Genomic DNA, 470,696 nt, shown 5'->3' on the forward strand with positions numbered 1-470,696 from the left:
AAATACCTGAGATGACTCTGTTTGATATGACAAACTGTCAGCTTGACTGCCACAAGGCAATAGGACATAAGTGATTTGGGGGCAAGGTTGTCAATGAGGACCAGTCATCAAAAGGGAGACCCTGGAACCAACTCTCACCTTTGAAATGAACCCAGCCCCGTTCTGTTCCAGATGCACACCTTCAACAGATCAGACAAACATGGTTGCATGGTCCAAGCATGTGGTGATTTTTATTAAGAATAACTTTGGTTCTAAGAATTCCACCCTCAATTCTTTAATACTTTCCGTTAAAAACAATTATACAAGAGCAAATACAAAAAATATTAAATTATGAAAACCAATCCATTAAGGCTCCCTTTATATATATTATATACACTCAAACAAGTCAAGATTTTTCAGAGTAGAAGAATAAAGTCGACTGTTATAGCTTAGAAAGCAACACTACTACTATGAGACTATAAAACATTAAACTATTTTAAGAAAACCACGCTGTGGAAAAATGGAGCCATTTTTGTCAAAAAGTGGCTCAAAGCACAAAACTGCTCAGATGTTCAAGAGTCCTAGGAGTTTGGGCTGCACAGTATTAAGGGGTGAGAGGAGACCGACAGCCTGTTTGAATCAGGCTTGTGAGCCCAGCTCATCTGACAACTTCAAAGAGCTTCTCTGCCTATACATTCCACCGTTTAGCATAAGACACCACTTTACGCTATTTACAAGTCTCCTTTTGGCCAGATTTTGTATTACTAATTACAAATAATTCTGCAGATTTGAGTGAGATTAGGAAAGAAATGCTTTCTTAAGTAACTTTTTTTTTTTTCAGTGAAGAATGAATTCTAGTTAAGCTCTAGGAACAGAAATGGTCCTTCTAAAGGAGCCTACCAGGGCCCCTGTGAATACGATCAAGTGGCAGAATTGCTTCGAGAATACAGATTTCAAGATCTGACATCTAGTTAGATAAAAAGATATGAGCCAGTCCCGAATCTTCATTTTACAAACAGCATCGCTAGTCCACAGACACAAAGAAAGAATTCCAGTCAACGTGCAATCAGAAATGGGCTTTTCAAGATCATCAGTCATCACACTTCCTTCTCTCAAAAGAACGATGGGAAAAAATAGTTACCATTCCATTCTTCGAAACCAAATTACTGTAGAGCAACAATTTTTCTTAAGCATTTCTCATTTTATTCAAATAATACTTGCTGATGAGATAAATAATCCATTTCAGGTATAATCAACTAACATGTTTCTCTAACTAGCAGTATATTATCATTGCATTTACTTTTGTTCCCATTCAGATTGAATATGGGCCTAATTGTCAACTGCTAACACTAAAGCATTCCCATAGAAAGCTAATTTCTACTGTGCTAATTAAGGATTCAAAAGCTCTAGATCCAGCTTTCTATGAGTCTTCAAAGAAAGTATGAGAAGTCTCTCCAATGCAGAAATGACTGGCTGAACTGTCTCTACGGAGCATACTAAATCCTCAACAATTCTTCGGTATCACCCAGGCAAAAGGTACCGATGCCCACACTAGCAGTTTAAAACTAATTTTGCATGAGAATGCGGCTGCTGTCTGTAACTCGGCCCCCTCTCTGAGGAGCGTGCTGCTAGCTAGAACAAGGGAACTCAGCAGCCCCTCCCTTCCCATCAGCTGTTCCTGAGAGATGCAATATAGTAGTCATCGACATCATCCTTATCAACAGCATCATCACTCAGACAGTGGTGAAAGTCTTTCTTCACAAGGAAAAACAAAGATAAAGAAATACATGAGCATTAATCAGAAATTTTCAAAGCTTGGATTCTAATGATATGCATTATCATTAGACATTCAAATGCTATACATCTTCTGATGAAGCCTCCTTGACAGCAGTCTACACTTATTTCACATTAGAATGCCTAGAGAAATCCTGACTGCCCAGCTGGTCATGGGAACCTTCCCCACTCTCCTCTTGGAGAAATGAAAAGATGTGGCGGCTTCTACTTTTGCTACTGAAGCTGGGTTATATGGACTAGTTCCACTCTCTAAGGGACTGGAAGGTTATTCCATCTGAAAGAACTAGATCAGCAAGACATTTAAAAACAAAACTGAACAGAAACCCTCCTAGTAATCAAAGCAATTAATGAATGGACAGGATGTACCTTCTTGGAACTGGAATGTCACTATGTAGCCTGCTATTATTACACAGAGAACCAAAAGGAATGAAAATAAAATCAAGATGGGCTTTTAAACTTCTCACCCTATTTCTAAATTAAGTGCCAACAAGGGTAGTGGCTGTGCTCGACATTCACGTTCCTTCTCTGGTGTTAACTGCAACAGGGGTGAAAGTATAAATTAAACAAGACAATTCTGGGTCCTCAAAATTTACAGTGAGTGAACAGATTAAACGCATTTCTAGGTGATCTCAATTATCTAACAGATAACAAAAAGAGGAATTAAACACTTGTTTTTTAGCTTTTAAAAGAAAAAAGGCTCTGGGTCCCACGAAACTTGGAATGGAAGAAAAACCAAGTAGTGCAACTCTCAAGAATTGATTCCAGTGTCCTCTTCCTTTTTCCTGTTCTCACTTGTTTTGCTTGTTGGTTCTGTTAAGTCTCTGAACACAGGTCCATCATTCCAACTTACGTGCGGGGCACTGCCCTTCATTTGGCGAATAGGAACTGCAACTGTCACAGGCAAGGCATCCACCCAGATCGTAGGAAAATCAAACCAAATCCTACTGCAAGTCAAAATTCTCTGCTGGCTGAAATATTCTCCAGGGGCTTTTGCCCTGAGATTGAGAAGGCACCCACAGACAGCTCTGTGGGGTGACACACGAGGTCTTGGTGCAGCCTCAGCCTAGGACTCCTGGGCTTGGGCGACTTCTTGGCCTGTTCTCCTGAGATTGCCTTTCACCTTCACAAACTCGGGGGCATTTTCTTGCTCTTCTTGCAATTTCTGCTTCTCAAGTTCAAGCTAAATGACATTCAGAAAAGGAAAAATTATTTACAAACCAAGCAGCCTTTCAAAATACTCTTCTCTCTTTTCAAAGTCCCTGACAACTTTACTTCCCCACAGAATAAATTCTCTCCTGGTCCCCCACTTTTAAAGAAATGGATGGATAGAGTCTGGGTAATTGTGCACAGAAACAGAAGCCACTTGGCTGTCACTGCAAATAGGACCACGAGATGACAAGAATTGAAAAGACAGGGCTAAGGAAACAAATCCTGGAGTCAACGCGCAGTTGCTCTGGAGTCTTCATGAAAGTGAATTTCATTAAATTACTCCAGCACCCTGTGTGAATTCAGTGCCATGTCCCTGTTTTGCTTTTGCCTCTGGGATCTCTTTTAGGTCCTCAGTAGGATTCTTGTCCCTGCCTTGAACATATTTGACCCCATTTGCTGACATTTGTCTCCAATATTTCTTTCATGGTATAAATGTATACACTGGCACGTCTGGTAAATCCTGCCCGCTCCAACACTCCAACATTCTTCAAGACAAAAACAAAAAAAGACAGCTTCCAGCCAATCCCCCTTACCTGCTCCAACTTCTGCTGCCGTTTTAATAGCTCTATTTCCAAGTCAGATTTCTTCTTCTGTGCTTCTTCTTCCTTCTGCTTTATTACTTGGTCTCGTTTTCTTTTTTCCATCACCTTCTGCAATTCTGGTTTGTTCTGAGGAGCAAGACCCCTGCGAAAGAGCATTAACAAAAATAGAAAACGTTAATCTAATGGCTACATTTTTTATGAACAGAAATTTAACTTACAATATCAACCACGGAAAAGTGGTCTACAAAATTAGTATGATACCTACTAGGCTACAGCAGGCAACATGGTGATCTAAGAAATTCACCAGCACGAAAGAAAGGCAAGAGGAGATCTCCAAAGAGTACATAAAATCCATTCATTCAATGACAATGTATTGGCCACGTGCCATGTGCAAGACACTAGGCTACGCAAAGGAGGGCAGTGAGGGTGGGGATGTGCGTACGATGACTGTGATGGGTGCCCATGACAGAGACGGAGATGGTCAGGAAATGAGGGGGCTCTGCATGGAGGGGAGGCTTCCCAAAATCTAGCCCCTGATTTTTTTTTTTTTTTCTGAGACAGAGTCTCACTCTGTCACCCAGGCTGGAGTGCAGTGGCAGGCAATCTAGGCTCAATGCAACCTCCGCCTCCCAGGTTCAAGCAATTCTCCTGCCTCAGCCTCTGGAGTAGCTGGGATTACAGGCGTGCACCACCACGCCCGGCTAATTTTTGTATTTTTAGTAGAGATGGGGTTTCACCATGTTGGTCAGGTTGGTCTGAAACTCCTGACCTCGGGATCCACTCGCCTCGGCCTCCCAAAGTGCTGGGATTACAGGCGTGAGCCACCACACCTGGCCTCTAGCCCCTGATCTTATGCACTAAATGCAGCCTCAAGACCAGCTTAGACAGTAAAATGGCCCTGGAAACCTTCCCACCCTTCATTTTTCAGACTGAAAGGGGGTTCCTGTACATCTAAAGGCACATCTGAGGTTATACCGTTACTGAAGGACATGGCCGTGCAGAACCTTAATCCCCTAATTCTCAGTCCCGTGCTCCTCCACCGAAACCCTTTCAGATGTGTAGTTGATTATTTACAATGAAAGCAAGTCGGCCTTCAGGGAAGTCCTACATTTCTGAGAGATAAATTAGGCTACCATCTCTCCAAATGGGGAGAAACAAGCCAAACAGGCCATGAACTAGCCACCCTCCATCTGAAATATTCGAGAGAAGTCAAGGGAAAGACATGTCTTAGCATTTTCTCTAGTGCTATATCTGTCTGTTTAACTGTTAGCTTAAGATTTGCCTTTTCTATTTCCTTAGGATTTCTCCTATGGCTTTCCAGAATGCTGGATTATCCAGCTCACCTTTCTTCTTATTGTCTTCCTTAGTCACTTATCTTAGCCAGTCTCTGCCAACTCATAAGTAATCTCAACTTGATGTTAAAATTTACCAGGACAATTTAAAATAAAAATAGGACAAACCACCGAACAGGAAAAGCGCTTTCAATTTCAGGCAGCACAGGGTGTAGGTAACAGCGCACACACACTCATGCTACGCACGCAGGCATGTGGTGGAACAGTAATTCAGGCTTTTCTGAACTGCAGGCAACAAGCACTGCTGACTCTGTCCCGGACTCCAGGATGGGCCTGAGCACCTCCCACACACCTCCTGGTCCGGCTGCTGATGACTGCTAATCTGTAGACAAGGGACAGGGTTGTTCTCTAAACGACTCCTATCAACTACCGTGACTAACCAACTAGGAGTCATCTGAGCAACTGTTAAATAACAATTTCCAATATATGTGCTCCGGCCAGAGAAATTCAACAGCACACTCACCTTGATCCCTTTAAAGTCCACACAATCACATCTGTAAACCAATCCTCAATTGCATACTTCCTCATTCATCTAGAATTTCTAAAAATTCTGGCATCTCTCCTATCTAGATGTTTTTAAAAATCACAAAAACTTAATTCAAAGTTGTTGTTTAGAGTAAAAATCGGTATATTCCATCTTTTTTTTTTTTTTTTTCTGAGACAGGCTCTCTCTGTTGCCCGGGCTGGAGTGCAGCGGCATGATCTCAGCTCACTGAAACCTCTGCCTCCTGGGCCCCAGCGATCCTCCCACCTCAGCCTCCTGAGTAGCTGGGACCACAGGCACATGCCACCACGCCCAGCTCTATTTTTTTTTTTTTTTTTCGTTTTTGAGATACAGTTTTCCTCTTGTTGCCCAGGATGGAGTGCAATGGCACAATCTCGGCTCACTGCAACTTCCTCCTCCCAGGTTCAAGCGATTCTCCTCCCTCAGCCTCCCGAGGAGCTGGGATTACAGGTGCCCGCAACCACGACCGGATAATTTTTTGTATTTTTAGTAGAGACGGGGTTTCACCATGTTGGCCAGGCTGGTCTCGAACTCCTGAGCTCAAGCCGTCTACCTGCCTTGGCCTCCCAAAGTGGTGGGATTATAGGCATCAGCAACCACACCCAGCTAGTATAGTCCATCTTTAATGACAGAGGACACACAGTCAAAATAATATATGTCTCCAATTTCCCAATTTTCATTAGCAGAACTTTCCGTTAAAAAAAATTTGGCCAAATTTCCAGGGAAACAAAAGAGGCAGGTGACTTTTGTGATTTAATTATGGTTTATTTCACAGTTATCAAAACTAAATAAACAACAGGATAAAAAATATGCACAGATTAAATCTTTAATCAGCACAATATAAGTTGCTTAAGAGTACTCTGTTCAAAATAAAGGTGTTATTAACCACAGGAAAAGCTGTTTTTAAGTAATCTGAATAAAGTTTTACTCAGTTTCATGACTATCAAAAAGTCTTGATATAACACTACAGACAGAATTAAGGGGTTTAAATTTTAGGATTAAGAATTTAGCTATCTGAATAATTTAAATTTCAAACATTTTTCTTTCCCTACATTTCACTGGCAAAATTAACTTCAACTATTATTCAATTCTCCTGGATTATGCAAAAGCTGCTGAAGATTTGATGTATGACACATTTGGCTGACACTCTATTGCAACCTATGAATGGGTTTAACTATTACACAGTATTCATTTTCCTTTCAAAGATTTTACACAATAGTGACAGTAAGATAAAATATGTAGTAACAAAAAATTCAGGAAAATGGTGCTTATATGATAAATATTCTCTACTTACAGCAGTCAAGAAGTCATATAAATTTAGTTAATATTTTACCACAGTGGATTACTTAACTTTCTGTGCTGAATGCAAAAAGTCAAGCATTGCCCATGTAAGTCTCTAAGTCTAAATGGAACAGAGATAGTGTCGACAGACAGAAATTAGTTTCTCCAAATGTCATAATTAACTACAATACCATCCCTTGCACAAGAATAGTTGGTTCTCTTTAATCAATTCTGACATATACAGCTAACAAGTACTTTCAACCCCTTTATGACAGTATCACCCACGAGTAACAGTAATTCCCAAGTCGGCTTCTCGGTCAGGTAGCTACCTGTGACTACTGAAGCGGGCAAAGCCAATTTAAAAAACTATAAAATTAATAAGTGCTCTTTGCAGAAAAAGAAAAGTAATATACCCATGTGTTAAATAAAAAGCAAAAGCACATCCAAACCCTCTCCATTAAACGAATCGAGGAGCACCACTCCATCGCAAATGTTCTATGTGAACAGTGGCCCCAAAATTATGCAAAGTAGAGACCCTGTACCCATCAACCCCTACCTATTCCTGCATCCAGAGATAACTCTTACCAACAGTTGGGTCTATGTTCCTCCATACTTTCTATACCCATATAAACATGCCACAATTCTGCCACATCCCTACTGACAGACATCTATTTGGTTTCCAACTGTTCACTATTAAAAACAATGAGGCTCTGAGCCTCTGTGGACATTTATAGCTGCACACTTCTACAAGTATTTCTGTTGGCTAGATTCATAGAAGCGGAGTTGCTGGCTAAGCATCTGCACATCGCATATTTTGATGAGTACTGCCAAAGTGCCCTACAAAAAGGCTGCAATGATTTATATTCCCACCCCCAGAGTATGAAACATACAGACAACTTTGAAAGGTACATTTCACATAAACCACTAAATACATTCAAGGGCAGACGGGGCGAGTCCCCATTCATTCCACATCTACCTGAACTCTGTGTACCTATATATTAATAAGTGAAGTCATTTCATTACCTGGGACAGCATTCATCCAGAGGAAAGGTCTGGGGCTCAGACCGTCACAGAACAATGCCTACTCACTTAGTCAAACATCTCCCGGCCTAATTATTTTTCTTAGGGTACAGGGAAAATTTGATTTGAATTTAGCCCTTGTTCTTTTTTTCCGGGGGGACAGAGTCTCGCTCTATTGCCCATGCTGGAGTGCAGTGGCATGACCTCGGCTCACTGCAACCTCCGCTTCCTGGGTTCAAGCTATTCTCCTGCCTCAGCCTCCCAAGTAGCTGGGACTACAGGCGCGTGCCACCACGCCCAGCTAATTTTTTTGTATTTTTAGTAGAGATGGGGTTGCGCCATGTTGGCCAGGCTGCTCTCAAACTCCTGACCTCAGGTGATCTGCCTGCCTCGGCCTCCCAGAGTGCTGGAATTACAGGCGTGAGCCGCCGCGCTGGGCCTGAATTTCAGCCCTTGTTCTTTAATCTTGTAATCTTTGGTTTGGCCTGCCTCATTTACATTTCTGGTTTAGTCATTTTTACCTGCATGGATTGGAACACAAATACTTGTATCCTTTATCTCTAGAACTGCCCCTATCTTTTTCCATGTTGTACAGCAGCAAGTATTTATTGAGGAACTATTCAACTAGTAAAGCATGCCAAAAGAATGTCAGCTAAAAACCAGGAACAAGAAGCCACTGACTTCAAAATATACAAGCCAAAGAACCAATTTTAGGGATATGTTTAAGTAACTGACCTATTTATTCTAAAAAGTAATCTTTGTAGAGCACAGAATCTATCTCTCTAAATAATATCAGAAATATTAATTTTTTTTTTTTTTTGAGACGGAGTCTCGCTTTGTCACCCAGGCTGGAGTGTAGTGGCGCCATCTCAGCTCACTGCAAGCTCCGCCTCCCGGGTTCACGCTATTCTCCTGCCTCAGCCTCCTGAGTAGCTGGGACTACAGGTGCCCACCAACACGCCCAGCTAATTTTTTATATTTTTAGTAGAGATGGGGTTTCACCGTGTTAGCTAGGATGGTCTTGATCTCCTCACCTCGTGATCCACCCGCCTCGGCCTCCCAAAGTGCTGGGATTACAGGCGTGAGCCACCACACCCAGCCCTTCTTAATTGTTTTTTTAAAGATCCCTTCAATAGTAATCTTTTAACCAAAAAAAAAAAAAAGCCTTTTGAAATCTGCCTTTTTATACTACTGAAAACACCTGTGGAAAGTGAGAACCTGACACAAGGTTTTAACCGTCAGACCTAGAGGCTTCAAAGACTTTTAACCTGAAACTAAGCTGGGTTCCAAAGACAGTAAATAGAGGAATAGGATTACACACTAGAAAGAGCATAGGTTTCGCAGTTAGAAGACCTGTGGGTACTTGTTCTCTTAAGTTCTTGTTCTCAGCCTGTAACACATAATCTCTGAAATGTAACTGGAAAAACTGAACTGCCATAGAGCTTTGAGCTAAATTTGTAGCTATGCGTAGCAAAGGTATAAGTCTCCACATAAACTTGCTTTTATTTCTAAACACTATTTCAAAAAACTATTATGTAATCTTGAGATGATTCCTTAAACCAGTCACCTTGAGATTACTCACCTGAGTGAGGGTAACCTGAAGATAACACACACTGGGCTATTAGAAAGAGCACCAGATGAGACAAAATGTAGGAAGACTTGTTATAAACTACAGAAAAGCAAATGGATTTTTATTACAATACCATGCAGTAATCAAGACTGGTTATTCATTAACCAAACACACACAGTATTGATGTGATGTATCCTATAGTTTGGCACTAAAATTTAGAAATAAAAACCCCAGTCTCTAAAAAGTATACAAAATAAAAGATGAATAAAAGGAAAGAAACTGAGAAATTCTCACTTTAAAATCACTGTATTTCTAACAAGTTTGGTATTACCTTGAAAACTCTTAAGAGATAAGATGAGATATATTTTCATTTCATTTTGAAATCTGCCTTTTCTTTTTTTTTTTTTTAATGTATTTCCAACCAGACCAAAATCCTTCAAAGAAAAGGGAGAAAAAGCAATAGGAAATTCCAGTTGTTGTCACATAGGAAGTGGAAGATAGATGTGACTAAGTGATCACTTATTATGTTAAGCATTTTCATACACGCTATTATTTACTTTAAGTTTTGGTTTTTTTTTTTTTTTTTTTTTTTTAGAGACAGAGTTTTGCTCTGTCACCCAGGCTGGAATGCACTGGCACAATCTCGGCTCACTGCAACCTCCACCTCCCATGTTCAAGCAATTCTCCTGCCTCAGCCTCCCGAGTGGTTGGGATTACAGGCATGTGCCACCAAGCCCGGCTAATTTTTGTATTTTTAGTAGAGACAGGGTTTCGCCAGGTTGGCCAGGCTGGTCTCAAACTCCTGACCTCAGTGGATCCACCTGCCTTGGCTTCTCAAAGTGGTGGGATTACAGGCGTGATCCACGGTGCCCAGCCTACTTTAATTTTTATAAGAAAAATACTATTATCTCCCACTTTATAGATGAAGAAACAGATCTCAAGAGGGGATACCTTGGCCAAGATCATAAGGTAGGTAAAGTTAAGTTCTGGTAAAACCAAGATTCATATCATTTCTCTCTGACCTCAAAGCCCACATCCTCTCTACACCATAGTACTTTAGGGAAACCCAGCATTGTCTCAGGTTAGTTGAGCTGGGCAAACAAGGAGAAGAACAGGCCAGACAAAGACAGACAGAATGGAAGCCCTTTCTCTAAAAAATGTGGAAACAGACTCAACTGCACAAATCTGTAGGTTTTACAGCAATGACCCAAACTACTAAATATATTTTTGCAGAATAATTCATAGCCTATAATTTAGAGAACACTTATTCTGCAAATGTTGGTTTTACTCTGACCTTTATTCTGACTTGGAGCCCTTTCATAGATTTTCCTAGAAGAAAAAATTTGAGCTAAAATGTTTCTTAGAGAACAGCTAAGTCTCCTACCTTACACTTTATAGATAAGGGAACTGAGGCCAAAGAGGTGAAGATAATCTGAAAATCTTTGAGTGACAACTGCTATTCTATTTCGGAGCCTACTAAACTGACGAGCTTTCCACCAAAATGAAGACATGATTTCCCAGGCAGGATAGGATGGCTTCTAAATTCTGTGGTCTATTTTAGGAACTTGATAGTCTCATTTTGCTTTGGCCATAATAATACCAAATTCATATATTCTTTCTTCTATTGTGTGACAAAGGCAGATGGAAGCTAAAATCTTATTTGCATTCAATTTAATATACATTAATCCAACAGCTTCCTACTAATATGCTGGGGATAAAACAGGAGTAAGCCACATTCTCACACTCTAGAGGGAGAAACGTATTTACAAATAATTCCTGGGATAGATAGGAGTCATTTTTTCTAGCTGGAGTGTACTCAGGAAAGAGAATTGCCATAAAAATGCCCCTTGATCCTCTTTAAAACATTTGTTTAACTAGGCCTCCCTGCAAAAAATTACCCTAATGCTAAACTTGATCTGCGTATCTTTCAGTTCAGTGGGAGACCTTTCACCAGGGCTTAGCAAAGAGTGGGCAAATGAGTCATCTATAGTCCTACGAGATCTGAAAATAATCCTAAATGAAGCTTCCTAGTTCTTAAATTGAAAAAAATAGCCTTTCATCCTCAGTTCTCCTAGTCTCCTGTCCTGCCCAAATTATTTAAAAAGCAGAGTATAGCAACCCAACATCCATAATGATTTATGGCACAGATGGAGTTTGCAAAGTAGATAGAAGGTAAATGCTTTCCTGTCCTCCAAAATAATTAATAATAAAGACTATGATAATAATCTTTTAAAATGCTACCCCCAAACAAACAAAAACATGAGTGTCCTATCTATTAAGTCTAATATGGTTCTAGAGACTTCTCCCCACTACTGACAAATGCCGGAGTAGGCGGCAATTACATGATTCCTACACCTTCCCCAGTGTAAGGAGAAAATTCAGAGATTTTAAATTTAAGAACATATTTCTCTTCTACTTAGGACATTCTCTTCTATCTTTAATCCAGCCTCTTCCATCCGAATTTGGAAATACACATCCATTTCAGAAGGGAACCCGTGACTGCAGGAGTCTGGAAGCACTGCTGGCCACCACAGTGATGGCCACCTGCAGGGGATCTGCCTCACGGAGGGGTAACCCGGTTCTAGGATGTGAGAAGGAATAAGAAAGCCTTAACAAAGTGCAAGAAATCAAAGACTCTTTGAAGCCTCTGTAAATACAATTAAAATTAGATATCATGATCTTAAAAGTCCTCTTAAAAAAAAAATATGCTCAAGAAACCATTTTACCTTTTTTGATTCATAAGAAGTTCTCTGTGAAGATCTTGATGGTTCCGGGAGGTTTTTACAGGATTGATCAGTTTCTGAGGCCTAATGAGTTCAGGATTGTCATCTTCTATGTAGTCTGGCTCGGCCATGATGCTTCTTGTAATGAGATATGAGTCCTTATGGTCAATATCCTCAGGTGGGCTGTCTGAAAGAGAAAGATGAGAAACACTCATTTGCAGTTTTTGCTAAGGCTTTTCCCACACATGCAGAGGCCCACAGAGCTGTGCTCAGTATGCTAACACATGCCATCCTCCTGAGTCCACTCTGGGGCATCGCTGATAAATATTCTAAAGCGCTTGGAATGTAACTGGGCTGGGGCAGGGAAGAGAATGGTGGCCTGGTCTCGTCTTGCCCATGACTAAGGCCAGGGAGCCCTGTGGCCTGACTTCTATCACTGCCACTGCCACAACTTGGGTTCCGGTCACAAAGGATGCTTCCTGCCACCCTGTCTCCATATCGACCTCAGAACAAGCACTTGAGTATGTCAGAAAAAAAGAAAGTTCAAATGAAAATTGGAACACTGGCCCACAATGGCTGCAGTTGGACACATGTGTCAGGAAAGAGGGGCCTATAAACTAAAGCTGGCCTCTTGCCTATCTTACTGGAGTTTGTTAAATATTTCACTGATGGTTATTGGTCATAAATCTGTTTACCAGATACAGAACAAAGACGGGATGGAATCAGTCACCCTCCACCAGACTCTAAGATGCCTAACCTTTCTCCTACCCACTCAGCTGCATATTTACCTTATTTATCTTATGCACAGCCTCTGTGACCACCAATCACAATCACAGGACTGAAACCGCTGCTTCACTGCCTGCTTCGCCCACCGCTGTGCCACATGTATTCCCCTGTTACAAAATACAAGGCCGAGCAAGGTGGCTCATGCCTGTAATCCCAGCACTTTGGGAGGCTGTTGTGGGAGGATCACTGAGGCCAGGAGCTCAAGACCAGCCTGGGCAACATAGCAAGACCCCATATGTTTAAAAAACATTGGAAATGCCCTGGGCATAGTGGTACATGCCTATAGTCTCAGCTACTCAGGAGGCTGAGGTGGGAGAATCACTTGAGCCCAAGAGTTGAGAGGCTGCAGTGGGCTATGATTGCACCACCGCACTCCAGCCTGGGTGACAGAGCAAGAGCAAGACCTCATATCTCTAAAAGAAAAGAAAAAAAAAAAAAAAAAAGAGGCTGGGCACAGTGGCTCATATATGTAACCCCAGCACTTTGGGAGGCTAAGGTGGCTAGATCACTTGAGGCCAGGGGTTTGAGACCAGCCTGGCCAATATGATGAAACCCTGTCTCTACTAAAAATACAAAAAATAGCCAGGCGTGGTGGCGTAGTCCCAGCTACTTAGGAGGCTGAGGCAGGAGAATCGCTTGAAGCCAGGAGGCAAGAGGTTGCAGTGAGCCGAGATCGCACCATTGCACTCAGCCTGGGAAACAGAGAGAGACTCTGTCTCAAACAAAACAAAATAGAAAAGGAAAGGGAATGAAACGTATATATATTGCGCCTCACATAACTTACTTTGGAACCCATTCTCAGTCTACACTGAGTCTGTGTTCTCAGGCTTAAGTAAGTCCTCAAACTTGGCTCCAAATAAATCTAACTGCGATTTCTCTAAGTTTTAGTGCTTGTTGTTTCACTTGTTGGTCAATAGGCACCGGACCCAGGTCCTTTACTGCTAATCCTTCAGCCTCAGCAAATCAATCTATGCTACAAACATATCAATGCTGACCCTGTGCCAGTGGAAAAGGCTTCTAGTTCTCAGCACGGTGCTCGCTGGCCTGTGACACTGCTCACTGTCTCCTTCCTTAAGCACCTTGTGGGCTTCATCCTGCTTGTATCCTTCCAGGCCTTTCCTCAAATGTCACCTTCTCAGAGAGGCCTGACCTCCTAGCTGCCCTGCTGAAAAGTATGACCCTGCCCCCAGCACCTCCCCGTGTTATGTTCTGTCCACCAAACCAAAGCAACATCTTTACAAAGTTAATGTGAAAATAAAGAGAATGAAAATCCAAAGGCTAAGTCAACTGAAAAATAATGTAGCTGCAACATTTGTTTAAATATCTTAAATATCACTCCATGATTAGGCTCAAAATTATCAAACAGTAAGGCATATATAATAAATTACACCAAACATTCCTCAGACACTAGTTGCATTGCTCTTTTAACAACAAGAATGCCTGCAACCTGAACTGAATTGAGAATTACAAACCTCGCAGAGGGTGACTCAGGGAACCCATCACAGCCAGCCTGATATCAACACACTGTCCCATGGAAAAACGTGCTCCTCGGCAAAATCCTAAATGCACTACATACACCTCTGCTCAGCCACAAGTGTCTGAAAAATCAACTGCAGTTTCCTTCTAGTTAATCATAGACCAAGAAGGCTACACACTTCCATAAAAGGCTCCGTATTTCTGCCCTTCACCATAGATAATCTCCACGATGCCAAACCCAAACAGACAACTGCCTCTGACCTTGACCTCGTTATTACATTTGGGGAGGAGCTGGAGGGAATGTGACAGAAGAGCGGGCCGTGATCAGCAGCGAGAAGAGCGCATGCAAAGGCCACAGGGTAGGAGGGTGCCTGGGGGGGATGAGGAATGGCAAAGCGCGAGGCTGGCTGCAGGGGAGGGAGGGATGGTGAGGATATAGAGCGTGGGAACTTGAACACCAGTGCTGGCATTCTGGTCTTCACCCTGAGGGCCATGGGGAGTCATTTCCAGGTTCTGAGCAGAGTAATGACGGTATCTGACTCATGAGTTAAAAGATTACTCCAGCTCCCAGGTTTAGAACGGGCTGCAGGCAGGCAGGGCGGCAGATGCAAAGGTCATCCAGGTGAGAGATGCTTTAGACTCACGCAGCAGCAGCATAGGTAGGCGGAGAGCCTGATTCAAGATGTATTTTAAAGGTAAAGTCTCTGGGACTTCCTGAAGGACTGGACACGAGGCGTGAAAAGCACTGAGGAATCAAGGATGACTTGGAGGTTTCCGGCCTGAGCAACCAGAAGGCTCAAGTTGCCATGACGGGAGGCTGAAAGAGCAAGTGGATCTAGGACGTGTCGAGTCTGAGACGTCTGATCGACATGAAAGAGGTGACATTGAGAGGGCAAGTGCAGCCAGCGCTCAAGCCTGGGTGACTCGCTCTCCTTTACCTGACTGACTCGCTCTCGTTTACCTGACTGACTGGCCCTCTGCAGTCTCAGGCTTTGCCTGCCCTCCGCTTTCCGTCCCCTCATCCTCTGTCCCGCACTCCCACTTCCCCCTCAACTAGAGACAGCATAAGATGCCCACTCAGCCTTTCCTGGACGTCAGTGTTGAGGTGCAAACATGACTTGGGCCTTGTTGCCAGGAGGGAGGTTGAGCTTCCAGTGCACAGAATGAAATGACTTTAGTTCTGAATCTAGGAAACAGGCCCTAGCTTGGGATGTTTTTCTGACTTCTCTTTAGATTTAGTTGCTTGGAAATCTTTCTTCTCACATAGGACCAGTGGGGTGAGGGGCACCCAAGCCTGTCTCCTATTAGAGAGACACGGGCACTGCGAGCCGGTGCAGGAGGGGGGGGCTGCGGTTGACTTTTCAGACACTTGTGGCTGCACAGAAGTGCGTGTAGTGCATTTAGGATTTCAGCCCAGGAGGATGTTTTTCCGTGGGACAGTGTGGTGAAGTATATGTATATGCTGTCAACACAGGGGCAAACATCTTCCTTCTTTTTCACTGGTTTGTCCTTCTTCACAACTGGAGCTGGAAAAGGGGGTGCACAGGAGCCTCTCAGTCTGAGTTAAGCATGGAGACCTTAAGCCTGTCCTCAGAACAGGTGGCATGGTCCCTGCAGCTCCTCATGCAAAGGCCACACTGGGGTCTGGGAAATGGTCATTTAGTAACAAGGGGGTGAACGGGCCGGAGCAACCCCCTCCTTGAGTCTTTGTACTCAGGGCAGTGGTGGTGGCGGGAGAACCATGTGGGATCTGGGTTCCAGCTGCTTCTCAGTGACACCCCGCCCTGGAGCTGTGACTAACACATGGCAATAACCATCACTATGACCTTCTTCACAGCTCTCTTCCCTCTGCCAGCCATCCTGCTCACTGCTACCAACGCTGGAAAATACAACTCTGGTATAAGGCAACTCTTGCGTCTCACAAATCCTATCTTCCGATCAAGCTGAAACAAATGTTCTTGCTCCCCACATCCTCACACCCCGCCTTCCCTCCACCAGCATGCTTACAGCAGCACTGCACCCTCCGAAGGCGTGCTGAGGCTTTTCCCACCGCAGCCCCGGATCTCCACAAAGCCAAACTCACGCATCCAGCAGATCCAAATAAATGCCGCATCTGCCCTGACGCCTTCCCAAATTCTATGGGATGTTCTTTGTTCTTTTTTCCTAGTAATTCGTCAACCACCGCCTTGTATTATAGCAATGTGGATATAAATCTTATCCTCTCTTCACTGCAAAGAACATGTCTGGTTTATGTTCCTATTCTTTTGACCCCTTGGACCTGTTCAGAAAGCATTACTTAAATGAAGTAACAAAGGCATGGGCTAACGACAGAGGGTGTCCCTGAGCCATTTGGATTCCACCGCCATAAGGTGTAGTGCAGAAAGTGGGGTTGAGCGGCCAGGTACATTTCCTCTCTGAGCAACAAGGAATCCAGGAGCCTGAGAGTAAAGATGGGGTAGAAATGTCTAGAGGTACAAGTACTTTGCAAGCAAATATTATTACTGACATGAAACATCATTTCTAGAAATAAACACAAAGATAATCTTGTCACAGTCACTTCACTGGTCAAGTAACTTACTCAAAGTAACTTTTTTTAATGTATTAAGTCAATTAAGGAAAACCAGGACCAGCTCAGTGAAGGAGAAATAAAACTGGTTTGAGATCCTGGACAAATCCTAACTTCCCTGACCCCCAGCTCTCCTATGTGTAAAATGAATGCTGTAAAAACTGAGTAAAATGTATATGCAAAGACTCTCTCTAATCCCTGGCACAAACATGAGAACTCAATAGAAGCTATTATAAGCCCAACTATGCAACCAGCAACATTACATACTTTATTTAGAGGCCTGGAAAACTCTGTATAGGAAACTCTACTTCTCTGGGCTTTGATTTCTTCAAAACTGTAACTTCAGTTGAATGACCCACAGACTTTCTCACTGACAACGTTCAATGGTTCTTGGACCTATTCATGCAACTAACATAAGAAGCTTCTGGAAAGTCTAAAAAGGTCTGTCTATCACACTGCCAAGGTGCTGCATGAAGTTCTGAATGGCTCCAGTCGTTCAGAGTGGGGCAGGAAACAGACAGGCCTGATGACAAGGGCCTCTCGTGCTGTTCTGAATGGAGGGGACTCACTGAAAGATTTTCAAGCTGTTGAGTAATAACAGAATTGTATTTCAGACAGACACACTATGCACTGAAAAATGCTGCCTGATGAGAATTCTACCTTTAATTTCCACTGAGCAACACACGGAAGTCATTATTTGACTCTACTATCCCAGAGCACTGGGAAATCCCATGCTTACAGATGGATTTTGAGTCCTTGCTTTTCATGTTTTTCCCTTTCCAAAGTTCACTCCGGGCCCAGCTCTCTGGCTATCCCAGGTACTTCTGTTGACTGCTTTCCAGAGGTGAATTACCATTCCCTCGGAAAACTTTCACAACTGGGCTGATAAAACAAACCCAGACCGTAGCTGGCTTGCCCCAGCAGACTGCTCTGGTTCCATGTCTGCATATTTCTACATCAAAGAGATGAATTCAAAACCTAATCCTCTAAGATTTAAAAATCAGAATTTACAGATTATGCTAGTTTTCATGTTTACCTAAATATATAAGACCTAATTCTATCTAGAAGCACTAATACTTGAATCCTTTCTAAAACAATCTCTTGGCACGTGGCAACGTGTACAGTTTACAGGTGCGCTACCACCAACCAAAGTGAAACAACCTTTTGAACTGCTAAAACGTCTGGAAAGTTAAAAGTAATTCCAAGATACTTTTGGAGAATCTGTTTCCTAAGCTGTCTCTAAGATTCTGCCAACCCTCTGGCAATACCCTGAGAAACCCAAGTTACGTAAGGTGGAGGCGGCAAACTCCAGGCCGGGTCAGCCTGAAAAGGGAAAGACACCTCTTAGATCCAAAGCCTCTCTCTCAGCACCCACAGTTCCCAGACAGGCAGGAGCCTGAGTTCCGGTAAGAATTTTTCCCAAAGTGCAGTTGGTTTCATCACAAACTCCTGACTTGCCTGGCCCTAAGGCAAACCTAAAAATTTCCATCTTAGACCAGGCAACAGACAAGTGCCCAGGGGATTTCTGTGGCCACCAACCTGGTGCACCAAGGCTTAGAAACGACGTCCCACCAGAGTCATCAGCGTAAGTGCAGAGACGTTATTGTTTCATACTCTGCCAAGCTCCACTATGGCTACGGGACAGTCCTCTGTGGCTTCCCAGGATGGTCATTTAAAACAATGACGAACTCAATAAATTTGCTGCCAATATGTTGTTGTACAAATGCCAAACAGTGATGCTCTTGGGAAAGTATCAAACTCATTTTCTCATCAGTTTTTTCATCCCCCGAAAATGTATTTTTACAAATAAGGCACATATTTTATATTTAGAAAATGGCAGAGGAGGAGGGAGTGACAACTAAGGAGGGCAAGAAACATCCGACAGACATCTGCCTACACTACAGCAACCAGAAGCTGGCCCGAGTGAGGTGGGAACGACCAATAGGTGGCGACACCTCCTCAACTAATGAGGTGTCCAGACCTGGAATGGCAGGTCCGCTTTCCTTAGGACAGCCAGAGTGGAGCAGCCATGCCCACTCCGCCTTCCTGCACTGTAGTCAAAGCACACCCCAAAAGCAGCTGGCCATTCTGAGAGATGCAGGGAAAGGAATCCATCTTGGAGCTGGTGTCCATGTCACCTGGGGGTATATGTAAGCTTCCCCTGTCACTTGGTCCTCATACGGCCCATGAGGCAGGGGTCATGACTTCCCAGTCTCCAAATGAGGCTGACAGCTTCAAGAGCATGGGTTTGGGTGGGGCAACCCGCATCTGCATTCCAGCTTCCTCACTTGCTCTAAGTGTGATCTTGGGTAAGGGCCTTCGCCAGTTTAACAAGGCAACAATGAAAAAGGACTGACAGATCTCACAGGGTTGCTATGAAGAGTAAATAAGAAATGCAACTGCTGGGCTGCGGTGGCTCATACCTGTAATCCCAGCACTTTGGGAGGCCGAGGCGGGCGGATCATGAGGTCCAGAGATCGAGACCATCCTGGCCAACACGGTGAAACCCTGTCTCTACTAAAAATACAAAAAGTTGGGTGTGGTGGCATGCACCTGTAATACCAGCTACTCGGGAGGCTGAGGCAGGAGAATAGCTTGAACCCAGGAGGCGGAGACTGCAGTGGGCTGAGATTGCGCCACTGCACTCCAGCCTGGCGACAGAGTGAGACTCTGTCTCAAAAAAAAAAAAAAAAAAAATGAAATGCACCAAACGCAATGCCTACAACACAGTAAGCCTTCAATAGACATCACCTGCTATTAGCGCTGTCACTGGCAACGAATAAGAATAAATTAGTAACAATAATGCTGTCACTGCTGCCCAAGGTTACCAAGCTGCTTAAGAGCAGGACCAAGATTTGACCTTGAGTCTGTGTAATTCCAAAAGGAAGCTCTTAGGCACTCCATGGGCTGGGATGATGGATGGACGAACCAGATTTGACTTTAACAGAATGATTTCCTGTCTCTCAACAGGACTTTAGAACCTTTCTAACATCACAGCTTTACGATCCCAAACAGAAAACATCTTGCAAAGGATGACATTAAAGTGAGATGGGAGGCAGGAAAGACATATTTCATTAAAATATATCAATATAAATGATTTTTATAAGAATGTTAATGGCAGGCCATTCATAATAGTCCCAAACTGGAGGCAACTCAAATGTCCACTAACAGTAGGATGGGTAAGTAAACAGCGGTGTGCTGACATAGTGGAATACTATGCAGCAATGAGAATGAACTGGCAATTCTGCAAGCAAAGCACAGCTGAATCTCACAAATACAACGTTAAGCAAACAAAGCAAGATGCAGAAGAGTATATACTGCATGCGTCCATGTACATAATGTTCAAAATCAGGCAAAACCAACCTTTGATGTTAGGTGTCAGGATAATGCTTATTTCGGGAGTGAATAGACGGCAGTACCAATGGGGCTTCCAGGGTCTGGAAAAGATTGTTTCTGGATAATACAGATTCTGGTGACACAGGTGTGTTTCCTCTAAACATTCACCCTCAATCAGTACACTTTTTTGGTGCATGCCCTCCTCTGCATGTGTAAGAGTACACGTTCAACAGCTATTAAAATTACTATCCACAAGTCACTTGGTTGCTGCTGCATAATGACAATTCTGTCATTTCATCCATAGTCCATGGGAAGTTATACAGCATAATGGAAAAAAGCATCAGGCTTGAAGACCACCCATCTTGAATTAGAATCCCTGGTTAGGTCACTCATCAATTATTGATTTTATAAAATTATTTAACCTGAGTCTTGATTCCTCAACTGGAAATCAGAGCTAGTACACTTGCATATGCAGAGTTGGTCTCAGCATTCTTGAAAACTCATGGAAAACATCTACCATCCACAGTACTTGCCCACGTGGCAGATGCTCAACAAAGTAGGCAAACAGTCCCAACAAACTAATTCATTACTCTAACTCTCCATTACTTAATGTTCCATCAACATGAAAGTGAATGACCGTATACCGCAAGTACACTAGTTTAAACAAAGAATAATGATGAACCCAATCTTGGCCTCTGCTCATTTTTCCAGTGTGGACAGGGAAGGGAGAAAGTGCTGTGGAAGAAAGAAAATGACTGGAGCAGGATCTCAGAGAGGCTTGTGCCAAAGTTGGGTACCCAAGACCCAGCTGGTATCTGTCAGAAGAAAGTGAGGCTGATGGTCAAGCAATGACAGTTTGGGCTGCTTTCCATGCAAACTAGCAAATTACTCCTGCAACTAAATTTCTTCAGCCTTGTACCTCCCCAAAGTCTGCATCTTGGCTAAAAAGAGGCATTTTCTATATTGTCCAAATATATCATGATCAAAGCCAAAGTTAAAAAAAAACAAAGCAGTTCTCACATAATCTAGTTTTGCCAGGAAGTTGGATATTCAAACAAACTTAGAAAAGACTGAAGACAAAATACAGAGAGAAAATGAAAACAAAAACAAAAATACTCTAGGGTGTGAGAACAAGAAGTCTCTAGATAGAAGAAAACTAATTTAAAATAAACAAAGATTCATTCAATTCCTGGCTCAGGGAAGGAGGTAAAAATGGCTTAAGGGGGGAATAAAATCCTTCAAGGGCCCACAGACAACTATAACAGCCCCTTGTCTTGGCAAGAGGCTGATCCTTGGTGACTTTTTTCACCCAGTTGAAAGTCCTAGGACTGCAGATAAGACACAAACCCTGCACCCTCACTTCCTCTACTCCTGTGCAGATTCTAGAATTCCCTGGTAGACTGCAGAACTACCCTCATCCTGTGAGTAGTACCTGGTGGGAGAGAGGAATGTCCCCTAGGTTCAGCCAACAGCAGCACATCTATGGAGAAACGAGAAGGGCGACCAGACGTCTGCCATGTTCACCATGTGGACGTGACACACAGGCAGAGCCTGCTCCACTCTGCAGCTCTGGGTGTCCCAGCCCTAGTCAGTCCCATCTGAAGCCCCAAAGCACAGAATGTTTATCAACCAAAGAGGTGCATTTGAGCTTATTCCTAGGGCAATGGCTGGGCCTGAGAACTATTCCAGAGAAATTTCACCCTGAGAAGGACCTTGGCTAATGTTCCCCAGACCAACTGCTACCTAGGAGCTGGCAGTGTCACTTGGCCTGTCAGGTGTTTTTTCTGGTAAGAAGTGCCTGTGCTTCTGGCCCTCAATGTCTGTCCCCAAGGGCTGTGATCCGTGGTCACTAACAGACAACAAATGTCATCCTTCAAATATTCACAGCAACAGCATGTTTCTATCCGCATGACAGTCCACACCCGGCAGGGTTTTCTCAGGCCATCCAGGGCTCCCTCCTTTGGTGACACTCTCCTGGGCCTCTCCTGGGTCTGGGGCTGGTATTTCCTTGCTGATGCGAAGGCAGCCCCTGGACCACCCTCCCTCTGTCCTCCCCCTGTTCTCCCCCAGCTTTCTGCCCACACTTCCTCTTCCCTCCCTTTAACGCCACCAGCAGTCCAGGCAGAGGGCCACAGCCCTGTCCTCTTCTCTCGATCATGCCTCTGGAAACCCCATACACCTTTACCCCTTCTGCTACAAGAGCTGTTTCTAAAGTGTGTGTGGAGATAGTTCCTGACTTCCCAAGCTCTGGCTCTGAAATTCCAACTTCGTACTGGAATGTTCACCTCAGAATCAACAGGTGTCAAGTTGAGCTCCCCTTTACTCACGATTTATTGAAGGCCTCTGAGGTGCCAGACACTGCCCAGGTGCTGGAAAGGACACTGAAAGGACAGAGCCAACCCCACCCCACAGGGCCTACACTGTAGCAGAAGTCATCCCAGGCGAATTTGAGTTTGAGCTATTGTTTCTCAAAAGCAACAGAGACGACAGCACACACACCATTCTTCCACTGAGAAACAATCCCTCGCAGTCTTCCCTTAACTTCCTTATTTCTCCCAAAGGTTCTATCTCACAGGTTTCAACCCTAAGTACAGAATCGATCATCAGTTCCCTTCCATAAACGCATCTGAAAATCGCCCCCTATCACCAGTCGCTCATCCCTCATCCTGGGAATTGTGCACTTGGCTTCTCCATGGCCTCCATCCCCTCCGGTTGCCTTTCCCTCTAATCCGGCTGCATCCTCAGTCAAATCCAATGAGCTAACTCATTTAATCAGATCAGGGCTACCAAGCCGAGCATCACTGGTCACCTCAGGAGAGGATGCTAAACTGCTTGGCCTTCTGTGGCCCCCTTCTCGATAGTGGAGTCCTCAATTACCTTTACAAATGTGTGGTTCTTAACTCTCTGGCATCAACTCTAGGCAGCCAGTACACACCAAGCCCGTGCACGTTCCCATCTCCACCTCTGCTTCCGATTTCCTCCTGGGCAGAAATCCCTCCTCCCCAGCCAGTAAAACTCCAGGCACCTTGCAAAGACCAGCTCACAGCCTGCCTCCCCGAGTCTTCCCGGGGCCTCTCCTCCGGAGACATGTCCTACTGTTTGAACTGCTGTGGAAGACTCCACTGGACGCCCCTTGCCTCAGGCACTTCCCCGCCTGTGGGCTAATTTCCCACGTTTCCACACTGTCTCCCCTTGAAGGACACAGAAGTCAATCTCTGCAGAAGGGAAAAGACCTCTGAGTGACTTCCATCCTCTCCCCTATGCTCTGGCACAATGGCTTGTACATAAGCCATACAAAGTAGCAGTGGCCTCACAGTGACTAGCAGACACAGAAGAGCTAGGAGAAAGCTGGAGCTGCCGACTCCTTGTGCCTCTGGCTGACCTCCAGAGGCCAGCAAACCTCTCATCTTACCTCCTATTGCCTTCCCCAGCCCTGGGCTGTATGTCACACTGTGTGCACCGTATTAAAACGTACTGAATGGGCCGGGCACAGTGGCTCACGCCTGTAAATCCCATCACTTTTGAGAGGCTGAGGCAGGCAGATCACTTGAGATCAGGAGTTTGAGACCAGCTTGGCCAAGTAGAAACCCCATCTCTACTTAAAAAAATAATAATAATAATACAAAAATGAGCCAGGCATCGTGGTGCATGTGTGTAGTCCCAGCTACTTAGGAGGCTGAGGCACGAGAATCGCTTGAACGCAGGAGGCAGAGGCTGCAGTGAGCCAAGGTCGCGCCACTTCACTCCAGCCTGGGCAATGCAGTGAGACTCCATCTCAAAAAAAAAAAAAAAAAAAAGTATTGAATGAACAGGATAATACGGGCGGTTTAGAGTACCCAAATGAAGGAACTCACCCCACCAAGTCTTCCCTGGCTCCTCCTCAGTGTTTCCCCTTTACACTCCTGCAGGACTCCATTAATACCTCTTGTAGGATACTGAAGTCTGATTCTATTAAAATTAAATTTGAAGTTGTCTTCTTTCTCATGTTAACCCCACAAAGGGAGGGCCTGACTCGCACTCAATTCTTAACCTCAGAAACATCTCAGTCACATAGTGGTCAGCTGAAACTGACCAGATAATGCTCACCTTACGCTTAGAAGGGCAGACATCAGATTTCCAAAAGGAGCCAAAAACTGAGTAGGGGAGGTCAACCCACGCTTTGAACAATTCTGTCTTCATTTGATCTTGAAAGAGCTCAGAAATAGTAAGACATAATCTTCTTAACACATACCAGTACAGAGAACCAAATACCCATTTCTCTAACCAACAGACGTGCTTTTAAGATGGCTCAAAAAAATCCTCACTAAAACTCCGTAACATTAATTGCTGTGTATCAACAGTGAGTCTTTTGCCAAAGAAAGATAACTTAGACTTTTGTCTGGTGAGAAATAGATATATTAGTACACTGGCTTGCATAAATATTCCCATGAAATAATTAGTTCATTAATATGCAGCACATTAATCTGCAAAAACTTCTAAGCAATGGAAATCCTGCCCAATTAATGGATTTCTTTAATAACTGATTGCCTTAAACTCATTGGCCTTAAAATTGATAAATTACACTTATCAAATAACATTTGATAGATGACTATTAAGTGATTTGGAGTTTCTCTCTCCTATGTAAAGTAGCTTGATGAAATCTGAAATTCAAGGACTCTTGATTTTACCAGCAAAGCACGTTCTGTGGTCTAACAGTGTCACCCAGTGGTAAAAGGCACAGTTTGGTGTTCAGGGGAGCTGTTGCTTTTTAAAAGAAATAACCCGTCATACGTGTTTCTTTACTAAAAGGAAAAGAAAAAAAACACTTTTTTGAATTGCAAGAAGAAAACTAGTACGTAAATTCTAAAAAACATGACTGGCACAGAAGTGAGCAGCTCTTCATCCAAGGCCACTCTGAAGCCTTTGGAGACCACTCAGGAAGGAGCATGCAGTCCTGAGCTCGGCCTCCTGAGCTCGGGAGAGAGGCACGGTGGTGTAGGACCCGTGACTCAGGAGCAGTGCAGGAGGAGTTGAAATCAGCCCGTTCTCCAGGCCAAACGAGAGACCACAGGCCACCCTCGCTCTCAGCTGCACTGTGTCCTTCCTGTTTTGCCTGTCTACCATGCAGCCACAATTCTCTAAAGTTCAGCACTTCCAGAAAAAAGAAACAAAAAGCAGCCAATTCTGTTCCAAGGTTCACTATCTGATCCTAAAAACTTTAAAAAAAAAAAAAAAAAACCAAAAACTCTCATATGGTGAAGCTTAACTGAAATAATAAATTATTTAGCTTCCTTATCTGCAAAAAGAGAAGGCTGTGCCAGATGACCCTTGAGATCCCTTATTAGTGAAATGTTCTGATAATAAAGAAGAGTTTGGCTCACCTGCTGGTCTCCACCACACAGGTTTATAACCAAGAGCCCTACAGCTCTTGTCCCACCCTGAGGGCCTGACTGACCTGTGGAGGGCCCCACCTTTCGCCTCCATTCACTCACCCCTGTTCCCAAGAACCACTGACTTCTTTACATGAAGCCTACATTGAGTAAGTTTTTAGGTACAGATGCTGAATTACCCAAGCTGTATCCACCCTCACTCCAGGCACCCCGAGGAGAGACTCAACTGCTTGGCCCAGGGTTAGAGAGGCCCACACGGGAAGGCAGAGTGGAGCAGATGTTATTTAACCAAAAGTCTGTATCCTGGGGCTCCCAGCTACCACAGTCAAGAAACACATTTTTAAAAAATCAAGACCCTTGAACTAGCAGCAGTAGTCACCCATACCGTATACGATAAATAAAAGTAAGCCAATGTTTATTCTTCTTTGCATAAAATCACCTATACCAACACTTATACATTACAGCATCATTCAGTTAATTCAAGTCTGAATCCCAGAAACTCTCCTGAAATCAAGCCACAGTTCAGCCCTATTCTTCCTAGTTTTTCCTGACATACTTTTGCTTACTCTATAAATCCACGGATATTCTTCTTGCCTACTCCCACCAAAGCCCAAATACACGTGAAAAAAGTTAATCATGAAGTTTTTCTTATTCCCTTACATTTAGAAAATCAGCATCTACTCTCATAGACTACTTGTAAGAAGACAAATTTCTGCTACTCTCTGAAGAATTTGTTGGCAATGTGTAGCAAAAGGCCTTACCGTGAAACACCCTTGAACGCAGTAATTCCACTTTTAGGAATTTACCCTAAAGACATCAACAGAGATGTAGACAAGTGTACACAGAATGATATTTATTCCGGCATGGTCTATGATAGCGGAAAAAATGGAAGCCATTTAAATATCTAATAATGGAATACAGTGCAGCTTAAAATCATCCATTATTAGAATAAATAATGAAAGGGAAAATATTCACAAGGCACTAAATAGGAGAAAAACATTAGGCTCCAAACAGTATGCCCTTTACTTTGGAAAACAAATGCCTACGTGTGTGTCTGTGTGTACAAATGCACAGCATGGTGATCCTCAAAGTGTCATCCCAGGGTCCGAGGCATCGGCACCATCATGGAATTAGTTAAATGCAAATATCGGAGATGCAGTGAGTCAGTCTCTGGGGGGTGGGCCCGGCAACCTGTGTTTTATCATGTTTGCTAAGTGTCACATAACCTTTGCAGTAGACATTAAATTTATTCCATCATACAGATAGGGAAATTAAGGCCCAGCGAGACTAGGTGACTTGCCTAAATCTACAAGGCTAATTAAATGGCAGCTAGCAGCATCATGCAGCTAGCTCCAGAGTCCATGCTCTGAGCCACTTTGCTACAGCACCTCTCTATTTTAACTCTCCTATTTGGACGTGTGCTCTTTCTGCTAAATTAATGGCAGGATGCATCCCCCTGTTGTCTGATCACCTTCATAGTGGTTTAGCGCTTCTGTTACAAAGCTATTGATCTGGGGGCTGGGGGTGTCCTGGGCTCTATCACTAACATCCCCATTAATATATCTCTTGATGAATACCTGGTTGACATCTTTGAAGGCTAAAAAAAGATATTTAGATCTAAGTGAACATTAAATACCAGCACACATAAGCAAAAACTTGAATGCCATCAGCAATGACATGCAGCAGATACTGACTAAACACACAAGGCACCTGTTGCCTGCTAGAGGGGAGAGGCCATGTGGCAATCCCATGCACAGCTTCCAAACCACCTGGCCACCATCTTTGAAATTATACAAGTTTTGATTGACTTCTTTTCCTTTTTTGGTTTTTGCATGATTTCAAAATTTGCATGTAACAGAATCCTTATTTATATTATGTTATAGTCACAAAATTAAAATTGGTAAAATAAAGTTATCACACTTAATTCCTAAATTGCAAGTTCCTGAATAAAGAGACCTCCCTTGGAATTTTTCTCCTATGTTATTTTCTGAGGAGAAAACACCTCGGTCATTCATCTCAGGAAACTACAAAGAGGATGGACTGAGAAGATGGTTGATTTCGGCCTAATCATTCCTGAGAGGAAGGAAAATACACAGACCACGAAAAGCTTCCTGCTGGGCTAGCTTTCAAAGCCCTCAAACATTCCTGTCTTCAAGAGCTGACTAATAATTCCGTAATATTTATGACCTGGCCCAACTGGCCAAACAAACTAATACTTTCAAAAGAAGAGACTATCTTCAAACAGACTTAATGACAGAAACTTTAGAAGGAACACAGAGACCAGGTGTTCAACTTCCTCATTATGACAGATGAGGAAACTGAGGCCCAGAGAGATGAAATGACTAAGTTAAGAGAGTGGCAAAGACATTCTGGACCACACAGTGGCAAAGCTCGGACTAGGACCAAGATTGGAGTCTGGTCCACTCTTCACTACCCAACACTGCCTCTCACTTCTGACTGCTTTGCAAATTTTCTAAATTGACTGTCCACATTTTCTACTGATCTGTGGGTGTTTTGGCACCGTGAGTAACACCACCATTAACATTACCTCTGGATCAGTAACTGGATGGCATCTTTGAAGACTAATATGTTTCAACTGTAAGTACACTTTAATAACAGCTCGACAGTTTTATCTGCTTCTATAGCTGATCACGTTTTAAGATAGTACAGTCGTCATGATGATTTTTAAAGCTTCTCAAGCTAGGCGAAAACTACCCATCTGCCTTTTTTAAAATTTGCATTATTACCATTGAGCAGCTACAATGTTTAAAAACCAGTGACTGCTCAGACACGGTTATTTAGACATCCTCTAAGTCCCTACTTCCCACTGCATCTTGCTCCATTAAAACCTATTCCTCAAGCATCAGCATTCAGAATGAAATTAAGTAAGTTGGTGAACAAATTAAATTCAACCCTACCGACCTTCAAAGTAAAGACCAGTCTAATTGACAACCTGACCCCCATATTCCCATCAGAACATAATGAATGCTCAAAAACGGACACAGATGGGCCCACATTACTACCACAAAAATAACCAGATGCCCCCTTTTCTCACCAACATGTATGATTGCAAATTCTTTACTGCATGGCCACTCTAACTCTACTTTAATCTCCTACCTCCTAGATAAAAGTTGTTGGATACCCAATCACTGAATTGTTTCTGCCTCCTGGCCACATCCAACCCAGATCTGGTCCCATTTCCCTAATTCCACCTTCAAATCACCCAGTCCAACAACAACCCCAAGTCTGCCTTTCCAAAATAGTCCCAGGGTTCTTCTGGGTACACTGGCCCCGGCAGAAGCAAGCTAAACGAAGCCAACTTCTGTATAACTACACGTTGTGTTCCTGGTGGGTTTTGGCTGATGAGATTCGACACTGTTGTCTGAAGTCACTAGTAACGTATGGCAGAGTAGAAAGAACCTTAAATAAAAGGTCCACAAACCTAAATCCTGACTTCACTTCTCTGGGTTTGTTTCCTTACTGGTAAAATGACAGCCAGTCATTCTATCATTTTGTAAGTTTTTCATCTCAAATCTCCGTATATTGGCCAAATTGTGGGTCAAACAGGTTTGTTTCTACAGAAGAATATGTTCTAACTTCCAACCACTCACTCACTACAGGTTGAGCATCCCTTATCCGAAACACCAGAAGTGTTTCAGATTTCAAAGCTTTTCCAATTTTAGCATATTTGGAATATTTCTGAGTATCTACACTCTGAAATGCTCCGGTGAGCATTTCCTTTAAGCAGCATGTCAGTGCTCAAAAAATTTTGAATTTTAGAGCATTTCAGATTTCAGATTTGGGATGTTCAGCCTGTATTTCACTTTTGAAATACTGAATTAGTTAAGGGTTTGTCTGGAAAACTTCATTTTTCACTCTTAAAAAGAAAAAAGAGACCTTAATGCCAGAAACAACGGTAACAATGATGTGTTTTTTCTGTAGGCTTAAAATGTTCCATAATTAAAAGAATTTAAGTTGGCTCTTATTTGATTTCTGCTTCCGCAATGAAAACTGAGCGTGAGGACAGGGACACATCTCTGTCTGGGTCTTTGGAGGATTGTCTGTCTCTAACCAAACCCTAGAGAACAGCTATTTCCATGGCCCCGGCCCTTTTAATTAAAGTCTGTTTTCCCACTTCCCTCTCTTCAGACCACCTGGTGGGCTTTCTGTGAACAACCAATACGCAGGCTTCGCAGGGAGGACACCAAAAACAAGAAAGGAGTAAAGCAACAGCTGTCAGCAAGACCAGGACCCACAGCGCTCGCTGGTTGAGTTAACCTGGTTGGCTGAACCAGTTACTATGTCTCCTACGGGGGAGCACAGGGTGGGCCTGAAGATCGAGAGGGGAGCAAGACGTGGTCCAGGAGCTCCCTGCCTGGAGGAGAAGAGAGCAGACGCGACAGACGCACCCGAGGGTCAACAACTGGGAACACGGACACCCTGGGGGTCCAGGGGGAGGCACAGGGAGGCCTCAGGGACCAGATGCTCTTCCGACTGCACCTCCTGCCAGCTCCAGGGGAGGTACTTGTGCCCTTGTACACAGGTCTGTGAGGGTGCGTGGGGCGTAGGTAACAGCACCTGGCTGCAAGTAGCTGGAAGCGCAGGGCTCCTCTGCAGTTCACACGAGAATGCTGGAGTTGGCCCAGGGCTGCTTCATCGCTTGGAGGTGGCAGGAGGAACCTGGGCTCTTCTCCTAGCCCTGCCTCAGCTGCCCCAGATACACATGGGAAGAAGGGAAGGCAGAGACAGCCCCTGAGGAGGGCTCTCTCCAGCTGCGAAGGCAGGCACTCCCAGAAGCCCCCGGGGGCCTTCCTCCATCGCCTCATTGGCCAGAACAGTGTCACATGACCACTCTAGCCGCAAAACGTGCCAGAAAAATGCAAATTGGCATCCAGCAGGGAAGAGGGGATGGCAACGGCTGTCAGGTGGACAATCAACCCTCCTCTACAAGTACACATGCACACGCACACACACGCACACACACACCGACTGAATGCTGAGTCCCCCCAAAATTCCTATGTTGAAGCCCTAACCCCCAAAGTGACAGTATTTGGAGGTGGGACCTTTGAAAGGTAATTAGGTTTAGATGAGGTCATGAGGCTGCAGCCCACATGATGGGATCAGTGTCCTTATAAGAAGAGGAAAAGAGACCAGAGCTCCTTCTTTCTCAATCTCTCTCCCTGTACTCTCCAGCCTCAATGCCATGTGAGGACACAATGAGAAGACGGCTGTCTGCAAGCCAGGAACCCAATCTGCTGGCACCTTGATCTAGGACTTCTAGCCTCCACAAGTGTGAGGAAACCAACATCTATTGTTTAAGCCACCCAGTCTGTGGCATCTGTTATGGCAGCCTAAAGAGACTAAGACACATACAAGAGTCAACTGCCTTCAAAGGCAGGCCATCCTCCTGACAAGGGGCTTGCGAGGCCCCTCAGTTAACTACTCTGGATCCCAGCTCCAAGCTGAAAGGGAAACAAGAGCAATCGGAGTTTCTTAGAAGTGCTGAGTACTCGCAGCATCTATAATAAAAGCTGCAATAAGCAATAAAGATGAGAGAAGTTTAGGCCTTTTGGCCTCAGCTTTTCCATTTATGTGAAGCCTCCCTTTTAAACTAAGGGGGCTTTGGCAAAAGTTTAAATGTAAACACATTTGTAGTGAGTGTGGGTACTGGAATAAGGGAGTAAACTACACTGCCTCTGAACTTTCCCTGATTCAACTCTGCACATTAATTCAACTCCCTCTGGAGGCTTGTGGTTCCAGGACGCCAAGCCTTGCCATTTTCCCACAGGCTGCCCTGTAGAGTCACGAGTAAACAAAAGCAGGGCAACCCCAGCTCCATGAGACCGTTCATTCACCACCGACAGTGATCTCAGTCACCCCATCACAGCACACCCAAACCCAGAAACTCGAAGTGATCTCCCCACAGGACTCAGCTGAAGCCTTTCACTATCTGTATGGACAGTAACAGACACAGGAAAACTTAAAAGCTGAATGGGAAAATGACCGCATCCTGCAAGTGAGCATCCTACTTGGCAAACAAGGAACACAGAATGATGAAAGCCTAAAAACAAAGAGCTCACTGGTAAATACCCAGACATCGGGTGCCACATGTCTATAGAGCATAACAACCGTTTTTCTTACGGGAATGGAAAGGAGGCTGTTTTAGAAAATATTCAACATTTCAAAAATTCATCTAATTCTGGAGTTAAAAGAGGCCTTCGAGAAATACCACTTCATTTTAGTGATGAGGAACAGAGACATCAGTCATAATCCAGATCCTATAGAAGTGAAGTGATCCGATTTATCTTGACTCCAACAGGATGCTTTTAAGGATCATTTAGGACTACTGCAGTAATCTCATGTCTACTTTGTAAGCGTCCATCCTCAAGTCAATTCTCTGTCTGTCTCTCTCAAAACAAAGCCTTAATAGTCACTCCTTCCCCACTACACAAGTCTGTGAGAACAACCACCACCTACCACTGAGTCTGCAGCTCTAGTCCTCGGCTGTCAGGTATGAGGACTTTTGCCCCAAGAACCAATACATATCCTCCATCAAGTTACTCACTCTGGCAATTCATTGCATTGCAATCAAGTCTGTTACTACCTAATAACTCTATGGTCAAGTGATGTTTGCCCAAAGTCTCAACACACCATCGAGGGATTTAAATCCTACAGCAGCAGTATGACTCAGGGAAAGAACAGAAAAAGGTGGCGTGGCACCCCTTAAGTAAATGCTCCACCTGATACGAAGTCCACATGAAATGGAGAAATCGGCTTCTTTCCCTGAGTTACCCAAGTTGTCATGCTTTCATTTCTTTTGTTGTAACAGGATTCATTACCCAAGAACCCAGCATCCTATCAGCTTTGACTTCACTCACAGCTCTTATCACAAAGGTCAGAACTTTTTTTAACAGTACCTTTTTCAAGTTCACATAAATAGGAGCTACTGGTTACTTTAACTAAATGAAAAGGACAAGGACAAAGGACACGTTAACATACTCATAATGAAAACTTGTCTTTTACTGACAGCTGGTTATAGAGGAAATCACTCATCACTTCGAGAGGAACAATTGTAAAATAATTATGTAACAAGAAAATACAGATCATCATAGCTAACTACTTCCTTTATGCCTTAAAAAAATTAATCTGAACAGCTTAATTACAGTAGGATAGTTTTACCTCCTTAAATGGATTAAGTACTTAAAAATGTAGCACAAAGGCCATGAAAAATGAGACAATTCTTTTAAAAGTTTTCCGAGGCAACTCAGAGTTGAAAGAACAAAATCTAAAAGTCATTCTCTACATTTTGGTTTATAATTTTGTTTTGTTTTGTTTTGTTTTTTGAGATGAAGTTCGGCTCACTGCAATCTCTGCCTCCCAGTTTTAAGCGATTCTCCTGCCTCAGCCTCCTGAGTAGCTGGGACTACAGGCGCCCACCATGCCCGCCTAATTTTTGTATTTTCAGTAGAGACGGGGTTTCACCATGTTGGCCAGGCTGGTCTTAAACTCCTGACCTCAGGTGATCTGCCCGCCTTGGTCTCCCAAAGTGCTGGGATTACAGGTGTGCGCCACCTCACCCGGCCGATAATCTTACAAATGTCAAACTGAGTAAGATTCCAATTATTTGTGAGTATACTTTATTCAAGATTTTAAAATTCAGTTTATAGTAGAAAGTACATAAACACAGTGGTACATGGGACATGTTAATTAGGAAGGACACTATTTTCCTTTTTTTTTTTTTAAGGACACTATTTTCCTAATTTCATCTATGAATCTTTAGAATTGAAGACATAAACCTTATTTTCCACTTACAAAATGTATTAGCTCTGGAAAAAAAAATATCTGTATTACCATTACTATAAATCATTATACCTGATAACAACATATTATCACCAATGTTAAGGAATATCTTTTTCTCCTTCTATAGTTTAATCCACTGAAATGCCAGTCTCAATAGTCCCTATTTGTACCTTTCTGGCTTTATCAAATTCTCCCCAGTTCTCCCCCAAAAAGGCTTCAGAACCTTCTTGGTGGCCTGTGACACTAGCTTTTCATATTTCAACCCTACAGCGGTTGGACTGTGCTTCCTGTCTACTTTTGCCACACATTTAGCCTCTCGGAGACCTGCCTTCTGTGACATATGGTGTAGTTCTATTGTAAAGGATTGTGAACTATTTTATTTAGTGTAGAGAAAAGAAAAATGACAGCCTTAGAGAAACAAAACATTTTTAATTTGAAAAGGACGGTCTGTGTGATCACATCTACTCTGTGTAATTGCCTGTGATAACCGGCATGGCTATGTGTGACCCTCCCACCTAGAAATGATGCTTGGGAAGATCTTGGTGGGAACCACAGAAGGAAGGAGGATGTTGCAAAACATTGCCACTGTGATGACCAAAGTCCTGAACCCTAAAATGGGTCACGGTGAATCCACTCAATGGTGATGGAAATACAGCTAAGAAAGACTCAGTTATAAGCACTTTCCTTCTCTGCACAATTAGACTTGCTCTAAAGAACTCAGATAAACTTTCTAAAATATCTCAGATCGGAGGCTTTCAAACGCACTTTATCTATATACAGTGATCCACTACCCACACACACCCAACAATGAAAAAAAAAAATGAAGTCAACGTTTCCAGGAGAAATACATAGCCTTTACAACATGCTGTATACTGTGATAAGTTCATTATTTTGGCCAGGCGTGGTAGCTCACGCCTGTAATCCCAGCACTTTGGGAGGCCAAGGTGGGTGGATCACTTGAGGCCAGGAGTTCGAGACCAGCATGGGCAACATAGCCAAACTCCATTTCTACTAAAAATACAAAAATTAGCCAGGCACACACTCGTAATCCCAGCTACTTGGGAGGCTGAGGCCCGAGAAAAGCTTGAACCCGGGAGATGGAAGGGTTGCAGTGAGCCAAAATCTCACCACTGTACTGGGTGACAGAGTAAGACTCCATTAAAAAAAAAAGTCATTATTTCACTTCGTTGTAATGCTTGTTGTGACCCACTAAACTAATTTTATGACCCACTAACAGACTGCCTAGCAGCTTGGAAAATCCTGCCCTAATTCACTTACTTAAACTTGCCACAGTAATTTGGCAGCTCTCTTGAGACTAGCGAAAGCACACAAAAACGTCCAACAGCAATGTACATTGGATGAGCTTGCTCTATACCACCTGTCATGATCTCTTCCAAATGGGAAACATTTAAACAGTTTTATTTGGGTTAATATTACTGATAGTAAGACATCATCTTCTCTTCCACCTAATCTTTAAACTACCTTCTCCAATTGTTAAAAAATAATCTCAACTCTTTTTACCTGTGTGTGAATGAGGGAGAGAATACAAATTAAAGATGACTTCAATAATTATATCTGTTCACAGGTAAGTTTTTCCCCTACATCATGATGAAAGCTGAGGAATAAAGATGACCGAGACAGTAAATTTCCCCACACTTACTAAAATACTTTGTAAAGCAGTTCCAACAGTTTCTCTATCCACAAAATTAGTTTCAACTGCATTCTCCTTTAAAAAAAAAACATAGTGAAAGTCAGTTAACAAGTTTCTTAATGCCAAAGCAATCATTCTATCTGCATAATTTTCTAAGAAGCTGAACAAAATTCCACACCCTTAGCTCAAATTAACAATGGGTAAGAAGGAAGTTCTCTGGTCCCTGGTACCAGGAACCAGTCAAGGGCCATTTAACCCCACCACACAGGAAACTGGGCAAAAAGAGTAGGGGAGACACTAAGAACTGAGGCACTTTTCATACTGACCAAAACAGATGAGGCAACAGTAATAGTATGACTCGCAGAAGGAGCCCAAGCTTTAGAGTCTGAGAAACTCAGCCCAGCTCTGCCACATATCAGCTGGCCTTAGTTCAGCAGCAAAAACAACAAAAATAATTACTTAACTAATATTAGCTTTGAGCTGGGCAGTCCTAACTGCCATTATCTCAGTGAATTTTTACAACACTCTGAGGTAGGTTCTGAGGGCCAGAGAGGCTAAGAAACTTGCCCAAATTCATAAAATTCATAACAATTAATAATGGGAGGGCCAGGCTTCAAACAGGCTGACTCGTTTTAAAGCGGTTCAGGGGGCTCAGGTAGCTTTCTGAGCCCGTTTTTCCTTGTCTTCACCTCCCAGGCTTGCTGCAAGGTTTGCCGCCTCTGGCCCATCCTAAGAGGCTCACTGCCACACATATGTCATATATAATTAATGTATAGTAGATATGGACTCACCTGATCACAGGCATCTCAGATAAGCTGGCCTCGCCTGTTCAGAGAGTTAGAAATGGGCTTTTTCTTTATCTCCTTTTCCTCTACCCTCCCACTGCCTTACTCCACAAACACACCTCCCCCACGAATACTTCCCACCTACCTTATGGCACTGCAGTTCACAGCACTGCAGGCATGAGAAACATGACACCCATCATGAGTAGGTTTACTAAAGGAAGGGAGGTGAGTGCTAGCATTGCTCAGACAGGGCAAAGGTGCCAGGTAATTCAAAGCCAAGACAATGACAGTCAGAGAGTCATAAGGGCCGGAACTCAGACTGGGCAGGAGGAATGAGCTGGGAGAACCATTAGATTAAACTTATTTACCCAACAAGGTCTTTGCCACCCAACAGAAGGGAGGCAGGAGAGGGATGAAGGCTGGTACTGCTGGTGTGAAATGGACTGGACCAGTTGAGACTTGGGGATCTGGTACAAATGAGAGGGGCAGGGTCTCAAACATGCCAGGAGTTCTGCTTAAGGCAATAAATAATCTCACAATGGAGTGTAGCGTTGCATAAACATTGGTTTTGGAAACAGGAAGTACCAGCACCAAGCAGCTAATAAGTTTCAACAGAACATTTCAAAACAGGGTTACACTGTCCCTTTCTTTCCTGTGTAAGGTAGATGACAAATGCTATCCCCTCCAATCCTCTACCAAAAAAGTGGGTGAGCAGAAGCAGCGATGGGTGGTCAATGAAGTTCACAGAAGTATATCAACCAAAAGCTCATTTAATCAAGTGGATGAAAAATATGTCAATAATACACCATCATCTGATGACTGATTCAGGCATTTTTTAAAGCAAATATAGAACAATTGTGAGTATGCAAGCTCCTATGGTCTAACAAGTTACCTGTCAATGTCAGACCGAAATTATTAGTTGTCATAGCAGCAGTACACAACACTGCCTGCTCAGATTAGTCATAAGCAGTTGAGCTCTTTGTTTTACATTATAAATATACAACTAATTATTATAAAAACTATCTTCCAAGTATTAAGAAATCACTACTTTCTCAAACCAGAGGGATTTATAACCAAAGTCATAATCTTGACTTGGAGAAAAGCACCCATAAAGCCTAAATGACATAAATTGAATTTATAAATGTTCAGGAAACAGGACATTGTTATTATAAAGTTGTTTAATAATTTGAAGTCATACGATGTTTTTTTACCTCAAGGAAAAACATTGATTATAAAACTGACTACTGGATTAAATAATATTATCTAACAAAAGCAGACTTACAAAGACATCTATTATTTTAATTAAGTAGTGATGACATTATGAACTTGGAATCATACTCCCACTGACATAATTTAATGCCTGATTATAAAACAAACTATTCTAAACATTTTACTTCTGTCTTTAATCTAGTTTTATTTTGCTCACTCTCATTTTTTTAAATAAGTTGTTCCCACGCCATTAGCAAGAAATAAATTTTGTTTTCTCTTAAAATGTTCACTTCTGAGATAAAGATTTGATTCAGTGACTTGGAAAAATTGGGCATTATTTGTTTCCTCACTGCATCTGCTGCAGAACCATTTTCTCCACAATTAAACATCATGGCTTTATCAAAGAACACAGGTCTAAACGTCAGAAACGCCAGGCCCAGTCCTTGCTCTGCCACCCAGGAGGCTCTGTGCCTTCAGAAGGCAAGTTTACCCCTCAGCATCAAAGTATTCTCACCTGAGCCCTGGCCTAGGCAATCAGAGGTCCTCACTAATCAGGACAGGCCAGTGCTAAACTTGCAGACATCTTTAACACACACACACACACACACACACACACACACTGGGCAGTGCAATCAGGCCACACGTGACAGGCCTTTCAAATCCACACACCCCACCCCCAAAAGGGGAAACAGGAGAAATCTGATTTTACCTGGCTGCAAGTGCAATGCAGAATAACAACGTGAGCCCTAGGACACCTCTGATCCATAGGAATCCACATTAAAGCTGCACTGCTGCCTGGGGCCCTCAGGACTGGCAGGTGACGAAGCAGAGAGAGAAGACAGACCAAGCACATTCCCTTCTCAATACTCGATATACAAAAACAGCACTATTTGACTAACAATGACTAGCTTAAAGTGACTTTCCAGAGCCCTCGTCCTTCCTGTCATCAGAACCGACTGACTGGAAGGCCAGTAATTTGATATCGGAAATTTACAATTGATAAAGTCATCAATGGTGACTCCTCCCAAATGCACAGAAGATCTAGAAATGCTGACCTCAGAGTTTCTGGACTGTTCAGGGCTTGACCAGGATTCTCTGGCTGAAAAAGGAAATACACCAGTCAGCACTCAGCATGCCAGAGAGCAGCCCAGGCCACAATATTCATATTTGTCAAGCCCCGACCTAACGAGAGCTCAGCTCTGGACAAAACAAAGCCGTGCGCAACGTTTAGACTTGACTGACACCTACTGTGTGCTCCGTGCTACTGCCCCTCACTTGAGATCTCCCTGGTCCATCTAGGCCACAAGCCACACCTGGCTTCACAAGGCATCCTGCCATGGAACAGCAGGCAAAGATTTAGAAGGCCACCTCAGCAAGTGCCACTTCTCAAAGATACCCAGATAGTTTTGTGGCTAAAACAAATATAGCACCCAGGTTTTCGTTATTGAATAGAAAAAGTTCAAAGCAGGAAACGTGCACTAAGAATGGACTTTCCCCCCATGGGATTGTCAGGGCCTCTCAATAGCTTCTCCAATGCCCTGGCAGCGGCCCTCACTCCCCACCTGATCTGACCTGGGCCTGCTTCTCATGCCTCATGCCAGTCTCTCCGCCACCTTGCTCCCTGCGCCTTAGCCACACAGGCCTGCCTTCATTCCTGGAACACACCAAACTCTTTCTGGGCTGCATGTCTTGGTGCACATGATGTCCCCACCTGGAGCGCATGACCCTCCCAAGCCAGCCCCCTTCCCACACTTCTCCTGACCCCTGGCTCTTCCTCACCTTCTCAGTCTGTATTTCAACATCACCTTCTCGGATCAACAATCCAACACGGGTCCCTCCGTGGTCAGTCTCTGTCCTAAGCTTGTTTCCCAACTCTCACCATCTGTAATTGTTTAATTTATTGCCAGCCCCATGTGTGTTTTTTATCTTCTCCCCTCTAGATATTTAGCTACCTAGGGGCCAGGGCCATTTCTGGTTTGTACCTCGCTGGATCTTCAAGGCTAGGAATTCTAAATGTTCAATTATCATCTGTTAAAGTGATGAAATACCTCAATAAATTGTGCATGGAGAAAAGATGCAGTCTATAAACATTTTTATTTGTACTAAACTGGTCACAGTGCGAAAACAGCTGTTCACTGGTATTGGGCATAATTATTAATTTCTAGCCTCTATTTCTCCCTACTAAGTACCCAACCAGGTTGGGTCTGTGCTCTACTGTAATGTCTTGATTAAAATGGGATTCTTTGTCATTTAACTGTTTAAAACTGGTAATAGAAATTATATCAATGATGATGGTTTGGTTCCCAGGTAATCCACAAAAATATGACTGCTACTACTGGTTAACATTCGAAGTGCTTACTGCATCCCAGGCACTGCTTTAAACACTCTCATATTTCATCTCAACCTTCACAACAGTTCTGCGAGGGAGGTATTATTATCCTTATTGACGGAGGAGTAGCTGAGGCCCAGGGGGATTAGCAGCCTGCCCATGGTGATGCCATTGGAGGGGCCTAGCCGGGGCCTAGCCAGGACCCAGCCAGGTCCCAGCCAGGTCTACCTGATGCCAGAGTGCCAGCTCTTACTCGATAGTTCATCCCTTGCTAATGGAGCCCACAGGCTAGGAGGCAGGAGAGATGAGGTAAAGCTGTCTCTTCCTGATTTGGAGTCAGGCAAACTACTGTTTAAAATGTTTTTAGAAAAAGATCGAATTCGTCTTTTGAGCTCCTCCCCGTGAGTCCAGGTAATTCCTTAATTCCTCAAGCTTGCCCTCCCTGTTCCTCAGTTTCCTCCTGCTTCCCTGGACTACTCCATTAAATGCACCGCCAGACTTGGGCATTCATGACACAACCCATCATCACCTGCCTCCCCACCAGTGTGTGTGTGCACACACTCACGTGCACGTGCTCACATTCACACACATGTGCATGCGCACACTCACATACGTGCACGCGCACAGTCACACATACGTGCACGCACACACACACATACACGCACACACGCACACACACTCTTTCAAAAGCTCCAATTTGCTCCCTCTAGCTTTCAGAAGACTCAGGGTAAACAAGATACCTAATTAAATTATTTCACCCTGAGGTGTAAAATAATTCCTTGACCTTCCTATAGATGCTAAAATGCATAACTTTTAAAAGGTAACTTATTCACAAAGCACCGTTTGAATTATTATACAGCCAAAAGAATGACCAAAATTGGATGGCAATTTCCAGAAGCATCCAGAAAGAGAGTTGTGTGGAGAAGCCATCTGGCTACTGCTCACCTGATCTTGATTTTTTTTTTTAACTGTATTCCTTCTCCATTTCTGAACTCAGCGTCTAAGGTGATCCTGACTGTGCCTCTGGTGAACGCAGGAAGGACTGGAAAACTGGGGTTGGGTGGGGAGTTGAGCAGGGGCCTTGCTAAGTGTGTGGAGCTGGAGACCACCTATAGTTTCTGGCTGGATTTTATAAAACACAACACCTTAATATGTTCTGCCAGGTGTAGTGAAAATGTGCCTGATGAACTTGAATTCTTACTTGCTTCCAAAAGCTCTATATGAAGGGGAGCCCAAATTAGGAGATGAAAACGCAGGAGAAAAAAAAACTAATAATAAATTTCAACTGCTGAGTTGTGTGGGTCCAACAAAGAGTAACAGAATTATACATCCTTCAAAGCCACGCTGGTTTTGTTGATTTCCATGTGAACCAACTGGCCTAAGCTGACCTCCATTTCCCTTCCAACGCAGTCCAGCTGTGGCTTTCAACCACGGCTCACACATCAAAATCACCTGTGGAACTTCAAAAAAAAAAAAAAAAAACAAAAAAAAAACACCTGGTGTCTAGCTCCAGCACAGGGAGCAGAGAAGAGAATCGATCAAGATCAGCCACAAGTACAACACGGCCTGTGCCACAACACAGCCATGTCCAGAGGGCAGGACGGGGAGAACTGCAAGAACCATTTGGTGGACCATCTCTTCTCCCCCACCTCCAGGACCAAGCGCGTGAGCCAGCCACCCACCTGCGCAGCCAGCCTTCATGAGCCCAGCTTTGCCAGCACCGAGGTCTGAGTACCAGGGACAAGGTGATAAATGGTCCTGGCAGACCTGCCAAAGAGCTTCCATTCTAATGGAAACCATACCAGGGAGATTTAAATCCCCCGGTTCTCTTACAAAAAAAAAAAAAAGAGGAGGCAACTGAAAAGGGTCCCCTAAGCAATTTCAGCACCAAACTTCAGTCCTATAAGCCCGCAGCTTCTCACTCAGTTTTCAGAGGACTTTTTTTTTTTTTTGAGATGGAGTCACCCTCTGTCACCCAGGCTGGAGTGCAGTGGCGCAATCTCGGCTCACTGCACGCTCCGCCTCCTGGGTTCACGTGATTCTCCTGCCTCAGCCTTCTCCGAGTAGCTGGGACTACAGGCGCCAGCCACCGCGCCTGGCTAATTTTTTTTTTTTTTTTGTATTTTTAGTAGAGACGGGGTTTCACCATGGTTTCAATCTCCTGACCTCGTGATCCGCCCGTCTTGGCCTCCCAAAGTGCTGGGATTACAAGCGTGAGCCACCGCGCCCGGCCTCTCAGAGGACTTTTTTGTGTAGTATTGGATTAAAGGAACTGTAAGAGCCTTCTCTAAATGTGGAGAGAATAATACTAGTATAAACCTCAACCTCCTCCTAATTCTTTCCATTTTCATACAATCTCTGAATTAACAAACGCACAACCCTTGCTTCCCCAATCTCATTGCAACCTGCGTGCCAGGCACTCTACAACCCGTTGCTCTACTCAATAGCCTGATCCAGACCATCAGAGAGTTTTAGTTCAGTGGTCCTTGTGTACCCCACACTCTAGGCCTGGGTGACCACCATGCTCTAACACCAACAGTTTGTCCCATCTGCATTCTGGGTGGCTTATTTTTTTTTTCATCTTTTTTTTCTTTCCCATTTGGAACAAGTGCCCATCAAAGGCTTAGGAGATATAAAAGATGTACAAGAACAACTCCAAGATCCCTTTTAAGAGTCTTTCATCTTTCTGTAAAAACTAAACCAAGATACATAACATATGAGTGTCACATATCGCATGCTAATTCAGAAGCAAGCTATATGAAGCAATAGGAAACACAGAGCCGTCAGAGCGGGAAAGCCCTGGAGGCACGAGTCAGCGATGACACCACAGGGTATTCAAGGAGCACCAATGGCCTGCAGGTGGCAGAAACAATGGAGGAACCAGCCTGAGTCAAGGAGGACTCACTAGGTAAGCTTGGGAAATAGGGCTGAAGACGTGGACTGAGCAGTCGATGGAAGGCTCGGAAGTCAGACATGGCTCACCTGCGACAGGGGCCTCAGCAAGAGACAGGTATGAGGGACACTGTTTTAGGCCCATGGATTAAAAACACGGCTGCCATCAACATTGATTCAGCCTATGTAAATGTCTGGTGCACCAGTTTATTCTCAACAAGAACTTAATCAGGGTGGCTCCTACCACCTCCATTCCTATCATCAAAATGGTTCAAAATATGCCAAAGCCCCGATGTTTACATATTAGAAATTTAAAATTGCTTCCTGACAACCTTCCAGGGCTTTTCATGTCCCTGTTTCTCCCCCTACAGAGCAGATGACTGTTCTGGGAGACAGCTGGCAGCAATGAGTACAAACAGCCAACTGTGTGGCCATCCCGTCATAATTTTGTTCCCTACACATCTGTCAACTGGGTGTCAGGCACAGGGTGTGCCACTGAGTCAAGCTACAACGAAACCAGCCATCATTCTCTGTCTTTTGAAGGGAGCCGGACACCTGGCGAGTAAATGCCATCTTGTGTAGAGTCACCCACAAGAGGGAATCTGGTGAATTCATCCTCCCATTAATTCATCAAGTATTTAGTCTGTGTCTATTAAGTGCCAGGCACTGTTCACAACAACATGGGCCTAGCAGCAAAGGACACAAAGCCACTGCCCTCTTGGGAGCCTGCATTCAGGGGCAGGCAGCCAACTGACAAACCGAGGGAAATATAGTATCAGGCCGTGCAAAGTGCCATGCAGGGAAATACAGGTAAGGCAATGGAGTGGCAGGGTGCACTATTGTGGATATTCATGAAACACCGCGCTGAGAAGACAGCAGACACCTGAAGGAAGTGAGGGACATAGCCAAGGGCTACCAAGGGAAAGAGCTTTGGGCAGACGGAGCAGCAAACACAGAGGCCTGGGGTAGGTAGGGACAGCGAAGAGGCCTGACCAGGTAAGCGGCAGGGAGGCGGCATGATCAGGAACTGGGTTATGGTAAGGCTTCCTACCCTCAAAACCACAGGGGGGAGGGCAAGGGCGAGAGGCCCCGCAGTTTGTGGTCATGGCAATACAATGATAATAACACTCCTCATTCCTTATTTAGATCTGTAAACCTTTCCTAGTCCAGTCTAATACATAAAAGAAAGAAAGAAATGTAAATAGTGGATTCAACAATAAAAGAGAATAAACCATTAGGTATACTCAGAGTATATTTTCTTCTTATTTTCTTTTTGAGACAGAGTCTCACTCTGTCACCCAGGCTGGAGTGCAGTGGCATGACCTTGGCTTACTGCAACCTCCGCCTCCAGGGTTCAAGGGATTCTCCTCCCTCAGCCTCCCGAGTAGCTGGGACTACAGGCATGTGCCACCACGCCCAGCTAATTTTTGGTATTTTTAGTAGAGACAGGGTTGCACCATGTTGGCCAGGCTGGTCTCAAACTCCTGATCTCAACCGATCCACCCGCCTTGGCCTCCCAAAGTGGTAGGATTACAGGTGTGAGCCACTACGCCCGGCCTTAGAGTGCATTTTCTACTCCAAAAAGTTCAACTCATACTTAGTGATGGAAAGTAAATTTGAACATTTTCAAATGTAATGATGATATTAACCAGTAGGGATGCCCTCAAATATAATATCCTCAATTGTTTTAAGCAGAGGACAGAATGGTCTTTTAATCTAAAACAATATTAGAATATGCAATTAAGTAGTTTTCCATCACAGTCTACACTTCAAAGGGTGATGCACCTTCCTAAACAGTCTTGGGAGAGATTCTAAACCCTGAGAGTCACTGACACATTTAACTAAAGCCACAGAACAATACATTCAGCTGGAGAAGTCAGTGATAATGTCTTCAAGCTTTACTACAAGTGGTAGAGGCAGAGTTGCTAATTTCCTGCTTTGTGGGTGCTTTGTAGCTTCTGTAGGCATCTTAATTATCAACTATATCATAAGAAATGTAAAACAAAGAAATACAAACATGATGAAATCTTCCACTTGCAGGAAAACAGATGATCATCAAATTTGGAGGCCTGTCCACAAAAGACAAAATTCTGGAAGTAGCAATCCTTTACGACAATACCACGTCAGCCACATTATTAGTTGCAAACATCCTTTCTAAATCCAGGGGTAAGCAGGGAACTAATCCCCAGATGTGAGCTGCCCTTTGCATTTCTGAAGCCACTTGAACTTCCAGCCATAAAACTGTGACACTCACACCACTGGCAAACAGCTCAGACACAATAACTCAGAAGTCGATTGCATGCTAATTTCCATGTTATTTCTCAACCATGAGAGTAGCTCTGTTATCCCATAGGACAAGATATTCTTTTGCCATTTCACTTAGATAAGAAATAGAACTTGCCTGAGCTATAACAGAAATGAGAAAAAGCAAATTATGTCTCTGCTACATGTGAAAGTTTAATTTATGCAACTTTTCTTGAACAAGTCAAAACTTGTCTATTCAATCAATGAATTACTACTGAAATAAAGCGGAAAAACTGTGAAGCTTAAAACAGCCACAGAAAGGTTACGATAGTCTGTTAAACAAATAAAAACTTGAGGGAGAAAACAGATCTTTGTTACCACTCAAATTGGAAATACTGGGGTTTTACACGTAGAAGGCAACCTACAGATGAGGGAAACAGTTTAACAGACATTTCTCTCGTAACAAAAAATACTTATTTTTTTTCTTCTGATTTTAAAAGCAATGTGCTGATCACACAAAATTTGGAAAATACAGAAAAGTATAAAGAAAATTTCCCCCATGAATGCATCATTTAAAATATTTATATTTTGATACATTTCCTTTCAACTAATACAATACACACCTCTTTTCATTTTTTAGCAAAATTGGGATATTAAATAGATAATTTATTACATTTGTAAGCATTTTACCTGTAATAACTTTTTCAATATATGGCTGCAAAATCTGCCATTACATGAATGTATTATAGGTGACTTAACTATTCCTCTATCGTCCTATTCAAAATGCAAGATAGACAAATTTTAATGTAACAGAGTAGGAAAGATCATTGCTATGGCTTCAGAATATTGTAACTAACCTTTCAGACACTACCACTCATCAGGTTTTGGTGTGGTATCAAGGAAGAATGTCCGTAATTATCTGAAAAGGTTATTTCAATTCTCTGGCCTTTCCCAATGATGTAACTGTGTGAAACTAGATTTTCTGCATACATGACCCCCAAAACAACCTACCCCGACAGACTGATTACAGAAGCAGACATGAGAACACAGCTATTTTCTATCAAAGCTGGTTATGAAACAGATTCACAAAAATGGAAAACAATGTCGCTCTTCTCACTAAATTTTTTTTTGGTTTTCACTTTAAAAAATCACTAAAGAGATAAATAAAACAATGTGAAACATTCATCTCATACTTTTTTTTGTTTTAGTAAGGTTATTCTTCATTATAAATGGCCTTTTTATTAGTATGTAACAGGTTTATTATTGTTTGTTATTTTTGAGTGAACTTTTAAAATTTCTCAGTTTCAATTTTTAACATAGTAAAATATCAATAGATATAACCAAAAAAAAGTTCTTTAAGATTCTCAAATACTTTTTTAAAACAGTGTAAAGGGGTCCTGAGGTCAAAAAGATTGAGACCCAGCAGGTAACAGAATGAAGAGTTTAACAGATTAATAAATCCATTGACATTGTGTTTGCTTGTTACTGACTTCTGCTTAAAAAAAGACTGCTCCGAGACGTTGAGCAGATCAGCGGCAGCTTTCTTGGGTAGAATTCTTCCTCTTCCGGCCACATTTAGTCTCTGAATAATTAGGCCCCCAAATACTTGATCCATTTCACCATTCTATATCAAAATAGTTTTCAAAGCAGATACTGCAGGTTTGTGAGGAAACAGTGCCCCCAAGAATCAGAGATGCAGATCTCTCACCATGACTACCTCACCACTTATTTGTTTAAAAAAAAAAAAAAAAGATAAAATATTATAAAAACATTTTTGCTGTGGTAAGGGCAAACTGATTCAGATGACAGTATCTGAAATACACTCATCTCCATGGTTAATCATCACCTATTTTGACTTCCTCCCACCCAAATTGCACAAGTTAATTCTGTGAATTCTGCAGGGCAAATGGCACCAGTTTCCTTCCACCTGTTAGTGCCCAGATCGCAACAGAAATAAGGAAACACCCATTTATTTCCTGTTACAGCTTTACTTTCTAATTACTAACAATCCAACTGAAAGGCCCAAACCTATTATAACATTACAGATATTTCTAATATCTCAAGAACAGGAATCCTACTATACCATTGTCCTACTCTTCCATATATAGTATTTTCTACACTTTCGTTCTAAAACAACAAAATGGTCACACTTGAAAAATTGGGCTGGGCTGGGCATGGTGGCTCATGCCTGTAATCCCAGCTACTTGGAAGTCTGAGGCAGGAGGATCACTTGAGCCCAAGAGTTCAAGACCAGCCTGGGCAAAATAGCGAGACCCTGTCTCTAAAAAATCAATTTAATTCTTTAAAAAATTGGGCTGAAAATTAAAACAAACTCTTTCATTAAAACACGTATTTATTGAGTGTACAGCTTGTGCCAGGCATATGTCTTGACACTGAGGATAAAGCAGTAAAACTCCCTGCCTCGTGGACTTATTTATCATAGCTTATTTTCTACTGGGGGAAGCAGGCATTCGACAAAGGAGTAGCAATGAAGTGTGCTGGGTTTTAACAGAGGAAGCCGAGGTCACCATGAGAACAGACCACAGAAGTCCAGGGAGAGCATTTGATGAAATGCAGTCCAAGGGGAGAACCCTCGGCAGACATAGGCGCATGGGCTTGGAGCACAAGATGAGCCAGAAGAAAGATGGGACTCAAGCCTGGGGTTAGCACACAGATACAAACCCAGACTCCCCGGGGAAAGAATGAGGCCAAGTGCTGAAATAGAGGACACTGAGGAAGAACCAGTTCAATGGATCAGAGAAAACAAGGAAATGTGTTACAGACTCACTGCATTTTAGATACCTGCAAAGCATGCAAGACTATAAAGGATGCACTGACATAGGTGCTTGAGCTCACAAGTTAGGTATGGGCTGGATACGTAGATATGACAGCCAAAATCCTACAGCAAACGAAGCGGCTGAAACTGCTGATATTCCTCAGCAGGGTGGCAAAAGTGTCCTCAAAATACCCAAATACAAAGGGGTGGGGAGAGGAAGGGGAGGCTGCAAAGGAGGCTGAAGGGGATAATCGAGCGAGAGAAGGAAACCCAGGGGAGAGTGTCTCAGGCGCTCAGAGGGCAGGGGGATGTTTCACAGAGGAGGATGCGCTCCACAGTGGTAAATCCCAGCTGGCAAATGCTGCTGAGAGGCCAAGCAGGAACACAACCAGAGGGCCCTGTGGAACTCGCAGCAGGGCGGACCTAAGGCCTCTCTGCAGCACTGGCTTCATGGGCATGGGACCTTCACAGCCCCCATGCCTGAGGGGCCCTACGCTTCGTTTAGTGCTTTGCTGTTACCATCTTGAAATTCTTAATTTTTGAACAAAGAACCCTGTATTTTCACTTTGCACTGGGCCCAGAAAATTTTGTAGCCAATCCTGACCCTCTGGTATCAGTTTCACTAAAGTAGCAGAGATAAAAAACAGAATCTAATGGATTGAGGAGTGAAAGGGGAATGAAAGAATAAGTAGGTAACACAGTGACTTTAAGGTGATCCCACATTCCTCTCCACCTACTGTTCACCTGTCACCTGCTTCTAACAACAGAAGATAGCAAAGGTGATGAGATGTCACTCCTGTGAAGCCATCATGCTGCAATCTTCCATCCTTGCCAGCTGAAAGGAAGTAAGGACCTGTGCGGCATGGAACTGCAGGCGACCCACGTCCCACAACTGCAGGGAAATGAATTCTGCCCATGACCTGAGGGAGCCTGGAAACACTCTTCCTCAGTCGAGCCTCTGATGAGACCACAGCCCTGGCGCCCACCTGGACAGCAGCCTGGTGAGAGCCTGAAGCACAGAAACCAGCTAGGCTGTGCCCGGGCTCCTGAGCCACGGAACTGGTGAGGGAACCAACACAGGTTGTTTATGATACTGAGTGTGCAATCATTTGCTGTGTAGCAGTAGGTAATAGTACAAGGCAGAAAGTAGAACATGCTCTCAAAATGTTTCATCAAGAGAAGGAAAGAGAAAGTGGTCACTGAAAGAGGAGAGTTCCAAGAAGAGCTTGGGTTCTGTTTTTGTCGTAAGATAGGAGAGACCTGAGCACTTGTAAATGCTCATGAGAAGGAAATACCAGGAGAGAGGTTTACATCGGAGGTGGGGCCGGGCGCGGTGGCTCACGCCTGTAATCCCAGCACTTTGGGAGGCCGAGGCGGGCAAAACACAAGGTCAGGAGATGGAGACCATCCTGGCTAACACAGTAAAACCCCGTATCCACTAAAAAATACAAAAAAATTAGCCAGGCATGGTGGCGGACGCCTGTAGTCCCAGCTACTTTGGAGGCTGAGGCAGGAGAATGGTGTGAACCCAGGAGGCGGAGCTTGCAGTGAGCCAAGATCGTGCCACTGCACTCCAGCCTGGGTGACAGAGCGAGACTCTGTCTCAAATTAAATAAATAAATAAATAAAAATAAATAAATTGGAGGTGGGAGAGAATGGTGGTGCAGAAATGGATTTCTAGAGAATAAATAAGATTCCTCTTTCACTATAAACAGAAAAATGAGAAAAGTACAGGCCCAAGAGCAGGCGGATTTGCAAAGGGGCAGTGGGAAGGTCAGAGAATGGCCTTCGCACGACTGTCCCGTGAGCTGTGGAAAGATAATCTGCCGAGAGTGAAATGAGAGGAGGAGGGATGGGCTCAGTATGAACCTAGAGATTTAAGAAGTGTGGAGGAGGTTGGAAAAGTCATTATGGAGAGGAAGAGGGTTGATGAGGAAAATTTGATTTCCAGGCAGTGTTGAGGCCCTGGTGAGGCAGAGATCAGGATCATAGAGAGGCAACTGTGTAACTTTCTCTGGCAGAACTCAGAAGTCCAGGGACAGGCATGGGTGGGCCGCCCAATCCCCCAGGAGAGTGAAGTAAGGGATTCCAGTGCGTTGACAAGCGCATCGCTGAAATGTTGGAATTCAAAAGCAGAGGCAAAGTCCAGCAGGAGCAGAGGGGTTGGAAAGGGACCTGGAATGGGAAAAATCTGATGTTCTTATTGTAATCTGTCAGCTGAGCTGAAGGACAGAAGCTTCTGGTGAGTAGGATCTCTGGATTTCAGCTCAGAAGCGGTTCCTGGTATTAACAGTGTCTTTTTAGGGTAACCTCCTCCTCCTAGTTTGAGCACTGAAAGTCCTGCGTCCTGTGAAACTCCTTAGTCCTCAGACTGAACATCCCCATCCCAAAAAGCTCCTGCTGCCACTCCAGTCTCAGGCAAACCAGGCTGCTGGTCACTCAGCTCCGGCTGCCATGGAGTCCCCGGTGAGCTTTGACAAATACTGACCCCTGCAGCAGATGACTGTGAGCCAGGGGCCAAAACTTTCAAGGAACGAATGAGGAGCTACGACCACGAAATGCTAGCACTGAGGGTAGAGGACAGAATACGACTGAGACAAGGCTCAAAGCAGCAGCGAGGGGAAGGGTCATGACCCAAAAGTGGCCATGAGGGCAGGAACCTAAGCCCTGCCTCCAGATCCCAAGGCACATACAGGGTGGGAGAAGGTGCACTCCCATTCCCAAGGGAGCCAAGGCAGCACTGAACTCGGAGAGTGGCTCTCGGTTAGACCAGGAGGTGAAGATACTGGGGGAGGAGGAGGCTGGCTGATGATCCCAGGGTTAGACCAGGAGGTGAAGATACTGGAGGAGAAGGCTGGCTGATGATCCCAGGGTTAGACGAGGAGGTGAAGATACTCAGGTAAGAGGAGGCTGGCTGATGATCCCAGGGTTAGACCAGGAGGTGAAGATACTCAGGTAAGAGGAGGCTGGCTGATGATCTCAGGGTTAGACCAGGAGGTGAAGATACTCAGGTAAGAGGAGGCTGGCTGATGATCTCAGGGTTAGACCAGGAGGTGAAGATACTCAGGTAGGAGGAGGGTGGCTGATCTCTGGGTTAGACCAGGAGGTGAAGATACTCGGGTAGGAGAAGGGTGGCTGATCTCTGGGTTAGACCAGGAGGTGAAGATACTGGGGAAGGAGGCAGCATGGGAGCTGGCTGATCCCAAGGCAGGAGCACAGCACCTGGTGGAAGAGGCTGGAGGGGAAGGGAGAGAGGGTGGGGTGGAAGGGGGAGGCAAAGAGCAGTCCCAGGAACCTGGAAGGAGGGGGAGAGACAGGGCATGAAGGTGGGATCCTAAATCCCAGAATCGTCGGCAACATAATAAATGGCAACACCAGGAGAGCTGGCATCTGACGATGTCTGTGGGACACAGTGCATAGGTAGATTTTAACACACTGAGATTGCTATTTGGTATAATGACATGTTTATCCTGAAGAAATGAAGTTAGGAATTTTCTGAGCTACAGAATGAATTTTTTGGTTCTCATCGAAAGGTCTGTTGCTCTTGGAACTCAATTCTCAAAGGTCTGTTTCACAAATAATCATCCTCGTTCTGATGTTTATTCAAATCTTTGCCCACCCTCGAGTCTCCTTAAATTCCTCATATTCCACAAATGATGTGTGTTATCTGAATCCAGAAAACCCTCATGGGTTTGCAGATATAACTGCCAACAACTGATATAGAAATAGAGAGTGTAGAAAATATTTCTTGACAATAAAAGTCAGAAGGAAGATTCGAGTTATCCTATCCCCATGAAAGGAAGGGGAGGGTACATGTTGTGTTGTGGTGAGCTGCAGTTTGCATTGTGCACATATGTGTGTGTGTGTGCATGCATGCATGCACACATGTGTTACGTTAAGATCATAACATGTGGTGATCTAAGTCCTCCGGAAGCTAGACAGACTCAACATATTGTTCCAGCAAAAACTTTAGCATCATTTAGAAAAAAATATAGCAGAAAAAAATTCCTCAACTCAAGAACAACACAGGTACTTCTGTTCAGTGTAACCTTCCTCTCAAGTTTTGGGAAAGATGGAAATAGGCCAGGACTGGAGGGGTGGAGCCCTCACACAGTCAGCTCACAGGTCAGCAGAAGTGACAGGTACTCCAGACTTAAGACCTTGAGGGAAACCAAGGTTCCTCTGTCTCTTCTCTGAAATAATCAAGTTCTTTCTTCCCTTCTCCCTCCTCAATGCAAGGCCGTGCTTCCCCAAACAAGATCTGGGACTCTCGCGCCTACTGAGATGGACAGAGAGCTTCACAGGTGTCAACAGTTTCAAGAACCTTGGCCAGCCTCAGCCAACAGCCAACCAGGCAGGCTGGGCGAGCCCAGAGGTTCCCGGAAACCAGAAACTAGGGCAGAAACACCCAGCAACTCAGTCGCTTTTCTAAAACAGAGCTACCAATAAATATATAAATCACTGTCATGAGCCATAGAAAGGGAAAGCTTTTATAAATTAAAGCATCCAAATATTAAGCCAATATTACTTAGGATTGCATTTATCATTGCTACAGAAAAAAACTGTATGTAAATAAATGTGAATGCATACAAGGTAATTGAGTGTCCTATGTTAATATAAGGGTAGCCCATATTTTTTCTGAAATGAAACGACATTGAAAACGTACCTACCAAAAAAATGTGGTGGGTGTGTGTGTGTGTGTGTGTGTGTGTGTGTGTGTGTGATGTTTATCTAGGTCAACATTAGATTTTTACCCAATATCTGTGTACACCAAGGCCCAGCAGGGCAGGGTGGTTACACAGTGTATGTAGCAAGACAAGCCATAGCCACTGTGAGAATGACTGCCCAAGAGGAAGGAGAGCATTAAATCTCCTTAGACAAGTACCGACAGGTACTGGAAATGCTGTTTCCACAGTGGCCACCCAAGACATTCTCTCCCTAATCCTAACCAAGGAATAAGAAGCAAATTAAAGGCCAGGCACAGTGGCTGACGCCTATAATCCCAGCACTTTGGGAGGCTGAGGTGGGCGTATCGCTTGTGGTCAGGAGTTCAAGACCAGCCTGGCCAACATGGTGAAACCTCATCTCTACTAAAAATACAAAAATCAGCTGGGCATGGTGGCGAGTTCCTGTAATCCCAGCTACTTGGGAGGCTGAGGCAGAAGAATCGCTTGAACCTGGGAGGCAGAGGTTGCAGTGGGCTAAGACTGCACCACTGCACTCCAGCCTGGATGACAGAGTGAGACTCCATCTCAAAAAAAAAAGAAGTAAATTAAACTCAGCACATATCAGTGTTTTGTTGTGGTCATGTGTTCATTTTTTTTTTTTTTTAATCCACAACTGTGAAGGAGGAGGTGATGGCAATGAGCAGAATGCTTTCAAATCAAGTGCTATTTTGCTAAAATCAAATATGTCTTAGCTCAGGCTGCTATAACAAGCTGCCATAGGCTGGGGGCCTTAAACAACACTTGTCTATTTCTCACAATTCTAGAGGCTGGGAAGTCCAAGATCAAGGTGCCAGCAGATCGGGTGTCTGGTGAGGGCTCCCTTCCTGACTGGCACACAGCCACCTTCTGGCTGTGTCCTCACATGGTGGACAGCAGGGAGAGTGAGAAAAAAGCTCTCCTGTCTCTTCTCCTGGAAGCACTAATCCCATTCTCAGGACTCCCCAAGGCCCCTCCTCCTAAAACCATAACATAAGGGGTTCAAATTTCAACATATGCATTTTTGGGGGTGACACACACATTCAGATCATAACAAGTACTTCAAAATATATTATCAGGCCTACAATCTTCACTAGATAGTCAAATTTTACTGGAAATAGATATCTTCAGAGAAAATGCATAATTATCAGGATCCTAGACACTTAATAGAGCATGGATAAAATAATGCAGATAAAAGTTAGTGAATCCAAAAAGAGTTCTTAAAAAGCTAAGTAAAAGGCGACTCATCCAGAGTTTGACAGACATGGTTGGCATCTGAAGAAATTTTAGGAAAAAAAAATAGTTCACAACTACACAAGACACAGCCTATTACAAAGCTCTCTTCCTGGCAAAGACACACTATTCAATACCACTCACTATAACAACATATAATTTTTATTTAGTCTCATACAAGTCTGCTATTGTGTTAACAAGTCTAAGTTCACACAACATTTTCTAGAGAAGGACTACATTATTCAACAGCCATAGAAAAGTCCCAGTGTTTATTCTTACCTCAGATATCTATTTTCTTGTTTATGTTTTAATCATGGGCATTCAAGGTGGTGAAAAATCATCCTTTAGCAAGAGAAGAGTTAGCCCAGGAAGTCATCCCCATCCATGTCACCCATCAAGGCCTAAGTGACGAACGGTTACAGAGACTGACCTAACCTCACCTCAGTAGATATAGGCAGGCTCCTTAAGCCCAAGGTAGCAAATAAAAAGATCGCAGTAAGAATGCACCTTCTGACTGTGGTAGTTCCTTAGAGCGGTGAAGAAAAGCACCCAAAACAAGAATTAACCATCCCCACAAAGAACTCTCTTTCTGGATATCAAAAGAGCCACAGTTCAAGTTCAAAGAGAAACACTCTAGCAACTTCTGAAAGCAGGAACTGTATGCAACTGAATGACCTCATCCGGCACAGAAGCCAGAGCAAACAATGAAAAACAAACCGTACCAACTCTGGTACCAGTTACTGACCTTCCAGACCAAGAGAACGTGCTGGCAGCACTGGTGAAATGTACTTGTCTGTACAAAAATCAGCTCCTCTACTTGTAAGCAAATATGCACGCAGACTCTCCAGCCCTGGGTGGGTACCAGGTTGCAACACTCACACAACCTGACTGCAGGAAGCATGCGTGAGTCAACCTCCAATTGGAGGAGGACAAGTTCTCGCACTTCTTAGAGCATCACCACAACACCTACAGCATGGAGGCCTGAGACCAATCAGAATGGCCCTCCTGAGGCTGGGATTCATGGCATCACAGCCCACTTTATAAAATGTGCTAAGAATTTTCTATGGGGAAGGGTTATGTTTAACATGGCGGAAGACAGGTGCGGTGGTGTGCACCCGTGGTCCTAGCTACTCCAGAGGATCGCTTGTACCCAGGAGTTTGAGGCTGTAGTGCACTATGATCACATCTGTGAAGAGCCACTGCATTTCAACCTGGGTAACACAGAGACCCCATCTCTTCAAAAAAAAAAAAAAATTTATATATATATATATATATATTAGAGTGTGTGTGTATATATGTTATGTATAGGTGTATGTAGATATACATATATATTAGATTGGAAAAAAACGACAAGCAGAAGGGACTTGAGTTCCAGTCCCAACTCTGCCCAACTATATCTGTATGATCTCTGGGCTGAAGGATCCTCCCCTCTAAAACAAGGAGTTTCCTTCCAGTTCTAGATTGTTATTACTATATTATTAGGAAATAGCAAATATATACCAAAGCAGCAAGAGTGGAATTACCATTGCAGAGGCACATATAGACGCCCACTTGGTGACATCTGGCCCACAAGTACATTTCAACTCCTGCACCAAGCCCAGTGCATGGCAGACACCAGCTACCTCCCAGTGCCGCAGCCCTGCTCAGTCAGTGCACTGTGGAGAGAAACAGGCTTGGTGGAAAGCTCTGAAAACTGTCTGCTATGGTTTCACTCTGTCCCCCAAAGTTCATGTTGAAACTTAATCCTCAATGCAACAGTGATGAGGCCATAAGGGCTCCACCTCATGAATGGATTAATGCTGTTAATGTGGAAGTGGGATATAAAATGGAAGACTTCGGCCCCCTTCCTCTTTTGCCCTTCCACCTTCCACCATGGGATGATGCAGCAAGAAGGCCCTCACCAGATGCAGGCCCTCGACCTTGGACTTCCCAGTCTCCAGAACTATAAGAAACACATTTTTGGCTGGGTGTGGTGGTTCACACCTGTAATCCCAGCACTTTGGGAGGCCAAGGCAGGAGGATCACTTGAGGTCAGGAGCTCAAGATCAGCCTAGACAACCAACATGGTGAAACCCCATCTCTATTAAAAATACAAAAAAAAAAAAAAAAAATTAGCAGGACATGGTGGAATATGCCTGTAGTCCCGGCTACTTGGGAGGCAGAGGCAGGAGAATCACATGGACCCCAGAGGCAGAGGTTGCAGTAAGCTGCATCACCCCACTGCACTCCAGCCTGGGCAACTCCATCTCAAAATAAATAAATAAGTAAATAAGTTTCTTTTCTTTGTAAATTACCCAGTCTGTGGTATTCCACTACGGCAGCATAGAACAGACTACAACAGCATCTATAAACAATGCTGTTTGACTCACACTTGATTCACTTGGATTCCTTCCAAATGATCATTGTGGATACATGATATAAAAACAAACAAACAAAAAAAAAAAACCACCCTAGGGCCCAGGAGTTTATCTGCTCTTTCTCTCATAATCTACCCTTCCCATGACACAGGGAATATTTTGGTGCTCTCAACATGAAATGCCACAAGACCAGGGTAGACACTTAAGGGTTCAGCTTCCAAGCTCTGCTTATAAAAAATGCAAAATCTCAGTTCAGTAAGAACAGGGTTTAGTACAATACACAAACACTACTGAATATGCATGCCACCCTGAGAAAAAATCTTGAATTAGTATGTAATAAATAGATAACAAGGTGATATTCCTCAGGCATCCTGACACAGTTATTCCCAACTGAATCTGTAAGAGTGAACTGTTACTCTTTACATTCTGTACCCTGAGACATCACAATATGTATGCACGGTGGATATAATCTATCCAATATCTCAAAACTGAACCCTAGTTTTGTTGTTGTTTTAACCTACACATTATTAACAAGGATCTTCAGTAGGACATTTTGCAAACCAGTACAAATGTGCCCTGGGCAAACAGCATTTGGGAAACACTGCTCCCACATACACTTGCAGAGTTCCTGCCAATCAGGAGCTTCCACCGTCACCCAAGTGTCAGAACAAAGCCCATGTGGCTGATCACAACTGTCCACCTCTTGGCAGCCCATCAGACTAGCAGGCCAGACATACTGTTTTTATCCAATGGACCACAATTGGCCAAGAGACGAGACTGAGAAAAGGCTTAGCACACAGACCTCTCACAGATTATTAGTACATTTCAGTCAACTCCTAGAAAAAGAATTACGAAATTATACTGTTAGTATGAAGGGTAGGAAATAAAATTACTTGATTTTTTAATAACATTACATTCACACTTTTCCCCAAAGCATCTCCACCCCCAACACAAGTCATATATGGCCCTATAAATTCTGTATGAAGATGGTGAAATCTCTTCGTAATTCGTGTATAATTGGCCACAGCTAGCAAATAACAGGATGATTGAATCCAGGCCTGTTTTATTCCAAAAATCATATTACCCTAGGGTACAGTGTGCCCCATCGGAGAACACACCAGGAAAAGAAATATGACCTCCTTTATTAACAGTCTTTCATACTGACCTTTAATGAAAACACTGACTTTACCGACCATTGGGAAAGTAGCTCATAAAACTAAGTTATCTGTATGAGTCAATAATAAGCACTAAAGGGGTTAAGCTTCTTGCACTGAATAAAGCAGGTGGCATATTTTTTAGAATTTCTAGTTTAAGTAGCTTGTACTTCCCTGTACTGGGGATCACACGCTAAAGAAGCTTTTTGTTTTTTTGTTTTTTTTTTGAGATGGCGTCTCGCTCTATCGCCCAGGCTGGAGTGTAGTGGTGCACTCTTGGCTCACTGCAGCCTCCACCTCCCAGGTTCAAGCGATTCTCCTGCCTCAGCCTCCTGAGTAACTAGGATTACAAGAGCGTGCCACCACACCAGCTAATTTTTGTATTTTTAGTAGAGAAGGCATTTCACCATGTTGGCCAGGCTGGTCTCGAATTCCTGACCTCAAGAGATCTGCCCGCCTCAACCTCTGAGAGTGCTGGGATTACAGGTATGAGACACTGCGCCCGGCCAAGAAGCTTTTCAATGGAGAGCAATACAAACACAGTCAAGAAAAAGCACTGTGTGATGGCCTGGACACCAAGGGAATACCACACACGTCACAAAGGAGCTCAGGCAGGCACAGGGGCCAGGGAAACCTAACATCTAAAAGATCTTTAGGGTACAGCTTCCAAACTTTTCTAACAGCAACTGACAACCAGAAAAACATTTTACATCACAATGCAGACAGACACATGTGTGCACGGGCTCACAAAACAATACAAATACCCCATATGGGCACACATTTCCTAATCTACTTTACGTTTTAAAATGCGGGCTGTGACCCTCAGTATAAAAACACTGAGTCAGATCCAGCAAGGGATGAAAGAATAAGCCATGTGGTCTATCCATACAACACAGATATTAGGCATTTTTCAGCCTTAAAAAGGAAGGAAATTGTCATACATGCTACCACATAGACAGGTCTTGAAGACATCACGCTAAGCGAAATAAGCCAGTCACAAAAAGACAAGTACTGTACGATTCCATTTATATGAGCTCCCTAGAAGAGTCAAACTCACAGAAAGTAGAATGCTGCTTCCCAGGGGCTGGGAGAAGGGAATGGGGAGGAATTGTATTATGGTTACCGAGTTTTGGTTTGGGATGATGAAAAAGTTCTGGAGATGGATGGTGGAGATGGTTGCACGGCAGTGTGGTTAAAATGGTTTACCTCGTTGTGTATATTTCACCACGATTTTTTAAAAAGCCACTGAGTTGGCCACGTGCAGTGGCTCACGCCTGCAATCCCAGCACTTTGGGAGGCCGAGGCGGGTGGATCACGAGGTCAGGAGTTCGAGACCAGCCTGGCAAACATGGTGAAACCCCGTCTCTACTGAAAATTCAAAAATTAGCTGGGCGTGGTGGTGGGCACCTGTCATCCCAGCTATTCAGAAGTCTGAGGTAGGCGAATCATTTGAACCCGGGAGGCGGAGGCTGCAGTGAGGGAAGATCACGCAATTGCACTCCAGCCTAGGCAACAGTGCAAGACTACATCTCAAAAACAACAACAACAACAACAACAAAAAGCCACTGAGTTAGAAAGCAGTGAACAGTGGGAAAACTCTCACAAAATTATGGCTTTCTGTACTATGTGATATTAGTAAAACTGGCACAATTGGAACCAAACATTTACAGTAGTATTCTGTGGCATTAGAATTCTAACAGTGCAAACACATCTTTGTACTTTATTTTTTTCTATCTATAAAACAGGAATAAGGCTACTTACTACAAAATGAAAGAAGATTGCAAGTCCCAAAAACCGTTTTATTAGAAAAGTTGAGAATACCAATGAAAACCTAGTTAAGAACAGAAATGATTAGATCCCTGAATAGAGAAGGGGTATTTTAGATTAAATCTTCCCAGAGTATTTGGGATCAGTAATGTGTTGCCTCTATTAAACACGACGAAAAAACAGCAACACTGATTACAAGCAGAATGGAAAAAATACATAATAATGCATGGCTTTTTTGATCAATAATTGTTTCTTCATATTGTCAATGTATGCTTACAAAGAAGTTTCTCTATTCAAATGCTTCCATTCACTGACAGAACACTGCTTATGATGAAATCTTACAGAAAACATGCATGCCTTTTATGGCTGGATATGCCTCCTTGCCTCACAGGGCCCAACTGAGACAATATTCTAATTGCGTATTCTCGATGTGTACTTACAAAGGTGTTTCTCTGTCAAATCCTTCCATTCTCTGACAGAAAACAGTTTATGATACATCTTAAAGAAAGCATGCTCATATTTGCATTCTATTGCTGGATTTTTCTGCTTGGCCTCATGGGGCCCAATGGAGAAAGAATCATGTTCTAATAACGTATTCTCGATGTGTGCTTACCAAGGTGTTTCTCTGTCAAACTCTTCCGTTCACGGAAAGAAAACAGCTTCACGTGAATCTTTAAAAAAGCGAGCTTACGTTTGCCTTTTACAGCTACGTATATAAACTTGCATAGTACGAAGAAATAAAAAAAAATGTTCTAGTCTTAAAAATTGTTTCTTTTTAAAAACTGTATTTCCGAAGGTATACAGATCAATATCAGAGTGTTAGCCCCTGATTTTCAGGTTGAGATCCTGGGATTTCAGCTCCCAAGATGGCAGGAGAGGCCTTGTTCTCTAACGCTAATCTCAGCTCATTTCCAAGTGCCAAGCCTTGAAACTCAGATCTGTAAACCTCTGCTTATAACGTAACAACACAGGTCCACATTAATAACCATGATGAAGCAGGCCCAATGTTTTTAACCCCCAATGTGAACAAAAGTATTTACTTATAATCTAGTTTTCTGTGCATTCTCTAATACTGAAGTCGTTTCTCTTTAAGATAAACATTTTAGGACAGTTAATATTTCTGTAACTGCAGCCAGCCAGGAAATACATTGAGTTACACGAAGTTTTTTATTAAAGGTGGTATGGCTAATGCCACCTAAAAATGGCTCCCTTCCCCCAGTTCTTCCCAGTGGAACTTAGTCCTAAAGCTGACACCCATTTTCATGTTTAAATAAGAGCTTCACAGGGCTCTCAACCTCCACATCCAGAGCCAGGGCGTGCGGGTACAAAGCTTTCTTTCCATTTGGAAAAGTTCATTAAATGAAATGGTAACGAACTCCGCTTCCAAGCAGAATGAGCAACTACGCTAACATTTCTGTTAACTGCAAGCAGGTGCCAGCCTCCCTAATGACAGGAAGTTCCCTGAGGGCGAATATCCTGCACTTATCTGTGCCCTGGATGCTGGATCCTTCATTTGGAGTTGAACAAACATCAGTTGAATTAATACATTCCATAAACTCAATCCAGTCTCACTCATCTGTCTTCACTCTGCCAAACCTCTTTGAGTAATTTCCTCAACGTTAGAAATATAGTGAAGAAAAGTCTAGAATAAACAAGTTGCTTCCCTATCACGGAGGCACATTTCCTTCGGAGATTCTGAAATAACACTACTGGCTTATAAATATGACAAGCCTTCACTGGGGAAAAAAAAGAGATCCATCAGACTTGCCGAGAGAGGGGACCTTGCCAAATTGCTCACTTTCTGGTCCTGTTTATAGAGTGAGTGATAGCAGTCTTCATTTGCGACATATTTTCCGGAGTCCGGAAGCAGCTACTGGCCATTCAGAAGGCAAGAAGACCTCACCAACTGCACCCTCGGTCACAAGAAAGAATTATTTACTTGGGAATTCCTGTTCAGCAAAAGAAAAACAGAACTATTTAAGAAGAGATTAGAACAAGGAAGAATGGGGCAGAAGAGAAGTATGCATACCATTCCTGGCAAATCATTGTTGGGAACAAACAATGACGATCAAATTTTAATCTAAAGAATGCCGCAAGTTAGCTCACCTGTGGTTTATCACTACCCCAAGTACTGATTACTCAATCAGGGTCTCCAAAAAGTATAGCATGTTTTCGTTCAAACGCAAGCTAAAAATGACAGCCTTGTTCACACATTGTAAGACTTTACCTAAATTATAACGAAGAGAAAAAAAAGCTACACTCCTTTTCTATTAATATATACAAGCCTCTCAGGAAAATTCCCGGTGACAAACACCTAGAAAAAACCCATTCGTTGTATGAAGCACTCGGCTCAAGTCCATAAATTGATTTTCTAAGATGTTATCTTAATTTGCTTCTGAAATAATTACCAATTTGACATACCAATTGTGAAAATTAATTTTTTTAAATGTAAGCTTCTCCAAAGAAGGGTCGGCCAGCTAAGCATCATTTGGAAACACCCATACCAATTAGTAGAATTCCTTGAACAGAGGAAGGCACTAAGTCAATGAATGAAAACAAACTAAACTCTTTTGGAAACAGCAATGCTGAAGAAACCGTATATTCAATCTTCAGAAGCCAGTTACCCGGTTGCTGTAAAGCAGTGCATATCTAAACCCTCTATTGCAAAGTAACCAAAATCTCACAATTAGAATAAACAGAGGAAACCAGTGAGAGGGTCATCTCAAAACCGTTCCTACCTCTCTACCTGGCTGGTAACTGCCCTAAAATTGCAACCCTGGGCTTTATCAAGCAAAGAAATGGAAATTCTACTTAAGCAAATCCAGAAATTTCTGTTAGTTGCATTACCCAAGTAAAAGCACACAAGGGCAACAGAATTTCAAAACCAAGTTTGTTACTCAATACCCCATATTAGGAGATAAGAGGAGGATAAAACTGTTCTGTCATTCACTAGTTCCTTCCAAAAAAGATTTGGAGTGTGTTAAAAGTCATACATGTCTCATGCCTGTAATCCCAGCATTTGGGAGGCTGAGGACAGATCACTTGAGGTCAGGAGTTCGAGACCAGCCTGGCCAATACGGTGAAACCCCATCTCTACTAAAAATACAAAAATTAGCCAAGCATGATGGCAGGCACCTGCAGTCCCAGATACTTGGGAGGCTGAGGCAGAAGAATTGCTTGAACCCAGGAAGCAGAAGTTGCAGTGAGCTGAGATCATGCCATTACACTCCAGCATGTGTTACAGCAAGACTTCATTTCAAAAAAAAAAAAAAAGTCATACATTCAACTAGGTAAATAAAATAACATTAGAAAGCCAGGCTGGGTGCGGTGGCTCAAGCCTGTAATCCCAGCACTTTGGGAGGCCCAGGTGGGTGGATCATGAGGTCAGGAGATCAAGACCATCCTGGCTAATATGGTGAAACCCTGTCTCTACTAAAAATCCAAAAAAATTAGCTGGGCATGGTGGTGGGTGCCTGTAGCCCCAGCTACTTGGGAGGCTGAGACAGGAGAATGGCGTGAACCCAGGAGGTGGAGCTTGCAGTGAGCCGAGATCATGCCACTGCACTCCAGCCTGCACGACAGAGCAAGACTCCGTGCCAAAAAAAAAAGTAAGTAAGTCAAGGCCACCCTACAAAAGAAACAGCAAGTGGTACACACAAGGGCTAATATAATTTCCAGATCTCTGTATTAAGTGTGGTTTTGAGTTTCCTGGGGGCCAGGACCAAAAATAAAAAGGTACATACTATACATTCTTAGAAAAAAAAATAAGTATCCATCTTCTCAAGGAAAAGAAAAAATATCATGGTATGATTGTCTAAAAGAAGTTTTCCACATGGAATGTTACACAAGGAACAGCGCACTACAGCATGGACAAAAGCCTTTATTCATTCATGCCAAATAAAAGCATACTGAACACATAGCTGTGTTTTATTAAAAAAAAAAAACTGTTAAAGGCCAAAGACATAGGATTATGCCTAGCCTTTAATTCACTGCTCTTTAAATCATTTTAATTCACTGAAAGAAAATGCTAGCAGGATCCTCACACTTGGCCTCCCAGGATCCTAACTTCATACCAAGATGGAACGTAATGTATTCTGCAGAACGTTCTTCCCAGAGATCATTTCCTTCTGTTGGCTTATTGAGAGCACAGTGATTAAAACCTCCAGAACTCTTACTCTGTTGCTTTGGTAAGTTCAATAAGCAATCTCACCTGGCTGAATGCACCTGAAGTTACAGCAAATCAGAGCAAGAACTAAAGCAAGTCTCTGCTGCTGGAAACAGCAGATACAAAACCCAAAGTCTATGAAATGTAGGTTCTAGCGGCCGGGCCAGGGGAGGAGGAGGACAGGCAATTTGCAAATGAGCACGCACATATCTGCAATCGGTCTGGTGCAGTGCTCGGAAGAAAAATAACAAGAGCTGAGTAAGAGAGCGTTGCGCGTCAGATGTCGCATTTATAAAGGGTGGCCCGGAGGCCTCTGCAGCACATTTGGCCCAAGTTTTCCTGACAGGGATCTGGAGAAACACAGAGGCCCTGGGCAAGCACCTGAATCGCTGCTTAGGGAAAACAGCAAAGAGGCCAATGTGGCTGCGGTAGGGTGCCACGAGGGAAGCGGCTGGAACCCGGGTCAGGCTCAGCCTCAGATGCATTCCACAACTCAAGAAGCAGTTGATTCAAGTGTCAGAGTTCCAGGCCACCAAATGCAGTGGAAAAATTAACTGGCCTGAAAGACGTTCGTTCAGAGCCATCCCTGCCACAGCCTCATCCAGCCATCAGGATGTTCCCAGCAGACATCTAATTCTGGCTGCCATCACCGGCAGGTGTCCACACCAGGAGCAGTTTTAAAATCAATGCCCAGCCAGGCGCGGTGGCTCATACTTGTACTCCCAGCTCTTTGGAAGGTCAAGGCAGGATGACTGTTTGAGGTCAAGAGTTGGAGAACAGCCTGGGCACCATAGCAAGACCCTGTTTCTACAAAAACATAGTAAAACTCAAGTGAGCGTGGTGGTGCACACCCACGGTCCCAGCTACTCGGGAGGCTGGGGTGGGAGGATCACTTGAGTCCAGGAGTCCAGGGCTGCAGTGAACTGTGGTCACATCACATCACTGTACTCCAGACTGGGTAACAGAGCAAGACCATGTCTCAAAAAAATAAAATAAATATAAATAAAATCAATGCCCATTTATCATAAGGAGACAGCTGTACAGAATTTGGTATTGTTTAAAATTGTATAGGATGCTTGCCCAAGTTGACAGTTTCAACTTTGGCATATTGTTGACACATTCTTTGTGACAAAAGTTGACACTCCCAGTTATGGCACATAAGAATAAAACCCTGTCTTCAACCATAGAGAATAGCAGCAGCAGCCTGTTTGCCATGGGTTACCAAAGGGATCCAAGGTTGCTAGGATACTTCAGTTTCAAATATCCTTCTTTGCTATCCCCGTAAATATACACTAAGTTTTCAAACAATTCACTCTAATCCTGATTAGATAATAAACTGTGACCACACCTCTGGGAGATAAATAATGGTCTTTCTAAAAACAGTACCAGAGCATCGAAGTGTAAGTTATTGCAACCACATACCCATGTTTGTTTTTGTTTTTTCTTTTCTTTTTTTTTTTTTTTTTTTGAGACAGAGTCTCACTCTGTTGCCCAGGCTGGAGTGCAGTGGCACAATCTCTGCTCACGGCAACCTCCGCCTCCTGGATTCAAGCAATTCTCCTGCCTCAGCCTCCCGAGTAGCTGGGACTAACAGGCGCCTGCCACCACACCCGGCTAATTTTTTGTATTTTTAGTAGAGACAGGGTTTCACCATGTTAACCAGGATGGTCTCGATCTCCTGACCTTGTGATCTGCCCCCCTCGGCCTCCCAAAGAGCTGGGATTACAGGCGTGAGCCACCACACCCAGCCTACCCACATGTTTTAACGTTGTACTGAGTACTTATTCCATGGAGGCACACTACTCTTACACCAACTTTATTACTGTATAACTCTATGAAGGAGGCACTATTATTTTATTGATAAGAAAGACGAAACTCGCCGGGCATGGTGGCTTACGCCTATAATCCCAGCACTTTGGGAGGCCAAGGCACGTGAACCACCTGAGGTCAGGAGTTCGAGATCGGCCTGGCCAACATGGCAAAACCCCATCTCTACTAAAAATACAAAAATTAGCCGGGCAGAGTGGCGTGCCCCTATAATCCCAGCTACTTGGGAGGCTAAGGCAGGAGAATTGCTTGAACCCAGCGGGGTGGAGGCTGCAGTAAGCGGAGATCGCGCCACTGCACTCCAGCCTGGGCAAAACAGTGAGACTCTGTCTCAAAAAAAAAAAAAAAAAAGAAAAGAAAGAAAGAAAGCCAAAGCTGGTAAACGGCAGACCTGGAAGGTGGGCCCGGCAGTCTCATTCCAGAGCCTGATAAATCATACTATTACTATTTCTCCAACTAAAGAAACCAGAAGGAGGAAAATTCTTCATCTGGCAGAAGTTACCCAGGGAGAGAGAAGAGGACATATCCCTTCTGCTTGGCTAACAGGACAGCCTGTGTCTTATTTGAGAGTCAGGGCCCTCGCGGGGCAGAGTCGGAGATGAAGATACTGCAGGGAAAGTAGCTGCTGCTGCACCTTAGTGACAGATGACATGAAGCGCAGGACCGCAGCACAGACCACAGAACTCTGAAAACAGGACCCAAGCTCACCTTAGCGGGAAGTCACCACCCACTCACCTCCGCCCTTCTAGAGCTGAGTATTCTTTCACCTGTGGAAGTCACAAGCATGTGGCGTGGCTCTCCATTTTTAATTTTTTTAAAAAGTGGTCGCGGAAGTTGTGGCCAGACACATCACCCCACCCCAGTCCTAAAGGTAAGGTGGGTGGGGACGGAGGAAGAAGAAGAGGCTGGGCCTAACTAATCTGGGCACGTCCTTGCCAACACCTGCTGCTATGAAGGAGGGGGAAAAGTTGACAGTGGAAGGAAACTACAGGGAAAAAGGAAAAGAAACCACTGGACAAGGCCACAAGTTCGTCCATTCACCGGAAGAATCTTCTATAGGCGAACCCTGTTGAGCGCTCTCCTAGACCCAAGGCCACCCCTCAGGATCCAGGGCCTGGGACACAATACAAAGTACAAAACGACACTCTCCCCGAAAGGGACTCGTGGTCACCGTTGTTCATAGGAGTGTTTCATGGCAAGTCTTAGGAAAGAGGGTTTTGAGTTCAGGAAGTGTGGGACTAAAATGACACCAACACAGAAATAAACACTGCCTTTCAGTAGGAGTTCCTAGCTACTCCGGCAGATCCAGATGCTGAGACATACTGGGTCCGAAAGAAAGACTGATGGAGGGACCAAGCAAGACAGGCCCTCCTGATGCCCAGCCCTGAGGCTGCCACCTAAATAAGCAGCAACACTCTGGGTCTGATCTGGGTAGCTCGTTGGTGTCTCAGCTGAGTAGCAGCAATGACTCAGGAAGAAGCACTTAAGCCCTATAGGACCCTAAAGAGACACAAAGATGAGGATGCCAAGGGTCCCTGTCCTCAGAGTTGCCAACCAGATATGGAAAAACGCAGTGTATAACCAAGTGACCAGGGGAAAACCCCAAGGTGGAAAAGGACCTCCGAGGTCCAGCTGCCGATGAGAATTATGCTTTCGCACCCCATGGCCCTCGGCACTCAGAGTCTTTCGCTCCATTTTCACCATAAACAAAAAAGTCTCAAAACATGACAACAGCCTGTAAGATGCTGTGATCCAAATAAAATAGTTGGTGCAGAAATTCAAGGAAGTGCATCAACTCCTCCCAAAAGGGATGGAGAAACCACACCAAAAGAAAACCAGGAACACACGTGCAGTGCTCTCCCTACAATTATAAACAGCTCCAAGATACGGACCCTGTGAGGCAGGAGAATAGGGGCTGGAGGCAGGGAACCTAAGGCCGATTCACACTGACTTCCTAGAACTAAATCAAAAGGATAACCCCAACTTTCCACACCTATGTAACAAAAGGACCGGAGGCCACTCCCCTTGCAACCCCCACCTTTTCTGCATGGCAGGTGAAACTGAAAGGACCTCTGCTTGGTCCCCTCTTCCAACCAATCAGGCTGGTCACAGGCCAAGTCTTCATTTGCACAGGAGTATAACTTTGTAACTTCACTTCAGCCTGTAATTGGTTGCTTCCTGCAACCAATCAGATGTTGGCACAGGGTGTAACTTTGTAACTTCGCTTCAGCCTCTGATTGCTCCCCTCTTGCTGATTCAAATAACCAATCAGACCAATAGTGAGCCATTAGTTCATTTACACAAGGTGTACACCAAGTAACCAAAGGGACACCTCTAGAGGGTATTTAAACCCAAGAAAATTCTGTAACCGGGCTCTTGAGCCCCTATGCCCAGCCCGCTCCCACCCTGTAGAGTGTACTTTTGTTTTCAATAAATTTCTGCTTTTGTTGCTTCATTCTTTCCTTGCTTTGTTTGTGCGTTTTGTCCAATTCTTTGTTCAAAATGCCAAGAACCTGGACACCCTCCACTAGTAACACCTGGACCCCACCTCAGCCCCCTCCACTCTCGCAAGCCCCATCTTCCCGGCAGTCAACTAAGAATCAGACTTTCCCAGCCCCTGTCAACCAGGCTGATGAGTAGAAGACCAAGAATCCTCTCCCTCCTCTCTTCCTCTTCCCTCTCTCACCAGTCCCTGCCACCAAGCCTTTAGGTGAAGCCACGGACCCTGGGGGGCGCCAGGAAAAGCAAGTACAGTCTCTCGAGCACTCCAGCCAATTACAGAGGTGCAATTACAGATGCTGCATGTGCAGCTGCCCTGAGGTTTACAGAATTAGCTTATCAATGACAAAACAGACGGCCATCTAAAACACACACTGGGAGAAAAGAGCTCTGAAAAGTGTGGCGCAGAACGTTCTTTGGAATTCAAATAACAAGTACACAAAGAGAGGCAGCCAAGCTCCGCCCATGAGACAGGTAAACCATGGACTCACCACAGAACCTTGTGTGGTCAAATCTTTGGTCAGGATCTTCACTCATACACATAACAAATACTTCTCTGCAACCAAGTACTCGTGAGTAGGGTGACCATATTAATTGTCGACCACAGCAGTCATTGCTGAGTAAGGAGGAAGCCTCTGTTACTAATTACACCTGGACCAGGCTCGTCCCAAACCAAACAGGAAATGCACTCTCCCTGCATACAAGGCACCCTCAGGGGGTTCTCCTGCCACTAACTGCTGACCCTGGATCCCTCTTGCTTGGGCGTGCAGGGGTGCTCCCAGCCAGCAATCAGCTCCTGCATAAACAGGAACCCAGCAAGCAACAAAATACCTGGGCAAGGGCACTGAGTCCGCATCACTGTCAACTCCTGGTTACTGGTGACCTCCTGACCCGAATTCCTCATGTGCTAGTTCAATTCCTGACCTTCAGCCTCACTCTCACTTCTACAACTCACATCCTCCTTATCCTCCTCCATCCCAGGCCACTGAAAACCCACCTTCTCTTCAGAACACTGCTTTGCTTTTAAGAATCCTACCTGTAGCAAAGAACGTCTCTGTGGTAGATTTAAAAATAAAAGAAAAAAATATATGAGATGAGAATCCTGCCTGCCCATAGACTTGAAGCCTCTGCTCACCTTGGCCATGGCTATGGACTGAATATTTTTTCCTCCTCCACCATAAATTCATATTATTTAAGCCCTAATCCCAACGTGATGATATTTGGAAGTGGGGCTTAGGGGAAGTAATTAAGTCATAGAAGTGGAGCCCTCATGAATGGGATTAGTGCCCTTAGAAAAAGAGACACCAGGCAGATGATCTCCCTCTCCACCATGTGGGGATACAGCAAAAAGGTGGCCTTCTACAAAACACGAAGGGAGCCCTCACCAGACACCAAATCTGCCAGCATCTTTGATCTTGGAGTTCCCAACCTCCAGAACTGTGAGAAATAAATGCTGTTTAAGCCACCCCGTCTGTGGTATTTGTTACAGCAGCCCAAATGGATGAAGACAGCCATACCTTTGAGCCCAGGGTCGCTCCTCCACTCTCCAATTAGATCCCAGAGCTCCAGTATGGACCCTCTACCCCCACCAGGTTCCTAACCTGTCTCTGTATTCTACCACTGCTTATCAAACTAGGCTACATTTCAGGTGGAGAAGGCCCAAGAGGATGATATAGGTGAAACATTCACCCCAATCCTGGGACAAACTCTCTCTCATTGAGTCCTATGAGAATGGAATAGTCTCGCCCATCAGGTGAGAGTGTAAACAATCACGTATGACATCACATCACAACACCACCTTGGGGGAGCAGACACTAACCTCTGTTCACACCTGTGTACAGGCACTGTGCCAGGTGCTTTTCCTGCCTGATAATAGTCACACTGCAGAGATGAGAAAACTTGAACTCACCAAGATAAAAGCACTTACGACATGCCACCTAGGTCTATCTAGCAAAAAGTTCATCGTCCTTCTAATGCGCCAGTGTCGGAACTAATAAATGACAACATACATCTGAAAAAAGCCTGAGGATAATGACAGTGTAAGACACAATGCAGGTACTCATGTATTTATTCTCATGTATTTATGCACAGAAATATATTCTCATATATTTATTTAGAAAGAACTCCCATATTTATCCAATCGCGGGAAGTTGCTTAGCCCTAGAAGTCAAAATGTGGACAACAGACACAGTCGACAAAGATAGTTCTCATACATTTAAATAAATGCCTAGGCTTATTTTCATGGTATGAACAACTATTTTTCATGTTTAATGTTTTTAAGACTTTCCATTAGTATGAATAAGAATTTGTCTTACACAAACATCCAAAAAAAGACAGTTTCTTTAGGATTACATATCTTAAACATTATTTTCTTTTCTGCTATAAAATCGTCACCACAACCCTAGCAACTAGGAAGTTTTGTTTCCTGTCCTTGTTTTTATTCTTTTGTGGTGGCAAGTGCCAGCATGTGGGGTAGGTAGGGTGAGGCAAGGTGGGTGACAGTAAAGGACACTGTGCTCAATTCGAAGCTACGGGAGGAGAGAGCTCTAGTCCTAGATTTGCACCAAGGAGCTTTGAGCTCTCAGTAATTCAGCAACCCTGGGCTGTCATTTCATCTATAAAATCAGAGGGTTAGGTGTTCTCCACAGCCTCCTCCTGCACTCAATCCTATGATAACTGCTGAAAACTCCAGCATGGGACAATTACCAGTGTGACACCCTTGAGAGAAATGGTGGGATGTATATTTAAAAAAGACTATCTAATGACTCACCCATGAGTAAAAAATAATTTACTTCCATTTTAAAATCCATATTAATCGACGTGACGTTAGTAGAGAGAGTGCCTAATGTCTGACAGCGCTTCTGAAGAGGATATAAATAGGCGGTTTTTGAAATTAGTCAGCCATGTGCTCACGTCCACCAAGAAGCACATGCAGGCAACATGCTCCAGGCTGTGCGTGCAAGCTGTTCTGTTTCCAGCACAAATGCAGAAAAGGGGAAAAAAGCAGTCCTGGTAGAGTCAGTCATCACATATTTCAGCTGTAAGTAGGAAACAGGAAGCTCACAAAGAATTGTAATTTAGAAGCATTTAAAACAAAACAAACAAACCTACTCCAGGCACAAATACCAGATAGCTGCAAAGCCAACTGTGGTATTTGATGACAAATTGTTTAAAGTCACCAGTGGGTCAGAGTACAAACCACGCCCACGTGAAAGTCTCCCTGGACGCTACCAGGGTCTACCCATTCTCCCCTCTCTGTAAGCCAGCTTCACACAGGTAAGTGGGTCCCATAAACCCCCGGAGGCACCCACATCTGGCTCTTTGTGGGCAGCGCAAGTAGAGAAAAAGACAGTCAACCAACCGTCCTGAGAAACAGGAGGCTGACACTCAGAAAATCAACATCAAACATCCTCTCCCATGCCACAGGGTGACTTCTCACCTCCACTCCTCCCCACCCATCACCCCACACACGCTGTCTCCCAAAAACACATCTGATCTTTATGAAATCTCAGCTTCAGAGCTCCCCAGGATGTTACTGTTACTGAAGGGGAGTGAAAAGGAGGAAGAAGAGAGAGAAGGAGGGCTCCAAACCCATCCCAAGTTGATTCCTTCATGATGTTTCCAAGAATTTAAAGAATAAGTGGTGAGGCTGGGCGCAGTGACTCACGCCTGTAATCCCAGCACTTTGGGAGGCCAAAGCAGGCAGATCACTTGAGGTCAGGAGTTCGAGACCAGCCTGGTCAACGTGGTGAAACCCCATCCTTACTAAAAATACAAAAATTAGCCGGGTGTGGTGGTGCATGCCGGTGGTCTCAGCTACTTGGGAGGCTGAGGCAGGAGAATCACTTGAGCCCAGGAGGTTGCAGTGAGCCGAGATAACATCACTGCACTACAGCCTAGGTGACACACCGAGACTGTCTCAAAAAAAAAAAAAGAAAAGAAAAAAAAGAGTAAGTGGTGACTTTTTAAAAGAATGGTCAAAGGAATTATTTTTAAAGCTGTAGGTTGGCATAGGACATTTATCAAAAGAAAGAAACTATCAGTTCAAACTTACCTAGACATCTTATAAGAGTCCTGAACCATCTATAATCTGAAAGCTTTTTCAAATACTAGTAAGCCAGGCACAATTACCAATTATTCAAATAACATTTATTATAGCTAGTGATTTCCACTGACTATATCTGCAATAATTAGAGCTGGTAGGTTTTTAAAAATATAGATTTTAAGAGTATATGGAAAGTCCTTGAAAGGCAATGTTTCTGGGCTGTTAGGAATAAGGCATTCCTTTAACACGAAATAATGAATTTTAAACAGTAATAATAATAACAAGGAAGAAATGAATGACTGAATGAATCAGAAGGCAGTACACCATAGGGTGAATAAGAGTACATTCTTGGGGGATGAGGGGCAAGGGGAGGGAAAGCATTAGGACAAATACCAAATGTATGCGGGGCTTAAAACCTAGATGACAGATTGATGGGTGCGCCAAACCACCGTGGCACATGTATACCTATGTAAGAATCCTGCATGTACTGCACATGTAGCCCAGAACATAAAGCAAAATTTAAAAATTTTAAAAATTAAAAAAAAGAAAAGCACATTCTTTGCAGTGAATATATCTCAGTCCTGGGTGATCCTGGGCAAGATATTCAATGTCTCTATGCCTCAACATCCTCCTCAGAAAATAAAACCAATTACAGTCCTAAATCACAGGGTTGTCATGAGGATCCAAAAATGATGCATGTAAGAAGCATTTAACATGTTCAAAAGAAACACTTAACGTACTAATGGTCCTTATTCCAGGATGAGTTTTGGTTCCAACTCTACAAATCATTAGCTGTGTGGTCTTGGGCAAGCAATTTAACACATCTAAGCGTTGGTTTATTCACCAAAAATGAAGAATCTTGATTAGATGACCTCTTCATTTCTATGGCTTCTCCAAGCTCAAGACCTCTCTGACAACAGAAGCAACATTTATGATTTCAAACTCTTCCACGTTTCTAGTTTTCACATCTTTCTTTTAGGACTTATTGGTCACAGCCATGATTTATATGAAATCAAGTGTTTGGTCAACAGCACGACTCCTCAGAATGAGACTGTGACTATGGGAATCCTAGAACCTACTTTATAATGATCCTTTTAACAAATAGGTTTCAAACAACACATTGTGGCAAAAGACAGGCTTGCCCATGATAGTTAGAATCAATATATTTCCATTCTGGTAGCCTTCAAGTATGGAAGTTGTCCCAAAATCAAACTGCGGATGTAGTATGTCACCGTGCAGCCTGGTGCTGATGGAGCATATGTAAATTAAATTCATTCGCTACGATCATGCTTCTTCCAAAGGAACTCTCAATTTCTTCCTAACAGAAACAATTCAAGTATCTACCCTCTCCAAACACTCTTAACAATGAAGTTGAGAGGTGCCATTAAGAGATCCATTTCTCAGCCAGGCGTAGTGGCTCATGCCTGTAATCCCAGCACTTTGGGAGGGTGAGGCAGGCGGATCACCCAAGGTCAGAAATTCGAGACCAGCCTGACCAACATGGAGAAACCCTGTCTCTACTAAAAAAAAAAAAACACAAAATTAGATGGGTGTGGTAGCACGTGCCTGTAATCCCAGCTACTTGAGAGGCTGAGGCAGGAGAATCACATGAATCCAGGAGGCGGAGGTTGCAGTGAGCCGAGATCGTTCCACTGCACTCCAGCCTGGGCAACAAGAGCAAAACTCCATCTCAAAAAAAAAAAAAAAAAAAAAAGATCCATTTCTTCCGTATGTTTGCAGAAGAAAACACAAAACTATTTCAGATGTATCATTCTCCTCTAGTTATCTTAAACTCATCAATGACTGATCTTTTATAAGAAAAGACTGAGCATGAATGTCTCCTTACAAGTCAGAAAATTTAAAATGACAATTGAAAAAGATACTCTCTATCATGGTCTGCACCATCACGGGGAATTCTACCTCCTAAACCTAGGTCATTCTCTCCTAACTTAGGTGAACAGGCACCCAAGTTACATAAAAAAGAGAGTTAGCACATATGCACAGAATTTAATATTGCTGCAACTCAAGACTTAAATAACAAAATTAACCTGACAGGGTAACATCCACAGAAGACCGTGCAAACGGTAATTAACTTTAATAACAGGAGGCGCTCACAGTAACTGCAAGAGCCAAGCCAATCTTTGCTTTTTTCTGTGAATTCTGTAGATGCCCCTAAGCTGTATCAATGTTGTCAGTTTTCCCCGATACCCTGGTCAGTTTAAATCTCATCTCATGCTCACTGCCATCTCATTAAGAGAGAAGAATCAACAATCTCTAATGAAATAATTAATTCAAACAACAGTCATCGATGAATGCTAACGGCATTGGGAGAAAGATCGATGAGGAAATGAAAGGGTCAAGCTGCCACCCACCACAGGACCCCAACGCTCAGTTTTAGAATCACTACACGTGAGACAGTCAGACCTTTTCCTAAGCTGAGGCAACGTTAAGCCAGATGATACCAACAAATTAATCCTGCCAAAAACACTGCACATGAATCTGATCAAGCTTTCATGATAACTTCCAGTTTACAGAAATACAGGGACTAGTGGGATGAGTTTAAAAGAAACCCAGCACCCAAATCCAGAATGTGGAACATTCTACGGAACAAGTGACCTGATTCCTTCAACAAGTCAATAGCATGGGGGGAAGGGGTGGGGGTAAAGGAACTGTTCTATATGTATACAGCTTTAAAAGGCATAACCATCAAATGCATTGGACAGACTTTGTTCAAATCCTGGTCCTTAAGAAAAGCCATTTCTAAGTGAATAAGGGATGAAATCAATGCTGGGGAGGTGGGAAGTTCAGCAGATCCCTGGGCTTCCCCGATCCCGTGCCATCTGATTTCCCAAACTGCATGCCCAGCCATCCCCGAGTTGAAAGGTCAGGGCCCAGCACAGAAACTAGGCTATGAATGGCTGGGCCACACCCAGCTCAGGACCAAGAAACCCTCAGGTAAGATGATTCAGCTTTGGCAAAGGAAGAGGCAGTTCCTGGGGCTACTAGTGCGGAAATGTACAGGTTCCTTTGCTGGAAATTTTTGCCAGCAGGTTCGTAGCAACTCTGAGGCTTCATGGGAAAGCCATTCACATAAAAAAGCATAAAATCACAGGTCTGTCCAGAGTCAATTTATCACGTGAATCAAAACAAGGCACCTCTGAAGTGAAAGGGGAGAAAAAGAGACAACACCTAACAGGTGGCTTAGATTTTGCATCCTTAACAGTGTCTAATCCTGCATTTCTACCCAGGGGTTTTGTAGTTTGGCTTTGTTTTTCGTGTATCTTTTTAAAAATATATAATTGAGGCATAACTTGCATAAAGTGCATGCATTACATGTACAGCCCAATTTTTACTCCCTGCAATTTCAATTTTACTTGGATCAGTTTTGCAAGATAATATCTCCTCTCTTCAAGGCATGTGCCAGTCAGAAGCGATTCTGGAATGGAAAAAGAAACAGACTGGGGCCTGCTTCTAACTCCTGCGCCCTGCACACTGGTAGCCTGGGCAGCTGACATGCACCGTCCAGCCAGGACACAGATTAAAGCTGAACAGAGTCCCTTGGCAACGGAAGATAACAGCTTCTTCACTGCACCATTCCAGTACCTACCTCTGCCCCCAAATCCTACTTTCCCCCAGGCTTCCAGCTCAAGTCGTGAGGATTTCTAACTGGCCACTGCACTGCCTGGAATTGCCCAACAAATATGGAACAATGGTTGACCTCTTTCACTCATTTCAAAGGCCCACCATTCAGCGGGTTAATATTTTAAAAAATGGCAGACTTCCCTGGGGTCCTACCCAGATAAAGAGATCAACAAAGATTTGAACGAAGTCTTTTTAAATTAAAATTTAATATTATTAATTCTTAATTTTTATTCTTAAAACTAGGTATTCTAACATAAAAAGCTTTTTTGTTTGCTACTTTGAACTAGTAAACTAAAATTATAATTAAAAATCCTTAAAAGAGAAAAACATACTAAACGTGAAAAATAAGTTTAACGACACCATAATTCCATTTGAGAAAGTTTAGGAAGATGTGACACCAGTAAAAACTGTTCTACCAGCAACCAGGGGTAGAACCCAGTGTAACACTAATTCTTATTCAAGAAAGTTTACTGCTGGCCGGGCGCAGTGGCACTTTGGGAGGCTGAGGTGGGCGGATCACTTGAGGCCAGGAATTCGAGACCAGCCTGGCCAATATGGTGAAACCCCATGTCTAATAAAAATAAAAATTAACAAATAAACAAAAATTAGCCAGGCACAGTGGCGGGCACCTGTAATCCCAGCTACTCAGGAGGCTGAGGCAGGAGAATCGCTTGAACCTGGGAAGTGGGGGTTGCAGTGAGCTGAGATCACACCACTGTACTCCAGCCAGGGGACGAGACTGAGAATCTGTCTCAAAAAAAAAAAAAAGAAAATTATTGCTTATCATGGCTAAAATTATGTAACCAGCTCTTACCAAGCTACTTGAGTGTGTAAGGTGTTTAAAATCTTTTCCAAAATTTCAGAATTCTTGGGATATACAAAGAACTCCTCTGCAATACAAAACTATGAAATCTTCCAATATAGACTATATGTGGCAGGAAAAAATACCGTTTAGATATAGAACTGTTCGAGAGTAAAATGTATTATACATAATACAATTAGATAAACATGTTGAAAAATGCATGATGCCTAATTAAATTCCATTCATTAATAGGGTAACAGCCTTGGGGCACTCTGTACAAAAATGGCATTTCTGGTAAACACAACATTTAAAACAACTCAAACACACAGGCTCTGCCTGATGACATAATTATGTGTTTTTAATTTGGTGCCATTCTGACACTATGCCTAAGAATACTTCACAAATGGATCACTTTAAGACACTATCATCTCCATACGGTAATGCCAAAATAAAAATTCAGTACAAATATTCCCCTTAAAACTACAATTTTCAGCCAGGCACGGTGGCTCACACCCGTACTTTGGGAGGCCAACGCAAAAGGATTGCTTGAGGCCAGGAGTTCAAGACCAACCGGGCAACAGAACAAGACTTCATCTCTACAAAATATAAAATTTAAAAATTAGAGTGGTGAAGCGCTCTGCAGTCCTAGCTACTCAGGAAGCTGAGGTGGGAAGATCCCTTGAGCCCAGGAGTTCAAGGCTGCAGTGAGCTATGGTGGCACTGCTGCACTCCAGCCTCCATGACAGAGCAAGACCCTGCCAAAAAAAAAAAAAAAACAAAAAAAAACAAAACTGGCAAATGCATTCTCCAACTGGAATCCCAATCTCTTTGTGAGGCTACGAAGACACAAGCCTCAAACACATGGTGAAGGGCGTGTGAAGAAGCAGTAAAGACACAGCTCCATGAGAAGAAGGCCCAAGTCTGATCCCAGCTCTTAAAACCCCGAGCAAGCTTTTAACCTCCCTTGTTGAAAAACACTGATCATGGCACCTCTCATGGAACTGCATTGGTTGGTGCCTCTACAACTGATTTCTAGAAATCACAGAAAATAATGGCCATAACTGTGCCTGGCATATAACAAATGCTCGGGAAATGCTGGCCACTGTTATTTTTATTCTCATCTTAAGGCACATCTCAGTGGACCTTTTTCTCATCAGCACAGGGTATCTCTTATGATAGATGACAAACTCTAAGAAGGTTCCTTAAAAGCAGATGTCTTAGGCAACAATGGATGGACTTCAGAAACACTATGCTACATGAACAAAACCAGACCCAAGAGAGAGGCCACACTGTGATTCTACCTGTACAAAGGCAAAACGCTACAGACAAGAGAAAAGATCACTGATTAACTAAGACTGGGGGTGGGAGGGGGAACTGACTGCAAAGTCTAAAAACTGGACTGGGGGGAGGCTGCCCACCCTTATAAAGTTACTAAAAATTACACAACTGTGTACATATAATGGGTGAATTGTATGGAATATAAATTATACCGCAATAAAGCTATGCTAACAACAAAACAGATACATCTCCCAAGCATTTCTGCAGGTACTTTCGTATCAATCTCGCAATGAGAGTAAATGCAGATATGTACAGAGTCCAGCAAAAATGATTGAAAACGCAAGACTTGGGCATAGATCAGACTTGGATCCTAATTCTGGCTCAGCTTCTTCCTAGGGCAACCTTTTTTTTTTTTTTTTTTTTTGAGAGGGAGTCTTGCTCTGTCACCCAGGCTGGAGTACAGTGGTTCGAGCTCAGCTCACTGCAACCTCCGCCTCCTGAGTTCGAGCGATTCTCCTGCATCAGCCTCCCAAGTAGCTGGGACCACAGGCGTGCACCACCACGCCTGGCTAATTTTTATAATTTTAGTAGAGACAGGTTTCACCTTGTTGGCCAGGTCCTAGGGCAAACTTTTTACTTCTCTCCCCCTTGGTCTCCACATCTGTAAAATGGGAATAAAACAACACTAAGTCCAGAGGCTGATGTGAACATCATAAAGCTCATCCTCCACCAGTCTCCCCATATCAATCAATGGCACCATCTTTCACCCAAAGGCTGAGGCCAAAAGAGCAGGTGTCACCCACAATGCCTTTCTCTCTTGTATCAACTCCAATCCATCTCACCAGCGGCACCCCGGCTGGTCTCCCTGCTTCTATTCCTGGCCCTCTGCAGTCCCCGTGGCCCTCCACAACCACAGGGACACACTGACAAAATACAAGGTCCATCTCCTGCACGCCCTGCTCAGAACTCTCCTGTGGCTTCCTCATGAGCCACGTCCTCACCGTGGCCTGCCAGACCTCCTTGGACCCCACTGCACAGCTCTCTTCCTGCCCTGGCCGCTGGCTCCTCCCACACAGGCCCTCTGGCCATTCCTTCCATAGCAAGCTCCTGCCAGCCACTGGGCTGATATTTGCACTTGTTTCTGCGAGGCTCATCCCCTTGCCTCACTCAGATCTCAAATTCTCCTCCTCGGAGGAGCCTCATCCTAATAAAAACACAACCTGCTCTCCCACCAGACTCCAGCCCCCTGAACTGACTTAGTTGTCTTTACAGCACTGACCATGGGAATCACCTCATCCATGTATCTGTTTACCTTCTGTCATGCACTAGCATATAAACTCCATGCAGGCAGGGAGTCTGTCTGTCCCAGCCACCATGCTAGCCCGTGATCCCACTGATCCCCAGAGCCTGGAACGATGACTGGCATATGGCAGCATTCATTAAATAGTTGCTGAATGAATGAAGAAATGTCATAAAGAACTTGACACCATGCCTGGTCACATATAAGATGATTAAAAACTGTTCATTGATGATAATAATAATATTACCAGTATTATTACTGCATTTCACAGGTAAGAATATGCAAACCCCAAGAGGGCAACTGACTCACTCAGGTCAAACTCTACGTCTGATGTCTATGACTTCTATGACACCTCCCATTCCATGGGCACAGAATAACAGAATTCACCCACCGCAGCAGGAACCTGAAAGATGATGTAGCTGATTCTCTTGCACACCCGACGCCCTGCCTCCTCTCACCTTCTAAGAGTCACCTATCCTAAGGGGTGGCCCACATGCTGTTCCAATTCCAGAGCATTCCCTAGAAGGACAAGCAGGCATAAAGAATGCAGGCTTCTATCTCACCCTAAGACAACTCTAAGAAGTAGGTGAGTGTGACTATTTCCATTTTATAGAAGACGACGCTGGGAAACAGAAATAATGACATGCTCAAAAGTCATATACTCATTCATGGCAAGCTTAGGCTTAAAAGTCTGAAAATCTTTCAAGTCTAGGCCTCTCTCTTTCCGATACACTACTTTACCCTGCACATCCACTAAAAAAAGAAAAAATGAAAAAGAACCCTGACCAGTTTTATGTGTTTCAAATAGAATCAAGTTACAAGGGAAAGAATATTATGAAGCCCCCTCTACATACGCATATGCACAAATGGCATTCTCAACTTCCTCCAGGACATGGGAATTTTGATACATCTACATTAAACACTCACAAACCACCTGTGATTATTTATACTGCAAGATTTCATAAGACTGTACAATTTTTGTAAACTCATTAGCATTCACCAGATACCTTAAAACTTGGATAAAGCGTGAGTTTTAACTTTCACAAAGTATGCTCTGTCCCATATATTAATAATGGCACAGAAAAGCTTATACCACAGTAATGACAGCCCTCTTTCCTATACACTTTACTATGACACTTTAGGAACAATGCCAAAACTCTTGTCCAAGAATGGAATAAAACAGGCTATTTCTAATATGAAAACCCAGTTATCTTTAAAACTCTCCTGAAGGCATGAAGAGATACTGAGGAGCAGGTGGGGACAAGGGACAAAGCTCCCATCCTCCAAGTGTCCCTGTGTCCGCATCTTGACATCACTGCCGGCTGCATTACTAACACTCTGAGTTGAGGCCAGGCACGGTGGCTCACACCTGTAATCCCAGCACTTTGGGAGAGGATTGGCAGGCGGATCATTTGAGGTCAGGAGTTCAAGACCAGCCTGGCCAATATGGTGAAACCCCATTTCTACTAAAAATACAAAAGTGAGCCAGGCGTGGTGGCACATGCCTGTAATCCCAGCTACTCAGGAGGCTGAGGCAGGAGAATCGCTTGAACCCAGGAGGTGGAGGTTGCAGTGAGCCGAGATGGCACCACTGCACTCCAGCCTGGGTGACAGAGTGAGACTCTGTCTCAAAAAGACAAAATAATAAAAAAAAACTCCGAGTTGAAATGTCTAAGTCCTTAGCCCATTTTTTAGTTGGGTTCTTCATTTTTTTACTGTTGATTTGCGGAAATCCCTTAAACTTCTCAGATATTAACCCCTTATTGGATATGTAGTTTGCCAACATTTTTCCCCATTCCACAGGTTGCCTTTTCACTCCGTTGACTGTTTCCTTTGCTGTGCAGAAGCTTTTTAGTTCGATGCAATCTGGTTTAGTTTTGGGTTTGTTGACTGTGCTTTTAGCGTGGCAGCCGCGTAATTACTGCCAAGACCAGTGTCCTGAACCTCTTCCCCTATGTTTTCTTCTAGGAGTTTTGTGGAACCAGCTTAACCATCAAGGACAGATGAATGGGTAAACACATGTGGTAATATACATACAGTGGAATACCAGGCAGCCTTAGAAAAGAAGCAGTTCCGCCACAAGCACGAGCATGCATGAACCTGGAGGACCAAGTGAAAGAAGCCAGGCACAGAAGGACAAATACCATGTGACTCCTCTTAGATGAAGCATCTAAGTAGCTAAACTCATAGACTTGAAGAGTGGAATGGTGGTTGTCAGGGACTGCAGTGGGGGAAAATGGGGAGTTACCAATCAATGGGCCCAAGGTTTCAGTTCAGCAAGAGGAATAAGCTCTAGAGAGCTGCCCTACAACACTGCACCTGCAGTCAACAATAAAACACCGTACGCTTAAAAATCTGTTAAGAAGGTAGATCTCATGTTAAGTGCTCTTATCGCAGTAACATTTTGTAAAGAACATTTTTTGAAAGGCTGTGGGCACTGGCATAACAGCATAAACACCCCTCATTTGCCAAATCTCAGGGACCACATGTCCCCACCATGCATGGGAGGTGCATATAACCCAGGCGACCTCACAGATGAGAATACTAGAGCTCAAGGGGTTACGGGACTTGCTGGAGGTCAAAGAGCTGGGGCCTGGATCCTCACCCTGAGAGGCCAGGCTCACAGCTCCACACCTTTCCCCTACAGCACCTTGCTCCGTTCAGCAACTCCACTCCTCTGGCCCAGGCTGTGGCCAGGCAGGGCTGTCACCTGGAGATGTTCCAGCATAATTCAAGTCAGCACTGACAACAGAAAGGAGAGAGAGAATGAGGAGGCACAACCCTCTAACCTCATGCACCTAAACCTGCCATGGTCGGAAGAGCCAGTCTGCAACCTGCATTTTTTCTACCTTGTTTCTACGGGAGACTTGACAACACATACATAACCTGAGGGTTGCTGGGGCTCAGTGTCCCCCCCCACTTCAAGACTTCTAAGTCTCCCGACTGCTAAGGACTTAAGCAGCCCCACCAGGAAGAGGCCTGCTGAGCAGCCCAGAGGGTCCCCTGCCCTCTCACAGCCTCTAAGGGGGTGCTGTTCTTACACCCCAGTCTCTCTGCCACAGCAGAAACCCCAAGACTTTGCTGTGTGGAGGAAACATTATTGTCTCCAACCCATGTGACTTACACACGCCCCCAACACCACTACAGACCACAGGGCCTGTTTTAGGACTATTCACGTGTGCTTAACTCACATCCTTGGTAGGCTAGGCCTGGGGGCTCACGTCTATAATCCCAGCACTTTGGGAGGCCAAGGCAGGAGGATCACTTGAGCCCAGGAGTTCAAGATCAGCCGGGGCAACATAGTGAGACCCCATCTCTACAGTTTTTTAAAAAAAGATATGCTTAACTCACACCTTTGGTAAAACATCTCTGGTCAGGGAATATAAAAGAATGTAGAATCTGCGGCTGAATAATGATTTCTATTTCCATAGAACATACACACTCAACACAACTCCCTCTTTGTGGGGAAGCCCTTCTTCTTTCTCAGTGCCAGCGTGTACCCTGCTGTGGGATCACTGCTATTCCTTGATCTACAAAAAAAAAAAAAAAAACTCTTTTCCATCACATACATCTCATGAATCTCAGAACTCAATTTTACTCTTTAAATATTTTTAAAGCTGAAAGATTTATTTTCACTTAAAAACAAAAAGTCAGTCCCAAAGTCAAGAGTTCACCTGGTGTCAAAGCAACATTACCTCCTTTTTCTGCATCTCTCTCCCCGTTTTCCTTCCTACAGCTCATCTGAGTCCGAATAATGTTCTTAAATAAGTCTTCTCACTCTTTCCCCACAAATTCCTCTTATCTTTTCATTTGCAACAAAACCTCTGGTGGGCACAGCTGTAGTTGGGTGCCCTTTGCATGATACAAGTCCTCACTTCTGGAATCCAGGCCAGCTCAGGACACCACGTCCTACCACAACCGGCTTCCCAGGGCTACTGGCCATGAGGTTTACCTTCAGCAAGGACACTGGGACAGAACCATACGGTTTCCCGATCCACCTTCAATCCCAAGCGACAAAGTGTCCGAACCCCACAGCCAAATTCCAGACAGAACTGAACAGTCCACCTCATCTGTTCAGCTAAGCCCCTACCAGCAGGCTCTGAACTGATGGGCGCTAGGCAAATCCCTATGCAGCTCCATGGCCCGCCGCACCCACCCACCCTGACATTTCCACCATCAGAAACCCAACCCCCACCTTCAATGGCATTGACATCATTCTTTCTGAGATACCTTAATTCACCAAGCAGTGCTTTCCCTTCCCAGCTCTTAACTGTAATTAAACAATTTTTGTGTAATTTTGTATAATTCTTTTTTATGTATATGTATATGTATTTTTTAGCGACAGGCTCTCACTCTGTCACCCAGACTGGAGTGCACTGGCGTGATCACAGCTCACTGCAGCCTCGAACTCCTGGGCTCAAGTGATCCTCCTGCTTCAGCCTCCAGGGTAGCTGGGACTACAGGCATGCACCACCACTCCCAGCTAATTTTTAAAAATGTGTTGTAGAGATGGGGGTCACTATGTTGCCCAGCCTGGTCTCAAACTCTTGGTCACAAGCATTCCACCTGCCTCAGCCTCCTGAGTAGCTTCAACCACAGGAGCGCGCTGCCACACCCAGCTAATTTTTCGTAGAGATGAGGGTCACTATGTTGCCCAGGCTGGTCTCACACTCCTGGCCTCAAGCAGTCCTCCTGCTTCAGCCTCCCAAAGCACTGGGATTACAGGCACAAGCCACTGTACCCAGCCCAGTTCTTTAAATATCCTCCTCACCTGCCTTATAGTCTTGTTAACAGCAGTAAACCCAGTGCCTGGCACATGACGGGCACTGAATGTCTGGTGAATGGAGAGTAAATGACAAGCAAAGCCTCCCCCATCAACCTTAAAATAGCCCCTTGTCCATGCACCATAACTAAATGGCAATCTAATCCAGCTTGCCAAATAATCTTTCTTTCTTTCACTGATGGGGTACCGGAATTAGGGATATGAGATGGGTAAGACTGTCCATTCCTCTTCAGCACGTTTCCTAAGTACTTAGGGTGAGGGAAACTTCAGATGGGTCAGGCCCAGCCCTTCTTGAACTAGAAAGGAAAAGGGGAGAAAAATGGTTTGTTTCAAGAAGGAAAAGCAAAAATAGGCCATGATTAGACAAGGGAACTATACAAGGAAATGCAGCAAGGTCTCATGAGGTCATCCCAAGGCCACACTCGACCCCATGATGCACACAGAGGACATCCCACTCCACAGCAGCTTTCCCACCCCCGAGTGTGCCCCACAGCACACTAGCACCCATAGTCACCTTCTCTAGGCTGAAAGAAGAGTGACAACTCCCCCAGATAGCCGGGGACTTCTACAAATGCCCAAAATCTAGATCTCACTTACCCAAACTCCCAACTCATTTCCTTAAAACACTTGCACACAGAATTCTGGAGGGAAGGGGCAGAAGGTAAGTTAGGAATAACATTAAGCCATATTCCTCATCTTTCCTCTTTCCATCAGGAGAGAAGTCTTCTACCCCTCCACCATTCCCAAAGAAAATCAGTAAAACTCTTTTCCACCTTTACTTGTGAGATTTTAAACAATTAACAGTCAAAGGAAAGATTCGATGAATGAATGAATGAATGACGGCGTCCATCCTCCCACATCAGGAACAAGATTTCACATGTCAGTTTCTCAGAAGCGCAAATCAAGTCCATTTTTAACCACCCAAGGAAGGGGATCTCCAGTCCCCTGGGGTAGGAGATTGTGACATTTCCTATTGGAGCTTCGTTTGACTTTTGCAGACAGAAACACATCACGACTCCTGAAGGAATGCCGATCATCAGAGCAGACTGCATGCATGACTCATTCACTCACAGGCTACTACTGCACCGCAACACTCCCCTGAGCGTGTGTGCAGATTAAAGCGCCCCGAGTGTCAGGAACTGCAACAAAAATGCACCTGAGTGGACACAGCCACAACTTCCTTCTTGTAGATTCTTCTAACTTCAAAATGTATTGCATCATCCTAATGATCAACCTACTTCTAAACGGTTGTCTCAAAGACCTCTATTTTGCATATTAGAGAATTCAAAAGTCCAAAAATGTTACAAGAGGAAAATAAAAGTATGTAATGACAAAAGCGTCCAGTGGCCAAATCTGTGGCTAAAGAACGATTTTATTTTAAAAGAACATACACACTCAACACAACTCACGATTCTCAGGAAAACCCTTATTTTACTTTCTCAGTGCAAGGTCTTTAAGAAGCCAGCATGCACCCGGTTGTACAATCACTGCTATTCCTTGTTCCACAAACAAGAATTCCTTTCCATCACATATTTCTTATGAATCTCAGAACACAATGTTACCTTTAAAATATTTTTAAAGCTTAAAGATTTCATTTAAAGACAAAAGTCAATCCCAAATGACTCCTGAATTCAAAAATATAGTCCATGAAACTTTTTTGTCAGCCCATTCTTCCAAATAAAGTGGAAATTTACATTGTTTTTCCTGTTTCTTTCTTCTCCCTTCTGTACAGGTGGTTATATGCAAACCTATAAGAAAATATATTTCAAAACAACTTGTCCGTATTAATCTTGGATGTAAGTGGCATACCAATATTGTAGAATTATCATGATTAAATATATTTTAGGCTGATGTGGCTGGTCAGTAATGCTCTCATTTACCACCCCACCCTCTTTCCCACACACACACACACACACACACACACACACAAACACACTATGGCTGCCAAGTCATAAATTAAGCAAAGATGCCTTCATCCTTAGGGTGTGTTTGGGTGGTGAGCATATGAGTGGTTTTTTTCTATATATTTTCAATTTTTTAATTAATATATAAAATTTTCTCATGAAAAGTTTTAAACCGGAAACCAGCAGCGCTAAGAAATCTTCTCTGGACAGGTAGCCCAGACACTATTTCAACTTAAAGCCACTTGGATAGATAGAATTTCCAAAGTGATGTTAGGAAAACGTGGCTGGAGGAGAAAACCGATGTACTTGATAGCAAGAAATCGCAAGTTTAAGAATGTGAAGTCCAACAGCCCTCATTCCGTTTTTCTTTGACCCCTCAAAATCGCACCCATCCTATCAAGTAACTTTGCTCCGCTGTCATTGCCTAAAATCTTTGGGAGGGAGGAAGGAAGCAGGCTTGGTACCTTGCAGCAGAGAATGAAATCTACAGTTTACCCTCTCAACCTAATTCCTCTTGCAGATTTCACAAGTGGTGGACACCATCCCCTACATAACACTAACACTTGGCCATACCCATCAGTGCCACCTCCAAGGGACCTAAAGATGCCTGGGGGAAATTACGGAACCCAAATTGAATTAGGACTCCTTGTGTGTGTTACACCACCCCATATGCTGGGTTCACTGGAACAGGGGAGAAAGAGAAGAGGCAAAAGAGGAAAAGTTACTTGCAGACTGGAGTCAGTGTCACGGCCACCGTCGGCGCGGGGCAAACCTCCCCGGCCCCGGCTTTGTCTGCCTGGCGGGGGCTGGCGTCGGGGCGCGACCCGGTCCACGCCGGGCGCCGCGGGGCGAGGGGCGCCGAGGGCGGGCATACGGCGCACACGGCCAGGCAGTGCACACCGCGCCGGGTAGGGCTCCCCCGCGGCAGCGCCGAGAAGGCAACAATGAGCCGGGCGGCCGCTGGGCCCCTTCCCCGCAGCGGCCCCCGCCTCCGCGGCGCCCCCCGCACGGCCCCGCCGCGTGCCCGCCCTGAGCCCCGGCACCTCCCGGGCGCCGCGCGGGGTGACCCGTGGTCCCCGTACGCCCGCTGCCCTCCCGCGCACGGGGACCCCCCACCCGCCCGGCCGCCCGCCCGCCGAGAGGGTCCCCGGAGCCGGGGTCGGGCAGGGCCGCCGCCCGCCTCCCCGCGCCCCTCGTCTTTGTGTGGAAAGTAAGTGCGGGAGGCGAACCTACCTCGGCGCGCGCACAAAGGCGCGCGGCTCCCTCCCAGCTCGCTCCCGGCGCCCGCGGCGGCGCCCAGCGGCCCGACTGCTCGGCGGCGGCCCGAGGCGGCGCGAGGGCGGCTCCGGGGGCGGCGGCCCGGCCCGCAAGCCAGTCCGGCGCAGGGCGGCTCTCGCTCCCCGCGGCCCCGCGCGTCCGAATTAAGCGGCGGGGCGGGGAGGGGCGGGGCGGCAAGGCCACGCCCCCAACGCGCCCCGCCCTGGCAGCCCCGCCCCCGCCTTCCTTCCACGGCTCGCGCGCGTCGGGCGGAGATCCAGAAAGGCCGGGCATCCGCGCCGGGAGGGGCACCAGCCGGGGCTGCAGCGCTCGGCCTCCGGGACTCGGTGGGAGCGAGGGCTGGAGGGAAAGCGCGGCGGCCCCGGATGACCGGGAAAGTGGGAAGGCGGCCGCGTGGGTCACAGCCACAAAGCTCCGGGGCGCTCACTCTCCTTTTTTCTCACTCCCTCGTTCCCTCGCTCTCTCCCTCTACCTCTCTGTCTCTCTCACACACACATTCTCTCTTCTTTTATCTCTTTCTCTCTCCCTTAATCTCTTTCTCTCTCATTGTCTCTCTTTCTCTCATTCTCTCCCTCATTCTCATTCTCTTTCATTCTTTCTCTCTCCTCTGTCTCATTCTTTCATTCTCTTTCTCTCTCTGTGCTCACCCCCATCTCTCTCTCTTATTCTGTCTCACACACAAAGTACCCAAGAGCGTCTCGCTCCTGGGTGTCCGGGCTCCGTCTCCCCGGCAAGTCTGCGATGCTAAGAGGCCGTCCCCATAGAAATCCTGCCAGTTCCTCTTGGAAGAAAACGCAGACAGAATCAGGGAGGAAAAGGAGACATTTGTTGTAATTGTACAAATTTACGGTCAAGCCAGGACCCAAAACCCGGTGACCTGGAGATTCACCCATTTTCCTCCCCTCCCTTCATCAAAGGGTAATTGGAAATTTAAATATGCAAGAAAGAAAGGGTTTATTCCGCCTCTTTGCTCTCTGATCTCCTTTTCTTCAGCTCTCTTACAAGTGCTTTTCTGGCCAACCCTAAGGCTCTGAGATTACAATCTACTTGAATCACAGCAGGTACAAAATCAGGGACTGAAACAGTTATCGGTTTCAGCGTAGCAAAAAGGACAACAGGTTCGTGGATTTTAGATCAAAAGCTTTTTAACTGTCTTGGCAACAGATGACTAAGGGCTTATTTATGGGGAAATTTTTCTGACTAAGACAGTTTGGGTCATAGTCATACTGAAAAGTCACATCAGTTACGGATTTTGGTAAACAAATTACTTATTCCAAAGATACCTATCACACACCATGCTCTAAGCCACAGCCTGCCAGCCAAGTAAGGGTCTGGCCATCCCTGGGTCCCTGGAACCCACTGAGGGGTGGAATCCCTGCCAGAGAACTTAAAGAAACTCCTTCCCAGCTGAGGAAGCTGAATTCCATGAACTTTATACATGGTGTTTCCTATGATTCTTCCTTCTCTCTCGTCCTTGAGTTGTGTTTCTGTTCTTAACAATGGCTCCACCAGTCACCAAACCAAAACCTAGGATCCAGCCTAAACTCTCTCCCTCCCCACATTGGCATCAACTCCAAGGTTTGTGCAGTGTGCACAATTCCTGGCTATCTCCCTCCCCCTCTGCTGGCACCGCCACTGTTGCCTTTGGGCTCAGTCACAATATGGTGGCAGGGGTTTCCTAACTGGCCCCAGCCTCTGGTCTAACACATGCTTTTCCTCTCAACTTTCTGGGGTGCAAGTGAACTTTCCAGGTGCAAGATGCTCAGTTTCCTCCTCTGCTTGAAACACTTTAGTGGATGCCTGCTTCCTGCTACATGATCAAGTCGAAGCTCCCCAGCAAACATCCAAGGCTCCACTCAGCCAGAGTGCCGTATTTGCTAAGTGGCCCTGCTCTGTGATGAAGACTGGATGAAATAATGAATATATGGCCTTGTCATGCTCTTCCACGGGCTTCCCCTCTGCCTAGCAGACCTTCACCAATCCCCAAGAGCTCCTCTCCTCTCTGAGAATCAGTCTTCTCTGGAAACCCTTTCCTGACCTGCTCACACTAAATGGATCTTTTCTGCCCCTCCCATACCCGACATGGTATTGGCGTTATTGCACTGTATCGTAAATATGTGCCTCTGTGAGCCCAGAGTTGATGCTTGACATATATACATATCTTTATACCCTCTTGCCTAATGTAATATCTGGCATATGGGAAGTGTTATGGACTAAACTGTGTACCACATACCCCTATAATTCATATGTTGAAGCCCTAACCTCCAATGTGACTGTATTTGGAGACAGGACCTATAGGGAGGTAATTAAGGTTAAACAAGGTCATAAGGGTGGGACCCTAAGCTCATAGGTCTGGTGGCCTTATATAAGGAGGCAGAGACACCAGATCCCTCCTTCCTTCTCTCTTCCTCTCTCCCTCCCTCCTTCCCCTCTGTCCCTTTCCCCACTCTCTCTTTCTCTGCCCAAACACAGAGAAGAGGCCACATGAAGACACAATGAAAAGGCCGCCAACTGCAAGCCAGAAAGAGAGGCCTCACCAGAAACCAACCCTACTGCCATCTTGATCTTGGACTTCCAGCCTTCAGAACTGTGGGAAAATGAAATGTCTTGTTTAAGCCACTCAGTCTAGGGTATTCTGTTACAGCAGCCCCATCAGATGAATAGAAAAAGCATGCACTGGATTCGAGATTCTAACCAAAGATGCATTGGATTCAAGATTCTAAATCCCATCCCAGCAGTGAGCCTGACTTCTCCATACAAAGTAGCCTGGACAAACATCTGTGATGCAAGGCCACAGGCAGAGTGTGTGAATGTGATAAGTGACCACGGTCTTTTCCCTGCCCCGTGAGAGAAATAGAAACAAAGGCTCGTTCCATACTCTGGGGTATAAATGCCTACAGGCTCAAAGTCACGATGCTACCTTTTGCACCAGGTACCATAATTTCTTTTAAACCAAAAACAAATAAGAGCAAATATTTACTTTGAATTTATTAATTCAAATAAAAGACAGGAGGCCAGTATCAATATATTAAATCTGCTCTTTTAGGCTGAATATCTCACATCCCTAGGGAATCTTAGTGGGATTTTAATTCAGGTAAGATCAAGTATCCAATTTGGTTTGGGACCCCTGGAGCCACTGTGGGGGGATCCCAGGAAATAAAAACTCAAAGGTTATGAGCTATGGTGATATTTCCATTTGTATCCATACCATCCACCACAGTGTCTGCAACATATCACTCTGTGGGTGATAGATGCTTGTTGAATGAATAAGCCTCGTACTTCCCAGGGTTATAACAGGCAACACCAGACCCTCAGCCCGAGTCTGATATACTGTAGATTTCACATTCTGAATGTAGACAGGACTCTGGAAAAAGTCAAGGGAACTAGTGGCCTAAATAGCCTGCTGGGCTGTATTTAAGATTTTGTTCTGGGGCTGACACAGTTTATCAGGTGGCTTAGAGGGTCTTTACTGATTTGCTTTCAATACAAATACTGATTTCCCTTACATTACAAAGGGAACACTCCGCTGAATGGTTTCTGAGTCATTTAACCCATCACTGGTGATAGATTCTCTGATCTTGCATTACTGGAAAACATACATAATAATTTTCCATTTCAGAGCAGCAACCTACAGGGTCACCCATATACTCCACTATGACCTCATCCTTTAGCTTGGACATCTGGAGATCTTGCAAATTCATCCCTAAGGAAAATCGAACAAAGCAGAAATGACTATTTGGGGACGTAAAATGATACAAAGCAAATCAATCTGGAATAAGACGTGTTGCTTTTTTATTGTCTACTTTGGTCATTTTGTTCATGCGTAATCTTAAAATTGTTACTTTACACCCAAACCACCATGCTGAAGAGCTCCAAAGAGATGAGAAAAACTTAACAATGCCCTCAAGGAGGGAAATTTGTTTTGACATGTATACTCTTTTGTATCTTAAATTTTGCACTGTGTACGTGGACATTTGAATCGTAATCCATTCAAAAAGAAATAAAATCTTAATTTTAAAATCCTATTTTTAAGCCACGCTCTCTCATTCTGTGTCAATTATCTATGACTGTATAACACATCGCCTCAAAACTTTAGTGGCTTAAAATAAAAACACATGCTTTGCTCACAATACTGTGGGTTGGCAATTTGGACAAGGCTCAGCTGCGATATCTTATTTCTGCCCCATGTGGCATTAGCTTGGCTCTGTCATGTGTTTGCAGTCAACTGGGAGGTTGGCCAGGGACTGGCTTGCCCTGGGTGGTCTCAAAGTCCAGAAGTTGATGGCAGCTGTCAGCTCAGGCATCTCAGATCCACTTGTATGGCCTCTCAGCAGGCTAGATAGGACTTCCTCACACAACAGCCCCGTCCAGGAGGGCGAAAGAGGAAGTGGTAAGGCCCCTGGAGCTCTAGCGTTATGGGTCTAGAAGAATGATAGAAGTCTGTACATTCTACCATTAAAAATGTCACAAGGTCAGCCCAAATCCAAGATTTGGAGAAAGAGACCCCCCTTGATGGTAGAAGCAGTAGTCATATTGCAACAGGGCTTGAGTGCTGTACTAGGAGAGGAGGAATTCTTGTGACCATCCTTGCAAATAATCTTCCTCTGAATCAGACATGAGGAACTACAGAATGGAGGGCAAAGTAACAGGTGCTAACAATAGTCTCAAGGGAAATCTTTCTGATGATAAGACAAAAGCACTTTGGTATTCAACATAAAACCCACAAAGACAGATACAATACATTGGTATTGGCCTCATGGCCTCAATTGATAGGTCAAAGAAAATAGTTAATTTCTGCTTATTTGTTTTTGGTTTAAATAAGAAAAAGATGGGGGAAAGAAAAAACAACAAACGCTTTGGGACTATAATGCAACTAAGGTGCATTGGGTTCTAAATCAGTGTTTTAGATACCTATTGCTGCATAACATCTTACCATAGACTTAGTGGCTTATAACACCCACATATTGACTCGTCCTTTTTTTAGTCCAGAAATGGCATGACTGGGGTCTATGCTGAAGGCCTCCCAAAGCCAAAATCAAGATCTTGGCAGGGCTCATAGTTCATCTTGTCTGGAGCTCAAGGTCCTCTTCTAAGGTCATTCAGATTGCTGGCAGAATTCAGTTCTTTGTGGTTATAGGACTGAGGACCCAGTTTCTTTGCTGGCTGTCAGCTGAGAGCTACTCTCAGCTGCTAAAGGCTAAAGGCTGCCCAGAAACCTCATCATGTGGCCCTCCCCATCTTCCAGTCAGCAGTGTCTCAGCAAATCCTTCTATGCTTCCAATCTCTGACTTGGCCATCTAGGGCTCTAGACTCAGACTTAAAGTGCTCATGTGATTAGGTCAGGCACACCCAGATCATCTTCCTATCTTGACAGGTAACTGACTTGAGACCTTCCTTACATCTGCAAAATCCCATCACAGCAATAGCTAGATTAGGGTATGACTGAATAACTGGAGAAGTTGTGTGTATACCAGAGGCCAGGAATTGTGGAGGCTATCTTAGAATTCTATGACAGATGGAAGGACAGGCAAACAGACAGATGCTCTTTAATATAAACATAGAATGTGAGGGCAGGCAGAAGGTGGAAACCTTGGAGAGGTATCACATGCAGAGCTCAGCAGTAAACCAGGAACCAGGCCTAAGAAGGAATTCTTATTGAGTAATAACCGAATTCCCACATGGTCCGTTCAGTGGTTACCAAGTCTTCATTGACCCCTGATGACCTGAATACTGAAAACAATAGGGAAAGGAAAACGAAGTTAAGAATATGGCATCTAGGCCGGGCACGGTGGCTCACGCCTGTAATTCCAGCACTTCCGGAGGCCGAGGCGGGTGGATCACGAGGTCAGGAGATTGAGATCATCCTGGCTAACACGGTGAAACCCCATCTCTACTAAAAATACAAAAAATTAGCCAGGCATGGTGATGGGCGCTTGTAGTCCCAGCTACTCGGGAGGCTGAGGCAGGAGAATGGCATCAACCCGGGAGGCAGAGCTTGCAGTGAGCCAAGATCACACCACTGCACTCCAGCCTGGGTGACAGAGCAAGACTCCACTTCAAAAAAAAAATAAAAAAGAATATGGCATCCTAATTTTATCATTTAAATAGCATAATCATGTAAATATAACAGAAGTCCCTTTATTTTGCTTAACTGTTTTGCACAATTGTTGTATGACGTTAATGTAATATTCCATAACTCAGGAAGATAATGCCTTTCAATAAAGAGACTTAGAGAACTCATTTGTGGAAAATCTTTGTGAAAAGTTGTGTGGTTTGCCAAGCAAATATAGCACATGCATACCTTTTTAAATTAATAGTACTTAGGAAGGATCAAAATGATATGCCCAAATCTGAAAGAACATGCTAGAAACCAGATGATAAGCTGTTTCATTAAAAGAGCCTCTGTGCATGAGCATTTGTGATCACAGGAATGGAATTACTTCATTAAATATGCTAACAGCACCAACAGTAAAGATGAGTATTGTCCCCTGCAGTAGTTATCCACTACAAAAGCATTTTGCAAGCTCCAAAACAGAGCTGTATTTCATAATGTAACTGAGTACTTTGCCAATTCTAGAGAGTTTAAAAATTCAGGAGAGTTTTATTTTCCAAACATTTAATATATGTACTGCCTAAAACACTTAATTTCGTTTTTAAAGAACACTTGCTTTTCATTGTTCACAATTTTAAAATCAAAGGGACTCTATGAAATGGTGGTTCTAACTTGTAACTGCACATCGCGAAGAATCGAGAGAAACAGCTGTTACTCACATAAACGACTACTGAATGATGCAAAGATCTGCATTTTACGTTTTTTTCTTTACATGAATCCAAAACCAGAAAAAAGGATTTCCTGAGAGTCTTCCTGTGTATTAAAACTAAAATCTCTAAATAGCAAAGAGAGGGGAACAAAATCCTTAAGCGCTCATCCTGTCAAAAATATTAAGGTAACTTAATGGTCGACACTAATGAGTAAACAAACCATCTCTGCAATTAAGCAATATGAAGATAATTTCTGTAAATTTCCTAATTCAAATAACTGACATACAATACAAATGGCCAAATTTCTGTGAACATTCTACAGTTTGCTCCAACTTTTTTTTCTTCTTTCTGATATTCGCTCTAGATACAGACATTTCCATTAGCGGGAAGTATCCTTTGGAATGCTTATATTATTAATAACTAGTTGAATGCCAGTTTTATATATATATATATATATATATATATATATATATATATATATATTCACCTAACTTCTATTAATTGCAATAAAATAAGTTCATGGAAGAATGGAAGGAAGGCTAGGCTAGGACTAAAGAGATCTGCCTGGTGACCTCGGATAAGAAACTTATCCAAAGCTTCAGTTTCCTCTGGACTTAACAGTAAATGAATTCATAGTTATTTCTGTAGTCCAGAAGTGGCACGGCTGCATTCTCTGCTGAAGGCCTCCCAAAATCAAAATCAAGATCTTGGCAGGGCTCATAGTTCATCTCGTCTGGAGCTCAAGGTCCTCTTCTAAGCTCATTCATTTATAAATATGTATAAAAATATATATGCATAAATTTTTCCTTGCTAGTTATTAGCTGGGAGTCACTCTCAGCCACAAAATACATATATTTATATATTTATATCCTCATACATATAAAACATTTATATGTCCTTATACATGTGTGTATATGTGTATGTGTGTGTATGTATGAGTATAAATATATATACATGTTATATACATAAGTCCTTATTTATATAAAAAGTTCCAGCTTTAGTTGTTGTGCTCCCCAGGCTTGTCTGGAAGAGAGAGCTGTGTGATCCACTCCAATCTTAGAAGTAAAGTTCAAACTGCAGCTAATGTTAAATCGTGCCAGAGAAGGTTTACTTATTAACTCTGCTTAGAGAAGTGTGTGACCCACACATTTGAACTGCTAATGATTACTGGACTTTTAAAACTGCTGTTCAAGTAATAACATTCTTCTATTTGTTCCACCAAATTTAACATGAACTAAAATCCTAACTAATGTTAGTGTTAGCTGGATAATATTAATAAAAGTTGGAACTTTATAAGGAAAAAGAGAGAATGAATGCATGATGGAAGGACAGAGTCCTTGGGCAGCTGAGGGCAGTTTCTGGAAAGGTTTTGCAATTCTCCTTGTTCGTCTCTCAGTTGCCATCAGCACTCAGAACAACCTGCCCTGTCCTTCCTTACTTACCCTGTCCAAGATTCCAGCTTGTTCTGGTGGCCTCCTTTTTCTAAGTCCACAGCTAACACACATTGCAGGAAACTGTACTTTGACAGGCACCTGCTTTTCTCAGCTCATTTCTCTCTGCAACAATTGCTTCAGCCATTTGCTATCATTTGTATCATTTCATACACAAATAATTACAAGGACAAAATAAAGAAATACAAAGATATGATAGAACTGTCCTTGTCTTTGACAGACCAAAGAAAATAACAGACCTTTGTCCAAAATGATAAGTGACAGGCTGAGAGACAAAGACACACAGAGAAAGAACAAGTAAAAAAGACTGGGAATAAAAATGGAGACATAACTGTAGATACCCCAAAACTAAAAACAGCATACAAAACCATGATGAGCAACTTTGTCTGGAAATGCAGATGAAATAAAAATTCCTAGAAAAATACAAGTCGCTACAAAGTGACTCAGGATGAAATAGGTAAACTTTCTTTTTTTAATTTTATTTATTTATTTGAGACAGAGTCTCACTCTGTCGCTCAGGCTAGAGTGCAGCGGCGCAATCTCAGCTCAGTGCAACCTCCACCTCCCAGGTTCAAGCAATTCTCCTGCCTCAGCCCCGCGAGCAGCTAGGATGACAAGCGTGCACCGCCATGGCCGGTTAATTTTTGTGTTTTTAGGAGAGACAAGGTTTCACCACGTTGGCCAGGCTGGTCTCGAACTCCTGACCTCAAGTGATCTGCCTGCCTTGGCCTCCCAAAGTGCTAGGATTACAGGTGTGAGCCACCTCACCGAGCCCATAAACTTTCAATGAATTGAATTGGCAATTGAAATGTTATCATAGAACAATAGAAACCTAGTGGTACGGAAATTGATTTTAAGAATGATTTGCTCATGACCATTCTTAGCTTGATTTGGAGAGATTCATAATCTTTTAAAAGACAGTTTATCCATGTGACTAATGAAAAGCAGAACTTCTCTTCTTACTCAGAACTTCCTTACTTACCCCATGCCTCCTTACTAACCTGACAGTTTTTTCACTGCACAAACTTCAAGATAATCTTAATTTCCTCACTTACGCCCTACATCTACTTTGGCGACAAAACCAAGACATTGCTTTCTCTGTCATTTCTCTCAAATCTACATTTTTCTCTCCATCTCTATCAAATTCTGCCTGGCCCACAGACACACAATCCTCAGAGTGCATATCCACTAATACTGCTTTCCTTCCGTCTGCCCCACACAAGCATACACTATGACTCAAGTCATCTCACAAACAGGCCACATCAGCTAGGCTAATCTAGTAAAACAAATTATACAACGCTTTTCCCTCAAAGCTGGACGACTGGCTTTTCTTTTATTAAAATTCAAAGTCAGCTGGGGGCAGTGGCTCACACCTGTAATCCAAGCACTTTGGGAGGCCGAGGAGGGCAGATCACTTGAGGTCAGCAGTTCGAGACCAGCCTGGGCAACATGGTGAAACCCTATCTCTACTAAAAATACAAAAATTAGTCAGGAGTGTTGGCGGGCGCCTGTAGTCCCAGCTACTCGGGAGGCTGATACAGAAGAATCGCTTGAACGTGGGAGGCAGAGGTTGCAGTGAGCCAAGATCGCGCCACTGCATTCCAGCCTGGGCGTCAGAGTGAGACTCCATCTCAATAAATAAATAAATACAATTTGAACTTGCTTCTTTCTTTCCCCCTAAACAGTCGTTGTCCTGGGAGGTTCACAGATCACATGAGGTCCTGTGGGCTCTTAGAGGCTCTGAGCACGATCAGAAGCCATCAGTGTGTGTGTGATACTGAAAGCCAGGAGCCTGCATTCACCACCAAGGGAGAAACTGAGGCCTGTGCCCAGGGCGCTCTGGCATTTAGTGGTCGGGGAGCTGCTGGGAACTGGCAAAAGAGACAGAGAAGGAGTCAGGTGCAGTGTCTCACGCCTGTAATCCCAGCACTTTGGGAGGCTGAGGGAGGTGGATCACCTGAGGTTAGGGGTTCAAGATCAGCCTGACCAACATGGTGAAACCCAGTCTCTACTAAAAATACAAAAATTAGCCAGGCATGGTGGCGCATGCCTGTAATCCCAGCTACTCGGGAGACTGAGACAGGAGAATTGCTTGAACCCAGGAGGCAGAGGTTGCAGTGAACCAAGATCGTGCCATTGCACTCCAGCCTGGGTGACACAGCAAGCGAGACTCTGTCTCAAAAAAAAAAAAAAAAAAAGAGACTTAGAGAAGGAATGGCCAGTGAAAGTGAATGGGACCCAAGGGAGCTATGAATGAAACCTGGAAACCAAGTGAGACCAGGGTTTCAAGCAGGAGAGGATGTGATGGGCACCTTTGTGAAACGCTGCTACCAGGTTACACGAGACAGGGACTGTTTACCAACCCAAGAATCACTCGGGGAGCAGCAGGGGTGAAGACCTGGCTGGAGTGGCTTCAAGACATAATGGGAAAAGAGGAATTGGAGGCAGCTAGTATAGGCAGCTTTGTCAAGGGTAGTAGACGGAGGGGAATCCAGGGCCAAGAAAGGTTTTGTTTCACTGTTTTGCTTGTTTTTAAAAATGGCAGAAACTGCTGGGTGTGGTGGTTCACATCTGTAATCCTAGCACTTTGGGAGGCCGAGGTGGGTGGATCACTTGAGGTCAGGAGTTCGAGACCAGCCTGTCCAATATAGTGAAAACTCATCTCTACTAAAAATACAAAAATTAGCTGGGCATGGTGGCATGTGCCTGTAGTCCCAGCTACTTGGGAGGCTGAGGCAGGAGGACCACTTGAACCTGGGAGGTGAAGGTTGCAGTGAGCTGAGATCATGCCACTGCACTCCAGCCTGGGTGACAAAGTGAGACACCATCTCAAAAAAACAAAAAAAAAGGCAGAAACAAATAATTTTCTATAAGCTGATAGGAACGATCTTGTAGGGAGAGAATTAATGGATATCTTTTGGTCTTCTGGACATTAAGCCTAGGCCTTGCTGAAGTGAACTCTACTCTAGCCAAGTTTCCTGTGAGGCATAAATACACCCACTTCCACCTCCCAATCTTCATTCATGATGTTCCCTCTGGCAGAAATGCTCTTCCTCCCCTCTGTTAGCAGATCCAAGTTTTGCCCATGCATTAAGTTTCTGTTCAAATCTTAGGTCTGCCACAAGGCCTTCCTTAACTTTTATAACCTAGACCAAGTGCTTATTTAATTTTTTAATAGCACTGAGCATTTATAAATTACTTATTAAGTATCTCTGTGTGGAAAGGAGTGAGCTAGATTTGGGAACAGAGTAAGTTAAATAAAAAGCACCATTCCATACTCGAGAAGCTAACAAACTTCTTATTTGTCCTAAGCAATAATTTTTTGTATGTGTTCCCTAATTACCTTGTCAACTTTGAAGGCAGGCAGGAATCAATGTTTTAATCTTTTTTAGTGCCTAGCACAATAAGTACTTCATAATCAGAGCTAGATAGATATTTATCAAATTAAATTAAAAATAAATATGACGGAATTACTTAGGCATACTTCCCAATTGTATAAAAGAATCACAAAAACTTCCCTTAATAGTTTATTCCTTCAAACATTTTGTAACAATTATTTTAAAACTTTCTAAAAGAGGTTGGATATGTCCCTGCTATGTTAAATAAAGAGCCTTAAGGACAGTGGCTTTTTAAAAAAATAATAATAATATTGACCTGCTTGTGGATGACTGAACTGAGTATCTTTATTGAAAATTTTGATAAAGCTGAACTAAGGGCATGTTGCATGTTTGTTGGAATGACTCTTCTTAAGACTCAGTTTTATATACAGGAAAAAATCTGATTAGCAGTTCTATGGAGCTACTGGAAACTCGAGCTTCAAAAACACCACAGAAATGAAAAGACAAGGGGCATTGTTTTTACTGAGATTTCCATAATTCTCACTCCTCTTCTGATGACATAAAGTAAGCCCAGGGGACTATTAATGAGGTTGAAAATGAATATGCCTGAGCTGTAATCACACCAAGAAATGGATAAAAGGTATTGTTCCATTGCCTAGGTCAGCCTGGTATAAAAAAATGGAAAGACCCAGTGGGTATATTATTGGCAATTTTGTGGCAGACTTTCTTCTAGGCATATTGGAGAACACAAAACTTTACAGAGTAAGAACAGCAATAATGAAAGGCACACTCGAGAGAGTAAGGAGGCTGGACTCAGTGGCTTATGCCTGTAATCCCAGCCCTGTGGGAGGCCAAGGCAAGCAGATCGCTTGAGCCCAGGAGTTGGAGACCAGCCTGGGCAACATGGGGAAACCCTGCCTCTGCACAAAAAATACAAAAATTAGCTGGGTGTGATGGCACATATCTGTGGACCCAGCTACTTCAGAGGCTGAGGTGGGAGGATGCCCTGGGAGGTCAAGGCTGCAGTGAGCCATGATTGTGCCGCTGTACTCCAGCCTGGGTGACACAGGGAGACCCTGTCTCAAAAAGATAAAAATAAAATAAAAGAGAGAGAGAGAGAGTAAGGAAAGTAAAAATAAAAATAAGGCAGGCAGGTGGGTGAATAAGAGAAGGATAAGGAAGAGAAGAAAAAGGAGAGGAGCAATAGGAGAAAAGAGAGAAGAAAGAGAACCGAGAGGAAGAGCTAATTACAGACAAGAATGCAGCAGGAGTGAAGAAAAGGAAATAAAGAGGCTGGAAAGGAAAAGGAAATTAACTGACTCGGGATATTTTCAGTTTTTTTTGAAGATCATGCCCCGGTTTTCACTGTGAATGAAAGACTCAGGAAACAAGCCTTTCCTGTTGAGACCTGTGTGTAATTCCTGCTCTGCACCTTGCTAGCAATTGTTGCATATCAAGATAAAAGCATCTGCAAAGAGAAGGGGCTTGCACTTGAAGGTGGAGCAGGGGGGCCTTACTGGTTTTAATCCCTGGAGAGGATACATGTCTCTCAAACTTGCAACAGGAAGTGAGGGAGAGCCTGGGTCTTGCTCACAAGGAGTCAAGCCACTCAGGAGACACTGTCTTTTCAAAAATGGTCTAAACTGAATATGATTTAACATAAAATTGTACATTCTGGCATCTGAAGCTTAAGATATCCTAATTTCACAATTGATGGCTGCTTAGAAGTGATGAAACACGTAAGTGGCTATCTGTGTTTGAGCAGAGACAAAAGTAAAACTGTGTGCTCAGAGCTTCAACACATGTAAAGCAAGAGCAAGCTGTCCTGGTAGGGAAGAAAGGACACTGCTGCATCTAGGAAGGTGCTGTCCGGTCAGGAGTAAAGAATAAACAACTAGAGACAGTTTCAGGTAGACGCCAAAAAAAAAAAAAAAAAAAGGCCTGAGACAGGCCCATGACCCAGAGTTTGGTGCCTAATTACCATGGTGGCGCATGCCTGTTTTCCCAGCTACTTGGGAGGCTGAGACAGGCGAATTGCTTGAAGCTGGGAGGTGGGGTTTACAGGCGTGAAGCACCAAACCCAGCTTCTTGAAGTGAAATTTATATACAGTAAGATTTACTCTTTTTAGTCTACAGATCTATTAATTTTGACTCATGTAATACAGTTGTGTAACCACCTCCACAATTATCATAGGGAATATTTCACCACCTAAAAAAGTTGACTCATGTCCCCTTGTGGTGAGTTCCCTCCTCCCCACCCACAGTCTCTGCAATTTTTGCTCCATAGTTCTCCCTTTTCCAGAATGCAACATGAAGGGTATTATACAGTTCAGTCTCCTTCAGGGCTGCTTTCACTTCACAAGACGCTTTTGAGATTTCTCTATGTTCTTGGGTGTATCAGTAATTCGTTCTTTTTATTTCCAAGTGGTATTCCATTGTATTGTTTATCTCAGTTTATCCATTTACAGTTGATGAACTTGGCTTGTTTGCAGTTTGGGGTGACTATGAATAAAGCCGTTATAAACATCTCACACAGGTCTGTGTGAGAACATATGTCATATGTTTTCATTTCTCTTGGGTAAAAACCTAGGAGTGGGACTGTCGGGTTGTATGGTATTATGGGTTGGATTCTGTCCCTTGCCCCCACGCCCCCCAAAAAGATGTTGAGGCCTAATCTCCAGTCTTCGAATGTGACCTTATTTGGAAATAAGTCATTACGGGCCGGGCTTGGTGGCTCATGCCTGTAATCCCAGCACTTTGGGAGGCCAAGGCAGGTGGATCACTTGAGGTCAGCAGTTCAAGACCAGCCTGGCCAACATAGCGAAATCCCGTGTCTACTAAAAATACAAACATTAGCCAGGCATGGTGGTGTGAACCTGTTATCCCAGCTACACAGGAAGTTGAGGCAGGAGAGTCGCTTGAACCCGGGAGACAGAGGTTGCAGTGAGCCGAGATGATGCCATTGGGTACCAGCCTGGGCGACAGAGTGAGACTGCTTAAAAAAAAAATAGTCACTGCAGATGATGTAATTAAGATGAGGTCATATTGGAGTACGGTGGCCCTTAATCTGACTGGTAAGTATCCTCATAAGAGGAGACGAGACACAGAAACAGACACGCAGGAAGAAGATGGTCTTGTGACAACAGGGGCAGAGATTGGAGTGATGTATCAATAAGCTAAAGGGTGCCAAGGATTGCCAGCAAGTACCAGAGGTTAGAAGACATGAGGAAGGAAACTCTCCTATAACCTTCAGAGGGAGCTTCAGAGGGATTTAGAGGGAGCACCGCCTGTAGATCCCTTCATCCAACACTTGTAGCCACCAGAAGTGCGAGAAATAAATTGCTGTTGTTTTAAGCCACTCACTTTGCGATACTTTGTTACAGCAACCCTAGGAAAATAAGGCAGTACGGTCAGTCGGTGTACATTTCACTTAATGGGCACTTTTTCCCAAAGTGCCCATATTGACGTTCCCACCAGCAATGCATGAGAGTCCTGGTTGTTCTATGATCCATCAGCAGTCGACACTAGCAGTGTTTTTCATTTTAGCCATTCTAATAGGTGAAGAGTGGTTTTAATTTTTATTTTTCTAATGGCTTATTATGTTGAGCACCTTTTCATGTGCTATTTGTCATCCATATATCTTCCTTAGCGAAGCTTCTGTTCCAGTCTTTTATCCAGTTTTTATTGGTTGTGTGTATTTTCTTAATAAGTTGTAAGAGTTCTTTTACAGGCATGTGTTTTCTAAATATTTCCTCCCCATCTATGACTTCTCTTTTTATTTCCTTAACAATGTATTTTGAAGAAGAAAAAACTTTAAATTTGAAGGCTTATTTATCCATGCCTTCTTTTACGATTTGTGTTTGTGTCCTAGCTAAAAAAAAAAAAAAAAAAAAAAACCTTTGCCCAAGCTAAGCACACAATTACATTCTCTTATGTTTTCTTTTAGAAGTTTTATAGTTTTTGCTCTTACATTTAGGTCTATGACGTATTTCAAATTAATATTTTCATATGGTGCTAGGCAATGGTGTAAAGGTTGAATTTCTTTTTTTTTCATTAGTATACAGATGTTCCATTGTTTGCTTTTTGAAAGGACTATGTCTTATACATTGATGAACTTGGTAGCTTTGTTGCAAATCAGTTGACCGTGTAAGTGTCTATCTACGTCTGGACTTTCTTTCTTTCTTTTTTTTTTTTTTTTTTTTTGAGATGGAGTCTCGCTCTGTCGCCAGGCTGGAGTGCAGTGGCACAATCTCGGCTCACTGAAACCTCCGCTCCCAGGTTCAAGCCATTCTCCTGCCTCAGCCTCCTGGGTAGCTGGGACTACAGGCGCGTGCCACCATGCCCAGCTAATTTTTGTATTTTTAGTAGAGACGGGGTTTCACCATGTTGGCCAGGATGGTCTCGATGTCTCGACCTCGTGATCCGCCCACCTTGGCCTCCCAAAGTGCTGGGATTACAGGCATGAGCCACCGCGCTTGGCCTATTTCTGGATTTTCTATCCTGTTCCATGTCTCTGTATATCTAACCTTTCATCAACACCACCCTTTCTTATTTGTATTACTTTACAGTAACTCTAAAATTCAGGTTTTGTGAGTCATCTAACTTTGTTGTTCTCCAAAATTATTTTGGTTGTACTAGGCCCTTTGCTTTCATATACATTTTAGAATAACGCTGATTTTTTTCAAAATGCTTACTGTATTTTTTTTATTATTATAATTTAAGTTCTGGGATACATGTGCAGAACATGCAGGTTTCTTACATAGGTATACACGTGCCATATTGGTTTGCTGCACCCATCAACCCGTCAACTACATTAGGTATTTCTCCTAATGCTATCCCTCTCCCAGCCCGCCATCCCCCCACAGGCCCTGGTGTGTGATGTTCCCCTCCCTGTGTCCATGTGTTCTTATTGTTCAACTCCCACTTATGAGTGAGAACATGCCGCATTTAACTGATGTCTTAATATATAGTCTTCTGACACATGAACATAGTATATCTCTCCATTTATTTAGGTCTTGTTCGATTTCCTTATCAATGTTTTGTACTTTCCAGCATACAAACCTTACATACATTTTGTTAAAGTAATCCCTAAGTATTTCTTGGTTTTGATGTTATTGTAAATTATACATTTTTAGAATTTCAATTTCCAATTATTTATTGCTTGTATTTAAAAATACAGTTGATTCCCACAGATTGACCTTGTATCTTATGAACTTGACAAACTCACATATTATATTTCTTAGTCATTTTTTAAATAGTTCTTTGGGATTTTTAATGTAGATAATCATGACTTTTGCAATAAAGACCATTTTATTTCTTAGGTTCTCTGTTTTTTTAAATTTGGCATTCTTTTCAGGGAATTTCAGGGAAGAGGCATGTCCACAGCCAGTGAGGAGAGTGAGATTTGGTTTCACATTTCGATGTTTTGAAAGCAACATTAAACTGCTGTTTATATTATGTAGACTCCTTTCTTACTTTTTCTGTTTAACAGAAAAATTCTGTGGCCCTGTTATTTGTGTTCTGTGACTGACTCCTACTGCAGACTCTTTGATTCTAGATCTTAAGTGTTCAAACTATAATATTCCCTTTGGATGAAATATTTCCTCCTGTGGTCCACTTTTTAAAACGTATATGAAATGGGACATTTTGTGGCTAGACATAAGCCAACGCCACAGGGCAAGGAAAAATTAAAACAAGACATTTGATTAAAGAGTGAAGACAAGGAATTAAAGAATATAAAAAGGAAACTAATTTTTACCTTAGTCAGGCTGCAATTCTATTAAAAGAAACAGGATACATGGCCCTGAGAACTCCCCTAGGTTCCCAGACTAGAAGCATCTGTTGATTTGAAGCTGGGGAAGAGAGGAAGGAGCATAAACAAGATTTGAAACAGGATTTGGCTTTTTTTGAGGCCTTCCCAGCCGATGTGGGGTGGCACCAGCCCCATTCCACAGCTCGCTTGTTAGCTGCTGAAAGCGGAGTATAACGCTTGGAGAGCAAAAAGAAAGGGAAGGAAAAATTCTTCAGAGTAAAAAAAAATGTACAGAAGTACCTTGCAGTTAAGAGAGGGTCTGCCAAGTCAATGAACACTAACAATAAAATATGTTCAAGTTGCTCTGTGATTCCAGGTCTTTTCTCTTCCAACTAATCAGATGCATCTTAAATACCCCAAAACATGACCGCTTATACCAACAAAGCTTTTCCACAGTCTCTCCATGGAGTAACATTCCTGGCTTTTCATCTTGGCTTCTCCATCAACACATTTAATAAAGTCCATCTTTCAATATTCATTCAATAAACATCCATGCATCCAACGGGGGCCAGGCAATATGTCAGGACCTAAGAATATGGAGATGAAAAATGAGGTCACTGCCCTCAGCAGACTTACAGCCTAGCAGAGGAGACAGACATTGGAGCAAACATAATACAATAAATGCTGTGATGGACAAGCACCTGGGAGCTAGTATGAGAGATTTTTTTTTTTTTTTTTGAGATGGAGTCTCGCTGTATTGCCCAGGCTGGGGTGCAGTGGTGTGATCTCGGCTCACTGCAACCTCTGCCTCCCTGGTTCAGAGATTCTCCTGCCTCAACCTCCCGAGTAGCTGGGACTACAGGTGCATGCCACCATGCCTGGCTAATTTTTGTATTTTTAGTAGAGACGGGGTTTCACTATGTTGGCCAGGCTGGTCTGGAACTCCTGACCTCGTGATCCACCCGCCTTGGCCTCCCAAAGTGCTGGGATTACAGGCATGAGATTCTTAAACCAGGCCAGAGAGAGAAAGTCAGAAAGCTTCCTGGAAGAGAAGGCATCTAAGCAGCACATTAAAGCTTCCGTACACTAGACACACTCTTATTGGCTATTTTGGTTCAAGTACATGGTCAGTTAATCAGAACAGGAAATTACAGAAACATAATGTATGCCCTAAACACTTAATTTAACATAAACATATGTTGAGCATTTGTGTCCCAGTTTATTTGACTGCAGGCTCACAGTTTTCCTTTAAACATAAATCTTCTGATTGGAGTTCCCTGTAGAAATCACAGGGATTTCTTTCCTGTAGAAATCACCACACTCCTAATGCATTCATTAACTACACAATTTCTAGTTTGCCTCTTCAAAGGGGAACAGGAATGTGGAGAGAATTGCAAAGCAACCTGAGTAAAGCATCCTTCTTGACTGATACTAGTTTATCCATCTGATACAATTCTCTTACCCACACCTAATTTGACAGCATTTTGTTTTAAGCTGCTCATGTTCATTCTTGTCAAAGCAATTGACTTGATTTTGATTATCACAACCCTCTTTCTTTTGGTGTTCATCTTTTGTTGATTTAATATTTAATTATACAACAGTATTAAAATAACAACTAGCACAACAACGCAATAAAGCAATAAGGCAAACGCACCTTATTCTTCTTAAGCAAACAACTCAATCAGTAGACACAGAAGTAGGTGGAGGACAGCTTATCACCTGCAAAAGTCCAGCAGGCCACAAGACTCACCCTGTGCATCTTTCATCAGGAATTTAGGTGACAGTTAATCCCAACTGTGGCTAAATAAAGATCTGGTAAAACATCTACTGCAGAAAAGGTACAGACATTCAAAGGAGAGTGACCAACACAGAGAGCTGAGATGGGCACAAAGGAAGCACACATATTCAGAGGAGGAGTCGGGAGAGCTCAGGCGTCAAGCTAACTAGCTCAAAACTGGGTCAGCGTGGTGGCTTACGCCCGTAATCCCAGCATTTTGGGAGGCCAAGGTGGGCAGATCACATGAGGCCAGGGGTTTGAGACCAGCCTGGCCAACATGGTGAAACCCCATCTCTACTAAAAATATAAAAATTAGCTGGGCGTGGTAGTGCAGGTCTGTAATCCCAGCTACTCAGGAGGCTGAGGCATGAGAATTGCTTGAACCTGGGAGGAGGAGGCCGCAGTGAGCTGAGATCGCCCACTGCACTCCAGCCTGGGGGACAGACGGGGACTCTGTCTTAAATAGATAAGTAAATCGCTCACACTTGGGCTATGTATCTTAAAGGCATATGAAACAACTCATTTTCCTTAATTTTTCTGTCGCTCAATGAGAATGTCAAACTCATCTTTCTCAACGTCAACACTGAACACTGGTGAAGACACCACTATTTTAATGAACATGCCAACATTTGTTACAAAGCCTTCTCCTGAAGAATGGAGCATCACAATATATCAGTTGTGTCATCAGCAACCACCGTACTGACCCCTAAAGGGCTCCTAGCAAACATAAAACAATGGAGAGGCAGGTGAGGGAAGCTGGTGCCCAATTCACAAAACCCACAGAGGATCATTAAAAAACCACTAGAGGCTTTGAAAGAGATCTATTAACTATACAAACAATGGAGTGGCTATAAGGATGGTGAATAAAACCATGAAAGCCATCAGAAGACGTGAGAAGTGTGGAAGCTGTTCCAAGGCTGGTGGGAAAAGCTGGAGAAGAAATGGCCAAGCCAGTTTCCACTGGGTCACGGCTTTGTCTATCCTGCCCCATCTCAAAATCAAAAGAACTTGAGGGAGTCTCAGCACTTCTGGGAGGCTGAGGAGGGTGGATCATTTGAGGTCAGGAATTGGACACCAGCTGGCCAAAACGGTGAAACCCCATCTCTGCTAAAAATACAAAAATACGCCAGGTGTGGTGGTGTGCGCCTGTAATCCTAGCTACTCGGGAGGCTGAGGCAGGAGAATTGCTTGAACCCAGGAGTTTGAGGTTGCAATATACAGAGATCCTGCCGGTGCACACCAGCCTGGATGACAGAGCAAGACTCCGTTTCAAAAAAAAAAGACTTGAGGGTCAACTCCCAAAGAACTTGAACGTCCCTGAGTCCGTTTTCGTATTTGAGCATAACAAGCTGCACTCATGACAAATGTCATAAAATAACTAAAGCAGCTGGCAAACGCAAGAAAAGAAAAACAGAGTGGGTGGAGCTGTTAAATCAATAATACAGAGGTCTGAGAAGCAGAAGCACATACATAAGGAAGTTCCTTTCTCCAGATCAGTAGATATTCAAGGGTAAGAACTCTGGTAATCCACTGATCTAGGTGGATGACAATAGTTTTGTTGATCAGAATGTCATGTGTGGCCGGGCGTGGTGGCTCACGCCTGTAATCCTGGCATTTTGGGAGGCCTAGGCAGGTGGATCACTTGAGGTCAGGAGTTTGAGACCAGCCTGGCCAACATGGTGAAATCCCGTCTCTACTAAAAATACAAAAATTAACCAGGCATGGTGGCATGCACCTGTAATTCCAGCTACTTGGGAGGCTGAGGCAGGAGAATTGCTTAAACTCGGGGAAACAGAGGTTGCAGTGAGCCAAGTTGGCACCACTGCAGTCCAGCCTGGGTGACAGAGTAAGACTGTCTCAGAAAAAAAAAAAAAAAAGGAATGTCGTGTGCGTGCGTGTGTGTGTGTGTGTGTGTATGTGTGTGTATCCCTCCCAGCCCTGGGAATTTTTCAACCTGCCATGAAATCTCTGCTTTGTCTCAGAGTCATCCTTCGTTTCATCTTCTTTGACTCTCTGATGACGCCTCATCTAGTCCCAAACACCTCTCCAGAACAATGAGCAGAGCCTGCCCCCTGCTCTGAGATGAAGCCTTTGTAACTGCTCCAGCCAGGGCCTGACAGCCATGAGTACAACTGTCCTGGCTGCTCTGCAGGGAGCTCATAAGAACAGGGAAACAGGAGGGCCCAGCTCTGCCTGGCAGCTGTGACATGGTGTGCCAAAATAGGCATTAATGTCGCGTGCAAGAGAAACAGGCAGAAGAGACAGAAGGATTTATCTCTTGTTAGAACTGAGCTGCGTTTTACAATCCAAATCAAATTTCTTGGTCATTTTTATGGTGAAATTCTCGTGGTTTCAGAGTCCAGTGCTATTGCTTAGAAGGAAAAAAAAAGTGGCACAGAAGAATAACTGAATTAAATAAATATTCAAGAGTACTTTGGCCTAGACAGATTCAGTACAACACAACAAGCAAAACCATCCGACCTCCATGCAGCTGCTCATGGATTAAAAAAAAAAAAGCTAATTTCAACAGGGCTGCTGAATAATCAAGGCTTAAAAGGAGAAGTCGTAATGGAATCTGATCTGTTGCCTACATCGTTAGAGAACATACAGCTTTGTACATCAAAGCAAAGCACATCCTCCTTCCTCATTAGAGCCAAGGGGAGGCTTGGGATACTGGGTCCCCCCACCCCGGTACACTTGGGACTCTTTTAAGACCGTGGTTGTTTTGAAGCTGGCAAAGCAGAGGAGAGAAAAGCCATCTTCTCTTATGGTAATGATTTTATTTACTCCGTTGAAGGCTGGTCACTGCTGATCACTGCCAGCCCCTGGGTCGCCTGGGATTTACAGAGGACTCTCTTCATATAGCATGAGTTCACTGAGATTGCTCCCTTCTCCTCTGTCTTCAATATACGATTCATCACATAAACAATAAAAACAATGCTGGTCTATATTTGAAGGAAATTTTACAGTTTTCAGTCAGACTGTGCAATTGTCTAAGAGCCGGAAATGTTGGAATTTAGGTGCAAAAGAGCATACTCTCTCACAATACTTCTGCTGTTTGGTTTCTCATTTGGGTTGTTAGTTATCACAGGACCTGACTTTCACAGAAACAAACTGTGGAATTTGAGGCGGATCTTTTTTTTCTTTTTTTTTTTTTGAGACAGAGTCTCGCTCTGTCGCCCAGGCTGGAGTGCAGTGGCGTGAGCTCGACTCACTGCAAGCTCCGCCTTCCGGGTTCACGCCATTCTCCTGCCTCAGCCTCCCAAGTAGCCGGGACTACAGGCGCCCGCCACCACACCCGGCTAATTTTTTGTATTTTTAGTAGAGATGGGGTTTCACCGTGTTAGCCAGGATGGTCTCGATCTCCTGACCTCGTGATCTGCCCGCCTGAGATGGATCATTTTATAGTATTAGTTGTCTTGTGCTGCTTGGTTCCTTTAAGAGACTCCGTGTATCTCAGCAAAGCTCTTTGGCCTTGCATAAAAAGTACTATGGAGCACATTGTCGATGGCCTCTGATTTAGTGTTTTATCTGCACCCACCTGATCTGTTTGTACCTCTTTCTATCTTTTGGACATCTGGATTTAAATCCTCATTTATTATCTGGATTTGCTTCTGCACCAAATGGCTATGTTCCCTCTTCTCATCAACATCTCTTACCTCTCCGGATGCTCTTAATTAGATATGACCATAACCTGAAGGTGAGCTTCAAACAGGTTATTTACAAGACAGACACTGGTGGACCTAGTTCCTGCTAGGCACCAATTACCCCAGGGCAATTTAGGTAAATTACCATGGTTTGAACAGCAGTCTAAATTGTGGTCATAAGATTAAAAAGGAAAATTTCCTAAATAGATGTTATTAATTCTTAAAGTATTGCAATCTGATTCTACCAAAACATACTTTCGTCACAGTCCTAATTTTCTCCATCCCAAGCTATTTAACGTTATATTCAGAATATTATCATTAGAATGGTTTTAGAAACGGACCATATGGATAAACAGACAGGAGGAGATCAGCGGAATCTAAAGGGTGTCATGCAAATACCTGTTAAAATCATGCAAATATCTGTTAAAATAGCAGCTCTGCTAGACAGGAAGATAGAATGTAAAAAGAATACAGAGGTGAGGCTGGGTGCAATGGCTCACGCCTGTCATCCCAACACTTTGGAAGGCCAAAGTAGGAGGACCACTTGAGGCCAGGAGTTTGAGACCAGCCTGGACAACATTAACGACACCCCATCTCTACAAAGAAATTTTAAAAATTAGCCGTGGTTGAGCACACCTGTAGTTCCAGCTCCTTGGAAGGCTGAGGCAGGTAGATCGCTTGAGCCCAGGAGTTCAAGGCTGCAGTGAGCGAGGATCACACATCTGCATCCTCGCCTGGGGGACAGAGTGAAACCCTGTCTCTATAAAAAGAAAAAAAAATCAGAGTAGAAATAAGCATTTAACAGATTGGTTGAATCCAACGAGAGAGTGGCACAAAGAGGGAGATCAGAATTAGGGTTTGGAAGGAAGGTCACAGGACGTCATTTGCCTTAACCAGAAGATATAATTGAGAGTAACTACGAAGGGTAGGCGTGAATTCAAGGGCTTAGGGCAGAAGACACAGACTTGGAGTCCATGGTTGGTATAAGCCACAATTATTATAAAAAGGTCAATACAGCAGTCTATTCGTGAGAATAGTTATGCTGGAAGTCCATAGCTCTTTCTTTCTGTTTGTTTCCTTGTTTGTTTTTTGTTTTGCTGGTTTTTTTTTTTTTTTTTTTTTGAGATGGAGTTTCGCTCTTGTTGCCCAGGCTGGAGTGCAGTGGCGCGATCTCAGGTCACTGCAACCTCCCCCTCCTGGGTTCAAGCAATTCTTCTGCCTCAGGCTCCCAAGTAGCTGGGATTACAGGCGCCCACCATCACGCCCAGCTAACTTTTTTATATTTTTAGCAGAGATGGGGTTTCACCATATGGCCAGGCTAGTCTCAAACTCCTGACCTCAGGTGATCCACCTGCCTTGATCTCCCAAAGTGTTGGGATTACAGGCGTGAGCCACTGCACCCGGCCCATAGCTCTATCTTTCCTACCCAGATGGGTCTTTCCAGTTTATGTGCTACTCAGTCTCTGAGAAGGTAACCCCAATGCACTAGGAATGGAAACCCCAACTTCCTTGGGAAGTATTTGTAAACTTCTTAGAAAGATAAATGAAATGAACGTGGGATACTGTAATTGGTTCTTTGGTGGGTAAATATATTTTAACCCCAGGCAAGGTTAGATCCGAGTCAAGTCTAAAGATGATTAACTAAATCAAACTCACAGTATTATTTGTGTGTTAATATAGGGAATAGTTTTGTGCATGATTTATATTTTAAATGTTTGTATTGTATAAAATAATTTGAGAACTGTGTATGGTGGCTTACACCTGTAATCCCAGCACTTTGGGAGGTTGAGGTGGGAGGATCGCTTGAGCCTAGTCGTTTGAGACCAGCCTGGGCAATACAGCAAGACCCCATCTCTATAAAATAAAATAAAATGAAACAATTTGGTATGACTAATAGATTTAGACTCATGCTTTTAAGTTGACACAATAAAACCAAATTTGTAAACAGTACTGAAAAGCTTAGGAGAATTAAAATTTACATAAATGCTTATAAATATGTTATATATATATTAGCTTTATATTACAAGTCTCAGGAAAGTTGTGGTATTAAAAACTTGAAGGATTTAGAAAGAAAACTAAATATATAAAATTTATAAATATGAAAGCAATTTAAGATGTTTAAAGGAGTTTAACTTTCTAAGTGGAACCAAATATTAACCACGGACATAAAAAGTATATATATACTATATATATAAAATTTATATTTATATAATACATGTTATAAAAATATAAATTACATAAATATAAATTATATATAATTTATATATATTATAAATATAAATTGTATAAATATATAATATATATAATATATAAATTATATAAATATATGTAATTTATATATATAATATATATTATATATTTAATATATATAATATATATAATATATATTATATATTTAATATATATAATATATATAATATATATTATATATATATTATATATATATTATATATATATTTAATATATATATAACATATATAATATATATATATTTAATATATATATATATATTTTTTTTTGAGATGAAGACTCGCTCTGTCGCCCAGGCTGGAGTGCAGTGACACCATCTCAGCTCACTGCAAGCTCCGCCTCCCGGGTTCCAGCCATTCTCCTGCCCCAGCCTCCCGAGTAGCTGGGACTACAGGCACCCACCACCACGCCCGGCTAATTTTTTTGTATTTTTAGTAGAGGTGGGGTTTCACCATGTTAGCCAGGATGGTCTTGATCTCCTGACCTCATGATCTGCATGCCTCGGCCTCCCAAAGTGCTGGGATTACAGCGTGAGCCACCACGCCTGGCCCATAAAAATAATTTTTAAAATTTATTGTTATTATATATGGCATAATATGATATAAATTTAGAAAAAAAACATGATTTTTACATTTACTTTTTAAAATCAAGTATTAATACTAAAAAACCGTGTAAATCACAAAACTGCAAACACACTTTCAACTTGAGATACATGAAAATGGATATATCTTTTTTGATGTTACACAACAAATGAACAATATTTATCACGTGAAACTTTGATAGAGCTTTATCTCCTTCCACAGGATGCTGTGTAAAGTAGGAGTTTCCTTCACTGAAGAATTTCCTGTTCTCCATACTTAGATCTCGGGGCAAGAATCAAGACTTTTAAGAAAACATGCAAAATGTATTTCTCTTGCTCACTTCAGCAGTTTCACCTAAAGTAAGCACTTTATGTCCCATATACAACATTAAGACATGCTTATGCAGTTCACTATGCCTCACTTCTCTACTGATGCTAAAAAAAAAAAAAAAAAATGGAAATAGAACTGCAGAAAAAATGGCTGAATTGCAAGATTTACCAAAGTGATCATTAGCAAAATATAGAATTGCCTACAAGTGCCCACTGCTCCTGAAGAATCCCAACAAACAAGAAAAAAAAATGCACTGAGGCAGAGTTGAATTTTACATATATAAATTATATATTTCTTAGTTTCCCTTTCAAAACTATGTTTTGAAGTTAATTCTGTTTAAAAGTAGTCAGTTCTATGTTTTTTAAAAAAATCACATTGGGCTGGTCCACGCCTATAGTCTCAGAACTTTAGGAGGCTGAGGTGGGAGGATCGCTTGAGCCCAGGAGTTCGAGACCAGTCTGGGCGACTCTAAAATAAAAATACCCCTCTAAAATAAAAATACCCTCTAAAATAAAAAATACCCCCAAAATTAGCCAAGCATGATGGCATTAGCCTGTAGTCCCAGCTACTTGGGAGGCTAAGGCAGGAGGATTCCTTGAGCCCAGGAGGTTGAGGCTGAGGTGAGCCATGATCATGTCACTGCACTCCAGCTGGGTGACAGAGGGAGACCCCGTCTCAAAAATAATAATAATAATAAACAAAAATTTTAAAATAAAATAAAGTAGAACATCAGTAAAGGACCTTCAAATGCTATTGTCTGAATTCTATGAATATATAGGAATCTAGTCTGCTTGAAATGGTTTACCTAATGGACTTTTATTATTTTACATTTATTGAGAGCCAGTGAAACAATGAATGAAAAGCAAACAGGCATGAATTTGTCATCTAAACCCTGCCTCTCTTTCTATTGTACTGATCATTACAAAAACCTTTCTATTGGGATAAACAGACACTTTTCTCCCCGGGACAGTTTGTAATTATCTCACATCTTTTTTCTCACAGATGAATCTCAGTGCATATCCCCTGGCTGGGCCTGGGCAGCATCCTATCATCCCTTCAACAGAACTACATCACAGTCCCCTTCCTAGTTTACTCCTCCAGGATTTCTTTCATGAGCTGCCACCATAACATCTCCTTCTAGCCAACATCCATATAAAGTACCATGTCAGGACAAGATTTGTCATGGCTTTCCTGGGATAATCTTGTCTATCCTTTTACATTGGGTTATCTGTTTAAACAGAAGAGATGAACCAGTGTATAAATTCTACAGCACAACTTTTAGAATCCATCTATTTTTAGAGACAGATTTCTTTTCTGGAATTTGGCAGAAATTCCTTAAGACCAGATCAGAATTGACTGTGACCATTTGACCATTTTCCTGCCTGATTGATTTCTAAGAAGTCTACCACCATGCCCCGCCCCAAACCTAGCCCTGCAATTCAAGGAGACTTCCAGGGGAAAAGTGAGCACTGCTAAAAATGACCCCTCTTTTTTCCTTCTCTAACCTCCTGGGTCCCCACCCCGGCAACTTCATCATCAGCCCCGATTCTGCCCTTTTGCTCCACAGTGAATTGCACCCCTCCTAACCCCATGCCATGAGCATTCCTCTCCAATGCCAGGCTGGCTACCCAGGTTGTGAGGTCCAGTGCAACATGGAAATCTGTGACCCTCTGTCACCAAATGATTAAGCATTTCTAGAGGGTGACAGCCGAGCATTAAGCCAAGTGACGGCTTTTATAAGGTAGGTTGCCATACGACCGCACAAGCTTGTAGCCCACGAAAAAAAGTGCAGGTTCCTGAGCCATTAGGACCATTGGAATCCTCTGATAAAATTAAGAAATCTGGCCAGGCACAGTGGCTCACACCTGTAATCCCAGCACTTTGGGAGGCCAGGCAGGCGGACCACCTGAGGTCAGGAGTTCAAGACCAGCCTGGCCAACATTGGTGAAACCCCATCTCTACTAAAACTACAAAAATTAGCCAGTCATGGTGGCGTGCACTTATAATCCCAGCTAGTTGGGAGGCTGAGGCAAGAGAATCACTTGAACCCAGAAGGCAGAGGTTTCAGTGAGTGGAGATCGCGTCACTGCACTCCAGACTCCAGCCTGGGGGACAGAGCGAGACTCTGTCTCAAAAAAAAAAAAAAAAAAAAAAAAATGCCGGGCGCAGTGGCTCACGCCTGTAATCCCAGCACTTTGGGAGGCCAAGGTGGGCAGATCATGAGGTCAGGAGATCGAGACCATCCTGATTAACACGGTGAATCCCCGTCTCTACTAAAAATACAAAATATTAGCTGGGCGTGGTGGCGGGCGCCTGTAGTCCCAGATACTCGGGAGGCTGAGGCAGGAGAATGGCGTGAACCCGGGAGGCGGAGCTTGCAGTGAGCCGAGATTGCGCCACTGCACTCCAGCCTGGGCAACAAGGCAAGACTCTGTCTCAAAAAAAAAAAAAAAAAAGAGAATTCAGAAATCTTCGTCTAAGAATTATTACGTAAAGAAACCCAAAAGAAAGTTTTTCTCAGGAAAGAGTGAGTACAAAGAAAAGCTGGGAGAGAAAAGATAGCATCTGAAGTAGGGAAAGGAAGGGAGAGACACGAGATGGCACAAAGTGATTGAGGGTCCTGACTAGCAGACTACAGAGACAGGGGGTACAGGGCAAGAAATGCCAGCTAGGGAAGGGGTTCAGAGATGAGGCTGGAGACCCATTTGCAGGAATGAGCAATGATTTAAAATCATACAGCTGGAGGCCAGGCACAGTGGCTCACACCTGTAATCCCAGCACTTTGGGAAGCCAAGGCGGGCAGATCACTCGAGGTCAGGAGTTCGAGACTAGCCTGGCCAACATGGTAAAACTCTGTCTCTAAGAAAAACACAAAAATTAGCTGGGCGTAGTGGTGCATGCCTGTAATCCCAGCTACTCAGGAGGCTGAGGCAGGAGAATCGCTTGAATCCAGGAGGCAGAGGTTGCAGTGAGCCAAGACTGTGCCACTGCACTCCAGCCTGGGTGATAGAGACTCTGTCTCAAAAAAAAAAAAAAAAATCATACGGCTGGTCAAAAGCACTTCACTGAGTGATGGCCCCTTGGAGGGATCATGTGTAATTTACATAAGTCTTTAATTGTGAAACTAACTAATGAAAAAGAGAATCTACACAATTCCTTAAGGGAAGCAATACATATACACATAGACTCCTGGTTTTCAAATACCACTATACAAGATATAATTGATGTTAAAACTATTCTGGGAAAACTTAATCAACCTAATACTGCAGAAGGTGTTCCAAGATCTTCTAGTACTTTGGATAAGCAGTAGGAATTTAATGATGGATTAAGTTATTTCATTGATTCATTCTTACATTAACTTAATTACATTAATAAAATATATTAATTTATTGATGAATGAAAGCATAATATACCAGCTAATCTGTAATCCACAGAATACTAAATTAGCTTTCATTAGATAGACTAAATTAAATAATATTCAGTAGGGGTCTAACAAATTTTTGTTGAGCCAGTCAATAAAACATAAACAAATCCCTTATTAACCCCCAAATCTCAGAATTATAATTTTCCATTCTGCAACCTGACAACTTTTTTTCATAAGGCAGCTAGAGAAGATATTGATTCAATAGACACCTGGTTTACAGAATTAATCTCATATTTCTTTTGCTTCCCATATAGCAAGAAACTTAAAATGTTTCTTTTTCTGGTCAATCATTACATCACTTTGTGGAGCATAAATAGAGCTTAGGGAAGAGATAAAACCAGTTGTAATGACCAAGCCTCAACTCACATGCCCTAAACTGAAGGGACACAGTAACATTTCATGCAGGCTTTTCCATAGTGCTATAAAGTAGATTGTGATGTTTTGTCCCTAATTGAGTTATGCTTTTAAGACATTGTTATTGATTTTTAAAATGATATGAAACAGCTTTTAAGATTTCAGGCCAGGCGCTGTGGCTCACACCTGTAATCCCAGCACTTTGGGAGGCCAAGGTGGGTGGATCATGAGGTCAGGAGATTGAGACCATCCTGGCTAACACGGTGAAACCCCGTCTCTACTAAAATTACAAAAAAAAAATTAGCCAGGCGTGGTGGCGGGTGCCTATAGTCCCAGCTACTCGGGACGCTGAGGCAGGAGAATCGCTTAAACCCAGGAGGCTGGGGTTGCAGTGAGCCAAGAGCATGCCACTGCACTCCAGCCTGGACCACAGAGCGAGACTCTGTCTCAAAAAAAAAAAAAAAAAAATTCAAAATATATGCTTGGTGTCCACATTTTGGATAACAGGCAGCCAAAGCTGGGTTTATTTGCATGGAAATAGCTTTTCAAGAGAATGGGAATCAATAGAGGGAAAGTTGATGAAATTCTGCTTCCAGTAATGATGGAATTAACTCTCCCACAGAAAACAGCTGCCAGCTTAAAAAAAGAAAAAAGAAAAAAAACCCCAAAACCAACTACTTGAGTGACCAAAAGCAGGCAGAAACTGGAGCAGGAAGGGTCTACATTTGGGAGGAGGATGGCGTTAGCTGAGTTTCCCATTTTTGCAGCTTTTAGCCTGAAGTCAGATGATGCCATCACTGTGGGGGTGGAGATTTAGGCAGGGTATGTGTCTAACACTTGGATAGAAACCTCAGTCTTGGCCGGGTGCGGTGTCTCACGCCTATAATCCAGCACTTTAGGAGGCCGAGGCAGGCAGATCACTTGTGGTCAGGAGTTTGAGACCAGCCTGGCCAACATGGTGAAACCCCATCTCTACTAAAATACAAAAATTAGCCAGGCATGGTGGTGCATACCTGTAATCCCAGCTACTCGGCAGGCTGAGGTGGGAGAATCGCTTGAACCCCGGAGGCGGAGGCTGCAGTGAGCTGAGATTGCACCACTGCGATCCAGAGACTGGGCAAGAGAGAGAGAACCTATCTCCAAAAAAAAGAAAAGAAAAAAAAAAAGGAAAGAAGAAAGGAAGGAAGGGAGGGAGGGAGGGAGGGGAAGAAAAAGAAACAAACCTCAGTTTTTTTGGCCTGAAGAACTAGGGTAGGGGTCAGTCAGGGGCCATGGCAGCTGGAAGCGGAAGAGGAGAAATATGCAGAAGAAGAACAGGAGCAAGAAACCAGGAAGCCCTAAATTCTCCACAGGAACTCTGCCCAAATGCTTGGCTGATGCCTAAACTTTGCTTGCAACCATTAGACTTCGAACAGCCCACCTAAGGCTAAAAGAACTAAATGGAGATTTTAGCTATTGTTCACTACTTATTAAAACAAACAAACAAAGAATCAACACCCTCTGCCAGTGATCCTCCAGCGTGTGGTTGGGATATGGCAGGGATATCCCTTCTTGCACTGTAAGAGACAGCCCCATACCACGAAGTTCTGCTCTACTCAAAATGTCAGTTGCACACACAGTTAGTTCTGCTCTAAGGAGAGGTTTCAAACCTCCCTGGTTGGAACTTGGAATGTGTTTTTCTATTTTTTTTTCTTTTTTTGAGATGCAGTCTCGTTCTGTCACCCAGGCTGGAGTACAGTGGCGTGATCTCAGCTCACTGAAACCTCCACCTCCTGGGTTTAAGCAATTCTCCTGCCTCAGCCTCCCAAGTAGCTTGGATTACAGGCGCCTAACACGACGCCTGGCTAATTTTTGTATTTTTAGTAGAGGCGGGGTTTCACTATGTTGGCCAGGATGGTCTTGAACTCCTGACCTCAAGTGATCTGCCCGCCTCGGCCTCCCACCGCATTGAGATTACAGGCATGAGCCACCATGCCTGGCCAGAATGTGTTTTCCACTGAAATTCTGTGATAAATGATAGCTCCTGTGGAGCCAGGTGCACAATGAATTCAGTAGTCTTTACGCCAATCTACAAATAATACCATGACTTGTCTTATTGCTTCTATGAGAAAATGTGTTCCAAGTTTCAAACAACACACTTTGAAATTCCTGGAGCACAACTACTTCTTCGATGCTCCTTTGGCTTCAGGATTGGCTACCTTCACCAATCAATCTGAGCACCCCTCATCCCCATACACAATGGTGGCATCCTATGCCCAATCAGAATAGGATGGATATGCACTCAGGATTTTGCCATAGTGTGACTCTTATAAAAAGGAGCCAAAAAAAAAAAAAAAAAGCCAACAATTCCAGGATCATGTGAGAGAGAGAGCAAGTGAGAGAGAGAGAGAGAGAAATGTCTACTTCTATGTGCACATAAAACTAAATGTATACGTTCTGCCTGTTGTCTACATACCTCTAACTCTTTTTGGGGGTAGAGTATATGAACTATTTAATAACTCAACGTAATGATGTTACATTTTAGAATAAGAACCAAGGAATCAGATTTCAGTAGAAAAGCAAAGCACTGAACACTACATCTCTTGTGTGTCTAAATATTCTCTTTTTCTAAGGACATCAGTAATATTGGATTATGGCCCACTCTAACAGCCTGATTTTAACTTAATCACTTCTCTAAAGGTCCATCTCCAAACACAGTTACATGGCGAAGGAAGTACTGGGGTTAGGGCTCAACATATGAATTTTAGGGGGGGTGGGGGAGTGGGTATGAAGATAATTCAGCCCATAATGCATATTGCTGTCTACTGAGTCGAGTTCTTGGAGGTTGAATCCTGCTGCTATAGCCTTGAACTCCAAGTCATTATGGCTCAGCTCCTTGCAGAGTTTATAATTTGGAATTGCTTGAGTTGATGGCCCATGCAGCTTTATCTGCGGGTATCCTTCCAAAGGATTGTGGGCATATCTTTCCAAAGAGGTTGTCCATTTGTTTTTGCCAGATGTCCTGGAGGATTTACTGATCTAGGATGTTTTGTATGCTCATTTTTCAACTTAGGAAGTCATTATACTCTATAGGTAAACTTAAATCCCAAACCCATGCACTGTGTAAGCTGTGATCATGAATTCTCAGGGGAGACTTTGTTCCTACTCAGGGCTCATGCAGAGACAAACAAGCTTCATCGGTGTCTCCCTTTTAACAAGAGTGTCATTCCTCAAGGTCTCGGCTTCACGAGGGTCTTATTTCTAACACCATGCCCCTCCTAGCACCCAGGCCTTTCCCTGTGGCAGTCTGATTTTTGGGGTGGCCCCTATGATCCCTACCTCCTGGTGTTCATACCCTAGAATAATATCCTCCTCTTGAGTGTAGGCAGGACCTGTAACTTGACTCTAACCAATAGAATATGAGACCAGCTGCAGTGACTCACGCCACTAATCTCAGCCCTTTGGGAGGTTGAAGCAGGTGGATTACTTGAGCCCAGGAGTTCGAGACCAGCCTGGGCAATATGGCAAAACTTATCCCTACAAAAAATACAAAAATTAGCCAGGTGTGGTGGCTAACTTTTTATGGTGCTTGTAGTCCCAGCTACTTAGGAGGCTGAGGTCAGAGGATGGCTTTAGCCTGTGAGGCTGAGGCTGCAATGAGCTGTGATCATGCTACAGCACCCTAGCCCGGGCAACAGCAAGACCCTGTCTCAAAACAAACAAACACAGATGGCAAGGGTGACAGGATGGACATGATTCCAAGATGATTTTATTCATCTTGCTGGAGTCTCTCATTCCCTTCCTGGCTTTGACAAAGCAAGCTGACATGTTGGGGTGGTGTATATTAGGATGCCCATGTGGCACTAAGGGTGGCCTCCTGGCTGACAACCAGGAAAAAAACAGAAGCTTTCAATCTTACCTACACCTGCAAAGAACTGAATTCTTCCAACAAGAGTGGATTCCTCTCCAGTGGAGACCTCAGCCTAGCAGACACTTTGATTGCAGTCATTTGAGACCCCAAGCAGACAACCTAGCCACGCCATGCTTAGCCTCTTGACCCACAGAAACTGGAACATCATAAATATATGTTGTGCTTTTTGTCACTAAGTTTGTGGTAATATGTGGTAACATAGCCAAGGATAACTAATATACTCTCCCAACTCAGATGGTCACCAAACCCAAGGCCAAAGATTTCTAAGACCTGCCCCAAGAGCAGTGATAACAGTAATTTATAAAATTATTACTCTGGTTTTCAGTTTCTTCTTTGTTTTTGGTCCCTGGGAATTTCTATTATTTTCTTTAACAATTAGCTGTGGATTTACAGAAATCTTACGTTGTGTACAGCCTGCTAAGGTTTTTTTTTTTTCCCCTCTGTAAGCTGGATATGTTTCATGTTGTAAAGTCCTCCATATTGCTAGAAGTGGAAGATGCCTTAAAGGTTTCCAGTCAAAGTAGAAGCATTATGCTCCCTTCTCTTTGAATGAATTTTCTGTTCTCCAGAAAATCCACCTACTCCCAATGTTGGCATGCAGCCTTTAAGTTTGAGATTCAACTTTATCTCAAATGCTAACTTTTTCTCAAAATGCCAATCCACATTTTTAGCTGCCTCTTAGAAATAGTTTTCTTTTGGAGGTCTTATCTTGACATTAAGCACCTTACTTTCCAAAATGCCTGCTACCTATTTTTGCCTGCCTTTCAGGGGATTATTTCCTAATCATTTCCCAGTGCTCACCTTCACTCATCCCTTATCCAGTTAGTGACCAAGAGCTCTTTTTTATTCCTTACTATTCTCACATCGGCTTCTCCTTTTGCCGTGCTGCAGCCAATATCCCCCTAGTTTAGGCTCTCACTGTCTCATGTCTAGATGTTGCACTGTTTTCTCTTTAATGCCCTTTCTATTGCATTCTCATGTCCTCAACTTTCTCAGGTGGTTACTTCCTTCTAGAGTGTTCTCTGTCTATCAACATTTCACCTACTTTGTCCAGGCACGGTGGCTCACACCTGTAATCTCAACACTTTGGGAGGCTGAGGTGGGAGGATTGCTTGAGTCCAGGATTTCGAGACCAGTCTGAGTAACATAGTGAGACCCCATCTCTATAAAAAATTAAAAAATTTGCCAGGCATAGTGTTGTGCCCCACCTGTAGTCCAAGCTATTTGGGGGGTTGAGGGGGGAGGATTGCTTGAGCCTGAGAGGTCAAGGATGCAGTGAGCAGTGATGGCACCACTGCACTGCAGCCTGGGTGACAGACCAACACCCTGTTTCCAAAATAATAATAATAATAATTGTACCTACCTTTAAATATTCAGCTCATAGACAGCTTCCTCCAGGCAGCTTTCTCTGACTAACCAAGCCAAAGACACCTCTTTCTCCTCTGAGCTCAAACAAGACCAGCAACCTTAGGGTTAGGTACCACCATGCTTTACATCTTTATATCTGTTCTGGGTACAGTCCTTTCTGTACAGCAAGTGTTCAATCCATTTTAAAAGATTGTGACTCAGATTTGAAAAGCTGCCTGATTTTTGGTTCAGCAAATGTGGGACTAGTCAGGAAATCCAGTATAAATAAGTGACATGGGGCTGGGAATCATGAAATAAGCAAAAATTAACAAGATTTCTCATTCCTCTCAAGACTACCCCCAAGATCCACCAGACCCTGGATTTAAGTTCAATGCCATTCCTTGACTTCCCTTACATTCCAATTCCAGCCTTGCTCCAAACCTGAGGGCTTCCTGGTTATGGTATTGTCCAGCTTAAAACACCTCTAATGGCTTCCACGGAGCATAGACTGCCCCCATCTTGGAGCCCTCCATGACCTCATTTACTCTTCCAGCCTCATCTCCCATCTTGCTTTCCCTTTCTTCTATACTCCAGCCACACTCAGCACAGTCATCTGAATCTAAGCATGACTTGCACCTTCCTCCTTCAGCTAACACTGCTGCTACTACCCGGAGTGACCTTCTTTCTTTGTCTAACAAAGGCTTATCTTAACTTTAACTTTAAGACTCAGCTGAAATTGCCTTCTCTATGAAATTCACTCTGACTGCCACCCGTTTCCTTCTTTGTATACTGATGCTGATCTTGTCCATAGCAACATCTCTCAGAGATCCCATCTGTATCTGTTAATAATACACAGCTTGGCCATGGTAACCCATACCCATCACTGAATAATTCCTATGAGCTGGGCATTGTTATAGATATTTTGCATTTATTAATTCATTTAACCCTCACAACCAGCCTTTGAGATGAGGACTATAGATGAAGGAACAGAGCAGTTAGGTATCTTGTTCAAGGCCACAAAGCATATGTGATGGAACCAGAATTTGAACCCAGGGCTTCTGAATACAGAGCCTGAACCATTAACCACATGCTCTGCTGCCTCTCAGTGAGTGCCAGTGAAATGAATGGGTGCACAAATGAATGATTTCTCCAGAATGGTAGAAGGTGATCAGCTGTTCTTTCCATATGCCTCCATTGATCACTTTAGCATACCCAAAGTAAACTCTCTTTGGATCCACATCTCTCAAGGAAAGTTCCCATCTGCTTGAGTTCTCTTGGAAACAAAGCAGAGAACTAGTCAACCCTGGACCAACAGAGCTCTGAGATGAGCCCAGTGTGACCTAGCTGAGGGGCAAATACTGGATAATAAAGAGGTGCTTTCTTGCAAGTGAAATAAAACCAGTGAATTTTCTTTCTGTCTACTGGATTCCCTAGGATAGCACCTTGCATAAATCCTAGTTAATATCACAGAATTTGACAACTGGGATGATAGATGGTGCACCTCAACCCCTTAATTTAATGATAAGGAAACTGAGGCTCAGATCAGCAAAATAGTCAAACTGTTCATTGTCACACAGCTAGTTAATGATTCCTGGGCTAGCATCCAGAAGAGACAAAACACTCCCAAAGGATATTGGCACACTGCTTTTCTTCAAGGGGACTGCCCAATTCTCACATTTTCCCCTTTTTTTAAAGAAAAAAACTTGCTTTAAAGAAGTTTTAATCTAGATTTAATTGTTTCCCCTTAACCCAGTGTAATTATCTATGGTTTCCACTCCAAATTGGCTTGGACTCAAAGGATTTATGGTGGCTCTATAATGTCCTGCTAGGTGAATGTTCTTTTGTCTTACAAATGAAGAGATTACTTTAGCAGCTTTAGCAGAAGGGGAAAACGTGCTTTCACCAAATGTGTTTGCTTAAATAGTATAATTGATCATCAACAAAGCCCTACCACCTTCTGTAGTTTTTTTCTTAGGTAGATATGATAACCAAGCTGGAAATTTCCATTTCTAACAGCTACAATTTCCAAGCTATATATTAAGTACCGATTTTGACAGATAAATGGATAAAATGTATTTTGGGGTCCTCTGGCACATGAGACTTCTGATTAATTTGAGCCAACATTGGTTTGCTGCATTGAGCTCTGTACTTGGATTAGACATCTATTAGAATAGATGCAAAACCAAGTTAGGCTAGTTTCAGATGACTGGCTCTCTTAGCTCAGGCCGCCATAACAAAATCCCATAGTCTGGGTGGCTTAAACAACGGAAATTCATTTTCTCAGAGTTCCAGAGGCTGGAAGTACAAGACCTCAGTGCCAGTATGGTTGGGTTATGGTGAGGACTCACTTCTTGGCTTGTAGATGGCCACCTTCTTGCTGTGTTCTCACATGACAAAGAGAAAAAGAGAGAGAGAGGAAGCGCTCTGATGTCTCTTCTTCTGAGGGCACTATTCACATCACCCAACATCATCACCTCATCTGAACCTAATTGGGAATCTTTTAAATCTCCCAAATGCCCTATCTCCAAATACCATCACATTGAGGATTAGGGCTTCCACATATGAATTTGTGGTGGGGCAGGAGGGAGACATAATTCAGTTTATAGCATTATATCCCTGGCTCCCCAAATTCATATCCTTCTTGTATGCAAAATATATTCATTCCATTTCAACAGCTCCAAGAGTCTTAACTTGTTCCAGCATCAACTGTAATGTCTAAAGTCCAAAGCCTCCTTTAAATATCATCTAAATCAGATATGAGTGAAATTTGAGGTACAATTTATCCTGAAGCAAAATTCCTCTCCAGGTGTGAACTTGCGGAACCAGACAAATTACGCACTGCCAAAATACAACATTGGGACAGGCATAAGATAAATGTTCCCATTCCGAAAGGGAGAACTCAGAAGAAAGAAAGGAGTGACAGACCCCAAGCAAGTCCAAAACCTAGCAAGGCAAATCCTATTAGATCTTAAGGCTCAGGAATTATCCTCTTTGGCTCAATGTCCCATCTTCCAGGCTCACTGGGGTGGAAGCATCACTCCAATAGCTCCAGGCAGGGGCCCTGCCCCTGTGGTTCTTGCAGACCCTGGGTCTTGTCAGAAGGCTGTGTCCCCAAGGCTCCTCTGGATGGTCCTCCTGCAAAGCTTCAGGTAGGGGCTTTCCAGTGGTTGAAACCAAGGCTCTGGGCCTGATGAGCTCTGCATCAACTTCAGCATCAATTTTTTCTCTTCTGGGAGAATAGTGCATGTTCCAAGTACCTCTACTTTCTCATCTAGTGAAATCCAAGAATTCCAATAGCCTTCCTTCATTTTGTCATGTCTCTATCCCCTTCGGTTCAAACTGGCAGTGTTTCTGCTCATATAACCCTATAAACACTATCAAGTGATAGTTTGGCCATGACCTTGGTGTTTTTTTTGCAATATGGATAGATGAAGTATTTTCCAAGTCTGCAAGTTCTTGTTTCTTTTGGCTTAATAATTCCTTCTTCAATTAATGTTTCTTTCCCACATTTCCCTATAAGCAATCAGGAAGAACCAAGCCACTCCTTCAACACTTTGCTTAGAAAACTACTCAGCTAAATATCCAATTTTGTCACTCACACATTCTGCCTTTCACAAAACTCTAGAACACAGTTCACAGAAGTTCTTTGTTAGTTTATGAAAAGAATCATCTTTCCTCCAATTTCCAGTAACACAATCCTCATTTCTGAGACCTTGCCAGAATTGCCCTTAATGTTCATATTTTTAGTGTGCACCCCCAAATTCTTCCAGCCTCTACCCATTACCCAATTCCAAAGCCATTTCCACATTTTTAAGTATTTGTTACAGCAGCACTCCACTACTTGGTTCCAAAATTTGTATTAGGTTTCTCCAGAAGAACAGAACTGATTGGAGATAGGTAGGTAGGTAGGTAGATAGACAGATAGATAGCTTTATTATAAGGAATTAGCTGATGTGATTATGGAGGATGAGAATTCCCAAGATCTATAATTAGTGAGCTGGAGACTCAGTGGAGTTGATGGCATAATTTCAGTTCAAAAGCTGGCAGGCTTAAAACCCAAGAAGAACCAATGTTAGTCTAAGTCTGAAGGTTAGAAAAGACAAGCATCCCAGCTCAAGCAGTCCGGCAGGAGGGATCCCCTCTTACTTAGCCTTTTTGCTTTACTCAGGTCTTCAAAGACCCATATTAGGGAGGTCAGTCTAATTTTTTTTTTTTTTTTTGAGACAGAGTCTGATGCTGTCACCCAGGCTGGAGTGCAGTAATGTGATCTCGGTTCACTGCAGTCTCCACCTCCTGGGTTTAAGTGATTCTTGTGCCTCAGCCTCCAGAGCAGATGGGACTACAGACACATGCCACCACACCCAGATGATTTTTGTATTTTCAGTAGAGACAGGGTTTTACCCTGTTGGCCAGGCTGGTCTTGAACTCCTGACCTCAAGTGATCTGCCCACCTCGGCCTCCCAAAGTGCTGGGATTACAGGCGTGAGCCACTGCACCCGGCTGTCAGTCTGTTTTATGCAGCAAACTAACTCAAACATTAATGTCATCCAGAAACATCCTCACTGACACACCCAGAATAATGTCTGACCAAATGTCTTGGCACCTCAAGGCCCACTCAAGTTATCACATAAAACTAATCATCGCACAGACCCTCAGGTATATGATTTTAGTACTCCACAACAACTGCAGGCTTCTGGGAAATAATTCCTCAAGAACGCAATTTCAACAACATCACTTTGGGCAAAGACATAAGAAAACAGCTGTCCAATTGAAGAATTTTTAGAGCTGCTATTGTATTACTTACTTGGAAATTGCCTAATGATACCAGTAATGAGAAGGAGACATAGAGGGTAAGAATGAAGGATATTTCCTCTCTCTCTTTGTATTCTTATTCTCTCTCACTCTGTACATAATCCTGTTATTGCAGTAAGATAGTAGAATCGTGGGGGAAGAGACCAACATTTATTGAAAATTTACAATGATACAATGATAATGATGATGGCTAACATTTATCAAATGCTTACTATATTCCAGGCACTCTTCTCATTTAATTCCCTATTTAACCCTTTACTATATTCCATATATTACATTGTGTTATCTTCACACCTAGCTGATGAGGTAGGTCATTTATCTATTTCTATCTATTGTATAGATAAAGACATTTCCCAAAGTCAAACAACAAACCAGAGGTTGAGCTGGGATTTGCATCCAGCACGGCTCATGTTGTTCTTTCATGCGTATGCTGCCTGCCCTGCTAAGTAAGACCCATTACACCATGTACATTTGTACATTAACAGAAATAAATAATACAGATATGTCTGATGTTCTCCTCTGCACTAGAACTCAGAAAATGTGAAAATATCATCTTGGTTTTGCTTCTCATTTGCCATATGGCATTAACATATCACTTAATTTCTCTATGACTCAATTTCTTTACCCATAAAGTGAAAATTCTATCTGTCCCATCCTATGGCAAGGCATTTTAATGGCAGGTCCAAATAAAATGATTGCAAAAGCATTATGAAGAATGCCACACAAATGCAAGTATTGGTATGAGTGTGCTTACTACAAAACACAAAAACCATCCTCCTTTTTGTGCATCGGACAGGAGAGGTCTTTCTTAGATGCTTCCTCTGTCCCATCATCTTCGTGGCCAGCTGCACAAAGCAGGTAATAAATTGCCTCCTAATTATAAGAAGGGATATACATAGCATATCTGGTCTAGTAGGTGCTCAATAAATATTAACTTCCTTACTTTGCATGAATGGGCATAGGAGTCAAAGCCTGGTCCCAACCTGCTCACCAAGTGTCACGGGGAATCCATTTCCAGGATTCTAAAAATAATAATCAGCCATTATCTTTCTTGAATGTGATTTGATTCAAAATGGAAAATACTGAGTGTGGTAGGGAGAGGAAACTATGCCTGAGGAACCACTTAGTTACAACAGGGCCCCAGCTTTGTGATTCAGGACATGCTGCTGGAGAAATGTAGTTCTTTTCATGGGCAGGACCTGACTGTCCTTTCTGCCCAAGGGTGCAATTCACTTATTTGGCTACAAAAAGCTCCTTTACTGCCTGTCTCGCATTCTCCACTTTATAAATCTTCCAGGGGTGTCAACTGCTCAGAAGGCAGTGGCTATTTTAGTAAGTCTGAAATGATCCCCAAGGGCTTGTCACCTGTATACACCAAGAATGGCTTTTAGGTTTCCGTTTCCCGTTCGTCTAAGCAAGCCTGAGAAAGAACACACTGTGGCTGTCTGATTCAGATGGTCCTTTCTTCCCCCACATCTCCATTCATTTATAACTCATTCTTTCTGGTTCACTGTGACTGTGATTGTAACTGAGCACAGGACCCTGGAGAGACTCCTCAGCTTGTAGGGGGATGTGGCTGTTAAAGAGAGAACCTCTCTCCCAGAGGGCTTGGCTACTGAGACGTATTTTTCTTCCTTTCTCTTTTACAAGTGGAAAATAATGCCTGGGAGGAAAATGAGACAAACAGCGGCAATTCCAATTTCACCTAAGCTAGGATTTATTTTATTTTTTTTACTATTCCCAGCTCCCAGATAAATTCTCTCCCTGATTTCTGTTATATGTCACTTTGGCTGACATATGTCAAGTTCTTAACATTGATGAAAAATAACCCATTGGGTGGAAATGAATATCATGACACAGAGGTGATTTTACAGTTTTGTTGTTTTAATGAATGAAAGGTTAACAATAAGAATTGGACTAATAGTGTTGGAAACAAGCCCTCGATTTATCTGCAGAACAGACCCAAACTTCTCAGCTCTCCTCCCTCCTCTCCAGTTGACCACTCTGCAAGGTTGGTTACTCTAAAACTCCACCAGTGTCCTCTCGGGGAAGAGGTGATAGGTGATTAAACAGATTGTCCGTAATGCATGGCTTATCTTTCTTTAGGCTGTGATCTTGCTTGACAGTCATTAGTTACATGTGTATGCATCTTACCCACTTAAAAAAATGTTTTTTTTATTTCAATAGCTTTAGAGGTACAAGCGGTTTTTGGTGACATAGATGAATTATATAGTGAGGGAGTCTGGGCCTTTAGTGTACCTGTCACCCAAATAGTGTACATTGTACCTAATAGGGAATTTTTCATTCCTCACCCCCGTCCACCCTCCCTCCTCCTGAGTCTCCAGTGTCCACTGTACCACTCTGTATGCCCATCGCTTAGCTCCCATTTAGGAGTGAGAACATGCAGTATTTGGTTTTCCATTCCTGAGTTACTTCACTTAGGATAATGGCCTCCAGCTCCATCAAAGTTGCCCAAAAGACATTTATTCTTTTTTATAGCTGAGGCGTATTCCATAGCATATAAATGCCACATTTTCTTTATCCACTCATTGCTTGATGGGCACTTAGGTTGATTGCATGTCTTTGCAATTGTGAATTGTGCTGCAATACACATATGAGTGCAAGGTGTTGATATAATGACTTCTTTTCCTTTGGGTGGGTACCCAGCAGTGGGACTGCTGGGTCAAATAGTAGATCTACTCTTAGTTCCTTGAGAGCTCGCCATACTGTTTTCCATTGAGGTTGTACTGATTTACCTTCCATTTTCTCCTTTTTTTTTTTTTTTTTTTTTTGAGACGGAGTCTCACTCTGTCACCCAGGCTGGAGTGCAGTGGCACAATCTCTGCTCACTGCAAGCTCCGCCTCCTGGATTCACGCCATTCTCCTGCCTCAGTCTCCCAAGTAGCTGGGACTATAGGCACCCACCACCAGGCCTGGCTAATTTTTTTGTATTTTTAGTAGAGACGGGGTTTCACCGTGTTAGCCAGGATAGTCTTGATCTCCTGACCTCGTGATCCGCCTGCCTCGGCCTCCCAAAGTGCTGGGATTACAAGTGTGAGCCACTGTGCCCGGCTCCATTTTCTCCTCTTTTAAATGGAGAACTTCCTAAGATGGGCCATTCACGTTTTTCCCACAGAAAGTCTTCCACATAGCAGACACTCAATTATAATTACAAATATTTGTTGGTTGAATGAATGAAGGAAAGAAAATATTTTAAAAGGTACAGACAAGAAGAATTCCGGGAGCTGTGAGGCTCAATTTAGTTGTATGCTGTCATTCATCACCACAGTCTTGGCCAGATTTTCAGTGCTACAAATCGATACTAACCAACTGGTAGGCAGAGACGTATAACCATCTCCTATAAAATTGCTAATTCAGTCTGGGTGCAGTGGCTCAGGCCTGTAGTCCCAGCACTTTGGGAGGCCAAGGTGGGTGGATCACTTGAGGTCAGGAGTTTGAAGCCAGCCTGACCAACTTGGTGAAACCCCGTCTCTACTAAAAAAAGTACAAAAAAATTAGCCAGGCATGGTGGTGGGTGACTGTAGTCCCAGCTACTCGGGAGGCTGAGGCAGGAGGAATCACTTGAACCTGGGAGGCGGAGGTTGCAGAGGAGCCAAGATCGTGCCATTGCACTCCAACCTGGGTGACAAAGTTAGACTCCATCTCAAAAAAAAAAAAAAAAAAAGATTGCTAATTCAAACAGTAATATGGATTGCTGTTTGAAAATGAAACAAGGCATTTGCAGTCAACAATTCTGGACTCATCTCAGAGTTATATGCCATGGTCTGTACCAATGACCAATGCTCTCAGTAAGGGCTGTCTCCAGATGCCAAGGCAATGCGGTAAACACCCTCTAATATTGCCCCAACCAACTCATATATTCAAATATGTATTGAGATGCTGACACAGTTAAGGAAGGCAGAATTTGTTAAGTCTTCTGCGGAGAAACTGAAAAAATGGAGTGAGAATCCATTTTTAGCGGAAAAAAAAAAAGGCGATATAAAACATTTTCTTAAGAGGTTTAGCATATTTGAAAAGACGTGCCAAAAAAAAAAAGTATTCTTTTACTAATTCAATTAAAATGATCTCAGTCACTTCGGTATTTTCCATTTCTGGTCAAAATCTAGACAACAAAGAAGGAAGTGTCATCTGAGGTAATTATGGTCTAACCAGGAGCAAAATAGGCCCCAGGCCTCACAAGGAAGCTTGACTGAAAGAGGAACTTTGACTTAGTAAAACCGAACTGCTGGGGTCGAACTGACCAGCCCTAATTTGGAGCAGGTGCAATCACTCTGGCCATTTGCTGACAGGCAGCATGAACGAGGGGAAACAAAAAGCCCGGAGAAGTACTGAGTGCTAAGAGGCTTTCAGAGGCGCCTGTTGCTAGGGAACCACTTCCTCTGTGTTCATACCCAGCGAACTCAAGCTATTCAGATATCACTGGAATAATCTCTCTCAGGCTCCGAGGGGAAAAGAAACAGCTCTCAAAGCTCAGACGTCATGGTAACACTGGGAAAAGCCCAGCTTTTCCAGCAGACACCGAAGAGCCAATGATACCAGGAGAAAACCAGAAGTGAATGGGCATCTTGTGTTTTATTGAGACACAGAGGACAGGCACCTTCTGCCTGACCCCACCCAGGTGCGTCGGTGGCAAACAGTGACACACCCACAACCCACATGTAATTTTACTATCAGTTCTTTGAGAATGAGATACTGTTCTCTTCATCTTCAGAACCCACGTCATCTAGCCCAGTACTTTCCACACCATTCTCCAAGTTGGTTTAATTCAAGTTCTTCATTCCATAAATATTTATCGAGGACTTGGTTCTATGTGCACTGCATGGATGCTATGATAGAGATTAAAAAAGACACAGAGACAATTCCCCTAAAGAAGCTTCCTGGTCTTAGAAACACAAACGAGGATGAGGTTTGTCTACAAATAATGGTAACACAATGGCAGTATAAACAACATGGTAGGTTTCATTCGTAAGCCAAATATAAAATTCTAAGCCCCACAACCAGCTGAATGGACCTCTCCTCTTGGCCAAGGGCATTCTAAAATAAGCACACCAGTTCAGGCCATGATGGGAATGCATGATCAGACATGCCTCAGTTTATATTGCTCCCTTTGGAATTCAGGCACTGCTGACTAACATTAGCATTAAAACAGAGACCATAAGACTGACAAAACAGACTCTGCGTAGCAATAAGATAACCACATGACAGACAGCAGGACCTGAAAGAAATCAAGATATTTTATCCCAAAATACATTTCTTTGACACATTTTGAAATGGCACTGCAAAGCTGTCTCTTGTGGGGAAAACCTATGTTTTATAGAGAATTCCCTTTCCTTTCCAGGTCTTTTTTCTGATCTAGGAGAGAATTAACTAAGAGTCTGGCACCTTTTAAAGTCTGTTAAGAAACATTTACCATCTAGTCTCTCTGAAGCCTGCTATCTGGAGGCTTCATCTACATAATAAGAACCTTAGTCTCCACAACTTCTTATCTTAACCCAGACACTCCCTTCTATTGATTCCACATCTTTAGATAATCACTTAACACTTTCAAGCACTTGCCAATCAGAAAATCTTTGAATCCACCTGTGACCTGGACACCCCCCACTTCGAGTTGTCCCACCTTTTCCAGACTGAACCAATGTACATCTTACCTGTATTAATTTATGTCTTATGTTTCCTTAAAGTGTATAAAACCAAGCTGTAGTCTGACCACCTGGGCACATGTTCTTAGGATCTCCTGGGGCTGTGTCACAGGCCATGGTCACTCATATTTGGCTCGGAATACATCTCTTCAAATTTTTTATAGAGTTTGACTCTTTTCATTGGCACATTGTTTGACCATTACACATAATAAGGGCCAGTGGGCACTCAGTGCAGAGTTAGTATTGCTGCTCTTCAGTCATCAGAGATGCAGGCATGTCCTGTGCGTTTCCTCCAGTATCCTTAACACATGGTTTCATCTCTTGGGTCAACACCTGGTCCGAGGTGGCTGCCATAGTATCCTGTCAATGTCCCAGATAGGAAGAAGGAGGAAGGACGTGCTCCCTGGAGGAAGCTTTCCAGAAGCCCCACTTTTGTCAATGCTACATTTGAGGTCTTCCTAGCAAAAGCATGAAAGCCTCTTCACCTGCATTATTGTTTTGGGTTGTAAAATCAGTCTTATTCGCATACAGTTTTTTTTTTTCATTAGGAAGGTTATATAAGCTCATTACAGAAAATTTGGAAAATAAACGAATTCATTCTTAACTCTGATTTTTTTTTTCTTTTGCCATTGAGATGGAGTCTTGCTCTGTCACCCAGGCTGGAGTGCAGGAGTGCAGTGGCATGATGATCTGCCTCCCAGCTTCAAGCAATTCTCCCACCTCAGCTTCCCTAGTAGCTGGGATTACAGGTACCCACCACCATGCCTGGCTCATTTTTGTATTTTAAGTAGAGATGGGGTTTCACCATGTTGGCCAGGCTGGTCTCGAACTCCCGACCTGAGGTAATCCTCCCACCCTGGCCTCCCAAAGTGCTGGGATTACAGGCATGAGCCACCGCGCCCGGCCTCTCGATACTTATTTAAGAGTAACAAATACTTATTGCTTACGTATTGTGCTACGTATTGAGCATTCTGGTTTAGTTCCTCCATTCCATAAAACTATGCATCAGTTGTTGTGTTCTGTACTTACAGTTATGGTAAACATTTTTATATCCTACTTCTTTCTACACAGCATTAAATCATTAGCTTTCTTTCTATTTTGTTATATCACTAAATTTCAAGAAGTCGTATATGCTCATAGTAAAAGTAAAAATAATATTTTTTAAAAACTCAACCATATTCCCTTGCTCTTATGCTTACAATGCACTCTACTCCAATTTTAGGATAAGTTCAGCGTTAAGTGTTAATGATAGTGAAGGAAACTTCTAGCGTCTGAGCTACATCCCAGAGTTCCCCAGTAGGATGAAACTCCAGTCACCAAAAATGATACTCTTCCTAATAAGCAATGCTTTATTGGCCTCTTTCTACTACTGACGCTTCCTGAGACAACCTCCAAATTAAGCAAGCTGTACTAGAATCCTTGTCTCAGGGTCTACTTCTGGGGGAACCAAATTAAGACACCACTTGACAACTTTAGCTAGTATATCATTGGCCAGCCCTATCTATAAGGAGCCTGGGAAATATTGTTTTAGAGCTTGGGCTATAACTGCACTTGACAATATTAGGATTCTCTGGCTAAAGAATATGAATATTGGATAAACATCTGGCCATCTCTGCCATGTGTGGATAAGATATATCCACACATGGCTGGGCGCAGTGGCTCACGCCTATAATCCCAGCACTTTGGGAGGCTGAGGCGGGCAGATCACCTGAGGTCGGGAGTTCGAGGCCAGCCTGACCAACATGGAGAGACCCCGTCACTACTAAAAATACAAAATGAGCCAGGCGTGGTGGTGCATGCCTGTAATCCCAGCTACTTAGGAGGCTGAGGCAAAATTGCTTGAACCTGGGAAGCAGAGGTTGCAGTGAGCTGGGATCGCGCCATTGCACTCCAGCCTGTGCAACAAGAGTGAAACCCCGTCTCAAAAAACAAAACAAAACAGATATATCCACACATAACCGTAAATTATGAGCCATAAGAAGGGGACTGGGGAGATTACTTTTTTGTAGGTACTTAATGACTTCCTTGAGACTGTAGAATTTGACTTGCACCCTCAAGGCTAGGTGGGATTTTAATAGGCGAATAGATAATCTGACGGTGTGTAGGGTTTATAAGAACAGGTAAAGCCTGGACACAGAAAGACAAGTTAGGAGATGATGAAAATGGTTTGGGTGTAAGAGAATAATAACCCAAACCAGAGTGTGATACCAAGACTGGAAAATTAGGAATATGTGTGAGAAATACAGCAAAGGAACTCAATAAGATTCATACAGAGGTGAAGTGGAAAGAAGGAATCCAACATGACCTTGAAGCTTGAAGCCAGGATGGAGGGTAGCACCATAAACAGAAGTTGTACAGTCGGAGAGAAGGGCCAAGTTCGAGGGATGTTTGTTGTCTTTGATTCTACCAGAGTTAAACATAATGTTTTGATGGAGTGAAGTCAGATCTAAAACATAGATATTCAACTTCAAATGTTAAAAAAAAAAAGCAGTGACTCTTATTTCTATACTTCATCTCAATCAAAGCATGACTTTCTATGCACATGGAAAATTCCATGAGCTCACCCTCCTGCAGAGCTCCTTCCTGACAGAAACCAGGAGGGTTAGGCTTTCTAAAGAGCACCAGATCCCAGATCCCTGCTGATAAACTCACTAAGTCAGAAAGATACAAAATCAACCCTCTCACTATAGAGAGAAATTCTCAACTCTGTCCAGATACGTATTGGTTTTTGCAGAGCTGCGGAAATAACGAAAATATAGGGGTTTGGACTCAACCAGGCCTGGACTGAGTCCTGGCTCCAGCTCTTTCTTGCCATGCAACCTTGGTTAAATTAACTTTTAAAGCTTGAGTTTTCTTACCTGCAAAGGGGAGAAAATATAGTACTACTTTCTAGGGCTGTTAAGAGAATTAAGTAAAAAATCCATGTAAAGCACTTAGCATGGCACGTTATGCATTGTTCTAAGTGTTCTAAGAACACTACTTAGAAAATGTTAGCATTGTTATTGCTATAGTATCAAGGGTAGCGTGGATACCAGACGTTTTGTGTTCAGTTGTGAGAAAAGACTATTTAAGGTAATACGCTCCTGAATGTGCTAAAATCAAATACCGCAGCTGGACCAGATTAACTCAGGACACCACCAGTGGACTAGAATTGGTAGGAAACTGAGAAAGTTATAGTCATCCGAAGGAGTTAATGCAATTATCCATTTTCTTTAAGCCCTTTCAGGTTGTTGGGAGAAACCACATACTGTGAGCCCACTTGCAGCATAGCAGTCATGAAACGAATTCAGGCACAGAAAAAAATGTGATGCATGGACTTCTAGAAACATGGCCATCAGGGTTGAGCGTCATAACTGGCCTTGGCTGAACACAAAACCAAGAAGGCAAAACTCGCAATCCCTGAGTAGAGAGAAGGCTCCATAAATGTTGAATGAACACATGGACAAATTACACTTGTGACCTAATGGTCCACTGCCACGGTATTTACAATTAAGGCCAAATACTAGAATCAGGCCTTTGCAAAATGTGCCCTGACTTTTTGAGTCTTAGAACTGTTCTGTTTCCATGGCTCAGAAAAAGCCAAGGGCAGTTTGTTCTTTTTATCAGTTTCTCCTTGGAGAAGAAAGCTGAAAATTTCCATGATTACCATGCACACTGGAGTTATGCTGATCGAAATCTATCTAAAAGGTGCCAGGCACACAGCCAGGCGGGCAAATGCTCTCAAAGGCAATTTCACATCACCAGCCTTGCTGAGCAAGAACAGAAGCTGTTCTTCACTCCAGCCTCTCAGGAGCACACAGTGGCCTCTCAGTTCCCCTTTCAAGGAAGAGCTCTGGGAGAAAAGCCCATGGTTCGGGAACTTTTCCTGAGACCTCTAAGCACCTGTGCCATCATGGTGCAAGCTAGAACTGTTATTTCTAGCTGTGCAGCCACAGTCATCCATGTGGTTCCATTTCCTTGGTGGCAATGCACAGTTGCAAAATATTTTGTAATTATTCATTACTGAAATCACAAAAATGCCCCTAAAAAGTATAGTATTAGCCTCTTATACACAGTAAAATGTAACCGCGGGAAACTTCAGGGAATTGTGTAAAGATCACTGGGTGAGGTAACGCCCACAAGCTTGAGGCTAGTGTTTTCTCCTGTTTCCATAGCAATGACCCCACACGATCTTACCTGCTCCTCAGACCACAGCCAAGGAAGAGATTTCTGACAAACAAGCAAAAACACAACACTGTCCACACAACTGTAAATATGCAAGGAAGAGTTTCTTCTTGCCTGAAAACTGTAAGGTTTATTATTTGTTTGTGTTTCTTCCTTTCATCTCATATTTCTTCTAACGTCATAAGCCTGGCATTTAAACCCCAAATGCCTGCAGGGGCCAGGCAGGATAGGGAGGTACCAGCTAAAAAGGCAACTCCAGTTGATTTTTTTTTTTTTTCCACTGCTTAGGAATGCAGGCCTGGTTTGGCTAGTTCTTACAATTTCTCAAGAGAAATTGGAACCTAGATTTTTACATGAAATTTTCCAGTTTTTAAACATTGGCAACCAATTTTCAAAAAATTTGCAAGCCACAAAAACACATCTACAGCTGAGTTTGCTCTGGTTGTAACATCAGTCATAAGCAGTTGAAATAACCTTTCGGGTCTTCAGAATTACTTCCTATTTTCTGAATATCTGTGTGGAATATAGACCGCATATTAACCCTAATTATTAATTACAGCTATGCATTAATTCATTAATGAAAGCCATAATTCATTGGAGAAAGGTCTTTAGTAACATATTGCTGTTGCGTTTTATTATCTCTTGCTCTCATCATCTCTCTGTGGTGAAGGATAAGAAATCAGAGGTGATCTTAGCTAGTTTCGTTTAAGACTCTTAGCTGTTGTTTAAGGCTCAAAACAAAATATCTGATTATGTATTCCATTTTGCACAGAAACAAACAGCATTTAATCCAAATATTTTGGCCCACATAGGGTAATTCAAAAATAAATGATTTTATGATTTAAGTCCATTCTTACGCTCAAATAAGCATGTTCAAGTTGAGTTGAAATACACCAGTAACTAAGTAGATATGCTTTGCGATAGTCAACTTCAAGGTGAAAAAATCCCGTTCCCTTTTACTAATCATTAAAATCATTAAATGCCCCTCAGTGGATGCATAGAACACTGTGTTCAGAAAAGGTCAGAGAACTGTGTTCAGAAAAGGAATTTTAAGAAGCTTGAGAATGCTACCATTTTAACCAGTCTGTGGGGTAGTGTCTCAGTTCATTCTGCATTGCTATAAAGAAATACCTGAGGCTGGGTAATTCATAAAGGAAAGAGGTTGATTTGACTCATGGTTCTGCAGGCTGTACAAGCATGGCACCAGCATCTGAGGCAAAAGGGGAGCTGGCATGTGCAGAGATTACATGGCAAGAGAGGATGCAAGAGAGAGAGAACGAGGTGCCAGATTCTTTAACCGTCAGATCTCATGGGAAATAAGGGTGAGAGCTCCGTCAATCCATCAAGATTGACACTAAGCCATTCATGAAGAAGGATCTGCACTTATGACCAAAACACCTCCCTTTAGTCCCCACCTCCAACACTGGGGATCAAATTTCAACATGAGATTTGGAGGGGACAAATATCCAAACCATAGCAGTAGTAAGTAGTCAAAGAAGATAGTTTGCATTTAGTGTTTTAATTATTTTTGATAGGGTTTTCTTTTCTTTTTTTTCTATCTCAGCCTCACAAATATTTTGTTTTGTTTTGTTTTGTGACGGAGTCTTGCTCTGTCGCCTAGGCTGGAGCGCAGTGGCGCAATCTTGGCCCACTGCAACCTCCGCCTCCCAGGTTCAAGCGATTCTCCTGCCTCAGCCTCCCGAGTAGCTGGCACAAACGTTTTAAAATATGTTATGGTTGTGTTCAACACAGTGACTGTGCCAAGGGACCCTCTCTTAGTTCAGGTTCCCTTAGAAGTAGACCCTGAGGCAGGGATTCAGGGAGAAGCAGTTCATATGTGAAGGGAACAGGAGGAGAGGTGGGAAGCCGGGACAGGGGAGGGAAAGCAGCCACCACAGGATTTATGCAGCTGGCTACTCCTGTAGGGACTGAGGCTTAACCCTCCTGGGGATCCCTGGGAGCCAGCTCCACAGCTACCTACCCTAGGGAAAGTGAGCTGCAGTATTTATTCACAAAGTCTGATCAGGGATTGGGTGACAATTACTCCTCAGGGGCTTGAGGCAGGTTCTGGGGTGAGAGGAAGCCTTTACAGAGAGGCATGCAGGTGCCAGAAGTGGGGTCACAGGCACTGAAGTGAAGGGCAAGGGGAGAGGGGCTGGGTGCTGAGTGTCGGCCATGCACTCCAACTTCATCAGCTCCTCCTCCCCATCGCTGATATAAACAATTGATATTTTCTCATCTTCCATAAAGCGCTGTGCAGGAACGACTTTAGGACAAGTCCTTTAATGTCTTTTCAACCTGTTCTGGCCCCTGTGCTCCTCCTAGATACAAATTCTGGAGCAGCAACTGATTTACCAGGAAACACTGAGGAGTAGAGCAAGGTAAGGTGGCTCCTACACCACTCCGAACCAGTGTGGGGCATGGGGGCGATAAAGAGGCTGACTTCACAGGGAACTTCCAGGGCCAAAATTTCACTTCATTTGAAGGTTTTCAGGAAAACATGGGTAAATTGCAAAAGCAACGCCAACAATTACCATCTTTGAGATTTGAAAACTTTGGATTTTCTCTCTTGGGAGGCTTTGTGACCACCAGTTGAAATTTCTAGATGACAATTTCCACCTTCCATGTCATCAGAATGGAAGGAGAGGTGCACTCCAAGGAGACAAGTGACTGGACATTCGGGTTCCTGGCATGCAATACAAGTTCTTCTTTTTATACCAATGTGGGGGAAGGAAGTGAGAAGTAAGAAGTGGGTAGAGAGATTCCTCCAGGATGCAAACAGTTAAAGATCATCACTTTACTTCTGATTTTGGATGTTAATGTCACCTTCAGAATTCCTCCTTCTCTAAGAAATTTTTACAAAGGGCCAACATTAAATTTTAAACAAACAAATAAGAAAATAGTAAAAGAAAGTGAAAGAGTGTAGAAACGCAGCTTGCAGCACACACAAAAAATTAGGCAATTCTGCTTCAATTTGTGCACACTGAAAATTTCATTCCTGGTAACCGGTAACTGGTTCACCTTACAACCTGGGCAAACTTCTGGAAAGTTCCATGCCTCCATTCCCACTGTGTTAAGAGGACATAGGATTGGATGGAGAAGAATAGGTCATACTAACTAGACTACTGAGGTGTCCCATGGGCATGTGAGCACAATGTCAAGGCTAAACAGCTTGCTGCACAGGTGCAGCTCAGCTCCTCTTTAAGGCACATGTGCCCAGTCCATCAACACCACATCAGGCTCACCTTGAATACAGAGGACTAAATCAAACCCTCATTTTAGGTATTTTTGTATTTTCCCATTTATGAACAATAAATGATCTGTTAAATTTCCTAAACAGAAAAATCTGGAAGCAATTTGCTCTCTGCCCATGTAGAGAGGGGAAAGCACAGACTGCTCTCCAATGACTCTGAGGAGGATGAATGACAGGGTTTCCAAACCCTGAGTGGTAACACCACTTAACAGATTCGGCCTAGGAGGGTGCTTTGTACTTGGAAATCCTATCTCATTAGCCTGACACCTTCTCAAGGCAAAATGGCAGAGGACTGGACACAGATTGGCACATCTTGAAATAGGCAGGCCAGGAAGTCTCGTTCACTTCAGACTAGGAGCATACCATTGCTGGCCTTACCCTCCCAAAGACAGACACCTCCAGCCCCAAATCTTCACCCCCACCCCTGGTCACCAGAGAAACATCTCCTTGGATTCCAGGGCAATTTCCACAGACTTAGCATGTGGAAATAAATCTAGAACCTAGATGGAAAACCAACCAACTTTCTCCTACTTACACTTAATAATGCAAGATTTATAAATGAGTTCTAGAAACATTTTCTCTTTGTTAATATATATTACAGCCCGTGGCCTCTTGTTCACTGGTGTTTTAAGTTCTTGGAACAGGGATTGTATGACTTTCATGTCTATGTTCTTCTAATAAACCTCCAGCAACAAGCATGTTGCCACCTTCACTTTTTTTTTTCCTTTTTTTTGAGGCTGGTCTCACTCTGTCGCCCAGTCTGGAGTGCAGTGGCGCGATCCCAGCTCACTGCAGCCTTGGCAGCCCAGACTCAAGAGATCCTCCCACCTCAGCCTCCCAAGTAGCTGGGACTGCAGTCACACACCACCACACCCGGCTAATGTTTTCTCTTTTTTTGTAGGTTGGGGTTTTGTCATGTTGCTCAAGCTGGTCTCCAACTCCTGGGCTCAAGCAATCCACCCACTTCGGCCCCCCAAAGTGCTGGGATTACAGGCGTAATTAGCACCTGGCTAACCTTCATTTCTTGGGAAGAATTTATACGACAGTGAAAATCCAATTACTATTATTTGAAATAGAGACAAAATGTTGAGATTCTTTAGACTAAAATACAAGCTATGATAGTTGAGTCCCATAAAAGAGTTTAGAGGTCAGGTCTTCACTGAAAGTCATCATCTACAACCCCCAGGAGCATTTCCCCTAAGAAAAGACTTCCTGTGACCCCACAGACTGTCCTACGGTTAAGGGAACAGAAAGAAAGTAAACTCAGGACAAAGGAAGTCTATTTAGCATCTTGAAGGCAAGACCCATGTCTGACCCATGTCTGACTCATCTTTGACTCTCCGTGGATTAGCATGGTTTGCTTTATATGTGTTAAGTACCCAAATAAACAACAGTTTTTACATCAAAAGTCACGTTGTAAACCAGACTCAATCATTCATTCATGCATGCATACTTTAGTCAAACAACCATTACTTTTCAGTTCCTACATAGTCCAAGAATTGTGCGAGGAGCTGGGGGCAGAAAACAAAGAGAAAAAGACGCAATTCCAGTTTCTGACTCATCTGCTTCACTTGATTTAGCCAAAAGGCCAAGAAGTGATTGATTCATCTACTTGCTTCAGCAAGTTTAAAAAGAGCAAGGGTTCATTCCCCATTTAATAAATATTCACTGAGTGCCTCCTATATGTCAGGCTCCATCCTAGGCATTCATTATGTTTGCAGCAGGACAAAAAATGGTCAAACATCCCTGCCTTCATGATGCTTACCTTCTAGAAGGGGACGACAGACAAAAAGCAAGTGAATTATATAATGTGTGGATAGTGACAAGTGGTTTCAAAAACCAAAACAAACAAGGAAGTAAGAGTTGAAGGAAAGGTTGCAGTTTTGCAGAAAGTGGTCAAGGAAGCTCTCACTGAAAACAAAGACCCAACAGAAGGAGCTGTGCAGACCAAAAAGTCCCATAAAGAGTCTGGGGACCAGGTCTTCACTAAAAGTCCTCTACTATCCCCAGTAGCATTTTCCGTAATTAAAGGCCTCCCATGAACCCTCAAACTGTCTGCCCTGGCTGGGCACGGTGGCTCACACCTGTAATCCTAGCACTTTGGGAGGCTGAGGTGGGTGGATCACCTAAGGTCAGGAGTTTGAGACCAGCCTCACCAACATGGCAAAACCCCGTCTCTACTGAAAATACAAAAATTAGCTGGGCATGGTGGCGCGCACCTGTAGTCTCAGCTCCTCCGGAGGCTGAGGCAGGAGAATTGCTGGTGGGGAGGGGGCAGAGGTTGCAGTGAGCTGAGATTGCCCCACTTCACTCCAGCCTAGGTGAAAGAGCAAAACTCCGTCTCAAAACAAAACAAAACAAAACAAAACAAGCAAACAAAAAACTGTCTGCCCTAAGGTTAAGGGAATGGAAAGAAAGCAAACTCAGGATAAGTTTCCCTTCTTTTTTTCTCACCTTCCTACCTCAACTGTTTTCTGTTCATCTGTGGCCAAAGACTCAGAAAAATCTGTATGGAAGATAAACAACTCTTGCACAAAATCAGAGGGGTGTGTGACTGAGATATAGTGGGTTCTGGTGGAAACTGCACTGTTGACTGTTCTCCCACGACATGAAAGTAAAAGCAGACACTTTGTCTGAATTGTCAGAAAATGGGTCTCGTTTTGTCACCTCCTAAGATGCCCAGCAAGGAGATCTGAACTCCAAGTGTCATGGACCTTCCCGCAGAGGGGCTGGCCTTATGTGCGCAGCAACAAGGAACTGCTCAGTGGAACCCCAGTCTCACTTCCCCACAGAAGTTACAAAAATACTTATTTTTTTTTCTCATTTCATCCATTTTTAGGTAAAGAATTTTAACTGTTTGGGGTTCGTTACTTCACACTTAAGAAATCTACAAACCACAGGAAATGAAACTTGACTAAATGCAGATGACACAGACAGCCAACTCCGAAAATGTGCTGGGCTCCACTCAGTTCTAGGTGACCTTTAGCAAAAAGAGGGTGTTCTGATGAAACCCTTTGACCATAACCAACAGCCTCCAACTTACAGGATTCTCCCCTCGTATGACCAAGTGGTGTAATCTTTGAGGTCCTGGCAGCACAGGTTGAGTGCAACCTAAAAGAGAATGAGGATTCCACAAGGTCTTCTGGAATGGTACACTTATTGGAAACTTGTTTCAGCATTCAAAAAAACCTGGCCTGTTTCTAAAGCAATGCATGGTTTAAGAGGAATGGCAAATTGAAGCCAACGTTTTTCAAACACATTTCACTTAAAAAAAAATGGCCACTAGAAAGAATGCAACTTATTTTCAAAAAGAATTATCTCAAGAAAGCATGGTTGGCCCATTCATCCATCTCCCTGCCCACAAGGGAATGAATGAATGAAGACAAGATGTGCCACCTCTGAAAGACTGTTAATCTCCCTCTCTCTATAAAAGTGGTACTATGTAATTTCTACTCATTTGGTTACAAATAAAATTAGTAAGTGAAGGATCCGTAGTTTCTGTATGTCACCTACAAACCTGAGTCTTTGTGCTAAAATTGTTCAAATATTCAATTGAATCTTATTCAATACCAATGCTTTTGTATATTGCATGTGGTATATGTGCATGGTGCTTGGCTTATTCTGAGAGCCATTTGGTGGAATAAGAAGAGAGTAAATGAAGCCTCATTCTAGAACTTTCTTTCTAAAGTAAAAAGGCAGAGCAACCCATAGAAGGCTCTAGAAAAGGAACACATACCATGGAAAGGAAAAAGGAAAGAGATGCTACCCAGGTCATGAGGTTTGGATTTGTGTCCTTCCCCAAACCTCATGTCAAATTGTAACCCCCAATGTTGGAGGAGGGGCCTGGCAGGAGGTGACTGGATCATGTGAGTGGATTTTCCCCTGTTCTTGTGATAGTGAGCTCTCACTAGATCTGGTTGTTTAAAAGTATGTAGCACCTTCCACTTCGCCCTCTTCCTCCTTCTCCAGCCATGTAGGACCTGCCTACTTCCCCTTCACCTTCTGCCACAACTGTAAGTTTCCCAAGGCCTCCCCAGCCACGCTTCCTGTACAGCCTGCAGAACTGTGTTCCAATTAAACCTCTTTTCTTTATAAATTATCCCGTCTCAGGTAGTTCTTTACAGCAATGCAAGAACGGACTAATTTACCAGAAAAGTGTGATGGTTGATTCTCTGTGTCAAATTGACTGCGCTAAGGGGTGCCCAGATTAAACATTATTTCTGGATGTGTCCAAGACAGTGTGTCCAGATGAGTTGAACATCTAAATCAGTAAACTCAGTGAAGCTGATCACCCTCCCCAGTGTAGGTGGCCATTACCCAATCTGTGGAGGGTCTGAATAGAACAAAAGGGGAAAGGGGGAGGAATTCTCTCCTTCTTCTTTCTGTGTGACTGATTGAGCTGGGACATCAGTCTTCCCTGCCCTTGTTCCAGAACTGACACCATTGGCTCTCCTGGTTCTCAGGCCTTTGGACTTGGACTAGAATTTCACCACTGGGGCTCTTGGATCTCGAGTCTGTAGAGGGCAGATCGTGGGATTTTTCAGCCTCCAAAATCATGTGAGCCAATTCCTCATAATAAATCTCCTTCTATATCTATGTCCCAGTGGTTCTGTTTCTCTGGAGAACTCTGACTAGTTCAGGAAGAGAATGATTTTGGTTTGGCAGCTGCTGAGAAATGAGGCATAAGCCCAGGTGAGAACAGGTAAACCAGTGACTATCCCTGTCCTCAGCAACTTCGAATAACTGGCTCACCCTCAGAGAGTCACATAGTGAGGCTTCAATTTGTGCCTTCTCGCTGACATGCAGTTCTCTCTGTCTGTGGCATTGTGGCCTTTCCCTTGTCACTATTAGTAAAGGATCTTTGTTTTAGTCTCTATTATCAGAACAGCATCCTGACCACATCATAGGAACTCTTAAGTATGGAAAATTTTCCTCTGCAGAGTCTCCACCCAATGTATCACCATTACCTCATTCTTCCTTCTCCCTATGTGGAGTTATAAACATAGCCCAGGTTCAGTTTTTTACATGTTCTTTATTTTTGCATTGAATATTATATAGAAGGGATTGCAACGCATCTTTAAAATGGCACCTTGCAATAAAGAACCTCACCTCACTTTTAAATAGACATAATCCCTGCTTTTGGGGAGCACACAGTCGAACGGAGTCTTCATTGACTGCTCCCATCATTCAGGGCCTTCTATGCTCAGGTGGAGAAAGTGACCAACCACGCTGTGTAACTGCTGCTGGAGGCAATTCTCCCTTCATCTGACCTCTGACCTGTCTTTTTTTTTTTTTTTGGAGACAGGGTCTCGCTCTCTCACCCAGGCTGGAGTGCAGTGGCACAATCATGGCTCATTGCAGCTTCGACCACCTGGGCTCAAGTGATCCTCCCATATCAGCCTCCCCAGTAGCTGGGACCACAGGCATGCACCACCATGCCCAGCTAATTTTTTAATTTTTTTGTAGAGACTGGGTCTCACCATGATGCCCAGGTTGATCTCTGTCCTTCTTTACCTGTTTGTTGATGTTTAAAATCCCTTTCATAACCAACACATCTTCTCATTTCATAAGTAGATCTGAGGCTTAACATACCAATAGGCTGAGAGAGGTGACACAGTGCACCAATGTGTATGTGCCTGAGTGCATGCCCTTCTGATGATAGAGAAACTGGGAAGCGAAGGTGTAGAGGAGGGAACCCCACTGTGATGGTTAATATTGAGTGTCAACTTGATTGGATTGAAGGATGCAAAGTATTGTTTCTGGGTGTGTTGGTGAGGGGGTTGCCAACGGAGATTAACGTTTGAGTCAGTGGATTAGGAGAGGCAGACCCACCCTCAATCTGGGTGGGTACCATCTAGTCAGCTGCCAGCATGGCTAGAATAAAAGCAGGAAGAAGAAAGAGGAAAGAGTAGACTTGCTGAGTCTTCCGGTCTTCATCTTTCCCCCATGCTGGATGCTTCCTGCCCTTGAACATTAGACTCAAAGTTCTTCAGCTTTTGGACTCTTGGCCTTACACCAGTGGTTTGCCAGGGGCTCCCAGGCCTTCGGCCACAGACTGAAGGCTGCACTGTCGGCTTCCCTACTTTTGAGATTTTGGGTTTGGACTGGCTTCCTTGTTCCTCAGCTTGCAGAAGGTCTATTGTGGGACCTCACCTTGTGATCATGTGAGTCTATACTCCTCAATAAATTCCCCTTCATATATGCATCTATTCTATTAGTTCTGTCCCTCTAGAGAACTCGACTAATACACTCACTGAGGAGGCTTGGAACATAGAAAGTGCAGGTGTGAAAAGAAGGTAAACTTCGTCTCCCCCATCCAAGTACTAACCAGGCCCAACCCTGCTTAGCTTCCGAGATCTGATGAGATTGGGTGCGTTCAGGGTGGTATGGTCGTAGACGGTAAACTTCATCTCCCTGCAGAATCTGCCCAGCACTTCTCTTGCTGAAATGGGGTACCCATTGACAGCAAACCACAATGCATCACATTAAAAGGAAGTTCTTATAAATGGGCTAATGTATCCATGAAGCTAGTATATCCACAAAGTGACAAGGAAATGCTACCTGATTCCGGGAAAGGCACTAAGGTTCCATCTTTCAATCACCTACTAAGAAAGGCCTCCAATGTATACAGACACAATTATCTGAGGGCAGAAGACAGTAACAATGGTGGTAAGGACAGAGCACACTCCTAACTCGTCTGTCATTATCACGTGGGTGGCTCCTACGAATATGAATACAAATTATAGAACTCAGGATGAAGTGTCAGATGCCCAAGAATTAGATCATCAGCCAAAAAAAAAAAAAAAAAAAAAAAAAATGGGCTGAACTCCAAGCAAGTATCACTTGGAATCCAATTTACAGTATTTGGGTTTTGCTTTATAAACACCCTGGCTGACGTGTCTCCCTTCACAAATGAATTTCATCTCTGTCCTTCAAGGCCCAGCTCTTATGGTGCATTCTCTTGAAAAACTTCCTGGATTCCTCCAGCTGGGTTTCTTTCACCTCCTTAGTGCTCCCTGGCCCCCTACTTATGTCTCTGTTTCAGCACATGCTGTATTCTACCTTTTCTCCTAGCTCTCTGTGTTCATGTTTTAAAGGCTCTATTTGACTGAAGCTCTGTGAAGGCAAGACTTCCATAGTATCCTGCTTTCTCTAAAACTTACATTTTACTATTTAAAGGCTACCATTTCTCTATAACTCACATTTTATTTGTCTAATGGCTGTATTTCTCACTTTCCATACATTCCATGAGGGATGGAGTCAAGTCTGTCGTATTTACCACTCTAAATACAGTCATGTGCCATGTAACAATGTTTTGGTTAACAGCAAACCACATATACAACAGTGGACCCATAAGAGTATACTACTGTATTTTTTACTGTACCTCTTTTATGGTGAGATATGTTTAGATACACAAATACTTACCACTGTGTTATAATTGCCTACAATATCCAGTGTAATAACATGCCATACAGGTTTGTAGCCTAGAAGCAATAGGCTACATCATATAGCCTCAGTGTGTAGTAGGTTATACCATCTAGGTTTGTGTAAGTGCCCTCTATGATGTTCACACAATGACAAAATTGCCTAGTGACACATTTCTCAGAATGTATCCTCCTCCTCATTCTCAGATTCTTCACTATATAGCATAATTCCTATTACAATATCTAGCACATAGTAGACATTCAGTAAAAGTTTTTTGAATGAATATAGTATATGTTCATACTTTTCAAATAATTTAGCAGACACAACTTACACCTAACAGGATTTTAAAGAATGGTTAATCAATATGGGAGATCTGGATAGAATGAACTACAACTAGAAACACAAGTACACCCAAAGCAAGATGCAATGCAAAGACACACATTTAGGAATAAATCCTGAATAAAGAAGAGGAGCTCTATAGCAAGCCCCAAAGTCTGCGGACCCAAGCATTTTTAAGAAATAATGAGAAACTGCATTTTCTGCTTGAAATTTCCAGTTAGACAACAGCATTTTTAGGTGTTTTTGAAGAAGGGAAAGTAATAAGCCTTTTATTGTGTCAATAATGTAAAACCATACCTGCTGATCACAGATAAATTGGGATTCTAAATGTCTACCTACACTTCATTTGCTCTTTTCTGCAGATTTATTTTGAGGGAGGTGTCCAACTCCAAATGCATTTATTGAGGGAAATCTTTACCACTTTGCTGAATCTCTAGTAACACATACTGAGGGCCTAAGGAGCTGGGAACCCTAGCAGAATTTTTCAGAATGGGATGTCTAATTTCTCACCCTGAGGTGTCATAAAAGAACTCAGTAAAGTCATCTCATTTCTTAGCAAGTCTTTAGTGAGTAATGATGTCCTCCCAACGTGTGTGAACAAATGTTCTCAGAACATAGTGGGCACTATGCCAAGAGAGCAAATAAAAGCATTTATAACAGCAGCTGGGAAATTCAAAGCCTTTGAGTTGGCTGAATTTGCATTGATGCAGCAATGACCATCCTCCCAGCCTTCTTCTCTGGCTGAGAAATGAAAGATCAAGGGTAAATGTGCAAAAGTGGTACTCAGAGTCATTTTCAAAGGTATGATATGTAAGCTCCACCACTGCCCCTACTATGCCCCTATTATGAAAGTAGGCTTTCAAACTCCAATCTTCATTACAAGTATCATCAACCCCAAGGGGCCTTGTTTGATCCTGCTTCCCAGTGCAAATTGAATTGCTCCTTCCTCAGTGTTCCCAGCAGAACTTTGATTATATAGATATCTTCACATGATTTCTCATATTGCGAACATAATTTGTTGTCTTGAGGGCAAGTGCCATGTCATATTTTTTTTCATATCGCAGAAATCTAAAATAGCATAGTGTTGGCCTATGTCAAACCTACCCCACCTGTACCCCCACTACAGACAGTAAGAGAGTGTCTTGCCCATAATGGACATGAGGGAGTCACTTAACAAAAATTTACTGAATTACTACTATGTATCAGGCACTGTCCAAGGTGCTAGGGATGCCATTAAACAAGACTGGTAATGTCCCTGCTCTCTAAGAGACAATATTGTAATAAACCACAGATTAACAGAAAGATTATTTTGGATTGTGTATTAGGCCATTCTCATGCTGCTATACAGAACTGCAAGAGACTGGGTAATTTAAAAAGGAAAGAGGTTTAATTGACTCACAGTTCTGCAGGGCTAGGGAGGACTCGGGAAACTTACAATCATGGCGGAAGCAGAAGGAAGCATGTCCTTCTTCACATGACAGTAGCAAGGAGAAGTGCAGAGTGAAGTGGGAACAGCCCCTTATAAAACCATCAGATCTCATGAGAACTCACTCACTATCATGAGAACAGCATGAGGGTAACTGCCCCCATGATTAAATTACCTCCTACTGCGTCCCTCCCACAACACATGGGGATTATGGGAACTGCAATCCAAGGTGAGATTTGGGTGGGGACACAGAGCCAAACCATAACAGATTGGAATGAGAATCATGAAAAAAAAATGTGTAATGGGATGAAGAGTGATTTGGAAGAATGCCAAGATGGTTGGGAACGTTTTCTCTGGGACAGGACATTTGAACTGAGCCATCTGTACAAGGATCTGCAAGGGGACAGTGTCTCAGGAAGAGGCACTAAATTAAAGCAATGTTGGTAATTGATGGGGGTACAGGGAACTTGGGAGGAGATGGGAGGAGATAGTATAGAGGGAAAGGGTGGAGCTGATTAATTGCTCATTGTGTCTCCTTCATCTATACCAGAGTAGGGTGCTACTTTTCCTCCCACTTTGCATACTCTTTTCATTACCACTTCCAATTTCTTAATTCTTCTCCCTAATTTCCATTAAAGTACAAGAACATGAGCCTTTGCCAGCAGCAAACACGTCTGGAGCCATCTTCTAACACCGAATCACATAAAACACCAAACTAAAACTAAAAGCCATTGGTAAATAGAGGCTGAGAGTATTAAGATTTAGCTTTCATTATTATTAGGCCCATTCAACTAATGTTTATTTTATGACGATTACATCTCATTATCATTACAGATCACAGTCATAAACTAAGTTATAAATTCACTCGTCATTTATTTCTTTCCTCATTAACTCATAGGGCGTCCTATTGTGGCATAAATCACTTTAGCGAAGCTGCATACTTGACCATACACAAACATAAAAAAAACCCCAGCAAACTTATCTAAATAATGTTTTCCAAGATAATCATAAATATTTCAGTAAATAATGATACTTCTTAGTTTAGCGTTACTGAATTTGAAATTTTTTCATCATTATCATCATCTACTTCTTTGCAAGTGTTTGTTCATCAAGAACTGTAATCAATAAAAGAAAGAAGACAAAGAACAGAACGAGCTATTTTCTGCATCACAACCAGATTGTCCAGATGTCGTGCCTGGAATATATCACACGTGACATTTCTAGTCATGTTTCCAATCATTTGGAACATACAGGTTTTCCTTTGCAATCTGAAAAGCCTTAGGATGCTCCAAGCACTTCTGTCAGCAACAGCAGCCTGGAAAAGGAATCACACAGAATGTACTCTACCTGATGTCATTTTCTGCTCCAGCTCGAGGCATTTAGGTTCTTCTCGAAATTCTTCTTCCTAAGCGCCAGCCCCATAAACCAGAAAAGCAGGGAGAAAGTAAAAATATGCATTAATGTAAGGCAATACTTTTTGCAAGCCTACTAATTAATATGAGATCAAGACTTGAAAAACTTAAACCACACCTTAAAGAACTGAGGTTTTGGACAAGCTACTACAAATCAACAATAAATGCCAAGTAGAGTAGAGTAACTACAGGGGCGTTGGGTGACACAACTCCAGGGTGCTATTCACATGGTAGTGTCTATGCATGTTGTCCCTGGAGTGGTGCAACCCAGGGGCCCCCTGTGACTAATATATTTGAAGGCACCCGTGACTTAGAAATGATGGTGACGGGGTTTTTTTTGTTTTTTGTTTTTTGGGTTTTTTTTGGTGGAGTCTCACTCTGTCACCAAGCTGGAGTGCAGTGGCACAATCTCGGCTTACTGCAACCTCCAACTCCCTGGTTCAAGTGATTCTTCTGCCTCAGCCTCCTAAGTAGCTAGGATTACAGGCATGCACCACCAGGCCTGGCTGATTTTTTTTGTATTTTTAGTAGAGACGGGGTTTCACCATGTTGGCCAGCATGGTCTCGATCTCCTGACCTCATGATCTGCCTGCCTTGGCCTCCCAAAGTGCTGGGGTTCCAGGAGTGAGCCACCACACCAGGCCAGGTTTTTCATAAAATAGAAATGCCACCAGCATGGTTGAACAAGGAGAATTATGTTTTGTTTTTCATCACTCAAGGAACTGATTTCATGTACTTTCGAAAGTTCCATCATTATTCACAGTTATATTTTTATCTCTAAGAAGGTAGGTGTACACATTCTTGTCTGAGTCCTGGTATGATATTCTTTAATGACAATGGTTGTCACTGCCGTGACACTGATAAAAGTAGACCCCATTAGAAATGAGGGAGATAAATTAAGAGGAATATCTAAATGATCCTTTTCTAATTTTGCCTGCAAGATGACTTTACGCCAATTAATTTATTTGTTTTTCCCTTCATTAAACAAATATTTGATGAGTGTCTGCTACGGGCTATTTCTGTGGGATCTTAACCTTTAGGCAGGATACCTTCTAACATCCCTTGAATTATACTGCAGGAAGTTACCTACTCAGCTTCCTTCCTAGCCTGGCAGGAAGGCTACTGTGCTTACTTTGTTCTTTCTAAGAATTTAGCCCAATAGAAGATATGCTAGACCATAATAAAGTATATGGGTGTAGGGTTCCATAAATAAAAACTGGGGCTATTCTATAACCAGAGTGAAAAAATTGAATTCAAAAACTGGTATTATTCATTATAGGAATACTGTCTCAAATTTGCCCTGAGTTTGCCAGTTCTTGGTAATATCTCACCTGGATTAGAACCCACCAGACTCTAGAGCTCAGGTAGTAAGATAAAGAAAGGTCCAGGCCAGTTGTGGTGGCTGACACCTGTAATCCTAGCACTTTGGGAGGCCGAGGCGGGTGGATTGCCTGAGCCCAGGAGTTCAACACCAGCCTGGGCCATATGGTGAAACCCCATCTCTACAAAAAATACAAAAAAATTAGCTGGGTGTGGTTTTGCCTGCCTGTAAATCCAGCTACTCGGGAGGCTGCGGCAGGAGAATCACTTGAGCCTGGGAGGTGGAGGTTGCCGTGAGCTGAGATTGCACCACTGTACTCCAGCCTGGGCCACAGAGCGAGACTCTGTCAAAAAAAAAAAAAAAAAGGAAGAAAGAAATGTCCTTTTCGAAGGAAATCAGTATATCAAAGGGATATCTGCACGCCCATATTTATTTGAGCACTATTCACAAAGATATGGAATCAACTATCAACTTGAACATCCATCGCCAGATAAACGGATAAATAAAGAAAATGTGGTAAATATACACAATGGAATACTATTTGGCCATAAAAAAAAGAATGAAACTCTGTCATTTGCAGCAACATGGATGAAACTGGAAGTTATTAAATGAAATAAGCTAGGCATGGAAAGATAAATATCTGTTTGCCTTTCTCATATGTTCTTATTCTTGTTGCATGTTCTTACTCATATGTGGGAACTAAAAACATTGGTCTCATGGAAACAGAAAGTAGAATGATAGTTACCAGAGTCAGGAAAGGGTGCGGTGTGGGGAATGAAGAGAGGTTGGTTAATGGTTACAAACATACAGCTAGATAGAAGCAATACATTCTAATGTTCATAGCAGAGCAAGGTGACTACAGTTAACAACAATGTATTGCATATTTCAAAGTAGCTAGAAGAGAGAACTTGAAATGTTCCCAATACATAGAAATCATAAATACTTGCATAATGGATATCCTAAATGCCTTGACTTGATCATCACACATTCTATGCATGTAAAAAAAATCACAAGTACCCCATGAATATGTAAATATTATGTATCAATAAACATGTTTTTAAAAAGAAATGTCTTTCTTAATTCATAAAAACTGGTTTCATTAAATTGCCATAATTATCAACTTAGAAGTGAATTGATTTCACCTGTGTTGGGAACAAATGTTTTTCCAGAGATCAAAAATCATCTCCAAATATTCATCATCAGAGACCATTTCTAAAAATGTGTCCTACTTTTAAAACCCATAGAATAGTATTGGCATAAGCAATTTGGGTAAATAAGGCCTCAGTTCAATTATCTCAAATGTATGTGTTGTAAGAAATTTTAATGAAAATTGCCTCCAAAATTACATATTTGAAGTGGGTATGAATTAATAGTATACCAAAGAATGTGTAAATAACAGAAAAGCCCCATCACACAGCAAATAAATGCAGTAAGTCATTTCTTGTTTCACAAGGCCTGACAGAACAGTATATAATGAAAACATGAGGAATTATTTTATAATACAGCCACAGGGGAAGTCTCTTGAGAGGCCAAAATAATCCAAATAAAGTCATTTTCAAGATGAAAAGACTCTCCCCTTTGAGCCAGTAAGACTGTTTACTTTTTTATTGCTCTGAATTCCAGAACTGTGAAATAACATAGCCCTTTAGCTCTTCTCCAAACATATTTATTACTCCATCTTAAATAGCCCCTCCCTAAGGTTTCCCTTTGACTAGTAAGAGTTGCAAAGTCCCGCAACAATCTGCAGAGGGAAGGATGTTGGAAATGCTCTTGGTTGGAGAGCTTTCAGCACAGAATAAACAAGCATCTGTCCTCACTAGTATAAACTATGTTCTATTTAGAGAAAAGAAGCTGAGCTCCTTCAATTCTTGTGTCTCTTCTCTTCAGCGCAAGTCTGCAATTTGCTGAATGCGTTCGTAGTGGCTTTTTCCCAGCAAAGCTAGAATAAAATGACAACAGTCCAACTGTAGTAGACATCTGTTGATTTTGCTGCCTAGTACTCACTGACTCACTATCTAGTAAGTGTGTCCTGATTTCCTCTTTAAAGCCATCTCATCCCATCTCATCCCACTCTTAAAGAACTGTGGTTTTCTGTGCTCCGTGAAACCGACTCCTTCCCCACCATCCCACTCCAGGGGTGCAACATATGACCCAGGCCCACGCCCATCAGTCTGCTGCATTTCCCTCTGATTGGTAGAGCGGCTATGTTGTTCCAGGACTGTTCCTTAGTTCAGCTAAAGACAGAGTTCTTTGTCCCATGGCCACGAAAATTAAGGCTTGCAGACAATTTGAAAAGGCTCGCCAACAATTTGAATGGTGAGTAAAACAGGGTTTTATTGGGTGAAAAGGAAGAAAAGGGGGAAACAGGGACTCTTACTAGGTCAGAGTCCCTGCTACAACCCTTCCTGTTGGAATCCCAGGTTACACACAGGAAGAGGAGGGGCCAGGCTCCTCCCTGATGCAAATGGCACGAGCTTCCCGAGGCTCCACCCCAAGTGGGCAGGCTGGTTGGAGGTTTTCTGGGGACCCCCTCCCATCTCGCTGTCTGAATGTGACACACTCAGGGTTAGTGAGACCTAATGAGATTTTTCTCTGGACTTCTGGGAAAATGACTCCTGTTCTTATTATCCACTGGCCCTGAAACCAGAGACAGGGGTTGCAGCTGCTACTGTAGGCACCACCTTGTTATCACGTGCGGCTGAAACTGAAGCCCACACAAAGGAAGGCAGAGCCAAGAGATGCTCCAATGCTTTCTTCTGTTGATATCAACTAAGCCCCAAATTCAGCCACGCCTGAAGCAAGATTAACCCTGGACTTTTCCGCATAAGGCAGCTAATACACTCCCTTTTATTTAAAAAAAAAAAACAAAAAAACAAAAAAAAAACCCTCTATTTCTTTTTAAATCAAACTGATTCCTATCAGGTTTTCTGTCACTTCTAAAAGAATGAGTCCTAACTGATACACCAGTGTAAGAACTCCAGCTCTGGGAAATCAGGAGTCAGGCATGCATTGGTTCTGTACATTGGTTCTGTACCTCCCCTGCCATCATGAGTTTTTTTCTTTCTTTTTATTTTTTATTTATTTATTTTTTTTTTTGAGGCAAAGTCTTGCTCTGTTGCCCAGCAGTGGCGTGATCTCGGCTCACTGCAGCCTCCACCTTCCAGGTTCAAGCGATTCTCCTGCCTCAGCCTCCCGAGCAGCTGGGATTACAGGCACCTGCCACCATGCCCAGCTAATTTTTGTATTTTAGTGGAGACGGGATTTCACCATGTTGGTCAAGCTGGTCTCAAACTCCTAACCTCAGTTGATCTGCCCGCCTCGGCCTCCCAAACTGCTGGGATTACAGGCGTGAGCCACTGTGCCCGGCCCCATCATGAGTTTTACAATGCTTATTAAATCAAATGTGACCACGATGATGTACCAAGAATGTACTATTAAAATTTGTCAAACAAATGGACTTTTCATTTACAGTCGTGTGTTGTCACTTTACAACATGAATATGTGTTTGTTTGTGTTTCTAAACATAGAAAAGGTACAGTAAAAAGATAGTTTATAACCTGATGGGACCTCCATTCTATATGGGGTCTGTTGCTGACTGAAACATTATTATATGGCTCATGACTGTATTTTCCTTGAGGACTAATCCCAAGATGCCTCATTGAAAGGGCATGTGAAACCACACTAAGTTTATACTTAGGGAGTTCAAGGTAAGATTTTGGTACAAATTAGCTTCTTTTCCTAAGGTTCACCTGATTGAACATTAGTAGAAATAAAGAAAGAAGGAAGGAATAAAAAAACTTAAAAACACGAACCAAATACATTCACCAATGTACATCAAGTCATTTTCCTTTGGCCTCATAGTTGGCAACATTGGGAGTTAACATTTCACTCTAGGGCAGCAAGTTTAGAAGCAAAAAGGTAGTTTGTTGGAGACAGAAATAGAATTCCTGACCAATAATTAAAGAGGCTTGGTTCCATTCTTTTAAATGGACACATAATAATCATAGATATTTATGTGTACATGTGATATTTCAATACATGTATACATGTGAAATGAGCAAAGCAGGGTAATTAGCCTGTCCGTCACCTCAAACATCCATCATTTCTTTGTGTTAGGAACATTCAATATCTGTTCTTCTAGCTATTTGAAAATATACAATAAATTATTGTTAACTAGAGTCACCCTGCAGTGCTATAGAACACTAGAAACTATTCCTTCTATCTGGCTGTAATTTTGTACTCATTAACCAACCTCTCCCTATTTTTCCTTCCCCCTAACCTTCCCAGCCTCTGGTAACCACTGTTCTCCTCTCCACTTCCATGATACCAACTTTTTCAGCTCTCACATATGAGTCAGAACATGTGGTATCTGTCTTTCTGTGTCTGGCTTATTTCACTTAATATAATGTCCTCCAGGCTCATCTATGTTGCTGCGAATGAAGGATTTTATTCTTTTTTTAAATGTCTGAATAGTATTCTATTGTATAAGTGCCACATTTTCTTTATCCCTTCATCTGTTGATAGACACTCAGGTTGATTCCGTATCTTTGCTATTGTGAATAGTGCTGCAATAAACACGAGAGTGTAGATATCTCTTTGACATGCTGATCTCCTTCCCTTTGGATGCATACCCAGCAGTGGGATTGCTGGATCATATGGTCGTTCTATTTTTAGTTTTTGGAGAAAACTTCATACTGTTTTTCATAACGGCTGTACTGTAGGAGTTCCCCTTTCTCCGTATCCTTTTCGGCGTTTGTTATTTTTTTGTCTTCTTGATAATCGCCATTTGAACTGGGGTGAGATGATATCTCATTTTGGTTTTGATTTGCATTTTCCTGATGATTAGTGATGTGGAGCATTTTTTTAATATACTTGGCTATTTGTATGTCTTCTTTTGAGAAATGCCTATTCCAATCTTTTGCCTATTTTTTAATCAGATTATTTGTTTTTTGCTTTTGCTTTTTGTTTTGTTTGTTTGCTGTTGAGTTATTTGCGTTCCAAGTATCTCTAGAAAAGAGGGCATCCACATGCAGAAGAATGAAGGTAGACCCCTATCTCTCACCAGATCCAAAAATCAACTCAAAATGCATCAAAGACTTAAACGTAAGACCCGAAGCTATGAAACTAGGAGAAGAAAACATAGGGAAAACACTTCAGCACATTGGTCTAGGCAAAGGTTTTATGGCTAGTACCTCAAAAACAGTCAACAAAAGCAAAAATAGACAAATGAGATTATATCAGACTCCAAAGCTCCTGCACAGCAAAGGAAACAATCAACAGAATGAAGTGACAACCTGCAATTTGGGAGAAAATATTTGCAAACTATTGATCTGACAAGAGATTAACATCCAGAATATACAGGGGCTGTGTTTTTAAAACCCCTTCTCAGCATTGCTCCCTGGGGATGGAGTCCTTCAAATTGCTTATGCACCCTTTATAATGTAAAACCACCACTTTGTTTTTCTCTGCAGTCTAGAGAGACATGTGTTTGCCAGTCTTATCCTCTCCCTGAACTAGGACATTTAGAATGCAGTTCCTTAGGTGGATGTTATAAGGGCTGGAGCACTTAGCGTGAGTACAAACTCCTCCCAGACTGGTGACAGGTTAATAATTGTCTCGTTAACTCCCCAAGCAAGTTAATTAGAAGCCAGGCCACCAGGTAGCAGCTACAGGTATGTTTTGTAAACTCCTTCCAAGGGGAAACAGAGTTGTTTGTTTTGTTTTGTTGAGACAGGGTCTCGCTCTCGCTCTGTTGCCCAGGCTGGAGTGCAGTGGTACAATCTTTACCCACTGCAGCTTCAACCTCCCGGGTTCAAGTGATCCTCCCACCTCAGCCTCCTGAGAAGCTGGGGCTATAGGCATGCAGCACCACACCTGGCTAATTTTCATAATTTTTTTTTGTAGAGACAGGGTTTTGCCACGTTGTGCTCCGAAAGTGCTGGGATTACAGGCATGAGCCATTGTGCTTGTCCACGTATGTTTTTAAGCCCCTTCTCTGCACTGATTTAAGCCCCTTCTCTGTGCTGATTCCAGTGGTATAAATTCTCTGAAAATACTTGCATGCCCATATTAAACTGCTATATTTTTTTCCTACACATGTGTATCTAATCCCCTCTGTTCTTGTGTTTGGTGCATTAAGTGTTAAATCATGGGGAAACAGGATTAGGGCCCTTCATGTGAGGCTCAGACCATCCTCTCCATGGGAATAAGCTGGGCGTTGGGAACTCCTTTCCCAATTTTATGGCACCGTGGTCAGGGTGCATACTGGGCCCAAGTGTGCCCCAGTTTTCCTATCTATCTGATATCAACATTTTCTCATTTGTCTGGTGGATAGGTGTCTCTCAACTGGTCTCTGACTTTCCGAGGAAATGGATCTGTGGGTAGATGCTTATTTGGTGCATCTATCCATGGAGGGAGGTCAGTAGCTTTCTGCTCCATTATATTCCTGATGTCATCCAAGGCCTGGTTCCATTTGTCTCCACCTGTTGCAACAAGCCTATGACCGATTAATGGCCTCAACTTCCTTCATTTGGAAAATGGGTCCCAAAGGAGACCCAACCCTTTCCAAGACAATTGAATTTTAATTTTAAAGAAATGTTTCCCTATCATGAAACATTTAAAGAGTTTTCAGATTCTTTCTATTAGGAGCCATATAACAAAGAAAACATCTTACAGTGGATAGCTTTTTATTTTTTCTCATTTCAAATAATTCTGGATTAGAGTCTCAAGGGTAGGATTCTGTTTCAAAGGACATAGGTGTCTTTGAGGCTCTTGATGTAGATTCAAAATTACCCCCCAGAATGTTTCAGCAAGTTAATGTGTTAAAGTGCAGCAGTCCCATTACAGCTTCTCCAGCAGCCCGGTGCAGTGAATCACGCCTGGAATCCCAGCATCTTGGGAGGCCAAGGTAAGAGGATCGCTTGAGCCCAGGAGTTCAAGACCAGCCTAGGCAACATAGTGAAAGCCTGTCTCTGCAAGTAATAAAAAAATTAGCCAGATGTGATGGTGCACACCTGTAGTCCCAGCTACTTGGGGGGCTGAAGTGGGAGGATCACTTGAGCCTGGGGAGGTCAAGGCTTCAGTGAGCCAAGATCATGCGACTGCACTCCAGTCTGGGTGACAGAGCAAGACTCTGTCTCAGAATCAAAAACAAAACAAAACAAAAAAACTTATGTAGCAGCAGCATCTAATTACACATTTTGATGGATATGAATAGTCTGTTACTGGACGTAATTTTAGAACCCAATATCCAACACCACCATATTCCAGTACCAAGAGTCTTCCATACTGTGTTGCATTACTACTAATAAAAATGTGTTTAGTTTTCCAGGGAATCTCTTATATAAGCCATCGGTAGCCCACTAAATTACATATTCTTCCAGAGCAAAAACTGTGCTTCCCTTTTCAAGCTTCATTCAGAGTCTACACCCTCTCTTAACAGGTGTTTATTAAACAATTGTTAAATGAATTCACTTGTTTACCCACTTTGTATCTTTGTTTCACGCCCAACATAGTAATACATCCCACAATAAAAATTCAAACATTATTGCTTCTAGTAACACAGATAAGTCAGAAATGCCTCCAAGAAAGCTTTCTGAAGCAGCCCCACCTCCGTCTGAAGCTCTACCCCATTCTATCTTTATTCTATTAACTAAAATGACTTGAGTGCTTGCAGTATGTCAGAGAAACTGCACTGTATGTGTGCACTTAATCCATAACAACCCTCTGTGCAAGTAATCTTATTAATTATTGGAGGAGTTAGTAATTCACCCTGTCGTGGATGCTGTGATGTGGCACCTGAAAAAGTTGTTCTCTGTAATATTTATTCTCAAAGCTGCAAGAAACGCTGTTGACAGATAGCTCTCAGCTGTCAGCCACCCGGGTGATTGCTGTAGGGAGCCAGCATCCACTGACTTGGTTGACATGAAAGCAGAGAGTCCTGGTCCCCTCACTCCAACTCAGGACAACTCTAACAGCTCTCCTTTCTCCAGAGCTCTCTGTGAAGTTGGCTGAAGCCTTCATCAAGACTTTATTGTAGCCCAATGCCTCCCTCTGCCCAATCCTGCCCCTTTCCCTCCTCTTTCTATCCACAAGGGTTGATCCCAGGAGCATTCCCTAATCAACATTATAGCTGCTACTCTCCATTTCCCAGTGGCCTTTCCAGGAACTCATCAACGCAGCCAAAGTCATGCTTCTCAAAAACGACAAAAAGGAGATTCAAACCCAGGCCTACTCGGCTCTCAAACCCGTGATATAAAGCACTACACTAAACTCTCTTCCTAATCCCAATGCCTCTCTCTTTTTAAAGCTACAGATACCTGGCCGGGCGCGGTGGCTCAATCCTGTAATCCCAGCACTTCGGGAGGCCGAGGTGGGCAGATCACGAGGTCAGGAGATTGAGACCATCCTGGCTAACACACTGAAACCCCGTCTCCACTAAAAATACAAAAAATTAGCCGGGCGTGGTGGTGGGCGCCTGTAGTCCCAGCTACTCGGCAGGCTGAGGCAGGAGAATGGCGCGAACCCGGGAGGCGGAGCTTGCAGTGAGCAGAGATGGCGCCACTGCACTCCAGCCTGGGCGACAGAGCGAGACTCCGTCTCAAAAAACAAAAAAGAAAAAAAAAAAGCTACAGATACCAGAACCCCACACCCAGAGATTCTGATATGGTTAGTGTGGGTTGGTCAGTGACTAACCATCTTAACTTGCTCAGGACTGAGGGGTTCCCCAGGACGCAGGACTTTCAGAGCTAAAACCAGGAAAGTCCTGGGAAAACGGGGGCAAGTTGGTCACCCTAATTGGGGCGTGTCTCTGGTGTCTGTAATTTCAACAAGCTCTTTGGATGTTTCTGGTGCACTCTAAAGCATTAAAAAGCGGTGTATTGATAAAAAGAAGTCCTAATGATGGGCGGGTGTTGTTAAACGACCATCATCAAACTCTATTCTGTGTTAGGCACTGTCTTTCCAGGGCAATCTGTTTATTAGATACTATCATCCCCATTTTACAGATGAGGAAACTAAGGTCAGAGAAATCATGGAACTTGCCCAAGGCCACAGAAGCGAGTAAGTGCTGGAACCTGACGACAAGCCTAGGTGGTCCGGAGTCTGTGCTGACAAACCCTACCCCACGCTGAATCCAAAATGACTTATTCTCTCTAAATTTCCTCCTCTGGAGATGGAGAGAATAATATTTCTGCCCATGGGTGGTTGTTGTTAGGGTAAAATAAGGTAACGAAGTACCTCCTTTGCACCTCCCAGAGTGGATACGTATTATGTTCCCTTCCTTTCTTCCTCGGTGGGATGGTGGGTATGTGTTTTCTGTCCATTGAACACTAAGAAGAGGATTAAAGCTGTTTCCTGATTGTATACACAACTTTCAGCAAAACTGACTCAAGGAAAAACTCACTTTAAGTCACTACACATTGACCGAGAAACTTCCATGTTCATGGCATTCTGCTAGGAAACGTGGGGGACACTGCAGTGAACAAACCTAATTCGGGACCTCCAGAAACTCATCAACAAAGAGGACAGATGGATTACATGGATCTCAGTCTTCCTGGGAAAAGAAAAATCCTAACGCTAACAAATAGCTTCCTCTCCTCTCCTCTCCTCTCTCTGTTTGTCTCCCTTTTCTTCTCCTCTCTTCTTCATGTAAGGGTGGAACATGCACGATAAATAGGAAAAAGAACTTCAATATGAGAACCTGAGAGAAAGAGAATTTGACTAGCATGTTGGAAAGAGAGAAGGTGACAGAAATCACATCAGCTCTTCTGTGTCCTCAGCCCTCATGTTCTGGGTGAGTCCCTGGTGAATACAGGCGTCTCCAGGCCTCATCACACGGAACAGTTTAGGTGGCAGACACATCCAGTCAATTCTAAAACATGCTGAGTGATTCTTGTTTTAAGAAATTAACATGGCAGATACAACTATTGTGAAAAGTGCCAAGAACTCCAGAGTAAGTGAGCAGAGAGGGAAGCAGAGCCTGCTGGCATCCCACAGGGGTGCTGGAAAGGATGTGGGCCTTGGAGTTAGAGAGACTGAGGTTCAAATCCCAGTCCTGCCATGCAGGAACTGTGTGAGCCTCAGTTTCATCATAAAAAAGTCAAGGTAATTTGTTTTCCTTTTTTTTTGGAGAGAGGGGCTCACTGTATTGCCCAGGCTGGAGTGCAGTGATGTGATCATAGCTCATTGCAGCCTTGACCTGCTGGGCTCAAGCGATCCTCCTACCCCAGCCTCCCGAATATGTGGGACTACAAGCACACACCACCAAGCCTGGCTAATATTTTTATTTTTTTGTAGAAACAGGGTCTCACTATGTTGTCCAGGCTGGTCTTGAACTCCTGGCCTCAAGCAATCCTTTTGCCTTGGCCTCCCAAAGTGCTGGGATTACAGGCATGAACCACTGGACCTGGCAAAAAAAAGTTGAGGTTATACTTAATGTCCTAGCAGGATTTCTGTGAAGATGAAACAAGGTGATGTATGTAAAACTACTTCCCTAATCACTGTGATTGTGAGATAGCGGGACTATCATCTGCCTGACTAGCAGCCTTTCACCCCCTTCTGGTAAAGTTGCTACCCCTTGGACATAAGGATGAACCCAGGCAAGATGACAAAACCGAATTCAAGCTAAGGTGTTGTGATGGTTAATACTGAGTGTCAACTTGATGGAATTGAAGGATGCAAAGTATTGTCCCGGGGTGTGTCTGTGAGGGTGTTGCCAAAGGAGATTAACATTTGAGACAGTGGACTGGGAAAGGCAGACCCACCCTCAATCTAGTGGGCACCATCTAATCAGCTGCCAGCACAGCTAGAATAAAAGCAGGCAGAGGAACGAGGAAAGACTAGACTGGTTCAGTCTTCCGGCCTCCATCTTTCTCCCGTGCTGGATGCTTCCTGCCCTCAAACATCGGACTCCAAGTTCTTCAGCTTTGGGACTCGGACTGGCTTCCTTGATCCTCAGCTTGCAAATGGCCTATTGTGGGACCTCAACTTGTGATCGTGTGAGTCAATACTCCTTAATAAACTCCCCTTTATATGTTCAGCAATCCTATTAGTTCTGTCCCTCTAGAGAACCCTGACTAACACAGATTTCGGTATCAGGAGTGGCTATAATACAGGTTGCTTGGCTGGGACTCTTCAACTGGGCTGGTGGAAGTCTTACATTCTTGAGTTCCCAGCATAGAACTCTGAGCTAGCAACAGTCACATCCCATGAGAAAGTTATTAAGAGAATGAATCCAGAACCTAATGAGGAGATCAGACAAAAGCCAGAGAGGGGCCGGGTGCGGTGGCTCATGACTGTAATTCTAGCACTTTGGGAGGCTGAGGCAGGCACATCACCTGAGGTCAGGAGTTCGAGACCAGCCAGACCAACATGGCGAAACCTCATCTCTACTAAAAATACAAAAATTAGCCAGGTGTGGTGGCACATGCCTGTAATCCCAGCTACTCGGGAGGCTGAGGCAGGAGAATCGCTTGAACCCCGGAGGCAGAGGTTGCAGTGAACTGAAATCATGCCACTGCACTCCAGCCTGGGCAACAGAGCGAGACTCTGTCTCAAAAAAAAAAAAAAAATGCACAGAGGGAACCTGAGGAAATGGTGGCCCTGCCTCCTGCAAGGATTCCTCATCTGTGATTGTTCATTGTTTATTTCCCCATTCTTCTGGCAAATTCCCACTAACTTCCTCTGGCTCAAGGAATTAGACATGAGGGAGTAAAAAAAGGTGGAAGGTGTCACTCCTGTTTTAGCATGGAGCTCCTCTCTCCAGACCTCTCTGTGAGGTTGGCTGAAGCCTTCATCAAGACTTCATTGGAGCCCAGTGTCTCCCTTTGCCCAATCCCACCCATTTCTCTTCTCTTTCCATCCACAGTGGTTGATCTCAGCAGCATTCCCTAATCAACATTATACCTTAGCACCCCACTCCAGCCATCATTGGGTCTATGAAGTGTATTTCCCAGGAGCAAAAACCATAACTCACTCAGCCATCCAGGATCAGGGAGACTCTGGGGTCCTGACTGGAGGTTTGCCACCTTCACTGTGTAGAATGCTAGGTGACTTTCTCTATCACTTCTTATAGGAACCCTAAGTAGCTACAGCAAAAGACAGAGTGGTTCACGTGCTTGCAAAGCTGTATTTCTCAAAGTCTGGTGTGTGTTCAAACCACCTGGAGAATGTGGAAGAAATGCAGAGGACCTGGCCCTACCCCTCTTCAGCAGGCCTGGGCCTCTGGCTTCTGTGTTAGTTCTCCAGGTGACACTAGTACACACTGAAGTTTGAGAATCACCGTTGCAAAGGAGGCAGGTATGGTCTGATGCTCAGACAATATCATCAGGGCCCTCTCTTTTCCTCAATCTCTCCACCTGTCCATTGCTGTCTGGGTGTCATTCCATAGGGTCCTTCTTCATTGCATGCTCAAGGCCACTTTTGCTCTGAGTCACATCCTTTCAGCTCATGTTTCAAAGGCAGATAAGTAGCCTCTCAGTCCCTACATCCATATACAGGGTTTCAGAGAAATACTGACTGTTCCATCTTGGGTCGCATACTTGCCCCTCGTCACATGCTCATGACCGTCACCGCACCCAGAGGAATGAGGGGGACTGTAATTTTCCAGACTTGTATCACTGCCCATTCCAAGAACCACTGGATGGAGGACGTGGGTGCTATGATTAGAAACCTCCCAGAACCTCATGGAATGGGGAAGTCAGAGCTCCTTAATGTAAAGAAGGCTGTGTCCAAAAGCAGAGGAGCAAGGGATGCTGGCCACAATGCTGTTCCAAATACACACAGCGCAACAGTTCGCTCCCAAGTAGACTGAATTCTAATCACAGCCATAAGACTAGTAGCTTTAACAACGGAGAGGCATTGGTAATAGCGAGAGAGTTTAGTGTCGTGGTTGATATCATGGGTTTGAGAGTCAATTGCGGGCACCTATACACCAGTCAAAACAAATATGTTTCAATATTTTAACAGTGCATATTTTCTCACAGATGCACACCTGTTGAACATTTCCAGCCCTGAGTATCCTCTTAATAACCATACTGCTAGAACATAGGTATGTATGCTGTAGGATGTTGGAGTTATGCAAAGCCTCTTTCTGGAGCACTTGTTTTACTCAAATATTTGGGAAGGAAAACATTATTTGTATATTAAAACAAACCTAACTACATTGCCGAACAGTATGCAGAACAGACACAAATGTTTAGGATGAACATAAAATGTCAAGGAAGCTTGGGCTGGCTGTGGTGGCTCATGCCTGTAATCCCAGAACTTTGGGAGGCCGAGGTGGGTGGATCATCTGAGGTCAGGAGTTCAAGACCAGCCTGGCCAACATAGTGAAACCTCGCCTCTACTAAAAACATAAAAATTAGCTGGGCTTGGTGGCGCACGCCTGTAGTCCCAGCTACTCAGGAGGCTGAGGCAAGAGGATCACTTGAACCCAGGAGGTGCAGGTTGCAGTGAACCGAGATTGTGCCACTGCATTCCAGCTTGGGCAACAGAGTGAGACTCCATCTCAAAAATAAATAAATAAATAAAACTATGCAGCCATAAAAAAGGATGAGCTCATGTCCTTTGCAGGGATATGGATGAAGCTGGAAACCATCATTCTCAGCAAACTAACATAAGAACAGAAAACCAAGCCTCACATGTTCTCACTTATAAGTGGGAGTTGAACAATGAGAACACATGGACACAGGGAGGGGAACATCACACAGCAGGGCATGTCAGGGGGTCGAGAGCTAGGGGAGGGATAGCATTAGGAGAAATACCTAATGTAGATGATGGGCTGATGGGTACAGCAAACCACTATGGCACATGTATACCTATGTAACAAAACTGCACATTCTGCACATGTACCCCATAACTTAAAGTATAATAATAAAAAAAAGAAAAATAAATAAATAAATAAATAAAAATAATGTCAAGGAAGCTCGAACGTGGAATCCCGGACATAAGGGGTCCTCCTGCAGCAAAGACTGCAAAGCATTGTCAGAGAAACTGCCATATAGACAACATTTGTGTCCCCATTACACAATGTGGGACTGGCAGGGTGAAGATGTTGTCTAAAGGTGCAATGTGTACTTTTAAGTGGAGCAGGAATCCACGCCATCCGCCTGGCTCGGAGCACCTGTGCTCTCAGCAATATCATGCTGCCTTCCTGAACCCTAGCCCCTTGCTGGTCTTGCTGGTGTTATTTTGATTTTTGGGAAATCTAATCTACAGTGGAAAGAAAAGTTATTGAATAGCTCTCCTTAGTGAAAGAACTCACTGAGGAGAATTTTGAGGTTAAGGAAGAGGATAGGTGGTTCAGTTCTGCAACGGAATGAGTGATTGTTCCACACCGTTAGGGAAGGCCTTTGCAAAGACAAACCATTGTGTGTTTCAAGGTTTAGAGAGCCACAGGCCAAGAAAGCCGCAGGAACAAAACAACATTCGTTGCACGGTGGAAATTTCAGAACCAGTTGTGTAGGAAAGTTTGACGCAATCTTTTGGCTACAATTCAACCTGCTGGTCTAAAATTCAAAGTTGTACAATAATTGCAAAAAGATTTGCATTAAAGTAAACACTTATCAAACTACTGGAAGATAGAGGGGTAAGCCTGGTTGTCTATACTGATGAGCTGAGAAACATTAGAAATATCATATGGAGATAGGGTTACAGATCATGAGTGAGTACCAATAGAATCATGACTCTCCAGCTACTTAGAGCATCTAATTTTCCTCTACAAGTCCTCTGTAAACACTTGTCGAATGAATGCATAAATAAGTGAATACATCACAATTTTTTAAGAAAAATGTTTCTCCCAAAAATTATTTTTCATGTAACTGAAGCTCCCAGAGGCTACACATGCATGTCCCCCGGCCTTAAGCTGTACAGAGCACTGTTATATATCTCTGGAAAACAATGCACAGTTAAAGAGAGAAGCGTGTCTTAGGCCATTTGGGCTGCTACAATGAAATACTATAGACTACCTGTCTTATAAACAACAGCCATTTATTTCTTATAGCTCTAGAGGCTGCAAAGTCCAAGATCAAGGCAGTGTTAGACTTGGTGTCCGATGAGGGCACACTTCCTTGTTCATAGGCAGTGCCTTCTCAGCTGTGTCCTCATATGCTGGAAGGGGCTCCCTGGGGTCTCTTTTAAACTGGCAACAATGGCTAGGCACAGTGGCTCACGCCTAGTAATCCCAGCACTTTAGGAGGCCGAGGCAGGTGGATCACCTGACGTCAGGAGTTCAAGACCAGCCTGGCCAACATGGTGAAACCCCGTCTCTACTAAAAATAAAAAATTAGCCAGGTGTGGTGGTGCACACCTGTAGTCCCAGCTACTTGGGAGGCTGAGGTAGGAGAATCACTTGAACCTGGGAGGTGGAAGTTGCAGTGAGCCAAGATCATGCCACAGCACTCCAGCCTGGGTGACACAGCAAGACTCCATCTCAAAAAGAATAAATACATAAATAAAATAAAATGGCAACAATTCCATTCATGAAGCGTCCAGCCTCATGACCTAATCACTTCCCAAAGGCCCCACCCTCCTAATAGCCTAATATGTTAGGATTTCAACATAGGAATTTCAGAGGGACACAAACATTCAGACAACAGCATTGTGCCAAAAGGATCCCGTAAATACATTGTGAATGATAGAATGTGATAGAATAAGGGTTTTGTTCAAAACTGAGACACACTTTTTTATTCTATCTCTTTATGGTTTCACAAAATTAGTAATACTTCAGATCTACCTAGTACCTCTCCATTTATAAGGCGATATTGAATAGATGATTTCCTTTCACTTCTTCAGTGACTTTTTGTTTTTCTTTTTTTTTTTGAGACAAAACCTCACTCTGTCACCCAGGCTGGAGTGCAGGGGAGCAATCTTGGCTCACGGCAGCCTCAATCTCCGGGGCTCAAGTGATCCTCCCATCTCAACCTTCCAATCAGCTGGGACCACAGGCGTGCACTACTATGCCTGGCTAATTTTTAAATTATTTTAAATTATTTGTAGACATGGGGTCTCCCTATCAATGCCCAGGGTGCCCAGGGTGGTCTCTAGCTCCTGGGCTCAAGTGAATCTCCCAAAGTGCTGAGATTATAGGTGTTAGTCGTCACGCCCAGCCAATAACATCCTTTTATTTTTTTTTTTTTTTTTTTTTTTTGAGACAGGTTCTTGCTCTGTCACCTGGGCTGGAGTGCAGAGGTGTGATCAGAGCTCACCGCAACCTCCAACTCCTGGGCTCAAGCCATCCTCCCACCTCAGCCTCCTGAGTAGCTAGGACTACAGGTATGTACCACCATGACCCGCTAATTTTTAAATTTTTGGTAGAGACGAGGCCTCACTATGTTGCCCAGACTGACCTCAAACTCCTGGGCCCAAGCAATCCTCCCACCTAGGCCTCCCTCCAAAAGTGCTAGGATTATAGTGTGAGCCACTGCACCTGGTCTTGATAACTTTTTATGGTGGACAGAGTAGGTGTCCCCCAGTTTTCAAGGAAGAATTTAATCCCCACAGACACACAACCATAAAGAAAGGCAAGTTAGGGTGCCCTTCTCGTGAGCCATTAAGGGAGTGCAGCCTGGTAGCTGCCTATTGGCTCCTGTCACTTACATAAAGTTCAGACAAGAGTCTCAGAAAGTAGGGAAGGAGGAGAGGTGTTTCCAGAAGCCTCAGACTGCCTCCTATGAACACATACTTGGAGCGTTTGTAAGAATCCTGGAGGTTACTTCTGAGTTTGGGTTTTATATCCGCTCAGTCTCCCTCTCTATCAGTCTGTTCTCACACCGCTGATAAAGACATACCCAAGACTGAGTGATTTATAAAGGAAAGAGGTTTAATGGACTCACAGTTCTACATGGCTGGGGCGGCCTCACAATCATGGCGGAAGGCAAAAAAGAAGCGAAGACAAGCCTTGTCTTACGTGGCAGCAGGCAAGAGGGAGCTTGTACAGGGGAACTCCCATTTATAAAACCATCAGATCTTGTGGGACCTATTCACTACCACGAGAACCATCTAGGGGACCCCACCCCCCTGATTCAATTATCTCCACCTAGCTCTGCCCTTGACACGTGGGGATTATTACAATTCAAGGTGAGATTTGGGGCCGGGTTCAGTGACTTATGCCTGTAGTCCCAGCACTTTGGGAGGCCGAGGTGGGCAGATCACTTGAGGTCAGGAGTTCGAGACCAGCCTGGCAAACATGGTGAAACCCCGTCTCTACTACAAATACAAAAATTAGCCGGGCATGTTGGTTGGCACCTGTAGTCCCAGCTACTCAGGAGGCTGAGGTAGGAGAATCACTTGAACCCAGGAGGCGGAGATTGCAGTGAGCTGAGATTGCACCACTGGACTCCAGCCTAGGCGACAGAGCAAGACTCTGCATGTCTCAAAAAAAAAAAAAAAAGTGTGGTGGCAAGGTGAGATTTGGGCGGGGACACAGCCAAACCCTATCACCATCTCAGAAGGCATTCTAAGCTTCTAAGCCCTGGTATTTGTGAGGTTGGAATTATGTCTATGAGCAGAAGTCACGGCCCTAGGCAGTAACACTCAACAATGCCTCTGGTTTCCTGTAGAACCTTTCAGAATGAATGGAAACTCAGTAGCGAATATTTTTGGTAAACCTACATTTTTCTAGTCCGTGCTGAAGTGAAGCTGTAAGTTTAGACTCCAGGCCTGGCAACCCAACCTCTTTTCCTGAGGCTTGAGTCAGCACAAAGCACTATGCACAAGGTGCCCAAATGAACTTAAAATATGGTCTGAATTCATCCTGAGAAGAAATGCTAAACTGAAGTTGTTCAGTGCCAATTAACAAATTGAAGAGAGAGGGGCAGGTGGAGCCAATGGCCTGTTCTCCAGCCCTCTCCTGGGCCCCACCAATGCCCAGGGCCCTTGCTATGCATGACTGTTAATGCAACTTTTAAAGCAATATTATTTTTGAATATAATTGTGCAAGCTTATTTAATTACAGTCATGTCATGTAACTCATTGCTTTTCAGGAATTTCAGGAAATTTTACGCTCAAAAAGCATGGCGAAGCCTCAGAGATGCTGAACGATTTCCTTGGTTCAGTAAATAGCTCTCATCTTTCAGGCTGTCCCCAAAACAAAAGTTGTTTTCTAAATAATGTGCTTCCTACTAATCCTTGTTAACCTCATTCTAGAAAGGCAATGCCATCTAATGGAAAACGAGGGTCAGGAGACACATGTTCCCGTACAACATAATTACATGAACCTGACCAAATCCACACTTCCCCGGGCTTCATTTTCTCTTTAACAAAACGGAGAGAACAAGAGCTCTTTGCAACCTCACGGTCAAATAAACCTACAGCTGAAATAAGGGAGGAAGGCTGAAAAGCATTCTGAGCTCTTTAGAATAACAGGAGGTTCAACACTCTTGTTATTTGGAAAGAGATAATCATAAAGGTCAGTATGTATCTTTAGAATTTTCTCAATAGAACCCAGGCACTTGTGTGCAAATAAAAAACCAACACAATGCTTGGAATTCTGTCACCTTGTACACAGTGATCACTGAGCAAATATTTGTTGTTTGTGGAGTGTTCTCACCCTACAGACATTTTCAAGTCTGCATGGAGAACCCAGGAAAACATAGCAAGAGAAGGACCAGTGTTGCGGGGGGTGGGGGAGGGCTGGGGAGGGGCAGATTATAATGAAAAGTGCTTCCATGAGTATTTTCTTCCACTTCCATTCCATTTCTGCCTCTAAAAGTTTCTCTGCCCAATTCTTATTCCTGGCTAGAGCATGATAGAACCACTTCTAGACCATAAAGACTGGGGTAGTCCCTGCACACACATACACAAGCATGCATGCACAACCACACACACATACGTGCACACACACAAAAACAGTCATGTACACACATACACACAAATGCGCTGTGATGGTAATACTGAGTATCAACTTGATTGGATTGAAGGATGCAAAGTATTGATCTTGGGTTTGTCTGTAAGGGTATTGCCAAAGGAGATTAACATTTGAGTCAGTGGGCTGGGAAAGGCAGACCCACCTTCAATTTGGGTGGGCGCCATCTAATCAGCTGCCAGCACAGCTAGAAGAAAGCAGGCAGGAGAAATTGGGAGAAGCTGACTTGCTGAGTCTTCCAGCCTTCGTTTCTCTCCTGTGCTGGATGCTTCCTGCCCTTGAACATCAGATTCCAAGTTCTTCAGCTTTTGGACTCTTGGGCTTACACCAGTGGTTTGCCAGGGGCTCTCGGGCCTTTGGCCACAGACTGAAGGCTGCACTGTCGGCTTCCCTACTTTTGAGGTTTTGGGACTCGGACTGGCTTTCTTGCTCCTCAGCTTGCAGAAGGCCTATTGTGGGACTTCACCTTGTGATCGCGTGAGTCAGCATCTTTAATACACTACCTTTCATGTATACATCTGTCCTATTCTGTCCCTCTAGAGAACTGTGACTAATACACACACACAGGCATGCATACACACACATGCATGTACACACATAAATACACGTACACACAACCAACCAAAAGTCAACCAAACGACAAACAATAAACTCATTAAAAAGATTTTCAATTGTTCAGCCTTCCCAAGCCTCCTGTCAATGCCTCTGATCTTCATAACAAGACATACACCATTTGTTTTAGTGTCTCTTTTGTCAGAGCTTCCAGAAAGCAAAGAGATGTTACCTAGAATTTGAGTGTGAATTTAAGTGGTGCTCAACGTTTCTTTACAAGGCGTCGGTAAACAGAGCTTCCATTTTCCAGACATCATTCCACAGTCTGACCACCCTCTCCGCCCACACCTTCCTGCTGGTTTGCCACTTCCCACAGCTGCTGCTAACACAATCCAGATGTTCAAATCCATCCATGCCCTTTGACCTCTTTCTGTTGGTCTGAACATGCCTACTAGTCTAAGGGAGAAAAGATGTATTCTTTGGGACAAGGGGTCGATTCTGGGCTAGAAAACCAAAGGAGGACTTTATTGTAATCTAAGGGCAAGCATTCTTTCCTTTCATGGGAAACATTTCATTTCATTTATTCAACAAACATTGACTGAGCATCTACTATGTGCATGTCGCTGGGCTGGTGTGGGAAATACGAGAACCAACACATGGACCTTGTCCTCAAGAAGCTCCTGGTGGCCAGGTGCGGTGGCTCACACCTGTAATGGTGGACAGACTGCTTGAGCTCAGGAGTTCGAGACCAGCCTGGGCCACATAGCAAAACCTCATCTCTAAAAAAAATACAAAAATTAGCCAGGCTTGATAGTATGCACCTGAAGTCCCAGCTCCTCAGGAGGCTGAGGTGGGAGGATTGCTTGAACCCAGGAGGTCGAGGCTGCACAGAGCTGAGACCGCACCACTGCACTTTAGCCTGGGCAACAGAATAAGACCCTATCTCAAAAAAAAAAAAAAAGAATAAAAATTTTCTTTTAAAAAAAGAAGCTCCTAGAGAAGGAAAGCAATCATTGCAAACTGGGAAATGCTAGAGTAGACTTTACAGCAATGCACTCAGGAGTCCTGAGGAAAGACACCTTCTGGCCTGACGGTAATGAGAGGTAAGTACGAGGAAGGCTTCTCAGGGAATAGGACACATGCCAGTTAGGTGGAGGTGGTGGCATTCCAGGTGGGGAACTACTTAAGGAACAAAGCCTCTGACAATATTTTTCGCTTTTAATTTTTGTTTAAAAAAGATACCTTGGCTGGGCACAGTGCCTCACACCTGTAATCCCAGCATTTTGGGAGGCTGAGGCAGGAGGATCATGTAAGCCCAGAAGTTTGAGACAAACCTGGGCAATATAGCAAGAGCCCATCTCTACAAAACAAAATTTTTAATTAGCTGGGTGTGGTAGTGCATTCCTATAATCCCAGCTACTCTGGAAGCTGAGGCAGGAGGATTACTTGAGCCTGGAGAGGTCGAGGCTGCAGTGAGCTGAGCTCGCACCACAGCACTCCAGCCTCGGTGACAGACTCTGCCTCAAAAAAAGAAATAGAAAGAAAAAAAGAAGAAAGAAAGACAAAAGGAAGGAAGGAAGGAAGGAAGGAAGGGAGGGAGGGAGGGAGGGAGGGAGGGAGACACCTGTCATCTCAGATCCAGCACATGTATCCAATATCCTCCATGTGACCCATCCTTCTCCTCCTGCCTGTTGATTGATCACACCAATGGGTAATGGGTTCCCTTGCCCTCTGGCTTCTCACCGGATTCAGTCGATGGAGATCACTAGCAGATCTAAGTGACGGAGGAGAGTGAGGTCAAGACACTTACTCCACTGGCTCTCACCTTCAGGTCACTGAAGATCAAGGCTCCTTTCAAGGCAGTCTTTCCTATGAAAGGCTCTGCCTCTGTTTCCTGTTTCTGCTTCCTCCCCTCATCCTTCTGGGTGTAGGAGTTGTCACAGCTCTTTTGCCATTACTAGTATCCCTGGTGGCTGCTCTACATCTCACCCATACTTTCACAACTAGCCCCTTTATTTTTTTATTTTTTTATTTTTTTGAGATGGAGTCTCGCTCTGTCGCCCAGGCTGGAGTGCAGTGGTGTGAACTCAGCTCGCTGCAACCTCTACCTCCCAGGTTCAAGTGATTCTCCTGTTCAGCCTCCCGAGTAGCTGGGACTACAGTTGCGCGCCACCATGCCCAGCTAATATTTTGTATTTTTAGTAGAGACAGGGTTTCACCTTGTTAGCCAGGATGGTCTCGATCTCCTGACCTTGTGATCCCCCCACCTCTGCCTCCCAAAGTGCTGGGATTACAGGCGTGAGCCACCACGCCCGGCCAACTAGCCCCTTTATTAAGCTCTCTTTGAATTATTCTAATTTGAGGGCCATCTGTTTCCTGCTGGAACCTTGACTGATATATAAGAAACAGATCAGGGAGAACAGGATGCAAAAACTATATATATGCTATGATGGTAGTGATGATGTCTGATTGATCCATTCATTATTTCATGGGCATTTGTTGATTGATTGATTGATTGATAGCCAACAAAGTGAAAAGCACAATGGGAGAGCATACTTCCTGGGTTGTATGACACGGTCTTCGTGACAACATTCCTTGTTATGATCAGGCTTATTTTTAGAGACATGGGCTAGCTTCCGTCACCCAGGCTGGAGTGCAGTGGTACTATCATAGTTCACTGCAGCCTCGACCTCCTGGGTTCAAGTGATCCTCTCACCTCAGCCTCCCAAAGTGCTGGGATTACAGGCATGAGCCCCCGTACCCAGCCCTAAACTATGCACTTTAATTTGGGGATCAGAAAATATGATCTCAGTAGCTATGGGTGAGGGAAGAATGAGAAACATGGGATCTGTACTCTCAGAGTACAGAGGTTAGCTCAGTCCTGCAGAGTCCATGTCTCCAAAAGAAAAGAGCAAATGGAGAAAGTCTAAGACATGATCAAGTGCCAGTTCTGCGCTCTGCAGGTTACTCTGCGGGCCAAGCTCCCTCGCCCTGCTGAGTGGTAAGGCTGCTGCTTCGGGGTCGAAACTTCCGTAATCACAAAGGCCCAGTATGAGCCAGGCAGTGAGCTGAAAGCTTTTCACACAATATTGAATTTATCTTTACGACAACCCTATAAAACAGGCCTTATCTTCCTCCTTCAACAGAAGGGAAAACTGAGGCTTAAAACATTAAACTTGGCTGGGTGTGGTGGCTCATGCCTGTAATCCTAGCCCTTTGGGAGGCCAAGGCGGTTGGATCACTTGAGGTCAGAAGTTTGAGACAGCCTGGCCAACATGGTGAAACCCCATCTCTACTGAAAATACAAAAAATTAGCCAGGCATGGTGGCAGGTGGCTATAATCCCAGCTACTCAGGAGGCTGAGGCAGGAGAATTGCTTGAACCTGGGAAGCGGAGGTTGCAGTGAGCTGAGATCGTGCCACTGCAAGCCAGCCTGAGCTACAGAGTGAGACTCTGTCACAAAAAAAAAAAAAAAAAATTAAACTAGGAGTAGGCAGCATCTGGACTTGCACCTGCATCTGGAGCGAAGACCCCATGCTTCTACCTACATCACTGCATCATCTCTCCTAGGAATAGACAATCCTTGACCATGACCAAACGGTGTTTGGTGAAGAAGAGACAGTTACAGGTTTGGAGGCAAGTGCTATCCTGCAATTGCGGTTTAATCTCTGTTATTCCATCCACACAGTAAGAACCAGGCTGGGAAGGCAATCGAGGGGAGCCCCCTTTGGATTCTGCATGATACAATCAGACATCCACCCACAATTTGCTCTGGGTGGAAAGAAAGGAGAAGGGACAAGCAAAACAAGGCGTACCCCTGGGGCACACCAAAGATGAGCTCCCCTGGCGGCTCTGCTCCCTTGGAACCATCTAGTCATTATCACTTTATTGGAGATTGGGGTATTCGTAGGAGGGGTACTAAACCCATTTGGAATTTCAGGCTGTTCTACTTGTGAGTGGGGCTGAGGGTGGGGTGACTTCATCGTACACTTCCTTTAGGGACAAGGGCAGATAACCTAGCCACACAGGAGGGTTTTTATCAGTGGCAAGCAATATAAACGGTTGTAAATTTAAAGTACCTCATAAATTCTGGAGAATTCATATTTAAGACCCATTGATGCCCTCATAAAAATCTACCTTACTTTCCCCTTCTACTGAACATACCCGTTTGTCATGGTTTAGGACTGTCGTCTCAGCATGACTATTAATGGTGTCCCCGTGTACTCTCAAGAGTGTCGATTTGGATGATAAATTGTCACTCTTCCTTTGCTGTATGCAATTGATCAACAAAGAAAGGTGGGTGAGGCAGTGGGCTCTGAGCTTCAAATAGCCCAAGTGTGGTTTCAGAATGAACGTTGTCTTGCTGCACGGGCCGGGGTTATTCAATTATCCTCTCTGATCCTTTATGTGCCACGTGAGAATAAAATATGTGGCCAGTGACTTTTACGAGCCATAATAAATAGAGGTGGTTCATAGAGTTATAGATCTTATAGCTAGAAACAACCTCAAGAGATCATTCCGTGCACAGGGCTATGACGATCCATGCAAAAATCGCAGTGATGCGGTCAGCCTTCACTAGGGTCCTCTGTTACTGCTTTGGAGTAATCAACCAAGTCAACCCAGCCATGGTAAATGACATCGCAGAGAGCTGATGACTTGGTGACTTATGTCTTTTATCAAGTGGAATTCTAACTTTCAATTAGTCTACCTCTGTGTGTGTTTTTTAAATATAACTTTTATTGTATATATTTAAGGTATATGGCCGGGCGCGGTGGCTCACGCCTGTAATCCCAGCACTTTGGGAGGCCAAGGTGGGTGGATCTCCTGAGGTCAGGAGTTCGAGACCAGCCTGGCCAACATGGGGAAACCCCATCTCTACTAAAAATATTAAAAAACTAGCAGGGCGTGGTGGTGGGTGCCTGTAATCCCAGCTACTTGGGACGCTGAGGCAGGAGAATTCCTTGAACCCAGGAGACGGAGGTTGCAGTGAGCTGACATGGTGCCACTGCACTCCAGCCTCGGCGACAGAGTGACACCGTCTCAAAAAAAAAAAAAAGGTATACAACAGGACACTATGGGATACATATGGATAGTAAAATGGTTATTAGAGTGAAGCAAATTAACACATCCATTACCTCACATAGTTACTCTTTTGTTTAATTTTGTGTGGCAAGAGCGGCTAAAATCTACTCATCTAGCAGGAACGGCAAATACAGTACAGTTTTTTTTAGTGACAGTCTTCATGTTGTACATAACATTCCTAGACATGTTATCCTACGTATCTGCTACTTTGTACCCACTGACCTCCATGTCCCCATCTCTTCTCCCCACCTACCCTTCCCACCCCTGGGAACCACTGTTTTATTCTCTACCTCTGTATGAAGTGTTTGACTTTTTTTCCATATGTAAGTGACCATGTAATAGTGTAAACAGTATTTGCTTTTCCACATGTAAGTGAGGTAAGTGAGATGATGTGTCTATGTACAGTATTTGTTGTTGGTTTTTTTAGATTCCACATGAAAATTTGATCATGCAATATTTTTCTTTCTGAGTCTAGCCTATTTCACTTAGCATATTGCTCTCCGGGTTCATCTGTGTTGTGGTAAAGGGCTGGACCTTCTTTTTTAAGGCTGAATGATATTCCGCTGTATGTATATACCACAGTTTCTTTATCCATTCATGCACTGATGGACACTTAGGTTGTTTCCATAGCTTAGCTAGTAGGAATAATGCTGCAGGGAACCTGAGGGTAAAGATATCTTTATGAGGTGGTGATTTCATTTCCCTTGGATATATGTCTAACAGAGGGATTGCTAGGGCATATGGTAGTTCTATTTTTAATTTCTTTAAGACTTCCATATTGTCTTCCATAATGGCTGCACCAACCTACATTCCCTTCCACAGTACATAAGGGTTCCCTTTTCTCTGCACTCTCACCGATATTTGTTATGTTTTGCCTTTTTTTCTGAGATGGAGTTTTGCTCTTGTTGCCCAGGCTGGAGTGCAGTGGTGTGATCTTGGCTCACTGCAACCTCTGCCTCCTGGGTTCAAGCGATTCTCCTGCCTCAGCCTCCCGAGTAGCTGGGATTACAGGCATGCGCCACTATGCCCGGCTAATTTTGTATTTTTAGTAGAGATAGAGTTTCTCCATGTTGGTCAGGGCTGGCCTCGAACTCCTGACCTCAGGTGATCTGCCTGCCTCAGCCTCCCAAAGTGCTGGGATTACAGGCGCGGGACACCGTGTTTTGAATTTTTGATAATTGCCATCTTAATGGATGTGAGGTGAAATTTCATAGTGGTTTTCATTTGCATTTTCCTGATGACTAATGACACTGAGCACCTTTGCATATTAATGTTGGCCATTTCTTTGGAGAAATGTCTGTTCAGGTCTTTTGACCATTTTTTAAATCAGGTTATTTATTTTTCTTTTATTGAGTTTTATGAGATCTTTATAAATTGTAGATATTAGCCCCTTATCAGAGATATATTTTGTATATTTTTCCCAATGTATAGGTTGCTGTTTCACTACGATGATGGTTTTCTTTGCTGTGTAGAAGCTTTTTAGTTTGATATAGTCCCGTTTATTTATTTTCAATCTTATGGCCTAAGTTTTTGGTGTGATATGCAAAACGTCATTACCAAGGCCAATGTCTAGGAGCTTTCCCCCGGTTTCCCTTTTCAGGAATTTTACAGTTCCAGGTCTTATGTTTAGGTCTTTTGTCCCTTTTGAGTTGATTTTTGTGTACATTGTACGATAAGGGTACAATTTCATTTTCTTGCATGTGGAAATCCAGTTTTTCCAGCTCCATTTACTGAAGAGACCCTCCTTTCCCCATGTGTTCTCTTGATGCCTTTTTTGAAAATTAGTTGACCATATGTGTTTGGATTTATATCTGGGCTCTCTATTCTGTTCTACTGCTCTGTGTGTCTATGTTTATGCCATTACCATGCTGTTTAATTACATAGCTTTATAATACAATTTCATATCAGGAAGTGTTATGCCTCCAGTTCTTTCTGAAGACAGCTTTGGCTATTTGGGTTCATTTGTGTTTCCATATGAATTTTAGAATTTTTTTCCTATTTTTGTGAAGAATGCCACTGGGATTTTGATAGGGATTGCACTGAATCTGTATGTTCCTTTGGGTAGTAGGGACATTTTAACACCATTAATTCTTCCAATCCATGAGCAGGAGAGATTTTTCTATGTATTTTTATCTTCAATTTATTTCACTAATGTTTTATAGTTTTCAGTGTACAAATCTTTCACCTTGTTGGTTAAGATTATTCCTAAGTACTTTCTTGATGTTATCATAGAAAAGATTGTTTTCTTAATTTATTTTTTAGCTAGGTTGTTATTTATAGAAATGCTACTGGTTTTTGTGTGTTGATTTTGTATCCTTCAACTTTACTGAATTCACTTACTAGTTTTAACAGTTTGTTTGTGTGTGGAATCTTTGGGGTTTTCTACATATGGGCTCATATCATGTGCAAATAGAGATAATTTCACTTTTCTCTTCTAATTCGGATGCCTTTTCTTTCTTCTTCTTCTGTGATTGCTCTTGCTGGTACTTCCAGTACCGTGTCAAATAGAAGAAGTGAGAGTGGGCATCCTTAACTTGTACCATATCTTAGTGAAAAACCTTTCAGTTGTTCCCCATTTATTATAACATTAGCTGTGGGTTTTTCCTAGATGGCCTTCACTGTTTTGAGGAACTTTCATTCTGTACCTAAACTGTTCAGAGTTTATATCAAGAAAGAATGTTGAGCATTGCTGAATGCTTTTTCTGCATCAACTGAGGTAACCATGTGGCCATGTGGCTTTTAATCTCGCATTCTGTTAATGTGATGTATTACATGGATTGATTTGCATATGTTAAAACCAGGCTTGCATGCTAGGAATAAATCCCACTTGGTCATGATGTAAAATCTTTTTGATGTATTCTTGGATTCTATTTGCTAATATTTTATTGAGGATTTTTGCATCAGTATTCATCAGAGATACTGACCTGTAGTTTTCTTGTAATGTCTTTGCCTGGCTTAGGTACCAAGCATCCTGGCCTCATAAGATGTGTTTGGAAGTATTCTCTCTAGCTCTATTTTTTCGGGGGAGGTGGTGGGGGGTAAAGAACTTAAGAAGTATTGGTATAAATTCTTCCTTAAATGTTTGGCAGGATTCAGTCATGAAATCATCTGGTCCTGGGATTTTCTTTGTTGGGAGGTTTCGATTACTTCTTCAGTGTTTGCAGTGTGTTTACAGTAACAAAATATCCATCGATCTCCGTCCCTTGTTAACAAATCTCAGAAAGGTGTCTATCTCAAACTCAGCAGATGCTTCTGAATGTGGATTGTGCCTGTCTACTCAATCTGACTTTGCAGAGAAGGGTGGGATGAGGGAGCAGACCCCGAGGTCCCGTAGGCTGTGCCCAGGGACACTGTGGTTCAATTTCAGTGATTTGCTCCTTTAGCATCTCTGAAAAGTGTCAAAGGTCTGCTCCTCTCTGTTCTGTTTACTGTGGCCCTGAATCAACTGTGTCCCCAACCCCCACTACTACGCAACCAGGCCTAACAACTTTATTCAGATGATGTCTGATACATTGACAGTCTAGAGAGAGAGAAAAAAAATGGGGAGGCACAGGGAGAAAGGTCATTAGAGTGCACGCTTTTTGGCTCAAAGCTTGGATGGGGAGCCAGTTCTGTGCTTGGGGCTCTGGCTGAGGCTATGGAGTGCAAGGACGTAAAAATCTCAGCCCCTTAAAGAGGAGCTGGAAAGGGCTGCCACATTGCCTCTGCCGCTTCATCAGCTCATAGCCAACTCTTCTTTCGTCCTCTCCTCCTCTCCTGAGACCCCCCAACCCAGCCTTCTCCCAACTTAACCAGGTCCCCGAAATGGAGGCAGAACAGTTCCTTCAGATTTTCCATGGCCTGGAATCCGGAATCATTTTCAGAGCAAGTACCACGTGTTTTTGAAATAATGCAGGGCTCTGCATTTATGTAATTGGAAAGTTTGCCGTGCTAGCCCAGGAATTAATTGTAGGCCAAATTCAAATTTGGCTGCAAACAATGTGTAAACTACTGTGTTCCAGAATCTGTTTTTCTTCCTCTTACGATAGCCTTGAAGGAACAGAGATGAGAGAAATAGAAATAGACATTTTCTAAAGACTTTACCTCTAGGACAAATACAAAGGTGTTCTTGAAAGCTATTTTATTCCTCTGCAAAATGCATTCATTGCCTAGTGCTCAGACCTATACAGCTGCTGTCTCCTCGTGCACATGGAGTTCCTGACATCAGTCTCGAAGGGACTCTACCTAGACTGTTTCTACAATGTTGTACCTTTATTGCTGTGAGGCCACTTGCCACATGGTGACCCAGCCCCAACTCAACTTTTGTTCTTGAAATACAGATACCAAGGGCTGGGCATGGTGGCTCAGGCCTGTAATCTCAGCACTTTTGGAGGCCAAGGCAGGTGGATAACTTGAGATCAGGAGTTTGAGGCCAGCCTGGCCAACATGGCAAAACCCCATCTCTATTAAAAATACAAAAATTAGCTGGGCTAGGTGGCACGTGCCTGTAGTCCCAGCTACTCAGGAGGCTGACGCACAAGGATCGATTGAACCCAGGAGGTGGAGGTTGCAATGAGCCGAGATCATGCCATTTCACTCCAGCCTGGGCAACAGAGCAAGACTCCATCTCAAAAAAAAAAAAGAAGAAATATCAACACCAAGATTTAAAATAATGTATGCTCAGAGTAATTTTTACATGCATGAAAACAAATCATTCATGCAGTAGTACTCCTAAGCCAACTTAAATCATTGTGGTTTTGCTAGAAGAGAGGTCTAAATCTACTGAGGTCCATTCCTGTGTCTTTCTAATTCTGTGATCAAAGGCCCAACTGAAAGAGTGATTTGAGCAAAAGGAGAAAGAAGTGATACTGGCAGGGGTGAACAAAGTTCTGCTAATCCGGGAGGATTCTCTGAATATCTGTGTCCTGGAGACTTTTGGAAACCATTTGCAAACTTTTAAACTTAATCTTCTCCAAATATTTACTGTTTATGCTTAATATGTGCATTGCACATCATCATTTGATGATCACATTTCATGTATATTATCTCATGTGAGCCATATAGCAGCCCCTTGAGAAACATGCTGTCACACTCATTTCATATGTGGACATGCCGGGGCTCAAAAACACGTGAGTTGACCAAGGTCCTACAGCTGTGACTCAGCTCCAGACCTGCCTGACATTCAGCCTGGCATTCATTTTACTGTATCCCTGCTGACTCAGGGTTATCTTATGCAAAACAGATGTCGGCTTTCAGGGAATGACAAATTAGAAGACGTTGCCCGGCCCTCTTTGAGCCTGAGACATAAGCACAAATAACTTGTTTGGAGTTGGTGCAAAAGCAATTGCAGTATTTGCCATTGAAAGTAATGGCAAAACCCACGATTACTTTTCAGCAGCCTAATAATAGGAGGTAGGTAGAATTACCAGAAATGAGGCATAAGCACATGCCACGTGCTGTGGGGGTTCTCCACATCTCTTTCAGAGGTGACAAAAATCTTGAGAACAGCACAGGTCTGAGTTGGAGCATGGAGAGTGGGTACCCTGCGAGCAGGCAGAGGTGGGGGGCAGGGGTACACTGAAAACAAAGAGACAGAGGGAACAAAGGCAAGGAAAGTCTGGTACTTGATAGGAAGTAACAGGTTCTGGTTGTAGAGAAGGAAATTGTGGAACAGGGAGAAACAGTATGGACCATGCTGTATTAAACAGCGTTCCCCCAGAGGAATAGAACAAAGAAGCTATAGAGATATAGATATTTTGATGGGTTGATGTATTTATATAGATGTGGAGAAGGAGATTTCTTATGAAGTATTGTCTCACACAATTATGGAGGCTGAGAAGTCCCACAGTCTGTCATCTGAAAGCTGGAGACCCAGGAAAGCTGGTGGTGTAGTCCCAGAGCAAGTCCCAGGGAACGAGAACCAGGGAGCCGATGGTGTAAGTCCGGGTCCAAGCCCAAAGGCCGGAGAACCAGGAACACTGATGCTCAAGGGCAGGTGAAAGTGGATGGGTCAGATCAAGCAGAGAGAACAAACTCGCCCTTCCTCCACCATTTTGTTCTATCAAGCCCGCAATGAATCGGAGGGTGCCTGCCCACATCAGCAAGGGATAGCTACTTTACTCAGTCCACCAACTCAAATGCCAATCTCTTCCAGGAACACCCTCACAGACACACCCAGAAATCATGCTTTACCAGCTATCTGGGCACCACTTAGCCCAGTCAAGCTGACAGAAAATTCACCATCACACACATTGTACAGTGTTTGCCTGTCATGGTAAGGATTTTCACTTAATTTTCAAGGCAGCAGGAAGCCTGCAATGGAGCAAAAGGATTGTCCATCCTGAAGGTTAGTCTGGCGACAGATTACAGGCTGGGTTGGCCTGTGGAGCGCCAGCGAGTGCAGGGGATAGTGAAGAGTCACTTTTTATTTTTTTATTTATGATTATTATTATTTTTGAGATGGACTCCCGCTCTGTTGCCCAGGCTAGAATGCAGTGGCGCAATCTCAGCTCACTGCAACCTCCACCTCCCGGGTGCAAGCGATTCTTCTGCCTCAGCCTCCCGAGTAGCTGGGATTACAGGCGTGTGCCACCACACCTGGCTAATTTTCGTATTTTTAGTAGAGACTGGGTTTCACCATGTTGACCAGGCTGGTCTCAAACTCCTGACCTCAAGTGACTTACCTGCCTCGGCCTCCCAAAGTGCTAGGATTACAGGTGTGAGCCACCGCGCCAGGCCAGGCGTCCCTTTTTAAAAAGCAGCACTGGCAACTGTGATGCAGGGAGAGTGGCGAACTAAATGGGGACAAGCAAAAGCCAGGAGAGAGTCAGCAAAGCACTGAGAGATAACCCCTGGGCAGGAGAACTATTCTTTGAATATGAGCTATTCCTCTGGGCAATTTGTAGAGCTCCAGGAAATCGTTGTCACCATGAACAGCCGTATATGGAAGCAAACCTTAAAGGTATTTCAGTGCTCGCATCGAATTTAACGCAGGGATAGTCATTAGTGACAATATCAGAAGAGATGCAATAAAAAGATCAATGTCCTGATGCAGAAATGACCATGAGAATGAGGGGTGGGGTGGGAGTCTGAAAGCCCAGCCTGTGCCCCTGCCTTCATCCTGAGCTTGATCCATGATGTGGAATCTGCTGCAACTCCCTCTACATCCATTTTCTGACATAAACAACAATGATGCTTTTTTCCCCCAGATGTTGAAACAGACTAAATAACCATTTTCTGCTGGCAACTCTGACAGCTGAAGCTACTTGAAATCACACCAGCTCTGGATCAACTACAGGCCCAGCTGGTCACTTGGATGCTGATGGCAAGAGGCAAAAAAAAAAAAAAAAAAAAAAAAACGCACTAGGGTGAGTGCAAAAGTAGAGCTATGCTCACTTATAACCTGGGGCACACACACACATCACACCTCACCCCACATGTGGCCCCTGGGGTGCTGTAATCCAGCAAGAGCTTTCTCTTGGTGCCAGGACAAGGACCAGAAGTGAAACCTAGTCATATTTTCCTTGGAAAACACTCTCTCCACCACTGCTTTTTTATGGAAGCATTGAATGCCTCTGATTTTAAGCCACTTCTATTAAGACATTTTTTAATGTCCTAATTTCACCTTATGTTCTCTGACATTGACAGGGACAAGGTTAATCTCATTTAATTCCCTGGAATAAATTTATTTTTTAAAAGCTTAATGCCAGGCAGAAACTCTTCATTTTATTATTTATTTCTTATTTTTAATTTTATTTATTTATTTTTTGAGACAGACTCTCACTCTGTCGTCCAGGCTGGAGTGCAGTGGTGTGATCTCGGCTCACTGCAACCTCCACCTCCCAGGTTCAAGCGATTCTCTAGCCTCAGCCTCCTGAGAAGCTGGGATCCCAGGCATGCCCCACCACCCCTGGCTAATTTTTGTATTTTTAGTAGAGATGGGGTTTTACCATGTTGGCCAAGCTGGTCTTGAACTCCTGACCTCAGGTGATCCTCCCACCTCGGCCTCCCAAAGTGCTGGGATCATAGGCATGAGCCACCATGCCTGGCCAAAAACCTTCATTTTAAATAGTCCTCACAGCTCCAAGAATATAGACCTATCTCTCACAGAATCATCGAAAGGGAACTAAAAGGAATGCCAAAGTCATCTCCCAACATCATCTTGTGTTACGCATCAGGAAACCAGAAAGAATGCAATGACCGGCCCTAGGCAAAGAGTTGTTTTTTTTTTTTCCAACAAAAAGCATGGCGGACAGAGGCATTGTATGATATCAAACCTGTAACCTTTGGAAACAATGGCGTTTTGTAAAACTCATCCCTCTGCTGGCGTGTGAAAAGAGCAGGGGAGTCCCTGGAACCTGGAGCAGGGCTGGAGAGATTCAGGAATAGTTCAGTACACTGAAATTTACTCCTTGGCCAAGAAAATCTAATAAGACAATTTTTGCAACAAAAGCAGTCTTCGAAAACAAACTTTCAGAGGTTCAGGATTCCTGCTGCAGCAATAGCTGCCCACCCAAAAAACATATTGCAGAAATAAAAATTCCTGTATTTCTTCTTTTCAGATGAAGAGCAGGGAATATACTGATAAGTAAATGCAAAAATGACAACAATTAATTTGTTCCACAAACGAGTGCATTTCATGCAATATTCTTAAGGAACAAAGACACGCACATAGCTTGTTTATGCTCATCCACAATATTTTATGTATTTGGAATATATGTACATGGATATCCTAGGACTCCATCTTAGGCTCAGCATTTTTCCTAAGACAAATGAAGTTAAATTAACCTTTTGCTGGAATGTTGTTGCTCCTTTTCATAAAGTTTTTGATTCAATATTCATGTATCATTATTTATTTTATGTTTATTTTATTTTTTTTGAGACACAGTCTCACTTTATTCTCAGGCTGAAATGCAATGGCACGATCTTGGCTCACTCCACCTCCTGAGTTCAAGCGATTCTCCCGCCTCAGCCCCCTGAGTAGCTGAGATTACAGGCACACACCACAACACCCAAATACTTTTTTTGTATTTTTTAGTAGAGATGGGGTTTCACCATGTTGGCCAGGCTGTTCTCAAACTCCTGACCTCAGGTGATCCACCCACTTTGGCCTCCCAAAGTGTTGGGATTACAGGCATGAGCTGCTGCACCTGGCCAAAGTGTATTATTTTAAAAATTTAGTAGACAGCCATGCATTTGGTGCTTTGCAACAGGAAGATAAGCTCTCCCATAGCAGAATAAGTTTTGGGTTGAAGGAGTACAGCGAAGTCCACCCCAAAACATGGCTTCCTTTTAAAATGAGTATTTTGCCCTCAAAGATCAACAGACACTGGAAGAGGCTTCTCCCCTACCTACAGAAAGACCAGACAGACCCACCAAGAATTGTTTTTCCTTCCTCTCCCTGTTGTCTCATTATCTATTGCAGTAAAAAAGACCAAGAATGTCACCGGACCTGATCGACCCTATTACAAAATCATGTTTATCTCTCAGGCTCATTCAGTTTCCAAAAAGAACTATTTACAAGTTAATCTCTATTCCCCCACCCATTCATTCTCCCAGGTAATCAGGTATTGCCCCTCAACCAAAGTACCTATATTCCCCATCTCTCCCTCCCCTCTGAGGTAAGGCCACAAAGGTTGGGCCCCAATGGGATATGGGATCATCACTGTGGCTCTCCCCATGTGCGTGCTAATGAATTTGCCTTTTCTCCTAATCATCAGCCTTTGTCAGTTGATTTTTCAATGAACCCTCCAAGGGCAAAGGGAAAGATTTCACAAGATTTCCCTTTGCTCCTACAAAGTCTTCCTAAGTTTGTTTCCTTTTCCTTCTTCTTCTTTTTTTTTTTTTTTTTCTGAGACAGAGTCTCTCTCTGTCCCCCAGGCTGGAGGGCAGTGGCATGATCTTGTGATCCCGGCTCACTGCAACCTCCGCCTCTGGGTTCAAGCAATTCTGGTGCCTCAGCCTCCCAAGTAGCTGGGACTACAGGCGTGCGTCATCACCCCTGCTAATTTTTGTATCTTTAGTAGAGACAGGGTTTCACCATGTTGGCCAGGCTGGTCTCGAACTCCTGGCCTCAAGTGATACACCTGCCTCGGCCTCCCAAAGTGCTAGGATTACAGGCGTGAGCCACTGCGCCCAGCCCAGGTCTTCTTAAGTTTGAAAAACACACAAAATAAAAACAAATCTTTCAAGAATGACACTGACTCATTTTAAGTCTTCTTTGAATTATAACAAAATGTGGTATCCAATTCTGCTTTAGCAATCAGTCAGGAAAAGCTTCCAGTTTTCACACTTACATCAGGACTTGATAAATGCTGTCTCGATTTTTTTAAGGTTGCCATTTATGAGCAGCTGATCATAATAAACTGCAATTTCTGTTTCTCCCCAGGTTCTGCAGCGACTGAAGGGCTTGAGTAGAGAACCAGGCGTGATGATTTAAGAGCAAACATTTTTAAAGGGGGAGAGGAAAAGAAAGAGAAAAATGCTAAAATGTTTGGACAGAAAACTGGGTTCTCCTCCCAGTGGGTATTAAGTGAACCTTGTGGGTTTTGCACAAACCTTTTGAGAGAAACAGCAATCATGGTTCCCATTCTACAGATGGTAGGAGCCACCTTCTATGCTCTGACAGTACATCCAGGTGGTCTACCTGTACATCACTGAAGAATGTTAAATGCCCTTAGAGATTTTAAGGCTTAGGAGAAATCCGATCACTTTATTTTCTCCTAAATTTGTAAATTATCAAAGAGGCTAATTGTAAAGGTTTAGGTAAATTGCTCTGTGTGTGTGTGTGTGTGTGTGTGTGTGTGTTAGTATGTATCAAATAAATACAATAAATGAGTCATCCAAACACACAGGATCAGGTTTTAACTAATAGCCAACAAAATGCTAAGTGTCACAGAAGAATCCAATAACAAACAGTTTCCAACTGTTTACCCCAAAAATATTGTGTGGTTGTAGCCTATCTTCAAAAAGGTGGGTCTACCCAGAGACAGGTCTCTGACAAAATCTACAAATTATACAGAGGGGACGCCCAGCCAAGACTGGGCAGCCTTCAAAGTTCAAGATGGTTAAAAATTAAACTGCATATTTAACTGAATCTAAGGTGAAATCAAAATAGTATAACACATACAATGAGCAAAAATATTTGTAAATAATGGATCTGATATGGGATTAATATACAGAATATATAAAGAATGCCTACAACTCGATAAGAACAAAACAAACAATCTAATTCAAAATAGGCAAAAGGGCCAGGTGTGGTGGCTCATGCCTGTAATCCCAGCATTTTGGGAGGCCAAGGCGGGTAGATTATTTGAGATCAGAAGTTTGAGACCAGCCTGGCCAACATGATGAAACCCCATCTCTACTAAAAATACAAAAATTAACTAAGCATGGTGGTGGGCAACTGTAATCCCAGTTACTTGGGAAGCTAAGGCAGGAGAATCACTTGAACCCGGGAGGCAGAGCTTGCCGCGAGCCAAGATGGCGCCACTGTACTCCAGACTGAGCAATGGAGTGAGACCCTGTCACAAAAAAAAAAAAAAAAAAAATAGACAAAGGACTTGAATAAACATTTCTCCAAAGAAGATACACAAATGCCAATAAGCTCATGGATTGCTGCACCACATCACTAATCATTAGGGAAATGTAAATCAAAACCACAATGAGATACGACTTTCACACCCATTAGAATGACCACTATTTAAAAAAAAGAAAATAATAAGCAGTGATGAGAATGTAGAGAAACTGGAACCCTTGTACACTGCTGGGGGAACTGTAATGGTGCAGGTGCTATAGAAAACAGTACTCATTCCTAAAAAATAATTACACATACAACTACCCTATGAGCCAGCAATTAGACTTCTGCATATTGACCCAAAAGAATTAAAAGCAGAGTCTAGAATGGATATTTGCACACCCATGCTCCTAGCAGCATTGTCTACAATAGCCAAAGGTGTGAACAACCCAAATTTTCCCTGATAGAAAAATGGATAAACAAAGTGTGGTCTAGCCATACAATGGAATGTGATTCAGCTTGAAAAAGGAAGGGAATTCTGACACACACCACAACATAACTGGATCTTGAAGACATTATAATCAAAGAAATAAGCTAGCCACAGAAAGACAAATACTATATATGGTTCCACTCCTACAAGGTCCCTAGAGTAGTCAAATGCATAGAGAGAACAAGCAGAATGATGGTTGCCAAGGGCTAGGTGGAGAAGAAAAGGGGAAGTTGTTTAGTGGGTACAGAGATTCAGTTTTTTGCAAGACGAAAGAGTTCTGGAGATGGAGGGTGGTGATGACTGCACAACAATGTAAACGTATTTGATGCCACTTGTGATCTGAGAGGCCAAAACAGATGCCCTTTTGTCAACTAAGAGAAACTCTAACGTTAAGGCAACAGAAGTTACCTACAGATCAAGGTTTCAGGACCCAACCGGCAGGGCAAATTTCTAAATTCCTATGGCTTACAAGAAAAACCGCACTCTTGCTAAACTCCTATACAATAGGAGCTATCAGGCAAATTAACATACCCTTCCTAATTCTGATTTACAACCCAGACCACTACAACTCTGTTGAACAGAGGATTGGCCTGATAAACATTCTTTCCTGATAAGCAACTGCAGACCTTAAGCCAGTTTCAGCAGCTCATGGAGGCTGTGCACAAACTGTCTTTGTGTCCTATGCTTAACCTTTTGATATATACCACCTTGTTCTATTTTATTTTAAGAGACAGGGTCTCACTCTGTCACCCAGGTGGGAGTACCGTGGTGCAATCATAACTCATTGCAGCCTCAAACTCCAAATTGTTTTTTTTTTAAGACAGCTAAAGTATCCCTCTTGCCTCAGCCCCCCAAGTAGCTGGCACTACCAGAACACACCACCATGCCTGGCTAATTTTAAATTTTTTTGTAGAGATAAGGTCCCACTATGTTGCCCAGGCTGGTCTTGAACTCCTGGCCTCAAGGGATCCTCCCACCTTAGCCTCCCAAAGTGTTGGGATATCTGCCTCATTTTAATGCTAAAACTTCACCCCAAAGTGAACTGGGATGTATGTTACATGTATGTTTACCTATTGCATATGCACTTGACCTCATCCTTATAAATATATATAGCTTTTCCCCAAATCTGCTGAATATGTATGACTATTGTGTAATATAGACATTGTAAGGCATAAAATCCAACCTGCCCTTCCCCTCTTCAAAGAGTGAGCAGCTTTAGTCCATGCTGGAGACTATCTTTTCCTGGTTTGCCAATTGATATTGCCAATAAAACTGTCCCTTCTACTCTTCAGCCATCGTGGTGGTCTTTTGGATGATGCACCCAACTATACACTTAAAAAATGGTGGCCAGATGCCGTGTCTCACGCCTGGAATCCCAGCACTTTGGGAGGCTGAGGCAGGCAGATCACGAGGTCAGGAGATCGAGACCACCCTGGCTAACACGGTGAAACCCCGTATCTACTAAAAATAGAAAAATTAGCAGAGTGTGGTGGCACGCGCCTGTAGTCCCAGCTACTCAGGAGTTTGAGGAAGGAGAATTGCTTGAACCCGGGAAGGCGGAGGTTGCAGTGAGCCGAGATCGTGCCACTGTACTCCAGCCTGGGCGACAGAGCAAGACTCTGTCTCAGAAAAAAACAAAACAACAACAACAAAAAAACAAAACAACAAAACAAAACAAAAAAATGGTTACAGTGGTAAATTTCACGTTATGTGTATTTTATCACCACCCCAACAAAAGAAAATTGTGGAAAGATGATTTTAAGTGGTCTAGCTCTGATTCAATCAGTGCCACCTCCTAAGTGAGTTCAGGGGCTGTCATAACCTTCTTTCAACTACCCACCAATTGCGTTCCCACAATGACATTCTCAAAGACACACAAAGAGGGACTGCATCATCACTCCAGCAGCTCAGAGAAGTTTGCGTTCCCAGGTATCTCCCTGAGATCTCTAATAGGAGCTGAGGCACAAGGACAAAAAGAATCAGGATCACCCAGCAGGATGCCCCGAGACTGACGAGAGGTGAATCCATGACTGCAGAAGAAAAGGCCCTTCTCCCACTTTGTGATCACTGTGGGCATTTATTGTAACTCACAGGGCATGCTGGTCTCATGGGACAGATTCCCCACTCTCTGCTGAAAGCTGTGACGTCTGGGATAGATTAAGGAGCCACATGGCTGCCTTCAGTGGGAGGGCCCAAGTATGTATTCTTGTTTTCTTTTGCATTCTTCATTCTGTTAAAATCGCTTTGCTTTTCCCATCCATAAACATGGCTCCCAACTCCCACTTCATCATACTAGTGAAATGTGCACATGTCTTGGAATCTTTTTTAAGTAATTTAAAAAGAAGTCATGAATCTTTCAATGAATCCCAGCTTGTGAAGGAGACACCAAGCTTATGAGGGAAAAAAAAGAAAAATACAAATTCAGACCAGGCTGTGGAAGGCACAGCATGTGTTAAAATAGCTAGGACTGGCCCTGCCTTCAGCCCCAAATTGTCCTAACAATTATGTCCAACCCAGAGCTCTGTCTCCACCCTCTCCTTTCCATTTCCAGCCCTGTCCATTCTCTTCACCTTAGGAGGACTGTCTTTTTTTTTTTAAGATAGGGTCTCACTCTGTTGCCCAGGCTATAGTGAAGTGGCACAATCTCGGCTCACTGAAAACTCCGCCTCCCAGGTTCAAGAGATTCTCCTTTCTCAGCCTCCCTGGTAGCTGGGATTACAGGTGCCTGGCACCACACCTGGCTAATTTTTTTTTAATTTTTATTAGAGATGGGGTTTTGCCATGTTAGCCAGGCTGGTCTCAAACTCCTGACCTTAGGTGATCCACCTGCTGGGGCCTCTCTAAGTGCTGAGATTACAGGCATGAGCCACCGCACCTGGCCCACCTTAGGAGGACTGAACCCCAGATCACCCTGGCCAGTTCCCTTTCTCATGACTATGTGTGCTTTCAGACAGTCATCTGCAGTGAAGACATGACAGGGTATTTCCTACTCAGGATCCAGGGAAATGAATTTCCCAGGGAAACGCCTTGAGACCAGTGGTAAAGTGAATGTGCAGCCAGGCCATATTTACTCTTTAATTTGAGCATGGGATCTTAACCCAGTGGTATGTCTAAAGAAAAAAAAAATTGATAAGTTGGACTTCATTAAAGTTAAAAATTTCTGATCCGCAAAAGTCACCATTAAGATAATGAAAAGACAAGACTAGGAGAAAATATTTGCAGAGCACATAGCTGATAAAGGATTGGTACCCCAAATATGCAAAGAAAGAACGTTTCAAACTCAACAATAAGAAAACAAACAACCCAACTTAAAAATGAGCAAAAGATCTGAACATACACTTCACCAAAGAAAATATACAGATGGAAAATTAGCATATGAAAAGATGCTCAATATAGATGTCATTAGGGAATTGCAGATTAAAACAATGGAAAATTAGCATATGAAAAGATGCTCAATATAGATGTCATTAGGGAATTGCAGATTAAAACAATGAGATACCACTGCATACCTATTAGAAATGCTGAATTCCAAGACACTGATAACAACAAATGCTGGCCAGGATGTGGAGCAGTGGGAACTCTCATTCTTTACTGGTGAAATACAAAATGGTGCAGCCACTTTGGAAGACAGTTTGGTAGTTTCTCACAAAGCTAAACATACTCTTACCATATGATTCGCAATTGCACTCATAGGTATTTACCCAAATGACTGGAAACGTATGTCCACACAAAGAAAACTGCACAGGTATGTTTATGGAAGTTTTATTCACAATGGCTTGTATTAGTCCATTTTCAGGCTGCCAATAAAGACATACTCGAGACTGGGCAATTTACAAAAGAAAGACGTTTAATGAACTTACAGTTCCACGTGGCTGGGCAAGCCTCACAATCATGGCAGAAAGGAAGGAGGAGTAAGTCATATCTTACATGGATGGCAGCAGGCAAAGAGAGAGAGCTTATGTAGGGAAACTCCAGTTTTTATAACCATCAGATCTTGTGAGACTTATTCACTATCACAAGAACAGCATGGGAAAGACCTGCCCCCATGATTCAATTACCTCCCACGTGGTTCTTCCCACAACATGTGGCAATTGTGAGAGTTACAATTCAAGATGAGATTTGGGTGGGGACACAGCCAAATCATATCATCACTAAAATTTAGAAGCAACCAAGATATCCTTCAATAGGTGAATGGCAAAACAAACTGTGGTACATCCAGACAATGGGATATTATTCAGTGATAAAAAGAAGTGCACAATCAACCCGTGAAAAGACATGGAGAAACATTAAATGCATATTGCTAAGTGAAATAAGCCAATCTGAAAAGACTATATACTATATGATTCCAAATATACGACATTCTGAAAAGCGCAAAACTATGGAGACAGTAAAAAGATAGCAGTTGCCTGGGATATAGGGGGGAGGAGAGAGAAAAGAATAAAACAGAGCACAGGAGATTTTCAGGACAGTGAAAGTATTCTGTATGATACTATAATGGTAGATACATATAGTTAGACATTTGTCCAAACCCACTGAATGTACAGTACCAAGAGTGACCCCAATGTAAACAATAAACCTTAGTTTCTAATAATGTATCTGTACTGACTCAGTAATTACTTCAAATGTATCACACTAATATCAGACGTTAATAACAGGGGAAACTAGGAGAACAGGTAGGTAGGAACTCTCTACTTTCTGCTAGATTTTCTTGTAAACCTAAAACTACTAAAAAATAATAAAGTCTATTCATTAAAAAATGTAACATAGTCAGACTCCATCTCTACAAAAAATGAAAAGAAAAACAGCCAAGCTGAGGCAGGAGGATTGCTTGAGCCCAGGAGGTTGAGGCTACTGTGAGCTACGATTGCACCACTATACTCCAGCATGGGATAAAAAACATATATACATATTTTTTTGCCTGTCTCTAAAAATACACACACACACACACACACACACACACACACACACACACACACACAAAATGTTTAAAAATACCAATGCTTAGGCCCTACCCCAGAGATTCTGATTTACAGTTATTTATTGCATAATGACATTTTGGTCAATAATGGATGCCATTCACAACAGTGGTCCCATAAGAGTATAATCAAACTGAAAAATTCCTATTGCCTGGTGACATCCTGATGATCCTAACCCTGTGTTGGCCTGGGCTCATAATGTGTGTGCTTGTTTCTTCACTCTTAACAAAAAAAGTTCAAAAAGTAAAAAATAAATTTTTTTAAAAAGAAACAAGATTATAGAGTATGGATATAAAGAAAGAAAAAATATTTTTATAGAGCTGAACAATGTGTTTGTATTTTAAGCTAAGTGTTGTTATAAAACAGTAAAGAAGTTGAAAAAGTAAAAGGTTTATAAGGTAAAAATTTATGGTAAGCTAAGATTAATTTATTATTAAAGAAATAATTTTTTTTTTGAGATGGAGTATTGCTCTGTCACCCAGACTAGAGTGCAGTGGCGAGATCTCAGCTCACTGCAACCTCTGCCTCAAAGGTTCAAGTGATTCTCCTGCCTCAGCCTCCCAAGTAGCTGGGACTACAGGCCTACCACCACGTCTGGTTACCTTTTGTATTTTTTTAGTAGAGATGGGGTTTCACCATATCAGCCAGGCTGGCCTCAAACTCCTGACCTTGTGATCCACCCACCTTGGCCTCCCAAAGTGCTGGGATTACAGGCGTGAGCCACTGTGCCCGGCCATAAAATTTTTTTAATAAACAGTGTAGTCTAAGTGTACAGCATTTATAAAGGCTACAGTAGTATGCAGTAATGTCCTAGGCCTTTAGATTCACTCACCACTCACTGATTGACTCACCCAGGGCAACTTCCAGTCCTGCAAGCTCCATTCATGGTGAGTGCCTGGACAGGTGTATCATTTTTTATTTCATACTGTATTTTTACTGTACCTTTTCTTACGTTTAGATACACAAATACTTACCATCGTGTTACAATTGCCTACAGTATCCAGTACAGTCACATGCTACACAGGTAGCCTAGGAGCAGTAGGCTATACCGCCTAGCCTAGCTGTGTAGTAGCCTAGACCATCTAGGTGTGTGTAAGCACAGTCCTATGATGTTCACGTAATGATGAAATTGCCTAATGAGGCATTTCCAAAAATGTATCCCTGCTTTTTTTAGTTTTTATCTTTTGAGACAGAGTCTCGTTCTGTCGCGCAGGCTGGGGTGCAGTGGTGTGATCTCAGCTCACTGCAACCTCCGCCTCCCAGGTTCAAGTGATTCTCCTGCCTCAGCCTCATGAGTAGCTGGTATCACAGGCACCTGCCACTACACCCAGCTAATGTTTGTATTTTTAGTAGAGACAGGGTTTCACCATGTTGGCCAGGCTGGTCTCAAACTCCTGACCTCAAGTAATCCGCCCACCTTGGCCTCCCAAAGTGCTGGGATTACAGGTGTGCGCCACCGCGCCCGGCCTCAAGATGTATCCCTGTTGTTAAGTGACGCAAGACTTTAATGAGTGTGCAGTGCTACATGTGGGTTTCCCTGTAGTAGTCTAAGGCTTAAACCTACAGGTTCTTGCCAAAGAGCAAGAAATCTCCCAAGGTTACAAAGTGAAGAAGACAGGACTTTCAACCCTAAGCAGTCAGCATCAGTTAAAAATACACAGATTTATTGATAGTTTTCGAAGGTACAGAACTTAGGATATTCAATTTTCCATGATGTGATTATTACCCATTGCGTGCCTGTACTAAAATATCTTATGTATCTCATAAATATATACATCTACTTTATACTCACAAAAATTAAAAAATTAAAAAAAAATGTTTAAAAAGAAGTTGGGGCCGGGTGCGTGGCTCAAGCCTGTAATCCCAACACTTTGGGAGGCTGAGGCGGGTGGATCATTTGAGGTTGGCAGTTCAAGACCAGCCTGGCCAACATGGTGAAACCCTGTCTCTACTAAAAATACAAAAAAAATTAGCCAGCTGTGGTGATGGGCGCTTGTAACCCCCGCTACTAGGGAGGCTGAGGCAGGAGAATCGTTTGAACCCGGGAGGCAGAGGTTGCAGTGAGCCCAGATCGCGTCACTGCACTCCAGCCTGGGGGATAGAATGTGATTCCAGTCCCCTGCCCTGACTCCCACCAAAAAACAAAAAAAAAAGAAGAAGAAGTTGGGATAAATGAATAGAAGCCAAGAGCTTTGATGCAGTAATTCTAAGCCTTAATGAGTTACAAACCATTGCTGGGAAGAGGTTTTAAAAAACAACATAACATGGTCAGAGGTTCAGATGAGAAGTGTTGTTGTTTTTCATTTCTTTGTTTCTTAAATTTCCTTTTCTTGGAACTACCCAGGAAGGGCCTTGTTTTAGAACACGAGTCCAAAATTCATATTTGCCTTGGGCTCTAGTTTCTAGCAATTTCCTTGATGGTGACTGAGACTAAAAGTGTGCCCACTTTTCACTTTAGGGCTTTTTGGTTCCTTCCTGGACCCTCTTCCTACACTGCAAGCTTCTGCTGCAGCCCAGTCCTTGGTTACTGAGCCTTCAGGGTGACCCTGCTCCTCCCCTCCCCTTTCCCAGGACTGAACTCGCTGATACGATTTGCTGTACTGTACAGGTTTAGAATCACACTCAAATCCTCCCTCTCTCTGGCTAATCAGATTAAGTAAACCACATTGCTGTAATGGAGGATAATGGGTTATTATGTTACCTCCCTCAACAATGGACAATATGCATCAAAAGCCTCCATACTGTTCGTCACCCTTGACCCAGCAATTCCATAAATGCCAGTAAAGCTTTATCGAGAACGTTCATATCACAGCATGGATAATGTTACATAGAAAACATTCTGAAAATATTTGACAAGTGACTACACCTCAGACACAAAGTTCCCTGTAACCATTCACCATTATAGCCCAAGATTCAAGGAGAGGGAATGTCATCAAGACATGGAGCAATCTGTGACCCAGGGACAGTCTTTGAGCAGGAAGAACTGGCACGAATCTCTTGCCATTTCTGGAAGAGGGGGAAACAGCGGAAAACTGAGCTGAGGGAGAAATAGACACTGGAGTTCTCTTTTCCCTATTGTGCACCAAAATTCTGGAACAGACAGTGTTAAGTGAATTGAGAGGAAGGAAAACATCAGGGTTCATGGTTTCCTAGCTTGTCAGCTCCTGCAAACATCCAGGAGAAGAAAATCATAATTTGATGTCATTTGAAACAAAGCCACATGTCAACCTTGAAAAAAACAGACATATGTACATGTATGTTCATTGCAGCGCTATTCACAATAGCAAAGACATGAAATAAGCCTAAATGCCCATCAAGAGTAGGCTGGATTAGGAAAATGTGGTACATATACACCATGGATATTATGCAGCCATAATAAAGAATAAGATCATGTTCTTTGCAGCAACATGGATGGAGTTGGAGGTCATTATTCCAGGTGAATTAACACAGAAATAGAAAACCAAATACTGCATGTTCTTACTTACAAGTCAGAGCTAAACACTGAGTACATATGGACACAGAGAAGGGAAAAAGAGATACCAGGGCCTACTTGAGAGTGGAGGGTGGGAGGAAGGTGAGGATAAAAAAAACTGCCTATCGGGTACTAGACTTATTCCCTAGATGACATAATAATCTGTATACCAAAGCCCTGTGACACACAATTCACCTATATAACAAACCTGTGTATTTACCCCTGAGCCTAAAATAAAAGTTAAAAACAACAACAACAAAATCTAGGAGAAGGTTCTTATACAGCCTCATCCAACCTAGGGTTGGAGTAGCATTGCTGGTAGGAGGGGGCTGGGTGGAGGCCCCCAAGGCCATGTCCCTGGACCCCTACAGCCTCTGTTAGCTCAGGGACTTTACAAGTCCCCCTGTGCCTCTGCATGGGCACAGAGGTTTGGTGGACTGGCAGAGGCCTTGGCTCAGGACGCAGGGATGATGGTGCACCGGAACTTGAAAATAAGATGCAAATGGCTGGAACCAGGAGAGCCGGCAGCAGGAGTCACTGACAGGCTCAAAAGGCCCTAAGATGCTGCCACACCTCAGTAGACAGCAGGCCCAGGACAAATCCAGACCTGCACCCTTCATTAGCAGGCAACGAGGGTACAGATGGCAGCACACCTACCCGAAGACTTTAATCAACACCACCGCTCCCTTATACATCCAGACTCAATCTTAGGGAGGAGCTGAGGGAGGGAGAGGAAACCTGAAAAACTGAGCACTCTTCCAAAGAAACTGCCCTAAAAGGGATGACTTCACTTGGAAAAAACTGAAAGAATATTTATTTTCTTCTCAAAATAGCGACAGAGGCCAGAGAAGACAGATTAGATCAATGATGGAAGACAAATTATATTTTTTGGTTCATCTGAGTAGTGTGGCATTAAATTTTTATACCCACTACATTTACATATATATAGCCAGGTTTATCCTCAAGGCAGGAGACTAGAGGACTCTTCTTCACAGACCAGCAAGAGACCACCAAATATTAATATTTGGATGTTGACATAAGAAGCAGGTGGTCCGCCCATGGTCCTGTAGTGAAGTCACTAATGGGCAAAGTCCAGGCCACACAAAGTCTCCAACCCCCTTTCTTCCAAATATAAATGGACAAGTAGTGATCAGCCGATACTCAAAGATAGCTTCCAACACAAGACAGAAAAGGAAACAAGTAACTCAAAAAATCAGAGAATACAAAGAGTGGGGGAAATATCAAAAACTCATTGGCATCTTCTGAGAGGAAGGAGAAGATTCCTCAAACAAGGACAGATGATGTGAAAAAAAGAAATCAGAGCTCAAGAAAGAAACTTTCTTTGGAAATTAAAAATACGATCACTGAAATTAAGAGGCTGAAGATATAGAATCAAAGGAATCTTACAGGATAGAAAACAAAAATACACAGAAAGATTAGTAAGATAGAAAAATATAAGAAAATTAGATCAACTTAAGAGTTTGTATTAGTTATCTATCATTATATAATAGATCACCCCAAAACGCAGTGGCTGTGATGGTTAATTTCTTGTGTCAAGTTGACTAGGCTAAGAGATGCCCAGATAGTTGGTGAAACATGATTTCTGGCCATGTCTGTGAAGAGATTAGCATGTTAATTAGGAGACTAACTAAAGAAGACCTGTCCTCCCCAGCATAGGTGGGCACCATTCAATCTATTGAGGGCGTGAATAGAACAGAAAGGTGGAGGAAGGGGGAATTGACTCGCTCTTCTTGAGCTAGGACATCCATCTTCTCCTGCCCTTGGACATCAGCACTCCTTGTTCCCCAGCCTTTGTACTCCAGGATTGACACAAGTGCCTCCCAACCTCCTGGTGGTTCTCAAGCCCTTGGCCTTGGAATGGGGGTCACACCATTGGCTTCCATGATTCTCAGGCCTTTGTACTCTGACCAAATTACACCATCTTCCCTGGTTCTCCAGCCTGCAGGTACAGATTGTGGTATTTCTTGGCCTCCACAATCACGTGAGCCAATTTCCATAATAAATCCCTCCTTATAAATCTACATTTATATAGACATAGGAGTCTCCAGAGAAATAGATATATAGAATATATACTTCTACAGATATTCCTGATGAGACTGGCATCCAGGGTATATAGAAGCCCTATTGGTTTTCCATCCACCCTTCCATAGAAGAAGAGAATCTCATTTATAATCTACCTGGCTTTTGTGAAATATATCTACTTATCTGGAGAGTCCTAATATATTGGCTTAAAACAACCATAAACCTTCATTAGGTCACTCAGCCCTTAGTTGGGTGGTTCTAGCTTCGGGCCTATCCTGAGGTTGTGGCCAAGATGTTGGCCAGGACCATGGTCATCTGAAGGCTCCACTGGGTTGCGGGATCCATTTCTAAGATGACTCCCTCACAGGGCAGCTGCTCACCGGCTGTTGGCAGGAGGCCCAGTGCCTTGCCATGTGGGCCTCTCCACAGGGCTGCTTGAGTGTCCTCATGACATGGCAGCTGGCTTCCCCCAGAGCAAGTAACCCAAGAGAGGGTGCAAGGAGAAGGTCATCATGCTTTTCAGAAGTAACACACTGATACTTCCATCACAGGCTACTTGTGAGAAGTGAGTTCCTATATCTGCCTCATAGACAGTGAGCTGGACAAAAGTAACAGTAAGGAAATGGCCACCATGGTGCCAAGGAGTGATAGGGTAGGCTGGGGAGAGTACTTGATATGATGTCAAGCGATCACAGGTTTGAATCTTGGCTCCTCCTCAAGCACATCATTTAATCTCTCGGTTTCCACATCTGTAAAATGTGGATGATATTGCCACTGTGCAGAGACTTGTTGAGAGTCAACTATTTTAAATGACTTGCGCCAGGCACAGTGGCTTATGCCTGTAATCCCAGAACTTTGGGAGGACGAGACAGGTTGATCACCTGAGGTCAGGAGTTTGAGACCAACCTGGCCAACATGGTGAAACCCCGTCTCTACTAAAAATACAAAAATAATCTGCATGTGGTGGCGAGCACCTGTAATCCCAGCTACTCGGGAGGCTGAGGCAAGAGAATCCCTGGAATCCGTGAGGCAGAGGTTGCAGGGAGCCGAGATAGCGCCACTGCACTCCAGCCTGGGGGACAGTGAGACTCTGTCTCAAAAATAAAAATTAAAAATTAAAAATTAAAGTGACTTGTACATGGCAACCACCCGACAAAGCAGAGTTATTCTTATTAATATTGAGATGCCTTTGGGTAAGGTAGTGAGCACGTGGTTTGTTCTGAAGTCCTGGCTTAGGCCCAAACAAAAGCTCAGAAAGCCCAGCCAAAGCCCCTCTGTATCAGTCAGGGCTCTCTAGAGGGACAGAACCAATCAGATCGGTGTGTGTGTAAAAGGGAGTGTACTAGGGAGAACTGGCTCACAGGATTGCAAGGTGAGGTCTCCCAGTAGGCATCAGCAAGCTGGGGAAAGAGAGAAGCCAGTAGCATGGCTCAGTCCAGGTCCAAGAACCTCAACACCAGGGAAGCGGACAGTGCAGCCCTAAGTCTGAGAGCCCCTGGGAGGCCACTGGAGCAAGACCCAGAGTCCAAAGGCTGAAGAACCTGGAGTCTGATGTCCAAGGGCAAGAGGAGGGGAAGCAAACATCTGGGCCCAGGAAAAGAGAGAGAGTGCGAGAGACTCAGCAAGCTGCTTCTCCCCAATCTTCCGCCTGCTTTGTTCTAGCCACACTGCCAGCCAGTTGGATGGTGTCCACAGATATCAAGGGTGGGTCTGCTTCTCCCAGTCGACAGACTCAAATGTCAGTCTCCTCTGGCAACCCCCTCCCAGACACCCAAGAGCAATGCTTCGCCAGCCATCTAGGCATTCCTGAATCCAATCAAGTCGACACCTAATATTAACCACCACACCCTCTCAACTATCTCAGAAACAGACAGCTGAACAACTGGAATGCACCACTGTACCATTTTTTAATGATGATGGAGATTCTGCTTACAGCCCAGAGAAAGCTTCTGGAATAGGGGTTTTATGAATTTGGAGGAAAGTTTTTAGCTAACAAAAGATCATGTTTTGGTTCTTGGTTCCTGGGGGTCCAGGAGAAGAAATATATTGAATCTCACCAGGCATGGTGGCTCACGCCTGTAATCCTAACACTTTGGGAGGCCAAGGCGGGCAGATCACTTGAGGTCAGGAGTTCGAGACCAGCCTGGCCAACATGGTGAAACCCTGTCTCTACTAAAAATACAAAAATTAGCTGAATGTGGTGGCACGCACCTGTAGTCCCAGCTACTCAGGAGGCTGAGGCAGCAGAATAGCTGAAACCTGGGAGGCGGAGGTTGCAGTGAGCCAAGATTGCACCACTGCACTCCAACTTTGGCAATCCATCCTGAGCAACAGAGCGAGACTCAAGAAAGGAAGGAAGGAAGGAAGGGAGGGAGGGAAAGAAAAGAAAGAAAGGAAAGAAAGGAAAGGAAGAAAGAAAGAGGAAAGAAAGAAAGAAAGAGAGGGAGGGAGGGAGAGAAGGAAGAAAGGAAGGAAGGAAGAAAAGGAGGGAGGGAGAGAAGGAAGGAAGGAAAGGGAGGGAGGGAGGGAAACGAAGGAAGGACAGAGAGAGAGAGAGGAAGGAAGGAAGGAAGGAATTTGAATCTCTGACCTCACAGCAGAGTCAATAACAGCATGAGTTAGGTGAGCAGTAGGAAGAATGCACCAACCAACTGAAGATGAGACCATCTTCCAGATGAGGCTGACATCCAAATCTAATTGGTTTTCTCTCCACACTTCCAAAGAAGAAATGTATCTCTATTTATAATCTGCCTGGCCTTTGTGAAATAGGTTATGCCAGACATGGAGAAGTAGTACAGCCTTTTGTGGCAATGCTGGTTCTGTTCATTGCAGTTGATGAACAACAATATTAGGAATGCTAACTTGGCTTTGAGTGTGCCTCTTCACGTAGTATAGCCATGATCATTTTTGACTCTCAACGACCTTGAGAGGTGGGAAGAGTAAATTTTTATTCCCAGTTCTATAGATGAGGAAACAAGATACTCAAAGAGATGATAGGACAGTCCTGAGATTTTACTGGCGCAGAACTAAGACTAGAGTTCAGGCCTTCTCCACGTCTAGGGCTGCTCCTATTATCAGCCCATCAAATGCACTTAGCTAGTGGTAGGAGGGGATGTGCCTTCACAGCCAGACAGGGCTTCAGCTGTCAGACCATAGGCTTAGAGCAGGATCCGAGGCTCACTGATTTTCAGTTCACTGGACTAAGCCTGCCCAAATAACACACACTCAGGCCTGGGTTCGGGAGTCAGAGTTCCAGCCAGGGACGCATTCTCTCCTGGCCCTATTTTCTTGCCTCTAAAATAAGAATCCTGACCTACTTCATTGGCCTGTCCTCGGGGAAGAGATAAACATTTTTACATTAAGCTGGAAATGGGTTTGTAAGTGTCCTAATACAACATAACTAATACTTTGCCTTTAATGATTTTTTTCATCTTGAGAATCGAAATGAAATCCATTCATGTTCTTTCAACGAACATAAATATTTTGCGGAGAGTAAAAGATACAAATGGGCTAGCCATTTGTTCCAGGGAACACACGCCGGTCATTTGCCAACTTGCTCTCAGCCTCATCCTGTTCCTCCCATAGCAGACATTTCCCATGCTCCCTTGCGTACGGCCTTCCTGCCAGGTAAGGCCAATGGGAGGCACTAGGGGATTCGAGGGGGAGAGAAAGGAAAAGCCAGGGTATTTATGTTCCTCTCTCTCTGCTTCGGGCAGCACTCCCAACAGTGGCTGTGTCTCCACTGTGGTTCCTCCTCCTGCCAGGTGGCCTTGGCTCCTGGGCTCCCCTCACACCATCTCTGTCTTCCGTCCCTCTCATCCAAAGGGTGGGAGCTGCTTCCCGCTGTTATTGATCTTTGGGTTGCTTTACCATGGCCTTTAGGCTGTTCAGCTCTTCTTATGCTGTTGTCTCCAGTTCTCTGTGTTAGATTCTGCTGTTAAATGCCATGGTGTGGGCTCTTTTCCTCACTGGGCCCTGACGGACTGGGTACCCCACAGAGAAAATGTGTTGGGGGAATGCCTTCCCCTAGAAGGAAAGAGATCTGGGCCTGAGTTGGGCCACTTTCTCCAACCAGTTGGTGACCTCAGGCAAGTCACAACCTCTTTGGGCTTCGATTTCCTTTTCTGCAAAATGAAAGAGCTAGACTAGATGATTCCTGCCACCCATTTCATAGTTATCAAGTAGGTAGGTGATTCCCTGATGGTGCCAGAACCCCTTCCAACTGGTACTCCTGTTTCCAGTAAAAAGACATATGTTTTTTGGTAATTTTTTTTTTCCTTTGAGAAGGAATCTCACTCTGTCACCCAGGCTGGAGTGCAGTGGCACGATCTTGGCTCACTGCAACCTCCGCCTCCCGTGTTCAAGTGATTCTCCTGCCTCGGGCTCCAGAGTAGCTGGGATTACAGGCATGCACCACCACACCTGGCTAATTTCTGTATTTTTAGTAGAGACAGGGTTTTACCATGTTGGCCAGGCTGGTCTCGAACTCCTGACCTCAGGTTATCCGCCTGCCTCAGCCTTCCAATGTGCCAGGATTACAGGTGTGAGTCACCATGCCTGGCCTATTTTTGGTCTTTTTAAAGTAAATTTTAAAAGTTGTAGGGCTTTATCAGCTCCAATTCATCAATTAGCTGAAGGGTTATTTTAGAAACATAAGAAAATTATAACGAACAGAATGGATCCCTCAACATTCTACCAGACACCATTGTCTTAAATTCTAGAAGTTCCCAGGCAAACATTTGAAGAACCAAAGTAATCCAGAGGACCTAGAATTCATTGAAAAATGCTGCTTTTATCACCTTTCCCCTCCCTGTAGAATATCTAATAATTTCAAAGGAACATATTTTTTTTTAATTTATTTTTTATTTTTATACTTTAAGTTCTAGGGTACAAGTGCACAATGTGCAGGTTTGTTACGTAGGTATACGCGTGCCATGTTGGTTTGCTGCACCCATTAATTCATCATTTACATTAGGTATTTCTCCCAATGCTATCCCTCCCCCAGGCCCCCACCCCATGACAGGCGCCAGTGTGTGACGTTCCCCGCCCCGTGTTCAAGTGTTCTCATTGTTCAATTCCCACCCATGAGTGAGAACATGCGGTGTTTTGTTTTCTGTCCTTGTAATAGTTTGCTGAGAATGATGGTTTCCAGCTTCATCCATGTCCCTACAAAGGACATGAACTCATCCTTTTTTATGGCTGCATAGTATTCCATGGTGTATATGTGCCACATTTTTTTTAATCCAGTCTATCATTGATGGACATTTGGGTTGGTTCCAAGTCTTTGCTATTGTGAATAGTGCCGCTATAAACATACGTTTGCATGTGTCTTTATAGCAGCATGATTTATAATCCTTTGGGTATATACCCAGTAATGGGATGGCTGGGTCAAATGGTATTTCTAGTTCTAGATCCTTGAGGAATAGCCACACTGTCTTCCACAATGGTTGAACTAATTTACACTCCCACCAACTGTGTAAAAGTGTTCCTATTTCTCCACATCCTCTCCAGCATCTGTTGTTTCCTGACTTTTTAATGATCACCATTCTAACTGGTGTGAGATGGTATCTCATTGTGGTTTTGATTTGCATTTCTCTGATGGCCAGTGATGATGAGCATTTTTTCATGTGTCTATTGGCTGCATAAATGTCTTCTTTTGAGAAGTGTCTGTTCATATCCTTCACCCACTTTTTGTTGGGGTTGTTTGGTTTATCTTTTAAATTTGTTTAAGTTCTCTGTAGATTCTGGATATTAGCCCTTTGTCAGATGGGTAGATTGCAAAAATTTTCTCCCATTCTGTAGGTTGCCTGTTCACTCTGATGGTAGTTTCTTTTGCTGTGCAGAAACTCTTTAGTTTAATTAGATCCCATTTGTCTATTTTGGCTTTTGTTGCCATTGCTTTTGGTGTTTTAGACATGAAGTCCTCGCCCATGCCTATGTCCTGAATGGTATTGCCTAGGTTTTCTTCTAGGGTTTTTATGGTTTTAGGTCTGACATTTAAGTCTTTAATCCATCTTGAATTAATTAATCCATTTATTAAATAGGGAATATAAAGGAACATACTTTTTTATGGATTTATTTTCTAAGTGTACAATTCAGTGATTTGTTAGTGTAGTCACAAAATTGTGCAAACATCACTACTAATTCCAGAATATTTTCATTACTCTAAAAAGAAACCTCACACCTATTAGCAGTCATTCCCCATTCCTTCCTCCCACACAATCCCTAATAAATACTATTCGATTTTCTATCCCTATAGGTTTGCCAATTTTGTACATTTTATAAAAATGAAATCACATGATATGTGGCATTTGTGAATGGCTTCTTTCACTTAGCATAATGTTTTCAAGGTTGTTACCTATTGTAGCCTACATCTGTACTTCATCCCTTTTCATTGCCAAACAATATTCCATTGTATAGATATATTCCATGCTGCTTTTCCATATATCAGTTGATGGCTATTGGGTTGTTCCCTGCATCCTTGTCAACATTTGTTATTTATCTGTCTTTTATTTATTACAGCCATCCTAATGGCTGTAAAGTTGTACTCTCTGCTGTTTCGATTTGCATTTCCCTAATGACTAATATTGAGAATCTTGTCATGTAATTCTTGGCCATTTATATGTCTTCTTTGGATAAATATCCAGTCAAATCCTTTGCCCATTTTTAAATTGATCTTTTTATTGTTAAGTTGCCAGAGTTCTCTATATATTCTAGATATAAGTCTCTTATCAGATATATAATTTGCAAATATTTTCTCTTATCCCATAGGTTGTCTTTTTAATTTCTTGATGGAGCCTTTTGAAGCATGAAAGTTTTTAATTTTGATAAATTCCAATTCATCTATTTTTTATTTTATTGCTTATCTTTTGGGTGTCATATCTCAGAAACCATTGCCTAATCCAAGGTCATGAAGACTTACTCCTATGTTTTCTTCTAAGATTGTATTGTCTTAGCTCTCATATTTAGATCTTTGATATATTTGGGGGTTAATTTTGGTATACAGTGTGAGGTAGGGGTCCAATGGCCGTCTTTTACATGTGTCTTATATTTAGGTCTTATATTTGTGTCTTATATTTAGGTCTTCTTTGGCATGTATCTTTTTTTCTTAAGAGATTGATGTTTATTTTCCATCAGACTTGTGTCCACGTTGCTTAAGAGCCAGTACAAGAACAGCTTAAGACCATTCAGTGGTTGCTCCTAACCATTCAGTGGCCTGAGCAGTGGGAGCCACAGATCAGTCTTCTGTGGTGGGGCCGAGCACTCCAGTCTTCAGTAGGGAACTGCTGAATAGGCACAGAGGGTATCTGCACACCTTCAGACCAGTCTGCAACCTCAGGCTAAGTAGCAGTGAACTCAGGTGCTGGAGCAGTCGATTTGCCCTGAAATTCCTCCTTGGTCACAGCCTTTTCAGCAGCATCTGCTCTTCTTTTTTAATCTCTTCAGGATGTCTGTACAAGTAGAGATCAGGCATGACCTGTCACGGGTGTTTACAGGAAATGGTACCACACATGCACAAAACTTCCCAGGCCAGCATACACCACATCAAACCCACTGTGTGAGCTCCCTTACTGTTGCATGGAAAGGCTATGTCCACATAGAACAGAGGGGAATCTGTGTGACACAGAGCAATGATGGGAAGGTTAACATAGGATTACTCTGCGAGAGGCTGGCAGTCAGCTCTGGGGTCAGTAACCACAAGAAGTCATGGCTCCCAGAAGGCTGCCTGGATCTGGTTAGTGAAGGTTCCAGGGGTGAAGTGGCCAGCAATTAGAGTGGCTCCAGTGGCAGCAGCAAACTTCAGCAGGGCCCTCTGGCCAGTATACCTGGAGGACATGACACTGACATCAGCAGGGTTTTCAATGGCAACAACGGCATGAACTGCCAGCAGAAGCTTCTCCCAGGTCCTCTTCAGATTTATGATGTAGATGCCATCACTTTTCCTTTTATAGATGTGCTGTTCCATTTGGAAGTCAAGGTTAGTGTCACCTAAGTGGGTTCCTGCTCCAAGGAACTTAAGGACATCCTCCTCCTTCATTTGCAGGACATCAAGGGCTCTGGACATTGTGAAAGTTTCCCTTTAAGTTATGATGGGAATCCAGAACAATGCCAAATGGACTCCTCTGTGGGTAGCGCGGAAAGGCTGCATGTATCTTCTATGCATGTGTCTTCTACGTGTCTTATATTTAGCTCTAATATTTGTGTCTTATATTTAGGTCTTCTTTTGCAAATGTCTTATAGTTAGCTCTTATATTTAGGTCTTTGATACATTTGGGGGTAATTTTTGTATATAATGTGAGGTAGGGGTCCAACAGTCTTCTTTTGCTTATGTCTATCCAGTTGTCCCAACACTATTTGTTGAAACCACTATTATTTCTCCATTGAACTTTGTTGGAATCCTTGTCAAAAGCCAATTGACTGTAAGTAAAGGGTTTATTTCTAAAATCTTAATTCTATTCCATTGAATAGACTAGAAGACAGTCACCACGCTGTTTTGATTACTGTAGCTTTGTAGGAAATTTTGCAGATAACCCACATGGTCAAATGGTCCACCCACTAATGTGGTACAGAACCCCAGTTCACTGTTAACCTTATGGATCAACTCCAGCAATTGTCTGGAGCAGGTGGTCACATTTTTATTTTCAGGAGGAGAGCGTTCCCTAGGATGAGAAGCTTAGACCAGAACCATCCCAGAAGGAAAAAAAAAAACAACACCTAAACATCGTCACACAAGTTCCCAGGAACCCACTAATAGTGAGGACAGGAAAAAGACTGAAGGAAACGACAGAAGCTCATCCACACTGAAGAGTGAAGTCCCCAGGCCCCAACACCTAGGTCCTAAAGCACTAGACTCCAGTGTCTTCTCTTCCAGGGCCACTGGTTGTGAGGAAAAGAAACAGGGACATTTCTAGAGTTCATTTGAGAATGAAGGCTCAAAAGTAAACATTTGCAGAACCATCCACAAGGCTCCCATAACTTCAAAAGGCTGCAAGGAAACAACATTGCTTTGAATGTAATGTAAATGAAATAGAAACATATGATTTAGATTTCCACAAAAATAAACCCAGCTCTGCAGGGAGAACAGAAACAGCACCTGAGGACCAGATGCCTTTGGGTGGGGTTTTGTATTTGTAGATCCACAAGGCTGCAGGAAAAGCTGAGACTCTCAGACGGTCAGCATCCTCCTACCTCCCTACAGAGCCAGGCTTGTGCGGCTGGCTTATGAGATGGCTGAGTTTTCTAGAAGCTAGAAACTCTACTTGCAAGTAGAGACACTTAGGGTTGCCTTATAGAGAATGGGTGGGAGAAGAAAAGGGAAGGGAATGGAGAAAGAGATTGAGATTTCTCCTCAAAGGCAAGGTTTGTAAACCACAGAATATCTTTAACTCTGGATTTCATGTTCAATCAAAGTGCCTGTCTTAGTTGGTTTGGACTGCTATATCAAATACGCCAGAGGCTGAGTGGCTAAAACAACAAACTTATTTCTTAGAGTGCTGGAAGCTGGGAAGTCCAAGATTAAGGCTCTGGCAGATCCAGTGTCTAGTTAAGACCCCCTTCCTGGTTTGCACATGGCTGTCTTCTGATTGTATCCTCACATGGTAGGGGGAGAAAGAGAAAGAGAGACAGACAGAGAGAGAGAAAGAGAGAGAGAAAGCTCTCTAGTAACTCTTCTTGTAAGTGTCTAGTGTCTCTAATCCGATTATGGGGTTTCTACCTTCATGATCTTATCTAAACCTAATTATCTTCCAAAGTCCCCACCTCCTAATTTCATCATATGAGAGGTTAAGGCTTCAACATATGAATTTCTAGGGAGCAAAAGCAGTCAAATCCTTTTTTTTTTTTTTTTTTTTTGGAAATGGAGTCTTGCTCTGTTGCCCAGGCTGGAGTGCAGTGGCACGATCTCGGCTCACTGCAACCTTCACCTCCCAGGTTCAAGCAATTCTCCTGCCTCAGCTTCCCAAGTAGCTGGGATTACAGGCATGCAGCATCACACCCGGCTAATTTTTTTTTTTCCTTTTTGAGACGGAGTTTTGTTCTTGTTGCCATGGCTAGAATGCAATGGCGCGATCTCAGCTCACTGCAACCTCCGCCTCCCGGGTTCAAGCGATTCTCCTGCTTCAGCCTCCCAAGTAGCTGGGATTACAGGCTTGCACCACCACACCTGGCTAATTTTGTATTTTTAGTAGAGACAGGGTTTTGCCATGTTGGCCAGGCTGGCCTTGAACTCTTGACCTCAAGTGATCTGCCTGCCTCGGCCTCCCAAAGTACTGGGATTACAGGCGTGAGCCACCGTGCCTGGCCAAAAGCAGTCAAATCCGGGGAAAATGAACACATAAAAATCTATGTGGGAAGCATCTCCTGTTACAAATCAGGGACAATGGTGTTATTTGTGTGCCTGCCTCAGAGCCGAGCAGAACAGGTGCAGCAGGACAGGATGTCTGCACCAGGCTTGAGAAAAGAAAGGACCAAAGCCATAGCACAGTGCAGCATGGAGCCAGACTTGAAAGACAGTCAAGCATTTGTCAGGTTCCCCAAGGCTAAATTTTGGGGGTAATATTCCAAGATAAAGAACCATGTCATGCTTCCCCCTGGAAGCCACGTCTAGCCACGTGGCAGCTAGAAATCTATACAGCCAAATTTCTGCAAATGGCTTGATCCTATGTAGGAAGTATTGCCCGAAAGTACCAGGGCAGATTAAATGACTTTTCCATGTTTCCCAAATTATCAGCTGCTTTCTTGTGCCTTCCCCCCTAAAGAGTCCTTTAAACCAGAGGTCCCCAATCTTTTTGGCATCAGGGGCCAGTTTCATGGAAGACAATTTTTCCACAGACCAGGGTGTGGGGATGGTTTTAGGATGATTCAAGTGCATTACATTTATTGTGCACTTTATTTCTATTATTATTACATTGTAATATCTAATGAAATAAGTATGCAACTCAACATAATGTAGAAACAGTGGGAACCCTGAGCTTGTTTTCCTGCAACTAGATGGTCCCATTTGGGGGTGATGGGAGACAGTTACAGATCATCAGGCATTAGATTCTCATAAGAAGCAAGCGACCTAGATACCTCACATGTGCAGTTCACAATAGGGTTCACGCTTCTGTGAGTATCTAATGCCACACTGATCTGACAGGAGGTGGAGCTCAGGCAGTAATGCAAGTAATGGGGAGCAGCTGTAAATACAGATGAAGCTTCACTCACTCTCCCACTGCTCACCTCCTGCTGTGTGACCCAGTTCCTAACAGGCCACAGACCAGTACCAGTACATGGCCCAGGAGTTGGGGACCCCTGCTTTACACTCTGACTTTTCCCTAACCTTCAAAAACAGGTGTGTATTATTTTAGAAATACACCATCATGCTCGGGTTTTCATCACACTGCCTGAGCCACGTCTCTTAGATCTTAACCATTACAATGTGTTCCAGCCTGGACTTGCAACTGTCAGCAGCTGCATGTCTGTGCCATGGGGCATCTTCTAGAGCCAAGGAAGAGGATAGCCTGGAAATCCACAGGCTGGAAGTGACAAGCCATTAACACCTCCCAGGAGCAGCTCTCAACTGATGACTCTTGGGAATTGGTGTATAAATACCCCAGCTCCCTCACCCTCCAGTGGGATAATTCTGAGACATGTGTTTTACATTCTTCTTAGAGGTTCCCTATGGTATTAAGCTCCAGTTGTCCACTGTGGCAGCTGACTTAATAACAGACTTCCCTTCCTCGAATCACTTCCCCACTCTCCCACCAGGGCTTCTAGGGAAACCCACACTAAAACAAGACATCAAGATGCTTCACCACATTTCCATGCTTTAATAGCCCACTTCACTTCCCATTTTTAAGTAAGAAACTTTAAAAAGTGATTTCAGGGAGTTTGAGGCAAATAGAAAAGTTCTGTGTAGATGGAAAAAAGATAAAAAATACCTCTCAACAGCAAACTCTTAAATCCCAAACAAAGGAAAAGGGACTGAGCTAAGTATGCCAGTGATCAGTAACCCTATCATCATATTCTCTCCTCTCCCTCTCTCCCTCTGTCTCTTATTCACTGCCACCCTCCTCCCCCCATACATTTATGGAGTAAGGAAGCCTCTTGAATAACTTAAAAAGTAAAATGAAATGTCCACCCAACACAATGCTTGTGAGCTTGTGGGTGGCCTGAGAGCTGGGCTCAAAGCCATGACTTGGATCATTATTTGCATTTTTAATATCAACTGCACTTGCATCATTTTTTTAGTCAAAGTTTTTCCATTGATCAAAACTTACTCCAGTCCATCAACTCTCTTGAAAAATAGCCAGCAACGATCTTTCTCCCATTTTGATTATTTCTTTCTTTGGTATAAGGGGTGTGTGTGTGTGTGTGTGTGCTTTTTTTTTTAATCTCCAGCGGTAGAAATTACTATTTTTGAAAATAAAGCCAGTGAGAAAATAAAGACAGAAGACACTAAATAAAAGTCAAGGGGAAAGGAAAGAAGAACTACCCCCAGGGTGTGCATTCCAAGTGGCTGCAGAAGTCAAGCTGGACCAGCAGGGGTAATTTTTGTGGGTTATCCATCACTGAAAGCTTGTCAACAGCTTCCCCACCCTGATATCTCCTTAGAGATGAGAATATTGGGTTGGGAGGTCATATTGTTTCCCTCTTACCGCATGGTGATTTATTTGCAAAACTGCTTGCAAAGCAGTCAGCTGTGGGGGGACACACGTGCTTCCAGTGTCCAGCCATCAGCAAAACACTACATACATTGACCTCCAGCCACCTCTGAACACTTTCAAGTCATAATCTTATTCAGCCTCCTTGGCTTATGAGATGAAGAGTATGTGGGCATTCATTCTGGGTAGATTTTTCTCTTTAATTTTTGACAAGAGTAGGCTTTAGATTCAGGCCTGATGGGGAAATGGCACAATGTTCTTCCCTATTAATCTGCCTCGTAATGAATAGCAAGTAAAATACAAGCCAGGCACTTTATGTCAGTTGTTCAATTCTCAACTCTTCAAGTTAGATAGATATATGTGTTTTGTTTTTTTTTAAATGGGGTCTTGCTCTTTGGCCCTGGCTGGAGTACAGTGGTGCATTCATAACTCAATGCAGCCTTGACCTTCTGGGCTCAAGCAGTCCTCCCACCTCAGCCTCCCAAGTAGCTAGGACCACAGATGTGCATTGTCATACCTGGCTATTTTTTTTTATTTTCATTTTTGTAGAGATGAGATTTCAGTTTGTTGCCCAGGCTGATTTCAAACTCCTGACCTGAAGCAATCCTCCTACCTTGACCTCCCAAAGCACTGGGATTACAAATGCAAGCTACCGCACCTGATCAAGTTAAATATTTTTATCCCTATTTTACGGAAAAGAAAAATGAGGTCCAGAAAGGATATGTAAGCTGCCCAAGGTCATTGCTATATGCTACTGACATTAATTAAACCTTTGCTAGATGCCAAGCCTGGTCCTGGGCAGTGGGAATGCTAATACAAATTAGCCAGAGTTCATGCCCTCAAGGAGTAGTGTGATGAGTGTCAGGGGGCATAAGTATGGAGCAGATAAAGGGAGGGATCAACACAGTGGCATAGGAAGTAAAAAGAGTCATAGGATCAGGGAAGCTTCACTGTAGACCCGTGGTTCACAATCTTGGGTGCACCAGAATCACCTGAGGAGCTTAAAAATCTCTGAGGTGGAAATACCATTTCACCCAGCGATCCCATTACTGGGTATATACCCAAAAGATTATAAATCATTCTACTATAAAGACACATACACACGTATGTTTATTGCAGCACTATTTACAATAGCAAAGACTTGGAACCAACCCAGATGCCCATCAATGATAGACCGGATTAAGACAATGTGGCACATATACACCATGAAATACTACGCAGCCATAAAAAAGAATGAGTTCATGTCTTTTGCAGGGACATAAATGAAGCTGGAAACCATCATTCTCAGCAAACTAACACAGGAACAGAAAACCAAACACCACATGTTCTCACTCATAAATGGGAGTTGAACAATGAGAACACATGGACACAGGGAGGGGAACATCACACACTGAGGCCTGTTGGGGGGTTGGGGGCAAAGGGAGGGAGAGCATTAGGACAAATACCTAATGTATGCAGGGCTTGAAACCTAGATGATGGGTTGATAGGTGTAGCAAACCACTGTGGCACATGTATACCTATGAAACAAACCTGCATGTTCTGCACATGTATCCCAGAAATTTAAGTAAAATAAATTTTAAAAATATCTCTGAGGTGGTTTCATATCCGGAGATGGGAAATGGTCTGAGATGTCACATGGGCATCAGGATTTTTTAAAGTTCTCCCAGGTGAGTTTAATGTGAAACCAAAGACGAGAACCACTGAACTATGGTGAGGGTGCCCTGACCCGACTCTTGCCCAAGATGATATTCTTGAGCTGGGATTTAAAGGCTAGAATTGGATTTATAGGCAGATAAAGGTGTCAGGGCAATTCACATAGGAGCAAGAGCATTAGGAAGCCCAGGGAGGGAAGGTAGAGAATATGATGTGTCTGGGGAACCAGCGGAGCTGAGAGAATGCAGAGATGAGGTTGGAGGATGAATGGAAGCCTGATCGACCAGGTGGTGTGTTGAAGATTTGCAGAGTCCTTGAAGGATTTTCACCAATGGCATGATCTGGTTCGTGTTTACAAAAATTTTTCTGGCAACAGGGCAGGAATGGATTATAGGTGAGAAAGCAGATTGTGCGGAGGCTACTGCAGTAGACCAGGCGAGAAATTATGCGACTTAGATCTATGGTGACCAGCCTCCCCAGTTTGCCCAGGAATGTTCTGATTTTAGCCCTGAAAGTCCTATGTCCTGGGTAACTCCTCAGTCCCGGGCAAACCAGGACAGTTGGTCACCCACCTAGACCACACCAGTAGCAGCATGAATGGACAGTGGACAGATTTTAGAGATGCAGGGGGCAGAGGTGACTTTAGGGGTGAGGGAGTGGAGGCAGAAGATCAAAGCCGACTAAGTGGTTTCTGGCTTGAGCAACTGGTAGAGGGGTGCTGTCACCATGACTGGAATCAGGGAGAGGGCTTAGCAGGCACAGGCGGATATTACAGACTTTGTTTTGAACCTGCTCACTTTGGTGTGTCTAAACCAAAATCCAAAATTTGGATAATGGTACCCAAACATCCAACAATCCATTGGTCCATTTATTGAGTACCTAGGTGTCAATACTAAAAAGGTGTCAGGTACTAAAAAAATAAGACAGAAAAGGTGCTTGCCCTGTGGAGCTCTCAGTCCAGTGAGGGCGCGGGATTAAATCAATGACTTCAAGGCCAGGTGTGGTGGCTCACGCCTGTAATCCCAGCAGTATGGGGGGCCGAGGCAGGTGGATCACCTGAGATCAGGAGTTTGAGACCAGCCTGACCAACATGGTGAAACCCCATCTCTACTAAAAATACAAAAATTAGCCAGGCATGGTGGTGGGTGCCTGCGGTCCCAGCTACTTGGAAGGCTGAGACAGGAGGATCACTTGAGCCCAGGAGGCGGAGGTTGCAGTGGGCCAAGATTGTGCCACTGCACTCCAGCCTGGGTGACAGAGCGAGACTCCATCTCAAAAAATAAATCAATAAATAAATGAGTTTACAAGAAACTTTTTAAATCTCTCAATGCATGCACAGTCATGTCCTGCATAATGATGTTTGGGTCAACAACAGACCTCATATATGACAGTGGCCCCATAGGAGTATAATACCATCTTTTTACTGTACCTTTTCTATGTTTAGATACACAAATGTCATTGTGTTACAGCTGCCTGCAGTATTCAGCACCATCATATGCTGTACAGGTTTGCAGCCCAGGAGCAATAGGCTACAGCATCCAGCCCAGGTGTGCAGTGGGCTACACCATCTAGGTTTATGGGAGTACACTCTTTGATGTTCACACAACGATAAAATCAGCTAACGATGCATTTCTTAGAACAGATCCCCGTTGTTAAGCAGTGCATGATGCTACTTCCCTGCTTTCACCGTTTGCCCTCCTGTGATGCTACTGTTTCTGAGATGACCGAACATCTGCTTCCCCTGGAAAAGTAACAATTCCCACCTGCGGTCCCAATGTAATTATTAATAACAACACCTTGCACTCTCAGAAGTGCCTCAGTTTCTATGGTGAAGTAGATAATGACCTAACTCAAACTACTCTCTATACCACCTCAATCACACTATTGATGTTTTACATTCATTTTCTTACAACGGCTATCTCTCTGCACAGACATCATCGTTCAGCAAGTATCGACTAATTCCAAGCCCGCAAGCAAGCGTGAGGACATGAAGCAGACCTATTTCTCCACTCTATAAACCAGTTGCTCCCAAAGATCGGCAATTAATCAACTTGTCAGGGAGGCAGTGCCGTGTGGTGGGAAAATATTGATTGGCCCAGGAGTTCCAAGAGCTGTTTTTAATGTTGGTTCGGCCATTTACTAGAAGCCATTTCATTTCCTGGCTCCCCAGTAAGTGGCCTTATCTTCAAATAGAAATAACTATATATTTCTGGACTATTTTAGAGGGCTGTTTCGAGAAGCAAATGTATGTAAAAGTATTTCTAAACTGTGAACTGCTGTATCAATGTAAGGTATTCTAAATATGAAACTAGAAGACACTTGATATTCTATATTGTAATTGACATAGTTAATCCACAACAGAATTCTTGCTGATGGGAACATAGACTGTCTGAGTGCAAAGTACAAATATTTAGAAGGCATACATAATAATAATATCATATAATTAACAATATTCTTTAATAACATTGTTAAACATATAACATAATATATTCTATAGAATACATTATAGAATACATTATAATTATATGTATTATAATATTATAATTATAATACATTATAGAATACATTAATATTATATTAATATTATATAATACAATTATAGTACATTATAGAATATATTAATATTATATTAATATTATATAATATTATAATTATGATACGTTATGGAATACCTTATATTGTATTCTATAGAATACAATATATCTAATAATTCTATAGAATACACTATATCTAATAATTATATATTATATCTAATATATAATTATATCTAATAATTATTAGATACAATGTAGTCTATAGAATACATTATACATAATAATATATAGCATATTTTTATATATGTTAAAATATTAGATATTCAGAAACCAAATACATTTTCAAATTGCATACAGCATTTGAACTTTCTTGGCTGTCACTATAACTTCTGTCACAGAAAGGAATATCAGCTATAGTACATGCAATCAACCTCACCTGCGTTTTCAAAATAAAACAGCCCAGAGTCGATCTAATGTATCTGATTCAATTTTTCATCAACGGAGATCACATTTTACTTCAATTTTGTCAGCATCATGCAAAGATCACTGAGATCTTTTGTTAACAAAATGCCACCAAGTTTCATACAAACCTGACTAAAATGATGTTAAGTAGAAATGATATCCAGTAAGATACGCTTGTTTTACCCATGATGATAAACTAGTTCCTAAATGAAGGGTAGAGTGACACCAGTCTGTCTGTCTCAACCAGGAAATTATACTGTCAAATGATATATCATGGGGCTTTTAAATATTAGAATAAATACCCATAGCACTGGAGAAAGGTCGTCCAAAATAATGATAAGGTAAACTGTGGTTAATTCAGCTCCTATTGTCTAACTTATTTCTCTCACAACCCTGGGAGGCAGGTTTTATCATTTCCATTTAACAAGGAGAAATTGGCAGCTCAAAGAGACTATGCAACTTGCCCAAGATGAAACAGTGAGTAAATAGCCAAGACTCAAGTCCAACTCTGTCTGATTCCAGACCCCATCTTCTTCTCAGCAAACCACACTGCTTCTCCACATTTTCTCCCTGAACAGGTTTTTCATTTGGCCATATTAACTGCATAAACCCTTTGGAAGTATTTTCAACAAATGTCCTTGAAAAGAGTTTCTGGGCACCTGGTATTTAGAGAGGACTTTGAGAGGAGAACAGGTACCGAAGCAACGTGTTCAACTCTTGAGCCACTGAATTAATACATGGGCTGCCAAACACACCTACATAAACTTGGGACTAGATTTGTTCAAGCTTGCACATTTGGACTTCCTTTAAAAAAAAATATATACAACTTCTTGTTCTGAAAACAATGCCAATCAATTTGTAATGAGATTACAATGTTACGATAACAAGGGTAATAAATGTCCTGCCACACATTGAATCAAAGATCCATTGCATCATGGCTTAATAAGCCACTGGGGGAAAATTGCCTGGTTTCCATGATAATGAGTGGTGCTCTCATCCACACCAGAACTGTCCCGCACCAACTGCAGCCCAATTATATTGCCCTTACATTGGCCCATCCTGACCTATAGGGAGTTGGAAGCATTTACTAAATCAAGCTTGTCCAACCTGCAGCCCACAGACCACATGTGGTCCAGGGCGGCTTTGAAGGTGGCACAACACAAATTCATAAACTTTCCTAAACATAATGAAATCTTTTTGTGAGGTTTTTTTTTTTTTTTTAGCTCATCAGCTATCGTTAGTGTTAGTGTATTTTATGTGTGGCCCAAGATAATTCCTTTTCTTCTAATGTGGCCCGGGGAAGCCAAAAGATTGGACACCTTTGAATTGTACCAGTGATTACTAAGAATGAGCAGGACCTGTGCTCCAGAACTTAGGGCACACCTCCATTGCTCAAGCGGAGTGACAATTTGGGTCTATAAATGTTCCACTGATCCTGGCATTACTTTACAGCTTTGTGCTTTTATTTATTTATTTATTGAGATGGAGTCTTGCTCAGTCACCCAGGCTGGAGTGCAGTGGCGCGATCTTGGCTCACTGAGCTTTGTGCTTTTAAATAGTTCATTTGTCAAGTACCTTGGTAGTGAAATGCAGTGGACACAGTTGTATAAATCCCCTGAAGAAAACAAATTGATATACGCAATCTCCTCCCCTGGCACATAGAGGCCCATCTGTTCCAGCCGAATCTGCCAAGTCAGCAGAGTGAGTCTCGAGCCAGCCTGCATCAGCTGCCACACTTGCAGGTGTCCAGCAAGATGTCATCCACCTGCTGTCTCCAGGCTTCTCTTGCAAAACTAGGTCATAATTCGGTGTCCATTCTGAGGTCCTGTCCATTCCAGCGGATAAAATAAGCAGAATTTATTCCTCAAGAGCCAACGGCCTTTTGTGATAGGATAGATCAAGCATGTCCAACCCATGGCCTATAGGCCACATGGGGCCTGGGACAGCTTTCAAGGCAGCCCAACACAAATTCATAAACTTTCTTAAAACATTATGAGATTTTTTGCAATTTTTTTTTTTAGCCCATCAGCTATCATTCATGTTAGTGAATCTTATGTGTGGCCCAAGACAATTCTTCTCTCAATGTGGCCCCAGGAAGCCAAAAGATTGGACACCTGTGGTAGATACTCATCTGTTGGAGCTATTTTGGGGTGGGCCTTTGCTGAAAGTCAATTGGTGGCCTCCAAGATGATTCCTCAGGATGTCTGTCTGCCCAGTAGAGGAGACGGCACTTCGGTTTCAGGTCCATTTTGGTGAAATGCATCATTAACAGATAAGCAAGAACATTTAGGACAAAAGATAGCGTGCTTTAGAATGACTCTAGGAAAAATTCTCCAATTGCAAGGGGATAAAGCATTGGCCTGCACTGTTCAGGAAGAATGGGAAAACTCCTTTTCATAGAATTTAAAGCAGAAGAGTAGCTGGAGTTCTGCCAGTCCTCTCTGAGCCAGGGCATACACTGGAAAGCCTTTCATAGTCAACTCCCAGGGATCTGCGATTGTCCAGCTTTACTGAGTGGGGTCTACACTCCGTCTCTAGGAAATGTAGCCATGGTCACACCTAAGATTTGGGGTTAGCATGACTACATTTCCTAGTGACATTACTATATCTCTACAGTACTAAAATGTCCCAAAGGGCTATTATGTATCTATTATGTTTTATTATTACAAGAAACCTAAGAGGAAGGTAGGGAATGATTATAGGTTAAATGCAATAAAATATCATGAGAGATTTTATGTATGGTGCCTGGGAAAAGGGAAAAGGGAAAAGAAGAGGGGGAGCGAGCAGATAACAAAGATGGAAGTCCTAAAAGATGGCAGTCCCCCTGTGTGGCAAAGTCTCTAAAACAGCATGTACCTCCAGAATATATTATGGTAGCCAGCCTTAAACTGGACAAGCTGAAAGGGAACTGAGAGATCTCCAGTTTGTTCTCTAGTTTTCAAGACACAAGTCCATAGACAGGAAGTCATTAGGTCAAAGTCACAAGTCAGGAGACAGGCAGAGCTGAAGAAAAACACAGGTAGAATCCAAAATTCATATTCTACTGGGTTGCTTATGAAAGTTAAAAGACACAATATGTTAACATCAACTTGTCAGCCTATTTATAGCAGACCTCTGGTGATTTGAGTAGTTCGCCTCAATCTAAGGGACAAGCCAAACTGTTTGGGATGGCTTTCTTATAGACTCATAATTAAGACTCTATCCTTAGTGTACTCTTCAGCCTATTGCACTAAAGTGAATACTACTTTATGTAAGAACAGTAAGTCCATTACCAAAAAATAAAAACAAGAAAAACACATTATCACTCAATCTCCTTCATTGGTCCTATAAATCAATGCTATTTTCTGAGTCCAAGATCCATGAAAAACCTTCACTAAGTATAAACATCATAAATCATTAACTGATCATTTCCAAAAAGTGACTTTAACTCTGGCCAGGGGTAAATATTCCTGGGATTTATGTCCAATCACAAGCAAGCAGTATTATTTCAGCACATTCGACAGTAGAATTTTGAAAGGGTCATCTAAAAATAGATTCTCAATGACTGCAATGTGAAATCATGCAAACAGAACAGCAGTTGAATGTTGTGGTTTAGAGCTGCAGAGAGACCCACTGAAGCCTTGATAATGTTGTCCCCCAGCACTCAGATAGGAAGCCGACACCAGGCGGCCTTGTTGGCAGTCTGGGGAAAGGCCACACAGCAGACCTCACTGCCTGAGGAAGGCGGGGAGTATGAAGGCTTGAGAGCCCAGAGACAGACAAGGAAAAGGGAAGGAGAAATGAAGGAAGCAAAAACAAGGGAGCTAAGAGGATTTCTCGGAGCACCACCAAGCCAGAGATCTTGTCAGCGCTCTGAGAAAAAGCAGAGAGATTCCATTCATCTCTGCCTTACAGTGGGCTCTTTTGTTAGGCTTGTAGGGCTTCTCTTTTATTCATATATTACAGAGGGGGAGTTGGGATGATATGGGGAGAAAAAGGAGGTGAGAGAGAAAGAGAGGAGTGGAGAGGGGAGAAGAAGGGAAAAAAGCATTTCCTCTCCATAGAAAAAACATTTTAGGCCAGGTGCAGTGACTCATGGGAGCACTTCAGAACGTCGAGGTGGGCGGATTGCCTGAGCTCAGGAGTTGGGGACCAGCCTGGGCAACACAGTGAGACCCCGTCTCTACTAAAAATACAAAAAATGAGCCGGGCGTGGTGACAGGCACCTGTAACCCTGGCTACTTGGGAGGCTGAGGCAGAAGAATTGCTTGAACCTGGGAGAAGGAGGTTGCAGTGAGCTGGGATCATGCCACCACACTCCAGCCTGGGTGACAGAGAGAGACTCGGCCTCCAAAACAAACAAACAAACAAACAAACAAAAAAGCAAGCATTTTATTTTCACAGGGAAATGACCTAAGAAAAACTTACCTTCCCCAATCGAGAGGTTTCCCTGAAAACGTTTCCCAGGCTTCCCTGGCCCATGCAGTGCTGTGCGTGCACGCTTTCTCTCTCTCTCTCTCTCTCTCTCTCTCTCTCTCCTTCGTTGGCTAAACTTGTACCAGCCACAAGCACTGTGCCTCAGTTCATTTATTTTTTTTTCCATCTGCAAATGCAGTTCATCCCCCTGACTGGTGACGATGTTATACAATGTGCTGAAAATCTTGGAACAACATGTATTCATGGATAAAAACTCGGTCTCTAGGCGTTTCATTCCCCCGACACAGCAGCCGCTAATGCCACCACTCTAGAGTGTTTCCCATGTGCCAGCACTGTGAGGACCAATTTACACACACGGTCTCATTGGAATTTACTATATTTACACGTACAAATGTACAGCAGCCAGGGAGGAAGATTTCCCCATTCTGCAGCAAAGGAAGCTTAAATTCCAAAAAGCTAAGTGACTTGCCCAACATCCCAAAGGTAATAAATGACTGGATTGGAATCCAAATCCGCATGTGACACCAGGGTGCAGGTTATCTTAGTCTTAAATGAGATAAGATGAAGCTCTCAGAATAGCAAATCTGTTACGAGTGGGAGTTAGGGAAAAGATAAGGCGTAGTTCAGAGAAAACGAGGCACTATCTAGGTCACCACTGAGCTCACCCACTTATCTAGAGAATCAGTTATTGACTAGAAAGTGGTGTAACTGATAGTTGTCTTGAGTTGCAGGCCAGGCTTCCTCCTGACCACAGTCTAGGCCCTGAACCTCCTTAGGGCTCTTTAAATCTTAGCTCTAAAATGAGATGGTCTCTCAGGACCCTTTCAACTCCAAAAGATTCCCTTAGGATTCCCAGCAGTAACCTATTTCTGGGTATCCTGAAGCGTGTCACACGCCACCTAAAAAAGGAGGTTAGAGGAGTGAATGCAAAATGAGGTCAACAGCACCTGCGGGACTACCTGTAGGCCTCGGGAAGGTAAGGAATCCAGACATTACCCCTGACACATGGATTGGGCCCTGGCCTCAGGAAGGTAAGGAATTCGGACATTACCCCAACACATGGATCGGGCCCATTGGGTTAGTGTGCTAAGTTTCCATTGATTATATTGTAACACTAGTTGCCGTCTGTTCTGGACATTGTTGCTGTGTAACAAGCAACCCCCAAACCAGCAGTTTAAGGCAATGAATTTATTTTGCTCACAACTTTGTGGGTCAGGAATTTGGAAAGGACTCAGCTGGGCTGTCTGACTCTCATGCATGTGCATCAGCTGGGGTGACTTGGGTTGAAGGGGACCCTTTCACCATGGCTTCCTCCTCCACATACCTGGAGCCTTATGGTTTACACTTTTCCCAGCTTGGTGGTCTCAGGATATTCATACTTCTAACATGGCAAGTGGCTTCTAAAAGGTGAAGGTAAAAGCTGCCGGTCCTCTAAAGGGTAGGTCCAGAAGTAGAACAACGTTCATCATACACATCCCATTACGTAAAGTGATCACAGGGTGGCCCAGATTCAAAAGGAGGAGAAGCAGCCTCCATCGCTCCATGACGGGAGTGCTAATCTGCCACGGTGTCCCACCTTGGGATCTGACCAGGAAGGCCCCAGCCAACTGCTGGATTTGGAGAAATTGGAATGATCCAGAAATGGGAAATTGGACTGATACATAGAACTATACCCACTCAATGAGTAGGGCAGGCGCTGGGGACAGACTCCACAGTTGTAGGTGGAGGACAAGGTATTTTTACCTGCCAGGCATCCATGATCCATCCAGCTTTCTTCTGATAACAGCACGTTGGGGAAACTTACTGCCTCAGCTCTCCATCCATGGGATTTGGGTAGAGGACCAATTTTACTCCTGGAATGTGTGACTTGGGCCTGACCAATTATCATCAGTGCCTGGCATATAGTAAGTGTTCATGATGAATGAATGAATGAATGAATGAGCGAATAAAGGGAAAATATTTCATTTCCCAGACCACAAGAATTGTTTTAGGGATAGATACATAATTCAAGTTCTACAACTTGTGCTAGAAAGAGGTATTCTCTTTATGCTGAACTTGGAGTTGTGGGCATGTATTCCTAAAGCCAATGAGAGACACCGTGAAGTGAATCCCTGCAGGAGACTGGAGCTGGCCCAGGGGAAAGAAAAGCCGAGACACAGAAGGAGCAAGACAGAGTCCTGATGGCACTGTTTGACATCCAACTATCTCTAGTTGGTCTATCCCCTGGATTGTTTGCTTGAATGGCTGAAATTTATGCACTGACAACATCAAATTGCGGAGAAGATATAGAGCAACAGGAATGCTCATTCACTGCCTGTGGGAATGCAAAATGATACAGCTACTTTGAAAGACAGTGTGGCAATTTCTTACAAAGCTAAACATAGGCTTACCATATGATCCAGAAATCATGGTCCTTGACATTTACCCAAATGAATTCACACAAAAACCTACACGTGAATGTTTATAGAAGCGATATTCATATTCGCCAAAACTTGGAACCAACCAAGATGTCCTTCAATAGGTGAATGAATAAACACACATGTGGAACATCCAGACAATGGCCCATTATTCAGGTATAAATAGAAATGAGCTATCAAGGCACAAAAAGACATGGAGGAACACTAAATGCATATTGCTAAGTGAAAAGCCAGTCTGAAAAGGATACATACTGTATGATTCCAACTTTATGACATGTTGGAAAACGCAAAACTATACAGACAATAAAATGATCAGTGGTGGCCATTGGGGTACGGGGGAAGGAGACATAGGTGGAGAACAGAGATTTTAGGGCAGTGAAACTATCCTATATGATACTGTCATGGTGGAAAAGTGACTTTCTGAATTTTTTAAAACCCATATAACTATACAACACAAAGAGCTAACCCTAATGCGTATATGGGCTTTAGTTAATAATAATGAACTAATATTGTTTCCTCAATTGTAATCAATGTACCACATCAATGCAAGATGTTAAAAATAGGGAAAACTGTGTGCACAGGGAGGGGACAGTAAGAGGGGATTATGGAGGCACTCTGTACCTTCCTTCAATTTTCCTATAAACCCAAAACTGCTCTAAAAAACAAAGTCTATTTTTAAAATGAGCTAGACAGAGTCCTGATGATATCATTTGTTATGCAGCTGTGCCTAAAAATAGTCTAGCCCCTGGACTATTCAGCTGCAAGTCAATACATCCTCTTTTTAGCTTAAGCAAGTGTGGGTTCATTTTCTGTCACTTGTGATCAAAAATGTTCTGTTAAGTGTTAAAAGTAAATCCAGTTTGGCGGCCAGGAAACGATGTGTGAAAACTACAACAGGACCTGATTGGGCCCTGAGAACAGTCAACAGGTGACATTAGGATTTTCCAACAAGCAGACAGCACTGGGATGGGGCTCCCCATGGCTTTGGGAGTCAGAGGAGTGGCTGGCAAGATGACAGCCAGAATCAGGGTACCAGGTGAGGGTTTGGGGGCAGGAACCTGGGCTACAGAAAGAGGAATGAAAAGAGCGAGGCAGGAGCTGAGATATTGAGCAGATTGTCAAGACAATCTGCTCAGGAAACAGGTAAAACCAGAAAGGAGTAAGGCTTGGAGTGTCAGACTAGTGAGGCCTAAAGCCAGGCACCTGGAAGAAGAGGGAGAGTTAGCCCATAAGGGGCTTGTTTGCCCCACCTGAGAGCAAGAAGAGAGGAGGGCAAGAGAGGAGCCCCGTGTTTTAGGCCAGAGAGAGAGCATCCACTAAGGTCACCGCACCAGCCTACGAAGAAGTCTTTGAGGGAAAGCAGCACTGAGTGGAGAAAAGTGTGAATCCCTGCATCTCCAGGAGGGATGGAGGATACCCTCTGCCCAGCCAAACACTGACCCCAGATCTGAGCCCCAAGGGGAGTCTGTTTTAAATACCTTTCTTGAAAACCCACCAATTCCTTCAAATCCAGTCACCAGCACTGTTATTTTTTTCTTATGTTACATGTGACAAAATGGTGTTATTCTTCCTCTCCTCGACTTTCCATGCATAACTCCCTTTTTTTTTTTTTTTTTTTTTTTGAGATGGAGTCTCGCTCTGTCGCCCAGGCTGGAGTGCAGTGGTGCAATCTCGGCTCACTGCAAGCTCCGCCTCCTGGGTTCACGCCATTCTCCTGCCTCAGCCTCCACAGGCACCCGCCCCCACACCAGGCTAATTTTTTTGTATTTTTAGTAGAGACGGGGTTTCTACTAAACCCCATGTTAGCCAGGATGGTCTCGATCTCCTGACCTCGTGATCCACCCACCTCGGTCTCCCAAAGTGCTGGGATTACAGGCATGAGCCACCGCGTGCGGCCAACTCCCTAACTTTCTGAATAAATTTTGCCCATGAATTAACAAGTGCTACAGAATTAGCTGCAGGTAATATTTCCACAGGTGTTTGGGGATTTTTGTTTGTTTTTTGTTTTGTTTTGAGAAAGGGTCTTGCTCTCTGGCCCAGACTGGAGTGCAGTGGCAAAATCATGACCCAACTCACTGTAGCCTCAACCTCCTGGGCTCAAGCAGTCCTCCCACCTTGGCCTCCTGAGTAGTTGGGACTACAGGTGCATGCCACCACACCCAGCTCATTTTTTTTTTTTTTGTAAAGGCAAGGGTCTCACTATGTTGCCCAGGCTGGTGTCGAACTTCTGGTCTCAATCAGTCCTCCCACCTCTGCCTCCCAAAGTGCTGGGATTACAGGTGTGAGCCACCACACCTGGCTCAGTGTATGTTTTGATGTCAGATGATGCTAACAAAGTACATTATTAATGCTGCTTGCAGTGGGCTTACTGAGATCAGCAATCACTGTCTGTTTGTTCACTGATGAACTGAAAGCAGTGTCTGGGGTAGGGTAGCTACTCACTAAATATTCGTGAAATGCCTGCTGGATGAGTTATTTCTCTTTTCCTCCTTGGCTGAGATGAAGGGAGAGAAAGACAAGAGTGACAGTGGATTGCATGCATTCAAAGACCAGTATCTGCCTGGCAAGAAGATGCTGGAGAGGTAGTAATGGCCATATTTCATATTTTAGCAATTCCACTGTGGATTCAATATCTCCCCTTAGCTCCTGCCCTATCTTGTTTCTTCTTTTTCATAATCAAGCTTCCTGAAGAATATTCTGCACTTCTTATCTCCACTATTTGACTTTCCTTCTCTCCTTTACTTACTGTAATCTTCCTGGCCACCACTCCACTGCGACAACTCTCACAAAGGTCACCAATGACGTCTTTCCACCAAGATCAAATGCACACATTTTAATCTCTGTGTTTCTTGGTCTTCCTACTTCCTCTTTGAGTTCTCTCTTCTGTATGCTTTCAGTCTTCTGGCTTTCTTCCCACCTCTGTTAATTTGACCCTTCTCAGTTCCTTCACTGGCATTAGATGGTCTCTCATTGTGGTTTTGATTTACATTTCTCTAATGATCAATGATGTTGAGCTTTTTTTCATATGTTTGTTGGCTGCATGTATGTCTTCTTTTGAGACGTGTCTGTTCATGTCCTTTGCCCACATTTTAATGGTTTTTTTCTTGTAAATTTAAGTTCCTTGTAGATTCTGGATATTATAGCTTTGTCAGATGGATAGATTGCAAATTTTTTCTCCCATTCTGCAAGTTGTCTGTTTGCTCTGATGATAGTTTCTTTTGCTGTGCAAAAGCTCTTTAATTAGATCCCATTTGTTAATTTTCACCTTCGTTGCAATGGCTTTTGATGTTTTCATCATGAAATCTTTGCCCGTGCCTATGTCCTAAATGGTATTGCATAGATTTTCTTCTAGGGTTTTCATAGTTGTGGGTTTTACATTTAAGTCTTTAATCTATCTTGAGTTAATGTTTGTATAAGATATAAGGAAGGGGATCCAGTTTCAATTTTCTGCATATGGCTAGCCAGTTCTCCCAGCACCATTTATTAAATAGGAAATCATTTCCCCATTGCTTGTTTTTGTCAGGTTTGTTGAAGATCAGATGGTTGTAGATGTGTGGACTTATTTCTGAGATCTCTATTCTGTTCCATTGGTCTATGTGTCTGTTTTTGTACCAGTACCATGATGTTTTGGTTACTGTAGCCTTGTAGTATAGTTTGAAGTCAGGTAGCATGATGCCTCCAGCTTTGTTCTTTTCACTTAGATTGTCTTGGCTATATGGGCTCTTTTTTGGTTCCATATGAATTTTAAAGTATTTTTTTCTAATTCTGTGAAGAATGTCAATGGTAGTTTAATGAGAATAGCACTGAATCTATAAATTACTTTGGGCAGTATGGTCATTTTCACAATATTGATTCTTCCTATCCATGAATATGGAATGTTTTTCCATTTGTTTGTGTTCTCTCTGATTTCTTTGGGCAGTGGTTTGTAGTTCTCCTTGAAGAGGTCCTTCCCTTGTTAGCTGTAGTCCTAGGTATTTTATTCTTTTTGCAGCAATTGTGAATGGGAGTTCATTCATGATTTGGCTCTCTGCTTGTCTATTGTTGGTGCATAGGAATGCTTGTGATTTTTGCACATTGATTTTGTATCCTGAGACTTTGATGAAGTTGCTTATCAGCTTAAGGGGCATTTGGGTGGAGACAATGGGGTTTTTTAGATATAGGATCATGTCATCTGCAAACAGAGACAGTTTGACTTCCTCTCTTCCTATTTGAATACCTTTATTTCTTTCTCTTGCCTGATTGCCCTGACCAGAACTTCCAATACTATGTTGAATAGGAATGGTGAGAGAGGACATCCTTGTCTTGGGCCAGTTTTCAAGTGGAATGCTTCCAGCTTTTGCCCATTCAGTATAACATTGGCTGTGGGTGTCATAAATGGCTCTTAGTGTTTTGAGGTATGTCCCATCAATACCTAGTTTATTGAGAGTTTTTAACATGAAGAGATGTTGACTTTTTTTGAAGGCCTTTTCTGTGTCTATTGTGATAATCATGTGGTTTTTGTCTTTAGTTCTGTTTTTGTGATGAATTACATTTATTGATTTGTGTATGTTGAACCAGCCTTGCATCCCAGGGATGAAGCCAACTTGATCATGGTGGTCAAGCTTTTTGATCTGCTGCTGGATTTGGTTTGCCAGTATTTTATTGAGAAGTTTTACATTGATGTTCACCAGGGATATTGGCCTGAAGTTTTCAATTGTTTGGAATTGTTTCAGGAGAAATGGTACAGCTCCTCTTTGTACCTCTGGTAGAATTCAGCTGTAAAACTGTCTGGTCCTGGGTAGTTCTTTGTTTGTTTTTTGTTTTTGTTTGTTTGTTTTTATTTTTGTTTTTGGTTGGTAGGCTATTTATTATTGCCTCAATTTCAGAACTTGTTATTGGTCTATTCAGGGATTTGCCTTCTTCCTGGTTCAGTCTTGGGAGGATATATGTGTCCAGGAATTTATCAATTTCTTCTAGATTTTCCAGTTCATTCGCATAGAGGTGTTTATAGGATTCTCTGATGGTTGTTTGCATTTCTGTGGGGTCAGTGGTGATATCCCCTTTATCATTTTTTATTGTCTATTTGGTTCTTCTCTCTTTTCTTCTTTGTTAGTCTAGTTAGTGGTCTATTTCATTATTTTTTTTCAAAAAACCAACTCCTGGATTTGCTAATTTTTTGAAGGGTTTTTCATGTCTCTATCTCCTTCAGTTCCTCTCTGGTCTTGGTTATTTCTTGTCTTTTGCTAGTTTTGGGGTTTGTTTGCTCTTGGTTCTCTAGTTCTTTTCGCTGTGATGTTAGGATGTCAGTTTGAGATCTTTCTAGCTTTTTGATGTAGGCATTTAGTTCTATAAATTTCTCTCTTAACACTACTTTAGCTGCATCCCAGAAATTCTGGTATATTGTCTTTTTGTTCTTATTGGTTTCAAAGACCTTCTTGATTTCTGCCTTAATTTCATTATTTACCCAGGAGTCATTCAGGAGCAAATTGTTCGATTTCCATGTAGTTGTGTGGTTTTGAGTGAGTTTCTTAATCTTGAGTTCTAATTTGTCTGCTCTTTGGTCTGAGAGACTGTTTATTATTATCTCTGTTATTTTGCATTTGCTGAGGAGTATTTTACTTCCAATTATGTGGTTGATTTTAGTGAGTGCCATGTGTTGCTGAGAAGAATGTATATTCTCTTCTTTTTGAGTGGAGAGTTCTGTAGATATATATCAAGTCCACTTAATCCAGAGCTGAGTTCAGGTTCTGAATAACCTTGTTAATTTTCTGTCTCAATGATCTGCCTAATATTGACAGTGGGGTGTTAAAGTGTCCCATTATTATTGCGTAGGAGTCTAAGTCTCTTTGTAGGTCACTAAGAACTTGTTTTATGAATCTGGGTGCTCCTGTATTGAGTGTATATATATATATGATAGCTCTTCTTGTTGAGTTGATCCCTTTACCACCATTATGAATGCCTTTCTTTGTCTTTTTTGATCTTTGTTAGTTTAAAGTCTGTTTTGCCAGAAACTAGAATTGCAACCCTGCTTTTTTCTGGTTGTCATTTGCTTGATAAATTTTCCTCCATCCCTTTATTTTGAGCCTATGTGTGTCTTTGCATGTGAGATAGGTCTCTTGAATCAGCACACCAATGGGTTTTGACTCTTTAGCCAGCTTGCCATTCTGTGTCTTTTAATTGGGGCATTTAGTCCATTTACAATTAAGGTTAATATTGTATGTGTGGATTTGACCCTGTCATCATCATGCTAGCTGGTTATTTTGCAGACTTGTTGAGTAGTTGCTTCATAGTGTCACTGTTCTTTGTATTTCAGTGAGTTTTTGCAGTGGCTAGTAATGCTTTTTCCTTTCCATATTTAGTGCTTCCTTCAGGAGCTCTTGCAAGGCAGGCCTGGTGGTGATGTATTTCCTCAGCATTTGCTTGTCTGAAAAGGATTTTATTTCTCCTTTGCTTATGAAGCTTAGTTTGGCCAGATATAAAATTCTGGGTTGGAAATTCTTTTCTTTAAGAATGTTGAATATTGACCCCCAATGTCTTTTGACTTGTTGGGTTTCTACTGAGAGGTCCACTGTCAGTCTGATGGGCTTCCCTTTGTAGGTGACCTGACCTTTCTCTCTGGCTGTCCTTAACATTTTTTCTTTCATATCAACCTTGGAGAATCTGATGACTGTGTGTCTTAGGGTTGATCTTCTCATGGAGTATCTTACTGGGGTTCTCTGAATTTCCTGAATTTGAATGTTGATCTATCTTGTCAGGTTGGGGAAGTTCTGGATGATATCCTGAAGTATGTTTTCCAACTTGGTTCTATTCTCCCCGTCTCTTTCAAGTACCCCAGTCAGTCGTAGGTTTGGTCTTTTTACATAATCCCATCATTCTTGGAGGTGTTGTTCATTCCTTTTCATTCTTTTTTCTCTGATAGTGTCTGCCTGTCTTATTTCAGCAAGATAGCCTTTAAGCTCTGAAATTCTTTCCTCTACTTGATCAATTTGGCTATTGATACTTGTGGTTGCATTATGATGGTCTTGTGTTGCGTTTCTCAGCTCCATCAGGTCATTTATGTTCCTCTCTAAACTGGTTATTCTGGTTAACAGCTCCTGTAATATTTTATCGTGGTTCTTAGCTTCTTTGCATTGGGTTAGAACATGCTCCTTTAGCTCAGCAAAGTTCATTATTACTCGCCTTCTGAAGCCAACTTCTGTCAATTCATACATCTCAGCCTCTGCCCAGTTCTGTGCTCTTGTTGGAGATGTGTTGTGATCATTTGGAGAAGAGGCACTCTCATTTTTGAGTTTTCAGTATTTTTTATTGCTTCTTTCTCATCTTTGTGAGTTTATCTAGCTTCAATCTGTGTGGCTGCTGGCTTTTGGATGGAGTTTTGTAAGGATTTTTTTGTTGATGCTGTTGTTGTTGTTGTTGCTTTCTGTTTGTTTTTCTTTTACCATTCAGGCCCCTCTTCCATAGGGTGGCTGCAGTTTGCTGGGGGTCCACTCCAGATCCTATGCATCTGGGTTCCTCCCACACCTGGAGGTGTCACCAGTGGAGGCTGCAGAACCACAAAGATGGCTGCCTGCTCCTTCCTCTGGGATCTCTGTCTCAGAGAGGCACCAAGCTAATGCCAGCAGGAACACTCCTGTATAAGGTATCTGGCAACCCCTGTTGGGGGTGTCTCACCCAGTCAGGAGGCACAGGATCTGGGACCCAATTAATGAAGCACTCTGGCTGCCCCTTGGTGGAGGGGGTGCACTGTACCCCAAAGAGTCTTCATAATCTTCAGAATAAAATTCAAACTCCTCAGCAAGCCATGCAAAGCTCTTATGATCCATCTCTGCCTGTCCCTCCATCCCCAGCCCACCAAGTTCCTTGCAACCACATGCAGCTACAGTGAAGTTCTTCTTCCTGAAACACACTCACCCTCCTTTGCCCTGGCAATTCCCAATTATCCTTCAAGATTCAATTTATGTGTTGCCTCCTCTGATGAGGTGGCTCAGTGCATACTTCTATCAAAGCACTTACTGTACCATTCTAATTTTGTTTACTTGTCTATTTTAGCAACTAGATTGTGGGCTACTTAAGAAGAAAGTCATTTCTTCTATCTCTATATTTTCAGAAGTAATCACAGTGCCTGGCTTGTAATAAGTGCTCAATAAATGTACGTTGAAAGAATGAGTGAATGTCCTCAAGTTGGGAAGCAGCACATGGGGGTCAAGGTCAGCTCTAATAGAGGGTAGTGGACATCTGTCATTCTTTTTGGCCACCTAGTATCTGAACTTTCCTTCTATGTCTATGGAATTCCTCGCTTTGAGTTTCAGGAGGAAGCAGAGCCTACCTCCCAATCTAGATGCTGATGATATCAGTAGCTAACTAGTCCCATCTTTCCTGTATCTGTGGCATTAGCTCTGACCTGACTTCTTACAATCTGAGGTATGTCCCCACCCCAAGACTGAATGGGAAGCTAGCAGCTTAAAGTAGAAGAACTGGAAACAGTGGCCACTAAGCAAATTTGCATTCTTGGCCCGACAACAGTGGTCTGGTGTTGCCAGCCAGCAGAATCAGAGGACCAGGCTGCAGCCTCTGAGGTCAAAGTTGCAGCAGAGCGGTCACCAGGCTGGGTCTGCAGCAGTCTGGGGTGTGGTCCCTGGATGTCAGCCCAGAGCCTAATTCTCCAGTGTCCTGGTGACTCCATTTCTATTGCTTGCAACTACAAACCCTGACTAATACCGAGAGGTTTTGAAGGTACAGCTTGTCACCAAGATGTAGCACAACGAAAACCAGGTAAAATTCCAGGGCCCTCAAGGCCTGAGCAACCCCCAGAGGGACCATGTGGCCTCCTTGCTTAAGCGCCCACTGGCCTGGATTTTACCCACTTCTTCCTCAAAGCAGGGTGTAAGAATAGATCTGATTATACCTTTGGGATCTAGAGTAACTTTCCTTTAAAATAAGAAAAAGAGCCAGAATGCTTCTCGTAGAGCCCAAGCCTCTGTGTTCTCTGGTGTGCTCGGAGTTCAGCACCAGATGAGACAATCCAAGGGCTGCGAGAGGCTGGAGCTTAGTGCCAGCCACCCTTTCCGGAAGGGATGAATTGCCAAGGTGGAAAGGCTATGTTTATAAGCCAGGAAACAATGCCACTTAGAAGAAACAAAAACCCAGACTGTGTGATCTGCCAGACTCTTAAAAGCCAGCTTGTCTGAGGATCCAGGGCCTGATTGAGACTCTGAGGGGTGACTGCCGGATGGAAGGCTGTGCCCTCCGTGTGACCTAATGCACTGTCAGCTCCGCCCCACCAGTGAGGTCCTCCTTCCCCTTCCCCCTCTCAATCAATCTGGCAGTGCCTTGTTCCTTCTTCCTGGCTAAAATCTACTCAGCATATCAAAGCTAGAATGTGAGTTCATCCATTTACTAAAACACATACTTCATTATATAATAATTTCCCCTGGCCCTAGCACCCTTTCTCCCTGGTCAAATGAATAATGTAACAGCCTTACTAGAACCAAGTCATGACCAAAGTTCACATCCCAGCCACAGCGAGGCCTTCGCAGAGATGGGAACCGAGCCAGCAGCCCAGGAGCTGCTTATTCCATATCCCTCTATCTGGACCATCTCTCCCCATTGCCCTCTTCCATCCCAGGGAGCAGGGGCACCATCCTCCCTACCATCCCGCTGAAGTCCCTAAAATTGCCAGCAACCATGTCTTTTGAGAAAAGGCACAGTTCCAAAACCACATTATGCCAACACAAATGTGTTATGGAGGGGTCATGAGAGCCACTAGCACGTCCACAAAGAGTTCTTGAGAGAATGAAACCTAAGGTCAGAAACAGGGAAGGAAAGATAGGTCTAATCCCACCTGGGAACGCCAGGAAGGCTGCCATGCAGGAGGCACCTCAGAGGCCATCTTGAAGAGCGAGGGGGTGGGGCCTAAGGCACCTGGGAACTCCGGAAGTTGGAAGCGAACAGCTCCAGCGAGGAGGGCACCAGGAAAAAATCACCCTGGGCCAGAAGAACAATATGGAGGCAAAGCCAGGATGAAAACCCATTGGTAGCATCCTCAAGGCTTTCTTATGGAAGAAGAATTGCTCTCACCCACAAGCGTCTTCTAAAGGTATCCCCAGAGACAACTGCCTGTGGCTAAAGCCAAGACTTGGGGCATGGGGTGTCTTTGGAAACCAGGGGAGCCACATCGTAACGGAAAGACATAAACATAGAACTCCCTAGAAAAGCATTTTTTTAAAGCACTGCAAGCCGAGCATGGTGGCTCAAGCCTGTAATCCCAGCACTTTGGGAGAGCAAGGTGGGTGGATCATTTGAGGTCGGGAGTTCAAGACCAGCCTGGCCAACATGGTGAAACCCTGTCTCTATTAAAAATACAAAAATTAGCTGGGCGGGATGGTGCACACCTGTAATCCCAGCTACTCGGGAGCCTGAGGCGGGAGAATCGCTTGAACCCGGGAGGGGGAGGTTGCAGTGAGCTGAGATCACGCCACTGCACTCCAGCCTGGGCAACAGAGTGAGACTCTGTCTCAAAAACAATAAAATAGCACTGCAAAGCTATCAAAGGCAACACCGTTCTAGTCTCAGTTGGATATGTGGCTCATGCCTGTAACCCTGGCACTCTGGGAGGCTGAGATGGGGGAATTGCTTGAGCCTAGGAGTTTGAGACCAGCTTGGGTAACACAGTGAGATGCTGTCTCTACAAAAAAATTTTAAAAATTACCTGGGTGGTGCATGCTTCTAGACGGGAAGGGGGCTCCAAGGGTGGCTTCTTGGAGAGGGATGGGACAGAGTGGGGACCTGAAGGCTGTGGGGTGCATGGGCAGATGCTGGACACCCCTCAGGGTACCATGAGGAATCAGGGGTGGGCACGATGGGGGAGCTTGGCCTCCAGCTTTTTCACTCTTGTTCCAGTTCAGCAATCAGGAGCAGACCTGCCCAAGGCATGGTTTCCATGGTGGCACATCTGGGAGGGGCCTGGCCCCATGTGCTGTTGACATCCGCTAGGTAATGAGGAGGAAGCACATGGGCCCCAGCTGGGCAGATGGGCTCTGCACATCTGCTGCCTCCCTTCCTCATTAGGGTCCCAGGGGAGCGGCGGAATCCAGACACAAAGACCCCACCCCAGCCTCCCCAAGGAGGATGCACACATGGGTTTCCAATGCAACTCTTCATTATTAAAACGAGAGGACGTTTTGGGAAAATGTTTGATGTTTGTACAATTTCTCATACACAGCCCTTGTCCTGCCAGGAGCTAAGTGTGCTTGGACCATACAGCATGGCCTGTGCTTGCTTTTGTGAGCAGAACAGTCCAGCTGGGAAACCACCACTGAGAAGGGGAGTCTGAAAACCTAGGCTGTTCGAAGCACTGGGCAGAGCTCCCAGGGAAGACAAGTTGAATAGAGTGAACTTATATGGGATTTTTTTCTTTTTTTTCTTAGAGACAGGGTCCAGCTCTGTCACCCAGGCTGGAGTGCAGTGATGTGATCAGAGCTCATTACAGCCTTTACCTCCTGGGCTAAAGCGATCCTCCAACTCAGCTTCCCAAAGTGATGGAAATTACAGCCGTGAGCCACTACTCCCGGCCTCCTTATAAGGAAATTATTTGAAAAAACTGTGAGGAGTCCTGGGATCCCCAGAGATCTATCGACCCTACACAGCTGCTTCTAGAGTTGACTCTGTGTTCCGCAAGAGCTGCAGGGCCAAGAGCTTGAGGAAGTGCCAGGCTGCTGAGAGAAGGTTGTAACGCACCGAGACTGAAGCCCAGGCCTGGGCTTCCACTTCCGCCTCCAAAGGAGGTAAAGGGCTGGGAACAAGACCAGTGAGTTTCCCAAATGGCTGGGAAGGTGAGAAGTTTGCAAAATGAATGAAGGGAATCAGAAAATAGGTTTAATCCATGGCACCTCCCTTGCTCTGGGTTTCTGGTGTTTTTGAAATACCCACTGGTTTCCCTATTGTGATATTTACTGGGCCAAGGAGGATTTTTTTCCATTTCAGACTGATGTCACTCCCAGCCTGTTGGTTTCCCAATATCCCATCTGCTGAGGCAGCAGACTCCCGCAGGGAGCCTAAGCCATGGGCTGTGGCCAGAGAGACAGGCAATCCATCCTTCCTGTTTGTGCTCAGCCTGGAAAGTGAAGCCTGGAAAAAGGGACTCAACCAATCTCCCTGACTTGAGGGCTTCTCCCCTTTTGCCCCTCACTCACCTCTTTGCAGTGTGATCATCTCTGAGCCTCCCTCCAGGGAGGAAGGACAGAGTGCCTGGAAGGCATCCAGCTTTGCAGTTTCTCGATCCTGTACCCTGAGAGGTTTCCCTATCCCATTCTACCAGCAAAACATTCAGACGAGTGTTTTGCTTCTTTTCTGGGAGGTAGTCCAGATACAAAGACATATAGGTTCTAGTAAACCTCGGTTGTGAATAAGAAGAGTTTTAGTATAGGACGCAAACTGTCAATCCTGATGTAAGTGAACCACGCTGTGGAGTTTAATCGCATCGTGTATGTGGGACCTCTGTGTGGGAAAGAATCTGTTGGCGACTATAAGATGAATGCATCAGACTCATAAAAGCTGGCCAGGTTTGGTGGTTCACACCTGTAATCCCAGCAGTTTGGGAGATGGAGCCAGGTGGCTTGCTGAGCCACAGGAGTTCAAGACCAGCCTGGGCAATGTGGCGAGACCCCATCTCTACAAAAAATACAAAAATTAGCCGGGTGTGGTGGCACATGCCTGTGGTCCCAGCTACTTTGGAGGCTGAGGCCAGAGGACTGCTTTAGCCAAGGAGGTTGAGGCTACAGTGAGCTGTGATCACACCACTGTACTCCAGCTTGGGCAACAGAGCAAGACCCTGTCTCAAAAAAAAAAAAAATGACTCATAAAAGCTTAGCCATTCAAATAGCACATTGTATAAGAGAAATGCCAAGACTGAGTAATTTTATCCACTAAGTATAATTTTAATAAAGTATCAGTGTTCCCAAAGTACAAAGCTGACCCTCTAAAGTTTCTAGCTCAAAAGCTATTTATGGCATTACCAAAAAGATGGTAAAAAGAGTGATCGTAGTTGTCAGTGTGTAGACACACACAGACACAAACACAACACACAGAAACACAGGCAGAGCACACACGCATGTTCACACTGCACACAAAGGTATACACTCAGAAACACACATACATATCAATACACACATAAAAAGTTTTTATGATCACCCTTTTCCCAACAACCCAAGCTCTGCCACTGGCTCCTAACCAGGATAGCAATGGTGACAAGGAGTGATGGATGGGAGCTTAAAACCCCGTTACATCAAAGCCGTGAAGATTAGATTAAAAACCAAGCTCTCCCTCTCTATCCCAACACCTTCATCATGGGAGGTCTTCCTCAAACTTGCTGATGCTCAAGTGAAATTCACAATATACAGGAAGAACTTCTAGATTTTACCAGAGAGCACCAGTGTAATTATCTGGTGCTTAGTTAACTCCCAAAGTGAAATCGAGCTCATCTTTTTCAGTTTTCCTCAGATCCATTATGTTTGTTGTGTGTAGATGGTTGGGAAGGAAATAAGGGGAAAGGAATGAAATAAAAAGTTAAGGGTAAATGTTTCCATGACTGACTTTTGTTTACTTCAATTTTTTACTTCACATCTGTTCTTCCATGAGAATGATAAATTTTACTGTTTCTCAAAGAAGAGAAGAAAATATGCTTAACATTTCCATTTTAGTAACCAGAGAAAGTATTTTATGATTTGTTTCCCCAAATTTCAACATCTTCCCCCCACCTATATAAAATATAACAAATACTATGGCTAAAAAAAAAATCTTGAATCCAACTAACCAATTTTTTATATCATAGATGAAAAGTCTTTTTTTTCTTTTTTTTTTTTTTTTGAGACAAAGTCTTGCTGTCACCCAGGCTGGAGTGCAGTGGCACCATCTCAGCTCACTGCAACTCCTGCCTCCTGGGTTCAAGCGATTCTCCCCACTCATCCTCCCTAGCAGCTGGGATTACAGGCATGTGCCACCATGCCTGGCTAATTTTTGTATTTTTGGTAGGGACAGGGTTTTGCCATGTTGGCCAGACTGGTCTCAAACTCCTGACCTCAGGTGATCCACCCGTGTCAGCCTCCCAAATTGCTAGGATTACAGGCGTGAGCCACCTTGCCCGGCCACCAGTGAAAATTCTTAAAGGGAAAATGAATCCAAATAATTTGTGAAATGCATCTGCAGGGGTCGTGGAGCCTCTTCTGAGTCCACGGTGCCCCTGTCCTGCTGAATGGCAATGTGCTATGGGAAAGACTTCGTCACTCCCAGCTCCAGAGGTGAGACCTGACTTGACTAATCCAAGCAGAGTGGTCTTATCCCTTAAACACGAGGACAACAGAAGAAAGTCCATGAGTTTTTCTATGGTTGGAAAAGGAATGTGCCCTCTCCCTGCTCATCTCTCTCTTCCAGCTGAACGAGGATGTGATGATCTAAAACCCTCAGAACTACTGGCAGCCATGTGGCCAGCAAGAGGGGAGTCAGCTTCTAAAGGGAGCTGACATCGTGAAAAGCAGAGGCCACGTGGAAGGAGCTGGTCTTCGGTGCCATCTTTGAGCCACTGCATCAAGCCACTGTGATGCCTGCCCTGACTCTGGCCTTTTCAGTAACAGAAGCTGTACTTTTCTTAGTCGTTTGAGCTGTGATTTGTGCCTGTAAGATGCAGATGCACCTTGATAGGTACAGCACATCTGCTGTGTTTCTGCAACCATACGGATAATTTTATTTTCCTTATTGCAATCCATTACATCCTGAATATTCACAAACATCTTTCCTTTTAAAATTATCAAGTCAAAGATAAAATACAGACCTGGGGAAAATGAAAAGTAGTTCTTAACACCAAGCTTGGATTTGATTCCTAACTGCGTTTCTGAGGTCATCTCTGCTTACCAGGGCCAGGAATTGAGTCAAGAGCTGCTTTAATGGCAGTTTAATTTACCTGACAATATTTTCATTGCCAGAGAAAAGCATATTTTAGATGAATAGAAACTTAAAAACCAACCAGTTGAGCCAAGTCATAAACATAGTAGTTTCATGACTTGACACTTCTGTGGAGTATTTAACACCAACCATGGTCTAAATGAAACTTAAAATAATTCAAGGGTCCTGGAGAAATCTATTTTGAGCATGAACAAGTCCCATTAGGTAGCAGGCCAGGGTTGGGTATAGGAGAGTAGAACTACCAGCCATAGAATCAAAAGTAAGATTCCCCACCTGAGGTCAGGAGTTCAAGACCAACCTGGCCAACATGGTGAAACCCCATCTCTACAAAAATACAAAAATTAGCTGGGCATGATGGTGGGTGCCTGTAATCCCAGCTACTCAGGAGGCTGAGATGGGAGAATTGCTTGAACCTGGGAGGCAGAGGTTGTGTGAGATTCTGTCTCAAAAAAAAAAAAAAGAAAAAAGAAAAGAAAGTAAGATTCCCCAGGCAAAGGCTCTGTAGACACCATGCTACACACCATCATCCTCAATTTAATCCTGTCAATCAATTCCCTTGTAACTATTCTCTCTAGAAATCTCACCATTGATTCCTTTTTCATCCATCCTTCTCCAGAGAACACCTTTTCACTCACCGAAACGAAACTCAGCACAAAATCCATAATCACAAGGTGTTTATATCTTTAAGATGATGAGGAAAGAACTCAGGACACTGAATTATCATGAAAGGCTCCAAATTTTAGAGACAAATGTGACATCATTGCCTTAGAAACTTCTTATCTACACCCCATCCCCAAATTTTCAGAAGAGTAAATTTTACTCTGAAAGTTTAAGAGATGAGCTCAATATCCATTGAGCACGTTGGTGGGGGACTAAAGCTCAGGCTTTTCTGACTCCAAAACCCAATAAATATACACTACTATATATTTGTTTATGTGTCTGACTGTCCCACCAGACTGTGAAAAATTTAAGGGCAGGGGCTCTTTTTTTCCTTTTTATCTATTATGATTGGCACCTAGAGCAGGCCCTGGCACATAGGAAGAGCTTAATAAATGTTTATTGAACAAATTAAAGGATGGATCAATAAAATCAAAATCAGGGGGAGCTTTATGGTATAGTGCCTTCATATATTCTTCTCACTTAATCTGTTTAATATTGTGAATATTTCTGTGGCCCATTCATTATTCTACAAATTGATGAAAATATTAATAAATTAATTCTCTTCATCAAACTCTTTGTGATAGTCTTGGGTGTCAATTTGGCTAGGGCACAGTACCTAGGTATTTAATCAAACACGAATCCAGGAGTAGCTGTGAAAGTATTTTGTAGATATGGTTAACATCTACAATCAGCTGACTTTAAATAAAGCCTTGATCGTGTGGGTGGGCCTCATCCAATCATTCAATGGCTTTAAGAAGAAAGACTGGGGTTTCCCAACAAAAAAGGATTCTGCCTCAAGACTGCAGCATCCAGCGAGGTTGTGGAGAAAAGGGAATGCTTATCCACTGATGGTGGGTGTGTAAATTAGTTCAGCCATTGTGGAGGACAGTGTGGTGATTCTTCAAAGACTTAAAGACAGAAATACCATTTAACCCAGCAATCCCATTACCGGGTATACACCCAAAGGAATACAAATTGTTCTACCATAAAGGCATGCATGCGTATGTTTATTGCAACACTGCTCACAATAGCAAAGACATGAAATCAACCTAAATGCCCATCAATGATAGACTAGATAAGAAAATGTGGTATATATGCACCATGGATTACTATGCAGCCATAAAAAGAAACGAGATCATGTCATTTGCAGGGACATGGATGGAACTGGAGGCCATCATTCTTAGCAAACTAACACAAGAACAGAAAACCAAATATCGTGTGTTCTTACTTATAAGTGGGAGCTAAATGATGAGAACACATAGACACACAGAGGGGAACAACACACACTGGGGCCTTTTGGAGGGTGGAGCAGGGAGAGGATCAGGAAAAATAACTAATGGGTACTAGGCTTAATACCTGGATGATAAAATAGTCTCTACAACAAACCCCCATGACACAAGTTTACATATGTAACACCAAATCTGCACTTGTAACCCTAAACTTAAAAGTTAAAATAAATAAATAATAAAACATTTTTTAAAACCAACCAAACAAAAACCATACAAGTTGCTCTAGGGTTGGGAATTTTGTTTAATGCATCCTATGTACCTAATATAGTCAATGTTTCTTAGCAAATAATAGATTCACAATAAATATTTTTGCTGACTGAAAAAAAAAAAAAAAGACTGCAGTGTCCAATCCTGCCTGAGTTTCCAGGCTGCTAACCTGTCCTGTGAATGTTGGACTTGCCGGCCCCTATAACTGCATGGATCAACTCCTTAAAATGTATCTCTCTCTCTCTCTGTTCTGTGTTCTCTCTCTCTCTATCTCTCTCAGTTCTGTTTCTTGAAAGAACCCTGGCTAACAAACTATTCAGTGAGCCAGACGGAGCGAATCCAAAATTTCCCTGCAGAAAGTTGAGAGATTGAGAGGGCAGTCTGTGTGATGCAAGAAACCACTGCCTGATGACTTCCGCAGGCAGCTGGAGAGGTGTGAATGAGACCTTAAGGCTGCAATGTCACATAGTGAAGCCCAAGCAGGAAATCTCTAGCAGCTAAAGAAAAGACGTTACCTTTGAGGATTTCTTAAAGCAGGCAGGGCCTTTTTCTCATAACGTCCAAGGTAAAAGGAAAACAAGATCTCCCGTTGAAATCATTTGGTTGGAATCCATTCTAGAGAAGGAAGGATAAAACCCTTCTGCCATTTTTCTTCTTTATTCTCTTCACAAAACCATCTGGTTGGGTTTTTTGTTTTTGTTTCTGTTTTTTTCTTGGAGGGACAAGTCACGGAGCTTGAAGGTAAGTTTTGAAAGATCTCCAGTTAGTTGCCAAGTATATAATTATGCTTTGGAGATGAATATTTGAAGGATGCCACCAATTCTCTTTGCAAGATAGGAGGGGAAAAAAAGTCTCTGTGCAGCGCTCATAAGCAGAACAATTTTTAAGTTTCAAAGGAGATTTGACAAGGCATCACTTACAGATTGTGAAAGAGTAATTTAAAAACGGTGAATACGTCATGGAAACTTCCTTTTCCCTTCCTACTTTGTTCTGCCCCTGACTTGACAAAGCAATGGCCAGGAATCCTTCACACCTGGTAGTGGGAACTGTTTTCCTTAAGGAATTTAGAAAATTGCGAGGATAACGGAAGCTGTTGCATGATGCTGACTAGGATATTTCATTGCCTATTTCACGGAAATACTGCCAGCCAGTTCTCAGAGCCCGGCTTTCACAAATCCTCGGTCTCCATGAAGTAGCTCAGTGGTTCCCAATTCTGGCTGCGTGTTAGAATTACTAGAGGGAGGTTTTTAAAAATACGGGTGCCATAGTTCCATCTCCGAACAATTAACTACCAAGTTCTGGGGTGTTAGCATTAATATTAGTAACTTTTTAAAAACTCCCCCAAGTGATTCTGAGCATCCAAGAGCAGCGCAGGGCCTGACAGCCTCTGCACTGGGTGGGAGTAGAGCATGGCACAGGTGGCCCTAGATGCCCAGCCGGGCTCCCCGTCTGGAGCGAGTGCCAATAGGCCAGCCCCTGAGAAATCCAGGAGTGTGAAATATTCATCTTAAGTTAAAAGTCTGAGGCCGCGAGTGCTGGCACACCTGCAACCCCAGGACTTTGGGAGGCTGAGGCGAGAGGATCACTTGAGGTCAGCAGTTGCAGGCTAAAGTGAGCTAGGGTCACCACTGTACTCCAGCCTGGGCAACAAAGCAAGACCCTCTCAGAAAAAAAAAAAAAAAAAAAAAAAAGCCAGGCACAGAGGCTCATGCCTGTAATCCCAGCACTTTGGGAGGCCGAGGCAGGTGGATCACCTGAGGTTGGGAGTTCGAGACCAGCCTGACCAACATGGAGAAACCCCATCTCTACTAAAAATACAAAATTAGCCAGGTGTGGTGGCGCATGACTGTAATCCCAGCTACTCAAGAGGCTGAGGCAGGAAATCGCTTGAACCCAGGAGGTGGAGGTTGCAGTGAGCCGAGATCGCACCACTGCACTTCCAGCCTGGGCAACAAGAGTGAAACTCTGTCTCAAAAAATAAATAAATAAATAAATAAATAAATAAATAAATAAATAAAAAGCAGCAAAGGTCTGGGCTGCTGACATGCATTCCCACGTAGGTGAAAGAAGTATAGAACAAACAGTGCCAGCAGACTGACTTTTATTTTTTTTAAATCTTTGTTCTTTAAGCATTTTCATTTCAACACTGTCTGCTCATATAGCCACTATTCTGGCCCCTTCTCTGCCATTCTTTCCTGGCGCCATCCCCAACACCCATTTCTGGTCTGGTGCCCTCTCCTGGGCTGCCAGGCACTTGGTGCTTACCTCAGTTGACGCACTTATCAAATGACACTGCTGTATATTTGTTTCTGTGTCTGACTCTCCCACTAGACTATGAAGAACTTGAGGATGGGGGCGCTGTCATTTTGTCTTTTTATCTATTAAGATTAGCACCTAGAACAATGCCTGGCACCTAGAGGGCATTTAATGAATGTTTATTGAATAAATTAAAGGATAAACCAATAAAATCAAAATTGAGGAGGTGTTTATGGTATAGAGCCTTCTTTTTTTTTCTTTTTTTTTAGATGGAGTCTCACCTCTGCTGTGCAGGTTGGAGTGCAGTAGTGCGATCTCGGTTCACTGCAACCTCCACCTCCCGGACACAAGTGATTCTTGTGTCTCAGCCTCCCGAGTGTCTGCGACTACAGGTGCCCACCAGCATGTCCGGCTAACTTATGTATTTTTAGTAGAGCCAGGGTTCCACCATGTTGGCCGGGCTGGTCTCAAACTCCTGACCTCAGGTGATCCACTCCCCTTGGTCTCCCTAAGTGCTGGGATTACAGGCGTGAGCCACCGTGCCTAGCCAAGCCTTCATCTATTCTTATTTCATCTTTGTTTATCATTGCTAATATTTTTGTGATCCATTCATTATTCTAGAACTTGATAGAAACAATTTAAGGCCACGTGGGAGAATAGGTTCCAAGATAATTTTTTTCCCTTGAAGAAGGAACTGTGTATTATTCAGATTTGAAACACAGTACTCAGAAAATTTTATTTTCAAGTGAACTCTGCTAGAGGGAATGGTTTCCTTTTGGCTGTCCTCTTCACCCATTTCCTGGCCCCTCACTGAAATTTCTTGCACGGCAGAGAACGAACCTCTGGATGTGCCAGTTTTCCGGTTTGCAAAATGAGGATAATCGCTTTTATGACTGCAGTACTATATTAGAAAGAGCAACTGCTTATACAGAACTTTAAGCATTACAGGAGAAAATATAGAATACTAATAACATAAATAATGATACCACTGAATCAGGAACAGAAGAAAACAAACAGATGCATTTACCTTATTATTCTCTGCGACATTAATAGCACATGGAGAAGCATATAAATAGCACTGGTCACATTAATGAGACACCAAACTATATTAAGCATATTGCCAAGAAGAGATGTACGTTTTTTCACAATTTTAGCTTTACGATCCATCTGGTTGAGGTTTTTTCTGATATGCAGAGAACTCAATATCTAAAAGATGTTTTTAGTTTATCTGATTTAAGGATGAAGGATGTAATCTTGCACTTAATGGGTTACTGTCTAAATTGGAGAGCAAAGCCAAAGACATATATTACAGTTCCAGGTGGGCGGATCACTTGAGGTCAGGAGTTTGAGGCCAGCCTGGTCAACATGGTGAAACCCCGTCTCTACTAAAACTACAAAAATTAGCTCAGCATGGTGGCACATGCTTGTAATTTCAGCTACTCGAGAGACTGAGGCAGGAGAATCGCTTGAACCCGGGAGGCGAAGGTTGCAGTGAGCTGAGATCGTGCCACTGCACTCCAGCCTGGGCGACAGAGCAAGACTCCGTTTCAAAAAAAAAAAAAAAAAAAAAAAAAGAAAGACATATCGTTAAGCTAGAGGGTGTTTAATGAGAAAAAAGTAATTAATTTAATCAGGAACACATAATTTCAAATAAAATCTTTAACAGGTTATTTCTTTTGTGCTTACTCAGTAATAAGTGTGAAGTCTAACTTTAAAGTGTTAAAGTCTTCATTCATTTCTTAGGGCAACAAACTTTCATGGGGGCCTAATATGTGCTGAAGATGCTATGAAGAATCAAACATTGGTTTTGCCTTTGAGTCGCTTGTTGTTAGGCAAGAAGCCAGACAAATCAGCATTTGCAATATAAGATAATAAATGCTAAAAGAGCATTTAATATTTATCTCATTTCTGTGGCTTATTGTTAAAAGTACCCATACAGTTATACACACTTTTTCTCCACATTGAGGCTTTTTATAAGTGAGATAATACATCTGTGTAGTATTTTCTCTACATTGGGGCTTTTTATAAGTGAGATAATACGTCTGCATAGTATTTAGTTTGAGTAAGATTTTCTGGGTTTTGCCACTGAAAGCATGCTAATGATACAAGGAGGAAGTTTAGGAAGGGAGATAGCTCTTTTTTCTTTTTTTTCTTTTTGCGACAGTCTCGGTCTGTCACCCAGGCTGGAGTGCAGTGGTGCGATCTCAGCTCACTGCAACCTCCACCTCCCAGATTCAAGCGATTCTCCCACCTTCCTCTCAAGTAGCTGGGAGCACAGATGTGCTCCACCACACCTGGCTAATTTTTGTATTTTTAGTAGAGGGGGGGGTTTCACCATGTTGGCCAGGCTGGTCTTGAACTCCTGGCCTCAAGTGATCCGCCCACCTCAGCTTCCCAATGTGCTGAGATTACAGGCATCCGCCACCGCACCGGGCCGATGGCTCATTTTTTAACACATTGAGTTTGAGATCGCTGTGAGGCCACCTAGAGACTTCCCAGGGGTAGTTAGGTCTATCCTTGAAAAACATAAACTTGTTGTAACAGCTTTGGGCTATTTTAAAATACCGTAGTGTAAACACTCTGAGTATCTCTACCCTAAGGACGGGCAGTTGCACCTGGAGTGGTTCCATGGCATCATGGAAGACCCAGGTTCTTTCTTGTCTTCTGCCGCCATCCCTAGATTGTTTGTTTTTCTTTGCAGGCTCCTGCTCTCATGCTCACAGGATGGTGACAGCACCATTGGGCATCCCCTCCTCACCCAACAATGACCAAAAGCCAAGTTCATGCACTATCTTCCTTATTTTCCTACTTGAAAGCAAAGTCAGTTTTGCCAACTACACTCACAGATGGTTAGTTAGTCACTGAAGGACCCTAATCGGGAACCTGCACCCAGAGGGGGCTACAGTGTTTCACAGGAGGCTAGCGGAACCTAAACCAGAGGGTTTGCGAATTAGCATAAGAGACTTGGGACACCATTTTTTCACTTGTGAGAACAACAGTATTCAAGAGACGTGACTGACCGGCATCTTTCCCTTTGCAAAATGAAGTATAAGAGGCCGAGGCAGGCAGATCACCTGAGGCCGGGAGTTCGAGACCAGCCTGGCCAACATGGTGAAACCCTGTCTCTACTAAAAAGTACATAAATTAGCTGGGCATGGTTGCACACACCTGTAATCTCAGCTACTGGAAAGGCTGAGGCAGGAGAATAGCTCGAACATGGGAGGCAGAGGTTGCAGTGAGCCAAGATTGTGCCACTGCACTACAGCCTGGGAGACAGAGTGAAACTCTGTCTCACACACACACACACACACACACACACACACACACACACACACACACAAAAAGAACATGTCACATTCAAATGACCAAGTCCTCTACAGAAGCATGATGGATCTTGAACCTCATTTGGTCCTTTACCCCCATTTGATTAGAAGACTTGATGGCTTTGCCATTCGAGTACTGTTGTATTCCTATATGTTAATTTATTCATGCAATGAGCTACTATTTAAAAGGACAGAGGCCAGGCTTGGTGGCTCATGCCTATAATCCCAGCACTTTGGGAGGCAGAGGGAGGTGGATCCCCTGAGATCAGGCGTTCAAGACCAGCCTGGCCAACATGGCAAACCCCATCTCTACTGATAATACAAAACTTAGCTGGGTGTGGTGGCAGGCACCTGTAATCCCAGCTACTCGGGAGGCTGAGGCAGGAGAGTAGCTTGAACCCGGGAGGCAGAGGTTGCAGTGAGCTGAGATGGCACCACTGCACTCCAGCCTGGTGACAGAGTGAGAGTCTGTCTCAAAATAAAAACGTAAATAATAAAAGGACAGATTCTGGTGACTTTGTTCAGTATACAGGATCAGGAAATAGGACTCTTTTGTGCCTGCTTGCCAGCAGATGTTTGTACTTGTGGCAGAATTCACGTGAGACATTCTCTATTGCAACGTATCACCAGGGAGCAAGCTGTAGGAGGACAGACATGTAGCCCCCACGTGCCTCTAATTGTTAGAGGCTACCAATATTTGCTTCATGGTTTTGAAGGGTGAAAATACCTCAGGCCTATTTGCAACATCACTGCACCAAGTCACTTCTGCCTATAGAGACGCAAGTCTTACGCAGCCAGGTCAGAAGGGTTCCGGCAAAAACTCAGTCAAAAGGGCTGTCTTTCCTAAAGACAGCACTTCCGGAACTCTCAGAAAAGACCTGGGGATGAAAGCCATCTGGGAGATCCATCACCTCCCCAAGTACCAGGATCTAAGCCACTGGTGACCTTGTTCCCTTACTGTCTCAAGTCTGACCCCACCTAAAGCATCCAGCTTGGTCAAAAAGGAAAACGATTTCCAGATAGAGAGGAATTATTACTGTTTAGGGGTATACAGATTGCTGCTTAAGGTATACACATTATTATTACTGCTTAAGGGTATACACATTGCTGTCCCCATTCAAGAGCCTCCTTAGACCGGGTTTCACCCTTTATTCGGCCTCTGTGTCTATGATTTTCTTGTACCACTATTCACAGTCAGGAGCGTGGTCAGGAATTCCTGGTGGCCTGCAACTTCCCATCTCTACTGCTGCCTTTCTTCCCACCTTGAGCTGGTATACCAGAAAGCAGATGGGTGAGAGTGGTTTTACAAAAGAGATAACTTTGAATTAACTCTAGGTGTTCATATAAACAGTTTGCACTTTTACACGATCATGCATTGTTTTATATCAAAAATTCCTTAAGTTTTAAAAGTCAACTTCTCATTTGCAAATAGCCCTGCACTAATTATAATTAATAAGTTATGTGAGGCACATCTTACTACCCTTTTTTGTTGAGATTTGATGTTTTAAGTTACAGGACTGTGCACGTAACTCATTTGCCGGGAAGTTTCTCCTTTAGGATGGGCAATCAAATCCTGCCTATGTGCTTAGGTTCCAACAGTTGCCTCAGTTGTCATTTTCCACTTAACTGAACACGAAACACACACAAACCAGCTTTTCAGAACAAGATCATAAACACCTCCCACGGCATTTTGATGTCCTTTGTGGAGGATTCCCCTTCCTCTAACTGCCTAAAATTTCCAACCTCCGGCCTTCCCTGGTGCAGAATTACAAAACCAAGTGTCAATCTTATATTGGAAAAAGTGTTAACTTGAGGAGCCATATTTTCTTTGGAAAGGAGGAACTGCAAGTGGAAAACTAAAAGCAGTTCAGATCAGGTTAACCATGTCTGTGGCTGGAAAAAGAAATCTCTAATTTCCCATAATTGATGTAGCACATCCATTCAACCAGCCCCTATGGTTCCTAGACCGTAAGACATTTTAAAGTTTCCAACATACCCAGTGAGTGGAATAGTGAAATTATTATTTTTTAACTGATGCACAACTGCAAGTTATTTCATCAAGAGACTGGAAATTTCAGCTATACACACGTAGGTATTTTAGAAAAATGGGTCTTGTCAATAAGTTGAAATCTCCCCAGTGACTCTTTGGGTAGGCACTCTAGGCCACTGCCGATGAAGGACGTCAACCCTGAACTTGCATTTTCTACCTGTGAAAATTGAAGGCAAAGGAACAACCAGGTCCTGGGCAGATTGGTAGATTTTTCTCTGACAAGCTGGAAATAAGTGCTGCTCAAAGATATGGGTCGACCTCTTCCCTTTGACTCTCTCTCCCCCAATATATCAATACCTACTCACAGAACATGCCCTATTTCTAACTGAATTGGAAATGCAATGGTAACCTCACTTGAAAATAAACGGTGCTTTAAAATTTGGTTAAATTATTCCCTCATCTTTTATGTCTTAGCTTGGAATATAAGTCGATGCCTTTCATCTCTGAATTGTCTGAAAATTTTGCATTCTTGCCACTCTCTGCAGTCTTTTATGGAGAGTTGCCAATAGCCAAATCTGCACCATGTAAATTTTCATGGTTTATGAGAGCTATCCATTTATTGCATTCTAAGAGAAGCCAAGAAGCTGCCTCTCTCTTTTCCGGTTGGGATGCAACTAAATATCCAGATTGGAAAATTCTTGACTGGGTATATCATGCACGATCATGCCACTGTGTTTAACATCTTTTGAAAGTAGAAAGCTGGCATAAGAAGTGATCAGGGCTGAAATGGAATGGAATGGGATTCTCACTAGGCCACTCAAATATCTTCTGTGTTTGTGGAAGGAGGGACAGTCAGTAATTTTGCTCAGGAGAATAAAAAGGAACTAGAAAATTAATGTTTGATTGCAATAATCTATTATTTACCATATATTTTAAAATGTTGATGTCAAACAATATGTTTAACAGAGACCTTCACTAATAGGGCATTTGTTTTTGTAGGTAGGCTAAAATTCTCTCATCTTCTGTTCAGGCCCATAGGGAAAGGTAGGGAAGGTTTCATTCTAAAGAAATGCAGGAAAAATGGTTTGTACCAGAAAATGGAAATATAGCCCAGCAGAGCTGATCCCAGTAGAGCTGATCCCAGTAATGCTATTAGATAAGGGGGATGCAGAGTGCAGGTAGGATGATGGGTGATGGGTGATTACACATGAGTTTATAATAGGCTTCCAAGCAGCACTGACATCTGCAGATGGTACCCCCAAGTCTTGGCTTCTAGACAACTTCAAGACATTGAAATAAAAATCAATATATTGAATATCATTTACCTATAGAGGTGAACAAGAGTTCCAAGAGCTTTTCTGTTAATAGATATCCGAGGAGTCTCTCAGACACCCAATTTCAATTAAGATGGCTTCAGGGGAACATGTTTTGGATCTGCTTCTAACTAAGGAACTGAAACTAAATTAATGAAATGATCCTAGGTATTAGAAAAGACTGTGCCAAGAAAAGACAAAGGATGGGCATGGAGCCTAGACAAGGAGAGCAAAGGAAAAGTTATTTAGTTATTTGCAGCATGAGTTCTGCACAGCCCATAGAAGTTATGTCTGACCTGTTGACCTGAGTTTCCCATGCTGCTTGGAGGGTTATCATTAGAGTGGAAATGGATTAGATGCTTAGTAGCCTCACGGAGTTCCAGTTTCCTTGTCAGGTAGAACAATAGGAGGTGAGTTCAGAGAGGTACTTTGTATTGGATTTGTGGGCCACTGTAGGGATTTGATTTTTACTCTGAGGGAAATAGGGAGCATTTGGAGGGTTTTGAGCAGAAGAGTGAGTGGGATTATCAGGAACTGATATTGTAAGAGGACTAGCAGGATCAAATGAGCTAGTACTCATTTGATGATCAATGAGTGGTACTTATAATGGCCATAGCTCAGTGATGCTATCAAAGTAGCCCCTCTTCACCAAGACTGATTCAGGAAGATGTAGAAAATCTGAATAGACCTATAACTGGTATGGAGATTGGATCCATAATCAAACACTGTACAACAACAACAACAGAAAGACTTGGATCATGTGGTTTCACTGGTGAATTCTACCATACATTTAAAGAATCTTTCTCAAACTCCTCCAAAGAACTGAAGAGGAGGGAACACTTCCTAATTCATTCTATAAAGCAAGCACTAACCTGATACCAAAGTTAGACAAAGGCACTGCAAGAAAACTGCAGAACAATATCCCTGATGTGTATGTATATATATATATATATATATATATATATATAGAGAGAGAGAGAGAGAGAGAGAGAGAGAGAGAGAGAGAGAGAGACAGAGAGAGAGAGAGAGAGAGTTTCCCTCTGTCGCCCAGGCTGGAGCGCAGTGCCACAATCTCAGCTCACTGCAACCTCTGCCTCCCGGGTTCAAGTCATTCTCTGCCTCAGCCTCCTGAGTAGCTGGGATTATAGCCCCTCTACCACACCCAGCTAATTTTTGTATTTTTAGTAGAGACAGGGTTTCACCATGCTGGCCAGGCTGGTCTCGAACTCCTGACCTCATATGATTCACCCACGTCAGCCTCCCGAAGTCCTGGGATTACAGGCATGAGCCACCGCACCCGGCCCCTGATGAGCATTAATAGAAAGATCCTCAACAAAATACTAGCAAACAGAAAACTGCAGCATATTAAAAAGATTACACCGTGACTAAGTGGGATTTGTTCCTGGAATACAATGATGGTCAACATAGAAAAATCGATCAGTGTAACATACCACATTGACAGAATGACGGAAAGAAAACACATGTGATCATCTCAATTGATGTGAAAAAAAATTAACAAAATTCAACACCCTTTCATAATAAAAAAAATACTCAAAAGGTTAGGAATAGAAGGAAACTACCTCAACACAATAAAGTTCATATAAGAAAAACCCACCACTAGCCTCACATTTAATGGTGAAAGACTGAAAGCTTTTACTCTGAAATCAGGAACAAAACAAGGATGCTTACTTTGCCACTTCTATTCAATGCAGTATTGTAAGTTTCCACCAGAGCAATGAAGCAAGAAAAAGAAATAAAAGGCATCCAAATTGGAAAAGAAGAAGTAAAATTATCTGTCTGTTGATGACATGATCTTATGTGTAGAAAACAAAAAATGTACAGAACTAATAAATAAATTCAGCAAAATTGTAAGATAAAGACCCCTGCACAAAAATCAGTTGCATTTCTATACAGTAACAATGAACACTCTGAAAAGGAAATTAACAAACAATTTTATTTACAATAGCATCAAAAAGAATAAAATATTTAGGAATTAGCTTAACCTAGGAGGCAAAAGAAGTGCACATTGAAAACTTCAAAATGTTACTGAAAGAAATTAAAGAAGACATAAATATAATAAATGGAAAATATCTTGTGTTCATGGATTAGAAAATGTAAGATGTCAATACTGCTCAAATATATCTATATATTTAATGCAACCCCTATCAAAATCTCAATAATGTTTTTTGCAGAAATAGAAAAATTCGTCCTAAAATTTATAGAGAATCTCAAGAGACCCCAAATGATCAAAACAATCTTTGAAATGGGAGAACAACATTGGAAGTCTCACACTTTGAGATTTCAAAGTTCACTACAAAACTACAGTAATCGAAACAGTGTGGTACTGTCACAGACATATATACCAATGGAACAGAATGAAATCTCAGAAACAAACCCTCACATATATGGTCAAATGATTTCAACAAGGGTGCCAAGACCACTCAATGGGGAAAAGACAGTGTTGTCAACAAATGGTGCTGAGAAATTTGGATATCTACATGCAAAAGAATGATGGTGGCACCACAATGTGAATATGCCTAATGACACAGAATTATATACTTTAAAACAGTTACAATGGTAAAATTTATGTTATGTGTATTTTATCACAATAAAATGAATCACTCTCCTTCCTCTAAGTCCATGCTTTCCAACAAATTTTTGGTTATCATTTCGCTTTACTGGTGATTTTCCAATGGGGAGAATACGTGGCTCAGTCAGCGCAACCCTACCCATTAGTGCTCAAAGCTTACAACTAAATGAGCATTCTGACTTACGCATCAGGCTCTTGTAAACTATCTCTCACCTCATCTTCCTGCTGTCCCTATTAGGTTTATTACCATGGCCTTGATGCTCCAACCTTCCTGACTCTAATCCATCCTACACCTACCCATGACTTTGCCCCTGCTAAGTGGACAGTAACTACAGATGTTGTCCCCACTGTGTGTTATTGGTTCTATTCTAACACACAGTGCTTGCCTTGAGCCCCTGTGTCCCATGTGTCACTAAAACAGGAAGATAAAATCAAATTGACCCTGCTGTATCCAGCAACACAGGGAGTCTCTATTCTCTCAGAGAAAGCCGACTGACAAAACTGTGTTTGGAGACAGCAGTGCTGAGGCTCAGACGCTCAGTAACCACCAGAGCCTGTGAATCTTCAGGCCACTGCTGGGGTGCTAGGATGGCTTGGTTACCACTTCTCTGCCCAGTTGCTAAACCAACCTGTTCCAAAAATCAATGAAGTTGTCAATTCCAAGATGGGCCCTGTTTCCCTTCACTTTTGTACAACTGACATTTTTGTTTTTCTTTTCTTTTTTTAGACGGAGTCTCATTCTGTCACCCAAGCTGGATTGCAGTGGTGCAATCTCGGCTCACTGCAACCTCAGCCTCCAGGGTTCAAGCAATTCTTGTGCCTCAGTCTCCCAAGTAGCTGGGATTACGGGCGCCCGCCACCACGACCAGCTAATTTTTTGTATTTTTAGTAGAGACGGGGTTTCACGATGTTGGCCAGGCTGGTCTTGAACTCCTGACTTCGTGATTCACCCCTCACTCAGCCTCCCAAAGTGTTTGGATTACAGGCGTGAGCCACCGCGCCCGGCCACAATTGGCTCTTTATTTAAAAACCCCAGAAATGATTTCCCAAACTACAATTACTATCTCTTCCTATGTGAGGCTGGCTACTCCCAGTTCAAGTACAAGCTAGATGGAACTTACAACTGCTATAGGAAGACATTCTCAAACTACCAAACTACTCTGAAACTTTTAGTTGCTTAGTGTGTGAACTCTCCCTTTCTCACACTGCGTACATCACTGGGAGAGAGAGGAGTGAAACAGCACCATTCAACTTGGCTGGGTGCAGTGTTAAGTTGGATTCGCAATTAGAACAGAAAAAGATCGAAGCCCCTGTATTCTAGTCTTCCCCTGTCTTCTTCCCAAGGCTGAACATGGAGTGCCGTCCTGTGTTTGTATTCCATCCGGTGCTGAGCCATAAGCCCTCTCATACTGCATTGATTCTGCCTGTTTACCCAATGGAACTTCCCACTAGAACATCAGCAACCTCACAGATTGAGTCACAATCATCAGTGTTTCCCCAGGGCTAATGCTATCCTCACATGGAGGAAGAGCATAATAACTACTGACTAAAAAAATAAACAGCAGACCTGGCGCGGTGGCTCACACCTGTAATCCCAGCACTTCGGGAGGCCAAGGCGGGTGGATCATGAGGTCAGGAATTCGAGATCAGGCTGGCCAACATGGTGAAAACCCATCTCTACTAAAAATACAAAAATTAGCCAGGCGTGGTGGCTGGCGCCTGTAATCCCAGCTACTTGGGATGCTGAGGCAGGAGAATTACTTGAACACGGGAGGCAGAAGTTGCAGTGAGCCGAGATCGCACCACTACACTCCAGTCTGGGTGATGGAGCAAGACTCTGCCTCAAAAAAATAAAAATAAAAATAAAATAAAATAAACAGCAGTACTGCTGAATTTCGTTGAGTCTACAATTCCATCAATGATATGACACTTCAACTACAAGACCACTAAGAAGGGGAAAAGTTATCATTAAGAGGTACTAACAATTATAAGACACATTCCCATTTTAGGGTTGTTATCACTTTGGTTTCAGGTCTGGAACAGAAAAGAGATGAATACAAAAAGTTGAAGACTGATCAATAGCATTTCTTCAATACAGACATGTGCGCTCATCACTAAACCAAACAAAAATGTTTCATATTTGCTTAGTTTGTTTAGCTTCATTACCTCAAGCTTTCTCTCTTGAACCAGATATTGTTTCCAATATAAATGAGCCACCCTCCTGTCTGAACATCAGGTAACTGAAGATAGAGAGAGGGGCTTGTCCCCATTTCTTACCTTATGTCTGAGGCTGAACTAAAAAAAAAAAAAAAAAAAAAAAAAAAAAGATTATTTGTGGCCTCTACAGAGGCAGCTTAAATAATGAGGATCAGTGCATCCAAAAGGGAAATATTTTTCCGCCAGGCAAGATTGTAATAAAAGCATCTCATTCATCATCTGCTAAGGGAAAACATGCCATTGCAAAGTCACTTGGTAATGAAAAATCTGGGCAGTTCTAAGCCACTTTTAATCAGAAGATCTCAAAGCAATCCCCCACACTGCCAGCGGCAAAGCTTTGTCACTCACAGGATGCAAAATGGACATCTTCTGTGGTGTTATATACCATGAAGCTATGGTAGAAAAGGGTAAAGCATATGAATAAAAACAAATAATAATAGTTATTGAATATCATTAAGAGGAGTTGGTTACTGGATACAAAAGTACAGTTAGAAGGAACAAATTCGAGTATTCGATAGTACGGTGGAGAAGTTATAGTTAACAATAATTTATTGTGTATTTCAAAATAGCTAGAAGACAGGAATTGTAATGTTCTCAACACAGGGAAAAGGTAAGTGTTTGAGGTGGTAGATATCCCAGTTACCCTGATTTAATTACACATTTATACATGTATACATACCCCAAAAAATATACAACTGTGATATATCAATTAAAATAACAACAAATAAAAATAAATTAAAAAACAAATAATAATTATATCGACATCAACATATAAATACATGGAATTAATTTATTCATTTTTGTAGAGATGAACCTTCGTTATGTTGCCCAGGCTGGTCTCAAACTTCTGGTCTCAAGTGATTCTCCCTCCTTGGCTTTCCAAAGCTCTGGGTGACAGGCATGAGCCACTATGCCCAGCCAATATGTATGATATTTAAATGTGATTGAGTATCAAGCGAGATCACATATGAATAGTTGATCCTAAATCCTCAAACACTACACAATTAATTAGTAGTAGAAGCACATTATAATTCAGAGGATGGACTTTGGAGTCAAACAGAAGTGGGTTCCAGTCCTGTCTCTGCCACATCCTCTCTTTGTGGCCTTGGGCAAATGTCTTACCCTCTTTAAGCATCCATGCCCTCCTCTGTAACATGGGCACCATAAGAATATGCACTGGCCGGGCATGGTGGCTCACTCCTGTAATCCCAGCACTTTGGGAGGCTGGGCGGGGGAGTCATGAGGACAGGAGATCGAGACCATCCTGGCTAACACGGTGAAATCCCATCTCTACTGAAAATACAAAAACTTAGCTGGGCCTGGTGGCAGGCACCTGTAGTCCCAGCCACTCGTGGGGCTGAGGCAGGAGAATTGCTTGAACCTGGGAGGCAGAGGCTGCAGTGAGCCAAGATCGTGCCACTGCACTCCAGCCTGGGAGACAGAGCAAGACTCCATCTTAAAAAAAAAATATATATATATATATATGCACCTCACTGTCACCAGGGTTGGCTGAGATACTCTGTGTAAAGCACTTAGAATAAGGGCTAGCGAACTACAAGTGCTCTGCACAGCTTAGCTCTCGGTGTTTGAACTAGAATAGATGCCCATTTACCCACATCAGGCCCTCTTCCTGCACCTCCTGGCACTTGATTTCAGTGTTTGCATTGCATCACTGCTTCCCTCCCTGCCTGGTTTGGACCGCACAGTCAACTGCCGCGTGTCCTGCCTCATGGAGCCCCTCCCACTTTATCTCCCTGTTGTTCCTGTCTGGATTGTTACAATGTCCTCTCTGCTCCGGGCTTCCCAACTGTAATCCATCCTACGCTGTGGACCACCCATGGCTTTGCTCCTGCCAAGTGGACACTAAACATGGATGTGGCCCCATTTTGTGTTATTGGTTCTATTTGAATTCACATGCTTGCCTTGAGTCCCTGAGTCCCATGTGCAACTAAAACAGAAAGATAAAATCAAAGTAACCCTTTGTTCTTGCGGCTGTCTTCAGTAATATAAGGTGGGTCTGCATTGCTCAACAGAAAGTCTTCCGGTTCATTAAAACTGTACATCATTGGTACCATAAATATCCAACAAATATCAACTTGGCCATGAATTCTAATCAGCTACCTATAATACTACCAAAAATATCTTAATCTGGATGTGGCTATACACTGAAAATTTTGGTTTTTGCTGGTTGGTTATGGGCTTTGGTTTAGTGGTGCTAGAAAAAAACATAGCAGTTTTTGCTGTGACAGAGGATATGGTAAAACTCTCTGTCCAATTTCAGAATGCAGACGACAGACCCAAGCTTCAGTCATTTCATATAAACCTGCAGGGTGTCAAATGAAACTATTTTTTAAATGATGTTTTAACCCTATCTTTGCTGGTTGGCTGTGTTCTTGCTAAGGAGGCTTCTTAGATTCTGTGAAGCAAGCCAGACCAAAAAATAATTTGTTAAACGGATGTGGAAAAATGATTTAAAAAATCAGAATACTTTAGTGATGGATCCCCAAAGACTTCTCAGTTTTTTAAGTCTGGTCCTAAGCTACTTGGCTAGGAAATGACCAAAAATGGTCAAGAGATATCTTTGGAGTGTACCTTTTAGAAAACCTTTCCTCTACACTGCATCTGCAAACTGGGATTACCGGGAACTTTGAAATAATTGTACAGCTCCATCTAATCAGAATACTCAACAATTAAAATTCACTGATGCCAAAAATGGAAAGAAAATAAGTAAATAACTCTTAAGAGCAGTGGCACCATTTTTTTTAAATAACTTCCTCCTCCTGCCTTCAACTCTCAGAAGATTATCACAAAAACATCCATATTATGAATAGTTTTATAGGTCAGTTCCCTTCCGTACCACTAGGCATACACTGATGATCATTTCCAAATTTTTCCAGACTGCTTTGATATCATGTGATTCATTTTAAGTAGAGGCAGTTTTGTGAATTCCCTAGCCAAACTTTTTAGATTGTGGATTTTCATATAAATAAATTGACAGACCGGTGGGGGTGGAGGGGGAAATAGAAAAAGGAAAAAAATGTTTTTGTAAACTATCTTACTCCTAATCTGTTATTGAGTGAGCCATTTTTGGCTCTAAGGCACCCTAGCCCGTTAATTCAAGGTTACCTTCGGTCATTGCCATGGCTCCAGTGCTTATTATCATTGCCTCATCCACATCTTTTGAGAACACTCTGAGAATCTACACGGCTTTAACACACTTCTTCGCACTAGTGAGAACGCCCGCAATGCCTTATTCAGTAAGGTTAAATGAGTTTGTTTGCTGAAACATTCGCCACATGATCCCAACGCTCCTCCAGCTCCATCCCGTCTATAATCGCAGAGCGAACACTCACTCACCTTGGGCGTGTCAATAATTGATGGTCTGGGGATGGAAGCGTGAAACACCACTGCTTCACAGTCCGCCCCATCATCCAGGGACCCGGGCACATCTTCAGGCGTCTCCGCGGGCTGGGCCGCAGTGCGGTGACTTGAATTCCGATTCGCACTGCCATTTCTCTCTGCATGGGTGCTCGAATCTTGCCTTTTCTCTGGAGCTCCTTCTGCGCTTGGGTGTCTTGGCTGTCTGCCTGCTTTGGCCACAGGCTGCACACGGACGGTGGAATGAGTATCAGCCACGCCGGACTGATTGAAGGAAGCACTCTCCCTCGTATTCCCAAAACAGGCGAGCAGAGCTGAGCACGGAAATGGATGCATGCTTCTAGAGGGAGACTTCAGTCTTTTGGTGAGTCTTGCTTTCCACGTGGACATGACTTGCAGTGAATCATTGCAAAGTTCAAACGGGGCAAGGAAATTTTCCAGGGGTCCACATCACCTCCACTTTGCTTATAGGAACTCTTTCCAATTGCCCGAAGAGAAGAACTTGCTAGTGGTTGCCCCTAAATAGAAGTTGGGATGGCAAGGCCACCTTCCCTGAGAGTCACTTAGCCGCTGGGGCCCCTTTGAAAGTGTCCATCCTGGGCAATTTCGCGCTCTTCCTTCTGTGATGCTGTCAGTGGCTAAAGAAAGCTGTTGGGGAGGCATGTGAGTGGCTCCGGTTACAGTTCCTAGGCAGGGCAGACGCTTCAGGGTAGGGTAGTGCCAAGTCAATAGACAATTGCTTCAGGTTACCTAGGAGGCATAAAGATAATGTAGCCTGATAGCATCTGCCATAATAGCGTCAGCCTGCGTATCAATAACATCATAACAGCAGCAAAACCTTCTTTGGTTACCCCCCTTCAAATATTTATTCCCCCAAACAAAACAAAAACGACCCAGTTGTCCATCACAAATGAAGACCCCTAGAAGGGCCACGACCCTAGCAGCTGTTTCATTATTAAAATAGGAGGTAGACTCAATCTTTCGCCTGGAGAGATGCGGTGTGATGTGTTTTCTGAATCTTTCTGGACTTTTCGGGATCTTTCCGGAATCTTCCCGGAATCTTCCCCCCACCCTCAAAACAAGTTTCCTGGTTTCAGGATCCACATTGCCTTTTCTGATAACTATAAATAGGTCTTTGGTAATTTGATTTTTTTTTTTTTACTAGCTAGGCTAAGTTCTTGATTAGTTTTCAACAATACCAAAAAGAAAAAAGAGAGCCCTACATTAACAATTATCCTTATGTATTATGTTATTATGTGTGGAGGTATTATGTACATGTGAAGTATTCTACCTATATGGTATATATCACCTACTTTCAGAAAGTAACTCCTTTTTGAACATAGATCTTCTGTTTCTCAACACATTAATATGTGAATGGTGAAAAATAATAAATTATAAACATATTCTAAGACAATTCAGAATCAAGATTTTTCCTTAGCCAACTGTCTGCTAGGAATGTTATAGAAATGTAATACTGTAATGCTTTTACCGTTAATAGTGATTTTAGGGTCAAGATTTCTGGGCATGTTACCCACTCTTAATTAATTTGTTTGCTCTCTCTTTTAATTTAATGTCAAGATGTGCTCTTTGGCCCAGACAGGTGGTAGTTATTATATTATGGCACTGATTCCCGTTTTACAGAGGCAGAAACCAATTCTTTGAAATTTCATGTGACTAAGGCAAGTTTATGCCACTAAGAAGGGCTTGTTGGGTGCCCGAGATCCCTGTTCTCCTATCTGTCCTCTGAGTCTCATTCTATCTAACAATCATTTTATAGATGTAATGGCCATACGGGAAATATTGTTCTAAATGGACAGTCATATTCATAATACAAAAAGGCAGATATGGCTTTAGAATGAGTGGATATGGCATCAAATGCACATTTTATTTTAGTCTCTACTGAAAGTTAGAATATAGAAAGCTTCCATTTATTTAGAGGTTACCGTGTGGCAGGCCCCGTGCTATCCAAGCTGTTTCTGGCTTCCCAGGGTTGTGAGCTCATTCTTTTTTCATTGTGTCCCAAGTGCAAGCTGTCCAAATTCCCCACCCATAAGAAATCAGGGGGTTCAGGTTTCTACCAGGGTCCCCCCTCCCAGATATTCCTGGAGACCCCTCGGAACTGCACTTTGTCTCCCATTTGACTTGGTTGCTACAGTCCACTCGGGTCGGGTCGTGCCATGCTGTGCCCCTCCAAGCACACGTATAGTAAATCGGGGCTGTGATGCTGCATAAGACATTTTTGAAGGCTTGGAGGTAACAGGAAGGGATTTAAGAAAAGAAAAATGCACTCTTACACCTGGTTTCATTCACTCATTCATATATTCATTCAATTATGTGTCAAGCCCCTTTTGGAACAGAGAGTCAGCAGTTCACAGTGCAGCTTGCGAGCGGCCACATTCAGGAGACCGCTGAGGAAGAAAGCTCAGAGCCACTTTCTAGGTCTGCGGAGGCCCTGGGCTTGCATCCGGGCTCTGAGGACCACCTCTCCTCGCTCAGTGGGTGTGCTCAGAGGCACGCATGAACTCATCGGAGTTCCAGCACTGGCCCGCTAAGAACAGTAGACTTTCTGATTAGTGTGTTGCTAAGTCTGACCTAGAATAACACTCAGTAACAGGCCATGGTTATTGAGTGTTTGGTATCAGACATGAATCTCAGCAAATTAACTCATTTAATCCTCACAACCCTAGAAGAAAGGTGATATTATTATTCCCATTTTTACTCATTAGAAAACCAAGACACAGAAACTTAAGTAACTTGCCCAAGGTCACAGCACTGCTTAAGGAAATGAGAAAAGGTGATGAGTCCAGCAACCTGGCCCCAGAGCTCATACTTTTCTCAGTATGCAATCCTGCTTTCCAAAAACACACATGCACGTGCACACACACAGATACATACTCCAGAGAGGACATTTCCAATGACCTTGATCCAACACTCTACCTCTAAGAAGTTATTTTGTAATGACGATCTTTAAAAAGTCAGGAAACAACAGATGCTGGAGAGGATGTGGAGAAATAGGAACACTTTTACACTGTTGGTGGGAGTGTAAATTAGTTCAACCATTGTGAAAGACAGTGTAGAGATTCCTCAAGGATCTAGAACTAGAAATACCATTTGACCCAGCCATCCCATTACTGGGTATATACCCAAAGGATTATAAATCATGCTACTATAAAGGCACATGCACACGTATGTTTATTGTGGCACTATTCACAATAGCAAAGACTTGGAACCAACCCATATGTCCACCAACAATAGACTGGATAAAGAAAATGTGGCACATATATACCATGGAATACTATGCAGCCATAAAAAAGGATGAGTTCATGTCCTTTACATGGACATGGGTAAAGCTGGAAACCATCATTCTCAGCAAAATATCACAAGGACAGAAAACCAAACACCGTATGCTCTCACTCATAAGTGGGAGTTGAACAATGAGAACACATGGACACAGGGAGGGGAACATCACATAGCAGGGCCTGTCAGGGGGTGGGGGCTGAGGGAGGGATAGCATCAGGAGAAATACCTAACGTAAATGACGAGCTGATGGGTGCAGCAAACCAACACGGCACATGTATACCTATGTAACAAACCTGCACGTTGTGCACATGTACCCTAGAACTTAAGGTATAATAATTTTTTTAAAAAAGAATTTATTCTGTAGATATACTTGTGCATAAATGTATGTCCCAGAATGTTCGCAGCACCAGAGTTTGTAATCACAAAATTAATTGTTAATCAATAGAAGACAAGTTCATATATAAGAAAACATCTGGCTGGGCGTGATGGCTCATGCCTGTAATCCCAACACTTTGGGAGGCCTAGGTGGGAGGGCCCTTTGAGGCCAGGAGAGTTCAAGGCCCGTCTGGGCAACATAGTGAGCCACCGTGTCTACAAAAAAAAAGTTTTAAAAATCAGTTGGGCATGGTGGTGAGTGTCTTAAGTCCCAGCTACTTGAGAGGCTGAAGTGGGAGGATCGCTTGAGCCCAGGAGGTGGAGGTTGCAGTGAACCGAGATTGCCCCACTGCACTCCAGAGCCTGGGTGGCAGCCCCTCGCAAGCTGCACTGTGAACAGCTGATTCTCTCCAGAAGGGGCTTGGCACATAATTGAATGAATAAATGAATGAGTGAATGAAATCAGGTGTAAGAATGGATTTTTCTTTTCTTAAATCCCTTCCTGTGACCTCCAAGCCTTCAAAAATGTCTTGTGCACCATCATATTTTAAGACTCTGTCTTAAAAATAAAAAATTTAAAAAACGCAAAGAGATCACAAAGCATCACAAGACATATGAGAAGAACTGTTACCGGAAAGGAGTGGGGTACTGATCCAGACCCCAAGGGAGGGTTCTTGGATCTTGCACAAGAGTTCGGGGCAAGTCCACAGAGAAAAGTGAAAGCAAGTTTATTAAGAAAGTCGAGGACTGAAAGAACGGCTGCTCCACAGGCAGAGCAGGGCACTCCTGAAAGCAAGAGGAGGAAACACCTTAGGTGCAATGCTTGTTCATATTATATATAAGCCCAAAATCATGAGGGAGATGTACTCTGCTACAGGGGCTTATGACAAACAGTTGTTAACCTTGGTGTAACTACTGTCTTCTGCAAGAATCTGTATTATTATTTTTAAAGAAAAACTTACTCTTAAACCAAGAATGTTTTTGTTCTTAAGATATCGGGACATCAGGACATTTCCTGGATCTGTTATTTCCCGGGTCTGTTAAGTCCTGAATCTCTTCAGTGAACTTTATTAACTTGTTCCCTTAACTGTAAATATCCTGTTGACTAAGAATGCCTCACCTCCTGGGAATCCAGCCCAGCAGGTGTCAGCCTCATTTTACCCAGTCGCTTTCGAACCAAAGTGACTCCATCTTGAATAGGGGCTGAGTAAAATGAGGCTGAGACCTGCTGGGCTGCATTCCCACTGCATCTTGAACAGTACTGCCTATGACAGAACTGCAATATAAATGACAACACCCAAGGTAAACAAAAGAAAAGATCCTAGCCAGGAAGAAAGAGGGAATGGCAGTTGGACAGGCAACAGGGTCTGTCACTCAGAGGATGGTGCAGGTGTACCGTAAGTCACAATGCAGATTGATTCTGAGCAAAGATCCTGGGGGAGTGTAAGAGGGAAAGAATCTTAGCAGCTTGATACCAGCAACATTCTTGTTGAGTGTCACATGACACGGATCCTAGAGAATTTTAAAACATTAACTCACTCTGCCCTAAAAAACTGTTTACATAGTCGTAATCATATAAATGCCGTCCAATTTTCTCAACTTTCAGAAGGAATATACAGGCCAACAGTTGCATATGATGGCTCTCAAAAACAATTTGGCCTCCAGACAGATTTTGTTTGGCTCATGACATTTTTTAAAAATGACTGCACAGCTCTTAGGCCACAGGAACCATTCTTCTCTGTATCTCTCATTAGGTCAGTTCCCAAATTTCTGCAAACAGGACCCCGACGACATTTGAGTTTAATGCCTCAGGTGGGTAATTTCTTATTGTAGGGTACCCAGCATTCTCTCCCTTTTCTTTTGGTAACAGCATCCTGATTTCCTCTTTGGAAACCCCTTCAGTGCTTTAGGTGAGGCTTTAGGCCTGGTTCCAGGGGAGGAACCTGAGATCAGGGTCAGGTAATCAGCCTGCCCTTATTCCCTGTTCAGGGACTGGAGTGAGAACACATGGTTCCAATCAGAATAAATCCCCAAACGGGCTGGACACAGTGGCTTACGCCTGTAATCCCAGCAGTTTGGGAGGCCAAAGCTGGCAGATCACGAGGTCAGGAGTTTGAGACCAGTCTGACCAACATGGTGAAACCCCATCTCTACTAAAAATACAAAAATTAGCTGGGCATGGTGGCGCATGCCTGTAATCCCAGCTACTCAAGAGGCTGAGGTGGGAGAATCATTTGAACCCTGGAGGCAGAGGTTGCAGTGAGCCAAGACCCGCCATTGCACTCCAGCCTGGATGACAGAGTGAGACTCCGTTAAAAAAAAAAATCCCCAAACAGGACTACTTGGAAGAAACTTTCTCTTCTTCCCATTGGATTTACTGGACTTAAACCTGAGAAAGGGAAGGGAAAAGCAGCTGCCAATATCTTGACTCCTTGGGGGACACTCACCCAGGCTGCAGCCAACACAAAGAAGAATGTAAGAGCTGGAGAAAGAGAACCTGGGTCCTGATAACATTTTTGAATGAATCTTTACCTGAGGCTGAAGCTATCCCTACATATTGCTGCTTGTGTTGTAAAGCAAATAAATTTATTTTCCTGCTTCACCGGCTTCAAGTTGAGTTTTCTGTCACTTTCTACTAAATGAGTCCTAATCAATATATCACTCAGGTGTACCAGCAAATCATGGAAACCTTCACCATGGTTGCAGAAGAGAATGAAAATTTTATCAACTTGACAGTGGCAAAATAAAGGGAAAGCTGAAAGATTTTGAACGATAGGAAGGTTGTTATGGAGGGGGTGATATGAGCAAAGGGAAGGTTGAGTTTGCTAATATTCTTATATTTCAAAGTCAAACGATGCTTCCTATGGTTGATACAAAAAGCAATCAAGTTTTAAGTGTGGTGTTTGATGTTGCAGAAGTGACAAGGGGAAAACTGGAAATAAAGATGGAACAGTGTTGGGAGGAGATGGGGTGTAGTAAGTAGCTAAACGCTCATCTATCTTATTAGAAAATCAATAGATAATGTCTAAAGTTGACAGATAAATAGAGGCATAAGCATATTAGTTAGTGGGAGAGATATCCATCTATCATAGAAAAATGTCAATAAATAATATTTTAAGTCAATGAATTAAGAAACAGAAATATAAACATATGATTTATATTACGGTGCTATCTATCAAAAAAAAAACTAAAGACAAACAGTTATAAGCAGTTGCCTTTAAGGAAGAAGAATGGAAATGAGGCAGAAGATGATTCCTTCTATTATAAACTCTTACGTATGTTTTATATTTAAATCATATAGAAGTATTACTTAATAGAATTTTTTTAATTTAAAAGGAATAAAGTCAACTTACATGGGGCAATATGAAAAATTGCCAGGAAATACTTTGAATGACAAAAGCAAATTGAAAAGTTAAGCACATGTGGATATCTAAAAATATACCCATATAAATATATACATGTATGTGCTTACTTTTATGTAGAAAAGCTTCAGAGGAATGTCCAAGAAGTCTTCTGCCTCCGGAGAGGGGACACTAAAGGTCTGATTTGGGAGGAAGATGCTTTTCATGGTATACCCTGTTGTACTGTTTGAATTTTGTTAACCATGTGCAAATACTAACTTTTCTATTAGAAAAAAATAGCATGGAAACATCCCAAGGTGACAAGGCACCAACATGCTCAGTTCTAGGTGAGGTCTCAGATGAAAATCAAGCATGTGGCACCAATGATCTCTCCAAAGGGGAGACCAGCAGAGCGGATCTCAGCCATTCAGTGCCTCCATCAGGATGCCTTAAGAAGATTTGTCATTTTCCATAGAGAGCGCATAGAGAAAGCACTATCACTGGGGCCCATGTCTTCAAACATCATTGATTGAGAACTCACTGCAGAGCAGGTTCTGAGTCAGGTGCTACTTGGAGTGAAATAAGCCAGGATCCTGCTCTCTTGGAGCCCAAAGGGCAGTAGAGCACATGAGTGAGTGTGGTGAGTGCAGTGAGGAAACCCGCTGGCTCCTGGAAATAAGATAATGACCCAAGTCAGGAAGCCCGGCTGATCTTGCATCCCCTTGTTTCCTGAGTCTCACTTTCTCTGTGGGGATCCCGCTAATCGCTTCTGCCACAGTGGCCTCGGGAGGCACTGCCCTCTGCCTTAAAAATCCAGCCCAAGAAAAGGGACACAACTGCCCCTTCTGCACAATTCAGCGGATAATCATCTTTGGTGCATGACCAGACTTTGCTGATTACAAAAGGCAATTATGCCTCTCTAAAAAAAAGTTTTCTTTTTGACTGTTTGCTGGGTAACATCATTGTCGGTGCCCCAAAGCCCCCAGGTTATTTGTCGCAGGGTCTTCCGGGGCTTCCGGTCTGCCGAGTTCCTGTTCAGCATCTGGGTAGCATGGACTGTCTTACCCCTGTCAAGCCCATCTAGATAGGCCGGGCGCGGTGGCTCACGCCTGTAATCCCAGCACTTTGGGAGGCCGAGGCGGGCGGATCACAAGGTCAGGAGATAGAGACCATCCTGGCTAACACAGTGAAAACCCGTCTCTACCAAAAATACAAAAAAAAAAAAAAAAAAAAAAAAATTAGCCGGGCATGGTGGCATATGCCTGTAGTCCCAGCTACTCGGGAGGCTGAGGCAGGAGAATCACTTGAACCTGGGAGGCGGAGCTTGCAGTGAGCCGAGATCGTGCTATTGGACTCCAGCCTGGGCGACAGAGTGAGACTCCGTCTCAAAAAAAAAAAAAAAAAAAGGCTCATCTAGATTCCTTAGAATCTAGGCTTAAGCGATAAGGCCCTGGGTTCCCTCGCTCTCCTAAGAGCCACCTTGCTAGTCATTTCCTGCCCCAAGATGATTAATGCTGAGAACATCCTCTGCCCTAAGGGAAGACCGACCTTTGCTCCCAGGCCTTAGCCTTGGTACCAGCAGGACAGCACGCACAACGGAGTTCAGGAGTCCCACATCAGTCCCTGAAAGTAACAGGAAGCATCATTTCTTTCTCAGTGTGGAGGAAGGAAGGTCACCTAACCAAGACAGGAGGGGCAGAGGAAGGGGCAGGAAACAGATCTGGGGTATAAGACCCAGAAACACAGCAGTGGTTGTAGATAAGGCCAGGATCAGTGCCATTGTCTGATTTCACATCCTCTCCCTTCCCCTATATTTACACTCATGCACTGCGTAACAATGTTTCAGTGAACAAGGGCCCGCATACATGGCAGTGGTCCCATAAGATAATAATACTGTATTTTAGGTTTCGATACACAAATACTTACTTGTGTTAAAACTGCCTGTAGTATTCAGTATAGTCACATGCTGTCCAGGTTTGTAGCCTAGGAGCAATGGGCTATACCCTATACCCCAGGTGTGCTGTGGACTCTACCATCCATGCGATATTTGTACAGTGAAATTGCCTAATTTTACGTCTTTCAGAATGTATCCCTGTCGTTAACCAGCACATGACTATATTTTTAAATCAAAGTGAACTTAAAATGGGGATTCACTTCCATTTTTTTGGTAAGGATTTTTTTTTTTTTTTTTTTTGAGATGGAGTCTGGCTCTGTCACCCAGGCTGGAGTGCAGTGGCACAATCTCGGCTCACTGCAACCTCTGCCTCCTGGGTTCAAGCGATCCCCTGCCTCAGCCTCCCATGTAGGTGGAATTACAGGCACCCGCCACCATGCCTGGCTAATTTTTGCATTTTTAGTAGAGACAGGGTTTTGCCATGTTGACCAGGCTGGTCTCGAACTCCTGACCTCAGGTGATCTACCCACCTCAGCCTCCCAAAGTGCTGGGATTACAGGCATGAGCCACCACACCCAGCCTTTGGTAAGAATTTCTCCAACATTTCTGAGGTCAGTGAAAATGCCCTAATTGTGTTGCAAAACTAGATTTGACTGTCATCGGGTTTGCCTGGAAGCAAGACTGCCCTGCCTTCACAATCTGGAATTCTCTTTACTCCTCTTTTTAATCCTCACACTGAATTCCCAGCTGATTACAAAATTATCTTCCTTCAGGAAAAAGAAATCAAAAGCTTTTCTGCTTTCTACCCAAAAGTACCGCTGAAATGTAAAGGGCTGGTGAATCAGGTAGCCTAAGAAAAATACACCTTTCCTGTCTGATGCTCAGCAATGCCCCAAGCTTCAGGACTCTACTGACATCATTATCACTTCTTTTTTTTTTTTTTTTTTTTTTTTTTTGAGGCAGAATCTTGCTTTTTTGCCCAGGCTGGAGTACAGTAGCACACTTTTGGCTCACTGCAACCTCCGCCTTCCAGGCTCAAGCAATTCTCCTGCCTCAGCCTCCTGAGTAGCTGGGATTACAGGTGCCCACCATCACGCCCAGCTAATTTTTGTATTTTTATTAGAGATGGGGTTTCACCATGTTGGCCAAGCTGGTTTTGAACTCCTGTCCTCAAATGATCTGCCTGCCTCAGCCTCCCAAAGTGCTGGGATTACAGGTGTGAGCCACCATGCCCGGCCATAGACATCATTATCACTTCTACTAATACTTCAGAGGAAATACTGATCAGGTTCCTATTTAGCTTCCTTCAATGGACCCTTGTCCTTTGGGTGGATTCAGAGACCCCCAGATATGCCCACTCCCCATCTCCTGTCACTATTCTTCTTGGCCCACAGCCTGCATTCGGGGGGGTGTTCAGCCTCCTGGGGTGGCCGGAAGAACAGGCAGCCAAAGTCGAGGCCATCCCTGGAGAGTTAATAAAGCCAGATAGAATTCTATCCTTGGGAAGGTGGCTAGGCCATGTCATTGCACAATCAGTACGATGTCTTATCTGCAAATAGTGTCCAGCTGTCTACAAATTTTTGCCCCAGTTGTTTCAGAGTGAAAAAGCATCTGCCTTAAGCCACATGCCCTGTATCCTTTCCCAATAGCTGCCCCTTGGCAATGTGTTGTCCCATATTCACATCCCACCTGCCCTAGGACTTCCAGCCCATTGCATTCTTCATCCTCCCAGGGCCAAGTGTGCTAACCATCCTTGCCTTCCTGTGTGACACACTATGGGCAAGTGGTGACGAAGGAATGAAGAGAGCAGGTCCTATAGCAAGTTGCCCACAAATGAAAAATCTTCATACTGTATTAATCTTTAAAAGTAGATTATAAAGCATTATATATGATCTCATTTGTTAAAGAAAGAGCCATTAAATTTTAAAGAAAAAGTGAATATGATTCCTGATACAGGTCAAAGCACTAATCCAAGTTCTAAATGACTCACGAGTAGTAAGATAACTCCACTAAAATAACAGTGAAATCATTTAAAGGGTTTAAAATGATAATGACAATGAGGGCAGAAGAAGAGACAATAGAGGACAATAGACATAAATGGAAACTGGAAAGGGAGCAATAACAGACTTAGCTGAATGCAACCTGTGCATCTGCAAAGAATACAAGATGAGAAGCACATTGCTGAACCCCACACACTCTCCCACTCTTAATGTTTCCCAGAGCCTTAGAAATCGGAAGCACCAGGTGATCTGGAGGTCTGGGGGTGTGGGGGATCATTTGAAAATTTACCAAAATAACAGTTAGACACTGCTCTGGTTGGAATGTTTATGTATCTTGTTAGGTGCATATATGTTCATGATGATTATGTCTTCTTGCCCTTTCTAGTCTTTTTGACAGCATATAAGAGGAGTCTTATATACTGTTCCTTATTCTGTTGAGTATTAAAATTGCTTCCCAAGTTTAAAGCATGATGTCTTTGGTTACTTGCACTAGACACATTTGAGATGGTATGTACTTCTTTTTCGTTTTGTTTTGTTGTTGAAATAGGGTCTCACTTGGCCACCCAGGCTGGAGTGCAGTGGCATAATGACAGCTCACTGCAGCCTTGGCCTCTCAGGCTCAGGTGGTCCTCCCACAGCCTCCCAAGTAGCTGGGACTATAGGCAGGTGCCACCGTGCCTGGCTATTTTTTGTATATTTTTTTTTGTAGAGATGGGGTTTCACCATGTTGCCCAGGCTGGTCTTGAACTCCTGGGCTCAAGTTATCTGCCTGCCTTGGCCTCTCAAAGACTGGGATTACAGGCATGGGTAAATACCATGGTTTCCAAATACCATTCTTCAGTAAAAGAAAACAGAGCACTTTGGAGAAGTAGTTGAGGCAAAGAAAACACAAGATGAGCCTGGAGGCATACTGTGGTGCCAGAAAGTAAGGAAGTGCTGAGAAAAAAAGAACAGGAATAGAACCATGTCAAAATCCAACCCGAAAGAATTCCCAGCGACCAAAGCTGGAACAAATTAAACAACAAAACAAATTTTTTAAAGTATAATAATATAGAATTGGCCAGGTACAGAGGCTCACGCCTATAATTCCAGCGCTTTGGGAGGCCAAGGTGGGTGGATCACTTGAGGCCAGGAGTTTGAGACCAGCCTGGCCAACACGGTGAAACCCCATCTCTACTAAAAATACAAAAATTACCCAGGCATGGTGGTGGGTGCCTGCAGTCCCAGCTACTTGGGAGGCTGAGACAGGAGGATCACTTGAGCCCAGGAGGCGGAGGTTGCAGTGGGCCAAGATCACGCCATGGCACTTCAGCCTGGGTGACAGAGTGAGATCTTGTCTCAAAAAAATAATAATAATAACATAGAATTATAATCCAAAGAATGAAATCAATATTCACAAGACCATATTGATTTAAATAAATACATGGGGAAAAAGAGGCAGCCCTTTATTACAGAAGAATATAAATAAGTAAAGATAGAAATAAGGAAACTAGAAAATCACCATTAAAATACCACATGGACTAAGGATAATTACTATGGAACAAAGAATTATAATTCCCCAAAGGAAAGGATTGTCCACTATAACATTTATGCTTTCCCAAGGCAATATATTTTTGTTATTGTGTCAGTCGGGGTCTAAGTGTCAATGGGGGTCTCAGCAGGCAACAGATGTTACCTTCACAGTATTATATTAAAGGGAGCTTAATAAGGGACTATGTACAGAGAGGTGGGCAGGATTAAGGGAACCCATAAGGGAAGGTAAAACATCCAGACCCGTGGGTCTGAAAGGTCAAGGTGAGGGAACCTGGAACCCAGAAAGAGCTGGAGCTCTAGAAGCTGGAGCTCATTGGCATCTAACAGAAGCAGATGAGGTGCATTGAAGAGAAATGAACCCACTGCCAAAATTTCAGCAATACAAGCAGGGAATGGGAAAAATGAGTACCCCACATCTCTCCCCCCGCCCCCTGATCTGTTGATACCTCTCGTTGCTCAAACCCAAGACAAAGAGACAGAGGAACCCACTGATACAGTCCACAGAGGTCAGCCTCTGGGATACAGAGCAGGGCGAGAAGCGTAGAGAATGATTTCAGAGGGACAAATGGAAAATACGTTCACATGAATCGGGGGAAACAACCATGAATTTTAATTTTACGTATAGTGCTTACGTAAATCGGAGAAAAAAATTTAATTTTAATTCCTGTCACATAGGAAAAAAAATTTGACTTGGTGAAACCCACAATTGTCCTGATGGTCTCTATATTTCACTTTTGGGACAGCAGCATTTCAAAAAAAAAATTATTGCAAGGATTTTTAAATCATATTATTTCCTAGGTTTTTTCTTGTACATCAACCATACTGCACAATGAGAACTGATATTGGCATAGGCATAGATGATTACGGAATCCTCTGCAGCTAAGAGAAAAGTATGCTCTTCTTCATTCATGCAGGAAATGGACTAAAAACACATTAAACATTTTGACAATGAAGATCAGAAGAGAATAGCTTTTTATATTTACTCACAGTAAACCAAAAAAAATTAAAACTTTAAAACAATTTCTTGAGCAGAAATTTTTTTTTGTTTAGTTTTAGACACAGGGTCTTGCTCTATCACCCAGGCTGGAGTGCAGTGACTCAATCATAGCTCAGCACACCCTTGAACCCCCGGGCTGAAGCCATCCTCCTGCCGCAAACTGTCAAAGCGCTGGGATTCCAGGCGTGAGCCACTGCACTCATCTGAGCAGAAGTTTACTATCTTTATCATATCAAGTTATCCTCACCCTTTATCTCATGATACTATCCCCATTTACTATCCCCAGCATCCTCTGATCCTGATAGGGTAGCAGAGAAAGAAAGTCATTTGTAGAGGAAACTGAAGCAATGGCCGACTTCGTACCCTATGGACAGTAGCAAGCTAAATCCAGAAGGGAATAAAGAATGTTTTTGAGATTCCTCAATAGATTGCCATCTGCTGACTAATCACATTTCTGTATAAGCTTGTTTCTCTGACTGTGCCTCTGAATGATAAAACAAGCATGTTTGGGGCCATGAGGACGCATTTCAAAGAGTAGCGGGCTCTAACTCAGAAGTCTCATATTCTAGTCCCAACCCTGTCACCGTGGAGCTGTGTGACCTTGGACAAATCATGGCTCTGTCTTGGCTTCCATTTCTTCCAATGGAAAATAAAAGTCCAGGTCTACACTCCTGCTCTCAGGCCACTCTGGGAGGGTTTCTCTGTTAGATATCAGAGAGTTACGTATATTATTAAATAACCTGTAATTAACAAAATGATATCCAGATATTTGGTGTGCAAACACTGCCCTCAATTGCTGTGATCCATGAGAAACTTGAGGAATTTGGATGTGTGTAGATCATCAGATGCTTAAGAAAGGCTTCAGAGTGACCAATGGACCATGCTGTGCATGGAGAGTCACGGAAGGGTGCATTGTCAGGGATGGTTCTCGGTTTGTCCAGGAGCTTCCCCTCCGGGAAGCTTTGCCTTCAGAGGCTCCTATTTCCCTTGCCTAGGAAGAGGCTGCCAACTGCTCTGTCGACTTCCCTAAGACCAGTTCATTCCACCCTCAATATTTGAGCCCAGAGTGCAGCAACAGAAGCCCTCTTGCTTCTTTGCCTCTCAATAGCCTTGGCTTTCTCTCCTTTGGCCTGAATTAATCGTACTAACCAGAAGCATATTTAGGGGCCTTTAAGACTCAAGCAGCCTTAGGCCAGCTAACAGACACAGGCTGTCAGTGGATGCAACCAGCACCTATTAGATTTTCTCCCAGTTCCCATTTCTGTGTTCAAACACCCTTCTATTCACTGCCTTCCTAAAAGCGATTTTCTCTGGATATTGGAGGATGACTGTATCAGTTTCCTAACCACCAGTTATGTTGGTTATGATAGCAAAAGAAAGAGAACTCAAGACAAAATTGTTTCATCAAAATAAGGAATTTGTTGGCTCACCTGAGGGAGTGTAAAACCAACTTTGGGCAAGATTATAGATGGGGCTGAAGGATTTTTCCAGATTTTAGAGGCATGAACACTGTTGCCAAATCTCCTAAGAGAAACATTTATTTAATATAGCTCTGAAGGGTTAAGCTTCTTGGAGCAGGTGACATCTAGATGGAATCCTGAAAGATGAGTAGGATAAATTGTACGAGAAAAGAGGGAATTGGGCGACAGAAGTATATTAGTCTGTTCTCACATTGTAGATAATGACATACCCGAAACTGGGTAATTTACAAAGAAAAAGAGGTTTAATGAACTCACAGTTCCACGTGGTTGGGGAGGCCTCACAAACATGGCAGAAAGTGAAAGGCACGTCTTACATGGCAGCAGGCAAGAGAGAGAATGGGGACCAAGCGAAAGGGGTTTCCCCTTAGAGAACCATCAGATCTCGTGAGACTTATGCACTGTCAAGAGAACAGTATGGGGAAAACTGCCCCCAAGATTCAATTATCTCCCATCGGGTCCTTCCCACAACACATGGGAATTATGGGAGCTACAATTCAAGGTGAGATTTGGGTGGGGGCACAGCAAAACCATATCAAGAAAGAAAGACATTCCAGATAGAAAGGGAAGCACGAGATGAGGCCTGGAAGCAAGAGAAAGCAAAGTTCCCTTGGGACATGGCCAGCCTTTCATATGGCCGAAAGGTAGGAGAGATGAGAAATGGAACTCACAGAAGTCAGCTGCAGGTAGATGAAGGTGGTTCTTCTTCACCACGCTGAAAATATAAGCTTTGTCCTGAGGGTTCTTAGGCGGCACTGGATGAATAACGACAGCGCCTCAAATAAAAGGTGCTGTGAAAGCTGAACCCAACATTATATGAAATGAAGAATGGCCAGCCCTATCATCTGCTCCTGATGGGTGCAGAGGTTTAGGGTTAGGTAGATATATAGGCAGCTAGTTCTGAAGAACTGCTTTCCTCAGACACTTCCCAGTTGACTGTGATATAGGATTTACTAAATCCTAGACAGCAACAAGTAGAATATTTTAAAATTGCTATAATCAAAGGAATAGTAATAAACAAGAGGCTTCGGTCTGTGTCAAACAAGAATCTCCAGGCAAAGAGTTGAAATCAATTACATGAGTTCAAACACAAAAAAAGAAAGAAACTGTTAGGTAACCATAGTATGCATCCAAACTGTGACTGGTCTTTTAAAATATGATTTTATTAAGTTACAGTTCAGCTGGGCACAGCGGCTTGCACCTGTAATCCCAGCACTTTGTGAGGCCAAGTTAGAAAGATTGCCCAGAAGTTCGAGACCAGGGAATGATAGGAAAATCCTATCTTTACCAAAAGTAAAAAAAAAAAAAAGATTGCCAGGAGTGGTAGTATGTGCCTGTAGCTCTACCAGCTACTCTAGGAGGCTGAGGTGGGAGGATTGCTTGAGCCCAGGAGGTCAAGGCTGCAGTAAGACAAGATTGCACCTGCACTCCATCCTAGGTGACAGAGTAAGACCCTGTCTCAAAAAAAAAAAAAATTACAATTTACATACAACTAAAATTTTCCAATTTGAAGTGTTTGTTTTGAGTTGTGATAAATGACGGAAATCACATCGCCACCACCCCAATTGAGATACAAAATGTTATCATCATCGTCAAAACTTCCCTTATGCCTCTTGTCAGCTAATCTCCTAATCCCATGCCTTGGCTCTGGCAACCACTGATCTTTCTGTAGATATAGTCTTGCCTTTTCTACAATTCCATAACAATGGAATCATGTAATATATAGTCTTCTGTGCCTAGCTTTTCATTTAGCTTTTGAGATTCATCATGTTGTTTGATCAGTGGTTTTCTTTCTTTTTATCGGTCAGTAGGATTCCATTGTTTAGGTACGCTACAATTTGTTTACCTGTTCACCAGATAATAGCATTTTAGTTGTTTTTCCTCATGGATGTCTAATTCTTCTAGCATCATTTGTTGGAAAGACTATTCTTTCTCCTTTGAATTCTGTTGGCATTTTTGTGAAAAATCAATTGACCACGCGTGTTTGAGTCTCTTTCTGGACTCATCTCTGTTCCGTTGATCTGTGTGTCTAAATTTATGCCAATACCACACTGTCTTGATGACTGTAGCTTTAAAATAAGTCTTGAAATGAGGTAGTGAGAGTCCTCCCACTTTGTTCTTTATTTTCAACATTATTTTGTCCACTCTAGGTCCTTTACAATTACATACAAATGTACAATCAGCCTGTCAATTTCTACCAAAAACATTCTCCCAGGATTTTGATTGGAATTTGCTTTGTAATTATTTTATGAGATGGTCAGTCACAAGAGGAGAGCCAGGCAAAGCTTAGCAAAACAATGTTTATTATGTTCACAGGTCCTGGAGACAGGAGGCTATACAGGGCCACTTGGGAAAGACACCAGAGTGATCAGGCACAAAACACAGGAGCCAGGGGAAAGTTGAGGCCACTGCTGTTAGTAGGGCTTCCCCAGGAAAGGCAAGACATGGCAGGGTGCACTGTTTAGGGTTGGCTAGTTTGATGAATTTGAGCAGCTTTGGGCTGCAGGAGTGGTCTCTAGCTGCCTGGTCCCTGGACCCAGGATGATCAAGGTAGAGGAATATTGTTTCCTGGGTATATGGTCTAAATAAAAGAAGTGTGGCTCTGGGTTAATTAGTTTGCATATCAAAAGTGTGCTCCTAGCCAGGCGTGGTGGCTCACATCCATAATCCCAGCATTTTTGGAAGCCAAGGTGGGCGGATCACTTGAGGCCAGGAGTTTGAGACCAGCCTGGCCAACATGGTGAGACCCTGTCTGTACTAAAAATACAAAAATTAGCCGGCATGGTGGTGTACATCTGTAATCCCAGCTACTCAGGAGGCTGATGAGGCACGAGAATTGCTTGAACCAGGAAGGCAGAGGCTGCAGTGAGCCAAGATCATGCCACTGCACTCCAGCCTGGGTAATAGAGTGAGACTCCGTCTCAAAAAAAAAAAGTGCTGCTAACTGAGCCTTTTGATATTTTTTAAGAATTGGCTGGCCCTGAGGGAGTCAGTCTTTCCCTTGCCTGAACCTTTTTTAAAATATGTCATGACATCATAACATACAGAAAATTTAAAAATATTTACAATACAGAATTTCACTGAATCTGTAGATAGATTTGGGGGGTTTAGTAGGCTAGCTAAATAATGGCCCCAAAGTCTCATGTCTTTATCCCTGGAATCTCCAAATGTGACCTTCTATGGCAAAGACTTTGCAGGTATGATTATGTTAAAGATCCTGAGATGGGGGATTATCCCGCATTATCCAAGTGGGCCCTAAAGGCAACTACACGTATCTTTGCAACAGGGAGGCAAACCTTTCACCAAAACCTTTCACCTGTACTGTTCCATCTCCTCAAACATGTGACTCTCTCAGCCGGGTGCTGTGGCTCACGCCTGTAATACCGGCACTTTGGGAAGCCGAGGCGGGTGGATTACCTGAGGTCAGGAGTTCGAGACCAGCCTGACCAACATAGAGAAACCCTGTCTCTACTAAAAATACAAAATTAGCCAGGAATGGTGGTGCATGCCTGTAATCCCAGCTACTTGGGAGGCTGAGGCAAGAGAATCGCTTGAACCCGGGAGGTGGAGGTTGCAGTGAGCTGAGATCACACTATTGCACTCCAGCCTGGGCAACAAGAGGGAAACTCCATCTCAAAAAAACAAACAAAAAATAAATGTGATTCTCTCAATTATCTGCTGACTGCTGATACGCCTCCTGCTCTTCACTCACTCTCTACGGCCATTTTCTATCACCATTTAAAACTGCTTGTCAGTGGCCGGGCGCGGTGGCTCAAGCCTGTAATCCCAGCACTTTGGGAGGCCGAGGTGGGCGGATCACGAGGTCAGGAGATCGAGACCATCCCGGCTAAAATGGTGAAACCCCGTCTCTACTAAAAATACAAAAAATTAGCCGGGCGTAGTGGCGGGCCCCTGTAGTCCCAGCTACTTGGGAGGCTGAGGCAGGAGAATGGCGTGAACCCGGGAGGCGGAGCTTGCAGTGAGCCGAGATCCCGCCACTGCACTCCTGCCTGGGCAACAGAGCGAGACTCCGTCTCAAAAAAAAAAAAAAAACTGCTTGTCATCCCCATGAATGAATAAATTCAAAATCTTACTCTTTATTTTCTTAGTAGTAATGTACCTTTTTCTAAATTTGTCTCGGGTATCCAGGATTTAAATATATCTTTGTGTTTGAAACAAGGAGAAGGAAATAAAGGGCATTCAATTAGGAAAAGAGGAAGTCAAATTGTCCCTGTTTGCAGGTGACATGATTGTATATCTAGAAAACCCCATCATCTCAGCCCAAAATCTCCTTAAGCTGATAAGCAACTTCAGCAAAGTCTCAGGATAATAAATCAATGTGCAAAAATCACAAGCATTCTTATACACAAATAACAGACAAACAGAGAGCCAAATCATGAGTGAACTCCCATTCACAATTGCTTCAAAGAGAATAAAATACCTAGGAATCCAACTTAAAAGGGATGTGAAGGACCTCTTCAAGGAGAACTACAAACCACTGCTCAAGGAAATAAAAGAGGATACAAAGAAATGGAAGAACATTCCATGCTCATGGGTAGGAAGAATCAATATCGTGAAAATGGCCATACTGCCCAAGGTAATTTATAGATTCAATGCCATCCCCATCAAGCTACCAATGACTTTCTTCACAAAATTGGAAAAAACTACTTTAAAGTTCATATGGAACCAAAAAAGAGCCCGCATCGCCAAGTCAATCCTAAGCCAAAAGAACAAAGCTGGAGGCATCACACTACCTGACTTCAAACTATACTATGAGGCTACAGTAACCAAAACGGCATGGTACTGGTACCAAAACAGAGATATAGACCAATGGAACAGAACAGAGCCCTCAGAAATAATGCCGCATATCTACAACTATCTGATCTTTGACAAACCTGACAAAAACAAGCAATGGGGAAAGGATTCCCTATTTAATAAATGGTGCTGGGAAAACTGGCTAGCCATATGTAGAAAGCTGAAACTGGATCCCTTCATTACACCTTATACAAAAATTAATTCAAGATGGATTAAAGACTTAAATGTTAGACCTAAAACCATAAAAACCCTAGAAGAAAACTTAGGCAATACCATTCAGGACATAGGCATGGGCAAAGACTTCATGTCTAAAACACCAAAAGCAATGGCAACAAAAGCTAAAATTGACAAATGGGATCTAATTAAACTGAAGAGCTTCTGCACAGCAAAAGAAACCACCATCAGAGTGAACAGGCAACCTACAGAATGGGAGAAAATTTTTGCAATCTACTCATCTGACAAAGGGCTAATATCCAGAATCTACAATGAACTCAAACAAATTTAAAAGAAAAAAACAAACAAACCCATCAAAAAGTGGGTGGAGGATATGAACAGACACTTTTCAAAAGAAGACATTTATGCAGCCAAAAAACACATGAAAAAATGCTCATCATCACTGGCCATCAGAGAAATGCAAATCAAAACCACAATGAGATACCATCTCACACCAGTTAGAATGGCAGTCATTAAAAAGTCAGGAAACAACAGGTGCTGGAGAGGATGTGGAGAAATAGGAACACTTTTACACTGTTGGTGGGACTGTAAACCAGTTCAACGATTGTGGAAGTTGGTGTGGCGATTCCTCAGGGATCTAGAACTAGAAATACCATTTGACCCAGCCATCCCATTACTGAGTATATACCCAAAGGATTGTAAATCATGCTGCTATAAAGACACACACACACGTATGTTTATAGCAGCACTATTCACAATAGCAAAGACTTGGAACCAACCCAAATGTCCAACAATGATAGACTGGATTAAGAAAATGTGGCACATATACACCATGGAATACTATGCAGCCATAAAAAAGGATGAGTTCATGTCCTTTGTAGGGACATGGATGAAGCTGGAAACCATCATTCTCAGCAAACTATCGCAAGGACAAAAAACCAAACACCACATGTTCTCACTCATAGGTGGGAATTGAACAATGAGAACACATGGACACAGGAAGGGGTACATCACACACCGGGGACTGTTGTGGGGTGGGGGAGGGGGGAGGGATAGCATTAGGAGATATACATAATGCTAAATGACGAGTTAATGGGTGCAGCACATAAACATGGCACATGTATACATATGTAACAAACCTGCACGTTGCGCACATGTACCCTAAAACTTAAAGTATAATAATAATAAAAACAAAAAAAAAAGAAAATGACAAAGTGCTCCATTGGTTTACCCTTTTTGGATCTTGGTCCACATCTCAGTCAGGTTACCTATTTACCTTCACTCACACATTAGCAGACCTAGTTTCAGATGTTACCCATTGTGACCAAGGTCATAAGGAAGTCTATGCGCTTGAAACTATCATCAAGAGAGGAAAGGAAAATATAATCAAAGGAAGGCTAGCAAATCCCAACTTTCATACTCCAAATATGCAAATAAACTCTTTAGCAGATAATGTGAATAAAAATCAATAACTATTCACTCTATTTTCTGTTCCTAAAATATTAAAATTAACCTAATTTTAAATATATATTTTTTAGAGATTTATTATGTGTTTATTTATTTTCATTTTTACATACAATATGACCATCTTCCAAACCAGGAAGAGAGCCCTTACCAGACACCAGATCTGCCAGCACCGTGATCTTGGACCACCAGCCTCCAGAACTATGAAAACTAAAGTTTGTCATTAAGTCACCCAGTCAATAGCGTTCTGTTACAGCAGCCCGAACTAAGACAGGACATGAAGAGAAAATTCTGAAATATTTGAAACCAAGACATTTCAGACATAAGATAAGCTACTAAAGTTCCCTTAAACTGTGTCTATTCCTTTGTGATGTCATGTTGCTTAAGACGATAACAGGATGACAGCTAAAAATAAAACCATGAACATCCCCCATCCAACTATAATAGTAACTTAATTTTCTTTTTTTTCTTTTTTTCTTTTGAGATGGAGTCTCACTCCATCCCTCAGGCTGGAATGCAGTGGTGCGATTTCAGTTTACTGCAACCTCTGCCTTCCGGGTTCAAGTGATTCTCCTGCCTCAGCCTCCCAAGTAGCTGGGACTACGGGAGCATGCCACCACGCCTGGCTGATTTTTGTATTTTTGGTAGAGATGGAGTTTCACCATGTTGGCCAGGCTGGTCTCGAACTCCTGACCTCAGGTGATCCACCCGCCTTGGCCTCCCAAAGTGCTAGGATTACAGGCATGAACCACCGCTCCTGGCCCCACTTTCTTAAGTATTAGATATATCTAGTAAATTTACAAGTTATTTATTATATACTTAATCATACACAATCTTGGAAAATGGATATTAAAAATGTTAAAGGCGGAGCCCAGTGGCTCATGCCTGTAATCCCAGCACTTTGGGAGGCCAAGGTGGGCGGATCGCTTAAGCCCAGGCGTTCAAGACCAATCTGGGTAACATGGCAAAACCCTGTCTTTACAAAAAAATACAGAAACTTAGCCAGCCATGCTGGCATGCACCTGTGGTCCCAGCTACTCAGGAGGCTGAGGTGGGAGGATCACTTGAGCCTGAGAGGTCAAGGCTGCAGAGAGCTGAGATCACACCACTGCACTCCAGCCTGGGTGACAGAGTGAGACCTTGTCTCAAAAAAAACCTATAATTCCACCATCCTAGGAGTAACATAATTTCTAGTCTATAACAGAGTACTATAGATACAATTTAGTAATCCTATTTTCCTTGCTTATTATAGTGTATTTTATGCTTCCACAAGGTCCTCAAATCACTGTGTTCAGTGGCTGCCTGGTGTGTGTTGTACAGCTACTCTCTGCTTTTCACTAGAACAGAGAAAGAGTTTTCATGAATACAGCCTTTTCCCTATAGGAGAAAGATAATCTTTATGATTTCTCTTTCCCCTCTATTTTAGATTATTCCATCAAGATACCAGCACAAAGAAGATAAAACTTTTCAAGTTTCTTAAAATTGCCAAATCTTCTCCTGAAAGAGTAAATCTTATCTCTCGTCAACAGTAGTCATTGGACTTACCAGATAAAAAAGAAGCACTAAGTAGAGGCTGCAATACAAGAGTCCGTTAGCCAATAATGCTTTTTTAAAAATGTGACTCAAATTCACAATTTTTGTGGATTGGAATTTTGTTAAAATGTCCATATAATCCAAAGCAATCTGCAGACTCAATACAATCCCCATCAAAATCCCTCAGGCATTTTTTTTTAAAATAGAAAAACAAATCCTAAAATTTATCTGGAACCACAACATATCCCAATATTGTGGAATAAAACAAAGCTGGAAGCATCGTACTTTCTACAAAATGTAATACCAAGATGTGGTAATTAAGACACTGTGATACTGGCATAAAGATAGACACGTAGGCCGGGCGTGGTGGCTCATGCCTGTAATCCTAGCACTTCGGGAGGCTGAGGCGGGCAGATCACCCAAGGTCAGGAGTTCGAGACCAGCCTGATTAATATGGTGAAACCCCGTCTCTACTAAATATACAAAAAATTAGCTGGGTGTGGTGGCATGAACCTGTAGTCCCAGCTACTCAGGAGGCTGACACAGGAGAATTGCTTAAATCCAGGAGGCAGAGGTTGCAGTGAGCTGAGATTGTGCCACTGCACTCCAGCCTGGACAGCAGAGCAAGACTTCATCTCAAAAAAAAAAAAAAAGATAGACACATAGACCAATGGAACAGAATAGAGAGCCCAGAAATAAGCCCACACATCTGTGGTCAACTGATCTTCAACAAGAGTGCCATGAATACACAACGGGAAAATGACAAGTCTCTTCCACAGACAGTATTGGGAAAACCAAATATCCAGATGTAAAAGAATGAAAATGGACTCATGCCACACATGAAAATCAGCTCAAACTGTTTTAAACATTTAAATGTAAGACCCGAAACTGTAAAACTCCTGGAAGAAAACACAGGACGAAAGCTTCTTGACATGGGTCTTAGCAATGATTTCTTGGATGTGATACCAAAATCACAGGGAACAAAAGCAAAAATAGACACGTGGGATTACATCAAACTAAAATATTTCTGCACAGCAAAGGAAACAATCAACAAAATAAAAAGGCAACCCACAGAATGGGGAATATATTTGCAAACCATCTATGTGATAAGGGGTTAATATCCAAAATATATAAAGAACTCCTAAAACTCAATCGCAAAAATAAATTAATGGGAAAAGGATTTAAATAGCCACTTCCCCAAAGAAGACATATGCATGGCCAACAGGTATATGAAAACGTGTTCAACATAACTAATCATCAGGCAAATGCAAATCAAAACCACAATGAGATATCACTTCACACCTGTTAGGATGGCTATTGTAAAAAAGACAAAAGACAAGTGTTGTCAAGGATGCAGAGAAAAGGGAACCCTCACACACTCTTGGGAATGTAAAATGGGGCAGCTACTATTTAAAAAGTCGGTGGTTCCTCAGAAAATTAAAAATAGAACTACCATATGATCCTGTAATCCCATTTCTGGGTATATAAACAAAAGAACTGAAATCAGGATGTTGAAGAGATCTCCACACTTCTGTGTTCGCTGAAGCATTATTCACAAAAGCCAAGATATGGAAACAACATAAATGTCCATCATTGAATGAATGGGCAAAGCCGATGTGGTATATACATACAATGGGAAATTACTCAGCTTTTTAAAAGAAGGAAATCCTGCCAGATGTGACGACATGGGCAAACCTGGAGGACATTATGTTTAGTGAAATAAGCCAGTCACAGAAGGACAAATACTCTGTGATTCCACTTACATGGGGGTATTTAAAAGATTATCACAGAAGCAGAGGGTAGAAAAGTGGTTGCTGGAGACTGGGGAGAGAGGGAAATGGAGAATCGTCGTTTAGTGGGTATAACATTTCAGTTATGTATTTTATTTAAAACAAAACATTTATTAGGTTTTTAATTTGGAGAGATTAAAAAGGAAAAATAAGCAAAACTGGCTCTTCATTTACATGCTCAGATTACTGTTGTCAACATGTTTTAATGAAAGCAATAGATGTACTCAGAAAATGGAACTGCATAGGAAACAAGGCCACATAAAAAGTAAAAACCTCCATATTCTTCAATCTTTCTCCCTGAAACTATTTACAGCTCAAATTTTAGTTTAAAATATAAAATCTATCATTCCTGTGAGGCAAAGGGGAGAACTTGAAGCTCACAGAAGAATATAAAGCAAAGGGCTTCTTGCCTACATTTTAGAAAATAATATGTCTTTAGATAAGATATTATTATCCCATAGTATAGAAAATTGTGGCCAGGCACAGTGGGTCATGCCTATAATCCCAGCACTTTGGGAGGCCAAGGTGGGAAGATTGCTTCAGACCAGGAGTTCGAGACCAGCCTGGGCAATATAGTGAGACCCTGTCTACATAAAATTTTAAAAAAATTAGCTGGAAGTGGTGGTGCCAGCCTGCAGGCCAGGGGAGGCTGAGGCAAGAGGATCCCTTGAGCCTGGGAGGTCAAGGCTATAGTGAGCTATGGTCAAGCCACTGCACTCCAGTCTCTCACAACAAAGCAAGACCCTCTCTCAAAAAAAGAAGAAAAGAAAGAGAGAGGAAAAAAATGGAGAGAGAAAAAATGGAAAAAGAGAGAGAGAGGAAAAAAAGTAAAGAGCTAGAGACAATTCTTTCAAGATATGTTGCTATTAAGGAGAGCAGAGATACGGGGTAATAGTGGGGGTTTGGGGAAGTTTGGGATTTGGGTTTTTGTTTGTGGGAAATAATACAGCATATTTGGTGTTAATGGGAATGTCCAAATGAAGGAAGGAAGTCAAGGATAGAGGAGAAAGAAGGAGGCAGGAATAATGTCCTAGAGGCGGTGAGAAGGAATGAGCATAAGCTGATCATTATCTAACAAGAGACAGAGTCAAGTCTGAGGGACCAATGGCAAGGAGGTTGGTAGGTTTTGTGGGGAAATTGGGAGATGTTCTCTCATAATCAATTCTATTTTCTCAATTGGACTAAAGCTCATCAGCTGAGAGGGAGGACCAGGGGAAGGTGTCATCAGGAAAGGACAGAAGATGTGAAATGGTCACCTCTGAGTACAGAAGAGTTGATTGACTAGAGAAATGATATAAGTCTACCAGAGGTATTGAGGGCTCCTGGAGGTTGATAGCCTCTGGTTAGTATGAAACTGTCTTCGTGCTTTTCTCCAGACACATTCAGCTGCTCAGGAGCAGGGGCAGAGCAGGCCAGAGGTAGTTTTCATCAGAGTTTGCCAGGAGAGTACTGGGCAGGAGCAAAGAATTTGAGATTTATGCAAAGCAGTGATTATAGCACTGCTAATCTTGGTGAGAAGGTAAGTAAGGAAATGGTGTGGGGTGGAGAGGGGTGATAGATTTAAATAAAACAAGTGAGCTACATCTGAATGCTTGTCATAGGACAAAAATCAGAAAACTCTGCAAAGGTGCTGAGATGAAACTTGGTTTTAGTTCCTCCTTGGGCACTTTCCACATGTCCTTTGGTGGCCTCCACTCCATGTAGGCATTAACCCTGATCCAGTATCAACTAATACACAGCAAGACACTCACAGACAAAGCCCAAGGGTCATTATGGGGTTTTTTGTCTCGTTTTAATTTTTTTAGAGACATGCTCTTACTGTGTCTCCCAGGCTGGCATGCAGTGATGAGACCATAGCCCACTGCAGCCTCTAACTTTCAGGCTCAGGTGACCCTCCCACCTCAGCCTCCTGAGCAGCTGGGACACCTTCCCCTGGTCCTCCCTCTCAGCTGATGAGCTTTAGTCCAATTGAGAAAACAGAATTGATTATGAGAGAACATCTCCCACTTTCCCCACAAAACCTACCAACCTCCTTGCCATTGGTCCCTCAGACTTGACTCTGTCTCTTGTTAGGTAGTGATCAGCTTATGCTCATTCCTTCTCACCGCCTCTAGGACATTATTCCTGCCTCCTTCTGAGCGGGCATGCCCCACCACACCTGGCTCTCATCTGTGTTTTCATCAGACACTTTCTTTTTGATGAATAAAACCTTCCAGACACAAAGATCTCAAATCTCTCAAAATGAAATTTTAAATCATTAACAGGCACTAAAGACCAAATTTTGGGCAAAACACCTACCACATATTAACATGTGTATTAAACGAATGAACCTATGAAGATGACAGTACCTGGGCTGGTGAGTCCCAATGGACATGCGTGATGGGAACATCTGTGCATCCTCAGCGGAAATTTTCAGAGATGCAAAATAAACTTGAACTTGGATGCGTATCCTTGCATTGGTTGTGGGGTGAAAATGCTGAGAAAAAGCAGCTAACATTTACACGTAGCCACCACCCCCCAAACTTTTTCTCCTCAGGCACTCATACATGTTTTGTAATCTTTGAGAATACAGAAAATATTTACAAAATGATCAAGCATGTAGTTAATGGACCAGGTGACAAGCTGGGTCAACATCAAAGAAAGGGCAGAGGAATAGGATGTCCATGAGTTAATGTGTGTACGTCTCCTAGAGCTAAGATCTCCCACCCAGAGTTCACACCTACATCCCCCTACATCCTCTGAATCTATTCTAGAGCCATGTTTGCCAGAGAAGTTTCAATGAGTAGCACTGGAATAGGAAAGATTTGTACTGCTGTTTCCCTTGGGGTCTGGGCTCCAGCTAGCTTCCGCAGTAAACGACTAGTTATGATCAAAGAGTGAGGAAACCTGCTCCCTGGCCTTCTGCACCTGGGAAGGAAGAAGGGCCTCCTGTGAGGGAGGAATTGCCCAGAAGTGCCCACCAGGAGGAGTGCATGGTGCACCACCCACACAGTGCACACATGGACCCAGCCTGCCTGCCAAATGTGTTGTGGGGATGTTGCACGGCTGGAGCCAGCCAGCGAGAGGCTCAGGAGAGTCAGGCAATGACATCCAGAGGGAATCCGGTCCTTACTTTGCACAGAAACAGAAGAGAGTGGGAACTCAACAGCATTAAGGATTTATAGCTGATAGGCATAGTAACAAGACTGAAAGAATCTATTCCAAAATGTAAACGACTGTTATCTTGACGTAGGGGGAATACCAGTGATGGCTACTATCTTATTTTTGCTTATCTGGGTTTTCTTTTTTTTTAATAAAAAAATTTTTTTTAGAGACAGAGTCTTGCTCTATCGTGCAGGCCAGGGTACAGTGGCGTGATCATAGCTCACTGCAGTGTTGAACTCCAGGACTAAAACAATCCTCCTGGCTCAAGCCACCATGCCTGGCCAATTTTATTATTTTTTAATTTTTGTAAACACAGGTTACAGCTATGCTACCCAGGCTGATCTCAAACTCCTGGCCTCAAATGATCCTCCCTTCTGGGCCTCCCAAAGCGCTGGAATTACAAGCATGGATTACTAGTGGGCTTTCTACAGTGAATATGTATTATTTTTTTAAAGGGATTGTAGGGGGGAGTAGGAAGTATTATTTAAATATTTCCAACTTCATGCACCAAAGAACATTAGCTTTTAATCTTCACACAATTCTCTAAGGTGGGGAAGCCCACATGACCATTCTTAGTTTGCAAACAAAGAAACTGAGGCCCCAGATGTACATTATTCTGCAGTGGGTGAGAGTTATCCCAAGTGGGTTGATGTCTAGGCAAGCCCCTTTAATATTTCCCTCCCCACCAGCTGGTGCAGCCACACACTGCTTGAAGCCTCTTCCACTCTCTAGCTGAAAGTTGCCGCTCATTACAAACGGATATTTGACTGGAGGGGGTCTGAGACTCAGGATCTATGCCCCAGTCAGCAAGAAGCAGCAGGATGACTTGATCTCTCCCTGCTATGGCCTCTCTTTGAAGAGAAGTATCTTAGTGACTACAGGAGGTTATCTAGTTTGTCCAGGGTTGCATGGCTAGCAGGTGGCACAGCTATCATGTAAATTTGATATTCTGACTGCAGACACATCACACTCCACCACATTGTTTTGAATGAATCTTTGCTATTTTACCATGCCACTTAACCATGAGTAAAACCCCCTTCAGTAAAATAGTCAAGAACCATTGGCTCTTGACCTGCACCGGCCAATGAGTGTCAGAAGCTCTGGGGCTAGGACAACCACAATGAATGTGGGAGATTGGTTGCATCCTAAAGAATGAATCAAGTACATTGAGGATAATGGCAGCCAGCTTTCTCATTGTTGAAGGGAGGTACAAATATGCAGAAGGGAAGACTGGAATAAATTATGTGATGTTGGACTGTCATTGGAGGGCAATAATTGTGAATGCAGCATTTCCAAAATGTGTAGATATGGATAATATATACATGGGTGTACACGTGTGTATATAGTTGTCCTCACTCAGAGGGTCTGGGATCAATGACACTCTTGTAGCACTGACCACCTTTAATGCCTAATATTGGTTTCTAAACACCATTCTCAACTAAAAGATAAGAGCACTCCTTGAGGGGATGGCTGACTCCATGGCTAGGGCAGGGAAAATGCAAGCTAAGCTTGGAATTTCTCGTGGCAGGAAGTTGTTCAAGAATGATGAGGACTGTGAAAAGTCACAGATGTCAGTTTGAAAGGCTGTCACTGGCCAAATCTGGGTCAGTTTGATCTTCAAAGTAAAGAATGCTAGTAATTATGCTGAACTATAATTTATTCAATAAAATAGGAATCTATGACTTCCTACTAATTTAAATAAATAATAAGGGAATGCTGTGCCTTATAGTAGAATGCCAACTAATAATTGTAGAAGGAATGGCAGCATTATATAATTAACCAACCATCTTAATAATTGGTTCCAGTAAGAAGCATCTGTGGATGCCAAAATCAAAGAATGGAGGTTTAATAAACAACCAGATATTTATACAGTCTGAAACTATCTCCCCACAAAACACTTATTAACATCTTAGTGGATACTTATCAACTCTTACCAATACTTAATACTTGTTAAAATCCCTTCACAAAATACTTATTAACTTTTCTGTGGAAGAAACCTGACAGACATCATCTTAACCAAATGATAAAGGTTAACATTACCAGTAATAGGTTAAATGAACATCGTGTGCTGCTTTTATTATTATTATTATTATTTTTTGAGACAGAGTTTTGCTCTTTCGCCCAGGCTGGAGTAAAGTGGCCACGATCTCGGCTCACTGTAACCTCCACCTTCCGGTTTGAAGTGATTCTCCTGCCTCAGCCCCCGAGTAGCTGGGATTACAGGCGCACGCACCACCACGCCCAGCTAATTTTTGTATTTTTAGTAGAGACTGGGTTTCATCATGTTGGCCAGGCTGGTCTCGAACTCCTGACCTCGTGATCCGCCTGCCTTGGCCTCCCAAAGTGCTGGGATTACAGGCATGAGATACCACGCCTGGCCCATCGTGTGCCTTTTGATAATATGCTCTGGGAAGGACACACCATCGTTTCTGTGATAGTCCTGCAATACCCCTGAATCTAATCATGACAAAATGTCAGACAACCTCACATTGAGGACATTCTTCAAAGTAACTGACCTGTGCTTCAAAAATGTCAAAGCCACCAAAGACAAACTGAATAACTTTTCCAGATTGGTGATGCCTAAAGACACATGCTAACTGCATGCAATGCATGACCCTGGATTGGATCTTGGACCTCAAAGACCATTATTAGGATAATCAGTGAAATTTGGCTGGGGGTGGTGGCTCACACCTGTAATTCTAGCACTTTGAGAGGCCGAGGTGGGAGGATCACTTGAGCCCAGGAATTTAAGACCAGCCTAGGCAACACAGTGAGACTCCATCGCTATGAAAATAAAAATAAAAATTTTAATTAAATTTTTTTTAATTAGTGAAATTTGAGTAGGCATCCATGGATTAGGAGATAGTATTGTATCAATGTTAATTTCCTGATTTTGATAGGTGTCTGGTGGCTTTGCAGGGAGTGTCCTTATTTTAAGAAAATACACACTGAGGTGTTTAGAGTTAATGGAGTATCAGGTTTTTTTTGCAACATTGTCTCAAATGGTTGAGGAAAGAAAATGTATACATAGAAAAAGAGCTTGGAAATTAAGAGGGAATGATAATGATTGGTGAATCTGGCGGAGGGTATACAGGACTTCTATGTACTGTTCTTGAAATTGTAAATATTGTGTAAGTTTAAAATGATTTTAAATAAAAGTTACTCAAGGCTGGGTGCGGTGGCTCACGCCTGTAATCCCAGAGCTTCGGGAGGCCAAGGTGGGAGGATTGCTTGCATCCAGGAGTTCCAGACCAGACTGGGCAACATAACGAGAGCCCATCTCTACCAAAAATAAAAAATTAGCCAGGCATGGTGGCATGCCCCTGTAGTACCAGCTACGCAGGAGTTTAAGATGTGAGGATCACTTGAGCCCAGGAGGTTGAGGCTGCAGTGAGCCATGATCATGACACTGCACTCAGCCTGGGTGACAGAGCGAGACTGTCTCAAAAAAAAAAAAAAGTATATGTATGTGTATATATATGTATATATAAAAATCATCATTTCTTGGCCTTTTGGACAAGGTCAAGTGTAGTAAAAATATTAAATCATTAATTCATCATTCTTAGAGGTGTAAAAAAAATCCATTAACTGCAATGATTAGTAAAAGCACTTAAGTGGCCTTTTGTTTTTTCAATATGGTGTTTACTCATGAAGGCCTACATTTAATTAAGGCATTAAATAGGCTTTTAACCAAAGCACATCCATAGATAACCATTGATTTTTCCAAGCAATGTACTGCCCATTTATTCTCCCTCCAGAAGAGAGATATATAACTTAGGGTGTGTACCAATAAGTATAGGTTAGAGGAAAATAAGTGATACTACTGTGCAAACAGGAAAAGAAAATCAATGCTTATGTTTTCTAACCATTTAAACAAGTGAAAAAGAACCCTTCAAAATAGAATAGATTATTACATTCTCATGTATTATATTTGTGCCTAATAGAAAAAGGAAGATAGATGGGAAAATGACTAATAGTCAAACTAGTTTTAAAAAAAAAGTACAACTTGGCTGGGTGCAGTGGCTCATGCCTGTAATCCCAGCACTTTGGGAGGCCGAGGTGGCTTGATCACCTGTCAGGAGTTCAAGATCAGGCTGGCCAACATGGTGAAAACCCATCTCTAGTAAAAATACAAAAATTAGCTGGGTGTGGCGGCAGGTGCCTGTAATCTCAGCAACTCAGGAGGCTGAGATGGGAGAATTGCTTGAACCCAGGAGGCAGAGGTTGTCAGGAGTTGAGATCGTGCCATTGCATTCCAGCCTGGACAAGAGTGAAACTCTGTCTAAAAATAAAAAAATAAAAAAATAAAACAACTCACAAAATGCTTTACTTTAGGTTACTGAGTTGCAAGCGTTTTAATAGGCAGTCTAGAGACATATCCTGATGAGTCAATATCTCAGGTGTTTCCAGAGAACTGATTTATGTGCCTGCAATAAAAAGGTCCATGAAGACATTCATTACTCTTTGTGTTGCTGGACAAACAGTTGACCTAAATTGTCCTGGATCTCACATGATGTAATGACATCGTGGAGATGTGAAAAATTAAAGGATGCTCAGAAATACTAAGTCACCCCAGATAAAAGAGATACCCCTCCACTGATCACAGCTGCCACATATTATGTTCACCTCTTAATATTTTGGGGGTACAAGTAGCTTTGTGTTACATGGGTGAACTGGATAGTGGTGAAGTCTGGGATTTTAGTGTACCATCATCTGAATAGTGTACATTGTACCCAATAAGTGATTTTTTCCATCCCTCTCCAACCCTTTCCTGTGAGTCTCCAATGTCCACTATACCACTCTGTATGCCCCTGGATACCCACACCTTAGCTCCCACTTATAAGGGAGAACATGAGGTATTTGGTTTTTCCTTGCTGAGTTACTTCACTGAGACTAAGGGCCTCTGGCTCCATCCAAGTTGCTGCGAAAGACATTATTTTGTTCTCTTTATGGCTGCAGTTATATTCTTGTGCGTGTGTGTGTGTGCACGTGCGTGCGTGTGTGTATATGCATATATATCTCATTTTATGTATTCACTCATTAGTTGGTGGACACTCAGGTTGATTCTGTATCTTTGCAATTGTTCATTGTTCTGTGATAAACATCTGAATGCAAGTGTCTTTTTAACGTAATGACTTCTTTTCCTTTGGGTGTCTACCCAGTAGTGGGATGCTGGATTAAATTCTTTGAGAAATCTCCATACTGTCTTCCATATAGGTTTTGCTAATTTACGTTCCCCTCAACAGTGTATAAGTGTTCCCTTTTCACCACATATATACCAACATGTATTGTTTTTTGACTTTTTGATAATGGCCATTCTGGCTGGGGTAAGGTAGTATTTCATTGTGGTTTTAACTTACTATATTTACTATTTATTTAATTCCAATCTCCTTAGGTCATTTATATTTTACTGTTTCTTGCAATCCCTTTAAGAACTCAAAGGTGTGAAGTGTGATGGTGTCTGCTTCCCAAAGATCACTTTAAAGTCCTAGCTCCAAATCACCCAAGTGTCACCCCTGAATTTCTCAGTCTACAAGTTACAAAAATTCAACTCAGGAGACCTGAATTGATTTGCTGGCCTCGGTGGACATATTGCTAAAAATGTCACCTCTGCCTCACTTCATCAGCTATGAGATGAGCCAATGCTCATCTTTGCCTTCATGTAGAATGCTGAGAGAATCAATGGGGTCTGTAAAAGAAAAGTACCATTCAGATTCAGCTCATATTACTGAGGTGTCTGCTCCATGCTAGGTACTCTGTTACATATGTTACTTACATTTTTCCATTTAATCCTCACAATAACCTTATTAGGTAGGCATCATTAACTGCATTCTAAGATGAAACACCAAGGGCCAGGAAAGTTGAAGAACTCCACCTCAGTTAGCACAACTACCCACAGGCAAACCTAGAATTCGAATTCCAATTCAGTCCTCTTTCCACCTTATTATTTCCACTTCCATCTTTGTATGTTCAGAATATTATTACAGTAACAAGATTTTCCAATAGAATGAACCTTTAGGGGCTGGGCGCGGTGGCTCACACCTGTAAACGCAGCACTTTGGGAGGCCGAGGTGGCAGATCACTTGAGGTCAGGAGTTCAAGACTAGCCTGGCCAACATGGCAAAACTGTCTCTACTAAAAATACAAAAATTAGCCAGGTGTGGTGGTACGTGCCTGTAATCCAAGTTACTTGGGTGGCTGAGGCAGGAGAATCACTTGAACCCACGAGGCAGAGGTTGCAGTGAGCCAAGATCACACCACTGCACTCCAGCCTGGGTGACAGAGTGAGACCCTGTCTCAGAACAAAAAAAAAAATGAACCTTCAGGAAATTACCAACAAACTCGTAGAGCAAGCAGACTACAGAGGTCATGTTCAAAGTCTGGGTCTGAACCAGACTTTTGAGCACTTACTGCCCAAGGTCAAGGTGCTGTGACACTACAAACTTTCAGGAGAGGCAAAAACATGTAAATATCTGGCAAGGAAATAAGTCCGGATTTCTGTAAGCAACAAGGAATCTCCTATTCATTTAGGATTGCAGAAGAATGGAGATTTATAAGCAAATATTTAGCTGACAGGAGTAGACGTTTAGAAGTGAGGGGAACACCTGGATTTCTGGGATACACACATACATTCTTAGATATTATTATCTAGCAGGTGAGCAAGTTTACTGCCTGCTAGAAATTGCCCAGCCGAAGGTCCCTCAGAATGTATTTATAGCTGCTCCATCACTAGGAGCCAACATTTGATCCGTTCTTTCCAAAATAGGTCTTAAAAGATTCAAAAGGAAAAAAGGCTAGAGCTCTGTCAACAACGTCTTCTGCAGTCGATTGTAAACAGTGCAGGTAGAGAGACTTATCAGACAGTTGGTTGCAGAGTCTGAACAAGGTGGTCTTTTTTTTTTTTTTTTTTTTGAGACGGAGTCTCGCTCTGTCGCCCAGGCTGGAGTGCAGTGGCGCAATCTCGGCTCACTGCCAGCTCTGCCTCCCAGGTTCACGCCATTCTCCTGCCTCAGTCTCCCGAGTAGCTGGGACTACAGGCGCCCGTCACCAAGCCCGGCTAATTTTTTGTATTTTTAGTAGAGACGGGGTTTCACCGTGTTAACCAGGATGGTCTCCATTTCCCGACCTCGTGATCCGCCCGCCTCGGCCTCCCAGAGTGCTGGGATTACAGGCGCGAGCCACGGCCCGGCCTGACTAAGGTAGTCTTTTTTAGTCTGATGAGAAAGGAGTCCTGAGGGTGGGGGCTGCAGAAAAGAGAAGCAGCTGCTCATTTCAGCTTCTTGGCTCCTGCGACCTGAAGAGGAAAAACCACAGCTGACACACCTGTGTGGGGAAAGAAGCCAAGAGGATGAGCACACTTCCTGGGTGAGTAGTTCGTGCTTACCCTACTCCATGCTCCAGGAAAGGAAGTGGCCCAAAGAAAGAAGTGAGGCACCTTGAGTCCTGGTTTCTGAGGGCCCAGGTGCCCAGGTGCTTTCCAACTTTTTTTTTTTTTTTTTTTTGAGACAGAGTCTCGCTTTGTCACTCAGGCTGGAGTGCAGTGGTGTGATCTCGGGTCACTGCAACCTCTGCCTCCCGAGTTCAAGCAATTTTCCTGCCTCAGCCTCCGGAGTAGCTAGGACTACAGGTGCGTGCCACCATGCCTGGCTAATTTTTTGTATTTTTAGTACAGCCGGGGTTTCACCATGTTGGGCAGGCTGGTATCGAACTCCTGACCTCGTGATCCACTCGCCTCAGCCTCCCAAAGTGCTGGGATTACAGGCGTAAACCACTGCGCCCGGCTTCCAACTTTTACCAGTGTATGGAACGATGGGAGGTAGAGGTTTTGCAAAAGAGCCCAAAGTGTCGGCCGGGCGCGGTGGCTCACGTCTGTAATCCCAGCATTTTGGGAGGCCGAGGCGGGCATCACGAGGTGAGGAGATCGAGACCATCCTGGCTGACACGGTGAAACCCTGTCTCTACTGAAAATACAAAAGTTCACCGGGCATGGTGGCTGGCGCCTGTAGTACCAGCTACTCAGGAGGCTGAGGCAGGAGAATGGCGGGAACCCGGGAGGCGGAGCTTGCAGTGAGCTGAGATCGTGCCACTGCACTGCAGCCTGGGTGACAGAGCGAGACTCTGTCTCAAAAAAAGCCCAGAGTCTCAGTTAGTGATGATGACACCCAGACTGGGTGTCACCACAACCTCTCATTCAAAATCCTGAAATCCAGAAAACTCTGAAAATCAAAACTTCTTTTACATAACTAAATAAGTGACCTGAATTCTTCTGGTGACAAAAGCTGATGTGGATTCACGGGAGGGTGTTACAGGATGCTGCCCCAACCTCATGGTGGGGGAGGGAGGGTGTGCGATAGGGGTATATGCCCCATATTCCCTTTCTAAACTATGAAAAGTTATTAAGTCCAAGAACATCTAGCTCCAAGGATTATGGTAATCGGATTGTGGGCCCGTCTTCTGTCTTTATGTGCTCTTTTTCTTTCTTCTTTGGTTCTTCCCCCCGACCCCCGCCCTCGCTCTGTCATTCAGGGTGGAGTGCAGTGGCGCAGTCTCGGCTCACTGCAACCTCTGCCACCCGGGTTCAAGCGATTCTCCTGCCTCAGCCTCCCAAGTAGCTGTGATTACAGGTGCCCACCACCATGCCTGGCTAATTTTTGTATTTTAGTAGAGATGGGGTTTCACCATGTTGGCCAGGCTGGTCTCAAACTCCTGATTTCAGGTGATTCTCCCTCCTCAGCCTCCTGAAGTGCTGGGATCACAGGCGTGAGCCACTGCGGCGGCCGTTCTTTGGTTCTAAATATGGTTAATCCATCCATTACTCAGCATAGACAGAAAATTCACGATATCTTAATAAGCAGGCATATGTTCACAGAAAATGCACCACTTACCAGACCATGTATGTAAGTTTGCAAGGTCAACCACCAAACCTTGGGAGAGCAAAACCACAGAAGTGGAGCTTCATATACGAAGTCACCACCAGGACAGTGGTTCTCAAACTTGGCTTCACACTGAATCACCTGGGAAGCTTTAACAAAACACTGACACCTGGGACTCTCTCGCCCCTCCCGACTACCACACACAAATGGAAGTAATTGACCTGGCCTTTGAGACGTTTAAACGTTCCCCAGGTGCCTCTGACACACAGCCCAGGTTGAGAGCCACTGGGCCTGGAGGTAAAAAATCCACATTTAAAGTGTGTGCTTTCAAACAGATCCGTTTCACTCACAATGAGCTGCCTGACCTCTGTCAATTACCACACCTAAAATTTTAGTTTGTTCATCTCACACAGCCCACTGGTGGGAGTTGGAAATTCAGCCCCAGGTCTGCCTGCTCGATCCCAATTCTCGAAACTTCTGCCAGTGGAAACATACCAAAAACAAACTGTTGACACATAATACCTGCTACTCATTTCTTTTTCTGTTGATCTTTGTTTTGCGCTACCAGAAAATAATTATTATCAAGGGAAGAATCACCTGATGCACTTCAATTGTAATTTTAATCTCTTGTTGATACTACAAACTCAAGATTTCCATATTAAAACAAAAAGGGGAAACTAAAATAAATGATAGTGACTAATCAAAAGTTTCTAAATGCATAATGATGGTGCACCCAAGAGGATTTCCCTTTTGCTGTTCTACTTTAAACACACAGTGGAAGAATGACTACCTGACTATCACTTCTTTTGGATGAGACTCAAAATCAAAATGCACATCCATCTGCTTAGAAATGACACTGATCAAGAGGTGTTCAAACTCATAGATATGGCCTTTGGATCACAAAATGCTCTCCTGTTTAGGGATCCACTCATTAAATATTTTCTTGTGCTATATGCCAAGCTAATTTGGTCTAAATTTAAAACTTTTTTTTAGTGGAATGTGTATTACAGATTATCCACACCCAAATGAAAAACTACAATTTTAGATTGTGCTCCAAATGTTATATCTGGTCTGCCACGTTTATGTAAGAGCCAAAGTAAAGGGTCTTCTGCTTGGAATTTTTGAAATTTAGACTAGATCTGGAATAATGCCTGTCCCAGACCACTACTGTTGAGACAGGAGAATAAGGTTTGGAGGCAGGGAACCTAAAGCCGATTCATGCTGACTTCCTAGAACTAGATCAAAAGGAAAACCCCAACTTTCCACACCTAAGTAACAAAAGGACCAGAGGCTACTCTCTCCACAACTCCCCCACCCCTTTCTGGGTGGCAGATGAAAAATTGAAAGTACCTCTGATTGGTTGCTCCTCACAACCAATCAGACATTTGCGTAGGAGTGTAGCTTTGTAACTTCACTTCAGCCTCTGATTGGTTACTTTCCGCAACCAGTCAGACTGATTTGCAGGACAAGACTTCATTTGCATAGGAGTGTAACTTTGTAACTTCATTTCAGCCTCTGATTGGTTGCTTTCTGCAACCAATCAGACTGATCATGGGCCATCACTTCATTTGCATGGGGTATATACCAAGTGGCCAATGGAAAACCTCTAGAGGGTATTTGGAGCCCAGAAGATCATGTAACTGGGCCCCTTGAGCCGCTTGCTGTGGCTGTTCCCATCCTGTGGAGTGTACTTTCATTTTCAATAAATCTCTGCTTTTGTTGCTTCATTCTTTCCTTGCTTTGTTGTGTATTTTGTCCAATTCTTTGTTCAAAACGCCAAGAACCTGGACAGCTTGCAGTCAAAAGACCCTCCACCAGTAACACTGTTTAGATGAAAGGTTTCTGTTCTTTGGTTTGGTTTTGTCTGAAATAGAGTCTCGCTCTGTCGCCTAGGCTGGAGTGCAGTGGCGTGATCACAACTCACTGCAGTTTTGATTTCCTGGGCTCAAGTGATCCTCCTGCTTCAGCCTCCCTAGTAGCTAGGACCACAGGTGTGCACCACAACTCACTCCCAGGTAATTTTTTATTTTTTGTAGAGATGGGGTCTCACTCTGTCACCCAGGCTGATCTTAAACTCCTGGGCTCAAGCAATCCTCCCACCTCAGCCTCCCAAAGTGCTGGGATTATAGGCGTGAGCCACCATGCCTGGGCTGGATGAAAGTATTTTAGCCTAGAGTTTTGACACTTTTGTCAGAATGTCCGACTCCTAAATCTTGTATGCTTATGGATTTGGGGGGGAAATACAGATAAAAAATGCATATACGCACAAACACATGCACAGTGAGAGGAGTAGTGATTAAAAATTAAAAAGGAAAAATAGTAGCTACTTCTCATCAAATCAAAAAAGAAGGAAATGCGTAACTGCCTACATCTATGGAAGATGCAAATAGCAAGGAGGAACAAGACTTATTGAGGGTATCATAACCAGGAATCATCACTAAGATGCAGAGTTAGGAAAAATTTATGCTGTGTGGCAAAGATGGTTTGTGGCCACAGACTATTTCCTCCTTCTTCCTCAGTAACCAAAAAAAAAAAAAAAAAAAAAAAAAAATATATATATATATATATATATATATACACACACACACACACATATATATTCATACATATTCATATATATATTCATCATATATATATGATTTTATTTGGGTAACAATGAACCCAACCAAAAGATATTATTTCCTGAACTCCTTTGCAGCCAAGTTGGACATGTGATTAAGTCCTGGTCAGTGATTTAACCTAGCAAACCCATCGCTGGGTAGATACCCAAGGGAATATAAATCATTCTATTATAAAGACACATTCGGCCAGGCACAGTGGTTCACGCCTATAATCCTAGCTCTTTGGGAGGCTGAGGCAGGTGAATCACTTGAGGTCAGGAGTTCAAGACCCAGTCTGGCCGACATGGTGAAACCCCATCTCTACTAAAAATACAAAAGTTAGCCAGGCTCGGTGGTGTGTGCCTGTAATCCCAGCTACTCGGGAGGCTAAGGCACAAGAATCACTTGAACCCGGGAGGCAGAGACTGCAGTGAGCTGAGAGCATGCCACTTCACTCCAGCCTGGGCAACAGAGTGAGACTGTCTCAAAAAAAAAAAAAGTACATGCATGTATATGTTCATTATGGCACTTTTCACAATAGCAAAGACATGGAATCAAGCTAAATGCCCAGCAACGGTAGACTGGATAAAGAAAATATGGTACATATACATCATGGAATACTACACAGCCATAAAAAGAACAAGATCATGTCTTTTGCAGGAACATGAATGGAGCTAGCTGGAGGCCATTATCCTTAGCAAACTAATACAAGAACAGAAAACCAAATACTGCATGTTCTTACTGAGAAGTGAGAGCTAAATAATGAGAACACATGGACACAAAGAAGGGAACAACAAACACGGGGGCCTGTTGGAGGATGGAGGCTGGGAGGAGGGAGAGGATCAGGAAAAAATAACTAGGTACTAGGCTTAATACCTGAGTGACAACAAACCCTTATGGCACAAGTTTACCTATATAATAAACCTGCACATGTACTCCCAAACCTAAAAGTTAAAAATAAATTTTTTTTTAAAAAAACCTTTTTAATAAAAAAGCTCTGGTCAATGGTGTATAAGCAGAGTGTTAAGTGAGATATGAGGGTGGGAGTGGAGGTAGGTAGAGGGAGGGAGGCTCCCTTAAAGAAAGGCTCAGGGCCGGGTGCGGTGGCTCATGCCTGTAATCCTAGCACTTTGGGAGGCCAAGGTAGGTGGATCAACTGAGGTCAGGAGTTCAAGATCAGCCTGGCCAACATGGTGAAGCCCCATCTCTACTAAAAATAAAAAAAATTAGCCCTGCATGGTGGCAGATACCTGTAATCCCAGCTACTTGGGAGGCTGAGGCACAAGAACCGCTTGAACCGGGAAGGCAGAGGTTGTAGTGAGCCAAGATCACGCCACTGCACTCCAGCCTGGGCAACAGAGCGAGACTCTGTCTCAAAAAAAAAAAAAAAAAGAACAAGAACAAGAACAAGTAGTAGCCGGGCACAGTGGCTCCTGCCTGTAATCCCAGCACTTTGGGAGGCCAAGGCGGGCAGATCACAAGGTGAGGGGATTGAGACCATCCTGGCCAACATGGTGAAACCCCGTCTCTACTAAAAATACAAAAATTAACCGGGTGTGGTGACGCGCGCTTCTAATCCCAGCTACTCAGGAGGCTGAGGCAGGAGGATCGCTTGAACCTGGGAGGTGGAGGTTGCAGTGAGCCGAGATCGTGCCATTGCACTCCAGCCTGAGCCACAGAGCCAGACTCCATCTCGAACAAAAAAAAAAAAAAAAGAAGTGGGCTCGGGTTAGAGGCAAGTTCTTTCATGCCTTCTCCCTTCTGAAATAGTAAATTGCAGCATCCAACTAGGCCAACGGGCTAGAAGTGAAACCCACCACTAGGATGGGAAGCAAAAAGTTCAAGCTGAGTCCCTAATAACTGTGGAGCTGCCATATTTACCCTGGACTGGCTACTTCTGGACTTCTTTTACATGGGAGAATAAATTCTTGTACTTTTCTGTTTCATTTTGTTGTTGCTGTTGTTATTGTTACATTCAACTCTATCAAAAACATAACTGATCAAGACTGGTGTGAAAGTCATGAGAATCAGAATGGGGTCACAAATGGTAAGAAAACCCTGAAAACAGAGCTGGGGGAGGCCATGAAAAGAGGGTTCTCAGGCTTGTATGCCTGATAACATAAACAATCACAAAAGACTGCAAAAATCATAATCCTCCACAAAAGCCATCACAACTTCACACAAGAAAATTCTTCTGCAAGGGCATTGACCCGGAGACTATCTGTCCAAACTCAGACTAGCATCACTCTTGTGATTGATCTTTGTGGTCAAGGATAATTATTTCAAAACAATTATGCAATCCTCCTCTTTTTTTTTTTGTCTGAGACAGAGTCTTGCTCCGTCACACAGGCTGGAGTGGAGTAGAGTGGCATGATCTCAGCTCACTGCAACCGCCATCTCACGGGTTCAAGCGATTCTCCTGCCTCAGTCTCCCCCAATAGCTGAGATTACAGGCACGCACCACCATGCCCAGCTAATTTTTTTGTATTTTTAGTAGAGACGGGGTTTCACCATGGTAGCCAGGCTGGTCTGGAACCCCCTGACCTCAGGTGATCCACCTGCCTTGGCCTCCCAAAGTGCTGGGATTACAGGTGTGAACCACCACACCCAGCCCCTCATTTTTATCTTTAAAAACCTTTGTCTTCCTTTACCTCCCTTGAATACGCATAGTTTACTAAGGCTTGTGTATTCCCATTGCAATGCTCTATTCCCAAAACAAACATCTTTTTTTAGAGAGCCTTTCTCTGTTTACTATTTAGGTTGATACTGGCAAAGGGAAAAAAGTATGTATCAGTTGCAGGATCCTTGACCTAGGCCTTTGCTACTCAAAGCGTGGTCCTGGAAGGGTAGTGTGGACATCACCTGGCAGCTCATTAGCAATGCAGAATCTCAGGCCCCACCCCAGACCCACTGAATCAGAACCCCTACTTTAACAAGACTGCCTCTACGCCCAGTTTTTGTTTTTACTTTTCAGCTATTTATTTTTTATTTCAATAACTTTTGGAGTACAAGTGGTTTTTGGTTACACGGATGAATTGTACAGTGGTGAAGTTTGAGATTTTGGCTCACCTGTCACCAGGTAGCATACATTGTACCCAATATGTAGTTTTTTATCCCTTACCTTCCTCCCACTCTCCCTGCTTCTGAATCGCCAATGGCCATTATACCTCTCTTTATGTCTCTGCTTACCCTATAGCTTAGCTCCCACTTATAAGTGAGAACATAGAGGTTTGTACATACAGATTTAGTCTTCCATTCCTGAGTTACTTCACTTAGAATAATAGCCTCCACTTCCATCCAAGTTGCTGCAAAAGAATGATTTTGTTCTTTTTGATGGCTAAGTAGTATTCCATGCTGTATTATGTTTGTTATGCCTGATAACATAAACACATTTTCTTTTTTTTTTTTTTTTTTTGAGACAGAGTCTTGCGCTGTTGCCCAGGCTGAGGTGCAGTGGCGCAATCTCAGCTCACTGCAAGCTCCGCCTCCCGGGTTAACGCCATTCTCTTGCCTCAGCCTCCCGAGTAGCTGGGACTACAGGCGCCCACCACCACGCCCAGCTAATTTTTTGTATCTTTAGTAGAGACAGGGTTTCACCATATTAGCCAGGATGGTCTCGATCTCCTGACCTCGTGATCCGCCCGCCTCGGCCTCCCAAAGTGCTGGGATTACAGGCGTGAGCCACTGCGCCCGGCCAAACACATTTTCTTTATCCACTTACCAGTTGATGGGCACTTAGGTTGGTTCCATATCTTTGCAATTGTGAATTGTGCTGTGATAAACACCATATGTGCAGTTTGAGAAGCACTGATGTAAATTCTCTTTAAAACAAACAAACAAACAAAAAAACAGACTAGATCGGACACAGTGGCTCATGCCTGTAATCCCAGCACTTTGGGAGGATGAGGCAGGTGGATCGCTTGAGGTCAGGAGTTTGAGACCACCCTGGCCAACATAGTGAAACCCGATCTCTACTAAAAATACAAAAATTAGCCAGGTGTGGTGGTGCACGCCTGTAATCCCAGCTACTGGGGAGGCTAAGGCAGGAGAGTCAGTTGTACCTGGGAGTCAAAGGTTGCAGTGAACTGAGATAGCGCCATTGCATACCAGCCTGGGTGACAGAGTGAGACTCTGTCCAAAAAGAAAGAAAAAAAAAAAAAACAGACTAAACACCATGGATACAAATGACTGGCTGAGCACTGTTTCTATTACCTCAATTTGTATCCTGAAGAAAAGACATAGAAATGCGACCCGATTTTGAGGTCAGACACCAAACATAATATTTTCAAACAACACATTTCTTGATAGGTTCAAAATGCAAAAATAAAAACAGATATAAAGGTTATAAGAAGTTTAGAAAAGAAAACTCTGGAGAGGCCGGGCATCGTGGCTCACACCTGTAATCCCAGCACTTTGGGAGGCTGAGGTGGGTGGATCGCTTGAGGCCAGGAGTTCAAGACCAGCCTGGCCAACATGGCAAAACCCCGTCTCTACTAAAAATACAAAAAAATTAGCTGGGCATAGTGGTGGGCGCCTGTAATCCCAGCTACTCGGAAGGGTGAGGCAGAAGAATCACTTGAACACAAGAGGCTGAGTTTGCAGTAAGCTAAGATTGTGCCACTGCATTCCAGCCTGGGCAACAGAGCGAGACTGTCTCAAAGAAACAAAAACAACCAAAAACAAACTTTGGTTTTTTTGAAGATATAATTCAAAATAAAGTAGATGCTTTACAAATGATAATCGAGCTGCCAAAATTCAGAAACAATAATTACTTTGACCATTCATTACACCACAGCTTTGTATTCTCACCTTTCAGTTACATCATATATATATTTCCTTAGGAACCACTAACTCTCTGACATATCAGCTTCCCAGCTGAAAATGCATTTACCTCTGCAGCATTTAGAATTAAAAATTATGTTTTCGATGTATATTTTCAGTCTGAAAATGTCTCCTCCACTCCCTGAAAACAACCCCAGCCAGTAAATGCAATTCTTTGAATAAATAAGGTGGGCTTTTTTGTTTGTTTTTTCATATATTCTGGCAGGGTCTTGCTCTGTTGCCCAGGCTGGAGTGCAGTGGCAGGATCACAGCTCACTACAGACTCCACCTCCTGGGCTCAAGCAGTCCTCCCACCTCAGCCTCCCGAGTAGCTGGGACTACAGGTACACACTATCATGCGCAGCTAATTTTAAAATTTTTGGTGGAGACGGAACCTCACTCTGTTGCTCAGGCTGATCTCTAACTCCTAGACTCAGGCAATCCTCCCGCCTCAGCCTCTTGAAGTGCTGGGATTACAGGTGTGAGCCACTGTGCCTAGCAAACAAGGTGTGTTGAATTAATTAATTTTAGTTAATTTCCAAATAATTTTTCTACAGCAGTTTTTAAAGATATTATGTACATACAATAAAATGCCCAGATCTTAATTATCCTACCAGATGACAATGTTATTAACCCATGTAATCCCCATGTCAATCAAGATATAGGACATTCCCATCACTCCAGAAAGTTCCAAGGAAATGTTTTTTCAGTATTCCCCAGCTGTACCTGCCACACAGAGGCGGACACTTCTACTGTGGGTTTCTTATTCTTATGTGGCCAGAAAATGGAACCAAAGATGATTTTACAACCGAAAGCTGATAAAATAGCATTAACAATGGTAAAGTTCCAAGTTGCCTATGAGTGTTTTTAATATGCTTTAATCTTCCATCAAAAACTTGTCTGATATGTGACTGTAAGGAATGAAAAAGACCTTGAGCTTGGTTCAATTAACAATGTAAATGTTGATATAATTGCCAAACATTGGCTATACTTATACGGTTTCTTGATCTCTCTATTTTCTTTAAGTAGGTTTAAGTGGGTTTTCTTCCAATGGGAAAAACGAGTACTCCTGCCTGACCATTTCTGATACCAAAGAGAGCTACAATATAGAGTGAAAACAGAAAATTCACTTGAAAAAAACTTTTGATTCTGTATTTGGGATTGAAGTTGTGCATTAGATAAGCTGACTGTTGTGTCTTTTGTTTTAGTCCAATATATTTTAAAATTGCATCCAGAGAGGAGTCTCTGAATGCCTTCTTCTTTCTTGGAATCAATTTACTCCATCAATTTGTCAGTAGGTCACTTTTAGGAGACAGGCAATGAAAACTGGCATAGTCATTCCAAGAAACTTATGAGAAAGGAACTTTTAGCTTTTGGTACACTGCAAATGTAAGTTATCAGTAGTATTAGTTTCACTCATAAACCCACGTAACAAAATTCTGAGGAATAATACCAACACAAAAAGCATGAGACCAAATATGATGCATTCCCAGTTATCCTTAATCAACATGTCCATATCCTAGAGAGTCACTTTTCTCTCTAATTACAAGTCACAAATGTGCTGGCATTGGAGATCAGAGCTCTGTTTTGGGGTGTGTCGCTGCATACTTGGGGGCCAGCTCTTGAATGAGATTCACATAGTCAGTTTTTTCTGCACAGGCCCTGCACTCCTCCCCCCAGCTATGCAGGATCTGCTTCAGCTCTGCCACTCTCATCTTCCGCAGGTCAACTGATGCCAAGTCCAGTGTTTTTTCTAAATGGCAAAAAGGAAAAAAGCCAATTACAAAATAAATGGAAAAAAAATCCCTATGAATCACTTCAAAAGGCATATAGTTTGCTTATCTTGGTGCTGACTACCCTATGATCCAAGGCAGGGAAGAATTCCAGTTTCCATGGAAACCAAGACACACCCAAGGAAAATGTGGTACAGCAGCCCTCTCTATCAGTGGGTTCTGCATCTGCAGATTCAACCAACAGCAGATCAAAAATATTCTAAACAAATTAAAGATAACACTACAACAATTAAAAAATACAAACAGGGCTGGGCACGGTGGCTCATGCCTGTAATCTCAGCACTTTGGGAGGCTGAGGCGGGAGGATTGCCTGAGGTCAGGAATTCGAGACCAGCCTGGCCAACATGGTGAAACCACACCTCTACTAAAAAAAGAAACAAAAAATTAGCCGGGCATGGCGGTGGCATGCCTGTAATCCCAGCTACTTGGGAGGCTGCGGCGGGAGAATTTCTGGAACTTGGGAGATGGAGGTTGCAGTGAGCCGAGATCACGCCATGCACTCCAGCCTGGGAAACAGATTGAGACTCTGTCTCAAAAAAAAAATACAAACAATACAGTATAACAACTATTTACAATGATATGGTTTGGATTTGTGTCTCCACTCAAATCTCACGAGGAATTGTAATCCCCGCTGTTGGAGGAGGGGCCTGTTGGAAGGTGATTGGATCATGGGGGTGGACTTCACCCTAGCTTTTCTCATGATAGTGAGTGAGTTCATGAGGGATCTGGTTGTTTCAAAGTGTAGCACCTCCCCCTTTGCGCTCTTCCTCTTGCTGCAGTCACGTAAGACATGCCTCTTCCTCTTTGCCTTCTGCCATGATTCTAAGTTTCCTGAGGCCTCCCCAGCCATGCTTCCTGTACAGCCTGTGGAGCTGTGAGCCAATTAAACCTCTTTTCTTTATAAATTACCCAGTCTTAGATAGTTCTTTTTCTTTTTTTTTTTTGAGACGGAGTCTCGCTTAGCCACCCAGGCTGGAGTGCAGTGGCATGATCTCTGCTCACTGCAACCACCATCTCCCTGGTTCAAGCGATTCTCCTGTCTCAGCCTCCCAAGTAGCTGGGATTACAGGCACCCACCATCATGCCCGGCTAATTTTTGTATTTTAGTAGAGACAGGGTTTCGCCATGTTGGCAAAGCTGATCTTGAACTTCTCACCTCAGCTGATCCGCCTGCCACGGCCTCCCAAAGTGCTGGAATTACAGGCGTGAGCCACCGCGCCTGGCCAATAGTTCTTTACAGCAATGCGGGAACAGACTAATACAAATAGCATTTTCATTGTATTAAGTATTATAAGTAATCTAGAGATGATTTAGAGTATACAGGAGGGAAGATGCACATGGGTTATATGCAAACACTTAAGCATCAGGATTTTAGTGTCTGAGTATGGTCCCAGAACCCCTCCTGCACAGGTACTGAAGGACAACAGTGTATACAAAGTTATTGGGATAATTTGTGTTTTTAATTTGACTTTCTTTCCAAGAGATTATACTTGCTTCAAAACTAAGGGCCTATGTAGTGCCACAATGTTTACTACCATTTGGAGCATTCTCAAGATCAGTATTCCTAAAACAAATAGCACTGTATCCAAATTGCTGCTGTTAAGGTAACAAGAAGGAAACTCATATATAAAAGGCAATCGGTTCCTTTGGGATGGCCTTGGTTTGCGGCCAACTTGAAACCCATAGATTGTAATTAACCAGCAAAAAGTTATGGTTCACTTTTTCTAGGAAGATGTATCTTCGGCAAAGCAAATGAGCACATACACATGACAAAGCACTATTGGGTTTTAAATAAAAATGTAAAGAAATGCAAACACGTGAATAAAATTAGGAATATTCTCGCTGAACCTTAATTGTTTGGGATCTCTGTTTTGAAACTCACCTGATGCCCAGCCCCTACTGGGATTAGGTTGCTAAATTATCACAGCAGGTACAGCCCTTTGTGTTATTCCCACTTCTCCAATGCTAGGGCTTTGGTGCCAGCCAACCTGGCTTCTAAAATTCTTGCCAATGATACTTGTCACCAACATCTAACCTCCTCTAGCAAGACTACTATTTCGCTGTTTATAGATTATGTGCAGAAAATATCAAGAACTCAGCTACTTCTCAATTGCTGAAAAGATTGAAAAAAAGCCCAAAATACAAAAAATAATAAGCTCATCTGTAATATACCAATAATTATAATTTTCCTATCAGAAAGAGGTACTTTTCCTCTTTCAAAAGAAAGTCTAGAGGGGCATGGGGGCACACACCTGTAATCCCAGCATCTCAGGAGGCTGAGGCAGGAGAATCTCTTGAACCCAGGAGGCTGAGGTTGCAGTAAGCAGAGATCATGCCACTGCACTCCAGCATGGGCAACAGAGTGAGACTGTCAAAAAAAAAAAAAGTGTCTTTTGCCCCTCCCCGCTTGTCCGGTGTTCACTTTGATAATGAATACAACATTTAAGTTTATTTATTAAACAACTAGTGGCAGCCTAGAATTTTTACAGCTTGACTTCTCTTGAAAGTTCTTTCTCTTTTTTACCTCTGAGTAGTAGAACACAACATTTAAAAACATTAAAAACCTAATATTTGTCAAATTATTTGTCAAAACCTTCCGGTAACTCTGTTCTAATTTAAAAGCTGGATGTTAAAAGACTTTTGTATTTAGAGGGTCAGCTATACACTGTGCTCCAGAAAACCCTTAAATTTTTATAGTGATTCCCTATCCTTTTTAAACACAAAGCAAGCAAATGAAAACATTCTTTCAGGTCAAAAACCAAATGGCACCTTCCTAATTGAAAACATACTCCAACTCCACACTTATCTTGCTTGTTAATTTCATGGCTGATCTGACAGAATACTTTTTAAAGTAGAAACTTGCATAGCCCAAATTATTAATCTCCCACAGCACAAAGGTCCCTGTTTAATCTTATCTTTCCTGCTAACAATAGCTGGGGAGGATAATTAAGAACTATTAGTCTATTCAAGATAAGAGGCTGAAGGAGAAAAATACATTTTTTTGTAAATGTCAGTAGTTTCTTTGAGTTTTTCTAGAGAACTTGGTATCTGGCATTAATTTTAAAAAGAGGAAAACCTCTGTGATGCCCCAAAACTCCAAAGTAAAGGTCCACACAAAGATTAAAACTAGTTCATAGCTCCCCAAGGGCCTCTAGTGGCCAGCATCGCCAAAACATTAGGTAGTCATTTCGTCTCAATAATATCTGATTTTTCTATTGTTTAAGGAGCCCTGTAAGATCCCTAGGATATAGGAGAAGGTATTCACAACAAATTTGTTGAATTTAAAAAATCAAAAGAGGTTTGTGATATTGGCTTTTATTTATTTTTATTTTATCTATTTATTTTTCAGATGGGGTTTCACTCTGCCACTCAGGCTGGAGTACAGTGAAAAAAATCACAGCTCACCAGAGCCTTGACCTCCCAGGCTCAGGTGATCCTCCCACCTCAGTCTCCTGAGTAGTTAGGACTATAGGCGCTCAACACCACACCTGGCTAATTTTTGTATTTTTGTAGAGACAGGGTTTCACCATGTTGCCCAGGTTGGTCTTGAACTCCTGGGCTCAAATGATCCTCCTTTCTTGGCCTCCCAAAGTGCTGAGGTTACAAGTGTGAGCTGCCGCGCCCGGCCAAGTTTGTGAATATTGTTTATATGGACTCAGTGATTTCTGCCCCTATTTCATGGCTTGGAAGCCAATAAAAAAGGGATGCCTACTCTAATAACTACCCTGGAAGTTAGGGCTTGTGCTTTGCAAGTTAAGAAATAGGTTGTCTGTGGTAACTTTCAACCTTAAACCTACTTAAAGCTAGCTATGTGGCTATGGTGCATAGGACTATTACACGGCTGTGTTGGAAAATAAGACTAAAATAACTTAGAGGTGGATGCTAATTACTTAGGTAGTTGACAGTACTACACTGGGTATGTAATGCATGCAAAACAATGACTTAAGCAAAAGGAATGAGTGGGATTTCAGGTGTCAAGGATAGGCTGAGGAAGGAATTCCACATCCTTTTATGATACCCACTCAATCTACCCAAATGTCTAGCCCAGATACAAATCATGATAAAAGATCTATCCATGTGAAATGTATGGGGCCAAGGATAACATTTTAAAATAGGACATCTCCTGGCCGGGCATGGTGGCTTACGCCTGTCATCCTAGCACTTTGAGAGGACAAGGCAGGTGGATCACCTGAGGTCAGGAGTTCAAGACCAGCCTGGCCAACATGGTGAAACCTCGTCTCTAATAAAAATACAAAAATTAGCCAGGCGTGGTGGTGCATGCCTGTAATCCCAGCTACTCGGGAGGCTCCGGCAGGAGAATCGCTTGAACCCACGAGGCAGAGATTGCAGTGAGCCAAGATCGCACCACTGCACTCCAGCCTGGGTGATAGAGCGAGACTTCCCCTCAAAAAAAAAAAAAAAAAAAAAAGGACATCTCCTTCCTTTTCTTGCTGTTTGTTTTGGGCACCCTCTGATAAGCTATTTTACCAGGAAAAACCTGACTTGATGTGAATAACCAATTTCCCAAAATTTAAAGCTGGCAGAATGGTAGCTCTGCCTAGGAAGGAAGTCATAGTCATCTTTACATCTTCAAAGTCCTTGTATCATCTTTGAATAGGTACTAGTTTTGTTTTAATAGATTACCAAGATCCAAATCACCAGGAGTAGCTGCTCTCTCTATATGTTGAGATTTTCCTTGACATACGTATCTGGCTTTGCCTTGGTGTGTTAGGAGTCTAAACTCTGTGATTTCAGTGGCAATTTTTTTTTTTTAAGACAGAGTCTTGCTCTATCACCCAGGCTGGAGTGCAGTGGCGGGATCTGGGCTCATTGCAACCTCTGCCTCCCGGGTTCAAGCGATTCTCCTGCCTCAGCCTCCCGAGTAGGTGGGACTATAGCTGCCCGCCACCACACCCGGCTAATTTTTTTGTATTTTTTTAGTAGAGACAGGGTTTACCATATTGGCCAGGCTGGTACTTGAACTCCTGACCTTGCGATCCGCCCGTCTCGGCCTCCCAAAGTGCTGGGATGAAAGGCCTGAGCCACCGCGCCAGGCCTCATTGGCAATTTTAACCTAATGCTGATTATGCCTGTACTATTTATTTGTCTTCCCTCAACGAAACTCAAATGCCCATAGGTACCATTCATCAGCCAAGCAACTTATTGATGAGTGGTGAATTTCTTTCCTTTTAACACTGAATTTTTAGAAGACATGGCCCCAACTTTAGAGGTTTGGGAATCCATTGGACCTACTGGGAAAAACACGGGGCTGTGTTATACCATATTTCAGCTCACAGATCTGGCTATCCAACTTCTTCAGCTTCTCACAAATCTTCATTGCAGGCATATGCACACTCATTGGGCGAGTGACTTCACTTAGGATCTTTGTGGCTGCGTCTTTTGTGGCTCCTAGATAATAGCACTGAAGGAAAATGAAGAGAATTGAGTGTTCCAGACAATGAAGACATTCAGTATCATTCCAGTAATGAAGGAATACAGTATCAAGAAGAAAGAGGTAGGCTGGACATGGTGGCTCACGCCTGTAATCCCAGCACTTTGGGAGGTTGAGGAGGGCAGATCATTTGAGGTCAGGAGTTCTAGACCAGCCTGGTCAACATGGTGAAACCCCATCTCTACTAAAACTACAAAAATTAGCCAGGTGTGCTTGCTTGAACCAAGGAGGTGGAGGTTGCAGTGAGCCAAGATCATGCCAGGGCACTCCAGCCTGGGTGACAGAGTGAGACTCCATCTCAAAAAAAAAGAAGAAGAAGAAAAGAAGAAGAAGGAGAAGAAGAAGCAGCAGAAGAAGCAGAAGCAGAAGAAGAAGAAGGAGAAGAAGAAGAAGAAGAAGAAGAAGAAGAAGAAGAAGAAGAAGAAGAAGAAGAAGAAGAAGAAGAAGCAGCAGCAGCAGCAGCAGCAGCAGCAGAAGCAGGAGAAGGAGAAGGAGAAGGAGAAGAAGAAGAAGAAGCAGAAGCAGCAGCAGAAGCAGAAGCAGCAGAAGAAGAAGAAGAAGAAGAAGAAGCAGAAGCAGAAGCAGCAGCAGAAGAAGCATAAGAAGCAGTAGAAGAAGCAGCAGAAGAAGCAGTAGAAGCAGCAGAAGCAGCAGCAGAAGAAGCAGCAGAAGTGGAGGAATCAGAAGCAGCAGAAGCAGAAGCAGCAGAAGCAGAAGAAGAGCAGCAGCAGAAGAAGAAGCAGAAGAAGCAGCAGCAGCAGCAGAAGCAGCAGAAGCAGCAGAAGAAAGAAGCAGAAGAAGCAGAAGAAGAAAGAAGCAGAAGAAGAAGAAAAAGAAGAAGAAGAAGAAGAAAAAGAAGCAGCAGAAGCAGCAGAAGCAGAAGAAGAAGAAAGAAGAAGAGAGGTTAACCTGCTGACTAAGCCACCAGGAAACAAGTGACTCCATTCTCGTGATCATCCTAATTAGATGTGCCCTACAATTCACATGGTGTTAAAAGACTAATGAGAAGAGCTGACACTAAGTGTTTTCTCTGTGCCAGGTGCTGCTCTCAGTGCTTTAAAGGTATTAACTTATTTATGTCTCACAACAATCCTGTGAAATAAGTACTATTAGTATCTGTATTTTATACCCAAGCCAACTGAAGGTCCCCAGATCTAGCAATAGAAGAGACAGAATTATAAAACCCAGCACTTTGGCTCTAGAGCCCATGTCTTTTCCCATCAGGCAATTCTGACATTCAAGCTCCCTGACTTCAAAATTTTACATTTAAAAATATAAACGTTGGCTGGGCACAGTGGCTCACACCTGTAATCCCAGCACTTTGGGAGGCCAAGGCGGGTGAATCACTTGAGCTCAGGAGTTCGAGATCAGCCTGGGCTACAAGGCCAAACCCCGTCTCTACAAAAAAAAAAAAAAAAAAAAAAAAATCCAAAAATTATCTGGGCATGGTGGCATGTGCCTTAGTCCCAGATACTTGGGAAGCTGAGGTGGAAGGATCACTTGAACCTGGGAGGTTGAGGTTCCAGTGAGGAAAGATCACTGGGACGCCAGCCTGGGTGACAGAGGGAGACCCTGTCTCAAAAAAATATAGATAGATAGACCTTAATGATACGGATAAATGGCATGAGCTTTACAACATGGCCATGGTGAACAGCCAACATGCAGATGTAACTGACAATCTGACAATTTTAGGGAAAAAGGAATTGGCCCCAAATTGTCTTAAGTGATATAAAACAGTATATTGAAACAAGCCATATGTGTATGCCCAGGAAACACCATATTAATGTGATTAGAAGAAAATATAAATACTTTATTAATTATGTATAAATAATAATGTAAAATATTTTGATAAGTTTGATTAATTGTCTTGGTAAGAAATGGAAAGCCCACCCACTCTTAGGATGCTAAATTCTTATTGGGAATTCAGTTTCATAATTTCATTTAAGAAAACGTAGAATTGGGCTGGGCATGGTAGCTCATTCTTGTAATCCCAGCACTTTGGGAGGCTGAGGTGGGTGGATCACCTGAGGTCAGGAGTTCAAGACCACCCTGGCCAACATGGTGAATCCCTGTCTCTACTAAAAATACATAATTAGCAGGGTGTGGTGGTGCACACCCGTAATCCTAGCTACTCGGGAGGCTAAGGCACAAGAATGCTTTGAACCCAGGAGGCAGAGGTTGCAGTGAGCTGAGATGATGATACTGCACTCTAGCCTGGGCAACAGAGCAAGACTCTGTCTCAGAAAAAGAAAAAAGAAAACATAGAATTGGTTATCTGTGGTGTACTCAGAAAGTAAAGTAACACTGGAAATATTCTGGATGAAAACACGCAGAACTACATGTCACTGGAAGATGGATTTCTGCTTGCTGCGTGCTCTAAAATGGACATACTTGAGGCAAACATGTAAGTAGGAGGACTTCACGTCTAAGAAATGAAACTATTAGCAGTATTCTTCAAGCACATGGGGAAAATGAAAGGTGAAATTTACTATACCAGGCGGTTTTCTTTTCCTTTGGTGTCCAAGCAAAAACTGATCAATTCTTTCTCTATAGTGTCCAGCGAAAAGTTAACTCCTCTGTCTATCAGTGACTTGTAGAATCGGTTCAAGAATTCTTTACATACTGGAAGGAACAAATAAATATGTCTGCATGCACAACTTAACCACTACCACACCTATGCATATGACCCACTAACCACATTTAAAAGTCTATATGGGGCTGGGCATGGTGGCTTACCCCTGTAATCCTAGCACTTTGAGAGGCTGAGGTGGGCAGATCACAAGGTCAGGATATCGAGACCATCCCGGCCAACATGGTGAAATCCTCTCTCTACTAAAATACAAAAAATTAGCCAGGCATGGTGGCGCGTGCCTATAGTCCCAGCTACTCAGGAGGCTGAGGCAGGAGAATCACTTGAACCCAGCAGGTGGAGATTGCAGTGAGCCGAGATCTTACCACTGCACTCCAGCCTGGCGACAGAGCAAGACTCCATCTCACACACAAAAAAAGAAACGTCCATATGAGTCAATGCTTCATGACAGTGGATTCCAATGCTAAGTAAGAATGATTTGGGGGCCAGGCATGGTGGCTCACACCTGTAATCCCAGCACTTTGGGAGGCAGAAGCAGAAAGATCACTTGAGCCCAGGAGTTTGGAGCCAGTCTGGACCACATAGTGAGACCTTGTCTCTACTAAAAAAAAAACACAAAAAAACAAAAACAAAAAAACACCAGGCATGATGGTGAATGCCTGTCGTGTCAGCTACTCGAGAGGCTGAGGTGGGAGGGTCACTTAAGCCCGGCAGATGGAGGCTGCAGTGAGCTATGATCAAGCCACTGCACTGCAGCCTGGGTGACAGAGTGAGACCCTGTCTCAAGAAAATTAAAAATATAAATAAAAAGAATGATTTCAGGCCTGTTGCTATTAGTTTAGTATTGGGCCTAAATGCAGTGGACACATTGTAACAGCATATTGAATCAATCAATCATTGGAACGAAGTTCTACCTAAAATGATAACTTTTCCACAAAATTTGGCTAACCCTAAAATAAAATAGGCTATCATCTTGGGACAGCATAATTGTAAGCACAGAGAAAAACCTGAATAAGAATCCTGAATGAAGCCCCTTGGTGATCTGCATAAGTCTTTATTTCCATCGTTATGAGCCTAAAGTGAAATCAGGCTGGGCATAGTGGATCACACCTGTAATCCCAACACTTTGCAAGGCCAAGGCGAGAGGATCTCTTGAGGCCAGGAGTTTGAGACCTGCCTGGGCAACACAGTAAGACTCTGTCTCTGCACACACCTGTGGTCCCAGCTACTGAGGAGGCTAAAATGGGAGGCTTGTTAGGTCATTTCTTCTAGTTCCTTATATCTTGAAGATACTTTCAAGCTTGTTTTTTATATCTTTAAACACACTAAACTTAATTATGATCTGTGTGTGAAAATTTCAATATCTGAAGTCTTCAGAGTTTTTTTTGTTTGTTTGTTTGTTTTTTAAGACGAAGTCTCGCTCTGTTCACCCAGGCTTAAGTGCAATGGCGCAATCTCAACTCTCTGCAACCTCTGCCTCCCTGGCTCAAGTGATTCTCCTGCCTCAGCCCCCCAAGTAGCTGCGATTACAGGCGCTCGCCACCACACCCTGCTAATTTTTATATTTTCAGTAGATACGAGGTTTCACCATGTTGGCCAGGCTGGTCTCAAACTCCTGACCTCAAGTGATCTGCCCATCTCGGCCTCCCAAAGCGCTGGGATTACAGCCACTGCATCAGGCCCAGAGTACGTTTCTATTTGTTGTTGTTTCTATAGGTTCTTGTTCCTGGTGCCTCGTTTCTTTGTGTGCTTGCTTATTTTGCGCCACACGATACTCATACGTCTCAAAACTTATTTGTGAAGATTGTTTGAAGCCTGAGATGAAGGAGCATTATTTCCAGTAAGGATTTGTATTTGTATTTCTCAGGGACTAAGGGCAACTAGCCAGGCACTGCTTTAAACTAAATATATAGCTTGAAGTTTTTGGGCCCCGATGTGAATTTTGGCTGCAAATACAAGTGAGGGACGTTTTGTTGTTATCATTTCTCAGAGATATATATTTTTTCTTTTTTCTACTTTGCTCAGTGTCAAGGTAAATTTCCTTATAGTCCCCTATGGGTAGGGATGGGTTCGGTTTATGTTCTATGTTTCTTTAAACATAAAAAAACATAACTTCTATGCCTGATTATTCCAATACCTGAAGCCACTGCAGGGGTGTGCCTCTTCTGTTTTTTGTTCCAGCTGGCTCTCACTTATGTGCCCTTCTTCCCTAGGGGTTCATGACTTTTCTAAGTGGCAGCTCTATTTCTTAGAACTTTAACTGTATGAATTCTTTGAGGACTAGGTTGAATGTGGGTTCCTGTAAGTAAGACTCACATTTGCTGGCTGGGCACGGTGGCTTATGCCTGTAATCCCAGCACTTTGGGAGGCCAAGGTGAGTGGATCACCTGAGGTCAGGAGTTCGAGACCAGCCTGGCCAATATGATGAAACCCCGTCTCTACTAAAAATACAAAAATTAGCCAGGAGTGGTGGCAGGTGCCTGTAATCCCAGCTACTTGGGAGGCTGAGGCAGGAGAAATGCTTGAACCCGGGAGGCGGAGGTTGCAGTGAGCCGAGATCACACCATTATACTCCAGTCTGGGCGACAAGAGTGAAACTCCGTCTCAAAAAACAAAACAAGACAAAAACAAAAACAAGACTCACATTTGCTGATTCCTGAGGGTATGATCTACTTAAAATCACTTTCAACTAAATTATCAGTTCGAGATGTTTCAGATCATCCTAGTAGTGTGAATGGGGCCTTTGACCCCTACCTATGTGCACGAGCTTGTAATTATGAGTTATCAAGAAAGTTTTGTTTTTCCTTTTATCAGTAAAAATGTTCAAGTGAAACCATTTCTTTTAGTCTCTAAAGATGGAAATAGGTTGTAGTTACTTTCAGTTCACCCTTTATAATGAAGGGCTAGGTCTTTGGGGCCCTGAATTAGTTGGTAGAGGATCTGCTCTCACTCTCCTAACTTGGAAATGCCTGGGACTTGTGTTTATTTAGCCAAAACCATGAAAACTTCAGTTCAGATCACCTGGCTAACAAATGCTCCCAGGTAAAGCCAGCTTCAGTGCTCCCTTCAACCCCCTGGACTCCCACTTCCACTCTGTGGTTGGCTTCTGGGTATGCCTTCCCAACTCATACTTTACAATATTTTCACATTTTTATTTTATCCAGTATTTTCAGTTGCTTTTAGATGACTGGCCAATCATGTCATCTTTTAGAGCTTAAAGTCATATATATATATATATATACACACACATATATATACTGTATATACATATATATAAAATACATATATACACATATATAATACATATATACACACACACACACACACATATATATATATATATTTTTTTTCAAGATGGAGTCTCGCTCTGTTGCCTAGGCTAGAGTGCAGTGGTGTGATCTCGGCTCAATGCAACCTCCACCTTCTGAGGTTCAAGCAATTCTCCTGCCTCAGACTCCTGAGTAGCTGGGACTAATGGCGTGTGCCACCACACCCAGCTAAGTTTTTGTATTTTTAGTAGAGACAGGGTTTCACCATGTTGGCCAGGACGGTCTCGATCTCCTCACCTGGTGATCTGCCCACCTCGGCTTCCCAAAGTGCTGGGATTACAGGTGTGAGCCACCGTGCCTAGCCCATATATTTTTATTTCTAATGCTATCAACATGAACAGAATACTAAACATAATAGCCAGTTATTCATGTTTTTAACAAATATTTACTAAGCGACTAGTAAGTGCAAAACAGTATTCTAGGTTCCTAAGATTCAGTAATGAAGAAAACAAAGAACTTGCCCTTGAGAGTTACATCCGATAGAAGTAAAGGTATACGTAGCAAAGAAGAAAAATAAACATGGTAAGGAGGATGGAGGGTGACAAGGTAATAGTACGATTCTTAATGGATTGGTTAGGAAAGATCTCTTAGATAAAGTGATATTCAAGCAGACACCTGAAGGAAGTGGAAGAACAATTTAAGTGGATGACTTGAGGAAGAACTCCGCAGGCAGAAGGAACAGCAAGTACCAAGGCTCAAATGCAGGAGTGTCCTTGGTGGCTTCAAGGAACAGCCAGAAGGCCAGTGTGGCTAAAGTAGAGGGAGCAAGAGGGAGGTGTGTAGCAAATGAGATCAAATAGGCAGCAGCATGCTGGGGCATCCAGGGCCTTTCAAGCTTGGTAAGGTCTCTGGATGTCACTCTGAGAAGGGAAGCCATTTAAGGTTTTGAGTAGAGAAGAGTTATGGTCCGACATGATTCATAAAGGATGTCTCTGAAGGCTGTCTGAAGAATGGATTACAAGGAAGCAGAAAAGAAAGCAGGGAGACCAGCTGACCAGTTTAGAGGTTCTCAAAATAGTTGCATCTCTTAGACCAGGGCAGTAGCTACAGCAGTCATGAGAAGTGGTTACACTCTGGACCTATCTTGAAGGAAGAGCCAAAAGAATTTACTAATAAGCCAGATGTAATGTGTCAGAGTTGGGGAGAGAGAGAGGAATCAAAGATAATCCCAATAATTTTGGCCAAGAAACTGGAACCGTGGAGTTGCCATCTGCTGAAATGAGGAAGACTGCAGGAGAAGCAGTTTATGGTGACAAGCAGGAATCTAATCTTTCTTTTTTTGCTTTTTTTTTTTTTTTTTTTTTTTTTGAGACAGAATCTCGCTGTGTTGCCCAGGCTGGAGTGCAGCGGTGCCATTTCGGCTCACTGCAACCTCCAACTCCTGGATTGAAGTGATTCTTGTGCCTCAGCCTCCTGAGTAGCTGGGATTACAGGCGCATGTCACCACACCTAGCTAATTTTTGTATTTTTAGTAGAGATGGGGTTTCGTTATGTTTGCCAGGCTGGTCTCTAACTCCTGACCTTAGGTGATCTGCCTGCCTCAGCCTCCCAAAGTGCTGGATTACAGGCATGAGCCACCATGCCTGGCCAGAATCCAGTCTTGACATATGAAGTTCAAGATGCTTCTAGACGTCTGTGATGGTTAATTTTATGTAGCAATGATGAAATTAACACTTAAATTGATGAACTCTGGGTAAGGCAGATTGGCCTCCATAATGTGGGTGGGCCTTACCTAACTACTTGAGGGCCTGCACAGAACAAAATAGACCAGCCTTCCTGACGAAGAGGGAATTCTCCAGCAGACTCCCTTTAGACTTCCTTCGTACCACAGGCTCTCCTGGGTCTCCAGCCTGCTTGCCCACACTGCAGATTTTGGACTTCTCAGCCTTCACAATCTTGTGAGCCAATTCCTTATAATAAATCTCTTTTTACATAGATAAATATTACAGATATTAAGAAGATATATAGATATAGATTATATGTTCTGTTTGGTCCTATTGGTTTTATTTCTCTGGAGAACCTTGACTAATATAACATCCAACTGGAAACAGTGAGAAGGCAGCTAGATATAGAAATGTGAAGATCAGGTATAAGATCTAGGATGACTATATAAATCTGGAAGCCATCAACATTCAAATGGTGTTTTTGAGATGAGAACACAAAGTAAGGAGAGACGGAAAAGAGACACAGTCCTGGGTCTCAGCCTTGTGAAATCCCAATGTTTAGCAATTGGGAAGATGGAAAACAACCAGAAAAAGACGGAAAGGAGCAGCCAGTGAAGTAGGATAAGAACAAAGACTGAGTGTTATTCCAAAAGGCAAGTGAACACAGTGTTAAAAGGAATGTGTAATGATCTGCTATATTACACGTGGAAAATGAGATCCCTCTCAACATGTATTTTGCTGAGTTTAATTAGCAAATATATCCAGTATGCAAAGCAGAAACCTGCTGTAATGATTAATGCTACAAGTCAGCAGAAACTATCATCAGGCCAGGCACGGGAGTTCACACTTGTAATCCCAGCACTTTAGGAGGCCAAGGCTGGCGGATCGCTTGAGCTCAGGGGTTCAAGACCAGCCTCGGCAACATAGTGAAACTTCATCTCTATTAAAAATACAAAAAATTTGCTGGGTGTAATGACAAGCACCTGTAGTCCAGCTACTCAGGAGGCTGAGGAGGGAGGATCACTTGAGCCTGGAAGACGGAAGTTGCAGTGAGCTGAGACTGTTCCACTGTACTCCAACCTGGGTGACAGAGTGAGGCTCTGTCTCAAAAAAAAAAAGAAAAAAGAAAAAGAAACTATCATCAAAGTCTCCTAGGAGCCTCTAATTCTTGTCTCCTACAAAAGAAACCCCCAGTATTCCAGTGCCTCATCACTCTTGTGGTATTTCCCACAGTATACCTTCATATGATTTCTATACCTCAACTATCACTCTGCCAATGTATCATCTAGGTGATGAAAGTTAGGAATACTAACTTGTCCTTTTCAAGATCTACATTTGACTCACTAAAATATACCCAAAATTTTATCACAGCATATATGCATACATTTCTTCAACAAACTGAGCGCCTACCATATGCCATGCACTATGGTAGCTGCTGGACATGAGGTGGTGAGAAACACTGCCTTGACTTTCAGAGGAGACCAAAACAATATGAGAAGTGTATCAGATACTGTGGGAAAACAAAGGAGCGGCACCTGGAGGAAACTGGGAAACTGCTGAAAGATACTAAATAAGGAAGTAATATGATAGCCCTGCCAGGGGACTAGACAGGAGGGAGACAGGTAGCAGGAAGAATGCTATTTTGACAATGCGGAGGGGAAAACTGCTGAAGTTCTGTAAGGAAGTCCTAGACTTGAGTAAGGAGAAAGGAGCAGGACCAGTCAGGAGGTAGACTCAACGATGTAGTGATTGGTTGGGGGATAAGGGGGAAAGAGAAGTCTAGAATCTAGGCTAGGTGACCAGGTAGTTGTCCCATGCTGTCACCGTAAGCATGACAGTAACAGGTTTAGGGGAGTGAGAAGGGAAGGAGATGATGACTTTGGTTTTTTGACTGTGTTGATGTTGATGTACATCATATCTAAGAGGGCATGTTCACTAGTCAATTGGATGCAAGGTCTGAGACTCTAGAAAGGTCAGTGGATATAAGGTTAGAGATTTATTAGACTGGAGGTAGGTTGGTTTGGGTTGCCAAGAAGAGTGTGTAGACTGAGAAGAGAGAAGAGAAGAGAGCAGAACCCTGGAAAATTCTAAGCCATGGCTAGAGGATCAGAAGCCCACAAAGACACACTGGACAAGTGGGCATAGAGACAGGAAGGAGAAAAGCAGTATCATGACCATGAAGAGAAGGCAGTCTCTGAAAGGGAAAGATGTCAATGGTGTCACACACCACAAAGAAGTCAAGGTAAGAAAGGAAACTCATTTTCTGGACTTACATGAAGAGAATAACCTCACCATAAATGCCCTAACAAATTAGTAGCTTCTTAAGTTTTCTGGGATGTCTTTATTGCTAAAATAACCTCAGATAGCCATACTTCTTTTATTTATATTGTGCTTTTATGTTTATTAAAGATAGTTTTATAAGTGAATCTATAATTATTTTAAAATAAAAAGTTATTTAAAATAGTCCCATAATATAATCCTTTAAAAGAGATTTGGAAATATTTATGTTTTTCCAGTAAACCTCACATTACCTAATAATAGGACTCACAGACTTGAATATCTACAGGGGCCAGGCAAGGAAAAAGAAGAGTTAAGCAATTTGAATCGGGGGCAGAGTAGGGGCGGCAAACTACTCAAAACCCAAGTCCTTTCTAAAAAGAGCAGCCAATAGCCAATTCTACTATACAGCCATAAGGCCAATCTTGCCAGGTCATCTGGTTTTTTGAGAAAAGCCAGAAATATGAATTTTTACATAAAATTTCCCAATTTTAAAATGTACCCAGTGAATTTAATTTTTTTCAAAATATTTTGTAAATGTAACGAAACATATCAATAGGTCCGAGACGGCTCAGGAACCATTCAGTTTTTTTGCCTTCGCTCTAGAGTATGTATAATATGGCATTTTAATCTTATACATTGAGAAGAAATTAAGTTGTAAATAAGAAAGGAGGCTGAGGAGGGAGGATCACTCATAAGCAGTAATAGAGCTGGATGCAGAATCTGGTTCTTTTAGTTACCAAACTGTTATGTCCTTCCTCTGCGATTACACAAGCTTCTTTACCTAACAAATGAAATATATAGACAGGTTAGTCAGACATGCAATAATCACAGCATGCTGTAATAAATTTAGGACAGACAGCATAAGCTTCCCATTTAATTAATCCAGATGCTGTCTCTCTTGAAACATTTATAAGTGGGAGCCCCAGATGAGTCATCAAATCAATTGTCTTTGCCTCACAAAGTCTGTTTTAAAAGTATAGGACACAATTATAGCATGGTTTGGAGCAAAATTATAACTTAGCTAAACAAATATCTTTATATCGAGTAATAACATGTAGATATTTTAAATTTCTGGAGAAAAGTTTAATTATTGCAGAGCTCATAGAAAGCCAGGCTCCAATTATTAACACTTTAAGGACTGGGCGCTGTGGCTCACGCCTGTAATCCCAGCACTTTGGGAGGCTGAGGCGGGCCGATCACCTGAGGCCAGGAGTTCAAGACCAGTCTGGCCAACATGGTGAAACTGCATCTCTATTAAAAATATAAAAATTAGTCAGGCGTGGTGGTGGTGCCTTTAGTACCAGCTACTTGGGAGGCTGAGGCAGGAGAATCGCTGGAACCCGATGATGGAGGCTGCAGTGAGCCAAGATTGTGCCACTGTACTCCGGCCTGGGCAACACAGTGAGACTGTCTCAAAACAAAAACAAAAACAAAAAACAAAACAACAAAACAAACAAAAACACAACTTTAGTACGACTATACCCATCCATTCACTCAACATATATGATGAACCTACAATTTCCTGTTCACTAGGGATATATTTTCCAGCTGAGGGCATATACATTTAAACTAATTATTTTCAGTAAAACATGGAGTGAGCGCTACAGGAGTCCAGAAGGAAGGGGCTAGCATAGCCACTTACCTTCTTTGCCTTTGCTAACAGATCTCTAAAGTGAAGTACGCTGATTTTGCAAAAACCAAAGTCTCAGAGCTAGGGGACTTGGTGGGATACAGACTCACGTATTCTGACTGCGAGTTCACAGCTGAGATACCGTGAACAAAAAGGAACCACTCTTTTGTATTCCTCTCTTTCCCAAGGAGTCAGTGTACTCCTTTGCAAAGCAATTTTCACCTACAGAGTCCTAACAAATATTAGCTATGTCCTCTGATTTAAGCTACTCAACTCAATGCCATGTTTTGTTTTCCTTTGGGGAGTCACCAACTAGCTTGGACTTGAAAGACGTCTTCTGTGCAAGGGGAGGCAAATCTTGCTGGTTGGAAGCAGCAGAATCAATCTGGCGCCAGTATCATCTGAATCTAGCATTCTTTGCACAAACTCTAATCCAAATACAAACCCACCAGCTTTTACTGCTGAAGTTTAATATTCACAGCAAAACCACAACGTGGCCTCACGTTACCACCAGGCCCGGCTTGAGCTTTTTACTCGAGCTGGGCTTGGGCGATCTAAAACGAGGGACAGGGCCTGCATTTCCTGGGCGGAATGTTATTTATAGCCAGGGCCAGGAGAAGCCAAAGCCGACAGCTGCTGCGCCGCAGCGCGGGGCCGCCGCCATGCAAGCAGTTGTCACACCGCTCACCTTCACAGTCGGCCCCTGGCCGCCCCCCGGCCTCCTGGCCCTGCGTCAGCACCGGGTGAGAGACCAAAAGCCCGGCGCAAAAGGCCACCACAGCAACTGGGCTCGCGCACCACATGCTGGGCCAGCAGCTTCAATCGCCTCCGCCACCCGCGCCCACCGCCCACCAAGCTGCCAAAGCGAGCTGAGCAGAATTCGAGGTTGGAAAGAATCTGCCAGTAGTTGCCAGGACAAATGACGCAACTGAACACAGAGTTTCCATTGGCTCTCAAGGAAGGGATAGGAAGGGGGCGGAGTGTAGGAGCCTTTTCCCGTCCCTCCCCGGTTGCGCGTGCGCACTGTGCAGTTTCCGCGGAGCGCAGAGACGCGCTGAAGCTACTCGCGGACTGCGCGTGAAGAAAGGCGGAACCTTCACGCTGATTGGCGGCGACGCGGGAGGCTGTAGCGGCCGACCGGACGCAGGGGGCTGGCGGGAACGTGAAGCTCCGCGGTGCCTGATGGGGCCGTTGGGCGGCCGGTAGCTGTTGCTGTTGGGGGACCCCCTCATTCCTGCCGCTGCCGTCCCTGCTGCCTCATGGCGGCCATCGGAGTTCACCTGGGCTGCACCTCAGCCTGTGTGGCCGTCTATAAGGTGAGGGGCTGCGGAGCTGGGCTAGGGCTTCATGACGGCCACCCGGTTTTCTGGCGCTGGGTCATCCACAGGCTTGAGAGCGGCGTGTCGCCGGCCTAGGGATGTCGTGGAGTGGCGTTGCCGCGAGGACACTCCGGAGCGAAGGGCCGGGCAGGCCCGGCCTCGCGCCTGGCGATTCCTCCGGAAAGTCGTCTACTCCGCGGCGGAGGCTCGCGGCGATGTAGACGCGCGGGGTCCCAGGGCGTCATGGCGGCGGGATGCCCGGAGGGGTCCCAGGGACGACGTAGCTGCAGGGTGCCCGGGGGGGTCCCGGAGACAGCGGGGCCGCTGGGTGTCCCGGGGGGTCCCGGGGACGGCGGGGCTGCGAGCATTTTGGGGGAGGTCACGGGGACGTCCTGGCCTCTGGATGCCGGAAGGGGTCTCGCTGACGTCAGGGCCTCAGGATTCCCGCGGGTGGGAGGTCCTGGGAAAGTTGTGGCCGCGAGGTACTTGGAGGCGGTGGTCTCTGGGACAGCAGGGCCGCAGAACGCGCTGAGCTGGGCCCGAACGTCTAGGTCCCGGAGGGGCGGGGAGGCTGCAGTCGAGCTGGGGCTGATGGTCCCGCAAAGCTGCCTGGCTGTGAAGCCAGTTGATGGTGCGTGGTCTACAGAGGTGGCCTTTCTGGAAGTGAGAGCCTGACAGGACTTGTGGCCTTTCTCTCATCAGTGGGGAGGCAGAAGAAACGATAATCATGAACTCCGTTGCCACTAGTCCCGCGTTTAAATGTCAAATGACTTGTTAGGAAAAGCCAAAGGGAATAATACTACTTCATTTGTAGAAATGGGAAGAAAGGGGCCCAGCGCGGTGGCTTACGCCTGTAATCCCAGCACTTTGGGAAGCCGAGGCAGGCGGATCACGTGAGGTTAGGAGTTCTAGACCAGCCTGGCTAACATGGTGAAACCCCGCCTCTACTAAAAATACTAAAAATTAGCCGGGAACGCCTGTAATCCCAGCTGCTCAGGAGGCTGAGGCATGAGAATGGCTTGAACCCGGGAGGCGGAAGTTGCAGTGAGCCGAGATCTGGCACTGCAGTCTGCACTCCAGCCTGGGCCACGGAGCAAGACTCCGTGTCCAAAAAAAAAAAAAAAAGAAATGGTAATGGTAAGAAGGAAGAGAGGTAGGAAAGGTAACGTAATAATAGCCTTCGTTTTGTGTGTAGAAAGGTTGTTATTACTTTTGATTCAATTGTTGACTTTGCAGAGCAGACTGAAAACATGAGGCAGTTCTTCATGGAATTATAGGCTTTCTATGAAAACGAGGAAATTAAATGGTAATTAAATTTGCAAGTTTAAAATATTGAGATAGCAGTTTTTCTTTCCACACAGATGGCAAAGTAACACTGGTGCACAAATGCACACGTCTGAATACGTCTAATGAGACTATGTATTTCGTGTTTTTTTCTCTAGGATGGCCGGGCTGGTGTGGTTGCAAATGATGCCGGTGACCGAGTTACTCCAGCTGTTGTTGCTTACTCAGAAAATGAAGAGGTACTAGTCCCCCCATTTTTGTACTTCTGAAATAATTTAAAATTACATACATTGTAATATATATATATATATATTATTTTTTTTTTCAGATTGTTGGATTGGCAGCAAAACAAAGTAGAATAAGAAATATTTCAAATACAGTAATGAAAGTAAAGCAGATCCTGGGCAGAAGGTATGGAATCAAATGATACTTTTAAATATGGTAATAGGAACATGTTCATAAATTCTAAGCATAATGTGAAAAGAAATTAGAAACAGCATAGTTTGTTTCTTCATTGCTTTTTATGACTGAGTCATTACAGAGAGTACCCCCAGTAGGCAGTGTCTTTTGATTCTTAGTGTTGGATCTTCTCTGATATGGGATTCACTCAGATGTTAGTTTCTTGCTGACAGGTCAATTTGGTAATTTGCGTCAGAGGTGGTAATTTGGATTGTTCACATTTTTAGATTTTTTTTAACTGAGAGGATTTCAAAGATTTTGTGGGAATTTGAAGACTTATTGACAATGTGGTTGAATTTTGCTGAATCTATTACAATTTTTCGTAATTTATGTAGACACTATTGATTTTCTTCCTCAGGATCTTTTGTGACACTTTCTGGGAACGAACTTTTCCACTTGACTTACAAATTTAATCATTAGAGTAACAGCTAAATTAACGTCTTATGTAAGAATCAGATTAATCATCTGTTGTAAGTTTAATTAGAAGATTAAAACAGGCTTGCTTCCCCAGACTTCTGTCTCCTCAAATTATAGATTGCTATAATAATTAGGGGTTTTCATTTTCACTACTGTAGTAATACTTGATAGAGTGTTTTTAAATTTTCAAAGTGCTTTCACATCTATTATTTTATTTAATTCTCTCAACATCCTTGTAAAATTGGCAACGCAAATACTATCATTCCCCATTTATAGATGAGAAAATCAAGGTACAAAGAAATTGTGGCATTATCCTAGGGGGTAAACTGGGTAAGACTGCAGATCAGGTCTCCTCACCCTCGGCCCCAGGTTCTTTTCTTTCAACTTTGTTTAGTGAGAATTTAAGTAAAAATGTCCTGGTGTTGATTTAGAATTGGATATTATAGATTAAATTTATGCAGGTATCTCTTACCTGTTTATCTTATTTTCTGTCTCTTACCTGTGTTCAATTAAATTGAACTTGATATTAATCTTTTTCCTCAGGATACTTATGCACTAAGCCAAAAACTATAGTTGTTTGGAGAGAATTCAATATTCAGTGACAATAAATACATCCCCATATCCTTTTACCTATTGATAAAACTTAGTACCGAGCATATTAAATATAAGTTGGTGTCAAATATTTTCAGATCATAAAGTCTAGAAAAAAGAATCGTAGATGGGTCTTCAAGCCCAAATCACTGAGCAGCCAACAATATGATTTTTTTAATTAAACTTTTTATTTAGAGAGAATTGCAGTTTCCCATGCTGCTGTGTAAGAAATAATACAGAGACATCAAACACATTGCTGGATTCACCACCTCTCCCCGTGGTTATATCTTGCAAAATTATAGTACAGTGTCACAACCAAGATGCTCACATCGATATAGTCCAGATACAGAACATTTCCATAGATCTCTCCCCTGGTAGCCAACAATATGTTACTGTTTGTTTTATGCTGCTGTTTGAGGGCACATGGTTAGAGTAATTATGTGGCTTTCTTCTGCCATATTGTGCAAAAAAAAAATTTGTATTAGCAGAGCAACTTAAACTCACTTTTCTGGCCCACACTGACAGTCAGATGGGTAACACAGAGCCACAGCGTGCTGTGATTAGTAAAGACTGAGCATCTTTCAGATTGCTATACCGTGGTCATGCTTGGACTCCTTTAGCGTTAGCTGCCTCATGGTCCAGGTGATTTTCCCTCCCAGCCCATCTACTCACCAGACAAGGGTGATTTTTACAGATCCATTGTTGTACCAACTCTCAGCCATGAAAGCATTTGGCCTTTTTGTTACCAAGCCATTAGGTTCTTGGTGCCGTGTCTACCCTGGGTGAACTCCCAAAGTTGGGCTATCTCAGTCTTGGCCTCATGCCTGTTTATGACCTACTCACAGGTAGCACCACTTAACTTGCTGCCAAAATTATCCTTACACCCTTCCTGTAACTCTCATTCCCCTGTGGCCTTCCAGCCAGAAATGCGGTCCTTGGACCTGGCTTCTCAGCAATTATCCCTGAGAGGGAAGATCCTGGAGATATCCTGAGAGCACACAGAGCTTCCCCACACCTTCAGACTTGCACCTTGCTGTCCAGAAGCTGCCTAGCCCTCCTTTCCAACCCACAATGGCCAGTGCCAATAGCAGTGCGGGCATCCGGTGGTCCAGACAGGAGACACGAACTCTTCTCTCCATACTAGGCGAGGCAGAGTATATTCAGCGCCTCCAGACTGTGCATCACAATGCAGATGTCTATCAGGCTGTGTCTAAGCGAATGCAGCAGGAGGGCTTCCGCCGCACCGAACGTCAGTGCCGCTCCAAGTTTAAAGTTCTGAAGGCATTATATTTAAAGGCCTATGTTGCCCATGCCACAAGTATGGGTGAGCCACCACACTGTCCATTTTATGATACGTTGGATCAGCTTCTCCGAAATCAGATAGTGACTGACCCAGACAACTTAATGGAGGATGCTGCTTGGGCCAAGCACTGTGATCAGAACTTAGTGGCCTCTGACGCCCCAGGGGAAGAGGGAACCGGCATTCTAAAATCAAAAAGGACTCAGGCAGCTGATCATCAGCCTATCTTGAAAACAGTTAAGGCATCAGATGAGGATTGTCAGCTAAGAATCAGTGACCGGATACGAGAAACCAGTGACCTTGAGGACTCCTGGGATGAATCCTCGGGTGCAGGTAACTCCCAAGCATGTGAAGGAGTTGGGTCCCAGAGTCTTGTGGCTCTAAACATTTAGCTGTGTCTGTTTGGATAGTGTCCTCTTCAGCATAGTTCCTGTTTCTGCCTCATTCTGCCCCACGCACCTTTTCAAAAACCTAATAGTAAGCTAAAGGGTTCCAGGTTTTCAAAAGCTATGCCCCTGGCAACATAAGGTATTAGAACCCTTTAAACCTAGAAGTGCTCTCTAGAACCAAACTAGTTCTGGCATTATTAATAACTGGTAGTCAGGAAATTGTAGGTCTAGAGTGGGTTGGATAGCTATGTACAAAGGGGTTCAGGAAGGCAAGGGAGAAGTTTTAGAGGTGAAATCAAACAGGTCACAATTGTCCAGATTAAGGAAATGGATTCTTCCCAGTCCCTGGTGGAAAGAGGCTTTCCAGGAACAACCATAGTTTTATAATTTGTCTCAGCTCTGCTGCTGGCTCCAAGCATTCCCTTAGCAGGAATGTTCTCTTTGCAACATTGTTGCTTTGTTTTTCAGGGTGCTCTCAAGGGACCCCCAGCTACAGCAGCTCCCACAGCCTTTTCAGAGGTGCAGTTGCTCCCTGTCAGAGCAGCCCCATGGCCAGACTGGGTGTGTCCGGGGAGCCCAGCCCCTGCACCAGCACCAACCGCAGCACTCCTGGGGTAGCCTCCACACCGCAGACTCCAGTCTCCTCTTCGAGAGCTGGTTTTGTTTCTGGTGGGGATAGGCCCTTGACCAGTGAGCCCCCTCCAAGGTGGGCAAGGCGAAGAAGGCGGTCAGTGGCCAGGACTATCGCAGCCGAGTTGGCAGAAAACAGGCGATTGGCACGAGAACTCTCAAAGCGGGAGGAAGAAAAACTGGACAGGCTGATTGCTATTGGTGAGGAGGCCAGTGCTCAGCAAGATACTGCCAATGAGCTCCGCAGGGATGCTGTCATCGCAGTCAGACGTTTGGCAACAGCAGTGGAAGAGGCAACTGGTGCTTTTCAGCTAGGCCTTGAAAAATTGCTTCAGAGGTTGATTTCGAATACCAAAAGCTAGGAACCAATTACAAAAGGCTCTGCTTCCTAAACTGGTAGAAGTCTAGTTCCCAAACCTGCCTTCTGAATCCCTGGCTCCTTTTCTGTGTCCTCAGAAAAAAACATGGATGAACCATTTATATCCAGATAGTATGAAAATAATTGCTAGTTCATTTTCCCAAGATTCTCCACCAAATGGAAGACCTTTCAGAAATGCCAGGGGTGACCTAATAGAAAACGATGGAGCCACGTTCTAGACAGCTGGTTCATCCTAGCTTTGTCACAGATGTGAAGCAGTTTACCTCCCTCCAGTGGTTTCCTCATCCGTAAAATGGGGATCAATAATAACTCCTGCCCTGCCTACCTCACAGGGTTGTTGTGAGGATCACGTAGTTCATAGATGTGAAAGGGTTTAAAAGTTTAAAAGCACTGTACACATTTAAGTTATTAATTCATATGGCCTTGGCTGAGGTAAGGCAGATTGGTTTACAAGATACAGAAGTATGGATATATACTGTGACTTCATTGCTTGAATCTTTCCTTTGCTGGTCTAACTTGACTGCTTCATGGAGTTTGAAATCTTAATTTTTAAAATCCCTGTGTGGCTCATTAGACGACTATAAGCACAACCTGTATTTGTACCTTAATCTCTTACATTTCCACTGCTGTGTATCTGACATATCTACTAGTAAGCACTGTTTTGTCAAACCGTCTTTCTCTCCTTCATTTTACTGGTTCTTAGTCTCCTATCAATATAAGGAAATAAGAAGTGCCAGGGAGCCGCCATTGTGTGTTACGGTTTATATCGATAATCTTCAATATAAAATACTGGCCATTTTATAAAATATTAAATATATGTAAATTCTTTGCATTTCATATTATTTGGGTCCCTTTATATGCCTAAATTACATCTTTAAGTTTCGGTTGCCATTGGAACATTGTGGAAACAATTCAGATTATATCAGTTTCCCATCCGCTTTTTAGCTGATTTCATTCTTTTCTGTTATTTTTTTGTCTAGTATGTTATACAGGGCAAGCCCTAGAAACGTTTCCTTTTGAGGAGCTTTCCAAGATTCCTTTTCCTCAGATGTTGTAGACAGAAGTTTATGTAGTTAATGGCATCTGGTGGAAGAGAACAGCTTTGTTTCCTCTTTAACTTTGGGAACACTAGAGGATGGTGTGGATAAAGATTGCCTGCAATAGATGACTCCTTTTAAGCACTAGCCGTGAACAGATGAGCCTCCTCCACACCCCAGACACACACTGGGGAGAGATGAAGGTGATAAGCCACACTTCCGATTTACTCTAGAAGGGAAGACATTACTCTCTGTCATTAAACTAACTTAAAGCTTTTAGTGATTTACTTAGTACTTTTAGGAATACAAATAGGAATCTTTAGGATTTAAAAAGTTTTCCAATAATCTAGAAGTTGGAAAAATAACAAAGAGTGGGCATGTTGGGGGAGGTTTTATTTTCTATCTTGCAGGCTCGAGTGCTTAGCTAAATGCTGGAAATGGACATAGGTGGAGAAATGGTCAGAGCAGCAGTGGGAGCGTACCCAGAACCATGAGTAGACGGCAAGCGAGCTGCTCTGCCAAGCCAGGGATGGAGGTGTGAGGCGGCTGGTGTGGTAGAATATGTTGGAATCTAGTTAGAATTCCTGGATTGGAATCCTGTCACAGTTTGTTTCATCAGACAAATCACTTGCCCTTTTCTATTATTATTATTTTTTTTTTTTTGAGAAAAAGTCTCACTGTTTTGCCCAGGCTGGGGTGCAGTGGTGCAATCTTGGCTCACTGCAACCTCAGCCTCCCGAGTAGCCGGGATTACAGGTGCATGCCAACATGCCCAACTCATTTTTGTATTTTTAGTAGAGACGGGGTTTCACCATGTTGGCCAGGCTAGTCTTGAACTCCTGACCTCAGGTGATCCACCTGCCTCGGCCTCCCAAAGTGCTGAGATTACAGGCGTGAGCCACCGTGCCCAGCCAATTCATGCCTCAATTTCTTTATCTCCGGATTGAGGGATTTGTATTAGATTTTTTTTTTCCTAGTACCTTCCAGCTCTAAAAAAATTTGAAATAGCATAATAAAAGACAAAATGAAAACGAAATTTTAATTGTAATATTTTCTGTCACAGCAGCATATGTATATTTGAAATACTGGTAACAATTTTAAGGTAGCATTCTGTGGTATTAATATTTATTAATATGCTCATGAACTTCTAAGTGCCACACCAGACATATAGACTCTTTACTTTAAAAGAGCATATATTTAAGGCATTGAAATGGATACAGCTATATTCATTCTCAATTGTCTTAGGCTATTATATGGAAAGATATGTGTCAATTATAGGTAGGTAGGTAGGTAGGTAGATTTTCTGGAAACACAGAAGTACTTGACGGAGAGTTAGGCCTGTATTCTATAAATCTATTAATGGTAGCAAAGTGCATAAGACAGGGATTTCTTTGAGATGAAAGGAGTGCTGAAGAAGAGCATTGGAATTAATATTTGGATGTGGTATTGTGAAATTCAATGGGTAAAGTAACCCTAATGTGGGAATAAAAGTCAAGGGAAAGGTCTTGAATAAGTACACAGAAAAATAGGCTAAAAATATTAAGGGGAGGGAAATTGGAATACAGGGAGACAGTGTGCAAGAAAGCAAGCCAGGAATCTGCCTATGTGGTAGACCCAACCATTACTACTTGAACCCCCTTAGAAAAGCTTTTCCAGCATTCCATAACTCAGGTTCCTCATTTATAAAGTGGGAAACTCATAATTGTCCTACCTACCTCACAGGGGTGTTGTGAGGATCAAAGGAACAGATGAATGTATGAGCACTTTCAGACATGTAAGGCACTGTCATGTAACAAGTAGGGGAAAGACTCTGGAGCACATTAGTGCTGGTGTGTGCCAAGCCCGTGGGCTGTTGACCGTAAGGGATATTCAAGTAGGAGGAGGAAGAGAAGATGGCATTGCTAATAAAGGTTGTGATACACAACCATAGGATTAACTGCCTCCTCAAGTCCATCATGTAAATAAGGTGCTATGTATACCAACTTCTCACCACCTTTGTTTTTCTGTTCGGTAATCCTGGTGTGGACAAATAAAGTTTTCACTTGTATGTAGTTGTGGGTCAGTCCACTACTTTGTGATGATGTCTGTGGTCCTTTGTTGCCTCCATTCTCTGCTTTGCTTTCTCCTCTGCTAAGGGTCTTGCATGTCTGCAGCCCTCGGAGCTATATGTGCTTTCTGTCTTCAGAGGAGAGCGGCCCTCTTTATAAAGCAGTTGAGAAATAATTTTCCATTTCTTAAGAGTTCTGTAAATTCTGTAAAATATCCTTCCTGGCAAATTCTCTTGTCTGGGTGGTAGACAACCTACGCACAACAGTATAAATTGTTCTGGTTGACTTAAATTCTAAAGAAAACAGAACTAGTAAGTGTCATGCTGAAATTCTAATATTGGTGCAAAACCCGCTATGAGCACACTTTATCTATTTTTCCTATTCTTAAAGTGTTTGGGATATAGTTAATATTAAATACTGAGTTTAGGAAAAGGAAGAAGCAAAGAGTTTAATGGAAAGAATACTAAACTTTGTATTGAAGTTCTGAATGCCAGCCAGTTATGCCATTGATTAGCTGTGTGACTTTGGGCAAGCTACTTACCTCTTGTCCTATTGATATTTTAGGTGACAGAGAAGGAAGTATGAGGAACCTGCAAGTATTCCAGAGTTCTAAGCCAAATTAGTCCATTTTAAACCCCGTTTGTCTGCCTCTTAACAAGTTAAGGTCTCCAGATGCTCTAACCCTTCAGCAATTAGCCACTATTAATTTTCAACTTCTCTTATTAAACAAATAGAATAGTCACAGCTCCTTGGAAGAAGGGTTTAATGAAAGGATACTAGTCTATTTTATCTTAATTTCTAGATGACATTAAGCCAAGAATCAGAGATTTCTATCCCGCTCAAGGGACAGAAGAACTGTGATCATTTACAAGATGAGTGGGAGGCAGCCTGCTAAAGTATGAATAATAGTAGCGTGATAGAGAAGACCTAGGCTCACGTACTGACTCTGCCCCTTGTTAGCTTATAAGTTATTGTCCCTCTCTGAAGCTCTTTATCTCTAAAATAATACCTGCCAAACACACCCCACTTAGGTGTTGTGAGGATAACGTGAGATAATGTACGTGAAAACATTTTGTAGTCTGCATAAGTTGCTTATATCTGTATATATATGCATATGCATAGTACTCTGCACCTTTCTATAAACAACATTCATAGTTTTGCTCAACCTTTTGGTTTCTGGAGTTGGTGTGTGTTCAGAAACCAAGCAACGAAGATGGTCTTAGCTAGTTTGGTTTGCCTTTAGTTTGCAACTTTCTCATCTCAGTGGTTGGGTCTTCAGAATCATAGGTGTGAAACTATGATACAAAATCATGGATATTATGAAAAGTCACCTCAAAATATATAGCACCTATTAATAGCACAGCCAGAACAAGAAAGCTATTTATTTTCAAATGCAAAGATCAGTACTTTAGTAGAATTACTATAACCCTTATAAATACTCCATTTCTATCTTCTGTAATATTTGAAGACTTTTAGTATTAAGCAGCTTAATAACTTTGTTAATATTTTAGTATTTGTTCAGTGATATTGTGAAATACAGTCTTCTCTAAACTTTATATATCTACAATACTGATTTTAATACTTAGCTATCTTTATCTTTCTTTATGGACAGCTCCAGTGATCCACAAGCTCAGAAATACATCGCGGAAAGTAAATGTTTAGTGAGTATGGTTCTGTTATTGCTTCCCTGTTACATAGAGTAATTACCAAGGTGATAACATGGAATGTTGATTTGAAACTTTGCATTTTTATTAAAAATTATTTATTTAGCATAATTGTAATTTATTTTATAGGTCATTGAAAAAAATGGGAAATTACGATATGAAATAGATACTGGAGAAGAAACAAAATTTGTTAACCCAGAAGATGTTGCCAGACTGATATTTAGTAAAATGAAAGGTATTTAGCAAAAGATATATAATAGTTACCTTTAATGATCTTTTGAAAGTTGACCTTAAAAAAAAAGTTAGAGGTATTTTTAGATCTTGGGAGAAGCAGAGTGATTGCACAGATAAGTAAGGACATATAAACTGTCGACCTGGTTGGGGCACTAACTGGGTATGTGCCCGTGGTTAAATGACTTGCCTTACCTGACTGTGATTTCCCTATAAGTCATATAAATGAATTAGGCCAAATAAGAGTTTTCCAAACATAGTTAGTGGCCGAGTAAGCTTGGTGAATAGTGGCACTTCAAGATCGACAGTATACTGTGAACAATAATTTAGGCAGACTAAGTAGGTCTGATTTTATCAGCAGTTCAGACGGAGGCTCTGAGCTGAGTGGTATTCTGTCGAACAATTTGGGAAATTCTGGAATAGATTGTTTATAAGGCTTCCTTCAGCCCTGTAATGATGTTAAGAACTTGGGGGTTGGAAGGCAGGCTTTAAATGTAGAGAACTAACATTATGACGTTGTGTCTTCACATGGATGCGTTAGGAGCTTATTCTCCATGGAGTCAGTCTAATTCAGAAGATGGTTGATACTGAAGCCTAAGAGCCAGGCTGTTTGGAAAGCTAATTCTGTGTCCAAATATATCACCAAAACCACAAGAAGTGCTGCATGATTTCAGAGCGCAGAGAAGAAAATTGACACGGGGGCGGGGTGGGCAAGCAAGTGTATTGGGAAATATGTTAAGTGAGATCTTTGTCATAAATTAATAAACCTCAGAAAGTATCACTTGTCATTTTCTTCTGTCATCAGAATTTTATATTTTTTAATATGCAGAAACGGCACATTCTGTATTGGGCTCAGATGCAAATGATGTAGTTATTACTGTCCCGTTTGATTTTGGAGAAAAGCAAAAAAATGCTCTTGGGTAAGTATATGGGGTTTATCTTACTGGCTTAATTAAAGGAAGTACAAAGTCACTATATAGTAAAAGGTAACATTGTATTTTAAAGTACCTTAGGCGATAAAATTGTATTTGTAAATAATTTAGTAAGGTAATGATCATTTTTATATGTATATATTTGATGAAATGCCAAGAGGCCAGGTGTGGTGGTTCACGCCTGTAATCCCAACACTTTGGGACACTGACGGGGGGGCGGCGGGTGGACCACCTGAGGTCAGGAGTTCGAGACCTGCCTAGCCAATATGGCCAAACCCTGTCTCTATTAAAATACAAAAATTAGCTGGACATGGTGTTGGTGCCTATAATCTCAGCTATTCGGGAGGCTGAGGCATAAGAATCGCCTGAACCCAGGAAGTGGAGGTTGCAGTGAGCCAAAGTCGCGCCACTCCACTCCAGATTGTGTGACAGCGAGACTTCGTCTCAAAAAAAAAAAAAAGCCAAGAGAACATAAAATTAAATATGGTGTACCTTCAGCTGTTTCGATCGGAAACATTTTAAATTACCAGGTTAAATTGACATTTATGAATCTCTTTGCCTTAATTTTGTGTAATTAAGGTTTATGTAGGAATTACATGTGCAGTTTTAGAAAATATTTGTGCTTATTTCTTCACCTTAGATCTTAACATCTAAACAGAAAAGTTATAGTTTTTACAGGTCATTATGCAAATGTATTGGTGTGCTTTTATGCCTTTGCTCTGCAGGATAGAGTTTCACACAAGGTTCTGGGCATTGAAGTTGCCTCTGAGGCAGAGAATTGCCTTATGTACTTTTAAAAACTGAACACTAGATTAAAGAAATTGGAAATTTTCAAGTGTTCTATAAATTTGTCTTTCTGCAGTTTTTGCATAGGCATTTTTTTCATTCAATAAATGTGTATTGATTACTGTTTAAGCCACACTGTATTGAAGGTTGAATAAATAGAGATAAATAAGACATGGTTTCTGATGTCACAGAATTAACAAGATAATTACGTTAAAATGTGGCAAGTACTTTGAATGGGGAAGTTCTGGATAGCATGAAGACAGGACACCTGTCCTAGACTCTCAGAGCCCCAAAAGACTCTCATCTTTTGAACTTTTTTTTTTAAACATGGATATTTTTGAGAGCTTTATTTCTCTTATTCAGTACGTGTGCTTTTTGCTTTCTTTGTGAAGAATATGGGCTCTGAACATTACAATTTTAAACAGAAAGTGATCTCTTATAGTCATTCATTTCTTGTTTTCTATATTCTTGCTTCTAAAGATCATTATACTTCATGTTCTACTTATGAAATTTTAGTAGCTTTTGTATAAAATCTTTAGCAGATCATTTCTAAAAATGTAGAATTGAACATGTGATAAATTAAATTCATTGAAAGCAAATTGTTCACAGAGAAGCAGCTAGAGCTGCTGGATTTAATGTTTTGCGATTAATTCACGAACCGTCTGCAGCTCTTCTTGCTTATGGAATTGGACAAGACTCCCCTACTGGAAAAAGGTAAAGATCATATTTGCAGTTTTAGGTTTTTTGAGTGCAGAAAACATTTTAGATTATAGAGATTATATCAGTAAAGATTATTATGTAATGCAGTGGTTCCAAACCTTTCTGGATGGAAAAACAGACTCTTGCCTAGAGTTTTTCAAATAGTTGAGAAAGATGTCCTAGGAAAGCACAGAAAGAATGTAATGGGAGAGAAGGTTGAGCTTTTATGCCCTTGTCTTGTCCCTTTTTTGAGGGAAGATTTGAAAGTTCGAGGCCTGGCCAGTTTCCAACTCAAGCTACGACACTGCTGATTTTTCTACCAATTCCAGTTATTAGACATGTTTGCAGATAATAGGTACTGTTATATACATTTGACAGGGCAGGAGATGGATTTAGCATGAGGTTTTGAGACTTCTTTTAATGGTGAAATACTAGAACATACTTATCCCTAATATAGCTGTCAATATGTCTTAATAGAATGGATAGTCGTTCAACTTTAGAGAAGTTAATTCAGATGCAGTGTTAATTTTACATAATTGTTTCACCTCATTATTCGTATCTCCTAGTTAAGCAAAGAAATATGTGTACATCATGAGGAAATTATTTTTAGATAAATCTGAGAATATCAAATTATGAGTTTTAATACATGGGGAATCGGGAATTAGCTCCTAATTTTGCATATGTAATATATCTACAGAACATGCAATTGCATAGTAACTTGCATAAGATTAACACATAGAATTTCTATGTTCAGTTCTCTTAAAATTCACTATAATCACAGATCTCTTGATTTACTTTGAAAAGTTCGTGTTTTGAACTCCTTACTCAGAAGAATACAGTTGTATCCACATGACTGAGGAAAAAAGAACTTTGATTTGGTTGCAGAACATCTCAGATCTAGGCTTGATTTGTCAATAAGTGACTATAGACAACTTAGTTATTCACCTGAGATTTTCTATTTCCTCATTTGTAAATTAAAGGGATTAAACTAAGTGACTTCTAATATCCAACTTAGTTTTAAAATGTTATTCCCTGATAACTTACTTTATCTTCTCTTGAAGCAATATTTTGGTGTTTAAGCTTGGAGGAACATCCTTATCTCTCAGCGTCATGGAAGTTAACAGTGGAATATATCGGGTTCTTTCAACAAACACTGATGATAACATCGGTGGTGCACATTTCACAGAAACCTTAGCACAGTATCTAGCTTCTGAGTTCCAAAGGTGAGTGTTAATGGCCTGAATAATACCTTCTGATTGAGGTTTTCCTTCACATATTTTAATTTTTTTTCCTAATTTATTTTAAGTTATCCTGCTGCAAAGGAGGATGTGGTTTTTTCATTGCTTGGAAACTGGATATTTTCATATCTAGAGTTATGTCCTGTCCAGGCAATTCAAAGAAGCAGAGGCCAGGCTGCCTAGTGCAGTGTGCTTGGATTTTTCACTTAGTGTAAAGAGACCGTCAGATACTGAACTGCATGAACGTAGATTTTAATTCTTCATGTAGTGCTCTTCTGTCTGGTTAAAGGAGTGTATAGGCACTGAGGCTTCATTGCCTTCTGAACAGTTTTTAAAAGTTTGGCTCTGGTGAAGATTGCATTATGTTATCTTCATATTCCAGTGAGTTATTGTCTTATGGAATATTTATCTTAATTACTCATCTGCTGCTAGGAATATTTCAGTCTTGTTACTGGATATAATTACTCTAAAATTCTAACCCTTTTGGATGTTACAAAAGTCAGATATGTAAAGGTTATACTTTGGGTACTGCTGCTCTAAAAAAAAAAAAAAGTGTAATTGAAATGGTATTTTAGCCAGTTTGACTAACCTAATTGGTTGAAGAAGTCTTGAAAAAGTCATAATGTCTCACTTGTTTGATAAAGACCTATACTGCTTTTTGTTACAAAGATGTTGTTTAAATGAAGTCATTGATCACTACTTAGTAAGTAGTTTTAAACATGAACTCATATTGGAGATAGTGGAATGTAATTTTACATATTTTGTTGTATGTGTCAAATTTTTTTGAAGAAACACTTGTAGGTTGTTTTTTCTTTTTAATGCTTGACAAATAATTTTATGCCATTAAACAGTGATTGTGCTGTGATTATAAAGGGTAAAATAGGAGACTTTGACGCTCTTACATAAATCTCCTTATCTCCTTTAACCTCTGTGTCTCACCTGGAAAAGGGTGATATCTACTCTACTTTCTTCAGAGTACAGTCTATTATTACAATTATATAATGCAGCAGTTCATGGTTACATAATGTAGCAATTCAGAGTATTAAGGAAATTGGTAATTCATTTTTCTTGAGGTGACCCCTTTAATTGCACAGAGTGTTTTAGGAAAGTTTAGAGGGATTAGAAGAGAAATACTAAAATCCGGAATAAAATATTGTTTCACTAATTTATTTTATTTATTTATTTATTTTGAGACAGAGTTTTGCTCTTGTCGCCCAGGTTGGAGTGCAGTGGTGCAATCTCGGCTCACTGCAATCTCCACCTCCCAGGTTCAAGCGATTCTTCTGCCTCAGCCTCCCAAGTAGCTGGGATTACAGGCATGCACCACCACACCCAGCTAATTTTGTATTTTTAGTAGAGATGGGGTTTCACCATGTTGGCCCTGGTTGATCTTGAACTCCTGACCTCAGGTGATCTACCCATCTCAGCCTCCCAAAGTTGGGATTACACGCGTGAGCCACCGCACCCGGCCTGATTCACTAATTTATTATTGTTTTAATAAGGATTATCCAGATCTTAGTTACAATATTGTAAATGGCCCAGTAATTTTAAACCCCAAAGGCTATGTTTTTAATTTAGATCCTTCAAACATGATGTGAGAGGAAATGCGCGAGCCATGATGAAATTAACGAACAGTGCTGAAGTAGCGAAACATTCTTTGTCAACCTTGGGAAGTGCCAACTGTTTTCTTGACTCATTATATGAAGGTCAAGATTTTGATTGCAATGTGTCCAGGTAAAACTGAAGTTCAAAAAACTTTTTTAAAAAATTCCAAGAACATGTTTGTTTAGGTATAATTTTCTTACTTTGGGTTTTTTGTTTGTTTGTTTGAGATTTATCAACCATCTATAATGTCTTCACTTTATTGGGGTCCAGTTTTTGTCAGACTAAATAGCTGTTACCAGAGTAATTACATAAGTTGTGATTGCTTGCCCTGTTATTTTATGGCTACAATTAGGAGTGTGCAAAGGCATCCTAGAACCTTCAACCTAGATCCTACAAGTGATAAAGTACAAAGGGAGGACGTGCTGTAGTCTTTGTGTTGCATATTTGCTAATAATAATGATACGGCCTATTCAAACCTCTCAACAACATAATAGGTGACTTTGAAGCATAGTGAAAATTTCCAAGACTGCAGTATATATTTTTTTAGGATTCTAGTGACTGTATTTGGTTAAATTCTCTTTTCATCTGTTTAGTTTAGCTTCTTCACTTTCCCCGGGCCTTCATGAAGACTCTAGATCTGCACTGCCCAATAAAAGAGCCACTAGCCACCTGTGGCTGCTTAAATTTAACTTAATTAGGATAACATTAAAAATGCAGTTCCTCAGTAGCACTAGCTGCAGTTCAAATGTTCAGTAGTCATGTGGCTAGTGACTGGTAGAAAGTCCTGTTGGACAGCTATGCTCCAGATCTTTGAAGAAAGAGTTCAGGCTACAACTCAAAAGATAGAAAAGGCATTGCATTGAATTAGAATCTCTTTTTGGACAGAGTATGTGTATTTTTCTAGTTCCAGAATTCCTTAGGGTTAAGTTTGTCCAAGTCCTCGGTATATATTTGCTTTATTAATCAGTAATTAAGAAGGAAATGAAATTTATAATTTTTCATTAGGGAAATTTTGCCTTTGTCACAAAGATTTCAACCATAAAAGTATGCTTTAATATCTATAAGGTTTATAGATATTAATAGATAACATTATTTTTTAAGCCACTCATCTGCATTTAAGAAGTTCTGTATGAAGATTAGGGAGTACATTTTTCATGACCATAAATTTTTCTTAAAACTTTGTTATCTGCCAGCATTCAATTTCTCAGGGAGTACGGAGGGGCTAAACTTATGTCCAACATGGTCTCAAACTGTCAAGGAAAATTATTAGAAATAATGTTTAAAACTTTAACATATAAAAATGGCAGAAACTTTCAAATGATGGTTTGATTAGGGTCAGTAGGTTTATTGTTGGGAATGCTATATGGGTATGTGTTTTTAGATTTGTTATTTTTTGGAAGCTTATAAGTAGACCATAAGCAAGATGGGCTTTCACTTGAATTTGATATTATCTTCATATATATGTAGGTGAATGACCTAGACTCTCCTGTCTCCATGATATTGCATCACTCTTACTTAATACCTTATTCTTATGGTAAACCTGTCATTCAGAGAACTATCATATTAAGTTTTGGCATTACTCTTCACAAGAAAAAGAAAAGTGATATTTGTTTGATTGTACTGAGCCCCGTTTTATCTTTCTCTTGTCCCTGTGTCTGTGTGTTTCTGTGTGTGTGTATGTGTGTACAGAGCAAGATTTGAACTTCTTTGTTCTCCACTTTTTAATAAGTGTATAGAAGCAATCAGAGGACTCTTAGATCAAAATGGATTTACAGCAGATGATATCAACAAGGTAATGCTTTTACATTTTTCTTAACTATTTTAGGTGTAGTTTCAGACTTGGAATTTAGGAAATAGCTCTGGGTACTGAAAGAATATTTTAATGCATTTAAGAATTTTCTTAGATTGTGTTAATGAATAAGGAAAAATTGATGAAATTTTGATTAATGGCTCTGGTGAACTCATTTGTATATATTCAGTTTCCTAGCAAAACAGAATAATTCCTTTCCAGTATATTTTTTATCTGTAAGCATAGACAGAAAGATATTTGAATACTTGCTATGTGCCAGGCACTTTTTCCAAGAGTTTTACACATATTAACTTGTTGAATACTCACAATAACTCTGAGGTAGGCACTACTATTTATCCCCAAGGTAAGCACTATTATTTATCCTAGTTTTGTACGTGAAGGCACCAAGGTACAGAGATTAAGTAGCTTCCTCAAGATCACACGGTAAGTAGTAGAGCCAAGATTTAACCCAGTATTGTTCCTGTGTCTCCTCATAACTAGTATACCAGGCTGCTTCCCGTTCCTTGCTTAGGAACATATTTTTAGACTTTCAAAAAAATTCAAATGTTTAGTATTTTCTTTTTTTTCCCCAAAATTATTTCTCTTCATTGAACATACTCTTTTTATACATTTAAAATGAGCCAGGTGCGATGGCTCAAGCCTGTAATGCCAACACTTTGGGAGGTCAAGGAGGGAGGACTGCTTGAGCCCAGGAGTAGAAGACTAGCCTTGGCAACATAGTGAGACCCTGTCTCTACAAAAAACAAAATTAGCGGGGTGTGATGATGTGCGTCTGTGGTCTCAGCTTCTTGGGAGGCTGAGGTGAGAAGATCACTTGGGCCCAGGGGGTCAGGGCTGCAGTGAGCCGTGATTCGTACCACTGCACTCCAGCCTGGGGACAGAGCAAGACCCCATCTCACAAATAAAATAAAAATAAAATGTATATGATTTTTAAAATTTTCATTATTGAAGTAGTAAGTATTCATGTAAGAAAATTCAAAATACCAAAAGGCAGCTGTATTTCTAACTTGTATAATTTGTATGCATAGGTTTGTTTGCTAGCTATAGTTTTGTGAGTTTTTTTAATAACAGTTCTAATTCTGTATGTACAGTTTTGAATTTTGCCTAATTTATATAATATAACCAATTTCCCCCCATATTACTATAGTCTTTTTAAACATAATTTGAAATAGATTGCTAATGTCCTAAAAAGGAAACGCACTGTCAGTTTTTCACTGTGGTCCTGTTGTAGACACATAGGTTGGGTTTTTTCCTCCCCTGTAAGAGAATGATGCCTGTCTTTATACAGAGACGTTTATCATATTTAGGATTATTCCTTAGAGTAGATTGCCAAAGTAAAATACTAGGTCAAGAATAAAAATAGCTTAAGACTATTTTTACCTCAAGTTACTTTCCAAAAGAATTGAATTAACTAATATTCCCATCAGCAATATATAAAAGTATACATTTTACTATAGCCTTGTCGACACTGAGTTATAGCATTTAAAGATAAATTTCCAATTGACTGTTGAAAAAAGATCTTTTCACTTTATATTTCATTGGTTACTAGAGGATTTTTTTAAATGTTTATTTAATTTTGTTTCTCCTTGTGTGTAAATTTTTATCTCATATTATTTGCCCATTTAATCATTTAAATCTTTTTTTTAAACTTGTGCAAATATTTTACATAATCGGAATATTAGCTATCATGCACAGCAGTCTTCCTTTGAGGCATTTACTTCACTATTTGGTTTTGGTCCTGCTAGGGAGGAGGGTGTTTGACTTACTCTTGATCTTTGACTCTGTTTCCTCCAGCTGCTTTGCTTGGATGTATGGCAAATATGAAATATACTTTTCTTTTAACTTGTCTATACTTTGACAGTTTTATGTTTTTAGTTTTTTTGATGTCTGCTATGTTGTGACAAATTTTTTTTGCAGTTTAGTTCAATAAGTATATATTTTGTTTTTTTTTTTAACACTTACAGTGTGGCAGGCATTTTGCTAGGTGTTTGAAGGCTGGGAGGCGGATTGTGAAGGATGAGGCATGTTGTATGATGGTAGTAAAACAGTGGTGGAAGGTGCATGGGCTTGGAGACAGACCCACCTAAACATGAAGCCTCATGGTTCTAATAGTTCTAGACTGGGCAAAATGCTTCATTTCCTGACACTTTCTCTTGTTATGAAAGTGATAATACTTACCTTACAAGTAAGTATTGTAAGTATAAGTTACTCTATAGGGTTGCTACAAGGGTTAAATGAAATGTCTGTGGCACAGCCTGTTGCATATCGTGACAAATAAGCATCAGTTCCCTTTCTTAACCAACCGGTCATGAAGCCCCCTCATTTCATTATCTCTCACAGTCCAATTCTCAGTTGCTTGAGTTGAGGCGGAATAGTTTTAGGTTTGAAATTTTTGTTAGAGATTCCCTCTTCAGATGTTTCTAAGACACAGGCTTTTGAGAACTTAATAATAAGAAATTGTCTTCTTAGTGTGTTGACCTTGGTACAGTAAGAAAATACCCTCAACTCTTCAGCGGTTTTCTGCAACACTTAGGTTACAGGTGGGCAGCTGCAGGTGGCTGCAGGTCCACTGCTGGGGCTCTTTTCCACTTCCTGTTCTAGGACCCAGGCCACAGGAGCAGCTGCCTGGGCCTTCGATTAGATAGGTGCATGTCAGTGCATTCACATTCAGTGTCACAGTGGGTATGACAGAGGGGCAGAGAGATATACCCCACCTACCAAGTTGTGGGAGTGAGTGGGATGGGTAATCCTCTTACGGGGAACGGGGAGTGAATGATAGGGATTTACATGTATTAAAACATTTAATCCTCACACAAGCTCCAGGAAGTAGGCGCTTCTATCTTCATTTTCAGATGAGGAAACTAAGAGGTTTCCAGAGAGGTGAAGTAATTTGTCCTGCAGTCATGAGGCTGGCACTTACATGATGAGGCAAGGACCAGAACTCAGGCTGCCTGTCTCCATCACCTGTGCTCTTCATGCTTGTGACCGTTGCCTTCTCATTTTAGTACCTGGGGTTCTAGTATGAGGAGAGTTTGGCTTTTTTTGGAAGAAATTCTCTCATCTCTTGCTTGAGGGGGACAGGTTTCTGGCCTGAGAGCAGAGAGCTTCAGGGTTCCTACTCTTGAATGTGCAGACTTTTCCCTTCTTCCCCCTTGTTTTCAGCACCATGCCCCACCCTGGTTCGTGCTGTATCTTTGTATCAAAGTTCTATCACTATGTGTTGACGACCTCCCTCCCTGATGTGGGAGAAGGTGCAGGTGGCCACCTGTTTAGGTGAGGGAGAAGCTGGGGGTGGGGGCAGGTGCAGCCACTCCACACGTGTGCTTTCCAGCCCTTGTGTTTTCACTTCTGTGCTTCACCCTCGCTTTCTGTGGTGTTTGGTACCTGGAATCCTATGCATCAGACCACCCTGCCTCTTTTCGGCTATCTCAAACTTCATCTGATTTACCTCTTTCCAGCTTCCAAAATTTGTTGACATCTCAAACTCAAGATTTCTCTTCCATTTATTTTGCCTTTCTATCTTTACCTTCTGAAATCCCTTTGTTGTCAGCTTAGTGGGCTTTTGTGAAAGGGAGCTTAGATAAATGAATATGGTTAATCCCTGTGTTTTAGCCAAGTTCCTGGGTTCTGTAGCTGCAATTTTAATAGCTCCATAGTATTTCATTGCATTGATGTACCGTCCTTCATAACACCCCTTCTGTATATTGGATGTGTATGTTATACAACAGTCTTTGTAACTTGGTGGATGTCCTCAATTTCCTTAGGATAAAATTCAGGAGTAAATCCTAGATTTTAAGACTTTTAGTATTTGTTATCAAATTGCTCACCAAAAAGCAACTTACTTTCTGAGTAGATGTAAACCTTAATTGTTAACATTGCAATTTTAAAGTTCTCTTTGTTTACAGTTCTTTTTTCAGAGAGCTTTAGAATTATTTTTTTCAACTTACATAAAGTCTCATTTTTTGACACAGTTGCATTGTCTATAAATAACTTGGGATGATGTAATAACTTATAGTATTTAGTTTCCTAATCACAAAGTTGGTATCTGTTCAAATCTTCTTTAATACTTCCTTGTTTTCTTAATATTTACTGTTAAATTATTGCTGAGTGCTATGGGATTATTGCTCTTGTGAATGAGATAATACTTTAGTTTTCTTATTTGTTTTTGCTGATAAATGAGATACCTGGTGATTTTGCTTATTTATCTTACATTTTGTCACTTTGTAAACTCTTTGGATTACTGATTTTTAATGGAGTCTTCTGAATTTCCTAGGCATACATTCAAACTTATTTACTGATTAACCCACAAATAATTATTGAGCACACCTATTCTACGCTAGGCAGATTCTAGACACCTGGGATACAGTAGTAGCTATGGCAAAGTCTTTGCCTTCATAGAACGAACAATATAGTGAGGATATACAGGTAATATGAAACAGATAAAATAATGCCCAATTGTGATAAATCTTATGAAGAAAATTAAGCAGGATAAGGGCCTAGCTAGTGACAGAGGGTGATTTTTCAGGTCAGAGTCCCCTCTGAGGAAGTGGCTTTTGATCAGAGTCCTGAATGAAGTGAAGTGATAGAACAAGCCATGTGAATATCTACCAGTGTCCCAGGCAGAGGAACAGCAGGTAAGAGTGTGAGTGGTGCCTGAGGAGCAGCAGGGAGGGTAACAGGGGCCGAACTGAGTGAGCCAGGGAGACGGTGGACAGAGGTGAGCTTGGCAAGGAAACTAGGGCCCAGATCCCCAGAAGGAGTGCTCAGGCCTCAGTGTGAAGAGTTCGCTGTAGATCGATGTAGGGGTCTGGATTTGGGGAGAGGGGTCTGGGCTGGAGACATGTTTGTCCACACATGTACTCTTTAAAGCCATGAAACTGGACAGGTGTACCCATGGGGGAAGCAGAGCCACAATACAGAAGAGATCCCAGGATGGGATCTTGGGACATTTGCAAGCTAGAAGGGCATCTGGCACCGGACCAGCCAGTGAGAAGGAAGAGAACCAGGAAGGCAGGCAAAAACATATCCTTAAGGAAGGGAGAGAGCAGCTGCCCTGTGATGCCAGAGGTATAGTAGGGTGAGGCTTAACCTCCTTGAGGATTGACCCTTGGACTTGGCAATGTGGAATGGCTTGTCAGAGCAATTGTAGGGGAGCTGTGGAGATAAATGCCTTACTGGAGCAGGTTTAATATTGAATTGATGGTGAGGTGTTGGAGACAAGTATAGACAACTCTCAAGTTGTGTTACAAGGGCAATAGGAAAATGGGGTGGTTGAGGGTGCTGGGAGAAGATGTATCTGTAAGTGGGGAGACATTTCTCTAAGATGTGTCCCTTTTGTTTGAGACTCTGTCCAAAAACAAATGTAAGTTCTGATCATAGCAATCAAATATAAAACAAACAGAAGCCCAGGCTGGAATGCTGTGGCTCAATGTTACATCACTGCAACCCCTGTCTCCCAGGCTCAAGCGACCCTCCCGCCTCAGCCTCCTGAGTAGCTGGGACTACAGGTGTGTGCCTTTTTGTATTTTTTGTAGAGATGGGGTCTCTGTATGTTGTCTAGGCTGGTCTCAAACTCCTGGGCTCAAGCAGTCCACCCATCTCAGCCTCCCAAAGTGCTAGGATTACAGGCATGAGCCACTGTGCCTGGCCAGAACTTAAATATTTTTGTGAATGCTGGATTCCTTCTTTTGTTCCTTTTATTAGGGGAATACTGTGAGACTTTTACCAACAAACATTGGTTACTGGTAATTGGTTTGAAATAGATTTTATCAGCCAGGCTCGGTAGCTCACACCTGTAACCCCAGCACATTGGGAGGCCAAGGTGGGCAGATCACAAGGTCAAGAGATCTAGACCATCATGGCCAACATGGTGAAACACCGTCTCTACTAAAACTACACAAATTAGCTGGGCGTGATGGTGCGCGCCTGTAGTCCCAGCTACTTGGGAGGCTGAGGCAGGAGAACCGCTTGAACCCGGGAGGTGGAGGTTGCAGTGAGCCGAGATCACGCCATTGCACTCCAGCCTGGCAACAGAGTGAGACTCTGTCTCAAAAAAAAAAAAGAAATAGATTTTTTTTTTTTTTTTGAGACAGTCTAGCTGTGTCACCCAGGTTGGAGTGCAGTGGCACGATCTCGGCTCACTGTAAGCTCTGCCTGCCGTGTTCACGCCATTCTCCTGCCTCAGCCTCCCCAGTAGCTGGGACTAACAGGCGCCTGCCACCACACCCGGCTAATTTTTTTGTATTTTTAGTAGAGATGGGGTTTCACCGTGTTAGCCAGCATGGTCTCAATCTCCTGACCTCGTGATCCGCCTGCCTCGGCCTCCCAAAGTGCTGGGATGACAGGCGTGAGCCACAGCACCCAGCCCCAAGAAAATAGATTTTATCATATTGAGAAAGCTCTTTCTTTTCTTTTCTTTTTTTTTTTTTTTTGAGACGGAGTGTCGTTCTGTCGCCCAGGCTGGAGTGCAGTGACACGATCTCAGCTCACTGCAAGCTCCGCCTCCCAGGTTCACGCTATTCTCCTGCCTCAGCCTCCCGAGTAGCTGGGACGACAGGCGCCCGCCACCACGCCTGGCTAATTTTTTTGTATTTTTAGTAGAGACAGGGTTTCACTGTGTTATCCAGGATGGTCTCAATCTCCTGACCTTGTAATCCGCCCACCTCGGCCTCCCAAAGTATTGGGATTGCAGGCATGAGCCACTGTGCCTGGCCTTCTTTCTTTTCTTTTTTGACAGGTTCTCACTCTGTCATCTGTCATCCAGGCTGGAGTGTAGTGGCACAATCATGGCTCACTGCAGCCTCGAACTCCCAGGCTCAGGTGATCCTCCTACCTCAGCCTCCCAAGTAGCTGGGACCACAGGCACATGCCACCACACCCACCTGGATAATTTTTGTATTTTTTGTGAAGATGGAGTTTCACCATGTCGCCCAGGCTAGTCTTGAACTCCTAGGCTCAAGAGATCCGCCCACCTCAGCCTCCCAAAGTGCTGGGATTACAGGTGTGAGCCACTGCGCTTGGCCTTTTCTATTTTTAAAGGCGTTTTAATATGAAGTGGGTGTTGTATTTTTACATATGTATTTTTGGACACCAGTGAGATGATCTTATGACGTTGTTTTTATGTATCTTAAAGCTATATAATGAATTAATAATTTCCTAATATGGAACTATCATTGTATACCTGGGATATAACTTACTTGGTTATGAGGAGGTATTCTTTTTTTCTGCAATAATTTATAATTTTTATATTATTTATGCTAACTGAGCATGAAAGATTAGATGGACCATTTCAGACTTCTCTACCTGACCTATATCGTCTGAACAAACTGACCCCTTTTAACATAAACACTGAAAAGGGGAGCAGTCCTAGTTTTTGCTGGCATTGGTCTTAAAGGAGTGCCTTAGCTACTTGGCTCCAACTCATCCTCTCATCTCTGGATGAGGAGCTGTCAGTGGCCTCTTCAGGACCACTGATTATCAGTAGGTCCCAAGTCGTCTCTATGGGGAATCAGAGGCATATGATTATCAGGCATCATCTGAACAAGGTGTCTATCATAAACTGAGTGTAACAGTCCTGTCCCCTAACCCAGGCTTAGTCCTTTTCTAATGTTTCCTCTCCCCACCTCCCTTCTTCTTGTGTCCACAGAGCATGACTTGCTCTTAATAACCTCTTCTAAGGTTGTGACATTATAAGCAGAGGCAGCTGTGTCTGCTGCTTCTCCCCACCCTCCTCTTCTTTTTTGCCTTCTCTGCCTCTCTCACTCTTACCCTCTTTAACAACTCCTGAGATGCACTCAAAGAAATAGGGAGTTTAATCCATTTTGACTCAGGTGCTTGAACTCACTTAGAAGGCCTTAGAGATGAGACATCTCAGGAAGTAATTAAGGTTAATTGGAGTTACAGGGGTGGGCCCTGATCTGATAGAATTATTGTTGTCATGAGAAGAAAGCTGGCTCTTAACCACCCTCCCTCCCCCTCCCACCAAAATGTACCAAAAAAGAGGTTGTGTAAGGACACAGTGAGATGGTGGCCACCTACAAGCCACGAAAAGAGACCTCAGAATGGCCTGTGTTGCTGGCACCTTAATCTTGGATTTCCCAAAACAAAGTTGGCTGGGTATGGTGACACACCCCTGTAGTCCCAGCTACTCGGGAGACTGAAGCAGGAGGATCACTGGAGCATCGCTGGAGCCCAGGAATTTGAGGCTGCAGTGAGCTATGACTGTACCACTGCAACTCCAGCCCGGGTGACAGGGCAAGACTCTGTCTCCGGAAAAAAAAAAAAAAAAAGTCAATATTTTCCAAGGTTGGTTTTTTTTTTTTGGTTTTCTTTGTTTTTTTGCATAGCACCACTTACTTTTTTTTTTATTTTTATATATATTTTTATTATACTTTAAGTTCTAGGGTACATGTGCACAATGTGCAGGTTGGTTACATATGTACACATGTGCCATGTTGGTGTGCTCCACCCATTAACTCATCATTTACATTAGGCATATCTCCTAATGCTATCCCTCCCCCCTACCCCCACCCCACAACAGGCCCCGGTGTGTGATGTTCCCCTTCCTGTGTCCAAGTGTTCTCATTGTTCAGTTCCCACCTATGAGTGAGAACATGCGGTGTTTGGTTTTTTGTCCTTGCGATAGTTTGCTGAGAATGATGGTTTCCAGCTTCGTCCTACAAAGGACATGAACTCGTCATTTTTTATGGCTGCATAGTATTCCATGGTGTATATGTGCCACATTTTCTTAATCCAGTCTATCCTTATCAGACATTTGGGGTGGTTCCAAGTCTTTGCTGTTGTGAATAGTACCGCAATGAACATATGTGTGCATGTGTCTTTATGGCAGCATGACTTATAATCCTTTGGGTATATACCCAGTAATGGGATGGCTGGGTCAAATGGTATTTCTAGTTTAGATCCCTGAGGAATCGCCACACTGTCTTCCACAATGGTTGAACTAGTTTACAGTCCCACCAACAGTGTAAGTGTTCCTATTTCTCCACATCCTCTCTAGCACCTGTTGTTTCCTGACTTTTTAATGATCGCCATTCTAACTGGTGTGAGATGGTATCTCCTTGTGGTTTTGATTTGCATTTCTCTGATGGCCAGTGATGATGAGCATTTTTTCATGTGTCTTTTGGCTGCATAAATGTCTTCTTTTGAGAAGTGTCTGTTCATATCCTTCGCCCACTTGTTGATGGGGCTGTTTGTTTTTTTCTTGTAAATTTGTTTGAGTTCTTTGTAGATTGTGGATATTAGCCCTTTGTCAGATGAGTAGATTGCAAAAATTTTCTCCCATTCTGTAGGTTGCCTGTTCACTCTGATGGTAGTTTCTTTTGCTGTGCAGAAGCTCTTTAGTTTAATTAGATCCCATTTGTCAATTTTGGCTTTTGTTGCCATTGCTTTTGGTGTTTTAGACATGAAGTCCTTGCCCATGCCTATGTCCTGAATGGTATTGCCTAGGTTTTCTTCTAGGGTTTTTATGGTTTTAGGTCTAACATTTAAGTCTTTAATCCATCTTGAATTAATTTTTGTATAAGGTGTAAGGAAGAGATCCAGTTTCAGCTTTCTACCTATGGCTAGCCAAGTTTTCCCAGCACCATTTGTTAAATAGGGAATCCTTTCCCCATTTCTTGTTTTTGTCAGGTTTGTCAAAGATCAGATAGTTGTAGATGTGTGGTATTATTTCTGAGGGCTCTGTTCTGTTCCATTGGTCTGTATATCTGTTTTGGTACCAGTACCATGCTGTTTTGGTTACTGTAGCGTTATAGTATAGTTTGAAGTCAGGTACTCCAGCTTTGTTCGTTTGGCTTAGGATTGACTTGGCAACGTGGGCTCTTTTTTGGTTCCATATGAACTTTACAGTAGTTTTTTCCAATTCTGTGAAGAAAGTCATTGGTAGCTTGATGGGGATGGCATTGAATCTATAAATTACCCTGGGCAGTATGGCCATTTTCATGATATTGATTCTTCCTATCCATGAGCATAGAATGTTCTTCCATTTGTTTCTATCCTCTTTTATTTTGTTGAGCAGTGGTTTGTAGCCCTCCTTGAAGAGGTCCTTCACATCCCTTGTAAGTTGGATTCCTAGGTATACCACTTGCTACTTATTAATAAAGCTTTTTTGATGTTGAATATGAGAAATTTGAAAAGGCATATTCTGCATTTTTGTTCTCCTGGTATTTACCTGGGATCATAAAATTTTAGAGAAGATTGCTCTTTTTACTTACCTCCAAACAGATCTTTTGAAGATCTTTGCCAAGGAAAACCTAGTTTTTAAACAAAATATCCTACAGCTGATGTTCCTCATGCTCGTACCTGGAGATTAATAGGGTGTCCCTCATTACTTCATACTGAACGTGAAAGAGGCCTAGCTTTCATCAGGTGGTCCTCTGCCTCAGTGAGCGGTGAGATCATCCGTAAAGACTGTGAAATAGGAAGTGGCTATTGATTTCCCTTCTTAGGTTATATATTAATTCAATATTCTGAATGCCCATGGAATCATAAGTGTTCAATGAATGAATCAATGAGCAACTTAAGGGATTTACAGTTTAAGGGAGCAATTTTATATGAAATTCTTCAGAAAGATTTAATCAGATGGTACCAGCCGCTTAAAATGCAGTTTTATAAATCAGCTCTTTTTCCTCAAGAAACTTAATATTCTTCCATGGTAAAGGCAAATAAGTTTATGGCATAGTTTTCACTAAGAGAGAATAGCAATATTTGTCACAAAAATGCTTTAAGATTCAAACTTTTAAAAAAAAAACTTGGACAGTACAAAATATTGATATATTTTCTATTCAAGTGACTATTTGTGGTTAAGCCTCTTCTGCACAGTATGATGAACCAAGTATGTAGCTCTACTGTATTTTGTAATAAATGGTGAGATTTCCTCATTTTAAATTTTGTTGTGAATAAAGAATATGTTAAATATCTATAATATGTTTAAATATATGTTTGTGTATTTATAGGTTAAGTATAACATAACATGTTAATATATAGGGCTTTTTTTGTATTTTATCTTTACATACGATGAAGATGACTCAGTCTATTACACTTAATTTTGAGACACAGCATTCTTCTAAAAGTAAACAACTGAAAATTATTTTTATTCTCTAGGTTGTCCTTTGTGGAGGGTCTTCTCGAATCCCAAAGCTACAGCAACTGATTAAAGATCTTTTCCCAGCTGTTGAGCTTCTCAATTCTATCCCTCCTGATGAAGTGATCCCTATTGGTGCAGCTATAGAAGCAGGAATTCTTATTGGGAAAGAAAACCTGTTGGTGGAAGACTCTCTTATGATAGAGTGTTCAGCCAGAGATATTTTAGTTAAGGTATGTTTAGCTTTTGTATACTAGTTAAGGTATGTTTAGCTTTTCTATACTTTACATAAAAATAGTAAATTAATTGCCATAAGTTTTTATACATACCATGATGTTACAATAAAACCTTGTATACTGACAGGTCTTAAATTTAGATTTATAATCCTACTTTTAAGGTATGTCTTATATTCTTTTAGTTAATATTTCTCTAACCTCTTAGTTTTTTAGAAAAATAAAAGTTAGGTATAATATTAATCATAAGCTAATATAGAGAGAGGTATGTTTCAATATATTTTTAAAGTGAAGTAGGATTAAGGATTATTTCTATTTTCTTCTCTTTGCCTAGTGTCCTGTTTATCAATAAGGAATATATATCTCATTTATAATGGGAAGTTTTTTTCAATTGTAAAGATAAATACCAAAGAGTATGCACCTTGTTTCCTGCTAACTAGGGTGTGGACGAATCAGGAGCCAGTAGATTCACAGTGCTGTTTCCATCAGGGACTCCTTTGCCAGCTCGAAGACAACACACATTGCAAGCCCCTGGAAGCATATCTTCAGTGTGCCTTGAACTCTATGAGTCTGATGGGAAGAACTCTGCCAAAGAGGAAACCAAGTTTGCACAGGTGAATACATAAAGTTAGACACATTAAACTGTTCAACTTTGCTTTCTGGATTAGATTCAGTTTAATATCTTAATACAAAATGTGTATATATATAAAGGACACCTAATACATTTTTATGAAGGATTTTATGAAGGCTCATTTCTGAAAATGAACACCTGTGTACTCATTTTTGAAAGAGGGAAAAAATAGGCAGTTCTAATTTGAAAGAGTTCTGGGTATTTAGACTGCTTCTCTGTTGTGCTCTTGGCCTACCTTGGTAGTTAGGTAAGTGGAATGGGAGAATTATATTTTTTGGTTCATGCTAAATGCACATTATTGTGTACGTTTTACAGATGATTAAGAAGTTGGCCTGTGATAGCAAATACCCTTTATTTTCTTGGTCAAGCTAGGGTTTCTCCTCACGTTGGTTTCATTTCTGAGCCCATGACATGCTCTTCCCATTGTGCCATGCTGCCTCTGAGACAAGATAGGTTTGCTTTTTTAAAATACCGCGTGCATATCTTATACTATGTGACCCTCTGTATGCTTTACAGAGAGTGAAGTAGAGCCACGTTATTTACTTAGAAACATGTCTGAGAAATGCAGTTGCATTCACACACACACACACACACACACACGGACTGCAGAACAGTATTTGTATTACAATGCCATTTGTATCTAAATAAAAAGTCTGGGAGCATGAGTGTGTGTGAGGAGGTAGTATTTGAGTAGGGGTGCATTTTCAGATATCCAGGCATTTATACAGAAAATATCTATAGGTACTTAAACCATATTCCAGAAACTTCACAGTAGGTAAATAAGTTTGAAGGTACCAAGAGGGGTTTTTTGACTTTTGACACCTTATACTGAATTTTTTACAAACAGCACAGGACATGAGCATGAATTACTTTTATAGTAAAAATTAAATATCGGTAACAAAAAATAATGTACTGTTTTTTTTGTTTTTTCTTTTTTTGAGACGGAGTCTCGCTCTCTTGCCCAGGCCAGAGTGCAGTGGCACGATCTCGGCTCACTGCAAGCTCCGCCTCCCAGGTTCATGCCATTTTCCTGCCTCAGCCTCCTGAGTAGCTGGGACTACAGGCGCCCACCACCACGTTCGTCTAATTTTTTGTATTTTTAGTAGAGACAGGGTTTCACCGTGTTAGCCAGGATGGTCTCGATGTCATGACCTCATGATCCGCCTGCCTTGGCCTCCCAAAGCAGTATTGTTTTTTAAAAAATATATGCACATTCAGAGAAGTCCAGAAGCAGACTAAAAATGCCTAGCTTTTTTGAGAAGACAGGGTGTTTATTAGTGATGAGATATTGTGTGTGTACGTGTACGTGTGTGTGTGTGTGTGTGTGTGTGTGTGTGTAAAGAGATACATATCTTTAGCTCACATATTTATTTTAATTTTTTTTTTTTAAGACGGCATCTTGCTCTGTCACCTAGGCCAGAGTGCAGTGGCATGATTTCAGCTCACTGCAACCTCCACCTCCCGGGTTCAACTGATTCTCCTGCCTCAGCCTCCGGAGTAGCTGGGACTACAGGCATGCACCACCACACCTGGCTAATATTTGTATTTTTAGTAGAGACAGTTTCACTGTGTTGACCAGGCTGGTCTCAAACTCCTGACCTCAGGTGATCTGCCTGCCTCAGCCTCCCAAACTGCTGGGATTACAGGCATGAGCCACCACGCCTGGCCACATATTTATTTTCTAATTCCAACAAAAGAGTAATGAAAACACACACATGCATAACATGCCTGGGCTGCACCTCAGACTTACCAACTTGGAATCTATTGGTAAAGTTTTAAAAGCGCTTCCACATGAATTGGTTTGTGTGTGTCTAAGAACCTTCCCATGCACCAGGTTTTTGAACTCAGATGGCAGTCCTAGTATTTCCTTAGCTCTTCTCTCACAGTTCTGTTACCTTTTTCTTCACATCCTCTCTGAGACTCCATAGCTGCTGCCACTATATCCTAACTTAAAGATGCCAGGAGGAGCGTTAGCCACGTAATACTGAATTTGGAAGAGAATCTTTCAGAGTTCCCATCTGTTCTAACCTTATTTTACAAATGAGTAAAACAAGGTACTTAGTAACTTACCTAAGTTATTAAACTAGAGTTTGGCAAAGCCTAAAGTCACTGCAGAACTCCAAATCTGGTTTCTTGATATACCATTCTTTAGGAAACTGAGGAATTTTATAGTAAATTCATTACCATCTCTTACTTACAAATATAATCTTAGTTGTACAAAAGAGTTTGCCATGTTTTTAAGTAGGTGATTTTCCAAATGTATTTAAAATGCTTGATTTTTTTTTTTTAAGTATATATAGAAAGCTAGCCAAATTATAATTTGCGTGTTACTGGGAATGGCTTACTTACCAAAAAAGAAAAGTAGCCTTTATTTTCCAAGATTAATAGTACATCTTAGAAACAATGATTTTAATCTAGGACATGACATTTAGAAGGGACAAATGCATTAGTTATCTTATATGCCCTCCTTCTGGAGGAAACATTTCAAGTTAACAAAGCTTCACTCCTATTCTCTGAATTCTGATTCAGTGGTAGGAGAATTGAAAACTGCCCTATTTTAAAAAGGTTTGTTTCAGTGATAAATAAGCTTTGGTCCTTTGCAATAATTGATACATCAGTTCATTTATGTAAAGATGCTGAATTCTCTTCATATTGTTCTTGTATAAACAGGTTGTACTCCAGGATTTAGATAAAAAAGAAAATGGATTACGTGATATATTAGCTGTTCTTACTATGAAAAGGTAAAAAATTAAACTTCTGTTGTTAAGAAAATTCAATTTGATACTTGACCATTTTTTGAGTTTATTGATTTTTTTATTTATTGTCATTCTAGAAGAAACATTAAAAACCTACAGAGGTTTTTATCAGTGAATTACATTTTTTGCCCCCAGAATTACTATATTTTACAAAGAAAAGTATATCTCAAGTCATTTGCATCTTGAATATTTTAGGAACTCTTTATTTTGGCTATCATCAACCTAAGAAACTGATCTGTGCTCATTTGAGATGTAATTTATCAATTTCTAGTATAATTTTCTAAGGTTTATGTAACTGTTACTGTTTGCCCTATGAAAGGGTAAGTTTCTTTATTGCTGCAGAAAATCTGTAAGAAAAAAATGTACTAATTAAATTCAGCTATTGCCATTTTCCTAACCACAAGCTATCCATATCACTATGTATTACAAGTAAATCCTTTCCAAATGAAACTTAAAAGACAACTTACTCCATAAACGATACTTAGCAAGAATATAGAATTCATCAGGGTGAGTTTGCCTTGGCCTAGGCTTGAAAATAGCATGGTGCATCTGGAGCTTATATAAAGTCTTAAACCTAAGATGTTTGTCATCATGGGTTTTCAAGAAATACAACCATGATCTTAGTGGTCTGGAAGGAAGTTCCTAATAACAACTAGCTAAATATAACATATGACACTTACTAAATTTAGAGACACTGAGATTGTGTTTATTCTTTACATTAATACCCTTCTTTTGAAAATTAAAATTAACCCTTGTTTACTGAAAGCCCTCAAGTAACTTGTTACAGACTTTATGTTTTTATAAAATGAGCTTGTGCAATGTTCTTTATTTTTTTGTCTGTTTAGGGATGGATCTTTACATGTGACATGCACAGATCAAGAAACTGGAAAATGTGAAGCAATCTCTATTGAGATAGCATCTTAGTGTTTTAGAGAAATCAAGAATTTTTAAAAACAAGAATATCAACATTTGGTTTTGTGTATAAGTGGTGTTTGTATTAAAATACTTTTTCAATGAACTGTATAAACTATGTTTTATTAAACTACAATATATCAGTAAGTGTTGCAACCCTTTGTTTTTGACGTACAGTAACCTCTTATTACTGGGAAATATAAGGAAGTTTTTTTTTTTTTTTATCATGAAGCTGTTTAGAATTAAACTGAGTTGGTTAAAGAATTTTCTATAACATTTAATTTGTAAAAGTCTTCTATTGATTCTTGTTAGATAACCAAGAGAACAATTAAAAGTCATTGACATTAATTGAAAAAAATTTCAGGACCACATAGAAAGTAAGATGCCTTTTTTTGTTGGTTTTTGTTTTTAGAGACAGGATTTTGCACTGCCACCGAGGCTCAAGTGCAGTGGTGGGATCATATCTCACAGCAGCCTCGAACTGCTGGGCTCAAGCAGTCTTCCTGCCTTAGCCTCCCTTGTAGCCGGGACTACAGATGTGCACCATCACACCTGGCAATTTTTTTTTTTTTTTTTTTTTTTTTGGAGAGACGGGTCTTGCTATGTTGCCCAGGATGGTCCCAAACTGCTGGTCTCAAGCAGTCCTCCCGCCTTAGCCCCACAAAGTGCTGGGATTACAGGCATAAGCGACAGCCATTTTTTAAGTAAACTGATAAACTCAACAACTAGGAGAGGGGCTTTTACTTTTTACAGTTTTGTTTAGTTTATTTCTTCCAACAAACATGTTTTTCTTTTGAAATTAAAAGATCTCTTTAGGGCTGGGCACGGTGGCTTACACCTGTAATTCCAGCACTTTGGGAGGCAGAGATGGGAGGATCACTTGAGGCTAGGAGTTCCAGACCAGCCTGGCCAACGTGGTGAAACCCCATCTCTACTAAAAATACAAAAAATTAGTTGGGCGTGGTGGTGTGCGCCTGTAGTCTTAGCAACTCCTGAGACTGAATCCCTTGATCCCAGGAGGCAGAGGTTGCAGTGAGCCGAGATCACGCCACTGCACTGCAGCCTGGGTGACAGAGTGATACTCCATCTCAAAAAAAGAAAAAAAAAATCTCTTTAGTTTGAAGAGAAGGCTAGCCACATTCTGTTTACCAGAGAATATTCACTAGAGCCCTGAGATCCTCAGTGGGTTCCAGTGAAAACTTATTCATGTTGGCTGCTATGGAGTTAGTTGGTAGTACCCTTCTAAAAGTTTTTAAAGATCCAGAAACCAAACTTAAATTTTTTCATCATTATTTTGCATCAAATTATTGACAGAACCATGAAGAGAATTCAGATATGATTTTAAGTCCACAGAGTCTTTAAATACAGAAGCAGCTTTAAAGGTGTACTCTTTGTCCTAAGTTATTAGTTATTTCTTAGGATCTTTTTCCAAAGTCATAGAAAATTTGAAATAAAAGTGATTTTGGTATAAGCAATTCAGTGGCTTCAGAACACAGGAAAACACCAACTGAACTAGTTCTACTGCTAGGTCTACATGCTTTCAATTATGCTTTGAAAAACTTTTAGGATTTTATTTTGTGGTTATTGTTAGCTTTTAAAATAGATCTGGGGTGCCAAACTATGGCCAGTGAGTCAGATCTATCTCACCCCTGTTTTCATAGATAAAATTTTATTAGAACACAGTCACACTCTAATTGTATATGGGCTGGCTGTGGCGGTTTTCACATTAGAGTGGCAGAGATGAATAGTTGCACAAAGGCTGTGTGGCCCACAAAGCTTAAAATATTTACTGTCTGGCCTTCTACATAAAAAATTTGACACCTAAAGTACATTATTGAAACTTATAGAATAAAATAACTTCTTCTAAAGTTTTCTGCTATATTTATGTAATGCTTTACTTATTGGCTCCTTTCCCCACTAGATTATTAAGCATTGTGAGAGCAGATACTCTCAGTCTTAGTCACCATTTTGCCTCAGCCCCTACAACAGTACGTGAGCATAGTGGGTGTTCCTAAGTGCTTATCAAATAAATGAATTATGTGGAAGAAAAAATAATGTCATGTTTGTATGCTACAGGACAATGGCCAGTGAGTAGTACATCTGTTGTATATTTTATGGTTTGTTTAGAAACATAAGGAAGGAAAGGAATAGCACTGCTGACTTTATTGGTCAGCTTTGCATGTTTGTTTGGTTGTTTTCCCCTAGACTTATCAAATTTGAAATTGTCATCAATAAGTCCTCTACTGCCTAATGAAATTCTTCCACATTTTTTCGTACCCTCAGGTGATAAGTTTTTTCCTTGTGAATTTTTGAAAGATTTGCTGACAAAATTTTCTAGTGTTTTTTTATTTTTCAAGGTGAAAATAGCTTTAAATTTTTTGTTTGTAAGAATGATACATAGTCAATATAAAATTCAAATTCCAAAAGAAAAAAATATAAAACATTCTTTATTCTACCATCCAGAATAGTAACTATAAAGATTTTTGGTGAGTACCTTGATAATCTTTTCATGTACATCCTAGTTATCTTTGTTATATGTATGTCGTAGCAAAGATAATTGGGATGTACATGAGATACATGCAATTTATACTCATGAAATGTAAATATATTTCATGAAGTTTAAATATGTATATATTTAAATGTGGGGAAAGTAGTCAAGTAAGTGAAGTATTACATAAATATGGAAGAAAAGTTTTGAAGAAGTCATTTTATTGTGGAAGTTTCAATAATCTACCTCGGGTCAAGTTTTTTATATAAAAGGCCAGATAGTAAATATATACATATTTAAACTTAAACACTTTTACCACTAAAAGCTTATGTCAAATTATAGTTTTGCCTATTTACATCTGACATTGTCTGAAGAACAGAGCCAAATATAAAAATAGGAAGAAATACCTATGATGTGAAAGTCTTGGAACGTGTCTTAGTTTGGACTGCTATAATAAAGTACCATAGTCTGGGGGGTGGCTTGTAAACATCAGAAATGTATCATAGTTCTGGAGGCTGGAAGTCAGTTCGGGTGCTGGACCAGGCTGGAAGCGGGGCCGGGTTCTGATGAGGGCTCCCTTTTGGGTTGCCAGCTATCCTTATAACCTCACACGGAGGATAGAGGGCGAGAGAGCTCTGAAGGGTCCCTCTTGTAAGGGTGTCAATCCCATGCATGCAGCCTCCACCTTCATGATTTAATCACCTCCCAAAGGCCCCACCTCCCAATATAATCACTTTGGGGGCGAGGATTTCAACACTGGAATTTTTCAGAGATGAAAACGTTCAGTCCTTAACAGGAGGTCACAAAATATTCATCACAAACTGAAAGCTTTTATATGTATAAGAATTCTTAAAAGTATCCTAGCATAAAAGTTCTATGGGAAAAATCACAATATCTAAAATGATAATGAGTGACCATATAATACTGTTATTTGCTTTAATTCATTATCTCATTTTAAAATTTTGATCTCATCACAATTCCACGAGTAGTTGTACTATGTAGAGAGTAATATGGCCTTGGTTATTTCTGTTTTCCAGATAATAGATTCACAGCAGTTAAATAAAGTATCCAAGGTCTCACAGTGAATAAATGGTGGATTTTGAACTAACATTCAGATGCTTATTTTGTAAACTTAATTTTTCTTGACTGCTTACTATTTTAAGCACATTACATGGATTATTTCATTTAAATTCACATTCTTAATCTAGTGTTCATTCTATGATTCTTTGCCTCTCAGAAGAGAACGTTTATTTCAGTAGAAGAGGAGACACTCCAGAAATCATGTGGTCTTTGTGAAAAAAATACTGGGAAAGGGTCATGATTCTCTACTTTTCCCTTGAGGACCCTGGTGTGTGTCTCTCAGTGGCTTTTTATTTCTCTCTCCATTTATAGCCAGGATTTACCAACACCCTCAAACATTTTAGTCCCAGGAACCCTTTATAGTCTTAAAAAATAACATGTTGAGAACCCATAGAGCTTTTGTTTGTTACATATACATAAAATGTAGTTATATAACTATAGTTACCATATGGAAATTAAAACCAATTTTAAAAATTATTTCTAAGTAATAAAGTTAATTTTTTATGAGAAATAATTTTTCTAAGACAAAAAATTAGTGGCAAGGGTGGTATCTGGGGTTTTATTTTTTGTTTTTTGTCTTGAGACAGGGTCTTGCTCTGTTGCCCAGGCTGCAATGTAGTGGTTTGATCATAGCTCACTACACCCTCAAACTCCTGGGCTCAAGCGATCCTCCCACCTCAGCTTCCTGAGTAGCTGGGACCCCAGGCATGTGCCACCACGCCCAGCTAATTTTTTAGTAGGGTTGCCCTGGCTGGTCTCTAGCAATTCCTCAGCCTCCCAAAGTGCCAAGATTATACGTGCGAGCCACTTTGCCTAGCCAAAAGCAGTATTTTGTATTTTTTCAAATCTCTTTAATGTCTGGCTTAATAGGAGATAGCTATGTTCTGGTACCTGCGTCTTCGTTCAATGTGTTGCAATATTCAAATTGTGTAACCTCTAGAAAATTCCACTATGTACTCATGAGCGAAGGAAGGCAGAGAACATGTTGGTCTGAAAATAGTTTTGCGCTCATGAACCCTGTGAAGAGTCTTCGGGTCCCAATTACCATACTTTGAGAATTGCTGCTCTAGATAGTAAACACGGTGATGAATGTTGAACAGACAGGGCCTCATCTATGCGCTGGAATGGATGGGATTCAAGACACGAAACGAAACACTGGATTTACAAAATAGTGCGATGCATTCATTATGAATCAAGACCAAAGAACAAAAACCCGACAAGATAATTGCAAATTTTGATGAGTGCTTTTTAAGGATGCAAAGTAGGGCTAAAGAATGAGGTAACATGCGAGGCCTCTGTCAATAGGTGGTGTTTAAGCTGAGACCCAAGTGATCTGAAGGTAGCCATGTGAGGAGGGGAAGGAGCCTGTCCTCTTAACCGGAAAGTAATTTCCAGCTGCCTTCAGTGATTTGCTTTATCCGCTGCTCCTGTCACTAGGAAGTCAGCTCCATGAGGACTGGGTCTTTTTTCTTTCTCATCCACTGCTATATTCCCAGCACCTATCAGGTGCCTGGCACATAGGAGATGCACAGTAAAAGATTTCTGGGTAAGTGGGGCCGGGGAAAGGCCAGGAAAATGAGTAAAGGGGAGAGTGGCACCAAGTGAGGTGAGACAGGATTCCCATCACTGGAGGCCCTGCCGGCCATCTGGAGGTTTGAGTTTTATTCTGAATGCTACGAAGTTCAGAAGTGTATTTTTCCGGATATGTTCAATTTGAGATGTTTGTGCAACACCTAAGGGCATATGTCCATTACGCACTGTGGATATTCTAGCCTGGAATTCAGGCAGAGGCCAGGGCCGGAGACGATAAGTGAGGCATCTTGTGTGTCAAGATGCTATTTAAATCCATGGGAATTGGGGCAGTCACATAGGGAGAGGGCGGAAAAGAAATGCAGTCCCAGGACTACAGTCTCTTCTCTGAGGAACCCAGGTTGGACTGAGGAAAAGGAGCCAAAAAGGATTCAAGAGTGGCCAGTGAGTAGCGATGGCCGCTCCTTGGTGGGCTCTGAAAACATACAGGAGAGGTAATGAATACAGGGGCCGGTTAGGACGGGAGGCTGTATCCAAGTCTGAAGGCATAATCCTAGATAGACTAAGCCTTAAAGGGCCTGGATGCTCTTCCAGGTGACAGGGTTGGACAGGGCCTTTTATTCCTTATCTCAAGGTAATGAGATATGGAATACAAAATTTACTAAGGACTCAAATCTTAGAAACATGTCTGAGAAATGCAGTTGCATTGAAACACACACGGACTGCAGAACAGTATTTGTATTATGATGCCGTTTGTAGCTAAATAAAGTCTGGGAGCATGAGTGTGTGTGAGGAAGTGGTGTTTCCCATCGTAGAAAATGATTAAATATTTAAAAACGAGAAGTTAAAAAGAAAATCACTCCGAAAAGGCTATTTCGTTATTTTCCTATACATTTTTTTCTTCCATAGTTAAAACTATATTTCAGGGGGATTTGTTTTGGTTTTGCTGAATACTAAAAGCTTCATGAACACCTTTTTAAGACGGCTAGACAGTATTTCATAATGGAATCAAATAATTAACTATTCCTTTAATGGTCTGCGTTCATTTCCAGTATTTCAAATTTATACATACTGCTTTGAAACGTTTATGTAATTTTTTACATGAATTTTTTAAGGAGATATCAAATGGCCTTCTGCCAGTTTTCGTTATTTGCTCTAAGATTTCTGCTTTAGGTTGTTTAGAACAATCATGGATGCAGCGTCAAGAATGGGTGGGGGAGGGGGGTGGAGACCAGGTGGGAGGCCCCTGGAGTCGTCCTGCAGCTTCCTTACTAACGTGTCCTTCTCCTCCCGGCCCCCACCCGCCACCAGGCCGAGCTCAGGAGCTTGGCAACAACATGGGAGGGGAGCTCGGGTCCCCTTACAGACCTACCCAATCCCAATTTACATTAAAGTTGAGCCCAGGAGGTCTAGTCTGCAGTGAGCCGTAATCGCGCCACTGCACTCCAGCCTGGGTGACAGAGTGAGACCTCATCTCTTAAAAAATTCCAAGTCCAGCTCCCCCACCCCCGACGATTCGTAAGCCCCTTTAAGTGAGAAGCACTGATGTGGACCGGTGGTTTCCGCTGTGCCGCACATTAGGATCAGCTGGGAGCTGGATAGCACAGGCCACACCCCACACCAACCAGTCGGAATCCCGGCGACTGCCCCAAGCCAGCGGAACCTCTCCAGCCATGCCCACGTGCAGCCGCTTCCGAAGCCCGGAGCTCTAGAGGGAGCGGTGTCGGGGGGAGACTAACCATGGCCCACGGGGCTGCGGTAGCTGCGGAACCGTACCCGACAGGCAGCGTCCCCGGCTCCCTAGGTCCCCGCTGCCCGTGTCGGATCTCGCAGTGTGCGAGTGCTGCCGAAGTAAGACGTCTCCAAAGCGCAAAGTCCTGGCCGACGTCTTCCCGAGTGAAGGCGCCAAACGGGCCTGGCGAAGGGAAGGGGGCGCCGGACACTGCCGAGGATCCGGGAGCACGCGCGCTCGCCCCGCCCCGCTCCTCGCGCTTGGGGCCGGGCCTAGCTTTGGGGCGCAGGCGCGCTGGCCGCCGCGGCGGGGGGTCGGCCGCCAGTGACGTCAGGACGCCGTGCGGGTTCCGTCCCCCAACAAGCCCCGGCCCCCAAGTCCCGCGCGGGCCGGCCAGGGGCGGGGCGTCGGGCCAGCTGAGCTATCCCGTCAGACCGCGCCAGTTTGAATGAAAGCTCTACAAGATGGCGGCGGTCGGGGCCGAGGCGCGAGGAGGTGAGGCTGGAGCGCGGCCCCCTCGCCTTCCCTGTTCCCAGGCAAGCTCCCAAGGCCCGGGCGGCGGGGCCGTCCCGCGGGCCAGCCAGATGGCGACGTGGCGGTTCCCCGCCCGCCGCGACCCCAACTCCGGGACGCACGCTGCGGACGCCTATCCTCCCCCAGGCCGCTGACCCGCCTCCCTGCCCGGCCGGCTCCCGCCGCGGAGGTGGGCACTGTCCGAGCCTGGGGCACTTCGGAAGTGGAGCGTGGCCTCTCCGCCCGCTCGGCCCGGCCCCCTCCGCGTCTCCCGTGGCGGCCTCGGGCTTCGAGGCCGCTCCCCGGCAGTCCCCGGTTGGAGGTCCGGGGGGCACGGCTGCGACTGGCTCCTTTGTGGTGGTTCGAGCGCGGCGTGCGGCATGCGCCCGGGCCTTTGAAGTGGGAGGCGGGAAGCGACGCCCGCCGGCGTGAACATGACCTTAATATCAGAGGGGGAGAGTAAATCGGGGCGCCTGTGTGCTAAGAAAGGGGATAAGCGAGGAATCCCCCCCAAGGCGGACACGCTAGGAGGTTGAGTGCCTCGTTGGAGAATCGCCCAGAAAGTGGGTATTTGAGGTTGCAGCCTCTGGCTTACGGTAACTCTTTCACCCACCGGGAGCTTGGTGTTATTTCTGTGGACGCTGGGGAATTGGGCACCGGGGAACTGGGCACCGAGCGCGCGTGGGTGTGGGCGTCGGGGGGTGTTGGTGTCGCGCACGCTTTGAGAGCCTGGAACTTTTCCGTGCGTTCCGGAATGTAAAGGTGTTTTCAAGCTCGTCTCCTCTCCGCTGGGATTATGACCTCATTATCCCTGAATTTTTCTCCTTGGAGAATGTCAGGGGTTACTGTGAACCAGCGGAAGGTGTTTGTGGTGGTCATGAACTATTTAATTTTGTCAGTGAAATCTTTTTCTGCATTACTGGAGACTGTCGAGAGATTGTCTTTCTTTTTTTAACCACGTGTTTGCAGTTTTTCATGTTCACTTTTTTTTTTTTTTTAATTTTCAAAGAGCATTTCCTTTGCGGGTTGTGTTTTGAATCCTCAACTAGATAAAAATGTTTAGGAAAAGCACACAAACACACCTTGAGTAGATAAGAGGAACCTCCTTTATACGTGATTCCCTTAATGAGGTCAGCTTAACACAAAACGTTCTCTAGTTTTTGTAGATGGAAGGGACTTAGGGGGTCATTTCTTTCCCATCACTGTCCTACCCCCAAACGACCACTACAAAGCCAATCAGCCTCTTCCCCCACGTTTTCTGGAGGAAAATACCTTTGTCTTTACTGCTTTAGGATGGAATCGTTTGCAGCCAGTGAGATGGTAGAAATTATGCTTAAGGGTTTCTGACAATGAAGTTTCTGTGTGAGGTGGGGAGGATGAGGAAAGGGGCCGGAAAAGTTATTGCCACTAACAAGTGTTCTCCCTTCCCTGAAATTACCTCAAAACGCAAAAGGTGATCGCAACTACCTTGGAGAGCTACCAAGTAAAGCTTGAGTTTACTGATAGATTTTGTTTGGTAACACCAGTTTTCTCCATTTTTTTCCAGTGAATCTGACAGCCAAAAAGATTGAGACCTCACTAAAGTCACATAGCTCGGTGACCGAGCGATGGGTAGTGCAGAGGACTTTTGATTTTGTCAAGTGCTTACCATGACACTAGCCCTAACAACAAGTTTGTTCCATTTTCCTAAACGTGTTAATTTACACTTTAAATTCAGTGTGGTAACATGCTGCTTACAGAAATTTGAGGGTGAAATCTTCTGGAACGCAATTAGTTTCTGGTTTCTGGAGGGTTGATGATGAGTATGTCTAATTTTCTTTGAGTTTAGTACATGGCTTATGTAAATTGAACACCGTTTTAAAAGTTTGGCTTTAAAAACAGTACAGTCCATAAGTATTACAAAATATCGATATACTCCATTTTTTTAATAACTGGAGTTTATTCACCTTGGTGATAATATATTGCAGTATGGGTAGAATAATAAGTGGAATTAAAGCTTCATGCAACATATCAAAGAGAAAACTAACATATAATGAGTTTGTAACCGTAGAAATATATTTTAATTAGATTTCAGTTCGTTTTGTCCAGTTAAAAAAAATGAAAGTTACGTGTTAACAAATTATAAGATTGTTTTAAAGTATATTTTAGATATGTTTTTAAGAATAAGTGTCCTAGAGATTTACATTTTATTAAAATAGTGATTGTAGTCTATGTAGAATACAATGAAAGTGAAAAACATTATCTCTGTTGACCTGCATCTGTATATAATCTTAAAAAAGCTTACAGACATGAAACATTTTCAAGTGACTTAATGGAAATTAACTGATGTCAGTTAAACGTAGTGGAATAGAAATCCATGAGAAAATCCAAGAACACCAATTTAACAAAATAGTTCCTTAATGTTTAACTTTTTCTTGAAGACATGTAACTGGTTTCTTGTCATAGGAATTTTTAGTCTAAAATTGCCAGTTGAAAGATGGGGAATAGAGGTTTTAAGTTTCTCTTTTTTGTTTTAATTGAATAGCTATTTCATTAGTAAAGAATTCTATTTTCTTATTGTAGCTTGGTGTGTGCCTTGCCTAGTTTCACTTGATACTCTTCAGGAATTATGTAGAAAAGAAAAGCTCACATGTAAATCGATTGGAATCACCAAAAGGAATCTAAACAATTATGAGGTGGAATACTTGTGTGACTACAAGGTAGTAAAGGTAAGGCAAATATCTAGCCCCTTACAAGAGACCTAATCAGACTTCAGTATTTCGTATTTCTGTAACATAAAAAGAACATTAAAAGAAAAGCTCTTCTTAATGTTTAAAATTCTAAGGCATGATAAATTTATATGTCCTATCATCTGTGTTGCCAAATAGCATTGAGAGGATTTTGAAGCATAAAGTGTTCTTGCATTAGAATATTTTCAGGTGCTCATATCCCTCTACATCCAACTCTTGATTATCTCCGTGTGGGTTACCAGAGCAAATGTTTGATCTCCAATTGTCTTTCGTTTTGTTCGTGGATCGTATTTCCCCACTATCACCTGAAATGAACCTACCGTTTCAAACCAATTTTAGTGTTACTGACTCTCAAGAACATCACCATTTGCATTTCCTGCCATCTTGTCACACTCCAGATTTAGTCAGGTTCTAGGTTATAATAGAATGGCCTGGATTGCAAAGTCATTTCCAGCTTTTGTTTAGTACCTTAGGACTTAAGCAAACTCGTTTCACTTCTCTAAGCCTTCCTTTATTGCTCTTAAAAAACGGCAGAGTTGTTCTCAAAAGATTTTTTGATCTAAACTGTATATTTTTGAGTAATTCATCTGTCTATAGCCTACCTCACTTTCCAAGAACTGTTTTGGTCATTAATCTACCAAATCTATCAGATAAGTGAATCGGGAATCTTGTTTAAGTCTTTATTTTCCTCCTTCATCTTCTATATTGAATCAGTCACTAAATCCCATTCTTTCAAGTTCTTTAGTATCACTGCCTTCCCTGCTCAGTGGGATCTTATGCCCATGCATCTCACCTGCACTCTCAGCATCCTTCGGCCCCTGAAACAGCCCCAGTCATCTGCCATCTCAGTTTACAAGCTATGGACTGACCAGTCCAGCTGAGAATATTATACAATCATGCATATCAGCCCCATTATAACTTATTTCTGTTCTCACACTGCTCAGTTCTACCTGACAAGCTTTTTATCTTGCTTGCTTTTCCCATTCTTGTCAGCAGGTTTTCCAACTTGGATTACTTTTCTGGGTTTCTTACTCTATCCATTTCTCATTTTCTGCTGAAGACCTCCTACCTCAATGAAAAATAGGATCTTTCATTTGTAAACTCTCAACTTACCTTCACCACCAGCTGTTCACACTTATTCTTACTTCCAGAGGTGTCACCATTTTTCTTTTTTCTTCCTATCTACCCCCTATAGGAGTTTTTTTTTTTTTTTTTAAAGGCCCAGAGTCTCGCTCTTGTCGCCCAGGCTGGAGTGCAGTCGTGCGATCTCAGCTCACTGCAACCTCCACCTCCTGGGTTCCAGCGATTCTCCTGTCTCCGCCTCCTGAGTAGCTGGGACCACAGGTGCCCGCCACCATGCCCAGCTAATTTTTGTATTTTTTAGTAGAGATGGGGTTTCACCATGTTGGCCAGGCTGGTCTCAAACTCCTGACCTCATGATCTGCCCGCCTTGGCCTCCCAAAGTGCTGGGATTACAGGCGTGAGCCACTGCACCCCGCCAGACTTTTTTTCTTCTCTGATGTCTTGTTTACATCAAGCTCTCTTTTTTTACTGATATATCTCAGTCAGTAAACACATTCAGATCTTCCCTAACCTTCAGAGATTTTCTTTGGCCTTGCCTCTCCCCTCATGCAAGTGTTTTCTGTCTTTTTCTACTACTGCATGTCCCATTAATTTTTTTAACAGCTTTGTTGAGATATAATTCACATGCTATCATACAGCTCACCTATTTAAAGTGTACAATTCAGATTTTGTAAACCGGGCACGGTGGCTCACGCCTGTAATCCTAGCACTTTGGGGGGCCAAGGCGGGCAGATCACTCGAGGTCAGGAGTTTGAGACCAGCCTGGCCAACATAGTGAAACCCCGTCTCTACTAAAAATACAAAAATTAGCCGGGCATGGTGGCGGGCCCCTGTAATCCCAGCTACTCAGGAGGCTGAGGCAGGAGAATTGCTTGAACTCCAGAGGTGGAGGTTGCAGTGAGTTGAGATCACCCCTCTGCACTCCAGCCTGGGCAACAGAGCGAGACTCAGTCTCAAAAAAAAAAAAAAAAAAAAAAAAAAAATCCCACAGATTTTCTAGTATACTTTAGGAGTCAGTTTTAGAACACTTTTCATTATCCCAAAAAGAAACAGTAAACCCCTTAGCTACCACCTGTTACCCCCAGACTTCCTCAGTTACCCTTCTACCTCCAGCCGTAGGGCAGCCACTACATCTGTCTGTCCATTTGCCTGGTTGGACATTTCATATAAAAGGAATCATACCATATGTGGTCCTTTGTGATTGGCCCCTTTCACTCAGCGTGTTTTCAGGGTTCATTCATGTTGTGAAATATATCAATACTTCATTCCTTCTTATTGCCAAATAATATTTCATTGTATGGATATATCACATTTAACTTATTCATCACTTCGTGGCCATTTGAGTTGTTTCCATTTTCGGACTATTATAAATAAGGCTGTTATGAACATTCGCCTACAGGGTTCTGTGTGGACATAAGTTTTCATGGTTCTTGGGTATATAACGAGGAGTGGAATTGCTGGGTCATATGGTGACTCTGTGTTTAACTGTTTGAGGAACTGCCAGACTCTTTTCCAAAGCACTGCATTTTACATTTCCACCAGCAGTGTATGAGTTTCAGTTCTTCACATCCTGGCCAAAACATGATGTTATCTGACTTTTTGATGATAGTTTTCCTAGTAGGTTTGAAGTGGCATCTCATTGTGGTTTTGATTTGTATTTTTCTGACTAATGATACTGAGCATCTCCTGTGCCTATTGGCCATTTGTATATCTTTGGAGAAATGTCTGTTCAGATCCTTTGCGCATTTTAAAAATTGGATTGTCTGTTTATTCTTGGAATCATACTTCATATAGTCTGGATACAAATCCCTTATTAGTATGTGATTTGCAAAAATTTTCTCCCATTCTGTGAGTTGTCTTTCCACTTCCCATTAGCTTTTTAACCCACCTTATTCTGACTTGTGCCCCTCAGTGACCTTTTAGTCGTCAGATTTGAAGACCTTGCATCTTATTCAACTTTTCCCCATTTAACACTGTTGGCTACCTTTTCCTCTTTGAAACTCTCGTCTATGGAGAAATTGTCTAGGTTTAACATTTGCCCCTTATTTATAAGTTGTGTGATCTTCAGCAAGTTACTTAGCCTTTCTGTCTTTCAGTTTCTTCATCTTTGAAACAAGGATCATTATTGTACTATTCTTACAGGGTGTTACTAGCATTAAATGAGTTAACATAGATAGAATGCGTGGAACAAAGGCCAGCGTGGTAATTATACTATGTGAGTGCTTACTGTGATTATTCTTACCTCTATTCCTACTTCTTTTCCACCTGTTTTTCTTACTATTCTTTATGAACCTCCTTTACTATCTCTTATCTCTCCTCTGAAATGTTGATAGTCTTCAAGGCCCTGTTCTTGGCCTTCTCACCTTGTAGTTGCTCTGTAGGCAGCCTCTTTCCCAGTGGTTTCTACTTGTATGTGTTTGGCTCATTCAATCTTTCTGAGGCCTTGAGCCCTTTCTGGGCTTCATTGCGAACTGGATACCCTACAGGTATCCAAGTTCACATTCAAAACTGCACCTATTTTCCTCCTTCATACCTGGATTTTGCACTAGTGTTCCCTATCTTGGTTAACAGAAACATAATTCTCCCACTTACCTAACCTCATGATTGCATATATCTTTAATTCTTCGTTTCTTTTTACTCTCTAAATCTAATGGGTTATCATATTATGTTATCTCTATCTCTCTGTCCTTTCCTGTTCATTCCTGCTGTGCTTTCACAGAGAGAATTAGTAATAGTTACTTACGGGTCTGTGCTTACATTAAGGGAGCTACCAAGATTCTTGTGTGGAATCCTGAGTGTTGTAGTTCAGTTTCAGATCATTTTTGCTGTTTAGTTTCTTCTTAGTCTTTCTCATCAGTTCATCCCTTTTCTTGCTTCGGAATAAGTGACCTTCCTTTGCTCTCTTATGTCCTCAGTACCCCACATACATCCCCCATTTCTTCTGTCTGGCACAGATATTGAATCTCTAAGCCAGCATTACTTTAGCATACCTCTGCCTTTTTTCTTCTCTTTCTCTTTCTTTTACAAATTCAGAGTAGGTGAAGGATCTTATGACCTTGTCCTTTTCTTGTGTGACCACCTTCACTTAGCTCATGAAAGATACTGTCTCAATACCATAGTCTACCGTGCCATTATAGTTGTTTCTTAAACCTAGCTCTGATTGCATTCAAGCCTTGCTTTAGACCTTTTCATGGTTCCCTATTTAACAGTCTCATCTGAGACATGTTAGCATAGGACCAAGGTTCTTTATCATCTGGCCACCCGCCACCTTTCCAGCCTCATCTCTTGTCATATATCCTATTTTCTGAAATTGAAATATTTATAGATCATTTCATTTAGCTAAGATGTACTGAGCACCTGTTATGAGCTAGGCACTGTTCTAAGCATTGGAAACATAGCTGAAGAACAGACCCAGCTTATATTCTAATGCCTTGAACATATCATGCACTTTTGTGTCCCCTTTCCTCATCCATTTCCCTCTTCAGAATACTACCATTTCTCTTCCCTGGACCGCAAAATCCTACACAGCCTGCACAGTTCAGTGCATAGGTCACCACCTATTGTAGAACCACCTGCCCTTCCTCACCTCCAGCAAAATTAGTTGATTTATGTTCAGGATTTACAAAGCACCATTCTTGCCATTACTCTAGAACTTGTCGCACTTTATGGTCTTGTTTATATCAGATCTTCCCTGCCAAATCATCCACCATTTGAGGGCCAGGACTATGTCTCATTTTAGTCCCGGTACAGAACGGGTGTTTGGTCCATGGTCATTGAATTGAATTGTCTTTTGCTTCGGTCATGTTTCTAGGGCCTACATTCACTATTAGACTAGGCCTTCCTGGCTTCATGCTTAGATGATAGCAGCATTCTGTTGACTCGTATCTCCTGTTTCTTTTTCTCGTATACTTACTCAACAAATATTTGAGTTTCTTCTGTGTGCCAGACACTGTGTTAGGCACTGGGAATAGAAAGATTAATAAGAAACTCCCTCACTATAAAGAACTCACAGCCTAGTGAGAAAGTTTGACAAAGAAATAACCCGTTGCAGTGTAGATGTATAAAAAGTGCTGTGGCAAACATCGTTAGAAGATCTGTGGGAGGTGCACCTTGGATAGGTCACAGAAAGCTTCCCAGAAGTGATGTCCAAGTGGAGCCTGAAAAGGCGAGCATTGTAATTGACTAGGGCTTCTGTCTGGAGAATGAGGTGGTCGGAGATGGATGTGGGAAAGAAAGAGGTGAGTGAAGGATTTTTCAGCCATCCTAAGGCAATGGGGAGTTAGTTGGCAGGTTCTAAAGAGAGTGACACATCAGGTTTGTAATTGAGAGAATTTTCTCTCTGCAAAAAAGAAAGGGGATTGATAGGGAAAGGAATAACACGTGCATGGCTGCATGTTCTGAATGGCTGTCATAGTAACCAGACCAGAAACAATGGTGCTTGGACTAAAGTATTAACGATGTCAAGGAAAAGTAGGTGCACGGTTCTTTTGTTTTTTAAAAAAAAATAAGGATGTAAAATGTATGTCTGTGGCTTGTGGTCACAGGGTTGGGTGGGGGTCTGGTAGTGAAGGTGCCAGGTCTAGGAAAATACAGGTTTCTGACTTGGGCAGTGGTGTAGACAGTATTACTGTTCACCAGGAATACAGGAGTAGGAACTAGATTGGGTTTGGGGACCCATTTCCAGTGGGTTTAAGTTCTACTTAAAACATACTCAACTTTCTTGAGTACTTTCAAAATGTACTTTCTTGAAGACATTTTAAGTGGAACTTAAACCAACTGGAAGTGGGGCTCAAATCAGTAGTGAGATCTAACTAGAAACATAGATCCTAAAGTAATTGGCAAAAAGATAGAGAGGGAAGCCTTGGGAGTGGATGCAGTTTCCTGTTCATGAACTCAGCCAATATTTACTGGCCATCTACCATGTCCTGCACTAGGAATTGGGAATCTGAGCAATGACTGATGTGAGGGTACGGTCCCTGATACTACAGAGTTTATCGTTCAGTGAGGGTAGAAATACCTTAAATACAGTTGGACAAAGTACTTATTGTAGTTGACGTAAGTGTTGATGTGACAGAAAGATCTCACTTATCCTGGAGAGACTGGGCAGGTATCCCTGAGGAACTGATGTTTCAACTTAGTACTAAAGGAAGAAAGGGATATGTGGGAGGGATTTCGAGGCAGAAGACAGCCTGACTTCAAGGAGTAGAAAGAGGGCCTTCAAGGAATAGAGGGTGTGAGTGGAACAGAGCAAGTAAGAGGGAGCATGTGAGGCTGGCGGGGTGGGCAGGCCCCAGAGTGTGCGGCTCCTCATAGGCCGAGGAAAGGATTTTGGACTTCCTCTTAAGGGCGTAGAGAACCATTTAGTAGTTTTAAGCAGGGGAGCAGCATGCTGAGATGTATGTGTTGAAAACATGACTCTGGCTGTTGTGCCCTGAATGGGTTGAGGGTGGCAAGAGGCGATTGCAGTAGCCCAAGCAAAGCAAATGTGAGCAGAAAACAAGGATTGAGGATGAGCCCTGAGGAGTAGGTGGGGACACTCATAGGAAGGACTGTCAGAGTCTGAGACACACTGGCAAGAGAGGTAGTCAGAAAATGGGAAGAGTTGGCCGGGCGCAGTGGCTCACACCTGTAATCCCAGCACTTTGGGAGGCCGAGGCGGGCAGATCATGAGGTCAGGAGATTGAGACCATCCTGGCCAACATGGTGAAACCCCGTCTCTACTAAAAATATAAAAATTAGCTTGGCATGGTGGTGCGCTTGCCTATAATCCCAGCTGCTTGGGAAGCTGAGGCACGAGAATCTCTTGAACCCAGGAGGCGGAGGTTGCAGTGAGCCGAGTTTGCACTACTGCACTCCAACCTGGTGACAGAGCGAGACTCGGTCTCAAAAAAAAAAAGAAAGAAAATGGGAAGAGTAAATCATGGGAACCAGAGAAAAGATGATGTCAGCAGGAGAGTATTAAACAGTAGGTCAGAGAACTGGAAAGAATCCACTGTATTTAGTAATGGAGGGTCACTGATGCCCTTAGAGCACCTCTGAGAAGAGCCAAAGGAATGAATTAAAGAATGAACCAGGCCGGGTGCAGTGGCTCACGCCTGTAATCCCAGCACTTTGGGAGGCTGAGGCAGGCGGATCACCTGAGGTCGGGAGTTCGAATCAGCCTGACCAACATGGAGAAACCCTGTCTCTACTAAAAATACAAAATTAGCCGGGCGTGGTGGCACATTCGTGTCATCCCAGCTACTTGAGAGGCTGAGGCAGGAGAATAGCTTGAATCCAGGAGGCAGAGGTTGCAGTGAGCTGAGATCGTGCCATTGCACTCCAGCCTGGGCTACAAGAGTGAAACTCTGTCTCAAAAAAAAAAAAAAAATTAACCGGAGGTAAGAAAGTAGAGTCAAGTAGTATGGACAATTCTTCCATGAATCCTAGCTTTCAAGAAAACGAGAGGGCTACATGGGTATAAGGGTGTTTATAATTTTTTTCAAGTTTTTTTGAAAAGACCATTGTGATAGTAATTTTTTTTTAATTTTGAGGAGGTATTATGCATGTAGTTTTAGAAAATGAATGTTATAAAAGGTCAGATACTGACATCTACCCCATGACCTAGTTTCAGTCTCTGTCTTAGCAACTTAATATGTCTTTTAGAGATTCCCTACATATACAAAAGTTTATATCTCAGAGGAGGTTTAGTTTTATTTTGCTTTTTAAAAATGGAGCCTGTTTAAATGCTAGTGAGAACCAGCAGAGGGAGATACTGAAGAGACAAGAAGAATTGACCGAGGAAGTGCGTCTCTCTTTTCATGTCTGCATCCACCTTATCTCTAGCTCCATGGCCATGGAAGGCTGGCAGTTAAGGCAGTTAATGCCTGGTGGTTTCCATTTTCTCTTTGCATTAGTAACAAAGGTCATACATCACTGAAAATAACACAGGAGGTAGGGGTGGGAACCTTGAGCAAAGTGGAGGAGGTCTAAAATAGCCAACTTGAGAAATGGAAAAAATTCTGTGGGGGCAGGAAAAAGGGTTGTTACTATTATGAATTCATGTGAAGGGTCAAGTTGAACTTAAAGGGTGTTAATTGTAGTAGTATTGAGTCTCAATGCAAGGTGATTTTTCTGCAGCATTATTGTTGCTACATCACCCCTTCATACAGAATAATTTCTGACAAAACTATGGGTATTTAAGATAGTTCAGTTAAGAACAAGATCCTCTGTACACATTGATGGACATGCACATAGCTTAGTAAGCTGAGCAACAAATATTGCCTATAGCTTTGGTTTCTTAAAGTATACAGGTACTTTTGTGTTTCGAGAACCACCTCTATATGGCGTGGCACAAATTAATGATAGTCCACATCTGACAATATAGTGATATTCCTGAAACACTGATTGAACCTAGAGTGGTTAAGAACTAGAATAACAGAAATCATTATACTACAACCTGTATTTGAGAGATCAGGAAATTACAGCTCTAAGAAAATACTTTAACAATCAATGTCATGTGGCTCACTTTTTTCAATTCTGGGTGTCTAACCCAGCTATCACAATTCCTACTCTTACTGGCATGAAAATTCAGTGATTTTTCCATTGACTATAATAGTTCTCAGACTATGCTCCCATGGAACCACTGGTGTTTTCATAATCAAATTCCAGTTATTTATTTAGAGACAGGGTCTCACTCTGTTGCCCAAGCTGGAGTGCAGTAGCCTGATCTTGGCTCACTGCAGCCTTGACATCCCAGGCTCAAACGATCCTCGCATCTCCGCCTCTTGAGTAGCTAAGACCACAGGCATGTGCCACCACATGCTGCTAATTTGTAGAGACAAGGTCTCACTATATTGTCCAGGCTGGTCTCCAACTCCTGGGCTCAAGCAATCCTCCTGCCTCAGCCTCCCAAAGTGAGCCACTGTGCCCAGCCAGATGCAGGTTATTTTAACACTGATATTGAATATGATGATTATTTCAAAATTGGCAGAAAAAATTACCTAGTGGAAAGACAAAATTTTTTTGTACTTTGTCTTCTCATATGTTTCTTTTAAAGTTTTGGTGTTTGCTGCCACTTGTTGGCTATAGACAGCAGGTGACAAATATTGAGAAACCGTGAATTGCTACCTCCAAGTTTATCAGCTTGTATTTCCTTTAAGAACTCATACAGTTATTGTTGTGATTTGTATATTACATACCTTTTGGTACTCCTATTTTTTTGTTATACATTCAGAAACATTTAGTCACAGCCTAAGATATGGTGGGCAGTTGTGCTCATTTGGGGGCTATAAAAAATAAGATTCCATCCCTTCCCGCAAATAACTTAGAGTTTAAATTGGAAATTGGAACAAAAAGGAGTTGATGGTGATCAGTTCTTCTTGGGTATGAGAGACAGGAAAGACTTCATAGAAGAGGTGATATTTACACCGTTTTAAAAGATGAGATGAGCATTCATTGGACCAGTGGGAAAGGCCCTCCTAATTAGGGAGAACTTTGTGAACAAAGCAGCAGGGGCATCAAAAGGCCTGGCAAGTTGTTCATTGTGGCCAGTGTGTGTTGTGTGAATGGGGCCATGATGGAAGATGGAGCCAGAGAGGCATCAGGGAACAGTTCCAGAGTGGCTTGCTTTCTGAAAAGAGGAACTTTGAACTTTGTTCCCTAGGCAGGGTGGAAACCATTAACAGTTTTTAAGCAAAATAACAACAGGATAACTGGTTTTGTGGATTTTTTGTTTTTACAAAAAAAACTCCATAGTAAAGAAGGATAGAGTGTTTGAAGCTGTAAGTCTGGAGTAGGGAAACTAGTTGGAAGATTAATGTTTAAGAATGCAGGCAAGAATTGTGGGCCTGAAGTAACTAACCCTATAGAAATAGAGATGGACAGGAAGAAGTCCATCTCTAAAGAAACTTAGTGATGATTGGATTGAGGAGAAGAAGGAATTGAGATAACCTGGTTTCTGGCTTGTGTGAGTAGGTGGACAGGTAAGATTCACCATGATAAGGAATAAAGAAATAATCTGATATGGAAGGACAGTGGTGAGTTACATGTCGATAGGTTGCTTTAAGAACCATCCGGTAGGCTATTGGATATATTGGGCTGCAGTTAAAACTTGGAGAGTCATCAGCATATAATTATTAGTTAAAACTCTGGGGTGATGAGGTTGTCCAAAGAGATCGTTTGTAGTAGGAATTCTCTAAACCCGGAATCTAAATATCCTGAAATTACCCAAAACGTTTTATATGTGGTTTTTGTTAGAGAAAAGTCCATCGCTTTCATCACATTCTCCAAAGGGATAAACAGGTTCATGTGAAAAGGGATGCCAGACAGGGTCCTGAGTGTCTCCATCGTGTAAGTGATGGTCAGGGGAAGCAGTCTCAGCAAGGAAAATACAGAGGAGCAAGAAGGAAGTCTGAGAAATGGTTAGGTGGTGGCTGCCGCCTTAGAGAGGTAAAATAAGAGAAGGGCTGAAGAGTCCGTGGGTTTGGCAATTAATAGATTTGTAAAATTGTTCCTAACTAACAAGATGGAGTTAAATGTACTTCATGAAGCTCCCCTAGAGGCACCATGGTTTCTGAGAACTTTAAGAACCACCGGCCTACAATAAAGTTCAAGTGTCTCAGTGAAGTGAGTGTTATGGTTGTTTAAAATTTGTTCTTGCCTTACCATGACAAGTTTTAGCTTGTTTCAACATTCCGAACCTTAAAGCTAGACAGATCCATCTTTTCACTATTTTTTAGATACTTCATGCAAATCTTAGCTCCCAGCTTTTGCCCACGTTTTTCATCCTGCCATGTTCCCTACTCAATCACTGCTCTCACTCCTTCAGAGTGTAGTGTGTACTGCTTTCTGTCTTCCCTTTTCTCATTGTCTCAGCTGCATTGATTTCCCTCTATATTCTGGTGATAATGCCTTAGGTTGCTACTTATTTCACATTACTGCTGCCTCTTCCCTAAGAGATTTTACTCCTAAAGGCTAGTAATATATTTCCCTATACCCCCTAGTGACCAAACGTTCATATACTTATTATAGATCCTAAAATATTTGAATGACTTTAACTGACACCGAAGATAGTTGGGGGAAATGTCTTTTTTTTTTTTTTTGGAGACGGGGTCTCGCGCTGTCACTCAGACTGGGCTGGAGTGCAGTGGCTTGATCTCAGCTCACTGCAACCTCCGCCTCCCAGGTTCAAGCAGTTCTCCTGCCTCAGCCTCCCAAGTAGCTGGGATTACAGGTGCCTGCCCACCACCATGCCGAGCTAATTTTTTGTATTTTTTTTTTTTTTTTTTTTTTTGAGACGGAGTCTCGCTGTCGCCCAGGCTGGAGTGCAGTGGCGCAATCTAGGCTCACTGCAGGCTCCGCCCCCTGGGGTTCACGCCATTCTCCTGCCTCAGCCTCCCGAGTAGCTGGGACTACAGGCGCCCGCCACCTCGCCCGGCTAATTTTTTGTATTTTTAGTAGAGACGGGGTTTCACCGTGTTAGCCAGGATGGTCTCGATCTCCTGACCTCGTGATCCGCCCGCCTCGGCCTCCCAAAGTGCTGGGATTACAGGCGTGAGCCACCGCGCCCGGCCTTTGTATTTTTAGTACAGATGGGGTTTCACCATGTTGGCCAGGCTGTTCTCGAACTCCTGACCTCGTGATTCACCCGCCTTGGCCGGGAAGTGGCTTTAAAAAAAAATTCATATGATGTATTCCAAATTACATAGGAGTGATTTATGGATCGTTTTTGCCACTGGGATTCCATTTCTATAGGTAATCAAGAGTTGATTACATATCAGAATAAGATATTGATGTAATAAGCTTATGAACTTTTTGGCCTTTATTTGGCATTTTAGCTTATTCTTAAAGTGGTTTTCTGTGTAAAATCATTTTTCAAAGAGGAAATATCTTTTCTGGATTTTAAAAATAAAATATGCTTATAAAATAAAAGTCAAGTCTACCAAGTTGAAACAAAATCTTACTAATATTTCTATGCTAGTCTGCTATAAGCATTCATGTTTTATAAGCATATTTCCTGTTCATAAATTCAAGTAGGTACCAATGTGATTAGCATACAAAACTTGGTCATTTAAAATGCAAGTGATTCACTAAGATTAAATACAATTAATTATTTGGGAAATAACTTCAGTGGCAGATGTTTTTAGTGTTCCTGGATGATTTAACCATTGACTTAAAGCCATCATTTCTATTTCTTTGATTGTTTGCTGGAACACTTGGCATAACCCAGGGCTATGATAGGAAACACTGTAGCCAAAAAAAAGAAAAAGGACCAGGGTTGCATTGCTTTATTCTAGCATCTGAAAAATTTAAAATGTTTAGAATTAAGGGGAGTAGAAAAGTTAGATGCTGCCAGTTGGATCTTGTATCTGCTAGAGTGTGAACAGATACCCACTAACAGCAGTCCTGAATTGTAGCGGTCACCTGAAAGGAGGAAGAAATCCTTAGGCTTTAGTGGGGCTCAATTTGACAAATACTAAAATGTACATCTAGGCTTTTTTTTTTTTTTTCCTGGAACCGCAATATATATTTCCACAGAATTACAGTTTTTGTGCATTTCTGCACACCATGTAATCACATTTTTTAAGAGAAGAAAACTTTTGACCAATTTTCAAAAGAAAGCAAAGTTTTTTTTTTTTTTTTTTTTTTTTTTTTTTGAGACGGAGTCTCGCTCTGTCGCCCAGGCTGGAGTGCAGTGGCGCGATCTCGACTCACTGCAAGCTCCGCCTCCCGGGTTCACGCCATTCTCCTGCCTCAGCCTCCCGTGTAGCTGGGACTACAGGCGCCCGCCACCACGCCCGGCTAATTTTTTGTATTTTTAGTAGAGACGGGGTTTCACCGTGTTAGCCAAGATGGTCTCGATCTCCTGACCTCGTGATCCGCCCGCCTCGGCCTCCCAAAGTGCTGGGATTACAGGCGTGAGCCACCGCGCCCGGCCGCAAAGTTTTTAATTCACAAAGATTACTGCTTGTTGAATAGAATATAATGAAACAAAATATTAAGATGCAGATAGTGGGGATAAAATAAGCCCACTCCTGGGTGGGCGCCTGGTTCCTGCACAGCTGCCTCATGGTGTCCCTCAGCCCAATTTGTGCCTCAGCAACATGGCAGATATCACATGGCTTAGACCTTTTGTCATTAATGCATTATGACTGTTAAAACAACTGTCATGGACCTCTGTACTTTGTAATAAAAACTTTCTTAAAATTTTCAGGGAAAAGCAGTTATCTCAATTAACAAGATTTTTCAGTATCTAAGACTTAAAATGATAATGTAACTGTCCAATGCAGTTTAATCACCTTTTTATCTTAGAAGACATTTTATGATCTAATGTTACCCTTGGGCATGTGGCTATATATTATTCCAGAAGAAAAAAAAAATTACTGAGACTTTACTTCAAAATTTGTTAGACACACTTAACTGTGTTTTTTATCTTTTATTTTTTACTTTTATTTTTTTTTTTTTTGACATGGAGTCTCACTCTTTTGCCCAGGCTGGAGTGCAGTGGCACAGTCTTGGCTCACTGCAACCTCCTCCTCCTGGGTTCAGGCGATTCTCCTGCCTCAGCCTCCCAAGTAGCTGGGATTACAGGTGCCTGCCACCACACCCGGCTAATTTTTTGTATTTTTAGTAGACAGGGTTTCGCCATATTGGCCAGGCTGGTCTTGAACTCCTGGCCCCAAGTGATTCACCCACCTCTGCCTCCCAAAGTGCTGGGATTACAGGCGTGACCCACCGCACCCAGCCGGAACTGCCTTTTTAAAAAGAAACTTAAACGTGGCATTGCCTTACTTTAAGGGAGGAAAACATAGTCATTGGAGTGAAAAGACAAGATACCATGGTGCCTTGTTGCCAAGGCATCGTGGCCAACAACAGTCTGAGGGATAGATTAGAATAGTTGCTCTTAGGTGGCTTGAGTGCCTGCTACCTAATCCAGTCATGGGTGAGTCTAAATAAAATCAGCATTCTCTAGAAGAGAGCTGTCCAATAGAAATGTAATGCAAGCTGCAGATGCCATTCAACATCTACTAACCACATTGAACAAAGTAAAAAGAAACAGCTGAAATTGCTTTCAAGAATGTATTTGATCCAATATATCCAAAATATTATTTCAACCTGTAATAGTTTTAAGTTACTTAGTGTTCTTTTTTTTGTATGATACAAAGTCTTCAAAATTCAGTGTGGGTTTTTTTTTTTTGCTTTTTTTTTTGTTTGTTTGTTTTGTTTGTTTGAGACTGAGTCTCGCACTCTGTCGCCCACGCTGGAGTGCAGTGGTGCAATCTTGGCTCACTGCAACCTCTGCCTCCCAGTTTCAAGCGATTCTCATGCCTCACCCTCCCTAGTACTGGCATTACAGGCGTGCACCACCACACCCAGCTAATTTTTGTGTTTTTAGTAAAGATGGGGTTTTCCCATGTTGCCCAGGCTGGTCTCGAACTCCTGGGCTCAAGCGATCCACCCACCTTGGCCTCCCAAAATGCTGGGATTACAGGCATGAGCCACCGTGCCCAGCCTCAGTGTGTATTATATTTTAAGCATATCTCAATTCAGATTGGCCACATTTCAAGTTTTCAGTAGCTGTATGTGGCTCGTAATAACCGTATTGGATAGTTCATCTCTAGAACATCTAGAGAATGTGTGCCCATGATGTTGAGAAATGAGTTCCCTTGTGTCTGGTGTTTGATATTAAGTTATGGACGTTAAGAATGCCTGAATCTATTGCTGGCCAAGTAAGCCACTAACCTAGGTCATAAAGAGTTAGCTTTGGGACCATTTATTTCCATGATCAAAATAAATACATCTGGGTTTAACCTGAATCACCATTTAGTAACATAGTCATCAGTTTCAGTACCTTTGTCTTTTTCCAGGTAAAACTCTTTAGCCTCTTATCAAACATGTTATGCCACATCTAAATTCCATATTTTATGTAATATAAGGAAAAATAGTTTTATTTGTATGATTTATACTTCATGTGTTAGGAACCTGTGACTACATGTTCTGAACTGTTAGTAAGAAAAATGGTATTGGATACCTTACTCTTTAAGATTTTTAATTATTTTTGGTAAAACTGGGAAATAGCCGTCTGATTTGCATTTTATTTTCTTTTGTATTTTAAGGATATGGAATATTATCTTGTAAAATGGAAAGGATGGCCAGATTCTACAAATACTTGGGAACCTTTGCAAAATCTGAAGTGCCCGTTACTGCTTCAGCAATTCTCTAATGACAAGCATAATTATTTATCTCAGGTAAAGAAAGGCAAAGCAATAACTCCAAAAGACAATAACAAAACTTTGAAACCTGCCATTGCTGAGTACATTGTGAAGAAGGCTAAACAAAGGATAGCTCTGCAGAGATGGCAAGATGAACTCAACAGAAGAAAGAATCATAAAGGAATGATATTTGTTGAAAATACTGTTGATTTAGAGGGCCCACCTTCAGACTTCTATTACATTAACGAATACAAACCAGCTCCTGGAATCAGCTTAGTCAATGAAGCTACCTTTGGTTGTTCATGCACAGATTGCTTCTTTCAAAAATGTTGTCCTGCTGAAGCTGGAGTTCTTTTGGCTTATAATAAAAACCAACAAATTAAAATCCCACCTGGTACTCCCATCTATGAATGCAACTCAAGGTGTCAGTGTGGTCCTGATTGTCCCAATAGGATTGTACAAAAAGGCACACAGTATTCGCTTTGCATCTTTCGAACTAGCAATGGACGTGGCTGGGGTGTAAAGACCCTTGTGAAGATTAAAAGAATGAGTTTTGTCATGGAATATGTTGGAGAGGTATGTTTCATTTGCCACGTAGTAAATGATGGACATGCAAGGTTTATACTTTTGGAAAATTACCTTTTTATCTCTTTAAGAGATACTTGGTACATTTTGATATTTTCATTTGCAGATATGTAGAAATTTATTCAGATTTAGGAGAAGAGTTCACTGGCATATTTAGAAATAAAAAACTTTTATATGAATAAAAAATATACGTTAAAACAAATTGATATAGTCATCTTTCAACAAATACACATTCCTACTAGTCAAACCTAGGATTTGTAAAATTTAAAATATGACAACTGTTTTTACCCAAAAGTCCTAAGAAGAAACTCAGATGTAACACATGCTGCTTTGAAACTTGAAAGTTTTAATTTACTTCATCTATTTGACCAAATATGATTAAATGTAGTTGGCAGAACTCTATTTTGGATCAACATGAAAGATACTATATTTATGAGTTTTGTAAAATATACACAAGCATTTATTGCATCCATAATCTGTAACTTACTTTTGAACTGTGAAGACCATTCTCAAAACTACCATACAAATACTAGCAAATTTATTTGTATACAAATCATATATATGTATATATATATATAAATGTAAAAAGTATTTGCCGTGTGTCACATACTATTCTAAGCACTTGATGTATTAATTCACTAATCCTCTCCAAAACTCAGTGAGGTAGTACTGTTTCTTTTTTTTTTTTTTTTTTTTTTTTTTTTGAGAAGTAGTACTGTTATGTCCATTATTGTAGAGAAATTGAGTACCTTGCCCAAGGTCACACAGGTCACATAGTAATAAGAACCGAGATTCAAAGCTCTAAAATCAGTAGTCTTCACCATGGCACCACACTGCTTCAAACTGAAGGGTAGGTTGAGCTGTGACTAGAAAGACACAAGCATGGCTACATATCTGGAGTTGTCAACTCTGGATTTTTTAGTTGGAATTGGGTCACCTATAATTATCTGTATTCATCTATAATTCTGAAACTAAATTAGATGGCTGTTTTGATTCTTACACTTTTAGACAGTGGTAGATTATTATAAATTATTCAGTATACAAGATCTTGTATAATCAAATTACTCTTTTTGTTAACCAAAATTTTTTAAGTTGCATTCTTAATGAGTGCAGCAGCCAAATTTGGTTGGTAACATAAAGTACTTTAGACACTTTTGGTTTCTTAAGCCGAGCGTGTCATAAAACTTGTGTTCTTAAGAGCAGAACTGTAGATGACGATCTTAGACTTACAGAATTGCATGAAAATAACATATTCTACAAAAACAAAACCTTCCATTCCAAAGTTAACATAGCTTCTCCCCTGTATTTTTAACAATTTTCCATTTGTAACTGCATATATATAAGTTATAGGAAAAATGTGCCTGGATCATATTTAGAGCATATACTTGCAGATTTAGTCCTTAACATTCAGTTGTGTCCTGTAGAGAGCTATAGTTGTATAGCTTTTTGAACATCCTAATTATAATGAAAGTAATGCAGTGTTCCAATGTACTGCTCAAATCCTGTTTAAAAAGTCATAAATCAACCAGTTACAGTTAATCCCAGCACTTGGGGAGGTCAAGGCTGGAGGCTCACTTGAGCCCAGGAGTTCCAGACCAGTGTGGGCAACATAGTGAGACCCCACATCTCTATAAAAACTAAATCATTAGCTGGGCATGGCGGTATGCACCTGTGATCCAGCTAGTCAGGAGGCTGAGGCAGGAAGATCGCTTGATCCCAGGAGTTAAAGGATACAGGGAGTCATGATGGCACCACCGCATTCTAGCCTGAGTGACAGAGTGAGACCCTGTTTAAAAAAAAAAGGTCATCAGTCTTTTGCATTATCATTTTTCTTCCCCTCATTTTCCCACCTCTTTGCATCTGAGTCTTAGTTTGTGTGAATGTTTGCTTTGATGACACCTGAATTTCTTACTTTTTAAATATTTGTAGGTATTCGCATATTAGTAGATAGGTAGATGAATGCTTCTTTGGTTCAGTAGCTACGTAATATACTTACAGTTTTTTCTGTTTAGGTAATCACAAGTGAAGAAGCTGAAAGACGAGGACAGTTCTATGACAACAAGGGAATCACGTATCTCTTTGATCTGGACTATGAGTCTGATGAATTCACAGTGGATGCGGCTCGATACGGCAATGTGTCTCATTTTGTGAATCACAGCGTAAGAAGACATACGTAAATTTTAGACACGACTAACAATTCAACCTAGTACTAGTTTCCATAGCTAAAGAATAATTCCCTTTAAACTACATATCCTTTTAACATTTCCAAAATATGTATTTTATAAGGAGGGCAGCTTCTGTTAAGTTATGGTATTATTGCTGTATTAGGAAAATTAAACATTGAGGTGCCTACCAAATATTAATAGGGTGTATTTTACAAGAGTCTTTACATATGTTACTTCATTTAAACTTTCTAGTAACTTTGTACGGTAGGTATTACTTTCATATTACAATGAGCAGAGCAATTAAGAGGTAAAATGTCCAAGAATTACACAGAACTGTATCTTAATGGAAGTTAACACGACTACATTTTAGGATGTACAACTGAAGGTAAATGTATTTTCTTAAAATGTAAACATGTTAACTTTTTATAAAATTTAAAGATTTGTAGAGTATTTATGTAGGGCTATTTTTCTAAATTATAAATTAGTATTCTTCCTTACCTTTTAATGTCTGAAAGCTCTTAGAATACAGCTGGCACTTAACTGCAGAATTCTGGACTCTAAATAATTTCCAAAAATTAGGGAAGTTAATAATTTTGGGTTACCTACTAAGTAGCAAGTGGACAGTAAAACATTAGGCTTGTTAGGGTGACATTATCTGCATTTTGTGGATAATAAGGACAGTGTGTGCCACAAAGTTATATAGCTGAACATATAAAGGAAGTAGACCATGTTAAACTTCTGATGGATTTCATAGTAAGAAATTGGTGTATGATTAGCAGAGAGCTTCTGGGCCCTTGTTTGTTGATTAAACATTGAAGAATTTTTTTCTTAATGATAAATTCGAGATACTCTCAAAATAGAGATATTCTATCCAGGGCCATCAAACAGTTTTGATTCCTTAGTATGACTCACTACATCTTTTTTCTTGCATATTCCGTAAGTTTACTGTAGTATTCTCAAAACATTGAAGAGTTTGGACCAAAAATTCAAGCAGTGAAACTCCATGCAGTGTAAAATTTGAGTTCTGTAGTGCAGATTTGATTTTTTAAACACAGTTGTTCTAGTTATTTTAAAGTGTATGCCTTACTGAAATAGTTACCAGTGAAATAATAATGTTATCTGGGATTTGTATTGAAATTCTCCAGGAAAAAAAAAAGTTGGGACTAGAGGAATAAGATTGGCAAGCATGTTACTAATTGTTGAAGCTGTATAGTGGATACATAGGGATTTCTTATTTTCTCTATTTTATACTTGTCTGAAGTTTTTATAAGGGAAAAAAATCTTTTTAAATGTGCATGCCTCAAAGACCTCTAAGCAATAAGCAACTTAATTTCCAGTGGAACTTAAACTAAATCTCTAGGAAAGTAAACATTTTATATGGCATGTAGAAGGGCTTGTTTACACCGTTTGTACTTAAATGGGTTCTAATGTTCCTTTTTAGTGTGACCCAAATCTTCAGGTGTTCAATGTTTTCATTGATAACCTCGATACTCGTCTTCCCCGAATAGCATTGTTTTCCACAAGAACCATAAATGCTGGAGAAGAGCTGACTTTTGATTATCAAATGAAAGGTATGCTTTTCAAGTACAGTTTCATTGGTGTCAGTTTCAATATGAAGAATCAAATCAGACTAGGAACAGACCTTAGATATTTGAACCAAACCTAATACTAAAGATGAAAAGTTGAGGCACTAAGTTTGTCATCCTAAGGTACAAAGCTAATCCAACAGCTAATACTAGAACCCAGGTCTGCCTGAGCTTCAGCTGAGGAATGGTTCTACATCGTAAATTTTCAGAACTTCCATTTTGGAAACTGATTTATTTATTATAGCATCTTAATACTGTACTACTTGTCTTTTTTTTTTTTTTTAAATTGTGGGCTAAGCATGCTGGCTCCTGCCTGTAATCCCAGCACTCTGGGCTTGAGCCCAGGAATTCAAGACCAGCCTGGGCAACATGGTGAAACTCTGTCTCTACAAAATATGAAAAAACTAGCCGGGCGTGGTGGCGTGTGCCTGTAGTCCCAGCTACTCGGGAGGCTGAGGTGGGAGGATGGCTTGAGACAGGGAGGTTGGGGCTACAGTTGAGCTGTGAATAGCACCACTGCACTCCAGCCTGGACGACAGAGACCCTGTCTGAAAAAAAAAACTATAAGCCTACATTTTTGAATTTTTACTGAGAGATGTATATTCAAAAGATTGAAAATATTTAAATCACATACAAATTTATTCTATTCCTACTTGAACCTGGCTTTTAAAAAGAACATTTAATTCTATTTGCTTTATTGTGACAATATAAATGTTTTCTTTCCTTTAAGAATGATGGCCTTTACATATTGTCATTGCTTAACCTCTTACATACTGTGCTTTTATATACGGTGTGAAATGAATGTGTATTAGATATTCCCAGTAAGTTTCATCATTTCAGAAATCCTTTCTGACAAATATGGGCTAATAACATAAAGTTTACCTATTATTAACCCACACCATCCTTTCAAGACAATTCATTATGATTTGACGCTGAATATTAACATTTATTTGTAAATATTTCAAAGGGAACTAACTACATTTCCTTGGGAGTTAACTTACTCTAAGGGTCTTGACCATGTAAGTACCCTCTATCACTGATAATAAAGCTAATATAATAGAAAATTTGAAATTTATTCTAAATTGTCTTAACTCTCTTTCTCCTATATTTCTTTTTCTGTGTCTTCAGGTTCTGGAGATATATCTTCAGATTCTATTGACCACAGCCCAGCCAAAAAGAGGGTCAGAACAGTATGTAAATGTGGAGCTGTGACTTGCAGAGGTTACCTCAACTGAACTTTTTCAGGAAATAGAGCTGATGATTATAATATTTTTTTCCTAATGTTAACATTTTTAAAAATACATATTTGGGACTCTTATTATCAAGGTTCTACCTATGTTAATTTACAATTCATGTTTCAAGACATTTGCCAAATGTATTACCGATGCCTCTGAAAAGGGGGTCACTGGGTCTCATAGACTGATATGAAGTCGACATATTTATAGTGCTTAGAGACCAAACTAATGGAAGGCAGACTATTTACAGCTTAGTATATGTGTACTTAAGTCTATGTGAACAGAGAAATGCCTCCCGTAGTGTTTGAAAGCGTTAAGCTGATAATGTAATTAACAACTGCTGAGAGATCAAAGATTCAACTTGCCATACACCTCAAATTCGGAGAAACAGTTAATTTGGGCAAATCTACAGTTCTGTTTTTGCTACTCTATTGTCATTCCTGTTTAATACTCACTGTACTTGTATTTGAGACAAATAGGTGATACTGAATTTTATACTGTTTTCTACTTTTCCATTAAAACATTGGCACCTCAATGATAAAGAAATTTAAGGTATAAAATTAAATGTAAAAATTAATTTCAGCTTCATTTCGTATTTCGAAGCAATCTAGACTGTTGTGATGAGTGTATGTCTGAACCTGTAATTCTTAAAAGACTTCTTAATCTTCTAGAAGAAAAATCTCCGAAGAGCTCTCTCTAGAAGTCCAAAATGGCTAGCCATTATGCTTCTTTGAAAGGACATGATAATGGGACCAGGATGGTTTTTTGGAGTACCAAGCAAGGGGAATGGAGCACTTTAAGGGCGCCTGTTAGTAACATGAATTGGAAATCTGTGTCGAGTACCTCTGATCTAAACGGTAAAACAAGCTGCCTGGAGAGCAGCTGTACCTAACAATACTGTAATGTACATTAACATTACAGCCTCTCAATTTCAGGCAGGTGTAACAGTTCCTTTCCACCAGATTTAATATTTTTATACTTCCTGCAGGTTCTTCTTAAAAAGTAATCTATATTTTTGAACTGATACTTGTTTTATACATAAATTTTTTTTAGATGTGATAAAGCTAAACTTGGCCAAAGTGTGTGCCTGAATTATTAGACCTTTTTATTAGTCAACCTACGAAGACTAAAATAGAATATATTAGTTTTCAAGGGAGTGGGAGGCTTCCAACATAGTATTGAATCTCAGGAAAAACTATTCTTTCATGTCTGATTCTGAGATTTCTAATTGTGTTGTGAAAATGATAAATGCAGCAAATCTAGCTTTCAGTATTCCTAATTTTTACCTAAGCTCATTGCTCCAGGCTTTGATTACCTAAAATAAGCTTGGATAAAATTGAACCAACTTCAAGAATGCAGCACTTCTTAATCTTTAGCTCTTTCTTGGGAGAAGCTAGACTTTATTCATTATATTGCTATGACAACTTCACTCTTTCATAATATATAGGATAAATTGTTTACATGATTGGACCCTCAGATTCTGTTAACCAAAATTGCAGAATGGGGGGCCAGGCCTGTGTGGTGGCTCACACCTGTGATCCCAGCACTTTGGGAGGCTGAGGTAGGAGGATCACGTGAGGTCGGGAGTTCAAGACCAGCCTGGCCATCATGGTGAAACCCTGTCTCTACTGAAAATACAAAAATTAGCCGGGCGTGGTGGCACACGCCTGTAGTCCCAGCTACTCAGGAGGCTGAGGCAGGAGAATCACTTGAATTCAGGAGGCGGAGGTTGCAGTGAGCCAAGATCATACCACTGCACTGCAGCCTGAGTGACACAGTAAGACTGTCTCCAAAAAAAAAAAATTTTTTTTTTTTTTTTTTTTTTTTTTTGCAGAATGTGTCAACAAAAAATACTTTCTTAATGGCATTTGTGTTTTAAGAAAAATCAGTCACATAGTGTCAGTGTTAAGAAAAGGTTGTAGGTTTACAGGTTGCCCCCAGTGGCCATACTTTGAATTGTGATTCTCACGGGTTTAAAGATGTGATTTTTAAAAAATCAGTGTTTTACCATCTAGTTATTTGATCTTGTCCACTTTTTTGTGTTCAACAAAAGTGTAAAACTGGAAAGCAAAGAAAAAAAGACTATTTTCAGTAAACATGTAGTTTTGTTTTGTCTTTATTGATAGAATGTAATGGGCCTTTGGGATCTTAAGTACTACTTATGTTACCTTTGTTATTCAGATGCTGAACTTAAGCAGTGAAATAATAGAAACTAAAGGATGTTATTAAGGGGTTTAACTATTTTAAGTCAACATTTAGCTTATCCATCATATTGGTTTCCTGAAGATGTCAGAATTTTTCAGTGTAAGACAAATATCAAAGGTAATAGATCCAGTTTAAAAGGTGAATCCACTGTATGTATTATATTGATACCATCATTTTCAGGATCTACATTAAGAGGATGGTGATACATAATTAGTAATCTCAGGGTTTTTTCCCCCATATCTAAAATGTAGACAATAGTTGTTTCTCTTTTAGTTCATCAGTTTCTCTTAGCAAAATAAATTAGGTTGGGCATTTAATGTTCTATTTACCATGGCTTAGCTTTGTTTCTGTTTTACAGTCATTTCCAGTAAGACTATAAAAGGGGCAGAAAAATACTGATGTATTGACTACGTGCTAGCAAGATTAACCGAAGGTTTATATTCAATTCCTTTAAATGTTACTTTCCTTTTAAGATAGCTTTCATGGTTCATGCATTTGATACTACACTTGATCTTGGCCAAAAGGCCAAGGAGTGATGGTTCATGCATTTGAATATTAAAGGACAATTTGACATTTCGCTAGCATAATGTGGATGAATACTTCAGAAATTTTTGAGCATTGTCACTCACCAGGTACGTAAACATACTATGGTAAGTACTGCCTAGAAATGCAAAGGAATTTTAGAATTCAGAGCTCATATTCATTGACCCAGTCTTTTATGCCTTTTATATGTATTCATGTGCTTCTAATGAACCTGTCAGGTTGGTGTAAGGTAACAAGCTTAGACTGTTAAGATAATGTCAACATGCCAAGATCACCCAGTGAACTTTTTAAAGTATTTAATCTTCGGCTTCAGGCAGACTTTTTAAAAAACTAGTTTATACTATTCAAACATTTAAGTCCTGGAACTCTTCTCCAAGATAAATGTGGCTGACTGCTGAGTGTCTTCTGTGATACATCTTGGCATTTTGAAACTTCATGTTTCGGCTGGACACGGTAGCTGACGCCTGTAATCCCAGCACTTTGGGAGGCCGAGGCGAGTGGATCACCAGAGGTCAGGAGTTCAAGACCAGTCTGACCAATATGGTGAAACCCTGTCTCTACTAAAAATACAAAAATTAGCCAGGTGTGGCACACACCTGTAATCCCAGCTACTTGGGAGGCTGAGGCAGGAAAATCACTTGAACCCTGGAGGCTGAGGTTGCAGTGAGCTGAGATAGGGCCACTGCATTCCAGCCTGAGTGACAGAGCGAGACTCCATCTTGAAAAGTAAAAAACAAAAACTTCATGTTTCCTCTTGTGGTTTATGATTCTTGACGTAAAAACCAAGTAGCTGCTACAATTAACCCTGCTCATGTTTATACTTTTTTGGAGAGACATCAGAGCATAGCAGTTAAGATCATGGTCTCTGAAGCCAAACTGCCTGTGTTTGAATTCTGCCTGTGCCTCATAGCTATGTGAACTAACCTCTGTGCCTTTGTCTCATTTGTACATGGGGATTAGAAATGTATCTACCTCAAAGGGTGGTTGTGAAAATTAAAGGAGTTCATATAGTCTGTAAAAAACTTAAGAGCATCATCAGAGTAAGCACCAAATATAATTTCTGGTAATCACTATCGGTTTCTTGATCACATCTGTTGTAGTTGTCTTAGCCCAATTCATTCAGCCAGCATTTATAATGCCAGACTCACATATAAAACAAACGTAACAGTATGTAATATTAATGTGATTATAAAATAACAGGAATATATTCAGAGGAATGTTTACAGGCATTTTTTGAACAACCACTTTCGATCATAAGGTACACTGTTAAAACTAAGTTTTAGTTAACAGTGAATATATACAAATGTGTATAGTTATGTGTATACTAACTCTGAGTCTTGTTACCCTGGTTAGTCTGGTGGATCCAATACTTTTTGGTCGGATTGCCATGCAGCATCATGATAATGCATATCAAGTGTTAGTTTAACTGATCTGCAAATTGTTTTAAGTGGTGTCTCTGCTTTTGCTTCCATAATCTATGAAATGTCACAATAACTAAGTGTTCCTGAATATCTGTTAAAACTTGTTAAAAATCCTCATACATAACACAAAAGCCTAACACATTGATGGACTTCAAGAATGTTGAATGACTCACAGAATAACACATATACTTTAGTTTTTTTTAATTTATTTTTCTTGAGATGGGGTCTTGCTTTGTTGCCCAGGCTGGGCACAATCAGCTCACTGCAGTTTCAACCTCCTGGGCTCAATCCATCCTGCCACCTAAGCCTTCCAAGTAGCGAGGACTACAGGTGCACACCACCATGTCTGGCTAACATTTTGTGGAGACAGGGTCTCCCTGTGTGTTGCCCAGGCTGGACTCAAAACCCTGAGCTCAAGCGAGCCTCCCAAAGTACTGGGATTGCAGGCAGGAGTTACTGTGCCTGGCCACCATTTAATTCTTGAGCATTTTCTTTTATATTCTAATTGTCCGCTTCTAATTTGGCCACCGTATTCACATCAAGGTTAAGTGACTTAACATCTTTGGGGATAAATAAGGTGCTGATTTTGTCTATAGCCATCAGTTTATCATACTAGATCCAAGTTTGTCAATTTAAATCAGGTGTGTTTATGAGCAAAGATATGATCATGCTGAATGTTCCATGTGTACTTCAGGAGATACATTCTGCTAGTTTGGGGTGGTGTGTTCTATAAATGTCAATTTAATCCAGTCGGCTTATGATTTTCAGTTCTATATTCTTACTGATTAATGTGTATATACTAGTTCTGTTACTAAGGAGGGATGTTAAATTAATCCCTAGCTGTAATTGTGCATTAGTTTGTCTCTTTTCAGCTGTTCTAGCTTCATAAATTTTTGGAGCTGTTAGGTGCATATACGTTTAGGATTATTTTGTCTTCTTGGTGAACTAGACCTTTTATCATTAGGAAACTGTCCATATAACCACTCCATTTTTAATTGTTTACATGGTTTTTCCATCCTTTTAACCTATCAATCACTTGAATTGACTTTCTTTATAGACAGCAGATCACTGGGTTATGTTGGTTTTTTCCGTGTCTCTTGTCATTGATGCACTTAGACCATTTACATTTAATGTAATCATTGATACGTATGGGTTTAGTTCTACCATTTTTTTTTCTTTTTTTTTTTTTTTTTTTTTGAGACAGAGTTTTGCTCTTGTTGCCCAGGCTGGAGTGCAATGACACAATCTCAGCTCACTGCAACCACCACCTCCCAGGTTCAAGTGATTCTCCTGCCTTGGCCTCCTGCGTAGCTGGGATTACAGGCATGAGCCACCGTGCCTGGCCTTTTTCTTTTTTAAACAGGGTCTTGCTCTGTCACCCAGACTAGAGGTGCAGTGGCACAGTCATGGCTCACTGCAGCCTCAATCTCCTGGGCTCAAGTGATCCTCAAGGGCCTCCAGAGTAGCCCACCACCATGCCTGGCTTTTTTTTTTTTTTTTTTTTTTGTAAGTAGAGACACATTTCACTGTGTTGGCCAGGCTGGTGTCGAACTCCTGGGCTCAAGCCATTGCCCACCTCAAAGTGCTGGGATTACAAGTGTGAGCCACCACACCCAACCAGGTTATTTGAACATTTTTAAGTACTGTATTTTCTCTATTGTAATATTGACTGTCATCTCTGTGCAGGTTTTTTAGTGGTTGCTCTAGGTTGAAACGCTTTGAATTCTTAGGTATCTAAGAGTGAGCATTTTCTTTTTTTGACTGCTATACTCTCACCAGTTGCCAGCTTCTCATATAAATATTGTAAATGCTCTCGTTTAGGTAACTCAGCTTCTGGAGTTGAGGGAACTTCAAAATCAGAAGAGCTCTGGGAATCTGCATTTGTGCTAAGATTTAGCAAACTTTTTTCCTCGGGTATATGTGTCTCACTGCTTAGAGTAGTTGGTTCTCCAGTACTAGGAACTATTGTCACATCTTTATCTCTGCTTTTCAAATCAGAGTAAGTATCCTTTGGGCAAATTACATTTTGTTCCATGAGAGAGGCAGGAATATTCTCTTTGATTGTTGGTCTGTAGTCAGCTTTGTCCAAGGAAGTAATATCCCCACTGTTTCTCTCTTGGGAAGATAACAAAACAGTATCAGATTGGCTGTCCCAGCCTTGACTTCCTTGTTCTGTTATGTGTGTTGACTGGGAAGAATTCTGGGAGGAGATGTGAGTTGATTCTCCATCAGAGTCACTGAAAAGCTTTGGTGACTGAGATCCCCCTGCCACTGTGGAGGAAGGGAAGTTTTCCAAACTCTCATCTGTGATTTCATCATTTCTTTTAAAGAATACTTCCCACTGGGGTACATCCCCATCAGCCTTTTGCAGGTGAAGTACAGAGCCCAGATCTCCTTGCAGTGAAGCTGGGATTCCTACTTCTTCTTCACTTTCACTGTTGGATTCTTCACAATCTACAAAGTTTGTGAAACGAGAGCTCTGCATACACTCTGCTCTGCAGCATCCTGGGGTTTGTCTCAGTTTTTCAGGCTGCTTTTCTGATACTGCAGTCATTGAAAATACCTCAGGGTGAAAAGTTTCCGGGTATGGAACTTTGTGCCTTAAAGGTATTGGCAGAGGATCATCAAAGAGATAGTCATCTTCCTCCTCTGTGGGACAAACAAAACAGGTTTATAGGAAACAAGGCAAAGGGAGCCAATTTGTAGTATTTATCTGTACTTTTAATTCTTGGAATTGCAAAGAATAGGGAGGCCACTCTTCTTCAAAGGGAAAAGATATTCTTGGGATATGCTGAACAATTTAACTGCCATCCTTCAACTTTTTATAATAAATGCCAGAGTATCAGTGGAGAATATAGAGCAGTCACTCTGCTCTATATGTAAGCCTGGCTGATCATTACGATCATATGCAAAACTTCAAAAAAAGAAAAAAAAAAAAAACAGGTTTCTGTATCTCATTCCAGACCTACTGAATCCCTGAGGAAGATAGGACCAAATAATTTGATTTTTAAGTTCTACAGCTGATATCTGTTCAGCCAGGTTTGCAAAGCCTGTGTGCTCTGCAAATAGTAGATGCTCAGTGGGTTGGCTGACTTAGGAAAATTAAATTGCTTTTTATTAAGGTTTTTCTTCTGTGAGCATCTTATTGACATGTTTTATGCACAAGGTTGCAACAGGTTAAATCAACTTTAAAGCAAAATACTGAATAATCAACGTGTCAAGAACTTAAAATTCAAAACATTAATAAGCATGCTGTGTCAACAAATGTTCTTAAAATGAAAAAAGCCTTACTTAGAAAAACAAATATTTTCCCATCTTGTAACAGTATCTAACCTAGGAAGAAAGTTAAATGCACCCAAGACTACTGTGTATGGCAACTTCTTGTTCTACTGCTGAATCTGGTGTTATAATAATCCACTTAAATGATGTGGCTAAACACTGCATTTTTAAGACACTAATATAAAGGACCATAGAGACCATTATCCAGCTCCCATGTTCCCCGTGTGAAGCTAGGCCCAGAGAAAAGGGTGTGCCAATACACACGACCCAACCTCATTCTTAAAGGTTCAGTGTTATGACTTGTAACTGAACTTAGGGCTTAAGGTCACTAAGATATCTAACGACTGTATTTGGAATCATCCTAGACTGCAGAATGTAGATTTTAAGCCAAAGATCATATGTATGTTTTAGGTCCCTCACTACTATGCCAAAGTTGTTTTTTGAGTTTTATACAGTCACAGTTCAGCCTCTACCTCTCAGGCTCAGGAGATCCACCCCCATGCCCAGCTAATTTTTTTTAGACAGTGTTTCCCCTTGTTGCCCAGGTTGGTTTTGAACTCCTGCACTCAGGCAATCCACCCCCTCGGCCTCCCAAATTGCTGGAATTAGAGGCATGAGCCACTTTGCCTAGCCCAAAATTACCTTTTTATGAAATATTTTTGTATGATCTCTAAGTTGAACAGTTCTGCATTCCAAATCAGTGACTATGCCTGATCCCAAAAGACATTTATCAAAAAGGAGTGTGGATTGGGTAGATGCATAAAAGGCACAAAAGATTAAAGGAAGAAAGGACTTTTGCTTCCAGGTAAGATGGAGTAACGGACTAGATTTAACCTCCCACTTGAAATAACGAAAAATCAGAAACTATCTCTCAAGAAAATGGACATCGAGCAATTAAGGACAATGACATGAGAAATAAGACACAGATGAGTCCTATGATTGCCTGACTCCCTGCTTCATAACAGATTCCAGTCAGGGAGGGAACATCTGGATAGAGCCCATGGACATCCTTGATGTGAGGTGGAAGTGGAACATTGAAGAAATAAATGTACCTGGAGTTTACAGAGCAGAAGACCAGAGAGGAGAGTGCTGCACAGAAACTCTGAAAAGCTGCAGAGGCGTCCCCACCACGTGTTCAGTGCACTAAGCAGCATGTGCTTGTAAGGAAACTACCTGCAGCCAGGCAACGAATCACTCAAACAAAAGGAAAGAAAGTGCCCAGAACTCACCGTGCCAGGAACAGTGTCTTGTCCTGGTCCCAACAGCCAGAGTGGAAAACCTCATGATCCATGGGCATTTGTAAAAGAACCAAGAAGAGCCTTGCCTCAGTAGTGGGGAAAATTAACCATATACTAAATGCTACTCTGTTCCTGCATAACAAAGGTAAAAGACACGAAAAGATCAAACTATAAACATGCTAACCACATGCCAGAACAAAGCTCAAGAATGTTTTTAGAAATCCCAAAATTATGCAGGACCTAAAAAGGTAAAATTCAGAATGTATGGCATTCAAAAACAAATTATCAGAAATTCAAGAAGCAGGAAGATACAGTCAAAACTGACTGTAAAATTATGTAACATGGGAGTCAATTTTCATGATCTTGGATCAAATAGTTTCTTAGATATGACACCAAAGCATATGCAATAAAAGAAAAAAATAGACAAATTTAACTTAAAACCTTTACGCTTCAAGACACCATCAAGAAGGTGAAAAGACAAGTCTGAGAAAATATTTCCTAATCATGTCAGATAAAGGACTGATACCAGACTTTAACTCTTACAACTCAATACAAAGGTCAATAATCCAGTTGAAATGGGGGCAAAAGATCAGAATAGACATTTCACTGAAGAAGTTACATAAATGGCCAATAAGCACATGAAAGAAAGCTCAACATTAGTCATTAGAGAAATGCAAATCAAAACTGCAGGGTACCACCATACACTAGGATGGCTATACTAAAAAAGACGGAAGTGTTGGCTAATATGTGAAGGAACTGGAATCTTTACATATTGCCGGAGAGAATGTAAAATGTATTCAGTGTGGGAATGTTTGGCAGTTCCTTGGAGTGTTAAAACAGATTGACCATATGTTATGAACTGAACGCTTCCTGTCAAAATTCATATGTGGAAGCCCTAAAGCCAGTGTGGCTGTTATCTAGAGATGGACCTCTAGGGAAATAATTAAACCATCATAAGGCTGGAGACTTGATCTGCCTAAGTGCTAGAATTACAGGCTTGAGCCACTGTGCCCAGCCTAATTTTTACTTTTTTTTTAAGCAGAGACAAGTTTTCACCATGTTGGCCAGGTTGGTCTTGAACTCCTGATCTCAGGTGATCCATCCGCCTCGGCCTCCCAAAGTGCTGGGATTATAGGCGTGAGCCACTATGCCTGGCCTCCTGTTTAAGCTACCTAGTATGTGTTATTTTCTTAGGGCAGCCCAAGCCAACTATATGACTCCAAAATTCTACCCCCCACAAGAAATAAAACCCAACAGAAAGATACGTAAAGACTTGTACTCAAATTTTCATAGCATTATTATTTAAAAAGGAGAAGCAACCCAGATGTCCATCAGCTGGTGAGTGGATAAATAAAATGTTGTATGCCTGTACAATTGAATATTGGTTGGCAATAAAAAGGTATGAAATACTGATATATGCCACAGTATAGATGTACCTTGAAAAGATAATGCGAAATAAAAGCCAGGCACAAAATAGCACATGGTGTATAATTTCTTTTTTTTCTTTTTGAGACAGAGTCTCGCTCTGTCGCCCACACTGGAGTGCAGTGGTGTGATCTCACTGCAAGCTCTGCCTCCTGGGTTCACGCCATTCTGCCTCCGCTGCCCTAATAGCTGGGACTACAGGTGCCCGCCACCACACCTGGCTAATTTTTTGTGTTTTTAGTAGAGACGGGGTTTCACCGTGTTAGCCAGGATGGTCTCGATCTCTCTGACCACATGATCCACCCGCCTTGGCCTCCCAAAGTGCTGGGATTACAGGCGTGAGCCACTGTGCCTGGCCAATAGCTGGGACTACAGGCGCCCGCCACCACACCTGGCTAATTTTTTGTGTTTTTAGTAGAGACGGGGTTTCACCGTGTTAGCCAGGATGGTCTCGATCTCTCTGACCTCATGATCCACCTGCCTTGGCCTCCCAAAGTGCTGGGATTACAGGCGCGAGCCACTGTGCCTGGCCATATGAGTTCTCTTATATGAAGTGTCCAGAAAACACAAATCTATAGAGACAAACCATAGATTAGTTGCGGCCTAAGGCCGGGAATAGTAATGGGGAGTGACTGGAAATAGACATAAAGTTTCTTTTTTGGGTAACAAAAAATGTTCCAAAATTAGATAGTGGGGATGATTGTACAATTCTGTTATACTAACAGTCGTGGAATTGTTCACCTATAATGGATGAATTTATGGTGTATCAATTATACTTCAATAAAGCTTAAAAAATAATTTTGTATTGTGGAGTTTATAAAGTTAATAACAGAGAATGTATGACAATAACAGCACAGACTGGGAGAAGAGGAATGGAAATATACTGCTGGAACATTCCTATACCATATTTGGAGTAATATATCATTTATCTTTTCACTCTGATATGTTAAAGATGTATACGGTCAGTCCTCTGTATCCACAGGTTCCACATCTGTAGATTTGACTGACCACAGATCAAACATATTTGGAAAAAAGCAAAAATTAAAATACAAAAAACACAAAAATTGATACAGTATAACAACTAGTTACCAAGCATTTACACTGTATTAGGTATAAGTAATCCAGAGATGATTTTAAGTATATGGGAGGATATGTGTAGGTTATATGCAAATGTAACACCATTTAATATGACTTGAGCATCTGCAGATTTTGGTACTCTTGGGGGGGTCCTGGAACCAATCCCCCAAGGATACTAAGGGATGACTGCATTATAAGCCACTAAAATAAGAAATCAGTGAGTTACACAGCCAATAACCCAACAAGAGATTAAACAGAATCAGTCAGTAATTACTTGACCTGAAAGAAGGCCAAAAAAGAATAAAGAACAAATGGAACAAATAGCAAGAGGATAAACTTAAACCTGACCATATCAATGGGTACCATTAAACTAAGTGGACTAAGCACTGCAATTAAAAGCCAGAAAATACCAGGTTGGCCATAAAAACATCCAACAACATACTGCTTACAAGAAACCCACTTTAAATATAAAGACTAGTTAAAAATACAGAGATGGAAAAAGATACATCAAGCCAATATTAATGAGAAGAAATTCAAATGGCTCTAGTAGATTGTAGAACTAAGAATGTTACCAGGGGATAGACTCATTTCCTAAAGATAAAGGTATCAATCCCTCAAGAGGATATAAGAATCTTAAACTTGTGTATACCTATTAATAGTGCCTCAAATAGATGAAGCAAATGCCAATAGAACTAATCAAGGCAAAATAGGCAAGTCCACAATTACAACTGGAGATTGCAACACCCCTCTCTGGCAATAATTGATAGAACAAGAATGTAGAAGACCTGAACAACATTGTCAACTAACTTAGCCTAGTTGACATTTATAGAACACTTCATCCAACAACAGTAGTACATATATTTCTTTGAAGTACACATTAAACATTTACCAGGTTTAATGTGTAAATTGGTCCACAATTGATGGTCCGTAAATATTCTGGACCATAAATTTCAAAAGTACCAGGCCAGGTGTGGTGGCTCACGCCTGTAATCCCAACATTTTGGGAGGCAGGTGGATCACCTGAGGTCAGGAGTTTGAGACCAGCCTGGCCAACATGGCAAAACCCTGTGGCTACTAAAAATACAAAACATTAGCCAGGTATGGTGGCGTGAGCCTGTAATTCCAGCTACTTCGGATGCTGACACAGGAGAATCACTTGAACCTGGGAGGCAGAGGTTGCAATGAGCCAAGATTGTGTGACTGCACTCCAGCCTGGGGAACAGAGAGAATCCATCTCATTAAAAAAAAAAAAAATCATACAAAGTATGTTCTCTAACCACAATAACATTAATTTAGATAACAGAATAATCCCTGGGAAGTCCTCCAAAATTCAGAAACTAGTAACAAATTTCTAAATAACCCATGTGTCAAAGAAAAAAAGTCAAAGGAAAAATTTAAAAATGTTTTGAATGACAATGAAAACAAGACAAATTTATGGGATGCTGCTAAAGAGGGAAAATTATAGCACTAAATGCCTACATTAGAAAATAAGGTCTCAAATCAACGACCTCAGCTTCCATATTAAGAAACTTAAAAATGAAAAGCAAATAAAATTCCAAGTAAGCAGATAAAGATCAGAGTGGAATTCAATGAAATAGAAAACTACCCCGTGCCAAAAAAACAAAAAAGAGAGAAAATGAAAATAAAACCAAAAACTTCTTATTTGAGAAGATCAGTAAAACTGGTAAACCTCTAGCTAGACTAATCAAGAAAAAAATGAGAGAAGACACAAACTACTAATATCAGGAGCAAGAGGATTAATATCAGTAGATTCTACAGATAGTAAAATAATAAACATTAAGAACAAGTTTATGCCAAAAAATTAAGCAACATGGATAAGACAAATTCTTTGACAGATTCAAGTTACCAAAGTTAACTCAATAAAAAAAAAAATAACCTGAATAGTCCTGTGCCTATTAGAGAAATCACATTTGTAGTTAAAAAAAAAAAACCTTCCCACAAAGAAAACTCCTTTCCCACCCAGATGGCTTCACTGGTAAATTCTACCAGTCATTTAAGAAAGATATAATGCCAATCCTCGAAAAATTTTTCCAGAGACTGAGAATAAACACCTCACAACAATGAGGCCAGCAGTATCCTGATACCAAAACCACACAATTACAAGGAAAAGACAAAACTCCAGATCAATATCCCTTCTGAAAGTAAATGAGAAAATTCTTACCATAATACTTAAAAAGGATAATATGCCATGACTAAGTGGGATTAGAGAAATGCAAGTTTGGTTTAACACTCAAAAATCAGTGTATGTCACCATATTAACAGAGTATAAAGAAAAACAATATGATCATCTCAACAAATACAGAAAAAGCGTTAGACAAAACCCATTATCCATTGTTGATATCTCTCCACCTACCAAGAACAGAAGGGAAGTAATTCTGCCTGACACAAAGCCTATACTTATCATTATACTTAATGGTGAAATAATGAACTTAATGGTGAAACAATGAATGCTTTCTCCTTGAGATTGGGAACAAGGCAGTGACACCCACTCTTGCCACTTGTTTCACACTGTAGTGGTAGTCTAGACAAGAAAGAGAAAAACATCCTGGCTGAAAAGGAAGAAGCAAAACTGTCTATATACACAAACAATGATGATCTTATATAGAAACCGCAATGGAATCTACAAGAAAAGGCACTAGAACTGATACTTGAGATTAGCAAGGTTGCAGGATACAAGATCAAAAATCAATTGCACAGGTTGCATTGCATATCCCTAATCCAAAAGTCTGACATCTGAACTACAAAGGAAATCCTTATTGCAGCATTTTAGATTTTCTGATTAAAGAGGTTCAACCATTAAATGCAAATGCAAATGTTCCAAAATTCAAAGAAGTCCAAAATCCAAAACACTTCTGCTCCCAAGCATTTTGAATAAGGGACACTCAGCCTATATTTCTATATACTAACAACAATCAGGAATTGAAACTTAAAAAGTAATACCATGTGCAACAGTATCCCCCAAAATGAAATACTTAGGGATTGATTTACACAGACTTATACGCTGGAAATCATAAAACACTGCTGAGAGAAATTAGAGCAGACTTAAGTAAACTGAGAGGTATACCATGTTCATGGATCTGAAAATTCAGTATTGTTAAGATGCCAGTTCTTGCCAAATTGATCAACAGATTTAAAACAATCCTCATCAAAACCTCAGGAGAGGACATTTTTGTACAAATTGGCGTATGATTCTAAAATTCATATGGAAATGCAGAGGACCTAGGATAACCAAAACAACTTTGAAAATGAACAAGGCTGGAGAACTTAAAGCACCTGACTTCAAGATTTACAAAGCTACAGTAATCGAGATGGGTGATATTGGTGTCAAGATAGAGATTATGAAACATAAGAAAGAATCCAGAAAATAATCTCCACATATCTTGTAAATTGACTCTCAAGAAAAGTGCTAAAGCAATTCAGTGAATTAAGATAGTGTTTCCAACAAATGGTTTAAGAACATTTGGATATCCATACAGACACACACACAAAATTACCTGGGATCTACATTTGAACCATATTTTTAAAAACAAAAATGAATCACAGATCTAAATGTAAAACCTAAAATTGTAACAACTTCTGGCAGAAAACAGGAGAAAATATTTATGCCTTTGGGTCAAAGATTTCTTAGATATGATACAAAAAAAAGTAAAAATTGATAAGTTCACTTAAAATTTAAAATTTCTGCTCTTCAAAATACTCTGCTAAAAAGATTGAAAAGATTACCTACAGAGTAGAAGAAAATCTTTGTATACACCTGATATATTTAAAAAAAAAAAACAAAAAAAACTTGTATCCAGAAACTTAGGAAAACTTAGTAATATGATGGGTGCAGTGGCTCATGCATGTAATTCCAGCACTTTAGGAGGCCAAGGCAGGCAGATTGCTTGAGCTCAGGAGTCCGAGACCAGCTTGGGCAACATGGTGAAACTCCATGTCTACAAAAAATATAAAAATTAGCCAGGCATGGTGGCATGTGCCTGTACTACTTGGGAGGCTGAAGTGGGAGGATCACTTGAGCTTGGGAGGTTGAGGTTGCAGTGAGCTGTGATTGTGCCACTGTACTCCAGTCTGGGTGACAGCAAGACTCTGTCTCAAAACAAAACAAACCCAACAATTTAAAAATGAGTAAAGATTTGAATAGACACTTCACCAATGAAGATACATGGATGGCAAATACGCACATTAAAAGATGCACAACCTTGCTAGTCATTAGAGAAATGCAAATTAAAACCACAAAGAGCTATCACTGCACACCTATTAGGATATTTAAAATTAAAAAGTCTAACCATACCAAGTATTGGCAACGATGTGGAGCAACTGAACTCTCATACACTTCTCCTGGGAACACAAAATGGTCAAACCACTTTGGAAAACATTTTGGCAGTTTCTTAAAGATACAGCTACCATATGACCCATTCTTAGGTGTGAAAGCCTACGTCCATACAAAAGTTTGTACATGAATGTTCATGGCAGCTTTCTTTTTAATAAGAAAGACACTGGAAACAACCCAAAAATACATCAACAGGTGAATGGATCAGCAACTTGTAGTATATCCCTGAGGTGGCCTACTCCTTATCAATAAAAGAGGGTGAACTATTGATACATGCAACAACATGAATGAATCTCTGATGCACTGAGTAAAATAACCCAGACGTACTATATGATTCTATTTATATGAAATTCTAGAACATGCAAACTATAGTGACAGAAGGCAGATCAGTGGATGCCTTGGCATGGGTGAGAACCGGAGGGAATTACAAAGGGGCATAAGAAAACTTGAAGGTGATAATTTCAGTATCTTAATTGTAGTCATGGTTTCTCAAGTATATGCATATACAAAAAATTTATCAAATTGTACACCTTACATGTGCAGTTTATATCAATTATACCTCAGGAAAGCTGTTTTTTAAAAAAAAAAAAAAAGAAAAAAACCTTAGTAAATTTGTAAGGATTAGAGGATGCATTACATAATAGAGTTAACATCTGAAATTAATGGAACTGTTTTTCTAAAACCTTTTAATTATTGAAACAAAAACAAATGTGGTTTTTTTTGGGCACCAGTTATAGGCTTACTATATCAGTCTTGGAATTGTCATCTAAATGTTTTAAAATTAGATTCTCCATGAGCAGAAATGCAGAAGCAGAGATGAGACAGGCCTAGATTAGAATCCCAGGCCCATCACTTACTTCTTGCTAGTCCTTAGGGACTTAAGTCTCTAAACTTCAGTTTCCTCATCATTATAATTGGGATGGTACCCCTTGTAAGTTTGTTTAGAGGCTTATCTATAACATATGTAAGGGACCTAGCACAATACCTGCCATTAATAGGTGTTCAAAAAATAGTATCATCATTATCTCGTGTGTTTTGGTCAAGTATTTACTGCATGGCAGAGTAACTGACTTTCCACCAAAGGAATGAAAATCAAGAATCCTAACCACGAAATAGGGCTGCTGGAAAGCCCCAGAGCTTTGCTCAGAATCTAACGTTCTGATTACTACTGCAGAGCTTGCCTCTGTCCTTCACTAGAAAAATCAAAGTAGCAATGAAAGAAGGTACAAAGTATAGAGAAAAATCCTTCTGTATAAACACTACTGATCAACTTGATCAGAAATGATGATGAGAAAAGTCTATTATCAGCATTTACTAGTATCTTAAGAAAATGTTCAAGGATAACAAACCAGCCTCTCTATGTCCTAAGAAAATGTTCAAGGATAACAAACCAGCCTCTCTTTATGGCCTCTACTGATCTTAGGGTGTATTTCCAGAAAGCTGAGAACACCACACACGATGGCACCGTTTTCACCACTTGTTTTAACCCAGAGAAGGAGAGCAGACTCCTGATTTTACAGGCTGAAGACAGGAAGGCAAAGTACTTCCTGAGACCATGTGTCAAGTCTGACCTGTGGTGGGTCCCAGGTCCACTCTGCCCAAGGCCACTTCTCCCAGACCCAAGCTCCCTGGAAAGCAGTGTTTGCAGGGAGCCCACCCCTCTGAACCCAGGACCATTTTTCTTACCTGAGTCTCGGTGAACTGTTCTAGCTCTCTTCAGTTTTCCCAGTGGTTTATACTTTGGCTCCGTACTTTGGGAAGACCGGCATAAAGGCTTTAAGCTGAAATGAATCAGAATATTTGATTTTTCCTTTTGAGGAAGTTGTTAGAAGGTAGACATCATTGATAGTATTACAAATTTTTTTGATTTTGTTTTTTAATTTCTTGGATCCCTGTTTTTAACAAAATCTTGACCATAAGGGAAATCACACAACTACTTTGGAGGATTGAAAAGCAGTTCTAAACTGATTTCATAGTTAAAAATCACTTTGATGTAATAAAGTGGCAAATATAAGCAATTAAATGCAACCCGGTTGATGTTTATCTTATTGTTACATCAGTAGACTAAGGTAAAACTTAGATCTTTGCTCTTGGAATGCAAAAAAAGCAGGTCCCTATCCTGAAAACCTATGAATACAGTGACATCCTCTGGCATTCGGGATACAATATAACTAGCTGCTTCTCCTGCCCTGTTCAGTAGGGTTTACTTATATCTCACAGGAATCTCCACAAATTTATCTTGTCATTCTAGGTCCTTAGGCTGAAAGCTAAGACAAAGTGGAGATAAAATACAAAAAGGCAGAGAAATAAGATTTGAAGACGTCCTACCCCTTTCGAAGGCCTCACTGCCAACTGCCTCCTCCTGGCAGATTCCGGGAAGCCTTTAGGATGATCTACAACATACCATTTGAACAGGGCCATGAGGTGCCCAACCTGAAACTTCTTTACAGCCACCCCCATTTTACGTCCTCACCCCTGTTCCCACAGCTGTTCTCTGGATCCATCCCCTTCAACCTTTCCAGGAGTTCTGATCCATTACTGTGTCTCTTTACATCATTTCAGCTATTCTCCTGGGTTAACTTTTCAAAGTAAGGTTGTCTTCCCCCACCTACCTACAACAGAATTGTCTGCTAGAAATGAAGGATGGGGGCCGGGTGCGGTGGCTCATGCCTGGAATCCCAGCACTTTGGGAGGCCAAGGCAGGTGGATCATTTGAGGTCAGGAATTCAAGACCAGCCTGGCCAACATGGTAAGACCCCGTCTCTATTAAAAATACAAATATTAGCCAGGTGTGGTGGTGGGCGCCTGGAATCACAACTACTCACAAGGCTTGAGGCAGGAAAATCGCTTGAACCCAAGAGGTGGAGTTTGCAGTGAGCCGAGGTTGCACCACTGCACTCCAGCCTGGGTGACAGAGCCAGACTCTGTCTCAAAAAAAAAAAAGATGCAGGATAAGGAATGAATATGCATTTTAACAAGCACCTCGGCTGGGCACGGTGGCTCACACCTGTAATCCCAGCACTTGGGGAGGCCTAGGTGGGCAGATCACGAGAGGTCAAGAGATCAAGACCATCCTGGCTAACATGGTGAAACCCCGTCTCTACTAAAAATACAAAAAATTAGCCGGGCGTGGTCGCGGGCGCCTGTAGTCCCAGCTACTCGGGAGGCTGAGGCAGGAGAATGGTGTGAACCTGGGATGGGGAGCTTGTAGTGAGCCGAGATCGCGCCACTGCACTCCAACCTGGGTGACAGAGCGAGACTCCATCTCAAAAAAAGAAAAAAAAAACAAGCACCTGAAGTGATTCCTAAACACATCCAAGTTTATGTATATTCAAGTTTAGTTCTACAGGCATATTTAAGTCTCAGCTATTTTAAGATCAAGCCTCCTGATTCTGTTGCCTCCTGTTGCCATCTTGTCTCTAACTTTCCCTTCACTGTCAAACTTTTTATATAGTCTGTCCTCAGTATTTTCCATTTCCTCACTTTTTACCTATTTCTCGACTGAAATCTGGCTTGTAACTCACAAGTCTACTGAATTGCTCTCACTGAGCACACACAAATGACCTAATTACCAAGGAAACGGGACACCTGGTAGTCCCCATATTATTTGACTTCTCAAGACACTCCATGGGCACCCTCTGCTTACCCTTCCCTTTGCTCTCATCCCGCTGTCTGGGCCACTCTCTCCATCTTGGCCCAGCTTCTCCTCCTTCACTTCTACCTTGAATGTGCTGCCCAGGGTTCTGGCCTCAGCTCTATGATCCCTCCTCCCACTCCTGGTGACTTCTTCTTTTCTCATGGTTTTAGTTCTCACCTGCACTGCCAACTCCAATTCTGTGTCTCCAACCCAGACCTCTCTCCAGAGATTCTCCATCCTCCTTTCCATCGACATCTGCAAGCCTGGTCCTGTCTGTCCCCATCGGGGTCTGCGAAGCAGATTCCCTGACACGGGGCCTCATTCCTTCTGCACCCATTGAGCTTGTGTGCTGCCTTTGCACCCGGCCTCTCCGTGAGACTGGAGCTCTGCTAGGACAGGCTGTGTCTTAGGCAAATTGGAACCCAAGCTCCATTCCCACCATATGGCTGGCACTAAAGAAATCATTCATGGGCCGGGTGCAGTGGCTCATGCCTGTAATCCCAACACTTTGGGAGGCTGAGACAGGTGGATCACTTGAGCTCGGGAGTTCGAGACCATCCTGGTCAACATGGCAAAACCTTGTCTCTACTAAAAATACAAAAATTAGCCGGGCATGATGGCATGCACCTGTAGTCACAGCTACTCGGGAGGCTGAGGCAGGAGAATCGTTTGAACCCAGGAGGTGGAGGTTGCAGTGAGCCGAGATCATGCCACTGTACTCCAGCCTGGGTGACAGAGTGAGACCCTGTCTAAAAAAAAAAAAAAAATCATTCATGAATGCATAAATGAAACCCAAAGAAGAGGTAAGAAAATGGTAATACTGTAGTAAAAGACATCCATGAATACGATTGCACCTCTCCTTTGGCTTCAGTTATCCATTCAGTAGACACTTGACAACCTACTTGGCATGGTGCTAGGTGCTTTTCTTACACTATCTCCCTGTATCATCTCTTTCTTTTTTAAGAAGACCAACAAGTAGGCATCAATATTCCTATTTTGCTGATTCAGAATGACTAGCTCAGAGAAGTGATCTGGCCAAGCTCACACTGCACTGTTAGTAAGTGGCGGAGCTGGGTTGCAACCCAGGAGAAGCTGACAACACTACCTATACCTTCTGCCACACTGTGGAACTAAAGGAAACACTCCAGGAAAAAATGGAAATGAGTATCAGTTCAGAAATGTCCCAAAACAAACAGATTCTAGACTTGTAAACATTCAGGCAAACTCTCCTTTGTGTCCTAGCCAAGAGCCACCAAGGGGGACACCAAGTCCCACAACCAGTGACTACTCACATTTCGACAACTTTATCCATAGTTGTGCCAACTGGAATGACATTTGGATATGCGTTCACAGGACAGAGGTAGCTCAAGAAATCTTTAATCTAGAAAAAGGAAAATCACATGGATCAACAATCTCTACGATGAAACAGGTTGTTAGGGGAGATAAAGGGAGGCTGGGGAAAGAGAAGCAGAACTCTCTTATGGCTGTGGTTCTCAATGCTGGCTGCACGTGGGGATCACCAGGGACCTCTTGGGAAAAAAATATCCAATGCCTGGGCCTCACTCCCAAAGATCTCCTGAACACTGAGTACTAGTGGGCCTAGAAATCAGTACATTTAAATATTCCCCAGGTGATTCTGATCCACAGTAAGAGCTGAGAATCACCAATGGGACTCAAAGATTCTTTTTTTTTTCTCTTTTTTAATATATTGCTTTCCTTGTCCAAGAAGGTCAGTTGCTTATGTTTAACAAATCCCTTTTCAAATAAGTTAGAATTTAGCTGGGCATTAACTATAATATACACAAAAACCCAAGGTCTCAGAATTGCATTTCTTAGCTGGGCACAGTGGTACATGTCTGTGATCCCAGCTACTCAAGGCTGAGGCAGGAGGATTGCTTAAGCCCAGGGATTTGAGGCCAGCCTGGGCAACACAGAGACACCTCATCTCCAAAAAAGAACAACAAAAGAATTGCACTTATTTACTCCTACCAATAATCATTAACGATGCCAAGAGAATTACACCTTTGAGGTTACTTGATTTGTTCAAATGGTTCATTCTCATTGGGCAGAACACCATGCATTCGTCACTGATTCCAGGGAAGGATCCAAACACTGCCCATTGTACCTTGGTGTTGGAGTCACCAAGGAAAACACAATGCAGTCAAGCACTGGAGGGAGCAATGCTTCACTTACTGAGAAAAGACCAAGCAAGATCAAATCCAACAATGTGCACTGGTCTCCAGTGACCAGTGTGTCTCTCCCTGCAGCCAACACAGGGCAACCTGCCTACATGCAACCCTCTCCTGCCACACAGGAAGGAACCCCCATCATGCTGTCTGAAATAAGGACAGCTGGGGTGTGCCTAAGGGCCATTGACACACAGGCTTAAGTAGAACAAAGGGACACACATCAAGTACGAAGCAGAGAAAGATGTTTCCACACAAGGTACTGAGCTGCCGCAGGCTGTGTGCTCACGCTAACGGGAGTGCTTGCTCTCTCTCACTCGCGTGCGCTCTCTCTCAATAAGGAAGTGTCCCATTCTTATGTGGCCAGTGAGGGTTGAAAGACTGTGCACATAGACTGCCTCTCCCAATGATTAATTCTAAACAAACAATTACATGCAAAAACTTCATGAATACCTTGACTTTTTGCAAAGTTCAGAATGCTAAACAGAGGAACTCTGTCACTATTCCTCAAAACATCTCTACAACCTAGAGGAACTTCAGCTTTGTCTCTTATTAGACATTGGTGAGCTTGTGATCTCAGTCAAGTTACCTAATGTCTCTAATTTTAGATTCTTCATTTAAAAGTATAAATGAGATTATGCATGTGAAGTGCTTAGCTTGGTATCTGGTGAAACAGTCAATAAAATCATCCAGGCCAGGCGTGGTGGCTCACACCTGTAATTCCAGCACTTTGGGAGGCCGAGCCGGGTGGATCACAAGGTCAGGAGTTCGAGACCAACCTGGCTAACACGGTGAAACCCCGTCTCTACTAAAAATACAAAAAATTAGCTGGGTGTGGTCGTGGGCGCCGTAGTCCCAGCTACTCAAGAAGTTGAGGCAGGAGAATGGTGTGAACCCGGGAGGCGGAGGTTGCAGTGAGCCGAGATCACGCCACTGCACTCCAGCCTGGGCAATAAAGCGAGACTCCATCTCAAAAAAATAAATAAATAAAAATTAAAAAATTAAAAAAAAAATCATCCATTACTAAGTTGATAATGAGAACACAAAGACTTTTATGCCCTTCTGCAAATGGACAGACTAGAACCCAATGTAATTATTAGTATCCCACCAAACTGAAAGAGGCAGAAACCCAAGAATTGCCAATAACTCTACATAAAAATAAAAGGGCTACTTTAAGACAGTGGAAAGGCAGGAAGATCTATTCTTTAAATAGTTTTCACAAACAGTATCTTTTGTACCTTCACAGGAGGCATGCAAATAGAAATCATTACCTGCCCGCCCAACACCGATTTGATTTGCACAAAGCTGAGGCTGGTAGAAATCTGAGACTTTTGAAGGGAATAAAGGATTTAAAAAAAAAAAAAAAAAAAAAAAGTAAAGTCAAGCCTATACCAGAAATGGTTCACTACTACTTCTCAGAGATGAAATGGCCCCAAGGAGATAAGAGACACCCAATAAAGGAGCACCCCCTCTCATTTATATAAGTTGACTCCCTTTTATCAAATGCCTGCCTTAAAATAAGGCATCAATAGCGCCAATTCTCTTTATTCACAGTAGTTATACTCTATAAATTATAGTCACCATAAATGCTGAATTAGCAAATACTGAGCCATTGCTGCTAGGGAAAATACAGGGTTCCTGCCATCCTTTGGTGACATCGTTTTCACCAGCCAATTAATACATAACCTTGTTTTATGTGTGTTTCTGTTGAAAGACACCTTATTTAATAGACACTTTGATCCATTAACATTGAACTCATGGTCAATAGCCCTATAACCCATGCCTATCTAACATACATATTTTCTCTAGAAGCCACGTTACAGTCCTCCCGTGCTTAGGAACACTCGATAGGACTTCAGTATTATGACTGGTCACCATTTAAATAAGATCACCAACAAAAAGCACAAAAATATGAAAAACATGGCACTTAATAGATGGCAAAAAGGAAACTTTCGATATGGTTTGGCTGCGTCCCTACCCAAATTTCATCTTGAACTGTAGCTTCCATCATCCCCATGTGTCGGAGGGACCAGTGGGAGGCAATTTAATCACGGGGGTGGCTACCTCCATACTGTTCTAATGACAGTTCTCACGAGATCTGATGGTTTTATAAGGGGCTTTTCCCCACTTTCACTCTGCACTTCTTGCTGCCGCCATGTGAAGAAGGATGTGTTTGCTATGATTGTAAATTCCCTGAGGCCTCCCCAGCCCTGCGGAACTATGAGTCAATTAAACCTCTTTCCTTCCTCATACCCATCTCGGGCATGTCCTTAGAGCAGCAGGAGAACAGACTGATACACTTGTTGACAGAGTAAGAGCTGAAAGAAGGCAGAGCATTGCCTTGTTCTACCTGAGCCGAGAACGTGCACGTCAGGTGATTCAAAATTTTCACCACTCTCCACAAGTCCACAAAGGATCACAAAAGCACTGTAAATATTGATACTGAGGTCACAGGTCAGTTTCAGTGAGTAGGCCAACACATAAAAATAGAATCCATGAAGCCAGGTGCAGTGACTTACACGTGTAACCCAGCACTTTGGGAGGCCAAGGCAGACGGATTACCTGACGTCAGTTCAAAACCAGCCTGGCCAATGTGGTAAAACCCTGTCTCTGCTAAAAATACAAAAATTTTAGCTGGGCATGGTGGTGGGCACCTGTAGTCCCAGCTATTCGGGAGGCTGAGGCAGGAGAATCACCTGAACCCAGGAGGCAGAGGTTGCAGTGAGCCGAGAACACACCACTGTACCCCAACCTGGGCGACAGAGTAAAACACTGTCTCAACCAAAAAAAAAAAAAAAAAGGAATCCATGAATAATGAGGATGAACTGCATTTAGGAAAAAAAAACTAAAAGGAAATGAAACTTACATAGAAACAGAGATGCTTCTGAGAGTCAGGGGACTACCTGTCAACTACCAAGGCTGCAGAACACTGAGCGATAAGGGTTATGAGTATATGGGATCCTCTTACCTCACTGTAGGAGGAGTGAAAAGAAAAACAAGCTCTGTATGAACTCTCTCCAGTCCTAAAGGGAAGTGAAAACACAAAATAAAAAGATCACTGAGCAAAACTAAAACTAAGCAAAGCTGGCCCTTCTCATTTAGGCTATTCTAGCATGAAACCACTCTAATGGGCTCGCTTCAGCAGCAAGTGTCGAAATCACCCTAAATCAGGAATTTCTTCTTGGGATAGCAGGGAACCTTTTCCAGAAGTGGAAACCTGTTGTAGACCGCGTGTGGTGGCTCACGCCTATAATCCCAGCACTATGGGAGGCCGACGCGTACGGATTGCCTGAGCTCAGGAGTTCGAGACCAGCCTAGCAAACATAGTGAAACTCTGTCTCTACTGAAAACACAAAAAGTTAGCTCGGCATGGTGGTAGTACATGCCTGTAATCCCAGCTACTAGTGAGGCTGAGGCAGGAGAATCACTTGAACCGGGAGGCAGAGGCTGCAGTGAGCTGAGATCACACCACTTCACTCCAGCCTGAGTGACAGAGTGAGATTCTTTCTCCACACAAAAAAAAAAGAAGGGAGGGAGGGAGGGAGGGACCTCTTGCAGATATTCTGAACAGCCAAAGTTAAGGAAATGTTGCTAAAATATTAAGATCATTATAGTCACTCCTCTATTCCACCAAGGGTTCTGTTCTCTCTGACATCAGTTTTTCCTCTTAGCCAAGCACTCAGATGGGAGGGAGGGAGTGGGGGGGGAGAAAGGAGAGGGAGGGAAGAAGGGATGGAGGAGAGGGAGGGAGGGAGGGAGGGACCTGTTGCAGAAATTTTAAACAGCCAAAGTTAAGGAAATATTGCTAAAATATTGTGATCATGATAGTCACTCCTCTGCTCCACCAAGGGTTCTGTTCTGTATGACATCAATTTGTTACTCTAAGCCAAGCACTCAGATGCCTTCAGTCTCCAACCATCTCATCAACCTACCCAGAGGGAACCTCAGGATACACCAGCTGATGGGAGTGTAACTGGTTTGGGAGTAGCATCCCCTCCATTTAAATAAAATTTAAATTTAAGAAATTAATTATAATATATAATTATATTCTTGGGCTTAGGCTAGACTGTGCTTAAATGAAATTAAATCAGACAATTTACTCAAAGTTTCTCTCAGAAGACCTATGATATTGCTCTCTTACCTCACAATTACATTTGTTTTTCTGCTCCTTTCTCCAAACCACATGGTGGATGGCTTAATGCTGATTATGTGGAGTGGAATTCTATTTCTGGAAGTAATTCCACAGGGTAATTTGCTCCACTGAAAATATTCCTCTGCCTAAAAAAGATAAAAAGCATAGAAAAACAGTTCTACATTTTCTACAAATCTGTTGTAGGCAGAGTCTCAAAAACAAAAGTAGAAAAGTTTCCAGACACGAAAAAATAAAAAATAAAAAAAAAGCAGCAAAACAATGTAGACATGAAGAAACAATCAGATAATTCCAAATTGGGGAATATTGTGCAAAACAACTGGGCTGGACTCTTCAAAACCATCAATGTGAAGACAAGCAAAAGGCTAGACAAACGATCTATATATCAAAGGAGACCCTTTAGACCTGACTGAACGCAATGGACGACCCTCAAATAAATCCTGGATGCCCCTGTCCCCCTATTCTACAAGCTATAAAGGACACTATGGGAAGAACTGGGGACATCTGAACACGGACTGTGTAACAGCTAATAGTACTATATGAACACAAAATGTTCTGAGGAAGGGTATTGTACTGTGGTTATATAGGAAAATGTTCTTATTCTCAAGAGCCACAGGCTGAAGGATTTGGGGTGACGTACCATGGAGTCTGTAACTACTCTCAATTGGTTTGGAGTGGGGAGTTGGTTATAAGTACAGAGACAGAGGAAGAGAGGTGCAAAGTGTTGGCAACGCAGCAAATCCAAACGAAGGGTGTATGGTGTTTTTTTTTTTTTTTTTAGACAGTCTCGCTTTGTCACTCAGGCTGGAGTGTGGTGGTACCATCTCAACTCACTAAAACCTCTGCCTTCTGGGTTCAAGCAAGTCTCATGTGTCATCCTCCCAAGTAGCTGAAATTATAGGCACACACCACCACACCCAGCTAAATTTTCTATTTTTAGTTACAGGATTTCACCATGTTGGCTGGGCTGGTCTCGAACTCCTGACCTCAAGAGATCTGCCCACCTTGGCCTCCTAAACTGTTGGAATTACAGGCGAGAGCCACTGGGCCCAGACCCTTGTACCAGTCTTACAACTTTACTGTTTAAGAAGTTTTCAGGGCCGGTTGTGGTGGCTTATGCCTATAATCCCAGCACTCTGGGAGGCTGAGGCAGGTGGATCACTTGAGGTCAGGAGTCCAAGACCAGTCTGACCAACATGGTGAAACTCTGTCTCTACTAAAAATACAAAACTAGCCAGGCATGGTGGCGCATGCCTGTAATCCCAGCTACTTGGGAGGCTGAGGCGGGAGAATCGCTTGAACCCAGGAGGTGGAGATTGCAGTGAGCCCAGATTGCGCCACTGCACTCCAGCCTGGGCAACGGAGCGAAACTCTATCTCAAAAAACCATTTTTTTTTAATTAAAAAAAAAAAAAAGATCTCAGCCTGGGCAATATAGTGGGATTCCATCTCTACAAAAAAATGTAAAAATTAGCCAGGTGGGTGGTACACAACTGCAGTCCCAGCTATTCAGGAGGCCGAGGCAGGAAGATCACTTGAGCCTGGGGGGTCGAGGCTACAGTGAGCAATGATTGCACCACTGCACTCCAGCCTGGGTGACAGAGCAAGACTCTATAAAATAAATTCATTAATTCAAATTAAAAAGTTTTCAAAATAAATTTGGAGGGAAAAAAACTAACAAATACAAGTGTTTTCAAAAGGTTGAAAAAAAATGGGACAACTTTTCCAAAGTCATTATTTTGAAATCCAGAACCTTCCAAACCATTAACGTTCCATCCCACTCAAATTTCTTTGGGGTGCCTTTGGTGCTGTTTCTTAGGAAGGTGCAGATTAGAGTTAAGAGTGGACTCTATGAGCTGTGGACCTACCTGTTAATATTCTAAAGGAGTGCGTGACCTAAAAAAATCTTTTAAGCGGCTAGAAATAGCATCTCAAGGAAAGTAGCCCTGACAGCAAAGGAATTACTAACTAAGCTACTTTGTGGGATGTGAGAAAATTCACAGCAAAAAGAAATTTGCCAATTCAAGGATTTATGGGGCAAGGGGCCCAATACTATGAGTCCAACAGAAAAAGGGACAAAAAGGTGTATGTTTTATTTATTTACTTGAGACGGGGTTTCACTCTGTCACCCAGGCTGGAGTGCAGTGGTACAATCTTGGCTTACTGCAACCTCCACCTCCCAAACTCAAGCAATTCTCCCACCTCAGCTTCGTAAGTATCTGGGACTCCAGGCATGCACCACCACACTCAGCACCTTTTTTTTTTTTTTTTTTTTTTTTTTGTATTTTTTGTAGTGACGGGGTTTCACCACGTTACCCAGGCTGGTCTCGAACTCCTAGACTCAAGCGATCCACCTGCCTTGGCCTCCCAAAGTGCTGGGATTACAGATGTGAGCCACTAAGTTTATGGGTTTTGTTTGTTTTTTTTGAGGCAGAGTCTTGCTCTGTCACCCAGACTGGAGTGCAGTGGTGACATCTTGGCTCACTGCAACCTCCGCCTCCTAGGTTCAAGTGATTCTCATGCCTCAGCCTCCCTAGTAGCTAGGGCTACAGGCACACACCACCATGCCCAGCTAATTTTTTTATTTTTACTAGAGACGGGGTTTTGCCACACTGAGCAGACTGGTTTCGAACTGCTGACCTCAAGTGATCCACACGCCTCGGCCTCTTAAAGCACTAGCATTACAGGCATGAGCCACCACACCCGGCCGGTTTACGTTTTATGTATACATTTTTATCCATCCAAGAATCCACTGGACGTGTCTGTATATGTGAATATATATGTGTATTTATATGTGCATACATGCACACAAAGTGAAGAAATAAATCCCTGAATGCAACATAGAATATGCAGCTTACCAATCAGCAAAAATAATTTACACTGCAGCTCTCACCGTGGCCTACAGGAAAACATTCCATGCTGTGGATCAGAATTCTCTCTTGTTTGAAATTATGCTTTATCGTAAGGGCTAGGCAACTAGGCTTTTGGCTAATGGAACCATTATTACTACAATAATAGTGATCTAAATGAATAAATGCAATGTTTACTTTAAAAATTACACAGGATTTAATGCTAAGGTATTTTAAAATTTAGAGAAAAATAATGATCACTCAAACCACTACATTTAAAGATCACTAATTAGCCTTAATAATTTTAATTGAAACAATATTTTTTAAAGCAAATTCAAAATGAAAGTCTTGTACTCAGCGTTTGACAAGAGAAGGAGGTTCTGTGTTGGCATTAGAAAACGAATGAGGCTGGGTGTGGTGGCTCATGCCTGTAATCCCAGCACTTTGGGAGGCCAAGGTGTGTGGTCACGAGGTTAGGAGTTCGAGACCAGCCTGGCCAATATGGTGAAACCCTGTCTCTACTAAAAATACAAAAATTACCCAGGTGTGGTAGCGGGAGCCTGTAATCTCAGCTACTCGGGAGGCTGAGGCAAGAGAATCGCTTGAATGTGGGAGGCAGAGCTTGCAGTGAGCCGAGATGGCACCATTGCACTCCAGCCTGGGCCACAGAGTGAGACCATCTCAAACAAAAAAACAAAACAACAAAAAACAAAAGAAGACAAATGACATGTGACTTGCAAAGACACTGGAAACATCCATTAGAAATAGGACCATCAAGACATGAAACTATTTTAAAGTGTGAAAAAAAGTTATGTCTAGATATTTATCTCAAGTAGAAGAAAAAGTTTATAAACACGCTCATGTCATGAGTCTCAAAAAGCACAGGATGGGCGCAGTGGCTCATGCCTGTAATCCCAACACTTTGGAAGGCCAAGGAGAGCAGATCACTTGAGATCAGGAGTTCAAGACCCCCCTGGCCAACATGGCGAAACCCCATCTCTACTTACAAAAATTAGCCAAGCATGGTGGTGCATGCCTGTAATCCCAGCTACATAGGAGGCTGAGGCAGGAGAATCGCTTGAACTCAGGAGGCAGAGGTTGCAGTGAGCCAAGATGGCCCCACTGCACTCCAACCTGGGCAACAGAGCAAGGCTCGTCTCAAAAATAAATAAATAATAAATAAATCAATAAAATTACAAAAATTAGCCAGAAGTCATGGTGCATGTCGGTGGTCCCAGCTACATAGGAGGCTGAGGCAGGACAATCACTTGAACCTAGGAGATGGAGGCTGCAGTGAGCCAAGAGTGGGCCACTGCACTCCAGTCTGGGCAACAGAAGGAGAATGTCTCGAAATATATAAATACATATATAAATAGCACAAATGTTTAAGTTATAAGCTATAATATATTACTGATTTCATTACAAATAAATTTGAATTATCAAACGTGTATGAATAGATTTCATCAGAAAACTATAAAGATCTGGTTGGGGGTGGTGGCTCACGCCTGTAGTACCAGCACTTTGGGAGGCCGAGGGAGGCGGATCACGAGGTCAGGAGATTGAGACCATCCTGGCTAACATGGCTAACCTCGTCTGTAGTAAAAATAACAAAAAATTAGCCGTGCATGGTGGCGGGCGCCTGTAGTCCCAGCTACTCAGGAGGCTGAGGCAGGAGAACACGTGAACCCAGGGGGCGGAGCTTGCAGTGAGCCTAGATCGCACCACTGCACTCCAGCCTGGGCGACAGAGTGAGACTCCATCTCAAAAAAAAAAAGTACAGATCTGTGTCTATTTACTAGTGACGAAAAGTGTGGTCATGGAATATGGCAATGTACAGTTCCATGACCTTGAGCTAACAACTTAGGATTGCAGCCTCAGGTTTTACATTTGTAAAGCGAAGAGCCTATAAATGGAAGCCCTGACCTTTCTTCTTTTTCATAGATTACACAAACAATACGAGAGGAATCACTTGCACACGTACCTTGGGATGCCGGCATGCATGGATCTGAGTGTTGCGGTCTGTTGTGAGATGATGAAGGATCTCAGGCATGTTCCTAAACATGTCTAGCTTATTCACATGAACCTAAGGCAAATAATACATACATGCAAATTATGTGAAATGTATTTCCTATAAATTGTTCAAGGTTAATTACTCAGGGCAAAACACCCAGTTAGTGAATTAACCCTCTCTTCTTTCTTGAAAAGTAGTTTTTGGCTATTCAGTGCACTCTGGTATTCCGCCAGCATGTCAACAGGCACAAGGCTGACTGGCCAGGATCGCTGCCATCACTGACGTCAGTGAACAATTATGGACACTCGGCTCAGGGATGTCATTTAATGATGTTAATGTTGTCCTTCAGTCCTTCAAGAGAAATTCAGTTAATATTCCTCGTACACCTACTATGTGTCGAGCTTTATTCTAAATGCTGGGAATAAAGCAGTAATCCACACAGACAAAAACAATCAAGAATCATCTACCCTCAGCCAGGTGCTGTGGCTTATGCCTGTATTCCCAGCACTTTGAGAGGCGGAGGCCGGTGGATCACTTGAGGTCAGGAGATCGAGACCAGCCTGGCCAACATGGTGAAGCCCCATCTCTACTAAAAATACAAAAATTAGCCAGGTATGGTGGCTCAGGCCTGTAATCCAAGCTACTCGGGAGTCTGAGGCAAGAGAATCACTTGAACCCAGGAGGCAGAGGTTGCAGTGAACTGAGACCGTGCCACTGCACTCCAGCCTGGACGACAGAGCAAGACAGTCTCAAAAAAGAAAAAAAAAAATCAAGAATCACCTTAAAGGCATATACATGATGTACAACAGAGGAGCATGTACTGCAAATAATCCACTGCCATATCTCCTTGTTCAAATTTATTTTCAATGCTGGTCACAATCACTAAATTTATTTCATGACCCAAAGTTTGGGAAAAATACTTTGTCTATGCGGCATTTCACTGAAGGCTCTTGTAAGCCATTTTGGCTTCTGTCAATTTTCTCCCAGGAGGATGTGACTGAACTAAGATGATATATTCCTTCAGAGGGCCCGCGAACCTCTGCTGCAGACACGTCTTGTTAGGGTGCTTCCATCTGTCCCTGTTTGCAGTTATTTAGCAGGCGAGGAGGGGGAGGAAAGGTGAGCTGGGAGGATGGAAGGGAGCAAGAGAAAAGAATGAACAGACTGGGAACACTGGCTCAGGCCTATAATCCCAGCACTTTAGGAGGCCGAGGCAGGCAGATAGCTTGAGGTCAGGAGTTCAAGACCAGCCTGGCCAACATGGTGAAATGTCGTCTGTGCTAAAAATACAAAAATTAGCTAGGCATGGTGGCTCACGCCTGTAATCCCAGCTACTCAGGAGGCTGAGCCAGGAGAATTGCTTGAACCCGGGAGGTGGAGGCTGCAGTGAGCCGAGGTCGCGTCACTACACTCCAGCCTGGGCAACATAGCAAGACTCCCTCTCAAAAAAAAAAAAAAAAGAAAAAAGAAAAGAAAAGAATGAACAGTCACCATACCTGGACTCCTAATTCTTCACTAAGGTTGGTGAACAGATATTCATAGCCATAAGCCGCTTTGCAGTTCAGCCACACAACATGGTACGGGCTCCGAGTGATCCAGCTTCGGACCAGCTCTAAGACTCCACTTAAACACTCCTCCTAGACAGGATTTTAAAGAGACATTTAACAGGTGGAGAGCCGCACATAGCCTTTTCCTTCCCAACAGTCCCAGGTACTCACACCTACGGGGACAGTTAGGATATGACCTGTCACCCTACAAACTTCCTACTAAAAACACGGGCACACCCAGATGATAACCCTGTTCCTCCAGGCAGACTTACCCGACTTGGAATTTGGTAAAATCTTGGATCACAGAACGTAGTATCCAAATATACACTTTGGATGTCTTTGACTCTGAAAAGAAAAAAAATTGATGTTAGCCATCCAATGTGATATAAATTATGTGTAACTTTTTTTGTTTTTTGAGATGGAGTTTCGCTCTGTTGCCCAGGCTGAAGTGCAATGTCTGCTCACTACCACCTCCTCCACCTCCCGGGTTCAAGCAATTCTCCTACCTCAGCCTCCCAACTATCTGGGATCATGGGTTTGTGCCACCACACCTTGCTAATTTTTGTATTTTTTAGTAGAGACGGGGTTTCACCATGTTGACCAGGCTGGTCTCGAACTCCTGGCCTCAAGTGATGCACCCACCTCAGCCTCCCAAAGTGCTGGGATTACAGGCCAGAACTCCCAAAGTGCTGGGATTACACCCGGCCAGAGCAATAAAACTTTATTCAGTCATACACAGAAGAACTGTACAAGAGGCCAGGCACAGTGGCTCATGCCTGTAATCCCAGCACTTTGGGAGGCCAAGGGGGGCAGATCACCTGAAGTCAGGAGTTCAAGACCAGCCTGCCCAACATGGCAAAACCCCATCTCCACTAAAAATACAAAATTAGCTGGGCGTGGTGGCACGTACCTGTTATCCCAGCTACTTGGGAGGCTGAGGCAGGAGAATCGCTTGAACTCTGGGCGACACAGCAAGACTCCATTTCACAAAAATAAAATAAAATAAAATAAAACCTATACGAGGCCCAGTACCTGCCCCCGGAGTGCAGAAGCTCCATTCTAGCAGCTTCTCCTTGCGCCAATCTGAAGTCTCCTGTGTACAGGACAGTTCCATTATTGCCCTGAAATAAAAACCTGAAAAAGAAATATATCCCAGTGACTTCTGAGTCTCATATAAACTCCCAATAAAGCAAATACATGTGAGCTGCATACTAAATGCTTCCTGCAAACATATCCATTACAATACAATGGTAATGGAATTCCACAGTAATTTGAACCACACCAGGCACTCAGCTGTCACCTCTTCCCTCGGGTAGAAAATAACAGAATGGAGATGCTACCCAGTTTGTAATAGATGTTCCTTGTGATATGTTAGCACTTTCAATTATATGTTGAGATCATTCTTGCTCATGGAGAGAGAAATACACGTGATGATAAAATACAAGGTCACTGGGGAAACAGCTGCTGAAGACTTCCATTTATTTATTTTTATTTTGAGATAAGAGTCTTGCTCTGTCCCCCAGGCTGCAAGGCAGTGGCTCAATCTTGGCTCACTGCAACTTCCACCTTCTGGGATCAAGCAATTCCCCAGTAGCTGGGACTACAGGGGTGTGCCACCACACCCGGCTAATGTTTATACTTTTTGTAAAGTCAAGGTTTCACCATGTTGGCCAGGCTGGTCTTGAATTCCTGGCCTCAAGTGATGCACCTGCCTTGGCCTCCCAAAGTGCCGGGATTACAGGTGTGAGCCACCACACCTGGCCATGAAGACTTCCATTTTATAAGAAACGTTTCAAATCTGATCTTCACCTCAGTCCCCCTAGTTCAATTTGGGAACAAATGTGTTTTAAATGACTAGAAAAAAAATCAAATCTCCCTCTATGTATTCTTTCTTTCTTTTTTTTTTTTTTTTTAAAAAAAAAACTCACTGCAGCCTCCAACTCCCAAGCTCAAGCAATCCTCCCGCGTCAGCCTCCCAAAGCACTGGGATTACAGACATGTGCCACTGCACCCAGCCCCCTATTAATTTTAGACCCTAAAAATTTATTTCTACAAATACAATATGTGTCTACATATAATAAAATGACAAAATAAATGACCCCCTTACATAACTGATCCCGGACAGTGACCAGCTGGTAAGAGAGTCACAACAATCTCTTCCTTCTAAAAAGAAAATAAAGAAAAAATAGTAATGGAAAGCAGTTATCATTAGGACCTAGCTCAACAAAGCCCTCCTTCACAGAACACATTTATGTACCTTTTAACAATGTGCCTTTTCTCCCAATTTCCTCACACTCCAAATCCTAGAAACAAGTGGAATCCTTGTCCACTCAACAAACAGAATTCCCATGGGACTGAGCAATTTCACCACTAGTTATAGAACCAAGATAAGCGAAAACCGATGGCCACACAAAAATGTGTGCCTGACTGTTCACAGCAGCATTCTTCATACTAGCCAAAAGGTGGAACCAGTTCAAATGTCTATCAGCTGATGCATCAATCAGGAAAATGTGGTCTAGCCATACAATGAAATATTATTTGGCCATAAAAAGAACCGACACGTGCTGCAACATGGATGATCCTTGAAAACATCCTCAGTGAAAGAAGCCGGATAAGAAATGAACACATGTTGTATGATTCCACTCATATGAAATATCCGGAATAGGTGAACCCATGGAGACAGAGAGTCCAATACAGTAGTGGTTGCCGGGGGTTGGGGAAGGAGAGAATAGGGAGGGATTGCGATCGCTAAAGGCTTCTTCCCTTGGGGTGCTGAAAATATTCTGAAATTGATTGTGGTGATGGATACACAAGTGTGTGACTCGATTTCTATCTCAATAAAGCTATTTACTTTTTTTTTTTTTTTTTTTTTTGAGATGGAGTCTCACTCTGTCACCCAGGCTGGAGTGCGATGGTGTGATCTTGGCTCACTGCAACCTCTGCCTCCTGGGTTCAAGTAATTCTCCTGCCTCAGCCTCCCCAGCTGGGATTATAGGCGCCTGCCATCACGCCTGGCTAATTTTTTGTATTTTTAGTAGAGATGGGGTTTCACCATGTTCGCCAGGCCAGTCTTGAACTCTTGACCTCAAGTGATACATCTGCCTCGGCCTCCCAAAGTGCTGGGATTACAGGTGAGAGCCACCAAGCCCGGCCACTATTTAACAATTTTTAAAGCCTGAGCCAGGTGCGGTGGCTCATGCCTGTAATTCTAGCACTTTGGGAGGCCAAGGTGAACGAATCCCTTGAGGTCAGGAGTTTCAGACCAGTCTGGCCAACATGGCGAAACCCTGTCTCTACTAAAAATACAAAAATTAGCTGCGCATGGTGGTGGGCAGCACCTGTAATCCCAGCTACTCAGGAGGCTGAGGCAAGAGAATCGCTTGAAACCAGGAGGTAGAGGTTGCAGTGAGCCAAGATCGCCCTACTGCACTCCAGCCTGGGCGACAGAGTAAGGCTCAGTCTCAAAAAAAAAAAAAAAAAAAAAAAAGATTAAAGCCTGGATGAGGCCTGGTCCCGATTCACACTGCACATCATACTGTTCGGCAAGGGCAAGACCTGCAGGCACTACTGCCTCTCCAGCCATCAGTAAGTGGGGAGAGCTCTGCACACACCAGGTCACTGCTCAGTGACAGGGACTCCTCATGGAAGTCTCCATTCATTCTGGAGGACCCTTTCGAGTGGGTCTCCCCCTGGTTGGAGCTGGATAAACAATGCATAAAAGTCATGGCACACAGGAAGAAACATAAAAAATCAAAGTGGTGGCAGGACTGCTCAAAAGTCAGCCTGCTGTCGGCCCCCAGTTCAGGGAATGCCTTTCACCAATATCCCTGATTGTGACAAGGCCACAGACCACCACAGTATTCCCCGGAAAAGCAGTTGGCAGAGTCCAGGATGGCATTTACAAAGGTTCACCTATTTTTTTTTTCCTTTTTAATCCTCACTAAACTGGCTCTGTAGTCCTCCCTCAGGATAATTTGATGGGAAGAATACTTCAACTTCAACTGTCTGATCTTCACCAAAGAAGAAATATCTGAAAAGGTCAGTTTCTGTTCAACAACACAACACACCCTCAAAGTTAAACACGGCAAAGCAGTGTGCTATAATCAAGCAACAAAGCCAATATTAACCAAAATAGGAAAATACCTACCAGCTGTAAAGGTTAAAAAAAGGGGGGCTGTATGTCTATAGTCCTACTTATTAAAACCATACATTCACAAAAGTACTACCTCAAAATTTAATGATGAAAAATAATTTTTTTCCACTTGGCAGAGCCCCTTTTCTGAATAAGGGTTCAGAAAAAAAGTACAATATTCATGAATTACCTGCAAAAATATTAATCACCATTTTAAATTCTGAGCATTATAAAACTCAGTAAATGTGACAATAACATCATGTAGTAATATCAACACCAGGGTTCCCATCATTAGCATGTAATAAGGAACAAATGTGACAAAAAATAAGCCATGCCCAATCCTTTACAACATGGGAAATAAATACATCACTGTTAAGGACTAAATGTTCGTGTCCCTCCCCAAAATTCCTATGTTGAAATCCTAACCCCCAAAGTGGTTTTATTAGGAGGCTTTTGGGAGGTGATTAGTTATTGGGCATAGAAGCCTTGTGAGTGACATCAGTGCCTTTATAAAAGACACCCAGGGGAGCTTGTCTGCCCCTTTACTATGGGAGGACACAGGGAAAAAGACAGCATCTAAGAACCAGGAAGTGGCCAGGCACAGTGACTCACGCCTGTCACCCCAGAACTTTGGGAGGCCAAGGCAGGCGGATCACTTGAGGTCAGGAGTTCAAGATGAGTCTGACCAACATGGTGAAACCCCTTCTCTACTAAAAATACAATAATTAGCTGGGCTCTGGTCGTGGTGGCAGGCGCCTGTAATCCCAGCTACTAGAGAGGCTGAGGCAGGAGAATCGCTTGAACCCAGGAGGTGGAGGTTGCAGTGAGCCAAGATCACACCACTGCACTCCAGCCTGGGTGACGGAGTGAGACTCTGTCTCAAAAAAAAAAAAGAACCAGGAAGTGGGCCCTCACCAGACACGAAATCTGCTGGAGACTGGATCTTGGATTTCCAGTCTCTAGAACCCTAAGCAACAAGTGTCTATTGTATAAGCCACTCAGTCTACGGTAGTTTTGTGAGTCCAGCCCAAATGGACTTACACAATCACAAAGGGATTTTTTTGCCCCTAAAACCCCACTCAATGACTAGATTTTTATTTATGGTTAAATGAGCATTCAAAATCAAAGAGAAAGATTGAGGGTATAGCTGAGGGGTGGAGCATCTGACTGCAAAATCAAAGAGAAATATAAACAATCATTTTAGCACCACATTTTTTTAAAAAAATCAATATTTAATATTTAGTTACCTCTCCTGATGCTTCATCCACTAAAGATATCTGGGTAGGAGTCTCGATTTCAATAGATATCTATAAAAATAAAATAAGAGACCATGTATATAGCAGTTTTTCATGGCTTTATATGCCTTTGCTGTCTGAAACACAGAAATGGGGCAAAGAGAAGTTTCAGACTCTCTATATAAACAATTCCGATTACATTGTAATAAATATTTTAACAGTTAGAAAAAATTGTAAAGAAAATAATACCTGTCTTGAGGCAGATTTGGTAATACGGAGTAAACGCCTTGTAAATGCATATAATCCTCTGACACAATTCTGTTTCCATGAATTCATTTTTCCTCCTTCATCTCCCCATCCCTACCACTCCCATTCCCCTCTCTCTCTGAATTCTGAGTCTTTGTAAAAACGTGGTCCTGTGTCCTAACTTTTGTGCCTCAGAACACAGTCTGGATGGGTCTGTGACATGGATGCTTCATACACGGTTCTTTTATTTTTTTTTTTTTTCTCAGATGCATTCTCGCTCTGTCACCCAGGCTGGAGCGCAGTGGTGTGGTATCGGCTCACTGCAACCACCGCCTCCTGGGTTCACGCGATTCTCCTGCCTCAGCCTCCCAAGTAGCTGGGATGACAGGCGCCCGCTACTACGCAAGGCTGAGTTTTTTGTACTTTTAGTAGAGACAGGGTTTTGACATGTTGGCCAGGCTGGTCTCCAACTCCTAACCTCAGGATCAACTGCCTCAGCTTTCCAAAGTGCTGGGATTACAGGCGTGAGCCACCACACCCAGCCTCATGCACTGGTTCTAAGTGCTGCCGAACGCTCCCTGGTACATTTCCCCCTGCCATCAAAACAGAGACTAGCACATAAGAGGCATTCAGTAAGTATCTGATGAATAGATCAATGTGATTTTTCACCTTTTTAGTCCACTAATGTCCTAAAACTTACAGTGTCTAAGGTTTGGGTGTTAAAGTATTTTTGCATTTCTGGAATGAAACATCTTATTCATGATGTACTATTTAACACTGCTAGATTCAGTTACTGTCTTTATGAGGATTCTTACATTTTCATGTATGAAATGGGTTTTTCCCCATTTATTATTTTTGAGATAGGGTCTCGCTCTGTCGCCCAGGCTGGGGCGCAGTGGCACGATCTCAGCTTGCTGCAACCTCTGCCTCCCAGGTTCAAGCAATTCTCCTGCCTCACCCTCCTGAGCAGCTGGGACTACAGGCACCCGCCACCATGCCTGGCTAATGTTTTGTAGCAGAGATGGGGTTTCACCATATTGGCCAGACTGGTCTCGAACTCCTGACCTCAGGTGATCCCTCCACCTCAGCCTCCCAAAGTGCTGCGATTACAGGTGTGAGCCACTGAGCTAGTCCTCTTTTCTAATATATCTATTTAATGCTATCAATTTCCCTTCAAGGACAAATTTAGCTATGTTCCACACATTCTGACATGCCACATTTCCATTGTCCATCAGCTCCTTTATTTATTTATTTATTTTGAGACAGGCTCTCGCTGTGTTAGCCAGCCTGGAGTGCAGTGGCACAGTCACGGCTCACTATAACCTCAAACTTCGGGGCTCAAGTGATTTTTCTGCCTCAGCCTTCTGAGTGGCTGGGACTACAGGCACACTCTACTATACCAGGCTAGTTTTTAAGGTTTTTTTGTAGACATGGGGTTTTGCAGTATTGCCCAGGCCGGTTTCGAACTCCTGGACTCACACAATTGTCCCACCTTGGCCTCCCGAAGTGCTAGGACTACACATGAGAGCCCCCAAGCCTAGCCATATCAGTTCTACATATTGTATGTTTTCTTTATCGTACAATTTCCTTTTTAACCAAAGGGTCAGTTATTGTATGCATTTAGTTTCCACGTGTATGGGAAGATTTTAGCTGTCCCTTTGTTTCTGATCTCCAACATCATTGCCTTCTTTTGTGACACAGTACATGGTTAGTTTTTGTAAGTGTCATGAGCACCCCCCAAAATACTATTTTCTTCCTTGGGTTTAAAGTTCTGTTCATTAGTCCACATTCACACATTTTCTGCATCCTGTTTCCTGCCTCCTTCTTTCAGCATCTGGGAGGGGCATGTTAAGCTCTTCAGTGACAATTGTTGATTTCCTATTTCTTGCCCTGATTCTGCCGTGGCCTTGTTTGTACTATGTCAACTCACCTAAGCTGGAACTGTTTCCTAGAACCCCTTTCCATGTTGTTGCCCACAGTAAACATTAAGAAGGCAGATGTGAACTAGTAGGGATTTTTTAATGCTCTGAAGGGCGCCAGAAATGGTAACAGCTAGTGAACATTGCTGACCTTCTGGCTTAACTCAGAGTCTGGGGCAGGGCCGCAGCAACATCAGCTTCTGCTGGGTGCCCGTGTGCAGCTCCTCCGAGTCCTGGGGCAGGTGCATGTGCTTCAGAGCCAAAGCGGGAGACCAGCACTATTGAGGCCAGAGGAAGTGAGAGACAGAAGTGGGTTTCGGTCTGTCCTAGTGGGCCATTCTGCCTTCCAGTTTGTCTCTGTTCCCCTCCACTTCTCTTCCAGCTTTCCTTCCTGACTGCTGGCCGGGCTGACCTGTAGTAACTTCAAGCTGAATGCCAGAGACAACAGGAACAACCCTGCTGTTGTGACTGCTCTGCAGAGGGAGGACAAATCCCCTTCTCAATCAAAGGTCAGATGTGGAGGTGGATGATATCATGCACACAAACACACGTGCACACACTATGTGTGCATACTCACACACGCATGCACATACACACACGCGAGCACACACACGACAGAGAATGAGAAGAAAACTTCAGTCACATCACAGGACTTTCGGGGAGGGCAGTGCAGTCCCTGAGCTGGGGACAGAAGTGTTTCCTGTGGCTTAAGAGAGAGTAGGAGCAAGTAGCCCTGGTTTCCACTTTGGTGCGGGTTGGGCCTGGACATGCCTGGTTTGAACTTCGCCTTAGTGCTAAGGCAGGCATGGGCCTTTTTGTCAGCTTGCCCAAATGTGGGTAGGAGGGAGGCACTGGCTGCAAGCAGCTTAAGAGCAAACAGAAGCCCGGCATAGTGGCTCACACCTGTAATCCCAGCCCTTGGGTGGCCGAGGCGGGAGGATCACCTGAGGGCAGGAGTACAAGACCAGCCTCGCCAACATGGCAAAACCCCATCTCTACTAAAAAATACAAAAATTAGCCAGGTGTGGTGGTTCAGGCCTGTAATCCCAGCCACTAGGGAGGCGGAGGCAGGGAGAATTGCTTGAACCGGTTAGATGGAGGTTGCGGTGAGCTGAGATCACGCCTCTGCGCTCCAGCCTGTGACAGAGTGAGACTATCTCAAAAAAAGGAAAAAAAAAAGTAAACAGACTCTTTGTGACACTGGGACAAATTGCTCTGCCAACTCCCACAATGATTTAAGAACTAATCCATGTAATGAACCCACATTCTGTTAAGTCATTGTGGTTCTCCTCAGATCAAGCACTGGGTGACAGGTTCTCGCAGTTTCTACTTCAGCTGGATGCTATTTTGTCAATTGCACATACGTCCATATGACCCATGGCTCCTTTTAACAGTGACACCCTCTTCAAACCTTGTCTTTCTTTGCCTTCTAGTCTACTTTCTGATATTAAAAACTGCCACTCTGACATTTTGGCCTTCTGATTGGTTAGTAATTTTTTCTTCTTCCCCCAAAATTTCAAATTTCAACCTGTATTTATCCTTCTGTTTTATCTATGTCTCTTATAGACTAATACTCATGAATTTGTCTAACTTTTTTGTTTGTTTTTGAAGATGGAGTCTCGCTCTGTCACCCAGGCTGGAGTGTAGTGGCACGATCTCAGCTCACTGCAACCTCCGCCTCCCAGGTTCAAGCGATTCTCCTGCCTCAGCATCCCAAGGAGCTGGGACTACAGGCACCGCCACCACACCCAATTTTTTGCATTTTTAGTAGACACGGGGTTTCGCCCTGTTGGCCAGGCTGTTCTCTATCTGACCTCAGGTGAGCTGCCCGCCTCGGCCTCCCAAAGTGCTGGGATTACAAGCGTGAGCCACTGGGCCCAGCCAGATTTGTCTGATTTTTTTAACTTAAACTGAGAATTTGTCTTTTGACCAAAGGTACAATTAAATCCTTTCCTATATATAGTCATATATAATTGGACTTTTTCTGCCTTCTTTGCATTTTCTATTCACCAGACTTTTTCCTCCCCTTGACTACCTCATATTGGACAGATGCATTTTATTCTGCCAGACCGAAAGTTACCCATTCTATCTGTATTCTTCTAGCTGTCATCCCTTCCTTATGACAGCCTGTAATTTGTTTATTTTTCTTACTCTATCCCACAATTTAAATAAAAGGATTTAGCAATTATGTTAATGAACACTTTACACTCTAAAATATTAAAATGTGGCCAGGCATGGTGGCTCACACCTGTAATTCCAACACTTTGGGAGTGGATCCACTTGGAACCAAGTGGGTGGAACCAAGGTGGGTGGATCACCTGAAGTCAGGAGTTTGAGACCTGCCTGACCAACACAGTGAAATCCTCTGCCTACTAAAAACACAAATATTAGCCGGGTATGGTGGTGGGATTCTGTAGTCCCAGCTACTTGGGAGGCTGAGGCAGGAGAATCACTTGAACCCAGGAGGCAGAGGTTGCAGTGAGCCGAGTTTGAGCCACTGCACTCCAGCCTCGGCAGCAGAGCGAGACTCCATCTCAAAAACAAAAAATAGAAAATATTAAAATGCATCTTAGCAAGAGGGTCAATGAGATTAAGCAAACAAAACTGAGACCTAGATCTCACTCTTGAGGAAGAAGGAAAACATATCAACAACTACCAAATGTTGACTTCTGCCATATTGTTCAATGCCAACAGACTTAATTTTTTTTTTCTTTTTTTTTTTTTTTTTTTTAGATGGAGTCCCACTCTGTTGCCCAGGCTGGAGTGCAGTGGCGTGATCTCAGCTCATTGCAACCATTGCTTCCTGGGTTCAAGCAATTATCCTGCCTCAGCCTCACAAGTAGCTGGGACTACAAGTGTGTGCCACGACACCTGGCCAAATTTTGTATTTTTAGTAGAGACAGGGTTTTACCATGTTGGCCAGGCTGGTCATGAACTCCTGACCTCAAGTGATCCATCCGCCAAGGCCTCCCAAAGTGCTGGGATTATAGGTGTAAGCCACCATGTCCGGCCAGAGACTCAATATTCTAATTAATGTGGATAACTGAAGTATGTTACAAACTGAGGCAAAGTTTTTGTCAATCTACCTCTAAAAATACTTCCCACTTAAAAAAAATTAAGTTATTAAAAAAATAAAACTTACAATTCGTTTCTTCCAAAATCTGTATTTCGGGCTCGTTAACAACAACTCCTTAGTCACAGGTGAACAGTATAGATAAACCTTCAAGCTGAAAGGAAAAAAGAAAAAAACTTTCAGTACAATCCAAAATGAGCCATCTTGGTGACTAAGAAATCTATTTCATCATACATCTAATAATTTCATTTGAGACCAGTCTGACCAACATGGTGAAACCCCATCCCTAATAAAAACACAAATACTAGCCTGGCATGGTTATGAAATCTATTTCATCATACATCTAATAATTCAGAAATTACGCTGGCACAAAATCTGTTAGAGTCACTCTCAACATACCTATGCACACCATTTCAGTGCCACCAAGAGCACAAGGTGGGGGTGGAAACACGGTGTCCCTGGACCTCCTCCAACAGTGGTCCCTCACCATTGTTACTTGGAAATACGCGCTTGTATGTGATCAGGTGTGTCTGGAAAGATACCGCCACACATTACACTACCTCTGGAAAAGGTGTGTTGAGAACAGAAACTTCTGCTTTTTACTGTATAAGTCTATTCTTTTTTTTTTTTTTTTTTTTTTTGAGATGGAGTCTTGCTCTGTTACCCAGGCTGGAGTGCAATGGTGTGATCTCGTCTCACTGCAAACTCCACTTCCCAGGTTCAAGCGATTCTCCTGCCTCAGCCTCCCGAGTAGCTGGGATTACAAGCACGCGCCATGATGCCGGACTAATTTTTGTATTTTTGTAGAGATGGAGTTTGACCACGTTGGCCAGGCTGGTCTCGAACTCCTGACCTCGGGTGATCCACCCACCTCGGCCTCCCAAAGTGATGGGATTACAGGCGAGAGCCACTGCGCCCGGCCTATTCTTTTTTTTTTTTTTTAATGAACAGAAATTAATTTCATAATAAACTTTTTTTTTCTTTTTTTTTGAGATGGAGTCTTGATCTGTCACTCAGGCTGGAGTGCGGTGGCGCGATCTCGGCTCAAAGCAACCTTCCGCCTCCCGGGTTCAAGCGATTCTCCTGTCTTAGCCTCTTGAGTAGCTGGGACTACATGCGCACCACCACGCCCAGCTAACTTTTTGTATTTTTAATAGAAATGGGGTTTCACCGTGTTGGCCAGGCTGGTCTCGATATCCTGACCTCAACTGATCCACCCACCTCAGCCTCCCAAAGTGATGGGATTACAGGCATGAGCCACCGCGCCCAGACCATAATAAACTTTTAAAACTTAACGCTATCATTTTGAGGTTAGGAATATAGTCTACGGTAGATTGTATTTTCCAAAGATGGCCACACAATGACATACACCATCCATACATGCTCTCCTTACAAAATAGATACTAAAATTCCTCCACTGACTGGCGGGGTCTATGTTCCCTCCCCTTGAACCTGGGCAGTTTTCTGTAATTACCTTCACCATAGAATGCGGTGGAAGTAATTGCATGGCTTTTGAGGTTAGATCTCCAGGTAGTACAACTTCCTCCTAGCTCTCTCTTAGGACATACGCTTTTTAACCCTGAGTCTCCATTTAACAGGTCTGGCCATCCTGACAGACTCACGCTAAAGAGATTTTTTTTTTTAGGGGGAGGGGAGCTCACTGTCACCCAGGCTGGAATGCAAGCTATCCTCCCACATCAGCAGCCTGAGCACCTGGGACTACAGCACATGCCACCACACCTGGCTCATTTTTCCTATTTTCTGCAGAGATGAGGTCTCCCTACGTTGCCCAGGTTGGTTTCAAACTCCTATGCTCAGGTCATCCTCCCACCTCAGCTTCCCAAAGGCCTGGGATTATAAGCCTAAGCCACTACGCCTGGCCTAAAGAGACTTTTAGAGATAGAGATGCCGCACGCCTGTAATCCCAGCACTTTGGGAAGCCAAGGTGGGCAGATCACTTGAAGTCAGGAGTTTGAGACCAGCCTGACCAACATGGTGAAACCCCATCTCTACTGAAAAATAAAAAATTAGTTGGGCTTAGAGGCACGTGCCTGTAGTCCTAGCTGCTTGGGAGGCTGAGCTGGGAGAATTGCTTGAACCTGGGAGGCAGAGATTGCAGTGAGCCAACATCACGCTACTGCACTCCTGCCTGGGCAGCAGAGTTCGACTCTGTTTCAAACAAACAAACAAACAAACAAACAAACAAAAAAACATGCCAAATGGTTCTAGCCCCTAGCTGTGTGAGTTTTCCCAGCCCAGGTATCAGACATGGATAAGGGAGTCTTCAGATCTTAAGGGGCTGACATCTGAAGACTCTGCTCACTGATGTTTGATACCTGGGCTGGGAAACCATTCCCATTCTACCCTGTCAATCCCTGATCCACAGAAACTGAGCAATAAGACATGATCAGTGTTAAGTCACTCCATTTTGAAGTAATTTGTTACGCAGCAGCAGATGACTGATACATAGGCTCTGCAATCAGACAGACCTGGCTGGAATCCTGGTCCTGCCACTTACTGGCTGTGTGACACTGGGCAACTAATTTAACCTCTCTGGTTCCTCAGTTTCCTCATCTGTAAAATAGAAATAATAGTAGGATCTATTCAAAAGGTTATCAAGAAGCTCTAATGACAATGTCAGGTACAAGTGTGCAGAGCCTTGCATCTGTGTGGCTCACTAATGCATTCTCCACCTCCAGTACAATGCCCGACATGTCACAGGTGACCAAAAAAAATTACTGAGGCCAGGAGTGGTGGCTCATGCCTGTAATCCCAACACTTTGGGAGGCTGAGGCAGGCAGATCACTTGAGGTCAGGAGTTCGAGACCAGCCTGGCGAACATGGTAAAACCCCTCTCTACCGAAAATACAAAAAGTAGCTGGGCGTGGTGGTGGGTGCCTGTAATCCCAGCTACTCCGGTGGCTGAGGCAAAAGAATCACTCGAAAAGAAGTTGCAGTGAGCTGAGATCGTGCCACTGCACTCCAGCCTGGGCGACAGAGCAACACCCTGTCACAAAAGTCAATAAGTAAATACAAATAAAGTAATAAAAAATTATTGGCCAGGTGCAAAGGCTCATGCCTATAAGCCCAGGGCTTTGGGAGGCCAAGATGGGAGATCACTTGAAGCCAGGAGTTTACAACCAGCCTGGGCAACATGGTAAGTCCCCGTCTCTACAAAAAAAAAAAAAATTGTTGAACAAAAAATACACAGTGCCAAGATACAGTAAGTATTCAATAAACGTTAGCTATCATTATCAAGAAGACAGAGTATTGCTATCAATTAGCAGAGAAGCCTGACATCCACTGGCCCTTTTCAAATATGTATCTTGAGAAGGGGGAATTTAGATGTAGGCAATGGCTGCAAGAGAAGCATCTAACAGTTCAGCTTTAAGAAAAAATCCAGTATTATATGATCCTTTACAATGGAACAGCCATTCTCTCTCATATACTCTTACAGAAATAACATGGAGTGAGTTACTGCTGTACCTAGCAGCATAGATAAATCACACAAATACAAAGTTAAGTAAAGTAAAACAAATATAAAAGGGTATATTTGGGGCCAGGTGCCAGTGGCTCACATCTATAATGCCAGCCCTTTGGAAGAATGAGGCAGGAGGATCACCTGAGGCCAGGAGTTCGAGATCAGCCTGGGCGACATAGCAAAACTCCATCTCTGTTTTTTTTGTTGCTGTCGTTGTTGTTGTTGTTGTTTTTAGAGAGTGTATTTGGTAGGATTATATATATATATATATATATCAAGTTCACAAACAGCCAAAGCTAACCCATGATGACAAAAGTCAGAATAGAGGTTACCTTTGGGAGGAGGGAATGAGTTGGGAGGTAAGAGGGGTCTGGGATATTGGTACTGTCCTATTTCTTAATCTGGGTGATGCGTTCATTTTGTAAATGACTATATGCTTGGATGTATATACTTTTCTGTACAGTTGTTATCTCTCAATTAAAATGTTTGCTTAAAAACACAAGTAGCAAAATAAATTACCTGCACTCCAACCTTCTTTTCAAGGTAGGGGCTCTTAATCCTTTCATGTGATCTAAAAACAAAAGAACAAAAACTCATGAATATGTTTTTCCAGAGGATTCCTTAGCCCAAGGGAAACAGTCGTCTTCTTTTTCAGCTTCAAGAGAAAACCCATGAGGTTTGCTTTTATAAGAATTGATTCACATGGGCTATGAGCTCTTTCTTCTGCAAGTGAAGAATCCTCCTCAGAACAGGACCGGCTGCCCATTTCTGAGCCATCCAAGTCAATTTAAAAGGAGAGTGATTCTGTGCATCATAGGCCAGAGTTTAAATCACTCTGGGCAGCCACAGAAGAATGAGAACTGCTTCTAGCCCTCCACTCTTACTTCATTTCAATCCAACCATCCTTCGAGCCAAGCTCTATGGGACCCATTCACTTTCTGCCACTTAAATCAGTCTATCTAGAAATTCAAGTTCGTGGTCATGGAGTCTGCTGGGAAATCACTCAGGTTCAGAGTAAGTGTTTCGTCATCTTCTCAGCCTACTGTGATGGATTGAAAGGGGAATATTACTATCCACAAAGACTTGCTCCACAGCGCTCCACATTAACAGACACAGACAACAGAAAGGTAGCAATTAGACCGACTATTACATTAAGTATATCATGCATTCCAATATATTCTGAATCTTTAGCAAGTAAAGGCCCAGACAACAATGATCAAACAGCTCTAAATTGTTTAACTAAACCAGTTGGACATGGTGGCTCTTGCCTGTAATCCCAACACTTTGGGAGGCCGACGTAGGCGGATCACCTGAGGTCAGAAGTTCAAGACCAACCTTGCCAACATGGTAAAACCCCATCTCTACTAAAAATACAAAAATTAGCCATGAATAGTAGCACACCCCTATAATCCCAGCTACTCGGGTGGCTGAGGCAGGACAATCACTTGAACATGGGAGGTAGAGGTTGCAGTGAGCCAAGGCCATAACACTGCACTTCGGCCTGGGCGACAGAGTGAGACTTCATCTCAAAAACAAACAAACGGCTGGGCGCGGTGGCTCATGCCTGTAACCCCAGCACTTTGGGAGGCCGAGGCAGGCGGATCACCTGAGGTTGGGAGTTCGAGACCAGCCTGACCAATACGGAGATACCCTGTCTCCACTAAAAATATAAAATTAGCTGGGGCTGGTGGCGCATGGCTGTAATCCCAGCTACTTGGGAGGCTGAGATAGGAGAATTGCTTGAACCCCGAAGGCAGAGGTTGCGGTGAGCTGAGATTGTACCATTGCACTCCAGCCTGGGCAACTAGAGTGAAACTCCATCTCAAAAATAAATAATAACCAAAAAAAAAAAAAAAAAAACAAGAACAATAAATTGCTTAGCTAAACCAAACCAATTCTAATTACCACGAGCACCACCACACACACACACAAGCACCCCCTCAATTTATATGTCGTGTGGCCATCATTAGACCCAGTGAAAGCAGAGCAGTCACCACATGTCACTTGGCAGCCCTTGATTGTATATATGCCTCCAGGAGAGTCCACCTGTCTCCCACTGGGTAAATTCCCTCAAGGGATATCTGGTCCAGTCTTTTAGGGCCTATGGGTATATCCCTGGGCAGCATTCTCCGTAATTGGAGTTTCCAAAGAGTTTGCGCCATGGCAAAGAGGAGGCTGAATGCAGACTCTGCATCCTGCTCCCACACTGACTAAGCAGGCAGCACCCTGCATGGTGCATCATGGTCCCCCATCCTCACCACCCTGAGGCCCCTTCCAGCTGGTAGTCACAAGAACTGGATGGGTTTGCTTTGTGTGGCTGGAACTGCACCCAGGTCTGCTTTTCCAGGGAGGTTTTCCTTTTCCTTGGCAACCATCATAAATTGTCCCCTCTAGGGGATTTCCCCAACCCTGGGCCACTATCTCAGGTCTCAGGGGTCGGGGGGCCCTCTCATCTTTCAGAACTTACTGATGATGCTTAGTAAAGCCCACCCTGCACACAGCATTGGCTTCCAGATGGCCCACAAATAAGCATCAGGTGGGTCCATAGCCTACTCCGAATTATATCAAAATGTGATGTGGGGCTGGGTGTGGTAGCTCACACCTGTCATCCCAGCACTTTGGGAGGCTGAGGTGAGTGGATCACCTGCACCCAGGAGTTCGATACCAGCCTGGGCAACATGGGGAAATCCTGTCTCTCTATAAAAAATAGAAAAATTAGCCAGGCATGATGGTGCATGTCTGTAATCCCAACTACTCAGGTGGGAGTACTTGCTGAGGTGGGAGGATTGGTTGAGTCCAGGAGGTGAAGGCTGCAGTGAGCCGAGATCGCACCACTGCACTCCAGCCTGGGTGACAGAGCAAAACCCTGTCTCAAAAAAAAAAAAAAAAAAAAAAAAAAAAAAAAGGAAGTGATGTGGATGGGTTTCCATGCATTTTTTCTAGCAAAAGAGTCCATACAGTTTCTCATGTTTGAGCTGCTATCACAAGATACCATAGATACCATAGTTGGCCTTCACACCAGCGCTGTAAGGAAAGGTAGTGTTTTGGTTGCCTTCAACACCAAAAAGGTATTTCTCACAGTTCAGGAAGCTGGGAAGATCAAGATGCGGGGCGATTTGGTTTCTGGAGAGGGCACTTTTCCTAACTTACAGACAGCCGCCTTCTCACTATGCACTCACATGGCTTTCCTAGGCCCCGCATGAGGACAGAGCGCCCTCTCTCTTCCTTCTCTTGTAAGGAAACTAATCCTATCAGAGTAGGACACCACGGTAGGACCCCACTTAAACTTATTTTCCTCCTAAAAGCCCCAGCCCCAAATACAGTCGCTTTGGGGGTTAGGGCTTCAACATATGAATTTTGTGGAGATAGTCCATATCATAATCAAAGAAGCCTGTGTCCCAAAAAGGTGAAAAGCCAACAGAAGGCAATGTGAGAAACCTCCAAAAGCAGAAGTTGTGTTTTCACCCTTGATGAGTTTATGTCCTGGTTGACTAAGCAGATCCACATGTGGTCAGAGAACAGAAAAAGTTGTTATAGACTGTTCAACAGTAGGGAAGAGTCCATTTCTGGCTTAATGCACAAACTTATGATGATTTCAAATTCCTTTAGATTTATTATTTCTCCAAACTCAGCCATCCTAAACACGAAGTGCAAGTTTCGGAAGTATACTTTAATCCTGGCTAGCCCATTTTGAGTTCAGAGACTCCAGTGCGGCTCTACACAAAAAGTAAAAATAGGCATATCCTCGTCCAGCAGTGGATTCTCAATGAAAAACAAAACCAGAAATGTGTCAGGCACAGCGGCTCACACCTGTAATCCTAACACTTTGGGAGGCTGAGGTGGGTGGATCTACCTGAGGCCAGGAGTTCGAGACCAGCCTGGCCAACATGGTGAAACATCATCTCTACTAAAAACACAAAAATTACCTGGGTGTGGTGGTGCGTGCCTGTAACTCCAGCTACTTGGGAGGCTGAGGCACGAGAATCGCTTGAACCCAGGAGGCGGAGGTTGCAGTGAACAGAGATCACGCCACTGCACTCCAGCCTGGTGATGGAGACTCCACCTCAAAATAATAATAAAAATACAAACATTAGCTAGGCATGGTGGCTGACTCCTGTAGTCCCAACTACTTGAGCAGAGAGCATGTGCCACACTGTACTCCAGCCTGGGCGACAAAGGGAGACCCTGTCTCCAAAAAAAAGAAAAAGAAGAAGGAGATGCTCAAAGACGTGCACGATGCGAATACGGCAACGCACGAGAAGAGGTCCAGATTTTCCCATTAAAGAGAAATCACTGGTGGCTTTGTGGAAAAAAAAAGCAGAGACATTTCGCAGAAGCAGTAACTTCAACGATTTATAGTCCAAGTGATTGATTCCACACACAAAACAACATAGCTGGCCTTCACACCAACCCTGTGAGGAAAGGCTGTGTTTGGATACCTGTAATTTACTTTAAAATACTTTCCTACTGCGCAGGTACAGATAGGTTTGTTACGCTGATTGACTCCACAGGGTAGTGGGAGCTTCCTGCTCCAGCACGCTGCAAGGCCACACAGCAGGAGGCAGCAACTCCAGTGATTCCGTTTATCATTTTCTCCAATTAACACTAATGGCTGGGCGAATTAGCACAATGAGCATTAAAACTGTTTTCCCTGGTAAAAGTTAGTGACTTGTTAGCACAATAGAAGTGAAAATGAACAATGGTTGTCAAGTTAGCGGTATTTAAACTCTGGAACTTAGCTCCAATCTCTGCTTGGAGCATCAGCGACACTCTAACCTTAATCCCTAAATCGGCCCAGCTGTGAAAGGATCCAGCTGTGAAATCATAGTAGCTTTTCAGGTTGCCTGATACCATCTAGAAGGGAAACATCCCTCCAACCTAAACTAGAACGAAACTTTCATATTGGATACGGACAGAACACCCAAAGGCCAAGGAGCTTGCACTTCGTGGAGCTCTTAGGCGGGCTGTTCCACAGTTGTGTGTGTGTCTGAGTCTCCTGCTTGCTGACCAATGTTTGAGGGTGTGGTCAAATGGATCTGAAACTTGTTTTCTTCATACATGGTAGCGAGGCTCTGAGGGAAGTACTAACCCTCGCCAATCTCTGATCATCGGCCACCAGCAAAGCTACCAAGAGAAACTACTAGCAGTGCTTGACCAAGCCGGCCCGGGGCGCAACTGGCAGGCGCCGTTACGCCGCGTTGACCACATCCGAAAATAGATGAAGCCTTTGAGAGGCTGAAGAGCCCGACTGGGACAAGGCGTGTGCTGGCCGCCCCCTCGCTGGCTTCCCACAGGCTGCAGCTCCTTGCTCCAGGGCCGGCCCCCTCCTGTCCTCTCTCCAGCCCCCAGCGCCCCGGGAGCGGGCGACGCGCAGCCCTCACTCACCTTTGTGGCAGTGGGACAGGAAGTAGGCGCGGGCCCTCAGGTTCTCCCTATCGAAGCGGTCTATGGAGATAGTTGGATACTCGGCCATCTGCCCCTCGAAAGAACTCATAGCGCCGCCGATCCCAGAGTCCGGGACCCCAAAACCGCAGCTGAAGCCAAGGCCAGCCCTGACCGCGCCGCCACTTCCGGGAAGCCGCGCGCTGCCTCGCCATTGGGCGGCCGAACGCAGCCACGTCCAATCAGAGGAGTCCGGAGACCGGGGGCAAAGTCAAGGAGCATCCGGTCGGGTTCTAGGCGCCCGCTGCTTGGGTTTAAATCACCCGCGCTTCGCTGCACGCGATGGGCCCTGAGCCCTGCCCAGTGCAAGGCTCATTCCCGCCCAACAAACACAGGTGTTGCTCTGGTAAGGCGTTGCCCATGTCTGTGGAGGTGCAGTCGCGGGAAGGGAAATCGAAACTCCCAGAGCAGGTGGCCCCAGCCGACGAGGTGAGTGGGCTGCGGAACTGCGCTTAGAAATCATTCTTCGTTCCGCTTCCTGCTTGTCTGCTGCTAGCCTGAAACCCGAGCTCAGTTCCCCGCCCTCTCTCTTCTGTTCCCAATTTCTAACCTTGTGGGATTACCGTGAGGGTTGTATGAGAAAGTTTGTATCTGACTCATGGTAGATTCAGGAACTATTAATTCCCTCTTCCGTTTATATAATCTACAAACTGAATAAATCATCTCTGCGTGATCTTGGGGCAAATAAGATCCCAATAATGCCTTCGCTGCTGGCCTCTCCCCTGGGCCCCCACCTTTTTGAGCTATACTTTTAGGAAGTTAGAATGATGTACTTAAAAAAAGAAAAATGGCAGGAAAGGTCTAAAATTTTTTAACAACCAAAGCAACTTTATGAAAAGGTTTGTTAAACCTTTTATTGTATTTCCTTTATTGTATTACAATAAACCAAATAATCACCATGACATTTATTGTGCTCCTTCCTATCAAATCTCCTTAGTATAATTAAACACAAACAACCCAGAACACTTTCGCTTTATTTTATTTATTTATTCAGTTGGGGTCTAGTTCTATCGCCCAGGCTGGAGTGCAGTGGCGTGATTTCGGCTCTCTGCAACCTCCGCCTCCCGGGTTCAGGCGATTCTCCTGCCTCAGCCTCCAGAGTAGCTGGGACTACAGGCACGCGCCGCCACGCCTGGCTCATTTTTATATTTTTAGCAGAGACGGGGTTTCACCACGTTGACCAGGCTGGTCTCGAGCTCCTGGCCTCATGCGATCCGCTCGCCTCGGCCTCCCAAAGTGCTGGGTGAGCCATTGTACCTGGCTTTCCAGGCCTCCATAACACTTGAAGTCCCACTTTGTGCACAGCACTGTGACAAACCTTCGGGTAGCATTCAATCTATCTGGCGACAACATGTTTGCAGAATATGGCAAATAAATGCTTCCACAGAGACGCAAGGTAACGTGAGAACAAATCCAGGAACAAAGATTTCTGACCAGGGAAATCAGGAATCAGAATGCCATCCCAGCCCACCTCAGTGGCTCATGCCTGTAATCCCAGCACTTTGGAGGGCTGAGGCAGGTGATCACCTGAGGTCAGGAGTTCAGGACCAGCCTGGACAACATGGTGAAACCCCATCTCTACTAAAAATACAAAAATCGGCCGGGCATGGTGGCACACATCTCCAGCTACTCGGGAGGCCGAGGCAGGAGAATCACTTGAACCTGGGAGGCGGAGGTTGCAGTGAGCCTAGATCATGCCAGTTCACTCCAGCCTGGGCAACAGAGAGAGACTCTGTCTCAAAAAAACAAAACAAAACAGAATGACATCCCTAGTGAATGTCAGCTTGTGCCTGTAGCCATGATACTCAGAGTTCTATTCAAATACAGATTTCCATGAAATCTTGAGGAGGGGGAGGAGGGGTGACATGGAAAGGTATACACAACATAATCACTAATTGAGGTAAAATATCCTGCTAGTATACTACTGGCAACACCTTTGATGGTTTGTCTTAGAACACATGGGAACAACTGCCCTGGCAGGGTTATGGAGACCTAACAACAAATTCTGCTGTGAGTCTAGTGTCCGAAGAATCTCACGGTAGAGCTCCAGGAAAGGCAGGTCAAGTTAATGCTCGTGATCTTATGTATTTGCTCACTTATTTATCTCCTCCTCTTTCCACAATGGATACAGTACAAACAAAGGGAAATAGAGTCAGGACAAAGAGAAAGACAGGATAGAAAATAGGCAAGATAGGTAAGCATAGCCCAGACCAAACCTAGTGAATCAGAAACTCTGGGAGAGTGGGGCCTGGCAGTTTGCAGCTTAACACACCTTCTAGGTGATTCTGATGGACCCTAAAGTTTGAGAACCACTGGATTCGAGTCTAAAGAACATTCAGGGCCAGTGTGGTGGCTCATGCCTATAATCCCAACACTTTGGGAGGCCGACGCAGGTGGATCACCCGAGGTCAGGAGTTCGAGACCAGCCTGACCAACATGGGGAAACCCCGTCTCTACTAAAAATAAAAAAAAAAATAGCCAGGCATGGAGTCAGGGGCCTGTAATCCCAGCTACTCAGGAGGCTGAGGCAGGAGAATTGCTTGTACCCAGGATGCGGAAATTGCACTGAGCCGAGATTGGACCATGGCACTCCAGCCTGGGCAACAAGAGCGAAACTCCATCTCGAAAGCAAAACAAAACAAAAAAACACAACACTCAAGAAGTCTGGGGCAGGAATTCAGGTAGGAAGCTGCTGCAATACTGCAGGAAATGTGATGGTGAAGCTTAATTCATTCAGCAAATCATTCACTGACCATCTACTGTGTATCAGACACTATTTTAGACACTAAAGATACAGTAGTGAGCAAAGTAGACAAAAAATGTGGCCCATCCTGGTGGCTCCTGCCTGTAATCTCAGCACTTTGGGAGGCCAAGGCAGGTGGATCACTTGAGGCCAGGAGTTAAAGACCAACATGACAAAACCCCAGCTCTACTAAAGATGCAAAAAGAATTAGCCGGGTGTGGTGGTACACCTACAATAACAACTACTTGGGAGCTGAGGCACAAGAATCACTTGAACCTGGAGGCAGAGATTGCAGTGAGCCAAGATGGCACCACTGCACTCCAGTCTAGACGACAAAAGAGACCCTGTCTCAAAAAAATAAAACTAAAAAAGCAGACAAAAATCCCTGTGGACGTGGGAGTGTACCTTCTAATGCAAGTAATTACTGTCTACCATTTATGTAGTTCCAGATGTTATCAGTGTTTTATACTCATTATTTCATCCTCACATCCTACCTGCCCATCAGATAGGTACACTTTCTGTCCTCATTTGCCAGTTGAGGATACGGAGGTTAAGTAGCTTGTCCAGGGTCATGTTGATAGTAAGTAGAGCTCAGATTTAAATCCAAGAAGGCCACCACACTTTTAGACACTGTGCTCTCTGACAACACACTGCTAGCCACCGTGCCATGCTGCCTCCACAGCATCGGAAGGGCAGTGATGAAATATACTGATTCAAAATATATCCCTTTAGCACCTACTGTGTGCTAGGCAGTGTTAGGCCAGTGTGGCTGCAGCAGAATGATCCGGGGCTACAGAGGAAGGAGGGAGGGTGTTGTGAGCAAATCTTACAGGGCTTTGCTCACCATGTATAGCCTCTGGTTTTCACTCTCCATAAGATGGGAAGCCATTGCAGGGTTGTGAGCAGAGGACTGACATAATTTGACTTAGGTTTTTTTGTTTTGTTTTCTTTGAGACGGAGTCTCCCTCTATGCCCAGGCTGGAGTGCAGTGACGCAATCTCGGCTCACTGCCACCTCCACCTCCACCTCCACCTCCTGGGTTCAAGCGATTCTCCTGCCTCAGCCTCCCGAGTAGCTGGGACTACAGGTGCACGCCACCACTCCCAGCTAGTTCTTTTGTATTTTTAGTAGAGAAAGGGTTTCACCATATTGGCCAGGCTGGTCTCGAACTCCTGACCTCGTGATCTGCCCACCTCAGCCTCCCAAAGTGCTGGGATTACAGGTGTGAGCCACCGCGCCCGGCCTTGACTTAGGTTTTAAACAGATTGCATTGACTGTTGTGTTGACAACAGACTACAGAGGGGGCATAGAGAGCTGTTGGGAACGGTTGTAATTACCAGAAAAAAGAAAAATTATGATGGCTTGAGTAGAAGCTATAAAGTCAGCAGGTTGCATTGATGGATATGGAAAGAGAGGGCTCTAGGCCACATCTACTAAAAGACATGAAGAAGGAGCAGGGTTTTTGTTTTTGTTTTGGCAGGGAGGTGTTTGGGGAGGTTGTTTTGTACAATCAAGTGGATGTTGAATATACATTGATATACAAATCTAAAGTTCAGAGAAAGACCGGGCTGAAGAGAGAAATTTGGGAGTTGTAAGTAAATAGTTTTTTGTTTTTAGTTTTACTAAGTATTGCCTTTGTTTTAGTATGACTCGTTTATTTAGAAGTTTATATAATTTAATTTGTGATATGTCTTGTGTTTTTGTTTTGTTTGGGGCAGGTGCCCGAGGCCCTTGTCATCTTCATTGACTCCAGCTCATGGCTTGTATTTAACAACGAGCTCAGAAAAATTCCTAAAAATTTAATTACTGAGTCTCCAGAGCTCTAATGAGCTGGCTCCAGCACACAATTGCTCCTTTCTTTCATTCAACAATTTGACAAGTCCTGATGGCTCTACATTCAAAACATGTAAATTGGCCGGGCGCGGTGGCTCACGCCTGTAATCCCAGCTCTTTGGGAGGCCGAGGCGGGTGGATGACGAGGTCAGGAGATCGAGATCATCCTGGCTAACACGGTGAAACCCCGTCTCTACTAAAAATACAAAAAATTAGCCAGGCGTGGTGGTGGGTGCCTGTAGTCCCAGCTACTCGGGAGGCTGAGGCAGGAGAATGGCGTGAACCCGGGAGGCGGAGCTTGCAGTGAGCCGAGATAGCACCACTGCACTCCAGCCTGGGCGACGGAGCGAGACTCCGTCTAAAAAAAAACAAAAACAAAAAAACAAAAAACCGTATATCTTGAATCTGATCACTTTTCGCTTAGATAGTACTGTAATATAGTAATAGATAATGCTAGAAAAAATAATTAAAGCTATAGATATCATCTATTGTAGGTTTACTGATTGTCAGGCACTATGGCGACTCTCTGGAATGGTTCATTCCTCGCAAATGAATAGATAGGAGATATCTACTATCAGGAACTACAAACACAGTCTCCGTGCTGTGATCCGCTTTCACAGGGAATTTTGTCTGGGATTCAAGTAGCGGCAAGTAACCCTTTTTCGCCCTCCATCTCTGCTCAGGGGTGAGCCCTGGCAGCGCTCCTACCTGGGACCTACATTGGCTTAGTAAGATGGGCCGGCGCCCACCCCAGCCCTCGCGCATGCGCATAAAAGCCCACTCCCGGGGGCGGGGCCTGAGCTAGCTGGGCGGGGCCTGAAGGAGCCGGGAGCTCCTGCAGCTTCATCGCGTTACTAAGAGACGCGAGGGTCGCGAAGGGCACAACACTTGGCCTCTCGCTGGCCCTGCTCGCGGATCCCGAGTAGAGAACGCAAGCACCCACGCCCGCCTGCAAGCTCCCGGGCGCCCCCGGCCTCTCCTGCTCGGCGGAACGAGGATAACCCAGTAGAGCCGGACCCAGGGGTGGGTGGATGCGTCGCTGGAGGCGAGGGCCCTGCCCGCCAACCCCTGCGCCCCGGCCGTAGCCCCACCCCGGAAGTTCTTGCCCCGCCTTCTCGGCTCCGCAGTTCTCTGCTGTCTCCTGAGGTTTGCCAGGGAGATCCCGTGGTTTTCATGTCTCTTCCGTGATTTTTAGGGAAGAGGGTCACTATTTGGCCCTTCCAGAATCTCAGGGTCCGGTTCTCCCGGAAGTTTCCGGGCCGCCCCGGACCCCATTGGCTTTAGGGGCCGCGTCTCCGAGGGCTCCGATTTGGGCCCTAGATTTTGGAATACTGTGTTTTGTCCGTCCCAGCCTTCACCAGGCGGATTTCATCTCCCACACAGTTAGTGATTTATGGCAGAAAGGAAGCTGGAGGGATGGGGACTGCAGGTTAGCTGTGAGGGCCGGAAGGGAGCGGTTTTGTGCTGCACACAGGCAGGTCAGCACTCCCAGAGCAGGGACCGCCGGGCGTGCTTTCGGAACCGCTTTTGTCTTTCAAATGAACGCCCAGCGACAGCAGACGGGAGTTCCAGGACCTTAGAGACCGGCTAATGCTTCTCTTTAAGTTAGGAAACAGGCGCAGGCGTGTTCATGGCCTTGCCTAAGGTTACGTGCTGGTTACAGGGCTCCTCCTGCTGCCTCTTAAGAACAGAAATAATCTAATAGGAGGAATAAAAGGGACTATTAGGGAGGCTAATGCTCTTGAAGTTTTAATACTACTAAAAGTAAAAGCGCTTTTCAGAGTGAAAGGGAAGTGAAAAGGGAATTTGGGTGGCTGGCTACATCAGAAGCTTCTGTTCCAACTTTAGATTGTCAGGGAGTTGAGATGGTGTTTTTTGTTTTTATTTTTGTTTTAGTTTTTTGAGACGGAGTCTCGCTCTGTAGCCCAGGCTGGAGTGCAGTGGCGGGATCTCGGCTCACTGCAAGCTCCGCCTCCCGGGTTCACGCCATTCTCCTGCCTCAGCCTCCCGAGTAGCTGGGACCACAGGTGCCCGCCACGATGCCCGGCTAATTTTTTGTATTTTTAGTAGAGACGGGGTTTCACTTTGTTGGCCAGGATGGTCTCGATCTCCTGACCTCGTGATCCACCCGCCTCGGTCTCCCAAAGTGCTGGGATTATAGGAGTGAGCCACCGCGCCGAGATGGTGTGTTTTTAAAATAACGTGCCCGAGGCCGGGCGTGGTGGCTCACCCCTGTAATCCCAGCACTTTGGGAGGCTGAGGCAGGCGGATCACCTGAGGTCGGGAATTCGAGACCAGCCTGACCAACATGGGAAAACCTCGTCTCTACTAAAAATACAAAAAAATTAACCAGGCATGGTGGCGCATGCCTGTAATTCCAGCTACTCGGGAGGCTGAGGCAGGAGAATCGCTTTAACCTGGGAGGCGGAGGTTGTGGTGAGACAAGATCACGCCATGGCGCTCCAGCCTGAGCAACAAGAGTGAAACTCCATCTCAAAAAAATAATAAATAAATAAATAAAATAACATGCTCCTCAATTTAACTATGGGATTATGTCCCAATACACCCATGGTAGGTCGAAAATGCATTTAATGCACCTAGCCAACTTTAAACGTCCTCAGAACACTTAGCTCCCCTGCAGTTGGGCAACATCATCTAACACAAAGCCTATTTTATAATAAAGTGTTGACTATGTCATGTAACTTACTGAATACTGAATTCAAAGTGGAAAACAGAATGGTTGCGTGGGTACTCGAATTACTGAATGCGTATTGCTTTTGCACCATGGTAAAGTGGAGATATGAGTTGAACCATTCCACGGGACCATCTGTATGCATATAAACCCTAAGTATTTCATATAATTCAGTTTCACAAACCAGAAACTCAGGCATTGCTGTTTCCTGTTTGTGGAGCTACAACTTGGTATTTTAGATGTCAAATTTATTTATTTTTTTGAGATGGTGTCTTGCTCTGTCACCCAGGCTGGAGTGCAGTGGTGCGATCTTGGCTCACCGCAACCTCCGTCTCCTGGGTTCAAGTGATTCTCCTGCCTCAGCCTCCCGAAGTAGCTGGGACTACAGGCAGCCGCCACCGCATCCGGCTAATTTTTTTTTTTTTTTTTTTTTAGTAGAGACAGGTTTTCACCAGGTTGGCTAGGCTGGTCTCGAACCCTTGACCTCAGGTGATCCACCTGCCTCGGCCTCCCAAAGTGCTGGGATTACAGGCGTGAGCCACCGCACATGGCCAAAACGTTTATTTTTATTTATTTATTTTTTTAACATTTTTTTCTTGAGGCAGGGTCTCATTCTTGTCTCCCAGGCTGGAATGCAGTGACTTGATCACAGCTCACTGTGGCCTCAACCTTGGGGGATCAAACAATCCTCCCACCTTAGCCTCCCCAGTAGCTGAGACTACAGTCATGGGCCACCACACCCAGCTAATTTTATTTTTTGTAGAGATAGGGTCTCACTACGTTGCCCAGGCTGGTCTTGAACTCGGACTCAAAGGATCCTCCCTCCTCAGTCTCAGAAAGAGCTGGGATTACAGGTGTGAGCCGCTGCATCCAGCCATTAAATGTATTTTTTATCAATTCTTTTTTTGGCACAACTGCCAGCAAAGAAACCACTCAGTCTGCAAGAGCTAAGTACTAGCAGAATTAGAACTGCCACTGAATTTCCTAGAATCACTGAAAAATTTAATCAAGGAATTGTAAGTTGATCTTTCCTAATTTTAGTTTCATTTTGTGTTTTTAATAAACTGAAAGTAAGGGCAAAAAAAAAGAATTTCCACCACCACTTATATAGCGTAGTTACAGTAGTCACTAGAGTTCCTACTATGGTGAAATTTACATTCATATTCTCTTTAGGTATTTTGGGAAAATAAAATTTTGAAATGCTTAATAATAACCGGAGGATGTCTATTTCTACTGAGAAAAGTGGTGATTTCCCCCAAAGTCCAATTGAATACAGCATATTTTCTGCTCTTCTATTAAATGTAGCATTTTTATGTATAGTTGCCATAATTTTTTGAGCTGAAAGTGACAAAAGGTTACATAGATGGCATTCAAGAAAATACGTTTCGAATGAATATGAGCAAAAAGTCAAGCCTAAAGCAAAAAGGGCATAGATAAGACAAAAATTAAGATTGTATCACTACATGTGCTTCATCTGTAAAAGTCCTGTAAGTAATACAGTCACTAAATTCATATAAAAATATGACTAATTTGGAATTTTTTTTTTTTTTCTTTTTTTCAGACAGTCTCGCTCTGTCACCCAGGCTGGAGTGCAGTGGCACCATCTCGGCTCACTGCAACCTCCATCTCCCAGGTTCAAGCAGTTCTCTGCCTCAGCCTCCTGATTAGCTGGAATTACAGGCATGCGCCACCATGCCTGGCTAATTTTTATATTTTTAGTAGACACGGGGTTTCACCATCTTGGCCAGGCTGGTCTTGAACTCCTGACCTCGTGATCCACCCACTTCAGTCTCCCAGAGTGCTGGGATTACAGGCGTGAGCCACCGTCCTGTCCTGAAAGTATTTTAATACAGTGAATTCACTAACTTTTTTTTTTCTCTCTTAATTTAGACAGAGTTTTGCTCTTGTTGCCCAGGCTGGAGTGCAATGGCACGATCTTGGCTCACTGCAACCTCTGCCCCCCAGGTTCAAGCAATTCTCCTACCTCAGCCTCCTGATTAGCTGGGATTACAGGCATGCGCCACCACGCCCGGCTAATTTTGTATTTTTAGTAGCGACGGGTTTCTCCATGTTGGTCAGGCTAGTCTCGAACTCCCGACCTCAGGTGATCCACCCACCTCGGCCTCCCAAAGTGCTGGGATTACAGGCGTGAGCCACCACGCCCAGCCTAACTTTTTTCTTTAATATTTCTTAGAACCTTTTTCCTGTGTAATATATCTATATTCCTGTGTAATGTTTCATATTATATATATGAATGGATTCTTAGGCTGTATCACATGTCCAACTCACCTCTTTGTCATAGCTGGTATATTGCTATTATATTGTGCAGCAGTGGAGTAGTGAACTTCCCACTAGAATGAATGGCATTAAAGGACAAAGGTTTCACTGAAGCGTGGCTTATTTGTTTTGCCAGGTGTTCCAAATTTTACATAAACTCGTATAATACTGTAAAACTGGACCGGGTGCGGTGGCTTACACCTGTAATCACAGCACTTTGGGAGGCCGAGGTACACGATCACTTGAGGCCAGGAGTTCAAGACCAGCCTGAGAAACATGGTGAAACCCATCTCTACTAAAAATATAAAAATTTGGCAAGGCGTGGTGGCTCACGCCTGTAATCCCAGCCTTTTGGGGGGCTGAGGCAGGCGGATCATGAGTTCAGGAGATCCAGAACATCCTGGCTAACACAGTGAAACCCCGTCTCTACTAAAAATACAAAAAATTAGCTGGGCATGGTAGTGGGCGCCTGTAGTCCCAGCTACTCAGGAGGCTGAGGCAGGAGAATAGCATGAACCTGGGAAGTGGAGCTTGCAGTGAGCCGAGATCGCGCCTCTGCACTCCAGCCTGGTGACAGAGCGAGACTCCGTCTCAAAAAAAAAAAAAAAAAAAGAATACAATATAAACACTATAATATTTAGAATGTTAAGTAATTTAACAAAAATCTAAATAGGAAGAGCATTAGAACATCTTTCTTGTTTTTCATAGAAAAGAGTCCATTGGTACTTGTGACTTAGCCTCCTAACAGTCTTCATTATCTTTTTTTACCAACCACTAAGGGAACATTTAGGCTACATCTTTCATATTGAAGAAATATTTGTCTGAAATTCAGCAAGTCTGTCTATTTTATTTCCATTTCCTATTTTTCCTCTATTAAATCCAAGTGAAGCTAAATTTATGTCTTGTAAAAGCATTTATTAGAAGATCCTTTTAAATAAAACTTTTAAGTCTATGTTAATTAATCGTATATTTAGCATGATTTTTACCCAGTATGAAGGATGGATATTTCTAATTAATGTCATGCTTATTTTGAGTTTTCCTTTATATATATGTATATAAGAGTGTGTGTGTGTGTGTGTGTGTATATATATATATATATATATATACACACACACACACATATATATGTATACTTTTTTTTTTTTTTTTTTTTTTGGAGCCAGAGTCTTGCTCTGTCACCCAGGCTGGAGTGCAACCTCCACCTCCTGGGTTTCAAGCGATTCTCAAGCCTCAGCCTCCCAAGTAGCTGTGATTGCAGGCACCTGCTACCACGCCCAGTTCATTTTTTTTTTTTCCTTTTTGAGAAGGAGTTTCGCTCATGTTGCCCAGGCTAAAGTGCAATGGTGTGATCTCAGCTCACTGCAACCTCCACCTCCCAGGTTCAAGTGATTGTCATGCCTCAGCCTCCCAAGTAGTTGGGATTACAGGCATGTGCCACCATGCCTGGCTAATTTTGTATTTTTAATAGAGACGGGGTTTCACCATGTTGGCCAGGCTGGTCTTGAACTCCTGACCTCAGGTCTCCTGACTTCAGTCTCCCCAACTGCTGGGATTACAGGCTCGAGCCACCATGTCCAGCCTTTCCCTGTTATACCTTTAATGTATTTCTTGACCTTTTAAACATAATGAGCATTTGTTATTGTGATTGAAAAAAATTCATAAAATATTAATTTATTTACAGGATCTGACTTTAATGTGTTTCAGCCAATAGAAATATATTTTAATAGAAGAATGCATTCAAGGAATCATAGTGAAAATTCTGTACACTTTATTTCAGTTAAATGACTGATATATTTTGTTAATAAAATAAGTAGCTGAGAAAACAAGTGTAAGATTATGCCTTTGAAAAACTTGCTATGGAAGTTCGGTGAATAGACAATTACATGAACTAAAGTCGTATATTAGACTTTCCAAGACTATTAGTGACCTCCTACACTGTTTTTAAATCCATGGTCTCAGTACCACGACAGCCACACAGTGTGCATGGAATCTGTGTTAGGCCATTTTCTCACATTAGTTCATCAAAAGATCAGGTACTACAGTGACCTCAGTAAATGAATTGCAGCAATTGGGATGTCTCCAAGCAATTAAGAAGTGAAAAAGAATAAACCATCCCCTCCCAGAAACAAGAAAGCGAACAGAGTGAGAAGACGGGTCTTACATTCCCTTTTTGAGAGAGAGAGAGAGAGAGAGAGAGAGAGAGAGAGAGAGAGGTGCAGCTTTGAATATAAGTAATGGAATGGTGGTGGATATTTTGACAATCTACTGAGCATGTTTTCAGAAATGTGCAAACTATTACCTGGAACTCCAGTATTTGCATACAGCTTTTAGAACATCACTCCGTAACTCCAACTCTGACTGGGATTTTATTGATAAAGAAAAAAACAGTTTTGTATGTATCTTTCAGGGACTTGGGGTTTTTTTTGTTTGTTTCTTACAGTTTTATCCCCACAAAATAGAGCATGAATCCTTCTCAATCTTGGAATTGTATGTTTAAAAACTACTATATTTAATGGGATTCTCAACTCTAAGTATAATTTTTAAGTGTTAGTTTTATTTATTCTTTTTTTTTTTTTTTGAGATGGAGTCTTGCTCTGTCACCCAGCTTGGAGTGCGGTGGCACAATCTCAGCTCACTGCAACCTCCACCTCCTGGGTTCAAGCCATTCTCCTGGCTCAGCTGCCCCAGTAGCTGGGATGACAGGCGTGCACCACCATGCCTAGCTAATTTTTGTATTTTTAGCAGAGACGGTGTTTCACCATGTTGGCCAGGCTGGTCTCAAACTCCTGACCTCATGATCCACCTGCCTCAGCCTCCCAAAGTGCTGGGATTACAGGTGTGAGCCACCGCACCCGGCCAGTTTTGTTTATTCTTAAAGGGAATTTCAAAATTGTCACTATTACATTATCCATTAATGTTGTTTTAACATCTTTCAGATATTATTGATAATAAGGCCTCTGTAACCATGGCTAGTTCTGACGTAAAACCAAAATCAGTAAGTCATGCCAAAAAATGGTCAGAAGAGATAGAAAATCTGTACAGATTTCAACAAGCAGGATATCGGGATGAAACCGAATATAGACAAGTGAAACAAGTTTCTATGGTAAGATTTCTGTCTCTACAAACCTCAACTCGAAATGTATTTCTCAGATGCTGAAAAGTATTTTATAAACAACCAGAGAATAACTGAAGGAAATTCGACTCCAACTCTCTCATTTTATTTGTTTTCTTTTATTTACTTTTATTTTATTTTTTGAGACAGAGTCTCATTCTGTCACCCAGGCTGGAGTGCAGTGACGCAATCTCGGCACACTCCACCTCCCGGATTCAAGGGATTCTCTTGCCTCAGCCTCGTGAGTAGCTGGGATCACAGGCGTGCACCACCACGCCTGGCTAATTTTTGTATTTTTGTAGAGACGGGATTTTGCCGTGTTTGGCCAGGCTGGTCTTGAACTCCTGACCTCAAGTGATCCACGCGCCTAAGCCTTCCAGAGTGCTAGGATTACAGGCAATAGCCAGGACGCCCAGCCAGACTCTCTCATCTTATTAACGGGGAGAGGCCCAGAAGAATGATTTGCAGGCAGAGTGGGAGAAGAGGTGGTCGTTTAGCTGGGCACATTCAGAATTTTCTCTTTTATTGAGCAACTGTGCTCTGCTAAATGAATCTTTTGCGGTAGACCACAAAAAAAAAGCTTTTTTCCTCACTCAGGTGATTTCATTATCAGATAATCAGTATGTTGGGTAACTATTATTTCCCTCCTGTTACTTTTTATTTTAACCATGAATTAGAAAGAGGTTAAAATCCTGTGGTTTTTGGGGCAATTATACCTTACAAACAAAAGTGTTAGAACAACTCGTGACTTTGATAGTATATCCCAGGCTTTCCTGAGAGGGTAGAGACCTAGCTTTGCTTTATGAAGGCTAGACCAAAGTCTAGATTTGGCTCCCGTTTATACAGTGTGGTTCTTCTTAACTTATTTATTCTCTTGGCTACTAAGATATTTTTTTTTTTTTTTTTTGAGACAGAGTCTCACTCTGTCACCCAGGCTGGAGTGCACTGGCGCAATCTCGGCTCAGTGCAACCTCCACCTCCCGGGTTCAAGTGATTCTTAAGAGACGTGTTTTTACAAATTCAGTTCACCCCTGAACAACACAGGGACTAGGGGCTTCAATGCTTCATGCCGTCAAAAATTTGTGTATAACTTTTGACTCCCCAAAACAACTACTAGTAACCTAGTGTTAACAGAAACTCTTGCCCATAAGGTGAATAATTGATCAACCCAGGAATACACTAATATCTTGATATATTTTATGCATTCATGACAAACCTTTTCTTAATTATTTTTGATATTTATAGTCTGTGTGGTTTGCAACTTTTTTCAAATCGTTGCAAATCTCAAAAAAAATTTCAACAAATTTTTTGAAAACAATCCATGTATATATGGACTCCCCAAGTTCAAACTTGCATTGGTCAAGGGTCAACTGTATTGTAAAATATGACATAGTATTCATAAATATATTTTAATTTTTAGATTTGGGATTATAACAGTGTTTATTAACTCAGTTGTTTATTTTTATTTTTTACTAACTCATCATTTTTCAGATTCTAATGTGTAGATTTTGCAGATCACTATAAGCTCTTCTTTTTCTTTTATTCTATTCTTTGACCTCTACTTAAAAATTCCTTTAAAAGTACATAGGAGGCTGGGAGTGGTGGCTCACGCCTGCAATCCCAGCCCTTTGGGAGGCCGAGGTAGGCAGATCACTTGAGGTAATGAGTTTGAGACCAGCCTAGCCAACATGGTGAAACCCTGTCTCTACTAAAAATACAAAAATTAGCCGGGCATGGTGGCATGCACCTGTAGTCCCAACTACTTGGGAGGCTGAGGCAGGAGAATCACTTGAGCCCAGGAGGCAGAGGTTGCAGTTAGCTGAGATCACACCATTACACTACAGCCTGGGCAACAAAGCGAAACCCCATCTCAAATAAATAAATTAATTAATTAAATTAAAATTTTAAAAGTACATAGGAAAAATAATGGAGGCAATACGGAACTATCATGTTATTACCTCTTTAATAGACATTAATTTAATGACATTATTGTGGTTAACAATAGAATTTAAAATACTGATCAAGTGAAGATTGATTACTGTGACTTCCATGTATCTGTCTTCTCAACCATTATACTCTATCCCCATTGCCAAGGATAATTTTCATTACTATATCATCTATGGCTTTTAAACAGAAAAAACAGAAGCATTATCATTTTTATGCTGTTTAAAATAAGCTTTGGGCTGGGCGTGTTGGCTCACACCTGTAATCCCAGCAGTTTGGGAGGCCGAGGCAGGTGGATCATCTGAGGTTGGGAGTTTGAGACCAGCCTGACCAATATGGAGAAACCCTATCTCTGCTAAAAATACAAAACTTGCCAGGCATGGTGGCACATGCCTGTAATCCTAGCTATTCGGGAGGCCGAGGCAGGAGAATCACTTGAAACCAGGAGGTGGAGGTTGTAGTGAGCCGAGATCACGCCATTGCACTCCAGCCTGGGCAACAAGAGTGAAACTCCATCTCAAATAAATAAATAAATAAAATAAGTTTCATACCCTGCCTTAAGATTGGGATGCCCCTAAAGATACACAAGCCTCAGACTCATAGGCGGCCAGCTGTGGTGGCTTACGCCTCTAAGCCCAGTGCTTTGGGAGGCTGAGGGTGAAGGATTGCTTGAGGCCAGGATTTTGAGACCAGTCTGGGTGACATAGTGAGAACCCATTTCTACAAAAAACTTTTTTTAATTAGCCAGGCATGGTGGAGTGTCTCTGTAGTCCCAGCTACTGGGAGGCTCAGGTGGGAGGATTGCTTGAGTGCAGGAGATCGAGGCTGCAGTGACCTGTGATCACATCACTGCACACCAGCCTGGGTGAGAGAGCAAGACCCTGTCTCAAAAAAAAAAAAAGAAAAAAGGAAAAAAGAAAAGAAAGTTGTCACAAGAATTAAATGTAATCACATGTTTGAAGTGCCTGACATTATAGTGCTCATAATTTGTTGGGCTGGGCACAGTGGCTCACGCCTGTAATCCTAGCACTTTGGGAGGCAGAGGCGGGCCGTTCACCTGCAGTCAGGAGTTAGAGACCAGCCTGGCCAACATGGTGAAACCCTGTCTCTACTAAAAATACACAAAATTAGCCGGGCATGGTGGTGCACACATGTAATCCCAGCTACTAGGGAGGCTGAGGCAGGAGAATCACTTGAACCCGGGAGGGGGAGGTTACAGTAAGCTGAGATCATGCCACTGCACTCCAGCCTGGGCGACAGAGCGAGACTCCCCCACAAAAAATTTGTTGACTGAAGGAACAGCAAGTGTTTAGTAAATGATACCTTTTATTAATCTCATCATCTTAGATTCTAAAATAAGTAACAAGAACAATAAAACCTTACACAAATCGAAGTATATGTTCCTTAACAAAAAGAAGCACAGGGATTTAGAGGAAAACAAAATCACTTCCTTCCAGGGACAATCCCCAGAGAGGGCTTAGTGTCCCCAGTGGCATTTGCAGTGGGTCTTCAGGGACGGATAGGATGGTGACTGAAGGCTTGCTTTGGGTGGGATGTTTCTCCCAGTGTGCAGTGGTTTGAGGTTTGAGAGAAGCTGTTTTTCATTACCTGGTGGTATAGTGCTTGCTGACCTTCCCTCCTGAGGGGAAAGTCCTTGAACTTGAGGATCTCATTCCATTCCACCACAGGCAAGAAAGTTTCCCAGATCAAATGGAAATGATCAAGTTGAAAGTCAAGAAGAAAAGAAAGTTCAGAGATGCCAAGGGACATCAAAAGGAAAAATGTCTAGAAGTCAACAAGCAAAGGAGCAACTTAGCTGTCCTAAGGATTGTCCCATATCAAGTAGCTCAGCTCCAGATGTTCGGAAGAGGCATTGGTTGTACTGTTTTCTCACCGGATCAGATGGCTTTCAGATAATCTGCTCCTGGCCCCAGGAGGGAAGAGGGCTGTAATGGAGTCTTGAGAACACCTCCTTTCCCTGCCAAAGGTATTGGAAGCCACACAGGCAGGTGTGGCCTCAGTGGTGGAAAGGACTGCTGGTTTTCTGTAATGTATGTCAGAAGGCCTGCCAAGGCTTCTCAGATATGCTGTTACCTATTCTCGCTAATTCATAAGTAAATGAGATGACACAAAAAATGAAGATGTGTTATTAGAAAGTAAAAGACATGTGGACACAGATGGTATATTCATCTCCTCTTCCTACTGAAAGCTGAGATTTATTCATGGGGAACAGAAAAGGTGCAGGACTACCTGTATAGAAGGTGTTGAAGAACAGGATTTGGAGAAAGGGTGCAGGACTGCCTGTATAGATGGTGTTGAAGAGCAGGATTTGGTTTTCTACAACCTAGATAATGAGTTTTTGGTTATGATAAAGTGCATCTCACAAAATCTGAAAGGAACATATTTGACAGTGGTGAAATACATTAACCTGGCCAGGAAGGGATAACATTGAAGAGGAAGTGGAGAGACAGATCTCCAAATTAGATCAAGCCAAATGAAAAAGTAGATAAACCAATATGGTATACAAGAAGGAATGGTAGGAGATGACTGGGGACAGTGGCTCACACCTGCAATCCCAACACTTTGGAAAGCCAAGACAGGAGGATCATTTGAGACCAGGAGTTTGAGACCAACCTCGGCAACATATAATAATAATGATAATAATAATAATAATAATAACAACAATAAAGAATGGTAGAAGAAATTAAAAAAAAGATTTTTGACACTTTGGGAAGCCAAGGTAGGAGGACTGCTTTAGGCCAGGAGTTTGAGACCAGCCTGGGCAACATAGTGAGACCCTGTCTCTACAAAAAAAAAAAAGAAAAATAGAAAACTTATCTGGGCATGGTGGTGCTTACCTGTAGTTCTAACTACTCGGGAGGCAGAGGCTGGAGGATCCCCTGAGCCCAGGAGGTTGAGGCTGTAGTGAGCTATGATCACAACACCGCACTACAGCCTCGGAGACAGAGTGAGACCCTGTTTCAAAAAAAAAAATGGATTTCAAGGTGAACTTGAAATTGGGGCAGAAGGAAATGCATATACACTTTTGGATAGTTCTTGAGTTGCTTGCTTTATTCACTGTGTATTCATCAACAATCAGCAGGCAGCACTTACAAAATGGAGCCTGGGCTTAGCCCTAATTTCCTCCTGTGGTATTAATTTTAGAAGTTAGAATGTTTAAAATCTTTTGTAAACATAAGAGAAATGAAGTTTAGATTACTTGGAATGTTTTGTCTTATCTTGGCCACAGTATTGAAATTTAAATCTAGAAATTGGAGCTGGGTGCAGTGGCTCAGGCCTGTAATTCCAGCACTTGGGAGGCCGAGCTGGGAGGATCACTTGACTACAGCAGTTCCAGGACAGCTTGGGCAATGTAGCAAGACTCTGTCTCCAAAATAAAACAAAATAAAATAAACCTAGAAATTGGGCTCTAGAGAAAAGCACTGAATTAGTTGTCTTTTTTTTTTTTTTCCGAGGCAGGGTCTTGTTCTGTCACCCAGGCTGGAGTGCAGTGGCGCCATCTAGAGTCACTGCAACCCCTGCCTCCAGAGTTCAATGGATTCTTCTGCCTCAGCCCCCTGAGTACCTGGGATTATAGGCACCTACCACCACACCCAGCTAATTTTTGTATTTTTAGTAGAGGCATTGTTTCACCATGTTGGCCAGGTTGGTCTTGAACTCCTGACCTCAATTGATCCACCTGCCTCAGCCTCCCAGAGTGCTGGGATTACAGGCATGAGCTACTGCACTCGGCCTGAATTAGTTATCTTACAGCATAAGGCTGCAATGTAAGATGTGTCTTGTGGGTATCATACTTTAAAAGCTCAAGCATTCTAAAATCTAATCTTATACTTTGTTTCTGTAAGTCATACTTTTTAACTATTTGATAGTAAAATATGAGATAAAAATCAACCCTCCATTGTAACGTTTGTACTCTGGTTCTTGATGTGCAGGTAGATCGTTGGCCGGAGACAGGATATGTGAAGAAACTTCAGAGAAGGGACAATACGTTCTATTACTACAACAAACAGAGGGAATGTGATGACAAAGAAGTCCACAAAGTGAAAATTTATGCTTACTAGCCTGTCTTCTTTGTATTACTTGTCAATTATATTTTAAGTATTCATCATTTCCTTCTACATCATGTGTTTGTCATTTGATGAAATAATTCAAGATGCAGTCTGCAGTTTAATGTTTTGTGAAACACAAAAGCCATGAGAATTGGTATCTGCTAATCACCTTGTCCTGTTCTAAGAACTGGCTGCAGATGCATTAAAGTTGTACTTTCTTGGTCCTGCTCTTTTTGTCCATTTTATTTTATTTTGAGACAGAGTCTCGCTCTGTCGCCCAGGCTGGAGTGCAGTGGTGCAATCTCGATTCACTGCAACCTCTGCCTCCCGGGTTCAAGTGATTCTCATGCCTCAGCCTCCCAAGTAGCTAGAATTACAGGTGTGCACTACCATACCCATCTAATTTTTATATATTTAATAGAGATATGATTTCATCACGTTGGCCAGGGTGGTCTCAAACTCCTGACCTCAAGTGATCTGCCCGCCTCAGCCTCCCAAAGTGCTGGCATTTCAGGTGTGAGCCACCACACCTGGCCTCTGTCCATAATAACTGTGGTGTGATCACCATTAAGTATGGGAAAACACCTTTGAAATCATCCCAATGGTTAGACTAGTGACATATTTTCTTATAGCAGATAGTCTTAGTGCTCCACCTATACCCATTCCTGGCATTTATGTCTTTACTAGAACATTGCTTTGAGATGCCAGATATGGGTCTTGTGGCCCAAGGTCTTTCTCTTGCCCCTGGAGTCCTTTGCCTCTTGCTGGGCAAACTGGAAGTGTCAAGGAATAATGCCCCCCATGGAAGAAGTCCTCCACTAGTGACTGCTGGGAAGTAGTGATAGAAATCTCCCAGCAGGCTGGGCACAGTGACCCACACCTAAAATCCTAGCACTTTGGGAGGCCGAGGAGGGTGAATCATGAGGTCAGGAAATCAAGACCATCCTGGCTAGCAGGGTGAAACCCTGTCTCTACTAAAAAATACAAAAAATTAGCTGGGAGTGGTGGCGGCTGCCTGTAGTCCCAGCTGCTCAGAAGGCTGAGGCAGGAGAATGGTGTGAACCCAGGAGGCAGAGCTTGCAGTGAGCCAAGATCCCGCCACTGCACTCCAGCCTGGGCGACAGAGGGAGACTCCATCTCAAAAAAAAAAAAAAAAAGAAAACTATAAAGATCTTTGCCTACTTACTAATGATGAAAAGTATGGTCATAGAATATGGTAATGTACAGTTGCATGACCTTGAGCTAACAACTTAGGATTGCAGCCTCAGGATTTACATTTGTAAAGTGAAGAGCCAGCGCTTTGACGGACTAAGGCCATGGGAATCACGTGCTTATTTCAGGGCTATCGGGATCAAAGGGAGTATACATATGATAGGCCTTACACAGTCTCTCGTATAATTGTGCTGGACTTTCTTCTTTTTCCCTGAATAACCTCAGAGACCTTGTTAACGTTTGTGGCCTTCTGAGCTCCCCTCTTTAATCCTTCCAAGAGAGCTTCCCTGTCTGGGTTTAGCCTTTGCATATCCTCTCTTTCATGTGGGTCCATCTGGGGGTTGGTTCCTGGTAACTGGGTCCTTCCATACTCTTGGGGGTTTTGACAATCAGCTGGTGCATATTCCTCTAGCCACTTAGTTGCTGCTTGGAGCCCTCTCCGCCTTTCATCTCTGTTAAAGAGGAACATGAGCAACCGGTGGCAATCAGCCCAGGTGGGGTTGTGGGTCTGGATAACAGTTTGGAGCAAATCAATTAGGGCTTGTGGCTTTTCGGTAGAGGGCGGTGTATTGTTTTCCCAGTTGAGAAGGTCGGCAGAGGTGAAGGCCTGGTACCCAAAAACACGCCTCTCCACTACGTGACCATCCTCCTCTATCCCAGTATACCGCTGCTCTCTCAGGGGCATTTGGATCCCCGTTTTGGGTCGTAAACCAGCTGTCGAGGGAGGGGTGGAATGGCACAATGTGACTTACCGCGATTAATGGTATCAATTATTAATTGAGACTAATAACTATCAATATTAATAACTGATCATATAATTCTTAAAATCAATAGCGATAATAATGATAATTCACATTAAAGAGTTATACTCACGATAACAATAAATGATTAATATTAATGATTAATGACACCTGATATTAATAACTGATATTGATCTTATTCATTAGAAAACAGTCATATTAGCTCTTAATAATTAATATTAATATTAATAATCTGAACACTTTATGAGCAATGATTTCTTAATATTAATATCAATATTGGTAATAGATATTCATGTTAATAATAAATGAGGATGAATTAATACTAATAGTACACCTAAAACCTCAGTGGGTGTACACCCACCTGTGATATTGTTCATAATGTCCAGGAAGGGAGAGAGCATGATATTACGTTCAATATCGCAGTAGCTGTACACCCACCCGGTGATATTGATCCGAATCTCATCTCCAGGGGATGGCGTATGACGTTACTCCCAATATAGCACTGGGTGCGCATCCACCCGGTGATGTTCCTCCTCATATTCACGGAAAAAGAGAATGCTATTACTCCCGGTATCACAGGAAATGTACACCCTTTCTGTGACATTGTTCCTAATATCCGGAGGGGGAGAGGGTGATATTACTCCCAATATCGCAGGCTGTGTACACCCACCCTCTGATATTGTTCCTAGTAGCCAGGAAGGGAGAGGACGATATGACTCCCCAGACAGCAGGAGGTGTACACCCATCCTGGGATATTCTTCCTAATATCCATGGAGAGGAGAGGCTGATATGACTCCCAATATGGCAGGGGGTCTACATCCAGTCTATGATATTGTTCTTAACATTCAAAGGTGGAGAGGTTAATATTACTCCCAATATCACAGAAAGTGTACAAACCCGTGTACTATTGTTGCTATTATCCAGAAGAGGAGAAGATGATAATACCCCCCATACCGCAGGAGGTGTACACCCACTCTGTGATATTTTTTGTAATGTGCAGGGCGGGGGAGGATAATATTCTTCTTAATAACGCAGGGTGTGTACAGCCCCCCTGTGATATGATCCTTAATATTCCAAGGGGGAGAGGATAACCCTACTCCCAATAGCACAGAAAGCGTACACCACCCCAGGGATATTGTTCCCATGATCCAGGAGAGAAGAGGATGATGTTACTTTCAATATCGCATGGGATGGACACGCCCCCAGTGATATTGGTCCTAATTTCAACATGGGAGAGGACGATACTACACCCAATGCCGCTGGGGGCAGAAACACTCCCGTGATATTGTTCTTAATATCCAGGGGGAAGAGGATGCTATTACTGCAAATAGTACAGAGGATGTGCACCCGTCTGTGACATAGTTGGTAATTTCCAGAGGCAGAGAAGATATTACTGACAATAACGTCAACACGCTGTGACCACCGTGGATCCTAATATCCAGGGGGGGACCGGGGGGTGATATTACTCCCCGCATCGCGGGGGGCGTCCGCCCCCTTGCGACGGGAATCGTAATACCCAGGTGGGGAGAGGGGGTTGATATTACTCCCCGATTTTTCCTAGGATCTTTTCTCTACTGCCATCCTGGGTTCACACCCTGGGACATTATTTTCCATATTCTAGCAAGATGCCACTAGTAAAGTCACCGGGGTATACACCCTGCTGCATTATTCATAATATTAATTACATATTATTCATCGGGGAATATTAATCCTGATGTCACAGGACCGTACACACTGTGAAGTTATTCCCAGTATCCTAGCGGGACATTAAGAATAATGTCACAATGTGTGTATACCTTGTGGTGTTATTCTTATTCTCCTATGGGGAGGTTACTTTTATTGTCACACGGGCTATGTTCGCTTTGATATTATTCATAATATCCTAGAGGGATGTCACCTCTTATGTCACAGGGTTTGTACACCTTGTCAAATCACTCGTATTATCCTCATAAGATGTCACTCCTCATATCACAGAGGGTGTACACTCTGTGATATTATCGTCCTATTCTAGGGAAATGTGACTTTTAATGTCACAGAGGGTGTACACCTTGTGAAATTATTCGTTATAATTTTGTGGGATGTTACCCCTAATGTCACACGGGGTGGACACACAGTGATGTTCCATGTAATATTCTATAGAAATGTTACTCGTAATTCACAGGTCCTGTACACCCTTTCATATTCTTCATAATATTCCAGGAAAACGTTACTGCTAATGTCACAGGGCGTGTAGACCCTGTCATGAAATTCCTAATATCCTAGCAGGAGTTCACTACTCATTTCACAATGCGTGTACACACTTTGATATTATTCGTACTGTCCTGAAGAGATGTTACTACTGATGTCCCAATGCAGGTACATTCTCTGACATTATTCGTTATATCCACGGGGGATGTTACTTCTAATGTCACACGGGGTGTACTCCCTGTGTTCTATTTCCTAATGTCCTAGCGCAATTTTACTTTTAATGACACAGGGGTGTACACATTGAGATATTATTCATGATATTGTAGAAAGATGTTACTCCTAATGTCACAGGCGTGTACAGCCTGTGATAGTATTCATAATTACCCAGGGGTCTATACTCCTATTGGCACAGAAGATAACACCCTGTGACACTATTCGTAATATTCTAGCGAGATGATACTCCCAATGTCACAGATGGTGTACACCCCATGTTATTATTCTTACTCTTCTAGGGTGATGTTAGTCTTAATGTCACAGGCCTGTTCCTTCTGTGATATTATTGAAAATATGCTAGCAGGATATTACTACTAATGCCAAATGCGTGTACACGTGATATTATTAGTAATATTCAGGGGGGATGTTACTCATAAAGTTACAGGGATGTACACCGTGTGATATTGTTCCCAATATTGTAGGGGGATGTCACTCCTATAATGTCACAGGGGGTGTACACCCTTCGATATTATTTGTAATCTTATAGAGAGATATTACTTTAAATATCCCAGTGGGTGTACACACATGGGGTACACCCACTGGGATATTATTTGTAATTTCTTCAAGAGATATAACTCCTAATATCACAGTGGGTGTACCCCATGTGGGTATACCCTGTGATATTATTTGTAATATCCATGGTAAACATTACTTCTAGTAACCCACAGAGGGTACACCCTGTGATATTTTTCATAATATCATAGGGAGATATTCCTGCTAATAACACAGTGGGTGTACACCATGTGTGTACACTCTGTGATATGATAGCTCATATCCTAGGGAGGTATTCCTTCTAATATCACCGTGAGTTTACACCCTGTGATATCATTCGTAATATCCTAGAAAGATGTTGCTGCTAATATCACAGAGAGTGTGCCCCCAGTGACATTATTCGTAATATCCTGGGGAGATGTTACTCTTAATGTCACAGGGATTGTACACCCTGTTCTATTATTGTAATATTCTAGGGGGGTGTTCCTTTTAAAGTCACAGGGGTGTACACCCTGTAATGTTATTCGTAATATCCTAGGAAGAGGTTACTCCTAATATCACATGTGTTATCCTAGGAAGAGGTTACTCCTAATATCACACCCTGTGATACCACTCGCAATATCCACAGGGAATGTTACTTTGAATGTCACATGGGGTGTACACCCTTTGATGTTAGTCCTAAGACCCAGGGATATATTACTTCAAATATCACATTGGGTGTAGACACATGGTGTACACATTATGTATGAAAACGTACTGTGATATTATTCATAATATCCTTGGAAAATGGGACTGCTAATATCACAGTGATTGTCCACACTGTGATATTATTAGTAACATCCTAGGGGAATATTAGTCCAAAACCAAAGGCGTGTGTTCCCCCCATGATATTATTCGTAATACTCTAGGGAGATGTTACTCCTAATGTGATATCACAGGGGTGCACACCCTGTGATATTATTCACAGTATATGAGAGGGATATTAGCACTGAAGTCACAATGCATGTACACCTTGTGATATTATTCCTAATATCCTACGGGGATGTTACTCATATTGTCACAGGGGTTGTGTTCGCTGCGATAGTATTCGTAGTCTCCTAGACGGATGTTACACCTAATGTCACAGGGTGTGTACATCTTGTTATATTAGCCGTGATATCCTAAAAAGACATGACTCCTCATGTCACAGGGGCTGTATACCCTGTGATATTATTCGTAATATCCTAGCGAGATGTGACTTTTAATGTCACAGAGTGTACACACCTTTTGAAATTATTCATCACAGTTTCGTGGTATGTTACAACTTATGTCACACGGGGTGCACACCAAATGATATTACTTGTAATATTCTATAGAAATGTTACTCATAAATCACAGGTGTTCTACACCCTGTAATGTTATGGGTCGTATTCTAGGGGATTGTGACATAAATTAATGTCACCCGGCGTGTACACCTTGTGATATTATTCGTAATATCCTGGTGGGATGTTACTACTAATGCCACAATACGTGTACACCCTCTGATATTATCCGTTATATCCTCATGGGTCATTCCTCCTATGTCACATGGGGTGTACTCCCTGTGATATTATTCGGAATATCTCAGGGGGATTTTACTTTAAATATCACAAAGGTTGTACACGCTGTGATATTACCCGTGATGTTCTAGAAAGATGTTACTCCTAATGTCACAGGGGGTGTACACCCTGTGATATTACACAGGCTAACCCCCTGTGACATTATTCGTAATACTTTAGCGGGATGATACTCCTAAAGTCACAGGAGGTGTACACCCTGTGATATTATTCGGAATATTCCAGGGGGATGTTACTCCTAAAGTCACAGGTGTGTATGCCCTGGGATAGTATTCACAATATACTAGCGGGATACTACTACTAATGTCACCATGTGTGTACACCTTCTGATATTATTCGTAATATCCTGGGAGGATGTTACTCCCAACGTCACAGGGGTGTACACCCTGTGTTATTATTACTAATATTCTAGCGGGATTTTACTTTTAAAATCACAGGGGCTGTCAACCCTGGGATCTTATTTGTAATATCCTACGAAGATGTTACTTGTAATGTCACATGGGGTGTACACCCTGGGATATTATTTCAAATATCCTAAAGAGATGTTATCTTAATGTCATAGGGTGTGTACACCCCTTGATATTATTCCTAATATCCTGAGGAGATATTACTTTAAAAATCACAGTGGGTGTGCACACATGGTGTACACCCTGTGATATTATTCACAATATGTGAGGGAGGTATAACTTTTAATATCGCAGTGGGTGTACACACTGTGATACTATTCGTTATATCGTAGAAGTATATTATTTCTATTGTCAGAGGAGTTTAACATCCTGTGAAATTATTTGTAGTAATCCAGGGGGATAATTACCCTAAAGTCGCAGGCTGTGTACACCCTGTTATGTTATTCATAATATTCTAGGGGGATGTTACTCCTAATGTCGCAAATGTGTGCACGCCGTGATATTATTCACAATCTACTAGCTGGATATTGTTACTAGTGTCACCATGCCTGTTCACCTTGTGATATTATTCGTAATATCCTAAGGGGATGTTACGCCTATTGTCACAGGGGGTGTGGTTTCTGTGCTATAATTCGGAGTATCCCAGGGGGATGTTACTCCCACCATACAAATTGTGTACAATTTGTTATATTATTCGTAATATCCTAGAGTGATGTTACTCCTTATGTCACAGCGGTGTATATCCTGCGATGTTATTCTTCGCATTCTAGAAAGATGTTAACTTCTAATATCACAGAGAGTGTACAATCTGTGAGGTTATTCATAATCGTTTCCAGGGATGTTACTCCTAATGTCACACGTGGTGTACAAACAGTGATATCATTTGTGATATTTTATGGAAATGTTACCCCTAATATCGCAGGGGCTGTACACCTTGTAATCTTATTCAGAATATGAAGTAACGTACCTGCTGTCAGGAGATCTGAGCTTTTTTCTTGGACACATTATACCCACAGTCCTCCAGGTGTTGGCGTAGGGCAATCCGTTCTCTTGGCGCACCCGACTGACCTGGGGTGTCCCAGCAAAAGCTCAACCTACTGGAGCAAAGCGCAGCCTATGTCTCTGGTTGGAAACCTCTGGAGGTCTCGAGCCAACGCCTCACCGAAGATGGTGGGGGAGTTCTTGAACCTTTGGGGAAGACCGGTCCAAGTGTACTGAGTAGTGACACCTGACTCCGGACCTTCCCACTGAAAGGCAAAGAGCTTCTGCCTCTCAGGGGCTAATCTGATAGGAAAGAAAGCGTCTTTCAGGTCCAAGCAGGTGAAGCAGCTGTCCTCAGCTGGCAGCAACCCCAACAATGTGGACGGGTTAGGTACTGTTGGATGGAAAGTCAGTGTAGCTTGACGAAGCAAGCGCAAATCCTGTCCCGGCCTGTAGACCTTGGTCTGTGGCTTGGGAACAGGCAGGAGGGGAGTGTTCCATGGCGAATGACAAGGAAGTATCATTCCACAAGTTCTTAGGTGCTTGAGACGGACCTGGATACCTTGAAGAGCTTCTCTGGTGACCGGGTCCTGTTTTTGCCTAAGCGGCTGGGCCCCAGTCTTAACTGGCCAACTCTGGAGGGTTGTCTTCCGCCCGTACTCTTGGCCACCGCTTAGCCAGAGCTGGTCTTCTCTCTTGGCCTGGCTCAGTTCAGAAAAGTCTCCATTCCTCCTCTCGGGGGACTGTAAGGGTCATAATGACTCCCGTGGTGGGTAACTTTAGCAGCAAAGAGCTGTGTTCTGTCAAAGAGAGACTGGCTCTCAGCTTGCTGAGCAAGTCCCTTCCCAGCAAGGTCAAGGGACGGTCTGGCATGTACAAAAACTGATGAATGACTTGATGTCCTCCTACAGTACAAGTCCGAGGCGAGCAGAAAGCTTGCTTTGCGGAAACCCCCGTGGCTCCGGTGATGTCAAGAGTCTTTTTGGATAAGGGGGCGACCGGGGCGGTTACTAGCGAATGTTCAGCACCGGTATCTACAGGAAAATCAATGTCTCTACCCCCGACAGTCATTCTGACCAGAGGCTCTTTGGGGACGCTTGAGCCCGGTCTCCCTCAGTCCAATAACCCTTCTGCGAGGTTGAGCCGGGCCCCTTCCTCCTAGTCCAGGGCCTCCTGTTCTGAGTCATCTTGTTTTCTTTTGAGCTGAGGGCATTTGTTCTTCCAATGTCCTATTTCTTTCCAATAAGCACACTGGTTACACTGCAAACTCTGACAGCCAAGCTGAGTTTCTTTCCCAGGGCCCCCCTTCCCTTGCTTCTTTGGGGGGACCCCTCTGATTGCTGCAGCTAACAAACAGGTCGGCGTTTCCCCGGGCCTGACCTCCATTCTCTTTGCGCTTTTCCTCGCGGCTTACTGCATCCCTGTTTACAAACACCTGCTTAGCTCTTTCTCATCATTGTGATGTATTCACCCCTGCAAGCCCAGCCTGCTTCTGCAGTTTTCTTCTAAGGTCTTCCGCGCTTTGATGGATTAAAGCCATGTGAATCATGCGCTGATTTTCAGGGTTATCGGGATCGAGGGGAGTATACATATGATAGGCCTCACACAGTCTCTCGTATAATTGTGCTGGACTTTCTTCTTTTTCCTGAATGACCTCAGAGACCTTGTTAACATTTGTGGCCTTCTGAGCTCCCCTCATTAATCCTTCCAAGAGAGCTTCCCTGCCTCAGTTTAGCCTTTGCATATCCTCTCTTTCATGTGGGTCCAACTGGTGGTCGGTTCGTGGTACCTGGGTCCTTCCATACTCTTGGGGGTTTTGATAATCAGCTGGTGCATGTTCCTCTAGCCACTTAGTTGCTGCTTGGAGGACTCTTTGCCTTTCATCTCTGTTAAAGAGGAACATGAGCAACTGGTGGCAATCAGCCCAGGTGTGGTTGTGGGTCTGGATAACAGTTTGGAGCAAATCAATTAGGGCTTGTGGCTTTTCCTTCTGGGACGGGGTATTGTTTTCCCAGTTGAGAAGGTCAGCAGAGGTGAAGGGCTGGTACACAAAAACAGCCTCTCCACCACGTGACCATCCTCCTCTATCCCAGTATACCGCTGCTCTCTCAGGGGCATTTGGATCCCCGTTTTGGGTCGTAGACGAGCTGCCAAGGGAGGGGTGGAATGACGCAATGTTACCGCAATTAATAATATCAATTGTTAATTGATACTAATAATTATCAATATTAACAACTGATCATATAATTCTTAAAATCAATACAGATAATAATGAAAATTCATATTAAAGAGTTATACTCACGATAACAATAAATGATTAATATTAACGATTAATGATGCCTGGTATTAATAAGTGATATTGATCTTATTCATTAGAAAACAGTCATATTAGCTCCTAATAATTAATGTTAATGTTAATCTGAGCACTTTTTATGAGCAATTATTTCTTAATATTAATATTAATATTGGTAATAGATATTCCTGTTAATAATAAATGAGGAAGAATTAATATGAATATTATGCCTAATACCCCAGTGGGTGTACACCCACCTGTGATATTGCTCCTAATGTTCAGGGAGGGAGAGAGCATGATATTACGTTTAATATCGCAGTAGCTGTACACCCACCCGGTGATATTGATCCGAATATCATCTCCAGGGGGTGGCGTATGAAGTTACTCCCAAGATAGCACTGGGTGTGCATCCACCCGGTGATATTCCTCCTAATATTCACGGAAGAAGAGAATGCTATTACTCCCAGTATCGCAGGAAGTGCACAACCCTTCTGTGACATCGTTCCTAATATCCAGAGGGGGAGAGGGTGATATTACTCGCAATATCGCAGGCTGTGTACACCCACCCTCTGATATTCTTCCTAGCAGCCAGGAAGGGAGAGGACGATATGACTCCCCATACAGCAGGAGGTGTACACCCATCCTGGGATATTCTTCCTAATATCCATGGAGAGGAGAGGCTGATATGACTCCCAATATCGCAGGGGGTGTACATCCAGTCTGTGCTATTGTTCTTAATATTCAAAGGTGGAGAGGTTGATATTACTCCCAATATCACAGAAAGTGTACAAACCCGTGTACTATTGCTGCTATTATCCAGAAGAAGAGAAGATGATACCACGCCCCCATCGCAGGAGGTGTACACCCACTCTGTGATATTTTTTGTAATGTGCAGGGCGGGGGAGGATAATATTCTTCTTAATAGCGCAGGGTGTGTATATCCCCCCAGTGATACGGTCCTTAATATTCCAAGGGGGAGAGGTTGACCCTCCTCCCAATAGCACAGAAAGCGTGCACCACCCCAGGGATATTGTTCCCATGATCCAGGAGAGAAGAGGATGATGTTACTTTCAATATCGCATGGGGTGGACATGCCCCCAGTGATATTGTTCCTAATGTCAACGTGGGAGAGGATGATACTACACCCAATGCTGCTGGGGGTATAAACACTCCCGAGATATTGTTCTTAATATCCAGGGGCAAGAGGATGCTATTACGGCAAAGAGTGCAGAGGATGTACACCCGTGTATGATATAGTTGGTAATTTCCAGAGGCGGAAAAGATATTATTGACAATACCGTCAACACGCTGTGTGACCACGGTGGATCGTCATATCCAGGCGGGGAGAGGGGGGTGCTATTACTCCCCGCATCGTGGGGGGAGCCCACCCCCCTGCGATGTGGATCGTAATATCCAGGGTGGGAGAGGGGGGTGATATTACTCCCCGATTTTTCCGAGGAGATTTCGTCTACTACCACCCTTGGTTGACATCCTGGGACATTATTTTCCATTTTCTAGCAACATGCCGCTACTGAAGTCACCGGGGTATACACCCTGCGATATTATTCGTAATATTGTAGGGGAATGTTAATCATGTTGTCACAGGACTCTACACACTGAGATGTTATTCACAGTATCCTAGCGGGACATTAAGAAGAATGTCACAATGTGTGTACACCTTGTGGTCTTATTCTTCTTCTCCTAAGGGGAGGTTACTTTTATTGTCACACGGGGAAGTTTCCCTTTGATATTATTCATAATATCCTAGAGGGATGTCACCTCTTATGTCACAGGGTTTGTACACCTTGTCAAATTACTCGTATGATCCTTGTAAGATGTCACTCCTCTTATCACAGAGGGTGTACACTCTGTGATATTATCGTCCTATTCTAGGGAAATGTGACTTTTAATGTCACAGAGGTTGTACACCTTGTGAAATTATTCGTTATAATTTTGTGGGATGTTACCCCTGATGTCACACGGGGTGGACACACAGTGATGGTATGTGCAATATTCTATAGAAATGTTACTCGTAATTCACAGGTCCTGTACACGCTTCAATATTCTTCATAATATTCCAGGAAAACATTACTGCTAATGTCACAGGGCGTGTAGACCCTGTCATGAAATTCCTAATATCCTAGCGGGAGTTCACTACTCATTTCACAATGCGTGTACACCCTTTGATATTATTCGTATTGTCTTGAAGAGATGTTACTACTGATGTCCCAATGCAGGTACATTCTCTGACATTATTCGTTATTTCCTCGGGGGATGTTACTTCTAATGTCACACGGGGTGTACACAGAGTCACACAGTGATAGGAGTTGTAATATTCTAGAGATATGTTACTCATAAATCACTGGGGCCGTACATCCTGGGATGTTATTCGTAATATTCTAGGGAAATGTTGCTACTATGGTCACGGGGGTATACACCCTGTGATATGACTCGTCATATCCTGGCGGGATGTTACTACTAATGTCACAATGCCTGTACACCCTGTGATATTATTTGTAATATCCTAAAGGGACGTTACTAGTAAGGTCACAATGCATGTACACCCTCTGATATGATCGGTTATATCCTTGGGGGTGTTACTCCTAATGTCATATGGGATGTACTCCATCATATTAGTCGTAATATCCAAGGGAGATGTTATTTTTAATGTCACCGGGAGTGTATGTCATACGTATTCAATGCTTGTGATACTATTCCTAATATCCTAGGGGCATGATCTCCCTAATGTCACACGGGGTGAGGCGGTGTACATCGTGTGTGTACACCACCTGTGATATTATTCATAATAGCCTAGGAGGATGTTTGTTTGAATGTCACAAAGAGTGTACAAAATGTCACAGAAGGTGTACACCTTGTGACGTGATCTGCAATACCCTAGGAGGATGTTACTCCTAATATGTCACAGGGGTGTACATGCTTTGTTATTATTTGTAATCCCCTAGAGAGATATTAATTCAAATATCACAGTGGATGTACACACATAGTGTATACCCTGTGATAGTATTCATAATATCCTAGGGAGATACAACTCCTGATATCACAGTGCGTGTACCCCGGGTGTGTACACCCTTGATATTAGTCTTAATATCCAGGGTAAATATTACTCCTCATATCACACAGTGTGCACACCCTGTGATATTTTTCATCATACTTTAGGGAGATATTGCTTCTAATATCACAGTGGGTGTACCCCATGTGTGTATACTCTGTGACAGTATATTTTATATCCTAGGGAGGTATTAATTCTAATATCACAGTGGGTCTTCACCCTGTGATATAATTCTTATTTCATCTTGCAGCATTTTTTAACCATGAAATACAACATTAGCTGGGCGTGCTGGCGCATGCCTGTAATCCCAGCTACTCGGGAGGTGGAGGCAGAAGAATCGCTTGAACCCAGGAGGCAGAGGATCTGGTGAGCCAAGATTGCACCATCACACTTCAGCCTGGGCAACAAGAGCGAAACTCCATCTCAAAACAAAAAACAAAAAACCAGCATGATTTCAAGAGCAGAAAGAGAAGACCTTAAAAACCAGCATAATGAGAAAGTTAGGAAGTTTCTTACCAAACCATCTGGAATTGTGCAAGAAATTCTTGTGAAGTAAAATTTTCATACTGTACTATCAAACACTAGAACTCACTTATTCCATCTTTCTGTATTTCAGGACCCAATTATCCACTTGTCTTCATTCCCCATCCCATCCCTTTTCTTCGTAGCGTCTGCTAACCTCCTTTATACTTTCCACCTTACTCAGATTCCTTTTGTATGTAGGTGTATGATGGAGTCTCTTTCTGTTGCCCAGGTTGGAGTACACAGGCACAATCCGGGCTCACTGCAAGCTCCGCCTCCTGAGTTCAAGCGCTTCTTGGGCCTCGGCCCTGCGAATAGCTGAGACTACAGGCAGGCGTCACCAAGCCTGACTAATAGTTTGTTTTTTCCGTAGAGACGGGGTTTCACCATGTTGGCCAAGCGGGTCTCGAACTCCTGGACTCAAGTGATCCCAGCGACTCAGCCTCCCAGAGTTGAGAAGTTGAGAGGGGTCACAGACAAAATGAGAGATTTCCACATTCTTGATGATGGTGAATTGTCACACAATCCAACCGTGCAGCTGGGAATCCAACAGGCTAAGGAAAAAGGACACCAAAACGAAGAAGACACAGAGGTGAGGATTCATGATGACTGGGTAGTGCAGAGGGAGACAGATGGCTACAAAGCCGTCATAGGCCATCACAGTCAGGAGCATGCATTCTATACATGCAAAAAAGGACCAAGAAAGACATCTGTGTCAGGCAGCCCGCATGAGAGATGACTCTGCTATGCGACTGCATGTCCACAGTCACCTTGGGAACCGTGGCCGAAGTGAACCCGATGTCAGCCCAGCACAGGTTGGAGAGGAAGAAGTACATGGGGGTATGGAGGGGGGAGTCAGAGCTGACAGCCAGGATGCTGAGCAGGTTCCTCAGAACCATGACCAGATACAAGGACAGGGACAGGGACAGGGACAGCAAAGCGAGGACAGGCTGCAGTTCTGGATCCTCTGAGAGTCCCAGGAGGAGGAATTCTCAGACACCTGTGAGATTCCGTGGCTCTGTGTGTCTTGGACACCTTGAGAAGGAAAGAGGATTGGAAAATAAAAGGTAAAAACCAGCCCTTAATGTTGGATGCAAGCAATTCACAAGGAACATCTTTACACTTGCAGACCATACACCACCAGCAATGTTTCTCAGTTGTGACAATTCCAAAAATCTCAGAATTTTTACGTGATTTACTTTTTAGCTATACGAGGCTTTCTGTACATACTACTTTAGAGAAAATCCACTGAAGAATATCAGAAGACCAAAACGTCGTATATAACAAATCCGTGATCTCCGTAAAATACGGCCTACTCTTTTCAGAAAAAACACAATGCAATGAAAATATCCTTCTCTCTTTCAGAAAAAGATCTCAGTCTAATTGAAAGAAATTAAGAAGCCGTGAAATACACTCTACTTTATTCTGACACCGTGCTACAACTTCCATTGATGTAGAATATGTAAAAGGACGACACGAGAGCTACGACCCCATTATCTGAAAACGAAATCGAACCTTATAGTTCTCAATGGGAACACCTTTTCACATACCTGTTACTTTTCATATTTATTATCATCCTTCGGTTTTCTGACATCACTTCTTCATAAAAGTACATGCACACTTAAAAATGGGAGCTGTGTTTCCAAATGAATTGAATCTCTAACTCTTGGCCCAGCACCATGGCTCACAACTGTAATCCCAGCACTTTGGGTGGCCGAGTCTGATGGATCACCTGAGATCACGAGTTCCAGACCAGCCTGGCCAACGTGGTGAAACCCCGTTTCGAGTGAAAATAAAAAAAATTTAGCCAGGCGTGGTGGCGGGTAACCCCAGCTACTCGGGAGGCTGAAGCAGGAGAATCCCTTAGAACATGGAAGGCAGAGATTGGACAACATGTGATAGGATTTTTGATATCCTAGGGAGATATTGCTCCTGACAGTAGAGTGGGCGTACACCCTGTGATATTATTTGTAATATCCTAGAAAGATATTGCTCCTAATATCACGGTGGCTCTACACCCTGTGATATTAATTGTAATATCCTACAGAGATATTACTCCTAATAATACAGTGGACGTACAACCTGTGATATTATTCATAATATATTACAGAGATACGACTCCTGATATCACAGTGAGTGTACACCATGTTTGTACACCCTGTGATCTTATTTGTAACAACTTTGAAAAATATTACAGCTAATATCAAAGTGGGTGTACACCCTGCGATGTTATTTGTTATCTACTAGGTAGATATTACTCCTAATATCACAGTGAGTGTACACCATGTGTGTACAGACTGTGAAATTATTTGTAATACCCTAGGAAGATATTACTCCTCATATCACAGTGGGTGTACACTGTGAGTGATTTTTTTTCTATTATCCAGCGGGGGAGAGGATGATATTGCTTCCCATATCACAGAAGGTGTACACCCCCCTGTGATATTGTTCCTAATATCCAGGGAAGGAGAGGATGACATTATTCGTAATATCACTGGGGGTGTACCACCTCCCGCCGGGATATTGTTCTTAATATCCGGAGGTGGAGAGAATGATGTTACTCCCAATATAACAGGGGGTGTACACCACCCCTGTTTGTAAACGCCCCCTGTGATATTGTTCCAAAT

The 470,696-nt window shown here is 42.7% G+C and overlaps 7 protein-coding genes, 3 long non-coding RNA genes and 3 pseudogenes across 80 annotated transcripts, besides 38 other annotated features; 6 read left to right on the forward strand and 7 right to left on the reverse strand.

The window, feature by feature from the left end:
* Window positions 1-203: 203 nt before the first annotated feature.
* Window positions 204-256,544, reverse strand: FAM107B (family with sequence similarity 107 member B). 30 transcript variants are annotated; one of them, XM_047425821.1, is made up of 7 exons: window positions 85,887-86,048; window positions 38,009-38,052; window positions 34,969-35,034; window positions 20,167-20,240; window positions 11,979-12,162; window positions 3,516-3,666; window positions 204-2,953 (listed from the first exon to the last, which is right to left on the reverse strand). In XM_047425821.1, exons 5-7 carry the CDS (start codon window positions 12,104-12,106, stop codon window positions 2,837-2,839), a joined length of 396 nt encoding a protein of 131 aa, XP_047281777.1. In that variant the 5' UTR covers window positions 12,107-12,162; window positions 20,167-20,240; window positions 34,969-35,034; window positions 38,009-38,052; window positions 85,887-86,048; the 3' UTR covers window positions 204-2,836. The 30 variants fall into 30 exon arrangements, with proteins under 30 accessions (XP_047281777.1, NP_001269624.1, XP_047281776.1 ...); NM_001282695.2 differs by lacking the exons at window positions 20,167-20,240; window positions 38,009-38,052; window positions 85,887-86,048 and adding exons at window positions 149,281-149,338; window positions 255,900-256,544; XM_047425820.1 differs by lacking the exon at window positions 38,009-38,052.
* Window positions 1,285-1,800: an enhancer, noted in NCBI's record as "OCT4-NANOG hESC enhancer chr10:14561637-14562152 (GRCh37/hg19 assembly coordinates)". NCBI's record gives its function as "activates a minimal SCP1, AML or CMV promoter by ChIP-STARR-seq in primed H9 embryonic stem cells {active_cell/tissue: H9 hESC(primed)}" and the evidence as "EXISTENCE:reporter gene assay evidence [ECO:0000049][PMID:30033119]".
* Window positions 14,523-19,494, forward strand: LOC124902381 (uncharacterized). The gene is made up of 3 exons (XR_007062063.1): window positions 14,523-14,596; window positions 14,933-15,115; window positions 16,075-19,494. It is a non-coding gene; the product is annotated as an uncharacterized LOC124902381 (long non-coding RNA).
* Window positions 18,841-18,910: an enhancer, noted in NCBI's record as "active region_3072". NCBI's record gives its function as "activates an Ori minimal core promoter by ATAC-STARR-seq in GM12878 lymphoblastoid cells {active_cell/tissue: GM12878}" and the evidence as "EXISTENCE:reporter gene assay evidence [ECO:0000049][PMID:35858748]".
* Window positions 37,038-37,757: an enhancer, noted in NCBI's record as "H3K27ac-H3K4me1 hESC enhancer chr10:14597390-14598109 (GRCh37/hg19 assembly coordinates)". NCBI's record gives its function as "activates a minimal SCP1, AML or CMV promoter by ChIP-STARR-seq in naive H9 embryonic stem cells {active_cell/tissue: H9 hESC(naive)}" and the evidence as "EXISTENCE:reporter gene assay evidence [ECO:0000049][PMID:30033119]".
* Window positions 37,992-38,051: an enhancer, noted in NCBI's record as "active region_3073". NCBI's record gives its function as "activates an Ori minimal core promoter by ATAC-STARR-seq in GM12878 lymphoblastoid cells {active_cell/tissue: GM12878}" and the evidence as "EXISTENCE:reporter gene assay evidence [ECO:0000049][PMID:35858748]".
* Window positions 40,407-41,284: an enhancer, noted in NCBI's record as "H3K27ac-H3K4me1 hESC enhancer chr10:14600759-14601636 (GRCh37/hg19 assembly coordinates)". NCBI's record gives its function as "activates a minimal SCP1, AML or CMV promoter by ChIP-STARR-seq in primed H9 embryonic stem cells {active_cell/tissue: H9 hESC(primed)}" and the evidence as "EXISTENCE:reporter gene assay evidence [ECO:0000049][PMID:30033119]".
* Window positions 40,477-40,771: a silencer, noted in NCBI's record as "tiled region #15534; HepG2 Repressive non-DNase unmatched - State 23:Low". NCBI's record gives its function as "represses a minimal TATA promoter and a strong SV40 promoter by Sharpr-MPRA in HepG2 cells {active_cell/tissue: HepG2}" and the evidence as "EXISTENCE:reporter gene assay evidence [ECO:0000049][PMID:27701403]".
* Window positions 54,084-54,133: a silencer, noted in NCBI's record as "silent region_2160". NCBI's record gives its function as "represses an Ori minimal core promoter by ATAC-STARR-seq in GM12878 lymphoblastoid cells {active_cell/tissue: GM12878}" and the evidence as "EXISTENCE:reporter gene assay evidence [ECO:0000049][PMID:35858748]".
* Window positions 64,888-64,947: an enhancer, noted in NCBI's record as "active region_3074". NCBI's record gives its function as "activates an Ori minimal core promoter by ATAC-STARR-seq in GM12878 lymphoblastoid cells {active_cell/tissue: GM12878}" and the evidence as "EXISTENCE:reporter gene assay evidence [ECO:0000049][PMID:35858748]".
* Window positions 69,925-70,124: an enhancer, noted in NCBI's record as "active region_3075". NCBI's record gives its function as "activates an Ori minimal core promoter by ATAC-STARR-seq in GM12878 lymphoblastoid cells {active_cell/tissue: GM12878}" and the evidence as "EXISTENCE:reporter gene assay evidence [ECO:0000049][PMID:35858748]".
* Window positions 77,176-77,676: an enhancer, noted in NCBI's record as "H3K4me1 hESC enhancer chr10:14637528-14638028 (GRCh37/hg19 assembly coordinates)". NCBI's record gives its function as "activates a minimal SCP1, AML or CMV promoter by ChIP-STARR-seq in primed H9 embryonic stem cells {active_cell/tissue: H9 hESC(primed)}" and the evidence as "EXISTENCE:reporter gene assay evidence [ECO:0000049][PMID:30033119]".
* Window positions 77,677-78,177: an enhancer, noted in NCBI's record as "H3K4me1 hESC enhancer chr10:14638029-14638529 (GRCh37/hg19 assembly coordinates)". NCBI's record gives its function as "activates a minimal SCP1, AML or CMV promoter by ChIP-STARR-seq in primed H9 embryonic stem cells {active_cell/tissue: H9 hESC(primed)}" and the evidence as "EXISTENCE:reporter gene assay evidence [ECO:0000049][PMID:30033119]".
* Window positions 80,573-80,756: a silencer, noted in NCBI's record as "fragment chr10:14640925-14641108 (GRCh37/hg19 assembly coordinates)". NCBI's record gives its function as "represses an EF-1alpha promoter that drives an FKBP-Casp9 reporter gene in an ReSE screen in HepG2 liver carcinoma cells {active_cell/tissue: HepG2}" and the evidence as "EXISTENCE:reporter gene assay evidence [ECO:0000049][PMID:32094911]".
* Window positions 80,840-80,929: an enhancer, noted in NCBI's record as "active region_3076". NCBI's record gives its function as "activates an Ori minimal core promoter by ATAC-STARR-seq in GM12878 lymphoblastoid cells {active_cell/tissue: GM12878}" and the evidence as "EXISTENCE:reporter gene assay evidence [ECO:0000049][PMID:35858748]".
* Window positions 83,617-83,786: an enhancer, noted in NCBI's record as "active region_3077". NCBI's record gives its function as "activates an Ori minimal core promoter by ATAC-STARR-seq in GM12878 lymphoblastoid cells {active_cell/tissue: GM12878}" and the evidence as "EXISTENCE:reporter gene assay evidence [ECO:0000049][PMID:35858748]".
* Window positions 85,456-85,675: a silencer, noted in NCBI's record as "silent region_2161". NCBI's record gives its function as "represses an Ori minimal core promoter by ATAC-STARR-seq in GM12878 lymphoblastoid cells {active_cell/tissue: GM12878}" and the evidence as "EXISTENCE:reporter gene assay evidence [ECO:0000049][PMID:35858748]".
* Window positions 85,906-86,405: a silencer, noted in NCBI's record as "silent region_2162". NCBI's record gives its function as "represses an Ori minimal core promoter by ATAC-STARR-seq in GM12878 lymphoblastoid cells {active_cell/tissue: GM12878}" and the evidence as "EXISTENCE:reporter gene assay evidence [ECO:0000049][PMID:35858748]".
* Window positions 90,379-90,428: an enhancer, noted in NCBI's record as "active region_3078". NCBI's record gives its function as "activates an Ori minimal core promoter by ATAC-STARR-seq in GM12878 lymphoblastoid cells {active_cell/tissue: GM12878}" and the evidence as "EXISTENCE:reporter gene assay evidence [ECO:0000049][PMID:35858748]".
* Window positions 126,972-127,121: an enhancer, noted in NCBI's record as "active region_3079". NCBI's record gives its function as "activates an Ori minimal core promoter by ATAC-STARR-seq in GM12878 lymphoblastoid cells {active_cell/tissue: GM12878}" and the evidence as "EXISTENCE:reporter gene assay evidence [ECO:0000049][PMID:35858748]".
* Window positions 129,639-129,808: an enhancer, noted in NCBI's record as "active region_3080". NCBI's record gives its function as "activates an Ori minimal core promoter by ATAC-STARR-seq in GM12878 lymphoblastoid cells {active_cell/tissue: GM12878}" and the evidence as "EXISTENCE:reporter gene assay evidence [ECO:0000049][PMID:35858748]".
* Window positions 130,312-131,511: an enhancer, noted in NCBI's record as "MED14-independent group 3 enhancer chr10:14690664-14691863 (GRCh37/hg19 assembly coordinates)". NCBI's record gives its function as "activates an origin of replication core promoter dependent on BRD2, BRD4, P300/CBP and CDK7 cofactors, and independent of MED14, by STARR-seq in HCT116 cells {active_cell/tissue: HCT116}" and the evidence as "EXISTENCE:reporter gene assay evidence [ECO:0000049][PMID:35650434]".
* Window positions 130,339-130,839: an enhancer, noted in NCBI's record as "H3K27ac hESC enhancer chr10:14690691-14691191 (GRCh37/hg19 assembly coordinates)". NCBI's record gives its function as "activates a minimal SCP1, AML or CMV promoter by ChIP-STARR-seq in naive H9 embryonic stem cells {active_cell/tissue: H9 hESC(naive)}" and the evidence as "EXISTENCE:reporter gene assay evidence [ECO:0000049][PMID:30033119]".
* Window positions 134,394-142,228, forward strand: LOC105376429 (uncharacterized). Its single transcript, XR_930691.4, has 5 exons — window positions 134,394-134,480; window positions 135,481-135,613; window positions 136,677-136,812; window positions 137,816-137,871; window positions 141,583-142,228. It is a non-coding gene; the product is annotated as an uncharacterized LOC105376429 (long non-coding RNA).
* Window positions 141,694-141,783: an enhancer, noted in NCBI's record as "active region_3081". NCBI's record gives its function as "activates an Ori minimal core promoter by ATAC-STARR-seq in GM12878 lymphoblastoid cells {active_cell/tissue: GM12878}" and the evidence as "EXISTENCE:reporter gene assay evidence [ECO:0000049][PMID:35858748]".
* RNA5SP302 (RNA, 5S ribosomal pseudogene 302) lies at window positions 145,042-145,141 on the reverse strand (annotated as a pseudogene).
* Window positions 156,391-156,977: an enhancer, noted in NCBI's record as "H3K27ac hESC enhancer chr10:14716743-14717329 (GRCh37/hg19 assembly coordinates)". NCBI's record gives its function as "activates a minimal SCP1, AML or CMV promoter by ChIP-STARR-seq in naive H9 embryonic stem cells {active_cell/tissue: H9 hESC(naive)}" and the evidence as "EXISTENCE:reporter gene assay evidence [ECO:0000049][PMID:30033119]".
* RPSAP7 (ribosomal protein SA pseudogene 7) lies at window positions 204,746-205,778 on the reverse strand (annotated as a pseudogene).
* Window positions 219,459-219,980: an enhancer, noted in NCBI's record as "H3K27ac-H3K4me1 hESC enhancer chr10:14779811-14780332 (GRCh37/hg19 assembly coordinates)". NCBI's record gives its function as "activates a minimal SCP1, AML or CMV promoter by ChIP-STARR-seq in naive H9 embryonic stem cells {active_cell/tissue: H9 hESC(naive)}" and the evidence as "EXISTENCE:reporter gene assay evidence [ECO:0000049][PMID:30033119]".
* Window positions 222,786-222,835: an enhancer, noted in NCBI's record as "active region_3082". NCBI's record gives its function as "activates an Ori minimal core promoter by ATAC-STARR-seq in GM12878 lymphoblastoid cells {active_cell/tissue: GM12878}" and the evidence as "EXISTENCE:reporter gene assay evidence [ECO:0000049][PMID:35858748]".
* Window positions 224,258-224,307: an enhancer, noted in NCBI's record as "active region_3083". NCBI's record gives its function as "activates an Ori minimal core promoter by ATAC-STARR-seq in GM12878 lymphoblastoid cells {active_cell/tissue: GM12878}" and the evidence as "EXISTENCE:reporter gene assay evidence [ECO:0000049][PMID:35858748]".
* Window positions 224,368-224,477: an enhancer, noted in NCBI's record as "active region_3084". NCBI's record gives its function as "activates an Ori minimal core promoter by ATAC-STARR-seq in GM12878 lymphoblastoid cells {active_cell/tissue: GM12878}" and the evidence as "EXISTENCE:reporter gene assay evidence [ECO:0000049][PMID:35858748]".
* Window positions 233,112-234,029: an enhancer, noted in NCBI's record as "H3K27ac-H3K4me1 hESC enhancer chr10:14793464-14794381 (GRCh37/hg19 assembly coordinates)". NCBI's record gives its function as "activates a minimal SCP1, AML or CMV promoter by ChIP-STARR-seq in primed H9 embryonic stem cells {active_cell/tissue: H9 hESC(primed)}" and the evidence as "EXISTENCE:reporter gene assay evidence [ECO:0000049][PMID:30033119]".
* Window positions 256,545-300,891: 44,347 nt separating the features above from the next.
* On the reverse strand, window positions 300,892-319,684 carry CDNF (cerebral dopamine neurotrophic factor). Of its 2 annotated transcripts, none has more exons than NM_001029954.3 (4): window positions 319,479-319,684; window positions 309,792-309,919; window positions 307,126-307,267; window positions 300,892-301,805 (listed from the first exon to the last, which is right to left on the reverse strand). In NM_001029954.3, exons 1-4 carry the CDS (start codon window positions 319,591-319,593, stop codon window positions 301,627-301,629), a joined length of 564 nt encoding a protein of 187 aa, NP_001025125.2. In that variant the 5' UTR covers window positions 319,594-319,684; the 3' UTR covers window positions 300,892-301,626. The 2 variants fall into 2 exon arrangements, with proteins under 2 accessions (NP_001025125.2, XP_011517790.1); XM_011519488.3 differs by having other exon boundaries at window positions 307,099-307,267.
* Window positions 319,737-319,846: a silencer, noted in NCBI's record as "silent region_2163". NCBI's record gives its function as "represses an Ori minimal core promoter by ATAC-STARR-seq in GM12878 lymphoblastoid cells {active_cell/tissue: GM12878}" and the evidence as "EXISTENCE:reporter gene assay evidence [ECO:0000049][PMID:35858748]".
* Window positions 319,953-328,646, forward strand: MSANTD7 (Myb/SANT DNA binding domain containing 7). Of its 2 annotated transcripts, NM_001378785.1 has the most exons (5): window positions 319,953-320,106; window positions 321,552-321,632; window positions 321,722-321,804; window positions 323,781-324,493; window positions 325,018-328,646. In NM_001378785.1, the coding sequence occupies exons 4-5, from the start codon at window positions 323,932-323,934 to the stop codon at window positions 325,539-325,541; spliced, it is 1,086 nt and encodes a 361-aa protein (NP_001365714.1). In that variant the 5' UTR covers window positions 319,953-320,106; window positions 321,552-321,632; window positions 321,722-321,804; window positions 323,781-323,931; the 3' UTR covers window positions 325,542-328,646. The 2 variants fall into 2 exon arrangements, with proteins under 2 accessions (NP_001365714.1, NP_001365719.1); NM_001378790.1 differs by lacking the exon at window positions 323,781-324,493.
* HSPA14 (heat shock protein family A (Hsp70) member 14) lies at window positions 319,953-353,388 on the forward strand. The gene is made up of 14 exons (NM_016299.4): window positions 319,953-320,106; window positions 321,552-321,632; window positions 321,722-321,804; window positions 330,256-330,304; window positions 330,437-330,542; window positions 331,368-331,458; window positions 332,866-332,970; window positions 334,017-334,178; window positions 335,772-335,927; window positions 337,488-337,590; window positions 348,730-348,942; window positions 349,383-349,556; window positions 352,244-352,314; window positions 353,175-353,388. Exons 1-14 carry the CDS (start codon window positions 320,050-320,052, stop codon window positions 353,251-353,253), a joined length of 1,530 nt encoding a protein of 509 aa, NP_057383.2. The 5' UTR covers window positions 319,953-320,049; the 3' UTR covers window positions 353,254-353,388.
* Window positions 319,997-320,236: an enhancer, noted in NCBI's record as "active region_3085". NCBI's record gives its function as "activates an Ori minimal core promoter by ATAC-STARR-seq in GM12878 lymphoblastoid cells {active_cell/tissue: GM12878}" and the evidence as "EXISTENCE:reporter gene assay evidence [ECO:0000049][PMID:35858748]".
* SUV39H2-DT (SUV39H2 divergent transcript) lies at window positions 345,964-360,306 on the reverse strand. 8 transcript variants are annotated; one of them, NR_199703.1, is made up of 3 exons: window positions 360,079-360,306; window positions 349,364-349,527; window positions 345,964-348,036 (listed from the first exon to the last, which is right to left on the reverse strand). It is a non-coding gene; the product is annotated as an SUV39H2 divergent transcript (long non-coding RNA). The 8 variants fall into 8 exon arrangements; NR_199704.1 differs by having other exon boundaries at window positions 345,964-348,313; NR_186430.1 differs by lacking the exon at window positions 345,964-348,036 and adding an exon at window positions 348,699-348,885 and having other exon boundaries at window positions 360,116-360,306.
* Window positions 360,247-360,986: a silencer, noted in NCBI's record as "silent region_2164". NCBI's record gives its function as "represses an Ori minimal core promoter by ATAC-STARR-seq in GM12878 lymphoblastoid cells {active_cell/tissue: GM12878}" and the evidence as "EXISTENCE:reporter gene assay evidence [ECO:0000049][PMID:35858748]".
* SUV39H2 (SUV39H2 histone lysine methyltransferase) lies at window positions 360,513-385,962 on the forward strand. 8 transcript variants are annotated; one of them, XM_047425741.1, is made up of 6 exons: window positions 360,513-361,180; window positions 363,147-363,292; window positions 378,493-379,164; window positions 381,186-381,332; window positions 382,780-382,909; window positions 384,053-385,962. In XM_047425741.1, exons 3-6 carry the CDS (start codon window positions 378,496-378,498, stop codon window positions 384,157-384,159), a joined length of 1,053 nt encoding a protein of 350 aa, XP_047281697.1. In that variant the 5' UTR covers window positions 360,513-361,180; window positions 363,147-363,292; window positions 378,493-378,495; the 3' UTR covers window positions 384,160-385,962. The 8 variants fall into 8 exon arrangements, 7 of the variants coding, with proteins under 7 accessions (XP_047281697.1, XP_011517964.1, NP_001180354.1 ...); XM_011519662.3 differs by having other exon boundaries at window positions 360,513-361,147; NM_001193425.2 differs by having other exon boundaries at window positions 360,513-360,607.
* On the reverse strand, window positions 379,006-436,079 carry DCLRE1C (DNA cross-link repair 1C). 23 transcript variants are annotated; one of them, NR_110297.2, is made up of 17 exons: window positions 435,549-435,743; window positions 430,683-430,734; window positions 429,172-429,256; window positions 426,752-426,836; window positions 423,761-423,887; window positions 421,457-421,516; window positions 418,185-418,240; window positions 417,110-417,211; window positions 416,350-416,422; window positions 416,027-416,167; window positions 414,501-414,602; window positions 409,663-409,799; window positions 408,490-408,544; window positions 404,628-404,716; window positions 401,385-401,479; window positions 392,837-392,977; window positions 386,260-390,977 (listed from the first exon to the last, which is right to left on the reverse strand). NR_110297.2 is itself a non-coding variant. In NM_001350967.2 (16 exons), coding segments are annotated over exons 6-16 (1,485 nt in total). In that variant the 5' UTR covers window positions 418,187-418,240; window positions 421,457-421,516; window positions 426,752-426,836; window positions 429,172-429,256; window positions 430,683-430,734; window positions 435,549-435,743; the 3' UTR covers window positions 379,006-380,896. The 23 variants fall into 23 exon arrangements, 18 of the variants coding, with proteins under 18 accessions (NP_001337896.1, NP_001337894.1, NP_001337895.1 ...); NM_001350967.2 differs by lacking the exons at window positions 392,837-392,977; window positions 423,761-423,887 and adding an exon at window positions 379,006-380,959 and having other exon boundaries at window positions 390,352-390,977; NM_001289079.2 differs by lacking the exons at window positions 392,837-392,977; window positions 429,172-429,256 and adding an exon at window positions 427,082-427,212 and having other exon boundaries at window positions 423,761-424,082.
* Window positions 386,000-386,700: an enhancer, noted in NCBI's record as "NANOG hESC enhancer chr10:14946352-14947052 (GRCh37/hg19 assembly coordinates)". NCBI's record gives its function as "activates a minimal SCP1, AML or CMV promoter by ChIP-STARR-seq in primed H9 embryonic stem cells {active_cell/tissue: H9 hESC(primed)}" and the evidence as "EXISTENCE:reporter gene assay evidence [ECO:0000049][PMID:30033119]".
* Window positions 408,614-408,893: an enhancer, noted in NCBI's record as "active region_3086". NCBI's record gives its function as "activates an Ori minimal core promoter by ATAC-STARR-seq in GM12878 lymphoblastoid cells {active_cell/tissue: GM12878}" and the evidence as "EXISTENCE:reporter gene assay evidence [ECO:0000049][PMID:35858748]".
* Window positions 424,049-424,168: an enhancer, noted in NCBI's record as "active region_3087". NCBI's record gives its function as "activates an Ori minimal core promoter by ATAC-STARR-seq in GM12878 lymphoblastoid cells {active_cell/tissue: GM12878}" and the evidence as "EXISTENCE:reporter gene assay evidence [ECO:0000049][PMID:35858748]".
* Window positions 434,380-435,108: an enhancer, noted in NCBI's record as "OCT4-NANOG-H3K27ac hESC enhancer chr10:14994732-14995460 (GRCh37/hg19 assembly coordinates)". NCBI's record gives its function as "activates a minimal SCP1, AML or CMV promoter by ChIP-STARR-seq in naive H9 embryonic stem cells {active_cell/tissue: H9 hESC(naive)}" and the evidence as "EXISTENCE:reporter gene assay evidence [ECO:0000049][PMID:30033119]".
* Window positions 435,109-435,836: an enhancer, noted in NCBI's record as "NANOG-H3K27ac hESC enhancer chr10:14995461-14996188 (GRCh37/hg19 assembly coordinates)". NCBI's record gives its function as "activates a minimal SCP1, AML or CMV promoter by ChIP-STARR-seq in naive H9 embryonic stem cells {active_cell/tissue: H9 hESC(naive)}" and the evidence as "EXISTENCE:reporter gene assay evidence [ECO:0000049][PMID:30033119]".
* Window positions 435,855-435,934: a silencer, noted in NCBI's record as "silent region_2165". NCBI's record gives its function as "represses an Ori minimal core promoter by ATAC-STARR-seq in GM12878 lymphoblastoid cells {active_cell/tissue: GM12878}" and the evidence as "EXISTENCE:reporter gene assay evidence [ECO:0000049][PMID:35858748]".
* MEIG1 (meiosis/spermiogenesis associated 1) lies at window positions 435,875-469,697 on the forward strand. 4 transcript variants are annotated; one of them, XM_024448136.1, is made up of 3 exons: window positions 435,875-435,951; window positions 448,087-448,253; window positions 454,160-454,504. In XM_024448136.1, the coding sequence occupies exons 1-3, from the start codon at window positions 435,888-435,890 to the stop codon at window positions 454,286-454,288; spliced, it is 360 nt and encodes a 119-aa protein (XP_024303904.1). In that variant the 5' UTR covers window positions 435,875-435,887; the 3' UTR covers window positions 454,289-454,504. The 4 variants fall into 4 exon arrangements, 3 of the variants coding, with proteins under 3 accessions (XP_024303904.1, XP_047281618.1, NP_001074305.1); XM_047425662.1 differs by having other exon boundaries at window positions 435,947-436,034; NR_147060.2 differs by lacking the exons at window positions 435,875-435,951; window positions 448,087-448,253; window positions 454,160-454,504 and adding exons at window positions 441,035-441,204; window positions 468,443-468,661; window positions 469,435-469,697.
* Window positions 441,258-441,307: a silencer, noted in NCBI's record as "silent region_2166". NCBI's record gives its function as "represses an Ori minimal core promoter by ATAC-STARR-seq in GM12878 lymphoblastoid cells {active_cell/tissue: GM12878}" and the evidence as "EXISTENCE:reporter gene assay evidence [ECO:0000049][PMID:35858748]".
* Window positions 468,523-469,118, reverse strand: OR7E110P (olfactory receptor family 7 subfamily E member 110 pseudogene; annotated as a pseudogene).
* Window positions 469,698-470,696: the final 999 nt, after the last annotated feature.

The sequence above is a fragment of the Homo sapiens genome, chromosome 10 (genome assembly GCF_000001405.40).
Source record: "Homo sapiens chromosome 10, GRCh38.p14 Primary Assembly".
Taxonomy (NCBI): domain Eukaryota; kingdom Metazoa; phylum Chordata; class Mammalia; order Primates; family Hominidae; genus Homo; species Homo sapiens.

Coding starts and splice junctions, on each gene's coding strand:
- FAM107B (NM_031453.4), bottom strand. CDS start 256,310: ATGTCCACGTGGAAAGCAAGACTCACCAAAAGACTGAAGTCTCCCTCT. Junction 149,339..255,899: donor CAATTATTGACACGCCCAAG/GTGAGTGAGTGT, acceptor GCTGGCGCTTAG/GAAGAAGAATTTCGAGAAGA. Junction 12,163..149,280: donor GGAGCAGAAAATGACATCAG/GTAGAGTACATT, acceptor TTTCTCTTTCAG/ACAGCCCACCTGAGGATATT.
- CDNF (XM_011519488.3), bottom strand. CDS start 319,593: ATGTGGTGCGCGAGCCCAGTTGCTGTGGTGGCCTTTTGCGCCGGGCTT. Junction 309,920..319,478: donor GCCAGGGGCCGACTGTGAAG/GTGAGCGGTGTG, acceptor TGTTCCTTCCAG/TATGTAAAGAATTCTTGAAC. Junction 307,268..309,791: donor AAGGAAAAGAAAACCGCCTG/GTATAGTAAATT, acceptor ATTTTCCTTCAG/TGCTATTATCTAGGAGCCAC.
- HSPA14 (NM_016299.4), top strand. CDS start 320,050: ATGGCGGCCATCGGAGTTCACCTGGGCTGCACCTCAGCCTGTGTGGCC. Junction 348,943..349,382: donor CCAGAGATATTTTAGTTAAG/GTATGTTTAGCT, acceptor CCTGCTAACTAG/GGTGTGGACGAATCAGGAGC. Junction 349,557..352,243: donor AGGAAACCAAGTTTGCACAG/GTGAATACATAA, acceptor TTGTATAAACAG/GTTGTACTCCAGGATTTAGA.
- MSANTD7 (NM_001378785.1), top strand. CDS start 323,932: ATGGCCAGTGCCAATAGCAGTGCGGGCATCCGGTGGTCCAGACAGGAG. Junction 324,494..325,017: donor GGATGAATCCTCGGGTGCAG/GTAACTCCCAAG, acceptor TTTGTTTTTCAG/GGTGCTCTCAAGGGACCCCC.
- SUV39H2 (NM_001193424.2), top strand. CDS start 360,536: ATGGCGGCGGTCGGGGCCGAGGCGCGAGGAG. Junction 381,333..382,779: donor CTCATTTTGTGAATCACAGC/GTAAGAAGACAT, acceptor GTTCCTTTTTAG/TGTGACCCAAATCTTCAGGT. Junction 382,910..384,052: donor TTTTGATTATCAAATGAAAG/GTATGCTTTTCA, acceptor CTGTGTCTTCAG/GTTCTGGAGATATATCTTCA.
- DCLRE1C (NM_001033855.3), bottom strand. CDS start 435,657: ATGAGTTCTTTCGAGGGGCAGATGGCCGAGTATCCAACTATCTCCATA. Junction 408,545..409,662: donor AAAACAAATGTAATTGTGAG/GTAAGAGAGCAA, acceptor ACTTCCCTTTAG/GACTGGAGAGAGTTCATACA. Junction 404,717..408,489: donor TTCACTCCTCCTACAGTGAG/GTAAGAGGATCC, acceptor TCCTTTTTCTAG/ATTAAAGATTTCTTGAGCTA.
- MEIG1 (XM_024448136.1), top strand. CDS start 435,888: ATGGGCCCTGAGCCCTGCCCAGTGCAAGGCTCATTCCCGCCCAACAAA. Junction 435,952..448,086: donor CAAACACAGGTGTTGCTCTG/GTAAGGCGTTGC, acceptor AACATCTTTCAG/ATATTATTGATAATAAGGCC. Junction 448,254..454,159: donor AAGTGAAACAAGTTTCTATG/GTAAGATTTCTG, acceptor CTTGATGTGCAG/GTAGATCGTTGGCCGGAGAC.